Source organism: Saccopteryx leptura, chromosome 6 (assembly GCF_036850995.1).
Source record: "Saccopteryx leptura isolate mSacLep1 chromosome 6, mSacLep1_pri_phased_curated, whole genome shotgun sequence".
Lineage (NCBI taxonomy): Eukaryota > Metazoa > Chordata > Mammalia > Chiroptera > Emballonuridae > Saccopteryx > Saccopteryx leptura.
Genome location: NC_089508.1, coordinates 36,406,391 through 36,913,040, shown reverse-complemented (window position 1 = coordinate 36,913,040; position 506,650 = coordinate 36,406,391). Strand labels below are relative to the sequence as shown.

Below are 506,650 nucleotides of genomic sequence, written 5' to 3'. Positions count from 1 at the left end.
AAAGGAGAGAGAGATGGGAATATCAATTTGTTCCTGTATTTTCCCTGGCCGAGGGTCAAATGGGCAATCTCTGTGTTTGGAATGATGCTGTAACCAACGAACATGTCCAACCAGGGTTGTGTCATGAAAAAGTTTTAACACCAGAGACAAGTGCATGTATAGGTCAGAAGTGAGGTATTGTAAGGTACCAAAAAGCTGAAAATTAATATTAATATTAATATTCTGGGAGGAAAGGTCAGGCTTTCCTATCAGGCATTCCTGTCCTGTCCCTCCTTTGGGGAGGGGAGGGAGAAGAATGTAGAAGTTTCTGGCTCCCAAGAACAATGGATCATTTAGTTTTTTTGTTTGTTTGTTTGTTTTTTTGTTGTTTTTTTTCATAATTTTTTAATGGGTATACAACTGTGAACTGGGTTTTTTTTTTAATTTTTTATTTATTCATTTTAGAGAGGAGAGGGGGAGAGAGAGAGAGAGAGAGGAGAGACAGAGAGAGAGAAGGGGGGGAGGAGCCGGAAGCATCAACTCCCATATGTGCCTTGACCAGGCAAGCCCAGGGTTTTGAACCGGCGACCTCAGCATTTCCAGGTCGACTCTTTATCCACTGTGCCACCACAGGTCAGGCTGGATCATTTAGTTTTAAATCTAAAATAAAGGCTAATCTAGAAACTTCTTCTCTTTCAATAAGAGGCAGAATTTACATACTATCTTGCATTGATTGTAGTTCCTCCCTTTTTCTTGAATCTTGAGGGTAAAAAACCCCTAGGCTAATGAGGGAAGATGAACCCTAAAATATTTGTAAACATCTTTAATTGTGTTACCTTGAAAGTCTTAATGTTTCTGTGTATCCCCTAAACAATGTTATCAGTTTGTGCCATAATATCATGCTCTCCCCCGCCCGTGTGTGATCAAGGGTATATAAGAAGCCCCTGAACTATTTTTGGGACTGCACGATTTGGGTCTGCTGCCCCCTGTCAGTTATATGTGGCTGGCATATTTAATAAATCTCCTTCAATAAAACTTTTCATAATTCATCTGCATTGGGTGTCTCTACGTGAACTCGATGAAATGAGGTATGGTGCCTTTCAAAATCTGGGGTGCAGTACTTTATAACATTATCACTTCAAAAGCAGGTCTCTATTGTTTTTTGGGGTTTTTTTTAGAGAGAGAGAGACAGGAAAGGAGAGAGAGAGTGAGAAGCATCAATCCGTAGTTGCTTTTACTTTAGTCTACATTGATTGCTTCTTGTACATAAATGGGGGATAAGAGGAGGCTCATGCCAATCCAGTGACTCTTTGCTCAAGCCAGCAACCTTGGGCTTTTCACCCCAGCAACCTTTTGGGCTCAAGCTGGTGACTTTTGGGATCATGTGGACAATCCACCACTCAAGCTGGTGAGCTGAGGATTTCGAACCAGCAACCTCAACTTTCTGGGTTGATGCTTTGTCCACTGCACAACCACTGGTCAGGCTGCTTTTCTTTTTCTTTTTCTTCTCCATCTCCTCCTCCCCCTCGTCCTCGTCCTCGTCCTGCTCCTCCTCCTCCTCCTCCTTCTTCTCCTGTTACATAGTGTGTTGGTTGTAAGGTATTTTTCTCCACTGAGGAAGAAGGAAGGGACTAGCCACAAAGTGTGGAACAGCAAAAGCTTTATTTAGTACAGTGCATCCTGCCTGACGAGGTTCTCTCGTCCCGGGTACAGAGGCCAGGGAAGTAGTGTGGGTTGATTTGTGTGGCGGATATTTAAAGGGTATGTAAGGTGTTAGAGCTAATATGACGTGGTGAAATCTCACTGGCTGGCATACAGTAGCTCTTTTTCAAAGGACTCCTGGTAATTTTCTTTTGGCGTGCTTGAGTGTGGGCGATTATAGCCAAAGTTCCCGGGTCTGGTTTCTCACGCGTGACCTTCCCCCTTGCCCACCACCTTACATTAGTGAACAAGATTATTTAGTTTCATATATAAATTATGGTGTCATCAATCCATATATTTCCACTAACTGTCTAAGGAGAACAGAATAATCTTTGGCTTCAAAACTTACATTTTTCTATATTTTTAGATTAACACTACAACTAATTTTAGCCACTTTAGGTTTTCAAAAGTAGGTGCGTTTTTGTTCAATAATATATTTAACTGAAAAAGAAGTTAAATGACATACTCTTATCAAGTTATCAAGAATACCAGAATATAAAAATAATAATGATACATTATAGTTTAAATAGTATATGTATATAAAATTGATTTCCATACACAATATTTCATTTGATTCTTACTAAAAGACTATAATGAATTATAGTTGAGGCAACTTAGAAAGGAGCAGGGCTGGAATGAGAATGAAGCCTGCTGGGTATTGCTGGAATACTCTGTTCTTTGTACTGCACTGCTTTGTACAGTACATAGCCAGGAAATCATTCTATGTACGAGTGCAAGATGATTAAAGTATAAAGAATGATACTGTACATGAAAGCATTTATTTTAAATATATCTGCCTACATGTACTCTTTAACTGGTTCATCTTCAACATACTTCAGAAATCTCCATTTACACAGGAATAATATTTGTATTTACAAATGTATGTATTCCTCTTCTATAGATAAATGGTACCCTGCAGTTTTTTAAGTCTATTAATAGAAATGGATTGAATGAAGGCTTGGGGCAATATACTATAACTTAATTTACTATTCTATTATTTGCGTGACTCAGAGCCAAAAAAGTTTCTAGACGTACCTTTCCATAGGTAATATTTTATCAGACTAATGTGGTCTTGGGAACCCAAATCAGAAAAGAACATTGCAAGAAAGGAAAATGACTGGCTACTTACACTCATGAAATGCGATATGGATATTCCAAATGAAACATTAGTAAATCAGATCCAACAATAGTATTTAAAATGCTAGAACATTAGATTTTTTTCTAGGAACACAAGGTTGATTTAATGTTAGATAATCGATTAACTTACCACATTAATGCATCTAAAGAGAAAAACATACAACCATCTCAGTAGATGAAGGATAAATATTCAATAAAATTAAGCATTCACTCACATTAATTTTTTTGAAATTAGAAACACAATGGAACATCCTTAACTTAATAACAGTTATCTGTAAAAAAAAGAATCCATAAAAAAACACAAAACTTTATACTTAATAGTAATATTGAACATCTTCTTTAAAGTCAGGAACAGGTAAAAGATACCCATTATCATCACTTCTCTTCAACATTGTACTGGAAATCTTAGTTGCTTCAGTAAGACAAAGAGGGATGGAAGAAACAAAACTGTCATTATTTATAAGTGATGAAATTGTGTACATTTCTAAAAATTTAGAAATAAATTATTTAAATTGATAAAAGAGATGGACAAGATTGTACAGAAATCAATACACAAAAGTCAATTGCAATTCAACAGCAAATATCAGAAGATATAAAATTTAAAAGATGCTAATTTCAGCCTGGCTGGGTGGCTCAGTGGGTTAAGGCATTGTCCCAAAGCAGCAGAGGTTACTGGTTTTTGATCTCTAGTCTGGGCACATACAGGAGCAGCTTGATGTTCTTGTTTCGCTCTCTCCCTCCCTCCCTCTCTTGCTAAAATCAATAAATAAAAATGAACATAAGTTAAACTATAAAAGATACTAATTTCAATGGCAATAGAGAAAAAAACAAAAGTATCTAGGAATAAATTTAATAAAATAGGTATGATCCCTTTATGAAGGAAATTATAAAATGTTATAAAAGACATTAAAGTCCTAAATAAATAAATGTGTTATGTTATTAGATAAGACTCTAATGGTTGTGGTTTTAGTTCTCCCTAAATTTATCTACAGATTCCATTAAATTAAAGTTTAAAACTAGACGATTCTTTTAATGGAACCTGAAAACTAATCTTAAAATATATGAGCGAGGAGAAGGAGCGAGGGGAGCAAAGGCACTCCTGAGGGAGGAGAACAGTGTGTGAGACTGACCTGCCGGATGACAAGATTTATTACAGAACCACACTAAGCAAGGCAAAGTACCATTGACGTGGGCTTGTACTTGTAAACAACGATCAGTGGAACAGGATAAAAGCCGAAGAAACAGAACAACCCTCAAACATAATGGCCATTGCAGTTCATGGAATAAAGCACGGGCATTCCATAAATGAAGTAGAGGCCATTGTGAATTTCTATCGGAAAGCACTGGGTCACCATCTCATGCTATCCATTAAAGAAAATTCTAGGTTAATTGGGGCCTAAATTTGAAGGGAGAAATGATCAAACTTCTTAAATGGCATGAAGGAAAATATCTTTATTATACTAAGAGTGGAGAAAGATTTCATAAATTGAGCAGAAAAAGCACAAACCACAAAAGAAAATATAAATCAATTTAATAGACTTAAAAACAAAGAACAGATATAAGATACAGAGATTTCTCTAAAGAAGAAACCAAATGGCTCATAAGCATATAAAAATATGTTCAACCTCTTTAGTAATTAAAGAAATGAAAATTTAATTTTTTTAATTTTCTTTTTTATTTATTCATTTTAGAGAGGAGAGAGAGAGAGAGAGAGAAAGGGGAGAGGAGCAGGAAGCATCAACTCCCATATATGCCTTGACCAGACAAGTGCAGATTTCAAACTGGCAACCTCAGCATTCCAGGTCGACGCTTTATCCACTGCGCCAGCACAGGTCAGGTGAGAAATGAAAATTTAAACCAGAGGTACCTGTTCACAACAACAAGACTGACAAAAATTTAAAGTTGCTTTCCAAAAGAAATTCACAATGGCCTCTACTTCATTTATGGAATGCCCATGCTTTTTTCCATGAACTGCAATGGCCATTTTGCTTGAGGGTTGTTCTGTTTCTTTGGTTTTTATCCTGTTCCACTGATTGTTGTTTACAAGTACAAGCCCACGTCAATGGTACTTTGCCTTGCTTAGTGTGGTTCTGTAATAAATCTTGTCATCCGGCAGGTCAGTCTCACACACTGTTCTCCTCCCTCAGCAGTAATTAGAGAAATGAAAATTTAATTTTTTAAAAATTAAAAAAAAATTTTTTTATTCATTTTAGAGAGGAGAGAGAGAGAGAGAGAGAAAGGGGGGAGGAGCAGGAAGTATCAACTCCCATATGTGCCTTGACCAGACAAGTGCAGGTTTCAAACTGGCAACCTCAGCATTCCAGGTCAATGCTTTATCCACTGCGCCAGCACAGATCAGGCGAGAAATGAAAATTTAAACCAGAAGTCCCTATTCACAACAACAAGACTGACAAAAATTTAAAGTTGGTTAATCAAGAAAATGACAAAGATATGCAGGGCAAGCATAACTTTGACACATTGCTAATAGGCGTCTAAATTGGTACAACCACTTTGGAAAACAATTTGGCATTTCCTAGAAAAGAAGAACACAGCCTGACCTGTGGTGGCGCAGTGGATAAAGCGTCAACCTGGAAATGCTGAGGTCGCCAGTTCGAAACCCTGGGCTTGCCTGTTCAAGGCACATATGGGAGTTGATGCTTCCTGCTCCTCCCCCCTTCTCTCTCTCTCTCTCTTCTCCCTCTCTGTCTCTCTCTCCTCTTTAAAAAAAATAAATAAATAAAATTAAAAAAAATTAATTAATTTAAAAAAAAAAGAAAAGAAGAACACAGACATACCCAACAACCCACCATTTCCACTCCTAGGTACATCTTCAGATGTCTCTGGCACATGTGCCCTAGGAGCACATGTAGGAATGTTCACAGAAGCACTGTCTGTGATAGCAAAAAGCAAGATACCCAAATGTCCTTCAACAGTAGAACAGATAAATTGTACATTTTCCCACAATGGAGTACTCTACACAGCGAAGAAAATTAACTAAGTTTCATTCTACATAGCAAAGTTGATAATTCTCAAAAACAAAATTTTGAGGAAAAATTCAAGTCACAGAAGAAAAATACAGAATGATTTCATTTCTTGTATATAGGGACCAAAGAAAAGTGTATATATATATTTATATATACACAAATATTGATCGACTTACAACCTATGCAACTCACGACTATTCGACTTTACAACCACAATCGCTAGCCACGACTGCTCCGCGTCTGGCAGTGCAAGCGTTGCCCAGCTGGGCGTAGGACAGTGCGGACCAGCTTCCGGCAGCACTACCATCTCCGCGTGCACCATTTCAACTGTTATCCCAGACTCGGTACAGCAATTTGTGTTTTGTGTCTTGGATATTTTTCATCAAACCCCTCCCAAGATGTCTACCAAGAGGAAATTGTTTTTGCAAATATTAAACCAGTTGTACTGGTAATGCAGTGTTTCACTTAAACATGACAAATGTAAAAATAAGAAACAAAATGGTATAGAGATGGTACAAATGGCATAAAATGAACAATGAAAATTATGATATATAACAATAATGAAAGAAAATTGTGATAAAATATGACTTAAAGATTTTTATAACATCATTTCACAGTACTGTACATGTAACCTACTCAACTTACAACCAAATTGTGTTACGACCAGTCTGTCGGAACCAGTCGTGGTCGTAAGTCGAGCACTAGCTGTACAGGGTAAGGCAAAGGCAAATTTAAGGTTATTCATATGGAAAACAGTGCAATCATTATAAATAATAATACAAGAATAAACTGTTTTACATACTTACAACTGAAAAACTACTTTGTCCCACCCTGTAATTAGTGGTTATCTAAAAAATATATAATGATTACCACTCAGGTGATGTGGAAAAGGCACTACGTGGGCTTCTAATGTACAGGTGATTTTCTATTTCTCATCTGGGGGTTGGTATGTGGATGTTTCTTTTCTTAGTATTTTCTAAATTGTGCAGATTCATTTGGGAGCTTTTTGTTTGCATCATACGTTTCAAAATAACATAAATTAAAACAAGATTTTAAAAATCAGGGCCATTGTGATGGAGCTGTGCTTCACCAAACCCAAGCAAAGGCTGTGTGATACATTTGCCAGAGCTTATGGACTCCTGATGTGTGAGCACCTCAGATTTTAGTAACATCTGGGTATAACTGTATTCTTAGTATATATTGATAGTGTACCAATGCTCAAGGTTCTCTTTTATTTGCAAGTGGGGGAAACCCAACTCAAACTAGTTTGAACACAAAAAGGCTTCTTTTGGCTGTGTAACTGGGAAATGAAAGATTGTTTTCAGCTTCAGCTACAGCTTGAGTCAGAGTCTCAAATGATGTCATTTGAATGCTGTTACATACCCCACTGTCAGCATTTTCTTCTCCCTGTTTTTGGCTTTATTCTCTTACAGACTTTCTCCACATTGTAACAAAGATGGCTATTTGCAGCTCAAAGCTGGTGATTCCAGTAACATAAGAATGCTTTTTCTTCAACATGGTGGGCAGATGTCCTCAAAGGGCTGTGAGTACTCCTGCTTGACCCCTCCTCATAGCCATCCTAGCTGTCACAGGTATGCAGTATGTAGCTAGGTCTGCACCATCTATATACTCCTAAGGTGATGGTGGTGGTGGTATATGTGGAAGTTTTGTATAGTGTCCATATATATTGACAACCGCATGTTAACCACAAAAAATGGAGTCCTCGCCTGACCTGTGGTGGCGCAGTGGATAAAGCGTCGACCTGGAACACTGAGGTTGCCGGTTCAAAACCCTAGGTTTACCCAGTCAAGGCACATATGGGAGTTGATGCTTCCTCCTCCTCCTCCTCCTCCTCCTCCTCCTCCTCCTCCTCCTCCTCCTCTCTCTCTCTCTCTCTTTCTCTCTCTCTCTCTCTCTGTCTCTCTTCTCTAAAATGAATAAATAAAATTTTTAAAAAAATGAAGTCCTCACAGGAAAACAGGAAGAAAATATCTTCTGGGTAGAAAAAAGACTATAACTACGACAGTTTGCTACCAATACTAAAGTGGCCTGTTATGTCCATAAATGCATATGTTGCTCGCAAAAAATAATTTCAGATACTCAACAAGCACTCATATTTCAAATTTTTTTTTGTTGTTTCTAAATATATATTTTTTTGTTACAGAGACAGAGAGAGAGAGAAAGAGGGACAGATAGGGACAGAGAGGCAGGAAGAGAGAGAGATGAGAAGCATCAATTCTTCGTTGTGGCACCTTAGTTGTTCATTGATTGCTTTCTCATATGTGCATTGACCGAGGAGCTACAGCAGAGCGAGTGACCCGTTGCTGAAGCCAGTGGCCTTGGGCTCAAACCCAGTGTCCATGGGTTTATGTCTATGATCTCATGCTCAAGGCAGCAACCCCACGCTCAAGCTGGTGAGCCCATGCTCAAGCTGGTGACCTCGGGGTTTCGAACCTGGGTTCTCCATGTCCCAGTCTGATGCATCAATCATTAGTTTTTTGTTGCGACACCTTAGTTGTTCATTGATTGCTTTCTCATATGTGCCTTGACCGTGGGCCATCAACAGACCAAGTAACCCCTTGCTCGAGCCAGCGACATTGGGTCCAAGCTGGTGAGCTTTGCTCAAACCAAATGAGCCCACACTCAAGCTGGCGACCTCAGAGTCTTGAACCTGAGTCCTCTGCATCCCAGTCTGACACTCTATCCACTGCGCCACCATCTGGTCAGGCTCTAAATTTTTTTTATGTTTTATTTATTGATTTTAGAAATGAGAGAAAAAGAAAAAGGGAGGCAGACATGGGAAGCATCAATTTGAAATACAATAATTACTTCTCGTATGTGTTTTGATAGGTCAAGTACCATCTTTTGAACTAATTTCAGCATTCCAGGTTGACAAAGGCCTGGCTGAAACTCTTCAACTTTGGAATCATCTCTAAGAAATGGGTCTAAAAGTACTCAGCAATATTATACCTCAAGGATCAGCTCTAATAATAGAATTTCTCAAGAAGGTCATATATTGCACCAATACATAATTTTTTTTTTTATAGAGACAGAGAGAGAGAGTCAGAGAGAGGGATAGACAGGGACAGACAGACAGGAACAGAGAGATGAGAAGCATCAATCATCAGGGGGTTTTGGGGGGGTTTTTTTGGTATTTTTCTGAAGCTGGAAACAGGGAGAGAGTCAGACAGACTCCCGCATGCACCCGACCGGGATCCACCCGGCACACCCACCAGGGGCCACGCTCTGCCCACCAGGGGCCGATGCTCTGCCCCTCTGGGGCGTTGCTCTGCCGCGACCAGAGCCACTCCAGCACCTGGGGCAGAGGCCAAGGAGCCATCCCCAGCGCCCTGGCCATCCTTGCTCCAATGGAGCCTTGGCTGCGGGAGGGGAAGAGAGAGACAGAGAGGAAGGGGGGGGTGGAGAAGCAAATGGGCGCTTCTCCTATGTGCCCTGGCCGGGAATCGAACCCGGGTCCCCCGCTCGCCAGGCCGACGCTCTACCGCTGAGCCAACCGGCCAGGGCCAATCATCAGTTTTTCGTTGCGACACCTTAGTTGTTCATTGATTGCTTTCTCATATGTGCCTTGACTGCGGGCCTTCAGCAGACCGAGTAACTCCTTGCTCGAGCCAGCGACCTTGGGTCCAAGTGGCCTGACCTGTGGTGGCGCAGTGGATAAAATGTTTACCTGGAATGCTGAGGTCACTGGTTCAAAACCCTGGGCTTGGTTGGTCAGGGCACATATGGGAGTTAATGCTTCCTACTCCTCCCTTCCATAAAATGAATAAATTAAAAATAAATAAATAGATAAATAAATAAGGTGTCAAGTATTATTACAATGTTCTTTTTTTTTTTCAGAGACAGAGAGTCAGAGAGAGGGATAGATAGGGACAGACAGACAGGAACAGAGAGAGATGAGAAGCATCAATCATTAGTTTTTCATTGTAACACCTTAGTTGTTCATTGATTGCTTTCTCATATGTGCCTTGACCACGGGCCTTCAGCAGATCGAGTAACCCCTTGCTCAAGCCAGCAACCTTGGGCCCAAGCTGGTGAGCATCACTCAAACCAGATGAGCCCACGCTCAAATTGGCGACCTCAGGGTCTCGAACCTGGGTCCTCCGCATCCCAGTCTGATGCTCTATCCACTGCGCCACCACCTGGTCAGGCCTACAATATTCTTATCATGCTGAATCTATTTTTAAAATAGTTTTAGAAAACATTCCCAATGCCATTAACAGAAAAACTTTGGCAAGTGAAAATTTCCATTTACTTTTATCTCTTTTGTTATATATAGTCACATTCTAGTGAGAGCTAATCTTAATTTTAAAGATTAGCAAAGTATTTCACATTTGTTGAACATTATAAGTTGGGAAGTTCTGGGATATTACTGAAATATTCAAACATTGAATATGTTGGAAATTATAAATTGTAAAGGATAACAATTTTAGTTATGTCTATGATCAATGAGTTTTGCTATTAGAGGATCGAAAATACTTTTTTAAAGTCATGTTTGTTCAAAAAACCTAATATTTATTGGAGTAAGACTGTCACCAGGCATGTTAAAAACACTCAGGTCGGTGGCAGCACAGTGTATAGAGCCTTGACCTATGACCCTGAGGTCCCAGGTTTGAAACCCCGAGGTTGCAGGCTGGAATGTGGGCTCATCTGGCTTGAACTCAGCCTTAGCAGCTTGAGCATAGGGTTGCTGGTTTGAGTGTGGATCAGAGACATGGTCCCATAGTCACTGGCTTGAGCTCAAAGTCATTGGCTTGAGTAAGGGGTCAAGGCAAATATGAAAAGCAACCAATGAACAGCTTAAGTGCTAAAACTATGAGTTGATGCTTCTCATGTCTCTCCCTTTCTGTTTTGTGTGTGCAAAATAAAAATAATAATAAAATAATTGGGATGAAAGAAAGAAAAGATAAAAAACATAAAAAAGAATAAAGAACAAAAATAGAAAAAATGAAATAAAAGCCAGTAAAACATAACAATTGGGCTGAAATAAATAAAAATAAAATAAATAATTGGGCTGAAATATTAACTGAATCTCATACCTATTCAAAAATTTATCTATTAAATGCTGATAAACTTGGCCTCATCTCAGTTTAGCCAAAAGCTTAAAAATTAATTCAATTCAGCTCTTTCGTGAAGTATCAATATTTCTTTTCAGTAATTTAGGGCAAATGACCAAAGAAAGAAATACATAGCTTTAAAGAAGGATTAGAATGGTAGAAATAGCTGTTTTAATGTTTCAAAGGGTATTTTCAAACTCTTTTATTCTTTATAACTTCAGCCGCTTTTTATTTTCTTTGACATGTTTTTTTCAGTGGCTGCTGTCGATAACCCCTCTTTGTTTTGGCTATCTGCTTTTATTTTCTTTCACTGACTCTGTGGACTTAATTTCTTTTATAATGCCAGCCTTTCCTCACCATGCACCTCCACCTGGCTTTTGATGTATCTTCCTTCTCTGGCTCACACAGGAAGGCTAACTTTTTCTTTTTTAATAGAAATTTAAGCTTGAGGGCACTCGTGATATATAGTTGCAATAACTCCATGATTACATTCATTGTGCTGTCAGACCTCCTAGAAAGAGGTTCCTTTGGTGCAAAGCCTCTGGTTAAATCGACCCTAAGGACTCTCTTTTTGGCCTCCGTGTGTGTGTGTGTGTGTGTGTGTGTGTGTGTGTCCACATATACATCTCTCATATACAAGTGTTTATATCATAGAAACAGTAATATAGATGTGAAATAAGATCTTCACACAAGTTTAATTAATGCCAACTTACTGTAGAATATCATGTCTATATATGTAATATATTAGGCCTGGCTGGGTAGCTCAGTTGGTTAGAGTATCATCCCAGTTGCCAAGGTTTGCAGGTTTGGTGCCTGTCAGGGCACATAATCAATGAATGTATGTACGTGAAACAACAAATTGATGTTTCTTTCTCTATCGTTCTTTCTTTCTCTCTGCTTTCTCTAAAATCAATAATATTTTTAAAAGTTTTAAAATAGCATGTTAAAAAAAAGGCTTGTTTCATTAGAAAAACCATCTGGGGCCAGGCATCATCTTGATATGCCAAAGCTGAGGATTTGATCCCTGGTCAGGGCACACACAAAAATCAACCAATGAATGCATAAAGAAAAGAGGGAAAAAAATGATGTTTCTCCCTCGCTCTCTCTTCTCCCTTTTTCTCTAAAATTAATCAATAAAAACATATTATCTAGGATGGGTTTACTACATGTATTATCAAAATCACAATTCTTCCTTCACATTAGTTTTATTTCTGTGTTTATGAGGGCATATGTGTGAAAATGGGCTGTTACACAATCATTAATGTTTATATTTATGAATTTATGAACTTACATATTGAAATATTCTGAGTATATTTTCAAAGTGAAAAATACAGGGGAATTTATCTATACAAATTATTTCATCTATGTAAAAATGTGGGTAAAAATCAATTCGAAGATAGGCCCTGGCCAGTTGGCTCAGTGGTAGAGCATTGGCCTGGCGTGCAGGAGTCCTGGGTTCAATTCCCGGCCAAGGCACACAGGAGAAGCACCCATCTGCTTCTCCACCCCTCCCCCTCTCCTTTCTCTCTGACTCTCTCTTCCCTTCCCGCAGCCAAGGCTCCATTGGAGCAAAGTTGGCCTGGGCGCTGGGGATGGCTTCATGGCCTCTGCCTCAGGAGTTAGAATGGCTCTGGTCGCAACAGAGCATCGCCCCCTGGTGGGCATGCTGGGTGGATCCCGGTCGGGCGCATGCAGGAGTCTGTCTGACTGCCTCCTCGTTTCCAACTTCAGAAAAATACAAAAAATAAATAAATAAAGTTCTACTTGATGTTGAAAAAAAAATCAATTCGAAGAAATGACTATTGCAAAGGTTAACTGTCCAAATGCAATAATTTAACATTTTATATCTAGTTATGCATTTCAGTTTGCTTTGTTTGTTTGTTTGTTTGTTTGTTTTAGTGAGAGGAAGGGAGATAGAGAGACTGACTTCCGGCAACCCCTAACTGGGGTCGATGCTTGAATCAACTAAATTATCCTCAGCACCCGGGGCCAATACTTGAACCAATTGAGCCAGTGGTTGCGAGAGGGGAAGAGAAAGAGAAGGGGGAGAGGGAGGGAAAGAGAAGCAGATGGTTGCTTCTCATGAGTGCCCTGAGTGGGAATGAACCCGGGACATCTGCACACTGGGCCAATGCTCTATCCACTGAGCAAACCGGCCAGGGCCTTCAGTTTACTCTTTTGAAAATGAAATTTTATCCCACAGCTTTCTCAAAATATAAACAAAATGTACTAAATCAAAGTGTACAAACTTAAAGAGTGGTCTCCAAACTTTTTTGCATATTATTTATTTATTTCTATGTTATATATGTATTACTGTACTAATATCAATATATACACAGTGGGGCAAAAGTAGGTTTATGGTTGTTTGTATGAAAAATAATATGATAATAAATAATAATATAAGAATAAACTGTGTTTTATGTACTCACAGCTACTTTTGCCCCTATAATGTACATTTCACAGTACACAGATGTTTTTAGGCTAAAGTAAAAATATAGACATTTATTTAATAGTTTCTTCCCCTATCCCAATGGATTGTCCTGCATAGCCCTGAAAGACACACACCAGACTTTGGAGACTATTACCTTAGAAACTTAAAAAGTCAAATAACTTTAGGTATTACACTTATTTATATGCTTTATTCTTCTCCATATTTTTCTTTTTTAAAAAGATTTTATTTATTCATTTAGAGAGGAGAGAGAGAGAAGGTCAGACAAGGACAAACAGACAGTAAGGGAGAGAGATGAGAAGCATCAACTCATAGTTGCTTCACTTTAGTTGTTCATTAATTGCTTCTCATACATGCTTTGATGGGGTGGGGGGTGCTCTAGCCAAGCCAGCGACTCCTTGCTCAAGCCGCAAACCTTTGGCTCAAGCCAGTGACCTTGTGATCATGTCCATGATTTTGCACTCAAACCAGTGATCCAGGCCTCAAGCTGGCAACCTGGGGATTTTGAACCAGAGACCTCAGCATTTCAGGTGGACTCTACCCACTGTGCCACCACCAGTCACACTGTTCCTCTCTATTATTTAAAAAACAAAATATTTTAGAGTAAATAGTAGAAAGAAAATGAGATTAAAATTTTGCATGTATTTGATGCTAGATTTTTGCACTTATTTTTTTGAGGATTGTATTTACTATTCAGGTTCTAACTTTGGCATTTGCTGCTCAACCTTATGTTCCATAGAACTGTAAAGGAAAGGCTAGTAGTATACATGATCCTGTCAGGCACAGCCCACAAACTAATGATGTGGACAGAGCAAGGATAGGCCGTGTCTAAGACTCACTTTAATTTTCTTAAATTTATTTATTTATTTATTTGAGAGAGAGCGAGAGCGAGAGAGAGAGAGAGAGAGAGAGAGAAGCATTGGTTTTATTGTTCTACCTATTCAAGCACTCATTGGTTTATTCCTATATGTACCCTGACTGGGGATTAAACCCAGCCTTGATGTATCAGGACTACACTACCTGGATATGGATAAGACTTGCTTTAACACCTAATCTAGAGATCTATCATTGTGCAAAGACAAGCACTACTGGTTTGAATTAGGAAAGTTGTGGGCTGCTTATCTTAGGCATTATTAGGACATTATTTCTCAGGAATAAGCAAATAGTTCAAGGAATTTAAGCAGTATCTCAAAAGATATTTCCAATCTCTGTAGTCTCCGTTTTAGGGCAGGAAAATAAAAAAAGTACAGGAAATTAATATTGAACCATGTACTGGGAAGAAAAATCTAATGTCTCTGAAGAAAAGGAACCTTGTTCATGAATACAAGAAAATAGTGAGGTTTATGGACTTAACCATAATCAGTGGCAGGTCAATATGCTAAATAGAAAGGATCAGGGAGGTAATAAACTGAAAGAAACACACAGTCATTTTCATGTTTTTATTTTGAAAATGTTTAATCCAGATCAGTAGTGTGAACACATGAACAGATTTGTGAATGGGGGGAAAAAAGAGTTATTGGAAAGGAAGCTCACGGAGTGATCTCACCATAAATTCCTAACTGGGCAGGTCATGATGGGTAATCATGCTCCAGGCATACAACTTCATTAGTAAAAGGTTTTTCTTTGCCTTAAGCAAGCCCATTATTTCTGTGCATCTAGGTCAGTGATGGGCAATCTTTTGAGCTTGGTGTGTCAGAATTTGCAAAAAAAAACTGAGCATAACTCGGATGGTGTGTCACTTCGAGAAAAAAAACCACAATTTCGTGATATTTATAGTTTAAATAACAAAAATGTATAATTGTAATACATAACTGTATTTAATAAGCCAAAAACTAATTATTTAACTTACCTGCTTAGTGACTTCTTTGTTCATCTGTCAGTCGGTTTCTTTTGTTGGGCTTGATATTATTTAACTTGTGTGGGGTGCCGTGAAAAAGATAAATGAGGGGGACGGGGAATTCTTTAACTAACCTACCTATTAGTGACATTTTTTTTTAAGATTTTATTTATTTATTATAGAGAAGGGGGGGAGGAACAGGAAGCATCAACTCCCATATGTGCCTTGACCAGGCAAGCCCAGGGTTTTGAACCAGCAACCTCAGTATTTCCAGGTTGATGCTTTATCCACTGCGCCACCACAGGTCAGGCTTAGTGACATTTTTGTTGCTGAATTTCATTGGCTAAATCCTCAGTTGAAGGTGGTATTTTGTACACTTCAAGCCCAAGCAAGCGCTACTAACTGTCAATCTATTTGTTTTGTTGGTTTTGATATTATTTAACACTGAGAATAAGGTCTCACAAAAGTACGTAGAGGGAAAAATTGTGAGTAAAGCCACTGCTATATTTTTCAGGGTGCTAATAGTGTCTGGTAATCGGTTCCAGGCACTCCAAATTTCCTGTTCGTAGTGGCACTCCTCTTGATTCTCCAAGCGGCACCTTTCCAGATTCTCAAGCTTTGACCTCAAGTCGACAAACACCTGAGCCCAGATGCTGTCTTGAAATTCTGCAAGTTGCATCTTATGTAAATTAAGATGGCTGTCACTATTTCTAATGGTGGGAAACGGCACCCACCTCTCCCAGCCTCCCCCTCACTTATGATGGTCAATTAGAAATCCATGACACCCCAGAACAGAAGATTGGATGATGATTGCTGTGGTTATGTGGTTGCTGGTAATGGTGATCACAGGGCCCCCAAAGATGTGTCCCCCAGGGCATTCCGCTGCTCCCTGCTCCACCAGCCGGAAGTAAGGTCAAAGATCCCCTAACAACCTAACTGGAAGTCCCAGAACTAGACGCTCTGTGCCAGAGTTCTGTTGTTTTGGCCTACAGACCTCTGGCACAGAGTGTCTACACTACAGCAAATGTTATATCCTCAAGAGAGCACATAATCTTGTTAAGTGTCCTGCAATCCTATCCCTGCCTTGTTTCTCCCACATCCATATAATCTTTCAAAGAGTTCCCTCCTTAATTTCAAATGCTTTATGCTTCTTTTAAAGAAGCTGCAAAAATATTTTCCCAAGCATTTGAGTTCTTGCTCCCCCGCACTGTCATCAGTTTGGTTCAAATAAACACTTTTAAAAGTTTACTGCAAGTTTTAATTTTTTTTTTTTTTTTTTTTTTTTTTTGTATTTTTCTGACGTTGGAAATGGGAAGGCAGTCAGACAGACTCCCGCATGTGCCCGACCGGGATCCACCTGGCATGCCCACCAGGGGGTGGTGCTCTGCCCATCTGGGGCGTTGCTCTGTTGCAACCAGAGCCATTCTAGCACCTGAGGCAGAGGCCATAGAGCCATCCTCAGCACCCGGGCCAACTTTGCTTCAATGGAGCCTTGGCCGCGGGAGGGGAAGAGAGAGACAGAGAAGAAGGAGAGGAGGAGGGGTGGAGAAACAGATGAGCACTTCTGTGTGCCCTGGCTGGGAATCAAACCCGGGACTCCTGCATGCCAGGCCGACACTCTACCACTAAGCCAACCAGCCAGGGCTAAGTTTTGACATTTCTTATATCAACATTTATTTGGCATCATCAGCAAGATTCCAAATAAGCCCACTCAGGACCACCCTGCAGACCTGGATCATAAATTCCTAACTGGGCAGGTCATGGTAGTCAGCCTCAGGTATAGAAATTATTCTTCTTTTATTTTTAAAGATTGCTGTGATTTTTATTCAATTTGGTATCCTGATGAGAATAAAAGCAGTGACCACCTCACACCTGTTAGATTAGCTATTATTAACAAGACAGGTAATAGCAAATGTTGGAGAGGCTGTGGAGAAAAAGGAACCCTCATACACTGTTGGTGGGAATGTAAAGTAGTACAACCATTATGGAAGAAAGTATGGTGGTTCCTCAAAAAACTGAAAATAGAACTACCTTATGACCCAGCAATCCCTCTACTGGGTATATACCCCAAAAACTCAGAAACATTGATACGCAAAGACACATGCAGCCCCATGTTCATTGCAGCATTGTTCACAGTGGCCAGGACATGGAAACAACCAAAAAGCCCATCAATAGATGACTGGATAAAGAAGATGTGGCACATATACACTATGGAATACTACTCAGCCATAAGAAATGATGACATCGGATCATTTACAGCAAAATGGTGGGATCTTGATAACATTATACAAAGTGAAATAAGTAAATCAGAAAAAACCAGGAACTGCATTATTTCATACGTAGGTGGGACATAAAAGTGAGACTAAGAGACATTGATAAGAGTGTGGTGGTTATGGGAGGAGGGGGGAGAGGGAAAGGGAAAGGGGGAGGGGGAGGGGCACAAAGAAAACTAGATAGAAGGTGACAGAGGACAATCTGACTTTGGGTGATGGGTATGCAACATAATTGAACGACAAGATAACCTGGACATGTTATCTTTGAATATATGTATCCTGATTTATTGATGTCACCCCATTAAAAAAATAAAATTATAATAAAAATAAAAAAATAAAAAAAAGAATAAGAGCAGTGAGAAAATTATACTTTACAAACATTGCATTAATATTGCATCATTATGAATTGGCTGTATTTTTTTTCTTTTCATTTTTTTTGTGTGTGTATTTTTCCAAAGTGAGAGGTGGGGGCGGGGGATGCAGACAGACAGACTCCTACATGTGCCTGATGAGGATCCACCCGGCATGACCACCAGGGGGCGATGCTTGGCCCATCTGGGCCGTTACTCTGCTGCAGTTGGAACCATTCTAGCGCCTGAGGCGGAGGCCGTGGAGCCATCCTCAATGCCCAGGCCAACTTTGCTCCAATGGAGCCTTGGCTGTGGGAGGGGAAGAGAGAGATAGAGAGAAAGGAGAAGGGGAAGGGTGGAGAAGCAGATGGGCGCTTCTCCTGTGTGCCCTGGTTGGAAATTGAACCTGGGACTTCCATACACCAGGCCAACACTCTACCACTGAGCCAACTGGCCAGGGCCGGATTTGAGATATTTGATTTAAATCCTTTCCATATAAGGTCTTAAAAGCTGCTTTAATTTTTTCCTTTGATCGTTGGAGCAATTGGTCACAATGTCCACAATTGCCTGTTCTTCTGTCCCCAAACCTTTTATTGCTTTACAAAGAATTTCTGCATCTCTTATAGCATCAAAGTTGACAGCTGGTCAAATTGCTTCTTGAGTCTTATGAGTCATTGCAGCAGGCTGACTAGGGCAAGGAGCTTGTCCTCCAGGAAAGCCACCAGATTGAGGGACCTGTGCTGGGCCACCTCTGTAAGACTGAGGGTGGCCGTGGAGAGCCAGAAAAGCCTGCTTCAGCTGGTGGGGCTTTAAACCCTTGGCCTGGAGGAACTCTGGGATAGGATGGAGCTCCTCCGGGCTGTGGAGTGTCAGGATCGCCTCCAGGTAGATAACTACCTGGGGCAGGGTAGCCTCCAGCTCCTGGGTAGCCACTACTTGGCACTGCTGGCTAATCATTTCCTCCCATTGGAGGAAAACCACTAAATTATGGATTCCATCCCAGAGGGGGAAAAGATGCCTCCTGACCTGCAGGATCTCTGATCTGCTGGGGGATAACCTGCGTATGATATTCTTTTGATACAGCATGGATGGACCTGGAGAGTATTATGCTGACACCAGGGAGCAGCATCACAACCCAACACAGTTGGTGGCAAGATAGAGCTGGGTGGACCTGGGGAAAGTGAGGCACGGAGCCAAGCATATAGCTTCTTTAACAAAAGGTTTATCATTGCCTTAAGCAAGCCCTATTGTTTCTGTGCATCTATATTAACACACCTTTGAAATAAACTAAAACCTTCCTCAAGAGAGCACATATTCTTGTCAACTATCCTGTAATCCAATCCTTACCTTGTTTCTCCCATCTCCCTGTTTTAAATTCCCTCCTTAATTTCAAATGCATAAAATAACACCATCTCTGAAGCCATAATCCAGATTCTTTGACTTTCCAATCAAGACTATCCTTAAAACCACTAAACCACTACGGACTGTCTTATACAGTCGTCCCTCACCATATCGCGGTTCACTTTTCATGGTCTCACTGTATCACAGATTATTAAACTGTACATATCTAATTTTGTCTTGCAGATTTTTCAATATATCACGGGATTTTGCAGTATATAGGTATTTTTATATATTTATTATTTTAATTATTTTGAGTCATAACTATCATCATCAGTACTGCACAGCTAATTCATCATCATTCAAGTTGTAGTATCAATATATTCACTGGTGAGTATCCATATAGAATTTTATATGTTGTTAAAATTCCAGGTTCAAGAACACTGGAAGTGTTTACAAGAGTGTGGAAAAGGTTTATAAGAGTGTGGGGAGGGTTTATAAAGCCTTAAAATATATATAAATAATAAAATAAATATAAGGTCACTACTTCGCATATTTTCACCTATCACAGGGTGGTCTGGAACCTAACCCCCACAGTAGACAAGGTATTTATTTTCTGAGTGGTGTAGCTTTCCACTGATTTCTTCACAAAATCCACATCAAAGATCCATCAAAATTTAACACACACACACACACATATATACACACACAAAAAAAAAACAATTCAATTAAAAAGTAGGCAGATGACCTGAAGACACTTCTCCAAAGAGGACATCCAGATAGCCAATAGGCATGTGCAAAAATACTCAATATCACTAAATCATCATGTAAATGCAAAATAAAATTACAATGAGATATCACCTCACACTTGGCAGAATGACTATCATCAATAAATCAGCAAATGAGTGTTGCAAGAATGTGGGGAAAAGGGAACCTGTTGGTCAATTAAGTTTGTAAATATGATATATATGTTTGCTCGCTTATAGTTTGCATTGGATGTGGGGGACAGGCTGTAAGCAGGCAAGGTTGTTATAGCCTAAGGCTTAGTTTTAAGACTAAACCTTTCCAGAGATTTCCTTGTTTGTATATTGGATTAAAGGTTTTGATTTCTTTCTTTTTTTTTTTTTTTCTTTTTTTTTTGTATTTTTCTGAAGTTGGAAATGGGGAGGCAGTCAGACAGACTCCCGCATGCGCCTGACCAGGATCCACCTGGCATTCCCACCAGGGGGCAATGCTCTGCCCATCTGGGGCGTTGCTCTGTTGCAACCAGAGCCACTCTAGCACCTGAGGCAGAGGCCATACAGCCACCCCCAGTGCCCAGGCCAACTTTGCTCCAATGGAGCCCTGGCTGCGGGAGGGGAAGAGAGAGACAGAGAGGAAGGAGAGGGGGAGGGGTGGAGAAGCAGATGGGCACTTCTCCTGTGTGTCCTGGCCGGGAATCGAACCCAGGACTCCTGCACGCCAGGCCAATGCTCTACCACTGAGCCAACCAGCCAGAGCCATAGGTTTTGATTTCTACACTATAAAATGGGGCAGACTGGGAGCTTGCTCCCTCTCGGTTCCTGAGATTAGCATTAGGGGAGAGAGCAGAGAAAGGATAGCAGAGAAAGGCCAGGTGGAGGAAAGGAGAAGCAGCCAAGATGGCAGAGTGCTGAAGGAGAAGCCAGTTTGTGCAGAGAGAAGGAGATGGGGAACAGAGGTGAATAAGAAACCTTTGATTCTAGGAAACTCAGATAAGTCAGTGGATTTGGGAGCCCTGAATGGAAAGGGAAGTGTTTTCCCATTGTGTGTATTTCTTGCCCGCCGGGTGCAAGCTAGGATTAAAGCTAATGGCCCACCAGTTCTTGGCTCCGTTGTTTCATTACCGTCTGTCCAAATCGAATGCGAACCTGCACGGGCCAGGTGGCTGTGATGATGGCTGTGGCTACTGAACCCTTGTGCACTGTTGGTGGAAGTGCAGATTGGTGCAGCCACTGTGGAAAACAGAATAGAGTTTCCTCAAAAATTAAAAATGAAACTGCCTTTGACCCAGTAATTTCACTTCTGGATATATATTTAAGGAAACCTGAAACACTCATTTGAAAGAATATACATATCAGTACACTTATTGCAGCATTATGTACAATAGCCAAGATATGAAACCAACCAAAGTAGCAGTAGGTGAGTGGATAAAAAAGTGGGGATGCTTATATATAAAGGAATATTATTCAGCCATAAAAAAGGAAATCTTACCATTTGTGATAGCATGGATGGACCTAAAGGTTATTATGCTAAGTGAAATAAGTCAGTCAGAGAAAGACAAATACTTATTTGTGGAATCTAAAGAACAAAATGAATGAATAAACAAAATAGAAATAGATACAGAAAACAGACTGATGGTTGCCAGAGAAAAGGGTGGTTGGGAGGCTGGGTTGAAAAGGTGAAGGGATTAAAAAGTATTAATTGGGGCCTTGGCTGGTGGTTCAGTAGAGTGTTGGCCTAATGTATGGATACCCCATGTTCAACTCCCAGTCAGGGCACACAGGAGAAGCAACCATCTGCTACCCCCCCCCCCATTCCTCTCCCTCTTCTCTTCCTCTTCCCCTCCTGCAGCCAGTGGCTCGATTGGTTTGAGCATGGCTGCAGGTGCTGAGGATAGCTCAGATGGAGTGTGACAGTCTCAAGTGCTCAGTACTTGTGAATTGGCCCCAGATGGGTTGCCGGGTAGATCTTGCTGGGGGGCACATGCAGGAGTCTGCCTCACTATCTCCCCTCCTCTCACCTAAAAAAAAAATGTACTAACTGGTAGTCAAAAATAGTCATTGCAATGTAATGTACAATATAGGGAATACAGTCAATAATATTATAATAACTATGTATGGTGCCAGATGGATACTGGGAATATTGGGGGAACACGTTGTATTTGATTGTCTAACTACTATCCTGTACACCTAAAACAAATACAAAATAATATTGAATCTAAATTGTAATTTAAAAAAAAGACCCATCAGCTTGACCAGGCAGTGGTGCAGTGGATAGAACATCAAACTGGGATGCGGAGGACCCAGGTTCGAGACCCCGAGGTCGCCAGCTTGAGTGCGGGCTCATCTGGTTTGAGCAAAGCTCACCAGCTTAGACCCAAGGTCACTGGCTCGAGCAACGGGTCACTCGGTCTGCTGAAGGCCGGTGGTCAGGGCATATATGAGAAAGCAATCAATGAACAACTAAGGTGTCGCAAGGAAAAACTGATGATTGATGCTTCTCATCTCTCTCCCTTCCTGTCTGTCTATCCCTGTCTATTCTTCTCTCTGTCTCTGTAAAAAACAAACAACAGGCCCTGGCCAGTTGGCTCAGCAGTAGAGCGTCGGCCTGGCGTGCAGGAGTCCCGGGTTCGATTCCCAGCCAGGGCACACAGGAGAAGCACCCATCTGCTTCTCCACCCCTCCCCCTCTCCTTCCTCTCTGTCTCTCTTCCTCTCCTGCAGCCGAGGCTCCATTGGAGCAAAGATGGCCCGGGCGCTGGGGATGGCTCTGTGGCCTCTACCTCAGGCGCTAGAATGGCTCTGGATGCAACAGAGCAACACCCCAGAGGGGCAGAACATCGCCCCCTGGTGGGCATGCCGGGTGGATCCCGGTATGGCGCATGCGGGAGTCTGTCTGACTGCCTCCCCGTTTCCAGCTTCGGAAAAAATGAAAAAACAAAAAACAAACAAAAAAAAAACAACAACAAAAGAAAACCATCATATTTTGGATTTTTCTGTAAGCCTTCTTGTATCTACTAGGACACTGATTCAGACATTCATTCTTATATCTGATTCTCCTCTTCTCTAGATTGTATCCATATAAGGCAGCGGTTCTCAACCTGTGGGTCGCGACCCCGCCTAATGGCGACCCCTGTATTTTGGTCGTTCGACCCCCGCCAGGGTCATGACCCACAGGTTGAGAACCACTGATATAAGGTCTAATGTGTATAGGCAACATCTTATACAGTTAATAGTGCTAGTGACTATGCTCTCCTGATTCACTATGACATCCACAATGGTGCCATCAAAAATAAGAACATGGATCCTGGGTTTGTTAGAACTTTGTCCTGAAGCACAGAGGTTGCAGGTTCAATCCCTGGTCAGGCCAAATAGAGGAACAGATCGATATTTCTGTCTTTCTATCTCTCTCTCTCACTAAAATCAATAAATAAGAAAAATCAATAATAACAAGGCCATGGTGGTTTCTCTGCGGCACGTGCAGTGGCCGCCCAGGAGTCCCAGGTGAGAAGAGCACCCTCCTCCTGTCAGAAGCTCTAGGGCTTTCCTGTTACTTGTAGCTGAATGTAACCCCTCAGTATGTTTTTAGTTTTGTTTGATTATGATTAAATGTATGTGGAGATTTTTTTTTTATTATTCATTTTAGAGAGGAGAGAGAGAGGGAGAGAGACAGTGGGGAGGAGCTGGAGCATCAACTCCCATATGTGCCTTGACCAGGCAAGCCCAGGGTTTTGAACTGGCGACCTCAGCATTTCCAGGTCGACGCTTTACCCACTGCGCCACCACAGGTCAGGCAAGGAGATTTTTATCAAATAAACATTTGTGTCTTTCATAAAGAATAGTAACTTTTTTAAGCTGTTGTACGCCAACAAATATTGTTTTTCATTTCCTGATATATCAAAATGTACCATTATAATTATGGATTTTCAATATACTTTGTAATTATCTTTTAAAAATTTACTGGAAAAGAAAGCTATCAAGAACATTTTTTGCACAATTCAGGAAACTAGAATGGATTATACTGTATTATTAAATTTCTGTCAACATAAGAAATGGCCAGTCCTGTAGAGAATCTTTTTTTATTTTTTTAAGCTTGTAAGATAAGTTCATTTATTTATATTTTTTTTCTCTTTTTTTACTTTTAATCATGTATTGCAATTTGGGATCACCTTGATATCTATTTTTTATTTTAATTTATTTTAGAGAGAGAGGAAAAGAGAAAGAAACATCAACTTGCTTGCTGTTTTATTTATTCATGCATTCACTTGCTGTTTTACTTATTTACGCATTCAGTGGTTGATTATCGTATGTGCCCTAACCAGAGATTGAACCCGCAACCTTGGTGTATCAAGACTATGCTCCAACCAACTGAGCTACCTGGCCAGGGAATTTTTTTTTTTTAATAAGAGTTTATTTGAGCCAAAACTAATGACACATACAGGGAAACAAGATCTGAAATGCTTCAAAGAGTAACAGTCTTGTAGCTTCTAATATGCATTTGAGATTAGAGAGGAAATGGAAGGAAGATTACATGAGGGTAAGAGAAAGCAAGGTGGGGATCAAATTAGAAGGTTCTGTGCTTTCTTAGGGTGGTTACACCTTTGAAGGTTATTAGTTCTGGCATTTCAAAGGTGTGTTAGCCTAGAGCACAAGAACAATGGACAGAGCTTGCTTAAAAACTTTTCACTAAAGAAGTTATAGGCCTAGCCTGACCTGTGGTGGCACAGTGTATAAAACATTAGGTTGGAAAGCTGAGGTCTCCAGTTTGAAACCCAGGACTTGCCCAGTCAAGGCACATACAGCAAGCAACTACTATGTGTTGACTCTTCCCACTCCTCCACCCCTCCCCTTTCTCTCTCTCTGCCCCCCTCTCTCTCTCTTCTCTCTAAAATTCAATATAAATAAAATCTTTAAAAACAAAAACAAAAACAAAAAAGCCTGACCAGGTGGTGGCGCAGGAATAGAGCATCGGACTGGGATGCGGAAGAACCCAGGTTCAAGACCCCGAGGTTGCCAGCTTGAGCGCGGGCTCATCTGGTTTGAGCAAAGCGCACTAGCTTGGACCCAAGGTCGCAAGGGGTTACTCGGTCTGCTGAGGGCCCGCAGTCAAGGCACATGAGAAAGCAATCAATGAACAACTAAGGTGTCGCACTGAAAAACTAATGATTGATGCTTCTCATCTCTCTCCATTCCTGTCCCTGTCTATCCCTCTCTCTGACTCTCTTTCTGTCCCTGTAAAAACAAAAACAAAAACAAAAACAAAAACCTAAAAAGAAGAAGTTATAGTTAAGGAAGGTCGAGCTTCATTCCTACGATAGGCTTGGGGAGGGACTACTTACCTAGACCTGTCCAGTTAGGAGTTATGGTTTATTATAGCAACTGCTTTTTGTCCACCTATCTTTAGATATAAATATGGTTTTATGGGTTATGTAAGAGAATACATATTGAACTATTTAGAAGTGAAATGTCATGCTGCCCACAACTTACTACAAATGGTTCAGAGAGAGAAAAAAAATGCTAACAAGTGGTGAACCCAGGCAAAGATTATATGTAGAATTCTTATACTACTATTTCCCTTTCTCTGTAGATTTGAAATAAAAAGTTGGAGTAATATAATGTAAACTAAAAGGTTTTTGAAGTTTATTTTTTAAGAAAGGTTTTTTCCTTTTTTTGTAAAAAGTCTTTTGTCAGGAAGTAATATCCATGGCTTCTAGAGACTAAATAAAACCTATTTGAGCTCCTGAGTCATATTTTACTGGGGCTGAAGTACAGGTTTATGACTGAATGCTAACCTTGTTTTTCCAAGACATTTTAAAAGGAAGGCAATACAGGTAACCCTAAACGAATTTGCCAAATGGGATTTTCTGTCATCATACCAGGATAATAATAATTAGGGGAATACCTGTCCTAAGTAGAATGCATGGCTAAACCTGGGCATGTCTGGTCACAGACAGAACCGACATGCTAGTCTACAGATTGGAATAATGGCATGCCTGAAGGTTAGAAGAGTATTTTATAAATGGTTCGATTGTATTTGTATCAGTGCTAAGATGGTGTCCTCTGGGCCTTGGGTGGGCTGTCAGGTAGGAGCAGGACCCCGAGGGAGCTACCTAGGAGACACCCACTGCCACAGGAAGGGGGAGAAATTTCTGCCTTCCCCCTCCCTCCCCTCTGACCTTTCACCAGTGCTTTTCAATGACCAAACCTATGGGAAAGTCACAGGGCAAGGGAGTTTGGGAAAAGTAACTTCTTGAAGAACAGAGTAGAGAAAGGGCAAGGCATAGATCTGAGAGCAAGTTGTAAGAGAAGAGGCATACTATAACATCTTTTTGCTCTTTTGCTAAAATTTCTCAAATTTGCAATAATTTGTGATAGGCTTTTTAGAAACAAATAGGATATATGAAATTCTAGTAATAATAATTGTTGAGTTGATGTAAGACTAATGAGAAAACAGAATTTGAAAATATGTTCTTAACTATATCCGAATTTAATACAAGGTTGTTACAAAATATCAGATTCATTTTGCATCCTTAGTAAAGAGTTAAATATTTTAAAATAATTTTATTTGCCATTAGTATTACCTACCATGTGAACAAAAAATCTCTAAAGACTTGAATTCATTTTCCAGGAGAATTTACAGCTTAAACACCTACATATTTTTGGGCGGTGGAGCTTCACTCTTACGATATTGAAACAGCTATTGGGAGAGCTGGTATAAACTGGGGACAGTTTCTTTGTTATCATGTTGTTAAGTACAATACTATATTCAGTTATCCACTTGTCCAGGAATTGTACAATATTACAGTTCTTTTCATTACTCTCCTCTAGGTGGACCATCCTCTAGAAAGATAAAAAAGTCTGTAGAACACTTCAGCGGAAAAAAAGAGGAAATAAAAAACCTTGCATTTCACCTATCCTGCCAGCTTCCACTTCCCTCTGTAAAGAACATTTCTCTCGGAAGAGCAGGGTGATACCTTTGACCCACTTTCTTTCTCAACTGGATCACTTTAAGGCAGTAGTCCCCAACCTTTTTTGGGCCACGGACCGGTTTAATGTCAGAAAATATATATTTTCATGGACCGGCCTTTAGGGTGGGACAGATAAATGCACAAAATAAAATTATGCGACCGGCGTAAAACCTGTGGTATTTTTAAATATAATTGTCCAACTTACGAGACAAGCGTCAAGAGTGAGACTTAGATGGATGTAACAGAGGGAATCTGGTCATTTTTTTAAAATAAAACATCGTTCAGACTTAAATATAAGTAAAACAGAAACAATGTAAGTTATTTATTTTTTCTCTGCGGACTGGTAGCAAATGGCCCACGGACGGATACCGGTCCGCGGCCCGGGGGTTGGGACCACTGCTTTAAGGTACTACATAGAAGCAAACGAATGAGGGTGAGATGGAGGGTTGGTGGTAGAATGGAGGGAGAGATGAGTAAAATAGGAGAGAGAACCAGACCTAGTTGGTCCATGTTTTGAAAGTCCAGTGATAAGTTCATGGTTAGAAAATCGTCATGAAATGCAGAGTCTAAATTAAAGATCACAAAAAGGCAGAGACGTTCTATTCAATTTGCACAATTATTTTTTAAAGTTTTAAGTTATTTGACATTAAAAATAGAAAATTTTTCTAAACATCTAAATTCTAGCTTCTCTTATAAATGGGGATGCTCTGGCCACCCAGGGCCATCACTCTTGCATGGCCAACTTTTGCCAGAGCAGGCCCTTTCAGTTGTCTACATCCAGCTTTCCCTAGTTTGGACGCTAGAACCAGACCCATGGATGTCATTTGCCTGACCTCTGTAGGTAAATAATTCTCTCTCTTTTTTTTTTTTTTAGAGAGAGGAGAGAGAGGGAGAGAGAGAGAGAGAGAGGGAGGAGAGAGAGAGACAGAGAGAGAGAAGGGGGGAGGAGCTGGAAGCATCAGTTCCCATATGTGCCTTGACCAGGCAAGCCCAGGGTTTCGAACCAGCGACCTCAGCATTTCCAGGTCAACGCTTTATCCACTGCGCCACCACAGGTCAGGCCAAGTAAATAATTCTCTTTTCTTTCTTCTCTTCATTCTAGACTGGCTAAAGATTTATACTAGTTCATACCTTCGTATTCTCTCCTTTTGTGTTGAATCAGCTTCTATAGCACCTAGAGTTTACTTGTTAAGTTAGTAGTTGCATCAATAAAACCCCAGATCAAAAATTCTAGAGAATACTCCCACAATACATCATCTCAAATTCTTTATGAAAGAAGGTATAGTTGAAAGTGATTGTGTATTGGCCCTGGCCAGATAGCTCAATTGATTAGAGCATTGTCCCTATATACCAAGGTTGCTGGTTCTTCACTCAGTCAGGGCATGTGCAAGAATCACACAATGAATGCATGAATGGTTGGAACAACAAATCAATGTATTTTTCTCTCTCTAAATCAGGGGTCCCCAAACTTTTTACACAGGGGGCCAGTTCACTGTCCCTCAGACCGTTGGAGGGCCTGACTATAAAAAAAAACTATGAACAAATCCCTATGCACACTGCACATATCTTATTTTAAAGTAAAAAAACAAAATGGGAACAAATACAATACAATATTTAAAATAAAGAACAAGTAAATTTAAATCAACAAACTGACCAGTATTTCAATGGGAACTATGGGCTTGCTTTTGGCTAATGAGATGGTCAATGTCTGGTTCCATATTTGTCACTGCTAGCTGTAACAAGTGATAGGACGCGCTTCTGGAGCCGTGATGTGTGCATCCCGCATCACCGGAAGTAGTACTGTGCGTGAGTGACGCCGCCACAATACAGTACTCCAGGAGCACAGGATGCATGACCACCAATGAAAGAGGTGCCCCTTCCAGAAGTACAGCAGGGGGCCGGATAAAGGGCCTCAGGGGGCTGCATGCAGCCTGTAGTTTGGGGACCCCTGCTCTAAATAATTATAATTACAATCAATAAGTAAAATATTTTTAAAATTGTTGTGTGATTACATGAACAAACACATCTTTGCCTATAACTCAAGGAATTTGTATTGGCTTGAAATATAATTAGACTGTAAAACCAAACAACTTAAAAAAATAGAATAAAAGGCAAATTTCCAGTAACAAACGTTAACTAGCTGAGAGTAAGTTCTCATGTTGTAAGCTTACTTTCCATCTTTCCTTTGGTAGCACTTACCCAGTTACAACTTGTTTGATACCTTGCACTCCTGCTAGACCATAAGCTCTTGATGGCAGAAATTCTGTCAGTCTTTTATATTGCCGTATTCCAAAGTGGATAGCAAAAAGCTTTACTGATTCAATAAAAAAGACAAAAATATATCAAGAAACGTTTTGGCAAAGTTAGTGATCAAACCTAGAATGATCTTTCAGATTCCTAGCAATCAGGTCAAAGGGAGAAGCAGCTGGCTGACTTGGCCTGTGGCCTGTCCATATTCCAGAGTTAGCCTTTGTCCCAGAAATCACTGTGGAAGAAACAAACAAGCAGACACTCTAGCTTAAGAAAGTCACTTGGCATTTCTAGTTGTTAGTGCCTCAGAGAACAGGGTCCACATCACTGTCCTGGGTTTCAGGACAGGCTTAAGTCTCTTGGAGGAACGTAGTAATAGAGGCACTGGTTTTCAGATAGGAAGTCAGTTGATGAAGAACAAAACACAAATCTAGTTACCTACAAGATGAGGATATAAGAGGCAGCAGAATCTCATTACTAGTCCTGGCCTGCAAGATTAGAACAGGACACTTAATTTGTAGGAAGTGACCAGATGTCTGGTATAGGAATACACCAACTGTCCCACCTTCAGAATTAACCCCCAGTCTAGGGAAGGGCAAGCCTGTGGTAGCTGGACAGCACCCTAAGAATAAAGCCGCCATTTTCAATCTTTTTCATCTCATGCTTCATATAAACTACTAAAATTCTGCAGCACACTAAAAAATATACTTTTTTGCTGACCTGACAAAAAATAGGTATAATTTTGATTGAGTTACAAAAAATATATAATAATAGTACTGTATTTTTTGCTCCGTAATACACACCTGACCATAAGACACACCTAGGGTTTTAAGGAAGAAAATAAGAAAAAAATTCTGAACCAAATGGTGTGTATATTTAATAAAATACCATATTTTTTGCTACATAAGACACATGAGTATTTTCCCCTCCACTTTTGGGGGAAAAAAGTGTGTCTTATGGAGTGAAAAATACAGTAACTACCTACCTTTTTGCTCCAAAGTTGGAACCAAAAAAAAATATCCACAGTTTTTTAGCTGACAAGTGTTAAATATTCAAATTAAATGAATTAATCCAAAAATATTTATAGATGTTAAAAACAGATACATGGATATAGAAAACCTGATACAAGACAGAGATGGCCTGGCAAATCAATAGAGAAATACAAAAAAAACAAAAAGTGAGCAAATGATATGTTAGATATCTCACAGAAGAGGGAGCATTGTGGCCAATAAACATAAGGAAATATTCTTAACCTCATTAGTGATCAGAGAAATACAAACTAAAACCAGTGAGTTGCCATGGTCAATTTTTTTATTTTTATTAGAGAGAGAGAGGCAGGAAGAGAGAGAGAGTAGTTGCTTCACTTTAGTTATTCATTGATTGCTTCTGTATGTGCCTTGATGGAAGGGGACGGGTCAAGCAGAGCAATGACCTTTTGCTTAAGCTAGCGACCTTTGGGCTTCAAGCCAGTGACCTTTGGGCTCAAGCCAGCAGCCTTGGAATCATGTCAGTGATCCTGCGCTCAAGCCAATGAGCCTGCACTCAAGCCGGTGACTTTGAGGTTTCCAACCGGGGACCTGGGTGTCCCAGGTCGACTCTGTATCCACTGTGCCACCACTGGTCAAGCAAAAAATTGGTTAATTTTTTCATGTTGGTGAGAATAGCCACTTAATTTGTAGAAAACTCTCATATACTCGTGATGGCACTGCAAATTTGATAACAACTTTAGGTATTGCCACAATTCCACTCCTAGATAGCATTTGCCCTAGAGAAACATTGATAAACTAGTAACATATGGGGGTAGGGTTTCTTCACTGCACTGTTCATAATGGCAAACAAAACAAAACAAAACACCCAAATTAGAAACCTCATCAAAGGGTAAAACTGTGGTATAGTCAAGTAATAGAGTACCAGATAGTGGTGAAAAAGGATAAACTACATATATGAACTAGGCCTGAATATGGATGAAAATCTCCAAAAATGCCGAGTGGGGTAAATGCTATCACAGAAAAAATATGTAGAGTACAACTCCATTATATAAAGGTCCAGCACAAGCAACTAAAATAAAACAGAAATATATATATACATAGTAAAAATATTTAAAAAGCAAAAAAGCTGATGTTTATTATTCCTTAAACTATTATTTCTTAAAATACAGACTTACTGTATTTTATTCTTGTATTTATGATATATTTCACATTAATAACGTAGGAAGCATTCACTAAATTCTGTACTCTGTGAGAGTAGGGATTATCCCTTGCTCTTGGCCTCTGCTTTTATATCATTATGAAACTAACTTACCAAACATGGTTCACATAATAACTAGATTCCTATCCAGACAATATCAGGACTTCCTCTTCACCTTAGTATGACCTGCAATTGCTCCGGGTAATATAGGATTCAAAGCATTCCCCAGTCTGACCCCAGCTCACCTTTCTTGTCTTGTTTTCTGCCCTCAGCATCTGCCATACTGATGTGCTCACTGATACCGACATTCACACACAGAATTTTCTTACTTCTTGATCTTTGTTTTTTGCCATTATACTACCTGTTTATTTCAATTCTAAAAATTGTTCTTTTTAATCTACATCAAGATACTGATCAACAATAGCTATTCTGCATTTTAAAAAATAAGCTATTTTTAATATGTTGTAAAGAGCAAGATTGTCATGTCTAAAACAACAGACTTCAGTTTTTTTTTGTTTTTTTTCTGAAGCTGGAAACGGGGAGAGACAGTCAGACAGACTCCCGCATGCGCCCGACCGGGATCCACCCGGCACGCCCACCAGGGGTGAAGCTCTGCCCACCAGGGGGCGATGCTCTGCCCCTCCAGGGCGTCGCTCTGCCGCGACCAGAGCCACTCTAGCGCCTGGGGCAGAGGCCAAGGAGCCATTCCCAGCGCCCCGGCCATCTTTGCTCCAATGGAGCCTTGGCTGCGGGAGGGGAAGAGAGAGACAGAGAGGAAGGAGGGGGGGGGTGGAGAAGCAAATGGGCGCTTCTCCTATGTGCCCTGGCCAGGAATGGAACCCGGGTCCCCTGCACGCCAGGCCGACGCTCTACCACTGAGCCAACCGGCCAGGGCCAGACTTCAGTTTTAAGTGAAAAGTGCAGGCACCCACCGATTTGCCTGTGATTATCTGTCATTGTATTTCTGACAGAGAAGTCTTTTCTTTGAGCTGAGCCCATCTCATTTCTGCATTACGATTGTAGAACTAGAAATCCTGACCACTCATGGGGGTCTTACAACCATAATAAAATTACTAGTGCTTTGTATTTGTATGACATGCTGTGGATAACACAGCCATTCCCTTGATTATCAAGTATTACTAGAAGATGTCTTTTTCATTTTGCAGTTTAAGAAGCTGAAGATAAAAGACAAGGTTAGTCAAAAAAATTGCATATTTTGGTAGATAAGTTTAAATCATTGTATCTGTAGTAGAAATAAAAAAGGCAACAATAATAATAATATTCTGAATATGGAAGACTATCAGGTCCTGATTATCTCCTGTTACCTGAATGACTAATGGAGAAGTTTACTAACTAAAGATGGATGATTTATTCAGCAAACATTTGCTGACCACCTACCAAAATGCAAAACAACATGTTCAGCACTGACAGGATGACAAAGATTAATAATAATCTAATCTTATATTAGTAATAATCTAATCAAAGATAATGTGGTGATGATATGGTATTTCCAAGAAGCTTACAAGGTAGGAAGGAGAATCAATAGTATTTTAAGTCAGGTACTATAATAGCTTTTGTATGTGGGCCACAGACATTGTGCTCTCAGTCAACACACTAGAAAGAACACCTAGTAGTTTCCTTTACCATTTTAAAAGCCTTCGGAGTGCATTCAGTAAATTAGTAAGCACACCCCAGGAGGAGAGAACTTTCTGACCTATATCAGTGTATTGTTTTTCATAAACAGCATCTTAGTTCACTGGAAGCATTAAGTGAGTGTTTATTATAATATTGATTCCTCTTGATTAAGATGATAACAGATGATTAATGAATTCCATATCACAATTAAAATAAAAATTTTTATCTTTCTCATAAACTGTGATGAGTTCAGAGAAATAACCACACAAACCCTTAGGCAGTGACAATCTTTTGTAAATGTGTTTGATTCTAGAAGGTTAACACAGTTACAGTTCTGAACTATTATGAAGGCCTTAGTTCAATGGGCGTACTTGCCTTTGAGCTAAAGTAATATTATCTTTGAACAGTACACATTTATCAACACAAATCTTCCCTTGGTATAAATATTTTAGTTTGATTACTGTTATAAAAATGTCAAACAGTACAGACTAGTAATATTGATGGCATCATAATTAGTGATAGAGTTTTGTATTATGGATCCTTGGATGAGTTCAAATAAAAGGAAATCAGGGGAGTATTTTGTTGCTAAGTGATTTCACCTGCTATTAAATACTAGGCAGCACTTTGAAGGCGATCACCTAGGGGTAGGAATTTCTATGCCAAAGATGATGATGATGATGATGATGATGATTTTATTTAGTGAGAGGAAGGGAGACAGAGACAGACTCCAGCATGCACCCCGACAGGGATCCACTCAGCAAACCCACTCGGCTCTGCCCATCTGGGGCCCTTGCTCTGTTGTACCTGGAGCCATTTTTTAGCACCTGAGGTGGAGGCCATGAAGCAATCCTCAGTGCCTGGGCCAACTCACTCTAATCAAGGCTTGGCTGCACGAGAGAAGAAGATGAGAGAGACAGAAGCCAGAAGGGTAGGGATGGAGAAGTAGATGGGAGCTTCTCTTGTGTGCCCTGACCAGGAATCAAACCCAGGACATTCACACGCCAGGCTGACACTCTACAACTGAGCCAACCATCCAGGGCTATGCCAAAGATTATTTATATATATTATATTTATTACTCTTTAATAATCAAGCAAACTAAAATATATTAAGTTATTGAATTTTAGAGAGTGTTAGAGATTTTCTAGACTAAGATTTACAAACTTTTTTTTTAAATAGTGGCACACTTCCTTTAAACAAAATCCTGTTGAGTAACCCAACATATTATATAAACTAATAAAATAGGGCTGTTCTGGAAAGGAGTAGGAAATTCTCCTTTATCTTATAAATGGATAGGATAAGTAGGCTACATCATGAGGCTTTTGATGAGAAGGATGATTCACAGCTGAAAGGATGATTGACTGTTCTGACAGAGTACTTTGTCAAAATAAAGGACAGTCTTGTACTTCTGAACAAGAATTGTGGGAAATAATTTCTATTACTTTCCCAGAAAGTAAATTATTACTCATGGAAACATGGTCACTATCTTCTACTTATAGTACTCACGCCAATTGTTATATGTAGTCTCAGGATCTCAAATTTCAAAGACTCGAAGAAAATAATTATAATCTTTATCCATATTACTGTTCTTGTAATGGTGTAGTCATTCTCATTGAACCAACCCTCTCAAATAACAATGTTAAGCCCTAAATAAAATTTAATTCTTACCTGAAAGCACTGGAGAGTGACCAAAAGCTGCTAGAAACTAGAGAAAAGTTGACCTTTAAAAGAAAGTCAAGCCTGACAAGGTAGTGGCATAGTGGATAGAGCATTGAACTGGGACACGGAGGACCCAGGTTCAAAACCTTGAGGTTACTGGCTTGAGCTTAGGATCATAGACATGACCCCATGGTCACTTAGCTTGAGCCCAAAGGTGGCTGGCTTGAAGCCCAAGGTCTCTGGCTTGAGCAAGGGGTCACTCACTCTGCTGTAGCCCCCCAGTCAAGGCACATATGAGAAAGCAATTAATGAACAACTAAAGTGCTGCCACAAAGAATGATGCTTCTCATCTCTCTCCCTTTCTGTTTGTCCCTATCTGTCCCTCTCTCTGACTTTCTCTCTCTCTTTTTCAAAAAAAAAAAAAAAAAAAAAAAAAAAAAATCAAGCCTGACCAGTGGTGTCACAGTGGATCTGAAACACCAAGGTCCCAGATTAGAAACTTAGGTCGTAAGTTTGAGTGCAGGGTTGCTGGCCTAAAGCCCAAGGTTGCTGGCTTGAGCCCAAGGTCTCTGGCTTGAGAAAGGGGTCACTGGCTCAGCTGGAGCCCCCCAGCTCAAGGTATGTATGAGAAGCAATCAATAAACAACTAAACTGCCACAACTATGAGTTGATGCTTCTCATCTCTCTCCCTTCTTGTCTCCATTTCCCTCCCTCTCTCTCAAAAACAAACAAACAAACAATTCCCAGCCTTGCACTGGGCATGCTCAATGGTGAATGGTAGTGCCTTGGAGGTCAGAGGCTGCCTTAGCTCAACTTCCCAGAGTGCGGGCTGGGCGCAACGGACCCTGAGCCAGCAGTGAGACCGGCCCTATGGTCCCCACCCACCCAGCTACCAGAGCAGTGTTGTTCCAGAACTGGGAGCGCCAGCTTCACGCCAAATTTGGAGCTGCCTTGGGGGAGCCATTCTGATAACTCACACTCTCCCATCAGTCTGGGATAAAGCTAAGTCATTCATCTGGAGGTATGTGTACAACATTTTTATGTTAAAATAACTTTGAATGTAGGACCTGAAATTGAAGAAAACAGGCAGTAAGCTCCTTGATATAAGTCTTGGCAATGATTTTTTTAAATCTGAGATGAAAAGCAAAAGCAACACAAGCAAAAATAAATAAGTGGGACTGCAGCATACTAAAGAACTTCCATGCAACAAAGGAAATCAACCAAATGAAGACAACCTAGTGAATGAGAGAAAATATCGGCAAATTAGGTATCTGATAAGGGATATATAGAGAATTCATACAAATAGCAAACAAAACAAAAGAAATGAACAAAAAAACATTGCAATTAAAAATCTAAATAAATACTTTTCCAAAGAAGACATGACATATAGGTGACAAACAGGTACATGGAAAAACGCTTAACATCATTAAGCATCGGAAGATGTATGTCAGGACCACAGTGGGCTATCACCTCACACCTGATAAAATGGCTATTATAAAAAAGACAAGCCATGACAAGAATTGGCATGGATGTGGAGAAAAGTGAACTCTTGTGCACTGTTGGTGGGATTGTAGCTTGGTACAGCCACCGTGGAAAACAGTAGGGAAATTCCTCAGAAAATTAAAAATGGAACTACCAGCAATTCCAGTTTGGGGTATTTATTAAAGGAAGTGAAACACTAACTAGCAAAGATATATGCACCCCCATGTTCATTGCTGCATTATTTACAATGGCCAAGATATGGAAACACCCTAAGTGTCCAATGATGGATGAATAGATAAAGAAAATGTATATATATATATATAATGGAGTATTACTCAGTCATAAAAAATTAAGTCTTGCCATTTGTAACAGTATGGAGAGACCTTAAGGGCATATGCTAAGTGAAATAAATCAGAGGAGACAAATATTTTACAATGTCTCTAATATGTAGAATCTAAACAGTAATAAGAAAAAACTAAGCTTAGAGATGCAGAGAACAAACTGGTGGTTGCCAGAGCTGGGGGTGGGGTGTTGGGAATCAGTGAGGAGTGTATAAATTTCTTTTAAAAGTTTGTTAAGGTGTATGACATAACAACAAAAAAATACCATTATGTTGTAGAAAGCAGTGCAAAAAAAGAAAGAAAGAAAGTCACTGGAATGTGTCTGTAATTTTTATGGATTTTTCTCCTGTGGGCACTCCCTAATTTCACAGAAAAACAATTCAAACTCAAGCAAAAATGCTAGTCTTTTGAGCTGTCAGATGGCCAAAAAAATGAAAATAAAAATCCTAGAAAGGAATAATCACAAAAGGGGAGTTGTGAATTCTGCCTACAGATTATGCCCAAATCAATTATTTCTATTCTGTATATTTATGAGGGAGATTCCAAAGAGCCCAGTTAAAAGTAGCAGGCTAAATGAAGATTGAAGCAGAAATTACTGGTGCTGCCAACCATGGGGGACACAGAGTTTGGAATTTGAGTAAAGCTAAGTTAACTGCCTGATAGAACAACTCTTAACACCCTTCAAAGTCTCCATTTAGCTTCCATTTTTGGGGTGATGAAAATGTTCTAAGGAGTGGGTTAAATGGGGATATGCAGTTGTCAAGTATTACTTTTAAGATTTGTGTATTTCACTATATGTAAATTTTACCTAAAAAGTAAAAACTGTAAATAAATATTGATCTTTGTTTACAAGGTTTGCTTTTCACAGTAGTATAGGTTAGCAATCCTAAAAGTACATCTTTTGTGTTCTAGATTTGTGTAAGTAAATAAATATTTTTGGGATAGTGGAAGCTAGTTTTCTTACCTTTGGGGAAGGAAGTTAGAAATACAGTAGAGGGCAAGGTTAGTATGAAAACCCTGGAGGTGTTGGTTTGGGATTGAAGGTATCAGTGTGATTAACATTTTTAAGGTAGACAGATACATAGTTTTCCACTTATTTTTTAAATATATATTAATGTATATTTATATACATTTTCCTAGTTTTGTCTGCTTAGAAGGCCTAGAAACAACGACACATTAACAACAGTGCATACATCTAGCGCACAGAATTGGTCCCTACTTTCTTCTTGAAGTAAGGAAAGAACAAGATGAACATAGCAAGTATATCATGTGCCAGAAAGTAGACAGGTGCTTAAAGAATGATTAGAATGTATCAAGAGATACAAAGGCTTTAACTTGAAGGTTTTCTCACTACCTAACTTTAGGACAACTTGAGCAACAACAACAACAAAATAAAATAGAGCCTGACCGGGCAGTGGTGCAGTGGATAGAGCATCGGACTGGGATGTGGAGGACCCAGGTTCAAGACCCTGAGGTCGCCAGCTTGAGCATGGGCTCATCTGGTTTGAGCAAGGCTCACCAGCTTGAGCCCAAGGTCGCTGGCTCAAGCAAGGGGTCACTCGGTCTGCTGTAGCCCCCCCCCCCCATCAAGGCACATTTGAGAAATCAACCAATGAACAACTAAGGAGCCACAACAAAGAACTGATGTTTCTCATCTCTCTCCCTTCCTGTCTGTCTGTCCCTATTGTCCCTCTTTCTGACTCTCTGTTCATATATATTTATATTTATATATATATACATATATATAATCCATTGATTCCATACTGATATGAATGATTGATTGAATGAATGCGTGAATGAGAAAGAAGGGTAAACTTTTACAATAGAATATGAAAAAATGTAAAAGATGATTAAGTTAGACATCATAGTGGATGTTAAACTAGTGGGTGAGTATATGACAGAACATTTACATAGCATCAGAGTACTTCCCCACCAATCACTTAATATTTTCATTGGGTTAACTATTAACTTTACAATGAAGAAATCTAGTGACCAATTCCTTCACCTAGTGATTAAAGCAAACATTAGCAATTTTGGAACAATTTGACATCATGTGTCTTCTGATACGATCCTCTAAGAAGGATATGACATAATTTCTGTGTTATTCTTGCTAAAAATGAGTAACCTGAATATAATTATGATGAAATATCAGACTAATTCAACTTGAATGACATTCTACAAAATATCTGGCCTGGACTCTCAAGACTGAGAAACTATTTCAGATTATAAGAGACCAATGAGTCCTTACAACTAAATACGATATGGAATCCTGGAGTGATTCCCAGAGAAGAAAAGAGAAATAAGTATGAAGAACATTATTTGGACAATTGATATTTAAATACTTCAGATTATATCATAAGACAGTATCGGTGTTAAACTTTTTATGTAAGAGCATGTTCTTGTTCTTAGAAAATATGCACAAAATATTTAGGAGTAAAGGGCACAATTGTCTTTTCTATAACTGGTAACAACCTAATTTTAAATGGTTCAGGTATATCTGCATGCATGCATACAAACAAACAAATAAATGTTTCAGACAGAAATAGAATGATAAAGCAAATGGTGCAAAATATAAATAAATTGTGAGTCTGGTAGATATATGGGAATTCCTCACACTATTTTTGCAACCTTTTTGTAAATTTGTTAATTATATCAAAATAGTTTTAAAAGGTATTTATATTTATATTACCAGCATAAGTATGTATAAGTGTACCTGTGGGTGTGTTTATCTGCTAAATTCGATGGCTGACTGTTATATTTGTAAGTGTAGGAAAAACATGAGCCTTTAGTATTAAGTTTAAAATGGTGAACCTTATTCTTTCATTTTTACTTTTTATTTTTTGTATTTTTCCAAAACTATTGTAGAAGTGGGGAAGCAGAGACAGACTCCCACATGCGCCTGACAGGAATCTACCTGGCATGCCCACCAAGGGGCCATGCTCAGCCCATCTGGGGCATTGCTCCATTGTGGCAGGAGCCATTCTAGCACCTGAGGCAGAGGCCATGGAGCCATCCTCAATGCCCAGGCCAACTTTGCTCCAATGGAGCCTTGGCTGCAGGAGGAGAAGAGAGAGACAGAGAGGAAGGAGAGGGGGAAGGGTGGGGAAGCAGATGGGAGCTACTCCTGTGTGTCCTGACCAGGAATCGAACTCGAGACTTCCACATGCCATGTTGACACTCTGCCACTGAGTCAACTGGCCAAGGCCATGAACCTTATTCTTAAGAACAAACTCTCCATATTGATAACACCCACCATTCTCTGTTCCTCAAATTTAGTTGCTGTCTTGTTATGGAAATACTGAAAAGTTGGGAAAAGAGACCTCACTTTTTTCCTACCCTAAATTAAAACTAGCAAGACTCAAGTCCACTATCTACTCAGGATTAACTCTGCCTGGCCATAACTTCATACCTGCTCATGACACAATTTGATCTCTGTTGACATGCTTCTAGGGAAAGATCAACCAAGGGAATTAACGTAATCCAAAAAAGACAATGTATGTCTGATATGAAGAATCTGTCCACAAAAATCTACATGATTCAACAGGTGGAAATCAGAAAACTGAATAAATATGAAGCTGTTTTGTTTATATCATTATCAACATCATACATGTACTTTGTCTAAAGAGTCAAGAAATTCAGCAATTTTGTTAAGAAAAACAGCAAACCCAGCCCTCCTTACTCACTCTTCAGAGACAACTATCATTTCTTTAAAAAATATATTTTTTAATTTATTGATTTTAGAGATAGAGGAAGGTAGAGAGAGAAAGAGACAGGAACACCAACCTGTTCCTGCATGTGCCCTGATCGGGGACCAAACCCACAACCTCTGCATCAGGATGGCGTCCCAACCAACCGAACCATCCTGCCAGGGTCCACTTGTTTATTGTTATTTCTTGATTTTTCTGTTTTTTTTTTTATTTGTTTGTTTGTTTTTTTAATGAAGCTGGAAACGGGGAGAGACAGTCAGATAGACTCCCGCATGCGCCCGACTGGGATCCACCTAGCACGCCCACCAGGGGCGATGCTCTGCCCACCAGGGGGCAATGCTCTGCCCCTCCGGGGCATCGCTCTGTCGCAACCAGAGCCACTCCAGCACCTGGGGCAGAGGCCAAGGAGCCATCCCCAGCGCCCGGGCCATCTTTGCTCCAATGGAGTCTTGGCTGCAGGAGGGGAAGAGAGAGACAGAGAGGAAGGAGAGGGGGAGGGGTGGAGAAGCAAATGGGCGCTTCTCCTATGTGCCCTGGCCGGGAATCAAACCCAGGTCCCCCGCACGCCAGGCCGACGCTCTACCACTGAGCCAACCGGCCAGGGCCTTGATTTTTCTGTTTTATAGACTATCTGTTTCTTACTGTGGAAGGTGGGGTACTCTCTTTGCTCTTCCTTTGCCAGCCACACGGATATTTACCCTCCAACTTCCTTCTATCCTCCCTTGGCCCCTGTCTTCCAAAAACTTTTCTATCAAAATTTTGGTTAGACCAATATTAAGGGATTAGACCAGGGGTAGTCAACCTTTTTATACCTACCACCCACTTTTGTATCTCTGTTAGTAGTAAAATTTTCTAACCACCCACCAGTTCCACAGTAATGGTGATTTATAAAGTAGGGAAGTAACTTTATTTTATAAAATTTATAAAGCAGAGTTACAGCAAGTTAAAGCATATAATAATAATTGCTTCCCAAGTATTTTATGTCAGATTTTTGCTAAGTTTGGCAGAATAAATCTTTATAAAACAACTTACTATAGTTAAATCTATCTTTTTATTTATACTTTGGTTGCTCCACTACCGCCCACCATGAAAGCTGGAACGCCCACTAGTGGGCAGTAGGGACCAGGTTGACTACCACTGGTTTAGACAATTACGACTATGTAAACACTATCCACAGCTGCGACAAGTGGTATACGATGGTTCCTTATTCTGAACATGTCTTTATTTTTCCTGGAGTTAATAATTTCATGTTTTTTAATTGGTTCAGTTTTTTATGTACTTACCAGTAATTCAGTGTGAAACTCTTTGACAGTTGTCTGAATTTCTTTTCAAGATGCATTAAATATTCTATTGTTTTCACCTTCCAGAAAAGGCTGTCCTGGTATGTGATATACAATCTGAATTGGTTTGGCCGCCTGCCCGGCGACAGCTGTCATCCTGGACTTCTGCTTCACATCATTTTGCTGAGTCCTTTCTACCTCGGGCTTATCTAGACCTCCTGTTTCTTGTGCTGTGAGTCATTTGCCTTTTTGGTTATACTTTTGCTTTAACAGAGCACATTTTCTAGTGATGTCCTAAGAAATAGGCAAAGGAGTTTTGTTTTGGTTATTTTTATTTTTATTTTTAGTCTTTGAATGTCTGAAAATATCTTTCTTCCCTTCCTCATACTTCATTTGTCAGAAGTAGGACCCTCACCAAAGACAGTAAGATTGGATAATAATAACAAGCGTATGTAGAGGTGAAAAACTTGTAGGAGGGTTAAAGTCTGAAAGTTCGAGAGTGGATTCCTGAGGATCACCCAAACACCCTTAGTAAAATGAGATGTTGAAAAGGAAGAAACTGGCAGGTGTACGTTCCTACTCGCTTCTGTCCTCCATCTGTGGAATGAGCACTCCAGAGGAAGTTTGTCAGTCACAGAACATAAGAGTGCTGTATTTTTGTATGTCTGGGTTTGTGATAAGTTCAGAGTTGACCCCTCCGTGTTCATTTCTGATTTCTGTTACATTTTTCCCTCTACAGTGTCTTTTGCTTTTATAATCAGAAGAAAAAACAATACTGGTGTTTCCATTTTGTGAAAAACTTAAAGAAATATCGTAGAGGATCATTTCTAAGGTATTGTTCGTTCACGCAGATCCAGGGATAAGCCCTGACAATCAAAATCTAGCTCCATAAGCAGAGGGCAGGGAAAGACTGAAGAAAGAAGCTGGCCACTCCAGTCTGGTCATTAATAGAGCTTAAGAAGGGAAACTTACATACAAGGTAGGAGGTAGGTAGTCTTGGGCAACTGCAAGAGGGAACGGTTATCACACTGCTTAACAGGCACCAAAGAATTATATAGGGCAAAAAAGGGGCTGGTCACAAGTACTATTATGTGAACGCTACCAGGTGCCGGAAGTTATTTTATATAGTTACTCACGTCAGGACAATAGCCCATTCCAGGAGCCAGCAGATGGTGGGAGGAAGAATGATCACTGATCACAATCAGATGGTCTCTAAGCAGGTTTTGCAGTAAGCACTCTCCATTTTGGCCCTGGTCCATTTCCGGGTCAGACCGTGTTCAAGTCATGGCACAATTTCTCCTCCATGGGTACATAATAAAGTTCCTAACTGATAGGAGATGAGAGAGACAGTCTGATAATTGGAAGGTCAGTAAGGGGCTCATACTACTGCACACGACGACACTTTGCAGAAGTGTCTGGCCCTGTTCAGAAAGAATTGCCACAGTTTTTCAAAGCGCAACAGGAGCATGTAATAACTTTATTTTGCCACTTGATTGCCTCCTAATAGGAACTTCATTCTCACCGTTTCACTTCTCACTCTTCTGGCTAAAGATACGCAGAGCAGGAGCTATTAATAGCTCTCCCCCATTCTGATGTCTGAGGGTTGTAGCTATTGAGAAGATATTTACCTAATTTTGTTCAGCTTTGTTTTCCTTAACACTCCTTTTTTTTTTAAATTTTGGATTCTATATTTGCTTTTAAAAAATAAAGCCTACTGAAGTCCATGTCAGTCTGATTATTACTTTTTTAGTAATCTGTTGCCACACTCCTGCTCTCCCACCCCTCATCCTTTGTAATTTTAAAGCTTTTTTTTAATTATCTTTGATTTCTACAGTTGAACTTCTATGTGTCTTAGTGGTGATTTTCTTCTATTTATCCTGATTGAGATTCACTGGAATTTTTCAGTCTTAGGATTCATATCTAGGAAAATGCTCCACCATCATCTTTCTGAATATTTCTTCTCTCCCATTCCCTCTACTTTTTTTCCTCCTGAAATTTTTACTAGGCACTCATTCTGTTTTTCATATTTCTTAAATTCTCTTTCATAGACAATATTCTTTTTTTCCCCCTCTGCACCACCTTCTGGATGATTTTTTTCTATATCTTGCATTTCCTCTCTAACCTTTTTTTATAATGCCATTTCCCCCGCTTAAACTTTTGACTGTTTCCACTTTGAAAATTATAACTAGACTTCCGCATTACTTGGTTACGTCTGCCTGGCTTTTTTTTTTTTTTCATATTTATTGTTTGTTGGATCTGCTGGTTCTTTCTTATAGAGGTTGTTTTCTTTCTGATTTTTGTGAGTTTATCCTTGGAGTTATTTATTGTGAGAATTCTATGTGCTCTGGGTTATGAAGATGTCCTTCTGCAGTCATTTCTGATTTGGTTCCGCGAGGGCCCTACAGGTTTCACTGGTTCTATATGAGTGGGGAAGGGTTTTTTTTTACTGGGGAAGGGTTGGTGGGGACCTTCGGATTTTGTCACATTGAAGACAGTATAAATTTATACCCACAACCACTCACAGCAAAGTCTTTGAGTTCAGACTTCTCCTGACGACTCCTTTTCCATCCATAGCCCAGTCTGTTGCCTGGTTCCAGGCACGTCTCTACACACATTAGTGAACGGAGTTTTTCTTTTCCCGGTTTCATGCGCAAAGCAGCTTCGTGCAGAGAGCTCATTTACAATTCCACCCTGTGCAACAGTCCGTGTCTGTGGTGGCAAGTCTCAAGTTCTGTCTCCCTGGTGGCTTTTAGACCCTAGCCCTCACGCTCACATTCAGTTCTGGTCCTTGTGTGCCATTTAGTTTTAGCGTAGGCTCGGTGTTCTGGCTTTGAGTTTCTCCTCTTTTATTGGCACCTGAGAATTTCCTGCTGGAATTTTTAAAGAGAAGAACCAGGGAAATTATCTGAAGCTGGTAAATAAGTGGGTTTGAATATTAAAAAAAAAAAATCAAAAACCAATCTCACGTCATCACATTTCTGACATGTACTTCTTATAATATTTAACTTCAAAGAGCTAATAGTCTACTAATTTGTAAGATTTATTTAAGTTTGCAGAGACTTTTTTTTTTTTTTTTTTTTTTTTTTTTTTTTTTCCTTTTTTCTGAAGCTGGAAACAGGGAGAGACAGTCAGACAGACTCCCGCATGCGCCCGACCGGGATCCACCCGGCACGCCCACCAGGGGCGACACTCTGCCCACCAGGGGGCGATGCTCTGCCCATCCTGGGCGTCGCCATGTTGCGACCAGAGCCACTCTAGCGCCTGGGGCAGAGGCCACAGAGCCATCCCCAGCGCCCGGGCCATCTTTGCTCCAATGGAGCCTTGGCTGCGGGAGGGGACGAGAGAGACAGAGAGGAAAGCGCGGCGGAGGGGTGGAGAAGCAAATGGGCGCTTCTCCTGTGTGCCCTGGCCGGGAATCGAACCCGGGTCCTCCGCACGCTAGGCCGACGCTCTACCGCTGAGCCAACCGGCCAGGGCCAGAGACTTTTTTTTTAAAAGTTAAACTTGCCATTGGCGTACAGGTTTCGTAGAACCACAAAACTTACAGGTTGGGAGAGGCGTGCTCTGGCGAAACTGGCGTGGTAGAAAGGAGAGGGCTATAGCATCAGGCAGATCTGAGTTCACCGTCGGACTTCAGCCGTGATCATGGCAATTTACTTCATCTCCTCAGTCTTCAGTTTCTTCATTAGCAAAGTGGATACATAATACTCATTTAATATAGCTGCTGAGAGGATTAAAAGAGATCCTAACAGCGAGTAGTACATAATTGAGTATTTATGATGTACTCAGTGCTTTGCCAGGTGCCTCACTGGATAATCTCTTTTAATGTATATTGAAATTTTTAGTCCAGTGTCTGACACATAGCAAATGTTCAATAAATATAGCTGTTCATCTCAGGTAAGTTACCTCATCCTAGCCAGGCTTTGATCCGCCTATGACATCCTTTGCCCCGCCCCACCCCACCCTTTCCATTGCTCCACACGCCTCTGCTCAAACAGAGCAGTCAGAACTTTGGCTTTGAAGTCAGGCTCCATGGATTCAAATCTCCAACTTTCTAGCTGTTTTGGCCTTGGACCAATAGATTCAGTTTTTTTCCTATGAAATGAGGATAATAATGAAATGAGGTCACAAGTCTAAAATTCTAGTTCAGGTTAAAATGAGTTAATTCATGTAAAGCTCTTAGAATACTGACAGATACATTGTAAATCCTCAGTAAGTCATAGCAATTATTTTTATTTTTACTAAAAATTTGTAGCTCTGGCCATTTGGCTCAGTGGTAGAGCATCGGCCTGGAATGTGAATGTCCTGGGTTCAATTCCCAGTCAGAGCACACAGGAGAAGTAACCATCTACTTCTCCCCTCCCCTCTCTCTCTCTCTCTCTCTCTCTCTCTCTTCCTCTCCTGCAGCCATGGCTCAATTGGTTTAAGCACATTGGACCCAGGTGCTGAAGATGGTGCTATGAAGCCTCTGCCTCAGGTGCTAAAATTAGCTCGGTTGCTAGCATGTTTTGACTGTTTCCACTGAGCATTGGCCCCAGATGGGGAATTGCTGGGTGGATCCCGACTGGGGTTCATGAGGGAGTCTGTCTCTCTATCTTCCCTTCCTCTAACTTGGAAAAGAAGAAGGAGAAGAAATTTGTTATCTCCTTGAATTAAAAAGCATCTCACTGACCTGTGGTGGCGCAGTGGATAAAGCGTCGACCTGGAAATGCTGAGGTCACCGGTTCAAAACCCTGGGCTTGTCTGGTCAAGGCACATATGGGAGTTGATGCTTCCAGCTCCTCCCCCCTTCTCTCTCTCTGTCTCTCTCTCCTCTCTCTCTCTCTCTCTCTCCCACTCTCTCTCCTCTCTAAAAATAAATAAATAAAATAAATTAAAAAAAAAAAAGCATCTCAATTTGAGTGACAATCTGTCTCTCTTGGCATCTACCCAATGGCCCTACTTTTAATGCCCTTTGCAGTGGCACAGAAAAAATCTGACTCTCCTTCCAAAGATAGTACTTGAAATACCTTCTTTTTGCCCTCCAGAATAAACACCTGTTTCCTCAAATACACTGCTCACAAAAATTAGGGGATCAGAGAACATGCAGATATTTCTGTCCTTTTAGCCTTTTGTATAGCGCATTTTCACCAATGAAATAAAAATTGGTTTTGCATCTTATTTGCATAATCAAATAACTTTCTTTGACTTGTTGTTTGCTTTTCTGATATTCTTATTTAATAAAAAAAATCAAATGCTTTTTTTATCACTTCATATTAATTTTGAAATATCCCCTAATATCTATGAAAAATTTCATAGATATGGCTTTGAATCCCCTCTCTACCCTAACTGCCTTCTAGCAGCATGACACAGTTTGCAAATCCTACAGTGGGAACACCACCCTCCAGGCATTGTCTAATGAGCTTGGAGTACTATCACACTTCCTCCTTATGAATATTGCATATTTGGTTAAGCTATTATAAATTTAGGCTTTCTATGATCTATAACCAAACTCATTCCCAACTGGCATAATGTTCATATCTGTTTATTTCAGCTCTTATTTTGCCTTATTATTTAGCCTCCTTAATCTGTTTGGATTCCTAGACTGTCATCTCATATATTATAATCCTTTCTAGTTTCAGGTCATTTCCAAGTCTGATGGACAGGCTGTCAAAACCACTAAAAGATAGACTATCTTGGTAAGCTACATGCAACATATATTAAAAATTGAGATGCTTTTTAATTCAAGTTCAACTGGCGCTTTGGAGTAGTGTTAACTATCAATCATTTACTATGTCTCGCCTGTGAATTTTATTCAAAATTACCCCTCCAGCCTGACCAGGCAGTGGTGCACTGAATAGAGCATCAAACTGGGACATGGAGGACCCAGGTTTGAGACCCTGAGGTCGCCAGCTTGAGCGCGGGCTCATCTGGTTTGAGCCAAAGCTCACCAGCTTAGACCCAAGGTCGCTGGCTCGAGCAAGGGGTCACTTGGTCTGCTGTAGCCCCCCAGTCAAGGCACATATGAGAAAGCAATCAACGAACAACTAAGGAGTCACAACAAAGAATTGATGTTTCTCATCTCTCTCCCTTCCTGTATGTCTGTCTCTATCTGTCCCTCTCTCTGACTCTTCTCTGCCCCCCCAAAAAAGAATTACCCCTCCAGTGGGGGTTTTGAGAAACCTCAAATACTCTCATCTGACATAAACCTATTAAAAGAAAAGTAAATTAAGTGACTTATTAATTAAAAAATAAGCACTTTATTAATTAAAGAATACTAATAATTTTTTAGAGTGACTGTTCTGGTAACAAGAAAGTTAATAAACATTGAGAAGAGGAGATATTTATAATCTACTCTACCAACTAGGGTGAGGGTTAGTAAAAATACACTGACAGCCACAAGCTTCATTTGAACTCTTAGTTTATAAACTCTTTCTCCTCCATTATTTACTCAAACTATGAAAAAGAGGAAAGCATATTCACCCTAGTTTTATTTCTTTTATTTGTCCATAATATGAAGGAACTAATCAACCAATAAATAAGGTCAAGACAAAAAGAAGGAATAAGACGGAGATACCATAGGTCTAACGATGTGCAAACTCAGTGGATGATCTCTGAATAATTGAACATTAACGTAATTGAGTCATTAACATGACTTTGCACACAGTGAGTCCTAGCAGTTGGAGCTCATCACATTAGAGGTTTACAGGCTAAACAAAGACTATGTAAAGGCTTAAGGGCTTGACTCCTGACCCCTCTTGAGGATTCACAGAAACTCCATGGGGAAATCAAGAAAAACTCAGAAAGCCCTGGCCGGTTGGCTCAGCGGTAGAGCGTCGGCCTAGCGTGCGGAGGACCCGGGTTCGATTCCCAGCCAGGGCACATGGGAGAAGCGCCCATTTGCTTCTCCACCCCTCCGCCGCGCTTTCCTCTCTGTCTCTCTCTTCCCCTCCCGCAGCCAAGGCTCCATTGGAGCAAGGATGGCCCGGGCGCTGGGGATGGCTCTGTGGCCTCTGCCCCAGGCGCTAGAGTGGCTCTGGTCGCAACATGGCGACGCCCAGGATGGGCAGAGCATCGCCCCCTGGTGGGCAGAGCGTCGCCCCCTGGTGGGCGTGCCGGGTGGATCCCGGTCGGGCGCATGCGGGAGTCTGTCTGACTGTCTCTCCCTGTTTCCAGCTTCAGAAAAATGAAAAAAAAAAAAAAAAGAAAAACTCAGAAAGAGGATCATGAGAATTGATTCAATCATGCCTCCCGGAAATTGATCCTCTACATTGCTGGTAGGGTGCTCTAACTGAAAGGCAAATGTGACCGTGTCTCTCTGAATTCAAAAATATTTTGTGGTGTGGCCCCACTCCCACCTCATTGACTTAGCGTCGTGTACGAGCTACTTCATTCATGATCTGGTTCTTGTTCAATTCTCTCTCATTTTCCTATTGCATTTTGTTTCTTGATCATGTCTTTGCTCATATGTATCTCTTTTCTGAAAGACAGGATTTCTTTTCATTTTTTACTTTCTATCTCCTTAAAATATTTGGGACCTTTGAGATCATCTATCTCAATCTGTTCCTCCTTATTGTAGGAGGGAGAAAATGAAGGCATATCAGAGCAAGTTTGCTATTTTTTTATGAGAACTGGTCAGTATCTAAAGTAGATTGTGAAAATTAAAGATTCATACCATAGTCCTAGAGCAACCAGTAAGGAAACAACTCAAAAACAGCTTAAAAATGAACAAAAAATGTTAAAACAGTACACTGAGGAATATTTGTTTCATGTAAAAGAAGGTAGTAAAGTTGGAACAAAAATAGGATGAGACATAAAGAAAACAAGCAGAAAAATGAAAGGCATAAATCTAACCATAAAGCAATGACATTAAATGTAAATGTATTAAGCACTTCAATTAAAAGTCAGAGATGTAAGATAAATAAACAAGATTCAACCAGATGTTGCCTATAAGAAACACACTTTGGATTTAGAAATACAAATAGGTTGAAGGTTAATGATGAAAAAAGTAACCATAGGAGGGAGGGCCCTGGCCAATTGGCTCAGTGGTAGAGCATCAGTCTGGCATATAGATGTCTCAGGTTCAATTCCTGGTCAGGGCACATAGGAGAAGCACCCATCTGCTCCACCCCTACCCTCTCACCTCTCTCTCTTTCTCTCTCTATCTTCCCCCTTCCTGCCACCATGGCTCGATTCCAGTGAGTTGGCCCAGGGCACTGAGGATGGCTCTGTGGTTTCTGCCTAAGGCACTAAGAAGAGCTGGGTTGCTGAGCAATGGAGCAATGCTCCACATGGGCAGAGCATCACCCTCTAGTTGGCTTGCCAGGTGGATCCTGATTGGAGCGCATACAGGAGTCTGTCTCTGCATCCCCTCCTTTCACTGGGAAAACAAAAAGCAACCGTAAGAGAACTGGAATGGCTATAATATCAGACATAGTAGACTTTAAGACCAAAAAAAAAAAAAAAAGTTAGTATAGGAGAAAAGGGACATTTTGCGATGATAAAATATCAATCCATGAGAAAGAAAAACACATATAAACATAAGCTTGTTAGATACAAGCTTCAAATATATTAAGCAAAAACTGAGAGAGATATAATTCAACAATAACTAGAGAGTTTAATACTCTAACCTTAAAAACTAAAATGCTAACTAAACAGACAATCAGCAAGGTTATAGAAGTCTTGACCACTCTCAACCAAGTTGATCTAAGTGAAATCTATATATTTCCACAAACTAAAGTATTATACATTTCTTTCAAATTCATGTGGAGCACTCCTCAAGACGGAACATATACTAGGCCAGAAAATAAATCTCAATACATCCATAAGAACTGATACCATACAGAGTATGCTCTTGGCACTCCAAGAAATTAAATCAGAGATCAGTAATAGATGAAATTTGGAAAATCCACAATATTTAAATATTAACTTTTATTTATTATTATTATTTTTTTTAGAGAGAGAGAGGAGACAGAGAGAGAGAGAGAAAGGGGAGGAGCAGAAAGCATCAATTCCCATATGTGCCATGACCAGGCAAGCCCGGGTTTTGAACCAGCGACCTCAGCATTCCAGGTTGATGCTTTTACCCACTGTGCTACCACAGGTCAGGCCAAAACAAACATTTCTATGTAATCCATAGGTCAAAGAAGAAATTGCTAGGGAAATTAGAACGTATTCAGAGCTGATTTAAAATGCCCCAAACACATCACAGCTTATGGGATGGAACTACAGCAGAGGAAAATGAATACACTTGTATGCCTGCATTGGAAAAAAAGAGAAATCTCAAAATCAAGAACCTAAGTTTACTCCTTAAAAATTTAGAAATATCAGAGTAAATTAAAAATGGCCACCAGGAAACTTTTGAGGGCAATGAAAATGTTCTAGAACTGAACTGTGGTGATTCTTACACAATTCAGTACATTTACTAAAACTTGTTAAAATGGGTGTATATTGTATTATGTAAACTATGCCTCAATAAAGTTGTTTAAAAAAAATAAATTCAGGCCTAACTTGTCGTGGTGCAGTGGATAAAGCGTCGACCTGGAACACTGAGGATCGAAACCCTGGGCTTGCCTGGTCAAGGCACATATGGGAGTTGATGCTTCCTGCTCCTCTCTCTGCCCTTCTCAATCTCTCTCTCTCTCTCCCCACCTCTCTAAAATGAATAAATAAAAATTTTTTTAAAAATAATTTAATAATTTGTCACTTTTTCATATATGAATAGATATAATACCAGTAGTAATGATGTTATTGAGTTCTTGCTATGTACCAAGCACTGGTATAAGCAATTTACTCAATCCTCACAACTATATAGAAAATAGATATTATGCCATTTCTAAATGAGGAAACTGAGTCACAGACAAGTTAAGTAACATGCTCAGGGTCATGCAGCAAATAAATAGGCAAGCCAGGATTCAAATCCGAGCAGTTGGTTTCAGCAGCCGTGCTCTCACCTCTCAGCAAATTTTACTAAGTCAAAATTTGATGATGTTTTTAACGCTCTAATGAAGCAGCATCATTGTGAAGCTCTCCTGAAGCTGAAAAATATACACATACTCTGCCAAATTTGGTTGTACAATGCCAGGAGGAATATATTATTTTTCATTTTAAATATAATAATCAGTTCTAGAAACTAAATGAAAAACAGCTTCCACTTTCTTTTTCTTACAGTTGTACGGAGGGAGGCAGTGTATATATACTGAAAAGATAATAGGCTACAGAATTGAAATAACTGAGACTCGGCCCTGGCCGGTTGGCCCAGTGGTAGAGCATCGGCCTGGCGTGCAGGAGTCCCAGGTTCGAGTCCCGGCCAGGGCACACAGGAGAAGTGCCCATCTGCTTCTCCACCCCTCCCCCTCTCTTTCCTCTCTGTCTCTCTCTCCCTCTCCCGCAACCGAGGCTCCATTGGAGCAAAGTTGGCCCGGGTGCTGGGGATGGCTCCGTGGCCTCTGCCTCAGGCGCTAGAATGGTTCTGGTTGCAACAGGGCGATGCCCCAGTTGGGCAGAGCATCGCCCCCTGGTGGGCGTGCAGGGTGGATCCCGGTCGGGCGCATGCGGGAGTCTGTCTGACTGCCTCCCTGCTTCCAACTTCAGAAAATTACAAAAAAAAAAAAAAAAGAAATAACTGAGACTCGATCTCTGCTTCTCTTAGTTAAGATATGCAACTTGTTTGGAGCCTCATTTTTCTTGCCTATAAAACTAGCTTCCTCAATGCCTACATATCAGGACGGTGTGTATTAAATATGGTATGAGGTAATGTACATGAGATCTTAGCACAATGCCTTGCTCATAGTAGACACTGAACGGTGGGTGCTTTCTGTAGTCATCAGGATCAGGTGTTCTTTTAAGCATTAGAGCCAGTAATGTTGTCTAGAGAAGGGCAGGGCAATTCTCTAGGACTTCTTGGCAAGACTAAACTTGAAAGAGAACAAAGAACGAGGTAATGGTGGGATAAATGGTGATGGAAGGAGACTTGACTTTGGGTGGTGAACACACAGTATGCAGGTGATGTATTATAAAATTTTATACCTGAAACCTATATAATTTTATTGACCAATGTCATCCTAATAAATTCAATTAAAAAACAACATCAAAAGCCATGTGCATTCCTCACAGATTCTGTGTTTAAAATGGAGTTTTACCAGAGTTACATATGTCATAATATTTTTAAGGTGGCCTGTGTCATCATCTTTGAGCATCATGCAAAGAACATGTGACTTTTTAAAATAATTGTGTGTTTGTATTTTTTAAAAAATAAATAGAAAATGTTTAGATCATCTGTTTGGTAAATTACTGAAGAATTTTGTCCACTGGATGTCACTGTTGCACTTGAAAAATAAACATGGTCTTGCACTTTCATAAGATTAATTCTTTAGTCCTAGAATGGCATATTTTCCCCTGTAACGTAAGAAATGTCACCAGACCCATTCTAATCTTATCTCCAAATAACATCCTTCCAAGGGAAATCAGGAAGGAATCTGTTAGGTCTTGGCCAGAATATCTGAAAGCATCTGAAGCCTGGGGAGTGAAACCTATCAAAACCCAGTCTAGCCCTGGCCGGTTGGCTCAGTGGTAGAGCGTCGGCCTGGCGTGCAGGAGTCCCGGGTACGATTTCCGGCAAGGGCACACAGGAGAAGCGCTCATCTGCTTCTCCACCCCTCCTCCTCTCCTTCCTCTCTCTCTCTTCCCCTCCTGCACCGATGCTCCATTGGAGCAAAGTTGGCCCTGGCGCTGAGGATGGCTCCATGGCCTCTGCCTCAGGCGCTAGAATGGCTCTGGTTGCAACAGAGCAAAACCCCAGATGGGCAGAGCATCGCCCCCTGGTGGGCATGCTGGGTGGATCCCAGTCATGCACATGTGGGAGTCTGTCTGACTGCCTCCCCGTTTCCAGCTTCAGAAAAATACAAAAAACAAACAAAAAACCCAGTCTAACAATGAACTTTTCATTTTTCTGTTAGCCTGTTCATTTAGAGGCAAGAGCTTCTTCTTTAAAATAATTTTTTTAAAATTCATTTTAGAGAGACAGGAAGGGAGAGAGACAGAGACATCAACTTGTTCCGCTTCTACATGCCTTCACTGACTGATTCTTGTCTGTGCCATGGAACCTGCAATGTTGGCGTATCCAGATGACGCTCTTACCAGCTGAGCTACTTGGCCATGATAGATATGTGTATTCCAAACTGCCTTCTTGATGTTCCGCTTATCTATCAGACCTCACCCTTACTGGACTATTGCCCCTGAGACAGAGGAATTCCAAAATGCTGACAAGCCGCCCCAAGGAGGGGCTCCGGACATACCAGGACTTTTGATTCAACACCCACATGCTTGAAGCCCCCCAAGGAGGAGCATTCCGGATAAACCAGGACTTTTACCTCAGTATCCCCTCAGGCTCTATATAACTCGCCCCTAGTCTGTAACCCGGTGCACTTCTCCTGGAGGAGTGCCCCGGCAGGTCTTTCTCCTCTAATAAAGCCTGCACATCTGGTGATGGAGTGCCGTCTCATTCTTACAGGCCAGGGCTGTAAGAGCTTCTCTTGATAAGTTCTTTAATTTTTCATGGTCTGTGTCCTGTTTCCTACCCAGAATCAGTTTCTTTCTGAGGACGGAAGGTAGTCAGAGCACCTCGCCAATATTCTTTCCCTCTTTCACATTCCAACCCCTTTTTTGACCCAGGTCCTCAAAACAAAGTATAATATTTCAATTTTAAAACCCTAACATTAAACATTTCTCTACTTAAGGAATTACAAAGGTAAGTCATAATTTTTCCTTGTCTGTCTTTCCCTGTTGTGTTTATTAACAGAGTAGAAACAAAAATTCAAACAGTATATTGTTTTTGAGCCCTTGAATGTTTTTCTATCCCTGAAGTTATACTGACATAGAGCAGATGGCAACACAGTAGGATATGACACACGGACCACATGAAGAGATCAGAGTCAATGGCGATTAGTGATTTCCAAAACAAATGAATGGAAGAGAAAAGGAAGGAAGGGAGGGAGGGAGGGAGGGAAGGAGGGAGGGAGGGAGGGAGGAAGGAAGGAAGGAAGGAAGGAAGGAAGGAAGGAAGGAAGGAAGGAAGGAAGGAAGGAAGGAAAAGAGAGAGAAAAAAAAGAAAGAAGGAAGGAAGGAAAGAGAGAGAGAGAAAGAGAAAGAGAAAGAAAGAAAGAAAGAAAGAAAGAAAGAAAGAAAGAAAGAAAGAAAGAAAGAAAGAAAGAAAGAAAGAAAGAAAAAGAAAAGAACCGAAACAATGCTTGATATGTGCTGACTTGCACCAAGTGGTTCATTAAACTGCCTTGAGGAGAAAGTTAAGTTCCTGGACATGAAGCTACCCCCCAGAGGTGGATTAAAGTTGGTTGAGGCCCCGGGCACAGAAGAAAATATTGGGCCCCTTAAAAAAAGAGACAGGGAAAATAAAAATACATGTTAACCATATTTTTAAATAAATAAAAACATTATGGACTATTAATTTTTAAATTGCACATATGAAACCAAACTTGGTGTCATTAGAAAAAAGTGTAAAGTGGTGTTTTGCGGGGCCCTTCAGACGTCAGGGCCCAGGGCACCCGCCGTGAAATCTGCCTCTGCTACTCTTCTTTTGTCACGTTAACATCCTTTTAGTTTAAGAACTCCTTCACCTTCTATTGTGAGGTTTCAATAGAAAGGAAGAAAAATGGAAAGGCAACTTTAGAACTTCCATCAAAATTACTTTCCAGCTGCAGAAGATTGAGAAGATAGCAAAAGTTTAGAGAGATTCCTCAGAACTGGTCTTTCATTTGCCACTTTCTTCCTACCCTAAGAATGATTCAAATTAATGAATTGTTAGCATTTTTGAAGTCTGTTTTTTTGTTTTTAAAAGTTCTATAATTTTTACATCATTTTAATTAAATAATCTAACTTAAAGTCAATATTCTTAGATGAATACTATATAAAGTACTATACTTGAATAATTTGCAATCAGTCCTGAGTTAAGTCTCAGCTTCATCACTTACTAGTGATGTTATCTTAGGAATATTATTTAACACAGCTTCAAAAAGTACACCAAGCAGAAACTGACAGAAGAACTACAAAGAGATACAGATATATCTAGAGAGGTAGCCTGACCTGTGGTGGCGCAGTGGATGAAACCTTGACCTGGAGCACTAAAGTCACAGGTTCAAAACCCTGTGCTTGCCTGGTCAAGGCACATATAGGCAGCAACTATTATGAGTTGATGCTTCTCCCTCCTTTTTTTCCCTCTCTCTCCTTTCCTTTCTCTAAAAATCAATAATTTAAAAAATAATAATTAAAAAAAGAAAGAAAAAAATATAGTTGGAGATTTCAATCCACATCTCTCAGTAACAAATAAAACAAGAACACAAAAAATTACTATGTAGAAGATTTGTACAACATATTGATCAAGCTGACCCATTCAACATATAACAGAATACCATCTTCCAACTACTATAGAATACATATTCTTCTCAAGAACACATAGAACATTTACCAAAATAGGCTATATGCACGGACATAAAGCAAATCTTCACAAATGATAAAGTATTGACTTTGTAATCCAAATTATTTTCTCTGACTACAATGCAGTTAAACTAAAAATAACAGAAAGATGATTTTAAAATTCTGTACTTTTTGGAAATTGAGCAATGAACTTAAAATATTCACAGATTAAAAAAGAAAACACATTGGAAATCTTTAAATATTTTGAATTGAATATAACAGAAATATAACAAAATTTGTGAGCTACAGCTAAAATAATGTTCAGAGAGAAAATAGCTTTAAGTGCAATATTAAAATTAAAAAGGTTGAAAGTCCATTATTTAAGTCTCCATATCAATAACCTATTTAGAAAACAGCAAATTTAACCCCAAAGGTAGAAGAAAAGTAAAAAAATTAAAAACTGAAATAAATGAATTGGAAAATAGACACAAAATTAAAAAAAAACTAACAAAACCAAATGTTGGTTCTACGTAAAGATTAATAAAATTGATAAATTCCTAGCAAGACCAATAACCAAAATGAGTAAAGCAAAAAATATCAATAGCAAAAAGTGGACATTGCTGTAAATCACATTGTCACATTTATAGACATTAATAGATATTAAAAAACAATAAAACATTAAGAGTTAACTGTATGTCAATAAAGCGTGACGTTAGGTCAAAAGAAGAAATTAAAAACTAAAACTGACACAAAATTTTTTTAAATATGAACAGTCTTAAATACATAAGAAAAAACAAAATTCAAATTTTAACACACTTCCCATCATGAACAGAGATAAGAGTATAAGGGAAGGCACTGTTGAGACAGCTATTTAGACAGGCAGAGAATCAAAGTAAGAGGTCTGATAACAGGGCGTGATTTAGATCTTTTGAACTTTGGGGTTATCTTTATTAGTAAGAATGAAGCAGAATAGCCCAGATCTTGAAAGAACAGAGCAAAGCCAGGCTAGCAGCTAAGGTAACACCTGAGCTATTGAATTAATTAGAGTTCCTTCAATTCCTCATGACACAGGACAAGGTAAGTCCCTGGTCCTGACATGGGACTAGGTTTTCCAATGGGAGTGAATTAGCTCGAGCCACATGATGAAGTTAAAATCAAGTAGGAAGAATCCAAACTTATCTTTATGGTGTGTTTAGGGAGTTTCCAGCTCTACAAAGAGCCTGTTCTGTTTCCTGTTTAGTAATTTCAGCATACATGCAATGACGTCTGGGAACTTTACCCATCTCAGTGAATATACCCCTGAATGTCTCCCTCACAGCGGCAGAATCCTTGTGAAAGGCTTTTAACCTTTGTGTACTTTTGGTTTTGGGGCGACAATCTGGTATCCACATCATAAACCCATTTTGCTTAAGTGTTCTAACAACTTTTGGTGATCATTTATTTCATACCCCTTCTTTCTTTCTGCCCCTAGATTTGATGGTTCTAGACTATTTTTATTTCCTTGGCTAAAGCTTAAGACTTTGGTTCCTGATTATTTCCATGCCCGTAAGATACTGGTCATCACCTCTAACCCCACTTATCTTCTAATCTAACCTCCTAAAACCCTAACCCCATCCAAAGTGTCAGGTCCGTTTTTTCTCTAAGAAGGGATTTTGGCATTTCAATTCTCCTTGACGTTGCCTTTTATAAAGACTTTCTCCATCTTGCTCGGTTATGTTCTGTCTTCTCAGGTCTTGATCTATAACAAAAAAGCTTATTTTTGGTTTTTATTTTCCTCCTGAACAACAGATTGTGTAATGAAAAGAGCACTTGTACCCTGGGTTAGTCTTTCTCTTTTTCTTTCACAGGCATGTGTATGACACCAACCTTTTTGGATCTCGGTTTTATAATCAGTCTCTTAGAAAAAGTAATATCTAATTCACACAGGCCCTGGCTGGATAGCTCTGTTGGTTAGAGCGTCATCCTGAAATGCAAAGGTTGCAGGTTCCAGCCCTGCTCAGGGCACATGCACATACAGAAAAGATCCATGTTTCTGTTTGTCTCTCTCTCTCTCTCTCTCTCTCTCTCTCTCCCTTCCTCTCTTTCTCTCAAATCAATAAAAATAAATTTAAAAAATAATTCACACAGATGTTAAGTTTTACATTGTGTGTTTTCTATTAGCTGAGTGGAGGAAATCTGGCCACGGTGCTTTTTGGGTGATTGTTATAGAAAGCAGTATAGCAGAAGAGCTAAGAACCATGACCAATACAGGGGCCACAATTCACAGGGGGATTTTGAGCACTTAAAATGAAGCTACAGTTACGTATAACTGAAGTATAAATTGAGATATCCTTTAAATTATAATCAATGTAATAAACCGATATAATTTACCATGTTAACAGACTAAAAACCAAAAACTGTATGGTAACCTCTCAGTATGTGCAAAAAAGTTTTTTTATTTTTTGTATTTTTCTGAAGTGAGAAGCAGAGAGGCTGAGAGACAGATTCCTGCATGCGCCCGGTGGAGATCCACCGGCATGCCCACTAGGGGGCGATGCTCTGTCCATCTGGGGCATTGCTCCGTTGCAACCAGAGCCATTCTAGCATCTGAGGCAGAGGTCATGGAGTGATCCTCAGTGCCATGGCCAACTTTGCTCCAATGGAGCCTTTGCTGCAGAAAGGGAAGAGAGAGACAGAGAGAAAGGAGAAGGGGAAGGGTGGAGAAGTAGATGGTTGCTTCTCCTGTGTGCCCTGGCCAGGAATCAAACCTGGGACATCCACACACTGGGCTGATGCTCTACCACTGAGCTAACTGGCCAGGGCTAGTGTGTAAAAATTTTTTTAAATAAAATTCAGTATTCATTTCAGATTAAAACTGAACTCTCAGAGAATTAGGAATAAAAGAGAACTTTTTTAACCAGATAAAGAGCATCTACATAAAATATACAGCTAATATAATACTTAAAGGTGAATGATTAAGTGTTTTTTTTCTAAGTACAGATACAAGCTAAGGATATCCACTATCACCAATTTTTTCAACATTGTTCAGGGAATTCTAATTTAATTTTTTTTAAAGACTTTATTCATTTTAAAATGGAGAGAGAGAGAGTGAGAGAGGGTGGAGAGGATCAGGAAGCATCAATTTCCATATGTGCCTTGACCAGGCAAGCCCCGGGTTTCAAACTAGCGACCTCAGTATTCCAGGTCGATGCTTTATCCACTGCACCACCACAGGTCAGGCTATTCTGGGGATTCTAGAAAATGCATTAAAGCAAGAGAAAGAAAACTATAAATCAATGTTCTTTATGATTTTTCTTCCGCATATGTTGAAGTATTCATCTATTTGTATTAACTTTTTTTCTTAAATTTCCCATTGACTCCTGGAAGTAGAGAGCATTAGAATATAATACTCATCACTTGTTAGTCTTTTGGTTAAGATCAAATGTAGAATTTTCCTAAGAATCTTAATGACCATCGAAGTCATTGAAATATTATACATTATTTTAAAACTAACTAGAAAATAGATTATTAAAAATTTTCAATATTCAAGTAACCAAATTTTCATGGGAACCATGTTTTTGTTTATATTTTTTATTAGTTTATTCTTGCACCCCATAATGATTATCATTATTTTGCTTTGTAGTAGTCTGTCAATGGCAATGAGATTTATGGATAAATACTCCCAATAAGCATAATGAGTTAAAAAAATAAAACTACCAAGTTATGATTTTCAAATTAATCAGGTGTCAAGAACACAAGTACCACAGAAAAAAGGTTAGTTTCGATTAATTCACTATCTCTGTTTTAGTGTTTAACTATTGTCATAGAAGGGAAATTGCCAGAAGAAAGTCATAATTTTTTTTTATTTTTATTAAGTGAGTGAGATGGACTCCCGCATGTGCCCCAGCTGGGATCCACTCGGCAAGCCCCCTACCGGGTGATGCTCTGCCCAACCCCACTCCTCCCTTGTTCAGCAACCAAGCTATTTTAGTGCCTGAGGCAAAGCCATGGAGCCATCCTCAGGACCCAGAGCCAACTTTGCTTGAATCATTCGAGCCATGGCTGTAGGAGGAGAAGAGTGAAGCAGATGCCCTGACTAGGAATCAAACCTGGGACTTCCACAAACCGGGCTGATGCTCTACCACTGAGCCAACCAGCCAGGGCAGAAAGTCATAATTTTTAAGTTAGATCTTAGCAATTTAAAATATTATATACCAAAAATATTATTGGTTACTAATACTGCATACATTGAGTTCTAATTGAACAAAAGGAAAAATAAAGGGAATAAAACCCATTGCTATTGGAATTTAAGGTGTTTAAATAAACAGCATTCTAAATAGCACTCCAGAGATAATAACTCTAATAGTAATTTTCTTCCCAAATTGAGGGAGAAGAAAAAATTATACAAAAAATAAGCTTAGTTATTTCACATGTAGATTTTAAAAATTAAAAGCATAACATTAATGAAGTTCTAAGATATGAGATGTCATGAAATTCAAATTTAAGAACAGGTAAATAAAGTTTTATGGCTTTGTTCCATTTGTGATAATTTATTGAACTGTGTAGTTATGATATATGATATATTCTTTTCTGTATCTATATTAGTCTTCGAGAAAAATTTGTTTCTGCCTGATCTGTGGTGGCACAGTGGATAAAGCATTGACTTGGAATGCTGAGGTCACTGGTTTGAAACCCTGGGCTTGCCCGGTCAAGGCACATATAACAAGTAATCGATGAACAACTAAAGTGAAGCAACTATGACTTGATACTTCTTGTTCTCTCCCCTCCTCTCTCTGTAAAATCAATAAATAAAAATTTTTTAAAAAAAAATTAGAAAAAAAGAGAAAAATTTGTTTCTGAACCAATTGTATATACTATTCTTTCTCTAATATTAAAATATTTTTAAAATATCCACATATATGCTCTGCTCTGCTAAGTACTAAAGGAGGTAGAATGTGCACAGATATAGTTCAGTCATGTACTTTTCTTTCTCAAATAGCTAATGCGTGTGAAGACATACTCATAACAGACTAAGACACTCAATGAGCTGACCACTGATTGACGCAGTACTCCTTATCTCTGCATATGATAAAACCACAACTAAGTTCTAGCACCTTTTCTTCATATCACATCTTTATCTTTTGTCCTTAAATCACTGTCCCTGAATCATTTAGAAGTGTATCTGCCCAGATTAACAATTCCCTTTCCAAATCCCATCAAATTAACTATTTATTAATGGCATACAGTGTACTTTGCACCCTTCCTTCTTCCTTAAACCCAACGTTTCTAAAACTTCAGTCTTTCACGTACTATCTTCACAATTTTTGTAGTATCATCATCATCATACCAATTGGGCTGTTGTTTTAAAAATAATTTTAAGGTGACTCGTATTCTTTTTATTGTAATACCTACTTAACCTTGTCCTAAGCATTAATATCCATGCAATTGCAGATTTGTTTGTTTAAAAAGGTGTGTCTGTGTGTCATCAACTGAAATAACCATGTGAACCCGTACTGGTATGCTAACTGCACTTGAATATCCACTGTGTTAATCGAGTTGGCTTTGCTATCACTTAGGAAGAATAATAATTGTACCAACATAGAATACTGCCCTTCAGAACAGAAGCTGCTTTATCTTCTATCTCAAAGGTAGTCTTATTTTATGTAATCTCATAAGTAGACACATTGCAAGATACTTATAACAAAGAGTATTTAAGGAACTCTTCTGAATTTCTTAATTTAACTGGCTCATATTTCACAGATTAAAATATCTGTTTTAGAAAAAAACATCTCTAGGTTTTTCTTTGTTTAAAGTTTTTCAGGTTGCTTTAATAATAACTGAAGTATGTTCTGGTAATAATGACACAAGTATATTGTCTCTTAATTCTTATCATGCAGAAGAATAGTGTCAAGCATTAACATTTCTGGAGTTGAATATTTTTAAATTTATTATTGCTTTGAGAGAGAGAGAGAAGAACAGAGAGAGAAACAGAGAAAGATCAACTCATTTATGCATTCATAGGTTGATTCTTTTTTTTTTTTTTAACAGAGACAGAGAGAGAGTCAGAGAGAGGGATAGATAGGGACAGACAGATAGGAATGGAGAGAGATGAGAAGCATCAATCATCAGTTTTTCGTTGCGACACCTTAGTTGTTCATTGATTGCTTTCTCATATGTGCCTTGACTGCGGGCCTTCAGCAGACCAAGTAACCCCTTGCTCGAGCCAGCGACCTTGGTCCAAACTGGTGAGCTTTTTGCTCAAACCAGATGAGCCTGCGCTCAAGCTGGTGACCTCGGAGTCTCGAACCTGGGTCCTTCCGCATCCCAGTCCGACGCTCTATCCACTGCGCCACTGTCTGGTGAGGCCATAGGTTGATTCTTATATGTGCCCTGACCAAGGACCAAACCCACAACCTTGGTGTATCTACACAATGCTCTGACTGCATGAGCTACCCAGTCAGGATACATTTGTGGAATTTAAATAAGCAAAGGAAAAAATTGGATCTGGAGAATAAATAAGATTCTCTTTGTTCATTTATTAACAAATGTCTACTGAGTATATCTTATGTGCCTGCCCTTTTTCTATGTACTGAACATGTATCAGTAAAAAAGTTCTTTAAAGCAGATAAAACCACTGTTTTACGTACATAATTTGTAATATAAAATTTTATGGAAAAGTTTTAATCTTTATCTTTTAGTACACCCACCAGTGTTTTCTGGTGTTACATTCTTTGATTATTATTCTAATATTGAAAATCTCCAAATGTTTCCATTAACAGTTTAATTCATATTTATAACTCTTATTTTATAAGTTATTTATTTATAACATTTGTGTATTACAAAAAATATTTCAAACATATGGAAAAGTACAGACAATAATATGTCTTTATTCTTCTACTTGTTCAGACCAAAAACATTGAAGTCATTGACTTCTTTCACTTACTATGCTTCAGAGTATTTGCAATATCATTATATCAACTGTGCCATTATTTTTGTCTGTTTATTTATTTATTTATTGAGTTCATTGGGGAGGCATTGGTTAATAAAACCATATAGGTTTCAAGTGTACAACTCAGCAAAACATCATCTACTTATTGCATCCTACCCCCATTGACCAGAGTAAAGTCTCTTTCCATCCCCACTTATTTCCCCCTTTGCTCTCTCCCACGTCCCCCCACCCCCTTTCACTCTGGCTGTCACCACACTGTTGTCTGTGTCTATGTGCTGTGCTATTATTGTTATTATTATTTTTTTTTAGTGAGAGAGAGAGAGAGAGAGAGAGAAAGGAAGAGAGATGAGAAGCATCAACTTGTAGTTGTGTCAGTTTAATTGCTCCCTGATTGCTTTTCAACATGCCTTGAGTGGGAGGCTTAGCTGAGACAGTGACCCCTTGCTCAAGCCAGTCACTTTAGGCTTAAGCCAGAAACCATTGGATCATGACTATGATCCCACACTCATGATGGCGACCCCATACTCAAGCTGACAACCTCTGGGGTTTTTTGTTTTGTTTTTTGTATTTTTCTGAAGTTGGAAACGGGGAGGCAGTCAGACAGACTCCTACATGCGCCTGACTGGGATCCACCCGGCACGCCGACCAGGGGGCGATGCTCTGCCCATCCGGGGCGTCGCTCTGTTGCAACCAGAGCCACTCTAGCACCGGAGGCAGAGGCCATAGAGCCATCCTCAGCGCCGGGGCCAACTTTGCTCCAATGGAGCCTTGGCTGCGGGAAGGGAAGAGAGAGACAGAGAGGAAAGAGAGGGGGAGGGGTGGAGAAGCAGATGGGCACTTCTCCTGTGTGCCCTGGCCGGGAATTGAACCCAGGACTCCTGCAGGCCAGGCTGACTTCTACCACTGAGCCAACTAGCCAGGGCCAACCTCTGGGTTTTGAACTTGGCACCTCAGCATCCCAGGTTGATGCTCTTTCCATTGCACCACCACCAGTCAGGCTATTTTAAAATATACTTTAGAATTGACTCCTTTTCCCATTATTCTAATACCTACTGATTCCTCTTTTTCACTGACACTCCTTAAATTTTGTTGGTTGTACCTTCAAAATACATCCAGAATTCCAACACTTCTCATCATTCCCACTACCACCATCTCAGTCCAATCCTCTGTCATCTGTTGTCTGAATTATTGCAATAGCTTCACAGTGGATCTGCCAACTTCTGCCAATGCCGTTCACATCCCACAGTCTATTCTCAATGCAGCAGGCACCCAGAAGAATTCTGCTAAAATGTAAGTCAGATGATATTATTCCTCTGCTCAAAACACTGCAGTCAATTATGGCACACAGAAAAAGGCAGAGTTCTTAATAATCTATTTCTACATGTTGTCTGTGTTTTTGTAGATAGTTATGATAGATTCATTTTTAACTGTTAGATAATATTCTATTGTAAGGAAATAACTCATTTTATACTTTCATTCTTTCATCTATGGATATATTGTGGTCTTTCATTTATTTTGCTTTTATAAATAATGTTGCCACAACAAGAAATGCTAAGAGAAATTTGTAAAGATAAAGGAAGTAATATGTATAAAATGTAAATTCAGACGCACTGAAAGAAATAACTCTTACTACATTTGTGATCAACTAATTTTCAACATGGATGCCAAGAAAATTTAATGGGGGAAAATAGTTTTTTCAATGATGTTGGGACAATTGGTTAATACATAAAATATTAACTCAAAACTGATCTAAATGTGAGAGCTAAAACTATAAAACTCACAGACAAGAGGTGACACGCAACCTCTTTTTTATAAAAACAAAGTAACTGAATAGAAATTCTCCAAAGATATGCAAATGCAAATAAACACATAAAATATGTTTAATATGCAAATCAAAACAACAGTAAAATTCCACTTCATACACTTGAATAGCTAAAATGAAAAGACAGGCAATTATAAGTGTTGACAAAAATATGGAGAATTTAGAACCCTTATACATTACTGGTGGGATTGTAAAATGGTGCATTCATTTTGGAAAACAATTTGGCCATTCCTCAAAATAATATAAACAGAGGGTTACCATATAATCCACATATCAAGACTTACTCCATTTGTTATAAAGCAGCATACCCTAATTCCGTGAGTTACATAGAGACACCAAGGCAGGATACAGAAGAAGTTTTAGGAGGAGATTTATTAATAAGCTGGCTACATATTACTTACAAGGGGTATAGCTAACCCAAATCGTGCAGCCTCAAATATAGCTCTGAGGCAAGTTATATAGACATGATCACATACAGGTTGGGGGAGCATGACACAATAGTTAATTACTAACAAGTTTGCAACATTCATCTATTGAAAGGAAAAACATTCCTACATATTAAAACTTACAAGGTAACACCATAGCAAAAAATGTCGTTTTACATATCAACACAGTAGCAATAAATGTAGTTTTACATATCAAAAGACATTCCCAAATCTTCTAGTGTCTACCTCCCATTCCTATCACCACAGCGAAATGGTTAGCTTAGGATAAAGAGAGAGGCCAAATGAAAGTACCCTTGGAAACCTAACAAGCTAGTCCCTGCTTGTTTAGTTTACAAGTTTTTATACATATAAAGGATTTCAAAAAGGGATGATTATTAGAAAGCATAAAAAATGTTACAGAATGCAGGTTTTACAGGCAAGGGGGAGTTGGCCTCATGATTCCTTTGTCTAGAGCAGTGGTAGTCAACCTGGTCCCTACCGCCCACTAGTGGGCATTCCAGCTTTCATGGTGGGCGGTAGCGGAGCAACCAAAGTATAAACTAAAAGATAGATTTAACTATAGTAAGTTGTTTGATAAAGATTTGTTCTGCCAAACTTAGCGAAAATCCGACATAAAGTACTTGGTAAGTAATTATTATTATATGCTTTAACTTGCTGTAACTCTGCTTTATAAATTTTATAAAGTAAAGTTACTTCCCTACTTTATAAATCACCATTACTGTGGAACCGGTGGGCGGTTAGAAAATTTTACTACTAACAGAGATACAAAAGTGGGCAGTAGGTATAAAAAGGTTGATTACCCCTGATCTAGAGGTATATGTCACTCTCAGGACTCCAGGAGGGGAGGAAGAGTTAAAATCAGTGTAGGATATGTAAACATTGTCTCCTAAAGGATCTTATTGAAGGGGAAGAGGAAATTCTTTGTTGTCTAGCAAATAGTGGCCTCAGTCCTTTCAGAGAACTACAGTTAAACTATGATTAGTTACTAACTTTTGCCCCTTTATTCTCTTTCTCTGGGTTTTTTTCTTTTCAGAAAGAAGGGGTAAGGGGGCCTGACTCTTCCTTCTAAAATACTGATATTAATTTTTGCAATTCTTTGGCACCTTATCACACATTGAGACGCCTTGAAAAATGACTTAGTATGAATGTTATTTTTCTCCATTTTTAAGGTAAAAAGGTACGTGTTAGTTGATAATTTATATCTTTAAATTCAAACAATAACAACAAAATCCAAATCTTTGGCTCTCCAAAGAGATCTATAAGAAAATGAGAAGTCAAGTCACCTCCTGAAAGAAAATATATGTAAGACACTACATAAATCTGATACTGGACTATATAAAGAATTCTGATGACAATACAGTCTAATTAACAATAGATATTTGAAAAGATATTTCATAAAAGCAGATACACATATATGTATGTGTGTACATATATACATATACTAAAGTCTAATCAGCAAATGAAAAAATGTTCAATGTGCCTGACCAGGCGGTGGCGCAGTGGATAAAGCGTCGGACTGGGATGTGGAAGACCCAGGTTCGAGACTCCGAGGTCGCCAGCTTGAGCACGGGCTCATCTGGTTTGAGCAAAAAGCCCACCAGCTTGAACCCAAGGTCGCTGGCTCCAGCAAGGGGCTATTTGGTCTGCTGAAGGCCCGCCCATGGTCAAGGCACATATGAGAAAGAAATCAATGAACTAAGGTGTTGCAACGTGCAATGTAAAACTAATGATTGATGCTTCTCATCTCTCTCCGTTCCTGTCTGTCCCTGTCTATCCCTCTCTCTGACTCACTCTCTGTCTCTGTAAAAAAAAAAAAAAAAAAATGTTCAGTGTCACTGATCATCAAGTAAATGCATAATAAACCCACATTGACATACCTCTTCACACCCATTAGAATGATTAACATTAAAAAGATTGATGAGGGTTGGTTGAAAAGGTGAAGGGATTAAGAAGTACAAATTTAGCCTGGCCTGTGGTGGTGCAGTGCATAGAGCATTGACCTGGAACCCTGAGGCCACCAGTTCAAAGCCTTGGGCTTGCCTGGTCAAGGCACATATGGGAGTTGATGCTTCCTGCTCCTCCCCCCTTCTCTCTCTCCCTCTCCCCTCTCTAAAAAATGAATAAAGACTTTAAAAAAATACTTTAATAAAAAAATCTTCTTAAAAAAGTACAAATTGATAGTTACAAAATAGTCAAGGGGATGTAAAGTACAGCATAGGGAATATAGTAAAAAATATTGTAATAATTGTGTATGGTGTCAGATGGATATTAGACTTATTGAGGGAGATCACTTTGTAACTTATATACATGTCTAACCACTATTTTATACACCTGAAACTATTATTATATTGAATGTCAACTGCAATTGAAAAAAAAATTTTAAAGATTGATAATATTAAATATAGTAATTGGAAATCTTGTACATTGTTTGTGGAAGTGTAAAACAGTACAATCACTTTGAAAGACAATATTACAACTTTTTATAAACTTACGCATATATCTACTCAGTGTCCCAACAACTGCATTCCAGGGCATTTACCCAGGGGAAATGAAAGCGTATGTCCACAAAAGGACTTATACAGAATACAGGGTGGGGCAACAGTTGTTTGTATGGAAAATAATCCAATAATTGATAAATAATAATATAAGAATAAACTGTTTTGCATACTCACAACTGGAAACCTACTTTTGTCCACTCCTGTATTTATAGCACATGTATCTATACTAACCCCACATGGAAACAACCCAATGACCATTATCAAGTATGGTATATTCATACAGTGGAAAAGTAACTAGTGATAAAAAATGAATAAACTAGTGTGCTCTCTCTCTCGGGAGCATGCCCACATCTTTCTCTTTCCCCCACAGGCATACATCTTCTAAATCAGGGGTCGGGAACCTTTTTGGTTGAGAGAGCCATGAACGCCACATATTTTAAAATGTAATTCCGTGAAAGCCATACAACAACCCGTGTACGTTACGCATTATCCAATAAAAATTTGGTGTTGTCACGGAGGACAGCTGTGATTGGCTCCAGCCACCCACAACCATGAACATGAATGGTAGAAAATGAATGGATTGTAATACATGAGAATGTTTTATATTTTTAACATTATTATTTTTTTAATTAAAGATTTGTCTGTGAGCCAGATGCAGCCATCAAAAGAGCCACATCTGGCTCGCGAGCCATAGGTTCCCGACCGCTGTTCTAAACTCTAACGGATCCCCCAAGACTTACAACCAGGGGAGCAGTGGACAGTGGCAGATCTCCCCAGGATAATCCCCTGAACCTGTCTCCTTTTCTGTGACTCTCCAGTGAGCTGACAGCAGCCCCACCTTGACCCACTTCTTTTCCATAACGTTTCTGGAGAGCCAAAGCAACCCCGCCTAGTCTCTTCCTTCTTGCTTCTTAAGACCTTCCTTCTTTCACAGTCCTCAACTTTAATAAATAAAAAGAAAGAAAGAAAGAAAGAAAGAAAGAAAGAAAGAAAGAAAGAAAGAAACTGATGCATGCAAAAACAAATAACTCTCAAAAACATATTGAGGGAAAGAGCAAACACAAAACAATGCACGCTGTATGACTTAATTTTTACGAATTCTTGAACAGATAAAATAATCTATGCTGGTAGAAAATAAAGGGGTACAGGAAAATGTTCTGGGTTTATGTAAATGTTTTATATTTTGAATGTGGAAGTGGTTGCTCAAGTATATACATTCATTTAAACTCAATGAACTTCCCTGGCTGGATAAGTCAGTTGGTTGGAGCTTCGTCCTGATATAGAAAGGTTGCGAGTTTGATCCCTGGTTAGGGCACATATAAGAACAGATTGAGGCCCTGGCCGGTTGGCTCAGCGGCAGAGCGTCAGCCTGGCATGCAGGAGTTCCAGGTTCGATTCCCGGCCAGGGTACACAGGAGAAGCGCCCATTTGCTTCTCCACCCCCCCCTCCTTCCTCTCTGTCTCTCTCTTCCCCTCTCGCAGCCAAGGCTCCATTGGAGCAAAGATGGCCCGGGCGCTGGGGATGGCTCCTTGGCCTCTGCCCCAGGCGCTAGAGTGGCTCTGGTTGCAGCAGAGTGACGCCCCGGAGGGGCAGAGCATCGCCCCCTGGTGGGCAGAGCATCGCCCCTGGTGGGCGTGCCGGGTGGATCCCTGTCGGGCGCATGCGGGAGTCTGTCTGACTGTCTCTCCCCGTTTCCAGCTTCAGAAAAATACAAAAAAAAAAAAAAAAAAGAAAAAAAAAGAAAAAAATGATTTTACCAACTTACACTTATACTAGCAATGTGTAAGAGCTCCTATTGATCCACATCCTCATCAGCACTTTGTAGTTTCTGATTTCTAGATTTTGCCAATTTAGTAGATAAAAATGTTACTTCCTTACAGTCTTAAATTATATTTTCCTGATTAATAACAAGGTGGGATATTTTTTCCCACTTATTGATAATTTGGATTTTCTCTTCTCTAAATTGGCAGTTCAACTATCCTATTCATTTGTCTATTTTTCCTCCCTCAAGATGGAGGACCCAGCAAGGTTCTCTCTTTCTGGAGCATGGTCATGCCTTTTCCTTTCTCCTTGCCTCAGTTGCATAGATCCTTGCTTTCTATCTCCTATATTCCAAAGGCACTTCTTTTGCCTCTGTAACTTGTTTCTTGAGCCCACACAGCCCAGTTGGCTCACTTCTTTTACTTCTGTGACTTTATAAATAAACTTTCTTGTAAAAAAATAATAAAGAAATTATTCCATACTCCGAAGTTATCAAGATAATTTCTTCTTCTTCTTTTATTTTAGAGAGAGAGACAAAAACAGAGAGACAGAGAGGGATAGGGAGGGACAGACAGATAGGAAGGGAGATGAGAAGCATCAATTCTTCATTTCATCTCCTTAGTTGTTCATTGATTGCTTTCTCATATGTGCCTTAACCAGAAATGGGGGGATACAGCTGAGCCAGTGACCCCTTGCTCAAACCAACTACCTTGGACTCAAGCCAGTGACCATGGGATCATGTCTATGATCTCACTCTCAAGTTGGAAACCCCATGCTCAAGCTGGTGACCTTGGGGCTTTGAACATGGGTTCTCTTAGTCCTAGGCTGATGTTTTATTCATTGTGCCACTGCCTGGTCAGGCTTTACCAAGATAATTTCTATTTTCTTACGAAAATTTTAGCAGTTTTGTTTTTCACATCTAAATTCTTTTTTTTTCATTCTATTTTTTTAATTTTTATTTTTTTACAGAGACAGAGAGAGAGTCAGAGAGAGGGATAGATAGGGACAGACAGACAGGAACAGAGAGAGATGAGAAGTATCAATCATCAGTTTTTCGTTGCGACACCTTAGTTGTTCATTGATTGCCTCATACGTGCCTTGACCGCGGCCTTCAGCAGACCGAGTAACCCCTTGCTCGAGCCAGTGACCTTGGGTCCAAGCTGGTGAGCTTTGCTCAAACCAAATTCTCCCACGCTCAAGCTGGCGACCTCAGGGTCTCAAACCTCGGTCCTTCTGCATCCCAGTCTGATGCTCTATCCATTGCGCTACCACCTGATCAGGCCACATCTAAATTCTTAATTCAATGTTTTAGTTGGGGGTAAGGCTAACTTGCTGTAGAAAAGAAAGACCATGATAGAGGTTTAAAGAATGTCAACTTTTGGCCTGACCTGTGGTGGCGCAGTGGATAGAGCATTGACCTGGAATGCTGAGGTTACCAGTTTGAAACCCTGGGCTTGCCTGGTCAAGGCACATATGGGAGTTGATGCTTCCTGCTCTTTCCCCCCTTTTCTTTCTCTCTCTCCTCTCTCTAAAATGAATAAATAAAATCTTTAAAAAAAAAAAGAATATCGACTTTTTTTATTCTCTTTCAAGTAATAGCTCGAAAGTGAGCATTTTAGCCTGGAGATGGTTTTGATTTATGGGGTCATTCAGGGTCCCCAATTTTGGTGATGATATCTCTGCCAAGGGTACTGTGTTCATTGCCATCACATGAAGAAGATATATTCTTTCACTTATTTAGGTTTCCTTTAATAACTGTAGGAAGGAGGCATTACTCATAGGGCTAGGCATGGAAGAAGTAGCATGAATAGAAGCTCGGTACTTCCACAGAATACTCGGTCCTCAAGAGGAGACAGTCCACAGCTGAGACCCCTGGGAATCGCCATGGAATCTGTTCCCAGGTGCTCCACAGCTAGTGCTCAGATGCTTGGGGCAGTATTCTGAGACTGGAATTGGAATTGGCAGTATACTGAGATGTTAAGCATTTGAAGCTATGAGTGCCAAACCAAGCCCAAGGCTGGAGGTTCAGCTGTCCTCATGCTGTTGGAGTGATCTGATTGCCTCTGGAAACAGGAAGCAAGTCCCTTCTCCTCTTCTGCCTTCTTTTCTTTCTCCTGTTGCAAAACCTAAGCGAAATCTCCGGCAGTAAAAAGCTTTGTGCACATGTTGTTGTTGTTTTTAGTTTTTATTTATTTATTTTTAAATTAATTTTAATGGGCTGGCATTGATAAATCAGGTACATATGTTCAGAGAAAACATCTCTAGGTTATTTTGACATTTGATTATGCTGCATTCCCATCACCCAAAGTCCAATTGTCTTCCGTCACCTTCTAACTGGATTACTAGTTTTCTTTGTGTCCCTCCCCTCCCCCAACCCCCTCCCTCTCCTCACCCCCACCCGTAACCCCCACACTCTTGTCCATGTCTCTGTTGTTTTTTGTGGAGATATCTCCTCCGAGTAAATTCTTACTAGGATTAAATGTATCTTTATTAGATATTGCCAATTTTTTCTTCATATAAGGATGAACCCTTTTGCATTCTTAGCAACAACATATGAGAGTGTTTTTCCATAGAGCTATATGAACAGTGCTTTGTCAAACTTTTGAATTTTGGCCAAACAAAGAGGTACTAAATAATATGTCAATGTAGTTTTTTCGGGAAGGAGACTTGACTTGAGGTGGTGAACACAATACAATATATAGTTGATGTATGTACACCTGAAACCTATATAATTCTGTTAACCAATGTCACCATAATAAATTCAATAATTTAAAAAAAAGAATGAACAACCAACTTACCTAATTCACATGTTATTTTAGTTGTTTCTTTCATTTCACTTAAACTTTTATCAGGAATATAGTTTTGGATGTCAGTATAGTTTTAATTCAGATTTCTCATATGAAGTTGAACATTGTCTCATATGTTTGAAATCTACTTATGTATCTTTTTCTGTGAATTGTCTGTTCATGTCTTTTGCTCATTTTTCTTCTGGATTTTGATTTCACGTGTTTTATACATACACTGGGGCAGTTAGCCTTTTAGTTCTCATACAAGCAGCAACATTTCCTCCCAGTTTGTCACTTGTCTTTTGACTGTGCTTATAAACTTAACTCCAGAAAAATGATCATGTTAGTATGATTTATATTAATATATTTATGTATTAATTTTGAGGAAAATTGACATCTTTATGATTTTTTAACTTATTGATTTTACAGAAAGAGAAAAGGGGAGAGAGAAACACAGAAACATCAATTTTTTGTTCCACTTATTTATGCATTCATTGGTTGATTCTTATATGTGCTCTGAGTGGGGATGGAACCTAGAACCTTGGTGTATCCAGACACTGCTCCAACCGAGCTACCTGGCCAAGGTCGTCTTTATGATTCTATTGCCTTATCTAAGAATAAATAATTCTTTAAGTTTACTATTATGCCTTCTAAAAGTGTTTTAAGATTTTTATCATATAAGTTTGCATAGTTTCTACGTGTACTCTTAAGTGTTTTACCATTTTGTTGCTTTTGTAAATGGATTTACTTCTGCATTGTCTTTTATCTTATTGTTTAATGTGCATAAAGGGTATTTTCTATGTTAAGTTTAAACCTAGCAACATTACTAAATTCTTTTTTTTTTTTAATTTATTTAGAAAATTAAATTTAATGTGGTGGCATTGATCAATAAGAGTCCATAGGGTTCAGGTAAACATCTTTATAGCATTTGAACTGTTGATTGTGTTGTGTGCTCATCACCTGAAACTAAATTCTTTTTTTTTTTTTAATATACACTACATTTGAAATGGGTTAAACTTTTTTTTATATATTTTTTTATTTTTTTTAATTTTATTTATTCATTTTTAGAGAGGAGAGAGAGAGGGAGAGAGAGAGGGAGAGAGAGAGAGACAGAGAGAGAGAAGGGGGGGGAGGAGCTGGAAGCATCAACTCCCATATGTGCCTTGACCAGGCAAGCCCAGGGTTTCGAACCGGCGACCTCAGCATTTCCAGGTCCACGCTTTATCTGCTGCGCCACTACAGGTCAGGCCAGAGACTAAATTCTTTAATGTTTGTGTTAGCTTTGACATTAATTCCCTAAGTTTTCTAGGTATATTCTCATAATACCTGTAAATGTAACTTCACTTTTTCTTTTTCATATTTTATGCCTTTAATTGAATTGTTTTCTCTTATTACCTTGGCAAATATCCATTAAAATAGTAAGTTGTAGTGGAGATAGTGAGCATCCTAGAATGCCTTTAATGTCTTCCTTATGTTAGGAAGTATCTATCAATTCCTATTGTTTTGAATTTTTTACAAAAACAGAATGATATTGAATTGTATCAAAGGCCTTTCCAGCACCTGTGGAAATATTCTTATAATTTCCCCTCGATATCTATTAATATGATTAATTACATATACAGAAAACATCAATTTGTTGTTCCACTTATTTATGCATTCATTGGTTGATTCTTGTATGTGCCCTGACCAGGGATGGAACCTGCAACCTTGGCGTATCTGGATGTCTCTCTAACCAACTGAGCTACTTGGCCAGAGAAGAACCATCCTTCTTACATTCTTAAAATAAATCCACCTTGCCTGACCTGTGGTGGTGCAGTGGATAAAGCGTCGACCTGGAAATACAGAGGTCGCCGGTTCGAAACCCTGGGCTTGCCTGGTTAAGGCACATATGGGAGTTGATGCTTCCAGCTCCTCCCCCTTCTCTCTCCCTCTCTCTCTCTCTCTCTCCTCTCTTAAAAAAAAAAAAAAAAAAAAAAAAAAAAAAAAAAAAAAATAAATCCACCTTGGTCATAAAGTTTGTTTGTTTTTAGTTTTAACAAACTTTGCTTTTTTTGTGAGTGAGAGACAGCGAAGTAGGAGGGAAGAGAAATGAGAAGCATCAACTTTAGTTGTGGTACTTTAGTTGTTCATTGATTGCTTCCCATACATGCCTTGATGGGGGCTGGGGGAGAGGCTCCAGCCGAGCCAGTGACCCCTTGCTCAAGCCAGTGACCTTTGGGCTCAAGTCACCAACCATGGGACATGTCAATGATCCCATGCTCAAGCCAGTGACTTCGAGCTTAAGCTGGTGAGCCTGTGCTCAAGCCGGATGAGCCTGCACTCCAGTTGACAACCTTGGGGTTTCGAACCTATGTCCTCAGTGTCCCAAGTTGATGCTCTATCCACTGCGCCACCACTGGTCAGGCAGCCAACTTTATTTTTTTATTGGTTGATTTGAGAGAGAGAGAGAGAGAGAGAGAGATCAATCTCTTTTGAATTTTTGAATGTGCCCTGACTAGGGACTGAACCGGCAACCTTTGTGTATCAGGATGATGCTCTAGCCAACTGAGCTATCCAGTTAGGGCCAGACTTTATTTTTTAAAGTAGTTTTAGGTTCACGCCTAAATCAAGAGGAAGGCACAATAGATAATTCCCATATACTTCCTGCCCCTTATACACAAAGCCTTTCCCACTATCAACATCCCCGAGCAGAGGGGTACGTTTGTTAAAACTGATGAACCTGCACTGACACATCATTCTCACCCCAAGTCCATGGATCACCTTAGCATTCACTCTTTTTTTTTTTTTTTTTACAGAGAGAGAGTCAGATAGGGACAAACAGACAGGAACGAAGAGAGATAAGCATCAATCATTAGTTTTTTGTTGTGACACCTTAGTTGTTCATTGGTTGCTTTCTCATACGTGCCTTGACTGTGGGCCTTCAGCAGACCAAGTAACCCCTTGCTTGAGCCAGTGACCTTGGGTCCAAGCTGGTGAGTTCTGCTCAAACCAGATGAGCCTGTGCTCAAGCTGGCGACCTTGGAGTCTTGAACCTGGTTCCTCTGCATCCCAGTCAGATGCTCTATCCACTGCGCCACCACTTGGTCAGGCTGATTTCTGCTTTTATTTTCTCCCTTCTGCTTTCCTGGTTCAGCCTTTTGGGTAGAAATATATATAATTTATTTATAGTTATTCTTTTATTCTTATTGTATTTTAAAGTTATAATATTTTCCACCTGACCAGTGGTGGCACAGTGGATAGAGCGTCGGACTGGGTTGCAGAGGACCCAGGTTCGAGACCCCGAGGTCGCCAGCTTGAACGCGGGCTCATCTGGTTTGAGCAAAATCCCACCAGCTTGGACCCAAGGTCACTGGCTCCAGCAAGGGGTTACTCGGTCTGCTGAAGGCCCGCGGTCAAGGCACATATGAGAAAGCAATCAATGAACAACTAAGGTGTTGAAATGCGCAATGAAATACTAATGATTGATGCTTCTCATCTCTCCATTCCTGTCTGTCTGTCCCTATCCATCCCTCTCTCTGACTCACTCTCTGTCTCTGTAAAAAATAAATAAATTAAAAAAAATCAATAAAGTTATAATATTTTCTTTAATTAGTGATTTTTAGTAGACCCTGATGTGTATTGTTTTCATTATTATTTTAAAAGAATCATTCAAGTTCAAGCTGTATTTTATTTTCCATTTCATTCAATACTTCTTTTTAAAAAATACTTGTTATTAATTTTAAGAGAGAGAGGAAGGGAGAGACAGAGAGAGACAGGAATATAAATTTACTCCTGTATGTGCCTTGACCAGGGATTGAACTGACAACCTCTGAGCTTCAGGACAATGCTTTAACCAACTGAGCTATTCGGTCAGGGCTCAATATTTCTTTAGCACACTTTAAATTTCCAGGTGGAGCCTTGGTCAGGTAGCTCAGTTGGTTAAAGTGTTGTCCTGATGCACCAAGGTTGCAGGTTTAATCTCTGGTCAGGGCACATAAAAGAATCAACCAATGGCCTGACCTGTGGTGGCACAGTGGATAAAGCATCGACCTGGAAACACTGAGGATGCCAGTTCAAAACCCTGGGCTTGCCTGGTCAAGGCACATATGGGAGTTGAAGTTTCCTGCTCCTCTCTCTCTCTCTCTCAATCTTTCTCTCTCTCCTCTAAAAATGAATAAATAGATAAAAATAATTAAAAAAAAAAAAAAAAGAATCAACCAATGAATGCATGAATAAGTGAAACAAATCGATGTTTCTCTCTTTCTCTTTCTCCCTTCCTCTCTCTTGAGAAGAAAGTACACTTTCTATTTATGAGGTATAAATTTCAATATATTCATGAGTTCAACCTTATTTATTACATATTTTTAGTTTTTCTATATTTCTGCTTAATTTGATCCATTAGACCTGGTTGGCCTGAGAGATATGTTAATATCTCTTATTTTTATTCTTTATTGTGAGATGAGCAGAATGATTTATTTAATACATTGCGGTTGACAGTAAAACAATAAGATATAAACAGGATTCCTGTATAATACATTTATTTCTGCTTAAAGCTTTTTATGTTCTATTTGAGGTCCTGCCACTACTAGTTTATATTTTACCCTAAGGCCTCAGTCTTCTCCTGTGTATAATGATGTGAGTAGTGGAATTTTAAAAAATCCAAGAATTTAATTTACCATTTTAATAAAAGTGATTTTGAAAATAATTGCAATAACAGCTGTCATTTATTGAGTCCTTAATATATTCCAGGCATTTGTTCTAATTTTTCTTCAAACTCCAGAATGTGGGACTCTGATTCACGTGGCAGAAACTCATTCTATTGGTTCAGTATTTTAGCAGACCATCTACTGCATAAATTGGCAGTGCACACTTGCATGTTGTTGGACACAACTTTGTACTTGAATCAGGACAATGGTCAGAAAGATCACATTGGTCAAAGGAGCAATTAGCCATTTATTTGTGTTAGTTTCCAGTTTGCCAGGAAACAAGACCAGAATGAGATAAGGAGCTCAGGCCCTTACAGGGTTTGATTGGACTCCTTGACAAAGGAACAGAGCTGTTTTCCTGGCCAGCTATTTTCATCCCAGGCTTATACAAGTGCTCCTAATGTGGCAAAAAAAAAAAAAATTTTTTTTAAAAATTGCAGTATAAGTTTGCTCCTTGAGGTCCTCAGAGTTAGCTATCCTAACAAGGAGTGTTAAACTTTAAGCCAAATTTCCTTTTGTTCTCAGTAATAACATTGTTAATAAAAATAGAGGCAACATGTAAAATGGTCTCACCTTGCTTCAGATTAATTAATATTATACCTTCATTTTAGGGTAAAGATACTTTGTATTGTCCTTTACCTCACTTTTTCATCTGGCCAATCATTTAACATTATCATCAGGGTTCATTGCCTTGGCCAGGTGGCTCAGTTGGTTGTAGCTAAGTATTTACATAATACTAGTGTTAATACTCCCCTTCTGTACCCATGGAAGAGATGCAATTATTAATCACCTTGTATTATTTTGTTTGCCAAACCTTGATGCAACTCCACAATCCTTCTCAACATGGCATCCAAATATAAGAGTAAAAGTTGCTCCCAGGATGAATGAAATCCATTGTCTTACTTACTTAGGTTCTTGAGATACAAAGACAAGGAACTCACATTCTCGTGTGGGCTTCAGGAATATAATAAACAACTCTAGTTCAGAGAAATCTGGGCTGTGACAGAGAAGTTGCTGTCTAACTTAAAGAGTAATGAATTTACTTCTTTTAATGGCACAAGGGTGTCCAACTTGCTTGAATGCCTCAGACCATGTTTTCAGTCCTACTCAGTACAATGTGGCAGTACGAGTGTCTTCTTCAGTAGTTGTCAACCATATGCAACAGCATACTTGTGTATCAAATCACAGATTTACAGTTTTATCAGTTTGCAGAATTTGTGTTTACCACAATTGGATTTGGCAAAGTCTCTCATGTGTGCTGTCAAGCAGAATAGATCTTTTGCTAGAAACACAGAGGCCTGATATAAATAATAGCTAAGAGGCAGAGCATGGCAGCATACCATGTTATTTCATTATGTCTGTGTTTTGGTGCATGGGAGAATGTGGGCATGGCCGGGTTCATGGCAACCCTTACTCTGCCAGTCAGAAGTGCAAGCATATGAGCCATCCATTCAAATGCTCAGTGCTGTGTTTCTTTCTTTTTTTTTTAAGGTTACTTTTTTTTAAAAATTTTTTATTTATTCATTTTGAGAGAGGAGAGAGAGAGGGAGAGAGAGGAGAGAGACAGAGAGAGAGAAGGGGGGAGGAGCTGGAAGCATCAACTCCCATATGTGCCTTGACCAGGCAAGCCCAGGGTTTTGAACTGGCGACCTCAGCATTTCCAGGTCGACGCTTTATCCCTGCGCCACCACAGGTCAGGCTCAGTGCTGTGTTTCAAAAGAACCAGGTGTGTCTTTGTTTAGCTTAGCATTACATTTTATTTTCATTTCAAAGTATGGAGGATCAGTTTTAGTACTCCTGCTATTAGTCTAATTTGATGATTTAAAAGTAGGTTATTTATTTAATATCCAAACTGGCATGACTAGGACACACCACATGGCTTGGGGACATCTGAAGACATTTTAAGACATTATATCTGGCCTGACCTGTGTTGGCGTAGTGGATAAAGCGTTGACCTGGAAATGCTGAGGTCGCCGGTTCAAAACCCTGGGCTTGCCTGGTCAAGGCACATATGGGAGTTTATGCTTCCTGCTCCTCCCCCCCTTCTGTCTGTCTGTCTGTCTCTCTCTCTCCTCTAAAATGAATAAATAAATAAATAAAAAAGACATTATATCTGGATTCTCTTAAATGCACTAGATACAATATGGAACAATAGTCCTTTCGCTGAGAGGACTTGTACCATAGACACCTAGAAGGAAACAATAATTTAAAAGTTTTAATAATATTTTCTCCAGCGATGGTTGCCATGATGATTTTGCAGTATTTACTGTAAAGGAAGCAACTGATGTAAAATGGAAATGAACAGAATGAATAGAACAGAGAAGGAAAATAGCAAACAGTGCTATGTAGGCAGCCCCAAGAACCCTGGAGCCCAACTTCTCCTCGTTTTGATTTGCATGATTTATGACAGGCAAAGTGGTCTTTTCTATGAAAAGATACCACAGGACCAGAAGGATCTTCTTGCTTTATAGGACCTTTGCTGTGACCCACGTCATGAATAATAAATAATGCAAATGTAGGTAGATCAAGAAGAGAAGTGATACTATCAGAGTGATTATCTTGCAATAGAAAGAATGTCATGTAGACTGGTAGTGTGCTGTTTTGATAAGAACTGAGTTACTTAACAGCAATAATATGTGCATTTAAAATAATTATTTATTTATTTGTTCATTTTAGAGAGGAGAGGGAGAGACAGAGAGAGAGAGAGAGAGGAGAGACAGAGAGAGAGAAGGGGGGGGGAGGAGCTGGAAGCATCAACTCCCATATGTGCCTTGACCAGGCAAGCTCAAGGTTTCGAACCGGCGACCTCAGCATTTCCAGGTCGACGCTTTATGCACTGCACCACCACAGGTCAGGCCAAAAAATAATTTACCTGAATCAGCCTGATACTTACAGAGGTACAAGGTTTTGAAATAATTGTTTTAAATTGTGGGTCCAATTTACAACTAAATTTTTCCATTAATGTATATTAACTGAACTTATTATCAAACCACTTGTCTCCTTACCATTTAGTTTGAGTCATAAGCATCAAATTAATTAAGTAATCCAGGCAAGATTTTGTAGTCATACAATATATATGAATTTGGATTTATAAGAATTTGATTGCGATACAAACTCAAGTGAGAAATACTTCAAAGTCACTGCTTCTTTATGCAACAATAGTGAGTTGATAAAATATCTTTCATTTAGGACCTCGAGTGCCTTAGTAACACTATAATAGTACAACAGGTAAGGGGTAAGTGGGAGTCAAATGATGTCATCTTATGTCCAAAGGCATTGAGTAATTTGCTGGAAAATCAAACTGGTACCTGCAGGACCAAGTATTCAGTTTCCACTGAATTTCAGACCTGGAATTTGTATATCGTGTCATAAGATTGAGGCTCTTCCCCACTCCTTGCGACCAGAGAGAGGGAGGGACGCAATAATATATGTCGTTAACAAGCGCCTCCCGTTCCCACCAGGTGACCCTGAAGTCTGGACCACGCTATCAGAAATACTGCCAGATTCTTAAAACCATCTAATCCACATTCCTCATTTTGCAAAAGGTCCACGAAGTTTCAATGACTCGATTAAGGTCCGGTAGCTTATTCGAAGATCTGCTCTTACCCCCCAGAAGTCCAGGAATGTTACAAAAGTTCCTCGTTGAAGTTATCCAGAAAGGCTTCGAGTGAGTTTGTGGCGCTCCCCCTACCCGTCTCTGGTGGTTAACCTGCATTCCGAGTTATCCTCTCCCCCTGACCACTTCTGATCTTCCAAAACACTGAAAGTAGCTAGCCGAGGGCAGGCGCAGGGCCAGCGGGGGAGGCCCACTGCTCCGCCCCCGGCGCTCGCGGGCCGGCTGCACACTGGCCGCAGAGCGGCGAGCGCGGGACTCCGCGGCCCACAGCGGGCGGGGAAGAAGCGGGGCGTGGTTTGCAGCTTTCCGAGCGCTTAGGAGCCGAGCGCGCTCTGCTGTGCCCGGAGCCTTCGGCTGGACCGAAAAAGCGAGCGGGAGATCGAGCAAAATCGGCGACTGAGGGAGCAAGGCTAGCGGGGAACTAACCTGGCTTGGCCCCAGCCGGCGATCCAGGGACAGCAACGGGTGAGCGCCGCGGCGGGGCCCCTGTGCACCCTGGTGCGCCCCAGAGTGAGCGGGCTCGGGTGGGGAGGAGGGAGAGAGAGAGAGGCAGGGGAAGGGACGCGGGCGGGGGCGAGGGAAGGACGGTCCTCGAGCCGGGGGCGGCGGGAGACAGGGACCGACCCAACGCCGGCGTCCGAGCCCGGCCACGGGAAACTTTGCCCGCGTGGGGAGAGCGGGGTGCGTGGAGGGCGCCGCAAACTTGTCAGCGGGCGGGGCGCTCCGGGATTGGAGCGAACGCCAGCGGGTGGCGTTTGTCTCTCAGGCTTCTTTGTGTCACCTCCGGGCCCCAGCGCGCCGGTCCGCCGGGCTGGGATGGGGGCTGTGGAGGTGGCTGCGCAGGAGGCTCGGCCTGATTCCCCCACTGGCCCCTGTCGGGCCCAGGCCCCAGCGCTCCGGGGCCGCTGATTGTTTTCGCCGCTCGCGTCACGCCTGGGCGGGAAAGATTTTGAACGCCGCGTGAGCTAGAACGCGGAGCTGCGGCGCAGCGATTGTCAAATCGTGGGCGGTGTGAGGCTCGAGGGGGACCCAGGGGACCAGTGGGCGGGGGCGTACCCAGGCTGGAGCGGGCGCGGGGACCCGCGGACCCCGGCACTAGAGGAACCGCGGCGGGCGCGGCAGCCGAACGCGCCACGGCTCCGATTATAATTCCATTTTGATTGCTTGGGGTCTTTGTTGTCTGAAATTGCCTCGAGGGTCTGACGGTAGCACCTTCTCCTTAGGTTATTTTCCTTCTGTTAAAAAAAAAAAAAAAAGCGAGGGGTGAGGAACTTGTGGAGAATCAGTGCTTCTCGGAACATTAGTCACCTTATTTGATGGAGGTTGAGAAGTCCTGTGTAACATTTGCCTTTGTGGACGCCTGTTATTTCCGAAAGTTATTATTTGCTCCTCCCCTCGTGGAAGGGAGCGTCTGCGCTAGCTGTTAGCAGGCACGATTGTGTACAAGCACCAGCACGTCGGAGCCAAACCGAGCAGGTTCTTTCTAGCCGCTCAACACTTTTGCATCAATCTGTTCTTTTTTAAAGTTTGTTTGATTTTAGGCAACTTTCATATGCTTTTCTAAAAGTTTCCATAGCTCCGAAGTCCCCCCTGCAGAGACTATGTGGTTGTGCTCGGACAGGCTCTACCACGTTTAGGGCTGGGGAATAATTCTTTACCTCGATGCAGTCGAGACATTGTAAACAGCAAGGGAGAGTCTCCGCGTTTTATGAGATGAAACATACTTTAATGCGTGACTCCTTGAGTTTTCTCTCTGGAAAACTCCTCTTAGACTCCCAAGGGCCGCCCACAACAAGGGAGAAGGGAGCAGGTGTAATTATCCTTATCAAGATCGTGGCGAAGACTCGGGCTATGTCACAATAAGTAAAAAAAATCTTAGTTCTTTGTCCACATGAGTTAAGGATCTTTATTGGAATTCTACAAAAATTATAAATCAAACCAGCCTGACTCAGCCCCACATTGTACATTAAAGATTGTTTTTTAAAAAAATCATGCGAATAAGTTTACTCAGTTAAACATTTTACAAGCATTTCAGTGCATTAGTACTAATGGTGTTTGCACGATATTGCAGTCTGTTTAGAGAACTGAGTCACAAGGGTAGTGCCCTCAGTGGCATGACTTGAAAGTGTAATGTGAAGCTCAGAATCAGTCATGTCTTCATAGATAAGGGAGAAGGTGAAAGCAATCAATTCATTTGTCATTAGTCATGTGTTTTAAATACAGATTTTCAATAATTTCACAAAGTTATTTGTTCATTTACTCAAACAAGCTTTTCCCATAGGCCAGCCACTGTGCTGGACTCGGGTGCCAAATAATATCACGTATGGAATGTTTGTTTTGTACCAGTAAATGCTTTACATTCATCTAATAAATACTGATTGAGTGCCTGCAGTGTGTTGTGCTAGGTGCTGGAGTTATAATGCACAGGGCAGCTGTGGTTCCTGTGCGTCTCTAGTGGGTTGAGTGCAGCACATAAAAAAACATTACCAAGCAAATCACAGGTTGTAAAAGGTAAATCAGATCACATTGGCTTCCCATCTCCTGAGTGAAAGATGGAGACCTGACAGTGGCCCCCAGAGTTTACCCCATCCGGTCCTCCTCTGTCCCCATCCTGTCACCTTTTTCATCTTATCTGCTGCTCTTCTTCTAATTCACTCTTCTACTGCCAAACTAGCTTCTTTGCTGTTTGAGGACCTTTGGACTTGCTGTTTCCTCTGCCTGGAGTGCCCCTGTCCAGCCCCCTGCCTGAATCGTTCTCTCTGACCCCTTCCATGTCTTTACGCAATGTTTTATTTTCAGCAAGATTTCACTAAGCCCCAGATTTAACCCCCACAACTCCCAATTATTCCCCTTTCACAGTTTATTTTTTTCTCCGCAGCCCTTATGACCATCTAACTAATGTACTCCATATTTTACTCCTTTGTTTATGGACTGTCTTCCCTTACTAGATTGTACACTCTCTCACAGAGGCGGATCAAGGTCGGTTGAGGCCCTGGGCACAGAAGAAAATATTGGACCCCTTAAAAAAAGAGAGAGACTGGGGAAAATAAAAATATATGTTGACCATATTTTTAAATAAATAAAAAATATTCTGTACTATTAATGTTAAAATGACACATGAAACCAAACTTGATGTCATTAGAAAAAAGTGTCAAGTTGGTGTTTTGAGGGGCCCTTCAGAAGTCGGGGCCTAGGGCGCCCGCCATTAAATCCGCCTCTGCTCCTTCAGTCCTGTAGTATTCACTGTTGTATCCTCAAAGTCTGGAACAATGCCTGGCACACAGTCAGTAGGTCCTTAAGAACTATATATTTCGCATAACCAGGAGTTCCTCTGTTAGTAGTAAGGCTTGTCTGTGGAGGTGACATTTAAGCTGAGACTTGGCTAAGAAGCAGCTAACCATGTTGTGCGGTAGGAGGTTGTAGAGAGGACAGGGACATGGGAGATCAGCAGAGAAGATAGCATGAGTCAGGAGAGAGCTCTGGTGTGTGGATTTACTGGAACTGAGAAAGGTCACCGTGGCTGAGAGGAGGTGACTGACAGTTGGAGGAAGAGCAACTAATGACGGTTGAGTGGTAATCAGGTGAAAGATCATGCAGGGCCTTGTGGGCCAAGGTTTGGATAAATTCACACTGAATCCTCATACATACCCTATTAGCGCTATTTTGTAGTTTATAAATCTGGCCATCAAGTATAGTAAGTAACCTGAAAAAATTCTAAGTTGATTTAATAGAGAGAGACCAAAACAGATAGAAACATTGATCTCTTCCTGTATGTGCCCTGTCTAGGGATTGAACCTGCAACCTTGGACCTTCTGGCTGAAGCTTTAACCAATCGAGCTGTCCAGCCAGGGCAAGATTAAGTAACTTTCTGAGGTTACACAGTATAGGTGGATAGCAAAGCCTAGGATAGAAAGGCAGGCTCTCAGATGTCAAAGCACTTACATTTGACCACATCATGTCAACATCAGAAGGCACAGTCTCTATGCTGATGGAGCTGTTTGTCTAGTGGGAAGATTTAAGCCATTGCAGTTTACATGTGGCATATGCTACCAGAGATGTATTCCTGGGGGCTACGGTAGGGAGGGATGCATTTGATTCTGCTTGAGCATGGGACAGGCTAGATTGTTAAAAATTAAATAATTTTTCCTTTTTAAAAATTATTATGAAATATTTCAGACTGGTTGCTTTTTAATGAAGAAGTAATGTTAATGTGCCCTGGCTGGGTAGCTCAGTTGGTCAGTGTTGTCCCGATGCGGCAAGGTTGCAGGTTTAATCCCCAGTCCGGGCACATATGAGAAGCAGCCAATGAGGCCCTGGCCGATTGGCTCAGCGGAAGAGCATCAGCCTGGCCTGTGGAAGTCTTGAGTTCGATTCCTGGTCAGTGCACACAGGAGAAGCGCCCATCTGCTTTATCATCCTTCCCCCTCTCTTTCCTCTTAACTCTTTCCTCTATATCTCTTTCTTTCCCACCCACAGTCAAGGCTCCATTGGAGCAAAGTTGGGCCGGGTGCTGAGGATGGCTCCGTGGCCTCTGCCTCAGGCGCTAGAATGGCTCTGGTTGCAACAGAGCAATGCCCCAGGTGGGCAGAGCATCGCCCCCTGGTGGGCATGCTGGGTGGATCCCGGTCGGGCGCATGTGGGAGTCTGTCTGACTGCCTCCCTGCTTCTAACTTTGGAAAAATACCCCCCAAAAAGAAGCAGCCAGTGAATGCATAAATAAATGAACCAAAAAATCAGAGTTTCTTTCTCTGTCTCTGTCTCCTTTCCTTTCTCTAAAATCAATCAATATATAAAAAATTAAAATGAAGTAGATTGTCACTTAAAAAAACAGTAATGTTAATGTTAAATGCCTGTTCTTAAGGGCTTTGTTGTTGTTTTTTCTCCTTGCTTGATTTGATACCTAACAGTGACCTAGGTCATATATCCCTTTTCCTACTTTTACCAATTAAAGGATTGTGTTTGGGATAGTGTAAACTCATGTATGTGTAAAGCCTGTAATTCTTCATGAAACTACAGATTATGTTCTTCCTTTTTGATTGTTGTTATCTTAAGTTGTCTACACTTTGCAGGGTTGTGAGATAATTTTTAAATCAGTTCTATTGCGTCTACTTGGCATACAGTAAGCTCCATAAATTTAGACTGTAAAATTGTTAATTTTTTTCACATATGACTTGTGAAGCCGTCTCTTCCTCTGGCCCCTGCTCCTATCCTTTATCCCTCTTCCCCAGACAACCAGAGGTAGCTTTCTGACCCTATGGATTAATTTGCATTTTTAGAATTTAATAGAAGTGGAATTATACTGTATATCCTCTTTTTGTCTGGCTTCTTTCACTCAGCATAATTATTTTGAGATTCATTCATATTGTTGTATGTTTCAGTGGTTCATTACTTTGTGCTGCTGAATGGTATTCCATTGTATGGGTATACCTAAGTGCATTTATCTGCTCACCCATTGATTGGCATTTGAGCTTTTCTTTCCCTTCAGTTTTTTGTTATTAAAAATAAAGCTGCTGGCCCTGGCCGGTTGGCTCAGTGGTAGAGCGTTGGCCTGGCGTGCAGAAGTCCCGGGTTCGATTCCCGGCCAGGGCACACAGGAGAAGCGCCCATCTGCTTCTCCACCCCTCCCCCTCTCCTTCCTCTCTGTCTCTCTCTTTCCCTCCCGCAGCCGAGACTCCATTGGAGCAAAGATGGCCCGGGCGCTGGGGATGGTTCCTTGGCCTCTGCCCCAGGCGCTTGAGTGGCTCTGGTCGCAACAGAGAGACGCCCCCTGGTGGGCAGAGCATCGCCCCTGGTGGGCGTGCCGGGTGGATCCCGGTTGGGCACATGGGGGAGTCTGACTGTCTCTCCCTGTTTCCAGCTTTAGAAAAATACAAAAAATAAATAAATAAATAAATAAATAAATAAATAAATAAATAAATAAAGTTGCTGTGAATGTTGAGCATTATGTACAGTCTTTGTATGGCCATTTCATTTACCCTGGGTAAATGCCTAGGAATGGAATGACTGGATCACATAGCAGGTATATATTTTAAAGTAGGTATACCATTTTACATGCTGTAAGTCAGAGGTCCCCAAACTTTTTACACAGGGGGCCACTTTACTGTCCCTCAGACCGTTGGAGAGCCGGACTATATAAAAAAACTATGAACAAATCCCTATGCACACTGCATATATCTTATTTTAAAGTAAAAAACCAAAATGGGAACAAATACAATATTTAAAATAAAGAACAAGTAAATTTAAATCAACAAACTGACCAGTATTTCAATGGGAACTATGGGCCTGCTTTTGGCTAATGGGATGGTCAATGTCTAGTTCCATATTTGTCACTGCTAGCCGTAACAAGTGATATTCTGGAGCTGTGATGCATGCGTCCTGCGTCCTGCGTCACTGGAAGTAGTACTGTACGTGACTGACGCCTGCTTTGCGGCGCCGTCACATACAGTGCTCCCCTTCTGACCACCAGTGAAAGAGGTGCCCCTTCCGGAAGTGTGGCGGGGGGGGGGGGGGGGGGGGGGAGGGGGAGATAATGGCCTCAGGGGCCGCAGTTTGGGGACCCCTGCAGTGTAAGTATTGTAAGAGGGTTACAGTTGCTTTGTATCCTTGTCAGCAATTGGTATGGTCAGGCTTTTCTTATGTAGTGGTATCTCATTGTAGTTTTTATTTACATTTTATTAATGACTAATGAGTGCTTATTTACCTTCCATATATCTTCTTTGTTGAAGTTTCTGTTTACATTTCTTGGCACCTTTTTAAAAATAGGGTTGGTTGCTTCCTTATTATTGAAATTTGAGATTTCTTTATATTTTCTGGATACATGATTTGCAAATATTTATTTTCAATCTATTGCTTGTCTTACATTGCTCATCTTACATTCTCTCAACAGTATCTTTGATGATCAGAAGTTTTAAGTTTCTTTTTAAGTTAGAGGAGGGAAGACAGAGAGACAGGCTTCTTCATGTGCCTAGCCACATCCACCCGGCAAGCCCTTAAGGGGTGATGTGCTGCCCATCTACGGGTGTTGCTTGACAACCACGCTATTTCCAGTTCCCCAGGCAGAGGCTCAACAGAGCTATCCTCAGCACCAGGGCTAACTTATCGAGCCATGGCTGCGGAAAGGGAAGTGAGAGAGAGAGAGAGAGAGAGAGAGAGACACGTGGGGAGGGGTGGAGAAGCAGTTGCTTCTCCTGTGTCCTCTGAATGGGAATCAAACCCAGGACATCCACACTCCAGGCAGATGCTCTACCACTGAGCCAAGTGGCCAGGGCTAGAAGTTTTAGGTTTTAATTAAATCCAGTTTATCAATTTAATCTTTTATGGATTGTACTTTTGGTGTTGTATTAAAGAAATCTTTGCCTAACTCAATGTCACAAAGATTCTTTACCCTGAGTTATAAAACTCCTAGGAGTTTTTCAGTTTACATTTAGGTTCATCTACTTTGACTCAATTTTTGTTTATGGAGCAAAGTACTGTTTGAAGTTCACTCTGCTGCCACCAGGAGTATTTGACAATTTTTGAAGACAAGATAATGTTTGGAGACAATGTCTTGAGTGTGTGTTGAGGGGAGGATGTTTGCTGTTGTCTAGTGGGTGAAGACTGGGGATTCTGCTAAAGATCCTACAATGAACAGGAGGATCCTCTCAACAAAGAACCAGGCAGTCATAATGTCAGTAGTGCCAAGATACAGAAATTCTAGGCTAAGGGTTTATCAGTGTTACTGATCTTGTCAGTAAACTAGCTGTCGGTTTCATTGATATTTATTGTCTATTGTTTTTCTATTTTCTATTTAATTGATTTTCATTCTGATACATATTATTTTTTTCCTTCTCACTTTGAGTTTAATTTGCTCTTATCTAGTTTCTTTAGGCCATTGATTTGTGACCATTTTTCTTTTCTGAGAAGTGTTTAGTTCTATAAATTTCCTCCTAAGCACTGCTTTATTGACATCTCACAAGGTTTGATCCGGTGTGATTCAATTTTTCTTAATTTCAAAATACTTTTAAAATCTTCTTTTGATTTTGATTTTTGACCCGGAGCCAGTTAGAAGTATGTTGCTTAGTTTCCAAATATTTTTGGATTTTCCAGAGATCTTTTAGTTATTGATTTCTAATATAATTCCATTGTTGTCAAAGAGCATACTTTGTATGGCTTGAATCATTTTACATTTATTGGGAATTATTTTGTGGCCTGAAATATAATTTATTTTGGTAAAGGTTTCGTATGCACCTGAAAAGGATGTATAGTCTAATTACACCATGTCAAAGGAACATACCATCAACGTGACTTATCAGTTCATGTTAACCTTGGTCACCCCGCTGCAATAGTGTCTGGCAAGTCTCTACTGAGAAGTTACTCTTTCCTATTTTTGTACTGTACCTTTTGGGAAGTCACTATGTTCAGTTCATACTGAAGGAGTAGAGAACCATGGTCCACCTCCTTGGAAGGGTATTATTTTTATTATCCTATGTGACAATCTCTGCCTTTTAATTTGCATGGTTAGACCATTTATAATGCTTATTGGCATGGTTAGGTGTAGATCTTGCTACTTCTAGTCTGTTTTTCTCACCTGTTCTTGGCTTCTTTTTTTGTTTGTTTGTTGGGATTAGTGGGATACTTTCTGTCCTTTTATTTTATCTTTTATTTTTAGCTTATTAGGTATCATTCTTTAATTTGTCATATTAGTGGTTGCTTTAGGGTTTATAATGTACATCTTTAATTTATTGCCATTTATCTCCATGCATTATATCATTTCATGTACAGTATGAAAACCTTGTAATAGTGTATTTCTATTTCTCCTTGGACCTTTATGCTATTGTCATATATTTTTCTTTTTGTCAGTTATAAACCCTATACTACATTATTATTTTTGTTTGACAAGTCAGTTATTTTTAAGGGGATCTAAGTAGTAAGAATAAAGCCATATATATATACCCATGCAATTACACAGGTTAAATTTTTATTTTACTGTTGTTAAATAAAAGTAAATCACATAATGAGGTTATTGGATTCATCTGTGTGTGTGTGTGTATGTGTGTGTGTATATGTGTGTGTATGTATAAACTTGTAAAGTTGGAATAAACTTTGAAGAGGCAGTGAAATTCAGAAACCAGAACCTAGTTCATTTTCTTAATAGGAAGATGCTGCAGGATCTTTGGGGTATATTACATTCAGTACACCGGACTTGAAGAACTTCAGACAGGCACTGCTGAGGATGCTGTGCTTGTCTTTCCTCTGAGCAGGATTAGGAAGGGGGGAAGGTGGATGGGGGGAAGGAATCAGTCTGCTGGTGCTGACATTTTCCAGACCCTGAGAAACTTTGAAAAATGGGCTTGGAAGCATTTCTTCCTTTTGATGGTGTCTGAGATGAAAAACACTCCGTCATAGCTCTTCAAAGATCAAAGTAACACGTTTGACAAAAGGGAGCCTCCAGCTTCTGCTTGTTAGTGTTCATTGATTGAAAACTGTAGTCTGAGAAGCAGTTCTTGGATCTTCAGAACTTGCCTTCTCCTTGCTACTATGGCTACAGATGACTTTTAGTTTTCCTTTAGCTTTACTGCCAGTGCATGCTGTGTGTCGTCAGTGAGTAGCTGCTCTCTGTCTGGGTGTGTAAATGTGCCTCGATTCTGAATGTTAATACATTGACAAAGACTCAACTATAAGTGAGTAGAAAAACTCACTCAACAAATTAATTAATTTGTGTTGTAAATATTTACTGAGACTGGGCTCTGGCACATTGATGAAAATTTATGTCCCTTGCCCTTAGATAGAAGGCCAACTGTAGACAGTGGTTCTCAAAGTGAGAATCTTCTGGTGCGCCCTAGAAGATTTCCAGGTGTGCTCTATGGTATTCCAGAGAAATATGTGCCTGTTGGGGACCAAAAAACAAACAGGGTTTTTGGAGTTTAGATTTTTGGGAGACAGGGGTGTGGGGAATTGGCTGTAAGCTGACAGTCTGCCCAACCCCCCACCTCACTTGCCTGATTAGGTTGCAAAAGGCTGTTAAGCTGTGGTGCTGGATTGTTTACACTACCCCCATGTTCCCTGGAAAGACTGGAGGCAAGTTTCTTCTATTCTTTGTTTGGTGTACAGTTAAGATATGTATGGTGGGGATTTTGGATTGATGATTAAACATAAAGAATTGTCTCTTGAAGCCTTTTGGATTTCTATAAAATAAGAATATATGGCAATATCTAAAAAAAGCTTTGAACATTTTACTACAATTTTCAACATCCTATTTATGTGAATTAGGATTTTCTACCCTCAGCACAATTAAGAGTAAAAAGAGAGAAATTCTTCAATGTATTGACGAGGAAATGAGAGTTTACCTTTCAAATATATGCCCAAACATTGAAGAAATTGCTAAGACACATCAGGCTCATGTTTCTCATAAACACAAGAGTGGAAAAACTTAACACATTTGCGCCGGGACCTGCTGAATTTACTAAATCTTACTAAGAATGTATCTAAATATATAAAAAGTTAACTTTTTTGTCATTTAAAAAATTTTTTAACCCCGCTTTTTTACAAATTCTAAAAAGCATAACAAAAAATGTAACATAAAAGTGTTTTCTAATGTCAGAATAAATTTAATTTTGTCGTATTTATTTTGTTTAGTTACCGTAAAAGCACGCTTGGACTTTACATTTTTTTTCTTTACTACTTGACTTAATTATTATAACGTATTTCTCAGAAATTTGTATGTAGTGTGCCTACAATTATTTGTAGGGTTTTAAATGCGCCCCGACTTCAGAAAGTGTGAGAAGCACTCTGGGAAAGGCCCACAAGCAGGGGAAGGTGCAGTCCAGTGCCGTGACTGGTGGTCCCCGCAGTGCAGACAGGAAGAGGGCATGGGAGTCACTTTAGAGCAGCGGGTTTCAAAGTGTGGTCTGGGGGCCAGCAGCATCAAACCTGCTGACTCAGAGACACGGGGTTGGGGGGTGGGGTGGGGCCCAGAAACCTGTGTTTAACAAGCTTTCCAAGTCATTTTGATGCACACTCATGATTGTGAAATGCCAACATAGCGTGTTCAGTGTTTTTCAACTGCTGGTCCACAGACCAGTCCACCAGAAATCTCATGCTGGTCTGGAAAGAGTTAACCACTCTGATGTTGTATGAAGATTATAGATCCAATGATCTTAGTCAGATTTGCTTGTGCTCAGGGTGATTTCTTCCGTGGCGAACCTTGAAACAACTCTCCTATTTTCACTGGTCCCCAAGTGTAAAATGGTTGAAAACCACTATATTGGATATCTCTGAGATTCCCCCCCCCCCCCCAGCTTCCTAAATTCTATGAGTATGGATAAGAGTTGTGCTATTTCCCCCATTGTACTGTTGAACAAAGACAAAAGGAGTCTGGAGGCTTTGGCTAGACGTAAATGACAAAGATTTATTCAAGGGCCATAGTTAGGGTTTGCAAACCAGAAACACACTGGGCTAAAACCCCTACACGTGTTCTGAAGAAGAGAAGCTGAGTCCTCACAGTTAAAAGTACATCTGTGAGGAGAGTCAGTGCTGCAGTCTCGGCCTCCGGATTGATCCGTGATTGTAACTCTCTGAGTCTAGAATGATCACTGGTCTGGATAGTGGATGTCAGGTGGTCTGGAGACGTGAGCCCTCTCTCCTCAGTCTTGCAGGGGGTAAGCAGACGGTTGTCTGGAAGTTTGATGTATATCCAAGCATTGGTGCAGGATTGGGAAGTTAAACAGTTTAAGTTTCCAGGCTAGTTAAAACAAAAATAGAACCATTTCCTCATACCTCAACCTGCTCGATTTTAATTATTTAACGGCTTGACTATCATGACTCCATTTACTTTATTCCTCAGTACTTTAAGAGCAGTGTTGGCACTAATGAAGTGTCATGTAAAACATTAATTGCTACATGGGTAAACCAAATTGGCAAAGTTACGCCTGACTCTAGATAGTAAACTAGATTTTTAAAAATTTTGTTATGAAAATTTTCAAATATATTCAAAGGCAGAGATAATAGTGAAATGAACTCTGTGTAAACATTACCCAGAATTGATCACTATCAAAGGCTGCTGATCGGGTTTTACCTTACCCTCACCTACACCTGCGTCCTGGGTTATTTTTAAGTAAATTCCACACATCATATAATTTCATTCATCAATAAATAGATTTTAAATTACTCGAGCTATTAAGGTGCTAGAGATGAATTAGAAACTGAATCATATATAACTTTTTCCATGGTTAACAATAAATTATGAAGTTTATCTGAAATTTATTTGCACAAAAGATGAGTAAAACAAAACAGCAATGTGGACATACACTTGTACATATATTCCTATTAGCCTAAGATTCATTTAAAAATAAATATGCTGGTTATAACAGTGAAAACATTTTATCAAAATATTTTATGTTCCATCATCATGATAGCAATATATACATAATACTTATAGATAAAATTCTAGAGTAGTAGTAAAAAATATACACCCAAACAGTGCCAAATTGAAATTGGGCTGGAAGGAGAAATGTAAATTTGAAAGGCAGATTTATGGGAAGGGCGATGTTATATGAGGTTTTGCAGTTTCTAGGCAAATTTTAATACATTAAAAATTTACATTATAATAATACATTAAAGGCCTGACCTGTGGTGGCGCAGTGGATAAAGCGTCGACCTGGAAATGCTGAGGTCACCGGTTCAAAACCCTGGGCTTGCCTGGTCAAGGCACATATGGGAGTTGATGCTTCCAGCTCCTCCCCCCTTCTCTCTCTCTCTCTCTCTCTCTGTCTCTCTCTCTCCCTCTCTCTCTTCTCTAAAATGAATACATAAAATTAAAAAAAAAATTAAAAATAATAATACATTAAAGTTCTCATTACTCATTTCACCAGTTATGTTGCCTCATTTGGAAATAAAAGGCATTCAGCATTTACAGAGGAACAATACTTTTTTTTATTTTAAGAAATCTACTCATCTTAGTGTTCTGCACACAATTCTTTGATCAGGGTTAGAGATAACCTATTTAGTGAGAGCTTAGGTTCTCAGAATTCATATCTGGAGAGAGGGGGCAGAATTCATTCACAGACAATTTACAGACACACTACCTGTTTTCTCCCACTCTGGCTTTGGAGTACAAATTATGTTATCCTGAGGAAAAACCAGTTGTTATTACAACTGAAATGTTCATTTTTGACTGTGACTGTCTGACACATTAATTAGTGGGTCATACCATAGATGTTAGCTAATTTTCATTTTAAAAATGCTAATTACTTAGCAGTAATTTTTTACCTTAAGTGTAAATTGCAACAAAAGAAGTAAAGCTGAAATAAGTAGGACAGGGACAGACAAATACCATATGATTTCACTTATACGTGGAATCTAAAGAAATAGACAATCAAACTGGAAGATGGGGAGAACAAACTGAAGGTTGCCAGATGGGAGGGAGCTGGGGCCTGGGGGAAAAGGGGAGGGATTGAGAAGTACAAATTGGCAGTTATTAAAACAGTCACAGGGATATAAAGTACAGCGTAGGGACTGCTGTCAATAATATTGTAATAACTATGGATGGTGCCAGGTGGATATTAGACTTGTGGAGGGGGTTACTTCATAAGTTATAGAAATGTCTAGCCAGTATGCTTGTATACCTGAAACTCATATAATATTAAATGTCAACCGTAACTGAAAAATAAAATAAGAAATAAATAAAGGTGTTCAACACTGTTCCCTATCCCTCCAAAACAAATAATTAATAAAAACAAGCCACAACTCAAATGTATCTAAGCTATTAGTACTATGATAAATTATAGCCAATGTATGATGAGATTGTTGGATAGAATAATACAAACTAGAGCTTTTAGTTCAAAGTTATTCCAGAGCCAGTTATTCAGAAAAAAATTTGAAAAAGAAACAACTACAAATTCTGTTTATAAAAGAGTTAAAGGTATGCTTTCTTATTTGCACTTATATGTTAAGAAAAGGTTACTTGGATTCTCTTGTTTGAATATCCTTTATAGTCACTCATTTGATGACACTGAGTAAGAATTTCTTTTTTCTGTTAATGGGACTGTGTTTAAAAGAGAGTTGTTACCTTCATAGTCTTTGTGCTTTTCTTCGTTATAGCAAGCTGCAACTCAGTTGGGTAATAATTAATTTTATAAATAGTGTTTAGTCCAGAACTGACTATATTTCCTTCTGAGCCTGGTGAAAGGGAACTCCCAAATGTGTATAACCACAGGCCGAAGATCTGATTGCAAGACTGTGGGGATGGTGTCTGAGACTTGGAAGGTGAGCTCTCTCCTTTCTGAGTCATCTTGTCTGGCAGCTGGCTGTGTTTTCTTAGCAACTGCTGCTGATTTCAGGTTTGAGCAGGGAAAAGTATGTTTTGAAATGATCCAACAAATTCTTTCAGATTATATGTGCCTGAGAAACCTTGTAAACTTACTGTTGATGTTGTGTGTTCCACAATAAGTAAAGATTTAATTATAAATTATTTTTCTTCTGATCTGTTTTTTAGGGGGTTGGGGGAGTGAGGGTTAAGAAAGGAGAAAAAGAGGTGAACCTGGGAGACTGTGGACCTGCTTGTTTGTGCCCCTGAACCTGGGCAGGACCAAAATGGCTTCGATGTGCTGACAGGATAAATATAATTTACTGGGGTCTTATCTTGAGTGATACTCCTATGTGTATCAGTATTCAAGGAACAAGCGAAGTTTAGAAATGCCTGAGGTATAGTGTAATGGTTAAGAACATAGCTAGCTCTGAAGTCAGACTGAGCTTGGTTCAAATCCTGCCTTTATCACTTGGGCAAATCACATAACCTGCCTGAGTTTCCTCATCTATTAAAATAGAGGCCAAAATATGACCTAATTGTAGGAGTGTTAGGAGTATTGCCGAGATAACACAGGTAACAGACAGTACGCTGCCTACAGTTGAACACGATAGAACACATAGTAATAAATAGTGGTTATTACATCCAGTTCAGGGTGTGGGCAACAAGGGGCTAAGTGATAGGTGCTGAGGTGCGATCACTAATGAATCAGGCCTGGCGCCTGTTCTTCAGCAACTGGGGGCGACAGCCTTGTAAACACACTGCCCTAGTGTGATACAGAATGAAAGAAGTGCTGGCAGAAGTACAAGCAAAATGTGCCGTGGGGGGCAAAGTAATGGTCGTTGATGCCAGCTTTGGGGAAGTTAGGGCTAGTTTTGTAGAATGTTGACGTTTGAACTGGGAGTGTAGCTTGATGTAGAATGAAGAGTAGATTGCAATGCTTTCATGGTAGAGAATGGAGAAGAGTAGATTGTAATTGAAGAATAGCGCAAACTAAAGCCCAGGGCTCATGGCAGGATATGGTGGGAGAGCTCTGCATAGGTGCTTTGCGGTTAGATCTGGGGGAGTTTTGCACACAAAGGTGTTTGGACTTACATGCTTCTTGTCACCGGGGAACCAGAGCTTGGTGTGAGTTCTGTTTTATAATAATGTTCTGAAATATGTATTGGAGAGTCAGGAAGTCCAAATACAAGAATGTTTTTAGAAATCCAAGTGAGTGATGGAGGACAGAGTCAGAGGTCATTAAGAGGAGAGGAAAGAGAGAAAAATTTCAGTTAGGTGCCAAAGACAGTGTTGGTGCTATTACTTGAGAGAAGGAGAAGGTGTAGGAGAAAATGATGATCTGGCACTGGGGTGGGCTAATGCAGGGGTCCCCAAACTATGGCCCGCGGGCCACATGCGGCCCCCGGAGGCCATTTATCCGGCCCCCGTCGCACTTCCAGAAGGGGCACCTCTTTCATTGGTGGTCAGTGAGAGGAGCACATTGACCATCTCATTAGCCAAAAGCAGGCCCATAGTTCCCATTGAAATACTGGTCAGTTTGTTGATTTAAATTTACTTGTTCTTTATTTTAAATATTGTATTTGTTCCCATTTTGTTTTTTTACTTTAAAATAAGATACGTGTAGTGTGCACAGGGATTTGTTCATAGTTTTTTTTTATAGTCCGGCCCTCCAATGATCTGAGGAACAGCGAACTGGCCGCCTGTGTAAAAAGTTTGGGGACCCCTGGGCTAATGGGTTCTTTGAGTTCAAAGATTAGGGAACATATAGCCCGCAACTGGAAATTCAGTTCTGAAAGAAGGAAGCTAACGTTTATGGTGCACCTGCTATGTCTCAGGATTCATGCTAAATAGTCATAAGTCATTATCGGAAGCAAATAGTATTTTTATCGATGGAGAGATAGAGGCTCAGCAGAGGCCTGATATTATTTAAACATCTACATCAATTTCAAAGCACTCCTCACTTTTTTCAGGCCCTTTGGAGCAAAAGGAGAGGCGGGTTAGGAGGAATGAGGACTGGAGGCAGCAGGCTGCCCCTGTGGCGTTTTCCATTTGTCTCCACATTCAGGCTCCCACTGCCTGTTCACCACCACCAGGAAAGGGAGAACAGCCCTCTAACTGAGTGGTTTGAGTTTGTTACCGAAGAAAGTCAAGAGAGCTTTATACTTAACCTTAATTCTCAAGTTCCAATATTATTTTCCTTTGAGAGCTGCTTGAAGGGTGATGTCCTTTAAGGTTTTTTTCTCTTGCTTTTGATGAAATGGAAACATTTGGGTAGGAGTGGCTAAAAACTTTATAAAATGAGCCTTGTTTTAGTTGAATTGGAGAGAATGAGAGGGGCAGAGTGAATGAAGCTTTTCTTAATGTTATATATATACCCTTTGTTAGAAGACGAATGTGGGATCTGAGGTCAAGCTCATGGGTGCCGGTAAAAATAAAGTCTGGCAAGCCTATGAGCATTTCTTAAAAGTTTATTTTTTGCCTGACCAGGCTGTGGCAGAGTGGATAGAGCGTCGGACTGGGATGTGGAGGACCCAGGTTTGAGACCCTGAGTTGCCAGTTTGAGCGCGGGCTCATCTAGTTTGAGCAAAAGCTCACCAGCTTGAGCCTAAGGTCGCTGGCTTGAGCAACGGGTCACTAGGTCTGCTGTAGCCCCCAGGTCAAGGCACATATGAGAAAGCAGTCAATGAACAACTAAGGAGCTGCAACGAAGAATTGACGTTTCTCATCTCTCTTCCTTCCTGTCTGTCTGTCCCTATCTGTCCCTCTCTCTCTGACTCTCTCTGTCTCTGCCAGAAAAAAAAAAGTTTATTTTTATTATTCCAAAGATCCAACAACACATGTACAACATACATATTTAAAAAGCAAAAGCTCTTCCTCATTATTTTCACTTTCCATTTCTACAGTGTCTGTCCCTGGAGATGATCATTATAGACAGTTGTATGTATGTTTCCATTTGAATGTTTGTGAACACTTGAAACCTTGGCAAAGTAGTAATTGTGTAACATAGTTAAAATTTGTGTTTTTACCCTTTTTATCAAGACATTTGGTATCAGGGCACATTATTGAGGTTTCATAAATATGGGTTCTTCTCTTGTTATGTGTTCTGAAAGTCCCATAAACATTAAATGTAACTTTAGTTAAATGCTCTTGATTACCTTTGAAATCAGTGACATACCCAGGGTTAGAATTTAGACCTAGAGCTTCTTATATGTTGCTAAACCAGTTCTGTTAGTTAATTTATTACATAAGTTTGCCAGTTAACTACACCACTGCAAGAGTGGGCAAAAGGCATTTTCATCCGATTTATTTAGAGGAAGAAGAACAGAGAATTTAAATTAACATAGACCCATTTCAGTTTGGTCACTATATTAATCTGTTAATTACTTCCTATGTTGAGTGGTACAATCTGTGCTCTGGTAAATTTCTCTATAGAATCATGGGATATGTGAGTAGATTAGATGGATCTCACCTGTTAGGAAGTTTTCTTTAAGGACATGGAATGTGGAACTTGCATACTTCTGTTCAAGCAGGTCTTGTCAGTAACTTGCAGTTTGGTCTTGGGCAAGTTACTTAACTTCTCTGTTTCCCTAAATGGGTTAGAGAGTGTCTATCTTTTGGACCTGTAAGAATTAAAGAGATAGTACATGTAAAATGTAAAAAATTAAGTACTAAATAAATATTAACTCTTCTGGTTAAGGTTTTATCATTATTATCAAATAGAGAATCTATAAATTTGGTCGCCTATGTAAAGAGAATTTACCTGTTCTTACTTTCAGGCTAAAGCAAAGGAGATGTCACTGATATTTCACCTTTATTGCACTGTAGATTGTCAGAAGGAATGTGCAAATATCGACAGATAACCCTTTTTAATCAGATACAAATCTCAGTACTGTACCGAGTCGATCAGCTTCTTAACTGCATGAGTTGGAGGAGCTTCAACTAAAGGATTACTGAGATTTTGTTTCGTCTTCGTGGTCCTACTTCTTGAGATCCTTCAGTGGTGCTAGTTTCGGTTCCACTCAGGAAAATATTGTGGTATGCATAAAACATTTTTGGAGGAGTGTTCTAATTGTTCACTGATAGGAAGAGATCAGTGCAGGTGGTGTTTCTTTAGGAGGGTTTTATGTTACATGTTTAGGGGACTAGGGATGGGTCAGAGATATTTCCAGGGAGAAGGCTTTGAGAAAAGGGAAAGCTATTTCTTAGAAATCTCAAAACTGTGGTCTGAAATTCCATGAAAAGAAAACAAAGAATTTTGTAATCCAAGTTAATGGAGCTAAGAGAACAGAAGGATTATTCTTGTTTTTGGAAGTTTATCTTCGCAGGAAGGTACATAATTTCTAACTTTTAATGAACTAGAAGCTATATTAAAGAAAAAGCAATCTTAGAAGTAGAAAGAAATAGTTTTTTGTTTTTTTAAATTGAGACAAATTTCTAATGGAGCCGTGGTAACATGTAACTACAAAGATAATTTAGTATACACGGAAGGGCATTCTGTTCTTTCCCTACATTTGATCTTAGCCAGAAGGCGGAGAAGCTATGCGTCTTTCCTTGAGATGGTGTGATCTCATATCAGATTTAAAAATTGTGCCCACAGAATTGGCAAGTATGTATCTTTGGGGGAAACTGAGAAACCAATGATTCTGGTTGTTTCTCTCCCGATGAGAAATTTATGCCATGTCTAGCAATGAAATGGAAACTAGTTTACAAGTTCTCTAGCAAGTCACAAGTGAAGCGTAGGGGAGGGAATAATTTCACGAACTTCTGCTATTTCAGAAATCAAGTCTGTTTTTCAGAGACACCCTCTATTTACATATTATAGTTTGATTCATCAACTTCTTAAACAGTTGTTAGGAGGGGCACTGCTGGCTGGCACCCTAGAAAAAAAAAGCTTCTAAATTACACAACAGTTAACTTTTTATGTTTTCTTTCTTTTTGATTATTTTTTCTCATCTACTTTCCCACTTACCAGTAGAATGGGTAGGTCAGACTGGGTGTTTTTTTTTTTTTTTTTAATTTCCCTTTCATGTACTCACTTTATTTTGTTGTATTCATATTACAGAATTTGTCATAATCTGACTCATAAGCTTGTTAAATTTATTCTTTTTTTTTTTTTTTTTTTTTTTTTTTTTTTTTTTTACAGAGATAGAGAGTCAGAGAGAGGGTTAGATAGGGACAGACAGACAGGAACGGAGGGAGATGAGAAGCATCAATCATCAGTTTTTTGTTGTGACACCTTAGTTGTTCATTGATTGCTTTCTCATATGTGCCTTGACTGTGGGCCTTCAGCAGACCAAGTAACCCCTTGCTCGAGCCAGTGACCTTGGGTCCAAGCTGGTGAGCTATGCTCAAACCAGATGAGCCCGTGCTCAAGCTGGTGACCTCGGGGTCTCGAACCTGGGTCCTTGGCATCCCAGTCTGATGCTCTATCCATTGCGCCACCGCCTGGTCAGGCTAAAGGCCATTTTTAAGGTAACTTAAAAATGTTTGTGTGCTATCTATAGTGAGTCAGCAAGCCTGGGCTCATGTACGAGTATACCTTGTACAGTTAGCGAAGTGATGGGTGGTCATTAGTTCATCCTCAACCCATCATGTTGAATTCAGTTCAGAATTTTAGGACTGAACAATGCCCCAATCCTTTTATTTCACAGATGAGGAACCAGGCAGGATTCATGGTGACAAGGTCTCTCAGGTAATTGGCAGAAGCAGGAATCTCTAGATTCCTCAGAGATCTTGGTGCTGTGTGTGTGTTCATGTGTGTGTGTGTGTTTTTAATATTTAAATTGTTGAGTATTATTTAAGACTTATGGAAAAGTATATCATCATACAGCAAGTAATTATGTGCTTTAGCATCTTACTTAATAAACAAAATATTTATAACATGGTGTGAACCTTTCTTCCTCCTCAGAGGTAACCGGTATCTTGAATTTGATGTTTATCATTCTCAGGCATTTCTTTACAATTTTGTTGAGTATAAATGTTAAGGGTGATTTTCAAAGCCTTTAACAACTGCTACTGCCAAGGCACTGCTGCACATGATGGATGTTGACGATGAACAATGGATCCAGCAATACCAAGGTGTTTCAGAACTGTCACGGGTCCTGACCCATATTTTTAAGATTATCATTAAAAAAAAAAAGATTGTATATAATTGACATCATTCTGGATGCATTTTTCTGGAAGTTGCTTTTTTCCCCTCAATTTTATATTTATAAGATGCATTTACATATATTGAAATGTATAACTTTGATTCATTCTTTTTTTTTGTGACAAGACAGAGAGAGGGACAGATAGGGACAGACGGGCAGGAAGGGAGAGAGATGAGAAGCATCAGTTCTTCATTGTGGCTCCTTCGTTGTTCATTGATTACCTCTCATATGTGCCTTGACGGGGGGGCTATAGCATAGCAGAGTGACCCTGGCTCAAGCCAGCAATCTTTGGGCTCAAGCCAATGACCATGGGGTCATGTGTATGATCCTATAGTCAAACCAGCGACCCCATGTTCAAGCCGGCGACCTCGGAGCTTCAAACCTGGGTCCTCCACATCCCAGTCCAATGCTCTTATCTACTGCGCAACCGCCTGGTCAGGCTGATTCATTTATTTTTTATTGTTTAATACTCTATTGTGTGACTTTGCCATAGTTTATCTATTCACGTATTTTTGGATAGTTAATTTTTTATGTCCTCTTGTAGAATTCACCTGTTCATATTTTTTGCTTATTTTCCTATCCAGTTGTTTGTCATTTCTTTATTGATGTGTGTGTGTGTGTGTGAGAGAGAGAGAGAGAGAGAGAGAGAGAGAGAGAGAGAGAGGAGAAGCATCAACTTGTAGTTGTGGCACCTTAGTTGTTCATTCATTGCTTCTCATACATGCCTTGATAGGGGGGCTCCAGCTGAGCCAGTGACCTCTTGCTCAAGCCAGTCACCTCGGGCTTAAGCCAGTGACCTTGTCCTTCAAGCCAGCAACTTTTGGGCTCGAGCCAGCAACAATGGGACCATATTAATGATCCCATGCTCAAGCCAGATGAGCCCACGCACAAGCCGGCGACCTTGGGGTTTCAAACCTAGGACTTCAGTGTTCCAGGTTGACACTCTATTCACAGTACCAGCCCTGTTCAGGTGTCATTATTGATTTTTAAGTACATTTTTGTATTTTCTTGGAAACTTGTTTAATAAACAGATACTCAGTAAAATTTGTACTTAGGAGGCTGCATAGAACCTATCATAGCTTTTGCCTTTCCTGTGGTTTTGGAGCTACATACATCTCTTCACAACTGAAAAAAGAATTTCAGTGTCCTCTGATCAGACTGATGTGAATGAAGTACACCAATAGAATTGTCTGAGTATTAATATGCCTGTGACTGTAGATATGTATGGATTTATATTTGATAGTCTTTAATTCTTTCTTTTTAATTTATTGATTTTAGGGAGAAAGAGAGAGAGACGATTTGTTATTCCACTTAATTATACTATTCACTGGCTGATTCCTTTTTTTAAATTAAAAATTTTTTTTTTCCTGCCTGACCAGTGGTGGCGCAGTATATAGAGCATCAACCTGGGACACTGAGGTCCCAAGTTTGAGATCCTGATGTCACCGGCTTGAGTGTGGGCTCATCGGGCTTGAGTTCGCTTGCCAGCTTTAATAAGGGGTCATGGGCTTAGCCTAAAGGTTGCTGGCTTGAAGCCCAGGGTCGCTGGCTTGAGGTGAAGGTCATTGGCTTGAGGCCCCCCTTTCCCCTCTTCCTATAAGAAGCAATCAGTAAACAACTAAGGTGACACAACTATGAATTGATGCTTCTCATCTCTCCCCACTCTCTCTCTCTCCCTCTCCCTCCCTCTTTGCTTCTCTTAAAAAAAAATTATTCCCCATTGACTTAGAGAGAGAGAGGGAACAGGAGAGAGAAAAGCATCAACTTGCTCTGGCTGGATAGCTTGACTGGTTAGAGTGGTGGCCAGAATTCCAGAGGTTGCGGGTTGGACCCCCAGTCAGAGAAGAATTGCTAACTCAGTACACACACACATACATATATACATACATAAATAAATAAAAGAAAAAAAAGAAAAGTATCAAGTTTTTTTGTTATTTAGTTGTGTACTCATCGATTGCTTCTCCTGTGTGCCCTGACTAGGATTGAACCCTCTGGCATGCTGAGTCTATGCTTTATCCATGGAGCCACAGATTATGGCCCATTGATTGATTCTTATATGTACTCTCACTGGGAATTGAACTCGCAACCTTGGCCTGTAGGGATGATGCTCTAACCAACATTCCTGTTTGTAGAGATTTATTTAATTTTCTCATATTTACATGGTTATTTAGGTGAAGGTGTTGACTTCACTGTACTCTAACAGGTTTGGAGGAAAGCCTATATGGGAAATTCTAAAATTCTCAGTTTTTGTTCTTCACTAAATAAAGCTGGATAATGGATGGCACCCTTCTTCCTCAGTGAACCAGGGTTGGGCCACAGACTATAACGGGAACTATAAAGTGAAGGGAGGACTCAGGCCATTGCTCAGGAAGTTCCTTTCCAGAACTTTGTTTGTGTAAACTAACTGGGTAGTGGGTGATTTGGGCTCTCTCCCCCATTTTTCCTCTAGTGAAGAGTGGTTTGACAGAGATACATGTTAGGCTCTTTGTTCTCTGGTTGGCTACTTGTATCTGCTTTCCGGAAGGTTATTATTTCAAGGACTTTAAGCACCAGGATTAGGACAGTTAAATCTTTCCTTGGCTCCAAAGTGTAATCTTCCTATTCATTCTGCTTTCCTGATTTATTTGCTTCTTTCTTTCCCTTCCTTGTTTCTTCTTACTTCTAAATCAGTTGCATCTATTGGATAGCCATCCTTCAGAGCATCCAACATTTTGTTGATTTCAATTTTTTTAAACCTTTTTGTTGTTGTACAAAAGGACATAAACATTTAAAAATACTTGAGTGCTAGAGGTTGCCTTTTCCCGGAGCATTGCTTCCCGTCCCCTCCCCTCCCCCCATTAGCAGAACGGAGCCCACAAAGGCTGTAGACCGCCCTGCAACCCCGCCCTCCACCTCTCCACTGCCTCACTCCCGCCCTCCCCGCACTGTGGGCTTCTTTTGTTGTTGAGAGCTAACCAAGTACTGTAATTTGCTTGATCTTGCGGGTGGAGGACAGGCCAAGGGGTTACTGGTGGAATTTCTGTAACCTGCCGGAGCTCTCTTCTCTTGCAAATTGCTGATTAACTGGTCTCTTCTATCTGGGGAATAATTAGAACTTTAGAGTTAAGCTTGTTGTCCAAAAAGAAAGACGTTTATTTTTAGAGGCAGAAAATATTTTGAGCCCGTTTGCTATAACTGCCTTTTTTATTTATTTATTTTTTTTTTTAGAAACAAAAACTGTGGACTTTAATCCCAAAGTGAAAACAAAAATCTTGCTGGAGGAATTAGCAACATGAAACATTTTGAAAACAAGCTGTATTTTTATTTTAGCTTTCTGTATTTGCTTAGTCAAAATTAAGATCACCACACTTGTTCTGAAATTCTCCTTTTCTTTGCATTATCTTGCCACATAAAATTGATTCAATGACATAGAAGATAAAAAAATGTCAAAAGTGGAAAAGTGTCTAAAGAAATTTTGTTCGTGCTAAGGGCATGGTGTTAACACACTAGCAGACTGACCTCAGAGACGGTTCATCAGAATTAATTTTGATCTTCATCATCACATGAATGAAAAGAATCCTTGCAAGGTTTTGATTTTTAAAGAACCTTGATTTCATTTTTGAGGAGATAGTTTTCACTTTCTGAGCCCCAGTTCCTAGTGATAATATAGCATAGGATGCAACATTTTTTTGATTTTATAGCCGCACTGGCCTTCCCGCAGGATTTTTATGAGCAGAACCCCAAAGCCCTTACACATACAGAAGTCTATTTAAAGGTTCACAACAACAAGGACAACAATTTAGGGCTCTCTTCCAGCACCATCACTTCCTCCTTCTAGTGGGAAGTCGAGCGTGGGGCGGAGGAGGCGCGGCGGCGTTACTGGCCCAGCGCGCGCAAGCTGCCGCCTGCTTTTGTGGAATCGGAGACCTTTATGGGACGTTGCACAATGGGATTGGTGAAGTGAAAGTACTGGGATTGATTTAGAAAAGGAAATTGAGTTAAGAAATACACAGCAGCCAGAACAAGGGGGATAAAACCTCATCTCTTAAACAATAACAAGTAAAACTTAAAAAAAGTTAATATTTACAGTAAATTGTTTTCTGTTTTTTGGCACGGATCTTTAAGCAGGTGTATTTGAGGGACTACCAGTGTGTTACCAACGTGGTGCTTGGCTGGCAAGGTGGAAGGGCCGGTTTATGCCCTCTGCAGGGTCCCAGAGCTCCCAGACCATGCCAGAGCCCGCAGAATGGAAGAGGATCTCTGGCCAAAGCGCCTGTTGCAAAGGGCGAATTTTAGAAGAGTCCTCTGACTTTCTCCTTTTTTGAACTGCGGCACATTTTTTTAAAATTTTTTTTATTTTTTTTTTAAAGATTTTATTTATTCATTATAGAGAGGGGGGAGAGAGAGAGAGAGAGAGAGAGAGAGAGAGAGAAGGGGGGAGGAGCAGGAAGCATCAACTCCCATATGTGCCTTGACCAGGCAAGCCCAGTGTTTTGAACCGGTAACCTCAGCGTTTCCAGGTTGACGCTTTATCCACTGCGCCACCACTGGTCAGGCATGCGGCACATTTTTTACATTTACAAAATGCTGGGGCATACCATCTACCAAAATGACACAAAATGACACTCTCACACAGTACGTATTATACATATAGTTAATAATATAGTATTTATACTCGCACCTGACCATGTCTCACGGCACACTAGTGTGCCGCGGCACGCTGGTTGAAAAACACTGCTCTAAGGGGTCCGTGTACCAGGAAGAGCCCAATGATTCTGGTTTAAACTACGTTGGACCTGAGGGTCTTACCTCCCCCCCCCCCCCCCAAGGCAGTGGTCGGCAAACCATGGCTCGCAAGCCACATGCGGCTCTCAGATTGAGGACATTTTTTAGCAAAGGCCCATTTAGGAGTACCCTAATTAAGTTAATAACAATGTACCTATCTATATAGTTTAACTTTAAAAAATTTGGCTCTCAAAAGAAATTTCAGTCCTTGTACTGTTGATATTCGGCTCTGTTGACTGAGTTTGCCGATCACTGCACTAAGGCAATCCCAAGAATTTGGTTTGGGTTGACCTTAGAATTCTAAAATGTCTGATTTTCTGAGTGTTCCTTCTTCCTTCTCTCCAATGGAATTTCAGAAGGGCTCAAACCTAGGGGCCTGGATTCTTCAAATTTTCCCAGTGTGGATGGTTGCCTCTAGGGAAGCTCCTGAGCCCTAATGACTTGAAGTGCACCGAGGTCTGATCCCATTCACATCTCTGGGTTGCTTCCAGCAGCCTGGATGTGCTCGAGGCCTCCTGGATCCCTGCAGACCCTGATGGAACCCTGGGTAATGAGGATGCCAGAGGCCCCACCCTGCTCCAGGTGCTCAGGTGGATTTAGTAGCTCCTGCTGTGTTCTGATTCCAGGGCTTCAGGAAAATACAGCTCATTATGAGTGCAACTATGGCATATTCTTTTCTTGGTTCCTAATTCCGTGTGTGCTAGGCTGTGTTTTATGAAATTACAGGAGTGGATTGGGTGGCTATGGATTGAACTGATGTCTTAAAATCTTATTGTTGGGCACATGAGTTTGTGAAATTTGTATTTTTTGAGTTTGCTCACTTTTAGTGTTGAAAAATGGCGCTGGGCAGCGTTAGGTATGTGATCTGTGAAACTGTAAATTACCTTCCTGCTTGGGAAGGGCCATTGTCTTGCTAATGTTTGCTGGAGGAGAGAGAAGCCAGTTTTGCAGAGAAGGAAGCCATGTTTGCAGAGTTTGTATGGAGAGAAGGAAGAAGGTGTGCAGATGGGGTGCAGATGAGGAACCAGAGGTGAGGGGCTTTGCGAGCGCTGCTGAGACAGGTGAGGCCTTTGCTTCTAGGAGAAACCTGAGAAGATTCTCCTGGTTGTGGAACCGGATAATGTGTCAGGGCTTTGTGAGCTCTGAATGAATGAAGAGGGAAGTGTTTTTCCTGTGTGTTTGCTCGTCGGCAGGTGCGAGAGTTTAATAAAGAATGGCCCAATATTTTTTGGCTGCACTGTTTCTTTACCGTCTGTCTGAATCTAATGGGAACCTGCATGTGCATGGCCCCGATGGGGGCAACTACTGGCCATACATTTATATAATTGCAGTAGTGGATACCATTATACTTTAATTATTTTTCCCTTTTTAAAGATTTTTATTTATTGATTTTAGAGAGAGAGAAAGGGATGGGGAGTGGGACACATCAACTCTGTAGTAGTTGCTTCTCCTATGTGCCTTGACCCGGAGAAACCGTGGGTTTGAACTGGCGACCTCAGCATTCCAGGTCAGCTCTTCATTCACTGCGCCACCACAGGTCAGGCTGATGATTTCTCAATTTAAAAAAAACAACAATGAACGAGACTCCTTTGACTGCTTTGGTAGTAATCATCTTTTATGGTCAGAGAAACTGAGATAATCTGGTGACTGTCTCGTTAAAGGCCTCCCAGTGAGTCAGTTAAAGAAAAGGGGTCAGAACCAGTATCCCTGGGTGCCCAGTCTGTTACTTAGTCCAAAAAACCTGTTACTGAGGATTATCATCCACGCAGAGCCAGAAATAGACCAGTTGAGACCTAAATCAGTTTTGATTGTTGGTCTTTAAGGATAAAAGGATGAGGGATACATTAATTTGCTGGGCAATTGATTTTCCCTTAGGATAAGAGGAAAACAAAACCAAGATTGTCAGTCACGGAAATAGCACAGTAAATTATGTTTGGGTTTGGCACACTTCCAGTCCTATAAATAGATTATGGGAAGCCCTCAGGGAGAGAAAAAAAGGTGCTCATGGCTGTTTTCATATATAAAAATAGTAAGCCCATGCAACTTAAGGAAAAAAATGGAAGATCTATAATTTACAACTCTCGTCAAAATAGGAACCTATGGTTCAAAACTGAAACTTTGCTTTTTATTACCACTCACAGCCAAGAATTGGTAAGTCAGTAGGTCAAAATTTGGGAGGAGGATTTTGGGGAAGGATTTTGTACAGATGAGGTTTCTGAGAGTTCCCTTTTTTTCTGCTGAGAGGTGGTTGGTTAGGTTCATTCCATTTATATTTTACCTTAATAGAGATGAAGGAAACCGTGGAAGTAGGAAGAACTAGCTCTACATTTTAATATTGTGGTTGGGATAGAATTACAGAATGCTTTGGAAGACCTGCACTGGTATAAAGTCACAGCTCCGATATTTCTGGGCTAATCATGATATTGTTAAAAGCCAGGGACTGGAGCTTGATATTTACCAATGAAGTTTGGGATCAAAGAGGCATATTTTATGTTCCCTAATGAAAGCGTCTATGTTTTTTCTTTTGCTTTCTTATTCTTTGCATCTGCCTCTTTTCCTGTGTTTCCCAGCCGTGCCCCTTTATGACTATCTCAAGGTGTGGCTTTCAGCATTTTACAGGCGAGGCCATTGAACTGGCACAAGTGGGAACATGCGTGTGACTCTCTACCCTGTGGGGCCGGCATGTCTAGACCTCATTTGTCTGTACCTGATGACACCCACACTCCCTGCTGGGGCCTGCAACTCCAGTAGCAGCCCTGCTCTGGGGACAGTGCACACAGCCTTATGGTGGGAGTGTGGGAGGGTTGGTTGTTGTTTAGACAAGTCTGTTCATATCTCTTATATTTGGGGCTACACAGGAATCAGAAGAGTGACTTGCTGACACCCTTTCCCCCTGGATTTCTGGACTTCCAGTCTCTGCGGTGGAAGACCGTTTTTAAAGCAGCAATCCAGAAAATTTAGGCATCATCACTAAGTATCTGACCCAGCCCATCAAATAATGCAGTTTGCTTCATTGCTCAGCACGCATTATTGGTTCTTTTAACATATAAAAGAGCTCAAATCCTTAAGGACTCTTCTTTTTTACATTAGGGATCAAAATAATTGACAGATGTGAAGAAAATAATATACAAGTAATGGAACCCGTGCATTTTGGGATAATAAACGCGAGGGGAAAAGGCCTTGGTCTGTAGCTGAGGGAACGTGGAGGACTCTGTCCTGGCAGGAGTAACGGAAGTCCCTGCCTTCAGCCCAGGGAGCTAGAAAGACTTCTGTCAGAACCTTTGGGGCTTTTGTATATATAGAAGTGATAAAATGGGAGAAAGAATGGCCTTGTCCTCCACCGAGTGAAGAGATGTGTGTAAAGGAAGTCCGTTCCGTACCTGGAAGATGCTAAGGAGTTTAGACTCCTGATGCCTCACAATCTGAGATGGGAAAAACAGAGTTAGGGTTAATTTGTCTCAATAATAAGAGATTTGGAGAAGCTTTCCTTCATGCTAGTTTCATCAGAAGATGAATTTAGAATTCATCAGAAGTTTTTTTCTTGTTGCAAATATGTCTCCCTTATTAGGCAGGGAAAGGCGACACAACAGTTCGAAAAATTACCTTCTGCAGTCGAGAGGCCGCAGCCCGGGAGAAGGCTGACCTGTGGGCAGAGGAAGATGGGCGGAGCCCCAGAGACCCAGCCACAAACCCGAGGAGGAGCGGGTAGAGCCCACAGAGGGTCTCTATTCCCTGAATTCTGAATTCCGACAGTTGGCTTCCTTTCTTCCAAGAAAGACTCCCCAGGGGGCTAGTATATCCTAGAAAGGAAGCCGGGAAGGTGGAAAAGCTGATACGACAAAGACTGTTGATTGTGTGCAGGGGGAAAAGGGGGAGTGATAATGTGTAACTCCACTAAGCAACGAGGGGCCTCCAAAGTTCATCTTCCAAGGTCTCAGACAAAGAAGGAAAGTGAAATGTATTCAGATAAATGAGCAGCAGAAGACAAAAATATTTCTGCGTTTTCCCGTTAGTACTCCACAGATAACATCTTTTACAAAGATCACAAGATGAAATTCTATAGTTAGTGTGAAAAAACAGTGCAGGATAATTCAAAGAACTAGAGAAGTTTATTGTGAGAATTCTTAGGTTCGTAGTTCCAACCAGGGGTGGACATCCCAGAGGCACTGAAAAGACTTGTTTATTATTAGTCTTTTTATTAATCACAAATCACATTCTTTTTTTTTTTTTTTAAAGGGAGACATTTTTTAAATTAATTATTTTTATTTATTTTATTTATTTATTTTTACAGAGACAGAGAGAGAGTCAGAGTGAGGGATAGACAGGAACAGACAGGAACGGAGAGATGAGAAGCATCAATCATTAGTTTTTTCGTTGTGCATTGTGACACCTTAGTTGTTCATTGATTGCTTTCTCATATGTGCCTTGACCATGGGCCTTCAGCAGACCAAGCAACCCCTTGCTGGAGCCAGCGACCTTGGGTCCAAGCTGGTGAATTTTTGCTCAAACCAGATGAGCCCGCACTCAAGCTGGCGACCTCGGGGTCTCGAACCTGGGTCTTCTGCATCCCAGTCTGACGCTCTATCCACTGCGCCACTGCCTGGTCAGGCACAAATCACATTCTTAAGGGAGTATTTTATTTTCTGGTTATTTTTTTTATATTATAGTCATATAGATTTTGTGTATTTTACTTCAGTTGGTGGAAGGAAAGTGGCAAAAGTTGACATTAAGTGGTTTTTAAAAATGGTCTCCGTCACATAGTTCTCATTTAGAAGATGAGGTGGCAATGATGCTTAAAGATTTTGAATGAAAATTCCTTACTTTACATCACTCCTTACTTTACATCATTCCTTACTTTCAACCGATGTGCTGCAAGAATTTTCAAAACATGCAATACTTGACTAGTAGGGGCACTGACTTCTTTTCCCTTAGATTGTTACATATAAACATGACAACAATAGCCGTTCAATGTGAATGAATCAAAATTATGCCTACTTTTTTTGGATTGGCAAAAAAATATAGTTTTTGGTGTACCGCAGAATATTAGCAATTAGTTTATGTGTGCCATGAGCTGAGAAAGGTTGAAAATCACTTCTCTCACGTAACAGTTTTACTTTTCCTCTCTACCTTTTAGTCTTTGTCCACATATATAATACTGATATGGTTGCATTCCTTTTGAACATAAACATTTTATTCTGTTTATTTATCTTAGCATTTTCTTATGTAAAACTTTTTGTAAACATTATAATGATTGGTTTTGTTTTGATTAAACATTTTTTACTCTGATGTACCAAATTTTACAAATCATCCCAGTGTTGAGGATTCATATATATTTATCTTTTTGTTTCCGAGTAATTACTTTTTAGGATAGATTCCCAGGAGTGAGATTACTGAGTCAAATTGTATGTGCATTTTTATGATACAAGTTACATATGACTATATTGATTTAAAAAATGGTTGTGTATATAGTGTAGAGTCCTCGTGTATATCATGTATGTCAGTTTCTTTGCATACTAGGAGAGTGAACGTTTTTGCATGTGTTTGTTTTTGTTTAGTACTTACATTTCCTCTTATTTAAGTTATCTGCTCATATGTGTCAGAATGTGGTTTGCTTTTTAGAGGAAACTATATCTTTCAGTTACCTATGAAGCTGTTCACATGATTGCTTCTTAACTTTGGTGACTTTGTGGGATATTGCTATGGAAGAATTTGATCCTTTGGATCAGAGACATAACACAGATTACTTTCTCTAAAGAAATGAAAAAAATCCGAATTAATTCCTCTCTCAGTGAATTTGACCTACCACATCAGAGAGTCTGTTGCTGCATTTTGTGCACATGTCCAGTGGTGAAGATACTACATAGTCACACCACTTGGGAGGACACAAATTTCTATCAGCCTTAGTGCGATGGCCTTTCAGAGGCCACGATAACAAAAGGGACAGTTATTGAAGTTCATCATAAGAAACTGTAGCATTCTTCTAACCGCCAGCCAGACAAATTACTGTTGAATTGTGGAGACTGTTAGTTATATGTGAATTTTATTCCCCTTTAAAATAATATCTGAGAAGAAGAGTTTAGAATCTACCAGAGTCATTGAAGAGAAATAATCAAGCCTACAACCTTGCTGCAATTTATAGTTTCCTGATCTTGTTTGTATTGTTTCATTTGAGTCTTTAGCAAGCTTTGTGAACAGGTGAAGCCACGGGTCGCTATGTTGTAGCACAGGAAGTGAGCTCAGGGGGTGTCAGGGCCTGCTCATGAGGCAGAACCAAGGCCAGAAGCATTGCTTTGTGCGTTCTGAAAAATGTCAACCTGAAAAACGCACTCTTGAGGATGAAGTTAGTGAGGAGCTAGGTCATACCTGCTTTTAATGAGTAGTACAGTAATTAATAATGATGATCTTAAGTCACCCAAGAAGACAAATCATATATTCCAGATATTGTATTTAGTGGGTCAAGGTATTCCCATCACTCCTGATTGAAAACAAATGTTGATGTTATTCAAAGAGTAAGCTATATAATTACTTGAAAAGTTTACTTATTCTGACTAACTAATTTGGGGATTGCATATATGAAATATGGGTTCAGACTGTGGATGCAGGAGTGAGACATACAGCTTTAAGACCCAGCTCACTGGCTGAGCCACTTGAACAGGGTGCCTCCCCCCTGTATCCCCCTCACTCCCCTCAGCCCTGCCCCAGCCTTGGTTTCATCTTAAGCAGGTGACAGTAGTATCTCTGTCATATGTATGTAAAATACTTGGTGCCCAGTGTGCACTCTATTTTATTCTGAGTTAGGTGTTATTTATTGGTAAATATGCTTCAGTTTTTCTTTATTCATTTATGCTTTAAAACTCAGTGTCAAGCATGCGCTTCTTTACTCTAGTTTTTTTTTAATTTTACTGCATAAATGTTAGAAACAAACAAATTTTTTTTAACACACTCCTCATTCAGTATAACTTCTTTTATACAGCCTTTAATTTTTTCTAATGGCTTCGTGTGCAGTGAGTCAATGTGGCTCTGGAGAGGCACGCTCTGTGTTGACTGGGGGCGTTCACTCAGTGTGATCTTGCCCTTTCAACCATGTCTAGTCTTTGGAGCCGAGCCTCCGGGACTACCTGCATTCCACAAGTTCCGTTTGCACATGAGTCTTTGTGAGCAGTGTTTGGCCTTTGATATTCTGCAGGAGGCTTTTGGTGGGTATTTTATTACACTTTATAACAAAGGTCTGTGTATAACCTAAGTCAGTTCCAATAAACACAGTGAAGGGCAACACAGATTTGAGCATGTATGACAGAGGAGAGATTGTAATCAGTTTTGGATTGCCTCTGTTTTAGTCTTCACTTGGACTTTCTGGGGGATGAGATGGAAAAGACATGGTTTCACTGTTGGAATCTTTTCACTGTAGACGTGGCAGGCATTAGCTATATATCATTTCCTGTTATTCTGTAGATATATATCTTACCAATGTAGCTAAAACTTTCACTAATATAATTTGTCTAAAGTGGGTCTTTTTGGATATAGCTTTGTGTCTTTAACTTGATCTGTTTCCTGCCATGATTGAGGAGTACAATGACCTTGTTCACTCCCTATTGTATTTAGTGGAGAGTAGCTAGACCCAGTGTATTTGGATTGCTGGGTCCCCCTTACCTGGCCCTTGAGATGAGAAACAGGCACACAGGTCAGAGCCACGGGGCGGGAGGGCAGGGCCAGAAGAGCCGCCTGAGCATCTCCCCACTTCTAGACCACGTCAGACGAGGCGTCATGTCGTGGGGGAATCAGATGGAGAAAATAGGCTCTGTCACAGAACACAGTGAAGGTAAAATTTCTAGAATTTGAGAGCAAGGAGGTAGAGCAGCCTTGTATATACCTGGTGGACAGTGCTTAATGATTTTATTGATCCCTCTCTCTGTTAACTGCTTGCACTTCTGTTTAGTAGCTGCTTTGCATCAGACTTGGTGTTTGGCGCTGTGGCTGTAAAGAAGAGATGGTATTCTCAAGGAGCTCACAGTCCCGTCGGGGTCTCAGCCATGTGGCGTCCACAGCTGTGACATTTGTGCTGAGTTTCAGGTATGGGGAGCGTAGGGAGCACAAAGGCAGATTGCCTCACTCCATCTGGGCTCGAGTAGGAAAAACAGTACGTGCAAAGACAAATGTGAGGGAGCACTTGGGACATTCAGGAGAGCTTCCATTCATTCTCTATGTTTGTAGCCTTGGTGGAGGAATAATGGAAGAAATAATGTGCCTGTGTGAAGTGTGTTGGGAGGTCTAGGCATTGAGTAGGAAGAGCCTTGAATGCTGTGCAGTGTTTTGTTTTTGTTTTTTTATTCAGTGAGAGGAGGGGAGGCAGAGACAGACTCCCACATGCACCGCGACCAGGATCCACCCAGCAAACCTGCTAGGGGACTATGCTCTGCCCATCTTTGGGGTTGTTCCATTGCTCAGCAACCGAGTTCTTCTTAGTGCATGAGGGGGAGGTTGCAGAGCCATCTTCAGTGCCCAAGCCAATTTGCTGCAATTGAGCCATGGCTGCAGAAGGGGAAGAAGAGAGAGAGAGAGAGAGAGAGAGAGAGAGAGAGAGAAGGAGGGGGAGGGGTAGAGAAGCAGATGGTCGCTTCTCCTGTGTGCCCTGAGTGGGAATCAAACCCGAGACATTCACATGCTGGGCTGACACTCTACCCCTGAGCCAACTGACCAGGGCCTAATGTTGTGCAGTTGATGGGGAACCATTGAAGTATTTTAAGCAGGGAAATAAAATGATTTTAAGACTCACTGTAGTGGATACCGTGCTGTCCACATCTCCCTTCAACAAAGGACTTGTTGCCCAGTCTCTGGGAGTGTTTTCAGCCTCTTTGAGTCTTCACATCAGTGAACCACCTCACCAGGTTATGCCCCTTCCTGGGGGTGGGGCGGGGATACAGGGTCCCACGTCCAGTGACTGATGAGAGAGGCTGTATAGGCCAGGCCATGTAGGTCCAGCTTAGGACAATTCTAAAGGGCCATCTAACCTCCTGGGCTCACTGTGGGGTTGAGAGGGGCTGTTTAGGAGCCTGCTTTGCTTCCTCTCCCCAACCCTGCTTCCCTCTGGACTCTAGCCACCGTGCCCTCTGAACTCCCATCTCAGTGTGGTGGCCAGGCTGTTTGGTGTTGGCCTTGAAGCGCTGAGGGCTGCCACATTGTCTCCAAGTGGAAAGCACAGGTTAACGCGGAGCTCGCCTTGCTTGTTACCCCTCAGGCGATGACACTCTTGTTCTTTCTGTGCAGTCTCAAAATAATTGTTTTCTTTATTTTTAAAAACTTTCTAGAAGAAAGTTAATTCTGAAACCTATACCTCCCCTTGACCAGAGATGAATTCACCTTTCTTTTTATTTATTTATTTTTATTATATTTATTTATTTATTTATTTTTAAGTAAGAGGGAAGATAGACTCCTGCATGTGCCCTGACTGGGATCTGCCTGGCAACCCTGTCTGGGGCTGATGCTCGGACCAGCCAAGCTATCCTTAGTGCCCTGGGTGATGCTCAAATCAGTCGAGCCACTGGCTGTGAGAGGATAAGATAGGGAGAAGGGGGAGAGGGAAGGGAAGAGAAGCAGATGGTCACTTCTCATTTGTGCCCTGACCGGGGCATTCATACGCCAGGCCGACACTCTATCCACTGAGCCAGCTGGCCACGGCCAAAGTCACCTTTCTGTTTTGAATCCGTTGCACCGTGAGTTGCTGAGGTAGAGCTGCTATTCATTACGCAGTTAGTTACATGTTCATTCAAGTTATTCAGCTTACATTTGTTGAACACTTAATGGAAGCTGAGGGACATATTCCCAGAATAAGCAAGTTGAATGGATGCTGATTTTCTTAGTTGTACTTGACCCCCCCCCCCACCCCTGTGCCCACATGGGATCCCATTGCTTTATAGTTAAGTGACTGAGCCCCACAACCACCTGTGTTTTACTAGTATAGTATGGACACATTTCATAGGAAGAAAGTAGCCTGAACACTCCTCAACACTCCCACTGCCTCTGTCTCAAACAAGATGCCAAGTGCACTTTTGTGCAGGCTCACCAGCTACACAGGCATGCATACAGGCAGACCCGAACTTATCACCTCTGTTTAATGTGCTTGGCTGAGGGAGGGGACTGACTAACACACCAAACGGAATGTGTCTGCTTGGGTAATTGAGAACTGATGGTACTCTTTGTTTTATTTTTGGCTTCATGATCTACAGATAAGTAAGGATTTTTTGTAAGAATAATTCCTGTAAGGCAGGGTGGAATGCATGCTCTGTTGTTGTTACTTATTATATGGAATTTTCTTCCTTTTTTATTTTTAAAATCATAGACATTGATTTCAAGAGGTAGGTTGAATAGAGGTGATTTTAAGAATACATTGTGTGAGCCCTGGCTGGTTGGCTCAGAGGTAGAGCGTCGGCCTGGCGTGCAGGAGTCCCAGGTTCGATTCCCGGCCAGGGCACACAGGAGAAGCGCCTATCTGCTTCTCCACCCCTCCCCCTCTCGTTCCTCTCTGTCTCTCTCTTCCCCTCCCGCAGCCAAGGCTCCATTGGAGCAAAGTTGGCCCGGGCACTGGGGATGGCTCCATGGCCTCTGCCTCAGGCACTAGGATGGCCCTGGTTGCAACGGAGCAACTCCCCAGATGGGCAGAGCATCGCTCCCTGGTGGGCATGCTGGGTGGATCCCGTTCAGTTGCATGCGGGAGTCTGTCTGACTGCCTCCCCGTTTCCAACTTCAGAAAAATACAAAAAAAAGAAAAGAAAAGAATACATTGTGTGATGTTTGGGGCTAGGTGGGTACTGGAAAAACCTGGGAAACACTATATGTAAAGTCTATGATTGTCTAGCTACTATGCTGCACACCTGAAACTAATACGAAATAGTATTGAGTGTAAACTATAATTGAAAAAATACATTAAAAGAATACACTGTATGATTATTACATGCAAAGTCAATTAGTAAGTGCAAAGTTTGTTTACCTACTGGATAGATATCAATTTTATATTTTGTAAGTATGTGTCCAAATTGTTTGACAGACTATTTTGTACTTATTGAGATAGTCTTACTAATTTTGTGTTTTTTTATTTATTTTATTTTATTTTATTTTGAGCGAGAGAGGGAGAGGCAGACAAGAACAGACAGGAAAGGAGAGAGATGAGAAGCATCAGTTGTTCGTTGCGGCACTTTAGTGGTTCATTGATTGCTTTTTATACGTACCTTGACCAGGGGCTGCAGCTGAGCCAGTCACCAACCCCTTGCTCAAGCCAGTGACCTTGTGTTGTTTTTTAAATGGTATGTACTATTTTCTCGTCATTAAAGATTTCATAAAAAAATTCCCTGGCCCTGGCCGGTTGGCTCAGTGGTAGAGCATTGGCCTGGCATGTGGAAATCCTGGGTTTGATTCCTGGCCAGGGCACACAGGAGAAGTGCCCATCTGTTTCTCCACCTTTCCCCCTCTCCTTTCTCTCTGTCTCTCTCTCGTCCCCTCCCGTAGCCAACACTCCACTGGAGTAAAGTTGGCCTGGACTCTGAGGATGGCTCCATGGCCTCTGCCTCAGGTGCTATAATGGCTCCAGTTGCAACGGAGCAACGCCCCAGATGGGCAGAGTATCACCCCCTATTGGGCATGTTGGGTGGATCCCGGTCTCTGCCTCCCTGCTTCTCACTTCAGGGGGGGGAAAAATAAAAATAAATAAATAAAAATAAAGTCCTCACAGCATGGAAATAATCATTTTGAGAAAAAAATATAAATAATATTTCAGTAATAAAGATACTTTTATCTTCTAGTGTCTATATTGTCAGAGAATGTTGTCTAACAAGAGTATGACCCACAGTCATTTAAGGCAACACTTTGAACTTTCCCATCAGAAGGCAGACCGATCTGGTCAGGTACTCTCTGTGGGTCTATGGGAGGTGTGCCTTGTGGTCGTAGAAGTGAACCCAGCTGATTGCCCTTCAGGGGGATCCAGAGGCTCAACCCCCCACTCTGGCCTCCTGGGTACTACCAGCCAGGCTGGATGGAGATTGATCACAGCTCAGAATAGCTTAGCAACTGACCTGGAAGATATGTAACTTCTAGAGCAGCAAGAAACTGTTTTTATCTTCATTCCTGGTCTTCGAAATAATGCTTATAAGGTGGTTAAGATGATTGGATTTGGTACTTTTGTGGACTGTGAGTCCTGCTTTCTATAGCATCATAAAATCACAGATTTGTTTAGCCAGAGGGCTTTTAGAGAATGTCTAGCTCCACCCGTATGTTATCGATGAGGAAATTTAGGGTTCAGATGTGTCAAATGCAATCTGTATGCTTGGGCCAGAACAAGGCCTGGAACTCGTGTCTAGTAAACCATTCGTCCAGGAGAATTCTGGGACATGGCGTTGCCTCCTCACAAGACCATTCAGCTTCCAGACTGGACTCAGTGCAGTGGGGTAACCCAGGCCTGCATGGGAAGCCAGTGAGCAGTGGATGGGGCTGGCCCTTGCTTCTCTCACTGTCTGTAGGGATCTTGAGGTCTGCAGGGATGAGTGTGGGTTCCGGTTGTTGCTACCCATGCACCATTCCTGCCCTATTAGAAAGTAGTCTAGTAGTATACCTCAGTTATTTGATTTAATCTGTACAGAACAGAGCCTAAGCGTAGTGGTAACAATGGCCAGGAATCAAAGATGGTGAGGAAGTATGTCTCCTTTTTGTTTTGGAGACTATTATTCCAAGGATTGATTATCTGGCTGACCATCCTGCATTGTGCTTGAAGCACACAAGCTGTACATTATTACTCTTTGGATAAATTACTGACTAAATAATAGCAGGACACCTTTTTTTCTGTTTTTGTTTTTTGACAAGTTTCAGGAGAGACCAGTTCAAATTTTTATGACCATTAAGCTACCGGGCAGATATTAAAGTGATGTTTATGGAGACTAATAACATGAAAAATGCTGATGTGAATATATTTATAATATTTAGCAGAATAAAAAATTATTTGCAGCCCTGACCAGTTGCCTCAGTGGTAGAGCATCAGCCCAGTGTGTGAATGTCTGGGGTTCAATTCTTGGTCAGGGCACATAGGAGAAGCCACCATCTGCTTCTCTACCCCCCCACCCCACTCCCTTCTCACTCTCTCTCTGTTTCTCTCTTACTCTCTCTCTCCCCCTCCCACAGCCGGGCTTGATTGATTTGAGTGAGTTGGCCCCCATAGCTGAGGATGGCTCCGTGGCCTTTTTCCCAGGTGCTAAAAATAGCTTGGTTGACAAACAATGGAGCAACACCCCAGATGGGCAGAGCATTGCCCCATAGGGAGCTTGCCTAGGTTGGGGCTCATGCAGGAGCCTGTCTCTCTGTCTCTCACTTAATGAAAGAAAACTTTTTGTGGTGTAACTACAAGTCTGTACAAACAAAATAAAAAACCTATGTTATAGATAAAAATAGTCTAAAAATTCACCATAATATTAGGAATGATGGGATTTTGATAGTGGGGCTTTGGATATCTTCTATTTGTTTAAGTTTTCTGAAACATTAAAAATGAATAAACATTACTTTTATAGTAAAAAATCCTCTTAAAAGTAAATAAAATGTATATTGTACTCTGTAGAAAATAAATTTGAACTGTAGTTCAGCCTTTTACCTTTACAGGATGAGTAATTTTGATTGAAAGGATTTTTTTTGCCTCTTAAAATATCTGGATCTGTTTTTTAACCCTTGGCTCTGTTGCGTGGTGGATTGGAGGAATGAATTTATTTTTGCACTTATTCATACTTCATTATTTGACAAAATTTTCTTGACCTGGCCAGTCTTCTCATCCATGAGTTCACATTTGCTTGATTCTATCAGCTTTAGCAGGAAAACCTTGCGGGTAGGAAGTTATGAATTGTTCCTTTTCCATTTATGCCTGTTCTGACAAGCTTTGCTTTTTCAGATTCCCCCAGGCAGTTCACTATTGTTACTATTTAAGCTTTTCAAGCACTCAGTTTCTGTCCCTGGAAAGCCTTTCCCACTTACACATCATTGTATCCCCAGCGCCTGATACACTGCCTGGCTTGTAGTCAGCACTCAATCAGTATTTGTTAAATCAATAAGTTATGATATCATCTAGGACTCTCAACTGTCCTTGAATTTGGTTCCTGTTTTTATATTTATATTTTTCTCCCTTTTAATTGAATGTATTGGGGTGACACTGGTTAAAAAATTATATAGGTTTTAGGTGCCCGATTCTACAACACATCATCTGTGCTCTGTATTATATGCTCACAATCCCAAGTCAAGTCTTTGTTCATCACCATTTATACCATACACACACACACCACACTTGTGCACACACACACACACACGAGAGAGAGAGAGAGAGAGAGAGAGAGAGAGAGAGAGAGTGTGTGTGTGTGTGTGTGTGTTTGAGAGAGACCAGACAGGAACAGACAGACAGGAAGGGAGAGATATGAGAAGCGTCAACTTGTAGTTGTAGCACCTTAGTTGTTCATTGATTGCTTCTCATATGTGCTTTGACCTGGGGTCTCCAGCTGAGCCTTTGACCCCTTGCTCAAGCCAGCGACCTTGGGCTCAAGCCAGTCACCTCAAGCTTTCAAACCAGCAACCTTTGGGCTCAAGCAAACAACCATGGGGTCATGGCTATGATCTTATGCTCAAGCTAGTTACCCCACGCTCAAACTGGATGATGAGCATGAGCTCAAGCTGGTGACCCTGAGGTTTTGAACCTGGGTCCTCAGTGTCCCAGTTCGATGCTCTGTCTATTGCACCGGCACCTGGTCAGGCAATTATTTCTTAAGACTGAGTATTAGAATAAAATTGAATCAGAAAGCTTGTGAGTTATACAAGAAACTTAGCAATCATATACATGTGATTGAGCGTAACATTTGGTCATTATAAGACAAAACAGACCCTTATCTGAAAAAGGTTGCTTTTGCTCATTTCCCCTGTACGTGAGCACAGTTCAAGAGAAAGACTGGGTACCAGGCCAAGCAGCAGTTGGTGCATCTGTTGATAAAGGCGTGTGTGATTTGCACCGATTATAGTGGAGCGGGCCAGAAGGAAAAGAAGCAAAACCCTCTGCTTTGCCCATTTTTAATAATAAATTAATTTGAATGTAAAAGCATTTCTGCAGCTGCCACTGAAGTTGACAAATATTATTCTAAAGAAATAGTACATTTCAGAAACAAACTTCTCATTTTAACAGCCAACATATTTTTGGCTGTTGTATTTGTTGGCAGACATTTCAAATATAGAAATATTTTTTTAAGTATCTTGGAGAAACTAGTGTTTGAAATTTGAACAACAAATCTTTCATCAGTGGGGAAGTGCTACCCAAGAGAAACATGTAGAAATGCTTGTACAGTTGTGTTAACTGGGAACACTTGACAAAAACACTGTTATCATCACAGTGAGATTCTGTAAATATTTCCCAAACATTTCAGTCATTTCTGTTCTAACAATTTTGCCAGTGTGCGTGCAACCAGCTTAGCAGTTCAAGTAAAAACAGGCATTTTTACCTTAAATATATCCATGAAGACAAGTGGAGGGCAATTCAGTTTCCTACAGCCAAGAATTCCAACCATTTGGGAGGGAAAAATATCTTGTCAAATGGAAGGAAAGGGAACAATTCAAAGAGATGTCTGAGGAGAAAATTGTAACTGTCCCTCCCCTCTTTTTATTAAGTCCTGTGACTGGAGAAGTCCTGACTTTCAAAATTATTTTCATTTGTGCGTGTATAAAAAAGTCCTTGTAAAGTATACTTTCTAGTTTTCTTTTGCTTGCTTATTTATTCATTTAGGTTTTTTTTTTTTGTATTTTTCCGAAGTTGGAAATGGGGAGGCAGTCAGACAGACTCCCGCATGCGCCCGACCGGGATCCACCGGGCATGCCCACCAGGGAGCGATGCTTTGCCCATTCGGGGCTTCGCTCTGCCACAATCAGAGCCATTCTAGCGCCTGAGGCAGAGGCCACAGAGCCATCCTCAGCGCCAGGGTAAACTTTGCCCCAATGGAGTCTCGGCTGCCGGTAGGGGAAGAGAGAGACAGAGAGGAAGGAGAGGGGGAGGGGTGGAGAAGCAGATGGGCGCCTCTCCTGTGTGCCCTGGCCGGGAATCGAACCCTGGACTCCCGCACGCCAGGCCGACGCTCTACCACTGAACCAACCGGCCAGGGCCCATTTAGGTTTTTTTTAACTGTGCTCATTTCCTACTTTATTCACAAAAGATTTAAGATGACCGCAACAAATATGTTTAAGATCAGGTACTGTTTGTCAATCAAAAGTAAAAACAAAATACGCACCAGGGAAAACAGACAGAATGAGGACCTACCTGGTTGCTACAATTTGACCTCAAAACGAGTGGGTTTCTGTACAACCAAAGTGAAAAACAAAAATTAACTATGTGGTTCTTATTTTAAGAAAGGAAAACAACAACAAAAATCTGCCCTGTTTCTCCAAGGAAATGAAGTTTTTTTAGTACTAAATTCTAAAAAAAAAAAATTTAAATTAAATTAAATCAGGAAGCTGCCTTCAGGGCAGGGGAGGGGGAGCTGAGAGTTGTAGAATGTGTCCTCAACAACATTGCTTGTTTTTTTATTTATTTGTTCAATCTTTTATTTTTCCCTCAAACATTTATTATGTATGTACTACGGGCCATACTCTGCTGATGGTAAGGACGCAACAGCGAACAAAACGTAGTCAGAGCTCACTGTCTACACTCTGAAGTAGACCCGGGGCCAAAGGATCTGCTCCAAAGGGACAGGTGGGGTTAGTGGTGGAGCCTCTGAGGAATGGGTTTCTCCATGTTAGCTGGCAGGTTCAGTTGGCACTCAGGACCTACAGCCTGTACATTGATGCCTGGCCTCTACATTGATGCCAGGATATTTAGAGTATATTCCAGTGTGGAATGCCCGGAGGGAGCTAACAAGAACTGGGCCATGGGAGTCAGGGCTCCAGCCAGCTCGGCTGGGGTGCAAGGCAGAGGTTATTCCTGGAGCGGGGACCAGAGATAAGCGATCTGGTAGTTACACAGCTGCTTCTTTGGGGGAAAAAGGCCAATTCCTCTAAAGCCAGTTTACTGAATGGCAAGCTAACCAGTTAGTTATTTCTATTCATTATTTGAAAAATTTAAGCAATTCATGTCTGATACAATGAGTTTGACAGCGTTTTGAAGACGTATGTGATATTTAAGGTGGCTTATTCTCATTGTAGTGTGCTGGCATTTTTTTTTTTTTTTTAATTTTATTTATTCATTTTCAGAGAGGAGAGAGAGAGGGAGAGAGAGAAACAGAGAGAGAGAAGGGGGGGAGGAGCTGGAAGCATCAACTCCCATATGTGCCTTGACCAGGCAAGCCCAGGGTTTTGAACCGGCGACCTCAGCATTTCCAGGTCGACGCTTTATCCACTGCGCCAACACAGGTCAGGCCGTGTGCTGGCATTTTATGGAATATTCAATTTGTATTTGCCCTGCAGTGATGGGAGGGGGCGGGGCAGAGAGAGAGAGAAAAACACCCTGCAGAGCCTGGACTGCTAATGAACATGTGAGAGGAGGTTGAGGGGCAGGGGATGGGGACACGGGGGAGAAGCAGAGTCAGAATATATTCGCACTGCCCCTCTTCCTTGGGGCTGTTTACGCAGGTGGCAGCCATCTCCCACTCGGCACCGTGGCTGCCCTCAGACCCCTGGTGGAACCCAGTGTTGTCAAAAAGAGGACCAAGAAGTTCATCTGACACCATTGGACCACTGTGTTAAAATTAAGTGGAACTGGTGGAAACCCGGAGGCACTGACAGTGGGTGTACAGAGGATTCAAGGACCGTTCTTGATGCCCACCATTGGTTATGGGAGAAACAACAAAACAGAGCACCTGCTGCCCAGGGGCTTTCGAAAGTTCCTGGTCCACAACGTCAAGGAACTTGAAGTGCTGCTGATGTGCAACAGATCTCCCTGCGCTGAGACTGCGCACCTGTCTCCTCAAAGAGCCGCAGAGACACCGTGGAAAGGGCAGCCCAGCTGGCCGTCAGAGTCACCGACCCCGATGCCAGGCTGTGCAATGAAGAAAATGAATAGACAGATTGTTACACATTGTGTTTGTGTTAATAAAAGATTAAAATTCTTTATTTAATCCACATGGATGGACCTCGATAATATTATACCAAAGGAAATAAGTAAATCAGAAAAAGCTAAGAAGTATATGATTTCATATATAGGTGGGACACAAAATTGAGACTCATGGATATAAATAGGAATGCAGTGGTTAGTTACCAGGAGGAGGGGGAAAGGGGAGTAGGAGAGGGATGGGTGAGGGGGTGGGACACAAAGAGGGGCAAATATAAGGTGACAGAGGATGATTTGATTTTGGGTGACGGGTATACAACATAATTGATTCTTCCAAGGATGTGGAGCTGCTTGCCCCAAATCTGTGTACTTTAGTTGACCAATGTCACCCTGTTAAATTTAATCATCTTAAATATATATATATATATTTTTAAGATTTCTTTGCATTTTTGAGTGCAAAAAATTCTTAGGAATATATTTTTCTTATGAATAACAATAAGGCTATTTATTGTGTCCTCAGTGCCTCCTCCCTCTCACTCTCACTGTTTCACAGCCCACCGGAGGCGTTGTTAATCCACTGCTTTTTTAGTAGATCCACAAGAGTCCACGGAGTCAGGGTTTCCATGAGAATGAAGCAGCAGGTGGCGTGCACTTAGCACAAGAAGATGGGACGGGGGCACACAGAAAGTGGCGGAAGTGATAGAGCAGGTTGCAGAGTCATTCTTCATGTTTTAGGGGCGCTTCCCCAGGTTATCTACAATCTCTTCCTAGGTTTAGAATCGGTATCTAGATCTCTTCAGGTGGCTTGACATTGAGAATATTTTAAAATCTCATTTACTGAAAAAGTACATCAACTTTCACTTTCTAGTAGTAAAATTTTCTGTCTAACCAACGAGCAGTTTGCATTTGTATCTCATTTTGTAATTTTTATCATGCTACATGTTATCTTATCTTGTCCATCAGAAAGTCTGAGTTAATTTAACTCATTATTTGCACCCTTCCTTATTCCAGAGAAAGTTTGAAGTAGTTTACAAAGAAACATAAAATTCAGTAAAATAAAAAAAAAAAAACACAAACAGATGAGGATGTTGCAGAGAAGAAAAAAAACTAAGGGTAGATGAATAAAGCCAGCAAGAAAGCTTGTTTTCCATAAAGTCATTTGTAGGTGTTTGAGCTGGGCTATCCCAGCCAAAAACATGAGGGGAAACTTTGTTTATAAAAATAACACAGTCATTAGATTACAAGAATAAATGCTCACGATCGCAGTTTTTCTTGGTATCGAGACTGTGAGAGAATTTTCCGCAGTGCACAGTGTGTTCTCATAAAAGGAACACTGGCTTTCGGACAGTACTCCCGAACTCACCCTGTGGAAGAAGCACACCGTAGTAGAATGTCCCCTAGAATTACCCGCTCCGTAAGGCTTACGGGGTTCTTCCAGAACGCGTTTTAATAGAAGCGGTTTTCTGAGGGGATAAAACAATGCAGTTCAGGTTCACAGCTCCCTGATGGCTGGATGGGATCCAAAGACAACTGAGTCCAGGAAAGGGTGGACTCAGTCTTTCAGGCATTTCTCCATGAATATTATTTCTTGTAATCCGATGTTTTCAAATGTGCACAAGAGAACTTTGGGTTAGATACTTTGCCAGGAACCTGAAAGTCTGCGAGTTGGCTCCGACAAAATCATTATCCTTGTTTCACAGATGAAGAAACAGGCCCTTGAAGAAGCTGATGATTACCCAAGGCCGCGTGGTCGGTCGGGCACAGCGGCAGAGCTGGGACTGAAGCCAGTTCTTCCGACTCTAAGTCTAGGGCTCTTGTGCTCATTTCAACTCTCTTCTCTAATTTAAGCAGAATTCTATTACAATTTTAAAGTGTTTAAAATGAGTATTTTAAATATCCATAATGTACTTCCCACTAAGCCGTTAAATTCTTAGAAGAAAGAAAACGTTCACTATTGAACTGAAGACCCATCCCTTCCGAACTCGGGTTTCATTCCTGAGCACGTTTCTGGTTTGTTTGTTTTTTAACCACATGTGTGTACTTGTGTTTAAAATTTACATAAAGCACATAGTATGTCAGTACTTTTGCGCTCCCCACAGTTCCGCCTTGCTGACACTGGTCATTCATTCATTTTAACTGTGGAATAATCTTCCACTGTGTGAATCAAATACCCACAGTTTATCCTTTCTCTTACCAGTGGGAATCAAATATTTCCACTTTCTTCTGGTACAAGCAGTTCTACTGTTAACATTCTTGAACATGTTTCCTGTGTCAATGTATAATTTTAGGGCATGTTTTTAGTTGGCAGAATTTATTAACTCACCAACAGTTGCTGATCCTACCTGAGCATTAGTCAGATGCCGAGGCCTCTTGGGGAAATCTTGCACCCAAAAAGCTGTTTGGGTCTCTTGTAGCCGGTGCTGATTGGCCTTGGTGCACCTTCCCTGCCCTCCAACTCCCTGTATGTCAGTCTCGTTGGTTGGTTCAGCTTTTGACTCTGGCCTGTTCCAAGCACTGTTCATTTCATAAGGGCCCTCTCTACATACCCTAGGCTGGGGGTGGTTAACCTTTTTATACCTACCGCCCACTTCTGTATTTCTGTCAGTAGTAAAATTTTCTAACCGCCCGCCGGTTTCACAGTAATGGTGATTTATAAAGTAGGGAAGTAACTTTACTTTATAAAATTTATAAAGCAGAATTACAGCAAGTTAAAAAGCATATAATAATAACTATTTACCAAGTACTTTATGTTGGATTTTCTCTAAGTCTGGCAGAATAAATCTTTATAAAACAACTTACTATAGTTAAATCTTATCTTTTTATTTATACTTTGGTTGCTCCGCCACCACCATGAAAGCTGGAACGCCCACTAGTGAGCGGTAGGGTCCAGGTTGACTACCGCTGCCCTAGGCCCTGTATACATACCCTGCTCTCAAGAGATGACCTCACTTAATATTTTCCTGAGAAAAATCACGTCACCTGGTGAGAGCTCCCTATATCCTTTCTCCCAAACTTCTGAGCATTTCTACTTAGAACAGTGTGTTTTGCAAACCACAGATTGTTTATGGAATCAATAGAGGTATACATATTTATTTATTTGTTAGAGAGACAGGCAGGCAGGAAAGGAGATAGATAAGAAGCATCAACTTGTAGTGTGTCACTTTAATTGTTCATGGATTGCTTCTCATATGTGCCTTAACTGGGGGCTCCAGCCAAACCAGTGACCCTGTGCTCAAACCAGCGACCTTGGGCTCAAGCCAGCTACTACAGGATCATCTCAATGACCCCATGCTCAACCCGGTAACCCTGGGGTTTTGAACCCGGGTCCCTAGCATCCCAGGTCGTTGCTCTATCCACTGCGCCATCACTGGTCAGACAACGGAGATATACATTTAAAAAACGTTTTCTCAGGCCCCAAAGTGGAACTTTTTCTTATGAGAAGCTACACCATCTTCAAAATCACTAATTCAAAGACCCTTCATCTAGCCTGATTCTTACTCTCGCTGGAATGGTTCTTGAACTTCCCTGAGACCTCAGCCTGGGTGCGCGCTCATTCTGTCTTTTCATCCCATTCTGTTTTGCATCTTCTCTGTCTCTTCATCCCACTCCAGCCCCCACCCTGGACATCTCCCCTGGAGCCCAGTTGTTCTTGCACTGATCTGCAGTATGGCTGCTGTGCTGGGAACTTGACTTCTCCTGTGTTTAATATCCAGTCTCTCTCTCTCTCTCTCTCTCTCTCTCTCTCATTTTCATTTTTAGTTTAGTTTTCTATTGTGCTGGAATACTTGCTTTCTTCTTTGTTTTACTTTTTTATTTTGTGGGTTGTGACTCTTCCAGTGGCTTTCTAAGAGCGAGTACGTACGACCTGATGTTTTTGAAGCCTTGTATGTCAGGGAATGGCTTTTATCTGCCCCTAAGACTTGATTAATACTTTAGCTGGTTATATAGATTGCAGGTTGGAAATACCTTTTATCTCATTTTTAAAAATTGCAGTAAAATCTGTATAATAAAATTTACCAGTTTAACCATTTTTAAGTGTACAGTTTGATGCATTGTATCAGTGAGAAAGCTTTGTTGGCACCATCTTCAGAATATATTCAAAATCTGATCACTGATCACTACTCCGCTCCTGCAGCCCTGGTCCTGACATCATCATCTGAATTACTTGTAATAACTTTTTCCTCCCAGTATTTTATTTTATTTTATTTTTTTAAAAAGATTTTATTTATCCAGTTTTATTAGAGAAAGAGAGACAGAGAGAGAGAGAGAGAGAGAGAGAGAGAGAGAGAGAGGAAAGAGATAGAATAAGAGGAGGAGCAGGAAGCATCAACTCCATATGTGCTTTGACCAGGCAAGCCCAGGGTTTTGAACTGGCGACCTCAGCATTCCAGGTCGACACTTTATCCATTGCGCCACCACAGGTCAGGCCCTCCTCCCAGTATTTTATTATGGAAATTCTCAAATACACAAGAGAGTTGAAAGAATTTTACACAAATGCACATGTTCTCAACACCTAGATTCCACTTTTAATATATATTTTAAATTTTTTTATTTAATTGATTTTAGAGAGAGAGGAAGGGAGAGAGAGAAACATTGATTTGTTGTTCTACTTGTTTATGCATCCATTGGTTGATTCTTGTATGTGCCCTGATGGGATCAAACCCGCAACCTTGGTGTATCAAGATGATGCTCTACCCTACTGAGCTCTCCAGCTAGAGCGCCACCTTTAATATTTTACCATAACTGCTTTCTCATTTATTAATTATTTGGCCTTTTGTTCAATATTCTGTAATAACTTTTTACCTAGTCTCCCTGCTTCATTCTGTGTCCCATCTTTTAAGTTCAACACATCAACCTGGATGATAATTTTGAAACATAAATCAAATTATATCTCCCCTCAAAAAGAAAAAAAATTATCATCTTCCTTCTGCTCAAAACTCAGATATGGCTATCTGTTTCACTTCCACTAAACCTGTAGTCTTTATGATCCTAAAAAGGAAAATTGCCTGGGTAACTTTCAGATTCCTGTGGAATTGTGAATTTTATACTGTTTCTGTATATTGTTACATCATTTACATTATTGAGGATGAAGCTGATGTTTGTCTTTTGGAGGAAGTAAACTGCACTGCTTGTTAAGGAAGGCTATGGCTAAACATTTTAAGCATTTGTTCCTACCAAGGTAGTTTTCTTGCATTTTACTCTACATTTGAACACTTGTGTAGGCGTGGATGTTTATAAACGAGACTAAGTCTGATTTCATAAGGGCTTTCTAAAATTAATTCTGCCCAATGGAATACGACTATTTGCTTTGATGTTAGTAGAAATCTAATGAGTAGAGAAAAAGCTAGTGAAGTGTGTCAGCAGCATGCAGAACAAAATCTTTAAAATATATCACTCATCCCCTCCCGTAGCCGAGGCTCCATTGGAGCAGGAGATGGCCCGGGCGCTGGGGATGGCTCCTTGGCCTCTGCCCCAGGCGCTAGAGTGGCTCTGGTTGCGACAGAGCCACGCCCCGGATGGGCAGAGCATCGCCCCCTGGTGGGCGTGCCGGGTAGATCCCAGTCGGACACATGCGGGAGTCTGTCTGACTGCCTCCCCGTTTCCAGCTTCAGGGAAGGGGGGGGGGAAACAACAACAAAAAAACAAATATATATATATCACTCATTATAAAACTTTAAAATAATTTCTTATAACCCCCTGGGAGTGGGCAAGGAGACACCTGGTTGGTGCTGTTGCTCTTATATAAGTGAGGGGCAAAGCAGACGTGCAGCCTTTTTTTTTTTTTTTTTTTTTACAGAGACAGAGAGAGAGTCAGAGAGAGGGATAAATAGGGACAGACAGACAGGAACGGGGAGAGATGAGAAGCATCAATTATCAGTTTTTTGTTGTGGCACCTTAGTTGTTCATTGATTGCTTTCTCATATGTGCCTTGACCACGGGCCTTCAGCAGACCAAGTAACTCCTTGCTCGAGCCAGCGACCTTGGGTTCAAGCTGGTGAGCTTTTTGCTCAAACCAGATGAGCCCACGCTCAAGCTGGCGACCTCGGGTCTCAAACCTGGGTTCTCTGCATCCCAGTCCTACGCTCTATCCACTGTGCCACCGCCTGGTCAGGCCAGACGTGCAGCCTTTAGTTCTTGCTAGTTTGATGCTGATCTTGGTGGCCAGAGCCGTTTCATGCCTGGGGCATGTTTAAAAAAAAAAAAATATATATTTTTTTTATACATTGTCATGTGAAGGTATAAAGTGTTGATTCTGTTTGTAATTGATATTGTGAAACCTTTTATGATTTTAAAATCAAGTTCATCTTATGGTATCATTCTTTAAAAAAATTATCAATTTTTCTTTCGTTTCCTACATTTGCCAGTTCCTCTGGGTTTCACTTTTTTGTTTGTTTTCATTCCTTTCTTTAATTCTTGGAGGCTCCCTGTAAATGCTTGATATCTTTGGCTGTCTACGCATATTTAAGAGTGAGGAATGAAGAAGCCATTAGTGGAATTTCACAGTAGGGTGGTTTGGCCTGGAACTGACTTTTCTATTTTTTTTTTTTTTTAAATACTTTATTTATTGGTTTTTACAGAGACAGGAGAGAAAGGGGAGCATGGAATGGGAAGTATCAATTCATAGTTGCTTCATGTTAGTTGTTCATTGCTTGCTTGTTGTATGTGCCTTGACCAGGGAAGCCCAGGGCCTCGAACCGGCAACCTTGGCATTCCAGGCCGAAGGTTTATCCACTGCGCCACCACAGGCCAGGCTGACTTTTCTATTGAAGAACCCTGAACATTAGCATCTCGGGTCTTTTCTAGGGTGTCTTTTGCTTTCTCCAGAACAGATTCCTTTGAAATCCGTATTTGTGGGTGGAGCTAGGGTTCTAGGGAATAGGTCCGGTTGCCAGTGCTCTTGGAAGGGGTGGGGTAGGTGAGGGCCAGGGTGGTGGGGTGGTGGTGGTGGTGGTCCTCGTCCTATTACTGCGCCTGTGTCTAAAGTCTTGCTAGTTCCATTCGTTTTCAGACCTGTGTCTCACTCTCAGCTTCTGTGACATCTCTTGCTTGCATGTCCCAAACCTCTTAGGGTTCTTCAAAGCTAGGGATGGGGAAGCTGGAGTTAGGAGGACACAGTGGGATCTTTGGTAGCAGTTTATGAACCAAGGAATGGACTCACAGGGACAGGTGGTAACTAAACGAATGAAGAAATATATATGAGGGAAAATACCCCTAACCATTGTCAGTACTTCTGTCTTAAAGATGTCTGTAGGCTTTTTGGGAGACTGGTGACATGGTGATAACAAAGGCAGGGGACTTCTGCTGGGGGAATTACGAACTGTAGAAAATTTGGGAAGTACAGAGCAGAATTTCTATGTTAAAATGTGCTGATGGAAATTAAAAATAATTTCTTCCCGGGGACATGCTTTCTAGATCTGTGCTGATTTAACACATTAGATTTTGTAGCATTGGAAGTTTTTATTCGCAGGTTTTTTCACTCTTCATTTTAGAATTGTGGCTAGCTTTTCATTTTTACTGCTGATTAGGAAATAGGATAACCCTGATAAATTATTTCATAGATTATAATAAATGCTGTTTATATACTGTAATAATCCTCCCATAGTAAGTACTCAAAAAACGTTAGTTGTTACTGCAGTGTTTTTAGTTTCTTGTGCTTTTTGTTGAATTCCAACTACCACCCTGTAAATATGTTATTCCTGTTCTATAGCAGTGGACACTGCAGTTCAGAGCATTTGGGACTCCGTCAAGGCCAACAGAAGGCTCTTTTAGAGAAGTGGCTACATTCACTCAATGCTCTTATCATGGGTGAAATGGGTGGTTTAGCAGCACTGTTGGTATTGGCTGGTGAGTGATAACTGCTTCATTGTGAAGTAGCAAGCACAGTGTTATTATATCCAGAGACTTGCTACATGTTTTCCAAAAGTGCAGTGATTAGATAGGATTGATTGTTCTGCCATTTTGTGGTGGTCATTAGAAAAATAAAGTGTCTGAAAGGAGACACTTTAAAAATCATCTGGTCTGGGTTTGTACCAACTGCTTCTGGTTAAGTGGTGATGAAAAAATAATTAATAACAGAGTTAGGGAAAGTTAATGGGAAAAGATGAAGGAACTTATTGTAAATGTGGCATCGACTTTCTCCTGTGCACTTGTAAGCAGATCAGTGTTGATAACTGTCGGTTGCTAGGAATAGCTCTATAACTCAACTGACAGAAGGGAGATCGTTCAGATTTCCTAGGTGGACCTTGAATAACATGGTGCAGGCAAACAATAGGGAAAAACAAAGAGGGCACCCCAGGGAAAAAGCTACCATTTAAATCACTCTGTTAAAGAATAACTTGAATGTCCTTATGCATCCCACTGTGGTGCACCTTCTGATCAGCCTTCGAAGATAAAACAGATGTCCCTTTCTCCCTATTGCCATGGTGATTTTTCCAATGCTAGTAGACTGGTAGGACTTGTTAGCAAACTGTGTAATAATGAGAAAATAAGAGACTTGATGAGATACCAAAAGACTTTGAGGAGCCAACCAGAAATTTCTGACAAACTCAGAAATTTTCTAATATTTTATTTGTGCCAAGAGAGTATTTTTCTACTTTCAAAGATAGAGATATACAGGTTCTATAGCATGTGGATTGGAGAACTGACCCTGAACCAAAGAATACCTTAGTCCCCATTTTGTCATCATTTTATTAGATAAAAGCAAAAACATTTTTCTTATTGAAGCAGAAATATGTGTTTATCTGAAATTTTTAAAATGCAGATAAGCAAAATGGAGAAAATAAAAAGTACCCATAATTCCATTCATTAGAAATAATCTCTATTCCAATTTTGAGTTGAAAAAATTCTAATTATAATACTCCAAAGTAAATGCCAAAGTCTCTTATAATTTTTTTATTTATTGACTAGAGAGAGGAATTTTACTTAACTTATCCATTAATTGGTTGATTCTTTTATGTACCCTGACGGGATTGAACTCTCAACCTTGGTGTGTGGGGATGATGCTCTAACCAACTAAGCTATCTGGCTGGGGCTTCCAATATTTTTTTATCTTTTTTATTTTACTTTATTTTATTTTATTTATTTATTGGACAGAGACAGAGAGAGGGACAGAAATGGACAGACAGACAGGAAGGGAGATGAGAAGCATCATTTTTTTTTTTGTTGAGGGACTTTAGTTCACTGATTGCTTTCTCATGTGTGTCTTGACCTTGGGGCTACAGCAGATGGAGTAACCCCTTGCTCAAGCCAGCGACCTTGGGCCCAAACCCGATGACCCCGTGCTCAAGCTAGTGATCTTGGGGTCTCGAACCTGGATCCTCCACGTCTCAGTCCAATGCTCTATCCACTGCGCCACCACCTGGTCAGGCATCTTTTTATTTTTTAAAACAGATTTTTAGAGCAAGAGAAAGAGAAAGAGAAAGAGAGAAAGAGAAAGAGTATGGGGGAAGAAGTGGGAAGTATCAATTCATAGTAGTTGCTTCCCGTATGTGCCCTGACAGGGGATTGAACTCAAAACCTTGATGTGGGGAAATGCTCTACAAATTGAGCTACCCATCTGGGAATGCCAGGATTTGTTTTTTTAAACTTTCAGTTTTTATTTTGAGAGAGAGAGGGAGAAAGAGAGAGAGAGAGAGAGAGAGAGAGTGAGGGAGAAAGAGGGGGGAGAAGTGGGAAGCATCAACTCATAGTAGTTGCTTCCCATATGTGCCTTGACCAGGCAAACCCCGGTTTTCAAACTGGCGGCCTCAGCATTCCAGGTTGATGCCTTATCCACTGTGCCACCACAGGTCAGGCTGAAGATGCTTTTTTTTGTGTGTGTGACAGAGACAGAGAGAGGGACAGACCGACAGGAAGGGAGAGAGATGAGAAGCATCAATTCTTCGTTGTGGCACCTTAGTTCATTGATTGCTTTCTCATATGTGCCTTGACTGGGGGCTACAGCAGACCGAGTGACCCCTTGCTCAAGCCAGCGACTTTGGGCTCAAGCTGGTGAGCCTCGCTCAAACCAGATGAGAGCCCAAGCTCAAGCTGGCGACCTCAGGGTTTTGAACCTGTGTCCTCCACATCCCATTTCGATGCTCGATCCACTGCGCCACCGCCTGGTCAGGCCCAAGATTTCTTTAAAAAGGGGAAATTCTTTAGTGTTTTGAGGTTTTAGAGATACCAGAGGCCTATTAGGATGTGTTTCATAAGCAAACCACAGTCATTTCAAAATAGCTTAGGCCACGTGGAGATGTGTGGATTTAAAAATCATTAATTCCACATGATTCCACTTGCTCTTAGAATCTTGAATACCACTACATTAACTCTTTACCCAGTGTTTGGCTATGTGCCAGAAGATGGTCCATTGTTCACTTTTAAGAAAAGTCTCATTTATTTTCTTTCTAAAATAAATGATATTTGTTGCATAATTGTGTGCAACTGTTATTTGAAAAGGAACGGTAAAGCTGTGAGGAAGGGCCCACCTGTGCTGTGGTACTAGCTGAGAAAATAGCTCCGTCCTCGGGATGTGCACGAGTCTGGCCGCTGAGACTGGGGCGACGACCTTGGTGTTGGCCAAGCCCTCCTTCCTCCTGCTGCCTTCCGTTTTCCTTCTCTTTCCAGCTTCTCAATGCAGATCCTGAGAACCCGCTCAAAGCTTTTCTTCTCTGCTCTGTTTCAGGTTTTCCTGGGTCCTATTTTGCAAATAAATCCCTCTCTAGAGATTACTTATCAAAAGCAATTGTGTTGGAAACGTCATCAATTGTCTTCTGTAGGGTATTTTGATAGATTATTGTACTAAGACAGTATTTGGGTCAACAATCTAACACTTCCGATTGTTGATTCAGTCTTCAAAGTTTGCTTTTATGTTGATGGATGTTTTTTGAAAGGTCTAGGATATTCTTTTTATTTTCTTTCTGTTTTTAAATTTTTTATTATTAAGTGAGTGGCAGGAAGGCCGGGAGGCAGAGAGACAGACTCCCACATGCGCCCCAATCGGGATCCACCCGGCAAGCCCACTAGGGGATGACGCTCTGCCCATCTGGGGCTGTTGCTCTGTTACTCTGAATTCAGCACCTGAGGGGAAGCCATGGAGCCATCCTCAGTGCTGGGGGCCCAAATTGCTTGAACCATTGGAGCCATGGGTGCAGGAAGGGAAGAGAGAGAGAGAGAGAAGGGGGAGGGGTGGAGAAGCAGATGGCCACTTCTCCTGTGTGCCCTGGCCGGGAATCGAACCTGGGATTTCCACATGCCAGGCCAATGCTCTACCACTGAGCCACTGGCCAGGGTGGGATGTTTTTTAGTAAATAAGAAATTATTATATTTGTTGATTTGTTTGCTAATAAATTTTTATTGTTAAAAACTTCTCAAATAGTTATTTTAAATTCTATACTTTTTTGAAGCTAATATAATTTTTTCAACACTTTCCTACCCAATATAGTAAACCCCACATTCCAGTCTTGCACAGGAACATTTCTTGATTCTCTGGTTATCAATCTTTTGTCTATTCTTCTGTTTTCATTAAAATAAAAAAAAACACTATTGATTGATTTTAGAGACAGACAAAGGAAGGGGGAGAGAGAGAGAGAGAGAGAGAGAGAGAGAGAGAGAGAGAGAGGGAGAGGAACATAGATTTGTTGTTCCACTTGTTCATGCATTCATTGGTTGATTCTTCTATGTGCCCTGACCGGGGATCAAGCCTGCAACCTTGGTGCGTGTTCTGAGCTACTTAGCCAGGGCTGTTTTTATTTTTCACATAAATACATTTGATACCTTGTATTTAATGAATACCGAATGGCAGTGAGTGACTTTTAGAGATTTTTTTTGTATATTCAAATTTTTCTATTGATTGATTTTAGAGAGAAAGGAAGGGAATGAGAGAGAGAGAAAAAAGAACGTTGATCTGTTCCCGTATGTGCCCCGACCAGGGGTGGAGCCAGCAATCTCTGTGCTTCTGGATGATGCTCTAAACCACCAAGCTACCCAGATGGGGATTTTAGAGATACTGTTAAATTCAAGGTATTATCTGAGTAACACTAATGGGACTATTTGGGGTGAAATGCTGATTTATAATAAGTACACTGTGATAATGACAGCTCTTTCCAGCTTCAAGTGGTGAACACCCCCCCTTTCTTTCTGCAGTACCTTCTATGTACATTTCTGAGAGGATTTAGCTCAATACTCGGTTCATTTGTCGCTCCCAGATCACTGAATTCCTTGAAAGCAGGATGTAGCACATCTAAATGCTTGTTGAGTAAATAAAGGAGAAAAGAATAATTGGAATCTGGCAGTGTTGCAGCTAGCTTTTTTCTATATTGGTTAAGAGCATGAGGTCTGAAACCAGCACCACCTGGGTGCAAATATTAGCTCCATCACTTATTAGCTATGTGCCCTGAGAAAACTGTTTGGTGTCTCAGTTTTATGTTTTCAATATGGGGATAATTACAGTACATAACTCTATTGTAAAGATTAAATGAGGTTATATATGCAAAGTACTTAGAACAATGCTTGTACAGCAACTGCTCAGACTTACGACCACGATTGGTTCGGACAGACCGGTCGTAACATGATTTGGTTGTAAGTTGAGTAGGCTATATGTATAATACTGTGAAATTATGTTATAAAAATCTTTAATCTTTAAGTCAGGCCCTGGCCGGTTGGCTCAGTGGTAGAGGGTCGGCCTCGCGTGCGGGAGTCCCGGGTTTGATTCCCGGCCAGAGCACACAGGAGAAGCGCCCATCTGCTTCTCCACCCCTCCCCCTCTCCTTCCTCTCTGTCTCTCTCTTCCCCTCCCGCAGCCAAGGCTCCATTGGAGCAAAGATGGCCCAGGCACTAGGGATGGCTCTGTGGCCTCTGCCTCAGGCACTAGAATGGCTCTGGTTGTGGCAGAGCCATGCCCCAAGATGGGCAGAGCATCGTCCCCTGGTGGGCATGCCGGGTGAATCCCGGTCGGGCACATGCGGGAGTCTGTCTGACTGCCTCCCCGTTTCCAACTTCAGAAAAGGAGAAAAAAAAAATCTTTAAGTCATATTTTATCATAATTTTCTTTGTTCATTTTATGCCATTTGTATCATCTCTACACCATTTTGTTTCTTATTTTACATTTGTCAGGTTTAAGTAAAACACTGCATTACCAGTACAACTGGTTTAATATTTGCAAAGACAATTTCCTCTTGGTAGACATCTTGGGAAGAGTTTGATGAAAAATATCCAAGACACAAAACACAAATTGCTGTACTGAGTCTGGGATAACAGTTGAAATGGTGCACGTGGATATGGTAGTGCTGCTGGAAGCTGGTACGCCCAGCTGGGCAACAACGCTTGTACTGCCAGACGCGGAGCAGTCGTGGCTAGCAATTGAGGTCATAAAGTCGAATGGTCATAAGTTACATAGGTCATAAGTTGATCAATATTTGTATATAGTAAGTGCTATAAAAGTGTTTGCTACTATTAATTATTTGGCATGGAGTAGTGGGTGCCCATTGGAAATCCACTCTGGGATTCAGTTTTTCTCCCAGCATGATGATGAAGTGCTTTGCCTTTGCTTTGCGTTCAGGAGCCCTCTGGTAGAGGAAGGGGGGTTGGAGGTCCTACGTCCATCTAAAGCGGAGGACATCTGTACCTTTATCAGTCTTCAGCCTGCATAGTCTCACTTGAACTAACAAATAGCTTTTTATTTTGGATAGAATCCTATCAACTCAGATTAGTAACACTCTTACCTCAGGCGGGCTCTGATTCATTTTAATTCAGAGGATAACACAATTTATAATTAATAAACAGTTTATCCGGTACACAAAATCTTTAACCACATTGATCTGTGAGAGATAATAAAAGGGTTTTGGATGTTAAACAGTGGGGAAGGTTTTTCAGTGGACTGAAAGGTTTTTGAAGTCTAGCTGTAGCGTCACCTTTAATGAGTTTTATTTTTTGCATTTTTTAAAGCAGTCTGTTTGGATATTTAATACAATTGTATCTAGCTGTTGGCCTCAGGTTTATTTATATTTTAGTTCTCTCCCTAACATTTTATTATGATGAATTTCTAACATATAAGAAACTAAAAACAGTGACAGTGAACACTCATATACTCAACATGTGGATTCTCCCATCCCAGTACTAATCAGGCCCGACCCTGCTTAACTTCCAAGATCAGAGGAGATGGGGTGCGTTCAGGGTGGGACGGCCAGAGACGCATGGATTCTACTAGTAATGTTTAGCTGTACTTGCTTGACCACGTATCTGTACATTTATCCACCCCTCTATAATTTTTTTTTTTTGTATTTTTCTGAAGTTGGAAACGGGGAGGCAGTCAGACAGACTCCCGCATGCGCCCAACCGGCATGCCCACCAGGGGGTGATGCTCTGCCCCTCTGGGGTGTCGCTCTGCCACAATCAGAGCCATTCCAGCACCCGAGGCAGAGGCCACAGAGCCATCCTCAGCGCCCTGGCAAACTTGTGCTCCAATGGAGCCTCGGCTGCGGGAGGGGAAGAGAGAGACAGAGAGGAAGGAGAGGGGGAGGGGTGGAGAAGCAGATGGGCGCTTCTCCTGTGTGCCCTGGCCGGGAATCGAACCCGGGACTCCTGCACGCCAGGCCAACGCTCTACCACTGAGCCAACTGGCCAGGGCCTCCACCCCCTATACTTTAATATATTTTATATTTTTATATTTGGTTAACTTTATTCTGATAGGAAAGCTATCATCTGTATGGGAAAAGTCAGTGTTTTATTCTTAGCCCCCATTTACATACAGGAAGCAATACTTTTTAAAGAGTTGCAGAGCAATAATTACTTTTACTGGAAGGCTTCTTTAAGAGTCAAAGAGGGGATAAAGAAAGAAATCTGTAGTTGGAAAGATAAGTTCTTGGGAAAAGAACTCAGTGTAAAAGATAACTCGTCCAAATGTTGTTTTTGATACATTGTTTTAGTTTCACTTTGTAAGCTATGCAGGGTCAGCTTTTACTGTTTGCAGAGAATGGCAACATTTATGGAGGAGAAAAGAAACTAAGTTAAAGAGTTGTAAAGAAAATCCTTGCAGGGTGAAGGCTGACAATAAAATACACAAAGAGGCCTAAGATACCCGTTTTGAGTCCACTTGACTTCCTCTTGACCAGATATGGAATCTAACTGCGTAACTTTCCTCTCACCACGGGTTTAGAATCCACAATGCTGGCTCTTCTGGAGTTCTGCCAGCAGCTCCAATCATGAATAGGTCACAGGGCAAAATCTTGATTATGATTCAAGCAAGAAGGCATAGTCACTCACTTGGTTCCTGGTGAACTGAGGAAACTCTCACTAGAGGACTCTGCTTCTTTTGGAGATTGGTTTTGGTTTCTGTTGTTGTCTGGATGCATGTTTACTGGAAATCCAGAACTGCAGTTATTAATGCTCACTTATCCCTTTTACATTTAGTTCACTTCTTTCACTGAGATGGACATGATATAGTCTCCACTGAGTCGAAGGATGGCATCCGGTCCTGTGCCTCCCACTGAAGATGAACAGGTTTCCTCGGGCATCGATGATCTCCACATTTCACTGCAAGGTAATTAAGATTGGGTACCCACCCGTGTCAGCTGTGGAAACCTTACCCTCATCTAGTCACAAATCGTATTGCTTTCTGTCTCTCTTACATATTCTTCCAGTTGTAGAACCTTTCAGTATACTACCTAAATGTTTGATTGCTACCTCAGCTCTCTAGAAAGTAAGAAGTACCTGAAAGGAATCTGGTGTCTCAGTTTCTCACTCTGAGTATATGTATTTTCTTTTTTCTGTATTTCTTTGCAGTAAAAATTAAATAGTTAGCATAGCTTGCTTCGCATTGTATACTCTTGTTTTGCATTTTTGTGCATAGCCTCTTTAATTTATTCATTCATTCATTCACTCATTAAATTTTTTTAAAAGTTGCAGTTTATATTTAATATTATTGTATTAGTTTTAGGTGTACAGCAGAGTGGTTAGACAATCTCATGCTTTACAAAGTGTTCCCCCTGGTATTTCTTTCCAGTACCCACTTGGCACCGTATATAGTTACCACAATATTATTGACTGCGTGTCCTATGCTGTACTTCACAGCCCCATGACTGTTCTGTAACTACCAGCCTGTACTTCTCTATCCCTTCATCTTTTTCACCTGATGCCCCAACCCGCCTCCCTTCTGCACATAGCCTCTTGTAAGTGTGCATCCTATTTTACACTAATAGAAAAGAGCAGTAGCAATATAAATAAGTGCTGATGTTCCAATTATGTGGATTGTAATTGCTTCTTGCGGAGTTTGGCGGTATTTGTTTTGTGTGTACTTTGAAAATTTGTTAGCCACTAGACTTTCCACCTTTGTTGATAAAGGAAATCTTGGAGCTGAGTAGTTAGCTAGTGTAGAAGAAATAAGGCTATGGTAATTGTTTTAAAGTAATTTTAAGACTATGAACAGTATTATGCAACATTCTTGGAATGTTACTTAGAAGCCATAGATTTTGAGTCATTTATTATTTTTATTTTAAATTTTATTTATTAATTTTTAATTAAGGTATAATTGCCGTACAACATTGTATTAGTTTCAGGTGTACAACATAATGATTTGATATTTGTATATATTGTGAAACGATCACTACTATAAGTTTAGTTAATACATGTCACGAAACATTTATAGAATTTGATTTTCTTGTGATGAGAATGTTTGACATTTACTCTCTTAGCAACTTTCAAATATGCAATACAATATTATTAACTATAGTTGCCATTCTATACATCACATTTATTTGAGACATTTATGATAAGATCCCAAAATGACTTTCTGACATTTTCTTTTTAATTAAACATGTGTTTTGAATGATTAGATTCTTGCCTTTGGGGTCAATAGCTGTTGCAATAGACTACTATACCTGTAAGTATCAGACTTTAAAAAATAATTATCTTGTAATTTGTATGGACTGAGAAACATATAACATGCTGAGAAGTAGTACGTAAGGTAAGAATTTAAATAATTTGCTTGACCTGTGGTGCAAAGTGGATAAAATGTTCACCTGGAATGCTGAGGTCACTGGTTTGAAACCCCTGGGCTTGCTCAGTGAGAAGTCACTGTGAGTTGATGCTTCTCACTCCTCCCCCCTTTATCTCTCTCTTTCCTCTCTCTAAATCAATAAATAAAATCTTTGAAAAAGAACTTTTAAAATTCTCAGTAAGTGCATTTTTTATAGTGTCATAATATTTGTAAGTAGTTGGGATCAAATTTTCATTCAATTGAAAAAGAAAACCAATGTTCTCATTTTTCTCTGAAGTTTTAGTGGTATGAGTAGTAACTCATGAACCTAAAACGTATCAGGAAGATAATGCACCAGTAAATAGTCAGATAAGTCCAATTTCTAATGCTGGCTCTGCCAGTTGCTAGTTCTTTGAACCTGGGCAAGAGATTTTATCTTTTTTTTTCTTTTTTATTGAGAGAGACAGACAGGAAGGGAGAGAGATGAGATGCATCAGCTCATAGTTGTGACACCTTAGTTGTTCATTGATTACTTTCTCATATGTGCCATGTTCGGGGGGGCTCTAGCAGAGCCAGTGACCCCTTGCTCAAGCCAGCAACCTTGGCCTCAAGCCAGCAACCATGGGGTCATGTCTGTTGTCCCACACTCATGCTGGCAACCCCGTGCTCAAGCCGGCAACCTCAGGGATTCCAACCTGGGTCCTCAGCATCCCAGGCTGATGCTCTATTCAGTGTACCACTGGCTAGTTGGGTGAGATTTTATCTCTTTTTAGTGTCAGTTTCCTTATACTTAAAATAGGATGATTATGGCTGCGTGGCTGCTGTGTGTATTGAAGATGAGCAATAAAGCTTGTGTGGGGCTTAGGACAGTGCCTGACACAGAGTAGGTGCTCAGTGAATGCATTGTAACTTCTCTTTATGTATTTACAGTTGAGATCTTTGTCTCTAAGGATTTCTTGTCCAGGAGCACACACATAGAAGAGAAGCTGTGTGTTGAAAAGGATAAACTATAATCTAGAAGTCCGATTTTTACCGGTTTTTTTGACATCTCTATTCAATGGCTGCCCATCATCTGTGGGGTAAAGTCTAGACTTCATGGTGTGGCTCACAGGCTCTTTCTTCTGGTGCTTCCCTTTCTCTCTGCCCTCATCTCCTACCTCACCCAGAACCAGTGTCCAGCCCCACAGCTCTCTCAGGGGCAGTGCTCCCCCTGCCTGTGGACTTTTGGTCAGGCTCCCCCACCCCCCACAGCTCCCCTGCCTCCTCTTCCCACTGGGAGAAGTCAGCTCCTCTCTCTCTCCTCTACCCCTCCCTGTCCCAGAGCCAGCCAGACTCAGCCTCCTCCTGAGCCTCACTCTTCCTCTGGCTGAGACTTGCGCTGCCCTCTCTGTCGTACCTATTTTAGCAGTGTCGTAGTCACTGTGTTTAACGTTTCCTTCCCCGCTGCAGATGCTCCCAGACTTTTATGTAGATGTTCTAGCATTCCTTCATACGCTGTCCCCTTTAATCCACACAGAACTTTGTGAGGTAGGAATTTTTGCCTTCGGGGCACCGAGAAGGAAGGCCTCACTCAGGAAGGTGGAATCACTTTCCCAGAGTCGCACAGCTGGTGCGCAGCAGAGCTGGGCTTTGACCTGCAGGATAGTTTTCTTTCCTCTGTAATACCCCCTCTGACGCATGTCAAAGAGCAGACTGAAGGAGGGAATTTCCCTACCACTTTCTCCCCCAAATCCACTTAAATCTTAGCCTTATCCCAGTTAATCCATAGCAAACTTTTACAGTCAAGCATATGGATTGGGCATCTTCAGGTAACATTAATGATGTCAGATTCATAAGTAGCTCAGAATAATTAGCAGATTACTGAGAAATGAGTGGTTTCTTATACTGCGTTTTGAATTATACAAAGTTAAACAATTTGCTTAACAACAGGAGATGAGTGTGGGAAGTTTGCAATGGAAATGTCACATACATTCCCTACTGGTGTGAAGGATTTTGCTTCCTGCTGTACTGTTTTCAGGATCAGGGTGCTGTCTGCATTGTCCTGTGAGGGGAGGTGGAGAGCAGATACTATGACCTGGGAAGGTTGAAACTGGGCAAGGGCTGCTCACGTTAGCCAGGCATCCTCTGGGATGCCCACCAAGATGTTCTCATGACTATAGAATGAAGGCCTACCAGTGAAGTGAATAGATTTCCTGAAGTTAAGTTCTATATTGTTATCAGCAGATTTACAATGATTCATTCAGCCTAGTTGTTGATGAAAGCAAGAAAGAGAAAAAGAAAGAATGGAGGGGAGAAGGGAAGGAAGAAAGGAAGGAAGAAAAGAAGGAAGAAAGGAAGGAAGAAAGGAAGAAAGGAAGGAAGGGAGGGAGGGAGGGAGGGGGGAAGGGAGGAAGGGAGGAAGGAAGGAAGGAAGGAAGGAAGGAAGGAAGGAAGGAAGGAAGGAAGGAAGGAAGGAAGGAACTTGTATATATTTTTGAAGGTAACTTGGTTTCATGTCAGGATTATTAACTATTTGGACAAAAACTGACATAATATTATGTATATTAGCTACTACTGAAGAGCAGACTGTTGGCAAAAGTCATAATGGAATACTACTCAGTCATGAAAAAGAAGGGAATCTTACCCTTTGCGACAGCATGGATGGGCCTGGGGATTATTATGCTTAGTGAAATAAGCCAGTCAGAGAAAAACAAGTGAAATAAGCCAGTCAGAGAAAGACAAGTATGATTTTACTTATATATGGAATCTAATGAACAAAATAACAAAATAGAAACAGACTCGTAGATACAGAGAACAGCTGACTGCTGTTGGGGGTAGGGGGGGAACTAGGTAAAAAAGGTGAACAGAGTAAGCAAAAAAAAATTATAGACACACAACAGTATGGTGATTACCAGAAAGAAAGGGGGGTAGGGAGAGGTAGAAGAGGGTAAAGGGGGATAAATGGTGAGGGAAGGAGACTTGACTTGGGGTGGTGAACACGCAATACAATATACAGGTGATGTATTATAGAATTGTACACCTAAAACCTGCATAATTTTGTTAAGCAATGTCACCCCAATAAATTCAGTTTAAAGAAGGAGGGGAGAAAGCATTTGGCTTTGTACACCATGTAAGCAGACTGGTATTTCACAAAATTCACATGTGCTTAATGATCCTTGGAATAACATGAGAGAAGAGATTTTAGGTAACATAAGGGGTTTGGGATCACTGCTCATAAGAAAGCTTTTTCTCATTTTAGAGGGAGATAGAGGACTATTTAATTTATAAGGCCTACTTTATGTTAGCCATAACTTACCTAAGGTGAGGTAATTATGGCTATAGCCTGACTCTGAATAACATGCTCAAGAGAAGACGAGGATGTCTGCATTGAAATGTGGTGATGCGTTGTTGCTATGCCGTGAAAACAGATGTCCTGTGTGTGCAGGACCTACATGGGATCTGGCCGAAGGAATCAGGAAGTGCTTTGCTGGAATTCATAGAGCGGGACGATAAACAAGTGACTTCATCTTCTTGCTCCTCTTTTGTGTGATCTTGAGAGAATGTCTTTATGAAGGGATTTTTGAGGGTCCTTTTTATAAGAAGATATTTGTGTTCTCTTACTTGTGAGAATAGCCTGGAAACGGTTGGATCGTTGGGAAAAGAAAGAAATGACATTTGTGGATTTGAGCAGATTGATGTAAAAATAAAAGTGCATTTTGTCCTACTATGGATGATCCATATTTTAAATAAATTTGATATATGAAAGTCTAGGCTATTAAAATGATAAACAAATAGCTGTCTTTAAAAGTTATTTGCTGCCTGGCTTGTGGTGGCGCAGTGGATATAGCCTCAACCTGGAATGCTGAGGTTGCCAGTTCAAAACCCTGGCTTGCCCGGTCAAGGCACAAAAGACAAGCAAGCAATGAACAGCTAAAGTGAAGCAGCTAGGAGTTGATACTTCTTGCTTCCCCCACTCTCCCTCCCTCTGTCAAATCATTTTAACAAAATCTTAAAAAAAACCCCACAACTATTTGCTTTACCAACGTGTGTAATATAGAATTTCTTTATATCTTTCTATAGGCTTTCTTTTTTTTATTAATTAGTTTTAATGGGGTGACATTGATAAATCAGGGTACATATGTTCAGAGAAAACATCTCTAGGTTATTTTGACATTTGATTATGCTGCATTCCCATCACCCAAAGTCCAATTGTCTTCCGTCACCTTCTAACTGGTTTTCTTTGTGCCCCTCCCCTCCCCCAACCCCTCTCTCTCCTCCCCCCCTCCCCATAACCCCAACACTCTTGTCCATGTCTCTGAGTCTCATTTTTTAGTCCCACCTATGTATGGAATCATATAGTTCTTAGCTTTTTCTGATTTACTTATTTCGCTCAGTATAATGTTATCAAGGTCCATCCATGTTGTTGTAAATGATCCAATGTCATCATTTCTTATGGCTGAGTAGTTATTCCATAGTATATATGTACCAAAGCTTTTTTTTTTTTTTTTTTTTTTTTTTTTTTTTTTAATTTTTTTTAATTTATTCATTTTAGAGAGGAGAGAGAGAAAGAGAGAGAGAAAGGGGGAGGAGCTGGAAGCATCAACTCCCATATGTGCCTTGACCAGGCAAGCCCAGGGTTTCGAACTGGCAACCTCAGCATTTCCAGGTCGACGCTTTATCCACTGTGCCACCACAGGTCAGGCCATGTACCAAAGCTTTTTAATCCACTTGTCCACTGACGGACACTTGGGCTGTTTCCAGATCTTCGCTATTGTGAACAATGCTGCCATAAACATGGGGGTGCATTTCTTTTCAAACAGTGCTATGGTGTTCTTGGGGTACATTCCTAAAAGTGGTATAGCTGGGTCAAAAGGCAGTTCGATTTTTAATTTCTTGAGGAATCTCCATACTGTTTTCCACAGTGGCTGCACCAGTCTGCATTCCCACCAGCAGTGCAGGAGGGTTCCCTTTTCTCCACATCCTCGCCAGCACTTATTCTGTGTTGTTTTGTTGATGAGCACCATTCTGACTGGTGTGAGGTGATAATCTCATTGTGGTTTTAACTTGCATTTCTCTAATGATTAGTGATGTTGAGCATTTTTTCATCTGCCTATTGGCCATCTGTATGTCCTCTTTGGAGAATTGTCTATTCATTTCTTTCGCCCATTTTTTGATTGGATTGTTTGTCTTCCTGGTATTGAGTTTTACAAGTTCTTTATAAATTTTGGTTATTAACCCCTTATCAGACGTATTGTCAAATATATTCTCCCATTGTGTAGTTTGTCTTTTTATTCTGTTCTTATTGTTTTTAGCTGTGCAGAAGCTTTTTAGTTTGATATAGTCCCATTTGTTTATCCTGTCTTTTATTTCACTTGCCCGTGGAGATAAATCGGCAAATATATTGCTGCGAGAGATGTCAGAGAGCTTACTGCCTATGTTTTCTTCTAAGATGCTTATGGTTTTATGGCTTATATTTTGAGTTTATTTTTGTGAATGGTGTAAGTTGGTGGTCTAGTTTCATTTTTTTGCAGGTAGCTGTCTAATTTTCCCAATACTATTTGTTGAAGAGGCTGTCTTTACTCCAATGTATGCTCTTACCTCCTTTTGTCAAATATCAGTTGTCCATAAAAGTGTGGGTTTATTTCTGGGTTTTCAGTTCTGTTCCATTGATCTATATGCCTGTTCTTACACCAGTACCAGGCTGTTTTGAGTACAATGGCCTTGTAGGATAACTTGATATCAGAAAATGTGATACCTCCCACTTTATTCTTCCTTTTCAAGATTTCTGAGGCTATTTGTGTTCTCTTTTGGTTCCATATAAATTTTTGGAATATGTGTTCTATATCTTTGAAGCAAGTCATTGGTATTTTAATCGGTATTGTATTGAATTTATAAATTGCTTTGGGTAATATAGAAATTTTTTTTTTTGTATTTTTCTGAAGCTGGAAACGGGGAGAGACAGTCAGACAGACTCCCACATGCGCCCGACCGGGATCCACCCGGCATGCCCACCAGGGGCGAGGCTCTGCCCACCAGGGGGCGATGCTCTGTTGCGACCAGAGCCACTCTAATGCCTGGGGCAGAGGCCAAGGAGCCATCCCCAGCGCCCGGGCCATCTTTGCTCCAATGGAGCCTGGGCTGCAGGAGGGGAAGAGAGAGACAGAGAGGAAGGAGAGGGGGAGGGCTGGAGAAGCAAATGGGCGCTTCTCCTGTGTGCCCTGGCCGGGAATCGAACCCGGGACTTCTGCACGCCAGGCCGACGCTCTACCACTGAGTCAACTGGCCAGGGCAATATAGACATTTTAATGATGTTTATTCTTCCTAACCATGAGCACAGTATATGCTTCCACTTGTTTGTATCTTCCCTGATTTCTTTTATTGATGTTTTATAATTTTTCAAGTACAAGTCTTTAATATCCCTGGTTAAATTTATTCCTAGGTACTTATTTTTTGGTTGCAATGGTAAAGGGGATTGCTTCCTTAATTTCTCTTTCTGACAGTTCATTGTTAGTATATAAAAATGTCTCTGATTTCTGAGTATTAATTTTATATCCTGCCACCTTGCTGAATTCATTTATCAGGTCTAGTAATTTTTTGACTGAGACTTTAGTGTTTTCTATATACAATATCATATCATCTGCAAATAATGATAGTTTTACTTCTTCTTTTCCAATTTGGATCCCTTTTATTTCTTCTTCTTGTCTGATTACTGTGGCTAGGACTTCCAGAACTATGTTGAATAAGAGTTGTGAAAGGGAGCACCCCTGCCTTGTCCCTGATCTTAAGGGGATTGCTTTTAATTTTTGCCCATTGAGTATGATGTTGGCTGTGGGTTTGTCATAGATGGCCTTTATCATGTTGAGGTATGTTCCCTGTATTCCCACTTTGCTGAGAATTTTGATCATGAATGGGTGCTGGATTTTATCAAATGCTTTTTCTGCATCTATTGAAATTATCATGTGGTTTTTCTCCTTCCTTTTGTTTATGTGATGAATCACATTGATTGATTTGTGAATATTGTACCAGCCTTGCCTCTCAAGAATAAATCCCACTTGAAAAACTATGGAACGCTTCACGAATTTGCGTGTCATTCTTGTGCAGGAGCCATGCTAATCTTCTCTGTATCTTTCCAATTTTAGTATATGTGCTGCCGAAGCAAGCACTCTATAGGATTTCTTAACTGGAAAAATAATAGTGCTTCCTTCTGTTTTATCCTAAGAAAAATAGTAGCCTGACCAGGTGGTGGCACAGTGCATAGAGTGCGGACTGGGACACGGAGGACTGAGGTTCAAGACCCTGAGGTCGTGGGCTCATCTGGTTTGAGCAAAGCTCACCAGCTTGAGCCCAAGGTCGCTGGCTCGAGCAAGGGGTTACTTGGTCTGCTGTGCCCCCCTCCCGTCAAGGCACATATGAGAAAGCAATCAAAGAACAACTAAGGTGCTACAATGAAGAGTTGATGCTTCTCATCTCTCTCCCTTCCTGCCTGTCTGTCCCTATCTGTCCCTCTCTCTGTCTCTGTCACACACACACACACACACACACACACACACACACAAAGTAAATATTTTGTCTGAAATAACATGTCTCCTAAGCTCTTCAGTTGGGAAAGGTATGTTCAGGGAACAATTCTTTGAGGCATTGGATTGATATGAATATGAAAATAGTAAGGAAACAAGACGGATATAAGTATTACAGAATTTTCAAGTTGGAAAGGACTTTCTTAGACATTTGATTTCATGCGAGACCAAAGCAGAAATCCCTTCTGAAGTAGTTCTCAGATTAAGGTCCTTAAGGGAATTGAATTCAAACCCATGAAGTTTGCGGATTTTGCTTTTAGGCAGTAGGTAGGTAGCTGTTGGTTCTTGAGAATGGGAGTATTGTACACAGTCAGAGGTCAGAGTTGTGCGTTGAGGAGATTAATCTGTTTCTGAGGTAAAGGAAGACTTGAAAAGGGTGAGAAGCTGGGTTGGAGAAACCAGTATGAAAGCTTTGCAGATATCTGGGTGTTGGGCAATATTTTCCTGGATTTGAGTTACAGCAGTGAGTTTGAAAGTACGGACAGATACGAAAACAAGGTGGAAGACTCAGTAGAACATTGCGACTATTGAATATGGTAGTAAGCTAGAGCAGCTCCAAGATTTAGAAGTTGAGTTGCTTAGGATGATAGTGGTAGACACATAATGTCCAAATTATTAGCTGTCTTTTTTAGTGTGTTTTCACTTATTATTTTAATAGCATTAAGTACTCTTTTATATCAGTGTGCTTAAAATAAATTGTTGTAGGTAAAAGATACTATTTACAAAGAAACTTGTGAGGCTCTTCTGTGTCATGGAAAGAGTAAAGACATGGTGCAGGTGCAGAGCTCATTTGAAAGTCAAACGAACAATAAGTGATATTCATTGATTGGTTGACTCATCTTTTGATATTTTAAATGGCAGCTATGGCAGTTTTAAACTGTTTTGGACACTTTATGTTTCAGATTTCAGTTACTTCTTTTGAACAGGTAAATATAATTATTTGTTGGCCATAAAAAGACACAATAAATTTATGTATCAGAAGCAAGTTACTTTGTTTAAAAAAAATGAGGTAGGCCAGTGCTTTAGAAAAACAGAGTCTGAGGCCTGAATGTTATCATTAATTAGACACAGAGTAGGAAGGAGCGTGTATTCTGTTACCTTTGCCACCGCAGGAGGAGTTAACTTTCATGCAGTCCTGCCAAAATGCTGGTGAATGGTTAACTGTCTGCATAAACCTGTATAAAAGCTATGTTCAGCCCAGTCACTGTGTCATTTCAAACAATGCTCATATGTTTTATTTAGTGCTGTTATCGTCTAGATGACATATTTTGAAAGATTTAAAAACCCTTCTCTGCCTTCCCGGTGGATATCATTACTCGGTAGGGCTCGGTAGTGAAATGTGACTCTCTGTGGTTAGGTTATTACTCTATTTAAATCTATTCATTATTTATGACTCTCCATCTGAAGGAAGGCTTTCAATTCAGATATTATTTTTAGTAGCATTAGAAATTGTTTGTGTTCGGTGGGTTAAATTACAAGCATGATAATGTGATGTAATGTTTAATTTTATTTAGTTATTCAGTGTGTGCCGTGGGCTGGGTGTTAAGGGCACAGAGATGAATAGATTGAGCACCTTCAGGAAGCCAGTAGCCCCGCTGTGCTTGATGTTATGCAAAAGTGAGAAAATGGCCTGGGGTGCAAAGCTAACTGTTCCTCTGAAACAAGTTGACGAGTATGACTGAAATGTTGTCTGGAATATCTTTTCATATTTCAGTTTTAGGGAGGTGAAGGATAAGAGTATACTCTATGTAACATGTTATTTGCAAGGTGAATTACAAATGTATTATATTCTTCTCATTCTAAAAAACCCAAACATTTTGCTGAGAACTTTCTGGAGTTTGTTGAATTCTTGCTGGGCTTTGTTGAATTGTTCCATAACCTTGAGTTTTTGCTCTTGTTTGGGCATCACCTGCTTTACTAGGCCTTCTGCTTCCTCTGAGTGTGTGTAAGGGGCTCTGCTTAGGATACTCCTGTATCTTTATTGCCAGTGAAGTTTCTGGCCTATGTTAGGCTTTCATTAAACAACTGTAGAGTGAATAAATCAGTGGCCATTCCAATGTTAAAAATATATTAAGTGCCTTAATTCGAAAAACTGTTCAGTGTTCAGGAAAATCAGCCAATTAGAATAGAACCATGGATTTCTTTCAGCACAACGCAGTAAGGTGTGTATATGATGTTTGGGGGCCAACAGTACTTTAGGATCGTGTTTCTGGGAGAGTTCTGTTTACCTATGACAGTGAGTGAATGAAACCATGTGAAGTCTAAGAGGATCAGGATTAATAAGAGGCTCCTGGGTGAAAGTTCTACCCTCTTGCACCCGAGGTCCCAGTGTGGAATTCTGATGGAAATGATGAATGAAGACTGGGAAGAGGACGTGTATTAGCAGACAGTATTTTGGCTTCCCTAACCAGTTTAGGCTGCTTAATTATTAGGAATAAAAGCAAATCATCTCTGAGGTCTTTGTTGGCTAATTAGGTAATTATTCCACCTAGGGAAAATAATCAAGTTATAGTCCTTTATTAGCTATCCATGCTGTACTATCCCAACACAAAAGCTTCCAGAAATTTCCTGATATCACAGTAGCTAATAATGTATTTTGCTGTGTTTTCTTGGAAGATTATTGGCTTTATAATCTTAAAAATATTCCAATTAAACAAAAAATAAAATAAGAGTTCTTTGCACAGTGGTGTTTGCACTGTACGGTGTTTTTCAGGGAACATTTTTTTTTTCTCAGGCTCTGCATACAGTTTTGGCTCCTGGGAATTTTGGTTCTGTCTTTGCCAGAAGTTTGGGGATAAGTTTACTTTATTCTGGGTCAGTTACATTTTGAAAACTAGGGCAAGATAAATCCAGGGTCATTTAGAGTCTTGTTAAAGTAGGTTAACAAAGATCTCATTCATTCCTTATAGAAATCAGAATCCTTTTTAATTAGCCCCATGGGAGAGACAAGATTTTTCTGAGCTTTTGTGTATGCATGTGTCTTGGGAGGGGTGTAGTTATTCAGAACTTGAAGTAGTATATTAGGAAAAATAAAACTCAATCTCAGTTTTACAAAAGGGAAAGTAAGAAGTCAATATAATAAATTAATTTATAAACATTTAGTGGGTTTAGTGTGTGATTTTATGCTCTAAATATTGGAGGTCATTATAAATGTGCTTCTTCAAGAGATTACTTTCCGCATCTGATTTTGACACTAGGGATTACAATTTCTCAAAATGTCTTTGGTTTTCTAAAACATTCTGGGAAATGTTAGTAAAATGTAACTGCATTTGTTGTTTTTGATACATATATGAGAACTGAAGTTTACTGATACCAGGTATTTTTAGAGCCATTTAAAAGTGGTAAATAAAAGTATATGAGCCCTGGTTGGTGGCTCAGTGGATAGAGTGTCGGCCCCAGTATATGGACATCCTGGGTTCGATTTCTGGTCAGGGCACACAGGAGAAATGACTATCTTTTTCTCCCCCTTCACTTTTCTCTCCCTCCTTTCCTCCTGCAGCCAGTGGCTTGATTGGTTTGAATTGGGCTCCGGGTGCTCAATGGATGGCTCCATTGGAGATCAACAGCCTCAGGTGCTAAAAGTAGCTTGGTACTCGAGTATCGGTCCTAGATGGAGTTGCCTGGTGGATCCTGGTCAGGGCACATGCGGGAGTCCACCTCACTATTTCCCCTCCTCTCAACTAAAAAAAATTATACATATATATATATATATATAAAAGCATATGAATAGTTTTCAGGTAGATGAAATGTTTGAAGTTCTAATTATGTATTTCATTGGAAAAGAAACGTGAGATTCTGGGTGAATAATCTCTCCTTGTCATTGAGGGTCTGTGCAGTGAGGCATGTTGAATGAGCGCTGGAAGAATATGGCAGAAGAGTAGCTACACACACTTCTGTCCGCATCGTGGGTCTTTTCAGTCTTGCTGTTTTCAGTAGTTCCTGCAAGGGGACTACCAATCCTATTAGCAGTGAAATGTTACAAGAGGAAGGGCACTTGGCTCAAATACAGAACAGAAAAGCCCTTCTGAAATGCAAGAGGCATTTAGTATCTTTCCAGAACATTGAAATTATTGACTTTGTCCTCTGCTGAGTAGGATTATTAATCGTGGGAACTAGTTCTGCTATGTATCTCTGTCTGCTTTGGTCTGAATGTTTTCTCGGTAACACTTCCAAGGGGTCTGATGGTAGCTTCGAAACAAAATATTTCTTATGTACAGGTAAACTCATATTTCTTCATCATATAATTTGGTTTTTATGAGTTCAGGTCATGAATTTGTTTAGGCAACGTGTGTTTCTGAGATCCTGCACCCTGCATTAAGCACTATTTTATATATATATATATATATATATATATATATATATATATATATATATATATATATATATATATATATATATTTTTATTCATTTTAGAGAGGAGAGGGAGAGACAGAGAGAGAGAGAGAGGAGAGACAGAGAGAGAGAAGGGGGAGGAGCTGGAAGCATCAACTCCCATATGTGCCTTGACCAGGCAAGCCCAGGGTTTTGAACCGGCGACCTCAGCATTTCCAGGTCGACACTTTATCCACTGCGCCACCACAGGTCAGGCAAGCACTATTTTAGGTTAAGAAAATGCTGAGGCTAACAACTCCAGCAAGCTTCATATGTCTATGGTGTTTGCATTTAAGTTAGAGAGACAAAGAATAAATTATCAAGAAATGTTCAGCCCACAGTAAGACATATAGAGGATTAAAAACGAATTCATGTGATAGTGCCTGGGTGTCCTTAGGTTGGGTGGTCAGAGATGGCCTACCTGAGGAGGAACATGTGAGGAGCCTTCGAATAACACAAAGGAGCTGCCTAGCAAAGAACAAGACAAGAGCATTCTAGTAGGATCGCTCAAAGATGGAAACAAACTTGGTGAATTCATGGAGCATAGGAAGCCTGGTGGCTGGATTGTGGGCAAGGGGTGGCATGGGCTGGTATTGGAGAGCAAGGTAAGGTAGGGCTAGATCAGGCAGGGGTTTGTCAGCTCCAAGCTGAGGTGTGTGGATGGGAACCATTGGCAGATATTAATAGGGGAGTAAAATGATAGGATCTGTTTTCCAAGTGATCCCTCTGGCTGCTGAGTGGGGAGGGAGGTATCTGGGAACAAGGTTAAAGTAGCGAAGCCAGTTAGGATGCATTTATTATAGTCCAAGTTTGATATCATGGTGATTTGGACCAGTGTGGTAGCAATGGAATAAGAACTATGGATATATATATATATTTTTAACAGAGGCAGAGATAGACAGGGACAGACAGACAGGAACGGAGAGAGATGAGAAGCATCAATCATCAGTTTCTCGTTGCGCGTTGCGACTTCTTAGTTGTTCATTGATTGCTTTCTCACATATGCCTTGACCGTGGGCCTTCAGCAGACCGAGTAACCCCCTGCTGGAGCCAGCGACCTTGGGTCCAAGCTGGTGAGCTCTGCTCAAGCCAGATGAGCCCGCGCTCAAGCTGGTGACCTCGGGGTCTCGAACCTGGGTCCTTCCGCATCCCAGTCCGACGCTCTATCCATTGCGCCACCACCTGGTCAGGCGAACTATGGATTTTTAAAAAATGTATTTGTGAGCAAGGGGTAAGTTCACAAATCAAGAATAAATTGTAAATTTTGCCTTGAGCACCTGAGTAGTTCAGCAAAGAATAAGACTGTTAAATGAATGAGTTTGGGAGGAACCAGGAGTTTATTTTGCCATGATTGATGTGAGATGCTTATTTGGTAATCCAAATGGAGATACCCAATACTGCATACAGTTGGATGTAAGAATCCAGATGGGGCACCATCAGCCTGGCTGGTGTGTTTATGTTTAAAGGCATGGACTGGATGAGATCGCCTATGGACTGCGTAGCTAGAGCAGACGTTTGGGGTTTTTTAGTGTTTAGAGGTCAAGCATAACATGAGGAACAAGCAAAGGGCACTGAGGAGTAGCCAGGGACAAAGAAGGAAAAGCAGTGAGTGGGGTGGCGTGGAAGCTTCTAGATGAAAGTGTTTGAAGAAGGTGATGTGGTCATCTGTGTTGAATGGAGAGAAATGGTCACTGGAGTGGGCTCAGAGCTAGTTGGTGGTCCTGATAAGGATAGCCCGACTCGGGCGGTACAGACAGTGGCCTGACTGGATGGGCTGAGGGGAGAGTGGGAGGTGAGGAACTGGAGACACTCAGTCAATGCTTTTAAGAAATTTTGTCGTGAAGGAGAACAGAAATATCAGGCACTTGTTGAAGGGAAGTATAGGGCTTTCTAAGGTAAGATGTACTACTCCATTACTTGTTATGCCTTTTCTAAGTATAGATTCATTTTTCCTTAGAACCCCGTTCTTTTATTTGTTCATTCATTATTCAACAAGTGATTTGTAGCACCTGTTGTGTACAAGGCACTATGCTGAACTTACAGGATGGCACATGGCACATACTGTCCCAAAATGTATGTTGTTATTACAGGGATACCGAGGAGTACATAGACTAGTACAGAATCTTACGATATGTGCTTCGGGGGAGGGAAAACGTGATACTGTGGAAGATCAGAGTAGGGGTGCCTAACCCAGACTTGGAGGCCAGGGAAGGCTGCCCAGAAGTGCTTTCTATGCTTTGACCTAAAGTATGTTAGCAGACCAGCAGGGTGAAGATGGGAAGAGTGCCCTGGGCAGTGGTAACAGGATGTGAAAGCCGGAAGCTGAAGCTGAAGATGCATATACCCGAGGAAACGGAGCGCACTGTCTCCGAGTGGAGTGTCAGTGAGAGGGAGGATTAGAGTTTGAAGGAGAATGCTAAGACATGAGGCTAGAAAGGGTCATGCAGATACAGGGATGGGCAAGAGTAGGTTTACAGTTGTGAGTACGTGAAAATTTATTTTTAAAAATTTTTATTTATTGATTTTAGCGAGAGAGAGAGAGAGAGAGAAACATCAGTTTGTTGTTTCACTTATTTATGTGTTCCTTGGTTGATTGTTCTATGCTTTCTGATCTGGGATCTAACTTGCTACCTTGGTATATCTGGATGATGCTCTAACCAACTAAGTTACCTGGCCAGAGCTAGTTTATTCTTGTATTACTATTTATTAATTATTGTATTATTTATTTGAATTATAACTGTAAGCCTACTTTTGCCCACACCTGTATATAAGGATTTGAAAATTCTTTTCCTAGACCAAGGAGAAACAATTGAAAAATTCTGAGTAGAGACATAGTCAGAACTTATTAGAGATCACCTGGGCTGCTGTGTGGGGTGTGGCCTTACCGGTATTCCTCAAAGTGATCTTTGTGAATCCCCAAATCAGAACCTCTGGGAGTTGGGACCCAGAACCTGGCCCTTAAGCAAAGCCCCCGGGTAATTTCCTGGCATTCAAAAGTGTAAGAACCCTAGATTTGTAATCACAGCCCAGATCTCTTCAGCCCAGTCCGCTGGTTTTGCATTCAGAAGTCAGAGGTGCTTGGACTGCTGCCCCAGAGAAAGGTGTTCAGGCTCATATGTCTTGATTTTCAGAAAGACAAGTAATCACAGTTCTGTATGGTAGATAAAAAGGTAGGAAGGAGTAGGAAATGTGTTAAAAGAAATGTAGTTATTTCTTTAGATTATTCATTCCACAGATATTTATTGAGCAACTCAGATGAGTCAGAAAAAGGTGAGAAAAGAGGAGAGACAAATAGGACCCTAGATTCTAGGCATTTTATCTGTAATATGAACTCATTTTCATGTGCTAGAAATACAAGATTTACTCACTCAAAGAGCCGGGAGCTATGTTGGCCAATGAGGTTGGAAATAAAAGCCTCAGTGTGAAAATCGCAGGTGTTCGCACAAAGGTGTGGTTCACACGTGTGGCAACACTAAGTTGCTAGATTCATGTGCTGAGGCTCAAAGTGAGAACCCTTTGTTGTATGTTATATATTTTCCTCACAAACTAAGCACTCACATCGCTGTGTTGACTTAGGGAACAATAGCAATAGAGCGCCACTCCCTCCTCCCCAGCCATTTAATCATTCATTCAACAAATATTTTCTGAATTTGTACAACATGCAATGCACCTTGGTAGGTGCTGCGGGCAGGATGAGGAGCAAAGTCAGACTTGACTCATGCTGTCATGGAGCCAGTTGGCTAATGAGGAGAGTGATGAATCAAATAATCTCACAGATATTAGCTAATATTTTGGGGGGAACAGCTTTATTGAGATATAATTTATAATCTACAGTATACAATTCACCTATTTAAAGTGTAGAATTCAGTAGTTTTTAGTATAGTCACAGAGTGGTGCAACCATCACATTTAATTTTAGAACATTTTTATCACCCCCGAAAGAAAACCCATACGCTTTAGCTGTCATTCTTCAACCTCGCACCCCCAGCCCTTGGCAAACCCTGGTCTGCTTTCTGTCTCTCTAGATCTGCCTCTGCTGGACATTTCGTGCAGGTGGAATCATATCATATGTAATATTTTGTGACTGGATTTAACTTAGCATAATGTTTTCAAAGTTCACCCATGTTGTGGCTGATACTTGTTTGGGTAGACTAATCTCAGTCCATGCCTGGATTGTAAATTTTTCTTCTGTGAAGAGCCAGGTAGTATTTTTAGTCTTTGAGGTCTACATGGTCTCTGTCACAACTATTCAGCTTTGCCAATTTAGTGTGAAAGTAGCTACAGACAATATGAAAACAAACGAACAGGTCTGCTACAATAAAACTTTACAAAAACAGGCCTTGGGCCAGATTTAGCCTCTGGGTTGGTTTGTTGACCTCTGATCTGCATGCAGCATTATAAGTACTTAATTCTGCTGATAGCTCTGTGAAGTTATCATCCCCATTTTACAGATGTGATTGAGGCACACAGCTAATAAGTGGCTCTCACGGGATCAAACCCAGGTAGTCTGGCTGCAGACCTAGTGCTCTTAACCTCGACAATGATTCCCGGTTGAGGCAAGTATTAAATAGGGGCCGGAAATCCATGACAAGAAAGCAAATAACAAAAGACAGATTGACTTAGGTTTCCTTCAGGATGCAGCAGTTGAACTGAGACTAAGCACAGGGAGAAGTGAACTCAGTGAAGGGAGGGTGGGCCGGGTGGTACAAATGGCTGTGGCCAGAGGGAATGTAGCTTGTAAAGGCCCCGAGAGGAGATGGAGTGACCGGAGTCCTGGTCTCGAGGAAGAGTTGTGTGTGCTGGGGCTGCTGAGGTGTTCTGGTGGGGACCACACAAAACCTCCGAGGCTTTTACGGATTTTGCTCTTGATCCAGAGCAGAGGGAAACCATCCAAGGCTGGAAAGGGTAATATGTTCAGACTTACCTGTTGAGGTGGGAAACAGATTGAAAGGAATAGAGTAGACCTAGTTGGTCATGGAAGTCGTCTGGGACAGAGCTGATGGTGATTGGGCAGGAGGGCTGGGGGAGCCAGGAGATGTCGAGGAGGACGGAGAGGATACCGGAGCCGTGTTGGAGGCGGATTTGTCAGGATTTGGTGGTAGATTGTAGTTGGGGGTGATTGAACAGTGGCAGTGTCAAATCTATGAGTTGGAACCACCAGCAAGGACAGGTTTCTGGTATGGTGGGGGAGCAGAGTGTGATTTTAGGGAATGCTGGATTGGACAGGCAAGTGCTGTTTTCTCCACAGTAACAAGGATTCTCCAGAGGGGACAAATGTGAAATGAAAGAACTTTGAGGTTGCATACCGTGCTGTGTGAGTTATGTTATAGTTAGGACTTACCTTCTAAACTTACTTTTCTGGTTCGGTAAACAAGATCTCAGTCTTGGTATTACGGTATTTATTTTTCTTGCTTGTTTGCTTGTGCTTGGTTCCAAAACAATGTGTTGTGAATTGTTTCCCTGCTTTCTTTGTTAGTTAGTAGTCTCCCTTTTGTAGTTAAAGTAACAGGCCTTTTCCTGTATATTCTTCAAATATTTAAGCCATATTTTTTATTGTGTCTCCCTGTGTGTTTTTATTTTCTTGATTTTTTCCCACTTATTTCGTTTGTTATCATCTCCATGAGAAACAATAGAAGAGGTGGCCTTATTATTTTTGTTCCCTTTCTGTTGGATAACAACTTGATTAAGATTCTTTGGAATGGCTGTTGGAACACATAGCTAAAATGTGTTGCATTATCCTCTGAATTATTATTATTATTATTATTATTATTTTTACAGAGACAGAGAGAGAGTCAGAGAGGGGGATAGATAGGGACAGACAGACAGGAATGGACAGAGATGAGAAGCATCAATCATTAGTTTTTCATTGTGACACCTTAGTTGTTCATTGATTGCTTTCTCATATGTGCCTTGACCATGGGGCTACAGCAGACCGAGTAACCCCTTGACTGAGCCAACGACCTTGGGTCCAAGCTGGTGAGCTTTGCTCAGACCAGATGAGCCCACGCTCAAGCTGGCGACCTCGGAGTCTTGAACCTGGGTCCTCTGCATCCTAGTCCGACGCTCCACCCACTGTGCCACCGCCTGGTCAGGCTATCCTCTGAATTTAATTATCTTTTTAAAAAAATGTATTTATTGATTTCAGAAAGAGAGAAAGAGAGGGGAGGGGGAGAGAGAGAGAGAGAGAGAGAGAGAGAGAGAAAGAAAGAGAGACAGAAAGAGAGACAGGCAGGAACATCTGTTCCTTCATGTGCCCTGACCAGGATCGAACCGACAACCTTTATGCATCGGGATGACACTCTAACCAACCTAGCTATTCAGCCAGGGCTGAATTTAGGTATCTTTACCATTGTCTGATCTAGCTAACAGTGAGTTGACTGTATCTTTTTAGGGAATAGCAACAGGGTCTCATTAGTACATACCCTTTTGGTCAAGACATTTTATTAGTTGAAGAAGTTGCCCCCAGGAGTTATTAAAACAAGGAATAGGGTAAAACATAGGCCTAGTAACTGTTGTCAATATATTCTTTTTCTCCATGTAGTAAGTTAGTTTGATCCTCCCCACTTTTAATACTTACAAGTCTTTGAATCAAATATTTTTTGAGCATCTCTTCTCTATGTCATTGGGCTAAGGCATCAGAAAATACATATTTATTATACAATACATTTTTAAATAAAATATGTATTTCCGATGGCTTTAGGCGACCCCTGTGTTTTGGTCATTCGACCCCTGCCGGGGTTGCGACCCACAGGTTGAGAATCGCTGGGCTAAGGAGAGGCAAAAATACCAAAACCTAAGTGTTTAAGGTTCATACATTGAGTAGGAGAGAAACCACATGCAGGTAGATGACTATAGATTATGAGCAGCAAGTGATAATTATGAAATAGAAACCGTTGGGTCATAAATATAGCTGTCCTTTAATAAAACTATAGACAGAATAGCAATAAACATACTATTTTTGCTCTTTTTCACTTAATATATCTACATCAGCACATATGTACTGACTAGAATTTTTGTTCTTTATATACTTAATGTTAATGTTGCTTCTGGAGGCATTGGAGAAGGTTAAAGTTAACTTTTAATTTCTATTACTGTTTGAAAAACCGTTTTAGGAGGATTATCTATTACTTTCTAATAGTAATAATAATAGATAAAGGCCCAGCAAAGTATTGTGGGAGGCCAGAGCCAGAGGAGATTATTTCTGTTTCACTTTAGGAAAGGGGACATTCGAACAGGATAGGTCTTATTTTAACAAACGTTGACTGAATGCTCGCCCAGTGCCTTGTGCTGGTGCTGGGGGTTCCGTGAACGCAGAGGGAAACGGGAGGATTGGCCCCTCCTGAGGGCGCAGAGTGTGGCAATGCAGAAAAAAGTGAAACAGTTGAAGAATTGTAGTTCTTGGGTTCCCCAAGATAGACATCGAGAGGAAATCACAGAGAAATTTCCAGACAAATTTTATTAAGTGCATGCTTGAGCACGCGGGAGGCAGCACAGAGGAAATGAAGGTCCTTTGAACTGGCTCAGGGGCTGGCTCTGCCTGGCTGCTTTCCTAAGCTGGGACAGAGCAGGCTCGTGCGAAACGGCAGGTTTTTTTTTAAAAGTCAGGCTTATGGAATTTTTCATTTTAGTAAGGTGCCAATCGTCCTCCTTTAGGGAGGACAGTCCTTCTTTTGTAAGTTCCATCCTCCCTCGAAAAGCGCCCCCCTACCTGTCCTTCTTTTTGATATTGGAAGACTAATCTGTAAATGTCTGTGTTCAATCAATGCAAACTTGATCCATTGCATGTGATGTGACATGTTCATATTTGACATGACAATTTGTCAAGGATCAGTACAGTGCGGCGAGACGCGATAATGAGACGCATGCGCTCCACACGGGAGACCTTGAGAGTGTGCGCAATATACCGAGCATGCAAATGGCTTTGTGTACTTCTTACTGAAACATGACACGGCACATATGACATTGTAGACTCATGATTATATCTTTCTCAGTGAATATTCAATCATAAGCAGGTAAGCACAATTCACGTAAAATTCAATATGAAGAATATTTCTTGTTCAGATATTTCCAATATATTGTTATAAGATATATTGACAAAAAATATTCATTCAATGGAAAAGTACTCATTTAGATAATATTATTAATATAATAATATATATTAATATAGTAATATTATCTAAATGAGTACTTTTTTCTTACAATTATTGAAAATTAATAAGCATGTAAACATAATTACAATATAAAATATTACAAATGTTTTTATTTATTTATTTATTTATTTTATTTTTTATTTATTAATTTTTTTTCATTTTTTCTGAAGCTGGAAACAGGGAGAGACAGTCAGACAGACTCCCGCATGCGCCCGACCGGGATCCACCCGGCACGCCCACCAGGGGCGACGCTCTGCCCACCAGGGGGCGATGCTCTGCCCATCCTGGGCGTTGCCATATTGCGACCAGAGCCACTCTAGCGCCTGAGGCAGAGGCCACAGAGCCATCCCCAGCGCCCGGGCCATCTTTGCTCCAATGGAGCCTTGGCTGCGGGAGGGGAAGAGAGAGACAGAGAGGAAAGCGCGGCGGAGGGGTGGAGAAGCAAATGGGCGCTTCTCCTGTGTGCCCTGGCCGGGAATCGAACCCGGGTCCTCCGCACGCTAGGCCGACGCTCTACCACTGAGCCAACCGGCCAGGGCTACAAATGTTTTTATTATGCATTTATCATATTATAGCATATTATTGTTGCAATGAATAAAATGTTTCTTTTATTTACGATACTGTCTTCTTCAATTTATTTTTGTCCTCCTTTTCATTGTAAAAAAGTTGGTCACCTTAATTTTAGGGTCTGGGAGATGTCATTTTCCAACTGAGGTGACTAGTAACTATGTTTGTGCCTGGCTGTGGGCGCAACATGGCGGAATGCTCATAACTGCCACCCTAGTCCAACCTTGATCAATTGCAAATGCAGGTTTGTAGTTTAAGCAGGCAGTTAGGAGGGAGATAAAATCAGTTACCTCTGTCTTTTTTGAGTAAGGAGAAAAAGGGTGGTGACATTTTGCAGTCCCTATGGCCATCTGTTATCCTTGGGGTCCTGGGCCAAGTCCCTGTGCTTAGTAGCTATTCTAGTTTTGCTAGAGAAATATATGAATTAATATAGGATGTGAGTAGAGAAGTCATGGGAGATGAGTCAGGGAAAAGTAGATTGGAGTCAAATTATGAATGACCTAGGTTGGCTAAAAATTTTATAATTTATTCATTAAGAATTGGGAAATGGGCCCTGGCCGATTGGTTCAGTGGATAGAGCGTCAGCCTGGCCTGTGGACATCCCAGGTTTGATCCTTGGTCAGGGCACACATGAGAAACAACCACCTGCTACTCTTCCCCTCCCTCTCCCCCTTTTCTTTCTCATCCTCTCTTGCAGCCAGTGCTCCATTGGTTCAAGCATTGGCCCTGGGCACTGAGGATAACTTCACTGATTTGAGCATCATCCCCAGATGGGGGATTGCCAGGTGGATCCCAGTGGGGCTCCATGTGGGAATCTGTCTCTCTATCTCCTCTTCTCAAAAAAAATAAAAATAAAAAGAATTAGGAAATGATCAAAAGATTTTAATGAGAGTGAAAGGTCAAAGTAATGAATGTGGAGGTGAGTGCAGTAAGCCAGTTATCAATAACCCAATAATAATAAGAGAAAGAGAGAAATTCTTGGGTAGATGAGGTTGTAAAGCTGCTTCATGGACCTTATGCAGCACGTTATGCAGAACATTCTTGGAGAAGCGACATTGTCATAATGCATTATTCCTTGTTTAAGTGAAAACGTAAACTAGTGATTCTTGTGCTTGGGATAACTACTCTGCAACTCTTACTACCAGGGAGGACTACTGGAGTCCACATTTTAGATGAATTTTTGTGAAGCCGGACCTTTCTGAGACCCAGTACCGTGGTAGTATTATAATAAGCTTTATAATGAACTTAAATTTATACTCCTTAATTGCACTGCACTCAGTGTTTTCATTTAAATTCCCTTCTAGCTAACAACAGGGGCTGCCAGCTCTCAAAGGGTAGATTGATTAAAAACAGAGTCAGGGATTAAATGTATTTTTATGGTAATGACACGTAAAGAAAAATCTTTTCCTTTCATGCCTCATTTCTCAAATTCAGTCAGATATTGTCTAAGGATAATTATGAAGGATCCTTATATGGGCCTGAATAAAATTCACTGAGAATATTTTGCCACATTATATGTATTTCTTAAAAATCAGGATAGAGAATTTTTAGTTCTCTGTTTCTTGGTATTTTAAGAAACTTGTCATTGTAATAGATGTTGTTGTTTTTTCTTTTTTTCCCCTCTTTCTTTTCTTTTCTTTCTTTCTCTCTTTTGCCTTTTTTCTGCTGATTAAAAGGTTCTATTCTCTACATGCCATTTTGAGAAGAGTTTTACTATTTTATTAGAAAGTTATCCTGGACATTAAAAATAAAACATCTCACCCACTTAAATTAAGGTACTTTAAAGCCTGCAGCTCCCAACTATATTTTCCCCAATGGCTCAGACTTTGAGAAAGAACAAAAAGTTACTTTATCCAGCCATAGGTGAGATTTGACCATGGTTCCCATTGAATTAATACTGCTTTTCAGGGACAAGCCAGTATGAAAATGTTAGAGAAGTACGTCAAGGAATAAATGAGGTGGCACATTCAAGGCCGTTTAATTGAGGTGCTACAGAAGTGTTTAATTGTACCTAGGACATCTTTGTTTGCCATTAGCAAAGGGCCCTTGTTGAATTTGAAGGGTTCTGATTTCCAGGGTGACAGGTGTTCTGTCAGATTGGACAATGAGTTAGTTAACAGCCCCGGAGTCTCCTTTCTAGGTCCTTTCCTGAAGGTTTCGTCTGTGCGCCGTTTCTGTTGCTAAGGAGAGGACCGTGTGGGGATTTGATCTGAGTGTTCTTCTTAGTGTTTTTTTTCCCCTTGTTTCTATTAGATTTTAATCAAATTAGGGCAGGGATAACGTAAGGTTTCCACTGGGAAATTTTTTATTATTTTACACTTAAGTTCATGTCCCTGTCAGGGGGTGTCCGTCAGTATAACCTAGTATTAGATTAGGTGCTCTGCTTAAACAACCCAGTTAGAGTTCGGGCTTTGCTGTCGGCTTTCTCAGCCTAGGAGAGTTGCTTCCTGGTTCTCAGTTCGCTCAGCACCAAGATCTATTTTGTCAAGCATCGCATGCAGCGAAATGATCCCTCATCTTACTTGGAAATTGTTCAAAGTGACTGAGGTTTCCAGGTGGACATGGAATACTAAGACTTTTTAGGCACATAATGCTCTTTTTATACTCAGTTTTGTGCCAGCACCCCCCCCTCCATGGTTATAAGTGTTCTCCCTTTTCCCCGCTGTAAGTCCCCGAAAGTTACTGCAGATTCTATCTTCTGGGCCTGGTAGTGTTCCTGGTTAGTTTCTTTTTCACAGTCTATCACCTGGAAAGAAAAAAATCTCTCTTGGTCTCTTAAGAGTAGGAAGAGAGTCATCTTTTTGATGTTTGTTTTGAATTTCTGCTTTGTTGTTATAATAATGGGTAGGTCCCTCCCCACCTTTGTACACAGTCTTGATGTATATTATGTGCGCGTAACTTGCTCCTGAGATCATGAAAACTGTTTTTTCCATTGAGGAACCAAGTTAGCCCTCAATACATTTTATGGTAGGTATTGGTACCTGGTTCAAAAGATTGTCTTATCTATTGATACTAGAGGAAAAACACAACAATGAAAAACGTATCTCAGAGATTCCAGAAGATTTAATAACATTTTGAATTACAGGACAAAATTGTGTTATTTATAATTTTTTTGTTAAGTGATATTTATATAAGATAAAGATAATGGAAAAGCCTAAACTATCCAGTTGACTTTTCAGAAACTGAATTCAGTTCAGTTAACAATTATTGAGCATCCTGTAATGTTAAGTCACTGGGCTATAACTAATTTAAATTGTTAATACAGAAAAAAAAAGAAATGGGTTTAGAAAGATAAAGAAAAAGATCCTTGCCTGACCAGGCGGTGGCGCAGTGGATAGAGCGTCAGACCGGGATGCGGAAGACCCAGGTTCAAGACCCCGAGGTCACAGCTTGAGTGCGGGCTCATCTGGTTTAAGCAAAGCTCACCAGCTTGGACCCAAGGTCGCTGGCTCGAGCAAGGGGTTACTCGGTCTGCTGAAGGCCCCTGGTCAAGGCACATATGAGAAAGCAATCAATGAACAACTAAGTTGTCGTAGTGTGCATCGAAAAACTAATGATTGATGCTTCTCATCTCTCCGTTCCTCTCTGTCTGTTCCTGTCTATCCCTCTCTCTGACTCTCTCTCTCTGTAAAAAAAAAAATAAAATAAAATTCTTTCTTAAAAAAAAAAAAAAAAAGATCCAATTAGCAAAGTACAACTTTAATATCTAATCAGTCACAGGACTTACTAAACAACCATAAATACCCTAGCATTCTATTTACTCAAATTCTCTTCTCCTCAACCTGCAGTCTCATTAGATTCAGAAAGTTTTGAGAACTCAAATTAGCATCATCCCAACTATTTCTATCTATTACACATGGAGATTTGTAAGGGAGAATGGGAAGAGTCAAAGGAAAACAAGGTTTGAGAAGGCGGATCAGACTTTTTACAAAAACAAGTGTAAACACTTCCAGATGATTTGACCTCGGCATAGTAAACAAAATGTAACAGTAATAATGATTATTAAAATTATTGTTTTTCTTCCAGTACATATTTATTTAGAGCCTACTCTGAACGAGGCCCTTCTAAAGCATTTGCAATATGTCACAAGCAAAACATCTTTGCTTATGTGATGCTTACTTTCTATTGGGAGGCAGGCAAGCATTAACTGGTAAGCAGACCACATACGTAACTTACATGGACGGTTAAAAGGTGATAAGTACTGGAGAAGAAACTAGAGAGGACAAGGGGGAGCCGGGGGTGAGGGTATTAGTTTTAAATAGGGTGGTAATGGTAGACCTTACGGCTGAGGTGCCATTTGAGTCAAGATTAGGAGATGAAGCGCTAAGGTGAGAATGCACCTGGGAAGTCTGAGTAAAACAGGAAGCCAGAGTGGTTGGAGTAGAATGAGCAAGGAGGGGGGACGGCGGCCGATGGCGTCTGGACTAGGAGCCAACCTAAGGAACGAAGTGAGGAGCCCTTACAGGGTCTCGAGCAAAGGGACTTGCTGATCTGAGTTAGCATTTTGGCAATATCGTGCTGGGTACCTGGGTACTGTGTTGAGAATAGTATTTAGAGGGTGAGTCTGGAAGCCAGGAGACGTCTTAGCAGTCTCTTGCAGTAGTCCAGGTGGAGATGGATGTGACTTCGACCAGAGTGGTCATATCTTGAATATAGTTTGAAGGTGAACTCTAAGAGGCTCTCTTGAGGCATTGGGTATGAAGTGTGAGAGAAGGAGAGAAGTCACCCTGCAACGTAGCAGGAAAAAGGGGAGCGTAGGGTCCTGGAAGCAGAAGAAAGTGATCGTCTGCATTGGATGCTGCTTTCTCCCGCAAGAGGAGGGCTGAGAACTGACCATTGGTTTCAGTGATTAGTCACTGATGACCTTGACCCATGGTGACTTGATAAGAGAGTAGTTTCTTCTCTCAGAATGGTGAGGACTTGATTGGTGTGGGTTCTGTTAAGAAAAAAGGAGGAGAGGACCTAGAGACAGTAAATATAAACAACTCTATTTGAATTTTGCCACTGTGGGCAGCATACAAATGAAGCAGGAACTGATGGTGGACTGGGGTCAAGGAGGTTGGGGTTTTTTTATTGTTTTTAGAGCACGAAATTAATAGCATGGATCTTTACTGTTGGGAATGGTCTGAGAGAGAGAGAGAGAGAGAGAGAGAGAGAGAGAGGGAGAGGAAAGGAGTAAAATGTCCTTGAGGGATGGGGTCTGATGAACAGGTGAAGGGACTGGTTTAGATCTGGGCAAATCTGGTTCATCCATGCTAACAGGTTGGAGGCAGAGTACTGTGATGAGTTATTAGGTGAGGGAGTGGCTGACTCCTTAGAAGTCCTGAGAAGCAAGGTCTCAGCTGAGTCAGGGTGGGAGAGGAGGTGTTAGAAGTTGGAGAAAGGAGAAAGCATGAAATTGCTCTTTAGGGGAGTGGGAGAGGACAATCTAGTATGACTGCCCGGTGGCATCAAAGGCCCCCCTGGGGGTCACGGTGAGACTAGTCACCAGTTACTGGTTTTCTTCCAGCCACATTCAACAGCACGTGTGTAGTGGGTATGCGTGAGCAGGAGTAGGGAGGAAGGCCAAGCACTCACAGCAAAATGAGAGATGCAAGGGAGTGTTTGCAGTAATTGATCATGGAATTTAAAATGTGGAAGGATGAGAGGAAGGGTATTAAGGGGGTAAGGGACAGTATAAAGCTGGTCGAATCAAGGGGTTGGAGTTGCCAGTGGACTCCAAGGATTGTTGGAGCGGGAGCAATGGAATGAACTTCAAAAGTGAGGGTCAGTGTTCAGAAATGAGGAAAAATGAAATCGAGATTATGATGAGTTGTAGTTATTAGTAATGACAAGGTCTCAGATGTGAGGATGACAGAGAATAGTTGAGGCAGGACTGAAGACATGTTATTGGAGAAGAAGAATCCAAGAAGTAGAACGGCCAGGAGGTTGGCAAGTCCATTAATGTGTATATAGCAATGACCAAGAACAAGACAGGAATTGTATTGGAGTGGCAGTGGGGAAGGAACTAAAACCTTTGAGAAATGATGAGGAATGCCAGAGGTAAATAGATAGATGACTGTCATATTGGGGACAGTCTGATGACAGGAGTCAAACCTGGAGCATTTCAGGGGTAGGAAAGAGTAGAAAAGGACCTGGAATTAGCAGTGAGGAGCAAGGGCTCAGTGGTCCAAGGTCTGCCGGAGAAAGCACTCCACCACTTGAGAAGGCTGCAGGGGAACCGTTCTCAGGAGGGCCGGTTTCAGTTAGAGCAGAAAGGCAAGCCTGCCGAGAGGGCGGTGGGCACACGGGGTCTGTGCTGCTGGTGGCTGAATGTCAGCATCAGTGAAAAGCTTTCAGGAGTTAAGGAGAGGTGGGAGATGAGAAAATTTGGGAGATGTGCAGTTTCATAGAAATTGTGAGTGAGAAAACAGAGAGGAATGTGAGAGTCTGGGGTGTGTGTATATACACGTGTGCTGTGTGTGTGTGTGCGCGTGCGCGTGCGCGCGTGCATATACATAAGCGGGGATAAAGGCATAATGAGATGAGAACGGGTGAACTCGGTGGTGACAGGGCTGTGAGCCTGAGGCACAGTGAGAAGTAGGTGTCTGGGCTTAGTCCATCCAGGTGAGGAGATCGGGGGAGTGGAAAGTCGGTCCGTGTGTGCAGGGCTACCCCTGGCCTCAGAGCTGAGGATGTCTGCTGAAGCAGAGGAGGGGGGAAGCATGGTTTAGTGGTTGGCCCACTCCTGCCTGGGGAGGAAGGGAAGGTCCACTCGGAGTGTTCGGATCTTTCCCTGGGCTCCTGGCTGGTTAATCAGAGGTAAAGATAGCGCTTACGTGTTTACTAAGGGCCAGAGTCTGCTTACTTTAAGTGAGTCATTAGTAGTCTCTCCAGCTGAGTGCCTCTTGCTTTATTCCCTGAGGAAGCTGCTCAGCGTCACATAGCAACTCAGTTACAGAGGCAGGATTTGAACCCAGGTCTCTCTGACTCCAATTGCAGCTCATATACAGTTAATTCAGTGGCAATATATTCTCCATGGTAATTACTCAGATTAAATGTCAAGACCAAACTGCCATGTCTTTATGAGCCTTTTAAAATGTCTGCAGAAGTTGTGGGGTTTTTCTTTAAATCCTGCATGGTGTTGGCTTAGGCTGCAAGTCCTCCTGGGTTATGAACTCTTCTCTTTGCTCACAGTTCCTCAGGTAGCACTGTCAAGCCACGTAGGGACTTCCTTTGTCAGTAAGACGTATTAAAAACCATTATCTCTTGTCTGCTAACTTGTGGCTTTAAAAAATATATTAACAAGCCATTTCCAAAATACCTTGGACAATTAACTGAAATTTAGACTAAGTCCTAGAAGGTTTGTAAGATTGTGACACACACACACAGACACACACACACACACACAGACACAGTAACAGGCCTTTGAAGGTTGATACGTTCAAATGGTTTCCGAGGCTTCTCATTTTCTAACTGCTCTTGTCCTTTCTAAATAGCTGAACAGGAAGACACCCAGAAGAAAACCTTCACCTGCTGGATAAACTCACAGTTGGCAAAGGTGAGAAAAAAAGAGCAAATCAAGTTATAAATTTATTTATATATTTATTTAAGAAAGTCAGAGGTGGAGAGGCAGAGAGACAGACTCGCACATGCACCCTGACTGGGATCTGCCCAGCAAGCCCCCTACCTGGTAATGCTCTGGACACTGGGGCCGCTGCTCCATTGCTTGGCAACCAGGCTATTTTAGCGCCTGAGGTAAGGCCATGGAGCCATCCTCAGCACCTGGAGCCAACTTGCTCAAACCATTTGAGCCATGGCTGTGGGAGGAGAAGAGAGAGAGAAAAAGAGAGAGGGGGGGAGGGGTGGAGAAGCAGATGGTTGCATCTCTTTTGTGCCCTTACTGGGAATTGAGCCCAGGACTTCCACATGCCAGACCAAGGCTCTACCACTGAGCCAACCAGCCAGGGCCAATAAATTTATTTAAGTTACTCCTGCTCCCTCAATTTGGGTCCCATAATGTCACTGGTAAAAGGTGAAAGAATGTGCTGACAGTCACCTTGACCTTGTTTTCATGTATCTGTTATTCTTTTCTAACACGAAACAGGGATACTTTTGTTAAGGATGTGGGAGACAGTGCTATAAAATATTTAAAGCAACAACAAATCTGTTATCAAATGAAATTATAATAATTATTATTTATATAAATTGAGTGTTATGCCTTACACACTGTCCTAAGTTACTGAAAAGTACAGATGCTCCTCGACTTACGGGGTTCTGCATCGTAAGTTGAAAAAGATCATGTCAAAAGTGCATTTAACCTACCAAACATCATAGCCTCGCTTAGCCTACTTTAAATGTGCTTAGACCACTTACATGAGCCTGCGGTTGGGTGAAATCTTCTAACAGAAGGAATACACTGTAGAGTATCAGTTGTTTACCCTCATGAGCGTGTGCCTGACTGGGAGCTGGGGCTCGCTGCACCGTCCGGCATCGTGAGCGGGTACCATACTGCATGAAGTTAGTCAGGAAAAGATCAAAATTCTCAATTTGACACATGGTTTCTAGTGAATACATATCGATTTGGCAGCATTTTAAGGTTGAAAAATCGTAACTCAAACCATCCTATGTTGGGGACCGCCTGTCCTGACTGCTCATTGCATTTCAGTGATTTCACAACATCCCCGTGAGCCGATAGCGTTATTCCTGTTTACAGAACAAGGAGAGTAAGGCACAGAGGAGGTCACACAGCTTGTCAGTGATAGTGCTGGGATACAAATCCAGGCAGTCTGGACCCAGAGGCCTTGATCTTAATCACTGTGCTAGTCTGCCTCTCAGTGATGCCAAGTGCCAGGAATAACCTAGATACAAAATGAATGAGCCTGTTCTCAGAGGCCACCCATCTCGACACAATGCTCGTAATTCTGAAAAGGGTAAATTCATAAATAGGTTACTCCAGAAATGTAATCTGCTTCCCCAATGGGTCACCGTTGGCTGATTCTAAATGTCTTGAATGCCACTTCCACACACAGGTTAGTAGCTCTCAGTGAAAGCTGAGTGTTGTGTTACTGGAAGCTTGCCACGAGATAAATTAAATTCGCTGCTTTTCTGATCATGTTTTGATATGGAACTCCATGTATTCTCTTTCATTCTGCTAATTAAGAAGAGAATCTTAGCTTTTGCAAAGATACAGTACACATGTATGAGATTCTTACAAGTACTGTGTTCTCGGACCAAGGTTTGAGATGGTTTTTCTCGTGACCTTTCGCAGCACACTCCTCCCTCGGTTATATCGGACCTTTTCACAGACATTAAAAAGGGGCACGTCCTCCTGGACCTGTTAGAAGTCCTCTCCGGACAACAATTGGTAAGCTCTTAAAATGACCTTAAGAAACTTTCTGTTGACTTGTTAAAAAATTTTATATTTCTGAGTAATATATTTTGCTTGAATTTCATAGCCTCGAGATAAAGGATCTAATACATTCCAGTGTAGACTCAATATAGAACATGCCCTGACATTCCTAAAAAGCCGATCGGTGAGTATGAATTTCACTTGGAAATGCATCGGAGAGATGAAGCCTGTGAAATAGTTTCTCCTTTAAACCTGCATTTTGTTTCTTTTACAGATCAAGCTAATAAATATTCATGTTACTGATATTATAGAGGGAAACCCATCCATTATTCTTGGCCTCATTTGGACAATTATATTGCACTTTCATGTAAGTAGTTCGATGAGATGAAAATGAATTCTGTTCGAAGTGTAATGCAGTCAGTGTGACCTGATGCCAGATTCAGTCCTAAGCTTCTTCCAGAGATGGTATACACTGGAAATCCTGCCAGGTGGAAAATATACAGCAGCCCTCTGTCATTTATGCTATCTTTCAATTGAAAATTGAAAGCTGAATTAACATGATATCCCAGATTATCTCTGATATCAGGACCAATCTGAATAGAACTGATCATGGGAAATTTTTGCTTATTGTTGTTTATTTACCTTGGTGGAAAAGAGAGGACAAAGCTCCTTGAGTAAATTCTTGAAAATTAATCCACTAAACTTTGTAAAATATTCCTTTTTTTTTTTTTAAAGTGATAAGTGGGGTGATGGTGAGATAGACTTCCGCATGGGCCTGGACCAGGATCCACACGGCAACCCCTGTCTGGGGCCGATGCTCAAATCAATCGAGCTATCCTCAGTGCTTGAGGCCGATGTGCTTCGACCAACTGAGCCATCCTCAGTGCCCAGAACCAACACTCAAACCAATCGAGCTACTGGCTGTGGAAGGGGAAGAGATAGAAAAGGGGGAGAGGAAGGGGAAGAGAAGCAGATGGTCGCTTGTTATGTGTGCCCTGACCAGGAATCAAACCAGGATGTCTGCACACTGGCCCAATGCTCTGTGCAACCAGCCAGAGCCAAGTCTCCCTATTTTTGAGGACCCTTGTCCAGACTAATAATCCTGCAACATCTAGTTCTGTCCCAAGACTAACTCATAGATTTATTTTATTCCACAAATATTTTCGAGCACCAACTATGTGCTGTTTTTTGTTCTAAGACACCCAGGGAAAACGTAGTGAATAAGGCAATTATGGTCCTGGCTTATGACACTTACTACTAATAAATCTATTCTTTCATGTTTGGGATTCTGAATTAGTGCAGGTTTTCTGTAGCTATCTAGGAAGTTGCATGTTCTGTATCTCCATAATTACTTTAAAAATAAAATTAAAATTTATGTGGGCAACAAATGCTTGTTTTAGAAAATAACATAACTTTAATTAGATAAAATTTAAAACATGTAAAATAAGACTCATTTCTGGATATCTCCATTTGTAGTTGTAGAATAATATGCATGAGGATGATGAAACATGAATTTAGGATTGTGGTTTTCTCTTTCTCGGAAAGGAAGGAAATGGAATTGGAGAAAGACAGAAGGCTTAATTAAGCTCTATCTGTGTTTTATTTCTTTTTTAAAATAAGTATTTTAGATATATTGTTAATTGATTTAAGAGACAGAAAGAAACATCAATTCATTGTTCTACTTATTTATACATTCATTGGTTGATACTTCTGTGCGCTCTGACCAGGGATCAAACCTACAACCTTGGTGTATCGGACAACGCTCTAACCAACTGAGATACCTGACCAGGGCCTGTGTTTTAGTTCTTAAAAAATATGAAACAAATGTGATAAAATTTGATAATTTATTGGCATTTATTATATTATTTTTTCTTTCTGGGGTATTTGAAATATAACTTAAAATTTCAATATAGGTAGTAAAAAGAAAATAAAGTCATCATTAGATCTACCTCTCATAGATAATAACTTTGAGTAATTTGTTGTGCAGTCTTCATGGTGTATGCATCAAGAATTAATATATACTTAAAGGATTAAAGCAATTAAGATTTGTTTTTTCCTATAGCTATCCAGTTGACTCCACACTACTTATTGGAAAGGTCATCATTTTCCTTCTGTACTGTAGAGTTACCTTCAGAAATCAAGTAGCCACACATGTGTCTCCATTTTCAGTCTGCTCTGTTCCATTATTTATCCTTACACCAATATTCTATTATATTCATTTCTATGGCTATCAAGTAAGTCTTGATATCTGATAGTGTGGTTGTCCAAATTGTTCTTCAAGATGATCTTGGCTATCTTTTGCTCTTTGCATTTTCATATACACTTTTATTGAGATATAATTGACATATACAATTGTATAAGTTTAAGGTATAAAACATGATGATTTGATATTTATATCAACTTTATTTTTTATTATATTATTACTATTTTTAAATTTTTTCTTAAGTGAGAAGCAGGGAGGCAGAGAGACAGACTCCCATGTGTGCCTCGACCAGGATCCACCCAGCAAGCCCCCTTTGGGGCGATGCTTTGCCCAATTGGGGCCACTGCTCCATTGCTTGGCAACCAAGCTATTGTAGCACCTGAGGTGAGGCCATGGAGCTGTCCTCAGAGCCCGGGGCCAACTTGCTCCAGCTGAGACATGGCTGTGGGAAAGGAAGAGAGAAGGATGAAGGGGAGGGGTGGAAAAGCAGATGGTCACTTCTCCTATGTGCCCTGACTGGAAATCGAACCCGGGACATCCACATGCTGGGCCAACGCTCTACCACTGAGCCAACCCTCCAGGGCCGATGTTTATATAAATTTTATTAATACTTAATTTACTCACACAATCTGCTGGAATTTTAGTGAGATTGCATTGAATATATACAACAATTTGATATCTTCAAAATATTTCATCTTTTAATTCATGAGTATAATACTTTCATTATTCTGTTTAAAATATTTTCTTATTTTTATTATGATTTCTTTTTTGACCTATGGGTTCTATATCAGTATATTGCTTAATTTCCAAATATTTGAGTTTTTGTTTGTTATATCTTTGTTACTGGTTTCTAGCTTCTCATGGGGTCAGAGAATATAATCTGGATGCTTTCAGTCCTTCAGAATTGTTGAGGCTTGCTTAATGGCTCAGCATGGTTAATTTTAGTAAATATTTTATATGCTCTTGAAAAGAATATTAATTTTGTCATTTTTATTTTATTTTATTTTATTTTTTTAGTTTTATTTATTATTTTGCAACAGAGGCAGAGAGAGAGACAGGGAGAAGGGACAGATAGGGACAGACAGCAAGGGAGAGAGATGAGAAGCATCAAGTCTTTGTTGCAGCACCTTAGTTGTTCATTGATTGCTTCCTCATATGTGCCATGACTGGCGGGCTGCAGAAGAGCGAGTGACCTCTTGCCCAAGCCAGCGAGCTTGGGCTCACGCTAGCTATCTTGGGCTTCAAGCCAGTGACCTTTGGGTTCACGCCAGCAACCATGAGGTTGTGTCTGTGATTCCATGCTCAAGCCAGTGACCCTAAGCTCAAGCTGTTGAGCCCAGGCTCAAGTCGGTGACCTTGGGGTTTCAAACCTGGGTCCTCTGCTTCCCAGTCTGATGCTCTATCCACTGCGCCACCTCCTGATCAGGCAATTCTGTCATTTTTAGGTACAGTGGAGTATGCCAATAAAATCAAGTTTATTGTATTGGTTTCATCTATTATTTTGATTGGTAAATCTATCAATTATTATTTTTTTTTTTTGTATTTTTCTGAAGTTGGAAACGGGGAGAGACAGTCAGACAGATTCCCGCATGCGCCCGACTGGGATCCACCTGGCATGCCCACCAGGGGGCGACGCTCTGCCCCTCCGGGGCGTCGCTCTGTCGCGACCAGAGCCACTCTAGCACGCCTGGAGCAGAGGCCAAGGAGCCATCCCCAGCGCCCGGGCCATCTTTGCTCCAATGGAGCCTTGCTGCGGGAGGGGAAGAGAGAGACAGAGAGGAAGGAGAGGGGGAGGGGTGGAGAAGCAGATGGGCGCCTCTCCTGTGTGCCCTGGCCTGGAATTGAACCCGGGACTTCCGCACGCCAGGCCGACGCTCTACCACTGAGCCAACTGGCCAGGGCCATCTATCAATTATTGATTGAAGTATAGTTGTATGTTTGTGGATTAATTAAAGTTTTCTGTAATTATTATATTAACCTCCAAAAAATCTGAACCAATTTTTATGCTTACTGGCATATACTTAGATTCTTAAATGACTAATGGGTTATTTTCATATACTTAATGGCATTTTTTTTTCTTTCCTGGAACTTATCTGTCCATGTGTTTTGACTGTTCTTTTTTTCCTTATTGTATGTATATTTGTTTCTTAATGGTTTATAATCAGAGATGCATTTTAATTGACCCAATCTCTGAAGATACCCTAGGTTAGGAGCTCAACTTAGTACAGTTCAGTATAGATTGACAGAGGGCAAGCACCAGTGAAGCCCTCGGTAAGCACTTTGGAGGGATGAATAGATGCTTGCCCTCAATGGGGAACACCATGCTCAATGGAGGGCAAAGAGTGACCCAACTCTGGTGAAAGAAAACCGAAGTGTAACCCCCCAGTGACAGATGATATGATTCAAGGATTTGACAAGTTCTCCTTTTACTACGAGTAAACTGTCGCTATTATATGATAATTCTTAGGTCTTGTTTTGGCTAAAGATTTTGCCTCAGTGCTACTTAACTTGTGATCCTATATATCTGAACTATTATTATGTCTTCATTAGATTGGAGAACTTGTCCAGACTCTTTCTTGCGATTACAGTCAATCTTCCCTGGATGATGTGAGTGTGGCTGAGACATCTCCTACCTCAAGTCCTCCAGCTAAGAAATGCTCCAAAGCCCAAGAAAGATGGCAGATGTCTGCAAAGAAGTCTCTTCTCTTGTGGGCTCAGAAGCAGTGTACCACGTAAGTAGTTTGCTACAACCAGAGGAGACACATGGGCAGCTATACCCACCAACACAACCCCACTGACCTCAAGATCTGAAAATCAGGCCAACTGAGTGTAACAACACCTGCACACTTCCCTTTCATTAAAAGGAAATGCTCACTACCCCTTCCTCTCATAGTACGTCTTCCAAAGGTGGAAGTCCACGAGCTTCGCCACTCAGCTTTGAAGACTGGAAGGTGGTATCATCTGGGGCACTTTCCTCACTCCCATCTGCACGTGTAGGTGGCCTCTTACTGTGTGCAGATAAAGTGGTCTTTCAGTATCCCTTTTTTTAAGGCACAATTGTCCTTTGCATCTGGAAGGTGGATTTAGATTCAGAACATTTTTTGAATCTATACTAAGAGCTCTTTAGAAGTCAAGACTATGTCTTAATTGACTGTGTATCCTTAGAACTTAGATGATGTGAGTTCATGGTAAGTGCTCCATAGATGTGTGTTGAATGGATGAATGAGCAAATAGTGAATAAGTAACCAATTTATAAAATTATCTCCTGGAGCTGTATATGAGTACTTTAAATTTTTTTTTCATTGATTTGAGACAGGGAGGGGGAGAGAGAGGAGAGGAAAAGAGGCAGGGAAAGAGAGAGAGAGAGACATCAATTAATTGTTCCACTTAGTTCCAGTTAGTTGTTTACTCATTATTGCTTCTCATACATGCCTTGGCCAGGGATCGAACCCGTGACCTTGGCACACCAGGACAATGCTTTATCCACTGAGCCACCTCACCAAGGCTAGGCATTGTTTTTTAAGGAGAGCCCAGGTCATCTGAAGCAGACTATTTCTTGAGTAGCTTTTATGATTTGATTTATAACTTAAATTAGTGCATTGAATTTTCTTGTGTTTTTTATAAGATAGTAAAGGATACCATAGTTCTTCTGGAATATTTCCCATGCTTTGCTGGCAACTGTACTCTTTTATAACAGCTTCATCCCTTGTCAAATACAGAATAACGATTCCCTTGTCAAATACTGTTTAGCAGTTGATTGATTTGAAATATAGTGTGTCCGTAAAGTCATGGTGCACTTTTGACCGGTCACAGGAAAGCAACAAAAGATGATAGAAATGTGAAATCTGCACCAAATAAAAGGAAAACTCTCCCAGTTTCATACCTATTCAGTGCAGTTCGATGTGGGCATGCACAGATTTTTTAGGGCTCCTTAGGTAGCTATCCCGTAGCCTCTACTACAGACTCGTCACTGACTGATGGCCTACCAGAACGGGTTTCTCCACCAAACTACCAGTTTCCTTCAACTGCTTATCCCACCGAGTAATGTTATTCCTACGTGGTGGCACTTCGTTATAAACGCGCCAATATTCACGTTGCACTTTGATCACAGATTCGAATTTAGTGAGCCACAGAACACAATGAACTTTACCGTCCACATCTCGACTGGCATGGCTGTGGGCTGCTCCGCTGTATACACGGTGTTATGTCGTCATCTGCGCATGTGCACATGCTGCCACATCATCCTACAGAAACTAGGAGGGGTTTCCTTTTATTTGGTGCAGATTTCACATTTCTATCGTCTTTTGTTGCTTTCCTGTGACCGGTCAAAAGCTCACCGTGACTTTACAGACACACTATATATATATTAACCATCTTTATTTCCAGCTACCATTTGCGAGGTAAGTCTGCCATGATGGACAACAAAGACAAGGGGCTTGTACCCTAGTGGGGGAAGCAGATGAATAAATATGATAATTACAGTTGGCAATAGGTTAGGAAGGACTACAATGATTAAGAATGTCAAGGACAGGAAGAGGGTCGCATTTATTTTAGGTGTGTACGGAGTAGCTTTCTGAGGAGGAGACCTTTGAGTTGAGACTTGCAGAAGGCTTCAGGTGTGGGAAGAGCTGGGAGAAGGAGCTCCCTAGCAGGAAGATGAAAAGGAGCCTGACTATGGGGATGTCAAGTACAGCATAGGAAATGTAGTCAATGAGATTGTAAAACTATATATAGTGTCCATTGGGTACTGGATATACTGGGGGAACAATTTGTAAAGTATATGAATGTCTGACCAATATGCCGTATACCTAAAACTAATACAAAATAATATTGAATGTGAATTATAATTGAAAAACAATTTAAATAAACATTTGTCAAATGCCAAAAAAAGAAAAAAGAGCATGACTTGAGAAATGAGTGAAGCCAGTGTGGCTGCAACCTGAGAGGGGAGAGGGGAGAGGTAGGCAGGGGTGAAATCTTGTAAGGCTTTGTGGACCAGAGTGAGAGATGTTATTTTATTTTATTTATTTATTTATTTATTTATTTTTTCTGAAGCTGGAAACAGGGAGAGACAGTCAGACAGACTCCCGCATACACCCGACCGGGATCCACCCGGCACGCCCACCAGGGGGCGATGCTCTGCCCACCAGGGGGCGATGCTCTGCCCATCCTGGGCGTCGCCATGTTGCGACCAGAGCCACTCTAGCGCCTGAGGCAGAGGCCACAGAGCCATCCCCAGCGCCCGGGCCATCTTTGCTCCAATGGAGCCTTGGCTGCGGGAGGGGAAGAGAGAGACAGAGGGAAAGCGCAGCGGAGTGGTGGAGAAGCAAATGGGCGCTTCTCCTGTGTGCCCTGGCTGGGAATCGAACCCGGGTCCTCCGCACGCTAGGCCGACGCTCTACCACTGAGCCAACCGGCCAGGGCGAGAGATGTTATTTTATTTTTATTTTTTATTTTTATTTTTTTTTCATTTTTCTGAAGCTGGAAACAGGGAGAGACAGCCAGACAGACTCCCGCATGCGCCCGACCGGGATCCACCCGGCACGCCCACCATGGGGCGATGCTCTGCCCACTAGGGGGCAGTGCTCTGCCCATCCTGGGCGTCGCCATGTTGCGACCAGAGCCACTCTAGCGCCTGAGGCAGAGGCCACAGAGCCATCCCCAGCACCCGGGCCATCTTTGCTCCAATGGAGCCTCGGCTGCGGGAGGGGAAGAGAGAGACAGAGAGGAAAGCGCGGCGGAGGGGTGGAGAAGCAAATGGGCGCTTCTCCTGTGTGCCCTGGCCAGGAATCGAACCCGGGTCCTCCGCACGCTAGGCCGACGCTCTACCGCCGAGCCAACCGGCCCGGGCCGAGAGATGTTATTTTAAATACCATGACCAACTACAAATTTTTGCCCCAAAACTTGTTATTGTGGTAAAATATACACAACAAGACTTACTGGCCCTGGCTGGTTGGCTCAGTGGTAGAGCATCGGCTCAGTGTGTGGAAGTCCTGGGTTTGATTCCTGGTCAGGGCACACAGGAGAAGCGTTCATCTGCTTCTCCACCCTTCTCCTCTTGTTTCTCTCTTTCTCTCTTCTCCTCCCCTCCTGCAGCCAAGGCTCAACAAGAGCAAGTTGGCTCTGGGTGCTGGGGATGGCTTCATGGCCTCTACTCAGGTGCTAGAAAAATGGCTTCAGATGCAGTGGAGCAAGGGCCCCACATGGGCAGAGCATCACCCCCTAGTGGGCTTGCCAGGTGGATCCTGATCAGGGCGCATGTGGGAATCTGTCACTGCTTCTCCGCTTACTAAAAGAAAAAAAAAAGAAAGAAAGAAAAAGAAGAGAAAAGAAAAGACTTACCATTTTAAATGTATAGTTTAGTGGCAGTAAGTATCCATATTGGTGGGCAACCATGACTACTATCTATCTCTAAACTTTTTTCATCTTGCTAAATTATATTACACAACATCCCCATTTCTCCTTCCCTCCAATCTCTGGCAACCAGCAGTCTGCTTTTTTAATCTATGAATTTCACTATTTTAGGTACCTCAAATGAATAGAATCATAAAGTATTTGCCCTTTTGTGATTGGCTCATTTCGCTCTGCATAATACCTACACAATTCATTCATGTCGTACCGTGTGTCAGAATGTCATTCCTTTTTAGGGCAGAATAATATTCCATTGCATGTATACACCACATTTTATTTTGTCATTGATGTGTAATGACCAGTTGTAAGCAAAGGAGTGAGTGACAAGGTCTATGTATGCAATGAGCTACTGGTCATTGTTTGACACAGTGCATCAGTTAATTAGTTCCAGCGAGAAAAGAAAAATTGTTTCTCCTTGTAAAAGGAACTTAACTATATGTAGAGGTTTAAGGTCAGTCCTGAGCCAACAGATTGTTACGTGAGAAGCATTCAACTTGAGTATCACTGTCACTTGGAAGGCTTTTAAAGGTAGATTTCAGGCCCATGTCCAGAATTTGATTCAGTGGGTCTGGGGTGGGGTCTGAGAATGTGCATTTGCAGCCCTTGTAGCCTAGGAGATAGGTGCTGGTGCTGCTGGCCACACTTTGAGAATCAGTGTTCTATAGCATCGTAAGCCTCATCCAACGTGGGATTTTACTTTAATTTGACCACAAGATGAAAGTAAAATATTCTCCTAGAATGATTTATGATTTGTTTGATTCACTCAAATTTGTTTTCATTACTGTTGAAGAGAGTGGGGTTGCTTTGATATAGTCTTTTAAGTAGTATGATGTCATGTTTTTGTCCTCTTGTGATAGGTCTGAGTCTGTCAGTGTGACAGATTTTAAGTCAAGCTGGAGAAATGGGATGGCTTTTTTGGCTGTCATTCATGCCTTGAGACCAGACCTAATTGACATGAAGAGTGTGAAGCACAGATCCAACAAAGACAATCTCAAGGAGGCCTTTGGGATTGCGGAACGAGAACTGAAAATCCCCAAGCTGCTGGAGCCAGAAGGTCAAGCTTCTTCTTTGTCTTTTTTTATTTTTAAACAACAACTACAATGTCCAGTGTGAAGTTGATTTGAAAATACGAGTATCTGTATACAAGCAAATATAACAGTGTTATCATTTAGTTCTGGAGGGTTTAACTTAACTCCTTATTAATTTCATGAAATTAATTTCTACCAATTGGTTAACAGCAGTTACTCCTTGCTTTCCCTCTTACTGCTCTCTCTGAGGGGAAGTCTGCACAGCCCGCCCTCAGGGGAGCTGGCATTCATCCTCCTTGAGGGCGGGTTGTCTACTTAAGTTATTTGGCATTCTTCTGCACAGGAGATTTGTCTGTTCTCCGCTTGTTTGTTTATTTATTCATACAACCATTTATTTATATCAATATGGAATTATGGATATTTTTATACTTAGGGTTTTATCCAATACCACTTTATTGCTCAAATTAAAAATAATTTAAAAAAAAAATCTCAACGTTTTGGCCATCGGGAGCTCTTTCCATTGGCTCCTGTACTCCTTTAACGTGTCTCCATCACTGTGATGTTTGTTTGTTTGTTCTGGGGCGTGCCCTCACTTTTTGGCACTGTAAGGTTCTCCAGGCTCATCTTGTATTTTTTCTACCCTAGTTCTGGGGTCAGCCATTTCTCCAGTGAGCCCTGGTTCCTTTTGTTGGAGGGTGGCGTTAGAAACTAAGATATGGGTGCTAGGTGTGAGCTTTCTTGGGGTAGTTAGCTTTTTTGGACTCCATTTGTTTTCATGAGTTAAATTAGGTGATATTTCTAAGTTCAAAATGATGCCGTATTTCTATATATTAGTTTTGCTATTAGTTTGGTCCCATGTTACTTGTTATTCTTCTTATGTTAACATTATCTCCCACCTTCTTGCTTTTTCTTTTATTTCCTTTTTTCCATTTTTTCCCTTTGCCTTGTCTCTTTCCTTTTTGGCTTTTCATTATCTTTTTTTCCCCTTAATTTACCCCCATACTTTGTTCTAGTCTCCATTTCTTATTACTGTTATTTTAATGCTTCTTGCATATTTTTGAAATTTTTATTGAATTTTTTGGGATGACATTTGTTAATAAAATTATGTAGGTTTCAAATGTACAATCCTAGAATATATCATCTGCATATTGTAGAATGTGTTCACTGCCCAAAGTCAAGCATTTTGCATTTTGATTCTCCAAATCTGTATTATTAGTATAAAATACTTTGTTCTAGTATGTGACAATAACTAGGCAGCTAATGAAATAGATAATATAATAAAAGCAAATTTCCACTCTATGAATGATTGCCATAATTCATTTTATAAAAGCAAATTTCCACTCTATGAATGATTGCCCATAATTCATTTTAAATAGCTTAAATAAAAGATCAAAAATGTGAAATACATCATGATTACGTATGCAAACAAAATACCATAATCATATTTGAATAAAGGAATTATCTTTTGACAGAATTTTGTTAAAACATTTAATCCTCACGCATAGCTTCATGTACCATGAGAAATTTGAAAAAGTATCTGTTTAAGCCAGTATCATCATTTTATGTATCTCTTGATATTTACATTTTTTGTGTGAAAAAATAAAGTAACTCAACTCTTAGGGATCCTTCCTTTACTGAATCCTCACCCCCAGCTTTATATGGTTACTTTTATATGCGTACTGCCTTGAATTTTATTATTTGGATATAAGTTAGATTCACTTTCTTCTTCAGCAGAATCTGGGCCAACACATCGTGTGTTGTTGGTTTTTCTCCTGACCCTAAGCTCCTTGAGGGGAAGATGTCCTAAGGCATCTAGCATCTGTTTGATGAGTGTTTAAAGGCATAAAATATAAGGCCCCTAAGGATAAGGACTCAGTGGTACACTAGCTCCTCATTGTGACTTGCATTTGTTGGCTCCTTATATATATTTTTTGAATTGAGTTTAAACAATTAATAAATACAGAAGATTTTATTTTCAATAATCTTGATCGACTGTTTTGGAAATACAACAAGGGACATCCCAAAACTATGTGTTCATTTTGTCTGTGACATGCCTTCTTTGTTATTTTGTGATCTACCTAATTAATTATCTGTCTGGAGAAGGTCTGCACTTAAGGAATTTATAATTTTTAAAACATTTTTCATTGATTTGAGGGAGAGAGGGGAAAGGAAGAGAGAGAGAGAGAGAGAGAGAGAGAGAGAGAGATACATCAACTCATTCTGCTTAGTTCCATTTAGTAATGCACTCGCTGGTTGCTTCTCACATGTGCCCTGACTGGAGATCTAACCCATAACCTCTGCGCAACAGGATGGTGCTCTATCCATTGAGCCACAGAGCCAGGGTCATAATAGTTTTATAAACTTTGTTTAACTCAGCACTTTCCAAATTTACTTCACCGTGGACTTTGTTAATGCAACATAAAACTTGGTCCATGGAAGGCTCTCAGTGAATATATTTGTCCCATGAAGGAATGAATAAAATCTTGTGAATGTCTTTTTTTTTTTTCTTTTCATTTTTTCTGAAGCTGGAAACAGGGAGAGACAGTCAGACAGACTCCCGCATGCGCCCGACCGGGATCCACCCGGCACGCCCACCATGGGGCGACGCTCTGCCCACCAGGGGGCGATGCTCTGCCCATCCTGGGCGTCGCCATGTTGCGACCAGAGCCACTCTAGCGCCTGAGGCAGAGGCCACAGAGCCATCCCCAGTGCCCGGGCCATCTTTGCTCCAATGGAGCCTTGGCTGCGGGAGGGGAAGAGAGAGACAGAGAGGAAGGCGCGGCGGAGGGGTGGAGAAGCAAATGGGCGCTTCTCCTGTGTTCCCTGGCCGGGAATCGAACCTGGGTCCTCCGCACGCTAGGCCGACGCTCTACCGCTGAGCCAACCGGCCAGGGCCGTGAATGTCTTGATCAAGTCTTTCATACAATATATACTTTTGGAAAAGCTTCACATGTATTTGGAGTTGCTTTATGTGTCTACATGCCTGGTGGAGTTTCTGTCCTGTGTCTCAGGAACGAGGAAGGGTTTCTTTTCCCCTTTCCGCCCTCCTGGACTGCTTATGCTCTCATGCACACAACATGCCTGGTGGCAGCTGAGGCTGTGCATGGACCACTGCCAGGATTCAGCTGTGCTCTGTTTGACTCTAGATCTAGTTCTTAGCCACTGCTGTCATGTAGCAAGGGCCAATGACCAGAGATTGCATAGCTGGTTGACTACTTTGGTTCATTTCAAGGCTCTCTTATGGCAAACATAGCCTGTTCTCGAGTATTAATTACAGTAAATCCCATCTCTAGCTAAGTGATAGTGTGGCTTATCTTGCAGATGTGGATGTTGTCGATCCTGATGAAAAGTCAATCATGACCTATGTGGCACAGTTTCTACAGTATTCAAAGGATGCACCTGGAAATGGAGATAAAGCTCAGGTATGTCTTTAAAAGTACAGATCAAGCTTATTTTTGTCGTACCCTACCAATGGTTTAATTTTCATAACTGAGGTAAAATTGGCATACAGAACTGAAATGTACATTTTTGTGAGTTTTGACAAATGCATACACGGATGTAAACCATACTCCAGTAATGATGTAACACATTTCTGTTACCCAGAATGCTTCACTGTGCCTCTTCTTGTCTACGGTTCCCACTCCAGGCAACCAGTATTCCAATTTCTTTTGCTGTCAATTAGTTTTGCCTGTTTTTTTATTTTTATAAGAGTTTATTTGAGCCAAACTGATGACATATGCCAAGGAGCAAGGTGCAAATGCTTCCGCCTATTCTTTCTTTTTTTTAAGTTAAAAGTGGCAATTTATTAAACTTTGCTGAATTACTTTAAATAGCATATATATGCATTATATTGGACAAATTAAGTTACCAGGCTTTTATTTTTTTTTATTTTTTATTTTTTTTCATTTTTCTGAAGCTGGAAACAGGGAGAGACAGTCAGACAGACTCCCGCATGCGCCCGACCGGGATCCACCCGGCACGCCCACCAGGGGCGACGCTCTGCCCACCAGGGGGCGATGCTCTGCCCATCCTGGGAGTTGCCATGTTGCGACCAGAGCCACTCTAGCGCCTGAGGCAGAGGCCAAGGAGCCATCCCCAGCACCCGGGCCATCTTTGCTCCAGTGGAGCCTCGGCTGCGGGAGGGGAAGAGAGAGACAGAGAGGAAAGTGCGGCGGAGGGGTGGAGAAGCAAATGGGCGCTTCTCCTGTGTGCCCTGGCCGGGAATCGAACCCGGGTCTTCCGCACGCTAGGCCGACGCTCTACCGCTGAGCCAACCGGCCAGGGCTTAAGTTAGCAGGCTTTTAAAAAATTGTAGTGCTATCAAATTTTTGTCTATTGCAATTTTTTATTATTTTTAATTAATTATTTATTTTATTATTTTTTTTTACAGAGACAGAGAGAGAGTCAGAGTGAGGGATAGACAGGGACAGACAGACAGGAACGGAGAGATGAGAAGCATCAATCGTTAGTTTTTTCATTGCGCATTGGGACACCTTAGTTGTTCATTGATTGCTTTCTCATATGTGCCTTGACCGCGGGCCTTCAGCAGACCGAGTAACCCCTTGCTGGAGCCAGCGACCTTGGGTCCAAGCTGGTGAATTTTTGCTCAAACCAGATGAGCCCACGCTCAAGCTGGCGACCTCGGGGTCTCGAACCTGGGTCTTCTGCATCCCAGTCTGACGCTCTATCCACTGAGCCACTGCCTGGTCAGGCGTCTATTGCAATTTTTAACAGCTTTATTGAGATGCAGTTAACATATCATAAAACTAAACCATATAAAATTTACAGTTCAATGATTTTTAGTGTATTTATATACTGTATTCCCCCATGTATAAGATGTACCCTATTTTGAAAAATTTGGGGTCTAAAAACTAGGTGCATCTTATACAGTGGTTATAGATTTTTTTACTTGCATTTCCTGCTTTTTCTGTGCAGATGAAACTTTTGAATTTTTTTTTATTTTTTTATTACAGAGACAGAGAGAGAGTCAGAGAGAGGGATAGACAGGGACAGACAGACAAGAACAGAGAGAGATGAGAAGCATCAATTATCAGTTTTTCTTATGAGAAGCACCAATCATCAGTTTTTCATTGTGGCACTTTAGTTGTTCATTGATTGCTTTCTCATATGTGCCTTGACCGTGGGCCTTCAGCAGACCGAGTGACCCCTTGCTCAAGCCAGCGACCTTGGGTCCAAGCTGGTGAGCTTTTTCTCAAACCAGATGAGCCCGCACTCAAGCTGGAGACCTCGGGGTCTCGAACCTGGATCCTCAGCATCCCAGTCCGACGCTCTATCCTCTGCCCCACCGCCTGGTCAGGCGAGATGTATGAATTTTATGATGAATAAAATTTGAGTTCAATAACTTTATGTAATACTTTTTTTCCCTCCAAATTTCGAGCCCCAAAATTAAGGTGCATCTTATACATGGGAGCGTCTAATATATGGGGAAATATGGTAATTGTGCAACCATCACTGAATCTAATTTTACCACATTTCTATTTTACCTGTTCTTTATTTTCATAGTAAATGGAATTATGTAATTCATATCAATGGAAGGCATTGTGATCTACTCTTACTTTTTGTTTGTTGTGATACTCTTAAATTGCTATCAGTTGCTATTTGATTATTCAGTTTTTTTGTGACTTTTTTTTTTTTTAAGTAAAAGGAGAGGGGATAGTGAGACAGACTCCTGCATGCACCCTGATGGGGATCCATCTGGCAACCCCCATATGGGGCCTATGCTCGAGTACTGAGCTATTTTTAGCATCTGAGGCTGATACCTTCAGACCAACTGAGCTATCCTAAGTGCCCAGGGCCACACTCAACAAATCCAGCCACTGGCTGAGTGAGGGGAAGATGGAGAGAAGGGGGGGAGGGAGGAGGAGAGAAGCAGACAGTCGCTTCTCCTGTGTGCCATGACTGGGAATCAAACCCGGGACGCCCATACACTGGGCTGATGCTCTATCTACTGAACCAGCGGCTGGCGCCTTTTCTGATTCTTTAAAAAAAAAATTTTAAGGACTTTATTTATTTATTTAAGAGAGGAGAGGGGGAAGTGGGAGGAGCAGGAAGCATCAACTCCCATATGTGCCTTGACCAGGCAAGCCCAGGGCCTTGAACCTGCAACCTCAGTGTTCCAGGTTGATCCCTTATCCACCATGACACCACCACCCAGGCTTCTTTGCCTCTTTACACAAAATATTGTGGGTGGAAATTTCATAAAAATTACTGAGCTGAAAATATATACTTATTCTGCTTCTATAAGGATAAATGAGTGCTACTAAAAGTTAGTAAATGTTTTTAAATATTATTTTATAATGTACTTAAACTATTTTCTCAGACATGTTTACAAGTAACTATATTATTTGACAATATAAGCCTTTGTTTTTCCCAATTGTTTTGTTTGAGACGCTAAGCCAGCTTGTTACTGACTTTAGAAGAGAGGCTCAAGCCTGAGACTCAGGCTTATAATTCAGTTCACTTATTTCTGACCTGCTGAGAAGCTACCCTTTTCTAATTAATTTTCATATTAAAAATAAAATTAAAAATTCAATCATCCATGAGATCGAAAGCAAAAATATATAGAAAACATTTTTAATAGAAAACAAAAGTAAATGAAGTTGAATGCTTGTAAGATACAACTTAAAAAAATTTTTTTATTGACTCATTTTAGAGAAAGAGAGGAAGGGAGAGAAAGAAACATCAACTTCTGTTGTTCCACTTATTTATGCATTCATTGACTGATTCCTGTATGTGCCCTGACCAGGGATCAAATCTGCACTGTATTGGGACAGTGCTCTAACTAACTGAGCTACCCAGCCAGGGCCAAGATGTACCGTCTTTCGTTTTATCCTGCTTACAGTAGAATTTGCTTCCAAACTAGTTTACCACCTAAGCAAGAATCTAAGGAAAAATAATTGTTTCTCACTTCCACGTGACAGCATAATTGAAACCTTTAGTAGTGTTATTTTTAGGATCTTTAAAATATTTAAGGAGCCTGACCTGTGGTGGCGCAGTGGATCAAGCATCGACCTGCAATGCTGAGGTCACTGGTTCAAGACCTTGGGCTTGCCTGGTCAAGGCACATATGGGGGTTGACGCTTCCTGTTCTTCCTCCTCTCTCTCTCTCTCCCTCTCTCTCTTTCTCTCTCTCTCTCTCTCTTCTCTAAAATGAATAAATAAAATTTTTAAAAAATTTATAAAAAAAATATTTAAGGTATTTTTGATGTCAGTGTGTTTGGTGGATGTGGGCCTCTCTTTAATTAACCTGTATTTATATTTATCTGTGGGGGCACAAAAAATACTTTTCCTCCCACGTTTCTTCTGGCTGGGCTAATGCTCAAATAACATAAGACATATTAACAGGAGAAAATGTCCAAAATGTATTACTGATGTACGCGTGTGGGTGTCATGAGAATGAACATGAGACGCATTGTACAGTGAGGTTTATTAGCCATTCTGGACAAAGGAGAGGGAAGAAGTGGTCTTGGGTTTTAAAGGGAAGGCAGGCAATTTATGAGTAGATGGAAAATAGCAAACATGTGGTAAACAAATTCTTGCCAGGCCACCCAGAAGCAATGACATACAGAGGGGAGTCCGACAAACAGGCTTTGCTAGATTTCTCCCTGTCTGCTACACGTATTTTATATTATGATGCTAAGGCTTCCTTCCTTTAAGCATGTTTTCCCTTTCCTTCCTCCCTTCCTTCCTTCCTTCCTTCCTTCCTTCCTTCCTTCCTTCCTTCCTTCCTTCCTTCCTTCCTTCCTTCCTTCCCTCCCTCCCTCCCTCCCTCCCTCCCTCCCTCCCTCCCTCCCTTCCTTCCTTCCTTTCTCTCTCTCTCTCTTTCTTCCTTCCTTTCTTTCTTGTTTTAAAGATTTTATTTATTGATTTTCTTAGAGGAAAGAGAGAGAGAGAGAGAGAGAGAGAGAATGGGGTGGGAGAGCAGAAAGCATCAACTCGTAGTAGTTTCCCTTATGTTGCCTTGACCCGGCCAGCCTGGGGTTTTGAACCAGTGACCTCAGAATTGCAGGCTGATGCTTTATCCACTGCGCCGCCACAGGTTAGGCTTAAGCACATTTTTCTATCTGAATTTTTTTGGCCAGGTAAAAGGGAGAGTCAGAGGTTCTTTCTGAATCTTGTTTCTTGATAACCAGCTTAAAATCAATATACCATATGGCTTATTTTGGGGGTTTCAGATCATTGGTTCCCCTCAATTGGAAAGCAGGATTCTGACATGCCTACTATAAATAAGTAACTTAGAATAATGCTCTCTAAAATCAAAGAAAAATGGAAATGGATAATCTAAAAAAAAAAGTGGGGGCTTGCTTGGCCTGTTGTGTTTACTTATGTGTGTGTGTTTAGCACGTTATCTTCAGGGGCTACCTACAATCCATTTTAAAATTTAAGGTGTCATGAAAACAAGCAAAATTCTTCTTTGGTACAGTGAATCACTGTTGTGTAATGATTGATTGCATTATTTCACTGAATTGAAGTTGTTAATTTTATTGTTAAAAAAATCAAATCTATTTAGGATAGAATTTTAAATGTGTGTGTGTGTGTGTGTGTGTGTTTGAATTTCAGGGGAAGATGAAAGGTGCTAAGGTCTGGTTAACTGCACAAGAGAAAAAACTACAGAAGTTACTAAAGGATTCAGAAAATGAGACCTACTGTAAAAAGTATGAAGTAAGTATGACTTGTTTTTTTAAAATATATTAGCTTATTTAATTCTCATCAGGAGGTAGGACTATTATTAATGCCAAGTATGACTTTAAATGGTAATTTATTTGCAGTTTATTCTTTTGGAAGAGTAGGATATTTTCAATCAGTTTTTAGGAAGTCTTTCATAGCTAATTATATCTAAGTTAACAAGTTTTAAGGCTGAATTCTAAGACTTCCAATTTTTTTTTTAGGTGAGAGGAGGGGAGATAGTGAGGCAGACTTCCATATGCACCCCAACCAGGATCCACCTGGCAACCCCACCTGGAGCCAATACTCGAGTACCAAGCTATTTTTAAGTGCCTGAGGCTAGTGTGCTCCAACTGAGCTGTCCTCAGTTCCCTGGGACACACTCGAACCAGTTGAGCCACTGGCTGCAGGAAGGGAAGAGGGAGAGCAGGGGGAGGAGAGAGGGGGAAAAGCAGATGGTCACTTCTTATGTGTCCCTGACCAGGGATCAAACCTAGGATGTCTGCATGCTGGTCCAACATTCTATCCACTGAGCCACCAGCCAGGGCCAAGACTTCCAAATTTTAATGTGCATATAAAATACGGGTTTAAATTCAGCAGTTCTGTGGCAGGGCCTGAGATTCTGCATTTCCAATAAGCTCCCAGGTTGTACTGATGCTGTTGGTTCTTGAGTGAAGATTGGCAAACGGTGGTCTGTGGGCCCTCCCACCTTGTTTTCGTAAATACAGTGTTATTGGAACATTGCCATGCCCATTAATGTATCGCCCGTGGCTGCTTTCACCTGACAACGCCAGAGGAGAATAGTTGCTCCTGAGACCATTGATCCACAAAGCCTAAGATATTTATTATCTTGCCTCTGCAGTAAAAGTTTTCTAATACCTGGTTTAGAGCTTTTCAGAATGAATATTGAATGAAAGAAACCAGGAAAATCAGGAGATTAAGAATGGGGCCATCCCAGAATTGCTAATAGGAGCCAACCAGAAGGTTCCACAGTCTTCCTTCCTTCCTTCCTTCCTTCCTTCCTTCCTTCCTTCCTTCCTTCCTTCCTTCCTTCCTTCCTTCCTTCCTCCCTCCCTCCCTCCCTCCCTCCCTCCCTCCCTCCCTCCTTCCCTTCCTTCTTTCTTTCACCTTCCTCCCTCCCTTTCTCCTTTCCTCCTTTCCTCCTTTCCTTCCTTCCTTCCTTTTAATGAGAGGAGGGGAGGTAGTGAGACAGATTCCTACATGTGCCCCAACCAGGATCCATTTGGAAACCCCCCCCCCCGCCCCTCTTGGGTTGGTGCTTGGATCAGCCTGAGGCTCCATGCACTAGGACCCACCAACCTATCCTCAGTGCCGGGGACCCATACTTGAACCAGTTGAGTCACTGGCTTCAGGAGGGGAAGAGGGAGAGAAGGGGAGAGGGAGGGAAAGAGAAGCAGATGGTTGCTTCTCCTGTGTGCCCTGACCAGGAATTGAACCTGGGACATCCATAGGCTGGGTCAGCACTATATCCACTGAGCCACCGGCCAGGGCCCCTCAGTCCTGTTTCTTAGCACCCACTGTTCATGTACTTCTGTGCTCTCCACCAGTTCTCCATCCTGAATAAGGTGGACATACTCTCATGTCCCTACACAGCACTTGGCACCTCTAGGCCTTCATTTCCCTATGTGTTAAGGGAGGGAGTTGGGTGAAGCCAGCCTTTTTAACACTAACATTCAGTGGATTGTGTGACTCGCCCACCACACCATTTTTTTGGTTTGGAGCCATCGGAGAGGAAAGGGATCAGACAGCCTCGCCTTCCTTCTGTCTGAACTGCATGGGCCTCTTGAGCCTCTTCCCTTGCGCTCTGGTCTGGGACTGTTTCACTGACAAGACGGTCAGTGTCCAGTGAAGTGCCTGGCTCTCTCGTGTCTTTGATTTAGTAATGTACCACAGAGTTAGGTTTCTTAACTGAAAGACTTTACACAGTCAATAGTTAACAGAAAGAATGAATTATTCTTCAGTTTGCTCATAAAATTTAATTTAAAATGCTGCCAATAATGATGGATAATGTCTTAAATAAAATTTTATGAAATTAATGACTCTTACCAGTATGTCACACAAATGTGAACCAAGAAAAGTTTTATCAAAATATTGAGGGTAGAGACAAAGTATTTTCTGAAGTCTGTATGAAGACATGAGAAGAATTGGCTCAGCTAATCACAAACACCTCAAACCCCATTTATACATGTTGACTGCTGTCATATCACTTCCTCTTATTGCTATTTTTTCTTTCTTTCTATTTTTCTGAAGTTGGAAACGGAGGCAGTCAGACAGACTCTCGCATGTGCCCGACTGGGATCCACCCAGCATGCCCACCAGGGGGCGATGCTCTGCCCATTTGGGGCATTGCTCTGCTGCAACCAGAGCCATTCTAGCGCCTGAGGCAGAGGCCATGGAGCCATCCTCAGCTCCCGGGCCAACTTTGCTCCAATGGAGCCTTGGTTGCGGGAGGGGAAGAGAGAGACAGAGAGGAAGGAGAGGGGGGAGGGATGGAGAAGCAGATGGGTGCTTCTCCTATGTGCCCTGGCCGGGAATTGAACCCGGGACTCCTGCATGCCAGGCCGATGCTCTACCACTGAGCCAACCGGCCAGGGCCTGTCTTATTGCTATTTTATTGTGAACACATATTTGGGAACAGCAAACTCACACTTTTTATGTGGCATCATAACTTGTCCTCTAGAGCTGAGCGACCTTGCCTCTCCATTCCAGTGGAAATCCAGCAGTACTGACACGAGACACAGTCTGCGACCTGTGTCACTAAGATGGCACCTGAATGGTCATGCCGCACTAAAGAAAGAAACCAGATTAGTGAGAGGGTCCTGAATTTAGGGATTTTTACCTTTATCTAAGTAAAAATTTAAATATAACATGTAGCTATGGACCTTAACATTGCAGATTACATTTGTATACTGATCTAAACATTTCAGCCTTTAAAATATTCTTCTAATTGTAGAGACTGCTGTCTTTTTTGGAGTCATTCAGTGAAGGAAAAAAACCATTTTTGGACATCTTGCCAATGAAAGGGAGGCCGGATGAGCTGGATGAAGATCAGTTACAGTTGAGAGAAGCCTGGAGTGGCCTCAATGACCAGGTGCTGTGTTATGCTGATGAGAAGAACATTTCACCTTTGTTTTTCCATCCCAACTTTGAATTTCCATGAGGAATTCTGTAAAAGACAGAATACGTGCTTCAACAGAAAGTTGGGAGAGTGCTCTTATATTTCCTCTGTGGTCTTTATATTTCCCTTCAATTCTGGGCTTGGCATTGTAGATCAACCATGTTCTTTTTTTTTTTTTCTTTTCTTTTTGGGACAGAGAGAGAGGGACAGATAGGGACAGACAGACAGGAAGGGAGAGAGATGAGAAGCATCAATTCTTCGTTGTGGCACCTTAGTTGTTCATTGATTGATTTCTCGTATGTGTCTTGACTGGGGGCTACAGCAGGGTGAGCTCAAGCCAGCAACCTTGGGCTCAAGCTGGTGAGCCTTGTTCAAACCAGATGAGCCTGCGCTCAAGCTGGCAACCTCAGGGTTTCGAACTTCAGTCCTCTGCCTCCCAGTCTATCACTCTATCCACTGCGCCACTGCCTGGTCAGGCAGATCATCCATGTTCTGACCTGCAGCGTCCTCTCTACCACGGACCATGTGTCATGGATAGTGTCATGTGTCACTATCAATAGTGGCTTAGAGGGGGTCAGGACAAACTCCGAGAGAATGTAAGAATGAATGTGTGTATGTGTGTCTGAATATATCTGTGCGATTTCTTTTTTTTCTTTTTGTATTTTTTCCGATGTTAGTAGTGAGGAGGCAGATGGACAGACTCCTGCATGCACCCAACCGAGATCCATCGGCATGCCTACCAAGCGGCAATGCTCGGCCCCTCTGGGGCGTTGCTCCCTTGCGGCCAGAGCCATTCTAGCACATGAGGCAGAGGCCATGGAGCCGTCCTCAGCGCCTGGGCCAACTTTGCTCCAGTGGAGCCTTGGCTGCAGGAGGGGAAGAGAGAGACAGAGAGGAAGGAGAGGGGGAAGGGTGGAGAAGCAGATAGGCGCTTCTCCTGTGTGCCCTGACTGGGAATCGAACCCAGGACTTCTGTACACCAGGCTGACCCTCTACGGCTGAGCCAGCCGGCCACGCATGTGATTTCAGTCATTTTGCATTTATTGAGACTCAATAAATGGTGTATATTGCCCAGGATATGGTGTATATTGGTGTCCATTTCTTTGGATGTGCAGAAATTTTTTAGTTTGATATAGTCCCATTCATTTCTGTTTTTCTTTAATTCTCTTGCCTTTGGGGTCAAATTCATAAAATGTTCTCTATGGCCAAGGTCCATAAGGTTAGTACTTATGTTTTCTTCTATGTAATTTATTGTTTCAGATCTTATATTTAGGTCTTTGATTCATTTTGAATAGATTTTTGTGCATGAGGTGTAGTCAAGTTTCATTCTTTTGCATGTGGCTTTCCAGTTTTCCCAGCACCATTTATTGAAGAGGCTTTCTTTTCTTCATTGTGTGTTTTCAGCTCCTTTGTCAAAGATTATTTTTCCATATATGTGTGGTTTTATTTCGGGCTCTTGATTCTGTTCCATTGGTCTGTATGTCTGTTTTTCTGCCAATACCATGCCGTTTTAATTATCATGGCTCTGTAATATAATTGAAAGTCAGGTAGTGTGATACCTCTGGCTTCATTCTTTTTTCTACGAATTGCTTTGGCTTTTTGGGGTTGTTTATGGTTCCATATAAATCTGGTGATTTTTTTGTTCTGTTTTTTTTTTTTTTAAACTGCCATTGGGATTATAAATGCCATTGAGGTTATAATGGGGATTGCATTAAATTTGTATATTGCTTTGGGAAATATGGCTATTTTAACTATGTTGATTCTTCCAATCCATGAAATATTTTTCCATTCTATTGTGTCTTTTTCAATTTCTTTCAATAATGCTTTGTAATTTCTAGTATATAGGTCGCTCACATCCTTTGTTAAGTTTATTTGTAGGTATTTTATTTTCTTGTTGCAATTGTAAAAGGAATTGTTCTTTTCAGTTCGTTTTCTAAAGTTTCATTGTTGGCATATAGGAAAGCAGTAGACTTTAGTATATAAATGCTCTTTGGCCCTGGAAAAGTTCACCGATCCCTGCTTTAGTCTCTTGGGCATCAGCAGTGACAGCCTGTTTTAGAGTACAGTTTTCACACCATTTATGACAAGTGTTAGTAGTGTTCTGGTGGCTCAGAAAAGCTGCCCTCTCTGAGCCCCTGAGCCTGGAGAAGTAGTGCAGCTCCCGCAGTCGTCCCCTCCGTGGCTGTGCTCGTCGCATTCTCAACTCCTGTTCCGATCACAGCTTGATGGCGACGGCATCGCGGCAGGGGAGGGGAAGCTATTGTCTGGATAGTTCAGGCTGTTCCAGGCCACAGAGACCTGGCCTGATTTTTCTGAATATGATTTGGAAAAATTGCCTAAAATCATGAGAAAAAACCATAAAAAGAACCATTTTTGCAAGATTAAGTGCTGCAGATTGATAGTGACTTGAAAATCTATTTTTTTTGTATTTTTCTGAAGTGAGAGGCAGGGTGGCAAAGAGACAGACTCCCGGATGCACCCGACCGGGATCTATCTGGCATGCCCACTAGGGGGCGACGCTCTGCCCCTCTGGGGCATTGCTCCGCTGCAATCGGAGTCATTCTAGTGCCTGAGGCGGAGGCCATGGAGCTGTCCTCAGCACCCGGGCCAACTTTGCTTCAATGGAGCCTCGGGTGCAGGAGGGAAAGTGAGAGAGAGAGAGAGAAAGGAGAGGGGGAAGGGTGGAGAGGCAGATGGGTGCCTTTCCTTTGTGCCTTGGTCGGGTCTCGAACCCAGGACTTCCACACTCCAGGCCTACGCTCTACCACTGAACCAACCAGCCAGTGCCTAAGCGTTGTTAAAAAACAATTTGCCTTGCATGTAGTAGAATTCATGATGTTTTTAAAATAATTTTTATTTTTTCAATTACAGTTGGCATACATTATTATTATATTAGTTTTAGATGTATATCTCAGTGATTAAACATGATATAACTTACTCGGTGATCATGTGATAAATCTTGCACCCATCTGACACCATACATAGTTATTAGACTATTACTGACTACATTCCCTATGCTGTACTTTACATCCCCATGACTATTCTGTAACAACCAATTTGTACTTCTTAATGCCTTCTCCTTTTTCACCCACCCCCCATTAAATAACCCATATAGTATACAAACTTTGCCAATGCTTTTCTCTGTATAGAAATAATTTAACTCTAAGAATAGTGGCAGTTTATTTAGTAGGAATAAAATGGAAAGAGAAAATACAGAATCAAAACTCATACTTTCATTAGAGGAAATCACTTGAGTGAAACAAATTTTGACTTGTGCTTGATCTTCATCGGGGTACCTTTGAAATGAGAATACCAAAATGCCATCAAAGAGCCATGTGAGTTCAGATAAAAAACCCCATTCTTCATTCGGTCATCAGGAAAGGTGGTCACCTGAGAGCTGAATTTTTATTGTATTGAAGAATTCTTGTCGTCGGTGCGGAGTTCACGTTATTCCAGGGTTGTCCCCGGCCCCTCTGCTGACCACACTCTGCTATAACTGTGTACTTACCTGCTTTCCCTGCCAGGTGGTTAAGGCAAGAACTATAACTTTTATTTACCTGGTTTACCCTCAGATGTAGAGGACTGTATGAAACTAACTCTCCCCTTCATGGCTCATGAGTCTTAACTCTTATTTTTATTCACTTGTGTAATTGTGTGTATTTACTTTTATACCCATACCCTCCTTTCATTCCCCTCTCTCCTTACGTCACCACTGTGATGTGCTTAACGTGGATCTCTTTATTTTATGTTTTCGCAGATAGGTGTTGTGTTTTTGTGTCCGTGTCTTTTTAAGTTGTGTAAATTGATGTTATATGTTACTCTGTGTCTTACTTTCATTTCTGAGCACAATGTATTTAAGATGCCTCCATGCTGTCCTGTGTGTACATCTAATTTGTGCTACCACAAGCACTCTGTGTGATCACCACGTGTCCCCTACGCACTTCAGAACTCTTCTACTTCTTTATCCTGTTGCTTAGCACAATAGATGATTCATAACTGTTTCTTCAGTGAATGAATGACTGTGTGAGGGAGTGAGTTTTGAAGGTGCTTAGTGAAGGGGGGGGAAATCCAGTTAGAAGGGGCAGCAACAGCGAGACGTGGAGGGGCAGTCAGTGTTTGGGGAAAGATGTAGTTGGCATTAGTGTGACTTGTGTGCCTGTAGGGAGTGGTGGAAGGGCTGAGGAAGAATGTTGCCTGCATTGTGGGGGGGTTCAGTGAAAGACAGATATTCAAGAGAAATGTAGAGATAATAATTTATAAACCTGTTTGCGAGGTGTCGTTGTAATGTCAGAGAACACAAGGGCATACAGCCTTTGAGTCCGTGTCATCCAGTATAGTCGTCTACCCCTGCTTTGAGGGGGTGCTTTAAATATTTCCAATTTCCCTCTCATAACTGATTATGGATTTATCGCAACAGTTGTTTTTATTCGTGTATCCTCTTCTCCTACAGCTTTTAAGCAAATCATCTCAGTCAGCAGGTAGCCAAATGATATTTAGAACTAAAAGTTTACACATTGATAAAGATTTCCTTAACTAACGGATCAGAGAAACTTTAAAGAATTAAACATAATAGGCATGAGGAAATAAACTAGAAGAATGTCTACTGAGGAACACGGTCCTTTTTTTTTTTTTCAGATTAATGTGTGGGAAACAAAGCTGAATCATGACTTGCCCTCTCCCCTGCACCAAATTGAAGCTTGGCTCCAGGAGGTGGAGAAGCTTGTAGGCGAAGACCTGCCAGCCACCCGGGGTCACGCGGAAGCCATGGCGCTAGTGCGAGAGAAAATGGCTGTATTCAAGGTCGGGAAAAAAGGAGCATTGCAGAATCTATCTATCTATATATATATATTTTTGTATTTTTCTGAAGCTGGAAACGGGGAGAGACAGTCAGACAGACTCCCGCATGCGCCCGACCGGGATCCACCCGGCACGCCCACCAGGGGCGAGGCTCTGCCCACCAGGGGGCGATGCTCTGTCCCTCCGGGGCGATGCTCTGCCGCGACCAGAGCCACTCCACCGCCTGGGGCAGAGGCCAAGGAGCCATCCCCAGCGCCCGGGCCATCTTTGCTCCAATGGAGCCTTGGCTGTGGGAGGGGAAGAGAGAGACAGAGAGGAAGGAGGGGGGGAGTGGAGAAGCAAATGGGCGCCTCTCCTATGTGCCCTGGCCGGAAATCGAACCCGGGTCCCCCGCACGCCAGGCCGACGCTCTACCGCTGAGCCAACTGGCCAGGGTCCAGAATCTATATTTTGTTAGGACTGCTCTTGAGAAAGGCTTTGTTCTAGCAAGAGGGAAGAAAATCTTGTGGGCATTTGAAGGTGGTTGAGAATTATTCCCCTGGGGATATATGAGACCTGGAAGGTGCCTTCACATTCTTCATGAGAATGTGCTAGTTTAAGGTGGAAGCAATAAGAATAGAGTCCAGTGAGTTCTAAAGCTACTGAAAGTCTGATGAAAAAGGAGGGGGGAGACTGGTTTAAAATTGGGGAGATTGAGTCCTCACTCAGATGGCATGAAGAATTTGGAATATGAGATTTATAGCATTTGAGCACATAAAAATATATCTGAAAACAAAAGATTTTAATAAGCTTTGCCAAAGAAACTGCAGTCTGCCTCTCTGTAAAACTGTGCCAGTTTAAAACATGATGAAAACATTTATTCACAAAACCTTAGATGCAATGCGTGCATAGCACAGATGAGACAGACAAACCCTCAGTTACAATGTTCAGCAATACAACTAGTTCACATCATGTTAAATTTCCTTCCAGAGTCTGATGGATAAACTTGACTGGCACTGGAACACTCTCCTGGCATTTGAAAACAGAGATGAAAAGCAGTTGCCGTTGGTACCACCTTACAAACTGGAGGAAATGAAAAGACGGTTTGTAACACTCCCCCTTCACAGCTGCTGGAGCCACTCGTGTTTGAGCACTCAGTGGTGCTGTAGGGACCAGAAAATGTAGATTTTTAGATCATTTCTGAGAAATAGTCCTTAAATCTTGGTAACAGTACTTTCCCTGTTTCTGTAAAACATAATGTCATGCTAACATGCTGTCTCTTTATATTGAATGGGACGATGTGGTGGTAGAAGTAGTTCTGGGTTTACAGTCAGACACTGAGCTCTGTATCCCAGTTCTGGCCAAGTGACTCTGTCTTTCTGAGCGTGTGTCCTTGTTTGTCAGCATAGGATCATGATAATCAGCGTGTGCACTTCTCCTAAGGATACCGGGTGAGGGAGGAGATACATGAAAGCACTTTAGAAACGCTAATACTGCAAATACAAAGATTATTTCATTGCTGGTTTCCACATCTCTTTTCTTACTACTTATAAGCAACTTACTAGAATGATTATAAGAGAGTATTTGCCTTTAATGAAAACTGTTCTTACTATGAAAAGGCTGAAGGTATAGTTGCATTAAGTTATACAGAAGTTTTCAAATTTGGTAGGATATTTTGGAGATTAACGTTTTATTATCGGATTTCTCAATAGGGTTATAATTTCTTCAGAAAAATGTTCTGTTAGATGTTTTCACCTTAGAAATATAATAGTTGTTATAGATCTAGCCAAAATGTTTGTTTTTGTTTAAAAAAGATTTAAAGATACATCTGAGTACTGTGTGTTTTAAAGGCAAATTAGAGTTCCAATATTTTTTAAAATGCCACATAGCTCACATTTGTCCCATTAAAATACGAAGTTAAATTCTAAAACTTGCTCTATTTTCCAGAATCAACAATATTTCGGGGAAAAAATTCATTCCACTCTTAGAGTTTCATTACTATAAGTGCTCTGTCCTTGGTCTGCTAGATGAAGTGAAATCCAGATTGGGTGTTTGGAACATCAAATACGGGAGCAAAGAATCTGTGGAGTTGCTGCTGGAAGACTGGCACGTAAGCGTTTTATTTCACGTCTTAGAAAACCGTCCATGTCTGGGTGCTGGGATGCATTTCTCCTTGGCACAGTTTCCCTTTACCTTTTCAGGTTCTTAGCTGGGTATTTTTTGGTACCTTCCATTGCCTGGAGAAAAGAATTCTAGATGGTCAAATAACAGACACCAGGGAAGAATAAGAGTGAAAATATTATTATTTACTACAACAGGGGAGATTCCGTTAACCAGCTAATTAACATAATAGCTAGAGAAAGTCTTGATGTTATTTCCATTAAAAATGTCTGTTTTTATTTACTGGACATGTTATTATTTTTTCCCCACTCAGGTAAATGGTTTTATTCAAAAATTAAAATTTGTTTTGAACATTTTATTCTTAGCCTTTCAGTTTTAAGGGTGAGAAAAGCAGTATATTTTGCATTGAGGCTTTTTTTTAGGGAGAGGGCTTAGCTCTAGAAATTTATAGAAAGAAACGTCACAAATGACTTAAATGTAAGTATATATTCATTGGTAAATTAAAAGTAAAGCATCCTAGGAATGTCAAATGCTACTTGCTGTTTCCTTCTTTTTGGAATGAGGGACAAAAAGAAAAATCCAAGACTGTAAACTTCATTGCATAAAGTTGAAAAACAGGAAGAGAGATTTATTACAATTTATGATTTGAACATTGTACATTCCCAAATAGAAAGCGTCATTCTAAATTAGATTAGACTTTGAATATATTTCTTTTTCTTTTTTCTTTGATTATTAATGCTTAAATTTAAACAATCATACGATCAGTATACAATAATGTACAATAAATACAGTTGTTAATTAACTGTATTTTTCCATAGCATAATTTGCTTGTATAGGACACATAATAATTTATTGTTCCACTTATTTATACATTCATTGGTTGATTCTTGTATGTGCCCTGACTGGGGATTGAACCCACAACCTTAAGCATGTTGGGACAATACTTTAACCAACTGAACTACCTGGCTAGGGCAGGACACATAATAATTTAGTTAATGGTAATTTCTCAAATGTTTTTGCAAGATGGATAGTATCTATTTATATCTATAACATACTCAAATATATCTAATAAAAAATTATTCAACACTAATATAAACATATGAAAGAAGAGAAACATATACAAATTATGCAATATTAGTAAATAGGTCAGGTAGAAGATTTTGAAGTAGCCATAAATACTCAGCATGCTTTTTCCCACCAGAGGAAAACCATTATGGAACCATATCACCATGTTAAGATCAATTTTTCAGGTTTCATACCTGATGCAATATTCTTCCTCATAATTCAGTCTGCTGGACCTTCTCTGTCTCTTTCTGACCGCCCTGCTTTTTTGCCTACTTGAGTCTATAGAAGGAATGCCTTAAACAAGCGTTAGTGTCTAAGTGTCTCATCACTGTTTCTATGTCTGGTTCTGGATTTCGCTGCACATTTTAAAAAGTAAAAGCTGTCAATATGTTTTTGTCTCCTTTCCCCCCCCAGAAATTTATTGAAGAAAAAGAGTTCCTAGCTCAACTTGAAACTGCTTTTCAAAAATGTGAAGAACTTCATATGAATTTGGGTAAAGCTTTTTGATGGAATGGTCGCTTAAAAAGAGCATTTTATCTCTTTTCACTTTCTTTAGACCTTAATATTTTATATGCACATTTTCTTTGGGAAATTCTTACATTTACTTTTAATGTTGTTAAAGTACATACTGATTTTGCTACTGTTAATACGCAAATATTTTTCTTAATGGTATTTTATTAATAAAAACTATTTTCTAAGATTTCTTTCTTGTTAATATTCTAGGTGGAGAATATCAGAATATTAGTGAACAATATATGATGGTGGAAGATAATATTTCCATGTATAGAAATAGTATATATGATGTGAAGTCCACTCTGCAAAACGTTCTGACAGGTTGGACTACTTATATGGAAAAGCTTCGCTTCCTAAAGGCTTGTTTTGAGGAGACAAAGAAGGAACCAGTTTTAGAGGTATCTGCAGTCGAATGGCACCTGCTCAATTGTCCTTTTCTGTCTTGTATTGCAAGACAATTGTATTGTTTGGAGACCCTCATTTTTAGTCCAAAAATTAGATATTAGGGAAGAGTAAGCAGTACTGTTGGGAAATTCTTGAAGGTTTGGAAAGAGTTTAGTTTTGTCTGAAGATTACCACCGAAGGCAGTTTTTTCCTCATTATAGGTCACACACATACACACACACACAGCTTTATTGAAGTATACTTTATATACACAGTATAGCTTTTGGAAGATATAGTGCTACAGTTTTACGAAAGGAAATAAAAACATATCTCTCAACAACTGAGTCTAAAAATCAGAATAAATGAATAAGCAGATCAGAAACATACTCAGATAAAGAGAACATTTTGACATGGAAATGGGAGGAGAGTTGGAAGGATGGATTAAAAAGGCGAAAGGATTCAGAAGTAGAAATTGGTCATTACAGAATAGTCATGGGGATGTAGAGTATAGCATAGGGAATGTAGTCAATATTCTAATAACTATGTGTGGTGTCAGGTGAGAAGTTTATTGGGATGATCATTTGGTATGTAATGTCTAATCACTGGGGTGTACACCTGCAACTAATATAATAATGTGTATCAACTGTAATTGAAAAATAAAAAAAGATTAAAAATAGAAAATAAATTGATGTTTTAAAATGTTTAATTTTGACATACTTTTGAGCTCTAAAATCTTTCTGAGTTTCAAGAGGAAAAAAATCAGAAGATGATGGAAGGAACTTCAGTGTAATTCATTATTATTTTCATTTGCTATTCATGTAATAATCTGTTCTATGATCATTCTCTGAAGTAGTTATTCTTTCATTTGTCTTCTGTTGCAAATGGATATAGCTAGCCTCTCAAATTAAACGTTTGCTAGGGAAAAACTAAAATTACTTAACAGAAAATAGGCTGTTCGTATGAAAAATAGAATTTGCGTAAGTGTATGAGTACAAAAAGATTATCTGAGGGGTTAGTGAGACATTATTCCTCCCTGTCACCCTTTATTTATACTAGAAAAACAGGTCTTTGGCTTTCAACAGTTTTTCTGTTTTTCAAGTTCTTTTATTATTAAAATTTACAAACTCTGAGAAACAGAACACTTTAAGCCTTTTGGTTCCCAAACTGTGCTGAGGTGCCCTGAGCTGCGAAAGAGAACTCTTGGAAGTTAAAAAAAAAAAGAAAGAATTTAAAGATAATTTAAATTTTGAGGGAGACACAATAAGACTGGTCTGTTGGACACTATGCAGTTGTTTGGACCTGACTACTTAAAAATGGGAGCTTTCAGATCATTTTTCTTGCCGGAAGAAATCCATGAAAAAATTACTGAGACATTGAAGGCATCATGAACTAAGTTTGAGAACATTTGCTCTAAGCTGATCAGCCACTTAGAAAGGAAGATGAGATGCTTCCTACATGTCCCGGATCGGGAGTGATGACAGACGTCTAGAGCTGACCAGTTAGGGCGTAGGGATCAACAGGGCTAGATCAACAGGGTTGGGAGGGGGGTGTCTAAAGAGAGGGTCAGAATTCTGCAAAAGCCTCACACTCACTTTTGCTTATAATCAACCTTGGTAAAGATCTATTGATAGATCATAGAAAGATAAATATTTTGTCATTAAAATATTTTACCTATATGTTATGTAGGTTCCCTTTGAGACACTATCCCAGTGGAATTTAGAACATACTACTTTAAATGAAGTAGGAAATTTCTTAATTCAAGTCAGCAATGCTGAAATTGGATCATCTATTTCTAAAGAACTGAGAAGGCTGAATAAAAGATGGAGAAAGTTTGTTACAAAAACTCAGCTGGTAAGTTTTGGGGTTTGTTAACAGCTTTATTGAGGTATAAAATCATATACCATACATTTCATTCATTGAAAGTATCTCACAGTTATTTTTAGTATATTCAGAGCTGGGCAGTGGTCACCACAAACAATTTTAGAACATTGGCATCGCTTCAGAAATGAACTCTGTACCCATTAGTAGGCACTCTCCATTTTCTCCTACCCTCCCCAGCCCTAGGCAAGTGCTAATTCACCTTTTGTCTCTATAGATTTACCTATTTTGGAAATTTCACATACATGGAATCATATAATGTATGGTCTTCTATTTCAGGCTATTTTCATTTATTGTAGTGATTTTCAACTGGTGTGCCTGACTGTTTAGTAGGGAGCAGTGGCCTCCTTTCTTTTAGTTTTTTTTTTTAAAAAATTACTGATTTGAGAGAGAGAGAAACATTGATTTGTTGTTCCATTTACTTATGCATTCATTGGTTGATTCCTGTGTGTGCCGTAACCAGGGATCGAACCTACAACCTTGGTGTATCAAGATGACGCTCTAACCAACTGAGCCATCTGGCTAGGGCCTGACCTCTTTTTCTTTGGATTGTCAAATAAAAAATAACAACAGACAACCCAACAATAGCTGTCCAATGTAAACAAAAATCGTACTTATTTTTTTAATCAAATTTATTTTTTTGGTGTGCCGCAGAATTTTAGTAATTAGTTTATATGTGCCATGAGATGAAAAAGGTTCAAAATTGCTGACTTAGAGTAATGTTTGCAAGGTTCCTTCATGTGGTAGTATCTATTAGTTCTTGGCTTCTTTTTACCAGCAAATAATAATAGTCAATTGTATGGATATACCACATTCCATGTACTCATTGATCAGTTGATGTACATCTGGGTTCTTTCCACCTTTTTGACTCATGAATAATGTTGCGCTGAATATTCATGTACTAGTTTTTGTGTGGACATAGAACACAGCTTTCCAGTTGAAATTCCTTTACTGTTAAAGAATAATGTTACAGCCTGAACAGTGGTTGCCCAGTGGGTAGAGCGTCAACCTGGGATGCTGAGTCCCAGGTTCAAAACCCCAAGATCACCAGCATGAGCATAGGCCAGGGGTCCCCAAACTTTTTACACAGGGGGCCAGTTCACTGTCCCTCAGACCGTTGGAGGGCCAGACTATAAAAAAAAACTATGAACAAATCTCTGTGCACACTGCACATATCTTATTTTAAAGTTAAAAAAAAAAACAGGAACAAATACAATATTTAAAATAAAGAACAAGTAAATTTAAATCAACAAGCTGACCAGTATTTCAATGGGAACTATGGGCCTGCTTTTGGCTAATGAGATGGTCAATATCCGGTTCCATATTTGTCACTGCTAGCCGTAACAAGTGATATGTGCTCCTCTCACTGACCACCAATGAAAGAGGTGCCCCTTCCGGAAGTGCAGCGGGGGCCGGATAAATGGCCTTAGGGGGCTGCATGTGGCCCGCGGGCCGTAGTTTGGGGACCCCTGGCATAGGCTCATCTGGCATGAGCACAGGGTTGCTGCCTTGAATGTGGGATCATCAACATGATCCCATGGTCACTGGCTTGAGCAAAGGGATCAGTGGCTCAGCTGGAGCCCCTTGGTCAAGGCATGTATGAGAAGCAATCAATGAACAGCTCAAGTGATGCAACTAAAAAAAAAAGAAGAAGAAGAATGTTAAATATATTTGCCTACTAGATTTTAAGTTCCTTGAGAACATACATTGAACTTTATTTATCTTTATATTTGGCATTGTGCTTCATAAAAGCCGACTATACATAAATTTCTAATTTAAATTATTAACTCTTTTTCTTAGTCTTCACAATTTGAGACAGGTATTTTATGGGAAATGCTTACATTTTAAAATGTATTGACTATAATATATCTGTTTATTATTGGTAATAATACATTTTTGCATGAAACATATAAGCACTAAATTTTATGACATTAATTTTATATAGGAAATGAAACTGCCACTAATAAAAAAACAGGATCAGCCCATTCTTGACAATTCTGAAAATATTCAGCCATCTAAAGAAGACAAAACAACTTCTGATTTTTCAGCCACTGAGCCATTAGGACTTCCTGAAAGTCACAATCAGAATATAAAGGTAAAACAGTCATACTTCGTTTCGTTTGTATAAAGCTGGATGAGCCAGTGCACAAGCCGGTGATCTCAGGGTTTCGAACCTGGGTGCTTTAATTTTGCCGTTTTTCTTTTGAAAAAGCCATATTGTTGAAACAGTGGTAAATATGATTATTAGATCATATCAAAAGCATAATCATTTTCCAGTAAAATGCTGTTGGGGTTCCCTTCCTGAAGTCTTTATTGTTAGTCCTACGTCTCTCAGTTACGGAGGAGGGGATTCCTGACTTCTCAGCTGGGGAAAAGGGACCAATGTTTTTTCTTCAGATTACTTCTGACTGGTGCTTAGACACTGTCCAGCTTCAGGCTAGTCCCTGACCTGTGTCTTGTTTCCATTCTGTAAAATGGGGGCAAATATAATCTTTATTTGTTGCTTTGTTGGGTAAGAGAATGATCTTAGATTATAGATAAGTATATGCAAAAAGGAACAAAAAAAATCAAAATCATGCCCAGGTATTATACCTATGGCTTGGGAAATGTGTCTTCTTCAGAATAACTTACTGTTTTACTGAAGAATGTAATGTTTAACTGGCTTTGGCCAGTGGCTGGGACGGAGTGCCAGTATTTTCCTACTGCTTGTAAGACCTAATCAGAGCAATCAGGAAAGATTTGGCTTTGTGCAATATGCTTTTACAATAGAAGAATATAGAATAGTGTATTCTTCTAACATATTTAAAATGCAATCCGGTAAAAAAAACAACTTTAAGAATGTATTTATTGCCTGACCAGGCGGTGGCTCAGTGGATAGAGCATTGGCCTGGGACGCAGAGGACCCAGGTTCGAAACCCCAAGATCACCGGCTTGAGCACTGGCTCATCCAGCTTGAGCACGGGCTCACCTGCTTGAGCATGGGGTCACTGGCTTGAGTGTGGGATCATAGACATGACCCCAAGGTCGCTGGCTTGAGCAAGGGGTTACTCACTCTGTTGTCCCCCAGTCAAGGCACATATGAGAAAGCAATCAGTGAACAACTAAGGAGACAAAGGAGCCACAACTATGAATTAATGCTTCTCATCTCTCTCCCTTCCTGTCTGTCTGTTCCTATCTGTCCCTCTCTCTGTCTCTGTCAAAACACAAGAATGTATTTATCATGTAAAGCTGTAATGTATCAACCTAGTGGATATTGAAAGATTATTGAGGGGAAAAGGCTTAATTTTGTTGAAATTTGATTCTCTCTCTTTTTGAGGATGTTTTGCAACTAGTATTGCTGATAGCTGTATTGAATTTAAAATTTTTTTAACTGAATTTTATTTAAGGGACACTGGTTAACATAATTATACAGGTTTCAGGTGCCCAATTCTACAACACATCTCTGTACACTGTATTGAGTTCACCCCCGCCCCCGCAGGTCAAGACTTCATCCATCATTATTTATCACCTCTGTGCCTTCCTCCACCTCCCCCCTCGCCCCTGGCAATCACCACACTGTTGTCCCTGCTCATGTGTAATTTTTTTTCTCTATCCCTTCACCTCCCTCGCCCAAACCCTGCCCCAACAGCTGTCAGCTTTCTCTCGATGTATGAGTCTGTTTCTCTTTTGCTTGTTAGTTTATTTTGTTCATTAGATTCCACATATAAGTGAGATCATATGATATTTGTCTTTCTCTGCCTGGCTTATTTCACTTAGCATAATGATCTCCAGGTCCATCCGTGCTGTCAGAGAAGGTAAGATTTCAAGGGTTAGAAATGGATTTATAGAAGCAATACCTTAGAATTTTTCTAAGATTTCATCTTCTTATATGTAAAATGGAGATAATAGTAACCAACTGATAGGCATGATATTATCATTAAGAAAACAAATGTGGATAAACCTTTTAATATTTAAAGTGATATGGACTATCATAAAGTATTATTGTCATTGTCCAAAAACTGAGTCTTAAATCATTAAAATATGTTGAATTGGCACTCTTTAGGAAAAAAAGAGATAACTTTTTAACATTGAAAATTATTTTATAATAAAAACATTGCCATTTTCTTAGTGATAATGTTGAACATTGTAGGCTGAGGAAGAATATGAGGAAGGAAATGAAGAATTCACAGGGCAACTGAAAGTGGCTGAAGAGGTAAAAAAACTCACTGGAGACGTGGAAATCTGGGAAGCAGAAACCAAATCTGTTTTGGATCTTCTGAGACACCAAGATGATGTTGATACTTCAATGGAAGAACCTTTGCAGGTGTGAGCATAAGAGTAGTAAAAGGACAACTTTCATGATTGTAGACATGATAAATAAGTTTTAGAGTAAAGAGTAATACTACTGTTTGGATTTTCTTTGTTGGGACTTTTTCAAATAGCATGGATTCTTATTCATGAATCATTTGCTGTGATTTTGCTTGAAGACAGAGGATAGATTGGACAACCATTAATAATACCATATAAATCGAAGTTCTTGAATTAATTTTCCCAGCTGCAAAATGGAGATTAAAATATTTCTTGTGTGAGAGGGCAATGAGGAGATAAGTGAGTTCAGTCTCATATAGCTCAGTGCGGTGTGAATATGAGAGATTATGCAATCCATGCTTTGAAAGCTCACCCACTAATTAAGTCACTTTCCCTTCTTTATGTAGAGGAGGTTGACGGATGTTGTTAAAACTCTGTTCTGTCTTCATTCTCAGGCAGTCGACTCATTGAAAAGCAATGAGGCAAGATTGTGTTTTAATATCACTCAGTTCTCCTGGGAATGAACTTACAATCATGGTTTCTACTGAGTTCCAAGCTCAGCTATAAAATCCATGGAGCATATCATAAATTACAGCAAGATGGAAAGGTTCCGGAATAAAGGAACATTTGTGTAATTCTTTTAGATCTACATTTCTGAAATGGTGTATACATAGCATTTTGTGTTTTCACTATTTATAAGAGTGATACTTTTTATTGTTTTGGGCATATTATAGATATAAACGTGCCTGTGCCATATGCCAGTGCCTTTCTAATTTTATTTTTATTTATTTGCTGTATCTGGAATTTATTTTAGAAAAATAAGTGGGAAATGAGAAATTTAATATTTAAAAGTATTTTAAAAAATAACAGTGAAAACACAAACATGCTAAAACATAACTTCCGTTAAGAAGGCATTAATTAGGTCTTTATTGAATCAAGATTAATATTGTAAAGTAAGAACTGCAAGTTGCTGAACAGTACAGGTGATGTGATCCTTTTAGTGCTTTTTAAAACAGTTGATTTTTTTTATACTTTATGCTTTGATATCCATAGAAAGGGTGTGTAAGGGTATACAAATAGCTAACTCTGTCTGTCTTGATACTACTGCACTATGCCCAGCTCTTAGCACATTTCCTGGTACATAGTAGACATAAAGTATTTTTTAAATGAATGTGTATGAATGGTTGACTAACCACTAAGGGAGAGATGAGGAAGAAGAGGAACTTCTTTTTTCTTTTTTTTTAAATTCATTGGAGTGACGCTGATTAACATAATTATACAGGCTCAGGTGCCCAATTCTATAACACATCTCTGTATACCAGTATTGTGTGTTCACCCCACCGAGTCAAGTCTTTGTTCATTGCCCTATATCCCCCAACCCCGCCCCGCCCCGCAATCACCACATTGTTGTCCATGTCCACGAGGGGTTTTTTGGTACTTTTTTTCCTCTATCCCTCCACCACCCTCACCCAAGCTCCCCCTCCCCCAACAGCTGTCAGCCTGCTTTCTCTGAATGAATCTGTCTCTATTCTGCTTGTTAGTTCATTTCGGAGGAACTTTTTCTTTATGTGTTGCACTTTCTGTTCTTGTTCATGTTTTTTACATGAGCGTTTGGTACTTTTATGTAACCAAGATTTACCCAAAAAGGGTAAAACATTGAAATTATAAATAAACATACGTACTAATTTTAGACATTTAAATACGGCATTAAGGTATAAAGAATAAAATTAAAGTCATCATAATTCCACTACTCTAAGATAAATGAGATAAACATTTACGTAGTTGATATCACACAGTATAATTTCTGTCTTGTCACACACTTTAAAGTTGTAAGTGAAAAAAAATTTTTTGCTAACTTGATACCAAATGTGATACCTCATTGTTTTAATTGGTACTTATTTGATTGCATGTAAGATTCAACTTTTAAATGTTCATTAGTATTTTCTCTGTGATCTATCTGTTCTTTATTTTCTGAGTTTTCTTTGGGATTTTAGTCTTTTTCTTATTGAAATTATAAGCTCTTTGAACCATGAGCCATTTTTATTTGTGGAGTAAATATTTTTACCAAGTTGTTGACTTTTAAGTTTGTTTTACTTTACATGGAAAATTTTTATATTTATGTAGTCATTTCTATTCCTACTCATATGTCTAAAAAGGTCCTCCACACTCAGAGAGCAATTCAACTTTTACAGATAATTTCTTCTTTTTGTAGTTTTATATTTAACTTTCTGATAAATATGAATTTATTTTTGGTATGTGGTATAAAGCATGGTTCTAAAAATATTATTTTCCAGTAGCCATTTTCTCCAGAGATGTTATTAGATTTCCTTGCAACTGATTTGACTTAGAGCACCTTACTTTTTTAAGGTTTATTACTACTAGTATCTCAACATATTTTCTCCCTGTTGGTATTGTATGACTTTTAGTCTTTATTTTATTGAAGTGCTTAGTATATAAAGAATAATCTATAAAAGACTATGGTCAGTATCTGACTGCATAAATGTAAAATTTCAAAATAACATTCTTTAGAATATAAATTGGCCTCATTTGGATTAATAATTAACCTTTTATGACTTCTGATTAAAGTTAATGTCTAACATTAATCAAAATGTTTATTGTGATTTCGCTTTAATTTGTTTGAATAGCATCTTATTGCCAAAGGGTCTATGTATGAAGAGCTTGTGTCTAGAATGGAAGACACATTACAAATGGATGTACAAAATATTTCCAGCCAGCAGTCCCTCGAACATGTTCTCAGAGCTGGGCTTCAAGCAAAGATTCAAGAAGCTAAGGAGAAAGTCCAGGTCCCTCTTTCATATTCCCTATTCTTGAATTTAGTTTTTAAAACCAAGTGGTCAGTGGGAGGACGGGGAAATGGGGAGAAGTTACCCTGTAGTTTGGAAATGTTTTGTATATATTTTATCTTTTATTGCTTTATCATTTAAAGCATATTGGAGAATATCACTATAATAAATAAGGTACTTTTATGGCTAGCGGGAAAATATGAGTAGCTACCCAAAGAAAATATTTATTAATTTACACATTTTGTATGAAGTTGGGCCAAGTGTTAAGTTGAGAATTTTGTCTTCACAGATCAACATGGTAAAATTAGTTGCAGTGTTGAAGAACTCAGCTGACGTCTCCCCAGACCTGGATGTCAGGCGGAAGGTAGAAGAATCACTGAAGGACCTGGAATCGTACATTACAAGAGCTGAGCAGTTACTTGGCCAGAGAGACAGCCAGAGTAAACTGGTTTCCAAGTACAAGGTGGGGCTCTTTCAACTATCGAATATAGGAGTTTTATTCTTAGCAACTATGTACTTTGAAATCGAGATGTTTCCATCACTGTGATCATACATGAAGTTATTGTACCTTTAAACTTTTCTTCAGTTTTATACATTGTTCCCCTGAGACTCTTAAAAATAAACATTAATATGGAGAATTTTAAAAATTCAGTATATTATTTTAGACCTGCTGAATAGATTCAGTGACACAGTGTAAAGAACACAGCTGACTCTGTGACATTGAGCAAGAATTTAATTTCTCTCGTTTTTTTTTTTTTTTTTTTTTTTAAATAAATTTTTATTAATGGTAATGGGATGACATTAATAAATCAGGGTACATATATTCAAAGAAAACCTGTCTAGGTTATTTTGTCATTAAATTATGTTGCATACCCCTCGCCCAAAGTCAGATTGTCCTTCGCCACCCTCTATCTAGTTCTCTGTGCCCCTCCCCCTCCCCCTAACTCTCCCCCTGTCCTCCCTCCCCCCACCCCTGGTAACCACCACACTCTTGTCCATGTCTCTTAGTCTCATTTTTATGTTCCACCAATGTATGGAATCATGTAGTTCTTGTTTTTTTCTGATTTACTTATTTCACTCCTTATAATGTTATCAAGATCCCACCATTTTGCTGTAAATGATCTGATGTCATCGTTTCTTATGGCTGAGTAGTATTCCATAGTGTATATGTGCCACATCTTCTTTATCCAGTCTTCTATTGAAGGGCTTTTTGGTTGTTTCCATGTCTTGGCCACTGTGAACAGTGCTGCAATGAACATGGGGCTACATGTGTCTTCACGTATCAATGTTTCTGAGTTTTGGGGGTATATACCCAGTAGAGGGATTGCTGGGTCATAAGGTAGTTCTATTTGCAGTTTTTTGAGGAACCACCATACTTTCCTCCATAATGGTTGTACTACCTTACAGTCCCACCAACAGTGAATGAGGGTTCCTTTTTCTCCACAGCCTCTCCAACATTTGCTATTACCCGTCTTGTTGATCATAGCTAATCTAACAGGTGTGAGGTGGTATCTCATTGTAGTTTTGATTTGCATTTCCCTAATAACTAATGAAGCTGAGCATTTTTTCATATATCTGTTGGCCATTTGTATCTCTTCCTGGGAGAAGTGTCTATTCATGTCTTCTTCCCATTTTTTTATTGGATTGTTTGTTTGTTTGTTGTTGAGTTTTATGAGTTCTTTGTAAATTTTGGAAATTAGGCCCTTATCTGAGCTGTTGTTTGAAAATATCATTTCCCATTTAGTTGGCTGTCTGTTTATTTTTATATCAGTTTCTCTTGCTGAGCAAAAACTTTTTATTCTGATGTAGTCCCATTCATTTATCTTTGCCTTCACTTCTCTTGCCATTGGAGTCAAGTTCATAAAATGTTCTTTAAAACCTAGGTCCATGAGTTTAGTACCTATGTCTTCTTCTATGTACTCTATTGTTTCAGGTCTTATATTTAGGTCTTTGATCCATTTTGAATTAATTTTAGTACACGGGGACAGGCTGTAGTCGAGTTTCATTCTTTTGCATGTGGCTTTCCAGTTTTCCCAACACCATTTGTTGAAGAGGCTTTCTTTTCTCCATTGTGTGTTGTTGGCCCCTTTATCAAAGATTATTTAACCATATATATGTGGTTTTATTTCTGGGCTTTCTATTCTGTTCCATTGGTCTGAGTGTCTATTTTTCTGCCAATACCATGCTGTTTTGATTATTGTGGCCCTATAATATAGTTTAAAGTCAGGTATTGTAATGCCCCCAGCTTCATTCTTTTTCCTTAGGATTGTTTTGGCTATTCGGGGTTTTTTATAGTTCCATATAAATCTGATGATTTTTTGTTCCATTTCTTTAAAAAATCTCATAGGAATTTTGATGGGAATTGCATTAAATTTGTATATTGCTTTGGGTAATATGGCCATTTTGATTATATTTATTCTTCCTATCCAAGAGCAAGGAATATTTTTCCATCTCATTGTATCTTTTTCGATTTCCCTTAACAATGCTTTGTAATTTTCATTATATAGGTCCTTTACATTCTTTGTTATGTTTATTCCTAGGTATTTTATTTTTTTTGTTGCAATCGTGAAGGGGATTATTTTTTTGAGTTCGTTTTCTAATATTTCATTGTTGGCATAGAGAAAGGCTATGGACTTCTGTATGTTAATTTTGTATCCTGCGACCTTACTGTATTGGTTTATTGTTTCTAATAATCTTTTTGTGGAGTCCTTCGGGTTTTCGATGTATAGGATCATATCATCAGCAAAAAGTGATACCTTTACTTCTTCTTTTCCAATATGGATGCCTTTTATTTCTTTGTCTTGTCTGATTGCTCTGGCCAGAACTTCTAGCACCACGTTAAATAAGAGTGGAGAGAGTGGACAACCCTGTCTTGTTCCTGATTTAAGGGGGAAAGCCTTCAGTTTAGTGCCATTTAATATGATGTTAGCTGATGGTTTATCATATATGGCCTTTATCATGTTGAGATATTTTCCTTCTATACCCATTTTGTTGAGAGTCTTAAACATAAAATTGTGTTGTATTTTATCAAAAGCCTTTTCTGCATCTATTGATAAGATCATGTGGTTTTTGTTCTTTGTTTTGTTGATATGGTGTATTACGTTAACCGTTTTGCGTATGTTGAACCATCCTTGAGATTCTGGGATGAATCCCACTTGATCATGATGTATTATTTTTTTAATATGTTGTTGTATTCGGTTTGCCAGTATTTTGTTTAGAATTTTAGCATCTGTATTCATTAGAGATATTGGTCTGTAGTTTTCTTTCTTTGTGCCATCCTTGCCAGGTTTTGGTATGAGGGTTATGTTGGCCTCATAAAATGTGTTCGGAAGTATTGCTTCTTCTTCAATTTTTTGGAAGACTTTGAGTAGAATAGGAACCAAGTCTTCTTTGAATGTTTGATAGAATTCACTAGTATAACCGTCTGGGCCTGGACTTTTATTTTTGGGGAGGTTTTTAATAGTTTTTTCTATTTCCTCCCTGCTGATTGGTCTGTTTAGGCTTTCTGCTTCTTCATGACTCAGTCTAGGAAGGTTGTATTGTTCTAGGAATTTATCCATTTCTTCTAGATTGTTGTATTTGGTGGCATATAATTTTTCATAGTATTCTACAATAATTCTTTGTATATCTATGATGTCTGTGGTGATCTCTCCTCTTTCATTTTGGATTTTATTTATTTGAGTCCTGTGCCTTTTTTCCTTGGTGAGTCTTGCCAAGGGTTTGTCAATTTTGTTGACCTTTTCAAAGAACCAGCTCCTTGTTTTATTGATTTTTTCTATAGTTTTTCTGTTCTCTATTTCATTTATTTCTGCTCTGATTTTTATTATCTCCTTTCTTCGGCTGGTTTTGGGTTGTCTTTGTTCTTCTTTTTCTAGTTCCTTAAGGTGTGAAGTTAAGTGGTTTACTTCGGCTCTCTCTTGTTTGTTCATATAGGCCTGAAGTGATATGAACTTTCCTCTTATTACTGCTTTTGCTGCATCCCAGAGATTCTGATATGTCGTATTTTCATTTTCATTTGTCTGTATGTATCTTTTGATCTCTGCGCTTATTTCTTCTTTGACCCATTCATTTTTTAGAAGTATGTTGTTTAGTTTCCACATTTTTGTGGGTTTTTCCCCCTCTTTTTTGCAGTTGAATTCTAGTTTCAAGGCTTTATGATCAGAAAATATGCTTGGTACAATTTCAATTTTTCTAAATTTGCTGATATTGTCTTTGTGGCCCAACATATGGTCAATTCTTGAGAATGTTCCATGTACACTAGAGAAAAATGTATACTCTGTCGCTTTGGGATGAAGTGTCCTGTAGATGTCTATCATATCCAGGTGTTCTAGTATTTCGTTCAAGGCCACTATATCTTTATTGATTCTCTGTTTGGATGACCGATCTAGAGCCGTCAGCGGAGTATTGAGGTCTCCAAGTATGATTGTATTTTTGTTAGTTTTTGTTTTAAGGTCAATAAGTAGCTGTCTTATATATTTTGGTGCTCCTTGGTTTGGTGCATATATATTAAGGATTGTTATGTCTTCTTGATTCAGTGTCCCCTTAATCATTATGAAGTGACCATTTTTGTCTCTGAGTACTTTTTCTGTCTTGTAGTCAGCATTATCAGATATGAGTATTGCTACACCTGCTTTTTTTTGGGTGTTGTTTGCTTGGAGTATTGTTTTCCAGCCTTTCACTTTGAATTTGTTTTTATCCTTGTTGCTTAGATGTGTTTCTTGTAGGCAGCATATAGTTGGATTTTCTTTTTTAATCCATTCTGCTACTCTGTGTCTTTTTATTGGTAAGTTTAATCCATTTACATTTAGTGTAATTATTGACACTTGTGGGTTCCCTACTACCATTTTATAAATTGCTTTCTGTTAGTTTTGTATCTAGTTTGATTCTTCTCTTTTGTTTTTCTATCATTTGTTTCTGTTTGTTTGTGTTCCATACTTCTTTCCTCTGTTGCTACCTTTTTTAAGTCATGTGTTTTTGTGGTGGTTTTTTCAAGGGTGGTTACCATTAAGTAATGAAAAGGGTACCTACCATATTCATTGTAGTACCCTATCTTATAAGTATTTCTGCACTTCATCGTCCTTTGCTACTGTTAATCTCCATTCTCTCCCCCCCCCTTTTTTTTCCTTTGTTGTCACAGTTTAAGTTTGGTTTTATTGTGTTCTTGGTGGAGCTGTTACTTGTGGTGTTGTTTTCTTTTGTTCTTTGAATCTGGTTGGAAAACCCCCTTTAGTATTTCCTGGAGTGGGGGCTTTCTCGTGATAAATTCTCTCATCTTTTCTGTATTTGTGAATGTTTTTATATCTCCTTCATACTTGAAGGATAGCTTTGATGGGTATAGTATTCTTGGCTGAAAGTTCCTCTCTTTCAGGGCCTTAAATATTGGGGTCCACTCTCTTCTAGCTTGTAGAGTTTCTGCTGAGAAATCTGATGATAATCTAATAGGCCTTCCTTTATATGTTGTACTCTTCTTTTCCCTGGCTGCCTTGAGAATTTTTTCTTTGTCATTGGTTTGTGTCATCTTTATTATGATGTGCCTTGGAGTGGGTTTGTTGGGGTTAAGAAAATTCGGTGTTCTGTTTGCTTCTTGAATTTGAGGCTTTAGTTCTTTCCACAGGCTTGGGAAGTTCTCGTCTATTATTTGTTTGAGTATATTCTCCATTCCATTTTCTTTCTCTTCTCCCTCTGATATACCTATTATTCTTATGTTATTCTTTCTGATGGAGTCAGATAATTCCTGTAGGGCTTTCTCGTTTTTTATTATTTTTGAGTCTCTTTCTTCTTCTCTCTGTTGTGCCTCAAGTTGTTTGTCTTCTATTTCACTAATCCTATCTTCAATCTGGGTTGTTCTGCTAGCTAAGCTTGTTACCTCGTTTTTCAGCTCGTGAATTGAGTTTTTCATTTCTGTTTGATTTGTTTTTATAGTTTCAATTTCCTTGGTAATATATTCTTTGTGTTCATTGAGTTGTTTTCTGATCTCCCTATATTGCCTTTCCGTGTTTTCTTGTATATCTCTGAGTATTTTTAAGATTTCTATTTTAAATTCTCTGTCATTTAGCTCCAAGGCTTCCAATATGTTAAGTCTTTTCTCCATCGATTTTTCCACATCTATTTGTGTTACCTCTCTTTCTTTTGTATCCATAATATTCGATTTCCTCTTTCTTATTGGCATCTGCGGGTGGTCTTGTTGATAGCACACCGGCGTACTTTCTCGCGGCTTGAATGAACGTCCCTGCGGTAGCTTCCTCCACACCCTCGTCTCTCAGATTCGAGTGATAACAGTCCTTTTGCTTTCAGTTTGCTCCGAAGATAAATTTTCCTGTTTCTAGTTGATAAATTTGTTGTGATTTTGGGGAGATCTGTCGGACGCGCTGCTCACGGCGCCATTTCCGTGACGTCACCTCTCTCGTTTTTTTAAATCAATGAAATGGGCATCATAATTCTAGCCCTACCTAGCTGCCAAATTTGTTGAGATTTCAGATGAAAATAAAGCATATGAAGACACTTCGAGTAGTTACAATTCTTCAACTGTAAAATAACCTTCTTCTTATTAAAATGAAACAAGTTATTTAGGGACATATGCTTATCAGTAATGACCCAAGGATGTTGTGTATGGAGATAGCTATAGGTTGACTTTTCATGGTTTGGTAGGCAGCTTAAGATGTATCCAGATTAGAGGCTCACTATTAATTAATGCAGTGGGAGATATTTGAGGGGGTGGGAAGTAAAGGTAAAACCAGGTATCTATATGTGGACCATTGCAGCAGTAGGATAATACATGTTCCTTTCCTTCATTCATTTATTCAGCAGATAACATACTTCTTGAACATTTAAAATGAGCAAGGCATTTTGTGGGAGGCAGAGATGAAATAAAGCAATAAATACTTCTCCCGGTGCCACACTGCTCCCAGTTTGTTTAGGAAAAGGAGCTCCCGCCGGAGCCTCTCTCTATGCCCACTGTGGCCTCTCTTTCTTAGGGGCCTCAACTCTATTTTGGCTTTGTGGATTGATAACCAGGCTGGACCCTATTGTCGGCCATTTCTTTTATTTTAAGTAAGAGGAGGTGAGATAGACAGATTTCTACAGGTGCCCTGACTGAGATCCACCCAGCAACTGCCATCGGTGGCCAATACTTGAATCAATCAAGCTATCCTCAGTGTCTAAGGCTGATGCTTGGACCAACCAAGCTATCCTCAGTGCCCAGGGCTGATGCTCAAACCAGTTGAGCCACTGGCTGCGAGAGGGGAGGAGCGAGAGAAAGGGGAAAGGGAGGGGGAGAAGCAGACGGGCGCTTCTCCTGTGTGCCCTGACTGATAATTGAACCCAGGATATCCACATATCGGGCCAATGTTCTATCCACTGAACCAACTGGCCAGGGCCAGGAAAGAGAGAAGGGAAAGAAAATGGAGAAACTCTGGGTCCCTTCCCTACCAGAAAAGAGAGGTGCCCGTTCCCACACCATTCTCCTCTGCCTGCCCACCTTCCTTTTGGAATCTCGGGCCTTGGTTTTCCCTTTTTCCTCCAGCAGTCAGTGAAGTACATCCGTTTTCACAGCAGACACAAGGTCCCTGCCACCCAGATACTTCTCTGAGACCCCCTGGGACTCCAGGAACACACATGAATGATAGGAGCCCGCTGCCAGCATACAGGGTTAGAATATCTCTCTAGTTCATAGTCAAGCAGTCCTCATGGGAGCCTTAGCCAAGGTCCCTGGGGCTCAGCATTGCACCTTTTGTGCAGGAGGCCCATAGTAAATATGTAATGAATGCAAGGACGAATTCCTGCTCATCTCCATTGCTTTCTCCCCTAGTATTACTTCTGTCTTCTTGTCTCCTTAGAGCAGGTGTCCCCAAACTACTGCCCACGGGCCACATGCGGCCCCCTAAGGCCATTTATCCAGCCCCCGCCGCACTTCCAGAAGGGGCACCTCTTTCATTGGTGGTCAGTGAGAGGAGCACATTGACCATCTTATTAGCCAAAAGCAGGCCCATAGTTCCCATTGAAGTACTGGTCAGTTTGTTGATTTAAATTTACTTGTTCTTTATTTTAAATATCCCGTTTTGTTTTTTTACTTTTAAATAAGATATGTGCAGTGTGTATAGAGATTTGTTCATAGTCTTTTTTGTAGTCCGGCCCTCCAACGGTCTGAGGGACAGTGAACTGGCCCCCTGTGTAAAAAGTTTGGGGACCCCTGTCTTAGAGTTTTCTGCCTCTTTCACAGGCCTTAAACTGTCTTTTCTTCTGTCATTCACTAGTCACCTAAGCTAGGATTCTGTTCTTATAAAGTATTGGCAGATAATACTCTGTAAGAGCTGGTGAGGAGCAGACACATTCCTGGCAAGGCATTTCCCTTTCCTGTCTACTGCTGGTCCTCCCTGGGGCAGGGCTGGTCATGTGGTTGGCTCTGTGCAAAACTTAGGAGTGTATGGCACGGTACTGTTGCCTTCTTACAGCATAAAATACTCGTGTACAACATTAAATATTTGCCATACTAATCCCACTGTAAATTGTGTCTGATTGCAACGCTAATCTCTTATATATGCTAGTATACTCTTCATGTTGTATGGCTAAGGAAGTGTGGTCATCTGCTCAATACTTAAAAGAACGTTAGAAAAAACCTTGCCAGGGGCTCATTATCCTGCACAATAAGCCTTTTAATTATTTATCAAAGGGGTAACAAAAATTATTTTGCATATCATAAATATGAAGTCTTTATCTGGGTCTCAAGTGTGAAACTACATTTAAATAAGAAATATTTTTGCAATTTTTATTTCAAAAGAATTCAAGAGGAGCAAATGGGCTATCAGGCTGAATTTACAGAGATGTCCCCTCTATATCTTTAAACAGTCCTCAGAGAGTCCTCAGTTAAAACCTGTGAAAGATCTACCAAAATTAGCTTTGAGGACTTGGCAGTTGAATGAGGATTTCATGTTCTTGTTTGCATCTTTTTTTTTTTTTTTAGGAAGCCCTATTAATTTTTAATGCTAAAAGTCTGGCCAAGTACTTGAAAGCTGTTGAAGAACTGAAAAATAATGTAACTGAGGATGTAAAGCTGTCTTTGGAAGAAAAGAGTAGAGATGTCTGTGCCAAGTGGGAGGTAAGAACATGCGTCTGTATCCAGGGCTTCTGCTGATACATCTGACCGTGAACCTGCTTGTCGTCAAACCCGTTCTTGTTGTTCCGCGTTAACTCCGCATCGCAGAGGGCTGATCCCTCTCAGGTCCTGAGGCAGCTGGCTTCTTGTCTGTGTTCAGCCATCAGCCACGCTGGAGATTAGAAGGAGATTGGTGGGGGCAAAACAGGAGAGCCCACAGGCTTTCTTGTCCTCTCTTTCTTGGACAGTGTCTCTGGCAGCTGTGTCTCCCCCTGGCTGCAAGTTCCATGGTTCTAGCCTCTGGTTCCCTTCTGCCCAGACCCCAGTGAGCTTCCAGCCCAGCTGTGCTGGCAGCCTTCTGCGGATGCTAACCTCCGATTGCCTCCCTGTCCCCTCTGGCTCTCATCTCTGTGAAATCAATCCCCAGCATGTGATTCCGAGTTAAATATTTAGTGTTTTCTGGTTTCCTGGTTGGACCCTGACTGAGACAACATACTGACACAGAAGTTCATAGCAAAATAGGTATAAGCTTTGGTGGCAGACAGACTTGGATCCAGCAGCTGTGACCCTGAAAAGTTGCTTAATTTCTAGGAACTTCACTGACAAAATGGGAATAACCCAACCAACTTGGTAGGATTTTGCAAGGATTTATGTAAAGTACCCTCAACAGAGATTGTGCTAAAAAAAAATGGTATTTAATATTGAGTATTTTTTTGTGTGCATATATGCATGAATATATGGAGAGAGAGAATAAAGTAATATAATTGAATATCTACTATTAAAGGTTCTCTTAAAACACATTTAAAAATAAACCTTATTTTAGGACAATTTTATACTTTTGGAATTATAACAAAGATAGCAAAAACGGTTCTAGTATACCCATACCCAGTTTTTCCAAATATTCACATCTTACATTAATATAGTACCTTTGTCACTACAAAAGGACTAATATTGATACCTTATTTATTTATTTATTTATTTTATTAAGTGAGAGGTGGGGAGGCAGAGATAAACTCCTGCATGCACCCTAACCGGGATCCACCTGGCAAACCCCCTATCTGGTGATGCTCTGCCCATCTTGGCTGCTGCTCCATTGCTCAGCAACAGAGCTATTTTAGCGCCTGAGGTGAGGCCATGGAGCCATCCTCAGTTCCTGAGGTCAGCTTTGCTCAAACCATTCAAGCCATGGCTGTAGGAGGAGAAGAGATAGAGAGATAAAGGGGGGGGGTAGGGTGGTTGGAAAGCAGATGGTCACTTTTCCTGTGTGCCCTGACCAGGAATCGAACCTGGGATTTCCACATGCCAGGCTGACACTCTACCACTGAGCCAACCTGCCAGGGCCATATTGATACCATATTAACTAAGTTTATACTTTATTCATATTTCAAGTTTTTCCCTAATGTGCCTTTTTTTTTTTTGACAGAGAGAGGGGGGGCAGGACAGATAAGGACAGACCGACAGGAAGGGAGAGAGATGAGAAGCATTAATTCTTCGTTGCAGTTCCTTAGTTGTTCAGTGATTGCTTTCTCATATGTGCCTTGACTGGGGGGCTACAGCAGAGCGAGTGACCCCTTAAGCCAGCGACCTTGGGCTCAAGCCAGCTATCATGGGGTCACATCTATGATTCCACATTCAAGCCAGCGACCCCGTGCTCAAACTGGTGAGCCTCCACTCAAGCTGGATGAGCCCGTGCTCAAGCCTGCGACGTTGGGGTTTTGAACCTGGATCCTCTGTTTCCCAGTCCCGACGCTCTATCCACTGTGCCACCGCCTGGTCAGGCCCTATTGTGCTTTTTAATCTGCTTCAGAATCCCATCCAGGATACACATTACAGCGTCTTGTTATTTCTACACGGGCTCAGATGTGTTTTTGTTTAAATTTATTGATTGATGATTTTTTTTTCTTTTTCTTTTTCTTTTTTTTTGTATTTTTCTGAAGCTGGAAACGGGGAGAGACAGTCAGACAGACTCCCGCATGCGCCCGACCAGGATCCACCTGGCACGCCCACCAGGGGCGATGCTCTGCCCACCAGGGGGCGATGCTCTGCCCCTCCGGGGCGTCGCTCTGCTGAGACCAGAGCCACTCCAGCGCCTGGGGCAGAGGCCAAGGAACCATCCCCAGCGCCCGGGCCATCTTTGCTCCAATGGAGCCTTGGCTGCGGGAGGGGAAGAGAGAGACAGAGAGGAAGGGGGGGGGTGGAGAAGCAAATGGGCGCTTCTCATATGTGCCCTGGCCGGGAATCGAACCTGGGTCCCCCGCACGCCAGGCCGCGCTCTACCGCTGAGCCAACCGGCCAGGGCCTATTGATTGATTTTAAAGAGACAAAGAAAGGAGGGGAGTGGGGGGAGGAGGAAACATTCATTTGTTGTTCCACTTAGTTATGCATTGATTGGTTGCCATGACTGGGGATCAAAGCCACAACCTTGTGTTTTGGGACAATGCTCTAACTGACTAAGCTAACTGGCCAGGGCCTCAGATGTATTTTATATATACAGCTCAAAAAAATTAGGGATTATTTCAAAATGAGTATGAAGCAATAAAATATCCCCTAATTTTTGTGAGCAGTGTATATTTTCTCTCAGTCTGCAGCTTGTCTTTTTAATTCTTAACAGCGTCTCTCCCAACTAAGACACACTTTTAGTTGTTAGTAAGAAAGAAAATAAAAGATGGGTCTGGTATATTTTAAAACATCCTCCCCAAAGACACAAGTATGAATGAGAATTTCATAAGCGCTATTTCTATTCTTTGTTACTACAAGTATTTGTATTGTGTTTTTAATGAAAACCTTTTCAATACATTTTGTTTCCATGGTTAATGTGTGTCTGTTTGTTTACAGTCTCTTCATCACGAACTGTCTTTGTATATTCAGCAACTAAAAATAGACATTGAAAAAGGAAAAATCAGTGACAATATTTCAAGACTTGAAAAACAAATAAATAAAGAAAAGAAACTGATTCGCAGAGGAAGGACCAAGGGGCTCCTCAAGGAACATGAGGTAAACCACCTGCTCTTCACTTATGTTTTGTCATCATTTTGAGGTTTTTCTTAAAGGGTTGTGTATGTCCTTGGCCTAGGATCACATCTGCTCTGAAGATGACTTCGGCTGTCCCGTTCCCTAGGGATCGTCCCTTATGCAGTTCAAGTTCAGACTAGAGCCTGCGATTCTTGTTTTTAGAAGTGAGAAAAATTTAATATTGAGTTAACGGTCCATGACTTCTTTTGATATGTTTCAGTGACTCCTGTCCTTGAGAGTCTAGTTACAAACCTGTCACCCAGGGCTGAAATACCTACAGTGGCTTTGCTGGAGATACAGTGTCCTCAGAAAGTCAGCTTTTGTGAAAGACGCCAAATCAGAATAGAAATCAGCTGGGACACATCGAATCCCCTTTCATTCCCCATCCTATTGGACTGCTTCTGTGTATTTGACAGTACTGGCTCTTCTTTTTTTTCCCCCTTAAGATTTGATTTATTGATTTTAGGGAGAGGAGAGAGAGAGAGAGAAGGTGGGGGGAGCAGGAAACATCAACTTGCAGTAGTTGCTTCTCATATGTGCCTTGACCAGGCAAGCCTGGGGTTTTGAACCAGCCACCTTAGCATTCCAGGTTGACGCTTTAGCCACTGCGCCACCACAGGTCAGGCAGTATTGCCCCCTTCTTTTTACTTCCTTTGAAATTTTCTCCTGCCGTGGCTCTCCTAATGTCAGTCTCTCTTGCTTTTTCTTCTTTTCTTTTATTGGGGGTGGGGATAAGGGTGCTGCTTTTTTATTGTACTTTGCAGATTTCCCTTTTTTATTGTGTTATTTTAATGTTTCGTTTCGGGAGTCTGTTTTTTGGCTCGTTTCATGATTGCTAGGTGATTTTATGCACTCCGGGGTTTGAGCTGCCCCCTCTGTGCAATGATGGCGCCTGAATCTTTCTCTGCAGCAGAGTGCTCTCCCCTGAGCTCCCGGTTCTGTTTCTAACGGAGATGCCGCCAGTGCTCTTTAGAGACCTCACATTCAGCAGGTGGAACACAGACCAGTGTCTCCTCCCAAACGGGCCTTCCCCTTCTCTGTCCTGGTAGGAAAGGACTGCTGTCTCAGCACCTCCTACCCTCCTTCCCCTTCCCTCCCACGCAGCCTGGATGGAGTCCGTTGCCAGTCCCATCTGGTGCTCTTCAGAACAGCTGCTGCTTTTCCTTCCTTTCTGGTGGCCGGCCTTATTTTCTTCCCTTTGCCTGCCTTATTTTCTCAGCATGATGAGTTTGCATTATCTTCCAAACTCGTCACCAGAGTGATTCCTTTGAACCACTGATCTTGTGTCACTGGCTCACTGTTACTCCCAAGACGTCCCAAACTCCTTAGGAGGCCATTCGAGCCCTTCACCGTCTGGCCCCAAGACGTGCCTTCAGCATCTCTTTTTCCGCGTCATGCGCTCCAGCCTCACTGGACTGTTGGCCTTTCAGAACATCTAGGGTTCTGAGACTCCTCTCCTGCTCTGGCTCGGAGCCCTCTCTTCCTGCAACTGCACGACTCCTCCTTCTCTCTGCATGGAGCTCAGATGGTTCCCTCATGAACTAGGCTTTCTCTGACTCCTTAAGGCAGATGGTGGCTCTGTCCTATCACTTGTCATGCTATAGGCTCACTATTTGTGTGCCTACTGTAGGGGAGGAAGACGTTTTCCTCGAGGTCCCTGGCTGGGTCTGAAAATTAAACTGACAAGGGTTAACAAAGAGGAGAGTCTACACGTTCTATTGAGGTTTTCCATGCACGGGGGAGCCTTCACAGGCGATTGAAGATTGAAAGAGGTGACCAGAGCAGGAATCATTGGTATCTTTTAGACAAAGAAACAATACATTTGTGAAGAATTGACAAGAGAAGAAGTTTGGGCTGGGGCTGGTAAATGGTGGAGAAGTCAACTGGGGGAGATAAACATTAGTTTAACAAGGTTTGTTTGCAGATTCCTCTGGGGCCATGTCTGGCTTGAGAAGTGTTTCTTCCCAGTAAAAGGAGACTTTATTTCACCTCTTTAGGCAGAAAAGGGTGGAGCTTTTTCTGTATTTACTGCTTTTATTAAAAAATTTTTTTTGATTCATTTTTTTTTTTTTTAAAGAGAGAGGAAGGAAGAGAGAGAGAGAAACATTAATTTGTTGTTCCACTGACTTATGCATTCCCTGGTTGTTTCTTTTCTTTTTTTTTTTTTTTCTGAAGCTGGAAACGGGGAGAGACAGTCAGACAGACTCCCGCATGCGCCCGACCGGGATCCACCCGGCTCTGCCCACCAGGGGGCGATGCTCTGCCCCTCCGGGGCGTTGCTCTGTTGCGACCAGAGCCACTCTAGCGCCTGGGGCAGAGGCCAAGGAGCCATCCCCAGCGCCTGGGCCATCTTTGCTGCAATGGAGCCTTGGCTGCGGGAAGGGAAGAGAGAGACAGAGAGGAAGGAGAGGGGGAGGGGTGGAGAAGCAGATGGGCGCTTCTCCTGTGTACCCTGGCCGGGAATCGAACCCAGGACTTCTGCACGCCAGGCTGACACTCTACCACTGAGCCAACCGGCCAGGGCCCACTGGTTGTTTCTTATATGTGCCCTGGCCAGGAATTGAACCTGCAACCTTGGCATATCGGAACGATGCTTTAACGAGCTGACCTACCCAGCCAGGACCTGCATTTACTGCTTCTTAATAGCCTTCAGCTCAAAATAATTTTTATGTCATGTCAGAGAGGAATATTTTGGGGTGACATCCTGGTCTCCTTAAGAGGGACAGTGGCACGTCCCTTCCGGGCTGACTGCCTCATCTTTGTTCCTCCGTGCCCGTCACCACCCCGGGCACACAGTGGTCGGGCGTACAGAAGATTTAGATGTTAAAGTCAGACACATCTGTTAGTGTCTAATCCTCATGGACTAATTATATGAACTCACTGGAAACACATTTGCTGCTTTATTTCCTCCGTTAGGCCTGCTTTTCTGAGGAAGGCGGCCTGCACCAGCTTGATCACCACGTGGATGTCCTTCGGGAGCTGTGTGAGGAGCTAACTTCACGGGAGAGTCAGCAGGAACTGAGGGGCGTGCTCAGAGATTATGAACAAAAGATTGAAAGACTTCGCAGAAGTGCTTCCGAGATTCGCACAACGTTGCAACCCCCCGGGGGAGGCACGTCGAAAAACAAGTCAGTGCCTCAGAAGAACAACTACGTATTATTAATAACACCGAGTATTTTTATGCATTCTCTTTTAGGCTTTATTTTTCTCCCTGTATTTCAATTTGCAATTGTGATTCCTTCCTAGGGGAACCATGAACACATCTGAGAATGGAGGAAGGAGTGCCCACAGTGAGGTGCCATCTGCAAACTCAAATAAGCAGCCGTCAGCTGGAAAGGTGTTAAATGTGGATAATGTATTTTAGAAGTAAACTCTTATATGAAGTGATGGTTTTAATTATCTGATACGTAGTTTTCTTCAGCTGAGAATTCCCACTTAGATAATGCAAGAAAGATTGTTTTTCAAAGAATTAAAATGAAACAAATTTAACTTAATCTTCTGTTTAGGGTACAAATAGTTCTTTTTTTAAAAAAAAGAGACCATTATGAATACACATTTGAAATGTTACGAATACAATGGTAATGTGCACATTACTATTGAGGGTGTAAGAGGTTGAGTTTAATCTGTGCAGATGCCTCAGCATCATTGAGATGGGATAGTTCATTTGTCATTTGTCTTTTTCCTCATTGTAATATCTTTTACTTTCCTTGGGAATGGAATTTTCATTTAGAATCTAGGTAAGTGGGCATTTACTGTACATCACAGCAAGAAGGTGTGGGGAAGGAGCAAGGTATAAATATATCTGTTTTAAGAGGTCTGTTTCTACATGCTTGACTTCTATCTACTTTAAACTATGCCTATGTGGTCATAGTCAGAAAGAGCATTTTGGGGTTGGGAGACCTCCTCTCTTGTGGTGACATACCAAGTAGAAGGTGAGACTTACCCTAATAAATCTTTCCTGTCCTGTGGGAAGCCCTTTCTTGAGCTGAGAAACCTCAAATCAATTGTATTATCTCCTGGTTTGGGGTATACAGTATCAGTGATATACTTTTGTATCATAAAGTGTTTATGTTTTCCAGACAATTAAGTGTATTGAAGATACTGTGTATACTCTTTTGCATATTTGTTTAGGCAGTCGAATCGATGAAGAATTTGAGTCTGGAATCAGAGTTAAAGCCTCAACAGGAAGAAAGCATGGAGAAGTATGAAGAGGATCACAATACAGCTGTGAACAGTTTACTAGAGAGGTAAACCCTTTTGAACAACTGCAGAGACCACCAGAAATCTTTCATCAATGCAAACATATTATCCTTTAGTCATAATTTTTACATGTGGTCCAGGAACTTACACAGAAATTCCCTGGGATTTTCTCATGTATAATTGACAGCAATTAAAATTCTAATTTTTAAAATTAAGTAATGTCACATTTAATTTTTCCCAGCTATGACACACACAGAAAAACTCTGGAACTACACCTGCAAGACAACAAATTTAGGATTACTTCTGATTTCCCCAGTGACCGGGAAAGGAGTAGTACTTGTCTGCAGGATAAACTGACAGATCTAAAGGTAACTACTGAAAATATTATTAGAGTTTATCTTTTATTAGAAAATAATACTAATGTGAGCATAGACTTCACTATTTTTGTTGAGATCCCATATGCTAGATGTTTCCTAAGAGCTTTGTTGGATTGAATTTCTTTTTTCTTTTTCTTTTTCATTTTTCTGAAGCTGTAAACAGGGAGAGACAGTCAGACAGACTCCCGCATGCGCCCGACCGGGATCCACCCGGCACACCCACCAGGGGCGGTGCTCTGCCCCCCAGGGGGCGATGCTCTGCCCATCCTGGGCGTCGCCATATTGCGACCAGAGCCACTCTAGTGCCTGAGGCAGAGGCCACAGAGCCATGCCCAGCGCCCGGGCCATCCTTGCTCCAATGGAGCCTTGGCTGCGGGAGGGGAAGAGAAAGACAGAGAGGAAAGCGCGGCGGAGGTGTGGAGAAGCAAATGGGCGCTTCTCCTATGTGCCCTGGCCGGGAATCGAACCCGTGGATTGAATTTCTAATGTCACTCAATTCCAGAAAGTGATTTGCACCCAAACATCAAACCCAGGAAAGACTTTGGCATCCTAATGTGTTGCTCAGGCCCTAATTTGATACTCTAGTCAGGGGTCCCCAAACTTTTTACACAGGGGGAAGTTCACTGTCCCTCAGACCATTGGAGGGCCGCCACATACAGTGCTCCTCTCACTGACCACCAGTGAAAGAGGTTCCCCTTTCGGAAGTGCGGCGGGGGCGGATAAATGGCCTCAGGGGGCCGCATGTGGCCCGCGGGCTGTAGTTTGGGGACGCCTGCTCTAGATAATGTGGCTTGCAAAATTTTGGATTGTGCTTGGGATGGGAATGAGTGTTGCAGATATATAAGGTCTACCGGAAAGTTCTGTCCATTTTTGGAATAAAAGTACATATTTTTCTTACCGTCAATAAACTTTATTAAATAATATTATTGCCATTGTTATTAATGATTTCTTGCCAGCGTGAGGGCAATTTGTATATCCCATTTTTGAAAAATATTTTCTCTTTTGATGAGAAAATTGAACCAGTGCTTGTTTGATATTTTCTTTATTTTTGAATTTTTTGCCCTTCAAAAAATTTTGTAAGGACAAAAACAAGTGATAGTCGGAGGGTGCTAAGTCTGAGGAATATGGTGGATGCGACAGACATGCTTCTGTAGCATTTCTTCCTTGTTGAAATTTGTAAAAATTACAGTGGCATAAATGAACTTTATCAGTAGCCATGGGTACACTATCGCTTCACACATAAGACTAATGTGAATCAACTTTGTTTTAGTTAATTTGCTACGTCAGTATGTATACATTAAGTGATAAAAATAGAGAGGCACACATGCGCCAAATAAACATGTGCTTACACGTTGAAACTTCTTGTGATAGAAACGGACAGAACTTTCCGGTAGACCTTATACTAGTCAAAACAATGTGTTTGAAGGCAATTTCAACCAACAGTGCTTCTAGGTTGCTCTAAAATTAACAATACATGAAAAACCAGTGACTTGAAATATTTGTTTCAGTTGTTCGTCATCTTAACCAAACTGTCACAATATCTGTCAGATGTTGGACAAATAAGAATGGGGAGGCAGTGGAAGAAGTTTTCACTCTAACTTCACAATTTTCAACCTTTTTCATCTCATGTCACAAACTAATTACTAAAATCCTTTGGCACACCAAAAATATATTTTTTGCCGAGCTGACCAAAGAAATAGTTATAATTTTGACTCGTTCACACTAGACGGCTATTGCTGTGTTGGCTGTCATTTTTTTTTTTTTTTTGGACAATGTAAGGGACAAGAGGCCAGTGCCCCTGACTAAGTACTCAGGTATTGCATGTTTTAAAAATTCTGGTGGCACACTGGTTGAGAATCGCTGCTCTAAGTGATGGATGATCTTCCTGGGAGCCTTCAGGAGAAGTAGTGCGTTTGACTTAAGAGCAACTGAAAAACTGTCTAGTGGTGGGCACATCAATTGTAAACTCTACAAATAAATACTGTATCTTCCTTATTTTGAAGATGATCTGTGCCTTGCAGTGCAATATTTATTGTAGGCTTGGATGTGCATTAGAGTGAACCATCACAGAAAACCCATCAGGGAGAGAAAGGGCCATGGCGGCTCCTACACTGCCCTCCCACATTTTCTAGTTTCTTCATTTTATGACGCCAGTTCCTGAGTCACACTCCACCCACATTCTACTGGCTGGCTCCTCTTTGATTTCCACCTGAATAAGCAAAATTCACATGTTAAAAACCTCTGCTGTTCAAGTGATGGATTTAGCATGTTTTCAATGCAATTACGAAACTGTCTTGAGACCTTACTGAATAATGAGTTGTGTAGAAAACCTATACTAATCCTTGGGGAAAGTGAAGAACAAATTATACTGGTGAGTACAAAATAAAACTGTAGTAATGCCTTTTTGTAAAAAAAAAAGACTCAAGGCACTGAAACAGTATAGAATTTTTAGTGTTTAATTATAAATCATAAATTAATTTTATTCACTTTTTGTTAGAAATTGTTTTGTTTTACTCCAATTTTCTTTTAGTTTAGGAAGAAACGAAGATTTATTATCTAGAAGAGATAGAATGTCTGTCCTTACAACTGTATGTGTCTTTCTGAATTGTATTCTATGCACCTAACTTAGGAGAAGGGAGTTTAGATTTGAGTGAAAGGCATATTGTCTACTGCCTTGGTTTCGTTAAAATATGTGTGTCTTGCCCTGGCCGGTTGGCTCAGCGGTAGAGCATCGGCCTGGTGTGCGGGGGACCCGGGCTCGATTCCCGGCCAGGGCACATAGGAGAAGCACCCATTTGCTTCTCCACCCCCCCCCCTCCTTCCTCTCTGTCTCTCTCTTCCCCTCCCGCAGCCAAAGCTCCATTGGAGCAAAGATGGCCCGGGCGCTGGGGATGGCTCCTTGGCCTCTGCCCTAGGCGCTAGAGTGGCTCTGGTCGTGGCAGAGCGACACCCCGGAGGGGCAGAGCATCGCCCCCTGGTGGGCAGAGCATCGTCCCCTGGTGGACGTGCCGGGTGGATCCCGGTCGGGCGCATGCGGGAGTCTGTCTGACTGTCTCTCCCCGTTTCCAGCTTCAGAAAAATACAAAAAAAAAAAAATATGTGTGTCTGACAGCACAGTTAATGCCATTGTTCCCTGACAGATACTTTACTTGGAAAATATTTTTTAAATTAATTTTTTTATGTGAAACTTTGTATCCACAGCTGGTAGCTGTCTGATTTTGTAAGAACAAAACAATTGTTCTTGTTAACCCATAGTTGATCAATAAATCTGTGTTTCAGGTTTTAAAAAATGAAACTGATGCTTGCTGGAAAGAGTTTGAAATCACTTCATTGCAATTAGAAGAGCTTGAGAGTGACCTAGAGAAGCCTTCTATACTAACAGCAAGGGACCGATTAAAGGGGAGAGAAAGGGAGTTTCAGATGGCTCTTAATACCAGGTATAATTCTGAGATCTGTTCATGATGAATATACTAAGGTTTTCAATGCCCTTTTCAGCTAGGCTAGTACTCTACATACCAGTATGTTATTTTCTTTTAGTTGTCACAACAGCCATAAGAGAGGCTGCCATTATGACTGCCATTTTACTAGTGAGCAGACTGACAGAGAGGCTAAATAACCTAACCAAGCCACCCCACTGGCTAGAGATCTAAGTGGAATTCAAAGTCTGTTGAGTTCTAAAGGTCATGCTCCTTCCCTTGGCATGAATGGGGCCATGTTGCATAACTTCTCGGCATTGGGTTTCCTTATTTCTATAACGAGAATGTTGTAATTACCACAAACGTAGGATGTATATCCCCACTACATATCCCTGTCTTACAGTGGAGGAAACAGGCTCAGAGTCTATATGTTAAACTATCCAGGGTCACACATTTTAAGTTACTATTAGCAGAGCCTCTTTTTGGAACTCTGTTATATTTCCACTAATAAAATAATTAGTATTCATAATGAGGTTTCTTTATCCTCAAGGCAGTGTTAAATTACACTCAGTAATTTGTGTTTTCCATTTAGTGTGGTATTTATTAAACTCATAAGAATACCTGTATAGGAAACAAGTCATTCTTTGGCATTTTGGATCACTGGGTTTGGATTTTAATATGATGATCTTTACCTATCGTTGTATGTATTTTTATTGGACTGTTATTTCCTATTCTTGGTTAAGTACTGGCATTAATGGGTTTTACAGGGTATCTTTCTGCTCTGTTTTCCCCTCACATCTGGTTTGTTTTCCGCCTAGAATGGAGTCCTTGGAGACCGCGCTGCAGATTGTGTTACCCGTGGAGAAGGAATCGCTCCTTCTCTGTGGCTCAGACCTGCTCTTTCTCCATGAAGTGGCCATTCAAGACTTTCATCTCACTGATGCTGATTCCATTTATCAAAACCTGAAGGTAAGTATAAGTTCTCACAGTACATTTATAGGCTAATCAATTCCTCAGAGATATATACATTTATGCATTTTTTTTTTTTTTTTTCATTTTTCTGAAGCTGGAAACAAGGAGAGACAGTCAGACAGACTCCCGCATGCGCCTGACTGGGATCCACCTGGCACGCCCACCATGGGGCGACGCTCTGCCCACCAGGGGGCGATGCTCTGCCCATCCTGGGCGTCGCCATATTGCGACCAGAGCCACTCTAGCGCCTGAGGCAGAGGCCACAGAGCCATCCCCTGCGCCCGGGCCATCTTTGCTCCAATGGAGCCTTGGCTGCGGGAGGGGAAGAGAGAGACAGAGAGGAAAGCGCGGCAGAGGGGTGGAGAAGCAAATGGGCGCTTCTCCTATGTGCCCTGGCCGGGAATCGAACCCGGGTCCTCCGCACGCTAGGCCGACGCTCTACCGCTACATTTATGCATTTTTAATTATACATCAGTAGTGTGTATTTAGAATATAAGCCATGACAGAAAAATCTTCAATAATTTAGACATTTATTTCTCAACTTTTCGATTCCTTTCAAATTTGGAAGTAGGTATTGTGGAGTAAATATCAAGATATTTTCTTTGAATTCAGAATGAATGATTCCCTATGAATGCTTATCCAATGCCTGAAATCTTAAATATCATGCTAGACTTACATGGTTTTAAAGGTGTATTCCACAGTTTACTTATTCCAGATACTATCATAAATAAAATAGTTGTTTTATGTTTCAGATTATAAACAGATGTCTCAACAGTTTAACCTCTATTTCCATTAAAGCGACAGATTTGTACATTTGTTTCCTATTGGGGATTGAAACATCAGGAAGGGTGTCAGATGGTAAAGCATCTGGGCTCTCTGATCGTTTGTGATTAAAATGTCGAAACTGTCCGTCGTGGTTAAACTGAGAAGCAATTCTCCACATTAAATCTGGGTACATAATCGAGGTTAGTTTCTGACATGCAGTCTTTCTTTTTTCTACCTCAGGCTTTTCAGCTTTTCTTATTTTTATTTTAGGATATCCAAGATTCCATAGCAAAACAGATAGAAATATGTAACAGTTTCGAGCAGTCGGGCAACTTTGCATTAAAGGAATTGCACCCACTTGATCTACTCGCAACGCGGAATATTCTCCTGAAACACAGCTCACAACTTGAAGAGAGGAACCACAGGATCCAGAGGAGTAAAGATGCCCTCAGAGCTCTGGAGGAGTTTTTGACTTCTCTGAAAACAGCTGAAGTTCCTGCTGAGCTTGGTACAGACCTTTCAGCCGCAGATACACAGGCAGTACCAGAAAATACTTTAACAGTAAAAAATAAAAGGGGAGAAATTTATCTGAAGAAAGATAAGGCCAGACATTTGGATAAACGTTTGAAGACGCTTGATATAAGCTTTAAAGACACTGGACAGGGTGAAGACACGTCCTGTGAAAAACTTATTGATACTCTATCCAAGCACTTATTTGAGACACGGGGCTACGGCGGACAGGAGGCACTTACTGAAGAAGAAAAATTAATAGATAATTGTACTTTCAAAAATACTGAACTCCTGAAAAATATTCTAGATGTGCACGATCAAATCAGTAAAGTAGGTCTTAAAGATCCGACTGCTCCAGCTGTGAAACAACGGTGAGTATCGTTTCTGTCCCTTTCCAACCAAGGTGACCCTTTTCTGGTTTTCATAGTCTGTCAGATGAAACAGATACTTCCTGTTGTTCTGTTTCTGCTCCATCCCACTCTATTCAGTGTTCAGCATTCTTTGTAGACTTTCTGACAAGCTTCCTTCTTCTTGATATTGTGCCTTTATAAAATGTTATATAATTCTTTTTCTTTAAAGTTTTCACTCTTGTGAACAAAGAAATAGTGACCTGAGTTATGGATAAAGTACATGAGTTGCTTTACAGTCTCTTTAGTGCTGTGTATTTATTATGGTGTTCTCTTGATGGGGAAGACCTGGAAAACTACACTCTTGATAATAAAGAAATAAGTGGTAGCAGATACACATGCCACACCTTGTCCCTACTGCTTCTTTTATTATTTGGGTTCATCCTTCCTCCCATCAGGATTAGGGTGGGGCCTGCCCAGGTGGTGGTGCAGTGGATAGAGCTTCATCCTGGGACGTTGAGGTTTGAAACCCTGAGGTCGCTGGCTTGAGTACGGGCTCATCCAGTTTGGGTGCAGGATTGCCGACTTGAGCGTGGGATCCTAGACATGACCCCATGGTCTCTGGCTTGAAGCCCAAGGTCGCTGGCTTGAGCAAGGGGTCCAGTGGCTCGTCTGGTGCCCCCAGTCAAGGCACGTATGAGAAAGCAATCAATGAACCTAAGGTGCTGCAACCATGAGTTGACACTTTTCATTTCACTTCCTTCCTGTCTGTCTATCTGTCCCTGTCTGTCTGTCTCTCTCTCTGTGTCTCAAAGAAAAAAAAGGATCAGGGTGGGGACTGAGTGGGAGGATATGGGATTGAGGTAAGCTAAGGTTAGCATGGATTCTGGAGACTGACAGAATTGAGGTAAACTGAGGTTGGCAGCCTTCAGTGTGAGTGCTGCTGTTTTAGTTTGGCCTCTCGGTCCTGATAACGACAGTGCTAGGCAGAGTCACATTTGTGGAGCGCCCTCCCCCATGTGAGTCCTCCACTTTCTGTCCCGTCTGCCCATCTCTCGTCCTTCAGGTTCGGTGCTCTCTTGAGGCTCTGTAGCTGCTCAAGCTCTTTCCTCTGAAATTTCCCTGTGACCTCAGTCTCAGTGAGACTTCCATTCCTACAGTTCTTAAAGGTGTTGAACTAAGTATGGTACTAATTTAGTTATTATTTTATTGTTAACAGATTTTTATTATAGATTTAGAAATAATCAGTATATAAATTAAATATTAATTCATGAATGAAAACTATACATTTGTAAATAATTGCTTTCACTTTTTTTAAATTTTTATTTTTTATTTTTTGCTTTCACTTTTAATTTCGTTATTAGTACAACAAATATGTAGTGTGTGCCAGGCATTATTTTAGATACTGGGGATATAGGAGTTAACAAAATAGACAAAAATTCTTGCCCTTCATAGAGCTTATTATCTTGAGGGAGGAATAAGATATTCTGTATGTTTGATTGTGCTAAAAACTATGGAGATAGAGTAAGCAAAGAAGGACCAAGGGGGCCTGACCAGGCCGTGGTGCAGTAGATAGAGCGTTGGACTGGAACACAGAGGACCCAGGTTTGAAACCCCAAGTCGCCGGCTTGAGCGCAGGCTCATCTGGCTTGTGCTCAGGCTCACCAGTGTAAGTGCAGGGTTGCTGACTTGAGTGTGGGGTCATAGACATGACCCCATGGTCACTGGCTTGAGCCCAAAGGTTGCTGGCTTGAAGCCCAAGGTCGCTGGCTCTGTTGCAGTCCCCCAGTCAAGGCACATACGAGAAAGCAATCAATGAACAACTAAGGAGCCACAACGAAGAATTGATGCCTCTCATCTCTCTCCCTTCCTGTCTGTCTGTCCCTCTCTCTGTCTTTCTCTCTGTTTCTGTCACACACAAAAGAAAAACCACAAAAAAAGGACAAGGGGATTGCAATTCAAATAGGGTCATTAGGAGTAGTTTTACTAAGAAGGTGACCTTTGAGGAAATGAAATGAGGTGAGAGAGCTAGCCAAGCGGAAGAACACTCCAGGCTGAGGGAGCAGGGTACAGAGGCCAGGTGTGCGGCTGCACCTGCGTGTTTGAGGAGAGGCTAGCAGGTGAGAAGGTCCACAGTGAGGGGAAGAGGTATGAAAGGGGGTCAGAGAGGTAATGGGGGAAATCCGGCTTATGAAGGGACTTGAGGACCATGAGATTACTCTGACTTTTTCTTTGCATGGCGTTGGGAAGTCATCGGAGGGTTCTGAGCAGAGGGAAATGATTTGGTTTGCACTGTAACAGGTTCTGTCTGCCTGATGTGTTGGGTATGGGAAATCAAAGGAAGACACAGGAAGTCTAGCTTGACCTATTTCAGTACTCCAGGTGAGGGATGATGGTGGTGTGGACGAGTGCTGAAATGGTGAAATGTGTTAAGATTCTGTATATATTTTGAAGGTAGAGTCTACAAGATTTGTTGACACATTGGACACAGGGTGTAAAAAGAAAGATTGGAGTTACCATTAACTGAGGTGAGAAGGATAGAAGTTTATCCGGTAGTAAATGAAAGATCAGGCATACTCAATTTTAGAAAAGATAGGTTCAAAATACGTGTTTGACTTTCAAGTATGGATATCAGTAAGACTCTTAAAAATTGGTGGCATCAGGAGTTGGGAGAAGTCTGGGTTAGAGGTAAACATTTGAGAGTTATTAGCATTTTGGAATGCTATTTAAAGACACAAGTAAGGGAATGAGTTTACATAGACAAGAGATCAGTGTTGTACATTGTTGCGGGGGGGGGGGGGGGTGTGTGTGTGTGGGAGGGGACATAAGGAGGAACAAGCCAGAGATACTGAGGAGGGGTCAGTGTAGTAGAAGGAAAATTAAGAGAATTCTGGGAGACTTTTAGCAAAGAGGGTATAAGCAACTGTGTCAAATGTTGCTGACTAGTGAAGGAAGTGGATTCAAGAGAAATCGGAAAAGAGAAAGTGGAGACAGTGAGTATCTCCTAAAGCAGTTTAGACCTAGATGAGTGGAGGTAATCCCTCCAGGACTTCTTTGCTCATTATCACCTCAGCTCAGTGACTCTGTTAATATGGGAGAGCTCTTGTCCCAGGGTAGAAATACAAGTTTTCCTTTCCCCTGTTGGCTGCTCCACTCTCCTTCGAGCCTTGTAGTGCTCTTCCATTTATCTCTGTGCTTCTCTCCACACCGTGCTCTCTTTCCCACTCATTTAAACACACACTCTTTTCTATCACATGCATACACATACCCCCTTTACAGGTGTGCTCATCACAGAAAATATTACTGTCTGATTTTGTATATGTATTTTAATAAAACACCAACTCAGTGTTCTAGAAGTACAAAGAGCCTCCTGAACTCTGTGATAGCAGTGTGTAATTTTTGTTTTCCCAAACCCCGTGAGGACAAATTAAAGTTGGTGTGCTCCCCTAATTGCCCATATTTGTAATGAGTCTAATTGGCTAATAATGATTGGCTTTCAATCCTTTTCCCTTTCATAATCAAGGAAAAAGTCATTAATCAGGCTGGACAAGGACCTAGATGACTATGAAGAAGAGAAGAAACGTTTGCTAGCGATGGCTAACGCTCTTCCACAATGCGAAGACGGCAGAGAGAAAGCCCTGAACCAGCAGTGCGGGAACACCGCCCTCCTGTGGGAGAACACAAAGGCGGCCGTCACGGAAAGGTAAGGAGAAGCATCCCTTCCGAATCTGAAAAACAAGATCCTCTTTTTGAAATGTGTGTGATTAAAACACATTCCCATGGGCCTAATGAAGGGGCAAACAGGAGTATCACCCTGGAAACTCACTCGGCCAATGTCTGGGTAGAGCTGGAGTCACAGGCACTGCGGCTTGAATGAATTTAAGAGGTTTTCTAGGAAGGGTAACAAGCACGCAGTAGGTTAGTCACCCCGCCCCTGCATTTGTTTTCTATTGCTACTGTAACCCATTACCATAAATTTGGTGGCTTTAAAGTCTCACAAACTTATATTACAGTCTGGAGGTCAGAAATCTGCAAAGCAAGCTTCGTTTCTTTCTGGAGTTGATTAGGAGAGAATCCGTATCCCTGCCTCTTTTGTCATTTGGAGGCTGCCTACTACATTCCTGGGCCTGTGTCCCTTTCTTCCAGCTTTAAATCCAGCAGCTTGGCATCTTTTTTTTTTTTTAACGGAGACAGAGAGAGTCAGAGAGAGGGACAGGTAGGGACAGACAGACAGAAACGGAGAGAGATGAGAAGCATCAATCATCAGTTTTTCATGGCGACACCTTAGTTGTTCATTGATTGCTTTCTCATATGTGCCTTGACCGCGGGCCTTCAGCAGACCGAGTAACCCCTTGCTCGAGCCAGCAACCTTGGGTCCAAGCTGGTGAACTTTGCTCAAACCAGATGAACCCATGCTCAAGCTGGCAATCTCGGGGTCTCGAACCTGGGTCCTCTGCATCCCAGTCCAACACTCTATCCACTGCACCACTGCCTAGTCAGGCCAGCTTGACATCTTTTTTTTTTTTTTTTAATTTTTTTAAAGATTTCTTTTTTTTTTAATTTATTTTATTCATTTTAGAGAGGAGAGAGAAAGGGAGAGAAAGAGACAGAGAGGGAGAGAGAGAAGAGAGAGAGAGAGAAAGAGAAGGTGGGGAGGAGCTGCAAGCATCAACTCCCATATGTGCCTTGACCAGGTAGGCCCAGGGTTTCAAACCGGCGACCTCAGCATTTCCAGGTCGACGCTTTATCCACTGCGCCACCACAGGTCAGGCCAGCTTGACATCTTTTAATCTCAGTCTCTGTCTCTCTGTCTCTCTCCCCCACCTCTACTTCTCTTGTCACACATTACCAGTATCTTGTCTGACTCTGACCCTCCTGTCTCCCTCTTGTAAGGACCCTTCTGATTATATTTTGCCCACTGAGATGATTCAGGACAGTGTCCCATTTTAAGACCCTTGACTTAATCGTGTCTGCAGAGTTCTTTTTGCCATTTAAGCACATTCACAGGATCCAGGGATGAGCACATGGACATCTTTGGGGGTTCGGGGCATTATTCTGCCATACCATCGAGGTACTCAAATGGCAGATGTTGCCTAACTTTGCCACCGTCTTTCCTACAGGGCCTAGGCAAGGCCAGAAGTTTCAAGTGTGTGACAGCCATTACCTATCAGTCCTAGTTGGTAATTTTGCTGAACCTTTTCCCTCCGTGCCTTCTGCCCCTTACTCTCTGCCTGGGGCTGGGAGTGGTCGGGAGGACTGATTCCTAGGCCTGCAGTACTCAGGCAAGGGTTCCAGGTGAGCTAGGAAGTGGGAATGACTAGTAGGGTAGTAGAGGATGAGGAAAGAGGGAGGGCAGCATGGCCTTGACCATCCACTTTTTTAGCACGTGGTTGGGCAACTCCTCCGGGCACCCTCCTCTTTCCCTCCGGGCACCCTCCTCTTTCCCTCCGGGCACCCTCCTCTTTCCCTCAGGGCACTCTCCTCTTTCCCTCCGGACACCCTCCTCTTTCCCTCCGGGCACCCTCCTCTTTCCCTCCGGGCACCCTCCTCTTTCCCTCCGGGCACCCTCCTCTTTCCCTCAGGGCACTCTCCTCTTTCCCTCCGGGCACCCTCCTCTTTCCCTCCGGGCACCCTCCTCTTTCCCTCCGGGCACCCTCCTCTTTCCCTCTGGGCACCCTCCTCTTTCCCTCCGGACACCCTCCTCTTTCCCTCCGGGCACCCTCCTCTTTCCCTCCGGGCACCCTCCTCTTTCCCTCCGGGCACCCTCCTCTTTCCCTCAGGGCACTCTCCTCTTTCCCTCCGGGCACCCTCCTCTTTCCCTCCGGGCACCCTCCTCTTTCCCTCCGGGCACCCTCCTCTTTCCCTCCGGACACCCTCCTCTTTCCCTCCGGGCACCCTCCTCTTTCCCTCCGGGCACCCTCCTCTTTCCCTCCGGGCACCCTCCTCTTTCCCTCCGGGCACCCTCCTCTTTCCCTCCGGGCACCCTCCTCTTTGCCTCAGGGCACTCTCCCTCTTTCGGGCACCCTCCTCTTCGCCTCAGGGCCCTCTCCCTCTTTCCCCTGGAAGCCCGGGGCAGATCAGTAAGCAGCTATTGCTGTTGTTAGTCCCTGGGCACCTCAGCGCTCTGCCGATTTCCCTGAACTCTGCCATCAACGGTCCTTTCATCACAAACACTCCGCCTGAGTACACCTTCCCTCCGGAACCGAGGATACAGCAGTCCAGACAAAGCCTGTGTGTGATATTTGGTCTGGCCCACCATTCAGTTTTACAGAGGAAGGAGTTGAGGTTCTGAGGCCTGCAGTCACTTATCTAAGGTCACATGACTAATTAGGGTCCAGCCAGCCGTAACTAGAAACCAGGTGTCCTAACTGTCATGTCATCTCTACTATACTTTTTATTTTTTTATATAGTAAACTTAAAATTTTTTTTTAAATTTATTTATTTTCTCGAGAGAGAAAGGGAGTGGGGAAGAGAGAGAAGAATATCGATCTGTTCCCGTATGTGCCCTGCCGGGAGATCCAACCAGCAACCTCTGCACTTCGGGACAATTCACTAACCTACCGAGCAATCCAGTCAGAGCTGTACTATACTTTTGAAAAAAGGGCTAAATCTAGAATAAGTACACACAAACAACCGATGGCTTGCTGAATTAATATTAATATAATCTTCAAGAATAATTCTAGGCAGGCACAGTGCTGGTTAAGGGTGAAATTGAGATACTGATTCCTTAACGTTATGAATCGTATGTTTCTTTCTAGAGTGTTCATTGGGAGACTTTTTTTTTATATTGATCAAGTGAAAACAACAATCCAGTGGTTATTTTTACCACCTACTTGCTAAATAAATATATGTGCCGTCCTCTTTAGGTTACATTGATATAACTATTATAAACCATGTCAAGAAGAAAAATCCTTCTCTAACTTATTAGTCATGATTGTAGGATAGTTAAAAAGAGGAAGAATGGCTTTGCTACTTTCAGACATTTAGCTGTCTTACCTGTTTTCCTTTTGTATAGCCTTGACCAATGTGAAAGAGTTTTGGAGCTCTTAAAACAATATCAGAATTTGAAAAGTGTCCTGACAACCTTGATTCAGAAAGAAGAGAGCGTCATCTCCCTGCAGGCCTCGTACATGGGAAGGGACAACCTGAAGAAAAGGAGAACAGAGGTGAGTCCGGTTCCAGAGGGGTCTCCACGCGGCCTTGGTCGTGAGCCCGCCGGTAAAGTGGAGATTATAAACAGAATCACTTGCAACCCTTGGTTTAAAAAGAAGTTCCTAATGACTCTGTTTTACCAAAGATCTAAGAATTTATTGAATATATCTGCGGAGCTTAGAAAAAAATTCAACCTCCAAGGTCCCAAGTTGATACTGTGTCGCTTCGGTTTGGGTTTGGATACTGGTCTTGTTGACGTTTGGGGTCACCCCCGCTGCTAGCTCTGTACGGTGGTAACAGTCTGTTGTGCTCACTGACCTTCTACCTCCAAGGGACCTGAGACGTCACTGCAATCTCGAGAGTGAAGAGAGGAGGGAAACCCCCTCTGTCATTAGTGGACAAAGGAAAAATTATATTTTTATTTGCTTTCTTTTTTAATTTATTTTTTCATTTTTCCGAAGTTAGAAGTGGGAAGGCAATAAGACTCCTGCCTGTGCCTGACCGGGACCCACCAGGCATTCCCACCAGGGGGCGATGCTCTGCCCATCTGGGGCGTTGCTCTTTTGGTGCTATAAGCATTCTAGTGCCTGAGGCGGAGGCTGTGGAGCCGTCCTCAATGCCTGGGCCAACTTTGCTCCAATGGAGCCTTGGCTGCAGGAGGGGAAGAGAGAGACAGAGAGGAAGGAGAGGGGGAAGGGGGTAGAGAAGCAGATGGGCGCTTCTCCTGTGTCCCCTGACCGGGAATCAAACCTGGGACTTCCATAGGCCGGGCCGACACTCTACCACTGAGCCAACCAGCCAGGGCCTTTATTCGCTTTCTTTAAAGTGCGTGCATTGATCTTTAGGTTGTTCTATAGCCTCACCAATCACAAGTTCATATTCTAAGAAGAATAACATTTTTGGACACTAGGTGTCATTATTCTCTATGATTTTATGTGATTATCAATCAGAATGGCAGAAAAGGAGAGAGCTAGAAAAGACTACACTACACTGTATGTATGTTCACCAGGACATTGCTTTTCCGGGTGGTTTTATGAGCTCTATGCTCAAGTGCTATCCAAGTGTCATAAGCATGTATGGAACTTAGACTACTTGACTCAGCTGTTGTTTAAAAAAGCAATTTTATTAAACTCCCCAGTTGCTGAGAGTAACATCAATAGAAGCCTACATAGACCAGGTTTTTACAGACAATTTATTCTTTATCTGGAACTCCTGTCCCTGAAGCTGAAGTAATACTCAGGTTACAGACACGTGAGCCACGTAGCCACAGACTAGGAATAGCCCCTGTCAGGGACCCACTATCTCAGACTCAGCTTCTTGAAGCTGACTAATCAGAGTCTTATTTAAATACACAGTATGTGACTGTGTAACTGGTTTCCTATTAGACTTAATTGAGGGACACCACCAGGACCGTGAACAGTCAGTCAGTTGGGGATGCTCAGATGCGACCTGACTGGTTCCATCCAGCAGAGGCGGCTTCTGGGTTTGGCGGTCGCAGGGTCTAGGAAGATTCTGTCCTCATTCCAGTGGGTGTAAGGAACTGTGGTTCCCCTGGTTCTTGGAGAATCCAACAGGATGTACCGTGCAAGATCCCCTCAACCTGTGTTGCGGTTCACACAGCTGCTCTTCTTCTGTGCCCCTGATAGCGCTTTCCCCGCTGGTACTCTTATTTCAAAACCAAGAGGTCTGCGCCTTACCACAGACCTAAGTCCCTGCCGTGTGCATGGACAGACATTAGCCCCTCTTGCTTGGCCCCTGTTCCTGGTTCATGCTAATCCTCCTCAGCCCCCCGCGTCCTACCTTTGTCCTGTTAAGTGGGATCCAGTTACCAGCATAAAGCTATCTCTGTCCGATTTTGTGAGGTAACATAGGTAAAGCACCTAGCCGAGTGCCAGGGACTTACCCTCATACTGAGTGTCAGCCATGATGGCCCGCTCTGTGTGTGTGGTTGGGGAGCAAGCAGACTTTCCTCTACCCTCCAGGCAGTTTTTTCAGCTGGTCTAATAATCAAACAGACATGAGACAGATTAGCAAGGGGAAATCATTAAATTTAATACATCTGTTTGGGAACCCTGTATAAGGAGAGAATCAGCAACCCCACGTGCATTAGAGGTTCAAAGACAAAAAGCAAAATGGGTATGTAGGACATTCTGAGCTAGGGATGGGGTAAGGGGCCTGGGGGACTTCAACGGGTTATTGCAGGATGATAAGCAGAGCAGATGTTCAGTAATTAGAAGTTTACCCTGCCCTATAGATAGGTCAAAACAGAGTATCTCTCACAGTCTCTTTTTATGGGCACGGCCACTAATTCAGGTAGTCAGTGGGGGGTGAGGAAGAAGATTTTCTTGAGTCCCTCAGCTAAAGTTGACTAGCTTAAAACAATCCATAGGCCACAGAGGCACATCTTGTTGTGACTCATTCTAAACCCCCAGATGGTCTATCTGCAATATTAAATGCTCCCTCTTCTCAGGAGGTTGAGTACTCTCCCACCACCCATAACTGCATAACGAGCCCCATAGCTGTAAACTGTATACGGTACTTCCTGGCCAGTAACACTTCCTTCCATCACCTTTGGGCGGGTGGCCCCTCTCCTGTGGGAGTATCCCTTAATGAAATCTAAGTCCAGGCGTCGGCCCTTCTGCCGTCACTAGTGCCTCTACACTATTGTCCTAGTCTGTTTGGGCTGCTACAAGGAAAATGCTATAGACTGGGTGGCTTATAAACAACAGAAATGTATTTCTCACAGTTATGGAGACAGTTCTCACAGTTTTGTAGCACTGTCGTTGACCCCCTCCCCAAATCTATGTTCTTCTCATATGCAAAGTTTATTCATTCCATCTCACCAGTCCCAAACGTCTTAACTCACTCCAGAATCACCTTTAAAATCATAGTCCAAAGTCTCATCTATAGATCTTGTAAATCAGATATGAGTGAGACTCAAGGTATGTTTCATCTTGAGGGAAATTTCTCTCCAGCTGTGAACCCATGGAACCAAACAAATTAAATACTTTAAAAATATAGTGGTTGGACCAAGATAGGGTAGATATGTCCATTCCAAAAGGGATAAATAGGAAAGAAGAGAGTTAATGGGTTCCAATTAAGACCAAAACCAGGCCCTGGCCAGTTGGCTCAGTGGATCGAGTCGGCCCAGTGCATGGATTTCCTGGTTCAATTCCAGTCAAGGCACACATGAGAAGCAACCATCTGCTTCTCTTCCCCCTCCCTCTCTGCCTTCTCTCCCTCTTCTCTTTCTGCAGCCAGTGGCTTGATTGGTTCAATCATGGCCCTGGGCACTGAGGATAGCTTGGATGGTCCTGATGTGTCAGTCTCAGGTACTAAAAATATCTTGGTTGACCCTGGCCAGTTGGCTTAGTGGTAGAACGTCAGCCCAACCTGTGAATGTCCCAGGTTCAATTCTTGGTCAGGGCACACAGGAGAAACAACCATCTGCTTTCCCCCTCTCCCTGCCCCTTCTTTCTCTTGCCCTCTCCTCCTCTCCCACAGCCATGGCTCAACTGGTTCAAACCCATTGGCCCCAGGCACTGAGGATGGCTCTGTGGATCCTCCGCCTCAGGTGCTAAAAATAGCTCAGTTGCAAGCATGGCCCCAGATGGAGTGTTGCTAGGTGAATCACAGTTGGGGCACTAGTGGGAGTCTGTCTATCTCCCCTCCTCTTGGAAAAGAAGAAAAATATATATATATCTCAGTTGATTCAAGTATTGGCCCCAGATGGAGGTGCTAGGTGGACCCTAGTCAGGGCACATGTGAGATGCTGTCTCACTATCTCCCCTCCTCTTACTTAAAAAAAAAAAAAGACCAAAACCTAACAAGGCAAACGATATTAAACCTTAAATCTTGAGGATAATCCTCTCTGGCCTGATGCTCTGCTTCTAGGCCACCTGGATGGCAACTTTACCCCCATGGCTTGGCTTGGTGAGCCCCCCCCCTCCAGTAGCTCTCCACAGGAGCCCCTGCAGCTCTCCTGGGCTGGGGTCCTACACACTCAGTGCTCCTGGCCTGAAGTCCTGCACTTGTAGTTGTTTTCTTTGTGTCCTTACATGGTGGAAAGGTTAAGATAGCTCTATGGAGTCTCTTTTACAAGGGCACTAATTCTATTCATGAGAGCACCACCCCCATGACCTAATTACTTTCCAGAGGGCCCATCTCCTAATACCATTACATTGGGGATTAGGGTAAGAGCTTCTTAAGAGTTTTTTATTAAATAACAAAAAACTTGTGATTGTTTCACAGCAGTTTTAACCATGGATAAATCAAAGAGTTAGTGCTTTTACTAAATTATTTCTATACATAATATGATTTCATATATGTATGATATTTAGTAATAATATTGTTTTCTTAAATGTGCACTCATAGATGGAAGTGATTATTATAATTAAGTTTAATTTTTTATTATTCTTTTAAAAATTGATTTTTTTGCCTTTTGAAAGTCAGTGAAATGAGCGTTCAACATTGCTGATGAGAGTGTATTCATACTACTGTTTTGGAAAACGCTTTGACAATATTATTGAAACAACCTTGAGAATCTTTCTACCATTTGACCAAATTTCACTTCTAGGAATCTTTCTTAAGAATAAAATCTTAAATATATAAAAATCCTCATGTCAAAAATAGTCATTGCAGCACTTAACAAATTTACTAATTTCCTTATTTCTTCAGTGGTCGAACCACATGGCCTTCTGTTCCAGTATATGACTCACCCCTGAACCTGAGCAAAACTGAAACCAAAAAAAGTTTTGTCTACAATGAGGATTATCATGTGGCTTGTGGTTTTAAGCTGCACTATTACTATGTATTAGTAATAAAAGAATAATAATGATGATAATAACTTACCATTGATTGATGCCTTAGTCATTGTGTGCCAAGTACTTTGCATATTATTATGTTTTGTCTTATTCTCATAGTTACTTTTATTATCCCTTTATATTGGTGAGAAAACCACGGCTTAGAGAACATTGGCAGTGACTGTAGGGGTTGTAATGTTATTAAGATGATGTTATGAAAAGAACAAAGAATTTCCAACCCTGCCCCTCCAGTCTTCATAATTTGTTGTAGGATTGTCAAGGGAGACATATATGAAGAAAAATTAATACCAAATAGTACCCCTTTATTATTACCTGCATGAATGCCCAAAAATATCCTTGCAAGTGCTCTGATGAAAAATGGGTTCAAGCATGAAGGCTAGCCTAAATGTCTCCAGGGCCTTTAACTTGACCTGGTCCAAATCCAGATCTTGAAATTTTATCACACACTTTGGTCAGCTGCACAGAGTAGCTCAGGTATTGATGCAGTGACCTGGCTTCTTCTTGTGCAGAGAGGGACATAATGCTGGTCTCAAGGAGCTATATAGGTATACTTCATCATATCAAGCACCAAGAGGGATACAACATGAAGCAGGAAAAAAAAAAAGCATATCCATGTTGATCCTGCTCACTAGTAAATGTGGTCTAATTTCTGTCTTGGAATTTGGACAGTCATTTTAGCAACTTGGGGATAGAGGTTAAGTCACTTACCCAGAATTATATGGCTAGTGAATGAATGGTAGACTTATTAAAGCCCAGCTCTCTCTGACTGCAAAGTCGTGTTTCAGTCACAGTGATGGTGCCTTCCCTGAAAGATATTTGAAGCATGGGTGTGGCAGAAGTAAAAATTGGTTAGCCTTGCTTTCTCTGTACCCCTTTCTCAACTGTAGTGGTTTGCTCACAAAAATGTATTTTTAAAATTATTAAAATAATTGTAATTACCTTTAGGAAAGATATAAAAGTTCAAGCTTGTTTTTTTTTCCTTTCTAAATGTGGAGAATCTTATATCTAGCACAGTGCCTGACATGGGTACTTACGTATTTGCTGAAATAACATTATTGTGTATGGGAGATATAGAAGTACTAGTACACTGGTGGTTAATTATTTTTCTCAGACATTTTTTTTTTACCTGACTGGATAAAAGCAAATTTTAGTACTCCTGATTGTAATACAACTTTCAGTTAATTTTGTGATGACCTAGGTACTGTCTTCAGAAACAATCAGTTTCTGTAGCATGTGTTGTCATGATGCTTTGCACCAGTGGCTGAAATGTGATATCACTGAGAACTTTTGTCCTTCAAAACCATAGAAACCTGGATGTTTATCTAGGATATGGTGCCAAATTTCTACTCTGTTTAATGAAGGACAGAGTGCAAAAGTAAGACTAGAAGGCTCAACTGTCAGGGGACTGTTAGAGTTTGGGAAGTGTCAGAGGGAACCTAGATTCCTTTATTTTCCCTCTTCCATTCATTGTAGGACAACCCCCGCAATTCCTGTCAAAGCCAAGGTGCCCTCTCCTCTCTTCTCCTAACCTGCTTGTGTCAGTTTAACAACAAAGTTCTCAGAATGTATTAAAAATTAGGATGGATACATATTTATATATATATATATATTTTTCATTTAATTGAACAAACATTTATTATTTCTCAATGCAGAGAGTCCTAGACTAGTAGGAAAAACACCTGGGTTTCCTTTCAGCCTTGCCAATGTATTAGTCATCAAGTCAGGAGATAGAAACCTCTGAGTAACTTTTTTGTCATCAAAATTTAAATTTTTTTTAAAATTAAATGTTTTATTTTGAGGGAATTGTAGAGTCACATGCAGTTATAAGAAATGAGCCTGTGTTTTCTTTACTCGTAGGTTCCCTTAAGGGTAAGCTCTTTTAATTTTGTCATTTCAAAATTCTAATACAAATGAAATCATACGGATTGTCACTTTTGGGGATCGGTTATTTTCATACAGCATACCGTAATTCTCTGGAGATCCATTCAGGTTCCTGTATGTGTTGATAATTTGTTCCTTTTTCTTGCTGAGCAATATTCCATGGTATGCATATGCCACCGTTTATTTAACTCTACTCACCCACTGAAGGACATTTGGGTTGTTTCTAGTTTGGGGCTATTATGTATAAAGTTGCTATAAACATTCATGTAGGGGGTTTTGTGTGAACATAAATTTTTATATCTTAGGGATAAATACCCTGGAGTACAGTTACTGGGTTGTATGTTAATTGTGTATTTAGTTTTTAAAGAAAATGCAAATGCCAAACGGTTTTCTGCAGTGACTAGACCATTTTACATTCCCACTAGCAATGTCTGAGTGATTGAGTTTCTCTACATCCTTTCCAATATTAGATATTGTCTTTTTTATTTTAGTCATTCTGGTAGGAATGTAGTGGTATCACATCATGGCTTCAATTTGCATTTCTCCAATTGCTAATGATATTGATCATCTTGTGCTTGCTTGCCATTTGTATGTTTACTTTGATGAAATATCTTTTCATATCTCTTGCCCATTTTCTAATTAGAGTGATTGATATTTTGACTGTTGAGTTTTGAGAGTTCTTTACATATTATAGATAAGGTCTGCGGATATTTTCTCCCCAACTCTAGCTTGTCTTTTCCTTCTCTTAACAAGGTCTTTTGCAGACAGAGCAAAAAGTTTTTAATTTTGGCTAAAGTACAGTTTACCAACTTTTTCTTTCTTGGGTTGTACTTTTGGTGTCAAAGTCTAAGAATTCTTTGACAAAATCCTGAAGATATTCTCCTGTTTTCTCAAATAAGTTTAATACAGTGTTATGGTTGCCATTTAAGACCATCATCCATTTAGAGTTCTTAGGTTAAGGTTCTTGTTTTTGTCTATAGATTTCCAGTTGCTCTAGCACCATATGATGAGAAGGCTCTATTTCCTCTGTTGAATTCTTCTGTACCTTTGTGAAAATCAGTTGGGCATATTTGTGTGAATCCATTTGTGGGTTCCCTAGTCTTCTCCATTGATCTATTTGTCTATCCCTCTACCAACACCATATCATCTTTATTTCTATATATGATAGATTTTTAAATCATTGACCGATTTTTTCCCATTTTGTTATTTTTTTTCAAATGTTTTAGCTATTCTAGTGTTTTGTTTTTTTTGCCACTCTGTATAAATTTTGTAATAACCTTATCTATATCTACAATATAGTAATCCTGGGATTTGATAATTACATTAAATTTGTATATCAGTTTTTTGGAGGGAGAGAACTACATCTTTACTATATTGAGTCTTCTACTTCGTGAACTTGGTATTTCTCTGCTTGTACCTAGGTCTTTGATTTCTTTCATTAGCATTTTGTAGTTTCAAGAATTTAAGTCCTATGCATGTTTCGTTAAATTTATACCTAAGTATTTACTTTTTTGAGTAATTGTAATGGTATATTTTAAACTTCAGTGTTCATAAGTTCATTGGTAGTATATGGAAGTACAGTTGATTTTTATATGTTTATCTTGTATTCTGCAATCTTTCTGAACCTATTTATCAGCTCTAGGAGTATTTTTGTAGATATCTCTTGGGATCTCCTAGATAGATAATCATGTCATCTGCAAACAGGATAATCTCTTGACACCGGATATACATGTCTCCTTTTTATTTTTGTTTGGGGTAAAGTTCTGACTCCCCATTAGGCCTCCACTGGTATCCCCTGGCTCTTCCTTCCAGCTCCGTATGTGGCCTCTACTGGCATCATAGGGGCAAGTGCCTTGTTACTGCCCAGCAGGAATGACCGTCCTGGCTCTCTGCTTGGCCTTCTCTGGCATCCCCTGGTTGGGTGAGGGTGGGGCTTCCGCTTCAGCCTGGTGATATGGATGTCTAGGTTGTACACTTGACCTTTGCTGATATGGTGGGGGTTGGGCCACAGGTTTTTTTATATTATTTGTCTTTATTGAGCGACTCTCTTCTATAATTTTCTGTCTGGCTCGGTTGTCCTACTCTTGTTACTTTGGCTGAAGAGAGTAGGCTTTTCTTGGGGCTTTTTTGTCTGTCGTATTACCAAATGCTGGCTTCTTCGGCACACAGTCTGGGCTTTTGGAGGGAAAATGAAAAGGCAGGAAGCTTACCACCAGGTTGTCCTTAGGAGCTGATACCTGCAGCCGTCCTTCCTTCTTAAACTCTCCACTTTTCAGTCTTTTAAATTAGTTTTGTATATGATGTGCAGGGTTTTTAATTGTACTTAGTGGGAAGTATAGGGAAAAGCCTGTGTACTCCATATTCCCAGAAATGGAAGTCCTTCTAGGGTGCATAATTTTTAGATTTTTGTTCATGGGAAATTTATTTCCAGATTTTATGTAGTCATTAAAAATGTTGGCCCTGACCAGTTGGCTCAGTGGTAGAGTGTGGGCTCGACGTGTGGAAGTCCTGGGTTCAATTCCCGGTCAGAGCACACAGGAGAAGCACCCATCTGCTTCTCCACCCCTTCCCCTCTCCTTCCTCTCTGTCTCTCTCTTCCCCTCCCGCAGCCGAGGCTCCATTGGAGCAAAGTTGGCCTAGGTGCTGAGGATGGCTCCATAGCATCTGCCTCAGGTACTAGAATGGCTCCAGTTGCAATGGATCAACGCCCCAGATGGGCAGAGCATCGCTCCCTAGTAGGCATGCTCCCTAGTAGGCATGCCGGGTGAATCCGGGTCAGGCGCATGTGGGAGTCTGTCACTCTGCCTCCCCACTTCTTACTTCAGAAAAATACAAGAAATAATAATAATAAATGTTTGTGTAAGATTAGTAAATTCAGAGAAACATTAAGATTACATTGGTCAACATTCAAATTTCATTTTACAGTCTTCATTGGTCTTTTCATAAAATAGTGTTTCAGCTTCCATGTTAGAAATAATGGTGTTAGAATCATGAAAGGTTAAACTGGAAGGCATTTTAAGATGTTTTAGAGTTTTGTATGTTTTATTTAGATGAATTTTTTCTTATAAAGATGATTCTCTATTGGAGGAGTCTAGGGACTGTCATTTTTTAAATAACATTGAATGGGTATGCTTTTTTTGATAGAGTGTTATTTCCATGGACAAAAACATGATTTTAGATCATATTTCATCATGCAGAGTGGGAAGAAAGTTGGATGTAGAATTATTGTTAAACCAGATGGTTAGAATTATAAACTATTTAAACTGAGAAAGTGGGACAACAAAAGCCAGCAGTAGAATCAGGTTTCTTATCAGTTTGTCTATGTCAGTAGATCAAAACATGTTTTATACACTTTCTACAGATTGAAATTGTCAAAGAAGAATTTAGTGAACATTTAGAAGTTGTAGACAAGATTAACCAGATCTGCAAAAACTTACAATTTCATCTAAATAAAATGAGAACCTTTGAAGAGCCTCCCTTTGAAAAAGAAGCTAATGTTATTGTGGACAGATGGCTTGATGTAAGTGATTATTAAATTGACTAGAAATTCTATTCTATAATGATTAAATTGTTCTTTTCTGTGGTATCTTTTATTATTTTTTAATCTAATTACAAAACTCAAAACTGCTCATGATAAAAACCTTTAAATATTATGAAGTTCATGACTTAGGAATTACCTTCACAACCAGAGTTTTAGGCAATAAATGGGTCTATAATTTTCTAGATGTAAAATAAACTAGTTAATGTGTTCCTTATCCATGCAAGACATTGATGTTTAACTATACAGTGTGTCCGTAAAGTCATGGTGCACTTTTGACTGGTCACAGGAAAGCAACAAAAGACGATAGAAATGTGAAATCTGCACCAAATAAAAGGAAAACTCTCCCAGTTTCATACCTATTCAGTGCAGTTCGATGTGGGCTCATGCACAGATTTTTTAGGGCTCCTAAGGTAGCTATCCCGTATAGCCTCTACAGACTCGTCACTGACTGATGGCCTACCAGAACGGGGTTTCTCCACCAAACTGCCCGTTTCCTTCAACTGCTTATCCCACCGAGTAATGTTATTCCTACGTGGTGGCGCTTTGTTATAAATGCCCCGATATTCACGTTGCACTTTGGTCACGGATTCAAATTTAGCGAGCCACAGAACACACTAAACTTTGCTCTGTACCATCCATATCTCGACTGGCATGGCCATGGGCTGCTTCGCTGTACACAGGATGTTACGTCATCATCTGCGCTTGCACACATGCTGCCACATCATCCTACAGAAACTGGGAGGGTTTTCCTTTTATTTGGTGCAGATTTCACATTTCCTTCTTCTTTTGTTGCTTTCCTGTGACCAAAAATGCACCATGACTTTACGGACACACTGTACATTTATTTAGTACATTTTTAGTTGAGAACTAATGTTATTTTTTAATTACAAACTAAGAATTTGTGTTATATTTTCATCTGGGGTTTTAAAAGCACCTTTTATTTATTATGGTTTAAAAATTAGAAAGGTTATTGCTTTCGTTGCATAACTTGCAGCACATCAGCTAAGATTATTTTTGTGTGTATGAAAGAACTACATGATATATCAAAACAAATTTTTTGTTGATTAATAAAGCAAAATATCCATTAAAGGTAAACTAAAATTTTATTTAAAAATAGTGTTTGACTGAGACAATGGTTTTTATACTTTTTACTACTGTGTTATTTCATAATGCGTTAATTATGGTAGATAAATGAGAAGACAGAAGACTACTATGAAAATCTTGGTCGAGCTCTAGCTTTATGGGACAAACTTTTTAACTTAAAAGATGTAACTGATGAGTGGACTGAAAAGGTTCTTCAAAAAATGGAATTACAACAACTCACTGAAGAGGAAAGAGAAAAGCTGAAGGTAATTTAACAGATAAAATATATGCCCTTTTTTTTAACACAGTTGACATTTTAATAATGAGTTTGCCTTCTTGAAGCGGGGTAGAGAAATCACAAAGAAATTTTTTAAATTTCATTCATTCATTATTCCTTGAGTGAGACCTGAACCGTCTTGTTTCCTTTATGATATCTGGGAAGATGTTAGCAAATATAATTAATCTGGGTTTTGCAGATACCCTAGGGATTCATGGAAGAAATGACCTTACATGGGAGAATCGCATCTTTATTTTTATGAATGTCTAGCTAAATGTAATATTTGTTCCAATGATAAATATAGTCAATAAAAATAGTAGGATGAACTTACATGTGACATTGTTCATTATCTGGTTGTTGCAATGATTACCCTTATCACTACTTTGAAAATATGGTATTTAGTAGGTCTAGTGCTAGATGTTGTTATTTAAGATATTAATAGAGGAACGTATTATGTTACTGCAGTATAAATATGTTGTTTTTAATATTGTTGATAACTGTAATCCAATGTAATATTTTTTCTTTATAGTCCTACATCATTTATTTTATGTTTTATTTCAAAAATATTGTTATATAACTGATCCATAGGATTCACCAATGTGCCAGAAGTGTTTATGATGTATAACAGCTTAAGATGTAGCAGAAGCTCCATCAAAATGCATAATTGTTCTCGGGTGGTTAGTATATGCTCCTAGGACCAAATAGTAAATATTTTAGGCTTGTAGACCATGTGATCAATGTCAGAAATGTTCAACCCCACTGTTGTAGCATGAAAGCTCAGTCATAGATAATACACAGTGCTTGAAAGTTGCTGGGTATCATTAAAACTTTATATATAAACACAGACTGCCAGCCCATATTGCTAACCCCTGATGTAGATTATGATTATGGGTGACCTTCATAATTTGAATTAAGCAGTCCCTCAAAAATATATATATAAAAAATACAAGGCTGAGATCACCATCTTCCTAGTGCTTCAAAAAGGGTAGTTTTTCTAAATAGTAATCTTAGATTTTGCCATTTGGAAAGAATTAAAGTTATATTTTTTGACTCCAGAAAGAATTTTTTTTCAAATTGTTTTGTTTGTTTACATACTAGTTTGGACCATATAAAATCACTCTCTTGGTAGGTCAAAACAGTGAAATGTTAGCAATTAAATATACGGATGTGTGCATGATGACTGCGCAGTGTGCCAGGTCTAATATTTCAAATCTCATTTTTTTATTCACTTTTAAATTCAGATATTCATTTTTATGCATTTGGAAAAGATTTTCAAAATGTGTGGAGATTATGAGTTTCCTGTGCATATGATAGTAGTCGTGAAGTAAAACTGATTTTTCTTCTAAGTATGAGAGTTACAAACTGCCAGCGTGTAGGCCATATCTCCACTAGTGATGTGTGTGTGTATGTATATGTGTGTGCCGCATGCACGTGTGTGTGCATGTGGTGACACAATTTGTATGTCCAGATCCAGGACATGTAGGGACGTCACGTAGGCCCTGCATGCTGGTGTGGCACAGTCCAGTTCCCCTCCATTGTCTTACAGCCAGGACCCCTCGCTCTCTTGTTACGTTTGCCTTGCCCATGAAGGCGCTTGGGTTTGTAACTCCCAGGACTCTGTCAAAAAACAAGTGATTAGGGACAATTCAAAGCTCTCTCATTTTCTGTGTATTAACAATAGCAACCGTGGGTACCAGAAAAAAGGTTATACAATAAAAATATTTTTTATTAAAATTATGTGTTCTAGGCAGAGTTACAGATCCATGAACAAAAACCTTCAGAATTTTCTGAAAGAGTGGCTGAAATACAGCTTCTGCTTCAAACTAGCGAAATACCTCTTGAATTGCAGGTAAGAGAATTTTCATTTAAAAGTTGCAATGAAAGTACTCTAAAGTAATGTTCGTAAACCAGAATTTGGATCTTAAACCTAAAATAAACTTGGGATCATTGTGAAAGTCATCTTTGTTCAATTCCAACATTAAGTCTAACCAAATTTTGAATAGTCTGCATGCTTTGTTATCTTTGTCCCACTCTTTGAATGGGTGATACTGTTTTTTGCATTTTTTTCTGCTCATTCCACAGGCCTCTTGTGTGTAGGGAGAGATACCACTGTGCATCCCTGTCAAGTAATAAGGGTTTCGCCCTGAGCTGTCATGGGTACAGGAAGGAAAAGATCGCTCCAGTGACTTTAGGTTTATTAATTGCTAGATGGAGAAATAGGAGGAAAGTTGCCTCAAGTGTGAATTTCTATTGTGGGAAGAGATTTGTTACCATTTTATGTAGAGCGAAGTGCACAGTGGCTGAACAGAAATATTCATATGACTGAATATGAGACAGACTTTCTGGGTGAGGTCCTAGTACTAATGCTTCTTAGCCGTCTGATCCTGTGCAACCTTCTTAAGCCTGTATTTTTGTACATTAAGTGCTTACCATGGTGTGTACATAACCCTTAACAAATGCTGGCTATATAATTTTTTCTGCATGTTTTCAAATGAGTGCAATGAAATAACACCTTCACTGGTACGCTAGATAAACTGGTGTTGGAGAAAGGATTCAGATTAGTCTCATAAAAAGTCAGCAATTCATTGTCAATTGTTCATATTACTCTTTTTCTCTAAAGGCAATACTCAAATTGTCGTATCAGTGATACAGAACAATGAAGAATTATATGTAGAGAGGAATTTATTTTCACATTGAAACGAAGTGATCTCTACTCATTCTTTTAGCCAATGTGGTTTGTCTTAAAATCTAGTTTAATAAAATCTGTAACCATACTTCATGTGTTTCATGGTTCCAGGTCATGGAGTCCTCTATTTTGAATAAGCTAGAACGTGTAAAAACGCTTTTAACAGGAGAGTCCAGCTGCTCTGCACTTAGCGGCAGCACCGCGGAGCTAAGGGAGGACCTTGACCAAGCCAAGACCCGGATTGGGATGACCGAGTCCCTCCTGAACGCCCTGTCTCCTTCCGACAGCATGGAGATCTTTACGAAACTGGAGGTGCGTCCCCACCGCTTCTCCTCCGTGGTTCAGATTTCTTTTTACACTTATTTCCTCCGGTCTTGACCTCTTGAAGTTAAGAAAAATGAAAGCCTTGGGGAGAATCTCAGAAAAACAGTTTGTGTATATTTAGCATTTTCACCTTTGACTTGCTCTGTAGACAGTAATTATTTGATATTGAATTGCATTGCATTTATACATTTACTGGCTAAGAGAAAGCCCATCCACCCACTAGAAAATCATCTGTATTTTAACAAAAACAGTGGAGGTCTAAAATGCACTGTTCAAATCGAACCCATTAATAAGACTTAATGGTTTGTTTATTTGTTTACATTTAGGAGATACAACAACAAATTCTACAGCAAAAGCACAGTATGACATTACTTGAGAATCAAATAGGTTGTCTGACTCCTGAACTCTCTGAATTAAAGAAGCAATATGAAAGTGTCAGTGACTTATTTAACACCAAAAAAAGTGTTTTGCAAGATCACTTTTCTAAGTTACTGAATGGTGAGTGCAATGTTTCTTCTGTGTTTCTGAGGATCTTGGCGTACGAACAAGTACTGTGAACATAAAGGCTAATCTGAGCTTCACTTAGAGGTGGTCGCACAGAGTATACTTAAAGAAGAGGACTGATTAAGGATTTATTCAGATAAATCTTTTGGAGGGAAGCACTCACTAATCTATGCCTGCCATAAATACCATCTATTTCTTTCAAATGCCAAATCTTGATTTCACTAAAAAAAGTCACCACTGTCCTCGTGGTTGAGCTGCTCACTGTGGTGAGTGAGTCTGCGGACACGACTGTGAGCAGGCTGCCCCTGCAAGTGTCTCTGGATGTCCTGTATGCTTGGTAAGGTTTGGAGTTTCGAATATCCCGTGATTACTTTCTAGACTCTTATGAGCCCTCAAAATTGGGTTTCTTATTAGTACTTTATACAATGATTTGTATCCATGTCTTGGGAAGCAAGTTTCAAAATCTCTCACTTTAACTGGAGATGTGAAGTCTTCCTTGAATGAATACACCCTGTTTTCCCCCCTGCAGATCAGTGCAAGAACTTTAATGACTGGTTCAGCAACATTAAAGTAAACCTTGAAGAGTGTTTTGAATCATCAGAAACAAAAACAAGTGTGGAACAAAAGCTACAGAAACTTTCTGTAAGTCATATAAATTTCAATCAAAATTCATCAAAATTGGCCTGACCTGTGGTGGTGCAGTGGATAAAGCGTCGACCTGGAAATGCTGAGGTCGCCGGTTCGAAACCCTAGGCTTGCCTGGTCAAGGCACATATGGGAGTTGATGCTTCTAGCTCCTCCCCCCTTCTCTCTCTCTGTCTCTCTCTCTCTCTCTCTCTGTCTCTCCCTCTCCTCTCTAAAATGAATAAATTAAAAAAAATTAATCAAAACTAAAATACTAGATGCATAAAACTATATGTAAGTAGGTAGGATAATCACCTTGACCTATTAATTTACCTACATAGAGGTAATATTTTCAAATAACCTGGTTTTCCCAAGTATTGTACAACTGTTTTTAACTGAGTAATGGTGCAAGTCATTTAAACAGTTTTGTTTTCACACCTGAGATGCTATTAATCTAAGTGTTTGCTGCTGAATTCAGTTGTCTTAAAATCATATTTGATTGAAAGTAAAAATATTTATCTAATTTGGACTTTGAAATCCCTTTACTTTCCTGAAAGAGGTCTCTTGATTTTTTAAAAATCTTTCCATGCATATTTCTTTTAAAAATTTCAGTTGAGTCTGACCAGGCTGTGGCACAGTGGATAGAGCATCAGACTGGGACATGGAGGATCCAGGTTCAAAACCCCGAGGTCGCCAGCTTGAGTGTGAGCTCATCTGGTTTGAGCAAGGCTCACCAGCTTGGGCCCAAGGTCACTGGCATGAGCAAGGGGTGACTGGCTCTGCTGTAGTCCGCCGGTCAAGGCATATATGAGAAAGTGATCAATGAACAATTAAGGTGCTGCAATGAAAAATTTATGCTTCTGGCCCTGGCCGGTTGGCTCAGCGGTAGAGCGTCGGCCTAGTGTGCGGAGGACCCGGGTTCGATTCCCGGCCAGGGCACACAGGAGAAGCGCCCATTTGCTTCTCCACCCCTCCGCCGCACTTTCCTCTCTGTCTCTCTCTTCCCCTCCCGCAGCCAAGGCTCCATTGGAGCAAAGATGGCCCAGGCACTGGGGATGGCTCTGTGGCCTCTGCCTCAGGCGCTAGAGTGGCTCTGGTTGCAACATGGCGACGCCCAGGATGGGCAGAGCATCGCCCCCTGGTGGGCAGAGCGTCACCCCATGGTGGGCGTGCCGGCTGGATCCCGGTCGGGTGCATGCGGTAGTCTGTCTGACTGTCTCTCCCTGTTTCCAGCTTCAGAAAAATGAAAAAAAAATAAATTTATGCTTATCTTTCCCTTCCTGCCTGTCTGTCCCTATCTCTCTCTCTCTCTCTCTCTCTCTGTCTCTCTCTCTCTCTCTGTAACAAAAAAAAAAAAAATTGCACTTGAACTTGAATACATTGCTGGTCTGAGCGTGGTAGAGGGAGGCCTGATGTCGGCCCACTGAAAGTACAGACCGTACCCTTAGCTCTCAGTCACTTTAGGGTAGTTTATCTAGGACTTCAGTTTTGATAATAAGTCATACTCTCAGGCTCATCGATGGCATTTTATGTTCTCTGATTTGTTGCTTTGATGACACCATTTTTCATTGATAGAACTGCCTTCCAGTTTTTAGTTTTAAGTTCTGACTTTTTTCTTTTTTGCCTTTAATTTCACCCATTGCATGGATCTCTGCAGTTGATGCTCAAACTTGACAACAAACATGGAAATATAATCCTGATTTGGTAGAAGTTAAATAGAAAAGGGCCTGTTTAGTTTTACATATTGGTTACCAGAGAGGAACAAGTATTTAGGAGTAGTTAAGTACAACCAGGAAAGAAAATTACAGCTTTTCTGGTCTTAACTTCTGTTGACCTTCATGATGGCAGTGCATTATTTTGCTTGACCCCATTTCCAGAAAGCCGGATGTAAACGCACATTGTAGAACTGATGTAAATTGTTTTTTGATCATTTGCCATTCAGGTTAGTCGTATCTCCATAGGCCTTCCTTTGTATAGGATGCTTCGCAGGTGGCAAGTCAAGGCACTGGCTTGGAAAGTGTTCTGGGCATGGCAGAGACCACATTAGACTTGCCAGTTGGACATAGTTGACATTTTGTCTTTTTGAAGGATTTCTTGACTCTTGAAGGAAGAGGCAGTCAAATAGAGCAGGTGGGAACTGTACTGAATCATGTGAAGAAGCATCTGCCCAAAGCGCATGTTAAGGAGCTTACCAGTTGGATTGTAAGTCAAGAAATTGAATTAGAAAAAATGGAGTCCATATGCCGGGTGCGAGCAAAGGAGCTTGATGACTGCTTGCAGCAGCTGCTGAGGTAGGAAATAAAGATGACGTCTACATAACATGTTTTCTAATGATATCTTTATCTGTACTCTGCCTTGATATAGCTAGTATTGGGATACACAGTACACACAACCTTCAAATCTGAGTTTGGCTCAAGGAAGATAGAAGTTTAGAAAATCCTTCAAATTATTTAATCTGGCAAAAGTTCAAGGGAGAGTCCGAATATGTTTTCTGTTTCCTATTCTTATTCAGGTTTTAATATTACAAATTAAATTCTCTCCAAAGACTAACAAAAAACATGTAGTAAAAGCCTGGTTGGTTCACAAGATTTGTGTCAACCTGCTCTTCAGATAAACACTTTTTGCTTATTTTATATTCTAACATATGTAATGTTCTTTTAGACTCCAAGATGACCACAGAAACCTGAGTAAGTGGTTGGCTAATCAAGAAGAGAAATGGAAAGAAATGGAAGAAGCAGGAGAGAAAACTGAGTTATTTTGCCCAGCTCTAGCTAGAAAGAGGTATAGCTGATCTTGTATAAAATATATTTCCTGGGAATGTGGTTTCTCACGTGGTGTTGTGGCTCCTATAAACTTCCAGTGATATTTGGATTTACAGAGAACAGTTTGAATCTATGGCCCAGTTGAACAACTCTCTGAAGGAATGTGGGCTTACTGAAGAAGAAGAAATAATAATGGAATCCACACATTTGACTGATAGATACCAGGCATTTTTGAGACAGATATGTGAAATTGAGGAAGAGGATAAGTTGCCTCCTGCCAAGGACCAGAGCTTTAATGAACTTGCCCAAGATGTAATTCATTGGATAACAGGGATTAGAGAGTCCCTGATGGTTTTAAATTCATCTGAAGGCCAAATGCCACTTGAAGAATCAATCCAAAAAATAAAGGTATAACTGGGGAAACTAAATTTCAGAGGTCAGAGTGAACTCTAATTTTGAAACGATTTAGAGGAAAATGACAAAGATCTGTTTCGTAATGGAAAATAGAATCACTGTAGCGTAGTCAAAGACATTCAGAAGATTGACCTTATAAAGGAGAAGTGCTGTAAAGCATCTGAAATGATTTTAATGTAGATGAAAGAGAGAAAGTAAAGCCTGTTTTTGCGAGGGCAATGTCCAGTTATTGTCCATCTTCACCGAGTTCAGAGGCATTGAAATAAAGGCAGTAAGTTGGAGCTGTGGCAGATAGCAGTTTGCTGGGCTGTGAAAAGACATGTCGGCCCTGACCGGTTGGCTCAGCTGTAGAGCATCAGCCTGGCGTGTGGAAGTCCCAGGTTTGATTCCCAGTTAGGGCACACAGGAGAAGTGCCCACCTGCTTCTCCACCCTTCTCCCTCTCCTTCCTCTCTGTCTCTCTCTTCCGCTCCTGCAGCCAAGGCTCCATTGGAGCAAAGATGGCCCGGGCGCTGAGGAACGCTCCATGGCCTCTGCCTCAGATGCTAGAATGGCTCTGGCTGCAAAGGAGCAATGCCCTAGAGAGGCAGAGCATCGCCCCCTGGTGGGCATGCCAGGTGGATCCTGGTCAGGTGCATGCAGGCGTCTGTCTGCCTCCTCACTTCTAGCTTTGGAAAAATTAAAAAAAAAAAAGATACGTCAGTACAGCAGCTACATCAGCAATGCCCAGGCTGGGGCTGGAGAGGAGCTCTTTGTCAGAGTGGATACATACGAGTCATAAAGGTTATTAGATACTGAGTGGGTTGTGGAGGGCAAGGAAATCTCAATCTCCCTTCAGCTCACTTTTTTTTTTTCGTATTTTTTTGAAGTTGGAAACGGGGAGGCAGTCAGACAGACTCCCGCATGCGCCCGACCGGGATCCACCTGGCATGCCCACCAGGGGGGGATGCTCTGCCCATCTGGGGCATTGCTCTGTTGCGACCAGAGCCATTTTAGCGCCTGAGGCAGAGGCCACAGAGCCGTCCCCAGCGCCCGGGCCAACTTTGCTCCAGTGGAGCCTTGGCTGCGGGAGGGGAAAAGAGAGACATAGAGGAAGGAGAGGGGGAAGGGTGGAGAAGCAGATGGGCGCTTCTCCTGTGTGCCCTGGCCGGGAATCGAACCTGGGACTCTTGCACACCAGGCCGACGCTCTACCACTGAGCCAACCGGCCAGGGCCTCTTCAGCTCACTTTTAATCTAAAGGGGGTTCAATCAATAGTGCTAGTTTATAATGCAGGAGGCAGAAGCACATGTGCTTAAAAGAAACTTGGGAGAGTTGAAATCATGGTAATCGAAGCATTGTTAGAAGAAGAAATGATTAAGAATAGTGAGCTATAAAGGTTGGTGAGACTTGAATGATGTAATCAGAATCTTCCAGGATTATGTCTGAAAGGCTTTCCAGAGAAAGCCTGCAGTAATCTGCAGTAATTTCAGAGAAGGAAAGAAATTAATAGTTCCCAGCACAGGAGGGAAAGAGAAGAACAAAGATTGGGAATTAATTATGCCATGATGCAGAGATAAGAGTTTCCAGGAGGGGCCTGCATTTTTTTTGTGGGAAGCCATAAATCTCATCTTGGGTGTATAAAAATGTCTTGTTAAGGTTGTTACCCTAACTCTCCATCTACAAATAATGGAATAGATCGGAAGGTGGGTTTGCCAGGTTTTATTTTATTTTTTGACATATACTTTTTTTTTAAGTGAGAGGAAGGGAGATGGACAGACTTCCACATGCAGCCTGACGGATCCACCCAGCAACCCCTGCCTGGGGTCGATGATTGAATCAACTGAGCCACTGGCTGCAGGAGGGGAAGAGAGATGGTCACTTCTCATATGTGTCCTGACCGGGGATCAAACCCAGGGCGTCCGCATGGGCCAACATTCTATCCACTGAGCCAACCAGACAGGGCCTGGCATATACTTTATTTGAAGGCAGTTGATAATCAAGAGGAAATGAGGAATGCATTCAGATTAACCTGGCAAATGTTTATGGCGATCCAGTCCAGTATAATGCAAATGAGATAGCTTTGTCTTTTGGGAATATATACAAATGAAAGGGCAATTTTGAAGTCTAAAAACCTACAGTTAGGACCTCAATAAAAACTTTATACGCAGAAAAGATATCATATGTACTCTCCTTAAGTAATATGCATGGGGTTATTAAATCTTTTTTATTTAATTCAGGAAATCATTTTATTAAAGCCTGAAGGGGACGCTAAAATACAGGCAATGAAGAGTCAGGCTGCGAACAGCAAGGCTTCATTGGTCGCAGAGACGGTTACTGATATCGAGAACCAGTGGGTCAGCACGCTCCATTTAGCCAACACATATCTAAGGTAAAGGGCATGCCTTCACCTCTCTCATGGTTTTGCACTGCACAGTGAAGCCATAACAAGTCTGTTTTGTCTGCTTCCTGGATTTGGATATAGTATCTGTTGAAGAGAAAGTCAGTAGGTCAGGGACATTCATAATGTCAGAGGCCAAAACCAAGAGTAATAGTTCTCTGGATCAGATATAAAACACACTGTCGTAACTCTGGCTGTGTTTACTTTGGCTGGTACATCAACCCATGGGGCTCTGGGTAACAAATTAACGTTGTCTATCATTCCACCTTCCAACTCCCTTCCCCCAGACAACCTCAGCATCTGTGTGGTAGAATTGTGGGATAGTTAATGCTTTTAAATATGTATTCTAAGAGATTCTTACATGTGCAAACACTGGTAAATGCCTGAAGTCAATGGATATGTGGTGAAAACTTTTAATTCAGATCACATCTTCAATGATCCATTTAATGTTTGATGGAAATGTGAATGGTATATATGTATTTCAGAGACAATCAGATCAAAGCTAAATTTAAGATACAAAAAGAGTAAGCTAGTTAGTTGTCCAATATACTGAATGCTTATTTGTTTTACAGACATGAAAAAAAAAACCAGAGTAATATAATTACATTTAAACATAATGAAAACCAATAGTTTGATATCTAAATTACTAAATATGTATATTTGTACTCAGGTCAAATTATGTAACAAAACACAATAAACTTTCAGTAATACTACAAATATTTTTTCCCTTAATTTCTGAACTAAACCCAGTGCTGTTTACAATGTCAAAAAAATGTCTGTAAGGAATAATGTATATTAGTGTTATCGTAATGCCTTTTTTATTATAATATGTGTTGCATTATAATATGCAAAGTGTCATTCCCTTTGTTAAATATTTTGTTAAATTCAGCCATCAAGAAAAGATTCTTCTAGAAGGGGAGAAGTATTTGCAAAGCAAGGAGGATCTGAGATTAATGCTCACAGAACTAAAAAAGAAACAAGAAGTGGGCTTTGCTCTGCAGCCTGGTTTGCAAGAGAAGAAAGCTCAGTTGAAAATTTATAAGAAATTCCTCCAGAAAGCACAAGATTTGACATCCTTGCTAAAGGAGCTAAAATCTCAAGGAAATTATCTCTTAGAATGCACTAAAAATCCCAACTTCAGTGAAGAGCCTTGGCTGGAAATAAAGCATCTACATGAAAGTCTTCTTCAACAACTGCAGGTGAAGTGGTCCAAATAAAATTTTAAATGATTGTCATAATTATGTACGATTTGTAGGCAGAAACTTCTTCTTTTGTTCTTTTGGAGAACAAAAAGCTCTTTAAATTTAATATATCACTTTTAGATTAAAACTCTTCAAGGACGGAGGAATCAAACCAGTCAGTCAGTTTTGCTAGAAGAATCCGTCTTGTAGTCTTTGATGATAATGTTATTATCTCTCATTGAAGTGCCCCTCTTCAGAAATAGGAAGAGTTTAGATTTGTTTAGCTGTCTCAGTGATGATGATTGTGTCAGTTATTCATGCATCATCCATCTGTCCGTCCATCCATCCATCCATCCATCCATCCATCCATCCTCCATCTGTTATCCTAGTTTGTATTCGTTATTCTGTATAAACCTTATTAGTGTTCCTCTCTCATGTCTTTTTATATGATCAATAGTAAAAGAGTTAAGAAGTGAAATGTCACTTTGTCGTGGGGGAGTGTATTCTCTTAAGAGAATTGTTTATAATTCCTTGCATATTGAAGACCAGCTTCCATGTAAGAATTACTTGGATAAGAAATTCTCCTTATAGAGATAGAATTGTGCTGCCGTGAAGACACACCCACTTGGCTCTAAGTTGTTTCGTTTTAACATTTGCCACTTTTCTAATGAGCTGTGATCACCTTATTTTCTTGTTCCAGGAAAAGAGAACCTAGAGATGGTTTTGCTCTTGAGTTAGGATTACTTTTTTCTAACACACAATTTTAGAGTTTGAATCTTATGAAAAGAATCAGGGGTTAGGTTGATCTCATATAGTCTCATTTTCAAGTGTGGGAACTTGGGTTTAGCAAGCAGGATAATTAAGGGACTTTATTATAGATGTTTGTGATTTGATGATATAATTTGTAAGCATTTCATTTTATAAACCTCTTGACAAATAAATTGTCCTCAGGAATAAAATGAAGGCACAGAAGCATGGGGGGAAAGAAGTGTGGTTTCAATAAGGGTCACTGTGTGGGGGAAAAGGGAGATTTTACAGTGAACTATCTCAAAACACTAAACGCAGAAAGAACTCTGGACAGTTTATGGCCATATTTCTGTTTCGAGGTGAATCCTCAGAAAACAAGTATTTATGAACAATTTAATTATTATCTCAGTGAGAAAATTCGGAGAGCAATAATTAATACATTGTCAACGGTTTTATTTTTAGGATTCCGTGCAAAAGTTGGAAGGTCATGTTCAGGAACATCACTCGCTCCAGGTTTGCATGACAGAGCTAAATACCGAATTGGACACTATCTCCAAGGAAGTTGTTTCTTTTTCTGACAAGCCTGTGGAGCAGATAGAAGTGGAGGAAAAGCTGCATGAACTGCAGGTATTGAACAATGTCCAGGCATGACAGATGTTTAAAAAGCTCAATTTTAATTAGAATTTTACTCACTAGCGTCTTCGGTTTGAAATCCAAGGGCTGTTCAGATGACTGTTAGATAAAGTTCTGACCAGTCATTAAAAGAATAGGAAAGTTCTTTAGTGACCAAATCCATTTACAGTGTATTTGTATTATAAATGGTCCCTGCACTCAGGACCCTCGGATGATTCCAGCCCTGATCAGTCTGTAGCCTTTGTTTCAGGAACAACAACGCAGTGATTCCAGGAGAGACTGGGTAGTCCCAAGGATGCAGATGATACAAGATGGGGGACATGTTTCCATTTTGCATTCTTCATCAGGGGTGGAGAGGAGTTGCGTAACTTTTATTAATTTTCAGACTGGCAGACTACATTAGAGCTCTCTTCCCGCTGTAGGACTTCCAAAATTCTCACACTAACTCCGATAACACCTCGCTGTATACCCTGAGGACGCAGCCCTTTCCCCGCATCCTCCAATCACAGTCCTGGGATTCTCACTGTTAGCAGAGCCAATGCAGACAGGTCCCCGTGGGGTCTTCTAGAAGAAAACAAAGTAAAGCAGTTCTTAGGCTCCTTTCGCTGTCCCTTGCCTGGAGATTTCATGGGGCAAGCCTCAAGGCAGCACTTCTGACAGGAGCTGGGGAATGTCACATCTCTTCCTTTTAGGGACCTAGGAATCAAGCCAGACTTCTCCAGAATGGCCATCCAGATTAGGGCAAGTCTGCCTCCCTGTTTAGCAGTGATAATTTGACAGACGTTGAGGCCTCATCATGTCCAAGGCCCTGTTTGGGTGCCACGGATATTGGGGAAAGTACAAGACATAAACCTCACCCTGAGGGGCTAGGCTCCTGTAGAGAAATGGAAACATGCTTTTGCTGTACATAGAAGGAAGCACAGAGGCCGTCGCGTTCAGACCCTCTCCTTATACATAATGAGCTGAGATGTGGCAAGGCGAGGGACTGACAAGGTCACTCAGGTTAAATGACAGAGTGGGGGCTACAACTCGAGTCTCCTGACCCCAGTCTGGTGAGTGCTTTTTCTGACTCTCCACTACACCTCTGTACTCGGTTGTATCGCTGTTATTTGTAGTTCAGCTCGTCCAAAAACTGTCTTCTCCTTCCCTTCCTCCATCTTTGGAGGGCTCTCTAACAACGAGCCTACTTTATCTATTATATTGACTTCATGAATATCTCCACTGTCTCCCCAGGCTTTTAAATCAGGAACCTGGAGTTCCTCTCCTGGACTTTCCAGTCTAGTCAGACATCCAGTGCTGTCTGATGCTTCCATCTCAGGAATGTCTCTACACTTGCCCCTCCCTGTGGCCCCCATTGTGGCTGCCTTAGAACAGGCCTTCAGCTCACAGATCCCTGCATTGGGCTTCTGAATGGGCTCCTTGCCAGCCTCTCCAGCACACCTTCCTGGATGTGTCTAACATGCACATCTGGAACTCCCTTCTTTCAGTTTAAAATGTTTCAATGACCTATGTATATTTGTTAGCACAGATCTTGTCACATTCAATTACAATTGTTTACTTCTTTTTTTTTTTTTTTTCCTGAAGCTGGAAACGGGGAGAGACAGTCAGACAGACTCCCGCATGCGCCCGACCGGGATCCACCTGGCACACCCACCAGGGGCAACGCTCTGCCCACCAGGGGGTGATGCTCTGCCCCTCCAGGGCGTCACTCTGCCGCTACCAGAGCCACTCTAGCGCCTGGGGCAGAAGCCAAGGAGCCATCCCCAGCGCCCGGGCCATCTTTGCTCCAATGGAGCCTTGGCTGCAGGAGGGGAAGAGAGAGACAGAGAGGAAGGAGGGGGGGGTGGAGAAGCAAATGGGCGCTTCTCCTATGTGCCCTGGCCGGGAATCGAACCCGGGTCCCCCGCACTCCAGGCCGACGCTCTACCGCTGAGCCAACCGGCCAGGGCCAATTGTTTACTTCTGTGTCTTTCTCATTGGACTGTAGGAACTTGAAGAGACCGGATTTTACTCATCTATGTAACTTCAGAACCTATCATAATACTTACTGTTAGTTGAATGAATAAATATTTTTTGAGTGGTCCATTCAGATAGTGATTAATAAATTTTGCATTGTTCATCTAGTAACTTTAAGGTTTATTCTATTTCAATGCTCACATCAGTACCTACTATAGAACCTCAAATTACTTGAGTCTAGAGTTCTCAAATTAGCTTCCTTCTTTCATGTATACATTTAGTAAATGTTGATTGAGCTCTTGCTATATCTAAGATGTAGATTGATTTAATCCGGGAGGCAACAAGATCAAAATATGGAAGTGTATTCCATGGGCTATATAGATGGTTCAATGTGCCCAAGCTGTAGCCGCTTTTGTACCAATTGAGCAGCTGCCCTAAGTTTCTCCTGAGAAAGGGGCCATTGGTCTGCCCATACAGGATTATCTCATTTCCAAGTAATTGGGTCTGCACAATGCATTATTGAGGTAGCAGGAGCTACCGAGGCCCCTATGCTAAATTTTGATATCCTAATCCACACCTCCTGGTAATGGGTGCCATTTCTATGGGTGTGAGAATTCCTCGCTGTTCTTTCCCTAGTCCCTTGGTGGGCAAAAATCCCCGATCAAGCATCTGAGTACTGACTAAACCATTAGGACTGACAAGCAATGCTCCCATATTTTTCAAAACATCTCTACCCCACAAATCAACTGGCCATCCAGGGAGCACATAAGGCTTAAAAAATCCAGAATGACCTTCTTAATCTTACCAATGTAGAAAACTAGAATTTAGTTGAAGGGATTTATTCTGCCCTATACCTTGTAATTCTGTGGCTGCTGCATGAGTGGGCCAGGAAGGAGGCCAGTGTAGCTTAGCAATAACAGATACATCAGCTCCAGTATCTAAAAGTCCTTTAAATTTATGCTCATGTACTGTTAGTTCCATTTCAGGGCGTTCCTGACCTATTTTTTTTTAATCCAATTGGCAAAATCAGAGGAGCCAAATCACCAATTTGCTTGGGGCCCCCCTTTTGCAGGATGTGGCCTGAGAAGCAGAATTAGCATCCTTATACTATTCTTCTGCCTGCCTGAATTAGCCGTGAGACACATTCTTTTTTTTTTTTTTTTTGATTAATTTTGATGGGGTGACATTGATAAAATTGTCTTCCGTCACCTTCTAACTGGTTTTCTTTGTGCCCCTCCCCTCCCCCAACCTCCTCCCTCTCCTCCCCCCCACCCTGTAACCACAACACTGTTGTCCATGTCTCTGAGTCTCATTTTTATGTCCCACCTATGTATGGAATCATATAGTTCCTAGTTTTTTCTGATTTACTTATTTCGCTCAGTATAATGTTATCAAGGTCCATCCATGTTGTTGTAAAAGATCCTATGTCATCATTTCTTATGGCTGAGTAGTATTCTATAGTATATATATATACCAGCTTTGTTCTGAATTTTAAGTATGTCTTGTATGTGCCCTAACCAGGTTTTGAATCCGCAACCTTGGCATAGCAGGATGATGCTCTAACCAACTGATCTACTGGGCCAGGGCTCTGAATTTTAAATACTAACATTAGATTCATTAAATGATTTTTTTATTTTTTAATTGTTTTGCAAACAATAAGCATTTATTATTTAGTGTTTTGATTATGTTAAAAGGCTGTATTTTGAACTAAATATATACTCAACAAATATGTATTGATTGCCTCCAATGCTTTAGGAATGGTGTTGTGAAATTTTTTACTTCCTAAAAGTTTTTATTTGCATATAAAATCTGTTTGAGAATTTGATCTGGGATGCTACCTTCCTTTAAATTTTACCCAGAGTTTCTTCTTTGTGATATGAGCTGATAAGTTTTTCCTACTTCCCACTAGTGAAGCAGAATGCGTTGTGATTTACAAAAGTCAATTAACTCTTGTGACAATTGAACAGAGATACTTCTTAAGACAATGTTTTCTCCACTCACAGGAACTAGAGAATAGACTCCGTTTACAAGATGGCACATTAGAGAAGATTTTAGATTTAGCAAAATCCATCAAGCAAAATACATCTTCAGTGGGACAGAAGGTTATTAAAGATGATATAAAATCACTTAAGTGTAAACAAAAAGATTTGGAAAACAGACTTGAATCTGCTAAGCAGGAGATGGAAAATTATCTCAACAGCATTCTCAAATCAGAATGCTCAACAGAAAAGAAAGAAGAGATTACTCTGCCAGGCAGAGAGAAGCAGGTCACGTCTGACGTGCAGGAGTCCACTCAGGACTCAGCTGCAGTGGAAAAGTTGGAGAAAGACTTGGAAGTAAACAAGGTAAGTGCTTGTGATTGCATCTCTGCGACACGGCGTCGGAGAATGAAGAGGTGTTGGGATTTGAAAAGAGGGTCGTGAATCAAGCCTTCTGATTTCATAATTAAACCCTCAGTGTGCTGGCTATTTAAGTTGCCCACTTGTAAAGAGAGCCCTTAGAAAACTGTCCAAGATTTCAGTGGTGAAATATTACTGTTCAGTCTGTTAAAATGTCAGTCATCAATTTAGGTTTATTATTCTCTGTGATATGTAATCAGATATAGTTTCGTGGGTCAAGAGCACAAAGGCAAATTAGAAAAGGCAAAAGAAAAGAAAATTTGTTTTACCCATTTTCTTAGAAAAAAATCCAAGAGCCCTATTTTTTTTTTTTTTTTTTTTTTGGTTGATGTTCTAATGAAATCAGAGACTGTTTGAAAGGCTAGATTTCTTTTTTTCTCCTTCTTCTTATGTTAACCCTATACTGCAAATGTATTTTTGAAATGTTGTCAGATCATTTGGTGTGAGAATATCAACAATCAGGCTCCTAGTTTTCTCTGGGGAGAAGAAAGAAGAATGTTGTTTTGTTTTCATTCTAAACAACCAAATGGGTACATTTTCCTGTGGCTCTTAAAGAGCTTTCTCATAGGTAAGAGATTAAAATGGAAAAGGCACAGGGAGCAATCTAGTAAATTATATTTGAAAGGTTTTCCCTGTTGGCAGTATCTCACAATCAGGGTCCAGCGGGACCATAGCAAAGGTTACACCATTCAGGTGTGAGTTCTCATCAGCTTTTTCTGGAATATGTAAGCAACAGGAATGAAGAAAACATGCACTTATGCTGTTGTAGAGGATTAGAGGAACCAGATAGGGTTTTCTAAAAGTGTATAAAACAAGGTTAAATGCCAACAGAACATCTCACTGGCCAAGAGAAAAGACTTATAACTTCCAGCATTAGGTATTGCTAATGAAATAGGTCTTAGGATTTAGGGCCCTGTAGGTGCCACTCTTGATGTGTCTGTTAAGAAACTCTTAACAGAGTTTAAACAGGAGTAGTTAAGTAAAAAAAAAAAAGGAAAAATATGGCCCTGGCCGGTTGGCTCAGCAGTAGAGCGTCAGCCTGGCATGTGGAAGTCCCCGGTTAGATTCTCAGTCAGGGCACACAGGAGAAGCGACTGTCTGCTTCTCTACACCTCCCCCTTGCCCTTCTCTTTCTTTCTGTCTTTCTCTCTTCCCCTCCTGCAGCCATGGCTCAAATGGTTTGAGCAATATGACCCCGGCAATGAGGATGTCTCCATGGCCTCGCCTCAGGCGCTAAAATAGCTTGGTTGTCGAGCAATGGAGCAGCTGCCCCAGATAGGCAGAGCATCACCCTGTAGGAAAGTGGTCCCCAACCCCCGGGCCGTGGTCCGGTACCAGTCTGTGGGCCATTTGGTACCAGTCTGCAGAGAAAGAATAAATAGCTTACATAATTTCCATTTTATTTATATTTAAGTCTGAATGGTGTTTTATTTTTAAAAAATGACCAGATTCCCTCTATTACATCCGTCTAAGACTCACTCTTGACGCTTGTCTCGGTCACGTGATACATTTATTCGTCCCACCCTAAAGGCCAGTCCATGAAAATATTTTCTGACATTAAACTGGTCCGTGGCCCAAAAAAGGTTGGGGACCACTGCTGTAGGGGGTTTACCAGGTGGATCCCGGTCCAGGCGCAGGCTGAAGTCTGTCTCTCTGCCTCCCTGCCTCTCATTTAACAAAAAATATAAAATGAAAATAATAAAATAATAAAAAATAAAAAAGGAAAAACACCTGAGTGCTATTATACTAATAATATAAGACATAGCTAAAGGGAGTTGTTTAATAAACTTAAAATTAGCTTCTGTGACCCATTTTGCCTGTGAACCTTCAAAATTCAATAAAATAAAACTTAAATAAAAGTCATAATCCAATATTGATTTTTAAGTTTTTATGAAGCTTTTACTTAATATTGAATGACAAGTTATTGATAATTTATGATACTGTATTAGAATTTTTTTTTCAGAGAAGATGAAGGGACTTAAGTCTCTTTTTCTTTTTTTATTGAATTTATTGGTTGATTGACATTGGTTAATACAATTATATAAGTTTCAGGTGTACAATTCTGTAATACATCATCTGTATGTTTTATTTTGTATTCACCACCTGAGTCAAGTCTTCTTTCATGACTGTCTTTTCCCCCTTTACTCTCTTCTGCCCCCACCCCTCTCCCCTTCTCCTGGTAATCACCATACTGTTGTCTGCGCCTGTGAGTTTTTTGTTTGTTTTTTTGTTTTTCAGGTTCTTTTTTTACTTAACCCTTTCACCATTTTCACCCAGTTGCTCAAACCCCCTCCTCTCTGACAGCTGTCAGTCTGTTTTTTATAAATCTATTTCTATTTTATTAGTTAATTTTGTTCATTAGATTCCACATATGAGTGAAGTCATCTGGTACTTGTCTTTCTCTGACTGATTTATTTCCCTTAGCATAGTGCTCTCGAGGTCCATCCATGTTGTCACAAAGGGTAAGATTTCTATCTTTTCTTTTTTTTATGGCTGAGTAGAATTCCATTGTGTAAATGTAGCACAAGCTTTTTTATTCACTCATCTGCTGATGGACACTTGGGCTGCTTTCAAATCTTGGCTATTGTAAATAAATAATGCTGCAGTGAACATAGGGGTGCATATATTCTTCTGAATTAGTGTTTCAGGTTTCTTCAGATATATTCCCAGAGGTAGAATTGCTGGGTCATAAGGCAATTTTTTGAGGTAACTTCATACTGCTTTCCACAGTGGCTGCACCAATCTGCATTTCCACCGACAGTGCACGAGGGTTCCCTTTTCTCTGCGTCCTTGCCAACATTTGTTTGTTGATGATAGGTATTCTGACAGGTGTGAGTTGATACCGCATTATGGTTTTAATTTGCAGTTGATTGGTGATTAATGACATTGAGTATCTTTTATATGTCTATTGGCCACCTGTATATCCTCTTTTAAGAAGTGTCTATTCAGGTTCTTTGCCCATTTTTAAATTCGATTATTTGCTTTTTTGGTGTTGAGTTTTATAAGTTCTTTTTAAATTTTGGATATTAACCCATTATCAGATGTATTATTGGCAGGTATGTTCTTCAATTTAGTGGATTGTCTTTTCATTTTGTTGATGGTTTCCTTTGCTCTGAAAAACTTTTTAGTGTGATGTATGTAGTCCCATTTGTTTAATTTTTCTTTCATTTTCCTTGCCCAAGGCGAGATATCAAAAAATATTGCTATGAGAAAGGTCTGAGATTTTACTGCCTATCTTTTCTTCTAGGACTTTTATGGTTTGAAGTCTTAACATTTAAGTCCTTAACTCATTTTGAGTTTATTTTTGTTTATGGTGTAAGAAGGTGTCTGATTTCATTTTTTTTGCATGTATCTGTCCAATTATCTTTTCTTTTTTAGTGAGAGAGAAACAGATAGACAGGAAGGGAGAGAGATGAGAAGCATCAACTCATAGTTGTGTCACTTTTATTTGTTCATTGATTGTTTCTCAGACATGTTTTGACAGGTGGGGGGGTTCTAGCTGAGCCAGTGAGCCCTTCCTCAAGCCAGCAACCTTGGGCTCAAGCCAGCAACCTTGGGCTTCAAGCCCGGGACCTTTGGGCTCAAGCCAGCAACCATGGGATCATGTTTATGATCCCATATTCAAGCCAGATGAGCCTGTTCTCAAGCCAGCAACCTCAGGTTTTCAGACCTGGGACTTCAGGTGTCCCAGGTTGACGCTCTACCCCCTGCGCCACCACTAGCCAGGCTGTCTAATTTTCTTAACATCATTTATTGAACAGACCATCTTTACCCTATTGTATACTCTTGCCTCCTTTGTCAAATATTAATTGACCATAAAGTCATGGGTTTATTCCTAGGCTTTCTATTCTGTTCCATTGATTTATATGGCTGTTTTTATGCCAGTACCATGCTGTTTTAACTACTATGGCCTTGTAATATAGTTTGATATCAGGTAGTATGATTCTTTAACTTTGTTCTTATTCATTAAATGGCTGTGGCTATTCAGGGTCTTTTGCAGTTCTATATCAGCTTTTGGAAAAGTCTTCAAATGATTTTCACAGGTCTGGATTACAGGAAGATAGTTTTAAGTCCTTAGAAACATTAATTTTTTTTACTCTTTTGTAACATGAATCTTTCTGACTCTGTGCTTCTTATTTTCTCTACTGTAAATATTGGCTGTATTTACTTAATTTTATATAGTATTAGACTATGGAAGATCAAGAGCAATTTTAAAGTTGAACCACAACTAGTAACAAGAATAAAAATATGTATGGACAAATATAATACGAGTATAATATGACACATATAAGACATTTTAAATGACTTCAGCTGGAGTTTTTATATAATGAATACACAGAGCACATAAAAGCATATTTTATTGAAATATAAATCTAACAAAAACATTATGATTGAGAAAATAAGCACTTGATTCATTAAAAGCATTTATTAAGACCTCTTTTGTGCTGATTATTCTGCTGCAATATGGGAATACAGTTGTCACAGTTTAAAGTTTAACTAATTATATAATTTTCATTTCATATGCCTTTTTGGAATCTAAAGGTGCTTTTATGAGATTATTTTAAATCGTTTCAAGAAGAATTTTTATTTTTTCTATCTTTTTAAAGATTTTATTTATTGACCCTGGCCAATTGTCTCAGTGGTAGAGCATCAGCCCAGCCAGTGGATGTCCAGGTTCAATTCCTGGTCAGGGCACATAGGAGAAGCACTCATCTGCTTCTTTACCCCTCCCCCTCTCGCTTCTCTCTCTCTCTTCTCCTCCTCTCCTGTAGCCATGGCTCTATTAGAGCAGGTTGGCCCCAGGCGCTGAGGATAGCTCTATGGTTTCTGCCTCAGGCGCTAAAAAATGGCTCCAGTTGCAACAGAGCAATGGCTCCAGATGGGCAAAGCATCACCTCCCAGTGGGCTTGCTGGGTGGATCCTGGTTGGGGCACATGCGGAATCTGTCCCTGCCTCCCTGCCTCCCTCCTCTCACTTAATAAAAAAATCTGCATGCACCCCAACCGGGATCCACCAGCGAGCCCTCCTGAGGGCGATGTTCTGCTCATCTGGGGTGCTGCTCCGGTCCGCGGCCAAACTGCAGGAGGGGAGGAGAAAGAGCGAAAGAAGGGGGAGGAGTGGAGAAGCAGATGGGCACTTCTCCTATGTGCTCTGACTGGGAATCGAACCCAGGACTTCTTCCACACACCAGGCCAATGCTCTACTGCTGAGCCAACCATTCAGAACCAGATTTTATTTATTGATTTTTACAGAGAGAAGAGAGGGAGAGCGAGAAGTATCAACTCACAGTTGCCTCACAGGAGTTGTTCATTGCTTGCTTGTTGCTTGTCATATGTGCCTTGACCAGGCAAGCCCAGGGTTTCAAACTGGAGACCTCAGCACTCCAGGTTGATGCTTTATCCACTGCGCCACCACAGACCAGGCAAGAAGAATTTTTAGAGTTTTAATTTTCTTTAATAAATTTCATTTGATCTTAGAGTTTTATTGAAAATATGATTGTACTTTTCAATAATTGCTTATACGGCATGTGTATTTTTTAATTCATTGCCAAGAATTTTATTTTAAATGAAACATTGGGGATGCTTTAGATCTAGACCTTTGACTAACTTTTTTCTTAATATCAAAAATAGTAAGGCAGAGTGAGAAAGCAATCAATGAACAATTAAGGTGCCTTAACAAAGAATTGATGCTTCTCATCTCTCTCCCCGTCTGTCCCTATCTGTCCCTCTCTCTGTCTCTCTCTCTCTGTGTCTGTCTCTCTAACTAGAAAAAAAAAGGTAGTAAGGCAGAGGCAGAATTCGAGGCACAAAATGGCAGTCTGAAGAGTATAGGTGCTTATGAGCGAATATTATACTGGATGTTTTTGTAGGTATTAATTTAGAAAACTGTTTAAGTATGGAAAGGCAGAACTGTCTTTCATTTCTCCCTTCCTATATAGTTATTGATAATTTATGATGCATAAGATGATTTAAAATTTTGTTATTTTTATTTAAAAATTTTTATAAGGCCCTGGCCGGTTGGCTCAGCGGTAGAGCGTCGGCCTAGCGTGCGGAGGACCCGGGTTCGATTCCCGGCCAGGGCACACAGGAGAAGCGCCCATTTGCTTCTCCACCCCTCCACCGCGCTTTCCTCTCTGTCTCTCTCTTCCCCTCCCGCAGCCAAGGCTCCATTGGAGCAAAGATGGCCCGGGCGCTGGGGATGGCTCTGTGGCCTCTGCCTCAGGCGCTAGAGTGGCTCTGGTCGCAATATGGCGACGCCCAGGATGGGCAGAGCATCGCCCCCTGGTGAGCAGAGCGTTGCCCCTGGTGGGCGTGCCGGGTGGATCCCGGTCGGGCGCATGTGGGAGTCTGTCTGACTGTCTCTCCCTGTTTCCAGCTTCAGAAAAATGAAAAAAAAAAAAAAAAATTTATATAGGTTAAGTGAAGTAGCAAATTATACGATAAAAAGTGAGGACTGAGTAATCTAAGATTTTAGGTGTCTATTAAGTACAATGATGAGAAAAATCAGGGAAATCAATAGATCTTAATTTACTATTTTTCTGAAAACACAGAAAGCAACATTACATCTGCACAGGTATTGAATGGATTTTCTTGCCCCAGTCTTCCCGAAAGCCAACATACATAACTTCATTGCACTTAAAAAAGGCAATCTTTTGTCTGTAATTACTTCTTTCATTTCCTTGTCATTAAGTATTATTGTTAGCATGTCTGAATCCTTTTTTGTTCTCCTCAAAAATTCCTGAGCATTTATAATTTAATTAAGAAGGGAAATCCTGGAAAGCGGACGATCACAGATACAGGAACTGTGCAGGGCACGCAGCTGTGAGAGAGCCTGCAGGAACATAGTAGAGTTAGTACTAGAACGAGAAGGTAAACCACTCGCTGGAGCAAAAGTATTCCGTCATAGGGTAAATGATGTCTACTCCTGGTGGTGTTCATCCTAGTAACACAGTGCAAATGTGCTAGTAATGGAAGACACAGTGGGTCTTGTGTCAGCTCTGTCTTTGAAGTGTGTGCTTTGCTCTTTCTTGGCAACATGCAGATCTTCTCATTCTGAGGTATTTTTCACAATCCAAGATTTATTCTTGTACAAGACAAGTGATTTAAATAGTGTACATGGTATTAACATTTGTGAGCAGCATGCACTTGTGAACATTCTCCAAAGTCCTGAAATCTTAAGCTGAGAGAGACACCTTAGAAAACATCTAGCCTAACCCTTGCATTTCAGGTGCGGGAGTTAAGTCAGAGATGTCAATTGGCCAACTTCACATTGTAGCAGAACTAGAACTAGAAACCCAGGTGTCCTCTACTGGTCTGATGCACGGTGGTTGACCTCGTTATTTTGTGTCACGTGGCTTGTTTATTGCAGTTTAATATGCTAATATGCTATCTGACCTCAGTGGACCCTTTATTGGTTTCTTGTGGATGTTGGGAACCTTCTCTGTTCTCCTTAAACCCAATCAAACCCTGTTATAGCACTCCTAGCAGATATCTGGTCAAAAACAAAATAGACTGACACATTCTCAATTTCTTTCCTCTCCCCTTTACAGCCCCACTTGTTGTTAATCTTGACAGCCAAAGACTAACTGAAATTCTCTTGTTTTTTCATTAATATGAATTCATCTGTGCATCCATTAAGTAAAGATTGAACAGTCAGTGATAGTTCAGTGTTGAGTGAAAATAGACATGGTCTGTATTCTCATAGAGCTTCTAATCTGGAAGAGGAAACATACATTAATGCACTAATTAACTAATGAGAGACTAATCGCAGGAGCTAAAGGAAGGGGCACATTTCCATGACAGTCTGCAATGAAGGCGTCTGACCTGCACTGCAGTCAGAGAGAGCTTCCCTAAGGAAACAGTATTTGAACTGAGACCGGCGTTAGCAGAGCTCAGGGCTGGGTGTTGGGGCATCCTGGACAGAAAAGGTAGAATTTTCTCCTGTGGTGGGAGAGAGCATGAGCAGTCAGAAACTGAAATAAGGAGCCTGCACAAACGGTGGAGGACTGCATGAGGCCCCAGAGGGAGGCGGGGCTGGCTGAGTCACAGAGCGTTCAGGTCGTGTTAACATTGTAGACGTTATGCCAAGATAAAGAGGCCGCCTCTGACACTATGTTGATCTGCCTCTCAGTTTTTTCTCTAAGGGTGAGGATCTATGCTTATGCTTCGAATCATTTTTTCTTTACTTTGTATTGAAATGCTTTAGAGAAGAAAGAAATATATCCTGTAGAGCTTGTATGACACTGTCCCACTGTTGGTTGGCAGGGTACAAGTGATAGCTGTACCCTGTGGGCTTGTCACTGACAGAGAATTATTGTAGCTGTGCAGCACTACACACAGCTCTGTCTTTGAAGTGTGTGTACTGCTTTGCTCTTTCTTGGCAACATGTAGATCTTCTCATTCTGAGGTATTTTTCACAATCCAAGATTTATTCTTGTACAATACAAGTGATTTAAATAGTGTACATGGTATTAACATTTGTAGGCAGTGTGCACTTGTGAACATTCTCCAAAGTCCTGAAATCTTAGGCTGAGAGAGACACCTTAGAAAACGTCTAGCCTAACCCTTGCATTTCAAGTGTGGGAGTTAAGTCAGAGATGTCAATTGGCCAACTTCACATTGTAGCAGAACTAGAACTAGAAACCCAGGTGTCCTCTACTTGTCTGATGCACGGTGGTTGACCAGCATCAGAGGGCCCAACGGGGGAAGGGCCAGCGCAGCTGTTACGGACCTGACTCGCTGGGCTGTGCTGATGCGTTTGCCAAGCCAGAGACAATGCTCAGTTGTTTGAAACTCAGTGTTTTAAAGGTTAAAGTAAAATGTTTTCTTTGTGAATTAAGGAACAAAAGGATGAAAATGTTATGGTTCTGTCCTTAAGGAGAGTTGATGATATTCTTTCTTTCGCCTCCTTTTCTGAATAGGCTAAACTCTCAGGAAAGAGAAGTGGTTGAAAATTTTTAACATTTTTTTAAGAAAGTAAACATAGTTGGTAATGTAACTTAACCAGGCTTTTAATAGAGTGGCAATTTTATACTTTATATTTATTATTAAATTTGAAAATTTATGCTCAGAGGATCAATATTTATTATACTGTTTAGAAATTATATATTGTCTTACATTTATGCTAATCATAGATTTTTTTTTTAAAGAGAAATTCCAGGAGCATTGGAAAGAGAAAGAATCAGGTAGCCCTCAACTTAGAGTTCATAAAATTTCATAATAGGCCATGTGGCCCTGGCTGGTTGGCTCAGTGGTAGAGCATCAGCCCAACATGTGGATTCCTGGGTTCAATTCCCAGTCAGGGCACACAGGAGAAGCGCCATCTGCTTCTCCACCCCTCCTCCTATTGCTTCTCTTTCTCTCTCTCTCTTTTCTCCGCCTGCAGCCATGGCTTGATTGGAGCGAGTTGGCCCCAGGTGCTAAGAAATGGCTCTGGTTGCAATGGAGCAATGGCCCCAGAAGGGAAAAGCATTGTCCTCTGGTGGGCTTGCCAGGTGGATCCCAGTTTGGGCACATGTGGAAGTCTGTTTCTACCTCCCCATCTTTCACTAAATTAAAAAAAAAAGAGCCATGCATTAGGATGAATCCTCAATGAACACCTCTAGAAAACCTTTTACCCTAGGAGAAAGGTGGACAGGAAACTCTCTAACCAGAGAATGGACTAGGATTAGCTTGTTCTGAAAATCAGTCTGTCTGTCTCTGTCTGTCTGTCTGTCTGTCTATCTATCTATCTATCCATCCATCTCCCTTTCTTTTTGGGGTACTTGGAAGAAGAAGCAAGCACAGATCTATACAGATGGATCGTTTTGACCAGTCAGGCCAAAGAGATTTCCACAGTGGAGTAAAAAAGTCTGATAACTATGCATTAGTATAAATCAGTCAAATCATAACACAAATCAGAGCACTCAATTATAGGTAAGAGTCCTCCTCAGTACAAATGAGAGGATACATTAAGAAAGTCTGTAAGAATATACAATAATATGTTTTAAAAGATTAATGATATAAAAGAAAGATTTGAAATCAAAAGGAAAGAATAAAATAGTTTGAGAAAAAAGAGAAGATTTGAAGAAGAACTATATGGAATGTCAATAAATAAAAGAATAGTCATTGGAATTGATATTACTATGGCCAGACTAAGCAGCAAACTTGACACAGCTTGAAGCTAGAATATGTGAAGGAGAAAATTACCCATAATCCAACACAGAGTTTAAAGAGATGGAGAATAGGATAGAGATTTTAATAGGCCTCAGAGGCTGTTCTGAGATGGTCTAACACAATTTTGATAGGAGTTCTAGGAGGAGAGAATGGGGCAAAAGCAAGGCTGGGTAATTTCCATAGTTAAGGGAAAATATGTATCTTCAGATTTAGGAATTAGAGACTTGGTCAAACTAAATAAAAATAAATTAATTGCATCAATATATTGTAGTTAAAGAGTAAATCACCAGAGCCTGAGTGTAGAATCTCAGAGGCAACTGGAGAGAATGAACAGTTATGCTGACAACAGATTTTTCAACACAGAAAGCCAGAAGGGAATGTAATAGCATCTTCACGGGGCTGGAAGAAAAATAGTCATCAGCCTACGCTTTGATATCCAGCTGAATTGTCATTCTAGAATGAGGCAAAATACTTAACATTTTCACATAAATACTTACTAACCACAAACTTCATCCAAAAAAATATAGTACAGAAAAACTTAAATGTGAAGAGAAAAACTTTACAATCTTTGCCAAAAAAGATAAAGAATATTTTTGTATCTCAGGGTGTGGAAGACTTTCTTAAACAGGCTTTCAAAGCAGAAGCCAAAACAGGAAAAGATTGATTAATTTGAATGCGTTAAAACATTGACCTCTTGTTCAACAAAAGACATCTCATACAAAGTTTAAAAACAATTTACTGGAAGATGATAATCTCAATGCATAAAACTTTTAGATTAGTATCCAGAATATGAAGAGCACACTAAAAATCACAAGCATCTCAATGAAGAGTAGACAAAGGAGATGCAAATGTGATTCACAGAAGGTAAGACCTATGTGGCCAATGAGCATATGAAGAGTATAGCTTAGTCTTGTTAGCGATCAGGGAAATACCATTTATATAATAATGATATCAATTTCACATCCACTATGTGGGCAGAAGTTAAAGTCTGTTAGCACCAAATATTGGAGAGGATTAGGGAAAATACAAATTGTTTTACCATGTTAGTGGGAGTAAAAACTACAGTCATTAGTTTGGGAAAAAGCCAGTAACTATGTATTGATAATCAGAAGAAGCATATCTGTGACTAGTAGTTTCAGCTCAAGGGAAATAACCTAAAGAAACTCACCCATTTGTGCAATAAGATCCTACATGTGTGTTTATCACAGCAGTATCTGTAATAGGAAAAACTGGAAAAATGTTATTGTTTACAGTGGCCTGACTGATAAATAAGTCGTGTTCATGCAGATAGCAGAACAGTGCACAAAATTGCATGACTGTACTAGATTTGCATCTGTTGACAGATACAACATACTGCTGAATGAAAAAATGACACATTGTAAAATGACAAGTCCATGACTCCAATTTTGTAAGAATTAAAAATACATAAAATGATACTGTACGAATACTAATATATGTATTGAAAGTATAAAAACAGGTGTGGGCTTTAGCGGTTAGTTCTGGGGGAGAAGAGATAAAAAAAGGATGAGGATTGGGCTATAAATTATATTTTTAATATGGAAAATTGTATCACTTATATTTGTGTTGTAGGTAATGAGAATCTGTAATTTTTGTTCTTTTAGGTATGTTAGCGATAGCTTATGATTTAAAATAAAATGTTTCAAATAAGCCCACAAACTCAAAATAAAATATAGCCAAGGGTGATGAGCAAAGGATAACTGGCTATGAATGAATCTTTCCAGGAGTCAGTCAGGATCTTGACTGTTCCAGTATCTCTGGCATGAGCAAGGAAATGTTGCCTTTTCGATTTGAAATGTTCCTTTGAGCTATTCTATCGGGTTTTCTGCCAAGGTAGAAACATGGCTTTTGGGGTTGGTAAACAAATGGTGCTTTGGGGTGGTTTGAGGTTTTTCAGAATGCGCTCTCTGACCACTAAGGACAGGTTACGAATGACATGCTACAAATATTGCTAGTTCTCATCACTGGTCCACAGGTATGGGAGTCCCAAGGCTTCGAGCTCTTAGTAGCTAGTAATAAGTCAAGTTTTCTTAGAGCCTAGCTCTCGATCTGCATGTGGAGCATGGGGCTGCTCGGAGTAAGAGGTGGAAAAGAGGAAGGCGTCCGCCTCAGTCCCGTGGCTCATGGCAGAGACCCACCGGCCGGTGAAGCCTGGCGTGAGCCGCCCTCCGTTCCTCTCACAGCTTTCCCAGGCCTTCCCCCCAGCATGCTGCCCTCCATTGAGATTTTACCCACAATGAATTGTTGAACTGGAGGAAATTTCCAAACATTTCAATCATTTGAAACCTTTTTAAAGAACTGACTTATGCTAAGTACTTTTAAAGAACTAACTTGAGCCATCTAAGTACTTCGAGGTAGTAACACTGGTCAGCTGATTTTTTTTTTTTACCAGTTAGTGTTGGTGAAGCTCCAGACTGTATCTGTTTTATTAAGTAAACTTTTCATTTTAGAATAGTTACACATTGACAGGAAAGTTGCAAAGAGAGTCCAGAAACAGGTATCCCTTCCCAGTTCCCCCTATTGTTAACATCTTACATTGCTATCTAGGTAGTATTCTTAAGACAAGAAATTCAGCTTTGTGTGGAGATGTGGACACATTTTATTCATAGATTTGATACCTTGATTTTACTGACATGAAAGTATGTATATAGCAGAATTAAATGATATTTCATTTATAATGTAACCTGAAAATAAAAACTAATACCTTAGCAAAATTATGGAACTCTTTTAAAATTTCTGTTATATGGTGCCTCATGATAATAGGTACTCAACAAATATTTGTTGAAAGTATGAACAAATGAATATAGATGTTGTTTTTATCCTATTGAGAATCTCAGATTTTTATAGTTTTCAGAAAAGATCAAATTACCCCATATAACTAGTTCTGTGTTACTCAGGTTATAATTCTTACTATTAACTGACATAAGACACAATTAATTTATTCTTATCGTGAAATCTTGGTGTTTCCTCTATTTATCTGCTTATTATTTTTAACTACATCCCTCTGCATCCTTTTGAATTTTCCTAATTCTCTGTTTTTTTTTTCTTTGACTATATAGATTATACCTCTGTATGTAATTGAGCATTGCTAGGTCCTATACTATTTTGTCAAAAATGTTTAATTTTTCTTGGGATTCCAATATTGGCATTAAATAGTGCATTGAATAATTCTGTTTGGTAGTGCTCAAATATACTTTTTAACAAAGTCTTTGAATAAACAGAAGAAACTGCAATGCTTTCATCAAGAAAAATAAAAATTATTTAATTGGAAGGTAGACTCTTCAGCAATTAATCTTTTTATGTTTTCAGAATTCAGCTGTGGAGGTGCTTTTATCAAAACAACTTTCTCTCGATATTCAAGAAAGCATGAAAAATACTGAAGATGAGCAGAAAGTCAATGAGCTGCAAAATCAACCTTTAGAATTAGACATTATGTTAAGAAATGCACAATTAAAAGACATAGAGGTATGGGAACAAGAAAAACACTGACAACATGATTGCATTATTTATCCAGTGCAATACAATATATTTTAATGACCAAGAACTTGCTTGCCCAGAGTGAAAAGTCTTATTTAACCTTTGCCTGATGATCAATTTGGTAACTATATAATTATGTTCTAATCAGTAAGTTGTATAAATCTTTCCATTTAAAAAGTGGATGAGTTTAATGAACATTAGTGTTCTTTCTGTTTCACAAAGTTCCTAAAAACTTACTTATTCAGTAACAAAATTAGAGATTCTGACTTGTCATCATTCCTCTTCTTAGTCACATGTATTCTGATGCTGACAACTTCCTATCCCATAGCTATGTTTATGTACTGATGGCTATGTAAAATAACCGAACAGTGCACTACATGGCCATGGTTTTAAAAATGACCCCTACAGTGGTAACTAATAGTAAACATGTATCTGAAACAGGAAAGGGGATAATGTATGTAAATAATAAAATATAAGATAAATCTTCCTTTCACCATGGCAGAACCTTTTAACACAGTAGAGCAGGGGTCTCAAACTCGCGGCCCGCCAAACAATTTTGTGCAGCCCGCAGACTAATCCACGAAGTTCAAAATATTTTGGATAAAATTAAGTAAGCCTAGGGGCCTACTTGCATTTTTCATTTCTCTAGCATCCTAGCTAGATACTAGCTTAGTTAACAGCAGTTGTGATGCGAACTACAGTTTCTGGTCGTTTTGTGACACTGAGTAAACTGCATGTACGATTGTGCTTGTACTGATTTTTTTTTTGTTTTCAACTGCAGTGAGAAAAGTGTTGCATAACAGTTGCCTTTTGTAGACCTAGTGCAGCCGGCCTAATGGCTGTGATCTTGCTCTGCGGCCCACATGCTGAGTTGAGTTTGAGACCCCTGCAGTAGAGTGATCGAATTACTATGAAAGGCTAGACCAATGATGAGTTTTAGTCTAGATTTTAACAGAATTCAAATGGAAAAAAAAATCTTTTCAATGTCAGGACTTTCTCTGTCTGCAAATAATATCTTTAAAACATCTTGTTGGGATAGAGTGTGTATTGGGAAGGAAAGAGCATGGGAAAGCAAATGAGTGAATGAATGAGTGAGTGAATGGATGAATGAGTGTGTACTTACTGATTTCCTTGACTTGTTTTTAGGAATTATATACCCAGTTAGAAGCAAAGAAAGCAGCCATTGAGCCCCTGGAACAAACTGAATATCTCAACAGGACAGAAACGAGTGCCTTGGCTCTCCACAGTGCAAGGAATTCAGCGCAGCACTTGGACAATCTGCTTCAGGCACTTACTACTTTGAAGAAAAATAAAGAAAGCCAATACTGTCTCCTTAAAGATTTTCAGGAACATCTTACTGCAGCTGAATCCTCACTGAAAGCCTTGTTGATGGAAAAGGAAAGTCTGAAAGTGTAAGTGTAAGAATTTAAGACTTGCATTCTCAGTGTTTTAACAGTTTATATTATAAAGGATATTATGATTTTAATACTACAGTGTAAAAATTAATTCTACATGGAAAGCCATTTCAAAAAATGCTGTTTTGTGCAAAAAAAATTTATATTAACTTTATAATAAAATAATATTAATTTGACCAATTAATTTGTTAAATATCTAACTCAGGGGTCCCCAAACTTTTTATACAGGGGGCCAGTTTACTGTCCCTCAGACCATTGGAGGACCGCCACATACAGTGCTCCTCTCACTGACCACCACTGAAAGAGGTGCCCCTTCCGGAAGTGTGGCGGGGGCGGGGGAGGGGTGTCCAGATAAATGGCCTCAGGGGGCCGCATGCGGCCCGCAGGGCCGTAGTTTGGGGACACCTGATTCTAATTCATACTCTAAATGCCTGTGAAATATCTTGATGTTCTGTGGAATTCAGTGTTCTTTTCATTAAGAATTTATTCTAGCCTGACCAGGCGGTGGCGCATTGGATAGGGCATTGGACTAGGATGTGGAAGACCCAGGTTCGAGACCCTGAGGTCATCAGCTTGAGCGCGGGCTCATCTGGCTTGAGCAAAAAGCTCACCAGCTTGGACCCAAGGTTGCTGGCTCAAGCAAGGGGTCACTCGGTCTGCTGAAGGCACGTGGTCAAGGCACATATGAGAAAGCAATCAGTGAACAACTAAGGTGTCGCAACGAGAAACTGATGATTGATGCTTCTCATCTCTCTCTGTTCCTGTCTGTCCCTATCTATCCCTCTCTCTGTCCCTGTAAAAAAAAAAAGAATTTATTCTAGGCCCTGGATGGTTGGCTCAGTGGTAGAGCATCAGCTCTGCATTTGGATGTCCCGGGTTTAATTTCCAGTCAGGGCACACAGGAGAAGCGCCCATCTGCTTCTCCACTCCTCTCCCTCTCGCTTTTTTCTCTCTCTTCTCCTCCCCTTTCCTCTTGCAGCCATGAATTGATTAGAGCAAGTTGGCCCTGGGCTCTGAGGATGGCTTCGTGGCCTCTGCCTCAGATGCTAAAAAATGTCTCCGGTTGCAACGGAGCAAGTGCCCCAGATGTGCAGGGCATCGCCCCCTAGTAAGCTTGTTGAGTGGATCCCGGTTGGAGTGTATGTGGGAGTCTGTTTCTGCCTCCCCTCCTCTCATTAAATAAAAAAGAATTTGAAAAGAGAATTTATTCTAAACTATGGGAGTGAAAATATTTATGCATAAATTGTCTAGTATCAGCATAATTGGTTTAAATTGTTTGGAACAGATTTAATATATATGTATTATACTGATTTCTTTTAAAATAGATGTCCTTTTGTTTTGGAAAATGATGGTAAATTGTTCTAGATATATACCTCTCACAAAAATTTGGGGATATTTTATCGCTTCATACTCATTTTTGAAATATCCCCTAATTTTGGTGAGCAGTATAGTTTTAATGTATAAACACTTTTTTTCTTTTCTTTTTTCTTTTCTTTTTTTTTCTTTTCTTTTCTGTTCTTTTCTTTCTTTCTCTTTCTTTCTTTTTTCTTTCTTTCTTTCTTTATTTCTTTCTTTCTTTCTTTCTTTTTTTCTTTTTTTAAATTCAGTGAGAGGATATGAGGCAGAGACAGACTCCTGCATGCACCCCAACCAGGCAAGCCTACTAGGGGGTGATGCTGTGCCCATCTGGGGCGTTGTTCTGTTGCTCAGCAACTGAACCCTTCCTAGCACCTGAGGAAGAGGCCATGGAGCTATCCTCAGTGCTCAGGGCCAACTAGCTCCAATCAAGCCATGGCTACAGGAGGAGAAGAGAGAGATAGAGAGAGAGAAGCAAGAGGGGGAGGGGCGGAGAAGCAGATGGGTGCTTCTTCTGTGTGCCCTGATGAGAATTGAACCTGGGACATCCACACTCAAGGCTGACACTCTACCACTGAGCCAAATGACCAGGGTCCAGCTTTTCATTATTAAAAAGGTTTATTTTATACTTAGGCCTAAATGGAGTTTGCTTTCAGTAATATCCCCCGAGGAAATAGTTTTATATTCAAAAGCTTAGTCTGATGATCATAACTTCTTAGTCAATATTCTTATCATTATTATTGGAGAAAAGATAGCAAAGGGGTTGGATGTTGTGATATTTTAATTTCTCTTAGTTCTAGACTAACCTTTGTACAAGTACTTTGCAGGTTATAGAGTAGTTTTACATACATCATTCCCCTCACTCTCCACTCTTTTCCTGTGGTTCTGAAACTTTATGATACTCATTTTATAATGAGCCCTCTACATTGTCACGAAGTAATTGAAAGGCACAGTAAACAAGATTCTTATTTTAAGGACAGAGTGCTCTTATAAACAATCTAATCTTTTTGTCCGCCAATTCAAAACAATTAATTTCTTTTGATGACGTCTAACCTCAGGTTGGTATATAATAAATATTAACAAGCTCCATTTTTCTTCCATTTCTAGGGGGCCACTGGACAATGCAACCTATGTGGCCAAAATTCAAAATCTGCTAGCATCAATAGAAGGAGAGAGAGAGTCTTTAAGCAAGATGAAAATCGAATGGGAAAATTTATCAAACCTTCTGACTAATATGGATAAAAAGTTGTTGGAAAGCCAGGTCAAGCAACTTGAACATGGGTTGAAACAAGTAGAACAACTGGTTCAAAAGAAGTATTCTCAACACGTGGTGGAACACGAGGAATTTGCATTTCTCATGAGTAAGATCCAGGCTCTGGATATTTCTCTGCAGCAACAGTGGCAGCGGCATCTCCGGTTAAGGCAGAGCTCTCCGGAAGAACAGGAGGGGGGCCAGAGCATGGTCGCCTTGGCCACTGAACTCCAGGCTAGCAAGCATAGATTTTCTGTTTTAAAGGGGCGAGCTGAACTTCAGATGAAGAGGATTTGGGGAGAAAAAGAAAAGAAGAATTTGGAGGATGCAATCAATAATTTGCAGAAGCAATTGGAAGCATTAGAGCCATTAAACAGAGAGGCGGAAAATGAAATTAAGAAGTGTGAGATCAGGGGCAAGGTGAAAGAGACTATCTTATGGGCGAAGAATCTGTTAGGTGAACTCAGTCCTACCATTTCCCTTCTACCAGACGACATTCTTTCACAGATCAGAAAATGCAAAGTGACGCACGACGTCCTTCTGGATAAGCAGCGGGCTGTGGAGGCATTGGTTGAAGAGGTCCAAGAAAATATTCCTAACCTGACAGCACACGAGAGTGATGAATTAAATAACCTCTTACAGGACTTACAAGATCAATGCCAAATGCTAGTTTTGAAATCAACACAAAGATCACAGCTGTTAGAATGTCAGTTGGAAGAAAGAAGCAAATTTGTTGGAGTACTAGGGAAGGTTCAGCTTGCACTTCAAGAAAATGAAACACGGGTTATCCCCAAAATGGAAACAGCCTCCACAGACGCTGAGCTAGAAGATCAGCATTCCACGTTGACGATGTCTCAGAAGGAACTGCGAGAAATTGAGAATGTAATCTCAGCACATCTTCGGGAACTGCCAAACATCTGTAAGGATCTAAGTGTGTTTGAAAAACTATTTCTGGATGATCAATTGAAAAATATTAAGAATAGAGCCAGCAGAGCACAAAGATTTATTCAGAATAAATGTCATGAAGTAGAGCACAAGATAAATTCTTCCAGAGAATTCCACGAACAGGCATCTGTGCTTCAGAAGGAGCTTGATAGTATACAACACAATGAACTGCCACTAAGTCAAGAAATACATGAGTGTGGTCGAGAGGAGTTCCACAGTCTTCAGGACCGACTTGCCGATATTCAATCTCGCATCCGACAAGTGCTGCAACTCAAAGAAGTGTTTGGCTACAGAGGACTCAACTGGGATTGTTCCCAGCTCGACCTATTACAATCCCAAGTATTTGAAAAAGGAAAGGAACTTCAAGAGAAAATTAAGCAACAGGACACATTTATGGCAGAATATGGCAAACATCAAGCGTCACTAAGTAAATTGAGGGCAATGGAGTCGCAAATTAAGAAAAGGGCCGAAGGAGTACTAAAATCCCCTCCTACCTCACCAGAAAGCCATCTGCTCAGCGCTCAAATTCTGAATCAGAAAATCGAGAAAACCACATGCTTGTATCATGAGATAATGAAAAAACTGAGTGAAAATAAAGCCTTTGATGACTCCTTCAAAGAGGAAGAAATGCTACAAGTAAAGCTGTGTGCGGAAGAAAATGATAAGTTACATCAGGTTCTCCAAAATATAGTACAAGAATATCAACCGAAAGAAATGGATGAAAAGAGTTTTCAGGACAAACTAGAAAACTGCTTGCATGTTTTGAACCAGATAAAATCTCAGTTACAGCCGCCTTTACTTATAAATTTGAAAATTGAACAGATTCAGAAGGAAATGGATAACTGCCAAGAGTTTCAAGAACAAGTCCAGGCAGAAATGTACAGCATTAAAGCTGTAACTCTCATTGAGAGGCAAAAAGAAGAAAACTCTTTGGAAGCTAGTAACGTGGAGACAAAATTACGTGACATCGAAGATCTTCACACTGAGCTTAATGCAAGCATTGATTTGCACACAGTAAGTTTTTCTTTTTTAATTAGGTGGCTAATGCATCTCTTTTTATTTCACGATTTTATGTTTTGCTCTAGTTAATATCTGCATTTCTCAAGAAGTTACAGACTTTACAGGAAAATTCTCCACAGAATAGCCATTTAAACAAATTGATAAGATCGCGTTTCTAATCCTGACTCATTCTACATCTAAATAGAATGCCTTATCATTTGACACCTTTACTTCTAGGGTCTCTAGTAACCTCAGTTGCTCAGAACAAAGTTCTTTTGTTTGTGTTCTAGAACTAACAGGGCACAGAGGGAGATATATGATGTGGGGAAAAGAACACAAAATAGTAATATTTACTTAGTACTTACAATGTATTAAACATTTTACTTTTCATTGTCACAGTGACTTGGTGGAGTGGGTACTATTATTGGCCCCATTTTAAAGTCAGGAAATTAAAGTTCAGAAACATCAACAGTTTTCTCAGGGCCTTGTGCAACAGTAACAGAACCAGGACTGAAGCTGAGATTTGTCTGATTTTAGAGCAGGAGTCATCAAATGAAGGTCCATGGGCCAAATCTGCCCACAGCGCCCGATTTAATAAATCAAGTGCTATTGGAACACAGCCCTGCCCCACTGATTTATGGATTGTCTGCGGCTTCTTCCATGCTACAACAAAGGAATCTAGTAGTTGTGATAGTTCGGATGGCCTGCAAAGCCTAAAATATTTAGTCCGACCCTTTACAGGAAAAGTTTGCTGCCCACTGTTACACAGTGGCTCCAACATATTCCCTCTTTACTGCCATAATAGGTAGAGAGCTTAGGCATCATTGGAATACACTGTGCTTAATATAATGCCTTTCACTGGGTCTTCAGATTTGTCCAATTAAATTTATAAAGTGTAGAAATTAACTCCCTTTTTTAATTCAAAGAATTATTAGATAACATTTGCAATACTTTAATAGGTATAGGTGCTTTAGAATGTAAAGTCATATTATGAACTGTAATATACTCTTTAAATTGGTACTCACAAATGTTGAGCAAATTGAGTACTTTTCTACTTAATTTTTTACTGAGATATAATTGACATACAATATATTAGTTTCATGATAATGATTCTGTATTGGTACATACTGTGAAATGGTCACTACAATAAGGCTAGTTAACATCTGTCATCATACAGAGTTATAAATTTTTTTTCTTGTGGGGAGAATTTTTAAGATCTACTCTCTTAGCAACTTTCAAATATGCAATACAGCATCATTATTTTTTTTTTTTTGTATTTTTCTGAAGTTGGATATGGGGAGGCAGTCAGACAGACTCCCGCATGCACCTGACCGGGATCCACCCGGCATGCCCACCAGGGGGCAATGCTCTGCCCATCTGGGGCATTGCTCTGTTGCAACCAGAGCCATTCTAGTGCCTGAGACAGAGGCCACAGAGCCATCCTCAGTGCCCGGGCCAACTTTGCTCCAATGGAGCCTTGGCTGCAGGAGGGGGAGAAAGAAAGGAGAGGAGGAGAGGTGGAGAAGCACATGGGCGTTTCTCCTGTGTGCCCTGGCTGGGAATTGAACCCGGGACTCCTGCACACCAGGCCGACGCTCTACCACTGAGCCAACCGACCAGGGCCGCAATACAGCATTATTACCTATAGTTGCCATGCCACACATATATCCCCAGGACTAACTTATTTTATAACTGGAAGTTAGTAGCTTTTGACCCCCTGCTTCACTCATTTCAGCCCCCCACCCCACCTCTGACAACCACAGATCTGTTCTCTGTATGTTTCTCAACTTGATTTTAATACAGTTTCCAGAAACAATGTACATTGATCCCCAAAATTATATAATTAGAGCTGGACTGGATGGGACCTTTAAAGGTATTTATTTCAACTAGTTATTTCAGTGAGAAGAAATTAAGTGATGTGTTCAAAACTAAAGTTAGTGGCATAGCCATTAATTTAAAACACAAGAGGGCTGGGGTTTTTTCTTTATTCATCTTTTTTTTTTTTAACAAGGATTCTTTAAGGTTTTATACATTGTTTTATTTAACTCATGTCTAATCTAAGAGTTCTAGAGCAGGATCATATATCATTAGACATTATTCATAAGATTTATCTTTGAATTTAGATTAGATTTCCTTAGCAAATCGGGAAACAATTTTTCTTATGTAAACATTTTTAAATACTAGTCAAACTAAGAATACAAGAAGTTAACTCTTATAAGACCCAGGGGTATATTATGAATACACCACGAAAATTTAAGAATGACAAAATCCCACAAGTTTAACAGTTTTGTCACAGCATATAATCATTTTTTTCCCCAACAGAATGTCTTAAATGATGCTTATGAAAATATGACACACTATCATGAGGCAGTCGCCAGGGCAACGGGGATCATCACCGCCCTTGAAGCCATCATCACATCCCATAGGGTAGACCTGGAGAATCCGGATGAGTCGCGGGAGATGCCTCGTAAGAAACAAGAGGAACTGGAATCCGCAATAGCAGACATCCAGGACCTCACCGAGAAACTGGGCACCATTTCCAGCCCTGAAGCCAAACTCCAGCTGCAGGCTGCTTTACAGGAATTAGTTTCTAAGAACTCAGCCCTGAGGGTGGCAGTCAAAGTCAAGGAAGCCGAAATAGAAAGGTAGGTACTTCTTTCAGAAGATAATGCTTTAAGAACATAAAATACAGACTTTTTACAATTAACATTGTACTCATCAGAAATAACTTGGAAAATATGAAAAAGTTAAAACACTATCTGAAGAAAACTGTAACAAATATTTTATTGTATTTATTTTATTTTTTCTTATTTAATATTGATTACATACAACAGAATATTTATACATGTTTGCATATAGTATAAAGAACAGTGATAAAACAAACAGCCTTGTACCTAAAGGTTCAAAGAGAGACATCATGACTTTTGAATTCTCTTTGTGTGTTTCTTTCCTCTCTTCTCAGAAGTTACAGAAGTAATCTTTATCCTAAATATTTATCATTTCTTGGCTTTTTAAAATATTTTTGCTACGTTTTGTTATTCCATTTACATGTATGTGTATTCTTCTGTGATGTCCTTTTTTTCAAACTCATCATTATGATCCTGAAGTTTATTCATGCTCTTGTCTGTAATAAAATGCAGTCACCCATCTATTGCTAGACATTTGGGTTGTTTCTAGTTTTTACATTCACAAATATTTTATCAGGAACCTTTTTAAGTGCAAGAGTTTTCCTTGGATATATACCTAGGATTGTGGTTGCCAGGTCACATACCTTAAATTTTTAATTTCATATCATTTTACTCATTTTTATAATTTTTTATTTATTTATTTTTATTCAATGAAAGGAGGGAGGCAGAGACAGACTCCCACATGCACCCTGACTGGGATCCACCTGGCATGCCCACTAGGGGGCAATGCTCTGCCCATCTGGTGCATTGCTGTGTTGGTCAGCAACCAAGCTCTTCTTAGAACCTGAGGCAAAGGCCATGGAACCATCCTCAGCACCCAGGGCCAACTCGCTCTAATCGAGCGCCATGGCTGCAGGAGGGGAAGAGAGGGAGAAAAGTGAGAGGGTGGGGTGGAGAAGGAGATGGTTGCTTCTCCTATGGTTCATGACTGTCAATTTATCCCAGGACATCCACACACCAGGCCAACACTCTACCACTGAGCCACTCGGCCAGTGGCCACTCATTTTTTTTTTTTTAGTCAAACCAATAGCATAATTAGTGTTACAGTTGTCCCATATCTTTGCTAACATTTGATGTTATGGGACTTCATTCTTGCCACACTGTTGGGTAAGAAATGATACCCTATTGTGGTTTTAGTTTGCATCTCTATTATTGCCCATGAATTTGAGCCTTTTTAAAAACAGTATTTCTTGTTTGTTTTTTTTGTCTTTCCTCTTCTGAGAAATACTCGTTCAAGCTTTTACCCAATTTTTATCAGGTAGTCCATCTTTTACATATTGATTTGTAGGAATTTAGTCTACAGTTTGGAGGTTGGTCTTTTGTGGTTGTGTGTGCTACATATGTCTTTACAGAAGGGGTCTCCTCTCAAACACCCATCCTGGCGTGAGTGCCAGGCTTTCTCTTCTGTCCCAGCATTCCAGGAGAAGGCCAATACAACAACTGCAGCAAATGCCATCAAAGTGAAAATGGCCCGAGAGCTTATCTTCTTGCTCTATAGTCCTCCTTTTACTTAGTTTGAGGCCTCTGAATATTTTGTAATTCCTTGCCAGTCTGTTGTGTTTTAAGCATTAAAAAAATACCTGATACTGAATTTTTAATTGTTTTCAGTGGGAGATTTAGGCTATATTATTTATATAATTTTACTCATGGTGTTTTTAAGTATATCAAAACATTATGCTGTATAAAAAAATATGCTGCCTTCTCTTTTACTATATAGCATGAGCTCTTTTTCTTATTGTAACAAAAGCTCCATAAAAGTAATAGGAATTTCTATATAATATTTTTAAATATATTTTGTTACATATAGAGTGCGTTTTAATTTTTCCATTTTAATTAATAGTCTAGTAAGTAAAAGGATTTCACTGTGCCAAAGGTTTTTATCAGTTTTAGGATAAATTCCTCACACTGTATTAGGATCAGTTCCTTAAGATAAATTGCAAAAGCCAAATTAATGAGTCACAAGATATGAACACTTTAAAGACTAAATGAGTTTCTACAAGAATTGTACCAACTCATTAGCAGTGCTGAAGAATGCAGTTTTCCATTTTAGGTGTTTTGAAAACAGTTTTACCTGCCTGTTAAGAGTTTTCATTAGTTTGACTGGTGGTGGCGCAGTGAATAGAGCATCAACCTGGGATAGTGAGATCCCAGCTCTGAAGCCCTGAGGTCACCAGCTTGAGTGTGGACTCATCTGGCTTGAGCACGGGCTCACCAGCTTGAACACAGGGTCTCCGGCTTGAGCATGGGATCATAGACGTGACCCCGGGATCATAGACATGACCCTATGGTCGCTGGTTTGTGCCCAAAGGTCGCTGGCTTGAGCAAGGAGACACTGGCTAAGCTGGAGCTTCCTCCCTCACCCCAGTCAAGGCACATATGAGAAGCAATCAGTGAACAACTAAATTGCCTCAACTATGAGTTGATGATTCTCATCTCTCCCTTTCTGTCGCGCTCTCCAAAAAAAAAAAAAAAAAGAAATCTTAGGTCTCTGTGAAGAGAAAGGTAGTTAATGAAAGTTTGTTGAAATATACTGAATAACCAAAAGAGAATTACATTTGTTTTCTATTAAGTGTTCAAATTTATCTTGGTAAGTTCAGAATTTATTGCACTAAGTAGAATTTAATATCACCTTTTTCCCTCACTAGATGTCTTGAGAACTACAAATGCTGTAAAAAACTTAAAGAAAAAATTGGTACTAACCTCAGCCAAATGGAAACAGTCCTCGGGCAGTCCATGTCCCTGTTGCCAGTGTCTTACAAAGAAGCTTTAGAACGCTTGGAACAGAGCAAGGTAAAAGTATTTGCAAATCTCCAGTAAGACCGGTGCAAAAAAATGGCAGAAAGCTAGTAGAGGTGGTAGGGAATGTGGCTCTGTTATGACACACAGAGATCTTCACCCTGATTTGTGCATTTAAGGAAATTCTTCCAGCCAAAGGCCAGGGGGGGAAATGAAGCAATGGTTCTGAGAGAATGAATTAATAGTGGGGCTCCCAGAACAGTCCTCTCCCTAGTGGCATACCATCCTTATTGACTGCTCTTTCTAAAACTTTACCTTCATATTATTTTGTTGATCACCGCTGGATCAATGACACAGAATCAAATGCAGCTATCCTAAGTGCTACATTCTGGTTACTTCTTATACTCTATTACTAAGCAATATTAGTTTTTTCTTATTTTGATCTGTTAGAGTTTATGGTATGGTGTTATTAGGATGAGAATGTATCATCCACTGGGTATGAGAACAAGTGTCGGAGACTTGCAGGAGTTAAGATGTTACTTTATTGGCCAGTTTAACCTGCGCAGGGGCGAACTCCCAAGATGTCCGGAGACACCGTGCCCACAAGGAGCTGCAAACGGAAGCCGCACCAGGAGCTTACAGCCTGGCCCTTATATATCCTAACTGCCACAGAAGCAGATGTGGCAGTTTAGCTATTGGCTTGGGAGGTCACACGCAGCATAGCAACAGGGGCCGCTTTTAGCTTAGTGGCGAATTTCAAACATAAACTTCTGATAAGGGTCTCTGACCTTCTTTCTCAGCCTCACAGTAGCCATATCAGCACTTACTGTTCCTTCAATAGTTACACTCTTTGCAACACTCCCTGTTCCTTCAATAGTTACACTCTTTGGCAGCCCCAGTACTCCCTGAATCTAACAGAGAACATTTTTGAATCATCTGTGCTGAACATCCATGCCAAAAGAACACACACACACACACACACATACACGAACTAAAGTCTCAGTGGTTTATGGGTTATTATTTGTCGCTATAGTTTTAAATTCACGTGCAATCCAGTAATACATAGATAATCCTCATCTGTCTCAGATTGGCTTTCAAAAGGACTAAAAATTAGGTCATGAAACAGTTGTGGGTGATTTAAAATAATTTATTGTTCAAAATTCTAAAAAGTTTATAACATTCACAAAGATGAATAGATGTTATATTCCTCCTACCCCTTTTCTTTCTTAAGAGCTTGGTGTCAAATCTTGTATCAACCAAAGAAGAGTTCGTGAAACTCCGGCGGGTCCTCAGACACCTGAGACCTGCCTTCCCAGGCGATGATGGCAGAGGTTTGCTCGGGACCACGCTGGCTCTGTGGGAGAAATGGCTGAGCTTGCTGGAAGCTGCTAAAGAGTGGGAGATGTGGTGTGAAGAACTGAAGCAAGGGTGGAAGTTTGTCAGCGAAGAAGTGAGTGCTTCCTCCCAACAGTCAAACCGTAGTTTTCTTAATAAACATCACTTAAACCAGGGGTCTCAAACTCAACTCAGCATGTGGGCCGCAGAGCAAGATCACAGCCGTTCAGTGGGCCGCACTAGGTCTACAAAAGGCAACTGTTACGCAACACTTTTCTCACTGCAGTTGAAAACAAAAAAAAATCAGTACAACAAGCACAATCGTACATGCAGTTTACTCAGTGTCACAAAACGACCAGAAACTGTAGTTCGCATCACAACTGCTGTTAACTAAGCTAATATCTAGCTAGGATGCTAGAGAAATGAAAAATACAAGTAGGCCCCTAGGCTTACTTAATTTTATCCAAAATATTTTGAACTTCGTGGATTAGTCTGCGGGCCACACAAAATTGTTCGGTGGGCTGCATGTGGCCTGCGGGCCGCAAGTTTGAGACCCCTGACTTAAACTGTTTCATTGCTTTCATTTGGTTTTTATATACAGCAGGTCCTCAACCTCTAGCATTTGTTTACGTCACGTGTGTAACACATAAATGTTTATAGAAGTCAGGTCCCAGTAAAATAATCTCCAAGAGCTGATTCAAAACTTTTTCATAATCACAGAACATTTTTTGGTACCAGATAATTCTTAGAAATTAACAACTATTTGTTCATTTGAGATTTAAAATCTTTATTGTGCAGATAAATTAAGCTGTCTTCAAAATAACTCTCTCTACCTGGCACTAAAGATTAGAATTAGGTAGTATTCATAATAATGAACTACTTTGGAAATTAACTACAATTGTTAACTAAGGTAATTAACTGTAGTTGTAAAGTATGGATGGGCCTTCAAAATATCTGGTGTTTTTTCTGAAAACCATCTCAAAGAAACCTCCAATATATATATATATATATATCAATCACACATGTTAAATCCAACCATGTTTCAGGACTTACACATCACGTATATTTAGAAAGAAAATCTTTTTTTTTTTATGCTTCTTGCCAATGAGCAAGTTTTTTTTTTTTTTTTGTTTTGTTTTTTTTTATATTTTTTCTGAAGCTGGAAACGGGGAGAGACAGTCAGACAGACTCCCGCATGCGCCCGACCAGGATCCACCCGGCACGCCCACCAGGGGCAACGCTCTGCCCACCAGGGGGCGATGCTCTGCCCCTCCGGGGTGTCGCTGTGCGCGACCAGAGCCACTCTAGCGCCTGGGGCAGAGGCCAAGGAGCCATCCCCAGCGCCTGGGCCATCTTTGCTCCAATGGAGCCTTGGCTGCGGGAGGGGAAGAGAGAGACAGAGAGGAAGGACGGGGGGGGGGGGGGGGGGTTGGAGAAGCAAATGGGCGTTTCTCCTATGTGCCCTGGCTGGGAATCGAACCCGGGTCCCCCACACGCCAGGCCGACGCTCTACCGCTGAGCCAACCGGCCAGGGCCTAGAAAGAAAATCTTAATAGCATAAAATTATCTTAGGGTACTCTTTAATTCTTTAATCTGTCCAAAGGACAAGATATAAATGAGGTACAAATCAGAACATTAAATGAAAATTCTTCTCTCTTATTCATGTCAAAATTCTGGGTTAATTTACTTGAGAGAGAAATATACTAATCAGTGATCCACTCGAGGTAGGACACATGCTTTGGGATTTAAATGTTTAGTACTACCATATTTTCTAGCTTAAAACTTAAGTCTTGAAACTGAATAGCATTTTGGTGATGCTGATGGGGTTTGTTTAGTAAATAGTCTCTTAAAACTCTAAGAAACTATAAAGTATACTTTTAGCAGGACAGCTAGCCTCCAGTTCTTTTTCATTCATAATGGCACTGTTTATTGCGTTTCTACCATGGGCTGTGTGCTAGGAGGCGGTTCTCACATGATGCCACTGAATCCTTGCATTACCCTTAGGAGTTATTTCCATTTTATTGGTGGGGAGACTGAGGCACTGAGATATTGAAGTTGGCACCAGACCTCCCAGCTAGTGATTCAACTGTAAACTCCTGTGGGCTGCTACCACAGGGCTTTGTGCTTAGTGGGCACTTAGTAAATATTTTTTGAATGACATCTCTTATTCAACCCCAGGTCTAAAGCTAATCCTAAGCTTTTGTTCTTTTTATTTTATTGTAGAGACATTGTTTCCACTGCTTTATACCTTTTTGAAATTATATTAATTCAGACCCCATTCACTTAGAACTTTGTAAGTATTCATAAAGCACTTGACAATACCTGCTAACAAAATGTGTTTTTCAAAGAGTAGTGAAAACAAAATATGTCCTCATGTAATAACACAAGCTAACACTTAATGGGTGCTTATTGAACGTTATGTCCTACATAGTTCTAAGCTCTTGACATATATTATCATTTGTCCTTAGAAGAATCCTATGATGTAGATATTTTTATAATTCTCATATTATAGATGAGGAAAGTAAGACAGAGAAATTGAGTAATTTGCCCAAATTCACAAGTGAGTGATAGAAGCCGATTCAGATTTACCCTCTGGGGTTTAACCGCTAAACTATTAGCTTAAATGATATTTACACACCAAATTGATGTAAGGTTTTAAGTAGATTTTATCCAGTCAATGAAAACTATATCATTTAAAGATCTGTACATGCAAGATCTGTTCGCATGGTTGTGAACTTATATGTGACAAAATGAATTTCTGTTTTTAAAATGACTGTAGTTATAGAATAATTCAGTATCTTTATGGATAAATCACATAAATGGATTTTTAAAAACAAGCTGTTTACTTTTTACAAATTCAAAATCAATTTCAATTTTGATTAACTTTTCCTCCTTAAAATCTTAGCTCTCTGTTTTCTTAAACATAATTTGCTTGATTTAATTACTCATTTCTGGTTATTCAGAATCATCATTTTATGCTACAGTGATCATAATGTGCTAGAATAAAGTCATGTCTTCAAAGATAATGAGAGGTATAATGCTCGTTTCTTCCCTTGTACCAAAAGTCCAAAGGGCCTTTCTGATTTAGTTCTTATTTCTGCTGGTTACAGGACATCCTGTCTCCTTCACTGTCTGTACTTATGGTGCAATTATGGCTTCTTCTCCCTTTCTGGACTTTACTTTTTAACTGATTGTGAATCTGAAACTTTTATAACCAATTTCGTTAGAATTATGTGTCCAAGAAAAATCATCCTTGGGCTACAAGCCTCTTGTAGGTAGGAGCTTGGATGCATGATCTTTGTGGCAACTCTTTTCCTGATTTGGGCTATAGTTACCCATTTTGGTGTAAAGTTTGTTGAATTTTGACAAGTTCATACAGTCGTATGACCACCAACAAAATCAAGATTTAGTACATTTTTTCATCACTCCAAAAAGTTCCTTTGCGTGTCTTCGGTAAGCCTCTCCTTCCAGCACCTCCAGCCCGTGGCAACTATTGTTTTTACTTTTCCAAAATGTCACACAGATGGACTCGGATAATTCGTGGTCTCTTTTCACTAAGCGTGATGCATGTGAGATTCATTCATATGATTCTTGGGTAATATTCCACATGGGTAACATTTATGACAGTTTATCCATTGGAAAATTGCCTAGCTTTTGAGTAAAATTGTTGTCCTAATAAAAATTCTTCCTCACCTTTGTTTTCCGCTCCTTCATCACTTACCAACTCAGAGTAGACAGCAGAGCCACAGCGGGCTTGCAGGCAGGTGGTTTGTTTTGGAAAGTGATCCTAGGGAACGGGAGTGGGAAACTAAGAGAACTGAAACAGGAAAGGTCAGAGCCTTGGATTGATTTACTTTATTGGGTCCTGGTGGTTTCAATTGCCTATTGATGGTTATCACCAGGCACAGAAGTACCAAGAGATGCTCCATTAAGTCCTGGTTTATAGACCTAGTTCTCTCAACCCAGGTGCAGGTTGGAAACCCTAGATGTACAATTACTTCTGTCAGTAGAGCAATTCCTTTCTGGGCATGCTGGTCCTGTGGCAGGAGGGCTGCAGTGGGACCCCGTGGAACCTTGATCTCATCCCTAGTGGAAATATACCTGCCTGCCAGAGAGCCAAGACTTCTAATGCAATTGAATTTAGGTTTGAGGGGATGAAAAGCACAAATATCGTAACTATGTCCCTCGGAGAGGGACCAGTCTACACCTGTACCCATGTATCCCAGCGATTGGGACTCAACTAGATTATATGGCCCAGGTGGCGGACAGCTTATACCACAATCCAATCCTGGTGCAGTGCCTTCTTTTCTCCAGAAGCCCCTCAGCCTTGGCCGTGTCCTGATAAATGGACCGGAGCTATATTTCCAAGTGTAGCACATGCTTCCTTCAAAAACACTAGACTCACCCAGCGCGGTGCCTCTGAACAACTTGATATTTTCCTTATAGAGGTTCTCCCATGCCCCAGACCATTGGGCCCCTGGGGACTTAATTGATGCTGGAATTCCTAAATTTTCATGGATTTTATTTTCTACCCCCTGGCATCCAAGTCCTTGTTCATCATTTGACTTACCATGATCTCATAAATGTAATCGGCCAGCATGATGCACAGTAACATCAAGATTGCAGGATGCCTGACTGGCTCAGAACATAGAGGAGGGTCCGCCACGCCGGGGCAGGTGTGATCAACGGGCGTGCGGCTGACGGAGAGTCAGAGGGCTTGCGGAGATGCAGAAGAGGGATCTGATTTCCTTCGTCTTCATTCTGAGTTTAGGGCTGGTAGAACTTCAGTTTCCATACATGTGATGGGTTAGGGAATGCATTTCTGGGTTCTGCACAGAGCTGTCAGTCAATACATGATGAGTTCAGTCATTCGGGCTACTTCCTCCTTGGTGTAGGTGTCAGGGTAATGAGCACATAGTGGACTTACTGTTTTGAATGTAGAGGGATCAGATGTGAAAGGAAAGAGGAGAACTGTAGAACAGGTATCCAGTAGTTGCCAACCTTATACTTCGCGGATGCAGTTTGGTGGAGCTCATTCAGGAGAAATGATTGCTCGATGCAGCTAAAACCTGAAGGTGAAATTATTTATGAAAGTACTCAACAGTGTTTCCTTCAGCTCATAAGAGCAGTACTTCATTATCATCACACATCTACAGGATCAGTAGCTGGGAACTATGGGATTCTGATATTGGAGGTATAATATCCTCAGCTGTAAGCAGGCAAATACTACTTCGAAGTAGGATGTGTGGCATGTGGAGCCCTTTGAAAACCAGTCCGCAAATAAGGTTGCCAGGGTATATTTTCAGTCCTGATATGGTAAGACTAGATTTTAGTCTTTATATGGTAAGACTACTTATTTTAGTTCTCTTTGTGTGTTTGCTGAGTTAGGTCGAAAGAGAAGCAATTATTTTAGATAATCTTCAAGAGGAACTCCCTGAAATTTCCAAAACAAAAGAGGCAGCCACCACCGCGGAGCTCTCTGAGCTGCTAGACTGCTTAAGCCACTATGAAGAGAGCGTGGAGAAGCAGCAGCTGCTGCTGACCCTGCTCCTGCGGCGCGTGGGAAGCATCCGGAGCGCTCCGGGCCGCGCAGGCGCAGTGGAAACTGTTCCGGCGCTTCAGGAGATTACGTCTATGCAAGAACGATGCAATAAGTAAGATTTGATGAAAAACTATTAAAGAAGCATGTCTGACAACTCGGGTGTCAAATTTTGAAAATACTAAATTTCAGGAATATAAAATTACAGTAATGACAAATTGAGTTGTCAACACAGATAAGTATAGAAAGGGATAATAATGAGAATTAAAACAAGCACATGTTCTTGGTATTACTGAAGATGAATACACTTTATTTTGTCTTTCTGCTTGCTGTTTTTCTCATTTAGTAATACATATGATAGGAACTTTAGACAATGCGGGACAGTATAAAGATTAATATAAAACCCACCTTTAACTTAACCAGGTGGTGACACTGGATAGAGCATTGGACTGGGATGCAGAGGACCCAGGTTCGAAAACCCAAGGTCACCAGCTTGAATGCAGGCTCACCAGCTTGAGCCCGGGGTTGCTGGCTTGATCATGGGATCATAGACACGACCCCATGGTGGCTGGCTTGAGCCCAAAGGTCACTGGTTTGAGCAAGAGGTCACCTCTGCTGTAGCCCCCCATCAAGGCACATATGAGAAAGCAATCAATGAACAACTAAGGTGCCGCGATGAAGAATTGATGCTTCTCATCTCTCTCCCTTCCTGTCTGTCTGTCCTTGTCTGTTCCTCTGTCTGTCCTCTCTCTGTCTCTGTCACACAAAAAACCAAAAAACTCACCTTTAATTTAACTACTCAGCAACAGCCACTGCCATTCACTTTTTTCTCGTCTTTTACTTTTGCAATGATTATCTTTTTAAACAAGTTGTGAACATAATACTATACTGCTCTGTATTCTGCTGAATCACTTATCAGCATATCATGTTTATTTGTCTATACAGATAAAACATAACTGTATAATTTTTCATCATGTGGACATGCCGTAATTTATTTATAATTTATATTTAGTTAGTTATTTCTGCTTTATTTATGCTTTCATTGATTCTTATATGTGCCCTGACTGGGGATTGAATCCCACAACCTTGGAGTTTCAGGACAATGCTCTAAACAACTCAGCCAGGGCTGCCATCATTTACTTAAGAACTTCTAATATTGAACCTTTACATTAAATGTATATATTTTTACTTTGATAAAAAGCACTGTAGTGAATATTTTTATGCCATAATCTCTGTCTGCATCTGTAATTAATTAAGAAAGATGCTGAGAAGCAGAGTCATTGAGTCAAAGGGTATAGTAAATTTACAGGCAGAGCTACTTAGTGAACACTCTCAGGAAAGATTTTACCCACTCAAACTACTCTACTGATCTGGTGGTTATAGTCACAGCAAACGGGGTCAGCGGAGAGAAAAAGGCTAGTGGAATAGTCTGTCCCCAAGAATCTACCCATGTCTCTATTCACACCTGTAGGTCATGTTCAGTTAAACTCAAGGATTACATGGAGAACAAGAGCAGAGATAGGGCAAGTGTTAGGTAAAGTATGAAAAGAGGGTATTTTGAGGTTAAAGTTTTGGAGAGGTTTTTAATTGAGTGCTAGAATTTTATATATGTTTGTATATGCAATATATAAATCCTTGAAAGTGGTGGTACTTTTCTCTTAGAAAAAAACTTTTGTGAGCTATGCAGACATTTTGTTAATTGTTAAAATAAACTGTTTCACAGATGAGCAGGATAGATGAACAATTTTATTTTGATGCTCTTTTTTAGGCTTTTTCAGAAAGCTGAAAAAAATAAGGAACTGATACAGAATGAAATCCAAGAGAGACATTCTTTCACAAAAGAAATAATTACTTTGAAGAATTTATTTCAACAGACCACAACTTCTTTCCAAAATATGGAATTACAGGACCACCCAGAAAAGGCAGAACAGTTTGAGGTGAGTCAGAAACGAACTTGTGGATGGGGCTGTTACAGGTTTGTAGTCTTGACTCCAGAGTCCTTGGGACAGAGGTAATTCGGTGACTAGAGTGGAGGGAGCAGTTCAGGAACAAGGAAAGCACATTTAAAGGCCCTGTAGCATGGTGTGGGCAGAGCCACAGAAGAGGACCGGTGTGGCTGGATAGCAGGGTTGGAACCAGGTTGGAAAGTAGTCCAGTCTGGACCAAGCAGCCCTTTTTCAACCACATTTACATGTGTTTGGAAAACAAGGGCTTCAGACCACTCCTGAGTAGCATGTTAGACAACTCATGTTAGAGGGTGTAATATTATAATTCTGATATGGTGGAGCTGTTTTTGCTTACGACACTTCTGATGGAAAACGTGTGGGCCCCCACCCCACACAGCAACCTAATTCTCCAACTCCTGTACACCTACTGGGTGTCCTGTAATTCAGCTCAGTTCTGACACCCACTACCAGGACTTGCGTAGGTTAGGGGCTCGGCCCCACAAGGCTGCCCCCACTTTACGTACCACATGGCTAGTCCCAGGCCTCTGGTGCTTCTGACTGGCAGGCCGTCTATGAGGAGCTCTTATGTCCCCCTCCTCAGGTTCAGTAATTTGTTAGAATGGCTCACAGAAGTCAGGAAAGCACTTGACTTACTATTACCGATTAACTATAAAGGAGACAACTCAGGAACAGCCAAAGGGAAGAGATGCATAGGGCAAGGTACAGAGGGAGGCAGGGGGGTACGGGCCTCCGTGCCCTCGCTGTGTGTGCCATTCTCCTGGCACCTCCACGGGTTAACCAGCTCCAGAGCTCTCCCCACTGGATCTTTATGGAGGTTCCCTTACGTAGGCATGATTGGTTAAATTATTGTTCATTCGTGATTAACTCAACCCCTAGCCCTAGTGGATGGGAAGTGGAGCAGAAATTTTGTTCCTGCTGTTACCAAACTAAAGGGGTTCATTTGCCTGCGCACACAAAGCCCAATCAAACGTGAACAGGGGCTTGTAGCAAAAAAAAAAAAAAAAAAAAAAAGCAAAGATTAATTAGTTAAAGAAATGGCACCAAACCTGGAGTTACAGGTGAGCATTGCTCTAAGACCCGGCCCCCTGGTGACTTCTAGGGGATGGGTTGTATAGGGGGAAAGTCATTAATCATGGTGACTAAGGGAGTTAGGGTCCTGTTTGGAACTGTGGTCTCTATTGATTGTTCAGCACTAGGGTAGGGGGTCGTGATCATTGCATCTGGTCCTGATGTCAGCCCTGGCATTGCTGTCTGGTTTTGCAGTGGTGTGGTTGGTGGAGGTGTGGTTGAAGGGGGTCGGTCCTCTTTGCTGGGTCTAGAGCTGAAATACAGCTGAGGCCTAAATGTTATCTTCAGTCTGACTGAAACTCTCTCTGTGGTCAACAGACCTGAGGCTTTGTTCCTAAGGTTATTTGATGCAGACCAGAACCTCAGTGTCCTGCAGGCTTAATGATTAAAGGAGTGCAAAGGAAAGGGGATTGGGGGGTCAGGGTGCACCTAGGCTGCACAAGGCCAGTTTGAATCAGAAGGAAAAGAGAAACTGTCAGATTTGAAAAAATAAAGTTTCTGCTTGGTTAAGTGCTTGGTTCCTCCAGCCACCAGCCGTCATCCTGAAGCTATCTCGGGACACCCCAAGAGTCATCTCATTTGCATAAACTCAGGGTTTAGTTGAAAAATAAATAACAAAAGACGCTCCTCTTACCACATTTAGGTCATTTCAAGAGTTGGGGAAGCTGTGCCGGAAACCAGCGATGAAAACCAAATGTGTATAGTACATGCCCCTGCATTATTTGTGAACTAATTTCTTTGCAGGGTGATCTCTTACTCCAGTCCAGTGGTAACAGGCAAAAATGATATTTAGAAGTTTATTCAAAAGTCACATGCTGTTGTTAATCAGAGTTGCTTATCCGTGTTGAAAAAGGAAAGTTACTGTCCCCCCCAGAAGCAGTCGTCTCTGGGAGGCCATCTGTGTGCCGCTCTGAATGAAGACTTGTACTCACCGCTCGGTCTAGATAAACCAGGCTGACACCCGACCTCAAACCCCACCTTTGTCTGACTGGCACTGTCCTTTAACTTTCCCTCTCTAGATTGTTCTCAGCTGAGCATTAAGAAAAGGAAAGCTATGACACATCATGGAGTCATTCAAAATTGTAATCATTCTCCAGGGCAGTGACTCAGTCCATTAACACAAATAAAGCTGCCGGACAGCTCCTCTCAAAACAAAACAAACCCCCAAAAGCCACTGCAAAGTCAAAAAGTATTTTTCCACTTGGTCTTTGGGAAACTTTCCCAAACAAATGAGTTTCTCCTTTATAATTAGTGCAGGAGAACGCGGATCAGATTGTGTTTCTAGGGCACAGCCAATAGACTGTTTGTTCAGGTTTCTTTTATCTCCTGAAACCCACATTCTTTGCCTGGAACTGGAACCCACCTTTTTGAAAGAAGCAGAGCTCTGCTGGGTTGTCTAATTACCTGAAAGGAGACACTTTTGCTTCAAGCATAAGGGCTTTTAGTGGCCTTGAATCATTGTGATGATAATGTAGGAAGAAGCAGAAATGGCAACAAGTTAATAACAACAACAAAAAAAACCCCACTTCTTTGAAACATTTTGCTACTTGCAGCTTTTTTAGATCAAGGCTGCCACTGAGATCCAGTTAAATCCTAGAGGCCCTTTAGAAGCAGGAGATGTTGTAATGTCTTTTCAGGACAATGGTTTGACACTGTGAAGAGATATCAGGTTTAATTCTTACAAATTAGAAAGCATCATCTGACCAAAAGGAGTATCTCTCAGGCTTAATCAGCTTGTATCAATAGTGAAGTTTTGTCATGCAAAATGTGCTCATTTAAATCATAAGGATGTGCTGGAAGGCTGCTTTTATTTTGGGAGTTCTTTCCCTCAACCTGTGTGTATTGAAACTCTCTTGATGTTTTTAGGAGCTTCAAAGCATTTTTCAGAAAGGGAAGCTAACTTTTGAGAATATTATGGAAAAACTCCGAATCAAGTATTCTGAAATGTACACCATAGTTCCCGCAGAGCTTGAATCCCAGGTGGAAGGATGCAGAAAAGCTTTGGAAGACGTAGAGGAGAAGGTAATAATACTGTCTGTACTGGTGTTACTATTTATGGAGTTGAATGGATACGAAGAAGGAAATATCATTTAATGTCATATTTTTCTTTGCCCTGATTTCAGCTCTAACGTTTTATAGAGTTTAGGTAAGTGATAATACTGTATATTGAATACTGAGATGAAATTGCTCTAAACTAGGGATATAAAACACAGAGGAGGTAATCTGTTTCTTTTTAGTTGTCAAGGTGCTTAGTTCTTCTTCTCTTGCATTTAAAAATGGATTATCTTTCACTTGACTTCTTCTTTAAACTGGACATCACTTAAAAATTACAGACATGAATAATACTTTGTTTTAAAACATATTCCCTGTGTACATTTTGAAATAGCAACCAAGGGCAGTAAGAAGACAGATTTCACAAGTCACTAGGAATAACACCTAACATGCAGTGTCTTTCTAATAATGGTAGTGATGCAATTCTCACAAATCATACCTGGGCAAATATTATTCCTGAAAGTCCAGGTTAGAAGAACAGATGGGTAATTTTATAGTATAGGCATAGGCATTTAACAAGGCAGTGTTACTGAATTGTAAAAAAGCAGCCCAAATCCAACCAAAGAAAATTCTGTTCTATTCAGCATCCACAGAATTTTCATATTGTTTTTTAAAGCCTAGACTATCTCTTAAGTTAGTAAATAAAATAGATATTAAATGCACACACGAAAATAATATTTCCAAGTTGGTTAACTTATATGCTGATTTCTTAGGAAAGTCTAACCTATGTAAAAAGCTTGTCAATTCCTAAGATGTCTTTATATGAAATTTTGTTGATTTATCCTGCAATAGAATCTGTATGACATACTTTCTCAAGAATCATGTACTGTTGTTGATTTTATTGTAAGAGAAAACTAAATGTTCTGTGAGAAACTAAATTTGTTTTGGTGAATACTTAAGGTGAAAATCCTTAACAAAGTGAATTAAGCATCAATATCCGTCTTTTGACTTTAAGGTTGGAAATTTCTGCTGTCACTTACGTATTTGTAACAAACAGTAACTGATTTGTTACTGTGTGATATTCCTAAAGGCTCCAGGCAGCAGAGGGAGTACCGTTCTTTATAATTCAGAGAGCAGCATACTTTTCCTAAATCATCATCTCTCCTAATGTTTCAAAATGGTGTTCATTATTACCAGGAAAATAGCTGCCTACAATGTCAGAGAACTTCATTTTGTGGTCATTTGTTACATAGCAATAAAAGGTATACAGCAATAAAAAGCCTAGTACAGGATAAATTTTTTTTTCCTAAAAGTCTTAATTGTGGTATGGTCTGTGAAATAAAAATATATATACCATATGAAAGTATCAACAGCTTGATGCTGTGAAAAGAGCCTGGACTCACGCGTCTGGGGCTTCTAGGGACAAGTTCAGCCACTACCTTGATATGTGACCTTAATGTAACCAAGTCATTTAACCTGTGTTTAGTTTCTGCATCTGTGTACTATTTTGATTGGAATTTTCTAGTCTCAATGGTTGTCCAGATATAGTGGTTTTAAAAAGAGTTCAAGGATTATACAGAAGCATAAAATGTTAGTTATTTAGTGGCTGCTGAAAGAAAACCTTATCAACATAGCTTAAAAAAATAACCAAGAACACAGACTAATTGGGTATTTGAAAAATGACACATTCAACATTCACTTATTATCTTTCCTAGCCCAAGTTATTTTCTTAAGGAAGTCCTTCAGATAAAATAAAAAAAAATTACAGTGTTTAGCAGCTAGATTTCTGATTGCTGTGAAAACATTCACTGGAAACATTCACACAGAGAAAACTAAATTTTGTGCATCTTCGAGGTTGTTTTACCCTAATGAATATTAAGGCAAAAATTACATTTTTTTAACTCAGCTTAAGAGTAAGTTTGATTTTATTGAAAACATTTCTGTACAGAGGATTTTTTCATAAAATGGAGAGACTGTAGAGTAAACAATTGATCTCTCAGAAGTTCTTTCATATCATTTGCTCCATTGGGGTATGTTTCAAACAGTTCACTCAGTAGTTTTGCCCAACAGAACACATATCTGTAAGAGTATACTGTGGATTACATTCAACAAATTTGTGTTTGTTGGTTTCCTTTTCTTTCTTTAGGTTACATTTAACAGATCGGGTCAGCACAGCTGTCATTTCCTACTCTGCTCATGAACCCTCTCATTAAAGCATTAGACAGTATGGTTTGGATTTTTTCCCAGAACCCTTAAAAGATTTTTTTTTATAAGTAAAAACACATAACAGTGTGACTAACTCTTTTATCATTTCAACCTGTGAAGAGAGTGCAGAAAACGTCTCTAAACCAAATGTCTCTTTCTCCCGTTGTAACAGATTAGCAGTGAAATCTTGAAAACTTCACCATCATTTGCAATGAGTAGAAAAATAGATGAAATTAACAACGGGCTTCATAATGTTGAAAGGATGTTGCAGCAGAAAAGCAAAAATATTGAGAAAGCTCAAGAAATTCAAAAGGTAACCTCCCCCTATGACTTTCTGCAGCATTTGGTATTCTACCTGTTCATACGTCATCCCAGGGTGGGCTCTTGGGATTGATCTGAACTACAGCGAGCCCAACCCAGATCCACAGGGCCACCTATACTGAGAGGGTCACCTGCAAAAGCTTGGTGGAGAAAGTTGCATTTAAGAATTGTTCTGTTTTTTTCATGGTGGGAATATACCCAACCCCCTGAGAGTTTGTGATTGTGATTGTGAACTACTGGCCTTTTCACAAGTAAAGGAGAGTAAAATCTTATCTTGGTAAGATTGATATAAAAATATTATAAATACATAAATATAGATCTATAAAGCAAAGGCTTACCTATTTCTATGCTGGAGCAAGTCTTAGAGTCTTTAGTTTTCTAAAGTGAAATAATATTGGTGAATAAAATATGGAACATTTATGAAACTGATTTGATTAAAAACAGTTCAGTGGGATTATATGTCAATTGTAATTGAAAATAAAAATATACTCTGATAAGCAAATAAAAAAATACAGCAATAAGAAAAATATTTCAATAGGATTTGAACAATATTAGCAACTTTTCTTTAGACTGTAAGGGGAAACAGGAAAATAGAAATTCCAATTTTATTTCCCTTGTAAAATGTCTTCAAAAATAAAGCCTTAGGTAAAACAGTACATAAACATACTATTCCCCCTCTTAACTCCCAAGTAAAGTCTGCATATAGAGAGCATTCTTATTCTAATCTACATTATAAAAAAATTTTCTAATATGAATGGAGACTTTTATAAATAGATCAGAATATGGCTCACCCTTGGATAAAATTTTGGACTCTTAATAAATAGAGAAATCTAATTTAAGCAGTAAGCTAGAAATTATGTTCTTTAGCAAATATTAAGTAAGAATTAAATATTTTACCTTTGAGATGTCCTCTGGCCAGACAAGTCCATGTTTGAACCCAACTTATCAGTTTCTTGAATATGCTGATACACATGGCTAGAATTTGCTGCCACTGCATTAATTCTAAGTTTGAGTAGATACTTTATTTTTATTAGTTTTATTTTTGTGCTTAATAAAAATTCTAAAAAGTCCGTGTATGTACTGGTTTAAAGAGGTTTAAATATTAACTGAAGCCCCTTTTGAACATAATGTTAACTCATCACTCTTGAAAGATTAGGGTCGTGTTGACCTTGTTTGGTGTCATTTATCTCCGGAAATGTCCAGGTCTTTCTGCTCCTTTGTAGCTAATTTGTACTGAAATGAATACTGTCAGACGTAAGAGACCTCAGAAAAAGTGTTTTTCAGTTTCAGTCACAAGTGATTGCTGGACATATGTGAATAACTCTGCCATGGTATTGTTTTGGTAACATTGACAAATGCAAATAGCATGTGAACACTAGGAATTAACACAATAAACTGTGATACCTGCGTTCAGATTAACTGATGATTTTCTTTTCCAGAAAATGTGGGATGAGCTAGATCTCTGGCATTCCAAGCTAAATGAGCTGGATTCTGAAGTTCAAGACATTGTTGAACAGGACCCAGGACAGGCTCAAGAATGGATGGATAAGTTGATGGTCCCTTTCCAGCAATATCAGCAAGTGTCACAGAGAGCGGAAACCAGAACTTCCCAGTTAAATAAGGTGTGGCAATACCATGTGATGACTGTGTATAGCACGTAGTGGTATTGAGATGAATTTAAAACAGAACAAAAACATATATTCAGAGGCATTTGATTTCCTTCCAATTGTCCGTTTTAGGATTTGAAGCTAGAGCCACATGGTAGGTTCAAGTGGGCACTGAGGGGACAGGCAGGAAGTTTTATTGGACAGTCAGCCCAGCATAGCATTTCTGGCAGGCAATCTCAGGAGTCCAGGGAGGGAGCCAGCAACAAGAAAGAATGTCATTCGGAACAAGACATCTCTCTTTCCCTTCTAAGCAAGAGTCATGAGTGGGTGACTGGTACATGTGACCTTACAAGCATGAGGCAGGGTCCTAGTCTCAGAGGCACTGGGATATTATAGGACAAGGCCCTATACAAGAGGACAAAATAGAAATCCACTTTTCAGATGAAGCATACATTGAGAACCGGACTAGTTGCAAGGCTAACTCAAAACCCCTACGGAACCCTTGCTTTGGGGTAGAATTTGTTAAGTCTTTTCAGCTATGGTCAGGATTAGTCTTAAAAGTTGGACAGATCAGAACTGGAGGGGGGGGGGGGGCACGTGGCCCCAGCCTTGGGGAGTGGAGCCCTGCAAGGCTGACATGCCACCGAGTAACAGCATGAATGCTTCATTCAAGAACCATTCAGCTCAAGCAGAAGGCATCAGTCAGACTGAGTTTGGTACCACCTCTCTTTCACAGGCCACGATTAAGATGGAGGAATATCATGACCTTTTGAAGAGCACTGAGGCCTGGATAGAAAACACCAGCTGTTTGCTGGCTAACCCTGCCGATTATGACTCTTCAAAGACCCTGAGTCACCACGCTAGCACCCTTCAGGTAAGTGTTCTTTCAGTGTCTCCCGGGTGTCATGGAATCTACATAATGATCAGTGGCTTAGCTAACCATCATGGTGCTTCCCTTCCTTCCTCACTTCTCCCCCCACCCCCGTCTTTTTTCCTGAAAAACCACCTTATCTTCAACCATGACAAATGGCAGAAGGACATTTGGAAGAGTGACAGGCTCTCACAGGGATTTGAGAGAACAGGATCTTGTTCTTTGTGTCCTGATAACGATTACATGACACTTTGGGTAATTTACTGTGTTCTCCATGGGCCTAGGTTTCTTCCATCTGTGAAGTAAGAATGTTGCACTGAATGGCGATGGTTCTTGTTGGCAGAATTCTAAGATGGCTCCCGATCCTCTTGTTCCCTGATGTACACAAACCTTTCGAATCCCTTCCCCTGGACTGTGGGTAGGAATGGGAGTATGTAATGAGGTAGTCACTCCATCAGTTAGATTACATTACTGTATTGCTAAGGTAATGGGATAATCACTCCCTTGACTACATGAAATCGGGTTTTATGGTTATAAGACTCCCTTATAGCAGATACAGAGAGATTCTTCTGCTGGCTTGAAGAGCTGAGCTGCCCTATTATGAGAGGGCTATGGGGCCAGGATCCCAGGGCGCCCTCTAGAAGCTGAGAGTGGCCCCTGGTCAATAGTCAGGAGGAAAACTGGGATTGCGATCCTAAACTGAGTTCTGCCAACAGCTTGAATGAACTTGGAAGAGAAACCCATGCTGCAAGTGGCACCTTGCTTGCAGCCTTGTAGCCTCCTAAGCAGAACAGCCACCTAATCTGTTCCTGGACTCTTGAGCCATGGAACATGCAAGATAATACATTTGTCTTATTTTAAACTGCTAAGTTTGTGGTAGTTAGTTACACAGCATTAAAAAACAAATCCATGGTTCCTTCCAACTCTAGCATTCCATAATTCCAAACTTCCTGTCCTCCCCAGTACTTCACAGCTGCCCGATGTCTCCATGCTAGCTTACAGAGAAAACACAAAGGAAAGTATTTTCCTGTTCGGGGCCATGACTTCAAGAGATCTTCCAGGTGCCAAGTGTTGGCTCAAGTTTTATTTGAAGGCATATTTTACTTCTATTGTACTATTTAGCCACAAGCAAGGATCTCTTAGGGAAAGGTTTATTCTATAACAATTTTTAGAGTAATCAGACCTCAAAGTTGGCCCAGCTCCTTTTCATATATCTTTAGAATAGCACAATGTGTTCCTAAGTGAACAACTGACTTCATAACTCCCCGATGTTGAGATGCTTGGCATATTTTCCCCTGTGATTGGTTATGAAACGGTGCCATTCTCACCCCTTTTTTTCTTTTCTTCTCCTTGCCTATGATTTCTGCCCCCACCTCTTGGGTTGACTTTCCACATCCCCCTTTTATTTTAAATTACCTGTATTTTTCACCTTTTTAAGGAGTTTTCAAAGATAAAAGAGAGATGATGTCTTTTTCCTCAAATGCTTATCATGATTTTTAAAAAACACCATACAAGAGGGAACTTGGGCAAACCCAGTTGGACTTTGCTACTTCCCCTGACACAGATGTGAGGTGTGACAGTATCTCTCATCCACTGGCCTTCATGAGCTAGAGCTGAGTGGAACTCTAGTGTATGAGCTAGGAGTGGGAACGAGGGGCGATGCAGGCTGGTTTCCCACAGAATGTATCCTAACGTACGTCTCAAATAACTATGCATATGTGAATACCCCATTTTATCCCTATTTTGAAAATACATAGTTGTCTTACTTTTGATACCCTTTTGCATTTTTCTAGCATTATCAGTAATCATTTTTAAAATGACTTCTTTTTTTTTTTTACAAAGACAGAGAGAGAGTCAGAGAGAGGGATAGACAGGGACAGACAGACAGGAATGGAGAGATGAGAAGCATCAATCATCAGTTTTTCGTTGCGACACCTTAGTTGTTCATTGATTGCTTTCTCATTTGTGCCTTGACCACGGGCCTTCAGCGCACCAAGTAATCCCTTGCTCGAGCCAGTGACCTTGGGTCCAAGCTGGTGAGCTTTTGCTCAAACCAGATGAGACCATGCTTAAGCTGGCAACTTCGGGGTCTCGAACCTGGGTCCTCGGCATCCCACTTCGACGCTCTATCCACTGCGCCACCACCTGTTCAGGCTAAAATGACTCTTAAAGGAATCAAAATGCTCAGCTCAGCTTTAAGTCTGTTTTAATTGAGCTAGAACCTTCTATCTGGGTTGCATTTGTTAAATAGGTTTTTGTAACCTGAAGATGCTGCTGTAACCAAAGACTGCTGTTGTAATTAAGAATCATGGAGGCCTTAGCCGGTTGGCTCAGCAGTAGAGTGTCGGCCCGGCGTGCAGGAGTCCCGGGTTTGATTCCCGGCCAGGGCACACAGGAGAGGCACCCATTTGCTTCTCCACCCCTCCCCCTCTCCTTCCTCTCTGTCTCTCTCTTCCCCTCCCGCAGCAAGGCTCCACTGGAGCAAAGATGGCCCGGGCGCTGGGGATGGCTCTGTGGCCTCTGCCTCAGGCGCTAAAATGGCTCTGGACACAACAGAGTGGATGCCCCAGAGGGGCAAAGCATCGCCCCCTGGTGGGCATGCCGGGTGGATCCCGGTCGGGCGCATGCGGGAGTCTGTCTGACTGCCTCCCCATTTCCAGCTTCGGAAAAATGAAAAAAAAAAAAAAAAAAGAATCATGGAAACAAATTTCATTGTAGAATGGGAAAACAACTTAATTTTTAACCCTTTGAGTAGAATGAATGTTCATGTATATCCTCGTGCCTCCTGACCATCCAGAATACAATCAATTTATTTTAAAATGTGTGAGGCAACATTAAAAAAAGGCAAATGTATGTTCTTTTTGTTTCCATAAATTGGTTATTTAACAAACATGATTTTTAAGTTAATAAAACTGTAATTGGAACTAATTTCATTTTTTGAAAGAAAAACTCACTCCTGGGGGTCAGCAAGCATGAAAAGAACTCACTACTCAAAGGGTTAAATCAACTTAATTGAGGTATAATTCCTATGCAGTAAAATATACCTATGTTAAATGTGCAGCTAAATGAAATCTTTTAGGTGAGTTTTGATCAAGGCATACAGTTTCATAACCACCACCACCACCACCATCACCGATATAAAGAACACTTTCATCAGTCACCCCAAGGAGTTTCCTCGTGGTCCTTGGCAGTCTGTCCCCTCTCACCCATCTTTAGACCTATTGAACTACTTACTCAATTCTTTCTATTACTAGAGTTTTGCCTTTCTACAATATCCTATAAATAAAATCACACAGTATGTAGTCTTTGGTACCTGACTTCTTTTATTTAGCATAATGTTTTTGAGATTTATTTAGGTCAGGGGTCTCAAACTCAACTCAGCATGTGGGCCGCAGAGCAAGATCACAGCTGTTCGGCGGGCCGCACTAGGTCTACAAAAGGCAACTGTTACACAACAGTTTTCTCATTGCAGTTGAAAACAAAAAAAAATCAGTACAACAAGCACAGTCGTACATGCAGTTTACTCAGTGTCACAAAACGACCAGAAACTGTAGTTCGCATCACAACTGCTGTTAACTAAGCTAATATCTAGCTAGGATGCTAGAGAAATGAAAAATACAAGTAGGCCCCTAGACTTACTTAATTTTATCCAAAATATTTTGAACTTCGTGGATTAGTCTGCGGGCCGCACAAAATTGTTTGGCGGGCCGCATGCGGCCCGCGGGCCGCGAGTTTGAGACCCCTGATTTAGGTTGTTAGATTTATAGGTAGTTTATTCTTTTGATTGTTGAATAATAATCCATTAATGGAAATAGTCAAGTTAATGGACATTTGGGTTGTTTCAAGTTTTGGTCTATGTATTCGATATCTATTGTTGTGTAACACATTACTCCAGATATTAGCAGCTTAAAACAGCAAACATTTATTATCTCACAGTTAACATGGGTCAGGAATCCAGGCATGACTTAGCTGAGTGCCTCTGGCTCAAGGTCTCTCGTGAGAATGTGGTCAAGGCGTCGTCCGAGGCCGTGGTCTGATCTGAAGGCTCACTTTGGGGGGCGGGGCAGCACCCATCCAGGCTCATTCACGTGTCTGTTGGCAGGCCTCCGACCTGCTTCCAGATGCAGACATGTGGGTCCCTCCCCAGGGCAGCCTGAGGGCATGGCAGCTGGCTCCCTCTCCATAAACAATCGTAAAGAGAGTCAGATAGAGCTCCTAAGACAGAAACATCCTTTTAATAATCTCATCTTGGAGGTGGCACCTATTTTATTAGAAGTAAATCAGTGAGCCTAGCCTAATTCTAGGGAGCTCATGGCAAGGGTGTGAATACCAGAAGGGAGAGCGTTGGGGGCAACTGGAAGCTTCCTGTTACAGGCCGTTATGAGGAAAGCTGTTATAAACATTTATATTTAAATCTTTGTGTGGATGTATGCTTTCATGTTATATCATTTAATAAATATCAAGGAATGCAAATTGCTAACTTTTATGTTAAATATTTAACTAGATAAGAAACTGCCAGATTGTTTTCCAAACGGTCTGTGTCATTTTTCATTCCCACTGGCAATGTGAGTTCTAATTTCTCCATATTCTGGCTTGCACTTGATTTTACCATGTCTGCCTTTTAAATGTTAGCCATTCCAGTGACAGAGTGGTATCTCAGCATGGTTTAAATGGCATTTCTCTACTGGCTAATGATTTTTGTATTTGAAAGTTTCTTCATGTGTTTAGATGACATCTGTACACTTTTTTTTTGAAGGAGAGAGGGAAAGGGGTAGGGAGAGGGGAATGGAAAAAGAGAGAGAAGCATCAACTTGTTGCTCCACTTAGTTGCATATTTCACTGATTGCTTCTCTTACGTGCCCTGACCAGGGCTCAAACTGGTGCCCTCAGAATCGAGCCAGTGACCTTGGGTCTCCGGATGACACCACCCCCAGCCAGGGCTTATTGCCCATTTTTAATTGTGGGTTGTTGTTGTTGTTGTTGTTGTTTTTGTCAATTTATTATTGAGTTGTAAGACTTATAAAATATTCTAAAAACCAGTCCTTTATCAGATAAGCAATTTACAAATATTTTCTCCCAGTCTGTGGCTTTTCATTCCATTCTCTCCATGTTGTCTTTCAGAGAACACGCTATTAATTTGATGTCCAATTTATCAATATTTTTCTTTCATGGATTATTCTTTTCTGTTGTATTTAAGAAATCTTTAACTCAAGGTCACAGGATTTCTTCCTGTGATCTAGCAATTTTATCATTTTAACTCTTACTTTAGGTCCATTTCAAGCTAATTTTTGTACATGGTATAAAGCAAGAATTGAGGTTTATTTTTTCCTAGGGGGATATCCAGTTATTCTAGCATCATTTGCTGAAAAGACTCACCATTGAATTACTTTGGTGCCTGTTGAAAATCAGTTGAACTCCGACATGTGGCTTTACTTCTAGGCTCTCCTGTCATATTGATCTGTGTGCCTTTCACCCGTGTGAGTCTTCATTACTATAGCTTCATAGTAAGTCTTAAAATCAGGTAGCATAAATTCTGCAACTTAATAGCTCTTTTCCCATTTGTTTTGGCTAATCTGGGTCTTTTGTATTTTTATATAAATCTTAGAATCAGCTTGTTAATATCTATGAAGGTCTGTTGGAATTTTGAGTCTGATTTCTTTTATTCTGTACATCAATTTGGTGAGAATTGACATCTTAACTATATTGACTGTTCCAATCCAGGAACATAAAATATCTTATTTATTTTTGTCTCTTCAAAATTTCTCTCAGCAGTATTTTTTGGCCTTTGGTGTACTACAGATCTTGCATATAAATTTTTATATTTATCCCTAAGTATTTTATGTTTTTTTAGGCTATTGTAAATAGCATTTTTGGTAAAAGGCATTGATTTTAAGTTTGGGGTGGTTTTTTTTAAGTTTTCTTTTAAGATTGTGAATAGGCCAATATTAAATACTGAGTAATCTGGCCTGACCAGGCTGTTGCACAGTAGATAGGGCATTGGACTGAGATGCAGAGGACTCAGGTTCGAAACCCCAGGGTCACCAGCTTGAGCGCAGGGTCGCTGGCTTGAGCATGGTATCATAGACATGACCCCATGGTCGCTGGCTTGAGCCCAAAGATCGCTGGATTGGAGCCCAAGGTCTCTGGCTTGAGCAAGGGGTCACTCGCTCTGCTGCAGGCCCCCACCCCACCCCATCCAGGTTCATATGAGAAAGCAATCAGTGAACAACTAAGGTGCCGCAATGAAGACTTGTTGCTTCTCATCTCTCTCCCTTCCTGTCTGTCTGTCCCTATCTGTCCCTCTCTCTGTCCCTCTCTCTGACTCTATCACACACACACAAAAAAGTAGTGTTCAGTGTTTTATTATGAAACGGAAAATGACCAGGAGTCTGATATGTTGAGACAAATGTAAATTTTCTCTGATTTAAATTTTAATCAACTTTCAGTGTCTTAATGTTTCTCCCCGCCCCTTTGTTTTTCACTCTATAGATGGCTTTGGAAGATTCCGAACAGAAACATAATCTTTTACATTCCATTTTCCCGGATCTTGAAGACTTGTCAGTAATTTTTGAAACGGATGATATTGCACAGTCCATACAAGAGTTAAGCCATCGAGTAGCAGCTTTACAACAAAGCATCATGGAGAGCCTTCCACAGATTCAGCGAATGGCTGATGTAAGTGGGCACTGTCAAGATGTAATTTCTTTCTTTTTGTTTATATTTCAGCTAGTAAATTAGAGTTAGACACTAATCAGCTACTGATTATATGAAGACACATTGATCTGGAACTTTTTTTTAATTTATGTTCTTTTTTTTTTTTTTTGTATTTTTCTGATGCTGGAAACGGGGAGAGACAGTCAGACAGACTCCTGCATGCGCCCGACCGGGATCCACCCGGCACGCCCACCAGGGGTGACGCTCTGCCCACCAGGGGGCGATGCTCTGCCCCTCAGGGGCGTCGCTCTGCCGTGACCAGAGCCACTCTAGCGCCTGGGGCAGAGGCCAAGGAGCCATCCCCAGTGCCCGGGCCATCTTTGCTCCAATGGAGCCTTGGCTGCGGGAGGGGAAGAGAGAGACAGAGAGGAAGGAGGGGGGGGGTGGAGAAGCAAATGGACACTTCTCCTATGTGCCCTGGCCAGGAATCGAACCCGGGTCCCCCACACGCCAGGCCGACGCTCTACCGCTGAGCCAACCAGCCAGGGCCAATTTATGTTCTTATTTCTTGAATTATTTGTTACTTGACTTTGCAACCTATGGTGCAAAAAATCACATCCCCATTCTCAGTCCAAGAGTGGTTTATTTAAAGCAGTGGTAGTCAACCTGGTCCCTACCGCCCACTAGTGGGCGTTCCAGCTTTCATGGTGGGCGGTGGCGGAGCAACCAAAGGATAAATAAATAAATTTAACTATAGTAAGTTGTTTTATAAAGATTTATTCTGCCAAACTTAGCAAAAATCCAACATAAAGTACTTGGTGAGTAATTATTATTATATCCTTTAACTTGCTGTAACTCTGCTTTATAAATTTTATAAAGTAAAGTTACTTCCCTACTTTATAAATCACCGTTACTGTGGAACCGGTGGGCGGTTAGAAAATTTTACTACTAACAGAGATACAAAAATGGGCGGTAGGTATAAAAAGGTTGACTACCCCTAATTTAAAGGGAAGACTCCTGATCAAACGAGTTCAGTGTTTTCTCTTTATTGGAGAGGAGATGTTGTTGACTTAAAAGCACAGATTAGCAAAGAGGGTGTTTTTTGTTTGTTTGTTTGGGGTTTTTGGGGTTTTTTTTTTTGTATTTTTCTGAAGTTGGAAACGGGGAGGCAGTCAGACAGACTCCCGCATGCGACCAACCGGGATCCACCCAGCATGCCTACCAGGGGGCAATGCTCTGCCCATCTGGGGCGTTGCTCTGTTGCAACCAGAGCCATTCTAGCGCCTGAGGCAGAGGCCATGGAGCCATCCTCAGCGCCTGGGCCAACTTTGCTCCAGTGGAGCCTTGGCTGTGGGAGGGGAAGAGAGAGACAGAGAGGAATGAGAGGGGGAGGGGTGGAGAAGCAGACGGGCGCTTCTCCTGTGTGCCCTGGCCGGGAATCGAACTCGGTACTCCTGCACGCCAGGCCGACGCTCTACCACTGAGCCAACCGGCCAGGGCACAAAAAGGGTCTTAAACAGATAACCTCGCAAGTCTTCATCGATAGCAAATATTTATTGAGGGGGCTGCTGTAGGCCAGCCCCCGGATTTTTAAATAATTTTATTTATTTTAGCTTGAAACACATATGGTATTTATTTAAGGATGGAGTACCATAGCAAAGGCAGGCACAGTTGGTCTTAATCATTCACCTTCTGTTTCTCAGTCACATTCCTTACACCACACTATTATAAGTTCATGGAATAATAATCGTTAAACATTCTTGGTTAGTGAAGCTTATTCTAAAGTTTTTAAATGCTTCGGCAATTTTTGATGGAAATTATACTAAAGGAATTGTATATTTTTATATACCTTTTTCAATGTAAGGTGCAGAAAATAACTTCAATATAATTTAACTTTTTCTCATAATTTGGATATATCATTATCAAGTTGCTGTATTTACTGCTTCACTTGAGTGTAGTTACATTTGTCCTGTATTGAGTGGCTCGATTTGAAACCTCTATTTATCTATTTATCTGTAGTTTTTTCTGCCCCCTTCCTTTTTAGCTGTACCTTTTTATTGCCACAGCGTGTCTGCCTTGAGACCTAAAGTAAAGGTCTGAAGGCTGTCTGACAGTGTAAGTGGACTTCAACATGTGGCTTTCATAGCACAAACCACAGCAGGATCACCTTAAGCTTCTTGGCGGGGTTCTAGAAGTTGACACTGATAGGGGAATAAGCACAGCACAAATGATCTGTTGTTTAGGTTCATCTGAGTAAGTTATAAAGTAATTCAGCCACTCTTTGAATGGCAATAAGCTCACCAGGGGATTGGCAGGAAAATCCTGTCAATTTTCCGGCTCCTTGTGTGTTCCGTTTCCAGGGGTAACTTTATCATTTTACTTAAAGTGGTGGGAATTTTAAAAATGTTAGACCCACTTGTAGTCAAGTGTTTGAACACATTCCAAAGATAAATCTAAAGAGTTTGGAGATCATTGAGCATTTACTTAAAAGTTAATTCAGATGTATACTACAGACAGTCCTCAACTTACAATGATTTGACTTAAGGTGGTTTTTTTTTTTTCCAGTTTACCTTGGTGTGAAAGTGATACGCATTCTGTAGAAACTATACTTTAAGTTTTGATTTTTTATCTTTTCCTGGGTAATAGTGTGCAGTCAGATGCTCTCTCGTGATGCTGGCTGGACAGTGGCAGCGACCACCCCTCCTGGTCAGTTACACTGTCACGAGGGTAAACAGTCAATGCCCTACAGTGTATTCTTGCTGTTAGATGATTTTGCCCAACTGTAGGCGCATGTAGGTGTTCTGTGCATATGAAAGGCTCAGCTATGATGGTTAGTAGGTTAGGTTTATTAAGTGCATTTTTGACAACGATATTTTCAATTTACAATGGGTTTATCAGGACATAACCTCGTCATAAGTCAAGAAGCACCTGTACTTTTGTTCTCACAATATAAGTAATTGAAAACTGGCTTTATGAGGATCTTGAACTCAACAATGTGTAAGCGATGCTTTGAGCGTGGTATGCTATTAATTGAATAACATTTTTTAATTGAAAACAATCAACATTGTCTAAGTAGCACTTGTTTAGTTTTTAAGAAGTATAAGTAACCAACCTATTTTGATTAAATATCAGAATTGAATGAATTGGCAATAAGTTGTGTTTTATAGATTATTAACATACAGCATATGCTGCATAAGTGTTTTTGTTTCTGAAACTCTAGGATGTGGTTGTTATTGAAACTGAAGTGAAATCAATGGAGAAAAGAGTTTCAAAAATCAAAGCTATCCTATTATCAAAAGAAATAATTGATTTTTCACCCAAAGAACATCTTAAGCATGGGCAGGTAAGCATAGATTATTATTTCAAGTACTATTTTATAATACATACTACATTTATTTTTAGATAATGTAATAATATGATGTAATAAAAAGTATTTAGTCTTGCTAGAGTAATGCCACAATAGAGTTGAAAGAGATATCAGTGACTAAAAATTCATGTTTGAAATCATACAGTATCATTTACATATATAAAGGTAATTTTCCTATAGGTTATTTTTTCATTTAATTTCTTCTAAAAATGATCATCAAAGTTTGGAAGCTTTACCTTCGTGCCAAATCTAGTTAATAGTCCAAAAGCTTGAGGCTCTAAGTCAGGAGACTCGTCCCAGCCCCACCGTGCTGCTTACTGGCTCTGTGACTTGGAGCTATTCGTTAACATTTCCTGGATTGTCTTTCATATCTGCACACTGGTATTGCAGTGATTATGTTGGACAACTGTAATATATCTAGAGCCCTCGAACTAAACAGTACACAGATGTTGGTTCCACCTAGTGGTTAGGAGCATGTGCTTTGGCGTCAGGCAGCCTGGGTTCTAATTCCAGCCCTGCTCTTTACAGTTAGACCTTACCTTGGTCTTCTAACTTCTGTGAAATGGAAGTTCTGATACCTACCTCCCTGGATTAAATTAAATGACCTATATGAAGTAATTAGTAAAGTGAATAATCTCTTCTCATCACTTGATTATGTAAATCCAGGTTTCTATGGATCAGATGACATTAAAGCAAAGTAATTATACCTTTGGGACTTAAAAAATTTGGCAGGATAGATCTGTTCAATTCAATAAGCATTTTTTGACAACCTACCCTGGGGGAAGGCCCTGTGATAAGTGAGGGTACTACAGAAGTAAGCTGCGGTACCTGCCATCACACAGCTCACTGCCTGGTGACGATACATAAAGCAAAGTAACAGTTATCCCGGGGGGGGGGGGGGAGCAAGGGGGAAAAGGAAGGAAAGAGTTGTCCACGCGCGTAATTTAGTGCTGGGAGGTTACTCTTGCCCCAGGCATTCTTGTCTGAGAACTGGAACTACCGGATCACAAGTGAGCCAAGGAAATGTTTTTAAAAATCAAAACTATAGAGACTAAATTATGCACTATTATATAAATACTTTTGAAACATTAGTCTTAGCAGTGTCCATTTTGTTTTCATTTACGAACCATGCTTATCTGATATCATTAAGGTCATACTTGAAAATATACATCCTATGAAGAAAAACATTGCTGAAATAATGTCGTACCAAGTGGAACTGAGGTTACCCCAGACCGGAATGAAACCTCTGCCTGTGTTTCAGCGGACAAATCAGCTTTTACAAGATATAAAACTGTTGGAAAATGTGACTCAGGAACAAAATGAGTTATTAAAGGTGAGTAGTTTATGATGACAGCCAACTTATTGGGTGAAAAATGTATTACCCAATATATTTTCAGCAAAGCTAGTTTTGTTTTCGGTTTTTGTGGTTGAGTAGATCAAATTCCCCTGACAGTGAGATTCTGCCCGTGTTGGTTCCTTCCGGTCTCTTCCAGTGCTGTTACCCAGAAAGTGGCATTTCGTAGAAGAGTGTATTGTCTTGCTCAAATGCAGCTAGGGTTATTTTTCTCAATTCTTGCCCTCATTCTGGTTGAAGACATTAAAGCATAGTTATTGTCTATTTATAATTTCATTACCCAGTTATTGAAGACTTCCATGGGTAAAATGCCATGGGAAGAGATTTGAACTTGACCAATGCATTTGTAATCTCATGAGGCCAACAGGCTCATACACTAATCATTCCCATAACCTTTTCTTTTTTTTTCTTTTTCTTTTTTTTTTGCATCTCAGTCACTTTCCGATTAATCGTCTCATTTTATTCTCAGACATTTGATACAGGGAGAATAGGCACTCTGTCATCTTATTTTTGCCTCTAAGGAGACTAGTGTCAGAAAGTGGATGACTTGCTCAAAGAACACTGAGTTAATCTGTGTGGAGATTTATTTGTGTCCAAATAGGACAAGAATTTGAGTCTCTAGATTCCGGTCTCCTCCTCCTTCCTGATGTCCTCTTTCAGTCTCTCTCCAGAGCGTCCTTTCTCCCCCCTTACGTTTTGTTTGATCTCCAGTCTCAAGTCAGGCATCATCATTAGATAGACATTGCATTTCACTTTGGTTTGTATTCCTAGGTCAACAGCCACCGCTCTCCCAAGAACAGAATGTTGCTAAGAGCCTTAAATTCTACAGACTTGTTTCAACCCTCTTGGGTAGAAACACCTTCTGCCTGCATTTCCTGATTAGATGAGTCAGGAGAGGAGAAAAAGTTCATTTTCCTTTTTTCCTGACTACCACCCTGACCGTAGGAAGAAAACTGCTATTTCTCTTCAATTTCATTCACATTTTAGGTGGCCACACTGTTCTCCTAAGATTTGAGGACACTGTAATCTTTGGTTTGAGTCTTAACTCATATAATCTCTCTGGCCTGGCTTCTGCTCTGCTGACGTTATTTCCTGACACCCACAGGGAGCAAAAAGATCTGGCACTCAGTGTCCTATTTTTTAATAATATAAAGAGAAGAAAAGAGAAAAAGATATAAAATTTGTATCTATTATTTTTCATCTTTTTTGTGCTTCTTGGTCTCCTGGTCAGGAAAAGAAAATAACAGTCCTAACTGTGCTCAGAATTGGCTTCTTCACAAGATGAAGGGGGGAGGGATAGAAGATACAATTATATTTTGTGCCAAGTTATGTATCAAACTGTGCTGCCAAAATTTTCCATCTTATTGTGTTGGTGGAAATCAGGCATCATCTATAATTCAAAGCTAAGTAAGCCAAAAGTAATGAAAAACATGAGAATATGGCACATTTATTTTAATTCCTACTTTAGATATTGGAATTGCCCTCATTATGGAAAACGAGACAAATTACTTTAGGGGCAAGTAATGGGACATTGCTCTATAGAGGGCTATGGAACAGGTGTGTGCAGCGAACGTAGTTATTTATTTCCAGCCTGCAACTCAAAGTATGGTTAAACATTAAAGAAAATAAAGGGAAGACTTCTGTGTTGGCCAGAAACTTGGTGGTTTAATAGATATTTTGCTTCAGTGGGAAGCATACCAAGGAAGTATCTTATCTACACTCGCTTTTGAAGTTCATTTCTTTATTTCATCATAACTTTGATCATATCATTTCATCCATAAATAGCTTCAAGCTCTGCTGCTCCCTTAACTCTAGATTCCAGTATTGTTCTGGTTAGTCTTACTTTTTCTCCAAACTCAGACTGCTCTTAGACCCTCAACCCTTTACTCATAAAATGTATATTACTGATCCCAGTGGATACCAGGTGAGGATGTGGCTGGAATTGTGAAACCTATCGTGTCTCAAATTATATGCCCTATGCACTCCAGTTCAGTAATGTCACCTTTCTATGCGGAAAGACCAACATGGAAAATGTATTTAAATGGCATAATAATAACATAGCAATAATTTTATAAAATTTAGCAACTTTATATTAACCTGACATAAAATACTTCCCAGAATAAGCCCACTAGATAGGAAATACTTAAGACCAAGAATGTGTCTACTTAGACCAGGGGTCTCCAAACTTTTTGCACAGGGGGCCAGTTCACTGTCCCTCAGACCATTGGAGGGCTACCAAATACAGTGGTCCTCTCACTGACCACCAATGAAAGAGGTGCCCCTTCCAGAAGAGCAGTGGGGGTTGGATAAATGGCTCAGGGGGCCGCATTGCGGCCCGCGGGCCGTAGTTTGGGGACGCCTGACTTAGACCTTTACTCCAAGCACTGCACAAGGTGCCCAGGCATCTCATAGAGCAAGAAGGTCAGGTGCCAACTTTGCAAATGTTCCCCTCTATATTTAGGTTATCATTTTGTTACTGAGATCAGTATGGGTGCTTATTTGCTGTCATTGACTGGAACTTGTGATGGGGCTGGACACTGGAAGTAGCCCATTGATCTATTCCTTAGATATAACGATGATTCTTCTCTTTGGGGGTTATTTTATAGATGGTCATAAAGCAGACTAACGAGTGCGATGAGGAAATAGAAAATTTGAAACAGATCTTAAATAATTATTCAGCTGAGCTCTCCCCTGAAGATATGCCACCAGACCTAGCTGCCAGGATGCCACAAGTACAGGTACGTGTCTCTCCCTCATTCTGCAGTCCAGCAGTTCGTTCAGCGATCACTTACTAAGCCGTTGGTGCCTTGAAGCCTTTGTGATGGTGCAGTCTGTTTCCTGCTTTTCCAATGGGAGGTGTTGTAGATGTGTACAGTATTTACTTTGCATGCCTAGTTCATAAAACAGGTGGAAATAATTATCATAATGAACAGCCCTTTAAAGGTCCTTATCCTCAGCTGGGTGCATATTGGTCTGAATTTGCTCTGGTACCGAAGAAGCTCATGTAACACAGGATACCAGGACAGCTGGCTTTCTGACTCGCTTTCTGGGGCAGGAGTCATGCAGTGTGGGCTGGCCTTCAGAGGTAAAGACCCTGCACGCTGCTATAGTGGAGAGTTTCAGATACTAAGCAGTGTTTCCTCGTGCCATAATTAACAGTGTCTGGGGGCCCAGTTGCAATGGTTTGCAGGTTAACCCTCTGCTGCTTGGGGTTTTTTGTTTTTGTTTTTTTTACTCTTTGTTTTGAATTAGAAATTGTTTTGAATTAGAATTTTTATAAAGAAAAGGCCTGATGTATGGCGATGATTGTAGAGAGTTTCTTTTTTCCTGCCATCAAGTTCATGCGGGCAGGCAGCTGCTGTGGTGTTGAAAGCCAGGTGATGCCACTTGCCAGCCGTGAGACCCAGGGCGAGGTACTTAACCTCCAGGGGGAATTACAGAGGGTGCCAAGGCGACACAGGTGCTAAGCAATGGACTCAATAAGGCAGGCTCAATAATAAAAACTCAACATTGTAAAAATGTCAGGTTTCCCTTTACATTCAAAAATTTGATGAACCCCCCCCAAAGAGCTTTAATTTATATGAGTTGTATCTACTGATATAGTAGAAAGAAATTAAAACTCTGAAATGTAGAAATATGTGTTTGTTTTAAAATAAGAATAATTCCATTACACATTAATAAAAGTAACATAGTTTTATAAAAGAAATGATATTTTCCAAAAAGAAAATGCAGTGAGAAGAGTGGCGCTGTTTTACATTTTCGCAAATCTCTAACATCTGGCTTGCCACATGCCAGCTAGACTTTCATCTGCGTCTGCATTCGGTCTGCTGAGCCATGTAGTTTTGTTTAAAGTCTATAAAACAGACTCTCAAGACATGTATATAAAAAGGGGGAACATTTCAACAGCCCTTCTGAAGAATTGTGCATATTCTTTGAAACTACACTAAACTCCAGCAGGTAGAAGTTACAAGTTCAGAATCTGAAACCATGTCAATGAACTTTTCACGTCTGACTTTAAAACTTACTGGTCTGGTCTGTCTTATACAGGGGTGGGGCCAAAGTAGGTTTGCGGTTGTGAAACACAGAGTTTATTCTTGTATTACCACTTTATTATTATTAATTAATTGTATTTTCCATTGCAAACAACTGTAAACCTACTTTGGCCCCACCGTGTACTTTGAATGGGTCTCTTTACCATGCGTGACTTGATGACATCATGCTCGGTCATGTGGAAAATACTGTTTCACTAGTTATGCAGCCTCTCCAAACAATGACACAGTTCAGTCATTGATATTAAAAGTTTACATTTATTAACATCTATCCCTTTTTAAAAATCTTTTTGTATTTACCTATATAAGTATAATTGACCAGCTGGGTTTTTTTTTAAGTAAAAATATTGTTCTTTAAAAAAAAAAAATTGGCAGTTCAGCTCGAAACTCAAATAATCACAGAAGTGCTTTTCCTCAGTTCTCTTGCTTGCTATGTGGCAGAAGTGCTTTAAGTATGCTTTCCACTTCGTCCATAGACTATTAAAAATACATATTCTTTATCAAGGATATTCTTAAGTGAAACTGGCCTTTTTTTAAATATAGTTAAGTATATGACAGTGAAGAATCTAGTAACTACTAAAAGAGTTGTTGTTTCTACCAGAAGTTTTATGCACATTTGCTTTTGCAATGAAAAAACACAGAGTAAAAAATGTCAACACAATGAAAAAGCCGAATAACATTTTATTGTTACTGTAATAATGATCTTGACCACATGGAGGGTAGGTGCCCAGGAGTCTTGGGTACCACATTGAGCAAGGCTGCTCAGTGCCGTGTGGTGCTGCAGACGCCTCTGTTTCCCTAGAAAAGTGTCATTCTAATGGCTGTAGTATGATGTTCATTCGGTAGGCACTATTCCTATGAAATTTAGTGTTTACTCAGATTAAATTGTTGTCATTTCACAAAGCAATCACAAGCCGTCTAACCCAGACGGAATGGGGTATTGGTGTGGGGTGTGTGCAGCAGTGGAGGAGCCGTGGGGCTGGGTAGCAGGAGTACAGGTCTGTGCTCTGGCACAAACTGGCGGCAGCTCTGGGAAAACCACCTTCTTTCTCTGGACAGCAGAACTCTCACTTACAGGTGTGGACGTGTTAAACCTATTTCTCTGTCTGTAACGTAATGAGTGATTCTGTGACTATCTGCAGGATGGCTGGCTGGATGGAACAAAAAGATATAAAGGAAGGAAGGGATGAATCAGGGTTTAAGAAATACATAAGGAACAAAAGCCGAATGCACACAAAGACTTGCTCACCAGGAGCAGGGTGCCCTCCGGCGCAGCACTTCCTGCCAAGCTCAGGCAGAGAGAGAATGATGCCTTTCAGGGGTGTAGAGAGGAGGATGTTGGACTGATGACACCTGTTATTTCTTTCTCATCTATGATTCTGTAATTCTCATAGGCAGACAGTGGGCATCTGCATTTCTCCCCTGTATAAGTTTTCTTCTCATACATCCATCATACAAAGTTTTTTTCTTTGTATTTTTGTGGGGGTTTTTTTTGTATTTTTCTGAAGTGAGAAGCGGGGAGGCAGAAAGAATTTTGCATGCACCCAACCGGGATCCACCCATCATGCCCGCTAGGGGGCAATGCTCTGCCCATCTGGGGTGTTGCTCTGCAGCAACTGGAGCTATTCAATGCCTGAGGCGGAGGCCATGGAGCCATCCTCAGTGCCCGAGCCAACTTTGCTCTAATGGAGCCTTGGCTGCTGGAGGGGAAGAGAGAGCCAGAGAGGAAGGAGAGGGGGAAGGGTGGTGAAGTATATGGGTGCTTCTCCTGTGTGCCCTGGCCGGGAATCGAACCTGGGACTTCCACACACTGGGCCAACACTTTACCACTAAGCCAACCAGCCAGGGCCCATCATACAAAGTCTTGAAGTAACATTACAAAGCTTGGAATCATCTGTTCATCATCCCTTAGTACAGTGGTTCTCAACCTGTGGGTCACAACCCCGGCGGGGTTGCCTAAAGCCATCGGAAAATACATAATGCATATCAGGTATTTACATTTCGAATCATAACTGTAGCAAAATTACAGTTATGAAGTAGCCACCAAAATTACTTTTTGGTTTGGGGTCACCGTAACATGAGGAACTGTATTGCGGGGTCACGGCATTAGAATGGTTGAGAACCGCTGCCTTAGTAAGTTATATTTCACAGTACCTTTGTTTTTTCCCATTTGAGAGGAAGCTGTGGCTTTAAGAAAAGTAATTGAACCCAGTTACACCAAAGAAGGCCACAAAAGCAGTACTAAAAGTGTGAGATTTCTAACCTCGTTTTCTCGCAGTGGTTGCCCAAATGTTAGTCTGCTCATGAATCTCCTGGGGCGCTTCTCAAAGTGCAGATTCTCGGGCCCTGACCCTGTGAATTCTGTCTGGTCAGTCCTGTGGCCACTGCAGCAATGGCTCTCAACCATCTGCACACATCTCAGGTACCCATAGAACTTGTCACAAATGTTTGAGCCTTGGCTTGACCCCTGGAGACTGACTGACAAGGCCTACGGTGAGGCTAGGGCATTCTAATAGGCAGCCTGTAAACCCTCCCCGGGCGATCGGGAAATGCAGCAGGATGCAGAACTGACTAGACTGTACCAGAGAGGAGCTCCTGGCTCTGCAAATCGACAGCACATGAAATCTCCATCCTGCAGACCATTGAAGCAGGCTCCCGCGAGCGTGCCGGGGCCTCAGACATCCTAAAGCAATGCGAACCCTCTTTCTGCACAGGGAGAAATCGAAGGAATTGAACAGCAGATTATGAGTTTGAACCAGAAAAAGGAAGACATGTTGATGGACTTAAAGTCCGCCGTACTAAACCTTCACGGGCATTTACAGCGAGAGCAGCAAGAATTAGAAAAGGACGAGGAACTTCTGTCAGCAGGAGCATCAGAAGAGAGGGGCGTGGCTGAGAGGGGTGTTCCAGAGCAGAAGGTGGGTATGGTTTTCGTTAATGCCGGTCCCACATTCCATAGGAGCTTTAAATGGGTCGTATTTTTCACCTGAGAAACATGTGGTATCTGTGTCTATGGCCAGTAGTAAAGGACTTTTTTTAAAATGGAAATACTCCACCTGAGGTTGTTCACTAGTGAATATAAATCTTCAGGGTGTATCTGTTCTGAATTTAACAGGATTCTTATGCCCAAGTTACTTAAAGAGCTGCTTATGAAATTCCACAGGCAGGTGGCGGAATCTGAAAATCTTACTAAGCAGCCCATTGCAGACTCCACAATGAGCCCAGCACCTCTCTTAGACCACTCTGAATCTACATCAGTGCATCACATTTTTAAAAAGATTTTCTTTATTGATATTAGAGAGAGGAGAGAAAGAGAAAGGATTGGGGGTGGGAATCATCATCTCACAGTAGTATTGCTTCTCATATGTGCCCTGACCGGGCAAGCCCAGAGTTGCGAACCAGCGACCTCAGCAATCCAACTCGATGTTCTATCCACCGTGCCACCACAGGTCAGGCCACTTTTTTTTTTTTTTTAATTTATTGATTTAGAGGAAGGGGGAAGAGAGAGAGAAACATCGATTTGTTGTTCCACTTATTTATGCATTCATTGGTTGATTCTTGTATGTGGCCTGACCAGGGGTCAAATCCGCAACCTTGGTAACAGTCTAATCAAATGGGCTACCCGGCCGGGGCCAGTAAATCACATTTTTGATTTTTGAATTGTTTGATAAGGAGCCACAGAGGACAAAGCAAATGAAAAGGATATTAGATTGACTGAGTCATGACATTCGGCTGGATGAGCTGAAGTTGCCAGACCCCGATGGTTACTTGTGTAGGTGGGCATCTTGGATAACATGAACAAAAAAGTAGCTGCATAAAAACGCAGCCAGACTGGGGTCCTGGTGATGTTGAATGGCAGCTTGGCTGCAAGTGTCTTTGTGCTGTGCCTTCCAGTTGAACAGAAGAGGCTCCGTGTCCTTCCTGCCGGCTGTCAAGGAAGAGGCGGAAGAGAGCTCTCTGAAGAGTGAAGTAAGGAAAATGGTTTTCTTGTAAAAATTTTATTAGAACTGAAATCTTCTAAAAGAAGGTCAATGGGAAGATCTTAGAATGAATGGAAACATAAAGATTTTTAAAGTTAATGCCTATATTTTATAAGGGAGATTGAAGTAGTTATCTTATGTTGTTTAAGAGCATCTAAACCTGCTTCCCACCAGCATGGAATAAATGTAGTTCAGCCACTCTTGTTAGTGTAAGGGAGAAGATGAAGTTCTTGGTCGTATCCTGACTTCTGAGTACTTTCTCTGGAGCTTTGAGAGTTTGCTGTTTGGTTGGCACTCCTGCTGTGCTTTTTAGAACTTTTTTTTTTTTTTAATGTATTTGAATTACTTTGTCAGTCTAAAGCAGCATTGCCAAGGACATAAAGAGATGTGTTAGCAACTAATACTAATTCTTACTGTTTCATTAGAACTGGTTGAATGAGACATTTGTAGTTGTCTTTCCTGGTACCAATTTCTATTTCATACTTAATTTTTTTTTTTTTTTTACTGATTTTTAAGAGAGAGGTCGGGAGAGGGAGAGACATTGATTTGTTCTGCTTATTTATGCATTCATTGGTTGATCCTTGCATGTGCCCTGACTGGGGATCAAACCCACAACCTTGGCACATCAGGACAATGCTCCAACTGAGCTACCTGGCCAGGGTTCCATTTCATACTTTAAAAACTAAAGTTATAGCCTGACTGGGCGGTGGCGCAGTGGATAGAGCGTCGGACTGGGATGTGGAAGACCCAGGTTCGAGACCCCGAGGTCGCCAGCTTGAGCAAGGGCTCATCTGGTTTAAGAAAAAAAAAAAAAGCTCACCAGCTTGAGCCCAAGGTCGCTGGCTCGAGCAAGGGGTTACTCGGTCTACTGAAGGCCCACGGTCAAGGCACGAATGAGAAGGCAATCAATGAACAATTAAGGTGTTGCAATGTGCAACGAAAAACTAATGATTGATGCTTCTCATCTCTCCATTTCTGTCTGTCTTTCCCTGTCTATCCCTCTCTCTGGCTCTCTCTCTCTCTGTCTCTGTAAAATAAATAAATAAATAAATTTTAAAAAACACACACAAAAAAACTAAAGTTATAATGGATCTTGTGACAAAAGGAAGAAAATTACAATTATAGTTTTTGTCTCATGTTTAACCACTGGATATTTTTTTCTGCTCATTTTATAGACTGTTAAATAGCTCATTGTCACACAGAACATTCTGTTGTCCTATTTTGTATCCCTGGGACAAGGTGAGGGTTTTCTATACTCTGACCATCAGACAACTTCATAATCTGATTATACCCTTCCCTGCAGAGAGAATGTGAGAACAGCGGGGTACCAGAGACCAAGAAAAGCGTGCACATCAGTGTGATTCTAATTTGAGACCTATATTTGCCTCTGAGCTGATATGTTTATAACATTCACTGTTTGTGTTTGACAACAGCAAAAATACACATTCAACATTGGCGGTGACATTTACCAAAGCAGATCAAATTCCTACAGCAGTTTTAAAAATCCTTTTTGTGTGATGTGAGCTGAGTCCCACCTCTTAGGAATGTGTCTTAGGCTTCAGGAAGAGCAACCCCACTTGGAGACATATGGTTTAGTTATTCAAAGACAGAGATGAAGAATAGGACAGAGGTAGAATTAAGGGCTACAGCTCTACTGCCTACTGAGCTATGTCTGGTATGATGAGTAGGGATGAGTAGGATGCTGGTTATGATGGCAGGAAATCACTTCCCTCTGCTAATCAATGATTACTGTGTTAGAACGGAGATAAGAAAAGCAAGCCACCTTCCGGGTCTTGGTCTTTACTTTGGAAGCATGACAAGGACGTGGAGGAAGATCGAGCGTCCTCATCCTCTGGAACTATCATTCAGGTACCACTGGGCATAACGTGTGTGGGGAGGGGGCTAGGGAGGATGAGGGTTAGAAAGTCGAAGAAAAGGATTTCTTGTTTGAAAGAATGCTTAAGAAAATGAACTTGCTTGCGCTGAAAAATTTGAAAGCTTCTCACCATTACCTCTGCATGAATGAAAAGACAGCCAAGGACTTGCTTATCATTTACATTTCTGTTTTGTATTCAGGAGAGTATTTTTCTGAGGAAAACTCAATATGTGACAATCCAAAGTGACAAAACAGATAACTCGAAGGGGCACCTAAAATGTTCACCATGGTGTTTCAGAGCATTTAACACATCTCTCTTTCAGGAGTATTTTGGGGAGTGGTTTCCCCATGATCCTTTTTTTGAACAAAGTAGTGGATAAGATAAATAGATAAAGTAAGTCTTTTTGCTCCTAATGACCTTCTAAATCTTCTCCAATCGCTGAAGTCAGAGGGCTGATGCTCTCACTTTAGAAAATCATAGCTGCCGGGAACACAGTGCTTCCCCTTGCTCCTGAAACAGGTCTTCATCGTTCTGATTCACACACCTCCCCACGCCTGCGCCCTGCCCAGCGCTAACCCCTCCCCCAGCTCCCAGGCCGGTCCTTTCATTGGCTCCGGGCTCTGCTTGTACCTGCATCTCCAGTCTCTGCCTTCGCTAGGTTCCTTCCCTCAAACTCAAGATTCAGTTTATCCCTCCCTAACAAGTCCCCTCCCTTGTGGTCCTGCCCTCCAGACAAACTATCCCAGAGCCCAGACACTTAGAAGCCACTTTGCATTCCTGTGTTGCTCTTCTCTCCACAACTAACTGTCGACTTCCTACCCATCCACAGAGGCCCAACTCAACTTCCACCTTCAGGAAACCCGACTCTCCCTTTGTTTCCTCGTAGCATTTTGAACCTCGGGGATGACTTCCCACATTTTTATGCATACACTTGACACAGTTTCATGAATGCCAAGAATTCGGTTTTCGACATTTTCGTGTCTTGTACTGTGCTCAGTATGGTACTTTAGTGCATTGAATTTTTTTATTTTTGCTTGCCAGGTCAATTCCTGTGCTTCCTTTCATTTACTGCTAAACCTTTATGTGGTACTCCTCACCCTTGGCCCCTTTTATAATCATGTTTTTACCCCCTGGCTATATTTAAACGGCCATTGACTTCTGGAACATCCATTTATGTCCTGTTATTAGTCCTAATCCTTATTGATCCCTCCAACACTAGACACTATTGACGACCTCTTTCTTCTTGAAATGCAGTGTTCCTCGGACCTTCCTCACTCTGTCTCCCCAAGCTGCAGCTCCCCCTCCATCCCCTCTTGCCCTGTTCCTGTGATGGCAGGCCTTCCCCCAAAGTTCCATCCTCTTCTTCGTTTTATAGCAATTTCCTTCCCCTCGGTGTGTTTAGCGGTCACTTCTATGCCAGTGATTCCCAAATCAAATTTCTAGTCTTGACTTTTCCCTTAAATCCTTTTACATTTCTCCTTTCCTGACAGATTTCTCTTTCCGAATGTATTTTCTTCATCTCAAACCTATTTTCCCAACTTTCTTTCAAGCTTGCTCTTTCGTCTAATTTCCTCAATGTCCATTAATGGCACCACTGTTTTCTGTGTCTAAACTGAGCTTCAGAGACATCTTAGATACCTCATTGTATCTTGCCTTTCTTACCCAATCAGAGGTTAAATGATGTCCGCTCAATCTTTACATCCTCCTCCTCCCATTATTTTTGCCATTGTCATATTCCAGGCAATTATTCCTTCTTATGTAGACTTTTGTAGTAACTTTCTCATTGGGTTACAGCCTCCAGTTATTTTTCCTAATATGTCTTATACAATACTGATGACTTTTCAGAAAACCATTAACAATCTGCGGTCGTTCATGGACTCTGTTTATCTACTGAATAAAATGCAAACTTCTTAGCATGGCATTCCAGACTTGACATGATCCTGACTACTTTTCCAATTTTACCTTTAGTTAAAAGTTAAACCAAGCTTTACCTTTAGCTCTTGGTTCATACCTTTCTAATAGCAGTCACTGTTTTTAGTACATGGAACTGAAAAGTAAATTTTGTTAGGAACTGCTAGATGCTTTATACTATATGTTATTGTTTAATAATCATAAGCATGAGTGAGGTAGATTATATTCCCACTTTAAAGATGCAGTAAGCTTGATCTGTGATGGTGCAGTGGATGGAGCATCAACCTGGAATGCTGAGGTTGCCAGTTTGAAACCCTGCACCTGCCTGGTCAAGGCACATACAAGAAGCATCTACTATGAGTTGATGCTTTCTGTTCCTCTCCCTTCTTTCTCTCTCTCTTTCTCCTCTCTCTAAAAATCAAATAAAATCTTTAAAAAAAAGAAGTAAATGAGACTCAGTATCCAGGTTGACTTGTCCAAAATCATACATTTACAAGTAGAGCATTCAAGATTGGTTGATGAACCTGACCAGGCAGTGGCGCAGTGGATAGAGTGTCGGACTGGGATGCGGAGGACCCAGGTTCGAGACCCCGAGGTTGCCAGCTTAAGCATGGGCTCATCTGGTTTGAGCAAAGCTCACCAACTTGGACCCAAGGTCGCTGGCTTGAGCAAGGGTTACTCGGTCTGCTGTAACCCCCAACCCCCCCCCCAACCCCCGTCAAGGCACATATGAGAAAGCAATCAATGAACAACTAAGGTGTTGCAATGAAAAACTGATGATTGATGCTTCTCATGTCTCTTCCTTCCTGTCTGTCTGTCCCTATCTATCCCTCTCTCTGACTCTGTAAAAAAAAAAAAAAGATTGGTTGATGACAATTTTCAGACTTTTCCCACTGTATTATGTTAATTATTTATGTACATGACATTTTCCCATTTTTTAATGTTGGTTAACCAAATAAGTAGAATTGCTGGATCAAAGACTACATCCATTTAAAATGTGACACACATGATCAAACTACACTCTAGAAAGACTCTCAATTTTATCTTTACCTGGCATGCGAGGAAGTGCCTCTTTCCTGTCCCCAAGCTGACAGTCTATAATTTCAATCTTAGCCAGACATAGCTAGTAGTTGAAATTAAATTTATATTCTAGGAATGTTGAATATCTCTTTAGGTGCTTGTTTGGCTTTTGTATTATTCTTTTGTGAATATCTTGGCCATGCCACTTGACTTGTTTCCGATGGAGGGTCTGTGTTTCCATTATTGATTTCTAATAGTAATTAATATATTAAGGATATTAACACTTTGTGAGTTGTTATTCCAATCTAATGTTTCACTTGTAACATAACTATTATTTTGTTGTTAATACTAACATTCTTTTCCTTGTCATTCTTCAAAAGTCCTTCCTCACTCCTATATTAAAAAAAGATTCACTCATTTTTTTTTTTTTTGTATTGAAGTTGGAAACGGGGAGGCAGTCAGACAGATTCCCACATGTGCCCGACTGGGAATCTGTCCCGGCACGCCCACCAGGGGATGATGCTCTGTTGCAACCAGAGCCATTCTAGCACCTGAGGCAGAGGCCACAGAGCCATCCTCAGTGCCTGGGCCAACTTAGCTCCAGTGGAGCCTTGGCTGCGGGAGAGGAAGAGAGAGACAGAGAGGAAGGAGAGGGGGAGGGGTGAAGAAGCAGATGGGCGCTTCTCCTGTGTGCCCTGGCTGGGAATCGAACCCGGGACTCCTGCACGCCAGGCCAACACTCTACCACTGAGCCAACCGGCCAGGGCCACTCATTTTCTTCAATAATTTTTATGACATATCTCTTACATTAAATATTAGAATTAGAATTCATTGTTCAGAGTGAGATAAGGATCTGGTTAATATTTTTCATGAAATACCTGGATTGTTCTTCCCAAATTTAAACAAATTCATCTTTTCTCCCATTAGTTAAAATGTGGCCTTTATCAGATAATCTCATTTGATTATAATTCTCATAATAATCCACTTACATACATAATTCTCTGGATTCCTATGTGCTCCTCATAAACTAGAGAGCTTTGGAGAATTTAAGTCTTTCAAATAAAGACAAACCTGAAGATGTTGATTTTATTCCTAGTAAACAAACATTTTTGCTAAATGCATCTGACTTCTCTGAACACGTTTGCAAGCAGGCGATTTGCCAAATGAGCAGGTGCAGGATGAGTGACTTGCTTGGCAGTGGAGCAGGACCTTTCCTGGACCTCTGCTGCTTCTCTTCACAGGAGGCAGCGGGGAAAATAAGCACGTGTGATAGTTCCACGGCACAAGGTCCTGCCCCAGGCTCGCTAAACACTGAGCAAGGCCCAGCTTTTACCCCGAGTCCCAGCCAAACAGAAGAGGTAAGTCCTTGTCACTAACAAGCCAACTAACTGGTCAGGTACCTGAGCACCTAGAGATGACAACCTCTCTGTGTTTCGCAATACTGTGTATTTCAACCAAGACTTCTTTGTGAACTTGAACTCTTCCGTGTGTGTGGTCAAGCCGGAGACCTGGAAGATTTGCCATCAGGTGTTTCCATGGAAAGTGAGCGTGACACTCGCTCACCATTTGTCAGTCTGTCTACTAACAACCGCTTCTTTCTTCTGTAGATGTTACTTACGGGGGTAATGAAAGTGGAGGAGAGCTAATACTGATTAACTGCCCATTACGTACAAGGCCTTCATATTTGCTGTTTAAGCCGCAGATGAAATAAGGTAGATTAATACCTACCATAAGTTTACAAATGAGGAAATCAAAATTCAGGGAGTAGAAGTATAGTTGGTAAGTGGAGAAGTAAGGAGTCAAACCTAGAATATTCCAAACGGCCTTCCTAATTCAAAAGATGTGAAACAGAGGTAGGTTTGGCCTCACCAAATATATAAAACTCCACCACCTGGTCCTAGCAGCGTGCCTGCTGTCTGTACATGTGAGGCTGCGTGTTCCATTTAGCCGGGCAATTTTGCATTTTATAAAAAGAGGCAGAGAGAGAGAGTGTGTGTGTGGTTGTTTTTGGAGGGCATGCATGTTTTTTAAAATGGACTGTAAAATATTAAGTAGTAAATTTAAAGGACTGGTGTTTTGGCATGAAATTTGCATAGCTACCGCCAGAATATGAGCTTATATTTAACTGGATCCTGTTGCTTAGATTACTGATGCGTTGATGCCAAAATCAATATAATGATATTCACTGGGAGGCTTACTTGGATACCAGAGGGTGGGTTAAATTATGTTGAGAATGTGGACTTGTGGACCCTAAGTCATAATGAAATCAGGGATTGAATCTTGGTTCTACTTACTAGTTGGGTGACCCTAGGCAGTTTCTATTAACCTCTCTAAGTCTCAGTTTCCTCATCTGTACACTGGACTTGTGGTGTGAAATACTGAGGAAGTCAGTGTATCACACTGAGCACATTTACCCAGCTCCTAATAATCCGATGAAGGATTAGGTGTTATTAATTTATAGTTATGCTATGGAGATGACACAGTTCTATCACAAGAAATACTTGTGATAATATTTTCTAGCCCCCCCCCCCAAGATGTATAATCATAAAACATCTATTTAAATAATCTCTGCTTTTAGAATTGGAGCTATCATTTGGCAGGGGTGCTATTGTTAAAAACCCTGAGGACTCAGAGTTAACAGATCACAGAGCTGTGTGATCGTGGGCAAGGACCTTATGTGTAGGCCTGAGCCCCTCAGAAGCAACGTGGTGAAATAGGAGTGTGCGAGATGACTAAACGTTAAGTGCACTTGGGTGTCTCTGGCTACAAAAAGAGGCGGAAGAACTCATTGCTGACAGGTTCCCCAGGGCACCTTCAGCTGTGGAAGTTCCATGGTTGCAAATATTCTTTTTCTCTTCCGTTCACCTTTGTATTTTTTTTTTTCAGGTTCAAATAACTAGTAGATAAAGCCCTGATTAGTTATCGAGCTTCCTGTTTCCTTATTAATTCAGTGAATTAGTGAGAAAGCAAAGAAACTACTGTCAATTTAAAAATGCATGTGGCATATGATGGGCGCTCAAATAATATTTTTAAATAAATAAAGAAGGTGGATGATAAATCTTGTCATACAGATGTATTAATATTAACAGATTGTTATCTCAGGTGCCAAAAAGAAAAAAGAAAAAAAGAAAGATCCCAAAACCTTTGTCACTAAGACAAAAGCAATATCTGAATTCTAGACAATCAGATGACTAGAAATCGGTGTTTGGCAGTAAAATCACACAACTGTTGCTTTTTTTTAAATGTGGGCTAAAAAAGAAATTGGAAACAGGCAAAGCCATGTATAGAGCTGACCGTGTCTGAACGGCAGAGAAAACAAGAGAAGAAAACGTTGATGAGGGCCGGGAGAAGTAGCGTGTAAGCAGGAAAGCGCAAGCGTGTGAAGCTAACAGGTGGTCACGGGGAACAAGCACAGCCAGGAGACACTGTGGCCGGAGCCGCTTTCGTGAGGCTCCTCAGCGTGTGCGAGAATGCGTGGTGTCGTCACACCCAGCATGGTTTTGTTACCGCTTGCCCGTGTCATGTACTTCAGTTGTACTGAAAGTTCTGTGTTTAAACGAAATTGCTCAAACATTGGGAACTGTGCATTTATTTCAGTTGACTTAAGATAGACGTTTGTCAGCAACTCCCATTAGAAGCTTGTCACTTGGCCAACACTGTGCCTTATTACATAGATGCTAATGTGTAGTTAGCAAAGTCTTATATAATAGAAAACGTTGTATTTCATCATAAACGTAGTAAGATATGTATTGACCAATCACTTTGTGAAGCAAAACACAAATCCTTATTCCTAAAGGAATTTTTCTAGAAGGGTTAATATACTTTTTCAATATTCTGGAAAAGGATGTGGGAAGCAAATATATTTCTGTATCAGATCATTTTTTTATCTCCAAATTGAAAATACTCATTATATAATTATTAGGAGATTTTCATCTGTTATCTAGAAGAAATTTTTCTACCGGATCAATAAGCAACCTTGTTTCAGTCTGAAGAGAATATATCACACTTTCTTATACTGTAAATATTTGGTTCTTAATTCAGTAATATTTGAATATCTACAAGGTAGAAATTCATTTTAGAGATTCTCTTGAAAGAGTAGGAGAAAAGTTGCCAGATTATCTAACTGAGGGTCACTACTTGACTCAAGCTATTTTTAAGAGAGAGAAGTTTAGATAAGTAATGGCAGGTATGTAGGTGGGGGAAGCTAAAATATTTTATAGTCTAACCACTTGAGAAGATGTTAAGTTAAAAGTGTGTGGTATATTTCCTTGTTTCCCAGCCGGTGTGTAAAGATCTCTTTTGTTTGAACAGAGCACACAGTAATGTAAGCATTGCTTAATCTTGTGTCATGCAACTTTAAACACTGGCCAGGTCACTGAAGTGTTTCAGACACACACCCCCACACGCACACCTTCCCCCGACACTCACCTGTCTCCTGGGCCCGCCGTTGAATGCACTGGGGGCCCGTGTGCGTCCTCTGCTCCCAGGCACACTCTACCTGTGTACCGCAGATCAGCTGCCTGGAAACCTGGGCGCCAGGTCACGTGATTGTTGCTATGCGTGTGGAGGTAGTTTGGTTTCCTTTCGTGCTTCTGCCCATATACATTTGTGTGTGTATGTGTGTATATATGGGTTTGTTTTTCCTTTTGTCTGGGAAAGTGCTGAAAGTTCACAGGTCTCTGCAAGCCCAAATCTGAAAATTTTGGACTCCTGGCTTTTTACTGCTGGATTATCTTTGGATTTATTGTAGGGTGCCACACCTCCTACCAAGGCTGCAGCAGCTCTGGACTCTTCTGTAGAGCAAGGAGTTTTTCAGGCCACAGCGGAGAAACCGAGACCCGAGCCGGCTGAAGTCCTTCATGTCTGCAAGACCCAGGTGGCCGAGCTGGAGCTGTGGCTGCAGCAAGCCAACGTGGCATTCGAGCCGGAAACATTAAACGCGGACATGCAGCAGGTGGTGGAACAGGAGCTGGTAGGGTGCCAGGTAAGGCCCATGGGTTGGAGTTCAGGGCTTGCCTCTTCACCAATCACCTGGTCTCTTTGCCATTTTCTCTTAAAGTGATCGTGTGTTTCTGCAACTTTGACCGCTGCGTTTATCTTGGCCTTTACTTTCTGTTCTCGGGGTAATTATTTGAAATGAATAGACAGAGTATTTCTAGAGACAGTGGTGGTAGATGAGAATCTCGAGTCCCCTTCCAGGTCCATCACATTAACTGTGAATTTGACCTAGTCAGCTTGTCACCTCATTTTCTTCATAAGCAAGTTATCTCTTAGGACTTTTGCAGGACGAAATGAGATAAGGTATATAAACTAGTGTTCAGAGAAGAAAAGATAGAAAAGTGTTTCATACATATTAACTGCTGTTTTTATTCAGAAATACGGTTTTTGCCGTTTCATTCACCAGCAGTGAAACCGGCTGTCCTGATTTGCAAGGTTGCAGATACAGCCTAGAAGGGCTGTGCTGCTCTCGCTGGGACTCCTCCTGCTGTCCTTGAGAAGGGCAGGGAGGGGCACTTCCTTGTCTTTAGTCACTTTGAGTAACATTTGCAGGCTCGGCTCAGAGGGGGGCGGGTATCCCTGTATCTGTGTCCCTGAGGGAGGAACTAGCGTGCTGATTTCATAGCAGCATAACGGAGTGTCACTACAGCTGAGGCAACCCTCCCAGCAGTGCTTAGACCAGCCTTGAGCTCTGCCTGATTGGCTCGTTGGTCTGCCACTGTGGTCCCCCAGCACTGGTTCGGTGACAGGGAGCTTTCCCCACTGTAGCCTGCAATGGGGCAGTGGGTAGCCCACCCCAGGTCCTCGTTGAACATGCCTTTTTTTAAATTCAGGCCCACAGTCTCACTGCATCCAGTGTCTGCCCAGTGGGGGTCCCAGGCAGGCAGGTTGACCTTCCCTGGACAGTTAATCGCCTCTGACCCTAAAGTCAGCTCTGAGGAGTGGTTTCCTTCAAATACTGTCACAGCTGCCTGGCCTGGCTGGTGAGGCATGGGAGTCTGGAAAGGACAGTGCTACGCTAAACGGAACCTGTGGCTTTTCACTTGAGACCATCCAGGATCAATTTGCCAATTGATTGTCCTGCTGACTAGGTAGACCTCATACCAGTTCCTTGACCTCATTACCCAATTCCCTGCTCAGACCACTTTGGAGTTCCAGGCTGTGGGGGTTACCCAAGGAAAGGACATGACCACAAGGTGGCGGTAGCGCACAAGGAGCTCTGTTTGGGCTGGATCTTGGTGGACTGGGAAGTCCCTCACAGTGAGAAATCTTAGAGGCAGGAGGTGGGGTGGGGCCACCACCCTGAAGGCGAAGAGGACAAGGATCTCCTGGTGGATAAGGGAATCCAGAGGAGTCTTGTGTGTCTAGGTAATGTCTGAGAGCTCTGAAGGGCAGCAGAGGCTGGGTTCTTTTAGAGCGCTGGAGTTTGACTTAAACCATAGCGAGCAGGTGTGGGTCATGTTTTGAGTTTGATGACAGTGGGATTTGAGCCAATGGTCCTGGCTTGCTGTGGACAATTCAACAGCGTAGGGGCCAATGTACAGGGGCTAGCTTTGTCTTATTTACATAACACCATGGCACATATAATTTAATACTGAAACATATAAAAAGCCTTTCAGTGGTCTGTAAAACCGCTAAGTTTTCCATGGGAAAATGTGCAAAGGACAGGTGCAAACAGATTAGTGAAGAAAAATGATATTCAGTGATTTGAGAATAAAATGTTCAGCCTTGATTGTTAAAAATGTGAATCAAAACAGCTGTTGTCTTGTTCCTACATTGCATTGGCAAAAATTATATCATCCTGGAAAATGCTGGCAAAATAGCCCCACTAATGTCTGATGATTTTCTTTTGGTTCAATGTTTTGGGAGGTCAGCTGTCAGCATATAAAATGTTTATCTTCTTTGACCTAATATCCTTTGACCAATTCTTTAAATTTGCTTTCTGAAAATAACCCAGAGGAGAAAAATGTCGATGGCAGTGTTAATTACAAAAGTGGAGAACAGGAAATAACTTAAAGGCTTAACAATATTTCTATTGTTAAGTGACTCATGGAATGTCAACTTGTAACTATTAAAATTAGAACCATGAAGCATACATATGCAGACCCATGAAAAAGTGTATATAAAAATAGCTAAGTGGGAAAAAAAGCACAATATTATAGTACCTTCTGTTTACAGCCACTCTAAAATCTTTGAGTACACAGTATTTAAGCTTAGAAGAGTCTATAGAGGATACAAGTAGTTTGCTTGGATGGAGGAATGGTAAAGCATACTTTTTGAAAATTTGTTTCAAGGCTAGAGTTTTTCCTTATGTTTCTCTCAAAGAACTGGACTTGGTCTCGGTCACGTTCTGAGTTTTCAGCACAGATGATCACAGTGCTGGCATGTGAGTCTGAGTGTTCCTGCAGCACCTGTGTTCCCAGCCAGTTGGCAGATTGTTTGGGCTCCTGAGCCCCAGGACTGGGCAAACTTGATCTGATGAGAAGGAATACAATGACAGTGACTTACTGGGAAACTTACTTCATCCAGCTGATTTATTTTTAGGCTCATGTGTAAATTGGCCAGTTGTATCAATTTCTTAGTGTTTTAAGTTCCAAATGATTTTCTCTCGATCCTTTGGAAGCTTATTTGGCTTGAGAAACAAAAGGAGAAGAACTAGGGAAAGAATTTTCAAAGAGTTCTGTGGAATTCTTTTTTAAAAATTACTACTCAACACTTGCATTAGAACAGAAAAAGGTTAGGAAGGTGGAAAAAAAATAATACTATACTCAGCACAGACTGCGTAGCAAGCACTGGCCAAAGTCCATGGCTTTAACTCTAATTCGTCACAGTGACCCCGGGAGGTAAGTCCTGTTATTACCCCCATTTTACAGAAGACTAGAGGCACACTCATGCAAAGTAAGGCACCTCAGTTTACCCAGCTACCAGGTGGCAGGGCTGGGATCTGAACCCAGGTAGTCTAGTTCCAGTGTCTGTGTTCTTTTTTTTTTTTTTTTTTTGTATTTTTCTGAAGCTGGAAACGGGGAGAGACAGTCAGACAGACTCCCGCATGCGCCCGACCGGGATCCACCCGGCACGCCACCAGGGGCGAAGCTCTGCCCACCAGGGGGCGATGCTCTGCCCCTCCGGGGCGTCGCTCTGCTGCGACCAGAGCCACTCTAGCGCCTGGGGCAGAGGCCAAGGAGCCATCCCCAGCGCCCGGGCCATCTTTGCTCCAATGGAGCCTTGGCTGCGGGAGGGGAAGAGAGAGACAGAGAGGAAGGAGGGGGGGTTGGAGAAGCAAATGGGCACTTCTCCTATGTGCCCTGCCCAGGAATCGAACCCGGGTCCCCCGCACGCCAGGCCGACACTCTACCGCTGAGCCAACCAGCCAGGGCCCCAGTATCTGTGTTCTTAGCCACTACGCTGTGCTGGATACATTCAGCTATGGTTTCTAAAGTGATTGTAGAAGCACTTATAGAGAATGGCACCTGCAATTTGGGGTTGGTTTGGTTGCACTCCTGTTGAAAAGCACAGGGATTATGTGGGAGACTTTTTTTCCCCCTAAGGTCTTTTCCAACCTGCATTTCTGGGACTTTTATGTTTACTTAGGTCGAGAGAGTGAATCTAACTTTCGTTGGGATATAACACTCACTCAAGACCAAAACTGTGACTATAATTGAATGATTTTTTTTCCCCTAGGCTATGCTAACAGAGATTGAGCACAAGGTGGCCTCTCTGTTGGAGAGTTGCAGAGATCAGGGTTTGGGAGATAGTGGAGCCACTCAACGGGAGGCTGAAGCCCTTGCCTCAAAACTCAAAACTGTGAAGTGCAATTTGGAAAAAGTCCAGCTGATGCTTCAGGAGAAGTACAGTGAGGACCAGGTAAAATACGGCTATGTAGAGACATGTGTGCAGATACATGATTACTTTAGACTCATCGGAAAGGAACTCTGGGTGGAGAGGATGAAACAACTACCGAGGAATGACACTAAGAAGGAATTGTGCTCTTCAAACTGTAAGGGACAGTTGCACTGCCTTTTGTTGCTGGTTTCATTTTTCTGTGCAATTTTCCTATCTAGGATGTTATTAGTGATGGTGTTTGTTTGGTTTGGGTTGGTTTGATTGGGTTGATCTTGCTGGCAGTGAGATCTGATGTAAGCCTTCATAAAAGAAGAATACATTTTAAAGGAATTTTGTGACTCCAGCAGACTCAAAAACAAAGCCTTTACAGGTAAGATTTAAGATTTGACATCAGAAACACAAAACCTGTTTCCAGGGTACTTTAGTTACTCACTTACAAATATTTACATGTACTGAATTTAGTATCATATTGTTGAAGTGTTCTTGTGACTTAAAAGCATTCTATGTTTATAAATGTAAAAATACATCTTTTTTATTTTAATTCAGTGAGAAATGGGGGAGGCAGAGGCTGACTCCCACAGGCACCCTGACCGGGATCTACCCAGCAGGCCCATAGGGGGTGATGCTTTGCTCATATGGGGCATTGCTCCATTGCTCAGCAACTGAGCTCTTCTTAGCACCTGAGTTAAAGGCCATTTAGCTGTCCTCAGCGCCCAGGGCCAACTCGCTCCAGTTGAGCCATGGCTGCAGGAGGGGAAGAAGAGAGAGAGAGAGAGAGAGAGAGAGAGAGAAGCAAGAGGGGTAGGGGTGGAGAAGCAGATGGGTGCTTCTCCTGTGTGCCCTGACTGGGAATCGAACCCAGGACATCCACATGCCCGGCCGATGCTCTACCATTTAGCCAACCGACCAGGGCCTGCAAATGTACATCTTATGAATAGGATCTTAATTTAGAATATTTGTGTCTATACTTATGAGATAGATGTTCTTACTTGGAGGCCTTATATTCACAGAAATAAGATTAGCTGCAGGTTTACAAACCATATGGTTCCCCTTTCATCCTAATATGTTCTTTTTAAGAAAAACTCTACTTATAGACAAAAGGGAAATTTTAATTTATAAGCATAACACTATTTCTCTTTTTTATTTTATTTTATTATTTATTTATTTATTTTAAGTGAGAGGAGGGGAGATAATGAGACAGACTCCTGTGTGCAACCAGGAGTTCACCTGGTAACCCTTGTCTGGGGCCAATGCTCTGACAAACGGAGCTGTCCTCAGTGCCTGAGGCCAACACTTGAACCAGTGGAACCACTGGCTGCGGGAAGGAAAGAAAGAAAGAAGAGCAAGATGGAGGGGGGGAGAAGCAGATGGTCACTTCTTTTTTGCTCTGGAGGGGAATCAAACCCAACACATCCATACACCAGGCCGATAGATGTTCTTTCCACTGAGCCACGGGCCAGGGCCCTCTCTTTATTTTTTTACTTTGTTATTAAGGGGAAAAAATAGATCTCTTGGCTTTTAGTTAATGATTAGATGAAGTAAGTTGAGGAAATGATAAGATGACCTCTCCAAATGCAGTGGTTTTTGAAGTTGTTACGAAATAAGGACATTAAATCATAATATACGATTATAGGAAATAACAAAATGCAGTCATTTACTTCATGTGAAATGTTTCCATTATGTAGTCTTATTGTTAGAATTGAAATAAAGTGGACCATCTTTTTAAGTAAGTCATCTACTCTCGTAAAATTTTTTGCAGCATTCTACCATTCTAAAGAAACCTTCAGAGCATCAGAAAGTTCTCCAACCAGATAACATCTCTGGATTTGAATCTGTTGTAATGGAAAGGGCACAATTCAGCAGACAAAAAGATTTCCAGCCGCAGCAGGTAATCCGAGCCCCTAACAGTTGTAAGAATGAGAACAATATGTAGCATTTCCCCTTGAACTAAAAACGGCATTGGAGCTGCCATGGTGTGTTCTCTTATGTTATGTTACTGAATGGAAAGTGGGCTGTGTGGCATTCCTGTGTGTGCAGGGACGCTGAATTTTGAGCGTTCGTTGTGGCACCTGCTTTGCTTCATCTGCTGTGGTTGAGGATACTAACTTTGCTACTTTATAACTTGCATCTTCTATCCAACTAAGCATATAGCTTCTGGGTGAACTTTCCTCTGTCACGGCAACCCCTCATTTCCTATTTCAAAATGTGTTAGTTAGTACTTTGGGGGTGATTTTCCATGTTGCTATAACAATATATAAACAAAACTTGGCTGTGTGGAATATTTTAAATAGGTATTTGAGAAAGAAAAGTTAATGAGAGGAAGCAAACAAAAAAGAGAAACAGTAAATAATGATTTAGGAAGTGGCTCAAAATCAGATTCTCTCAACAGAGAGTAGTAATTGAAAACCTTGATTGATTGGACGTTTGAATCTTATTCAATTTTAGGTACTGGAGTTGAAACCAACGGAACAGAAAGATTTAATGAAATTCATAGAATTTAACGCTAAGAAAGTGTGTCCTGAGGATTGCCAACACAATGAAGACACAACTCAGGAGTCACCTGGGAGGTAAAAATATTTTAAAACGTTGAACATTCAGGAGTTGGATGATTGGGAGAATTAAGAGTCTTTCTTTAAAAACATTGTTTGACGGTAATACAGTTTTTGTATATTGATTATGATTTGTACCTTTTGTTTTTTTTCTTAAAAGCGGTGAGGCAGCTCGCCCTGAAAAGGATGCTTCGGGCTTGGTCTTGTCAAACCAGGGCCGACACGGGGATACGTGGCAGTATTTATACCATGAGCTCTCCTCGAAAACAGGGCTGCCTCCACCTCAGCGTGTGGAGCCGCAGGTCAGTGTGTGTCTGCACATAGTGTGCATGAGCGTGCTTATCTTTGAGAGTCTAGCAAGCATTCATTAAATACATGTGTACGTTCTGCATTATGTCGCAACTGATCTTCAGAAAGCAAAGATGCCGGGTGAGCTTTTCACCTGGCTGAGCCCTTCCTGCCCCGCCCCTTGTGCTCCTGTCCTCCGTGGTCTTCCCTGATCATCGCTCTTACTATGTCGTGTGCCTGTGTATTGTCTGTGTTCCCCATCAGATGCGGGGAGAAGGGAGATCTCGTCTGCCTGGTTCACATTTGAAAGCCTGGCACAGCACCGGGCACCTCATAAAATCTCGATCACTGTGTGTTGAATGAATAAAGTGTGGACCCCCAAAATGGACCACATACAAAACCTGAAAAGCTCAGAGGAGGCCAACATGGTGGTCCGTATAAACTCAAAGTAATTGTATAAGATGGTCTGAACACAAAAATTCCTAACTAAAAGCAGATCATGGTGGGTAGTCACGTCGTAGGGCTGTTAGCTTCTTTGACAAAGGTCAGTCTTTCCCTTAAAGTGAGCCTGTTGTCCTTTTGCATCTAAGATAGCATACCTTTGGATTGTCAGTCTCCTTTTCCCAATTGCTCAGGGCACACGGGCCACTCCGGAGCACCAGACCACAGGACCCCCCCCTTGCCATCTTGTTGCCTGCATACCATCTCGGTGTGCTATAAATGTTCATTGCTAATGATCCTCTACCCATTGATGTAAAAGAAGTATCCGACTCTTTTCCCACTCTTCATCCAATCTCGGATCTCCCCGTCGGGCTCTCTCCTGCCTCCCTGACCTACCACCAGTGGGTGTCATGCAGCCCCCAGTACGTCTCCTCCTCTAATTCTAATGTACAAGATCAGCTGTAAACCTGCCTTTCTCCAGAGCCTTTTCTCAATCCAGTGAGATTTTGTTTTCCAGCAATTGTTGTCAATTTTGCTGAAACTGATAACAATTCTCTACAGGTTCGGACATCTCTCCACATCTTATAAAAGGGGTGGATAATATATGTAGGGAACACTTTTAAAAATGATACAGCGCTATATGAGTGTCATTCACTCATCAAAAGATTATTTGGAATCTACAATATGCCGGTCCCTGTGCCAAACGGTAGCTGCTGTCAGTTGGTATTTCCTGCAACACACCTTATCATTGCCATTCCTGGTTGTACAATGTTTATCCTGTGCCCACTACTGCTGGGTTTCTCTCTAAACAGGGAGCCCTGTGACCAGGATAGCATTATTGATCTCACCCATCAAGCTTCTATCTTCACCACTGCACTCCCGACTCCCAGGCAGAGGTTACCCATGATTTCCCCATCCCCCAGTCTGGCGGGAGCCTTCCAGCCTCTTCTATTTTGCAGAGAACCTTATTGGACAAGTTGAATCAGACTTGTTTATAGGGCTTGTTTTCTCCCATTATACACACATGTACGTAGTTCTCTTTCCAAGACTAGGACACCATCGCTAGTTCTTTCCCAAGGACAGTCATCTGTCACCCCACCCTGTCTCTTTGAAGTCAGTTTTCCAATTTGAGAAAGTAACTCTGAATCATTCTCCCTTCTGAAGTCACAGCTCATTTTCAGTACTTAACTTTTCAATAACAAAATCAAGATGCAACTCTGTCTCTGAGAAAAGTATTTTTTATTTAAAGGGTTGTCTATATACCGGGAGTTTACTAGCAAATGGGAAGTGAAACAGCCGGTCTGGAAGCATGATTAGCATTGCTACTACATTGAAAGATTAGTGGTTTTACTCTTATTTTTCAAATGATGGTTTATTCTTCTCTGTTGTGCTATCTCAATGTCTAAGTAAAGTATCTCAAATATTTAACTAAAGCCTATTGTAACTTTTCCAGCTGTCCAAAATATTTAAAATTTTTTCTTAAAACCCAAGAAGGTAACTTGGAAGTTAGAATGCTAATTTTCCAAGATAACATGCAAATTTTTTTTTCTTTCTTTTTTTGTAATCATCCACACTTTTCCTGAGATCCAACATCAGGCCAGTACTCAATTCATGCTACTATACTTTTTTATGAATGATTGTATTGTATAACCTTGTATTTATATTACAGTTTATGTAGTTTATTTTGTTCACTATTTCATGCGATCACAACAGCCTTGCCTGTTACACTTGAGGAAAAAAACAGTGTTTCCATTTTAAAAAGGAAAAACTGTAGTTTAGGTGCCATGGTCACATGTCTAGAAGTGACCACACTCCCAGTTATTTTTTTACACTTTTCATGAACGAATTTTTCATTTGTGCTGTTTTACATTAATATCAGCAATATTTTAAATGGTCTGTAATAGTGCTTCCGTTTTTATAATAGGTTGCCACCGATACGAGCATTCTGCCCAGTGTGAGCGTGTACAACTTTAGATTCCCAACAACTGAAGAACTGAAAGCTTACACCACTCAACTTGAAGACCTGCGGCAAGAGGCGAATCATCTTGAGACACAGGTAGCAGCTGCATGTTACATATTTTTCTCATTGCAGTAACAACAACAACAAAAAGGGAGATACAGTATTGTACATTGGTCATAATTTTCTCTACAGACAAATGATTATACACAGAATGGAATGGGTCTTAGAATTCCAAACAGAATGTATCTGTCTCTCTTGCCCACTTTGATAAATGTAGTAGAGGCCCCCTTGGAGCACCAAGTGCGAAGGCTTCTGAACCGGGGCCCAGGATTAGCAGGAGCAGGATCGTGACTGGTGAGCACCGGCTGCAGCGGTGCTCTGGGATCGGAAGGGTGAAGAGGGAGAGGGGAGGACAGGCAAGGTTTCCAGCCTTGAGTCCGCTTAACGCCGAGACGTGTGGTTGGGTGATGTAGGTACCCATCAGAGATGATGGTAGGAAACAGAGCTCAAATTGGGGTGATGACTAGCTTTAGCAAGCTCCTAAATCATTTGTAACTGGTCAAAACTTCAAAGTGATCATGGGCAAAAAAAAAAAAGAGGTGGTTCCAACAGCTTGTGCTAAAACACACCTGTGGCTCTTCGACTCGCCAGGGCATAACTGCACAACCTAAGGCACCCCCCCCCCCGGAGTTCCACATCTAAGGGTGGCCATAATTCTTCTAATCAGCCCCGACATGACGCCCCTAACTCCCCCTGCTTCACAGCCCATCCCTGTCTGTTTTTTTGTGGGGTTTTTTTTAGATTTTTTGAGATTTTTACAAGTTTATTTTAGCCCAAACTGTCGATAGTGTCGGGACATATTCTCAACAGATTGAGAAGATGCTACCCATCCCTGTCTGTTTTTAATAGCCATATAATTGACATTAGTTTCAGCTGTACAACATAGTGATTCAATATTTGTGTCTGTTGTGAAATGCTGACCGCAATAAGTCTAATTAACATCCACCCCTAAACATAGTTACAGGTTTTTTTTTTCGTGTGATGAGAACTTTTAAGGTCTACTCTTTCAGCAACTTTCAAATATGCAATACAGTATTATTAATCGTAGTCACCATGCTGTACTCTCCGTGTCTTTAAGATATTATACCTCACTCTAATCAACCCCCTTCAACTTCAGTGATTTTCAACCTTTGTTTCTCATGCACTCATAAACTAATTACTAAAGAAAAAGGGGCCCTGACCTCTTCTTCCTTAGTAACTAATTTATTTGTGCCATGAGATGAAAATGGTTGTATTTAGTCAGGGGCACTGACCTTAGTAATTAGTGTGTGTTTGTGCCATGAAAAAAAAAGGTTGAAAATCACATACCTGACTTCCTTAACCCCACATTAGAACGTGGCAGGCAGGAGCAGGGGGAAGCAGAGTAGTGTGGTTTCTCTGGGACCACACTTCCACCCGGAGGGCCCCACGCACCAAGTGTCTTCAACTTGCTTCTCTCAGAATTACCCTCTTAAATGTATTCATTTATTCTGCCACCTCCCTGACGAAGTGTTTGGGGTGACTAATTATAAGGAAGTATAACATAAGTTGTAAACTGGAACAGACACCAAGGAGAATGTGGGTGGAGAAAGGCAAGGCATCTTCATGATGTTTATTCTTTCTTTTCTCCTCTTGATTCAGGAAAACACCACAGAAGAAACATACGTACCTTTGGATAGAAAATTATTCGACCTATTTCGGACCCTCACGGAGTGCCTTGGCAGCGTGGAGGAGATGCTGCAGACACCTGGGCTCTTCAGAGAGGAGGGCTGTGCCCAGCAGGCATACTACGAGGTAGGGAACCGTGGCAAGCCCGTGTGCCGGCCGTCACCGTTACCGCTACCGCAGTCCGCCCACTGTGGCAGCCAGAGCTAAGGCCTCTTAAGCTCCGAGCTCATTCCCTGTGTCTTCCTGCCTCTCCACTTTGTAGAGACTGGCTCTCGAGCTGAAAAAACTTTACTTAGCTCTGAGTGACAAGAAGGGTGATCTTTTGAAAGCCATGACTCTGCCTGGCAGGAACACCAGCTTCCCTGAATGTTTTGATAACCTCCAAGTGTACCTGGGGCACACGCAGGCTGCCGCGGCGACCAGAAGCAAGTCCCTGAAAGCTGGCCTCGACTATAACCGCAGTTACCAGGTACGGCTCTTGGCACTGGACTAGGTTGGCACTGCTGTAGGTTACAGCTTGGACCCCTAATTTCCAGTAACTCCTCTTCCCAGTGGCATTTGTGAATAGGAATTGCGGTGAGGCTTTCTTTTTGTGAAGGTCTTTTAGTTTTGCTGATCGTGGTGGCTGACCAATAATCAAAAGCCAGGACCTTTCCAAAGTTTCGGGTGTGAGTTTATTTTGAACAAAAGTACTGTTTTTCCTCCCTTGCATTCAGCCACTCAGTGAGTGTCGTGTGAGAGGATTGCTAGGTAAGAGGGAGTCATTCAAGTTTCTGAGCAAAGAAACGAGAGTTTGTGTACATTCTAGGTAGACTTACCTGGTGGTTGTCTAACATGGATTGGAGGAGAGACTTGAGGCTGGTAGATAAGTTAGGAAGCTACTAAAATAATCTAATAAAAAGATGAAACACAACACCACTTACAAAGAGGTCTTGGCCAGAAGGTCAATCCTTAATCTGATAAAGCCTCTAGAATTTAAGTAAAATAGACACAAGGGAAGGAGGACATGTTAAGTAGCATAGCGGGAGTGCAGTCAGCACAATCCAGACAGTGGGATGCTGTGCAGAGTAAATGACCCGTTTTCTCACAGCTCCCACAAAACCCAAGGAACAGAAAAAAGGGATCGGTGGGGAGCCTGCAGATTATAGGAGCTTTAGGACACCTGTTAATCCATTGCAACCTGTTGGACCTCATTTAGATCCCAGTTCAAATAAACCAGTGTGTGTGAGTGTGTGTGTGTGTGTGTGTGTGTGTGTGTGTGTACACACACTTGCAATTAAGAAATGTGAACCTGGTCTGGGACTATTAATATTACTAAGGAATTATTATTGATCTGTGGTATTTTTATTTTATTTTATTTTATTTTATTTTTAATTTTTTTTTTTACAATTTTTTTTTCTTTTTCTGAAGCTGGAAACGGGGAGAGACAGTCAGACAGACTCCCGCATGCGCTGGACCGGGATCCACCCGGCATGCCCACCAGGGATGATGCTCCGCCCCTCCGGGGCGACCAGAGCCACTCCAGCGCCTGGGGTAGAGGCCAAGGAGCCATCCCCAGCGCCCGGGCCATCTTTGCTCCAATGGAGCCCTGGCTGCGGGAGGGGAAGAGAGAGACAGAGAGGAAGGAGGGGGTGGGGGTGGAGAAGCAAATGGGCGCTTCTCCTGTGTGCCCTGGCCGGGAATCGAACCCGGGTCCCCGCACACCAGGCCGACGCTCTACTGCTGAGCCAACCGGCCAGGGCCGATCTGTGGTATTTTTAAAGGGAGGACCTTTATCTTTTAGAGATACATACTGAAACATATACTGATGAAAAACTATGATATCTGGGATTTGCTTCAAAAATAATCTGAGGGAAGAGAGGTTATATACAGTCAAGAAAGCTCCAGGGAGAGTAAGTACAGAGACGACCAGCGACATGTGAATAATTATTAGAGATGGATCGTGGTGATGGAAGGATTTCTCTAGTTTGGAATATGTTAGAAATTTCTGATGGCACAAAAATTAGAAGGACAACTAAAGTTTTTTTAAAAAGGTATTGAAGGCCTGAATGAAATTCTCACTGTGTCTTGCATTTATTTTTTTGTACAGCATGAAATAAAGCGATTATATGATCAACTTATTAATAATAAAACATCTTTACAACAGTCTTTGAATGAAATTAGTGGCCAAAGTATGGAAGAACAGCTGCAGGTAAATCAAGTCAGAATAATTCAAACTGATTGAACCTTGGACCAAAGGGTCTTGTGTTTAAGCTGTGCTTCTGAACCACTTCCGTTGGTAAGCAGCGGCAAGGCTTAAATAAACAAATAAAAATGGAAATATTTATGTTGTCCTTAAGAAGCATCTCTTAAATAGTACTTCATGAAGTGTAAGTCAAAACAATAAAAAAAAACCATTGTCATCTGTCAACTGTTAAAGTTATAATAAGTCTGTGCAGTGTTGGGGAATGCACCGCACTCTTTTGGTAGGAGTGCTCATTAGGGATCAGAGGACTAAACTATATCAGAATCTTCGGTGTAAATACTCTTCGATCCAGAAGCAGTTCCATTTCATTTATTTATTCCGCACGTACTAATCGAGGACCTGCTGTGTTCAGGCACTGCCCTGGGTGCGGGGATGCAGTTATCTGAAGGAAAATAAGTGCATACAGATAAATGTGTATGTAAATATTCAAGGATGAACCGCGAGCATGGCTTGAATTAAAACTCTTAAGTAGCCCACCAGTCTATTAAGAGTAGACTGTTAGGAATGTGGTGCACAGCCTTACAATGGCAAACCAAGTGTCCGTTTAAAAGGAGCCAGATATGTTTGTACTGCTTAGAGGAGGTGCTGAGGACCCGATAAGGGAGCGGTGCGCACTGCAGAACAGAGTGATGCGGTTCAGTGAGCACGAGGATGTGGCTTGTACCCCGGCTGGCCCGTGATTAGGACGCATTGGGAACAGACTGTCGACTGTCGATCTCTGGGGAGAGCTGGAGGTGTGAGAGGAAAAGCGGGACCTTCATTTTCCCTTAACTCTTTATTGTTTAACTGTTAAATGAATACGTACACTTCCCTAGCCTGTTTAAAGGGTTTTGCTTTCTTGCCTTGTCTCTTTAGAAAGCAGATGCGTATACGGCGGAGCTGCAGAACTCGGAGAGCCAAGTAGCAAAGCTCAGAGCCGAAGGGGAGAGGCTTCGTTTACCTTATGCTTTACTCCAAGAGGTTTACAAATTAGAGGTGGGTGTGTTCAGACAGGAAACATTCAAGCAATGAATTATTATGATTATTTATAAGGAGTAAGACCCCCACACACACACACACTGCCAAGGGAATTTGGATTATTTTCATGGTTGGATGAAAATGTTCGGGCATACCTGCTCTTTCTTTTCAGGATGTCCTTGACAGTATGTGGGGTATCCTGAGAACCAGGTACTCAGAACTCAGCAGCCCTCGCACCGCTGAGAGCCAGCAGGATGCTTTGCTGCAAGGCGTGGAGGAACTGGTGAATATCGGAAAGGAAAAGCTTGCCCATGACCACTCACAGCAAACCAAAAGTAAAGCTGCTTTACAGGCTCACATACAGAATCACAAGGTAAGACACGTGGGTAGAATCGCCTTTTCATGGATGAAGTTTTTCTGAGTGTGAACAAAAAGCATCCATTTTTTTTCTTCGGTGAAATATGCCTCGTTCATTCATTCTTTTAACAAATATCTCTTAAAATGCTTACTGTGTACCAGGAGCCCTGCTAAACCTCAGAATATGATGGTAAATGAAAGCTGACGCAGTTCCTGACGTTTATGGAGCTTTCAGTTGATTGAGAAGACATGTATCAAGGACTCATTCAGACAGATTTAGAATTAAAATTGGGATACAAGCTTTGAGAGCATTTAATAGAGAAAATTTAATTCAGGAGGTTAGAAAAGGCTTTCTGAGAACTGAGATAAAAAGAAATATCTGTTGGAGTTTATAAATGTATATCTAGTGTAATGTTATGATAAACCTTTAGTTTTCCGTTCTTCTGATTAAACAAAACCTTATAATCACCAACAAAAGATGCATTGATTTAAGTGCGGATAATAAAAACTCTGTAAGATGTGGTTCCTACCTTCCACAAGCTTGCCATATTTCCCCATGTATGGGACGCTTCCTTGTATAAAACGCACTTTAACTTTGGGGCCTAAAATTTGAAAGAAAGAAAAAAGTATCACATAAAGTTATTGAACTCAAGTTTTATTCATCATAAAATTCATATAAATCCTCATCCGCACAAAAAAGCGGGAAGTGCAAGTAAAAAAAAAAAATTACATACAACCCCTGTATAAGATGCACCCAGTTTTTAGATCCAAAATTTTTTGAAAAATAGTACATCTTATACATGGAGAAATACGGTAAGTCAAGACCTTCAATAAGGAGACCTTAGTCTAAGAAATTCAAAGGTAAATATGTAGAAAGGAAGGAGGGGAAGAGGAGAAAATGATATCCATTGATGGGCCCTGTGCTTGCTAGCTGCTTTATAACCCTGCATGTATCTTCTAAGGCAGTAGTCAGCAAACTCATTAGTCAGCAGAGCCAAATATCAACAGTACAACGATTGAAATTTCTTTTGAGAGCCAAATTTTCTAAACTTAAAACTATATAGGTAGGTACACTCCTTATCGAGGTAGCGCCCGCACGTGGTATTTTGTGGAGGAGCCACACTCGAGGGGCCAGAGAGCCACATGTGGCTGGCTCGCAAGCCACAGTTTGCCGACCAGGGCTCTGAGAGATCAGAAGGGCTTCACATAGAGCAGGGGTCCCCAAACTTTTTTCACAGGGGGCCAGTTCACTGTCCCTCAGACCGTTGGAGGGCCAGACTATAAAAAATACTATGAACAAATCCCTATGCACACTGTACATATCTTATTTTAAAGTAAAAAAAAACAAAATGGGAACAAATACAATATTTAAAATAAAGAACAAGTAAATTTAAATCAACAAACTGACCAGTATTTCAATGGGAACTATGCTCCTCTCGCTTACCACCAATGAAAGAGGTGCCTCTTCCGAAGTGCGGCGGGGGCCGGATAAATGGCCTCAGGGGGCCGCATGCGGCCAGTGGGCCATAGTTTGGGGACCCCTGACATAGAGGTTCCTCCCAACAGTGAGAACAGCAGATGTAAAGGGAGAAGAACCACATGAAGGAAAGCTTCCCCCTTTAAAGGCTCTTAAAGTGCCATTCTGGCAGTTTTTATGTACCAGGATCTCAAAAGACCCCCCTCAACAAAGTCCCTTTATTTAGCCATTTTATTGAGTAGCAATTAAGAGTCAAGAGTTTAGGAAGCCTGACTGTTAATATGTCAGCTCTTTGGGCTAACACATCTATCCATATAATTTAATGATCTTTAAAATTAACCAGCCATGTCATTATCTAATTTTTTGTCAAGTTTCTTAAACCTTAGAATAACTGATTTAGGAAAATCTCACTGGAAATTGAAATTAAATAATTAATAATGGTTGCCTTTAACATGAACAGTTTTGTGGAAAGGACTTCTTAGGATGATTTTTCTTTATTATTTGTTAAAATGTCATTAATGTTTACAGACTTAAGGGATACACAAATTTTTTTTTCTCATGTGGTTGACACTATATGGCTGTCCTGAGATTTTGGATTAAAAAAGCAAATAACAGTATAAAATGTTAAAGTAACTTGGTTTTTAAAATTTTCACAATGCAGAAAGAAAGATTAAAACCTTCTCTATATTACAGCTTTTTTTCCAGAAGCTTGTAGCTGACATGCTGTTAATCCAAACATACTCCAACAAAATGCTTCCTTCTGTACTACAAAAGAAAGAGACATTTTGGGCAGAACAAGTAAAAGAAGTTAAATCACTGGAAGAAAAGTCACACCAGTATGGAATAAAGCTGCAGGGATTGTTGCAGGTATTTGGGTTACATAAACTTTGTGCTTAAGCTGAGAATTCTGTATTTTCAACCACCACCTCCAGATGTCAAAAGCAAGTATCTAGATGTCATTAAGGAGGAATTAAATGGGAACTAAACAACAAGGAATGTGGAACCCTGTTCTAGTTCTGACCACTACTCCCTGAGTGAAATATTCGCTGAGGTTTCTTTTATGTAAATTGGGGGTGGCACAGCATTGTTCTGCTTTCTAGGCTTGTGTAGTGCAAATAAACACACTTGAAAGTACATCCAGATCTGGAATAAGATCATTGGGATGAAACAGTCAGTAGTTCAGAAACTACTTCCTGAAGAGGACAGACTCAGGTGCTCTTTCTGTTGCTGAAGTGACTTCAGGGCACTCTTGTCCCAATTCAAAGAAAAAAATTAAGCATCCATGAAGCTCTTTTTCAATTTTAATATTTCCCCCTTTAACTTTTTCAACTTAGTGATGTTAGCGCCTACAGGAACTAAACAAAAAGCAAGGAAGTTTTTAACTGTATAATGTGACATGATAATGGTGTTATTTTGTGCTATCAAAATTTTCTAGTTAGTATGTCAAATGGATATTTATAGTAATATTTCATGATATCAAAAATAAGACCTCAGGGTCCTGGCCAATTGGCTTAGTGGATAAAGTGTCAGCCCAGTGTGTTGATGGTCCCGGGTTTGATCCCCAGTCGGGGCACACTTTAGAAGTGACCATTTGCTTCTCTTCCCTTCCTTCTCCCCCATCTCTCTTTCTCTTCCTCTCTCACAGCCAGTGGCTTGATTGGTTCAAACATCAGCCCTGGGTGCAAAGGATAGCTCAGTTGGTCTGAGCATTGGCCTCAGGTGCTGAGGTTAGCTCGGTTGATTTGAGCATCAGCCCCAGACTGGGGTTGCTGGGTAGATCCGGTCTGGGTGCATGTGGGAGTCTATCTCTGTATCTCTCCTCCTTTCACTTAAAAAAAATAAGACTTAAGGATCCTAGTGAGTGACCTTAATAGCCAAGTCACCCACTATTTCGATTGATCTGAGAATTAGCAAGGTGGTTATTTTTCCAGGAGATAATATTTAGTGCCTATTAAGTCGGCTCTGTAGTGTGCTGAGACCCTAGCAGTGCGCTTCTATGGAAATGGACAGAGCCAAGAAAAGGCAAGATTCAGGCTTCACCACTCCCCCAATGACGTATAAACCCGCCCACCACCTCAAACAGGGAAGCGATGCTTTAAGCACCGTGGTCGAGTAATGTTCTGTGGACGACGGGGGATTGGAGCAGGGAGGGAGGAAGCAGCCTCATGGGAGCTTCTGTTGAGAAGGGCTGTAAAAGTTAGCCCTTTGCCTTTGCAAGTAAGAGAGAGGCTCTCTACAGCTCCACTGGCTCCGCCGAGGGGTGTGCTGAGCACTCAGATTGCTGTAACTTAATCATTTTAGCCCCCCCATCAATTTGATAAGATGAGCATAAAACACTCATGCCAACTGGATTTTTAAAAAGGCCCACAGAAGCAATGGAGCTATTTTCCATTAGACACAGAGCTCTTACTCTGGTTATATCTCTCAGAAACCCCTAGAATCTGTGCTTGAATTCTATGTACCATCTCAGAGTTCATTTTTATTTTTTATGATTTTGTCATTGGAATTAATTAAAAGGGATCCTATTGGTTTGATGTTCTTGATTCTCCAGAAATGGGAGAAATTTGATGAAAACTATGCATCTCTTGAGAAGGATCTGGAAATTCTTGTATCTACATTGCCCTCTGTGAATTTGGTGGAAGAAACAGAGGAAAGAGTAGCGGAAAGGATTTCCTTCTACCAGGTACTTTGCTTCCATTTAAGTTCTCAAAGGCATGGTCTGTGCAGAGAAAGAGAGAGAGAGAGAGAGAGAGAGAGAGAGAGAGAGAGTGTGTGTGTATGTTTTGTTAAATTGCTTGCTTTTGAAGTGAATGATTTGAATTGAAATGAAATACTGTTTATCACACAAATCACTGGCAGGCATATTCGGGGAACTAGATCTGATCATGCGCTCCTCAGGATAACCACACGTTTGGCTTGGGGTCAAGGAGCTTGGTCTGAGTCCTGGTTTTCACTTTCCTTATGGTACTTTTCTGGTCTCTAAGCCTCAGTTCCTTTATCTTAGAATATAGATAATCGTGCTAGTTCTACCTGTCTAAAAAGGTGGATTTCAGTGGTTGTGGAAATGAGCTAACGTAGGAACTTTGTAAACTATGAGCCTCTAAACATGTATTTAGTTTTATTACTGCGGTGAAGCTCTGATTAGATGTAGCCTCCGATCCAGACAATAATCTATTACCTGCTACAAGCACCCTAAGAAGACTGCAAACTTAAAAATTTTTTTCCTTGTGTAACTTCTAGTATTATAATCAAAGCCTCTATGTCTCAGATTTCGATGCCACAGAAAAGATAAAACCTTAAAATGATTTTTTAGTGGTACTGAGAATGTGACCAAGATGAACAGGAGTTTTTAAAATTTTCTCAGGTTTTAACTTGAGAGTGTAAGTAATGAGACTCTAAATTGTCCGGCTAGAGTAGTTTTCAGATATCAATTTGCAAACTTCAAAAGCAGGTTTGAGCCCTGGCCGGTTGGCTCAGTGGTAGAGCGTCGGCCTGGCGTGCATGGGACCCGGGTTCGATTCCCGGCCAGGGCACATAGGAGAAGCGCCCATTTGCTTCTCCACCCCCCCCTCCTTCCTCTCTGTCTCTCTCTTCCCCTCCCGCAGCCAAGGCTCCATTGGAGCAAAGATGGCCCGTGCGCTGGGGATGGCTCCTTGACCTCTGCCCCAGGCGCTGGAGTGGCTCTGGTCATGGCAGAGCATCGCCCCAGAGGGGCAGAGCATCGCCCCCTGGTGGGGAGAGCGTCACCCCTGGTGGGCGTGCCGGGTGGATCCCAGTAGGGCACATGCGGGAGTCTGTCTGACTGTCTCTCCCCGTTTCCAGCTTCAGAAAAATACAAAAAAAAAAAAAAGGGGAGGTTTGTTGCCTAAACAGACTGGACGGCAAATGAAAGCGTTAACTCCCTGTCGGGGCCCTGCCATTCCTCAGGGGCACGTAGGCTCCTATAAGCAACATTTTCCAGAGATTGGAACGCTGGTGTTATATTCTCTATAAATATCTGGAAAGCTACAATTGATCTCTTTGCTATCTTATTTTACTGAGTGTGACTCTAAGGTGGATCTCCATCCTGTGGAGGCAGGAAGCTGCCATTTTAATGCATTGTTAGCCTAAGGATACAGAGGGGATCGCTTGACCAGCTGAAAGAATGCAGCTGAAAACAGCATTGTAAACTTTATTCAATTAAGAAACAGTTGATATTAGCCAAAGTAATATAAGCCTGATTATTTTCCCCAAAAATAACTGTATCCCTTCAAATGTAACCTGTGATTCTATTAAAAATGAGATAATTGTTCTAAGACATTTACATAAATTCGCCAGACTACGAGAAGTCAGCTATCTTGTAAAACCATCTCACTTACAGATTTCTCAAGGTCATTCTCAGTCTTGTGCATCAGAGAGAGGTTTATATCCCTATCACTGGATGTTTGTGGGGTGTGGAGCACAGGTGTCAGCAGCCTGGGCTCTGGAGTCAAAGCAGACCTGTGTTCAGACTCTGACTCAGAATGTCGTGGGCCAAGTGACCAAAGTATTCTGATTCCATATATAAAATGGGGAAATTAAAACCTCCCAGAGGCCCTAGCCAATTTGCTCAGTGGATAGAGCATCAGCTTGACATGCAGACGTCCCGAGTTTGATCCCCAGTCGGGGCACACAGGAGAAGTGACCATCTGCTTCTCTACCCCTCTCTCTCCCCCATCTGTCTCTCTTGCAGCCAGTGGCTTGATTGGTTCAAGCATTGGCCCCAGGTGTGGAGGATAGCTTAGTTGGTTCGAGGATCGGCCTCAGGCACTAAGGATAGCTTGGTTGATTTGAGCATCAGCCCCAGATGGAGGTTGCTGCATGAATCCCAGCTGGGGTGCATGCGGGGGTCTGTCTGTCTCTTCTCACTTAACAAAAATATTTCTCAGAGATTCTCTAAAGATGAAGTGTCTCACATTGAAGGCTTAGAAAATTATTAGAATCTTTTTATAAAAAACAACAACAATATTATACATTTTATTCTAGTCTACAGACTGGGGCAGAGGGTAGGGGGTCGCAAATGGTAGTGATGGGAAGGACAATTGGAAGTCAAATTTTTGGTAAGTTTTAAAAAGGCTTAAGTTGTTTGGAAAATGTCCAAAGTTCTATTTTGATTATAATTTATTTTTAAAGATTAAATTTAAATAGCTGTCAGATCAGTGTCATGAGCTGAACCCAGCCATGGAGAGTAACTGCCTTAGGACAGAGGTAGAGGTCTCTTTAGGGAGTCAGTGTATGCACAGTTGTGAAGAATTTTATATTGCTTTACATGAAGTTTCATTAAAGATGCGCTGCCTGCTTTAGTTTATTCTCCTGAAGTCCTCTTCTTTTCTCCCCGCTGAATCATTACATTTAGAAGACTTTGGAAGTGAATTTTCTCCTACTCTTTGGGTCTAAAGGATAATTAAGAAATATTTCTTGTTGCTTCCCTTCTTAGCTAGGCTGCAGTATAAAATGCATACAGGTCCAGGCAGGGGGACAGGTATAAGGGGCGATGAGCGCTCTCCAGCCAACGGGTGGTGGCGACTGAGGGCCGAGTGAGCTAGAGAGAGCAGGCTCTTCCGCTGGAGGCTGATGCTGCTTGGTTTCCGCCGGTCTCTGCCCCACGGGAACGCAGACCCTGCGGCTAGATCTTCTAGTTTTCCAAGAGTCACACACAGGATATCCTAATTTCTATGTAAACTTTCTGATTTTCAAAATAAACTTCAGAGCACACAAAACTTCTCTGCAAGCTAAATATGCCCAGTAGACTGCCAGTATTTTTGTTTGTTTGTTTGTTTTTAGGTGGAGGAATTACCTATTAAATCTAAATCCGTGAATTTTTTTCTGTTCACACGTCTAAGTCTATAGAGCTGAACCTGTGCAGTAGAAATACACTAGTCAGAAAGTCATTGTGAAAGGTGATCGATAAATCATTAATCCTGTTTGTCCAGCCGGACTGCAAGGGTCTTGAGGGTTAGAAAAGTGGTCCTGTTTCTTCCCCAGACTTGACTGTAGGGTTTTCATTGAAGTATTGCCGCGGCCAGTCACGACGAGTATATTCAGGTCCCGAGCAGGAACGGTGCAGAATTAAGAAAATAGACTTGAAGAATTAAAAAATATAAAAGACGGGTTCGGGAGGGCTTTGCAATTACTGCTAGCAGAAAATACCACCCTAGCAGAGAGAAACTTGGCCGCCCCCAGAAAAGGCATCCTCCTTAATTTACAGGGCAGAGTGGAAATTAGCGAATCAATGACTTTTCTGATTACAGTTTCCAAGGCAACTCAAGAATTCCACCAAGTGCAAAAAAAAACCCCACTAATACTTAACATATACAAAGAAGCCAGATTTTCCTTCCGGGGACCCTGAGGGAAGGAGAGCACCATAGCTAACACGGAGGTGTGGGCAAGGACTTAGCTTTTTGCAAGCGGAGTCGGGGGTTGGGCAGCGGCCAGTTCCCCACACCTCTCTGTCCCCAAGAAATAACTCTGAAAACCCTGTTGATTTTGTTGGTCCCCAACAAAGTATTTGTGAGATTGGTTGGTTTCATTTCGACATTTCAAAATAATTCATTCTGTGACTTGACTTTTATTAGCAAATGAAAGGAAACATTGATGCGAAGCATGCCCGGCTTTATCAGACTCTGAGCGAAGGCAAACAGCTGGTGGCATCTGTGAGCTGTCCTGAATTGGAGGGCCAGATCGCAAAACTGGAAGATCAGTGGTTGTCCCTTAACAAAAAAATTGACCATGAACTCCACAGACTGCAAACGCTTCTCAAGCACCTGCTCAGGTATGTTTCCTTAGCGATGGACTGGCATCAGAGTTTACTGTGGAAAACGACCTCGGGGACTCTCGGTGCCCCGGATTTCCCAGGCGGCCCCCTGTTGTAGTTTCTCTCTGACAATCCGAGGCAGTGGAGTCTCTCTTCTGGGCTACGTGGGACCTAGAGTCTCCGATGCTAGACTCGGTTAGGATCAGTCCTGTGGGAGCTAGGAATTGTAGATTATACACATTACCTGTATACCCCAATGTTGCTCTTTCCTCTTCCGAAAGTTTTAAAATTCTAAAGAAACTAAATAATTTTAGCTAACAGCATAGTTTGAGTAAGTTTTTGAGTTCTTCAGAGACTTATTTTTCTTCTTAGCTGATAGAATGTTGAACCCCCTGAGGAAAATAGAGAACATAGAATGTTTAAACCTCATTCTTATCCCAGCCTCTTAGGGGGCTGTCTGAACCTAAAGAAGTTTAAAAGTTACAAGAGGGGTAGCACTTCGCTTTGGTATTCTCATCTATCAGTTAAATTTGTTGGCATCTAGCCAGTCACTCTTTTCTTTTCGTACATAACTTATCCAAATGCTGGTTATATTTTTACTATAAATAAATCAATTGAGGACACTTGATGAATTAAAAAAAAAAACTCTGTGCTTAACCGTAGGTTTACTTTTGTGTAGCTGTGATAAGAAACTTAAAAAAGAATGCTTTAGGCTTTAAATGCCTCTTTCTTTTTGATTACTCATAATGGAGAGAGTTATAAAAATTCCAGGCACATCAGATTTGGAGCATGGGATAAAACAGGGTATAATCCTTGAAACATAATAATTTTCTTAATAATAGAGCTAATGAACATGGGAAAACATACAGTGAAATAAGAAAATACGCTGGGCCTGACCAGGCGGTGGCGCAGTGGATAGAGAGTCAGACTGGGATGCGGAGGACCCAGGTTTGAGACCCCGAGGTCGCCAGTTTGAGTGCGGGCTCATCTGGTTTGAACAAAGCTCACCAGCTTGGACCCGAGGTTGCTGGCTTGAGCAAGGGGTTACTTGGTCTGCTGAAGGCCCGCGGTCAATCACATATGAGAAAGCAACCAATGAACAACTAATATGCTGCAACGAAGAATTGATGATTGATGCTTCTCATCTCTCTCCGTTCCTGTCTGTCTGTCCCTATCTATCCCTCTCTCTGACTCTTTCTCTGTCTCTGGAAAAGAAAGAAAGAAAGAGAGTGAGAGAGAGAGGGAGGGAGGGAGGGAGGAAGGAAGGAAGGAAGGAAGGAAGGAAGGAAGGAAGGAAGGAAGGAAGGAAGGAAGGAAGGAAGGAAGGAAGGAAGGAAGGAAAAGAAAGAAAGAGAGAGAGAAAGAAAGAAAAAAGGAAGAAGGAAGGAAGAAAGAAAGGAAGGAAGGAAGGAAGGGAGGGAGGGAGAGAAAGAGAAAGAAGGAAGGAAGAAGGAAGAAAGAGGAAGGAAGGAAGGGAGAGAGAGAAAGAAAGAAGAAAGAAAGGAAAGAAAGAGAGAGAGAAAGAAGGAAGGAAGGAAGAAAGAAAGAGAAAGAAGGAAGAAAGGAAGAAAGAAAGAAAGTAAGAAAGAAAGGAAAGAGAGAGAAAGAGAAAGAAAGAAAGAAAAAGAGAGAGAGAGAGAAAGAAAGAAAGAGAAAGAAAGAGAGAGAGAAAGAAAATATGCTGGTGATGTCTATTATCAATAGAGTGTTTCTAATCTCCTTTCTCTCACTCTGTCCTTGTCAGTTATAACAGAGATTCAGACCAGTTAACCAAGTGGTTGGAGTCGTCTCAGCAAACTCTGAACTACTGGAAAGAACAGTCTCTCAATGTGTCTCAGGACTTGGATACAATCAGAAGCAACATAGACAGCTTCTTTGTAAGTTGTAATCAAATATGCTCAGATAGTAATCGATCAGAAATAACTATTGGGGAAGATGTTCAGGGTGGATGTGATAGTCTCCATAATCATTTGTGGATAAGGAATAAGACATGGGCTAATATCAGCTGCATTCTCTAAACTTAAAACTTTTTGTGCTGTTTATTCACTTATAATAATGCTGGAATATATTTTTAATTGACCCTATGAAACATATATAAGTTTGAAACTTGCTCTGATATGGAGCATATTTTGCACATACAGAAAAGAATTCTCCTGCCCCAATAAAAACTATACAGGATTATTAAGTCATACACATTAAAATTAATAAATTCATGGCTTTAAATTATCTAGAATAGATATGTCTTCTAAAATGTTATTCTATTGTTTGAGATTTTTCTTAAAGGAAAGTATATCTTTTGCAATATAAATTACATTTTTAAAACCTTTTAGTCTTTTCTCTCTCCATTTTTTATATTTTGTAGCTAGGATTCACTCTGGTATTAAAATAGATATATTTTAAAATATACTTTAAAAAAAAACTGTAAGTGCATAGAAAGGATTTCAAATATTTTAGTTAAATATTTGTTGCATTTAATTCACTTAATGAACTTTGTGTTGTGTTCCATACTTTCTTTTTTAAAGTTAAAATGATGATTTATCTATTTTTTAAAATACTAACCCACTAGATGATAAGCCACTCAAGGGGCAGGGATTCTATCATTTTCATTCCTTCTCCATATATCTAACGCCTGGAACAGAGTCTGACCCTTAGTAGGATAAGAGTGTGCACATGTGTGTGCGTGCGTGTGCATATGTATACCCATGCATACATACACGTCCACATGCAGATATTTAGTATTTGGGTTGAATTCAATTATTTTGTTTTGGACTCAAATCAGGTATTCTGACTCTTAGTCACTCTGTTCTATATTTAAAGTTTTTAATTTTTTTTTTTTTAATTTTCTGAAGCTGGAAACGGGATGGCAGTCAGACAGACTCCCACATGCGCCCGACCGGGATCCACCCGGCACGCCCACCAGGGGGCGATGCTCTGCCCATCGGGGCATCGCTCTGTCACGACCAGAGCCACTCTAGCGCCTGGGGCAGAGGCCAAGGAGCCATCCCCAGCGCCCAGGCCATCTTTTTGCTCCAAATGAGCCTCAGCTGCAGGAGGGGAAGAGAGAGACAGAGAGGAAGGGGGAGGGGTGGAGAAGCAGATGGCGCTTCTCCTGTGTGCCCTGGCCGGGAATCGAACCCGGGACTCCTCCATGCCAGGCCGACGCTCTACCACTGAACCAACCGGCCAGGGCCAAAGTTTTTAAATTTTGACACTGTCTTCTTTAGGAGTTTTCAAAGGAAGTGGATGAGAAGTCCTCCTTGAAGACTGCGGTTCTGAGCACCGGGAACCAGCTTCTTCACCTGAAGGAGGCCGACACGGCTGCCCTGAGGGCTTCCCTAGCGCAGTTCGAGCAGAAATGGACAGTGCTCGTAACTCAGCTGCCCGATATTCAAGAAAAGCTTCACCAGGTAAGTCTTTAAAGACCCAGCATTTAAATTAGCCTTCACTTGTTAGCTCACAACTATTTTAAAATTATTTCTTTGACTCAATAATTTTCATTGACACTACCTATTTTTCTCTGGCACCACTGAATATAGGTCTTAATTACTGGACTCCCCCTCCAGTGGGATCTTTCTTGAGAGAGAAATCAGGCTTAATTACTTTATTTCCCAGCTTATCTGAACCACCGCGTTAGTTTATGTGAAGGTCATCGTCATTGTTTTCAGGTCGTTTATTCTAAGCTTGAACGCCGGGTTTGTTTTTGCGAGCAACCTGCGTAATTATGTAGCAAGACCTTTTTATCAAACCAGATATCATCTTTAGTGATGCCCTGATTCGTGTTGTGAACTGCAGGCAATTAAATGGAAAATCATTTTGTCCTTGCAGCTTCAGATGGAGAAATTGCCATCTCGTAAAGCAATCACGGAGATGATTAGCTGGATGGACAATGTGGAACAGCAAACTGCAGGTGAAGACTCGGAGCGCTCACCGAGTTCCGCATCTCAAGTTAAAAATCTCCTTCGGAAGTATAAGGTAATTACACAAAAAAGAGCCAGAGGCCTTTTCATTAAATAAGAAGGCAAGACTATTGGAGGGGAAATACTAAACAAAGAGACATGTAGGATATAATGTAGAAAAAGTAATTCTGGATGTGGGGAGGAAGTGGTGGAAGACGAGAGAGAGAGAGAGAGAGAGAGAGAGAGAGAGGGAGAGAGGGAGAGAGAGAGAGAGATATGGTCTCTCAGTGGCTTCTGGTGCTCTCCCTCCTCATGCTTTTGTACATGTTGCACCCCCGCCAGGAATCCCAGGGCCCTGCATTTCGCTGTAGAAATCCTCTTGGTCATCCTTCAAGAGTCAGTTCAAGTATCTTCTCATTTGGAAGTCTACCCCTTGCCTTTCCCTTCCACATTAGCTTACTTTCTGGGATTAGGTGTCTCCGCGGCGCTAACAATACTTCCTACCACATGGCATTATAATTATCGGCTTGGTTGCCTGTCTCCCCACCTTGACTTAGCTGTTTGAGAGCAGATGCTATCCTTCACCTCCCTGAAATAGCACACCTAGCCTCATACCAGACAGCCAATAGATGTTAAATGTTCTTTGAATAAGAGAATGTGTAAGGACACATTGATATGGTTGATAGCCTACAAATAGATGTGAACATAGCTTTTCTCCATGATACTTGATTCCAAGTAGATTTAAGCAGTATTGAACAAGCCACACACAAACACTTAACTGTGTGCCAGGCATTGGTTCGCCCCTAGGATCACAGAGATGATTGAAGGCCCTGGTCATTGCTTTCAAAGACCTCACAGGTTGACGGACCGAGCCTCTGGGGGGCAGAAGATGGATGGCTTAGTCACAAGGCATGATGTTAGCAAGGATTTTATTTTATTTTATTTTATTATTTTTTTATTTTTCTGAAGCTGGAAATGGGGAGAGACAGTCAGACAGACTCCTGCATGCGCCTGACCGGAATCCACCCGGCACACCCACCAGGGGCGACGCTCTGCCCACCAGGGGGCGATGCTCTGCCCCTCCGGGACGTCGCTCTGTCGTGACCAGAGCCACTCTAGCGCCTGGGGCAGAGGCCAAGGAGCCATCCCCAGCGCCCGGGCCATCCTTGCTCCAATGGAGCCTTGGCTGCAGGAGGGGAAGAGAGAGACAGAGAGGAAGGAGGGGGTGGGGGTGGAGAAGCAAATGGGCACCTCCCCTATGTGCCCTGGTCGGGAATCGAACCCGGGTCCCCCGCACACCATGCTGACGCTCTACCGCTGAGCCAACCGGCCAGGGCCAAGGATTTTATTTTTATATTCTATCACATGCTACCTTCAGTGAGTAGTGGAATCTTTCAGGTGTCCACGTGTATGTGTGTTCACAGGCTGTAGTTAACCTAGCATGTACCACATGGTTTGCTCTTCTGACTGTCTCCAAAGGATGGCCTACGATTTGTCAGAAAAAACCCAAGGTGCAGGCTTGAGAGAAACATAGTTGGCCATAGGTGAGTTGAGGATTGTTCTCTCACTTAAAGCCATCCAAACTGGGCAGCTTAGACTGTACCCGGAGAATCCGAGAAGCTGCCTAACTGGTCCAGTTCCTTGAAAGTGTCCAGGGTGTTCTGGGAGTTTTACCTTCAGACTTCCCATCCTGCCCCTTCCCTGCAGCCGCAGGGGGTGTCTGAGTTCTAGGGAGCTCTCAGGTGGCCTCTCACAGGAACTCCCATCAATCCCCGGGTCCTCATTTGGGTTCCGATATTGTCGCCACCATACCTGGCTATCTGGTTGAAAGTGGAGAGTCAATATCTTCCCAGGAATGTGGAATTTCCAAAAAGACTCTCCACTCATAAGAAGCTGGTGGGCTTGGAGAAGGCAGAACAGAGCGCCTGGCACCAAAGGGGACTCCAGTTCCTCTAAAACCTACTTCATTTCAGCCTCGGGTGGTTTAACTTTGTTTGTTGGTTTTGTTTTAGGAGTTCAGAATGGAAATGGACTACAAACAGTGGGTAGTCGACTTTGTCAACCAGTCGTTGCTTCAGTTAAGCACCTGCGATGTAGAGAGTAAGCGCTACGAGAGGACGGAGTTCGCCGAGCTCCTGGGAGAGATGAACCGCCAGTGGCACCGGGTGCACGGGACGCTGAACAGAGAGGTGCGCGCGCGTCTCCAGCCGACCAGGATCCGGCCTCTGCGAAACACCGCTTTCTGCAAAATTTTAAGACATTCACATAGTTAATTTACCATGAAGCCTAATAATCATCTCAATTATAGCCTTCTTAGAATTCTTCATACAAAAGTATAAAAATAGTCCTTATGTACCTTTTGAGGATTTCTTAGTGGGAAATTGAGTTGGGCAAGTAAAGAGGAGAATTTTTGTGTGTGTGACAGAGATGGAGAGAGAGACATAGAGAGGGGGACCGACAGACAGGAAGGGAGAGAGATGAGAAGCATCAATTCTTCGTTGCAGCACCTTAGTTGTTCATTGATTGCTTTCTCATATGTGCCTTGACCCGGGCCTTCAGCAGACCAAGTGACCCCTTGCTCAAGCCAGCGACCTTGGGTCCAAGCTGGTCAGCCTTGCTCAAACCAGATGAGCCTGCGCTCAAGCCGGCAACCTCGGGGTTTCAAACCTGGGTCCTCCACATCCCAGTCCGACGCTCTATCCACTACACCACCACCTGGTCAGGCAAAAGGAGAATTTTATTTAAGATGTAGGGTATTATGTGAGGCTACTAAGTGGTCAGAGCTTTTGACATTTTCTGTAAAAGTAGATGGAAAAGATTTAAAAAAGGGAGGAAAATGTATGTGGCTTTTTGGGAGATTTTTATTCCCCAACTCTGAAAAGATTAAGAGAACTTATTCTGGGAAAATATTTAATCATTATATGTAATTGATAAGGGCAGTCTGTTGATTTCTTTATTGTATAGAAAATGCCTACAAATGGATTTCTCCAATTAAGATCCAAGTACGGTATATGAATGAACAAAGAACATAATCACAGAAAAGAACTATAGCAAATAAACATGAAAATATTACAACTCAGTTATCAAAATAAACATTAGTATACCATTAGAAAAACTTAATAAGCTAAAAGCCCAAAGCCATTACATTCATACATTGCAGATAATGGCTTAAATGTCCTTTCGGAAAGCATTCAGAAAATTTCAAGAACAACGATAATCATTTTATCTATTCTTATCTCTTAACCAAGCAGTTCACCTCTTACACATTTATCGTAAGTAAACAGTCCTTCAAAAAGGAAAGCTGTGCACACAAGCTATTAAATTCACAATTATTTATACTGGTAAAAGTAGAGTACGTTAATGTTCTAACTACAAAGGAATAATTAACCAAATTATGCTGTGTTCATTTGATGAAATATTTATTGGGCAGCCTTTTAAATTAATAAAAGCATATGTCAATGAAAGCAAGTGCCCATGAAATAGAGGAAAACAAATGTAAAACTTATATGTAAATAGCATATAATATTATATATATCTGAATAATATATAATATCGAATGTTAGCAACATGATTTGATTTTGTTCAGCTATGATGGAACTCCAAAACAGCCTCCTTTCTTCACAGGTTAGATTTCATTTCAAATGTTAGATCTTCTTTTTTTAAGGGAATTTTAATTCTATTGCCTGATTTATGAATTTTTATTCCAAAAGTTATTGGGAAACTTCATGCAAACTAGAAATCTGAGAAGAAAAAATATTATTCTATTAAAACATATCATGGCACTTACATGTTAAAGCATATGATTTATTTGTCACTTGTAGATACAACATTTGGAACAACTTTTAGAAAGTATCACTGAGAATGAGAACAAAATACAGATGTTAAATAACTGGATGGAGGCCCAAGAGGAGAGACTGAAAACTGTACAGAAACCTGAAAATGTGATCTCGGTGCAGAAGATGCTTCTGGATTGCCAGGTGAGGCGGCCCCCGGCACCCGTCCACGCGGCTAGTCAGGCTCTCTGGGCCACAAATCGGGCAAGCTGTGGTACCTTCTCAGGACTCCCCTCCGAACCCCATGTATTGATACTTACCTTTTTTTTGTCAAATAGACAATTATCCAAGTGTGTTTTTTTATGGTAAACAGAACAAACTATTTTCACAGTTATTGTTGTCCTTAAGAAGTTATTAAATAGTATTCCTGAGGAAAAAATGTTCAGATGGAATTTTGATTGTTAGATGTTTTCTAATTGTTATGTCTTAAAACAATATATCAAATATTCATAAAATTACTTGGAAGTTTCACTATCTTGACTACTTCATTGTTTCTTCAGGGGGAGATGATTTTCTTCTACCTGCTGTGTAATGTGTTCTCCAAGGACAGCTCGTCCTTGCGAACCCCTGTCTAGATCACATTTGGGCTTGAGGGTGTTGGTCATGCACTTTCCTGTGTAGTTGTCATTCACCGGGTCACTTAGTCTTTGAGGGGCCCTCACCCGCACGTAGATGAAGCCTCCTTCTGCCGTAGATTAAGCCTCCTTCCGCGCCCGCACTGCCCTGATCGGGCCACTCCCTGAAAATGCATCAGCTGTGCTGCTTCTGCAACTATGAGGGTGGCGCTGCTCATGGGACCCCAGTTCTACTTAGAAGGCTACAGAATAGTACTGGACATGTGTGAGCAGCGACAACACCAGGAGAGGGCTTTTCAAATGGTCATATCCTGCTTCTAATTACCTACTAGCCACTTCCACTTCGGAATTTTGCAGCCGCCTCAGATCTAACATACCTCCTGGCTGGAAGCCTACATCCCACAGCCCAGAGCTGCACCATGCCCCAGCAGGCCACCCTGGCTAGCTTGACTTCTAGCCTATGTACCACATGGGGTGTCATCACTGCTTTCCACATGGGGAAGACATGGGGGCTGTAAGGCCAGGAGCCGCCGACATGGCCATGCAGGTTCCCATTGGATTCAGGCAGATGGTAAAGGAATAGTGCAGCCAGAAAATGGTGGACCATTCCATTTATTAAAGTCTTGTAATGACGGACAAGCAAACAGGCAGGGCACCAAAGCCCCTCAGCATTCTGGACTCAGCCGGACTCACAGTCCCCCACCAGCCTCAGCACACCCCAGCCAAACAGGCCTGGCCAAAATCTCAGGGCTCCCAAGTCCCCTCAGCTTTCTCTCTCTCTCTCTCTCTCTCTCTCTCTCTCTCTCTCTCAACTCTCTAGCCCAGGGGTCAGAACCTATGGCTCGCAAGCCAGATGTGGCTCTTTTGATGGCTGCATCCGGCTCTCAGACAAATCTTTAATAATAAAAATAATCATGTTAAAAATACACAACATTCTCATGTCTATAATCCATTCATTTCCTACCGCTCATGTTCATGGTTTTGGGTGGCTGGAGCCAATCACAGCTGTCCTCCGGGACACCACCAAATTTTTATTGGATAATGCCTAACGTACATGGGTCATTGTATGGCTCTCACGGAATTATATTTTGAAATATGTGGCATTCATGGCTCTCTCAGCCAAAAAGGTTCCTGACCCCTGCTCTAGCCGAACTGGCTGGGCCAAGAAACCCCTTCTCCAGCAAACAATCACCCACCCCTCTTCTTGGCGGTAGGCAATCTGCGATTTGCACTCTGCCACCCTGAGGGCAAGCACTGGCAGCCTTCCACAGACTATACACACATGGCGCTGCCCCAACACGAGTGAGCAAACCTAAAACAAGTTGTTACAAACTTGTTTGCCCAACAGGGGTTTGATGACTTAAGGCCTGGTCCAACAGCCAGTACAGGGCAGACATGGTGGGGACTAGATCTCCTGCACTCTGTTATACTGTGATGATAAGGACTTGTTACCTCGACTCTTCTAAAATCTCGATATCTGTAATAATTGAAGTGATTTTAAAAACTCTTATTGTAATAATGTAAATTTATATGGTGGTAATTCGTTGTAAAAATTGAATTGTGTTATGATTAATGTCTTTGGTGTAATGTTATTTAATTGTATGCTTCTAGTGTCACTTGAAAATAGTAAAATCCTGTCTCTTACACCTTATTAATTGTGTTTTGATACTCTCCATATGAAAACTATTTTCTTTGCCCTCTAGGATATAGAAAATCAACTTGCAGTTAAATCCAAAGCACTGGATGAGTTGAGACAAAGTTGCCTGACCTCAGAGAGTGGGACAAGGCCGCTGTTGGAAGATACGGCATCCAGAATTGATGGGTTATTTCAAAAGAGGAGCAGTGTCCTCAGCCAGGTACTCGAGTTCGTTTGAAGTGTGCTATTTCTCTGTATGTATCCATCTTTTATCTTATTTGCGGCTGTTTAATCGTGGAGACATGCTCCATACCAAAAGCTGAAAACTTGCGGAGAAAATTACTGAAGACAAATAGAGAAAAGCATTTCAAATCTCCCCCCTCCTTCCTCCCCCCCCCCACTGGATAATTAGAGGCAAAGCCACCAATCCCAACATCATTGGCAGTCTAGAAATCCACTTGGTTATCTTTGTTTTGTCTCATGTATACACACAGACAAAAATGTCTTCATCCCCCCCAAAAAACAAACAAACAAAAAAAACAGAGCATCTGGCGCTGTTTCCTGGCCAGATACGTGAGGGCAGCTACAAAGCAGCAGCTCGGACTCCTGTAGGGAGATGCTTCAGGGAGAGACTGGTCCTGTCTCCTGTGGCCTGTATTAAGCTAGAAGCACAGTCCGCTCGGTGGACCTCCAGAGTTGGAGGGAAACATTGATGTGGTGAGGAGAATAGCGGAAGAGTGGAAGACATTGGTTGTTTTATGGTGAGAAGAATAGTGGAAGAGTGGAAGACATTGGTCGTTTTATGAAAGGCACGTCCGAGTCTGCACGGACCCCTTCAGGAGGAGAGCACCGCAAGAGAAAGGACAGGCGTCTCTAGACACTGCGATCTCGATGTTTCCCCACCAACGGAGGGAGAAAAGTGTAAATACTAACCAGTTGTAGGTGTGTCCCTCTTTTCCAGAGAGTCCTGATTGTGGATTATTTGTCATCTGCTAAAGTCTACTGTTAACTGTTTGTCCCAAGAGGGCGTTAGGAATAACCCTGTGAGTGAAATCCGTAGGTGACCCCCAGCCTCTTGCCTCCCCCAGAACTCAGGCAGGAAGATAGGGGCTGAGCTTAACATTATCTTGTGTGTGATTGTTATGTGTTTTGTGAGGCACTGGGCTCACTGCATCTTTTCATGTGCTTATTGGCTGTATTCCTTAGAAAGACTCAATCCTTTGCCCATTTTTTAGTTTGGTCATTTATCTTTTTATTACTGAGCTATAAGTGTTCTTGATGCTATATATATATATATATATATATATATATATATATATATATATATATATATGTATGTATATGTATATTTATATATTCAATATTTTCAGTTGTATCTGAAATCATTCAAATGCTACAACCTCCATCACTTAAGATTATGAGCACATATTAACAATAAAAATATGCTCACCTTTGCATTTCCTCCGAATTAGCGCTGGCCTGCCATTCTGGCCACGCAGGTTCCTCTCCAGTGTTTGCTCGCTCTCTCATAGTGCTCAGACGTAAGTACCAGCTAACACAGGTAGCATTTTACACGGATGGTGCTTTACAGCTTTCAGAGCCTTTCCACATATATTGTTTTGTTATTTTTTATTACCTCTGTTTTGTGGATGAGAACACAGACTCAAGGGTTAAGTAACATATCCAAGGAAATAGCTAGTAGGCTGCCGCAGAAAGGCACACTCGCAGATTCTGAATCTTCACCCAGTGTTCTTTCCTTGGGCTGCCGCTCCGAGCTGACCTCCCTCCATGCTCGTCTGGCGGGTCTCAGGGCTCTTCTCCATTCATCTGTTCTAAAACTGAGCCATCTCTGATAGTTTTTGTTATTGCTTCCCACCTTCGGTTAAGGTCCTGGAGCTCCTCCAATGCCTTCAAATTGAAATGCCTAAATGGCAGATAGAGTCCTTGGAAAGAAAAGATACTGATGAGAGAGCCTCTTTTCAGTGATTTCCTAAAGGCGCTTCCACTTTCCGTATAGGTCAGTGAGCTCAAGACCTCCGTGCAGTCCGTCTTACAGGAGTGGAAGATGTACGATAAACTCTATGATGATGTGAGTATGATGACAGTTCGATTCCGGTACTGCGTGGAGCACAGCAAGCCCGTGGTTCTGTCACTGGAGGCCCTGAGGTGCCAGGTGCAGAGCCTTCAGGTAGGTTAACCAGATCTTGGCACCGCGCTTTACTGGCTGATAATCTCCAGGGGAAGCAGGCACAGTGATGGACACAATTGCGTTTGTGCTCTTGAGAGAGAAGCACAACACGGTGTTTTAAATAGTAGCATCAAAAATAGAACTTGAAATACCAAAATGCATCACCTGAGCTAAATGAGCAAAGCTTTGTAAAAATTTACATTGAATTTTTCTTCATTTTTATTATTCATATTATCAATACATTTACAATGTAAATAAAAGTTTTCGTGGGTTTTTTCTCTTAAGCACACTTTTTAAAGTTTTTGTCTCAAATGAAGGAATGCCTTCTCAGTTGCTGTCTTCTTCACGTTGCTAATAATTACCTCAGTCCTGTCCAGGGTGGAGCGTTGTTCTTCTTGTGGTGCACAGCAGGTGTTGAAAGCCTGCGGCCCTCCCAGGAACGAGCTGGGCCCTCGGACTCTAACACCCCCGCTCTGCTCCCCCAGTCTCTTCAGGACGAAGCTGAGAGCCGTGAAGGCAATTGGCAGAGACTCCAGGGGGTTATCGGGAAACTCAAAGACCACTGCCCCTCAGTTGCTGAAATAATCGAAGAGAAATGCCAACATACTCACACAAGGTACACCTTAGGATACAACTTGAGCAATACAGCAGATATCTTAATAGCATGTGGTAAATGGTGTGTCATGGGCCTTGGAAGTTCTAGTCGCCTTAATCATATGAGATGACTGGTTTCATACTGTTCTGGTCTGTACTGGTTGAAGGATTTACTCCTATGAAGGCTCTCACCTGCCCTGTTCAAGCATTTGGTATAATCAGTCTAGAAATACTGCAGTGACAGCCACAGAGAAGCCATTTTCAGAAAGTTACTAGATGCAGACTAAATCCCCCGTGTCACCCTCAGGGACTCCAGAATCCCAGGCAGAAACAGACTAAGGGGGGGATCTTCTGCTCCACTGGAAACGTTATAAAACGGACGAAAGGGGGTTAGAATACCTTCGAGGAAGTGATTTGTGGACTTGGAAGGGATTTCGATGAAGCGCGTATGGTAGAAAGCTTAAGAAGTGTGGCCCTCGCTAAGTGCAAGGCTTTCATTTTATAGAGTGGGCTATGAGGGCTGGCCTCCCGCTGGCTGGGTGACGGGGAAAAAAGGCAAGATTCTAAAGACGGTGTGTGGAATGAAAAATTTCCTTCATTTCCACTTTTATGTTAGGGATGTGTATGGCTTCTGTAATTGGGGAATAAATTTGACAGGAACACAATTTAAATTGGCCTATTTAAAGACACTCCCCCCCCCCCATAAAATAGGAGCTCCTCCTAAGTGGAGTTTCATCGGGCATACAGTGTAGTACATTCTCCACATTTGCCTAAGAGACAGTCATACCACAATAGATACTTCTTGCCAATCACCAATTTTGTCATTTTTGTTGAGAATGACAAAGTCAGTTAACTATTCACATTTGGACTTCTGTGTATATATTAATGGTGCAATTAATTTAAAAAGGCATTACCGGTAGAGTGTGCGCATTGAGCTTTTGCAGCAAGGGGAAGGATGGGGTTAAGGACCTGTTCCTGTTGCCCTAACAGGTGGACCCAGGTAAACCAAGACATTGCGGAGCAGTTGCCGAAGGCCCAGAGCCTGCTGCAGCTCTGGAGGGCCTGCACCAGTGCTCACACGGAGGCTGCGACCAGGCTGCAGCAGCAGGAAACCAAGTACGACCAACTTGCAAACATCAACATGTCCGGAAACAACCTGGCCGAGATCCTGACACCGGCCCTGCGGGACATAAAGGTGGGTGCAGAGCCCTTTGGGGAGACCAAGGGCTGAGACCCAGGGACCCAGGACAGAGGAGTAGGTCATGGCAGATGCATGAGCAGGCTGGGGAGGACGCCGGCGAGACTGGGATGTGTGAGGTTGGGAGGGCCAGGTGGAGGTGCAGAGCCCGGGTCCCGGCAGCATCTAGCTGGGTCAGGGCTGCCTGACACCACCTCATTCCAAATCTTCCCTTTCCTTCTAGCAGATCAATCTTGAAAGCATAAGTCTCATGCATAATCTCAAATAAAAGCAAAAGTATCTCAACTGAGTGTGAGTCTAAAAATAAGAGATATTGAATCTCTTGCTTTAAAAATAATCATTAGAAAAAGATAGTGATGGACTCATCTCTATGTTAATATGGCTTTTCTGAGGTTATAGCGATAGACTGTATTTAAGAGCTGTATAATTTCTCTGTGGTTTTATCCTATTATGTTAACGGCCTAGAAAGTGACTACTTCGAAGTTTTAAACTGGATGACCAGCAGCCTTTTGCCCTTTGTATTTTCTGATACTATAGGGCAAATCAAAAAGTATTAACCAATTTAAAAAGAAAAGAATCCAACAGATGTGATTGGTATTTCTGATTAAATTGTACCTGATCTATTATTGTAAAAAGAAAATTAGAAGACAAATTTACATACACAGTATTTCCATAGTAGCCATAAAGCCAGCTTGGTTAATGAGATTCTACAGTCTGCAAATAAATTTATTTATGTCACAAACTTTCAGACAGTTCAGGATTGCGTTGATCATTAAAATGGCATCAAAACAGATGTCTGACGTGTTCAGTGATTAAAAATATAAAACACAGGCCTCACCCAGGTTGTCTCCAGTTTCTAAAAACCAGAAGCCCCAACTCTATTGGTCAGTGATCAGTTTTATCTCTGAACTGACAGATTTCAGAACAGCCCCAGTGATGTGCATCATGGAAAGAACATTTAGCTTTTTCAGCTCTTTAAGATGCACAATAACAAAATGCCATGCTCACAATTTGGGGGCAGAAATCCTCCTAGATGTTGATGGAGCCATACGGGGTAGGAATTCTTGTGTGAAAGGAGGAGGAAATATTTTGCGATCACTTTTTCTTCTCCAGGAGCTGCAGCATGATGTGCAGAAGACAAAAGAAGCTTTTCTCCAAAATTCCACTCTCCTGGATCAACTCCCACAATCCACAGGGTCTGACACCCACGTGCTCCACTCTGGTCAACAGCACTGCCTCCAGAGGGCTTCCTACTTGGAAAAGATGCTGCTTGGGAAAGCGAATGAATTTGAGGTTCATCTTATTTTTTCATTGCAGTTGTAGGGTTGGACATTTGCCAGTGACCCTTAACTCCTTCTATTGTATGAAGTACCATAATCAGAGCTTTGTGGGCTGCTCCTTAGGGCCACTGTAGAATAAAGCTGCCCCGAAAATATATGCCATTTGACATGATTCTTCAATTATGTGATTTTTTTTCCATCACAAGGGCAATGGGCCCATCTTAAGCAACCCGTTTCTTCTATATCAAACTTGTTAGTTTAAGAAGTCACAGATTTGGGGGGGGGGTATTTTTCTGAAGCTGGAAACGGGGAGGCAGTCAGACAGACTCCCACATGCGCCCGACGGGGATCCACCTGGCACACCCACCAGGGGGCGATGCTCTGCCCATCTGGGGCATCGCTCTGTCGCGACCAGAGTCACTCTAGCACCTGGGACAGAGGCCAAGGAGCCATCCCCAGCACCTGGGCCATCTTTTGCTCCAATGGAGCCTCAACTGCAGGAGGGGAAGAGAGAGACAGAGAGGAAGGAGAGGGGGAGGGGTGGAGAAGCAGATGGGCGCCTCTCCTGTGTGCCCTGGCCAGGAATCGAACCCGGGACTTCCGCACGCCAGGCCGACGCTTTACCACCGAGCCAACCAGCCAGGGCCAAGAAGTCATAGATTTCATACACTGTTCGTATATCAACAGTGACTTGGATCTCCAAGTGGAGTGATTGAGTCACAGGCCGTTGGCTATATTCTGCATTCATTTTTTGAAAAGCCTTTTTGTGCATGCTGTCAAAGAGCTGCATAAAAAACTACGGAACTCCAATATCACATCTCAATAGCAGCAAAAAAAATATTTAGTAGGACTGAGGCAGCAGAGTATGTACTGTCTCTCCTCTGCAGGGCCCCCTCAAGCAGGTGAGCCATTCGTCCTTGAAGGCTCAATGCTTTGCCAAAGGCACCAAGGGAAAATCAGGAGTCTTCTGAATATTCAAAGGGATAATGTGCTGTTGGGGGTTGACAACAAGGGGAACTTTCATCAGCTCCCAAGGCTGTGCTTAATTCTGTTGTATACACACATGGAAATTATTTCTAATGAAAATTTCTCTTGTTCTAGTTTGTTCTATCACAGTTTAAAGATTTCGGGGACCAGTTGGAATCTTTGAAAGGTCTTATTACGCAGGAAGAAGAGACTTTGGATAAACTCTACCAGCAAGAAAAAGAAAATCCTGACTCATTCCTGGTATTGACAATATTTGTCATTTCTAAGTGCTTAGATTCGCCGTAGAATAAAAAAATAAACGAATTACTGTTACATTAGAGAATCTGTATGTATCTTAACTCTTAAGCACGGTCATGTATATTTCATGCACTCTTGCCCTACTTTTCCCGAAGCTCTAGAAAAGTATGACAAGATGGGAATCTATTTAAGTAAAATGCCATGGTAATTTTAGTAGATTTTTTAATTTTTGATGCCTTTACTACTTAGCTTTTAGTCAACTAGAATAATCTAGGAATTGGCTGTTGTGGTTAATTAAATTTTTCTGGTTAGTTGAAGATCGGAAGTGAAATAGCCTATTAAATTAATTGTATATTTTGTCATTTGTTAGCTTAGTACATTTAGTATAATCAACAAAAATGAATGGAGAGTTAAAAGAATACTGGATCCTGCATATGCCTAAGTACCAATGCTTGTAACGGCGATCAGGGAACCTCGATCAGGAGCCAGGAATCTGGCACGTACTTGTCCCCTTCCATTCACATGTAGTTCACCGGAATTTCCGTGCTGCAAGTGCAGAGGTGCATAGTTGCAACAGAGATCCTATTTAGGACCCAGCCATTTACAGGCAAAGTTTACCGACCCTGACCCAGACTATTACAGCAGAGTTCTGTAGTGACAACGTGGATGTTGTGAAGGATGTTTGCTGGACGTATTGTTGACCTAGAGGCTCTGCCTGGAACATCATTTTAAAAATAAAAATTGTAATGAGTTTGCATCCTTATATGATTTTACATTCTACCAAACTACAGATGTTGAAGTACCATGCTTTACTAGGATTATTTTAAGGATTAAATTTTCATTTGGTTTTTAGGTAAACTACACGATCTATTAAAGGTCAAGTTGTTGGCAAACCAAATGGGATTTGAAGGTCCAAAATGAGTCTTTAAAAAAAGAGAGAGAGAGAGAGAAAACTTGTTCTCATCTTCCTCAAAGACAAAATCCAAGATCCCTTTCTATTTCCTGGGCTGTTTAGCTTCTGGCCATATATGAGCTTGCTGAGAGACCTGGGTTCAGGTCCAGTTCTAACACTAGTGCTTTGACCGTCAGCGAGTTGCTCGTGTATGTAGGCCGCAGTTTCCCCTCATCTTTGAGGTAGGGATGGTCCCTTTCATCATGTAGAAATCTTACTGGTATCTCACAATCTGGATTTTTTTTTTTTACATAGGATCATGTGCTGGCACTGACGGCCCTCTCCCCAGCTGTTGAACACCTGAATGAAGTAAGCCTCAGGCTCCCACTTAGTGACATAGCCGTGAAGACTTTGCAGAATATGAACCGGCAATGGATTCGGGCCACGGCGACGGCGCTGGAACACTGCAGGTCAGCCCATCTCTCCTGTTCTGTTCTGATTAAAGTAAAATTGACAGCTTGAGCTCAGTAATTTCATTGTTATATGGCTCTATTTGTCCTTAAATCTCTGTAGTGAGCTTCAGGGCATCGGATTAAATGAAAAGTTTCTTAGTTGCTGTGAAAAGTGGGCCCGGCTTCTGGAGAAGATAGGAGAGATGCTCAAGGGGAATGTTGCCGACGGCCTCCCAGCTCTCCTGGAACAGCAGAAGACATACGAGGTAAACCCATGCCCTCCGCCCCATGTCCCCTCTGCCATCATGTCCCCTCACCCAGGGGCAGGAGTCGGGGAAAGATAGGGTTAAATAAAATACGGAGACTACCAATCAATGGAAGTCTTAAGTAAATTCTGTTGTCAGTTGGTCCTGTGTAACTTTCTTACATTTCATAATTTTGTTGTATTACTCTATTAATTAATTCATTTCAGTTTTGTTGTATTACTTTATTAATGACAAACTCCCTTATTTTTTCTATGTAGAATCTCCTAGCACCACTTTGCTTCCACAGAATGCAAACAGTATAGGACTATACCAAGAGCATGTGAAAATACTTCAACTGATCTTTGCATTTTCACTGTATAGTTCTCTGAAACGTGGAAGAACCTGGTATAATTATAACCGCATCATTAAATCACAGAGGAGTTTCCCCACGCTATGCTGATGCATATTTAGAAATACTGTTGGTGGTTTTAGGCAGGTCCCACCTTTTCAAGTGGGCATGATTAGTTTACTGCAACTTTTTAATGTGACTGATTTTAAGTCTGCCTTGTCACACTGTCATCCAATGGAAATGAAATCCAGCCAGCCAAAAAGCTTGAATAAAGTACCGAACCTCTTTATACCTTAGCTTCCTCCTCTTCAAATGGATGTTATAGTAGTTAAGTCCAACGTTTGAGGAATAAATGAGGCAATGTATGTTTTACATGGTGCCTAGCAAATAGCAAATGCCGGTAAACATATCATAGTTATTGTTGCATCTTTTTCCTTCTAAGACTTCATTTATAGGTGCTATTGATGTGATAATTGAGCATTTTTTGCAGATAGGCTCAGATAATTTGAAAATTGATTATCTCAGGTGTCCTCTGTAAGCTTAGGTTTTAAGATCCAGACTTATAAAATGAATTCTACAAGCTGATGTTTTATATTTTCATTCATCTGCAGATGTTAGATGCTGAAGTTTCTATAAACCAGACAATTGCTGATTGCTATGTTACCCAATCCTTACAACTGTTGGACACAATAGAGATAGAGAAGAGGTAAGCTGTCTGGGGCGTGTGTGTGCGTGTGTATGTGTGTGTGTGAGAGAGAGAGAAAGAGGGGGGTAATGCAGTTGGGGCAGGCCTTCCACCATGCAGTCTTGACCACATCAGTGCCTTGCGGCCATGTCAGTTGTTAGACCACCCAGGGGTCAGTCTTCTGACTGTTGGGTGGGGTCTGGCTGTGTAGTCATAAAAAGCCGTAATAGCAATGATGGCACTCTCCCACATGGTAGGTGAGTGTGGTTAGCAGACCTGACCCTCTTGCCAAGTACAGTTAACTAATGTTTTACCCCAGAGGCTTCCCCTGTAGAATGCTTTCCTCTCTACCTTCAGCCTCATGATGTTTTGCTGTTTAAAAATAAATAAATCTGAAAGTGCTGTTGTTCTCAGTCGTGAAAGAAGAGGGTTTCCCCTTTGCTGTGGACATGGGGTTGGGTCACTGGGCAGTGCCCACCAGGCTGAGCGGAGTCTCTTAGTCTATTCTGGTTGACAATAACTAAATCTGCTTGCACACAGGTGCACATGGCAGACAGAGCCCAGAAGTGCTCTGGTCTGTTGAATACTCCTCCAGAGGTCCCAGTGGGGATTGTTTTCCTCCCCTCACCACCCACAGACCTCTGCATCTTTCAGCATAACAGAAATAGAAAGCCCATTTCTTCCTTGCTCCTAAGTAATAAGTGCAAGCCAGTTCCAGGGGGGTCAGCTAGTTTCATTTTGATCAATACAGTAAAGCATGACTTTTCCCACAATAAATAAAAGGCCTGACTTTTCTCATGAAAAATGTCACTTATCTAAAAAAGAACTATATGAGTAGTTGCAGAAAGCATGTTTTTTATTGCTAAACTGACATAAAGTGTAACCCCCAAGTAATAGACAGCATTACCAGGTACCCACCTGTCTATTTCTCTCTCCCACCAATCCATTTCGAATTTTCATACAGCATTTGGCATAATGGATATTTAAACACCTTCCATTTCTTTCAAGCGAATGGCTGTTGTGCATGCTTACAAAGTGTCCAGGTCATGTGCAAATATCTTCTGCTAAAACATTTTTTGCCGGCCACGTGCTGCCCCTGCTCTAACTCCAAGTTGTCCATCATAGTTACCTTACATGGTGCTAAGATTTTTAAGAAGTTTGTTTTGTGCATATCAGTAGCAAATCTGAGTTTCTATGATGCTGTGTTAGTTATTTTTTCTACATATTCATGTCTGGATTCTCTCACCATCCGTTTTTCCCAAGACCGGAGTTTGTTTCAAAGCTGACGAAGCTGAGGGCCCAGTGGCAGAGCGCCGCCCAGCGCGTTCGGCAGAGGAAGAGTGTGGTCGGGGGGCTGGTGAGGCAGTGGCAGTATTTCACCAGCTCCGAGGAGGACTTGCTCCGCTTCCTCACCGACACCAGCCACCTGCTGTCCGCAGTCAAGAGCCAGAACTGCTACAGTCTCTCCCAAACCAGACGTCTGATCCACAAGCTGAAGGTAGTACGTGCACAGCAGCAGTGTGTGAACCACGGGTTGGCTGTCATTATGTGGGAGAGGCTCGTTCACATCACATTTTAAGTGTTCTGTGATGTCATAGTTCAGGTGTGCTCTCTGCAACAGGTCCCTTAGCCTTGCCGGGTCAGAAACCCAATCTGATCCGTCCATCCAGAAGTAAGGAGGCTCTCTTGGGCTGTGGGGGTAGGGATAGAGCAGAGATGGGTATGTCACACAGGGGAACTTTGGAGTGATAGAATCACACCACCCAAACTTTTAAGGTATTTATTAGTTCAGAAATCGGCTATCAGCATGGTAGTCTACAGTGGGGCTCTTACATACTCGTGAAGGGCAAATTCATTTAGGCAACAAAGTTTTCAATCAGAAAGTTGCTTGGTGAGCAGAGGACTAGAGTAATTTGTTGGCAGTTCCCAGGGCATGTTCCACTGAGCTGTAGAACCACTCTCTAGAGGTAGAACTAAACGGAACACCAGCCTTCTGAAATCCTGTGCTTCCCTCATTCATTCAGTCAGCGTCCGACACTGAGTACCTGCTGTCAGCCGTCCAATACTGAGTACCTGCTGTCAGTCAGCGTCCGATACCGAGTACCTGCTGTCGGTCAGCGTCCGATACCGAGTACCTGCTGTCGGTCAGCGTCCGACACCGAGTACCTGCTGTCGGTCAGCGTCCGACACCGAGTACCTGCTGTCGGTCAGCGTCCGACACCGAGTACCTGCTGTCGGTCAGCCGTCCGACACTGAGTACCTGCTGTCGGTCAGCCGTCCGACACCGAGTACCTGCTGTCGGTCAGCGTCCGACACTGAGTACCTGCTGTCGGTCAGCGTCCGACACTGAGTACCTGCTGTCGGCCAGCGTCCGATACTGAGTACCTGCTGTCGGTCAGCCGTCCTGATACTGAGTACCTGCTGTCGGTCAGCCGTCCTGATACTGAGTACCTGCTGTCGGTCAGCCGTCCTGATACTGAGTACCTGCTGTCGGTCAGCCGTCCTGATACTGAGTACCTGCTGTCGGTCAGCCGTCCTGATACTGAGTACCTGCTGTCGGTCAGCGTCCGATACCGAGTACCTGCTGTCGGTCAGCGTCCGATACCGAGTACCTGCTGTCGGTCAGCCGTCCGATACTGAGTACCTGCTGTCAGTCAGCGTCCGATACTGAGTACCTGCTGTCAGTCAGCATCCTGATACTGAGTACCTGCTGTCAGTCAGCGTCCGATACTGAGTACCTGCTGTCAGTCAGCGTCAGATACCGAGTACCTGCTGTCAGTCAGCATCCGATACTGAGTACCTGCTGTCAGTCAGCGTCCGATACCGAGTACCTGCTGTCAGTCAGCGTCCGATACCGAGTACCTGCTGTCAGTCAGCGTCCGATACCGAGTACCTGCTGTCGGTCAGCCGTCCGATACCGAGTACCTGCTGTCGGTCAGCGTCCGATACTGAGTACCTGCTGTCGGTCAGCGTCCGACACCGAGTACCTGCTGTCGGTCAGCCGTCCGACACCGAGTACCTGCTGTCGGTCAGCCGTCCGATACTGAGTACCTGCTGTCGGTCAGCGTCCGACACTGAGTACCTGCTGTCGGTCAGCGTCCGACACTGAGTACCTGCTGTCGGTCAGCCGTCCGATACTGAGTACCTGCTGTCGGTCAGCGTCAGACACCGAGTACCTGCTGTCCGTCAGCGTCAGATACCGAGTACCTGCTGTCAGTCAGCCGTCCGACACTGAGTACCTGCTGTCGGTCAGCGTCCGACACTGAGTACCTGCTGTCGGTCAGCGTCCGATACTGAGTACCTGCTGTCGGTCAGCGTCCCATACTGAGTACCTGCTGTCGGTCAGCGTCCGATACTGAGTACCTGCTGTCGGTCAGCCGTCCTGATACTGAGTACCTGCTGTCGGTCAGCCGTCCTGATACTGAGTACCTGCTGTCAGTCAGCTGCCTGATACTGAGTACCTGCTGTCAGTCAGCTGCCTGATACCGAGTACCTGCTGTCAGTCAGCGTCCGATACCGAGTACCTGCTGTCAGTCAGCGTCAGATACCGAGTACCTGCTGTCAGTCAGCGTCCGATACTGAGTACCTGCTGTCAGTCAGCGTCCGATACTGAGTACCTGCTGTCAGTCAGCGTCCGATACTGAGTACCTGCTGTCAGTCAGCGTCCGATACTGAGTACCTGCTGTCAGTCAGCGTCCGATACTGAGTACCTGCTGTCAGTCAGCGTCCGATACTGAGTACCTGCTGTCAGTCAGCGTCAGATACCGAGTACCTGCTGTCAGTCAGCATCCGATACTGAGTACCTGCTGTCAGTCAGCGTCCGATACTGAGTACCTGCTGTCAGTCAGCGTCAGATACCGAGTACCTGCTGTCAGTCAGCATCCGATACTGAGTACCTGCTGTCAGTCAGCGTCCGATACTGAGTACCTGCTCCGTGCCGTCACTGTTCTGAGAGCCAGGAGAATGGAGTGCCCAAAGAGAGACTCCCGCTGTCATGACACAGTCTGGAAAGCTAATAAACAAGAAAAACCAGGCTGCAATAATGCATATGTACATCATTAAAACAGGGCCAGTATGGAGGGGCTGATGGCTACTGTAGATTGAGTGATCTCTGAGAATGTGACATTTCAACTGGAACCTGAATGATGAGGAGCCATCCACGCAGAGATCTGGGGAGTGAGCCATTCAGACGGACAGGATGGCTTTCCCAAGTCCCCCAAGTCGGGAACAAGCTTGTGAAAGCAGAGGAGCAGAAAGAAGCCTGTATGACTGGAATATAGCCAGTGAGGCCTCAGTGATAAATGAATTTGAGAAGCAGGGAGGGAGGAAAGTTTTGTAGGCAAAGTGTGGTCGCTCGATCACAGTCTCCGTGTACTGGGAGACCGTTGAAAAGTTTCAGTTGGAAGAGGAGGCATTTGTATTTTTTAAAGATCCTCTGGTTGCTCTGGGGAGGATGGACTGTGGAGGAGCCAAAGGAGAAGCAGGAATCCCAATATATTTTCTATCTATTGCTGCATAACACTTATTATTGATTATTATCTCTCAATTCTGGGGGTTGGCGGGGCTCAGCTAGGTGATTCTTGCTTAGGGTGTCAGGCAGTTTCAGTCAGACGATGGCTCAGGCTGGACTCATCTGAAGACTCGCTCACACTCATGTCTAGCACATAAGCTAGAAAGACTCGGACAGCTAGGAAGTGGAGCAACTGGGCTGCTTGGGCATCATTCCCTGTGGTCACTCCACATGGAAAGTTCTGGTAGCCAGACTTCTTACGTGGCAGCTCATGGCTTCAAAGGTACATGTCCCAAGAAAAAGAGATCAAGGAGAAGCTCCTTTTAGACCTAGCCTTGGAAGTCACATACGTCCTTCCCATTGTCTTATTAATCAAGGCCATTATGCATGCCTGCATGGGGTCAAGAGAAGGGGATAAAAAATAAAACAAAGAGGAGGGACAGAGGCAGTCACTTGATGGGCAGTGACAAGGTTCTGGAAGAGCACGTGGGGCAGGGAATACTGCTGTGGCCTTTTGTGAAAAAGACAGTCTGCCAAAACCAGTTAGCTATTTCAGTAGTCTCACGTTGTTATGATGGATAAGACAAGGATGAGCACAGGGAAGATGAAGAAGGATCTGTTTGCAGGCAGCATTTACAGGACTGGCTAATGGTTTAGATGTGACAGGTAAGTAACGATCTAAATCAGGATGACTCTAAGAAATCTAAATCAAAATGATTAAGTCAAGGAAGACTGGAGGAGGCGCAGGTCTTTTGATAAGTTTGAAATGGCTTAATTAAGTCACTTTTTTTTCCTTTTTTAGAATAAAGAAATTCATTTTGAGAGATGGCAGACCACCTACACGCTAACCTTGGAAGCTGGGGAAAAGTTACTGAACACAAACACAACTAACCTGGAAAGGAAAGAGGCTATTGACAAGAGAATCAGTCAACTTCAGGACAACTGGAAGGACACAAAGCTCCAAGTAGGAGAGATGATTAAACACTTCCAGAGCATTGTAGAGGTGAGCTCGCCATTCACTTTCCCAGTCATGATGCTCAAATGCAGTACGTGGAAGTTGTGTTTGCTCTGTGACAATGGGAATGATATAGGGATGATATTGTGAGTTTTCAAAAGGACCTTGAGTCCTCCTACCCTGTGAATCATGCCAGTTACTTAATGCAGAATAATAATAATAATAGTATCAAAAAGGTTCAATATTAAGTATACAAATACTTGAGGTTCTATTTTACACTTTTATGAAAGAGAAAACATATTAATGTTCAGTGGAATTTCAATACACAAAGTTACTTTTCCAGATGGTCTGTCCTTGGGTATAATATATGAAAATAAACACAGTGATACTTCATCTTTCTGTTATCATCTGGAAAAACACTTTTCCAAAGAAGTGAATTTCACAGATAATTATGACTATATCTTTAAGAACTGAATGGTTCTTTGAGTTGTTATTAGGAAAATCATTATTTTGTTATGCTAAAATACCAAGTTTTTCTCAAGGACTCTGAGCTGCTTTGAACATAGACTCTACACTGTGTATGCTGTTGCTGAGGGCCTGTGTGGTTTTTATGGTTTCCTCTCTATATATTTAGTGCAAAGCTGTCTGTTTTTACTTTGTTTCTCTGAGCATACCTACTCCTTTTGCTCCGCCATCCTCTCTATAATACTGCATGTGTCAAAACCCGATAACTCAGCTTGTCAGAGATGTTTTTCTGAGTTAAAAATAAGTATGTCCCTAGTTGGGGCCTGAGCATCTCTCCTGTGAACAGAGTGCATTTTCTTTGGTATAAAGATGGTGAAATTCATTGACTAGCAAACATTGGTTGAGCACCTGCTATGTTTGTAAAAGCATGATGGTAAGTGCAGATAATGGTTTGGTGAGGAAGATGAGGACTTATGGTGTTGTTTCTCTCTTTGCTTTCTTGGTTGTGTTCTAGAGAACTGATGTTAGTGGAAAACCTCCCCTTATGTGAGGTGTGACCATAGAATTGGGCCAACCAAAGTATGTTTAGATATCATTTGTACTGAGGGTTAAAGTAGTGTTTGATTTTGGCCCTGGCCGGGGAGCTCAACTGATTAAAGCATCATCCCAATACACCAAGGCTGTGGGTTCTATCCCTGGTCAGGGCACATACAAAAATCAACCATTGAGCCTGACCAGGCAGTGGCGCAGTGGATAGAGCATCGTACTGGGACACGGAGGACCCAGGTTCGAAACCCCGGGGTCAGTGACTTGAACACGGGCTCATCTGGTTTGAACACAACTCACCAGCTTGAACCCAAGGTCGCTGGGGTCACTCAGTCTGCTGTAGCCCCCTGGTCAAGGCACATATGAGAAAGCAGTCAATGAACAACTAAGGTGCCACAACAAAGAATTGATGCTTCTCATCTCTCTCTTCCTGTCTGTCTGTCCCTATCTGTCCCACTTTCTGTCTGTCACACACACAAAAATTTTTTTTTAAATCAACCATGAATAAGTGGAACAACAAATCAGTGTTTCTATTTCTCTCTCCTTTCTCCCTCTCTCTTTCTCTCTAAAATCAATGAATTAAAAAAAAATAGTGTTTGATTTTATGTTTGTCTGCTTTTAGTAACCTCAGGAGTAGAAACTTACCCTAATGAATCAATTGTAACCACCCTGAACTTGTAAATGCAGGCAACAATTTGCTCAGTAATGTAAGGTTAAAGGAAAAAGAGATGGTGTGAAAGAATGTCACCGGCATCAGGGGGCGGGGATCCCCGCCTGAAGCCTCAGGTCACCTCCTGACCAAGCTGCTTCTATTAGTTTCCTCTGAACCTCCATGTTCACACTGTAAATGTGACAGTAATGGTACAGGGCTTGCCCTATCTGTCCTCTCAGGTTAAGTACAATAAGACAGTGAAGTTGAAAGTGCTCGAGAAACCATTAAGTGCTTTAAGCAGATGGCGGCTGTCAGAGCAGTGGTGAGAGACAGAGAGTGAGAAGCTGGACTGTGAAAGGTCTGCCAGAGCCAGACTGTTTCTAGAAAGGGAAGGAGAGAGAGCAGAGAGATGACAGTAGAAAAGACAAAAGTGGTTGAGTGCTTTGGGTTTTATGATGCTATTGTAGCACACACTGTAAATGCTAAGGATTAATTCTCATAGTGACCTTTTCAATGTGAACTTTTCCAAAATTAAAGTAGAAATAAGTTTATATAGATCAGGGGTATGGGAAAGGAGAAAGGAATACCACTGTCCCTTCCACAACACAGGTTTGAACTGCACGTAGGTCCGTTCATTTTTTCACTAAATTTAGAAAGCCCTTTGTATCCCTGGGTTTTGCATCAGTGGATTCAACCAGTTGCAGGTGAAAAACTATTTTCAAGTCTGTGGATACAGAGGGTCAACTTAAGTTATATGAGGATTTCCAACTCCACTGGATTGGTGCCCCTAACCACCACGCTCACTACCACCCTGCATTATTCAAGGGTCAACTGGATTTTGAAGCAAAGGCCAGCCAACCCGATGGTTGATATGAGCTACATGTAAAAGCTGCAAAGAGGTGTCGCACTAGGCTGGTGTCCCATCTGCTCTTTTAGACCACAGTTTGTTCAAGAAAGGAAGTGGGTTTCTGTGTGATTTACAAAACCACATTCAGCAGAGCAATTACATGGATTAAATGAGTTATTCTGGTTCTGTAATTCATTCTTAAATAGCAAAGTACTTATGAATTTTAACACTGTTTTCCAATAGACCTGGGACCAGTGTGAAAAGAAAATCAAGGAGATGAAAAGCAGGCTGCACGTTTTAAAGGCACAAAGTAAAGATCCTCTTCCTGAACCTCACGGGGACCTCCAAAGAGAAAAAGAGCTGATTAAGGTATTGAACGCCGAGGTAGTGTTCAAGATGATCATCACTTAGCTGTTTTCTGAGAAGTTGAAGTGTTTGTTTCTTTGCCTTTCAGTTTCTGGGTTGAAACCAGTTTTCACATTCAGTTGGAAAGCATTTTTCCTATCTTTTCTCTAACAAAGCATCATAGTCTCTATGGGAATTAGAATCCATACTTTTTGAGATCCATGTGTGTGTGAAAATGACAGACCATTGCAGAAATTCACTTCTGTGGATCTCAGATCTCGGGTTTCTCCTCAGGTCTTTCTGTCTGGTTCCCTGTAATGTAAGATGTGGCCTCTTAGATGATACTGAAAGCTGTTCCCTTATCAAATGACCTTGTCTTTGGCATGAGAATTAAAGTTTAACTGAAGAATTCATTTTTTTAAAAGCCAATAGGTTGAGTTTTTTTGCTCAATTATAGCATTTTTATAATCACTTCCAAATTGTATTCTGCCTAATTAATATCACACTAGCAAAAATTTCTGCATATTTCATGCCCTTGAAGATAGGACACACTTTCTGATAGGATTTACCCAGGTCAGGAACTTCTGCATCTCTTCCTTAATTTGTAGGTTTGATGTTTAAAAGACATCAGAAGCCTATTGGAATGTACTTTGTGTTTGTCTGTTTGCTTTTTCTTTCCTTCAGTGACTTCAGCAATCAAATTTAAACAATTAGAAAAAAAATGGGTAGTCTCATAACGTCAAGCTGTGCTTGAAACTCCCTACATCTTTTTTCTTCATTGTGAATATTTCTAACATGCAAAATATTTTTTTGTTGTTGTTGTTGTTGTTTTTTCTGAAGCTGGAAACAGGGAGAGACAGTCTGACAGACTCCCGCATGCGCCCGACCGGGATCCACCCGGCACGCCCACCAGGGGCGATGCTCTGCCCACCAGGGGGCGATGCTCTGCCCGTCCTGGGCGTCGCCATGTTGCGACCAGAGCCACTCTAGCGCCTGAGGCAGAGGCCACAGAGCCATCCCCAGCGCCCGGGCCATCTTTGCTCCAATGGAGCCTTGGCTGCGGGAGGGGAAGAGAGAGACAGAGAGGAAAGTGCGGCGGAGGGGTGGAGAAGCAAATGGGCGCTTCTCCTGTGTGCCCTGGCCGGGAATCGAACCCGGGTCCTCCGCACACTAGGCCGACGCTCTACCGCTGAGCCAACCGGCCAGGGCGCAAAATATTTTAACCTAACAAATGATATGACACACTGCTATGAAACGACCACTGAGCTGGAAAAAAAAACCCCAAACCATTACAAATACAGCTTTAATATCGCACCCTTGTGATTTCCAGTGTACTTACCCCCTGGAAGGGTCCCCAACCCTGAGTGTGTTCTTTCATCATTCTCGTGCGCTTCTCCATCATTCTACTACAGGTCTGTAGTTCTCAATGAAATACAGGAGTGGTACTTTTGTTTTAAACTTTACGTGAATAGCACCATACTATCTAACACATACAATGCATTCGTTTCCCCTCATTATGATTTTGAGTGATTAGTGTTGATACCTATAACTCATTCATTCTCACTGTTGTGTTGTATGCATTATCTGAATATAAAACAATTTATTCCTTTTCCTGTCACTCGGTATTTTCAATTATTTTTAAAACTTTTGATCATCTGATAGGAGTGAGATGGTATCTCTTTGTAGTTTAATTACTAGTAAGTTGAACTTTTTTCATGCTTATTGCCTCTTCAGATTTGCCCTTCTATGAATTGCCTATTTTTACCCTTCAGTCATTTTTCTGTTGGGCCATTTGTCTTTTTCCTATTCATTTGAAGCAGCCACTTATTTATTTTAGATAAATCTTTGTTAAGTAAGTATAGACATTGCAAATGTCTTCTCCTATCCAAGAGCTTCTGTTTCTACTTTTTCTTGGTGTCACTGGCTAAAAAAGGATTTTTTTATTATTTTAATATAGATTAATTTATCATTATCTTCATTTATGATTTGTTTTGTTTCTTTTAGGCTATCTCCATACTAAAGTAATAAAGATAGACTCCTACATTTTCTTCTGAACGTTTCAAGTTTTGCTAATTTACATCTTTATTCATTGAAGAATTGATTTTTGCATACCTTTTGAGTTAAAGACCCAGTTTTTTTAATTCATATGGATAATCAGTTGTACTGATGCCTGGTTATTGGTTGAGTCCACAAAGGTTTTAATATTGCCGTGCTATATTAGAGAGCCTAGTCAAAGCCTGAGCGGTTCGTTTCTTTATGTAGCCAAAAAACTTTGTCTTGCATCATGTATTGTATGAACAATTGGAATTCTATAAGTAGTTTTGCAATATAGACAGCTTATCTGGTTACATTAGGAAAGGACAACTGATGTGTTCTCTTTTGCAATTAGTTTGGTAGCAAATCTGGAATATTTTAATTTAAATAGGGAAGCATGATTTTTGAAATGTTTGTACAAATGCTGAACATTAGCTATAATAAATTTCCACAGTAGATCTTGCTCTATGGATCGTTTGATTCCTTGCTTTTTATACTTAATATTTATGAACATTTTAGAGCTCTCAAGACAATGCCGAATGGATTTCTTTTCAATCATACATTTTGATATCTGGGGATTTACTGTATATCAGGCATTGTGGCAGGTCCTGGGCATTGCAAGGTTGTCATGGCCCCAGCTAGTACGGAGCTGACAGTCTATATTGCTAGAGCAGTGGTTCTCAACCTTTCTAATGCCGTGACCCCGCAATACAGTTCTTCATGTTAAGGTGACCCTAAACCAAAAAATAATTTTGATGGCTACTTCATAACTGTAATTTTGCTACAGTTATGATTCGGAATGTAAATACCTGATATGCATTATGTATTATTTTCCAATGGCTTTAGGCGACCCCGCCGGGGTCGCGACCCACAGGTTGAGAACTGCTGTGCTAGAGAGACCCGTGTTAACCAAAGAGTCCCACTATATGCATAGGCATGTGTGAGAATAACTGTAAGCATGAATAATGTTACAGGGAAAAGGACCAGGGACCATGAGAGCGACCATGAGAACATAAAACAGGAGTCCCAACTTCGTCCAATGACTCAGTGAAGCCTCCTCTGAGGAATTACCTTTGTGTCTGAGATCTGACAGTGTGTCAGTAGAAATTCACTAAACAGTTATGGAAGCATCAGGGTGGAGGAATAGGTACCACTTCCAGCCTAGTAACTAAAGAAATAAAAATTTAAACAATAACTAGGAAATTTTACACACATTAAACTTCCCCTAAAAATATATGAAACTGGACACCAAAAAGTATGTGGAGTCAGTTCTCTGAGGGCACGTTTTGGCCCTATTTGTCAGGAGTCAGAAAACTATCCACATTCAAAAGCTTTGGATGCGTTACCTTTCCTTGGATGCGTTACCTTTCCGTTATAGGAGGAAACCAACCAGCTGTCCACACCGAACGGATTTAAACTTGGCTGTGCACGACTGAGACACGCCTCCCTCCTGTGCGGGCCTCTGAGCCAGCACCTCTGAGCTCCGGGGCCTCGGGGCCTCTGGGCTTCCTGTAGTCACATCCGTGAGTGTGCACCTCCGCTCAGGAGTTGCCCACTTTATATTCTCTGGCTCATTAAAAGTGATCCACTGCAGTGCTCTCATCCACTTTAATAGAATTGTGGAGGCTAAAACTAGGCAACAAAAATATAAGATAGTGATTTCTGATCAAGATGTTCTTTCCTAATCTCCATGCAGCCTTTAAAAAGGATTCTCCAGACCACTTTATTAAACTTACATTCTTGTTGGCATGTTGTGACATCATACCATTTAGAACTCTGAAAATCAGTCAGAATTTTTATTGTTGCCACCCCTCAGCCTTATTTCTGAAGTAAATATACTACTTACAAAAATTAGGGGATATTTCAAAAAAGAACAGGAAGCTATAAAATATCTCCTAATTTTTGTGAGCAGTATAATTAGTCGCCTCTTCCAGATGTGTATAGACAGGAGCGAATGGAGCCCTTAAAATGTGCCACAGTAGGAAGAACTGTAACTGTAAGCACAATAAAAACCACTATTGGGTGTTCTGGCTGTTTCTTTTTACTCCCCGGTAGTGAAAGTAATTTTCTTAAGTCCTAGAATTGAAAAGTTTAAATTTGACAAATAATTCACCTTAAAAAATAAATGTTTCCAGGGCCAGAGTATTCTTCTGCTAACCAATCTTTGCTAATTTATTAAGAATTTATTCCTTCTCTAATTTTATTTAACTTTCTTTTCAAAAGTTAACCAAAATAATTCCCTTTGAACAGAACCTGTTGTTAGATGACTGTCACAATAGCAAAAGTGCTTTTCTTAGGTGTTTTTTAAAAAGGGAAAATTATACTTCATACATTTCTGTAACATAATTTCAGAATTTAAAAAGTGTGTGTGTGATTGTTGCTGTCCTCTAAATAAAGGTAAAGACCTACCTGACTTAAAAGAAGAATGAATTATATAAACGTCGGAACTACCTGAGGAAATGAAAATTGAGGTAGAAAGAGTTTTCCTTTGAGCAAAAAGGTGGTGGAGAGCTAGCCAACCACAACTGCAGACGCTCGCCCTGGGCTGTTTCTCATTCAGGAGGTCCCGCCCCCTTCCGGGACTCCCCTCCCCCAGAGTCCAATCAAAGGATTAGCCTGCAGGTTTGGAAACAACAGCAGTTTGAGTTGAAGGTTTGTTGTTTTATTTCTTTTTTTCCTCTCCCTTTTCTTGTGTTTAAATGCAGGAACTAGAGAAGTCTTTGGCTAACTGGACTCAGAACTTGACAGAACTTCACACTATGAAAACCGACTTAACCCAGCACATTCTTGCGGAGGACGTGATGGTTCTGAAGGAGCAAATAGAGCATTTGCACAGACAATGGGAGGACCTCTGCTTGAGAGTAAGTCAGTTCACGCAGGGCACTGCTCTTCTGGAGTTGACTGAAATGTCTCTGAAGGCCGGACAAAGTAGAAAGGAGCTTCATTTCATTGGAACGGAGGCCCTTTTCAGCTGGAGCCCAGCCGGCTGCTGTCCCTTTGGTCGGCAGCAACACGGTGAGGCAGATTTGACCCTTTGTTTCTCCAGCACTCAGTGTGTGGACTTGGCACATTTTTAATGAGCCTTTAAAAAAACATCATGTTAAGTGTGGAGGGGCGCTGAAATTATGATCAGCTCTGTGGGCTGTGCTCTGTGCCTTGTGCAGATGACAAGCGCTAATCTGTACATTAGAATGAAGACTCGGTGAAGGGATCTTGTCCAGACTTAAAGCACAATCTCTGAGGCATCTCTCTGGGCCAAGTTATACGTTGTGCCCCACACCGGCAGGGTGGGCAGGGCGGGCGGCCTTTTATGCAAGACCTCTGCATTCATATGCAATCTGGTGTTTATTTCAAGGAGCTGATTTTTTAAGCTCTAAAAGAAATGATCTACTACACTAAAGTTTCTCACTGGCTCACTTCTACTGATTAAGAATTGGAGGAGGGGGAGGGGTACAAAGAAAACTGGATAGAGGGTGACAGAGGACGATCTCTCTTTGGGTGATGGGTATGCAACAGAACTAAATGGCAAGATAACCTGGAAATGTTTTCTTTGAATATATGTACCCTGATTTATTGATGTCACCGCATTAAAATAAAAATTTATTTATATAAAAAAAAAAGAATTGGATTGTGGTCAGGGTATTCTACAGTATGTGTTTATGACAGGCTCAGGATGGAATTAAAGAGTTTCAAATAGATCTTGGTTTTAAGAACATGTAATTCTAAGAAAAATAAATCCCTGGATCTCATTTTTGTGAATTATGAGATGTACTTTTAAGAGTCGAAATTCAGACACTTTTGAGTGCTAAATTTTAATAAAGACATTTTTCTTTCATGTTTTTTAGTATTTAATATTCACAGTGGACCCTACTTTTAAACGTCCTTTTAGAATTTTCATTCAAATTTTACATAAAAGAAAATACTTAGAAAATGTGAAAAGTATTCTGAAAGTTAAGCACTGACTAGGGTCCAGATGTTTCTAATTGTTACCATTATGAAGCCTACCGAAATGACTCCGTGCAGGATGCTGGGATTTTTTTTTTTTTTTTAAGTGAAGATAAATAGGTGCCCTGAGGAACGGAAACACAAAGCTTGGTTTTGAGGGGATGGTTCTTTGTGCCTTTTTGACACATTGGGTCAGGCGGGTGGGTGTATAAACATGAGACACTTTTGCTTCACTCTGAACAGAGAGCAGCGGAGGCAGGAAAACCTCTGGGAGCGCAACCTGGGTTTCCCCCTCTGGGAAGTGGGTAGCTAAGCCTTCACGGAAAGACTCTGGCTGCCTGTTTTAACTTTTAAGATTCAAAAGATTTTTAGTACATGAGAAGACTTTACGTTAGAAAAGGCTGATTTCATTCTTTATATTTATTGAAATAATAAATGTAAAGCCCATAAGGAGAAAGGCCTGTGGCTGATACCAGCTTAGGGGTCGCTGGGGCGTGATGGAGCAGCCGGTATTTCGGGCTGGCCTGCTGCTGCAGACCAGTATCAGTTCCCATTTCCCTGGTTTCTATCCAGAGCCCTTGTACGGAATGGAAGGTGAATTAAATGAGTGATGTGCGTTTTTTCAATCTTACTTTGCTTTGTTTTTGTTTTAAAATACAAACAGTGAGTAGAGTATTAAAATGACTAATTTTCATGGTCTATTTGCATTACAAATGTTAAGACTTATAATTTGATCTATATTATAGTTTTTAATTAAATAGGCAGGACATTGTCCTTAAGTAGGTATAAAGACTATAATTTTTTTTAAAGTGAAAGGATTTGGGTCATAAAGTTATAGATTAGCATGTAGCAAGCGTTCAATAAATGTATACTGAAAGAACAAAAATAAATGAAGTTTAGGTGATGATTAATGTATTCACCCGACCTTTTCTGTTTCTAATTTTTAATATAACCTGGTAATATTGGATAAAAGAGAATCCTTTTGATCAGTTACAGTTCAGGTACAATCTTTATGTTGTTGCTTTTTATGATGTTTATCAAAGGCATAAGAAGATTCTATTGTTAAACCCTAGGAGTTTAAGAGGCAAAAGCATAATAATTTAAGTCTATAGAGCTACTGATTACAGTGAATGAAATTCACAGCCCTTCTGATGGAGAGGGAGGGGAGGGGAGGGGAGGGGAGCAGACCGCTTTCCTTCCTGCCCATATTTAGCTGCCAAATGCATTTCCATTTCCAGGTGGCTATACGCAAGCAGGAGATCGAAGACAGACTCAATTCATGGGTTGTGTTCAATGAAAAGAATAAGGAGTTGTGTGCGTGGCTGGTGCAGATGGAAAACAAAGTCCTACAGACAGCAGATATTAGTATCGAGGAAATGATTGAAAAGTTACAGAAGGTAAGCGACGGCACCCAGGTGAATGCAGTTTCTGCTTCCCTGGGGTTCTCTACCCTCCTCGCTGCCGGGCTCAACATCGCGTTAGAGGTGTATTCCCAATAACATTTTAGAAATTTGAAGGAACTTTCTCACTCTTTCTGTTCCTCCTCCAAGAAGAGCTGGTCAGTGAGGATTCCAGAGAAATGGGAGGTGTGGGACCACTCGAGGTGGGTGTGGTCTGTGCACTGAGGAGAGTTACTTTCTCTGGCCAGAGAAGGGGTCAGCATCTCCTTGAGCGTCGGGTTCATACCCCACGTTATGGCTTTTCTAGTTGTTATTACAGAGAGCCCTTTGCCAACAGGGAGAGGCCAACAGTAGTGGGGCTCCTAATTGTGAAACGGTCGCTGATCCCCACCGAGAAAGGTAGAAACATCCCTGTGACTCAGGGAAACTCTTACTGATAACTAGGCTACTTTAGTTGTGTTCCGTGTCCTCAGCTCCCAGGTGGGCGAAGCTGAAGGACTCTGTGAGGGGAAGCCGGGGCTGTTGAATTAAAGTTACCACTGCCTTACCTATCGCACGTGTGCACTGTCTGCCTTGTTAGCTACTCACTGAAGAGTTCATGTTAACAAGTGTGAGAAGTTTTTTTAATTAAAAAAAAAATTATGTTTTTCAACTGTGTTGTTTATTGCCTGGCAGAGAAGTGAATTTGGGGCAGTAATTGAAGCTTTGTGCCTTTGCCAGGACTGCATGGAAGAAATAAACTTGTTCAGTGAAAACAAGTTACAGTTAAAGCAGATGGGCGACCAGTTGATCAAGGCCAGCAGCAAGCCGAGAGCCGCCGAGATCGACGACAAGCTCAGTAAAATTAACGACCGCTGGCAGCATCTGTTTGATGTCATCGGATCAAGGTAAGAAACCGCCTAACAGTGGCCCCTGCTCGCTGGGTGCGGCAGTCCCTCTGCAGGTCTAGCACGGGGCCCAGTCTTCCTGAGGTAATCCAGCAGTTCTATAGACTTAGAGATAAAGGCAAAGTTTGATAAAAAATGAGTAGAAATTCTTATTTCAACTATATAGAAAGGTTATATACTTCAGTACATCTTTTTAATAGATTTTTTTTCTTTACCTTAAAATTTCCCATGAATTTGATTGATTAGGTTCAAATGAAAATTAATTTGGAAAGAGGTCCTCGAGGAGGTGTTATTTAGAAATCCTCACTCTGCTGTAGGACTCCATGTCCTTCCGGTTCCGGCTTGTGGATGGCAAATGCAAGTAGCTCAGGGCCCAGGTCTGATTTCCAGAGGCTTGTCTGGAGGTCCCCAACTGCCCCCAGGGCTGGGGCTTGGCACACTTGAGGCCGGGACCTTCCGTGAGTGCTAGGCGTGCGTGCAAGTGCCCAGTGGGCATCCGGCCCTCAGGTGGGGACTTAGGAGAAACAGCTGTGGCTGTAGATCAAAGCTTTGTTCTCCAGAGCAACCCTGTCAGAAACACAACTGACCATTTTATCTGCTCACAAAATGATGATGGATGATGCCACTCAAAGCTTTAAATGTTTTCTGTGTTCAAATTCTGTCTCCAGGGACTGACCACGACCAAAAAGTGTTTTTATTTTGTTTTATTTTGTTTTTTCATTGCAACCTGATACAAAAGACAATTACTTGCCTTTGGGATTACTACGTAACTTTGTGTTGCCACCAGCCAAGCGAGTCTTTTGTTTTGAACAGATGTGTAATGTCAAATGTGCAGGAGAACCTGTAAGGTGATGGAAGTGTGGGGGAGGAATGGAAATAAGATACTCTTACTAATTTGGCATTTTCTTTACTTCCTTGTTTACTGTAAACGTAAGTGAACCTGATTCACTCAGCAAAGGCACCAGGCTAAGTGCTGTGAGAATTGCAGGAAGGAAGATGAGTCCATTACATTAATGGGAGCCGACATCTGAGCAGCTGTAAAGCCAAGTGGTTTGAGGGCTCAGAGCTCATCTTCCTGGGGAGGGGGCGGAGATTAGGAGGAGCCTCGCACAAGTGTGGTGCTCCCAGATGGTGGTGAATGAGGGCTCAGGGTTCTTGAGCATTGCTGGTGGCAGAGGGAGACAGTTGTATATATATTGTGAGCAAAAAGGTACAGGGGCAGAGCAGTGTGGAAGTCCTTCAGCAAATGACAAGAGGCTCCGCTGCCGTGGGAGATGAAGCTACGAAGGTAGGTTGGGGCTAAGTCCTAGAAGACCTTGAATCTCAACTTAAGGCTTGCCATCCTAAATTAAGTCTGAGTCATTCATGGAATTTTTAGCAGCGGAGGGTCTGCTGAAGGCAAAAGTTAGGGTGACGTGGCCGGCAGCGTAAGCTGGGCTGACTCCGACTTCTCTCTGCTGCCAGTTAAAAAAAAAACAAAACAAAACTGTTGAATCCGTGGTGATAATCCAAGCGAGGACTGAGGACACAGGTTTTTGCACCCATGCTGACTTTATCACATATTCATGGAAACTTGAGTAGTGATTTTAATCTTCCTAAGCCTCAGTTTCCAAATCTGCATGAAGTGCCTAATAGCGCTGTTCACATCAGAGGCCACTGTGAGGGCGAATGACAGGGGTCTTACATTTGGCACAAGGCCAGCCAGTGGGAGCCAGTGTTGAGCAGTTATTGTCATTGCTTTTCCCTAAGAAGATGCTAAGACTCAGAAGCAGTGTATTGAGCAGAAGAGGAGTCCCTTGGTTATGTCTGACAGCAAGAGAGGTCTTTCCTCCATGAGACCAGTGTCTTGGACAATCTCATTTCCAGCGCTTAGAACAGAGCTTCAGAGTTTTTCAAAGCTCTGAAGTGAATGCACATGTCTGGTATGTCTTCGTTGACATTGTCTTATATCCTAAGCCTTCTTGGGTACCAGGCACTGATCAAAGGTATGATGACATTGTACCTGTTTATGGACTGTGCTTCCTAAAGAGTAAAGTGACAGTCTATTAATCATTCACACTTGGATTAGACCAAATCAAGTTTAATAGGCTGTTTGCTTTATTTTCTCCTCTGGGGCTGCCTGTCTTCAGCCAATTCCTTGGTGAGAGGGAGAAAAAAAACAGCAGGTGAAATTTCAGTGGTCTCTTTGGAAGGAGCAATTGGCAAAATAAGGAGTTGAAATAATGGCAAATATATTGTCTGCCAGTTATATTCTTAATGATGGGCTTCGCTTAATTTTCATTGTAATTCTGAAAGGTAGACGTCGTCATCCCATTTTATAGCGGATGAAACTGAGGCACTGAAGTTAAAAACCTGCCCACAGTTACAGCCAGTACATGAGGCAGCCAGGATTCCAACCCGAGTGGTTGTGTTGCCTCCCTGTTACCCAGACCCTTCTAGTTTGTTACATTGAAATGAACCAGATCTCTGTGAAACTAAGGAACTAGGGAGGGAATAACTTATCTTCCCTAAAGCAACAGCCAGGCTGAGACAGGTGGCTGAGAGTTTAGGAATCCCTGAGTAGAGTTTACTCTCCAGGTGAGTCTGTGGACTGAGGCACCATGCTTGATCCTACCTTAAATTGATCTCACACAGAATCAGCTCCTTGTCTGATCTCTGATACTGATCATATCATCATCAGGGAAGTTGGGAGCACAGGCTGCAGAATTTAGATTGAGCAGTGCCAACTGTAACCCGCAACCCTGCAGGGTACACTAATGGCCTCATTTGCCCAGAGGACACTATTTAGCCTTTTCTCTCCTGCTTGTGGTACTCTGCTGCTTTCCTCCTGTGGCAGGGACAGCATTGCTGATTAAAAATGATGGGATTTGGAAGGAGACTCTAAACAGGTGCCCAGCCCCGTGACTTTGGGATTTTAACTACAAGCCTTTCTTTAACTTCAGAGTTAACAATGTATTCAGAAGTCTAAGACTTCAATAAGTCAGGTTTAATTCACTGTGGGGGGAAAAAAAAACCCTGTTGTTTCAGGTTCATTCTCAGCATAATAGAGGTGAATTATAGGGTTACTTAAATGCACATTTCAGGTAGTAGCTCCATTATGGGGTCAACAGGGGAAGAAACCAGTGTCGTTTATTTTTAAGTGCCAGGCTCCACATATCTCCTCATGGTTCAGGGGGAGCATTGCAGCTCAGAGAGGGTGAATAACTGACCCAGGGGCTCAGTCAGTTCTGCATAGGGCAGGGGTGGGGCCGCGGTCCGGCTGGCCCACTGCACCACGCATCAGAAGAGCACTCGGCTTCTTGGAGACTTTGACTTTTAAAGGTAGTTTATCAGAATTTTTCTAAAACTGAGAACTCAATGTAGACTCTACTGTTCATTATAGACCAGTGGTTCTCAAACTAAATGTGCGTAGAATCCGTGGAAGACTCGTGAAAACATGCTGGACCCCCACCCCCAGAGCTTCTGCTTCTGTCGGCCCGGGTGGGGTCGAGACTGTGTATGTCTAACAGGAGCCCAGGAGTTGCCGGTGGTGCTGGTCCGGGGACACAGAGCTGACAGGGTGAAGGGACACGGTGTGCACCGAGTCAAATCCTGGACCTGCCACTTCCTGTGAGCAAGTCTTGTGGCCTCTGTGTGCCTCAGTTTCCTTGTTGATAAACCATGTACAAGGTCCTGGAAAGGAAAGCACCAGGACAGCTGTGGGTCTGTCTGTACATGTGCCGGGGTTCGTCTGGCTACCGTATGTAAAGTGAGGAGGCTTAGACCCAAACAACTATCTTTCCTGTGCTTGTAAAGAGTTCTTCAGCTTCTCCAAAATCCTTAAAGCAAAGAACCTAAGAACACGTCTCCTGAAACAACCGAATAAGTTGGTGTTGAGGCTGATTCCCTCACATAAGGGCACACAGGCCCCGATGTGGGCAGTCAGGTTCTCAGACTGGCTCTCCGTCAGAGCTGCTGCAGGAGCTTCTAGTAGTCACGTGGACCCTTGGGCAACTTCTTACCCCTGTTACATCTGAACTCGTATAAAGCATGCTATTAATTTCATCAACAGAAACGCCATTTGAAGCACTCGATATATTTTTGGTGAATGGTGTGATTAATCTAAAACTGAAACTTATGTGATGACATGAAATATGAATTATCTACCACTGTGCTTCTCGGACAGATTAAACAAAGAGTTCAGCTTTTTAAAAATTGTAGCTATTAGCTCCTCCTCCATGTTTTCTTAGAAGCATCTTTGGAAAGTGACCCAGCAAAACCTAAATGTACAGGAGAGACAACTAAATAGAGAAGCTGTTTTTCAGAACTAGCAATACATGCAATCCTGTATTGGAGGAAACTAGGTTACCTATTAATAAGAACAGTTTAGGCACAGGATGTTGGGTGATGGATAAAAAGATGTAAAGTTGACCTGATTCAGCTTACACAGACCAAAGCTCTGAAAAGAGGGTCCCCAGACACTGTCCCTTCGGTGGGACTGGTGCCAGAGAAAGACTCAGCCCAGCACGTAATCTCACCTTTGTCTGTTCTTGATTTCAAAATCCTAGCAGTTGAGTGCCTTAAAAACCCACCTACTTCTGTTTCCAGAACCCCCTCCCCAATTATTAATCAGAACCTTAGCTGCGTCCTGTGAAGCCGGGTCCCTGTGTCTGCTGGTGGTTCCTCTCGGTGGAGCCGTGTCAGAGATATGGAGGTGAGACTGCTTGTAAAGGCTCCTCCCAGCAGCATATGAGAATGAGTGAGTCAGAGCTCCCAGTGCGTGGAACAGATCAAACAGTTGAGCGCAGAGACGGAACTGAGCATGTGTACAGTGCTCCTGTCGGTGCTGGAATTGTTGGTGATTTCAGTTTTCTTTTTTGTATTTGAATTTCCTAAATATTCATTAGGGAAAAAGACGTGGGACTTTTTTTTTTATGTTATAAATGTTCTCTCTGTCCTAATTTCTCTTTGAGGGTAGCGGCATTATAGACTTGGCATTCTTAAGCCAATGTTATGATGGAGGGATTTAAACATACCACCATCGCCTGACCTGTGGTGGCACAGTGGGTAAAGCGTCGACCTGGGACACTGAGGTTGCTGGTTCAAAACCCTGGGCTTCCCTGGTCAAGGCACATATGAGAGTTGATGCTTTCTGCTCCTCCTCCCCTTCTCTCTCTCTCTCTCTCTCTCTCTCTTTCTCTCCCTTCTCTAAATGAACAAATAAACATACCACCATGTGATTCCTTCCTATTTAGCCTAGCTATCAAAAGAATCGAGTCTGGCCTGACCTGTGGTGGCGCAGTGGATAAAGCGTCGACCTGGAAATGCTGAGGTCGCCAGTTCGAAACCCTGGGATTGCCTGGTCAAGGCACATATGGGAGTTGATGCTTCTAGCTCCTCCCCCCTTCTTTCTCTCTGTCTCTCTCTCTCGCCCTCTCTCTCTCCTCTCTAAAAATGAATTAAAAAAAAAAACCAAACCTTAAAAAAAAAAAAAAGAATCGAGTCTGTTAAATAAATAAATAAATAAATACATTTCAAAAAGGAATCAAGCCTATAAAAAAATTTTTAAATAAGCATAATTTTCACATTTGACCCACCGATGTGAAAATTGTATTATACCCACCTGTATTATAATAGTAGCAATTAAAATGTTGTCATTTAAACTGAGCAGTTATTACTATGGCAACTGTGTGTTAAGATTGTCCTTTCATTTCTTGCAGACTGGGCAGGGAAATGTGTGCCTTTTTGAACTGATAAAGATTCTTGTTGCTTGCCCTTTATCTGTATTTTCTCAAGGTTAGTTTGGAAGACCAAACAATGCTGCTAGTCATAAAATGTACTTGCTGTAGTCTCAGCAGTCTGCCTGATCCAGTGGGCCTGCCTTTAGAGGCCTTAGCCCAGGGAGAGCCGGGAGGGAGCCAGCCCCTGCCCGTCCTTGTTCCCTCCCGGCAGCCCGTCACTCTGCCTCTGGAGCAGGTGGCCGCTGCCCCCAGACCCTGCAGGTTGGGGCGCTGCCCGAGGAGACAGCAGCCGCCACTGATTGGGTCGGTGGACAGTTAGTAGGCTGTGTCCAGCATCAGAGAGATCCAGTGTACCGAGCCTTGTGGGGTCACAGCAGGTCCCAGGGACAGCCAAGCCTGTGGACGAGTTTAGCCAGATTCTTCATTTGTTTCCAAATCTGCATCCTAATTTCTCCAGTCTAGAAAGTGCTGGCTATGTTTCAAAGTGAGGAATGTCATAATGACTAAATGTGGGGTTTTAAGGGTAAATGATTGACATTGTTAAGCCTCCAAATTAGGCTGGCCCCGAGTGTAAAAGGGGCCAGACACAGATCCAGGTGCCGGGGTCAGCAGTGGGGGCAGATCCGTGGAGACCCGCGCTCTGGGATGTAGAAGAATGTGTAGGTACTCACATTATGGTAAACCCTAGGGGGGGCTAGCAAGAAAATTGCAAAATTTCTTCCTCTGCAAACTCTTAAAACGCCATTTGTACTACAAGAAAATATTTTTCTGTAAGAGCAGAGGAATGGACTAAATACCTACCTCTGCTTGTTCTGAGCCAGGATGCACGGGACTGAAAGGGGCGGGGCGAGCCCTCCTCCCCCACCCACCCAGGGAGACTTCTCCTTCGGCAGAATGGGAGGAAGGCATTCCTGCCGCACTCGGGAGCTTCAGGTTTCACCATTTCTCATAAACCTGAAACAGAGAAATTTAATTTGACAAGAACAGAAATCCTCTTGTCCGCGCCCCAATCTTAAATGTTTCTTCTCTCAGTTTATAGCACTTCATAAATAGCCCACGGCCAAGATAACACTGTGACTTTCTTCCCCAGCACTGCAATACTGCAGCATCAGAACAAAGAGTGTGTGTGTGTGTGTGTGTGTGTGTGTGTGTGTGTGTGTGTGAAGAGCCAGAGATATTTGTTTATTGGAGGGGAGAAAACTGAGATTAAAAATTGCAGTTAGCAGAGAAGCAGGTCTCTTCCTTTCCTAAGGGCACTGCTTTGTGGCCGTGAGGGGAGGGCGGCCTGTGGAAGATGCTGAACCAGTGAATGGAGAGGCCTGCGGGCCGGGGGAGGGGCCGCCTTGTCCCTGGGAGGTGGAGGTGCAGCCGGGAACTTGGAGCTCTCGCTAAACACCGGGAATGATTTTTTTCTCATCAACAGTAAGTGCAATTTCAGTCATCAGCTCTGCCTATGGCGGAGGGGAGGCTGCCGTCTCTGTGTGACTTGCTCTTTTGCTGTCTCATTTTGGTTACAATAGGAATTACCGATGAGATGGTGGCTGCTGAGTATGTGTGCTCAGCCATCGGGGGATGGGTTCTTTCCCAGTGTCAGCATGCGTGTGGTGTCTGCAGCCAGCCTTTGACAGGCAGAGGAGAGACGTGATTACACTGTGTGCAAAATGGAAGTCCTCTGGCAACATCAATGCTTCAAAGAGGCAATTAGCTCAAATGTCTTGTAATGTCCATGCCCCCAGACCAGGGGCTGCAGGATCTTGGAGTAATTGATTATCTTACTCTAAAGATGTTTAATCATTTAAAAAGATACAGTTTTATAAGATTTGTATGTACAGTGTTTTAAACAACTGACAGCTGCCCACAGGTCTGAGTTTCTGTTTGTTTTCGAGACAAATTCAGCTCTTTTAACCATCTCAGTTTTCCTGAGTGCGTTTTAAGTATATTTCCTTAGTATATTTTAAGTTAGGCCATCCTCATTGGCATTGGAATTGTTTTAACTTATGCTGATCTAGGGCTTTTATAATTTAACTGTAGAACCTCTAGCATGTAAGAGAATAGGACTGAAGTGTAGATTATTCCATATATTTATACATGAATTTGATATTTAAAGCCTCCATCACACGTTTGTAAGACTTAAGCTTGATACATAGCATAATACTAACCTGGCTTGATTTTGTTTTAGAGGAAAAGCGAGGTTCTTCAGTATTATATTATCCATCGTAGTTAAAAGAAAACCTTTGTTCACCTTATTTTCTGCATTTCTACCCATGGTCCCTGCAAAAGAACTTCTAATCTGTAGCTACTCAAGCAAAATTCTCATCTTGTTTGTTTTCATATAAAAATGTTCTATTCGGGTCTTCCAATAGGGCACGCAGGTGAAAAACTTCCCCTTTCTCCCTGAATATTTTGTTTTTCCAATCCTTAGAACTGGAACTCAGCTCAGGAAGTCCTGCTTATTTTTTTCCAGGGAAGTAGGATTTGCTGAAATCTCTCTGTGAGCCGTGTTGGTCGAGCGCACCTGGGCGAAACGGGCAGGTGCGGAGGTGGCGAGCCGCGTCGGTCACCGCGGTGGCTGGTGGAATGCAGTGTTGTTTGCTTCCCAGTGCCAACCGTGTGGTTTCTGAATGGGTTCCCTTGTCTCTCGGTATTAACTGAAGATTTAAATTTTTTTTAAGAGCAATATTAATGAGGCCTGACGCAGAGGGTCCATCCACTGCCTGGGTTGGTCAAGGACACATACATCCTGTACAGAATAGAAAGATACAAACTCAACAAGTACCCCTGCCTTTGGGCAGAGGTCAGGACGTAGAAAGATGTTAAATCTTGACCGGATGAATGCTTCGTAGCTTCTCAGCGACCTTCTGTGCTGCCCTCCCACCTTCCCCTCTTTAATCGGGCCCACATGTACGTGCAGTTTGTGTGCCTTCCGGCCAGTCCTTCACTGGCCCAGAATGGACCCAGGGTTCAGGAGCACGGTGGCTCGTAGTGTGGCAGCAGACTGTTTTGTAGCCAGACGGCTTGGAGGGGCTCTGATCTTTAATATGAAACACAACCACCTTGTTGATGAAAAAGACACATTTGAAGGTACGCGTGACTCAGAAGGTATGGGTTGAGCACCTCCTACGCTGTGATACAGTGTCTGCATTAGAGCAGAATTAGATCAGGAGCTCGTAGGGAAGGTCTGTTTTCAGTTTCCTTTGCATCCCCAGGATCTGCACAGGACCCCGAGACAAAGCAAGTGGTTAATGTTTACTGAAAGGAAACCATGGAGATTCGAACATGGGTACCCACAATGGAGCGCTGGGTGGATGGGCTCCCACACCCACCCCTTCCCCTGGTTATGCTGAAGCCGTGCGTCTGGACTCCTGACCGTGGTCCCTGACAGGAACAAAAGCTGTCCTGTACCCCCAGCACGGGCACATCGGCGCACGCAGGTCCATATGCGGTGCCATGGGGACCGTGCTTAAGAGCAGCAGCTCCGGGCCAGGCTGCCCGGGCTGGATCCGGCCTCTGCAACTTCATGACCGTGTCACGGGGCGAGTTATTTCATCTCGGTGCCTCGGTTGTTTCATCTGTCAAACTGGGGATGCAACTAGTGCCGATCTCATAGCACGTGTGAGGATTCAGTGCGTGGCAGGCGTGTAAAGCACGACAGGCCTGGCACAAGTAGGTGTCAGCATAGTCCACAGATGTCCCATTTTAGTAATAAAATTTGTAAATAATCAAGCATACCCAATGCAAAAATTTAAAAAGAATGGGATAATAATAGGACGTCTTGATCTTTTATTCCCACACCCCGTTGATTTGCCCTGAGCCCTCCACATTGGAGCCCACTGGCCCAGAGTGCCGGGGTCCTGGGACAGCCGCACACACGGCCCCCCCACCGTGCGCGTACTCACCTCTGCTCGGTGCACACCTCACCCCGGTGCACACCTCACCCCGGGACTAGCGGACTCAGAATCACTGCCGCTCTATAGTGTTTGCACCCAGGCGGTTTTGTTGCTTGTTAGCTCCCTTCATTTGAAAACTTGAATCCTAGCCCTCTTTTTAGAGTGAGAAGCTGGGATCCTTCAGCTAGAATAGGGTCAGGTGGTGGGTGAAGCAGGGCAGCTGCTGTTCGGGGAGGAGGGCTTCGCAAAGGCTGCCGGGCCTGAGAGCACGGATGGGGGAGCTCTCAGGCTGGGCTGCTCCTCTAGACAGAGCCTTCCAGAAAGGTGGCCCCTTGCAAAAACTGTGTGGAAGACTCCTTGCCCCCTCAGGCCTGGGATTCCCGGCTGCTCTGGCATTGTATGGCGTGTTCTTTCTGGTCCCTGGGCCATCAGGGTGACACGACATTGGGGTGCGGAGGGTGTACCTCTGGAGCCACAGCAGCAAAGGAGGGATCTAGGTTGCAGCTGCATCCAGACCTGGACCTGGAGGCCGTTCGCTCCTTTCTAATAACTCATCTTCTGGCTTCGAAGGGAACTCCTCCTTGAGGTGTGTCCAGTAACAATGTAATTTGGAAAACATATCCCCTTGGAAGTCACTATGACCACAGTCCCTGGGCATTTATCCCCGTTAGGCGCAGTGCTGGATACCTTTCATGTGTTTAGAGCTCTCCACCCTCTCCACCGCCCGGTGAAGGAGGCCTCTGACCCCTGTCACAGTTTTACAGAGGAGATGGAACAGAGGCAGCACTCAAACCCAGACCCTGACCAAGATCTGTGCTCTTCACCACCAGGCTCCACAGCCTACTTCTAAGCCTGCCGACTTGATGGCAACACTGAGAACGAAATATTTATGAACTGACTTTGTGAGGTCCAGTGCTATATAAGTGAGATGTCACTATAGCATTATGTAATCCCCGTCAGCAGTGTTAAGAGCTAGTATCCTGTTGAGCACTTCCTCAACGTGCATGAGAATAAGGCTTTAGCGCATGCACTTGTCTGTGTTACAGCCTCCTGCAAGGCGGGTAGCTTTGCAGATGACAGGGACACTGGGAGTCAGGAAAGCTAGGTTCCTTGCAGGGGCGCGCAGCTTATAGGTGGTGCAGTGGGACCTACAGACCAGACTGGTCTGCCCTTCACTTCACCCAGAGCTTACCACCTTCCTGACGCTGGAGAAGCCTCAGAGGCCTACTGGAGATGAGGGGGCCAGAGGTAAAAGGATTTTCCCTAAATCATAAAACTAGCTGCTGATAGAGCTGGAGCAAGAAGTCCCAGAGTTGAGTTGGTCAGCTGTAGGGTACAAAATGTACATACACACGCACGTACACACACTGCCTCTGTGGCGTACTTAAAACAGCTTGTGGTGGAAGTCTTATACACATTTATTCATTCAACAAAGGTATATCGACTCCTCCTGCCCAGCAGGGTGTGGGTGTGCTGAGTGTGCAGAGGAAGCGAGCCCACACAGAGGAGGGGGTGCGTGGTGAATGGAGGCTGCGGGCACACGGGGGAGGGGCAGTGCTCAGAGCACACCGACAAGGGACAGTGGTCGTGGTCAAAGGCCAGGGAGAAGGGAAGAAGAGCCACTTTGCATACTGTGGGGGTGGAGGCAGCGAGGCCCCTGAGTGCCTGAGGACCTGAACACTCAAGAGATTGAATGGCCTCAGGGATTAAACTGGTTTATCAGGGTAGCGTGAGGACTGTGGAAGGGTTTGAGCATGGATCAGACCTGCTCTCTCAAATCGGCTACAGAACCCCAGGTGGGTGGGAGGGCAAGGCCAGTGGGAGAAAGCTGCTCACAGGCCATCGGGGAAGAGATGGGGGTGGAGGGGGTTGGTATGCTTCCCGCAAGTTAGGGCCAGTGCCCCAGTTTCCCTTCCTGGGCCATGGGATGGGGTCTGACACCTCCTAACATGAGGGTTGTTAAGTGGGAACTTCCCATTGTAGCCATTACTTCATCTCTGGATTTCACTGAAGTCTCACGGCTCTCCAGAGGAAGCCCTCACTCGCTCTACTTTAGGATTTTCAGGACAGCAGTTTATGGAAGCGATTTTCTTCAGGATCTGTATTAGATTGTTTTCCCTCAGCAGCTGTGTCATTTCCCCGTGACTGTGTTGACCTAACAGTGAGCTCACCAAATACACTGATGCGTGTGAATTAATTCAAAGCCTCTCAGTGCCAAATCAGGTGGAGCGGGGTGGTGGATGCAAATGACCTTTGCCCTACCCACTCCCTTTTTTTTTGGCTCACATGGTTGCCCCATAATGGGCGGGTTCTGCGTGTACAGCACCCTCAGCCCCTCATAGGAGAGGTGGTGGGGGTTGGTACATGTTCTGTGCTTGCTCAAAAGGGGAGTCCCCCGAGAGGCATCTTGGGCCACATGCCACATGGCTCAGAGTTACTCCATCCAAGCAAGCATCCCATCATTCCCAAAGTGAGATCCCCGGGACCCAGTTCATCTTTCTGGGGCTCCAGAGGAGAGAGGAGATGCCGTTTCTCTCTGGGTTAGATAACCACACCTGACCTCTACCCCGTTTCTATCTTGGATATCCCAGAGACCGCAGCCGCCAGTGACCTTCCCCGACGGGAAGCAGGCGTGTGCGTCCTATTCAACCCATCAGGGAAGGTCCGTGGCGGCCGCAGTCTCTGGTGAGTCACTATAAAATCAATAACCGATGTAGGTTGCTGTTTACCCTCAACACCCTTATTGGAGCATTCTCGCATAAATGTTGCACCTTTGTGTTCCACCTCTTTTTTTTTTTCCCCCTGCACATATGTTTAGGGTGAAGAAGCTGAAGGAAACCTTTGCTTTCATTCAGCAGTTAGACAAGAATATGAGCAGCCTTCGCACCTGGTTGGCTCGCATCGAGTCCGAGCTTTCCAAGCCCGTGGTTTATGACGTCTGCGACGACCAGGAGATCCAGAAGAGGCTCGCCGAGCAGCAGGTGGGGCTGGGCCGGGAGCTGTTGGCAGAGTGGGGTGGGCACGGCACCTGTGACCCAGACCTTCCTCACATCAGCTGTGTGTTCTAGCATGTTTACATTTCATAATATTGGTTTTCAGGTAAATAGCACAGAAACGGACAACATTGTACTTCTTAAAGAATCACTGGATAAATTTCATAGGGGCTAATAACGCGTGTTAACATTTTATAAATCCGAAACGTGACAGCACATCAAGTTGCAGGGAATTTTTTCCCAAAAGCATAGAATTTGGAGCGGCAGCCACTCCTGGCCTTCTTTGTTCTTGTACTAAAGTGTTTCGTAATTTCAGTCTGGTTGGTTTACAGGTTCCCAACCAGAATCTCCAATATGGAATGCTTCTCCTTTGGTTACCAAAAAAAAAAAAAGTATTCAGTTGGTATTCACAGCTACCATAACTGTAAAGAAGTTAGATATTACTAGTTTTCTATCACTACTATAACAGACAAATTACAAATTTAGCATCTTAACACTAATTTATTATGTCTGGAGGTCAGAAATCTGACACAGGGCTGGGATGAAGGTGTCAGCACGGCTGCTTTGGGGAATAGCTCACTTCTTGACCCTTTCCGGCCTCTGGAGGGCTCCTCGTGTCTTGGCTGATGGCCCTTCCTCCATCTTTAATACCAATAAATGGCTCCTCTTTGCCTCTCTCCCATGGTCACTTCTCCCTCAGACTTGTCACCTCCCGCTTCCAGTTTTAAGGACTTGGAATTACATTGGCCCCGCCTGATAATTTAAGATAATGTCCCTATTTTAAGGTCAACTGAATAGCGACCTTGATTCTCCATGTTTATGGAAACCAACATATTCACAAGTTCTGGAAATAAAGGTATAGACATTTTGGGGTGGGGGAGGGGACTATTCCCTCCTCATCTACCACAGATGTCCTGAGAAAACTTTTAGTATTCTTGTTAAAAAAAAAAAAAAGTTACCACGTGTTTATTGTATTCAATCCAGGGCTTAAATGTTTCATCAAAAACACTAAAAACGAATGTGCCACACACAAAAATTATGTATGGGCCATTTATAAAAAAACCTTACCTGTGCTTCTATCACTAATTAAATATAATAAAGGGCTTGATTGCTTCCAGCCCTTTATTAAATAAAATAAAACCTAACCACTTGGGATTACCAAGCAGTCCCTTCTGCAAAAGGCCTCGGTGATGAAGAGGCGTGATGTCCTCGGCTTCTCATTCTCGTGTCCTTGGGGCTCTAGTGTGGGAGGGGTCAGCCCTTAGAAGAGTCCTGTATGTGTCCCCTCCGGTGTGTGAAATGTCCTTGGGAAATAAGGGCTGTGTTGTTGTCCCTGGGGAAGGGGTCATCTTCAGAATGTACAGGGGGTGCGACCTCTTGACACTTGTGAATCAGGAACCACTTTTATCGAGTCTTCAGCGTCACTCCTGTTTGCTTTGCTTTCCCCATTCTTGTGGGGCGCCAGACGGTGGCGTGGGGGGAATTGTTGTCCCCCCCATTCTGTGATGACCAGTAGCTGCCTCCCCAGCGGGCCAACTCAGCTTCATGCCCACCCCCCCACTCCTCCCCACGACCACCCCGACAGACGTGCTCCCCACTCCTCCCCACGACCACCTGACAGACGTGCCCCCACCCCCCCACTCCTCCCCACGACCACTCCGACAGACATGCTCCCCACTCCTCCCCACGACCACCCCGACAGACGTGCCCCCACCCCCCCCACTCCTCCCCACGACCACTCCGACAGACATGCTCCCCACTCCTCCCCACGACCACCCCGACAGACGTGCCCCCACCCCCCCACTCCTCCCCACGACCACTCCGACAGACATGCTCCCCACTCCTCCCCACGACCACTCCGACAGACATGCTCCCCACTCCTCCCCACGACCACCCCGACAGACGTGCTCCCCACCCCACCCCCACTCCTCCCCACGACCACCCGACAGACGTGCTCCCCACCCCCCCACTCCTCCCCACGACCACCCGACAGACGTGCTCCCCACCCCCCCCCACTCCTCCCCACGACCACCCAACAGACATGCTCCCCACCCCCCCCACTCCTCCCCACGACCACCCGACAGACGTGCTCCCCACCCCCCCCCCACTCCTCCCCACGACCACCCGACAGACGTGCTCCCCACTCCTCCCCACGACCACCCGACAGACGTGCCCCCACCCCCCCACTCCTCCCCACGACCACTCCGACAGACATGCTCCCCACTCCTCCCCACGACCACCCCGACAGACGTGCCCCCACCCCCCCACTCCTCCCCACGACCACCCGACAGACGTGCCCCCACCCCCCCACTCCTCCCCACGACCACTCCGACAGACATGCTCCCCACTCCTCCCCACGACCACCCCGACAGACGTGCTCCCCACCCCACCCCCACTCCTCCCCACGACCACCCGACAGACGTGCTCCCCACCCCCCCACTCCTCCCCACGACCACCCGACAGACGTGCTCCCCACCCCCCCACTCCTCCCCACGACCACCCGACAGACGTGCTCCCCACCCCCCCCACTCCTCCCCACGACCACCCGACAGACATGCTCCCCACCCCCCCCACTCCTCCCCACGACCACCCGACAGACGTGCTCCCCACTCCTCCCCACGACCACCCGACAGACGTGCTCCCCACCCCGGCTACTCCCAGGGAGACGTTCCGAAACCACCCTGGGCACCACCCACGTGATTTTCTGCCCTCTCAGCCTGGTTTTCTTCTTGGCTTCCTTTATCTTCTTTTTCTGGTCCCTTCTGTGTGCTCGTTCCTCCTGGCTGCGTTCCCAGTTTCCTGTCTCCCCTGTCCGGAGCTCCTTCCCGGCTCCGGGGCTCTGTGTCACCTGCTCGGGCGCAGAAACACAAACCGAGCAGGAGCCCATTTCCAGAACTGCTGGCAAAGACCTTTCACTTTGTTTTATGTTGTTTCTTAGGTCCGCTTCTTCAGATTACATTGGAACAGTTTCTGAAATCTAATTATTGTGCAGACTCACTCCTGAGTGGGTACCATTGGTAGGACTATTTTCGGTATTACTCATTTAGCACCGGTGTTAGGGTTCCTTATTTATTTATTATTTTAACAAAGTTAAAAGGGATTTCTATCGATCTGGGTAAATGTTAGGAAAGCCCGGGACAATTCCGTGGACCGGTGAGAGTTCTCCGTAAACGTAGTCATTAGAAAGCCCGTCCTCGCCCTGGCCCCAGGAGACTCCCCGCAGGCAGCGTGTCAGGCTTTCGTCTGTCCGGGGCTGCGCATCTCCTCATGGGACGTGCAGAGTGAGAGCGGAAAACACATTTCCTTCTGAGTGCCACGTGGAGGCGCTCGTTTTAATCAGTTAGGATCTGTGTTAAGAACTGGTTGGTTTAAAATACATTTGAGTGTTAGCATTTTGTTCTTTCCTATCCACTTGAACACAGAGTGATCCAAATTGCGCATTTATTAGAAGAAACGTAAGAAGTATTAGTCCTATGTAATCTCCAAAATTCGCCATTGAGATAACCCAGAGTGAACTGCACGGTGCCTTCCTGTGGACGGTGGCGGGCGCTGTTTATCAAGTCCTTCCTCCTGCAAGCTGACGTTTGTTAAATCCAGGGAACTTTTACTGTCGATAGCGGCTTGTTTAACTCTGCTATTTCGCAGTGTAATTTGGACAGTAGGATTAATTTGGATGTCAGGAGAAGCCTAATTCATTTAGATTGGCAAAACAAACAGGCCCCTTATCACTCCTGACATGAGGAGCAGACAGCAGTGAAGGACATCGTCTCTGAGTAATAACTGAAAATACCATGTTTATTCCTAAACAAGTTTTCTGTTTTTCCTACAACCATATATTTTCGTGAATGTTCCTTCCGAATAAGGGGACTGCATCAGTATCACCATCACAGGACACGACTCCCCTCCCCACGCTTGGCTGGACCCCGTCAGTGGGGGCGGGGTGTCTGCCTCCGATTCCTTCCCTTGGTCTGTGGAGCCCTGGGGTGGGCTCATGGGAGGCTGTGGACTGTGCAGCTCCACCAGAGGCTCACTCAGCACGCACGACCTGGGGTCTGTGTGAAGATAACACAAAGGTCTTAGTAGATTTAAGAATTCTGTGACCCATAAAGGGTTAAGAGTTTCTGTTGCCAAGTTTTAAATCCTGCTGAAAAAACTCAGTTTCCCATGGAAGACGTCCCCAAAGCCGCGTCTGCCTTGGAGGCCCTTGGAGTCGGGTGGTATGGAGTGGGTCCCGTGCCGCCTCACCGTCTGTGGGGCAGTGGGCTCTCAGGAGGGGTCCCCTACTGTTCCCACTCCCAGACACAGTCAGTTCAGCAGCTCCATCCCCGCGGTTGTCAGGGCTTAGGTTCTGTGTCAGCGGCTGCAGCACAAGGGCTGCACAAAGATGAGGGAGACTCCGTCTGTGTTGCTGCTCCAGCGCGGGCGTGCCCCCGGGACTGTGCCCCTAACCCTAACCTTGGATGCCGACCCGTCCACCACCACCGTGGTCTCAAGGCGCTTCTGCCTCCACTGTAATCATAGGACCTGCAACGAGACATCGAACAACACAGTGCAGGGGTGGAGTCTGTGTTCAACATCTGCGATGTCCTCCTGCACGACTCCGACGCCTGTGCCAATGAGACCGAGTGTGACTCCATCCAGCAGACCACCAGAAGCCTGGACAGACGCTGGAGGAACATCTGCGCCATGTCGATGGAGCGGCGGATGAAGTAAGAACCCAGCTGCCCCCACGTGTCTGGAGTGTTGGCAGGGAAGGCGCAGTAGATGAACTAGTGCTTATTAAAGACATGATTCAAGGGAAAACATACCACTGGGGTAGTACCTTTGTCCCCGCTCTCCCATGCTGCGGTGTAACCGGGGCTGGCCCTGTACCCCCGTGTCCCCAGCAGAAGGCAGTGGAGGAGGCCCTGTCTGCTGTTAACTTCTGCGGTAGGAGCTTTAAGGGGCTTGGCACCTCCTGGAACAACCGTAACCTGACCAAGAAGCAGTGTCCCTGGTTACTTCCCAGAAGGGTATTAGGGTCTCTCCACCTCGGTGGTGCCAGCACTGGGTGTGGGGGGCGGGGCCGGTCAGGAATGGGACCGGTCAGGAGAGAAGGGGGTGCGAGAGCTGTGGTCCAGATGGGTGGCTTGCACTCAGTTGCCTCCTTTCTGACAGAATCGAGGAGACCTGGCGCCTGTGGCAGAAGTTCTTAGATGATTACTCCCGCTTTGAAGACTGGCTCAAGTCAGCCGAGAGGACAGCGGCCTTCCCGAACTCCTCAGAGGTGTTGTACACGGTGGCCAAAGAAGAGCTGAAGAGGTTTGAGGTGAGTGGGCCCTCCCCAGCCCGGTGCTCCCGGGACCGAGGCTGCGGCAGCCTCAGGGGCAGCTAGAACGACTGGCTGGCTCTAAGGGATGGCTTCCCCCAGCCCTGCCCAGGGCCCCGTCCACAGCCTGCCGTCGGCTGCTGAGACAGGCTGGCCAGGCACTCCCGACGCGTGCCGCCGGGCAGGCAGTGAACGTGAGAGCCTGTTCTTGGCATCAAAGGAGCGGGTGAAGCCAGCCCCCCACCCCGTTGCCACTTTGGTTTGGGGATTCACCGCGTGCAGCCGGCCGCCGGGGGTCTGGAAGGGGCGTCCCGGCGCCGCCACCCCGGCCCTGACGGCTGCTCCGTGTGGCGCAGGCCTTCCAGCGGCAGGTCCACGAGAGGCTCACTCAGCTGGAGCTGGTCAACAAGCAGTACCGGCGGCTGGCCCGCGAGAACCGCACCGACACGGCCAGCCGGCTGAAGCAGATGGTCCACGAGGGCAACCAGCGCTGGGACAGCCTCCAGAGACGGGTCACGGCCATCCTGCGGCGACTCCGGGTAACCTCCTCCCGCGTCCGTCTCGGGGCTGCTGCAGACTCGGGGAGAAGCGACGTGTGGTCTTGGGGTGCAGCCGAGCGGCGGGTGGGAGGTTTCAGGGGAGGCCTGAGCTAGCTTAGCGTTCTTCCCTTCTGTTCAAGCCCAGAGCTGCCAGCTCTGTTTCCAGAGCGGTCTTGGGCCTGTGAGCAGGCTTCTAAGGCCGAGCTTGTCTATCTGATGCGTGTTAGCGAACACATCTCTTTTTTCGCTTCCTGCAACTGCCCACGGGGTGAGCACAGCCAGCCTCGGGCTGCACCTCCGCCTGGACGGAGGCTCGCTTTGTCCAGCTGTCCACTTCTCTGTCCTGTTGTTTCCTGGGCAGGGCCCCCTCTGCACTGTGCAGGTTTGGGACAGCAGTTCTCTGAATTTCAGAGCACACAGAGGTTGGGTTTTATTTTCCTTTTTAAATATTTCATGGATAATTTTTTTAATGTTTATTGATTTGAGAGAGAGAGAGAGAGAGAGAGAGAGAGAGAGAAAGGAACATCAGTCTCTTCCTGTGTGTGCCCTGACCTGGGATCAAACCAGCAACCCTCACGCTTCGGGACGATGCTCTAACCATCCAAGCCATCCAGCCAGGGCTTTTTAAAAATTTTTTAATGTAACGTTCACCTTAGATTTCTGTTGTTCAGAAGTCGTGCCGTGCCAGCCTTTGTGGGCCCAGGTAGAGACTGCCGGGGCCAGTGTGCGTTGTGTCTGCAGGAAGTAATTTTAACCCCTGCTTCTGTTCTCAGGACATGATGCTCTTGAACCCATTCTAAAGATTGAAAATCTGGGCTTTGGGGTTTTTTAACCCTCTCAGGAAGAAACTAGCTAGCATCTCAGGCAACCCCCTTGCATTAGTTTAATTCCTGCTGGCTTGGCTGCGACCCTCATTTGGCACCGAAAGTTACGTTTGTGTGAGAGTAGGTTGCCCATCTATGATGTAACCTGAGAGGCATCCTTAATTGGAGGTGCTGAGTCCTCCTCAGGGCCCTCATTCTCTGAGGAAGCACATCCAGAATTATGATACATTAGTGAAGCCCGGTGCAGCACTGGTCCAGGCTCAACCCTGAGTTCAGTAATTATTTGTCTGCAAGCTACTGAATCCTTCTGTCAGGCAAACGCTTCCACAGACAGCTAATGGGTAAAAGCAGGCAAGGTTCCTCAAAGGGTAGGTTGAGAAAATCACCAACTTAGACTAGAGTATTAGAAAATTTTAAGTGCTGCAAGGACCTTAAAGATCACGGCCAATATTCTGTACCCTCACTTGCCAGGGCAGACCCCAGGCTCCTGACCCCACGCTGGTCCCTGAATGCGTGGGTCCCCGGGGTTCCTGGAGACAAGCTTCTGTCTGAGTACTCCAGGGGTCCGTGCCCTTCAGCCAGAAGTAACTTGTCTGCCTGCACTCTCGTTCTGCCATCAACACACACGTATTTTTCTTCCCCTTTTGCAGCATTTCACCAATCAAAGGGAAGAATTTGAGGGCACCAGGGAGAGCATCCTGGTGTGGCTCACAGAGATGGACCTGCAGCTGACCAATGTGGAGCACTTCTCCGAGAGTGACGCTGATGACAAGATGCGCCAACTGAACGTAAGGCTTTCTCTCTCAGCCCCTCTTAATGCACCTAAGCCCTGGCTTAATTTGCTCAGTGGCTAGAGCATTGGCACAGCATATAGACATCCTTGTGTTCAGTTCCTCGTCAGGGCACATAGGAGAAGTGACCATCTGTTTCTCTTTCCCTCCCCCTTCTCTCCCTCTTTTCCTCCTGCAGCCAGTGGCTCGATTGGTTTGAGTGTTGGCCTTGGGCGCTGAGGATGGCTCAGTTGCTCCAAGTATGTCGGCCTCAGGTGCTAAAAATAGCTTGGTTGATTCAAGCATCGGCTCCAAATAGGATAGCCAGGTGGATCCCAGTCAGGGCACATGTGGGAGTCTGTGTATCTCCCCGCCTCTCACTTAAAGGAAAAAGAAAAGTATGCACCTTTGCAGAGGCGAGTACAAATTTCACCGGATACCCTGGGTGGGAACAGATTCCAGAACTGTAAAAGCAGCCAGGCTGCATCCACCTGTAATTTTAATCATCAAAGGAAAGAACACTCTTTAGGTTCCAAACAAAAGTTCATGAGACGCTCTTTCTCCAGCACGCAGGTCTGAGCGCACATGTGCAGTATAATAGGGAAAAGCTCTGTCAGGAGTGGAGCCCAGAGCAGATACCATCTCCTCTCCCACTGATACAAATAATCTGTATTACCCCATAATCTCACAGCATTTCCTCCTTGGCTAGATTTTACAAGAAATTGGGAATAGAAATTTGTTTTCCTTACTATAATGGCACTACTGAGCACTGGTATTGTTTCAGCAGAAGCACAGGCCCGTTGGTGACTTACTATGGGAACTTCTCTGTTTCTACCAAGAGTCAGTAGGACAACAATACCAGTAATGTCCGTCCATGTCAAACTTTCAGAATTATTTTATTGGAAAAGTGAGTGCCCAGAAAGGGGAGGAATAACATAATGTGAAGTCATTTTAAATGATTAAATCTTTGTCACCTTGTTAAAAATTGATGATGCTTGAAGTACTAGGTGAGGGAACAAAACAATCATTGACAATTTTAATGCTTTTTTCTGTAGCTTGTTAGAAGAAATAGACACTGGATCCTCAGAGAAATTTCTTTCTTTGAAATCCTTTCTCATATTCTACATAGGGTTTCCAACAGGAAATCACACTGAACACCAACAAGATCGATCAGCTCATCGTTTTCGGGGAGCAGCTGATTCAGAAGAGCGAGCCCCTAGATGCCGTGCTGATTGAAGACGAGTTGGAGGAGCTCCACCGATACTGCCAGGAGGTGTTCGGCAGGGTGTCACGCTTCCACCGGCGGCTGACCTCCCGCGCCCCGGTAGGGGCCACTCCCTGGATATGTTACCAGACTTCCCATGGGATGGTTAACAGTGATTGATCTTATGACTTTTTTTAAAAAACTATGTTGAAAAATTGTCACAGTTACTTAGAAGCTCCTATTTCCCGATAGAAAGGATAGCACTTCTGAAAATTCTTGCCTGCTTTGTATTTTTTCACCCACCAACACAACTGCCTGCCTTTCGTTTTTTTTGTGTCTTCAACTGGCCAGCATCCAACATAATTTCTTCATCAGCATAGCCTCAACAATAGCTTACGTTACTCTCATTTTTAAAGATAGCAACTTATAGTCACTTTTCTTAGAGTCGTTGTAACACAGAATAAGAGTCTGTATTCTAGACAGTAAGGTTAGGGATAAAAAGAGAAAACCTGGTCCACGGGGTCCTTGAACGTGTGACTTAATCAGAACACTAACAGCCTTCAAAAAATTTTTAATTTTTAATTTTCTGATTTCGGAAGGAACCTGCCATTAACCATCAATGAAACTTTGGCTTCCATTTGTTCTCTAGATGAAGTTGTTTAACGTAGGTTATCAAATTTAAGCTTTTTATCTAGGAAAGGAAATGGAGTTTTGGAACTAGAAATTCGAGGCCCCACACTAGATGGTCTAAATTGGAATCGCCTGGGAGCCTGATGCGTTTTAGTTTCCTCAGAAATGTGGCTGGTGGCTTTTCTCAGGAGCTGCCGGACAGGCCGACTTCTAAGGCTCCTCATAACTGCAACAGCCGGTAATTAGATTAATTGATTAATTCTGAAAACTGGGTTCTCCCATTTTAGGGCTTGGAAGATGAAAAGGAGGCCTCTGAGAACGAAACGGACATGGAAGACCCCAGAGAGATCCAGACGGACTCTTGGCGGAAGAGGAGAGAGATGGAGGAGCCCTCGTCCCCGCAGTCCCTCTGTCACCTGGTGCCCCCAGCACTGGGGCCCGAGCGGTCAGGCTGCGAGACCCCCGTCAGCGTGGACTCCATCCCTCTGGAGTGGGATCACACGGGCGACGTGGGGGGCTCCTCCTCTCACGAAGACGACGAGGAAGGCCCATACTACAGCGCACTGTCAGGTAACAGGCCTGGGGGTGCCGAGCCCTTGACACTGAGCCATCCGGCCATGTTTTTAGCCCCTTAGCAACATGGCCAACCCTGATCCAGAGTCCATCTATGGCTGACCTAGACCTCCTGTGGCTTTCTGTGTTCTGTCCTGCCTACTCTTGACTCCCCGGAGAGCTGGCTTAACGATGTGATGGAAGGGAAAAAGGGAAATTCACGCAGGGACATTGAGACTATTCGGTGATGGCTCAGGCTCATCAGTGAACTTTTCAGTTGAGTTTTTCAGAGTAGTTGTAGATGGTTTTCCTTCTCTCTGTGCGCTCCCCTCCCCCACCACTGCTTTGGACAGTCGGGAGATGGCTGGAGAAACTCCTCCTAGTTTTTTTAAGCTTTTTAATAAAACAGGTAAAGGATAGTTACTTTTCTCCTTCCAGTGAGACAATGTTTCTACTGTTTTAATTTAATACGGGACCTTCATCTACAGGCACCTGCAGTGAGGAAAATGACATTATTCTTTTTCAGATGTAGAAATCCCTGAAAATCCTGAGGCATATCTTAAAATGACCACAAAAACTTTGAAAGCATCTTCTGGTAGGCCCCTGCCCGTGCATGTCTCGACGTGGCAGCGTCCTGTGGCGCACACTGCATCCTAAACCTCGCTCCCGTGTCGTGTCTGACCTCTGCCTTCCGTGGACACCATGGCCCTTGCGTCATGGTGTATTCACACTGCCGTACTCACACGTACCTGCCCGCTCCTCACGAGGCCCCGCCCAGGTGGGCCGGTCTGGCCGCCATCCCTCCCCCCCCCCCCCCGCCCGCCCCGTCAGGCCTGCGCAGAGGGAAATATGTCACGCTGCCTCTCTTAAGTTTTTATTTTCCCGCCATCTAACTCAAGGCCTTCGGCATGGGCCAAGCTTTCTTCAGGGTGGCTTGGTTTGGAACTATTTTCTTTCTTACGCTGATTTCCTGAGAAGAGGGTGGGTGAGTGGGTAGGAGGGGCTAGAAGTACTATTGCGTTTGTCGCAGAAGAAACCTTCTGTCCTTGACTTGCAGCTCTAATCTTTAATCCCTGCCCCGGCCCGTCTGCAGTGGTGAGGTACAGCCACGCGCGGCCCTTTGGTCCCCAAGTCCATCCTGATGTTTACTCTTCCCCTCACTCCTGACAGGCCTTCAGTCCTCTTGGCCCCCAGACCCAGCTGGCTGCAGTGTCCCTACCACTAGAGACCCCGGCTCCAAAATGCCACCTGTCCCGCAGCAAATCCTATGTTCGTCGTGCTCCATTGTGAACCCACCTGGCGAAGCCCAGTGTTGCTCAGTTGCATGACTCATTTCATTCCCTCTGGGACATACTGACATTTGCAAACGTGCATGCTTTGCAAGGAAAGCTGCAGAACTCATGTTACACTGTCACCTGATGCCATGTTACCCATGACCATCTCTGTGTAACTAAACACGAATCCTTGGCTTGGAGAGAATGGCCTAGCGCTTGTTGTTTTTTGTTTCAGGTAAATCCATGTCTGAGGGCCACTCGTGGCACGTTCCTGACAGCCCTTCCTGTCCCAAGCACCGCTACAAACAAATGGGAGGTGATAGGAATGTGCAGCCCGTCCCTTCAGATTCCAGCACCCCCTACAAACCAGCCTACGTAAGTCTGACCCCACTGGGAGCCCAGCCCAAGGGCGTGAGTAAATGGGTAGAGTGTTCAAGAGGAGGGTGTAGCTGTGTATTGTGTGCGCTCACTCCCCAGGCACATTCTGAGTTGGTTTTCCCAGGGCGATGACGTCTCTGCTGAGCTGTGCATACTTCATTAGAACCCTGGCCCCAAACTGACTGCAGTTAAAGATAGATTTCAGGCCAGAACCCATCTTTATCTGTGTGGACATGCTGCAGGGATCATCACTGCCGAATCACTCCTCCATGCAAATAATGGAGAAGCAAAGTGCGGGCTTCCCTGAGCTCCCAAACCTTCGTCATAGTTACCTTTTGCCCACACATCCTGTTGAAAAGTTAGGACTCCATATCCGGTATGATCTGAGCATGTGCCGTGGTGGACGTGGGTCTGATTCCTGGCCCCGCCAGTCAATTGCTCTGGACCCATAAGCACTTGACCTTGCTTTCATGAGCCGGCTGCACCTGAGGATGAATGTGCCTTACATAATGGTGGTGGTTGGGACTGGAGTGTATGAAGTTAGGAAGAAGGCCCTCAGGAGTGCCTGCCATTATCATTACTACTAGTGCTACTACTGCGCGCTACTATGTATATTATGGTTTGCTGTTGTTATTTATGACAGTGACTGTTCCTCCCTAGTGATATTTCCCTCTGGCAGCATGGGTCCCTGGCAGGCCTCTGGCTACGCAGCTGTTGTGGGGCAGGCAGCCTAGGATTTAATGTTGGCCCCAGGTCATTTTCAGTGCAGAGAATTAGCAATGACGGAGGTGAAATTAAAACGCCTTGTGTGTTTTTAGTGTCGTCTCTTAGGAAAACCAGAAGCAACGTGGGCATCGCTGGATGAGTCCTCAGAGTGCCCTCTGTGTCTAGGAGTGAACAGGGCTAGATAGGATTCTCGGCTGTACGTGGTCAGAGCAGTCATGTGATAGTGGACTGTCTGTGGCCAATTCAGAAACCCTTGCTTAGCAAGCAGCTGTCATGTTTCATGCGTCTGTGTGCAGAATAAGGTCGCACTGTCTGGGGAAGAGGGGCCCCAGCCCCGCGCCTTGGCTCGCCGTCCCTGGTTCTGGCAACTCCGCTTGCGCTCCTCACTGGCCGTGTTCAACCGCTCAGCGCTTTCCTTGGTGTCTGAAACCAGGCGCGTCATCAGGAATCTGAAGGAGTTTTAAATTTCCTTCAGGCTACACAAATAGGCCACATGAACACAGTCCACAGAAACCAGGGCTTTTCTAAAACGGACGCCTGTATTTTTGGAAAGGCCTGAGATGAGAGCAGAGCTGCCCACTCAGCTCTGTGATAGCGGAAGAGCAGGGAGAGAGAAGTGCTTGGTAGCGAGCAGCGCCAGGAGGCACGTCTGTCCTCTGTGTCCTTCTGATTCCTGGTGACAGTAATAGCACCTACAGAGGGCCTGGCAGAGGTCACTAGAATTTCCTAAAACACTGTACAGGCATAAAAGCGCTAACACAGTAACGGTCTGGTAAGCTCCACAATTGCTGTAACTCTCTTTGCATGGTTCATTTGAGGAGTGTTAGGAAGCCTCCAATTAAATCGGGTCATTTTATTGCCAATACTGACATATCACTGCTTCCCCCTCCCTGGGGCCTCTGCCAAGGCTACATTTCTGCCATCTGCCCTGCTTGCTCATCAGAGCCACCCGCCACGAAAGCCCTCGTATTTCCAGCAAGGTCCCCTTGGGAGGAAAGGCCTCCCATAGCCTCATCTCTTACCTTTCAATGTGAACCAAGATACTCTGCAGCCTTTTGAGTTTATAAATGATAACGTAAAATTGGCTCATTCTAGGTAAAGCTGCTGTTACCGCCCGGCACCGACGGTGGCAAAGAAGGCCCGAGCGTCTTGAATGGCAGCCCACAGCGGGACGACGAGGGGCTGGCCTCCTTAACGGGGCAGCAGTCAGGTACAGTTAAGTCAGGCAGTTGTGAAGAGGGCTGAAGTCTGTCCTGGAGACTAGTCAGGAATTTATTTTAATTCATGGCTCAGCAGAACATGAATTAGGAATTGCCCAATTATATAACTCAGCAAAACTGCCACACTCGCCCAGCCGCAGCCGATGTGATTTTAGAATGAGCTGACTTGTATTTTTATGAACACATGCCTGGGCTGCTCACTTGACTTCTAAAACTATTCTTTCCGTATAGATAAAATGAGCCTCAGTGGAAGAAGTATATGTTTTATTGACTTCACTTGTATGTAAAGATCAGACATTGGAAGATTGTGTCAAAGACTTGTGTCAGGTGTCTCCTCATGAGACCAGTTCAATGATTATAAAAATAATGCTCAACTGAGACTGAAGTCGGGCTGCTAGCACTGACCCAGTCACTCACAGACCAAACGAGAGAGTTCCCTAAAAGCAGCCTGAACTGATGTGCTCAACCTGGGACCAGAACACACACTGGCAACATGCTGGGTCTCCGACCCAGGGAGCCGCCTCCTTCTCGCCTGGGTGGGAGCGTGCTGGCGCTGGCCTTGAACCTGAAGCAAGGGAAACGCGCCAGTCCACACTCCGGGGCAGGTGGTAACTGCCCAGGGCTGAGCCTCCTGCAGAGGGCATCCCCTACAGGTCTTATCACCCGGCCCAGAGTGAATTGGAGGCAGAGGAATCTGCTTGCATGGTTGCTGCTTTTTATTCCAGGTGCCTTTGACAGATGGGAGCTGATTCAAGAACAAGAACTTCGCAAGAAACTCAGAATAAAGCAAGACTTGCAGCAGCTGAACTCGGATATCAGCGACATCAGCACCTGGCTGAAAAAAATGGAAGCAGAGCTAGAAACGTTAAAGATGGCAAAGCCTCCCTCCGACGTCCAGGGAATGGAACTCAGGGTGAAGAGGCTGAAGGTGAGTCAGAGGCGGAGGGGGAGGAGTTCCGAGTGCGCGCGCAAGCGCTTGCCCTGCCGAACGAACAGTTCAGATCTGTTAGTGGGACAGGTGGCTGTGGGTCTCTTCCATTTTACTCCTGTAACGGGCAAGGCCCGTTGATGCAGAGCTTTGTTTCATTCAGAAGAGCATTGACAGATGGTCCCCCAGGGCAGGGCAGGTGTTGCTCAGATGCAAAGTGCTGGAAAGCTCTGACTTCAGAGGCACCTCACCTGTGGGCTCTTACGGAGGTGCCAGTGGCCACTGAGCGGCAGCTTACAAACCCCCTTCCAGGCCGTGTGGTCCAGACTGGCAGCACAGCATTCAGGGTAGGGAGGAGACCAGTGATCAGTTCTGTGGCATGATCTGGTTGCTCTGCTCCACAGTTAGGATTTGTCACCTGCACAATCAGCCTTCCCCCCACTAGAAGGCCTGGCCAGGGACCAGGGAGGGGCAGTTTGAGCCTTGCACTTTGGGGGTGGCCCGAGCATGAGCCTGTGCTCCTGTGAGGACCCAGGGTAGGGGGTTGGGGTGCCGGGGGGATCCAGGCAGCCTTCACATTTGTACGGTTGCTTCACGTGCGCATGAATATGAATAGATCAGGGGTAACCATTCGTCCTGATGAATAACGCTTCTGTGATGCCAACGGGCAAAGGCAGCATGACTAAGTGTACTTGATCTGGAAAACTTTTCATCTGGTCCAGAAATGCTATTAAGCCAACCAGAGCTCAACAGAGTGCGGTTGAGTCGGCCAGCCAGGAGACAGGCCTCTGCTCTCAGCCCGGACCAAGTTCACTGACCTTGTAAGGCAGCTCCCTCACCTGTCACTTGTCAGCCAGTCACAGGCGAGGTCGCACTGGTCTCTGCGGCCTTGGCCTGGAGACGTATTTGGAAGATCTGCTCCCCACGGAGGTTCGGGATGAAGCCCACCTCGCCGTCTTCACAGTGCCTCATCCAGTCCTGTCTTCTGTGCTAGGAGCTGTGCAAAGCCTTTGACACCTACAAGGCTTTAGCCGCTTCTGTCAACGTGAACAGCAAGGAGTTCCTGCAGACCGGGAGCCCCGAGGCCAGAGAGCTCCATGAGAGGGTCGGCCAGCTGCGGCTGCGCTGGGACGTGGCGCAGGGCGCTGTGGACAGCTGGAGAGAGGGCCTACGGCGGTCGCTCATGCAGTGCCAGGTACGCCACCCACAGCTGGGGCCAGGGCCCAGAGCCCAGGCCCACGTCGGCGGGAGAAGCGGATATTTTTATCACCGTCAGGCTGCTCTGGTGCAGCCAAGCACGTACGGCTTGTGTTAGAAAACGAGTGCTTTAACCATTTGTTCCTGAAGACGCCCACCTGCCGTCCCGGGCCTGACGCTTGCCCTGCGTCTCCTGCCCTGTTGCCCAGGCCCACTCAGAGCATGGGGTTCCGGCAAGCAGTCCCCCATCTCTGTCCTTTTGCCAGAAAGGCTGATTAAGACAACTGGCCCTGCAGCCTTAGTAGCTGTGTGGCTTTGGGCAAATTATTGAGCCTTCTGGACCTCAGTTTTCGCATCTGAAAAATGGGAGGAAATTTGAGTGCCTCCCTCACAGGGTTCTTTTTAGGACTGCGTGCTCGTAATCTTCGCCCAGCACCCGACGCATAGTAAATACTCAGCGTGTTACCTCTGACCCCGTCTTAGGGAACGTGAGCCACCAGTAAGCCCACACACAACAGCCTGTCCCTGATTGAACCCAGCATGTTTGTTGAGTAATTTGTGATCTTCCTCTGTCCTATCAGGTGGGGCATCCTGAAGCCCACCTTCCTGTCAGCACTGACCACTTGGCAGACTTCAGCATGCCTCCTAGGGCTGTGCCACGTGCTCCCTACTTCCCCTTCTTCTTGTTTGGGGGGCCCTTTTACTCACTGGATAAGACAAGAAGAGCAAAGCCTGTTGGACCAGAAGTAGCAAGTGCACCTTACCTCTTAGTTTTACAAAAGGTTAATGCTATGATGTGTGTTGTTTTTCAAGGACTTCCACCAGTTGAGTCAAAATCTGCTCCTGTGGTTAGCCAGCGCGGAGAGCCGGAGGCAGAAGGCGCGTGTCACTGACCCAGCTGCAGACCCCCAGGTTGTCCTGCAGGGTCGGGAAGAACTCGTGGTAAGTTCTCCTGAAGGGGTCAGCACTTAGCTAGCCTCACCCAGTGTTTCTGGGGACAGCGGTGCCCGGGGGCATCCACGGAGGATCCCTCTGTAGTTCTGCAGCAAGATGGCCCGCAGGGCTGAAGGGCCCAGCCCAAGAGCAGGGAGTCTTCAGGACTCGAGCACTGGGGACCAAGGCGTTTAGCAGTATGCTGAGAAACTGATGGCCACTGAAGTATTTTTTCCCTTGTGAATACAGCTCATGTAGGGGAGAATGTGATGCTCAGTTGTCCACATGTATGAAGCTTCTGTCCCCACTATAGGGAAATCTTACTTCTTTGGGGTTACTTGTGTTTTCATATATTTATGTCACTAGTAAGTTAACATGAGTCCTCACTTACAATCACAAGTTTACATTTTTATCCACATATTTATATGTGGTTTTAATTTTAAATACCTTGATCACAGTGCTGCTGGTCATTGTGTTTAAAAAACATTTTTGTACTAAAATCTTTGTAAAGCCCCACTCTCCTGGGGAATGCTGTCCCATAGAACTTTCTGTGATGATGGAATGTTCTGTGTGTGTTCTGCCCAGCAGGGTGGCTACCACCCACAGGCAGCTACTGAGCACTTGACATGTGGCTATTGTGACTGAAAATGAACTTTCCATTTTAATTAATAGCCATGTGTTGTCTAGTGGCTACCATACTGGACAGTGAGCAAGATAAACCACCCTCAACAATACGAGTGAATTGACTAGCTACCTCTGTACTTCTAAATCAGGAGTCGGGAAACTTTTTGGCTGAGAGAGCCATGAACACCACATATTTTAAAATGTAATTCCATGAGAGCCATACAATGACCCATATACGTTACACATTATCCAATAAAAATTTGGTGTTTTCCCGGAGGACAGCTGTGATTGGCTCCAGCCACCAGCAACCATGAACATGAGTAGTAGGAAATGAATGGATTATAATACATGAGAATGTTTTATATTTTTAACGTTATTTTTTTTATTAAAGATTTGTCTGCGAACCAGGTGCAGCCATCAAAAGAGCCACATCTGGCTCGCGAGCCATAGGTTCCCAACCCCTGTTCTAAATAGTATGCTTAAGTTGCTTTTTCTCAATTAATCCACTTTAGAGTTTCCCTTGACCGCCTGCCATTAGTGGATAAAGGCCTGTCTTCCTCACTTCTTTCCTCTGATTCAACTTCTCCATTAACATAACTGTCTCCAGAATAAGAAGGAATAAAAAGGGGGGGGGGGGGTGCCAGACCAGACAGTGGCGCAGTGGATAGAACATCAGATTGGGATGCAGAGGACCCAGGTTCAAGACCCTGAGGTTACCAGCTTGGATCCAAGGTCGCTGGCTCGAGCGAGGGGTTACTCGGTCTGCTGAAGGCCCCCGGTCAAGGCACATATGAGAAAGCAATCAACGAACAACTAAAGTGTTACAACGAAAAACTAATGATTGATGCTTCTCATCTCTCTCCGTTCCTGCCTGTCTGTCCCTATCTATCCCTCTCTCTGACTCTCACTCTGTCTCTGAGAAAAAGGCAGGGGGGGGGGGGGAGTTAGGGAATAACCAGCTTGCTATGTGAGCGGTGCTAGGCTTGAGGACTCAGGCTCACCAAGCAGAGGGTCTGGACTGGAGCACCACCCCCCATTCACCCCAGAAGGAGGAGAAAGCCTCATCCGGCCCCACGAGCTGCCCCTTCAGATAAACAAACTGGTTCACACCTCTTTTGTTTTTAGCAACTGGAAAAGGAGCTAGTGGAACGGCAGCCTCAAGTAAACTCCTTACGAGAGATTTCAGACAGCCTCCTTACTAAGGGGCATGGAGAAGACTACATTGAGGCCGAAGAGAAGGTGCATGTTATCGAGAAAAAACTCAAACAGTTACTTGAGCAAGTGTCCCAAGACTTAATGTCCCTGCAGGGAAGCCAGGTGAGTCCCCTGTGGCCTATAAAGATGGCATACTGGATGCTGCAGAAGGGAGGCCGTAAGCACGCCACCTGAGTGGGGTCTCAGGTCACGCCCCTCTCTAGCTGTGTTACCTTACAGAGTTCCATAGGCTCTTTGAGGCTGTGTTATCGTTGGTAGGAGGATATAACAAGAGCACCTTACTGTTAACGGCTGGGTTACTGAAAGCAGTTCTGACCCTCCTGTCATTTCTGCCTCGCCTTCACGTTGGAGACTCGACTCCGCTGTTCCCACGTGCCACGTTTTTAACCCCTCTTCTCTGTCCTGGTCACTCTCTCATTTGTCTACTTTCTGCCTTTTAACTGTATTCCAACCCAGAACAAACAAATACCCAAACTGCGGCCGTTCCATTCCGAGTATGTACTTCCTCCTGGGCTGCTGAGACTCTAGTCTCTCCACGGCCACATGACCCCATCAGCACTCCACGAGCTCACTGCCAACTATTTCTGTCCCTCTTGCTCCTGAACTCAGCCTCCCCCGATGTGTGCTATGGGTTTTAAGTGCAAGAGGTGGGCCATGCTTACATCCCTTTAGTCTGCAAAAGTCCCTGTTAGAGTGGGGAGAACAAGGGAGGAGCCCCCTCTTCCAGAAAGATGTGAGCTGGGGGCAGGGAAGGTGGTGCAGCATGGAGCACATGGTTACGCTGAGACAATTCAGAACCTCTTTCCCCTGAGCTGATCAAACCCTGGGTCTGTTGCTTTCAGATCCCAGACCCGTCTCTGCCCAGCTTGGATGCCGGAGACCAGCCTCTGCCAGCGTTTGTGCCAGCTCCCCAGGCAAAGGTGAGAGCCCCGAAGAGCCAAGCACTGTGTGAATTCTGACTTATTTGTAAAACAACATTATTAAAATGTAGCTGAACGTGCTCAGATGAACAGTGATGTTCAGCACATAGAACTATGTATTCTAGAAACAAGCAGGGTCCGCCTGTGAGAACCGCACTGGTTAGTTCTCGGTCATGGAGAGGATGGCAGCTCGGGACTCCAAGGCCCCAGTAGGGAACTCCTGAGTCCACAGAGTGCTTCAACCTGTTGGTCAGTCTGGAGAGGCTTACTCCTAAGGTTGAAGGAAAAGAATTAGACTTTTAAAGACCTAACCCAAGGGCTGTCTCATGGTCGTTTCTCTTTGGGACTGCAGCGGGTTGAGAAAGATAGGAGCCATTCTGGCGTTGAGGAGGCTCCGCAATCTCCATTAACAACAGCGACAAACCCAGTTATGTCACGCCGCAGAGTGATAGCCGGTGTGTCCAGCTTAAACCCTGTCGGGAAGCTGACCTGAGGAAGGAAGGCTGTTTCATCACTGACAGAACGAAGCTGTATTTGACTAACTGGATTGTTTTTACCCAGCAGCTTGGAGCCGAGAGAACTACGAGAGGCAGGAGCGAGCCAGAGGGCAGGTAAGCAGCCCCGCGCGCCTCGCGACCTTGTCCGCGCCATCGCCGGCGGGGCTTTGCGAAAAACCCCGCTCTTCCCTCTGGAAAGGGCGAGGCTTCTCCTCTGCCCCTGCGCCCCAGCCTCCGGCCCCACTTTAACCTCGGGTCCTGGGTGTCTTCCGTAAGCAGGGGGTCGGGTGACACAAGTGGGTTTTGCCTCTGGAACCTCCTGGCGAGCTCGCTGCCTTCTCTGTTGACAGGGCGCCCGGCGCCGCGGAGCCAGGCCGCTCGAGGCCGCAGCGCTCCTTCCTGTCCCGCGTGCTCCGGGCGGCACTGCCCCTCCAGCTGCTCCTGCTGCTGCTGCTGCTCCTGGCCTGCCTGCTGCCCTCCTCCGAGGAGGACTACAGCTGCACCCAGGCCAACAACTTCGCGAGGTCCTTTTACCCCATGCTGAGGTACACCAATGGGCCGCCCCCCACGTAGAGCGGCTCGGCCTGGCCGGCAGCACCGGCCTGTTTGCGCAGGTCCCCACTCACGGCCCAGACCGACCTGCGGGGGGCCGAGTGGCAGCGTGGTCCAGGGACCTGCTGCCGACACCTCCCTCGGGGCTTGGCCCGCGGGACGCGCTAGGGACCCAGGGCAGGGGGCCCAGGCGGCTGGTGCCCCGGGCAGTTTGGCAGAGCTAGCTGACTAGTTTTGGGATCTCTGGAAACTGCAGTTTCCCGAAGGGCCAGGCACTGTGTGAATTCTGATTTATTTGTAAAACAGCGTTATTAAAATGTAGCTAAATATGATCGGATGAACAGTAGTGTTCAGCACACAGTCTATATTCTAGAAACAAGCAAGCAGAGTCCGCCTTAGAAATGGTTCAGAAACTCACATGCACCCTTGGCTGCTTGGTTGAAACAATCATATTTTAAATGTTTAGAATTAACTTCGCCCCAACCAGCCAGCAGTCGCCAGCTACAGGTTGTAAACCAAAACGTTCTGTTCAGTACTTAGGTCTGCTCTTTTATATTGCTTTAAATTTTTAAAGAAATTATATTGCATGAATGTGGTTCTTTGTGCATATTTTTTAACAATGCTGAATCTGTATGAATGTACACTTTGATTTTTTTAAAGAATATCAGATTTTAGCTAGAGCTTTTGACTAATGTACAGTAAATGCCAAACTACATTGATAGGGACATTTTTGTAAGTTAATTTTATAAGACTTTTTCACATTTAAAGTGATACTTCAGGTTGTAACTGTTTGGCCACTGGGGGTTGGTACAGATACCTGAGGCCGTTTGTCATATGTACAACCCAGATGTTTCTCATTAAAACAAAAAATAGCCATCCTCTTGTGCTCAATTATATTACAAAACACCTAATCTTCCAGAGAACAAAAATTGTTTTTAAACTGTTTGGAGGGATTTATTGGTTTTGATGCTAAGCTTAACTTATATGAGTTTGTACAGAACAACATAAGGTCTAGAGACAGACCCTGGATGCGGCAGTTACCCAGTGTGTGTGCCCTCCAGTGCTGTGGGGGCAGCGTGGGGCGGTGGGTGGTCACAAAGGGCAGGATCGTTTCACCCAGAGTTCTCTGCTCCCAGCTAACTAGTCACATTGAACCAACATTACAGGCCAAGGCACCTGCTTTGCATACAGCCCCATTGCCACGGTCTGTCTCTCACCGAAACAGAGAGGGTGATCAGAAGTTTCTGAACCAGTTCCTCGTTAGCCACTCCTACATGGGGGGGGGGGGGGGGGGCAGCACGGGCTCAGCAGCAGTCTCGGTCCTCTCTCTCCTCCCAAACCCCCCCCCAGGGGAAACCGAGGGGCTGACATCCCCAGGTCTGTTGCAGCGGGTCCCGAGCAGCTGTACCCCTCACCAAACTGTTAGAGGGGTGGGGACGGAGGGAAAGGTCCTTTTTTACCAGGTAACTTCAGAATCTTTTAACTCTTTAAAATAATTTGCCACATTTCATGGATTACAAGAATCCCAGAGAGAAATGTAAGTGAAAATAGTACCCAAACTTTCTCTTTATGCCACCGAGTTGGTTGGAAGGCCTATGCTCCAGTTCTGCCAGATGCAAAAGGCAGGCCTCTCCCTCCTTCCGTGCAGCCCAAAGGAAGGGACCCGTCTGCGGACCTTATCTGCCTAGCAGAAGGGTCTGGGCAAGGCAAAGTTGCCAGAAGGAAAGTGTTGTTTGCCTTTTAGAGCCTAATTACGCACATCAATTCTCTGGATAAGCGCTCGCCCCAGGACAGCCTTTCTTCCCTCAAAGCTCAGTGTGGTCCCAAAGGTTTAATCCACAAGGGAAATTTTCCAATGACTCTGGACATTAAGATAACTTCAGTATGAATGAATCATTTTCTCCCCATCCCTAACTGGGGTGTAACACTGACTCAGGTGAAATAATTACAGAATATCTACCCAAGCTTACAGGTGTATTTGCAGGCTGCATCTTACTGGGCACACAGCACCTGCAGTCATACGTCACCAGTGTGAGATTAGCTCAAGATTCCGTTCCTGTTGTTTAAAACGTCTTCAACAGGTTAGGTCAGAGGTTCTTAACTCTTGAAATTGGTTGCAAGCATTTGTGTTTTTGTGTACCTTTTTCCAGGAGTGTTCATGGTTTTCATCAAATTCTTAAGAGGCTCTGCAAACCTAAAATAGAATAGAATTCAGAATAAAATGGGAACACTACTTTGCCTAATTACTGAAAATCCTTTAACTCGGCTCCCAACAAACACATTTTTAAAACCAAAATCATGAAAAACACTTTATTTAGCTTGTATGACATTAAACTTCTCTCTGCAACAGTTCCATAAACATGTAAGGGACACAGCAAAGAAGAAGCAGTACCTGGGGGAGCAGCAAGCGGCCTCGAAATCTTCTTTCACAAAACAGCAAACATTCATTTGTAAAAAGGCCAAAGGGTAAAAGCCTGCTAATGGTACAAAGCATTCATCTGGAAAGAAATGACAAACGCTAGCCAGCCAGCAGGCTCCGAGGTACACAGAACCACTGAGTAATATAATAGTTACAGGGCCGAGAGTCACGGCGCTCCGACCCCCAGCGCAGAAGAGCAGGGGCAGCAGCCCAGGTTGTGCAGTTCGCAGGGCGGTCTGGGGCCAGCGTCGGCGTGCCTGTGCCCTTCCCATAAAGGAAACCCATCGTCCTGTAATTGACTGGCCCACATACAAAAAGGATCTGGGGAATGCAGGAGAGAAAGGATCCCGGACTCCAAAGCAACAAACAGGGTTATATGATCACATGTCGCAAAGAATGCACACCTTCAGAGCTGCCACTAGAGCCCACGTTCCAGCAAGTCTGAGAGCTACAGAGTCAAGGGCATGTTTCACAGGCAAAACGGACTCCACAGGGAAGCCTTAGAGATGAGAGAATTTTACACGGTCAGTTTCCAAGGAGTTGCACCTGGGGAAAGCAGTAGCAGACAGAAGGAGGTGAGAGCAGTGCTCCCTACCAGCTGAGGAGCCCAGGATGAGGTGAGAGCAGTGCTCCCCACCAGCTGATGAGCCCAGGATGAGGTGAGAGCAGTGCTCCCTACCAGCTGATGAGCCCAGGATGAGGTGAGAACAGTGCTCCCCACCAGCTGATGAGCCCAGGATGAGGTGAGAGCAGAGCTCCCTACCAGCTGATGAGCCCAGGATGAGGTGAGAGCAGTGCTCCCCACCAGCTGATGAGCCCAGGATGAGGTGAGAGCAGTGCTCCCTACCAGCTGAGGAGCCCAGGATGAGGTGAGAACAGAGCTCCCTACCAGCTGATGAGCCCAGGATGGGAGGGCGAGAACGACAGAATCATCTTGTTTCCCCCCGTCATAGCTGCTGATGGTTCCTGCGGGCCCGTGTAAGCGGCGAAGGTAGGCTGTAAAGACACTGTCCTGTAGCCGTCCCTCCATTACGCACTGAGATTTGGCTCAGGCGGCAGACCCTCACAGCAGCACGTCCTGCAGTAGGAACCGTGCTGGCCAGGCTGGCAGAAGATGGGCTCTGGTCTAAGCTTTGCCAGATGTGGTTTTACTGACCTCGAGCAGGTCAGTTTACCCCTCTGGGCTTTCATTTACACATGTATAAATAATGAGACTGGACATCCAGGTCTGCAAGGGTCTCCTGGGGGCGTGGGTACCACAAGCAGGCCCCGCTTACTCCAGAGCAGCCATACTTGTCATATTGCGTTTGATGAGTGAATTCTGCAGTCTCAGTATATTTTCTTTAAGTTGTTTTATTTTTAACTAGTTAAACTGAAACTGCATGGTCGCTTTCAGCACTAGAATTCCGACTGCCAGTGTTCAGTCTGTCCCTTACTCGCTGTGTGACCTTGAGCAAGTTTGCTTATAGTCTAGTTCCCAGAGCCAGGAAAAGGGTAACAGGAATTGTTATGAGGATTAACTGGGGGTATGAGGCCCTGAGAACTATTTCTGGCACACAGTAAATGTTCCTCAAATATTTTTAGGTACTAAACGATGTATTTTTACCATTTCCTTCATATAACCTTTATTATGTTTTTAAAAGACTTTTAGTGGCTTAAAGAAACGTGTCAAAACTTATTAAATAAAAATGTTTCAAAACAGACCTAGAAACTGAAGGTGCACCTTGATTTTGAGAAGGTGTCAATATATGGAAGCCCCTTAGCAGATTTAAGTAGTCAAACTTGATTTTCACATGCTAGAAAATTCTAGAATTGCTTCAACTTAACTTATATCTATGAATATATAATGTGGCTCTGCCAAGAATGAAAAACTGATTTATTTTCCTGAAATTTAAAATCATTGTACTTCCAGCTGATTTAGCAGGTGAAGTAATCTAAATAATGACTATCTCACCGCAGAGCTTTTGACTTTGAGTTGTTTTGTTTTTTAATACAGTTAACCTCTAGACCCGTTATTATTAGGCTGACAACTAATAATCATCTGTTCCCGCCTCAAGGTTTCAAGACAAATCTCTTCAAAATTATTTCAGGTTGAATCCTTCAGAGGCAGTCCTGGTGGACAGTGAGCGTGTGACGGGCCAGACCAAGGGGATTGGGGGGGTCAGACCCTGTGAACACTCCTGCACAGCCCCCGGGGGTGCCCCGGTCCACTTTGGGAATCGCCCGCTCTCTCCCAGGAACCTGGGCGGACACTCTGCTCTAATGTCCTCTCTATGAAGAACACTGCATGGTCATTATTTAACTGAAATGTGTCTGTATCGCTCTGTGAGACACTCAAGTTTGGAAATAAGCCCAAATCTCACTCATTGCCCACAGATTACCGGTAAATTTCTCGTATGAAATGACATTTACATACCAAAATAGAGGAAAGGAATCTTGTCACACAAGTCTGCGGCAAAGCTGAAGATCACTTTCCCATCGTACATAAAATGTAGTTGGATGGGGTTTCGTTTTTCAATACTCAATTCCTGTTTATAGTTGTCAGATCCTATTCCCTCTAGTTAATTCTTTTTAAAAACTAAACTTGAAAAACAGTGAAATCTTTGTATTTCTACAGGAGAATTTTAAGTTGCCCATGAACCATTTGGGGGTATGGATGCCCTCCAAAAAGATGACTATTAAAAAGAAATGACTGGACTGGACCTGGCCGGTTACTACAGTTGATTACAGCATCATCCCAAAACAACAAGGTTGTAGGTTCGATCCCTGGTCCAGGCACATACAGGACACACCCAATGAATGCACAGCAAAGTGCAACAACAAATGAACGCTTTCCTCTCTCTCCCCCTTCCACTCTCTGCCTCTTGAAAATCAATTTAAAAAAAGAAAGAAATGACTGATCTTTACAGTGGACATTGACAGGTTTACCCAAAACATAAAAATGGCAGCCTGACCTTATACACTGGTTTCTTCTTAGAAATGTCTTAGGGGACAGTTTTGGAGCAGATGAGCACAAAGACTCAAAACTCTTCACCTGGAAGGGGGAAAGGGCCCTAAATATTTTAAAAAAAAACAGACACAAAAACCAAAAAACATCTTTAAACTACAGATCATGTTATCTCAGCAGCCTGCTTGGCCCAAACCCAGTCTAAGACTAACTGCGGAGCCTTCTCGGTGGATTTAACTAACCCGTATCCCCAGCACACACACGTGAGACCTGAGCCGAGAATTTACCAGAAGTAACACATGCTCCTGATGGGCTAAATCTAGATGCAGTGAAAGCAGCAGCCTCCAGAAGCATGCAGGAGCATCTGAGAAAACGAGTAGCGAGCACGGACACGTTTTCCCAAGGAAACGGGAGCACGCTCGTCCAGGAAAGCTCCGGATTAGGCATAAAAGGGTGCTTGGAGCCGAGTCCAGTCTGCTGCCTACCGAGAGCGTCAACATTCAACCCTCACTACAAAGTACTGTGGCAATGGCTTTGACCTCATTCTGGTTTTTTTATTTTTATTATTTTTAACCTATATTTTATAAATACAATTAAGAGAATTTCATCAGCAAGTAATTGTTCAAGGCTGCCTTCTTTGCCTCCCTCTTCCCACTCCAGCCTCGCGTCCCCATTTGTCAACGGGGGCTCGAAGCTATCCAGAAAGAAAGAAAACTGACCTGGATAATTCTGGTCCCCTGGTCCCTATAAAAATCAAGCTTATTTTCTGTACTGACTCTTAACCCTTTAACTAGTGAGTTGTTTTTCATGCTCACTGACCCCTGGGAGTGAGGTGTGGTTTTGGTGTTTTTTTTAAACAATGAAATTAGTTCCAGTTATAGTTTTATTAACTTAAAATTATGTTTGATAACCAATTTATGGAAACAAGTACATTTGCCTTTTTTTTAATGTTGCCTTACACATTTTTAAAATAAAATATTTTATATGATTGTACTCTGGATGGCTAGGAGGCACGAGGACGTACACGAACGTTCACACTACTCAGAGGGTTAATAAGGCCGTAACACTGAGTCACTAAGAATAATTTCAGAACACCTGAGAAGACAGACAATGGTGTGTTCTCTAGGGAATCGTCCCAGTGTTTCTGAAACAGTTCCGCTCAGCTTTAGTAAAACTGCACTGACATCAGAATTAAGACTTATTCAAGGTCCCACTAGCAGAAACCACCTTTAGAACAATGAATTCTCCTAATGACTTAAATAAATACAGAATGTGCTAGCCAAAGTAAACCTATTTTTAAAAAGATAATGTTTGATCTCATATATCACAAGGTAGTTTTTTTAAATCACAAAAAAGTACATGATTATTTAATTGCTAACTTTCAAAACAGATGTAGCTCATTTTATGCATTCACTATGCTCCTGAAAATTTGTACGAAAATTTTTATTTTTAAAAAGTTAAAATTATAATTTGTGGTGTTTTATCATCATGTCCTATCTATGTTCCACTTGAAATAAGAACTAATATTTTACTAAGTTTCTATTTTACCCAGTCCACCATATAAATATTCTTATAAGAAAATATTTTAAAGAGCCCTAGGGTGTAAAAGAATTATTTCTTGCTATAAATAATTACTAAATATTCTTTTTAGTAGAGTTCACAAACCAGGTCTTATTCAAGTGGTATGCTCATCAAGTCTACACAGTTTGACCCTGAACCTGACACACTAGCTATTCATCCTTCCGTGGAGTAATGTACCTTGCACACGGGCAGCCCTGTCTCTGAATGGCTGATGGTGGTGGCAATGGCTGCCCCAGGAAAGTATAGTTGTCACCCCCTTACAGGATAGAACCCTATTCCTGCAAGCACAGGGCCTTTCGCCAGCACACACACCAGGCCCCTTGGGACCAGAGAGTTTCTAAGGAAGGGTAATTCCAGGGGCAGAGAGATTGAAATCTCCACAGTCCTCCGTGAAAGTGATCTTACACTCACACACACCCTAAATAATTAGCAGGCTCTCTGAATGCACATAAGGAGGGAAGGAAGATGGCAGGAAGGTCTAGGGAAGAACATGGCTCTCATCCCAGCTTGACCACTGGCTCCCTAGGTCACAATCCCTCTGTCCTTCAACATAACAACAGTCCTGACATCAGTCCTCACAGGTCTGTGAGGTAGGTGTGTGAAACTCGACTCGTTGATTGTCATCATGGTTTTCAGTACTACCATCAAGTGGCCCAGAGAGAGCTTACAAAGGTCTATCCTCAGAGGCAGTTCAGGTCGCGCAGTAAAGGTTAGTCCACTTCCTGTAAGTGCCACGTTCTCCCAACCCTTCCGGGTCAGACTACCGCCATTCATTCCAAAACCTCAAAGATGGTTTTTCCAAAGAGGTGGAAGAGTGGAGTAGTAAACAAGGGGCCACACTGATGTCCTGTGAGGCCCGGCAAGACAAACTACATTCCAGCACTCTCCTGGTAACAAGAAACACCGGCTTTTTCACACCGACTCCTGGGAAGTAGGGAGGTCAGGAAAAAATGGTACAGACTGAACCCACCGTAACTGAAGGAGGGACCACACTGAAAGACGAAGCCCGCCCACTCTCGCGGGGGCTCACGATTTGCACTAGAGTTCACGCTTCAGCCGCTGACCTCTGCAGCCTGTTCACCTCAGGGGTGGGCATTACCAAGATGGGGTTCTGGGCGCCCTCTCTGCTCTTACTCTTCTCTGCTGGGCTGCACTCGGACCCGGCCACCAAGGGCTTGCACCTCTGAAGCGTGTGGGCGTTCAGCATCTCCAGCAGCAGGTCATACACTGGGACCACGTTTTTGCACTTCATGCTGAGCAGGTGTTCCATGCCCTTGTTACTGTGGGGACAAAAAGGTCACCAAGGTTTCCTTACTGTGAGGTAGCGACAGGAACACTGGAATCTTCCTCAACATAACCAGCCCACACACATGCACATCCGCACACACGCACACACGTGCACGCATGCACTTACTTCCCTGAGCCCTCTGCTCTATGGTTCTTGCATCTGGCTCCTTCAGTAATCGACACTTAAGGGCAAGAACAATGTCCTGTGACCTCTGTGTACCATCACCTACCGCGATGGCCTCGTAAAGCCTGACACAAAGTACAAGCGATTCGCATTGTTCACAGTAGTTACATCCTATCCAGTCCCCAGGAACACTGGGCGGGGGGAGGCTGAACTGCTGCCCCTGAGGGCAGTACAGGGTTAGGGACCGGGGAGCCTCTGCTCACGTTTTCATCAGTCCGTTCATACATACCCTCGTTGCACCTGTGTTTTTGTTTAAAGACACCTTAATATATATTGTTGATTCATTACATTTAATTCATGGCCCATAGCACTATGGCTCATGCTTGAATGAAGCTTATCCAACACATTTTCTCCATAAAGCAAACCACAGCCCACCTGTAGCGTGTAGGAACACTATATGGCACACAGCACTATATTTGGACACCATTTGTGGACAATGAAATCTCCAACAAAAAGCAAAAACAAGGCAAGAACATGGCACTAAACAGACAGGGCAAGGGACACCTGTCACAGTTTGAGAGTTGAAACAAGAAGGCAGAGCGCTACCTGTAATTGCCCTCAGCTGGGAATGTAAGTACGGGCAACTCAAATTTGTTGCCACTCTGTGAATGTACCCAAATGACCCCAAAAGCACTGTGAGTAATCATTTTGGGGGGTTACAAAGGAAGATCAGCATGCAGGCAAATTCACAAATACGGAATCCATGAATAACGACATTATATCTGTTCTGGTTGTGTGCCGAATAATCATTAAACAGAGGCAGAGGTGGTCACTTCCTAGCCCTTGTTAACATTCTTGAGTGGCACGTTGTCCTCCCCACAGCCTCTATACTTTCCTCCTTCTCTCCCCTCTTTCAGCCTCAGGGCAGGGCTGCCCTCATCGTGGGTGACACAAAGCCATCATCGGACACGACATACAATTTACCACAGCCCTGCCTTCCCAAAGAGCTATCAACTCACCAGGTCTCTTAGATCTCATTCTTTTTATTTTTTTTTTATTTTTTTTTTTGTATTTTTCCAAAGCTGGAAACAGGGAGGCAGTCAGACAGACTCCCGCATGCACCCGACCACGATCCACCCCGTACGCCCACCAGGGGGCGATGCTCTGTTGTAACCAGAGCCATTCTAACGCCTGAGGCAGAGGCTATAGAGCCATCCCCAGCGCCCGGGCCAACTTTGCTCCAATGGAGCCTTGGCTGTGGGAGAGGAAGAGAGAGACAGAGAGGAAGGAGAGGGGAGGGGTGGAGAAGCAGATGGGTGCTTCTCCTGTGTGCCCTGGCCAGGAATCAAACCTGGGACTTCTGTACGCCAGGCCGACACTCTACCATTAAGCCAACCGGCCAGAGCCTTAGATCTCATTCTTAATACCCAAGGTCATCACAGGGAAGAACAAGTCTCAGGGAAGGCTTTGTGCACGTCCCCAGATCACCAACCTCGAGCCAAACTAGAAAAGCAGGGCTTAGCCTCTTCAAGAAAATACGTCAGTCAGGGCTCCAGCCCTCGGCGGTGCGGGGAGGGGCGGCAGTTCACTTTAAGGAAGGACCTGCCCCTTTTAGAACTCCGGAAACAAGCAGAGATCCCCAGCAACTAAAAACCAGACGAGGCACCATGGAATGCCATGAAGACCGTGTTAGGCGCCATAGGACAGTCATTCAGTGCCCACTAGTGCTGACCTTTGGCTCCAAGTGTTTGCGCTGATGAAGAACCCTCCCCGTTCCCTTTCAGGGGTTCATCTTCCTTTAAAGGGAACACTTCTACCTTATCCATCTCAAACTTGAAAACACTTTTGCCAAAGCTCTTTGCCCTCGGAGCGTGCCCCGACCCACGGACCCAGCGAGGGGGCCCCTGCAGGGGTCGTACCTGGCGTGCCTGACGTGAGAAAGGAGCATCAGGAGGTTAGCCAGACGGACGGACTGCTGCTGGAAGGGGACGCCGCTCCTGGCGATCACCCAGACCAGCGCGTCGGTCACGGCGTTCAGCAGGTGGGTCAGCTTCCGGCTGCTCTCGGCCTCCTGGCTTGCTGCGACTAAAGGGTACACACCTGGACAAAGAAGGAAAACCGTGACTCACTGCTCTGCGGAAAGGAAGCACAGGACGTGTCCAGGTGTGAACGCAATGCCAGCCTTCTCCTGAAAGGAGGCCAAGTCGATCAAAAAGGTTCTGACTTGGGCACGGAGGGTGAAATTTTAAAAGATGACTTGCCCTCCCCACGATGTGCCATGGCTGAATGGGAAGGGTAAGCCTGGATAAGCTGGGGCAGACTAAACCTTCCGCCCGGCCCAGAGGTGTGGCCGTGCCTTGCAAATATACGTATCTAGTTGTCCCAAACCATTTCATGGCATATCTCATTTCCAGCTATAAATACACATATAAGTGAGATTAATCTACTCTTAACCCCTGGGGGGTGCTCATAGAAGGGAGTTTAATAAACATAAACTAATAACCACGGCTACGCAGCCTCGCTCCCTACCCCCTTAGGTGGGCCTTGTGTGGACAGTCACAGTGGGGACACTGCCCCCTGTGTGCAGGTTGTCAGCATCCAGCCTCTGGTGGCACCTGGCTGAGGACAGGAAGACCACCAATCTGGAGTCAGACAGACCTACTTCGTGTCCACCATCTCTAGCTCCCTGAGCCCAGATCAGTTTGCCAGCCCCCCCCCTCCCAGCCTCAGCTCCTCGGGGAGCAAAGCTTGCAGGCACGTGTCTCCTGAGGTCTCCACCCCATCCCACCATGCAGGCTGTGTCTCCTCCCCTGGCCCGGCCTGGCCTGCATTCAGGTCCCCTCTGATGCTAGGCTCAGAGATACTGTGGCCTCCCTGGGGTTGCAAAGTAACAGCTCAGGGAAATCTTCCCCCCACCCCCTGCCCTGACCACCATGCCGGACTCCTTGATTCCTGGAAGCGGGAAAATAACTAGCTTCTCTTCCAGGTTTTCAATTTCAAACTAAGAGTAACCAACGGGGGAACTGCCAACTTTTGACTGTAGTGAGAATGAAGGATGCTGGCTCTCCATCATCCACAGAATCTGTTTTGGCGGTTTTTGTTCTCTGTTTTTATTGGCATTTTCAGTTTAATTAAGGCAACTCAGTCTAATTAAGGCAGGATATAATGAACTACAATTATGCAAGTGTGCTGCTTCACCACATCCCTGGGGGCACCTCCCCCCATAACGTCTGATGGTGCAGATGTAAAATATTCGTCTCAAACCCTTCTCCACAGTGACTCCGAGTGTCCCCATGTCCTCAGACCCTCCCTGTCCCCCACAGCAGACAGCCTGCCCTTTTACCACAGAGGAAACAGTGTGCCCCTCTGCGCGGCCGAAATGCAGGTGTGCTCAGGTGGCTCTCTTTTTTTTTTTTTTTTTTTCATTTTTCTGAAGCTGGAAACAGGGAGAGACAGTTAGACAGACTCCCGCATACGCCCGACCGGGATCCACCCGGCACGCCCACCAGGGGCGACGCTCTGCCCACCAGGGGGCGATGCTCTGCCCATCCTGGGCGTCGCCATGTTGCGACCAGAGCCACTCTAGCGCCTGAGGCAGAGGCCACAGAGCCATCCCCAGCGCCCGGGCCATCTTTGCTCCAATGGAGCCTTGGCTGCGGGAGGGGAAGAGAGAGACAGAGAGGAAAGCGCGGCAGAGGGGTGGAGAAGCAAATGGGCGCTTCTCCTGTGTGCCCTGGCCGGGAGTCGAACCCGGGTCCTCCGCACGCTAGGCCGACGCTCTACCGCTGAGCCAACCGGCCAGGGCCTCAGGTGGCTCTCTTTAATGACTCCCCGGCTCTGCGGGTCGAGTCCAAACTGCCTGGCCCAGTTATCCAGGGGGCCTGTCTCTCCCTGCTCCTCATCCTCAGCTGCCACCACACCTCACCCTGGGCCTTCATTTCAGTTCCTTGAACGGACCACGCACTGAACACGCTGAACTTTCTGCTTAGGAACACTCTCCTCCACCTCCTCTCCTTTCTTTCCCTTCTCTTGTTATCAACCCACATTCCTCCTTCAGGTCCCAGCTGGCTTGAACTTCCTTCTGGAAGCTTCCCTGATCTGTAAGCTGGATGCCTTCATACATGCCCTCAGCCACGGTCCCATGCTCCCACCCTCCAAGAAATTGGGCATCCGCATTTCAAGGGCACGGACCCTGTCTGTCTGTCATCATATCCCCATTACCTAGCGCAATGGCTGGTGTGAGGGAAACGCTCATAAATGGAATAAGAATTCATTCCTATCGGTTCAAATATTGCATTGTTTTGCCAATTACACCACCATAATTGAAATGATAAATATGCATGTTCATGCATATTTTATGTACACCATAGAAAAATATTATTCAAGTGAAAGTATGGAGAAAACTGTTTTAAGTTCATTTTCCTTAAAACTGACCCCAGCTGCATTGACAAGTGCTTTATTTTCACTACCCTTAGTCTGTTCTGCTCCATGACACGTGCTCTGTGGCTTTCTACCGCCATAAAGAAGTCGTGTCTTTGAATTCTAAAAATCTAAAAATAGCCAAAATTGTGTACCTGTACAAGTCCCAATCCACAGAGACAAAGATTAAAAATATAAAAATAAATCCTCAGTTTATACACAGATGTTCACAGCAACATTACTCATAATAGCTTATAAATGGAAACAAATGTCCACCAACTGAGGGATAAACAAAACGTGATATATTCTACACAATGGAATATTACTCAGCCATAAAAAGGAACGAAGTACTGATTGGTGCTACAACATGAATGAACTTTGAAAACATCGCATAAAGTAAAAGAAGCCAGTCACAAAAGACCCTATTTTGTATGATTTCATTTACGTGAACTGTCTAGAACAGGCAAACAGGATTACCGGGTTCCGACTCTCTATGTCTTTCAAGTAATAAGTTTCATCCTTTAAGTCTTAAAATTGTTTAGATGAATAATCCAGAAGGAAAAAGCCTATGCTTTCAGATGCCGAAAATCTAGCATAGCAAAGACCCAGCTCTCCTGGCAGTGGAAACTTCCCAGTAGAAACAGAATCCATTTTCTAACAGTGATGCTGAACAGAATAAATTCATTTTGACAACTGTTATGACTACCAAACAAAGCAAGACAATTTTCTTAAGATGTCTTAGATTTGGATTTACCGTAAACAAAGTCTAGTCATTTACTGCCACAGTGGCAGCTCCATCGCACGCCGGCCCCACCCTCTGTGAGTCTCTCAAATTTGGCCGTTGTCAGCTGTCGCGGGAACGCCACAGCCTCCGTCTTCCCGTTTACACAGACGATGCTTTCAGCTTCCACGACAACACAATATGATGCCTCGCGGGCTAAAATGACTGTGAGTAGCGTTGCCAAACAGAAGGCTTTCTACCGCAAAGTGTTGTAACAGGAAGGAAACTGCTTTCTAAGGAGCACTTTGCCACACAGAAATTAGTTCTAAATAATTTCTGAAAGTAAGAGAAGCCCCATAACCCAGCGTTTGGTGGTCCTCCTGTGCCAGCGTGGCGCTGTATTTCTTAGGCACATCTCCCCTTACCAGAGGCAGAAATGGCAACACACATGTGAGGTGACATCAGTTGATGGGTTGAAAGAGAAGAGCAGAAAAAGTTAATTTTTTTCCCCCGTGGTTGATGTCAAATGTCCCAGCTGCACATTCCCTACCTGCATGTCAACTTAATAGTTGGTGTCAGCTGGGCCTTCAGATTATTTTATGAAAGGTGAATAGTAGGAATAAATGTCAAGAAGGTATCAGAAGCCCCAAAAGCATTTAGGAGTCTTCTCGACTTTCTCTACAGTTTTCATTCATCCAACAATTTACTGTTTCTACTCATAAACTGCTTTCCAGAACTGGAGTAGGGGGTGTATTGGGTTCAAGGGAAATGTCCTGTTGGGCAGGTAAGGGCAGACTGGCCCAACTAGGATGTACCCAATGGCCGTCTTCAGGGTCTCTGACCTCACATAACCTCAGACTCCTTCTTTGTTCCCTCTCTACTCTCTTCTTCAAGACCTAACCGCGCCCACAGCCCTGTGCGGTCATCTCCCGGGCTGCTCAGAGGACGGTCTGTTACCAGTCCACAAAGAGGTCAGTAGAAATTGAGGGTAAGCATTTGGAAACTTCTATAGCAACTGACAGAGTAATTTTAAATCAGTTGAATATAATAATAATAATAATAATAATAATATTTTTTAAAACTAGGGCTTGTATTTTATACTGTTATTTCACTTTTCTAGTCATTTATTTTGTATACATTTTACAAAAGTGACTGTCTATAACACTTTGGAAATTAAAAAAGACAAAGGAACCTGGTTCTTCCCCATATAATTTGAGAAGCACACTCTGTGTGTTTCCCTCTTCCTCTCATCAAAACCAGCGCCGAAGTCCAAGAGTATGTAGGAGTGTCAGCGAGGAAGTGTGTAGGCTGGAGGGGAGGTCAGCGGCCCAGCCACGAGGCAGCCGGGACCCATACAACCACACTCTGCACTGAGTTCTGGCTTCCGAACTGCTGCTTTGGCTCTAGTGAACAAAATAAACTGATGAACACAATACAAAGACACCTGGATACGTGGAACAGATGGACAGCTGTCAGCGAGAAGGGGGGTTGGAGGACAGATAAAAGAAGGTGAAGGGATTAAGCAAAAAAACACACATACATACATATATATCCATATATATATACACACACATACATATACACACACACATACATACATATATATATACACACACACATACATATATATATGTATATAAAATAACACATGGATACAGATAACTGTGTGCTGACAGCCAGAGGGAAAGGGGTCGAGGTTAGGGGGAGTGTGCAAAGGGGGGGAATGGGGCCAGAAAGAAACTTTGCTTGGGGTGATGGGCACACGATGTAGTGTGCAGATGATGTTTTGTTGAGTTGTACAATTGAAAGCTGTATGATTTCGTGAACCAATGTCACCAAAAACATTCATTAAAAAATAAATAAATGGATGCATGGAGTACTGGACATAAAAAAATAAAGTGGCATAATATGACCTCAAAGATTGCTGTTGTTTCAAACAGTAAGCACTAAAATTGGATAAAATCTAGGTAACAAAGTCCCATATGTTGCCCAGAAGAAGGGACCCCTAATCCCTTAGTTGAGGATTAAAACCTGGATATACATATTATTTGAGAAATAAGCAACAATAATGTAAAGGCCCAACAAGAATAAATAGCTAAGCAAAGCAACCAATACCTGGTGTAGCAGCTGGGTCAAATGAATACCAGGTAGACAGTAAACTGTACAGTACACAAACAAGATACAAACTTAGAAGTGTGTTCAAAATAACACATCTCTATTTATTGCAGCAATGTTTATAATGCTAGGGGGAAAAGGAACTCTATATTAAATAAAGGCCTAGTGATAGATAAGTGATTGAACAATTCAGACAATGCCGTCACTGGAAAGATTCATTTAGCTCTCTCCCAGTTGAGCTAAAGGGATTTCATATCAATTTTTTAAAAAAATTTTACGGATTGATTTTTAGAGAGAGAAACATTGATCTATTTTCATGGATTGTTCCAATTATCCATGCATTCATTGGTTGATTCTTCCATGTGCCCTGACAAGGGACAGAACCTCAGCATGTTGGGAGGATGCTCTAACCCACTACCCGGCCAGGGTCTCACATTTTGAAAAGTCAAAAAGAGGCCCTGGCCAGTTGGCTTAGTGGTAGAGCATCTGCCTGACATGTTAAGTCCCGGGTTCAATTCCCAGTCAGGGCACACAGGAAAAGAGACCATCTGCTTCTCCACCCCTCCCCTTTCTCTCTCTCTCTCTCTCTCTCTCTCTCTCTCTCTCCTCCTCCTCCTCCTCCTCCTCCTCCTCCTCTTCCTCCTGAATTCATGGTTCATTCGAGCAAGTTGGCCCCAGGCACTGAGGATGGCACCATGGCCTCACCTCAGGCACTAAAATAGCTCGATTGCCAAGCAACAGAGCAGTGGCCCCAGATGGGCAGAGCATCACCCCCTATTAGGCTTTCCGGGTGGATCCTGGTCAGGGCACATGTGGGAGTCAGTCTCTCTGCCTCCCCACCTCTCACTTAATAATAATAAAAAAAAGTAAAAAAGCATGATGCAGAGAAGTATTTGTATGTACTGTCTGATTTTTTGCAAAGTAAAAAGCTTATCTGAATATGTTAGAAGTGAGGTATTCTTTTAAATAATTATTGATGGATGGGAGAAGGTACAAAGTCCACCCTCTAGTTAAATTAACTACTTGGTGTTGGGGTGGGAAAGTCAAGCAAAAGATATGATCAGCCTGAGCAGGTGGTGGCGCAGTGGATAGAGCGTCAGATTAGGATGCAGAGGACCCAGGTTTGAAATCCCAAGGTTGCTGGTTTGAGTGCAGGCTCATCTGGCTTGAGTGCAGGGTTGCTGGCTTGAGCCCAGAGGTCTCTGGCTTGAGCAAGGGGTCACTCACTCTACTGCATCCCGCCAGTCAAGGCACATATGAGAAAGCAATCAATGAACAACTAAGGAGACTAAGGAGCCACAACAAAAAATTGATGCTTCTCATCTCTCTCCCTTCTTGTTTGTCCCTATCTGTCCCTCTCTCTGTCTCTGAAACAAACAAAACAAAGGATATGATCAAAGCAAGCTTCTTTCGCCTGACCTGTGGTGGTACAGTGGATAAAGTGTCAACCTGGAACATTGAGGTCACCAGTTCAAAACCCTAGGCTTGCTCGGTCAAGGTATATATTAGAAGCAACTACTATGAGTTGATGCTTCCCGTTCCTTCCCCTTTCTCTCTCTCTCCTCTCAGAAAAATCAATAAAAATTAAAATAAATAAATAAAAAAGAGCCTCTTTCAAAGTACTCATATTTTTTATATAAGATGCTATGCTGTTTGTATAAAATTATGTATATAAGCATGTGTGTATCTCTCTCTATATATATATATATAGATATAGATATATAGATATATATCTATATATATATATCTTTTCTAACTATCTGTCAATCAATCAATAGAGCTATTAAAGAATGATCACCCAAATTATGGCGGTTATCTTGGGGGTGTATTCCCAGTGATTTTTATTTTCTTCCTTATATGTTTTTCTTGTGTTAGAATGTTTACAATAACCAGGTATTATTTACATAATAAGAAAAATAGCAAGGCTACAACATAAACATATCTTAGGAACCACCTTCCTCACATCCCTCCTCTAAGCCCCGTATTTTCTGCGTCAGGCCCCTTCTGTCCTGGCCCCTCCACAGCCCGTTAGTCTAGGCTCTCATTGTCTCTCACGACCCTGACTGGGCACCACGCCTGTCTGTGCCCTCTCCAGTCAGGCCTCCACCTGGAAGCCAGAGTAAGCTTTCAGGGACGCCTACCTGTCCTTGATCCTCCCATTTGAACCTCTTCCAGGGCTTCTCAACCCGAGGTGTGCTGTGGCTCCTCAGCGCTGCACTTACAACCCTGTCCCCTCCCCCTCTGCTCTGCCACAGCAGGACCTGCCGCTCCTAGCTCGCTCATGTCGTTCCGTTCCTCTGGGCCAGCTCCTTCCAGCTGCCCACCCTCAGAGACGCAGTCAAACACCCCCCTCTGTAAGCACTGCTGTGGTACTCTGTACACACTTCATTACAGCACGGGGAGCTTTTCAGTGGTTCCTGTCCTCTCTCTCCCTCCCTCCCCCTCTTCCCCTCTCTACCATGAGCTACGTAAAGGCAGAACTATATTTTTAATGTCTTTATGAACCAATCAATGAAAGAACAAATGAATCCGTAAAAGCAGAACTCAAAACACTAAATATAAACACATGTCAACCATGTAACGTGTCTGTATAAACATGCAAAAAGGCTGAATGGTAAACATTTTAAAGGTCATTTTTCTCTTTTCCAGGAAAGTGGCTTAAGCCACTTTTTAAATGACTACCAGTAATTCACCCAATGAACAATTTCTATTCAAGTTAATCACAGTTGAAATCGCCATCAAATTTAACAGAGAAATCGGAAAGAAAGCCATTTTCCCCTTTTTGAATAAAATAAGAAGTTCAATCCTCCTCTAGAAATAGCATTACCCCCTCCCCAATAAAACACGGCCCAGCTGTGTGGTTACTTACTGGAGTTCAGAAGGATCATGGCCTTGACACAGAGATACTCTTTGTGCTGGAGTTTTAACTCACGAAACCTTGAAGTCGTTGCCAGGAGCATGTCGAAGATTTCCAGAATTCCTTCCACGCATTTGCCTTCATCCCTACAAAAGTTCATTTAAAAATTTAAGAAAATGACAGCTTCAGGCAACCATCAAAGGCAATAAGGAGTATTTTCTTTTTAATCTTAAATTTCATTTTGTACACATTTTAACTATCACAAGGTACTGATGAGACCACATCCAGTGATATGAAATTGCTAGAATTCATCTTCCTATAAAGAGAACAGGGCATTTCCTATAAGTCCCTAAAGTAAAGATTTGAATAAATACTATTTAGGCAAGAATGTGCATTAGAACTACATTTTCTTTTTCTACCTGTTTATAAATGTTATCTTAAAGAAATAGCATTTTTGTTGATAATCTGACCATTTCAGCCAGCCGGCCTGAGACACGGCACATATTACTAAAATGAGACATTGCAGGTTCCCGTCAGAAGACGTGCTAATGAGGAAGACTGACCCTGACAGAAGCAGATAGCCCGAGAAGAAATGATCCTTCATATCCAGAGCTTAACTCTCATTTCCTCACGATCATTTAGAAACTAGTGGGGCAATTAAGAGACATGTAAAGGAATTTCAAGAAAAAGCTAACATGACATACAAAGAAATCACTATTAGAGAAGATAGATTAGCATCAGGAAAGGCAGACATGGAGACATGGAAATTTTTGACTTGCTAAAGATTATTTTTAAGCAAAAATTTTAGGCAAACTTTGAACCATATAATCATATAATTTCTTCTGAGCACTCCCACTCCTAATAGACATGAATTTTTAAGTACACTTTTGAAGTAAGTTACTTTAACAGTATCTAAAAAATACCAGTTTCAGCCAGACACTTATCATTCTGTCTTACTGCTCCCAAGAAACTTCTTTTATCATCAGTCTTGGAGTTATTGGAAGTCCTTGACAAGCAGTTAGATGATTGTGCCACAAAACTTTTATTTGCTTCTAAAAGCCTGAAAGGTGCACAGTCAAGGGCAGCCACAGGTGTCTGTGAGCTTCATTTTCAGTCCCCAGAGCAGCCCCTGAGGGGACCTGAGATCTTTAAAGAACTGTCTGTTACCCCCTTCCTTCCCCCAGCCCCACGCCAGGACATACCCAGTGATGGTGATTGTTGGGGAAGGGCCTCTGTAGAATTCAAATGAACTGACACCAGTGGGTGTTGCCAAAGCTGGCGAAGCCTTCCCATTCAGGACTATGTAAGGACCGCAGTTCACCGGGCTCTGCACTCCACAGCACTGGAAACCCCAGACTCACCGACACAAAGCCTCAAGCATGCAACCTGCTCGCTTTGGCAAGCAAGCATTGCAACTTCTACAACCACATGAAGTTTTTCAGAAGTGCACACATTAAGTGATAAAACACGGATGCCCTCTAGAATCACTCACAGGGAAAGGCCACCTTGGAGAATCAGAGCCCTGGATGAATGGTACCAAAATCTGTAGGGAGCCCCCAACCCTCCCCACGCCTGACCTGCCCGCCTGCCTGCTCTGCACTCGCCCAGGCAGCCAGCTGCAAGCGTCCGGTAAGGACCATGCATGTCGTGCACACAGCAGAGGCACAAGAAATACCCGTTCACTAAAACCCCTCATGCCGCATCACCAAATCCCTCTGTCTGGGCACAACATTGGAAACTGTAACTATCGGGCTTGAAGACGTCTTATCCTGGGAAAAGCTGGTTTTCAAACATCTCTGGAGGCAAAAAACAAAAAATCCACCAACTCCTGCACTGATGGTTTAATAGCTGGCTTCCTCTTTTGTGAGACTCAGTCAGAGGTGAGGTTAGGCACACGTGTGCATACACACACTCACCCCCAAGTAGTATGACAAGGGGACTCGGCTGAAATCAACCCTACTTTGAGGAAGTTGCCACCTGTGCCTAAGAACATGCCCCTAAATATTGAAATTAGTACCATTTTCTCATGAAAATACATGCTATTTTAATACAAATTCATATTTCAAAAATGGAGAGAGATGGAGTTTACGTTTGGGGCATAAGCCCTGATAACTGCTATAACAAACAGTAACTAAAACATGCGAACCTCATGGAAAAGGTGAATTTCTAAACCAGCTCTGAAGGACTTGGTCTGACTGCTCTCTCTAGCAGGTGTGACAGCCACCATTTCATTCAAGATGTGGCCGAGTTAGAATACTTTTCTTCATAGGCTATAGAAACCAAATATATTTCTAGAAGATAAGTGAGAAATATAGGGGCAATAAAGTATATTCCCATTGCCACCCACACAGGTAAACTGAGGTCTGTAGTCACATGGGTGCTGCCCCCGTAAATGACACCCTAATAAAGTTCTACTTGAAAACAAGTTATACAGAACAAAGGGAGGAAAGACTTTAACAAATTAATGTGCTCTATATCAGTGGTCCCCAACCTTTTTTTGGGCCACGGACCGGTTTAATGTCAGGAAATATTTTCACAGACTGGCCTTTAGGGTGGGACGGATAAATGTATCACGTGACCGAGACAAGCATCAAGAGTGAGTCTTAGACGGATGTAACAGAGGGAATCTGGTCATTTTTAAAAAAATAAAACATCATTCAGACTTAAATATAAATAAAACGGAAATAATGTAAGTTATTTATTCTTTCTCTGTGGACCGGTACCAAATGGCCCACGGACCGATACCGGTCTGCAGCCCGGGGGTTGGGGACCACTGCTCTATATCATTTACTTTGTAACCATGATTGACAGTGAATTATGTGTAAGCAATTAGGACAGGATAAAAAAATTTGAATTCAAGATAGAGAGAAAATGAGCTGAATGCTAAAATGTTGAAACAATATATCAATCAAATCAACCTACTCATGGAAAATTACTTTTGCACACCATTTGCCCATAAACTAGAGCTAAATTAAAAAGTAGTAGTTCGCCCTGGCCGGTTGGCTCACAGGAGAAGCGCCCATCTGCTTCTCCACCCCTCCCCCTCTCCTTCCTCTCTGTCTCTCTCTTCCCCTCCTGCAGCTGAGGCTCCATTGGAGCAAAGATGGCCCGGGCGCTGAGGATGGCTCTGTGGCCTCTGCCTCAGGCGCTAGAATGGCTCTGGATGCAACAGAGCAACGCCCCAGAGGGGCAGAACATCGCCCCCTGGTGGGCATGCCGGGTGGATCCCGGTCGGGCGCATGCGGGAGTCTGTCTGACTGCCTCCCCATTTCCAGCTTCGGAAAAATGAAAAAAAAAAAAAAGTAGTAGCTCTTCAGCCATAAGAAATGATGACATTGGATCATTTACAACAACATGGATGGACCTTGAGAACATTATACTGAGCAAAATAAGTAAATCAGAAAAAACTAAGAACTATATGATTCCATACATAGCTGGGACATAAAAATGAGACTCAGAGACATGGACAAGAGTGTGGGGGTTATGGGGTGGGGGGGGAGAGGAAGGGGGTTGGGGGAGGGGAGGAGCACAAAGAAAACCAGTTAGAAGGTGACGGAAGACAACTGGACTTTGGGTGATGGGAATGCAGCATAATCAAATGTCAAAATAACAGAGATGTTTTCTCTGAACATATGTACCCTGATTTATCAATGTCACCCCATTAAAATTAATTTTTAAAAAAAGTAGTAGTTCCACAAAGGGAGACTTGGTTTTGGGTAGTGACCACAAAATACTACACACAGATGATTTGTTATATAATTGTACAGCTGAAACTTATATAATCTTATTAATCAATGTTACCCTAACAAATTCAAGAAAAAAAATTAAAAAGTAGAAGTTCCATGTGGACTATCTTATTATACTGCTCTCAAAAATTAGGATATTTCAAAATGAATATGAAGCGATAAAATATCCCCTAATTTTTGTGAGCAGAATATTTGATAACCACCACCTCTTCATAAAAGAAAGATAGTCTGTTTGATACCAAAGACAGCATGCTGAATGAGTGAACCTCACTTTGGGGTACGTTATTTTGTAACAACATTTATATCCACTGGCAGCACCCATGTGGCTACAGACCTCAGTTTACCGCTGTGTGGGTGGCAATGGGAAGGGGGCTCAAGGCTTAGCACATGGAAAAGACTTAAGTGACAATTATCTGAGTCCAAAACTGAGAATTTAGAAGTGAAAATTCAGTTGGTATCTTAAAGAAAGTCAGTACACAAATAAGAAACGTGAATGCAAACTCAGAACAATCACAATTAGGTATACGATTCCATGAAAGTCCATAAACATCCATAGTGGGGTTGAAGCCCAGATCTAAACCACCTCTGACTTTTCTTTTTATCACATTTAACATTAGCCGGCTTTCTGTTGATGCTAAGGACACTAAATGTCTTAGCATATGTGATTTTTTTTTTTTTTTGCAAACAGAAGAATCTCACATTCTGTGGTAGATCTCCATCGGAATTTGTCATACCAGTCATTACTAAAAGAACTACCTTGCTAGAAATAAGCTGAGATACCCGGGTTTTCCTCTCATCCTCAGTAGGTTCAAGTTTTCTCGCTGCAGAAGCCTCAACAAGAATAAAGGGAAGCAGAAATTATATTCTCAATCTCCACAAATGGGTTAATTTAGTTGTATTCACTGCTTATATGGCCATAACCACCACTTGAAGGAACTCTGATATGACAATCCACCAAATGACAGTTATTTTTAAGTAGTGTGAAAATTCCTTATTCACATAAGTTCATAATAGAATTTCTTTATGCTGCATGATGCCTGACTTTTTGAATAAGTAACATTTTGAATACTTTTGAATAAGCAACTCCTCCAAAAATATACTCATAACATAAAAACATACTTATCTGTATATAATAGATGCATTGAAAATCTTAGGTTTGAAATCCTAGACTTTACAGAGTTAATGTGTTAAAAACAATAATAGAAATTGCAACAAAAATAACCACCAGTAGGCACTCCAAAATATATGCCTACTCAATGTCTGCATTTACAATTTCCAAGAATTCCTCTTCATAGTCAATCAAATAAACTAGATTTATATGTTGTAAAACATAATACTTTCAAGTATTTTTAAAGAGTAATGTGAGTCTGTTAAAAATAGTTTATTAAGGCTCTGGGCAATTGGCTAAGTGGACAGGGCATCAGCCTAGTATATGGATATCCCAGGTTTGACTCCTAATTAGGGCACACATGAGAAGCAACCATCTGCTTCTCTCCTCCTTCTCTCCCCTTCCCCTCTCACAGCCAGTGGTTTGATTGGTTTGAGTGTTGGCCTGGGGTGCTGAGGATAGCTGGAGTAGTCCCAGTATGTCAGCCTCAGGCACTAAAAATAGCTTGGTTGATTTGAGCATCAGTCCCAGATAGGGGTTGCAGCCCAGGTCGGGGCACATGCGGGAATCTGTCTCACCATCTCCCCTCCTCTCACTTAAAAAAAAAGTTTATTAAAAAAAGACTTCTTTGGGCCCTGGCCGGTTGGCTTAGTGGTAGAGCATCGGCCTGGCATGCAGGAGTACCGGGTTCAATTCCCGGCCAGGGCACACAGGAGAAGCACCCATCTGCTTCTCCACCCCTCCCCCTCTCCTTCCTCTCTGTCTCTCTCTTCCTCTCCCGAAGCAAGGCTTCATTGGAGCAAAGTTGGCCCAGGCGCTGGGGATGGCTCTATGGCCTCTGCCTCAGGTGCTAGAATGGCTCTGGTTGCAACAGAGCAACGCCCCAGATGGGCAGAGCATCACCCCCTGGTGGGCATGCCAAGTGGATCCTGGTCGGGCACATGCGGGAGTCTGTCTGACTGCCTCCCCGTTTCCAACTTCAGAAAAATACAAAAAAAAAAAAAAAAAAAAAGACTTCTTTGTTTTTTCTTCTATTACTTAATCAAAAACTACACCTAAAACTTGTATGGGATTTGTGTCAATTTATAGTAACTTATACACATACCTGTAGAAGTTTAAAAGCCCACACAAGGAGGAGAGTGAATCATATTTAAAATCAGAAATAAAACAGTCACTGAAAAGAAACACCAACTGAATCATCAATTTAGAAATCAAGACAAAAAGTAAAATAACTTAATCCTAAGTCTGCAAATATGTTGACTTATCAAGGGATAATACTTCTTCCTAGCACTAACTTCTCAGATAATTGTGTGTGTGTGTGTGTGTGTGTGTGTGTGTGTGTGTGAGAGAGAGAGGGGGGGGCAGAGAGGGGGAATGAATGTGGATTTAAATAACAAGTGGAACATAATGAGTGAAAAAGAAAAGAAAAAAGAAAGGAAAGAAAGAACATGAGGGATGGCTTGATTGTCTGCTTAGTCCAGGGGTCCCCAAACTGTGGCCCCCTGAGGCCATTTATCTGGCCCCCGCCGCAACTTCCGGAAGGGGCACCTCTTTCATTGGTGGTCAGTGAGAGCAAAACGCAGCGTCACTACTTCTGGTGATGCGGAACGCACACCTCACAGCTCCGGAAGTGCGTCATATCACTTGTTACGGCTAGCTGTGACAAATATGGAACTAGACATTGACCATCTCATTAGCCAAAAGCAGGCCCATAGTTCCCATTGAAATACTGGTCAGTATGTTGATTTAAATTTACTTGTTCTTTATTTTAAATATTGTATTTGTTCCCGTTTTGTTTTTTTTACTTTAAAATAAGATATGTGCAGTATGCATAGGGATTTGTTCATAGTTTTTTTTATAGTCAGGCCCTCCAACGGTCTGGGGGACAGTGAACTGGCCTCCTGTGTAAAAAGTTTGGAGACCCCTGGCTTAGCCTTTCAGCCAGCCACGCAATATGGTACCATGAGATGACAGCAGAAGTGGGAAGAGAGTAAAATAGAGCTATTCTAAAACAAAAAAATGAAGTAGAAAGTTAGTTTGCCTTTTAGCCTCCTCTTTCCCCTTCTAGATCTCGATCCCTCTGAGAGGCATGTACTGTTATAGTTACGAGTGTGGATCTCACAGCCAGACCTCTATGCCCAGCCCCAGCACTTACTACTCTGTAATTAGGAAATCACCTAACCTCCCATTCTCATATGTGAAGGATAGGGATCATAATGTTGCCTGCCCAGAAAGGGCTGCTGTGAAGAGGAAATGAGTGAATACACGTCAAAGGCTAAAGATAGTGCCAGTAAGCTAGCTATTTTGATTGTTACTGGAGGGTCTTACCCATTCTAGGCTTTCAGAACCTCCCTCTGTGGTTTACCATCTGGGTTTGATCGTGCTTGAGCCACATCCCCTGTTCCTGCTCTTCCCAAAGGCTCCATTCTCCACCAAAACACCTCCATTACTTAGAACAGTACTCTTTACCAATGTTGTCATCTATGACAGGTAAAATGGGTGCTAATATCTTGGGGACACTTTTCAATTGCCTAACATGTGCAGAAGGATCTTCTGATGATCCAAAGAGGTAACACCAAGAGTTGGGGCAGATATTTTCCATTCATAGCACTAGGTATCCTACTCTGCACAGAGTCAAATGTGACTGCATTCAACTCTAGAACTTTTTATAAATAAGGAATGTGGAAATCAGTTTCCATGGAGATTTTCAAACTGCTCAAATTTCCGCCATGGAAGTATCTACTTTTCCTACTAAAATGCTTGAATGCTGTCTGTTCCAGCTTTTCTTCCATGAACAGTTCACTTAAGTTAATTAAAAATTGGTTCCTTATCTCTGGCATCTTTAAAAGAAAACTAAATACAACCAGGTTATAGCATTCCCCAATTTCCACTAACTCTCATCTTTAATGACCATTCCTTCTACTTTAATTGCCAAAAATGCTACATAGTACATGAGTGAGAATGAGTTCAAGATCGTTAAAATAAACCTGGCAGATTTGTAAGGATTTTACCACCTATCCAGAGAGCTGGTGATATAATTGGTCTTGACAGGTGGAAAGAACAGCAGGGCAACTTAAAATTATAACCTGAAAATGGAATTTGCAATGCAGAAAAACTAAGTTGATTTATATACACTCGGGAGCCACATACTCTGTAGAACATAGGGCTGCCACACTAAGAACGAGTCACAGGACATTGAATGCTTGTACCCATTCTCTCCTTTTTGGGTTCTTGACCCAGTGAAGGAGCTTATGACATTGTAATCTTCTTCATTGCCTTTCAGGTGTGAGATTTTAATTGCAGCACCCAGAACTCAATGCTTCACTCAAGTCAGAGAAGAAACACAATGGATTTTTTTCTCACCTGTCCAGAACGAGGTCTGGAGCGAAGATGAGCTTGCCAGGGTGGTCGATGGAGCGCCACATCAGCCCCAGCATCAGCACCTCCAGCCAGCAGCTCTCCAGGAGCCGCACCTGGTCGTACAGGCTGAGCTCCACAAAGCCTGGGGAGAGCAAGAGGCCGTGAGACACACCTGCCCTCCTCCTCTGCTCCTTGTTTCTCTAGAAACACAAGGGCAAGTTTCTAGAGCTTTGAAAATACAAACAATATTTTATAATAAACAATAGTCTAAAGCTGTGGGTATAAGTAAACAATATTTTAAAGATGTGGGTTAAACGCTGACCTGAGGAAGAAAATTTTGAACTTAAGGTGTGCAATTCACAGTTTCCAGTACTGGACCCTTCTACAGATAAATATACTCCCTTCAGAATTTATAAAGAACTGTGACCCAGGCTTATCCAGCTCCCCAGACAGATGCTAGTAAAGAACAGAAAGCTGGAACCAACCTTGGTCAGTTATACCCTAATAACTGCCCTGCACTGCCAAGTTAAGATAATGCGGGCTCCCAGCCAGCAGGCAGCCTGTCCAGCCCCAGTCCACGACTAGGGCTGGGAGGGGTGAGGGGCGTGAGACAGAGCAGAGCCAGCCCCTGCAGGAAGTCAAGGCTTCAACTGAAAGAATTTTTCTCACTGCTTAAAGTTTCTCATCCAGTGTTAGCATCTTTCTTCTCTGTGTAGGAGAGCTGACTTCAGGTTATTCTATCCTGAAGAGCAAATATAACTCCTGAAGCAGGTCCCAACAGTCTGATAGCCTAATAGCATGCATTGGTAAAAGAACTGGAAAGTAAACAGGTAATCTCTAGGGAGGTGAGCACTTCAAAAGTAAAGCAGAGATCTCTCATGCTTTCTCCACAGGCCATGATAAAAGAAGGAGGGAGTATAATTTATATGCAGTCACCAAACGCATTTCCAGAACTTGGCTGGTTCTCTTTCCTGGTCCATTCATCCTCCCAGAGCAGGCATGAGAGGTGACCAAAGGCTAGTGTCCAAAGGACAGGTGGGCATGCATGGGGTGTGCATAAAACTGTGGGATGGCTGTGGGGTGGGACAAGGAGTTAGGACTAGAACAGAAGGGGCCCTGCCATATCCAATCTCCCTGCACAGACATGTCTGGTACAGAACTTAGAGGAGTCCCAGAGTTTAAAAATGGAACCTGGTCATCCAGGCCACACTGAAGGTGTATATGCCAAGATAGGAAGAAAGACCTTATTTTATTGAAAGGTTATAAATCAAGCTGTCAATCTGTCAAATACAGAGACATCTTTTTGTGGTCCTCCATTTTGTACTCTTGCCCCATAAATGTTAGGGGCAGACCTTTCTACAAATACACGGAAAGCTAAGACCCAGAAAGTCCTACCCGGAATTTTCTTGGCCCAGCCGATCATGTGCACCAGCTCCTTGTCGGCCAGCTTGGTCAGGGACATCATCATGGAGGCCTCGGTGAAAGGCATGCTGGGGCGGCTCACCAGCACGTTGGGCGGCTCTGCCTCCAGGAGCGTGAGCACCAGCTGCTCCGGGCTCAGGGCACTCAACAGCAGCTCCTTCACTCGGCTAACATGCCCACCATTTTTCTTGGCTTTGTTCAGATAGTGCAGCTGCTCATCGGAGTTTCTCTGCCTCCGTATTATGCGGTACCCACACCTTTCTCTCCGGGAGCCTAAAGTGGAGAGCAGAGAACAGTGCTTTCTCCTGTCCTTTCTCCAAGCCAGCATCCAAGTTCCCCAAGCAGACAGGGTAAATATGAAGCAATGATATTATTATAGGACCTAAATCTGTCCTCAGAATGTGTCTTAGAACAGAAGCCTGACTTATTTTCTGGAGCCTACAAGGCAAGTACCAAAGAGTATTAAATTTGTGACTGTATTAGCAAAATCAGTATATTACGTTTTAGGGACAATAGCCCAAGTGATCCATTTCAAGGTCACCTATGGATATTAGATCCATTTCTCTTTTAAAGAATACTGATATACCTCAATTCCAAAACCATGAAATTAGAAATTTTCTTCAGGCAGAAGAAGGAGAAAAGTTAGGAAATGAACATTAATATTTCCAAATAGTTATCAAATAATACACTTTTATAATGCATTCCTAAAATGTTTGCATGTATGTTTGTGTGTGTATGTATTCTTTTTATATACATAAGTATATTTCAAATAGTAAATTAATTGAAAAATAATCTGGTAAATATAGTAGACCACAAATTTTGGCATAAATTCTTTGTTTTTTAATGTTTTTTTACTTTCCATATTTTATATACAAAATGACAATCATAATGTATATACTATTTTATAACCTGCTTTTTATTTTAAACATATGCCATCTTACAATTTCATAATCTATATAGCATTCTGTTTTATGAGTATAGCATCACTTACTTAAAATGTCCCCTGTTGATGGAAATCTAGGTTGGATATCATTTCTTTGTTAGTATAAATATTACAGTGAAAATGCATCTTTGTACATGCATCCAATCACTACTTTCTATAATAAATTCAAAAATGTCAAGCTGCTGTAGAAAGGTACATATACATTTAAAATTTTGATACATATTGATAGATTACTCTCCAAAAGTACTTTAAAATTTGTAATCTAAATAAGGGCTACCTATTTTCTCATAACACCATTATACATTAAAGATAATTTTTAATCTTTATATTTTAATAGTATTTAATTGCTAATCTGACAGCCAATTAATCTCATTTTACTTTGCATTTTTTAAATTACTAGCATGGTTCACTAATATATTTGTCCTTTGTATTTCTTTTTTTTTTTTTTTCAGAGAGAGAGAGGGATAGACAGGGACAGACAGACAGGAACAGAGAGAGATGAGAAGCATCAATCATTAGCTTTTCATTGCACGTTGCAACACCTTAGTTGTTCATTGATTGCTTTCTCATATGTGCCTTGACTGCGGGCCTTCAGCAGACTGAGTAACCCCTTGCTGGAGCCAGCAACCTTGGGTTCAAGCTGGTGGGCTTTTTGCTCAACCCAGATGACCCCACATTCAAGCTGGCGACCTCGGGGTCTCGAACCTGGGTCGTCTGCATCCCAGTCCAACGCTCTATCCACTGCAACACCGCCTGGTCAGTCTGTATTTCTTTTACTTGTGAATTGCCTACTTGTTTCTTTTGCCCTTTTCTCCCCCTAAATACCTATAAAGGCTCTTTATATAGTATAATAAATAATTTTTGTTATATACAATATTTGTCTTGTTTGTTGTGTATCTTTTAATTTTGCTCATGGTGTCTCTTTTCATAAAAGCTGTAGTACATAGTCAAATCTGTCTTTTTGTTTCACATCAAAATTATAAAAATATTCTCCTGTATCTTCTTTAAGAACTTTGTAGTTTAAATCTCTGGAATTTCATGTATGTTTGTACCATGACATATTGATATTTCATGTTCTGTTTTCCCAAATGGATGTACAATTTTCCACAATACTATATGTTGAATAAGCTTTTCCCATTAATTTCTATAAAATATCTTGTCATTTAAAAAAATAATTGCATATTAAAGTATCTTCTGAATAAAAGTGTCTTCTGGATCCTCTACTGTGTTTTATAGCTCTATTTTTATTCTTGTGCTGGTATCAGTGACTGTATTTCAGTGACTGTAGCTTTATGGACCAGAACATAATGGGATAATGGCTTTAAGATGGTGGGGGATGTAAAGTAGTACAACCATTATGGAAGAAAGTATGGTGGTTCCTCAAAAAAAAAAAAAAAAAAGATGGTGGGGGAGGGGAGAATCCTTCCATTTAGAATTATATTCCCAGCTAAACCATTATTTAAGATTGAGGATAAGTTAAAGACATTTTCATTAAACAAAGATTGATAAGATATATCACTCACAGCCCCTATGAGCTACTATACTATTTTGATGTGGATGGAGGAAAAGAGACCAGAAGGAAGCAATGGGATTCAAGAAACAATAGTAAGAAAATAAATTGGTAAGTATGAGATTAAATATAAAGCATTGGATAAATAAAATAATGGAGGTAGAACAACAAGAACATAACATGTAAGAGGAGAGGAATGATTTGGTTAGAACTTTCTAAATTTCTTTATTTGAGATGAGAAGTTTCTATTAGAGAGATTGACTTGACTTCTCAAATTAATCAAGAATATATGTTCAGCCTAACTAGGAAGTGGCACAGTGGATAGAGCATCAGACTGGGAGGTGGAGGATCCAGGTTCAAAACCCCAAGGTCGCTAGCATAAGCACGGGCTCATCTGGTTTGAGCAAGGCTCACCAGCTTGAGCCCACAGTCGTGGCTTAAGCAAGGGGTCACTCAGTCTGCTGTAGCCCCCTGGTCAAGGCACATATGAGAAAGCAATAATGAGAAACTAAGGTGCCGCAACAAAGAATTGATGCTTCTCATCTCTCTCCCTTCCGGTCTGTCTGTCCTTATCTGTCCCTCTCTCTGTCTCTGTCACACACACACACACACACACACACACACACAAATATATATATATATATATATATATATATATATATATATATATATATATATATATATATGTTCAAAATAGAAATGTCACTAAAATAACTGAAACAGAAAATATGACTTCTAAACAAGTAGACAAGGAAAAAGAAAACAAGAAAATGGGACCAGTTTCAAAAAGGCAAAAAGTAGAAAATGCATGAGGTTTTTAAAAGCACAATATGATAGAAATGTACCCAAATATCAGTGATCACAATAAACATCAACAGACTAAATTAACCAATTAAGAGCAAGTCTGAGATCATAAGAAATAAATCTAATATGAGAAAAAAAAACTGGAAGGGACAAAATAATATAACAAGCAAAAATTAACCAAATAAGTTAGAATTACCCTATCAATATCAGACAACATAAACTTTAAAAGTTATTAAAGAGGATCATCAGATTATAAAAAATAAGTAATTCAAAACTCATATACATCAAAGTAGCAAAGCAACAACAAAACCTAGCCAACAAACATAACATCAAAAAGTGATTGAAAGAAAAAGAGAAATTAACAAATATATTAGTGTTATAATGGGATATCTTAACATGTCTCTCTCAGCACTGACAGAGCAGAAATATAGGAGAAAAGTCAGAATACAGAACATTTGAACAGCACAGTGAGCCAAGATGATCTACAAAAACTCATGAACATTTGCAAAAATTATCACATCATGAATAAAAGCTTAACTAAAAGTATTATTAAATATATAGATCATATTCTCTGGCCATACTACAATAAAAATAAAAATATAATTTCTAAACCTCTATAAATTTGAATACAAAAGTATTTCTAAAGATCCATTGGTTAAAGACCAATGTGAAAGTAAAATTAAGAAAGACATATTATGCCTGACCACGTTGTGGCTCAGTGGATAGAGCATCAGCCTTGGAGGCAGAGGAGCCAGGTTTGAAACTCCAAGGTTGCTGGCTTAGGTCGGGCTCATCTGGCTTCAGGGTGGGTTCACCAGCTTGAGAGTGGGATCATAGACATGACCCCATGGTTGCTGGCTTGAGCCCAAAGGTTGCTGGCTTGATCCCAAGGTTGCTGGCTTGAGCATGGGTCACTGGCTCAGCCTGAGCACCCCCCCAGTCAAGACACATATGAGAAACAATCAATGAACAACTAAAGTGCTGCAACTACGAGTTGATGCTTCTCATCTCTGTCCCTTCCTGTCTGTCCCTATCTGTCCTTCCTTCTGTCTCTCTTGCTAAAAAAAAAAAGAAAGACATGTTATAAGTCAAGATGTCATTAACATGGATACAATTTTATATGAATTTTCCCTAAAGAAAAAAATCTAAAAGTTAAAATCTTCAAAATATCTAGTTTATATACAATGTGACAATAAAGTCATGGTGAACTTTTGACCAATCACAGGAAAGCAACAAAAGACGATAGAAATGTGAAATCTGCACCAAATAAAAGGAAAACTCTCCCAGTTTCATACCTATTCAGTGCAGTTCGATGTGGGCTCATGCACAGATATTTTAGGGCTCCTTAGGTAGCTATTCCGTATAGCCTCTACAGAGTCATCACTGACTGATGGCCTACCAGAACGGGGTTTCTCCACCAAACTGCCGGTTTCCTTCAACTGCTTATCCCACCAAGTAATGTTATTCCTATGAGGTGGTGTTTCGTTATAAACGCGCCAATATTCACGTTGCACTTTGGTCACAGATTCGAATTTAGCGAGCCACAGAACACACTGAACTTTCTTCTGTACTGTCCACATCTCGACTGGCATGGCCATGAACTGCTCCGCTGTATACACGGTGTTACGTTATCATCTGCACATGCGCACATGCTGCCACATCATTGTACAGAAACTGGGAGCGTTTTCCTTTTATTTAGTGCAGATTACACATTTCTATCATCTTTTTTCTTTTTCTTTCTTTTTTTTTGCACTTTTCCAAAGCTGGAAACGGGGAGGCAGTCAGACTCCTGCATGTGCCCGACCAGGATCCACCCAGCATACCCGCCAGGGGGCGATGCTCTGCCCCTCTCGGGCATCGCTCTGTTGCATCCAGAGCCATTCTAGCACCTGAGGCAGAGGCCACAGAGCCATCCTCAGCGCCCGGGGCCATCTTTTCCTCCAATGGAGCCTTGGCTGCGGGAGGGGAAGAGAGAGACAGAGAGGAAGGAGAGGGGGAGGGGTGGAGAAGCAGATGGGTGCTTCTCCTGTGTGCCCTGGCTGGGAATCGAACCCGGGACTCCTGCACGCCAGGCCGACGCTCTACCACTGAGCCAACCAGCCAGGGCCTCTATCATCTCTTGTTGCTTTCCTGTGACCGGTCAAAAGTGCACCATGACTTTACGGATACACTGCAGTTCCATTATATTTGTTCACTATATTCAATTGTCCACATTTTAAAACTATATCTATTAATTAGCAAGTATGAGAAAATTTAATATTTGCTCCTAAGAAAATAAATCTGAATTTTCCCCATGTTCTTGGCTAGTTGCAGTAGAAGGAAGGACTCTATCCATTCAGAGATATTTAATCAAACTTATACTAAAAAAATTAAAAGCCTAAAACAATTCATTTCATTAGTAATCAGAGCACTATAGATAGTTAAGATTGACTACTATCCCCACAGTTAAATGAAAAAATAATGGTTTAAAAAAGTCCTTTTCTGATCACACATTTCTTTTTTGTAGAGTATGTGAAGTTAAGGAGTTTACAAAACAGGTTTACAAAATGAAAGGTTTTGAATCCATACATTCAAATTTATTTGTCTAATTTTCACTGACAAAGTACTTACGTACCAGGCCCTGAATAAGTTACAGGGATTCTAGATCAATAAAATGAAGCCCTTGAAAAGGAAGTCACATTTTTCTACCAAGGACATTTCTAGTGTCATGACTGTGACACTGTAATCTACGCAGAGTCACTCAATGTGCCTGCGAGTGAGCTTAAGGAGCAACTATCTAATGGGAGTACTCCATATTAGAAAGAGCCCCAGAGAAAGCTGCTGCTGCTGCTGATGATGATGACAACAACAACAATAATAATAGTAAATGATAATAATGGCAGTGATCATCTACTGGAAGCTTCTATGTGTCATACATTGTTACAGTACATAGATTATCTGACAACCGCCCTGGAGAACAGGTTCTGTTACTATCTCCAACATACAGAGGAGGAAGCAGGCACAAGAGATCTCAAATAAGTTGCCCAAGATAGAAAAGATAGAAAATTGCAGAAGCAGACACTAAACCCAATCAGTAGTCTGAATCCAGAGCTGGTGCTTTCAATCACTAATTCATACTACCTCCCCATCCAATTTATAGCGTCTGAAAGATGCTGAGCTATTGTCCCAACCAGCAGATGGATCGAGTACATGGCTATTCAGATTGCTCTCCTGACTATTTACATTTCTGTGCTTCTTTCTAAGGAAGCCTGACCCCTGAAGTTGGTCTGAGTGGGTGTCCTCCTGCCATTTAAACAATCATATTAATGCCTCAAAAGAAAAGAAAGAATTGGACATCCTGAAGAAAAAAAAAGTGATAACAGAAAATACATGATTTCTGAATAGAAAGGGATGTGGATTGGTGCAAGAGAATCCAGAATGCAGGCAGGATCCCTACTCCTCTGAGACACAGAGATGAAAGGAAGAATGTATTGTAGATGGAGGGCGTGGGGGAGGGGCAGAGAAGTGTTGGGAAAGGAGGAGCCACGGTTCAGAAACTTCATTCCTAGCTGTCTTCTTCTGGGTCAGTGAAGGACCAAATAACCAACTGTTGGCACATTAACCCATCTCATTTCTTCTGTAATTTCCAAAGATAATAAAATATTTTTTCTTAGAGAGCCTACCCAGTGACTCTTTGGCCAAATTCAATGACCCCTTTTCTCATTCCCTTTTCCATGGAAGCGCTTAATTATGTACATCTCTATACTCTGCCTCATGAGATTATAGGGTATCAAACTCACAACTGTATGAGATTTTCAATAAGGGAAGGAGAAAGAAAGGAAAATTAAAATTTACTGCCAGACATTGCGTTTTCATATGTATTCCTCACAAAACCTGATGGAGCAGATATCTCCGTTTCAGAGATAAGAAGACTGAGGGCCGGAAAGGTCAAGTCGTTTGAGCATAGTCACAGTCAGCCAGATTCAATCTATGGGAGTCCAGTCCTCCTGTTCTTCCCATCACACACACTGCCCCCTACAGGTGGCGTGCACCTGTGCTGCTGCCCTGGTCCTGAACCACCAGGCTACAGTCACCCAACAGATCCTTGTATAAAAGAAGCATCCTTATCCTAAAACTAAATTGTACATCATTTAAAAAATATATGTATTCACTCACTTAAAATATTCTTTAAACTATGAAACATTTACTTGCAATCTTTTGTCAGAGAGCAAGGCTTTCTCTTTAAGCACCTCTGTCAATGAAATCATGTTATTTTCCTGCATAAATGGTACCCATGATACACTGTCACTGAATTTTCAGTTTCAGCTTATTTTTAATTTTTTTTAATTAATTTTAATTTATTGTGTTTACATGGATTCAAGTGTCCCATTCAATATAACACCCTCACCCCCCAACCACGTGTCCCCCATTAAGTTTCAGCTTCTTTAAAACAGAGCAAAGCCTTAGGCACTGATAAAGCAGTCTGAATTCAGCATTGTTCCAGGTTTATAACTTGTCTCCCCCCTCTCCCCCATATCTACTTAACACAATCGCTGTTAGCCCTTTATAGCTTTATTCAAACTTTCACTGAAACAACTGTTTCTCACTTATATTTAATGTTTGCATAAATTTTAATTAGATTATATAATTTTACAATTATAATGAGTAGAAACAGATTTGGTAAAAAGCCCACTGGTTACTAATAAGGACATAATTGAGGTGGGGGGAGCAGGGATGTTAGCGTGTTTACAGAGTATCCAGTACACGCGGGGGATCATGGGCTCGGAGGAGATGTTTTACACAGGAAACCAAAAACACCAGTGATTCCAGAAAGCCAGAGAACTGTGCTCAAATTAAGAGAATTTCTGCTGTAATCTTGAGCTAGGCGAGGGATCTTATCTGTTGTCCATACAAAGAAAAAGAGAAGGACAGAGAATGTTAAAGAGACACAGAGTTACTAAGAGATTCCCAGAAAAAAGAGAGACTTGCTTTAAAATTTTCAAATAGCTACAAAGAGAGAAATTATAACTAACCACAGGCAAAATATTAGCTAGCACAAGAGGTAAGAGAAGTACCGGCAGACCTGGCGTGAGCGTAGGGAGATAAGCCAGTGTGTACGGACAGATGAATCCCCAGTTAGCCCCGTGGAGAGGTCAGTCGGGCACAGTGTCAGCAGTGACACTAAGGTGCCCATTTTCCTTTGTTCCTTCATGTACGTGTGTGTGCACATGCAGATGTATATATTTACACAGGAAAATACGTAGGTACATATTGCCATGGAACAAAACCTATACTCTATGTACTTTCCATAGTTCTATCATGTTTCCGACCACTATGTAATTTTTCCCACTTCTAGAAAGCTATTGAAGGGATAGGCATGTGTCTGTCTACGCTACCCAAGTAACTCAGGAGATACGCTCCTTTCTTGTCACAGCGTTAACTGTGAACATTTACCGAATCATCCACCTTAGGCTTTTTGAGGCCCCAGGCAGACAGTCACCCGGCCCCCGTTGAGCACTTCACTGGCTAGGGTTCCCTAATTCACGTGGCAGCCTATTCTGCTGTCAGCCTGCCTGAACTGTAGAAACGTCTTCCCTACATTAGGCCTAACTCTGCCTCCTGTAACTTGCTCACACTCGCTCCAGCTCTGGCCTCTGCGGGTACAGGGAATACGTTAATGTCCCTTCCAAGGTGCAGCATACAAACACTCGATGATAATTAACAAGTTCTAAACCTCCTCTCATCCAGACTACAGGTCCCTATAGCTTTCAGCGTGCCCCGCATACACTCAAAAGGGAAGTGAACGCTCACCACACTTCACCATTCCAACCTCATAGCACTTCCGGAGTCGGCAGGCTTGGCAGCTTTTGCGCCGGTTCTTATCTATTGTACACTGATTTGTAGCTGGACAGATGTAATCATTATGTCCTATAGCAAAGCAAAAAAGTAAAAAAAAAATAAGAAAAAAGGAAGGTTATCGTTATAATGGTTTGGTAAATAACTTCCTGGTCAACAATACTGATTATGCTACCCACCTGAGAAATAAGGGACATCTTCTTGGTGACAGGCATAGGTATACAGGCCAAAGTTTGGCCTCATTCATGCCTTGTTAGTAAAGGAATATTTTAATATTCTACTTTTTGAATAATAGGTTATTTTCTGCATGTACTTAGAATTCTCAAGATATACATTTAGAAATATGACCCTTTGGACATAGAAAGTGAGACAGTCCCATGGAATTAATTTGCTCCCAATCACAGAGCTCCTCAAGTATCAGGTCACCGAATTCTACTATTTATATTCTTTAACACATATCCCTCTTTGAAATTTAACATGATGCTTTTATGGGAATTCATAATCAAATAAAGTAACTAAACTAGTCAATAAGGGAATAAAGAAATTAGCAAACTGAATAAGAACAGAAAGAACTGCTACTTAACAATAGTTGTTGATTATATTATTCTCAATTCTTCACTCCTTCCCTCAGTCTTGTGACCTTGCAGTGTACTCGAGTGGGCAGAATATACTTCCTCACTGTTGCGGCGCAACTCGCGAGAAACTGAGGCAGAGCCCAAATCAATTAAATTTTAAAGAGCCTTTAAATTCACTGGCCAGTGGCCCGTCCGTCTGCAATCTACACAGAGAAGCAGGAAGGGCGGCCCTAGGCTGGGGGAGAGAGTAGTATTTAAGACAAACCACAAAGCCATAGCTGTGTCAACATGCTTGTATAATATCTTTGCAAAACTATTAATTGTTCTAAGGAGATTGCCACGCTTGCATAATACCTTATAAAAGTGTCTACTATTCTAAGAAGAATAAACTGGTTTCCTGCAAATCCTGGCTGGGAACCTGAAGCTTGGGAACCACACCTGGCTGATATCAGCAAGATAAATCTCAACCTTGCACAAGCTAGCTAAAAGTTTCCTGCTCTTGCAGGTGTGGTTGTAACTTGTTAAACCTCAGTTTCCCTTATAAACCAGTTCCTCTGATTTCTAACTTAACTAAGGGCAGGGGTCTTAATCATAGGCTGGCGACACACCATCACACTCACCAACTGATGATGAACGGACTTGGCCATGGGACTTGCTCTAGCCAATGGTATGTTTGTAAATGTGCTACTCCAACAGTTTGACTTGGCCTCTTGAATTCCCATAAGAAAATGCCTGAGGTAGCCACTGGCCCAAGGAGAATATGGAGACATATGGAGCAGATGTGAACTCAACCCAAGGCTTAGAGCCAAGCTTTATGAAGTAGAGCCAACCTAACCAACTCTCATAGACCTACAACTAAGAAAAATAAATACTCATTGCAGTAAGATACTAGTTATATAACAATCTCTGCCTAAAGACAATTGTACTTCTTTTAATTCTTTTTTCTTTTCTTTTCCAAGTGAGAGAAGGGTAGATAGACAGACAGACTCCTGCATGCACCCCAACTGAGATCCACCTGGCAACAACTGTCTGGGGCCAGTGATCTGCCCATCTGGGGCCATGCTCGCAAATGAGCTATTTTTAGCACCTCTGTGATATTCCTGCCAATAATGTATAGCTCAATCTATTGATGTGGGAACATCAGACAAATTCAAAGTAAGGGAATTCTACAGAATTACTGGCTTATAAGGTTCAAAAGTGTCAAGATCCCGACCATAATCAAATTTTATCATTCTCTCCCACTTTAGGTAGATTCCAGTAACATTTCTTCAACAAGTAAATTGAAATTCAGGCCCTGGCTGGTTGGCTCAGTGGTAAAGTGTCAGCCTGGCATGTGGATGTCCTGGGCTCAATTCTCAGTCAGGGCACACAGGAGAAGCACCCATCTGCTTTTCCACTCCTCCCCCTCTCATATCTCTCTCTCTCCACCTCCTGCAGCCATAGCTCAATTGGTGTGAGTTGGCCCTGGGCACTGAGGATGTCTCCATGGCCTCTGCCTGAGGCACTAAGAAGAGCTTGGTTGCTGAGCAACAGACCAATGCCCCAGATGGGCTTGCCAGGTGAATCCCAATTGAGGTGCATGCAGGAGTCTGTCTCTGCCTCCCCTCCTCTCACTGAAAAAGAAATAAATTTTTAAAAATTGAAATTTAGTTGTTTGTGGCTTTACCATCATGCCCTGAGCTGGTTGAGGGTGCCAGCAAAGGTGCAGTCTAGAAAGTTCTAGGAGTAGTAAGAAATCTCCCCAGAGATGCAAAAACCACTCTCTCAAATGACCCTCCATACTGGGCATATACAGGAAGCTATGTCTGCCCAGCCTGACACAATAACATTTCTGACTACCTACTGATGTCCAGGTACTTTTCATCAACATGTCATTTAATCCCTATAAATTCCCCATAAAGATCTGTAATTCCCATTTTATAAATGAAAACATGTAAGCTCAGTTTAGTAATCTCCTTAAGGCTGTTAGTTTTAGTTTTCTATGTTGCATAATAAATTTCCATAAATTTATAAGCTTAAAACAAAACAAATTTGTTATCTCATAGTTTTCAAGGATCAGGGTCCAGGCATAGTGTGGCTGGACGCTCTGCTCGGGTTCTCCCAACGCTGCAGGCCAGGTCTTCCCTAAAGCTTAGGATCTTCTTCCAAGCTCATTCAAGTTGTTGACTGAATCAGTCCCTTGCAGCTGTAGGACTCAGGTTCCCATTTTCTTGCTGTTGGTGGGACACTGCTCTCAGCTCCTAGAGGCACCTGCAGTTCCTGCCCAGAGGCAGCTCACAGCGTGTTTGCTCTCTTCCAGGCTAGGAGAAAAGCATCTAACCCCGTCTCTCTCCTGGCTGCTGCATATGATGGAGTCTTAGACAATCATAACATAATCATGAGAGACCATCCCGTTAGCATTTGCTCCATAATGTAACCTAACAAAGGGAGCGACTCTGTCATCATATTTACAGGTTCCACACATGAATAGGGGGTAATGTAAAGTGTTATAAAATATTTTGAAGGAGCAGATAACTATGTTGTTATTATTTTATCTTCACTTATAGTATTCAAAACTAAATTATATTTTACAAGCCAAAATATAATTATAATCAGATCATCTCTATTATACTTTGAATGTAATGCTTTATTCTTAGAAGAAAACTGTAATCCCACAGTACTTGCCATAATAGTACCTTCTAAAAATTCTAAGAATACATCTTTACTGGTTTTATAAAGAGGTTTATAACAGTAACAATTTAAGGGACTAGAGGTCCATTTTCATTATTCTTTCCTCAGTTTATTTTTAAAGATAATTTTACATATTAAAAAAGGGATTAGAAAGCGCAATAATTTGAACACATTCAACTATAAATAGCCTAAAAAATGTCTTATGCAAGAAGGTCATAGTAATTCACTTCACTACTGGAAAGAAAAAGAAAAGAGTTCGTCTCCAACTGCACTACCTCACGCATTAAAAGGATTTCTTGTCCCCTGCAACAGTCTGAGAAGCATCCTACTCCACACTCATAGAACAGAGAAAAGTTCAAAGCAAAATTAAAAGCAAAATACATAGCTAATTCTTTTAGTTGAGAAATAAAAACTTTATAGGGAAATGTGCTTTTTATAATATATAATATAAAAGATTAACCTCCTTCTTTCTGAAAAAGGAAGTCGTCTGAACACCTATTATCATTCATATCCAACTGCATGGAGGGAAGAGACAGCCCTGGACTGGGAATCAGAATCTGAGTTCAATCTCAGCTCAGCCTTCCAGTTTCATTTTTAAAATAGAGCAATTTTTATCACCCACACCCTCCCTGACACACTTGTGCTGCAAGAGCAGGCATTTACCTTCTGTTTGATTCTCTCAGGACATTCTTCCTCAGTTCAAAGACAAATAAACCCAAATAACAGAATATATCTCTCCCAGGTAGGAAACTTTTTATACCCTGTTGGCTATTAGAGCCTCCCATTTAAAGCTCAGACTGCAAAGTCCTAAGAAATAGAGTTGATTCATGAGCGGCAGTCAAATCAATTTTAACTCTCAAAGGACAGTGATAAAAGGTTGTTATGAATACCAAAATGAAGGTGAATATAATATAATAATAATAATTACTGTTACATATGGATATAAAATAACTACAAGAATGAAATTAATGGAAATACTATTGAAAAAATGTACCACACACAGATTTTAAAAAACTAACAAAAGCTTATGAGATATAAAAAGCCTAAATAAATGGATACTTTCTTTTTTTTCTTTCTTTCTTTTTCTTTCTTTCTTTCTCTTTCTTTCTCTCTTTCATTTTAGAGAGAGAGGGCAAAACATCGATTTGTTGTTCCACTTTTATGCATTCATTGGTTGACTCTTGTATGTGCCCTGACCAGGGATCCAACCTGCAACCTTGGTGTATCGGGATGATTCTCTAAAAACTGAACTACCTGGTCAGGCCCCATAATATGTTTCTTGATGGGAAAACTATTACAAAGACTCCTCCCAATTAGGTTCAACAAAAATCTCTACTTTTCTTGCCTGACCAGGCAGTGGCACAGTGGATAGAGCGTCGGACTGGGATGTGGAGGACCCAGGTTCGAGGCCGTGAGGTTGCCAGCTTGAGCGTGGGCTCATCTGGTTTGAGCAAAAATTCACCAGCTTGGACCCAAGGTCGCTGGCTCGAGTGGGGGGTTACTCGGTCTGCTGAAGGCCCATGGTCAGGGCACACATGAGAAAGCAATCAATGAACAACTAAGGCGTCACAATGCGTAACGAAAAACTAATGATTGATGCTTCTCATCTCTCTCCGTTCCTGTCTGTCTGTCCCTGTCTATCCCTCACTCTGACTCTCTCTCTGTCTCTGTAAAAAAATTAAATTAAATTAAATTAAAAAAAAAATCTCTACTTTTCTTAACATTAAGGATGGGAGGCCACTTAATAAAATTATTCTAATATTGCTATAAACAAATAAGAGAAAATAACCAAGACATTTTAAAATTAAAGGTATTTATATTAGCATGTATTAAAATTCATTATAAAACGATAACTGTTAAAATAATATACAGGAATAGAGATAGTAAAAACACCTATTGTATCTATCAATGAACACATGAAAAGATGCTCAAAATCATCAGTAATCAGGGAAATGGAAACTGAAATTACAACAAGATACAATATATTCCCAATAGAATGGCTAAAATTTAAAAGACTGACAACATTAAGTTTTGATGGAATGTGGAGCAATGGAAACTCTTGCACACTGCCGTTAAGAATGCAAAATGGTTCAACCACTCTGGAAAAGTTTGTTGGCTCCTTATAAAGCTAAACATATGCTTTTCACACAACCAGCAATTCTACTCCTAGGCATTTACTCAGGAGAAATAAAAACACATTTACACAGAGAAATATGCATGAATGTTCAATGCAGTTTTATTCAAAATAGCACAAAACTGGAAACAAATGAACGATAAAAAACTGGAGTACATCTATATATTGGAATTGTACACCTGAAACCTGTATAATTTTATTAATCAATGTCACTCCAATAAATTAAATTTTAAGATATATAATGCAGACAGATTTTTTTCCCAACAGCAATTAAGAGGGGTCTCCTTTTCAAGGGTATAGTTAGTTTTACTGGGTCAGAAATTGCCTTAAAGAGTAAAATTCTAGAACCTCAGCAAGATAAAGAATTGTTATTATATCAAGAGTTTGGTTCTGAATTCAAAAAAAATATGAATTATTCTTATCAAAAATAGCAGGAAACTGGACCTGGCCTTATAATCTACTACTAAACTTATCATAAATAAAAATATTTAAGCACTGAATATATTCACTATAGAATAAAAAGCTGTGTGTATGAAAGTTAAAATAAGCAAACACCATGACTTATGTTTTGTACTATTTGATGGCATCGCCTTTTGTTATCTATGTTATTTTAACTTTTGATAAGAAAATTAAGTTTGGAATGGGAGAAGGCCCTCATCTACCTAATTTTGAAGAGCTTAGAAGAGGTGGGTTTAAATGAGATGAGAATTAGAAGGGAAATACAAGGAAGAAAGAAAAAAAAAGCATTGATATCTGAATATGAATGAGTTAAAAAGAATTATAGTATCTTAAATTTATATAATGTCTATAATTAACCAAATATTTTCACATAAATAACCTCATTTCATCTTTGGAACACTCTGAGTATCTCCATTTCACAGAAGAGGAAATAGGCTGAAGGTAAAATCAATGAACTACGAGATGGAGGGTCCAGGACAAATGGGTGGTCATCTATTCACGGTGAATTTCAGGGGACCCAAGGAAGGTGACTCTTAACCTAATAATTCTCTATCCCCGCCCTCCCTGAATCCCACCAGTGTCTCTGCTCGAGGTCAAACGTTCTCTTAATCTAGAGTCATCGGTGGGGTGAGTTAACTTCATAAATTGCTGTTTGCCACTTGCACACTATAAATTCCTTTAAGGTTGCTTTTCTTAACCAATTAAGAACAAGGAAGGCACTGAGGCTTTGACAGAAAAGGGAAGGGAGCTATAAGATGGGAACATAGGATGTTGCCTAGAACGAGGGTCACGAGGGAGGAGTTATTGAGCAGAGAGACAGAAGAGAACACAGGTAAGCAAGAGAGCAACTTCAGGCCCTCTTCTGAATATCTATCCAAAAATCTTGAAAACACTTATTTGTCAAGATATATGTACCCCTATGTTCACTGCAACATTATTTACAGTAGCTAAGACATTGAAACAACCTCAGGGTCCTTCGATGGATGATTGGATAAAGACAATGTAGTACATATAGACAACGGAATACTACTCAGCCATAAGAAAGAATGATATATTGTCATTTGCGATGACAAGGATGGATGTTGAGAGTATCATGCTAAGCAAAAAAAAAAGTGAGACAGAAAAGGACAAGAATCATGTGATTTCGCTCATATTGGGATAGAAGATGAAAAACAAAGCAAACAAACTCATAGACATAGACAGCAATATGGTGGTTACCAGAGAAGAAGAAAGATGGGGCAGGATGAAGAGGGTAAAGGGAGCCAAATATTATCCATGGTGATGGAGCAGACTAGACTTTGGGTCACGAGCACACCATGCAATATACAGACGATGTAGCACGGAACTCTACACTTGAAACTTATATGATGCATTAGCCAATGTCACCCTAATAAGTTTAATTCAATAAAAAAAGGAAGCATAGCAAGTTTGGGCTGGCAAGGGAGGGTAGCATGGCATGGACAAGTGAGGTGATGTGCTGACTGGCCGTGAAGCCAGGTGCGTACACCTTGAAATTGATTAAAAAGGTGATTTAAAAAAAAACAAAAACAAACTCGGCCTAGTAGGAATTTGGAGCCACGTAGGGAAATAGTCTAAACCCAGACCAGAAAACAAGGGGACTGTGAATGAAGGCTCCACAAATTGAGGGCAAGACATGCCTCTAGGGTCTAGATCAACTCTCAAAGCCCACTGGGGTTCAATTCCTCATTTCCCACTATTTCCATAAGGTGTATTTATTCTCTCTGCCTTGGAAGCCAGCCCACCATCATGACCATTATGCATGCCAGATATTAAACCCAAGTCAGAGGAAGAAACTATCTTTGCAATTCCGAAAGAGTGCACATTTTCCCCAAGATTTATCTTCACGAGGGTTGTAACCAGACATCTTCTTCCAAGAAGACAGTGCTGGATAATGGTAGGGCAAGACCTGTTTGAGTTCTGGGATGGAGACCCACATTATAAAGTGCCTAACACTTGAAACAATCCACCCCACCTCCAAACACACATAATCCTCTGAACTGTTCATCAAGTACTTTGTGTACCAAAGAGGCCAGTGCTGAAATTTTTGCCAGGTCATCTGCAAAACTATTTAAAACAAAAAGAAAACTAAAGAGAGAACTAATAATACAACTGTACCTTGAATGCTCCTTTTAAAAAAGGCCTTACAGCCTTCACATGACCAGACTCCATAGTGATAGCCTGAGGCGTAGTCACTGCAGACAGCGCAGACGTGGGCATCCCTCTTTGAATCTGGACTAGCAGCAGGGCTGGCGCACCTGCTCCGGCTCTCCTTCTTTTTCAGTGTCTCTCTGGAGGCAAAGAAAACATTGTTTAAAAAAGCATTAAGGGAAAAAGAGAGACTTTCTAGGAAAAAAACCCAAAACCTAGCATGAACATTGACTCATTTATCTCTTTGCCTTCCATAGTTCATGATAAATATATTCTAGGTCAGAAATATGATCAAGCAAAAACTTTTGTTACTGGTATCAGATCTATGACGAGTCACATTTGTTGTTGAGAATGACTGATGTCTGAAAGTTGGTGAGGTGAGTGTTTGCGGGGTGTGCAGTAGCCTTCCGCGGTTACCAGAGATCATCAACCATGCACAGAGAGGCCTAAGCTCAAGAAAACTGTAAAACAAGTGTATAATACAGATACGTTTTATAACAGCATTCGAATGTAATGAATCTCATCGTCTAATACACTCTTAGGCTGCAATTACTTTAGAAGTTATCTCTCCCCGTGCCAGCCATTCCCTCCATGGCCCCAGTTACCACCAAGAAGATTACAGATGGAAATAACCACCATGGTCCCTTGCATTTAAAGAGTACAAATATTCTTTTAAACTTCTAGAAATTTTAACTAACATCAAGATTTAAATAGTTTCCTATCGATCTCTATAAAATATTAGTTTAGCTCATTGTTAAAAAGTTTGTCCCAATTCTTGTCTGTTTTTTTAGGCTTCACATGTCTAGATTTCCTTTAAGCTGTAATATTACTATGGTTACTTTTATCCTGGACATAACTTGTCATGAACACTGAATTGTGATTTCACTTACAAGGTAAGAAGAATTCAAATTGAAAGTAATGTTAAAATTTCTTTTTCAAACCCAAATCACTTCATCAAAAGAAAAGTGAATTAAGTTCAACCTTATTGTCTAAAAATAGTAGTCATCATATTTAGTTCTCTCCACAACACAGATCTACAAGCTCAACTTTTAACAAGAACTCAAATATCAGAATAGATATTCTAGAATACAGTGGTCCCTAATATATTGTGGGGGTTAGGTTCCAGACCCCCATCCCCCACAATAGGCAAAAATCCGCAAAGTAGCGACCTTATATTTATTTTATTATTTATATATATTTTAAGGCTTTATAAACCTTCCCACGCTCTTACAAACCTTTCCCACACTGTTATTAACCTTTCCCACACTTATTTTTACCACAAAAACAATTAAAATAATAAATATATAAAAATACCTATATACCACAAAATCCTGCGATATAGTGAAAAATCCACAGTACAAAATTAGATAAATACAATTTAAAAATCCGCGATACAGTGAGACCGCGAAAAGTGAACTGTGATATGGTGAGGGACAACTGTATCATGTTTTAGGTGCTCTAAGTAACCTATGTGTCTAATAGAAGCCTTGTATAACACTTATCTTTCTTCTCACTCTACCAAAGTGATGTGAATAATGCCCATGGACTACAATGAAGATTAGGTTTACCTGTTTATAGGTAAGGTATGTTCCAGTGATCTTGCTTCACACCAAGGACTCTTTTGAGGTTCTGCATATAGAAATGAAGGCTGGCAATGGATTGCTAAAGGAGAGAGGTGCCCAGGAGTTGGCCACAACACATTTGGGCTTGCGGTCTGCCTACCAGGTCTACCTTCTGAGTTATTGACACTGCTGGGGATACTGTAATTCATCACAGCAGGGCTATAGAATGCCATGGCTGAATATTCGTGGCGGCTCTCAACAAAGGAGGAAGGTATATATATGGGGCCATGCTCCAGGGGAAGGATGGATTGACTGCAGTTGTAGGAGGCAGGAGAGTTAAGGCTAGAGGGTGAGTTTTTTATATCCATGTCTTGAAGAGGCATCATCTGAGAAAATTCCTTGGGAGAAGAGCCACAAAGGGGCATTATAATGTTCTCAGTCTCGTAGGCAGGTGTAATACCTGTAAAAAGTAACAAAAGGCATTTCTAAGTTAGAGATACAGTCATAACTATTAAGAACATTTAAATATTTTTATTAAACACACACACATTGGTATGAGCTTGGAAACGCACCCTGAAAAATATTCGTGAAAATTGTAAGGTCGGTGGATGGGGGCATGGTGACGTAGGAACTAAGACCCGCCCACTTTGGCTAGGACTGCCCACAATCAAGCCCGCCAAAGGAAGATTCCCAGGAACCATTTAGAAAGAAGCGATCGTCTGCCAGCCAGTGAAATTTCACCACATCATAGTAGCTCCACCTCCCTAGAGGGACCCTTTAAATATCTGCCACGCGGTTTAATCTTTGCAACTTCCCTAGCCTCCATTTTCTCCATCTTTCTTTCCTTGGGGCCAGGGAACCTTGCCGGGCGGGATGTGCGCTCTGTACTCAATAAAGCCGTTTATTATTTCACACTTTGCGGCTCCGAACCCTGTTCCTTCCTTCTCGGCGGGGAAAAATACCTTACAAAAATAATCATCTCAGAGGGATGAAAACGTGAGGCATGGCTGCCCGTCTTCTACCCCATTCACTTCCTTATTGTTTTGTTGTTGCCGTTGTTAAGGACAAGAATGTTTTTACCATAAACATTTATTATAAAATGCTTTTTAAAAATTAAAACACACAGCTTTATATAAAAAAAAAGTGACTGGTTTTGTTTTTTTCTTACTCTGGAACTAGATCAAGTTGTTATGGAAAAAAAATCAAGAGGACATGCAGATGGCCAATGGGCATATGAAAAAATGCTCAACATCACTAATCATTAGAGAAATGCAAATTAAAACCACATTGAGATACCTCACACCTGTCAGAATGGCGCTCATTAACAAAACAACACATAACAAGTGCTGGCAAGTGTGTGGAGAAAAGGAAACCCTCCTGTACTGCTGGTGGGAATGCAGACTGGTGCAGCCACTGTGGAAAACAGTATGGAGTTTCCTCAAAAAGTTAAAAATGGAACTGCCTTTTGACCCAGCTATCCCACTTCTGGGAATATATCCTAAGAATAAAAAATCACTGATTCAAAAGAAAAAATGCACCCCCATGTTTATGGCAGCATTGTTTACAATAGCCAAGATCTGGAAACAACCCAGTGTCCATCAGTAGACAAGTGGATTAAAAAGCTGTGGTACAGGCCCTGGCCGGTTGGCTCAGTGGTAAAGCGTCAGCCTGGAGTGCAGGAGTCCCAGGTTCGATTCCCGGCCAGAGCACACAGGAGAAGTGCCCATCTGCTTCTCCACTCCTCCCCCTCTCCTTCCTCTCTGTCTCTCTCTTCCCCTCCCACAGCCAAGGCTCCATTGGAGCAAAGTTGGCCTGGGCGCTGAGGATGGCTCTATGGCCTCTGCCTCAGGTGCTAGAATGGCTCTGGTCACAACAGAGCATCGTCCCCTGGTGGGCATGCCGGGTGGATCCCAGTCAGGCACATGCAGGAGTCTGTCTGACTGCCTCCCCGTTTCCAACTTCAGAAAAACACACACACACAAAAAAAGCTGTGGTACATATACACAATGAAATACTACGTGGCCACGAAAAGAAAGGAAACCTTACCCTTTGCGACAACATGGATGAACCTGGAGTCTATTATGCTAAGCGAAATAAGCCAGGCAGAGAAAGAAAAATATCATATAACCTCACTCATATGAGGAATCCAATGAACAATGTGAACTGAGGAATGGAAGAGAGGCAGAGAAGGGGTTAAAGAGTCCAGAGGGAAAGCAGTCAGAGGGAAAGGAGATGAGAGGAGGGGATCAAAGAAAGACATTAGTAAAAGTATATATATACATAACACAGAGAGATAGAGGGCAGGATAGTAAATCATGGAGGGAAGGGGGGAGGGGGTGGGGGAGGGGACAAAGGGGGTATCAAAAAAAAACACAGGGGGAGGGAGGGAGATATACTCGGGGGGAACACTTGTAACTATGTAAACACAACAAATTAAAATCAATAAAAAAATAAAAATAAAGCACCACTAGACAGGCTATCCAAAATTGATGCTTATAGACCCCTATTCACACTTTAAAACTAAGTGAACAGCCCTGGCCGGTTGGCTCAATGGTAGAGCATTGGCCTGGCGTGCAGGAGTCCTGGGTTTGATTCCCGGCCAGGTCACACAGGAGAAGCGCCCATCTGCTTCTCCACCCCTCCCCCTCTCCTTCCTCTCTGTCTCTCTCTTCCCCTCCCACAGCCAAGGCTCCATTGTAGCAAAGATGGCCCGGGCGCTGAGGATGGCTCTGTGGCCTCTGTCTCAGGCACTAGGATGGCTCTGGATGCAACAGAGCGACGCCCCAGAGGGGCAGAGCATCGCCCCCTGGTGGGCATGCCGGGTGGATCCTGGTCGGGTGAATGCTGGAGTCTGTCTGACTGCCTCCCTGTTTCCAGCTTCGGAAAAATGAAAAAAAAACCCAAAACAAACTAAGTGAACAAACGTATAATGGTGACCAGGTGTTGAGAAGGTTATGGATATAAATAATGGTGATGATTGCACTACATTCTGAATATAATTAAAACCACTGAATTGTATATCTATAAAAGGTTAAAATGGCAAATTTGAAGTTAAATATATTTTACCACAATAAAAAAATAAAAGAGTATTGCGCAACATAAAAAAAGAAAAATAATCAAGAATAACCAGGAAAACCCTGAAAGAGCAAACTAACGAGCAGGATACGGTAGTCAAATTCCCTAGTATTTAAAATAAGCCAATGCTAAATTTTCTCAGTAGAGGGCGCTGCAGGGACACTGCAGGAGGAAGAGGATGCTGTGATTTCTGGCCCAGAGGCTGGCAGCGTGAATGAGATCATGCAATGGAGCCTGGTCCAGCCACGGGTCTTGCACAAGGTCCTTCTGCAAGGCTGAGGTCTCAGTGTGGGGATAACCTGTCCACAGTCACTTATCCAAACTATGGCCCAAGGAGTCACACACTGAGAAGCTGTTCTTTCTGCAAGACTGTCACTCCACGTGATCTGCGCACTGTAAAGGCCTGCTGCCCCTGCAGGGACCTGGATTCCTGGGGCACACCCATGCCATGTGTTGCTGATCACCAGCTCCCACCTGCAGCTCCAGACCAGCTCCAGCCTGGCTAACCCAGTGAGCATCTCGGCTAGTTAATGGCCAAACCACCTTCTCTTCCAAGGTCTGATCCCTTCCGTTTGTCCTTCCTTAAGTATGCTCTCTCAGGTCCAGGTTACCATATAGTTTCCTTATATCTTATACTTAGTCTCCTATAATAGTCAATTAATTATAAGTAATTCTTCATACTAAATTTCCTCTGTTGAACCTATTGTATACCTTCTATCTCCTGATTGGGCCCAGACTGCTATATAACAGAATGGAAAACCCCAAAACAACAAATTCAAAAACACAAAGAGCCCTGGCCGGTTGGCTCAGTGGTGGAGCATCGGCCTGGCGTGTAGAAGTCCCGGGTTCGATTCCCGGCCAGGACACACAGGAGAAGCGCCCATCTGCTTCTCCACCCCTCCCCCTCTCCTTCCTCTCTGTCTCTCTCTTCCCCTCCCGCAGCCGAGGCTCCATTGGAGCAAAGATGGCCCGGGCGCTGGGGATGGCTCCTTGGTCTCTGCCCCAGGCACTAGAGTGGCTCTGGTCGCAACAGAGCGATGCCCCAGAGGGGCAGAGCATCGCCCCCTGGTGGGCAGAGCGTTGCCCCTGGTGGGCGTGCCGGGTGGATCCCGGTCGGGCGCATGCGGGAGTCTGTCTGACTGTCTCTCCCCGTTTCCAGCTTCAGAAAAATACACACAAAAAAAACCCCACAAAGGTTTTTTGGAAATATGGTAATGATAAAGGTGGTATCTCAGGGAAAACACTGAACAATAGAATTGCCACTGGAAAAAGAAAGCACGTCATAATAAACTCCAAATGGTTCCGAGATCCAGATGCTGGGAGAAACGGAAGGAAGAAGGAAGGGAAAGGGGGCAGGGTAGAGGCTGCACAAGTGCTAAAAGCCAACAAAGAAAATCCCTTTACAACATGAGTATGGGGAAACCTTCTTACCTGTGGCTCCAAATCCAGGTGCAATACAGTACATCAATTCAGTACCTAAAAGTAAACCTTGGCATATCATAAAAACACACCATAGGCAAAATCAAAAAACTAATGACAAATTGAAAATAAAAATATTCTCAACTTATATTAGAAACAAGGGGATTATCTCCCTAGTATATAAAGAAAATCCTTGGAATTAACATAAAGAGACCAGACATTTACTAGAAAAACTGGCAAAAGACACCAAGAGAGCTAACAGAAAAAGGAAAGCAGATGGCTCTTAAAACACATGATGTTGGCCCTGGCCGGTTGGCTCAGCGGTCGAGCTGGAGCGGCGGCCAACTCGACCGCTGGGTTTGATTCAATCAAACCCAGTTCTGGGTTTGATTCCAAGTGACCGTCAGCTTCTCCACCCCTCCCCCTTCTCTCTCTCTCTCTCTCTCTCTCTCTCTCTCCTCCTCCTCCTCCTCCTCTCCCACAGCCATGGCTTGAAGGGGTCAAGCAATTTGGCCCCGGGTACTAAGGGTGGTTCCATGGCTTCACCTCAGGCGCTGAAATATCAATATCTCGGTTGCTGAGCAATGGAGCAGCTGCCACCGATGGGCAGAGCATCGCCGTGTAGGGGGCTTGCTGGGTGGATCCTGGTCAGGGCACATGCGGGAGTCTATCTCTGCCTCCTTGCCTCCTGTCTCTCGCTTAATTAAAACAAACAAACAAAAAAAACAATGATGTTAAAAAAGATGTTCAACCTCCTTTGTAAAAGAGATACAGTTAAAAATATACTGAGATATCATTTCTCATTTATCATATTTGGTAAAAATTTTAAATGTTTGATAACAGACTCCCATGGGAAAACAGGGCCTTTCCTACACAGTTGGTGGGAATGCAGAACAGCAGGACCTCCGTGGATATTCATATACATAACGAGACACAGTCATCTACAGCACAATTACATATGCTTTTACCCTTTGTACGATGAGTCCGTAGTGTTAATAAAAAAAATTTTTTTTAAAGGCCCTGGTCAGTTGGCTCAACGGTAGAGTGTCAGCCTGGCATGTGGAAGTCCCAAGTTCAATTCCCAGCCAGGGCACACAGGAGAAGCACCCAACCACCCTTCCCCCTCTCCTTTCTCTCTTTCTTTTCATCTCTCTTCCCCTCCCGCAGCCAAGGCTCCATTGGAGCAAAGTTGGCCCGGGCGCTGAGGATGGCTCCATGACCTCCGCCTCAGGTGCTAGAATGGCTCCAACTACAGCGGAGCAATGCCCCAGAGGGGCCGAGCATCGCCCCCTGGTGGGTATGCCAGGTGGATCCTGGTCCCACGCATGTAGGAGTCTGTCCGTCTGCCTCCTCCCACCCCCACCCCCGCTTCTCACTTTGGAAAAATAAAAAATAAATAAAAAATAAAAAAAGGAAAAATAACCATTTATTATTGCCAGTGACTGGTACATCAGTTCTTTACTCTGAAAATTAAAGTAATTAAAGGAAAAGAATCAGGCCTGGTAAGAAGCAAGGGCTTATCAGAGTTGGGTTTGAATAACGTTAATCTGGCTGCTCTATGGGCCTGGAGAGGGAGCTAATTGGGGACAAGATTGCAGATGCACGGATAAGGAGTACTGAGAACTTGCTCAGATGGGCCAGAAGACAGCATGGGCAAGGCACTGTGGAGAAGAAAACCAGTGCGCCTTTTTAAGAGGCTCTTTATCCCAAGGTCAAGGGGAAATCTATCTTTACAAACAAATACCACCTAACAAATACTTCAGAAAAATATTTGCATGAATAGATTAGATAGAGTAAATAAGTCAAAATGTTAGCAATTACTTAATCTAGATGGTGGACATACCGCTATTCATTTTATGTCTTCCAACTTTTCTGTAGGTTTGAAATGTTTCATGATAAGAAGCTTTGGAGAAAAAAAGATACAAAATACAAGATTAAAAATGGGAACCTTTGGCTCAGCAGTAGAGCGTCGGCCTAGCATGCGGAGGACCCGGGTTCGATTCCCGGCCAGGGCACACAGGAGAAGCGCCCATTTGCTTCTCCACCCCTCTGCTGCGCTTTCCTCTCTGTCTCTCTCTTCCCCTCCCGCAGCCAAGGCTCCATTGGAGCAAAGATGGCCCGGGCACTGGGGATGGCTCTGTGGCCTCTGCCTCAGGCGCTAGAGTGGCTCTGGTCGCAACATGGCGACGTCCAGGATGGGCAGAGCATCGCCCCCTGGTGGGCAGAGCGTCGCCCCATGGTGGGCGTGCCGGGTGGATCCCGGTCGGGCGCATGCGGGAGTCTGACTGTCTCTCCCTGTTTCCAGCTTCAGAAAAATGAAAAAAAAAAAAAAAAATGGGAACCTTGGCCCTGGCCGGTTTGCTCAGCAGTAGAGCGTTGGCCTGGCGTGGGGGGGACCCAGGTTCGATTCCCAGCCAGGGCACATAGGAGAAGCGCCCATTTGCTTCTCCATCCCCCCCCCCTCCTTCCTCTCTGTCTCTCTCTTCCCCTCCTGCAGCCGAGGCTCCATTGGAGCAAAGATGGCCCTGGCGCTGGGGATGGCTCCTCGGCCTCTGCCCCAGGCGCTAGAGTGGCTCTGGTCGCGGCAGAGCGACGCCCCGGAGGGGCAGAGCATCGCCCCCTGGTGGGCAGAGCGTGGCCCCTGGTGGGCGTGCCGGGTGGATCCCGGTCGGGTGCATGTGGGAGCCTGACTGTCTCTCCCCGTTTCCAGCTTCTAAAAAGAAGTAAATAAATAAATAAATAAATGGGAACCTTAAAAAAAAAGATAAAAAGAACTGGAATAAGATAATGTAGAAAAAGGAACAATGACCAGTAATAAATAATGAAAACCAAGTGAGAGAGATCATTAAGAAATGTGCCTCCTGACCAGGTGGTGGCACAGTAGATAGTCAACCTGAGATGCTGAGGAACCAGGTTCAAAACTTCCAGGTTACCTTCTTGAGTGCAGGCTCATCAGCTTGAGTGAGGGGTCGCTGGTTTGAGTGTAGAATCAGAGACATGACACCAAGGTCCCTGGCTTGAGCCAAAAGGTCGCTGGCTTCAGCAGGGGTCATTGGCTCAGCTGGAGACCCCTGGTTAATGCACATGAGAAAGCAACCCATGAACAACTAAAGTGCTGCAACTACTAGTTAATGTTTCTCATCTCTTTCCCCTCCTGTCTGTCTGTCTTTCCTCTCTCTCTCTCTCTCTCTCTCTCTCTCTCTCTCTCTCTCACACACACACACACACACACACACACACACACAAGGAAAAGGGGGGAAAAAAAGAAACATGCCTTAAGTTCTCCATCTTTAATATTTTCAGCTCATGCGGTCACCTACTTCCACATGTAGGCAACTTGGCTATCTAAATCCCCAAATTCCTTCCCTCTGACATTTTTGTTTGAATGCTTACTTCATTTGTCCTCAAAACACAACATATCTATGGTGTTTTTAAAATAATCCACAAATTATAGTCTTTCCTTCAAAAGGTAGAGCCTAACCTCCTCTTTGAGTGTAGGCTAAGTTTGGTGACTTAGTTCTAATGAGGAAGTAATGGCAAAAGAAATGGTATGTGACTCCCAAGACTAGGTCATAAAAGGCATTGCAGCCTCATCCTGACTCGCTCTCTAGGACCTCTCGCTCTAGAAAAAGTTAGATGCCATATTGTGAGAATACTCAAGCAACCCTCTGGAAAGCTCCTGCCAATGGCCAGCGAGGAACTACAGCCTCAGGCCAACAGCGACATGGGTGAGATAATTTGGAAGCAGATTCTCCAGCCCTTGTCAAGCTTTTAGATGACTGTAGCCCTGGCTGACATCTTGACTGTCAGCCAACTTGACTGCTAAATTCTATGACAATTTGTCACATAGCTCAAAATAATACAATATCCAAAATAAAATTCATCCTTTTCCTCCCCAGACCTCTCCTTATTTCCTATTTGTGCTAATGACAAAGCTCATTACAATTATCTTTGACCTCTCTCTTTCATCCATTTCCCTTAATCACCAAGGCGCACTGGTTTTCTTCTCCACAGTGCCTTGCCCATGCTGTCTTTTGGCCCATCTGAGCAAGTTCTCAGTACTCCTTATCCATGCATCTGCAATCTTGTCCCCAATAACTCCCTCTCCAGGCCCATAGAGCAGCCGGATTAACATTATTCAAACCCAGCTCTGATAAGCCCTTGCTTCTCACCAGCCTCTGTAGTAAGTCAAGGTCTTCTAACATCGAAAACCTTCCACTATCATGTCCCATCCCATCATTCTACTCCAGTGGTCGGCAAACTCGTTAGTCAACAGAGCCAAATATCAACAGTACAACGATCGATATTTCTTTTGAGAGCCAAATTTTTTAAACTTAAACTATATAGGTGGGTACATTGTTATTAACTTCATTAGGATACTCCTAAGTGGCCAAAGAGCCGCACTCAAGGGGCCAAAGTTTTCTGACCAGGGTTCTACTCTGATCTGCTATTTTCCTACAGGAAACCCACCATGTCCATAAGGAATATGCAAAGTCCATTGTGAAATGATTGTCACTTTATGCCTTAGCAGTTTTTTTCACTTTTAACACCCTTACAGATATTAACATACAAATTTAATCTTTTTTATCACATTACAACTATATTGAATCCTTCTTAGAAATGGTAGTGGTGGGGTAGGAGAGTAATACGTACAATTAGATTTTAAACTCCTTGAAGACACCCACACCCACTGTATTTTATTCACCTTCCACTATAACTCAACAATTATTTGTAACTAAAAAAAAAGAATGAGGAAATATGTTTAAAATATAAGATTTCACCACATCAAGGGTATTAATCAAAGATGGGAGCATTTTACAGCAGGCATGGTACTGTGCTGAGTGAGAGAGGCAATCTAAAGGGGTCCCAAGACATGTACCCTGCCTTCAGCAGCCACTGCGCAGGCAAAGGAGGCAAGGCGGTCAGGTGAAATGATACAAAACTAATATACAAGGTGCTACCACTTCTAATCAACATCAATTGACCACAAGGGACAGGAAAGAGAACAGTAGCTGGAAAATATAGGATGGAAGAAATCTGTTTGTTTTTAAATACCCATGTGCAGCCCTGGCCAGTTGGCTCAGTGGTAGAGTCGTCCCGGCGTGTGGAAATCCCGGATTCAATTCCCGGCCAGAGCACACAGGAGAAGCGCCCATCTGCTTCTCCACCCCTCCCCCTCTCCTTTCTCTCTGTCTCTCTCTTCTCCTCCCACAGCCAAGGCTCCATTGGAGCAAAGTTGGCCCAGGCACTGAGTATGGTTCCATGACCTCTGTCTCAGGCGCTATAATGGCTCCAGTTGCAACAGAGCAACACTCCAGATGGGCAGAACATTGGCCCCTGGTGGGCTTGCCGGGTGGATCCCAGTCAGGCGCATGCGGGATTTTGTCTCCCTGCCTCCCTGATTTTAACTTCAGAAAAATACCAAAAAAATCCAATCAACATATACAATCCCTAATTCCCAATAGAAAATATGCAGGATAAAGCATATAATGCGGTCAAAATATAATGCTAGCAGTTTTCAAAGTTTTTTTTTAAATTGTGGTAAAATACATAAACACAAAATTTATTATCTTAACCATTTCTAAGAGTATACAGTGCAGTAGTGTTAAGTACATTCGAATTGTTAAGCATCCAATCTCTAGAAAGCTTCATCTTATAAATTAAAATTCTGTTAAACAACAGCTCCCTCATTTCTCTCTCCCCCAGCCCCTGGAAACCACCATTTTACTTTATGTCTCTGTGGATTTGACTACTCAGTCCCTCATATAAATGGAATAATACAGTATTTATCTTTTTGTGAATGGCTTATTGCACTTAGCATAATGTCCTTAAGATTCATCCATGTTTGTGCATGTGTCAGAATTTCCTTCCTTGCTAGGCTGAATCCCGTGGTGTTTACGCACTATATTTTATCAAAGATGGGTTTCAAACAGAGGTGCTTAGAGACATTTACAGGTCCAGGGAACTGACCTAGGTTAGAGTCCGTGGCTGACATAGGAGTGACCACAGGAGTTGGTAATCAGGTCACTGGTAACCTTTTAAGATGGCATATCCAGGACTGACAATAAATACTGTTAGGAGGCATTTGTCCCTCAATCTGACCTGCAAAACTTCTCTTATTTCAATCCACCTACACATACACCTGCTCACTGTACTTATGTTTTCAATATTGTACCTTGACAACTTCATTTTAGTGCACTGTTTTTGTTATATGATCTGAGCATATCTTATGTAGCCAAATATTTAATCAAAAGACACTTAAAGTACTTAACAACACAACTTAAATGATACACATCTTGTAATAATGATATAATTATAACAATTGAAAGCAAAATCTTAAGGTAACATGTGTAACAAATTGTATCTATGCATAATAAAATGTAACCTGGAGGTAATAAATTTTATGTTTATTAAACTTTTTTTAAAAAGGTGTAAAGCCTGACCAGGCGGTGGTACAGTGGATAGAATGTTGGACGGGGATGCGGAGGACCCAGGTTCGAGACCCCGAGGTCACCAGCTTGAGCGCGGGCTCATCTGGTTTGAGCAAAACTCACCAGCATGGACCCAAGGTGTCAAGCAAGGGGTTACTAGGTCTGCTGTAGTCTCCCGGTCAAGGCACATATGAGAAAGCAATCAATGAACAACTAAGGTGTCGCAACAAAAAACTAATGATTGATGCTTCTCATTTCTCTCCATTCCTGTGTGTCTGTCCCTATCTATCCCTCTCTCTGACTCTCTCCCTGTCTTTGAAAAAAAAAAGGTGTAAAAAAAACAGGCTGGGTACCCAATTTAATAAATAAAAAGCATATCCAAAGGTTAATGTGGTCACTGCATTGAGAACATTAACTTTCTTATACAGAATATTACTCAAAATAAACATATAAGGTTAAATTCAATATTTTCAATCACCAAATGCAGACTGAATTATAGTCAAGAAATTATGAAGCAGGAAAGCAATGAATTTAAGAATAATGATTTTGCCCTGGCTGGTTGGCTCAGCGGTAGAGCATCGGCCTGGCGTGCGGGGGACCCGGGTTTGATTCCCGGCCAGGGCACATAGGAGAAGCGCCCATTTGCTTCTCCACCCCCCCCCCTCCTTCCTCTCTGTCTCTCTCTTCCCCTCCCGCAGCCAAGGCTCCATTGGAGCAAAGATGGCCCGGGCGCTGGGGATGGCTCCTTGGCCTCTGCCCCAGGCGCTAGAGTGGCTCTGGTCGCGGCAGAGCGACGCCCCAGAGGGGCAGAGCATCGCCCCCTGGTGGGCAGAGCCTCGCCCCTGGTGGGCGTGCCGGGTGGATCCCGGTTGGGTGCATGCGGGAGTCTGTCTCACTGTCTCTCCCCGTTTCCAGCTTCAGAAAATTACAAAAAAAAAAAAAAAGGAATAATGATTTAAACAAGAGACTTCAAATGAATACTCAATGAAAAAATCAAGCAGATTAAACAAAATATTCCCTGAACATTTTGGTTAATGAAGGTACTACTGAATTTCATGTTGTCTCAACTTTGCATTGCCCAAAAGAAATGTATTTAGCATGTTAGCATCAGTGTTTCAGCAAAGCCAACACACCAAACTGTCAGAAGCAGAGACTCAATCCCATCACTCATTTTCACCTATAAGTGAATGTTCATTCTCAGCCCAGAAATGCTGAAATGAACTGTCAGACACATACTACCAAATAGCAAATGCCAAGATTCATCCAGGCAATCAATCAGGTGCCACACTGCTCCAAAAATTTGGATTTTACATATATACTCCAATCAGCCTCTCTAGAATTTCCACATATCCCTGTACCATGATAATTAATGAAGAGAACTGGTTTGCTGAACAGTGCTTAAAAGGCAATGTATTTTTGGCTGGATTTCTTTTAGTTATATACCGATTCATGTGAAAACTATTTCAGTGGAATCTTGGAAATTAGTAACCTGGTAGCCAATAAGAAAGGCTTTTGCTCTGGTCAGTTGGCCTGGCATATGTACATCCCAGGTTCAATTTCTGGTGGTCAAGGGACACAAGAGAAGTGACCAACTGCTTCTCTCCTCCTCCTTCTCTCCCTTCTTTCTCTCCTCCCCTCTCACAGACGGTAGCTTGATTGGTTTGAGTGTCACCCCAGGTACTGAGGATGGCTCAGTTGGTCCAACTGCATTAGCCTCAGGCACTAAAAATAGCTCAACTGATTCGAGCATCAGCCCTAGACGGGGGTTGCCAGGTGGATCCTGGTTGGAGCACATGTGGGAGTCTGTCTCACTGTCTCCCCTCCTCTCACTTAAAAAAAAAAAGAAAAAAAGAAAGAAAAAGGTTTTTATTCTTAAGCAAAGACAACAAGGGGTGATGAACTTAAATCATTGTAGAAGAGCTGGGAGACAAGAGAACAGGTAGCAAAAGAAAAGTCCTTTCCACTGGAGGTCTGTAAAAGTGAAAGTGAATTTAAAAAACATGTCTGGTCATTTAAGCAGTCCTATTCTAAAATAACGATTTAAACTGGTTGAAGAAAAGAATTTCCAAAAAAAAAAATCAAATTTTGTCAACATTATAGGACAAGGTTTTCCCTGCTCATTCGTTTGAAAACCCAAGCATTGCCTCTGTGACTACAGTGTCTGGTCAACAGGGGAAAACAGTCTTCAAACAGTTCCATTGTTGGGCCTGGCAGGCACGGAATCTTACCTGGGCAACAAAAGAACACGTACCTGAACATCCTGATTCTAAGGATTAATAATTTCTTTGCATGCCAATTTTCTTAAATCGGTCATCATAGCCAAAAGTAGTTGGCCGATATCCTTTGTGAAGAACTGCCCTTGTCTTCTGCCCAGACTCCTCCTTCCCACCACCCAGCACACACACTTGTGTGGAGCCCTCTCAGGTCACATCCGTTCAGCAGGAAAGCTTATTGTACACATGGGATTATACATATTGTACAGGCTGGGAAACATATTAGTTCTTAAAATGATTGTGTGTGTGTGTGTGTGTGTGTGTGTGTGTGTGTGTGTGTGTCAGAGAGAGGGACAGATAGGGATGGACAGACAGACAGGAGAGAGATGAGAAGCATCAATTCTTCGTTGCGGCACCTTAGTTGTTCATTTATTGCTTTCTTGTAGGTGCCCTGGGTGGGGGCAGGGGGCTACAGCAGATGGAGTAACCCCTTTCTCAAGCCAGCGACCCTGTACTCAAGCTGGTGAGCCTTGCTCAAACCAGATGAGCCCGCGCTCAAGCTGGCAACCTCAGGGTTTCGAACCTGGGTCCTCTGGGTCCCAGTCTGATGCTCTATCCACTGTGCCACTACCTGGTCAGGCAAAATGATTTTTTTTTTTAATTCCAAACACTGACAGCGATTCCTTAGAGAAGAAAAAAGCAGGCCTTAGACACAGCAGAAAGACAATCCAGAAAGAGCAGACTGATTTCATCAAGGTACCTATGAAATCGAGTTAGAATAGGAAAGCGGACACCATCAGGCCCGTTTTCACATGTATCCTGGCCCAGTGGACAGAGCAAGACATGGAGTCCTAGTCCCAGCTCTGCCCGGAAGCCAGGTGGTCTTAGGCAAATCATGTATGTACACTCCCTGAGCTTCCGTTTCCATGTATTTTTCAGCAGAAATGGGGACGTACTATGTATGGGCTACACCTTTTCACAGAACTTGGAGATGAAGTGAAATAATGTATGTCCAAGAGGATGAAGTCAATCTACTAGCATATAATTGGATATAGCCCTGAGTATTGGGCAGAATTTCTAGACAATTTAGGTTAAAATGCTTCTATGGCCACCCTGAAAATTTTTACCTTTTACTTCTCTGTCTTCATTTCTATTTTATAATCCATCACCACCAGTCCAAAAAGGTGGGCTGGCCTTGGCCAGTGGGCTTAGAGGATAAAGCATCAGCCTGGCATGCGAGGTCCCAGGGATTCCCCAGTTAGGTCACACAAAAGAAGTGACCATCTGTTCTCTCCTCCTCCCTATCCTCCTCCTCTCTCTCTTCCCCTCTCACAGCCAGTGGTTTGATTGGTTCAAGGGTCAGCCTAAGGCGCTGAGGATAGCTCAGTTGATTCGAGCATCGGCCCTAGACAGGGGTTGCCTGGTAGATCCTGGTCAGGGCACATGCTGGAGTCTATCTCCTCTCCTCTCACTTAAACAAACAAACAAACAAACAAACAAAAAAGCTGGGCTAGTAGCCTGTGGAGCACTAAATGTCACATTCTCCTTATGCTGTATTCTCAAGCCTGTCCATCACAGTTGCCTAAGCATTCAGTTCCAACACCCCATATCTGTGTGCCCCACAGAAGTAAAAAATTCACATTCATAAAGTAAACAGGATTTTCATGAAAAAGATACAAAATATTTAAGTGTCAAGCATCCTTCATGTAAGTGGCTGTAATAGTAATTAGGAAAAAATAAAAAAACACTCCAAAATCACCATAGAACCCATGTTTAATAATTAATTCACATGCAACTGTTAAGACCATGTATCCTCCAAAATGAGAAAAACCTAATTCCCCTAGTAGCCCACTGGAGCTTACTGCACTGGATAGGATACAGAATTCTGATCATGTAATATACAGTTATGAGTTATACAGGCTCAGGGTTATGACAAGCTAACGCAGGGGTGTGGAGAAAGGGCCCATCAATCTTCCCTTATCCACAAGTCTCTGCTCCTTCCTGATACCAGCAGAGACAATGCTCCACTCTTAGGAAACTAAACCAGATTCAAATATTCACTTGGGGCAGAATGGGAAAGAGCTGTGGGTGAAGAGATTCAAGAGGCCATGACCAATGCAGAGTTAAACTGAATACACTCGACCCCCCACCCAGACCGGGGTTCAATAGAACACAACACATTTACCAACAAAAGGTTGCTTTGAGGAAACACAGACAAGTCCAGTAATCTGTCTTTCCAGGTGATCCTCACTTGCCTGTCCATTCTCAAGTACATCCACACAAAGACTCCCTACTAATGGCTGTTAATTATCAAGAACTGTAACAGTTCCAGCTACAAATGACAACTACCCAATTTGCGGAATCCTCATAAACTTGCCTCTCCGTGTATCCTAGTTACTGCCATTGTAGTTCTCTGAAAGCTAAGTTGCGTATCTAAAATACAGGCTCTTGATTTTCATAGCACAAAGGAAAAACGAAAAAGACATCATCTGACAGCTCTTCATTGGGAGTGACTAGCAATAACAGGCTCCTGTTTACTGAATTGGATAATGTAATATACAGTAGAGAGTATTAGTTTGCAAAAGATTTTGTATCTATGTCCTGCACAAAATTCTAGATTTCAAAGCATGAACACAGAAGTGAAGAACCCTGACATCTACAAATAAATCGGGCACAGACTTTAGCTCCTATTAAAGAGGGTATTTTAACTTAAGCAGTCACAGTCACTCCATGTTTTATTTTAAATGTCTACAAACTATCATTTCCAATCAATTTTTTGCTTCTCACTATTTGATAATATGTAATTTCAGGTAACTTTCTTAATCTCAAGCATAATAAAAGTATTTCTTAGATGCCAAGATTATGAAGGACCAATAAGTTCTATTAATATAACATAAATAACAAACAAATGTTAAATAGTCTTGTATTTTAGTTTGGGATAACTCATGTTACCTACCATAACCAAGGACTTTAACCACAACAGAATCCAAACTTGCTAAGAGTTAAATCTATTAGCCCAATATGAAGTTTAGTCCAAATGTCTAGTTTCCTATTTGCAAAATAGTTTTGTCTGTCTCAATTTATACAGGATTAAAAAAAAAATACCACTACCACCTGACTCACTCCCCCCCCCCCCAAATGGGGGAACCGAGGTTTTCTTTTGAGAAAAGGGAAGGAAGACAATTATAATTCTTTCTAAGTGAAAACATACGGAAGGGCAAAACTATAAAATCAGCAAACAGGTCAGTAAGTTCCAGGGCTTGAGGATGGGTGGAGAGGGTTGGTTGGTTATAAAGGCTCAAAGGCAACTTTGGTTTGGCCAGGGGTAGCAAGGATGATGGAATTGTTCTATGTCTTGATTATAGACATAATTATATGACAGCATGCAACTGTCAGAATTCAGAGTGGTATAGCTAAAGAGGCTAGATTTCACTCTATGTAAATTATATTGTAAAAAGTCTGCCTTTTAAAAAATGTTATTATGTCTAAAACAATGTGCTAAGCACTGAATTATGAAGTCTAACATTGAAGTCCATATACATTCCTCAAGGGTTTTAGATGTAATTATCAAAAAGTTACCGGTAAAGCATTCAGGTTCAATCTCCAGCACTCTACATAATTATTTTATTATATATTTATAGATATATAAAATTACTTAGAACATGAATTAAAATTACAATATGCATTTTGAGTTATTACCTGTTGGATACACATTTATAGAAAATTGCGGTCTTATTCTTAAAAATAGACATAGCAATAGCTATTAAATGCCAATTATATTTTAAGGGTTGAATTTACTACTAAATTTTACCTTTTCTATATTGTAAATAAATTTTGAGAAATGTAAAAGGTGATTAGATTCACTGAAGTCCCTTAAAACCACTATGAAATGTGTACTAAATATGTTTTAAAATTTATTTCAGAGACTTACATATATCTTAAGTGTTACAGGAAAACTGGATGCTTTTAAAATAAGAATTTTCAATAATTTAACTGAAAAAATGCTTTAACATAAAATGAAACCCTAAGGTTTGTGCTTTAGCACGTACTGATGAACAGACCCTTACAGTTTCCCTCCTCTAGAATGTATGCAGAAACAAACTGATTTTCTGCTGGGGGAAAAACAGGAGTCAAAGAATGTGTGTAATGTTCTTATCATAGTCACAGTACACTGACTTTTTAAAATGCTCAGAGCACAAACCTCTCCTTTCACATGTTCACTTTTTAAACAACAACCATCCTTTCCACATACCCAAAGGAAAATAGCCAATATGAGCTTCGAAACTTATATCAGAATTGGAAATTCCTAATGGAATGCTCATGTAAATACCAGAAATCTAACATAATCCTTCTCCAAAGGGTTGTGTGCCACAGAGTTACTGTTTAAAAAGCTGGTAAAATTGAGTGAAACTTATTTTCCTAAGTAGAAACCCACTCAAATCCCAAGTTTTGTTTTTCAAAATATAGTCTGACTTCATTTTATACTTGCAATATTAGTTAGGCACGAATAGTAACACAAAGGGTTAAGAAACAACATTTGCAAATAAAACAGCCCGGAATTTAATCTCATTCAGTCAGCGCAAGAGAAGTCAATCTACTACTTTCTCATAAGACAAAAGAAATGCCAGTTAATACATTTTACAACACTGGGTCACCTGCCTGATACATGCACATCTTCCCAGGCCCACAAAACTCCAGCATGAAGAGCCTTGTTCAACTTTCCTATTGTCAACATTTCACCACTGTCAGGAAAGCCATTGAGAAAATCCAGACGGGTGTTTTCAATAGACGTGTATTATTAGCACAATCAACCTGGAGTTTACAGGCATAAGCTAATTAAATAAGTTAACTTGCTTGGGTCTTGGATGAAAATATTTAGAGTATGAAATTTGTTCCCAGTTTTCAAGACAGTTGGATTGGGGGTGGGTGTGTGTGGGGGGGGTCTCCTATTCTCAATAGAAGACACGGCAGGACTTCAAACAGAAAATTAGACAATTAAATCACATCTTCAGTGAAGGGGCACTTACCTTACTAGCCTAGCAATCTCTAACACGCGGACACGTGCTTTTCCCGGAGTAGTTCTATTCCCCGCACCTGGCAGGAGGCCACCAGCTACGAAGAGTGAGCGCACCTCGCGCAGCCCAGACCCCCAACGCCAGCCTTTACCCGCAACGCGGGATGCGGGTCACAACCCAAGACGGTCCCTCTATCCGCCGCCTCCTCTCTCTGCCCAGCAAGTTTCCACAGGCAGTTCTCCCAGCCTCCGTGCTTCCTCGCAGCGTCCTCGCAGCAGCAGCTGGAGAGTGGGTGTCAACAGGTCCAGCAGCCGGAGACACAGCAAAGATCACAAATGACATAACGAAGAGACTCTTCTTCCTTTTAAAGACCGGGGAGGGGGTGGTGGTGGAGGAGGAATCCATGAGCCCACGTGACCACCAAGCGGGCGGCCGAGATCTCCGGAGAATCCGGACTCCTAACCTCGCAATCCGCACTCACCTGGGTGAGGGGGTTGTCCGAGCGTTTCCCACTCACCTGCAGGGGGTAGCAATGTACAGATGACGCCCCTCGCCCTGTCTCGGATTTAGGAGGGCTGAGGTGGATGGACCCTGAGAATGTGCATTTCTAACCAGGTCCAGGGTGATGCTGAAACTGCTGCTGCCAGTCTGGGAACCACGCTTTGAGGGTCACGTCCCTAGACCCTGACACATGTGAGACTGAGAGGGGTTGGATGCTTCGATGTCATTCAATACAGAAGTCTAAGAATCTAGTGATTAAGCTAGAGACACCGGGTTTGCCCAGTCCCCAGCAGCAAAGCAGCCGCGTGCCCTTGGAGAGGCAAAGCCGCACCGCAACTGTCGGGAAGTGGAGCGTATGGGTTCTCAGCTCTCAGTGGCTGGCTGGGAGGGCCTTCCACCTTAGAACAAAGATCCGGGAGCCTCCTCAAACCCACCTACTGCAAGGAAGCGCCCCGGGAAATACGTGTGCCTCTGAGGAGGCTCCCGCCTTCCCGGGCTGCACTTTCATCAAGCTCACTTCGCAAGCAAGCGTCCCCTGGTGGCAGCTCCAGCTCCCCCAACTCTGCGGGGTTCCCAAACTCTCCTCACGCACATGGCAATAGTCCACAGTGCAGACAAGGACTATGCGATAGTTATTGAGAAGTAACTGGCTTCAGGGCAGTGGTTGATGGAAAAAAGTCCAAAGGAAAGCACCAGGTGTCCCATGAGCCATCTCTAGTTTGCTCTCCGTCTCTACCCATGAGATCCACAGGTGGCAGACAGGCTCCAAATATGGAGAGCCATCTACTTTATAAACAAGGTTATAAAAAATCTCTACTCCCCCCTCCCCCCTCTGATTTTCATTAAAGCCAGGATTCCTGGACTCCAGGACTCTCAAATTGTAAGGCAAAGTTTCCTGATACTTGAGTCAGAGAACTTAGTTTGGACAGGAAGAAGAGTGTCAGCTAACCAGGTCCACCTCTGTGAAGAATGTAGGGGACACAATACTTCTCTTTGCAAGTCTCAGCTTCTCTGTTCCTTTTTCTGGGTGTCTCTCCACGTACCCAGAACCCATATGCTCCTTCCTTCTTTCTGCCTTAAGGAGAAAAATCTTAAATAATGGTTAAAAAGATTAGTTTCATTTGGTAGTACTTGCTTGTTAATCAGATACATCTGGAGTGAAAATTAGTATGAAGGAATTTCAGCCATGAGCCAACGAGCAGACAAGGTGACGTGAGAGAAGAAACCTGACATCTATCAAGTATCTGTATCAGGCCAGAGAGTGTGCTAAGTGCACAGCAGCTCATTCAGTCCTCATACCAGCTCTGTGAACTAGGTAATATTGACCCCACTTTTCAGACCCGAAACGGAGGCTCACAGAGCTTATGTCAGCCACACTTAGTAAGAAAGGAACCCAGTTATAACAATGCTTTCGAAGATAGGTACCACTTATTGGGTAGTTAGCCATGCTCCACTTTCTACATATCTCATTTTATGCAGAACAAACCTATGAGGTAGATTATATTAATTATCCCTGTTTTACAGTTGAGAAAATGACCAGTCAGTGGCTTAAAAAGGACTTGAACCTAGGCCAGAGCCCAAGACTGTTTTCTCCCATACCATGCTGCAATCAATTGGAAATGAAGTTGGCTTGAATGTCAGGACACTATATTTCCTGCAGACAAGCTCTGCCTCCAAGCCCCCTACCCCCTGTGAGAAAAGCTTCTTACCAACCCCAGAACTAGAGCTCCATGTTTGCTCTGATGCTTCCTTTAGAAGGTGTTCCACTCATAGGTACAGCATGTTCTTTTTTTAAAGACCCTCAAACACCCACACAAGCTGTTTGTTATACAAGAAAACCTCATTGCAGGAAACATTAAGCAAAGGGAATGAATGGTGAGTACATTTCCTTCTGACTCACCTTGTGGATTGAGAAAAATAAAGGTACCTTAGGGATAGAATCTTTGACTGATTTTAATGTGGTGAACCACGATCAAAACTGAGAAGAAATTCTTTTTTTTTTTTTTTTTTTTTTTGTATTTTTCTGAAGCTGGAAACGGGGAGAGACAGTCAGACTCCCGCATGCGCCCGACCGGGATCCACCCGGCACGCCCACCAGGGGCGATGCTCTGCCCACCAGGGGGCAATGCTCTGCCTCTCCAGGGGGTTGCTCTGCCACGACCAGAGCCACTCTAGCACCTGGGGCAGAGGCCAAGGAGCCATCCCCAGCGCCCGGGCCATCTTTGCTCCAATGGAGCCTTGGCTGCGGGAGGGGAAGAGAGAGACAGAGAAGAAGGAGGGGGTGGGGGTGGAGAAGCAAATGGGCGCTTCTCCTATGTGCCCTGGCCGGGAATCGAACCCGGGTCCCCCACACACCAGGCCGACGCTCTACCACTGAGCCAACCGGCCAAGGCCAAGAAGAAATTCTTGACACAGTTAATCCCAATGGCTAGACCAAAAAGCACCCTGGAATCTAGCACTGGGGATGTGTCTCTGCTCAGCAGGGTCCCCCTATTTTTCCTTCACCCGTGACCCGCCTAAGGAAGCACGCACATGGTATGACATCAAAAGGCATGCCTTTCCTCGAAGTACCCAACAACAAGGACTGAAGTCCTCACTATTCAGTCACCCTTTGGAGTTAAATTGCTGAATTGTGAAAATTCAGTCATGTTCTATATAATGGATAATATTAATTTACTAGCATTTATGATTACACTAATGAGAGCTCGTAAGATGAGCTAAATGCCACCCGGGAGAGCAAAGGGGGGCAGGATAAGGCAGGTGTGTGCTGCTGTAGGAGGAAGGAAAGCCTCTCTTCTCAGGGTCTGCCTCCCTCACCCTCTCATCTCACCCCTCCTCTGTCTAGTGAAGCCTTACCCATCCCCAAGCTGAGAGCCTGAGTCAAGTGAAGACATGGCAGCCCAGGGGAAGGGGCACACTGCCTCTGCCACACCGCTCATCCTGCCTGTCAGCTCTGGCTGCACGGTGACTGCACAATGCACGTCTTGTGGGCCTAGTGTTCCCCACAGCAGCAGAGTGCTCAGAGCAGCACCTAGTTCAACTCAAGCATTCAACAAGTACCTGCTGACGGCTTCAGCTTGGAAAAATCAAAGGGAAAGGGGAAGTATTTCCAGTAGCAAAGAAGCTACTAAGAGGCAAAACAAAACCCTGCAGAAGGCAAGAAAGCAAAAGCTGATGTGTAGTGCTTTAGGATGGCTTCGGGCTGACACTCTTTCTTCTGAGCCTGAGGACAAGTGGGCGGTGCTAGGTCCTGGGGTGCTCTTACCTGTTCCAGAGTGTAATAGCATCAGGCTTGTTCTTCAGATTCTGTGGCTACATGTTGGTCTGTTTTAAGCAAATCTGAGAGATGAAACCCTAAACTTAGGGAATAAAAGGGAGGGAAAGACTCACTGAGCCTGCAATGACACCGTTACTTGGTGGTGATAAATGAGAATGGTGAGATTACTAATGTGATATGTATGCCAGAGTATATCTCTGCTCATAAGTCAGGGTAAAATAGAATTTGATATTTGAAAGTTGAATTTGGGTAGAGCTCTTCAAGATCGTGTCTATTGTGGAAATAAAAATGAGCTTAATATTTGTGCATTTTTACAGCCCAGGCACCACATAGGTGGGCATGCACAGCTTGGTTCATTTTTATTTCATTTAATCCTCATAACGTCTCTCTATGGCTATCCCTGCTTTATAGATGGGGAAACTGAGGCTCAAGGATGACATTTTTTTGGTAAGGCCACCATGTTCATGTGGCAGAGTAGAAATTCCAGGAAAGTTCTTGCTTTTTCCACTAGTACCTTGTTTCTTATTTGTGTAAACTGAGCATGTTTGTCCTGAAGAACTTGGATATTGCTGAATGAAATTTTGCAAAGTTCTTGTCAAGCCATGACTACCTGTGTGCATATTTACATAACTTTATTCTTTACTGACATCTATATGACTGGAGCCCTTAGTTAGGTGACCAAGGACAAAGCAGCAAGGTAGACCTGACCTGATACCTGGGTGCACAGACCACAGGACAAGGTTATTCTGACCTGCAGCTGAAATGAACCACCTGGCATCCAGAATGTGCAGCTAACTCCTTATAAGTCACCCTCATTTGTCTCAGTCCTTCATCTTTGTCATTTGTAAACATACTGGTAAACTTTTTATCCTGCCAATGCTCTTTGAAGGTACTGAAATGCCATACAAATCTCCTATGCACCTTGAGTTTCTAATTTTCTATCCATTTGAAATCAAACAACACGAAGAATATATGTTCCTGTTCTCAGTTGGCTTTACCCAGCTCTGACTGAAACAATTATCTCTTGAGCTAGAAAAGAAACTAGTCCCTGGAGGTCACTGGCATGAATGTGAACACCCAGTTGAGAATGAAAATGTTAAAGAACTGCTGGGGCCCTGGCCGGTTGGCTCAGTGGTAGAGCATCTGCCTGGAGTGCAGGAGTCCCGGGTTCGATTCCCGGCCAGGGCACACAGGAGAAGCGCCCATCTGCTTCTCCACCCCTCCCCCTCTCCTTCCTCTCTGTCTCTCTCTTCCCCTCCCACAGCCAAGGCTCCATTGGAGCAAAGTTGGCCCGGGCTCTGAGGATGGCTCCATGGCCTCTGCCTCAGGCATTAGGGTGGCTCTGGTTGCAACGGAACAACACCCCAGATGGGCAGAGCATCGCCCCCTGGTGGGCATGCCAGGTGGATCCCGGTTGGGCGCATGCGGGAGTCTGTCTGACTGCCTCCCCGTTTCCAACTTCAGAAAATACAAAAAAAAAAAAAAAAAAAGAACTGCTGGAAGTGGTGGCAAATTGTAATATTCAACACCAATGACTCCAACACAATTCTGGAAATGCCACACCCTTACCTCTTCTGGCTCAGAATAAAATAATATTAATAACAGGTCAGACAGTGTAATATTCCCAGAAATGAGGTAGAAAAAGAATTAGTGGATAGACAGACATGGCTTAAAAGGCCACAGATTTTAATAATATTGTCTGATTCCATAGAGTTTAGAACTCAGAACAACTGACCAAAATTTTTTCTACTTCTTGTAAATGTATTTAATCTTCTCAGGTTCTTTGTTCATTATATGGATAGTTACTAGAAATGCCTCATATTGTTCTTTGGACCCACATAACATGCTAGTAATGCACATTGCATTAAGGTTCTTATAAAAATACAGACCCTATCTTTTGTGCACAGAGGGAAGGTGCTTCTTTCAAATATGTTATTACTCGATCTGATGAGCCTACCGAGAAAAAGGAATGGTATTCTCCATTGGTCATCCGCTCCCTTGTTGGGAATTACAGCCAGAAAATGAACTTCTTCACGTAGTTCAGACAGCTTCTGAGGGAGTGCCAATGTTGTCCGACATACTAGAATTCCTTCATCCCCCCCCTTCTCTTCTTTTTACATCTCTACATATTTTTTTTCTATCTGTCCAGGTAGTTTTGCTCACTAATCTCTCCATAGTTCCTTACTGAGAGAACTGCCACCCTAAAATAACATTGGCTTTTATAGTTAGCAAAGCACTTACTTGGCCATATCGTGATTAATTTTCACACTAACTTTGTGACAATTTTATCTTCACTTACAGTTAAGGAATCTTAAGTGAGTTCTTCAGATGCACACTTGTAGGAACCTAGGTCAGATCATCTGACTCATTATGTAGATCCAGCCTGCCTCCCCGAGGGAGAACCGTTCCCTATGTTCCTAGGTAGCACTGGGGTCTCTAAATAGCTGTCATATTGCCACTGCCAGTATCTGTAGATTTTGTGTCAGCCTGACCCTACCCCTCCCTCTGCCCCTCTCACCCTGTCTTGGTCTAAAATACCATTCAAGGGAGAACATTATTGACTGCTTCTTTAGTTATTTTCACCTTAAAATTATTCTAACACTTGACATTACATTTGTTCTTTCATAAAACACTCTTCTTTGAGAACGGTTCTTGCCCTCATGCATTTATCTCTACGTGAGAATGCCCCCATAACGCTGAAAAACAATCATGCTTTAAGTCCCTACCTGACACAAGGGAATATGAAGGTGTTCGCTCTCAAGATGATGACTAAGTGGCGGAGGAGGAGATGACCACCATCCATTCAGCAATTGCTTATAAATCCTTCCTCTGTACTGTTTCATTTAATGCTGAAAACAATCTCACAAGGTAGGTACTATTTATGTTCCTATTTAACAAATGAGAAGACTAAGACTCAGAAAGGTTAAGTAACCTGCCCAACATCACACAATTAGTAAATAGCAAAAGGTTCAAACCAGGTGTTTCACCCTAAGGCCCGCTCTCTTTGAACAGCTCACCTCTCTTAGGCTTTATACTCTCCTTGAAAAGAAGAGAAATGCCTAAGAAATGATCTACAATACAACCCCTGTTATAAATGTCAAGTGACAAATGAATGGTGGAGATGGGGAGGTTTGTGGACATTCAGAGGAAGAGAAGTCGCTTCCCTACCGATTTGGGTCCTCTTAGAGAAAGATTTACATTAATTCCCAGAGCTCCTTACTTGAGATGATGACTGCATTTCAGATAGAAGGGCGCTGACCTCCGCTGGGGTCTCCTCTAAACTGTGCAGGTGCCCAGGCCCAGACTTGCACCCTTCCCTCGGAACGCCTCCTTCTTCCACTCTGCCTCTGGAAGCTGCATTTGGGGTGCAGGACTTCTGCAGAAAGAACTGAGCATGGGGAAGCACCGGAGTAGGGAGGCCAGAAGAGCCTGCAGCAGAATGGAGCCCAGACTTGGAGTCCGTGGGGCCTGCGTTGGGTTTTCAGCCCATCCACTTACCAGCTCTATTCCCTTAAACACTTTCCTGGCCTCTCTGATCTACCTCTGTAGAATGGGAAGGATATAAAAATCTAATTTATACAATGATTGTGAGAATGAAAAGGGAGTTGTAACGTGCCTGACACCTGGTAAAATCTCAATAAATGGTAGCTTTAAAACAACCCAGAAGTCCTTGGAACAAAAGGCTTCGCAGATGTAGGGAGGACTTGGCCTAGGAGGGGGCAAGGAAAAGGTTTCCTATGTAAAATGTTTGGGGTTTTCTCTGAGAGTGGAGGAGGTAGTATGGAAATTAGATGCCCTGCCTGGAGTCAGTCCCAGAACTCTGCATACCTCTCTTCCGGGAGGCCCCGTGGGGAAGTGAGAGAAAACCCCACAGACACATGGTCCCATTGTAGGACTAATTTAGAGCAGTGTTTCCCCACATTCCTTAATCATAAGAATCACCTGGGTCACTTCTAAATACAGATTCCCAGGCCCTTCTCCCCAAGAAGCTCTGAGCCAGGAGCTCTGAAGCAGGCCCTAAAAATGTGCTTTATCCACAAGATACTAGGTGATTTTACCATAAGGGATGTTTGGGAAATATTGCTTTAAAGTGTTCAAAATGCTTATGTGTCCACTATGTAATAGAATCTACATAATGGGTAATTTATCATTCCATTTTATAGGGAAGGTAACTAAGGCCCAATAAGGCTCAGCAGAGTGCAGGAGCCAGCTTGCACTGCCTCGGGAGAGCCCCTTGTTAAGTATTCAAGGAATCTGCAATTCAGTTAAACCAATCACAGCTTAAAATTGGTCACAGTGAGTAGTTACACTACAGATTTTCCTTGGCTAGAGAGGAGCTCAGGGGTGCTCAAGTGTGTTTCCTTCAGAACAGCACAGGACATAGATTGACATGAACACTTCTTGCCTGTTCTCCGGTTTTTGGTCCATGGCTCACTTTGACTATTGTCTTTTTTCTAGGGAGTCCAGAAACACTACATATAAACCAGGCCTTTTTCTTTTTTATTATTATTATTATTATTTTTATTTTTCTGAAGCTGGAAACGGAGAGAGACAGTCAGACAGACTCCCGCATGCGCCCGACCGGGATCCACCCGGCACGCCCACCAGGGGCCCACGCTCTGCCCACCAGGGGGCAATGCTCTGCCCCTCCGGGGCGTCGCTCTGCCACGACCAGAGCCACTCTAGCGCCTGGGGCAGAGGCCAAGGAGCCATCCCCAGCGCCCGGGCCATCTTTGCTCCAATGGAGCCTTGGCTGCGGGAGGGGGAGAGAGAGACAGAGAGGAAGGGGGGGGGGGGTGGAGAAGCAAATGGGCGCTTCTCCTATGTGCCCTGGCCGGGAATCGAACCCGGGTCCCCCGCACACCAGGCCGACGCTCTACCGCTGAGCCAACCGGCCAGGGCCAGGCCTTTTTCTTTTTTAAAGAACTAGGTTATCATCATACCAGCGAGCGAAGGTAATTAATTAGTCTTGCTTGTTAGTAACTGAGCAGAGTTCATCTATGTCCTCACTCCTAGTCCAGGCACTTTCTCCTCCTGCAATGATCTTTATCATCCCTAAAACCTCCAGTCCAGGACTTATTAAGGGCTCAAATTCTATAAAAGACCACCTGCTATCAAGTTGTTTCAAATTTCCTAGTTAGAGAATCTAAGTGTTGGCTTTACACACAGGTTCATGTCTCCCTCTAATGGATGGGAAAGAATAAGACAAATCACACTTCTATTTGTTGTTAAATCAGAATATTTTGTATGATTTATCTGTACGATATGTGATATGTGTAACGTGTTGAAACAATATATAGTAACTTTTTCAGTTAATTCCCAAAAGCAGCACAACAAAAGTGTGCTTTTGTTTTTATTCATTTACTAGTTCATTCATTCAGTACTTATCATTAACTATGTGCTAGATGTTAAGGTATAAAGATATGAATAACAGCATGCAATGGCAAAAAAGAACGAGAAAACTCACTTTATACTGAGATTAAAAAACTGCCAAGATATACCAAGGGAAAATTCACACTACAAAATGGTATAAACAATATGCTACCATTTGTTTATAAAGGGGTAGGAAATAATACACACACGAAACTATTAACATTAGTTGGTTCCCTCCTAGAAGGGAAACAGAGTATCTGGAAAATAGAGATAAGAGAGAATTTTCAATGTATTTCTTTTATATTTTTTAAAATTGTGAACATATTTCCTAATCAGAAAAATGAATCAATATTAGAAATTAATTTAAAGATAAAAGAGGCAAGTTCTGCCTTTTTTTTTTAATAGAGAGAGAAGGACAAACAGGAAGGGAGAGAGATGAGAAGCATCAAACTCACAGTTGCGGCACCTTAGTTATTCATTAATTGCTTTCTCATATGTGCCGTGACCGGGGCACAGCTAAGCCAGTGACCCCTTGCTCAAGCCCGCAACCTTGGGCTTCAGCCAGAGACCTTTGGGCTCAAACCAGTTAATCAGTTTGCCCAAAGTCAGATAGCTCAAAACTATCAGATGGACTTGAGCTCATCTGTGTGATTCTGAAGCCCATGCTTTTACATACGGCATACATGGCATTCCCGCTAAGCCATCCAACAGAAAGCATTGCTCCCTCTCACTGCCAAAACTTGCTTTCTAAAATATTCCCCTTTCTCCCAACCAGCCTTAGTTAAAATACCAAAAAAGGGCAAATGAGCTTTCTCCTTATTACCTCCTCTCCCAACTCTACCCCACTCCCCTCATCTCCTTCCCACCTCTCCTCATCTCCTGTCATCCTCTCTAACCTCCTCCCCACCCCACCCCCATTTCTATTCCAGCTCACTAGGCTTTGTGGTTTTCTTCCCTGTTGCGATGGAGACGGAGGTCTTCTCGGTTTCCTTCCCCAGATCAAGTCCAGCCTCAGGAAGTACCAAGACACTAAGATAGAGAAGGATTAAAATATTTTTAAGAAGTTTAAGTTTTAAGGTGGAATTTCAGGCATCCTCCAGCATCAGGAAGAAACCTGCATGATGATTTGTACGGGAACGTCTTCCTAGGCGCCTCTTCTGCCACAAGAGACAACTCACCCACATTGTCTCTATCGGAAAGGGAAAGTGTTTAAGCTGGTCTCCAAGAGATTCTCTTCCCCCTTGTCCAGTTTCTACAACAAAAACAAGAGTTTACTCTATCAGCTTGCTAATTGTTTCCTATTTGCCCTATAATTTCTCTAGTTTCTTTTTCTTTTGTGTTCTTAGGGATTGAGTATTTTTATGATTTTATGTTATAAATTTTATATTACATTTTGTCAGTTTGTGTTTTTAAAGGTTATCTTTTGAAGATATTTAAATGTAAAAATCTTATACATTTGCCCACATAGTCACCACTTCTGTAGATGTGGATTCCTCTGTGTAGGTACAAATGTCATTTTCATTTTCCTTCTGTCTGAAAAACTTAGCATTTCAAGGAAATGAGCTATCAAGCCACAAAAAGACATGAAGGATTCTTAAATGTATACTTCTAAGTAAAAGAAATCAGTTTGAAAAGTCTACATACTCTGTTACCAACTATACAACGTTCTGGAAAAGGTATTGTAAAACTGTGAAAACTATAAAAAGATCAGTGGTGGGCCCTGGCCGGTTGGCCCAGTGGTAGAGCGTCGGCCTGGCGTGCAGAAGTCCCGGGTTCGATTCCCGGCCAGGGCACACAGGAGAAGCGCCCATCTGCTTCTCCACCCCTCCCCCTCTCCTTCCTCTCTGTCTCTCTCTTCCCCTCCCGCAGCCAAGGCTCCATTGGAGCAAAGATGGCCCGGGCGCTGGGGATGGCTCCTTGGCCTCTGCCCCAGGCGCTAGAGTGGCTCTGGTTGCTACAGAGCGACGCCCTGGAGGGGCAGAGCATCGCCCCCTGGTGGGCAGAGCGTCGCCCCTGGTGGGCGTGCCGGGTGGATCCCGGTCGGGCACATGCGGGAGTCTGTCTGACTGTCTCTCCCCGTTTCCAGCTTCAGAAAAATACAAAAAAAAAAGATCAGTGGTGGCCAAGGATTCAGGCAAAGAAGGGGAAGGACAGAGCATTTCTAGGGCAGTGAAATCTATTCTGTGGCCTCAGCCAGTGGCTCAGTAGGTAGAGCTTTGGTCCAGCATATGGATGTCTTGGGCTCAATTCCCGATCAGGGCACACAGGAGAAGCGACCATCTGCTTCTCCCCCACTTCCCTTCCTGCAGCCAGTGGCTCACTTGGTTTGAGCATGGTCCCACATGCTGAGGACAGCTCCATCGGGAGTGCATTTGTAGCATCATCAGGTGCTAAAACTAACTCTGTACTTGAACATCGGCCCTAGATGGGATTGCGGGGTGGATCCTGGTTGGGGTGCATGTGGGAGTCTGCCTCACTCTC

The 506,650-nt window shown here is 42.0% G+C and overlaps 2 protein-coding genes, 3 non-coding genes and 1 pseudogene across 10 annotated transcripts; 3 read left to right on the top strand and 3 right to left on the bottom strand.

Annotated features, from left to right (window-relative positions):
* Positions 1-80,643: 80,643 nt before the first annotated feature.
* SYNE2 (spectrin repeat containing nuclear envelope protein 2) lies at positions 80,644-430,974 on the top strand. Of its 6 annotated transcripts, none has more exons than XM_066342065.1 (116): positions 80,644-80,783; positions 138,937-139,066; positions 168,622-168,683; positions 170,394-170,489; positions 170,581-170,658; positions 170,749-170,841; positions 175,228-175,409; positions 179,946-180,142; positions 183,438-183,538; positions 188,697-188,798; positions 191,776-191,913; positions 196,576-196,740; positions 197,707-197,819; positions 198,664-198,826; positions 200,317-200,395; positions 200,626-200,813; positions 202,486-202,650; positions 204,623-204,772; positions 206,807-206,980; positions 209,610-209,768; positions 210,058-210,231; positions 218,728-218,862; positions 221,695-221,853; positions 224,788-224,999; positions 225,118-225,208; positions 226,003-226,118; positions 226,313-226,439; positions 229,728-229,885; positions 230,683-230,833; positions 231,872-232,482; positions 235,982-236,161; positions 239,474-239,624; positions 249,676-249,834; positions 251,043-251,204; positions 252,963-253,064; positions 254,013-254,213; positions 254,552-254,723; positions 255,259-255,371; positions 257,442-257,644; positions 258,015-258,134; positions 258,232-258,523; positions 260,748-260,899; positions 261,798-262,107; positions 263,299-263,463; positions 267,429-267,770; positions 281,306-281,461; positions 282,620-282,885; positions 285,352-287,455; positions 289,763-290,085; positions 292,773-292,917; positions 294,095-294,313; positions 299,587-299,852; positions 301,506-301,674; positions 304,639-304,794; positions 307,142-307,282; positions 308,730-308,912; positions 309,634-309,771; positions 316,258-316,443; positions 319,643-319,765; positions 320,940-321,122; positions 323,750-323,881; positions 327,907-328,110; positions 329,087-329,161; positions 330,931-331,041; positions 335,222-335,338; positions 338,731-338,964; positions 342,660-342,842; positions 344,581-344,709; positions 345,267-345,388; positions 345,531-345,672; positions 348,024-348,155; positions 349,740-349,892; positions 350,029-350,235; positions 351,856-351,957; positions 352,867-352,986; positions 353,141-353,341; positions 355,496-355,669; positions 357,354-357,485; positions 361,396-361,592; positions 363,319-363,451; positions 364,799-364,981; positions 365,400-365,546; positions 367,483-367,659; positions 369,292-369,447; positions 371,582-371,734; positions 373,532-373,702; positions 374,188-374,318; positions 375,287-375,491; positions 376,608-376,787; positions 377,876-378,001; positions 379,206-379,360; positions 379,464-379,608; positions 380,548-380,642; positions 381,885-382,119; positions 385,934-386,134; positions 388,840-388,965; positions 393,681-393,836; positions 396,159-396,317; positions 397,041-397,207; positions 409,633-409,795; positions 414,329-414,516; positions 414,965-415,115; positions 415,472-415,654; positions 417,129-417,266; positions 418,378-418,572; positions 419,370-419,652; positions 420,161-420,229; positions 421,144-421,283; positions 423,108-423,222; positions 423,958-424,160; positions 425,155-425,355; positions 426,171-426,299; positions 428,040-428,231; positions 428,972-429,049; positions 429,614-429,660; positions 429,897-430,974. In XM_066342065.1, exons 2-116 carry the CDS (start codon positions 138,988-138,990, stop codon positions 430,117-430,119), a joined length of 20,766 nt encoding a protein of 6,921 aa, XP_066198162.1. In that variant the 5' UTR covers positions 80,644-80,783; positions 138,937-138,987; the 3' UTR covers positions 430,120-430,974. The 6 variants fall into 6 exon arrangements, with proteins under 6 accessions (XP_066198162.1, XP_066198161.1, XP_066198164.1 ...); XM_066342064.1 differs by having other exon boundaries at positions 429,611-429,660; XM_066342067.1 differs by lacking the exon at positions 335,222-335,338 and having other exon boundaries at positions 429,611-429,660.
* On the top strand, positions 113,280-123,561 carry LOC136377036 (large ribosomal subunit protein eL32-like; annotated as a pseudogene).
* LOC136377774 (U6 spliceosomal RNA) lies at positions 147,536-147,642 on the bottom strand. The gene has a single exon (XR_010746405.1). It is a non-coding gene; the product is annotated as a U6 spliceosomal RNA (small nuclear RNA).
* Positions 184,326-184,401, bottom strand: TRNAA-AGC (transfer RNA alanine (anticodon AGC)). The gene has a single exon. It is a non-coding gene; the product is annotated as a tRNA-Ala (tRNA).
* Positions 430,975-438,046: 7,072 nt separating the features above from the next.
* Positions 438,047-495,209, bottom strand: ESR2 (estrogen receptor 2). Its single transcript, XM_066341849.1, has 9 exons — positions 495,031-495,209; positions 476,872-477,325; positions 475,271-475,443; positions 467,252-467,368; positions 458,178-458,477; positions 456,786-456,924; positions 448,581-448,714; positions 440,376-440,556; positions 438,047-438,325 (listed from the first exon to the last, which is right to left on the bottom strand). The coding sequence occupies exons 2-9, from the start codon at positions 477,288-477,290 to the stop codon at positions 438,091-438,093; spliced, it is 1,698 nt and encodes a 565-aa protein (XP_066197946.1). The 5' UTR covers positions 477,291-477,325; positions 495,031-495,209; the 3' UTR covers positions 438,047-438,090.
* Positions 495,210-499,908: 4,699 nt separating this feature from the next.
* On the top strand, positions 499,909-499,984 carry TRNAS-GGA (transfer RNA serine (anticodon GGA)). The gene has a single exon. It is a non-coding gene; the product is annotated as a tRNA-Ser (tRNA).
* The last annotated feature ends 6,666 nt before the right edge of the window (positions 499,985-506,650 follow it).

Bases quoted from the DNA above. Each gene is read 5' to 3' on its own strand.
- ESR2 (XM_066341849.1), bottom strand. From the start codon at position 477,290: ATGCCCCTTTGTGGCTCTTCTCCCAAGGAATTTTCTCAGATGATGCCT. The intron at 475,444-476,871 runs GTAAACCTAATC...CTTTGCCTCCAG, and splicing joins CATACCTTACCTATAAACAG to AGAGACACTGAAAAAGAAGG. The intron at 458,478-467,251 runs GTGAGCGTTCAC...TCTCCACTTTAG, and splicing joins GGTTGGAATGGTGAAGTGTG to GCTCCCGGAGAGAAAGGTGT.
- SYNE2 (XM_066342064.1), top strand. From the start codon at position 138,988: ATGGCATCCGGTCCTGTGCCTCCCACTGAAGATGAACAGGTTTCCTCG. The intron at 170,842-175,227 runs GTAAGTAGTTCG...TGTCTTCATTAG, and splicing joins CAATTATATTGCACTTTCAT to ATTGGAGAACTTGTCCAGAC. The intron at 316,444-319,642 runs GTAAGTGGGCAC...CTGAAACTCTAG, and splicing joins AGATTCAGCGAATGGCTGAT to GATGTGGTTGTTATTGAAAC.